The sequence below is a fragment of the Myotis nattereri genome, assembly GCF_964212035.1.
Source record: "Myotis nattereri genome assembly, chromosome: 2".
Taxonomy (NCBI): Eukaryota; Metazoa; Chordata; class Mammalia; order Chiroptera; family Vespertilionidae; genus Myotis; species Myotis nattereri.
Genome location: NC_138076.1, coordinates 38,591,040 through 39,141,806, shown reverse-complemented (window position 1 = coordinate 39,141,806; position 550,767 = coordinate 38,591,040). Strand labels below are relative to the sequence as shown.

At 39.9% G+C, this 550,767-nt stretch overlaps 1 protein-coding gene and 3 pseudogenes across 4 annotated transcripts; 1 reads left to right on the top strand and 3 right to left on the bottom strand.

Moving 5' to 3' along the window:
• Positions 1–113,363: 113,363 nt before the first annotated feature.
• Positions 113,364–120,095, top strand: LOC308513686 (large ribosomal subunit protein uL6-like; annotated as a pseudogene). The gene is made up of 2 exons: positions 113,364–113,454; positions 119,424–120,095. The product of its transcript is annotated as a large ribosomal subunit protein uL6-like (transcript).
• A 2,284-nt stretch (positions 120,096–122,379) lies between these two features.
• LOC308513685 (high mobility group protein B1-like) lies at positions 122,380–182,617 on the bottom strand (annotated as a pseudogene). Its single transcript has 3 exons — positions 181,995–182,617; positions 123,291–123,377; positions 122,380–122,396 (listed from the first exon to the last, which is right to left on the bottom strand). The product of its transcript is annotated as a high mobility group protein B1-like (transcript).
• A 22,288-nt stretch (positions 182,618–204,905) lies between these two features.
• Positions 204,906–206,408, bottom strand: LOC308513684 (lupus La protein homolog; annotated as a pseudogene). Its single transcript has 3 exons — positions 206,106–206,408; positions 205,865–205,933; positions 204,906–205,594 (listed from the first exon to the last, which is right to left on the bottom strand). The product of its transcript is annotated as a lupus La protein homolog (transcript).
• Positions 206,409–249,128: 42,720 nt separating this feature from the next.
• NALCN (sodium leak channel, non-selective) lies at positions 249,129–549,572 on the bottom strand. Its single transcript, XM_081082492.1, has 45 exons — positions 549,177–549,572; positions 527,720–527,866; positions 522,923–523,105; positions 508,520–508,603; positions 507,320–507,459; positions 507,102–507,230; positions 486,662–486,816; positions 442,126–442,268; positions 441,879–441,983; positions 432,005–432,091; positions 426,024–426,155; positions 410,438–410,605; positions 401,391–401,582; positions 378,213–378,350; positions 362,034–362,108; positions 332,553–332,689; positions 331,167–331,308; positions 317,782–317,855; positions 316,126–316,200; positions 304,243–304,344; positions 303,792–303,861; positions 301,183–301,274; positions 300,972–301,094; positions 298,619–298,675; positions 298,259–298,379; positions 298,031–298,162; positions 296,896–297,063; positions 295,114–295,218; positions 290,039–290,145; positions 283,227–283,347; positions 283,037–283,135; positions 277,012–277,105; positions 276,398–276,504; positions 276,106–276,180; positions 275,252–275,371; positions 272,027–272,095; positions 270,942–271,090; positions 269,757–269,850; positions 267,712–267,844; positions 266,924–267,039; positions 263,908–264,065; positions 260,707–260,857; positions 259,201–259,350; positions 255,408–255,525; positions 249,129–250,752 (listed from the first exon to the last, which is right to left on the bottom strand). Exons 2-45 carry the CDS (start codon positions 527,825–527,827, stop codon positions 250,559–250,561), a joined length of 5,292 nt encoding a protein of 1,763 aa, XP_080938618.1. The 5' UTR covers positions 527,828–527,866; positions 549,177–549,572; the 3' UTR covers positions 249,129–250,558.
• Positions 549,573–550,767: the final 1,195 nt, after the last annotated feature.

Genomic DNA, 550,767 nt, shown 5'->3' with positions numbered 1-550,767 from the left:
GTGGGGTCCCTAAGCCTGGCCTGTACCCTCTTGCAATCATGAACCCTCAGGGGATGTTGGAGAGCTGGTTTTGGCCCGATCCCTACAGGCAGGATGAAGGACCCCACCCGTGCACGAATCCATGCACCAGGCCTCTAGTCCTATATAATAAAAGCCTAGGTGGCATCATGCGACATTGTCACAAAATGTCCACCCTCACGTCGTCACAAGATGGCTGCCACAACATGGATGCCACAAGATGGCCTGCAGGGGGGGTCAGTTGGGGGCGACCAGGCCTGCAGGGGGGGGGGCAGTGGGGGTGACCGGGCCGGCAGGGGTGCAGTTGGGCATCAATCAGGCCTGCAGGGGAATGGTTAGGGGATAATCAGGCTGGCAGGCAGGCGAGTGTTTAGGAGCCAGCAGTACCGGATTGTGAGAGGGATGTCCGACAGCGGGATTGGGCCTAAACTGGCAGTTGGACATCCTCCAAGGGGTCCCAGATTGGAGAAGGTGCAGCCTGGGCTGAGGGACACCCCTGCGTGCATGAATTTCGTACACCGGGCCTCTAGTATTGTAATAACTATGTATGGTGCCAGATGGATACTAGACTCATTGGGATGTTCACTTTGTAAGTTATATAAATGTCTAATTTCTATGAATCTAATATAATATTGTATGTCAACTGTAATTGAAAAAATAATAAAGAACCCTAAAATGCTTAACAAGGTTGATATTTTGGGCTGGAGCGAAATGGAACCGAGAAGATAGTAAATATTGTCTTTTTCCCCTCATACCTTGTCCCTTTTCTCAGCAGCAGGTGTCAGAGTTGTTGGAGGGAGACGAGCCATTTGAGCCTTTTGGAGGGCAAGTACATAATTTTCTGAGGACAGCTTTTGTGGGTCCCTTGCCAAGCTGCCACTGTTTGGTCTCTGATTGGCATACCATGAGGGCTGTAGCTGCTCTCCACTGCACACACTGTTCCTGGGATGGAACTTCTTCCCAGGGTCAAGGGGATCACATCAATAGATGCATCAAGGGGTGCCGTGTACACCTGTGACAGCTGTGCCCTGCATAACTCCGGAGGACTCTAGTCACACAAGTTGCAGTGCACCCCATTGGCACACATTTTTAATTTATTTTTTATTTCTAAAGATACACATCTCTATTTCTCATTTAAAAAATATTTTTATTGATTTCAGAGAGGAAGAGATAGAAACATCAATGAGAGAGAATCATTGATCAGCTGCCTCCTCACACCTCCTACTGGGGACCGAGTCCAAAACCTGGGCATGTGCCCTGACTGGGAATCAAACTGTGACCTGGTTCATAGGTCAACACTCACCTACTAAGCCACATCGGCCAGGCTGTACACATTTTAGAGACTCAAGACTTCCCAGAAGCCAAAATATTTCAAGCACCCCACCAAAATCTGCAACCAGATGAAAGTAGTTACCCCCTTTCCCAAAGGCTCAAAATGTCTCACCTTCTTAGAACAACTTTTGACATCACAACTGAGATGGAAGAAAGACATTCATTCTTACCCACTCAGCCTGCCCTCCCTCCACCCGCCACCCCCCAAGTAACATACATGCACTTAACAATACCTGCCACAGCTAAAGCAGAGTACCACCAGTGGAGAGTTGTAAGGCAGAGAGTGGAGCCACCTGAGAAGTGAGTGGAGGAAGTATTTGTGGGCAGCTAATAGCCTTGTACCACATTGTACTACATCCTATAGGTAATCATATCTTATCTAATAAAGAGGGAATATGCAAATTGACCATCACACTGTAATGGTCAAGATGGCTGTGCCCACAGTGGAGGCAGGGATTCCATAACACAAGATGGCTGCGCCCACAGCAGAGGCTGAGTTCCTGTAATGAGCCTTAATGAGCAATCAGCAGTGACCTGAGGCTGCGTGGTGCTGGGCGGGGGCAGGGGACCTGAGGTTGTGCTCCCCGCCAGGTGAGGCTTGACAGGGGACCTCAGGCCATGCCCCCTGCCCTGGTGCCAGGCTGGGGGACCTCAGGCTGTGCCCCCTGGCCTGCAAGGCTTGACAGGGGACCTCAGGCCATGCCCCCTGCCCCAGTGCCAGGCCGGGGGACCTGAGGCTGCACCCCCCAATCCTGTGGGGCTTGACAAGGGTGGGGCCAGCCAGGCCTGGGTCTTGCACGATTTTGAGGCACCACAGGTGTGCGGGGGCTTGACTCTGGGTCTCACAGTGTGCCCCAGACTCTGACAGGAGGAAGATTTTTATATACATTTTACTAATTTTTTTCATCTCTGACACTTCTATTATAGAGAAAGGGCAAATAGCAATATTAAAATATTTCCTCAAATTAATCCCCTTTTAAAGTGCACAAATTTCATGCACTGGGCCACTAGTACTTTAATAATGGATTATCCACAGATTGGAACTTCCCAGATATTCAAATGTATTTACCTACTAACTCATTTGCAACAGTGCCACATTTTTTTTTACCTTGACCTTTCTATGCTCTTCAGTAAAATACAATAAACACAACATCTTTTCCTACAAATAAACTCTGCAATTTCTTTCAATGCCACTTATGGCAAATTGTATTTCCTCAACATTTAAGACGTGTTATTTAATGAATCACTTTTATTTTTAAATCTTAAGCTTGAATAAAAATGTCTACTTTGTTGATTCAACTCCAGTAATGCCCTTGTCTATATTAAATGGGATTTACTTAAATAGTGGGCTAATTATTTATTTACTTACCTCTTTATTCATTCAAATTTTTTTTTTTTTTTTTTTTTTTTTGCTGAAATGCCATCTATCTGCTGGTTACTCTCTTGGATACCGAGGTTTCAGAGCTCAACAGCTCATACCCCTAGGCATACAGGCCTAGAAGCATAGAGGAAATAGATTAATAAACCAACACAGTCAGGTTTAATGAGTATCTCATAGAGGAATGTTTAGGGATTTGTGAATGTGCCCAAGGCCCAGCAGGTAGGGGTGGAGAAAGGAGGAAAATAGGAGTGTGTTAGAGGAGTACTACTCAAAAGCACGGTTCCTGGGCCATGCCAATCCATGAAATGTTTCTTACTGGTCTGCCATCTGCAATGAGATCAGTGCACACATTGAGTCATTAGAAACTTTATAGCTATTTGATAATGCCTGGGGCATTGATTAATTATTTGGGCTTGTATATTTCTGTGTCTTTGTTTCAATTATGTTTCTTGTTATTTATTTTTACTGTACTTTAAAAAAGTATTGGTCCAGGATGGACTAGAAATAAAAACTTAGGTCTTCACCACAGATGGTTTGAGAAATTTTAGATGAAGGAATAGTTTTCTAAAGGAGAGCATACCTATGTTAGTTCTTGAAAGATTAGTAGTTATTGAAAAAATCAGGTAAATTCTAAGGGTTTCCTAAGCAAATGAATTGGACTGAACAAAAATATAGAGACATGAAAAGGTATAATACATTTTGGTTGGCCTGTTGTACAGCCCATGCATGAGGAATTGGAGATAGGTGAGTATGAATGGATAATGTACTGGTCATTAGTATTACTTGCCAAATTTTTCTAGCTCCCTTTTGTTTCCCAGACACTCGGAAGGATTACTTTTCTCCATCTTCTTTGCAATTAGGTATAGCCCATGTGACTTGTTTTGGCCAATGAAATGTGAGCAGAAGGGACATGTGTTATTTTTGGATGGAAGATGTAAGAGCCAGATTGAATTTAGCACATGTCATTCCTACAGCTGTGATGATCATGAAAGTGCCAAGGGGGGATTTTATTTTTAACACATGAAAGATTTTGTTTGTATGCTGAGAATTAAGAACTAGAAGAGAGAAAGTGGTTGAAGATAAAAGAGAAAAAAATATATATGTACGTCATATGGATCATGTTGTCTGAAGAACTAAGAAGAAAATGTAATCCACAGTACAGGTTGGAATAGATACTTTTTCCCCCCTTGTGCTAAAGTTAATGATACTAAAGAGCATAAACCTCCCATTCATGTATTGTTTACTTTTTTGGAAACATCTTACATTTCATTGATTCACCCAAGTTCAACAAGTTAGCTATCTACTCTACCCTTTAATTAGCTAATTACTTTCTTTTTTTTAAAAAAAAATGTTGATTTTTGAGAAGGAGAGGAAGGGAGAGAAAGAGATAGAAACATCTATTAGAGAGAATCATTGATTGGATGCCTCCTGCATGGCCCGCCCCCTACTGGGGATAGAACCTGCAATCCAGGCATATGCCCTGAACTGGAATCAAACAGGTTTGTGATCATCTCTATTTTTAGAATTCCCAGATTTCTCAAGAGCTGTTGAGAACTATTGTAGGCCAATCAATATTTGTCAATTGTAGATTTTTTTGTATAAATATAAAGATTTTGGAGAGAAATGCTAAATGGTTTTAGTTGCTTAATCTTAAAACACTATATTTTACATAGTATTTCTATAAATTTTCATTTTAATGTGCATTTTCAACACTAGGTGTTTTATAATAAATTAAGCAAACAAGCTTGTGGAGCCTATATTTGAATCTAAACTCTAAGTCCTGAAATAACTGGAGAAACCAGCATGATGTTAGAAGAGGAAGTAAAAGAGTAGTGCTTACTCTATGCTAGTAGTGTCCTGAGAACATTATGTACATCAGTTAATTTGGTCCATACAACACCTTACAAAGTAGATCTACTATTGTTGTCCCCTTCTATAGATGTGGACACTGAGGCACAGAGAGGTTAAGTCACATTTGTATGAGGCAGCCTGTTTGGGAAAGGGTCATGATTTAACCGGTTCTCCCTCTTGCCTCTACATGTCCTGGGATGGACATCAATCAAGAATTATATAAAATCCTTCCCCAAACCTGCATCTTTATCTCTGTAGCCTTTCTTCTTTCTCAATCATCCTTTGTCCTACCCCCAGCATCTTGCTCTTTTCTCCTTATGCCAGTTGTCTCACTTTAAATATCTATTTAAAATAAATATCATAATAATGCAATCTATAATAATAAAACGGTAATATGCTAATTAGACCAGACATCTTCCGGACATTATTCCAGACATCTTTCCTGACGAAGCCAGGGCCCGAGGGAAGCCGCCCAGATCCCGGGTGCCGGAGGAAAGCCAGTGCCAGCATCCAGGGGAAGGAAGGCCTACTCTTGCATGAATTTTCGTGCATCAGTCCACTAGTAGTTAATAATAAAAATAGTTCATCTTAACTGATAGCTTAGTATGTGTCAGGCATGTGATACATGCTTTCTTTCATGGATTATTTTATATGACCCTAATGACTCCTTGGGGTTTGCTATTACTATTGATTTTATAGATGAGGAAGTTGGATCTTAGAGATGTTAAGCAGCTTGCTCAAGGTCATGCATAAGTCAAGGGCAGAGCTGGAGTTGGCACTGGGCAACATGACACCAGAACCCAATGTTCTAAATCGTTACCCAAGGTAGCCTCCCATTTAATTACTGTTTTTTCAAACTTCTGTTTTTCTCCTTCAAAATACAAAATCTTCCTAATATTCTCCTTTCCCTTGGATTGACAAATTCTTGCTATTTAGCTCAAGTTTTATGATCTTCGTGCAGACCAATGCCCTCCTGCCTACGTTTTTACTAACAATCTGCTCTCTCATAATTATCTTTTTTTTAATGAATTTCACTTACATTGCTGAAATTCTCATGGAATTTGAAGGGCACGCTAGTACCTTGTGATTAAGAAATTTCCTTTGGCTTTTTTTCATACTTTTTCCTACCTTTTGCCTGGCTTTTTGTTCATATCTTCTTTCTTTCTGCTTTGACCTCCTGAATGCTTCCCACTTACCCTTAGAACCCAGTTCAGGGAACACTTTCTTTGTGAAGCCAGCCTTTCTCTAATCTCCAGGTAGAATTCTGAATGCCCGCCCTTGGGTCCTCAGTGGATCCCACAAAGCTGTGAGAATCGTTCCAACTTATTAATTTTCTTTCAGAGAATTGTTTATTTCGCTATGATATGGATGGTATCTGATTCCCTTTCTATGTCCCCGGGGCTTAATACAGTTGAAACTAAAAAAAAAAAAAAAAAAAAAAAAAAAAAAGGTGTTTGTTGAATTTAATTTGATTTCCAAATTCAATACCACTATCTATGAGGAATACTCTTCTCTAGTGTGCATAGGGATCTAAGTATGGTTAGCCTGGGGGAGAAAATACCAAGGCGGGTATGATCTTAAATATCCCAAGGGTGGTCACGCATCCTGTGCTCGATGAAGCACAATTAAAACTAATGGGTAAGAGTTGGAAGGAGATTTGTCTCAGTTTAAGAACTAACTTTCGAATAGTAAGTATCTAAAATGGAACAGGCCACCTTAAAAGCAACCATGAATTCCCCATCAAGTAAAGTCTTCAAGGACAGGCTGAACAAGCCAACGACAAGTGTACTGAGAAAGGAATTCTTTTCTGTATTCAGAGAGACACTGAATAAGGTAACCTCACAAGGGTGTCTTGACCCTGACAATTATGGTTGCCATTAAAGAATAATTTCCAAAAAGTTGAAAACATGATTCCCATAGATGTTAGCATAAAAAATATTCATCTAGAAAGATGATCAAACTAGTTCAATAAAATTAGAGGAATAGGTATTATCTCCAGAAAAGACATTCTGATATAGCTTTGCTGAGTTTGAAATAAAACTGGTTCATGTCCTGTGTGTGTGTTGCATGCCCCTGGGTCGGCTTTGACTCCTGGTGACCCTGTGAATGAGTGATTCCACAATGTCCACCCTGAGCAGCCCTCCTCTGCTCCTGGAGATCCATGCCTATGGCTTCCTTGATGGCGTCTATACATTTCATATTGGATCCTCCTCTTTTCCTGCTGCCTTCTATTTTTCCCAGCATTATTGCTTTTTCCAAAGAACCCTGCCTTCTCACATATGCCTGAAGTAGGACAGCTTCAGGTTTGTCATTTTTGCCTCTGGCAATGGATTAGGCTTAATTTGCTCTAGGGAACACTTGTTCATCTTTCTGGTGGCCCAGAGTATCCATAGACCTTTCCTCCAACCAAGGAGGCTGTCCTGCAAGGCAATGAAATTGTAGCCTTTAGGGTTATCCTTCTTACCATATAGACATTTTTCGCATCTCTGCTGGATAAGGCTTCAAGTTAACATGGAACTCTCCAGACACAGAGCTCTCACCTAAGCGTCAGTAGAGCAGGCAATGACAGCCTTCTGGAGGCTGAGAGGGCCATCTGCTCTGAGTCCCTCCCCTGGCTTCTGGTGGCGGCGGCAACGTTTGCTGTTGCTTGACTTGTAGGCACATCACTCCCATCTCTGCCTCAGTGTTCACATGGCATTTTTTTCCTGTGTGTCTGTCTGTTCTCTGTCTTTCCTTCAATACACGGACACCAGTCTGGTTGGATTTAGGGTGCACTGTTCTTCAGTATGGCCTCATCTGAGCTGATTACGTTTGCAAAGGCCCTATTTCCAAATTAGGTCCCATTTTGAGGTTCTGGGAAGGGCATACATTTGGGGGGGGGTGGTACTACTTAACCTAGTTCACCCAGTAAGACAGTAAAAGGACATGTCACCTACTTAACCTACTTTTTTTTTTTTTGGCCTTTTTTCAAGTTTTAAGGACTTTTTCTTAACAGTGGTAGACACGTGCCTTCCCCATCTCTCAACTGATGTCTCATGTATTTCAATGGTAGTCATCCAGCTGAGGCCAGCTCTCTATAGGCTGATATAATTAATAAAGAAGGAAGATACTAAGTATGTCTAATAAAAGAGTAAGGTGTAGATCACATAGGAATGCTTGACTGTAATGACAAGAAAGAAAAAAATTTAATTTCCAGAGCAGGTCTCAGGTCACTCCATTACTATTTTGGGAGAAATCATTTTCATGAGCTGTTTTGGTGCCTAACATGTTCCTAGAATTATTGAGGCCGATTCAAGGAGGTAGGTCTTGGCATATATTATGAACAGAGAATGGAATTTTAAATTATACAGGCAGCTTCAACTGCCCTCCTTTTTTGTTTAAATGGAAGCTTTTTAATACGATATCTAGTTAGGCAGAATTTAGGATTTCATAGCAGAGAAGTTGCTAGCACTTGTCTAGTTTAGCTGCGGTAGCAAGTCTCTCTAGAGTAGATATTTTGGGGGTGGGGTAGGGTCGGGAAGGGAGGCACTTTAACCACCCCCTTTAGTGATACAAAGGTTAGATGACTAGGGGACCATTACCCATGGTAATTTAACAGAAACTATTTGGGACAGGTTTTGCTCCAAAACCCTGAGTTAAGAGGTGGGTAGATTTGAGTGGAAAGGGTCTGAGATTCACCTTCCACCCTTTCACTACTGAGATTCCACTTTCTTGAGGCTTTTCTGATGAGTCAAGCTGGCCTTGACGCAGCTAAAGTCAGTGGATGGGAAAGGTCACCTAGGGCTCAAGTGGGAACTCATCTTTCTCTATTCATCTATCTATCTGTCTGTCTGTCTATTTAGGTGGGGAGGTATCCAGGCTGGTAAACTATGCTCACCACAAGCTTTAAATATTTGTTGCCTTCTTAAATCTAATTGGTCTGGCAGAATCTCATGCTGGAAAAAAAGAAAGCCTGAGCATGTGGTTGAACTAAAGGTGGTAAAACCTTAAGATCCAAGTGCAGGGTACACCTGTATCTGAAACCAAGAGCCATAACAACCAACTGGGCATCCATCGGCATGGTGGTAACTCAGAAAGGTGGTGCTGAGCTTGATCTGCAAAACTTAGAGTTCCTCTGCCTGGTCCTTTGGGGCTGAGTAATGAAACTTTGGTTTTTGGCAGGTATAAGGCAGCTTTCCAGAAGGAGATAAATGAAATTTCTGATAAATAGGGCAGGTGAGAGCTCAAGCAAGACATCAGCAAAATTAAAAGTGATAACGACCTCAGTCTTCTCCCAAGTTGATAAAATGGCTCAACCAATTTCAAGGCACCTGGTGACATTTTTTTGCCTGATTTTCTTCTTACTAGAAGTCACTCCCAGGTAAATGACTCTTTCCTTTTTCCTCTCTTTATACGAAAACTTTGGCTTGCTGCCTAGAATTGTGTTATTCTTACTTCTGGAAAAACATTCAAGAGAATTAGATAGAATAATTTGATTTAAAACAGATGATGACACACATTCTGTTTATTTTCTCTTGGCGTTTGCCAAAGTGCACTCTGGGTTATTCTTCATGGTATTCTAATTACAAAAATTCTGCAGCACACCAAAAATATTTTTTTTCTTTTTGCTGACTTGCCAAAAAAATAAGTATACTTTGAATTTATTCACATGGGATGGCTACTGTTGTGTTGGTTGTTATCATCTTTTTATTTGACAATCTAAGGGAAAAGAGGTCAGTGCCCCTCACTAAATAGTCAGGTATTGCATGTTTTAAAATTTCTTGGGTCTTGTGGGTACTACACACCAGTTGAAAATCGCTGCCCTTCAGTTGGTTAGAGCCTTGTCCTGATACACCAAGGTTATGGGTTCCATCCTCAGTCAGGGCACATACAAAAATCAACCAATGAATGCATAAATAATTGGAACAGCAAATCGATGTTTCTCTCTCTCTCTTTTTTCTCTTTAAAAGTCAGTGAAAAAAGAAAAAAGAAAATTGCTGCCCTAAAGGAAAGTGGCCTTGCCTGAAATAATCCACTCTTTTAACTGCCTTGTCCCACACTTCCTCTGCCTATAGAAGCCTTCCATTTTGTATAGCTCCTCAGAGTTCCTTTCTATTTGCTAGATGAGATGCTGCCCAATTCATGAATAATTTCGTAAAGTCAATAATAGCTTTACGTTTACTCTGCTGTATTTTTGTTCTCTAACAATATAAATATATATACTAAACATGTTCTGTAATCAACATCATTACTCAATAATTTGTCATGAACAGACACCTTTTCAGCTCCTTAAATCTAGATCTAGAAATCACTTATGTTCATTGGAGTTTATCACATTGTCTGTAACATAATTTAGGGCCATTAGGTGGCTTGATATTTCATCATTATGAACAATGCTAAACATCTTTGTGCCTATAATTTTCACATTTTGGTAATGATTATCTTAAGGTAAATTCCAAAAACATTTCTAGAAAGGTCATAGCCTTTTATGTTTTCTGCAACAGTTTGCAGAAGTCTATTTCTCAATACCTTTCCCAAATAGATTTTGTCAGTATATTTAATCTCTGCCAACCTTCTAGGCATAAAAGTTTAATTTTGTTTAAAAAATATTATCTGTAAAGTATTTAAAAGTTTAAAATTCATGGTTTCTGTACCACCTCTGTGTTCAGTTCTACTCTCTAAGATCCTCTATTTTAGATATTTCTATTTTTCTTATTCATAATGACTATTTCTGTAAAGATAATACTGCTTTATATATGTATTTATTTATAAGTGTTACAGATCATATTGATGTCCATTTGGACATGTGTTTTCATGGTCTTTTCTGCCTCTATTTTTCTGCATCTACTCCTGCTATATTTATTTTATCTCACATTAATCTAGAGCTAAAAGTCAATATTTGTTTGGATTTTTTAAAAAGTCCACTCACGCAAAGCTTTTACAAACAATGTACATTCCCCAAGGAGATTAGAGATAAGTTTATATTGAAGCAAAGCAAACACGGGCATGAAAGACATTCCCATTTTTTTCCAGCTCCATCAGCTGCCTGTGGTTAATTACACATGCCAACCAGTTGTTTGCCATTCTCCTCAGAGGAGATGTAGTTCATTTCCCCTCCCTTTGATTCTGGGCTGGCCCACGACAGTTCAACTAATAGAATGCAGTGGGAATTAACTGGAGTCAGTTTCTTTGAGGACTGGCAACTTCTGCTTCCTCTCTCTCAGAATGCTGGTCCTTGGGATATACCCTCTTGAACTTGGCCCCCATGATGTGAGAAGCTCCAGATGACATGTATTCACCCAAGCGCCCAGCCAACTGCCAGCATCCACTGCCAGCCATGCTGGTGAGCCATCTTGAACATTCTAGTCTAGTTGAGTACCCAGCTGTCTGCAGTTCCAGCTACCTGTGAAATATGGAAATGGAAAATATATCTAATGAATTTATGGATTTGGCCTAAGGAGATGTCCACTGAGCTCCCAGATGTCTTCTGACCCAGGTCACATCATGTGGGGCAAAATAAACGCCCAGGTGAGTCAAGACTTAGGATGGGCTGCTGGAGAGCAATACATACCTGAAGCAGCTGCCCCACCACTGTGTTGATCCTTCATCTCATCCCAGCATTACCTCTTACACTGGCTCCTCAGCCATTCTCTCCCCATCTCTAGTTCTCCCTGCTACCGTCATCACTTCTCTTTCTTTCAAGGGGAAAATTAGCCAAATTCCTCCTCTGGTTTCATTGAAAATATCTTCCCCCACCCTGAAAATTTTATGCCTGCTGAGCTAGGTTCTCAGCATTCTTCCAAATAAAGTCAGTTCTCTCTCAAAGGAGGACAGTGACGAGTGACATTTTCTCCACTGATGCACCATGCAGAACCTACACTCATCACTTCTCCTGTATCCACAGCTGAAAGAACTTCTCATTCTGCTCCTTTTCTGTCCTCTCCCCTTCTCTTTTTCTATCTTTTTTCTTTTTCTGTCTCCTGTTCTCCCCCTCAGTCCTTTGTTCACCAGGAGGAGATTAAAAAAATGAACTCAGTGATGAGATACCCTGTGTTCTGTCCAATCACTATTCCAAAAAACAAGTTACCTCACTGCAGAACTGCGCACCCAGAATCTCTAAATAAGTGTTAGATGATGGTGGAAATGAATTACTCAGTTAATCAACACATTAAGCACTTGTGTTTGGGAAGGCACTTAGCTAGCCAAGGGCGAAAGGATAAAAGATATATTATATTGGTTCCCCACTTTATTTCCTCTCTCACTGCTGCTCTCAGTACCATGTGTACATGGAAGTAACTCTCATTCTAGTCTATTAATTCAAACATATTTACTGAGCACCCCCAATGTATCAGGCATCATAGCAATCACCCCTTTTGGAGGCTTCCTTCTGCTCTTTACACTGTCCTTGTTTCCTAGAATTGCTGAAACAATGTGCCACAAACTGCATGGCTTAAAAAACGATAGATACGTATTCTCTTGTAGCTATGGAGGCCAGAACTCTGAAATCAAGGTGTTCACAAGAGCATTTTCCTCCTGCAGCCTCTAGTGGAGGACCCTTCTGTGCCTCTTCCAGCTTCTGGCGGTGCCAGGAGGTCCCTGGCTTTGGACAGCATCATTCCAATCTCTGCCTCTGTCTCCACATGACTGTCTTCTCTCTGCGACTGTATGTATCCAAAAGCTCCTCTTATAAGGACACCAGTTGGATTAGGGCCCACCCTGCTCCAGTGCAAATTCATCTTAAACTTGATTACATTGTCAAAGACCATATCTCCCCAAAAGGTCCTATCACAGGTACTGGGGTTAGGACTTCAATGTGTGTGTGTGTTTTGCTTTTGGTGGTGGTGGGGAGGACAGCACAGTTCAACCCACAACACTCTTATTTTCTCTTCCACTCTAAGCATCTCCTCTCCTTTATGCCCCATCCTAAATAATAAAAGGCTAATAAGCAAATTGTCCCCTTGACTGGGAGTTAGACTGGGAATTCACCAGGGAGTTCAGCCATGGGGTGGTGCCAGACAACCGCCAGAAGCCCCTCCCCTTGGTTGGCCCTCCCCTGAAGGCCCCCCACACCCTCTGGGGCAGGGCTGGCCCACCAACCGCCCGTGGCCCCTCTCCCCAGCCCCAATCGGGGCAGGCTGACTGGACACCACCAGTGCACAAATTCATGCACCGGGCCTCTAGTTTGCTATAACTTTCTCCCCTTGTCTTTCCACATCTGTACCCTCCATCCACATCCCTTCCACCTCAGACCAGTTCCACCTTGGTTTCCAGCTGCATAGCAAACCCTATGTCTCTCTCAGCGGTGATGCTGGGTGCCTTGGAGGTGGGTCATAGGGGCCAAGTGTACAAAGGAGGGAGAGGAGCTTAGGTAAATGTCTACAGGGTAACAAACGTCTTGGCAATTGCTTTCTCTCTCTTACTCTCCCAGTGTCCAGCAATCTTGAATGTCCCACCCACTGGTAAACACTGTGGAAGGAAAGAGCTGAGAAAAAAGAAGAGAGATAAGAGTGAAGAAGCTCTCTAGGTAATTATAGCAAGCAATTAATCTAATTAAGCAAATATTTTTCAACCACTTCATAATACCTGCCAGAATGTTATTGGATTTTCATAAAGTGCAGCAATATATTTCTAAATAAGCAGAAAAAGATTACAGCTCCTAACTTTGGCAATAAAACTGTTAATAAATCCTTCAACTCCATCTCACCCATTTTATATTTCCCCTGGTGGGTCCTGCCTTTACTGACATGGGGCTTGCTATTAAACAACACAGCATTAGTGCCTAATCATGAGTGGTTCCAATTAGAGCAACCATGAGAGCTGATTCATATAAGTTGGGGTGAGGGGGTAAGGGGACTTACACAAATTTGGTTTCCTAAGAACTCTCTTCTTGGCTTGCAGAGGGCTGCCTTCTCACAGCGTCCACAGGTGGTCTTTCTTCTGTGTGAACCTCTGGTGTCTCTTTGTGTGTCCAAAAGACTTTACACAGAAACCAGTATAATTGGGTTAGGGCTTTTCCCTCCCCTGGCTAGCTTCCCCATTAAGACACCTGCATAGGTACCTTCCTCTCAAGGCCCCTGGGGAGCTCCACCTTAGATAGTCGGAATGTGTCTGGGAACAGAAAGAGCTCACTTTAATGGCAGTGAAGAAAGGTAAGTCAGGGCAAAGGTGTAGAGGGCTTTAAATGCCAGGCAAGGCATCAGTGACCTACTCTCTGGGGAATGGAATGTCACTTATAGTTTTTCAACTGTGATTCAACCTATGGGTGATGGGGATTAATAAATGAATTACAGTGGAGGAAATCTGGAGGCAATAAGCCAACTAAAAGGTATTTTAATAATCCTGAGTTACCAAAGGCTGAACATAGGTTTGTAAGATGTGACAGCAGGAAGTGAGGGATGGGGACACAAGTGAGGGGAATTTGGGAGGCTGTATTGGCACAGCGTGGAAACTAACACTGAGGGTGAGGGAGAAGGCACGAGGCTGATGCCACGTGCTGAGTGTTGGTGTGTGGGGAGATGGGGTGCCACGGACAGAAATCAGAAACACAGAAAGAAGCAATGATGAATTTGATCTCCGTTTATGGTCTGCCACACTGAACTCACATATTTTAACCTGGAATTAATATTTCTTTCCCTTGCATGTTTCATGATTTATCTTTCAGGAGCAGACAAGCCTTTCCAAGTCATCATTTTGCATACTTCTTAGATCATTATGGCTTAGTTGGTGTTTGATCATTTTCAGCCTCAGCTTTTCAACACCAAGAGAGGATTTGGGGGTGGGAAGGAGAGGGAGGTGGTGGTGGGAGATCTCACTGTGATGACAGCAAGGTTCGCAGAGCTCTGTGTTGTTTCCTTTTACAGGTTCTTGAATGACATGCATTGCATTTAGATAACACCTAATGCCAACTGAGCAGCGAACTGTGAGAATTGAGCTGTTAAACAGTTACAATCAACAGTAGGGCTTATTTCACATAATAAGCCAGTCAGAGAAAGACAACTACCATATGATCTCATTATATGTGGAATCTAATGAACAAAATCGATGAACAAAATAGAAAGAGGCATGGATACATGGAACAGACTGACAGTCTTCAGGGGGGAGGGGGGTTAAAGGATTGAATGGAAGAAGGAGTAAGGATTAAGCAAACCCCTCCCCAAAACAAAACCCATATATGCACAACCTATAGACACAGACCACAGTGTGATGATCGCCAGAGGGAAAGGGGGCAGGGGAGATAGGTATCAGTAGGCAAAGGGGAGGGAAAGAGACTTTGCCTGGGGCAATGGGCGCATGATGCAGTGTGCAGATGATGTTTTGTTGAGTTGTACACTTGAAACCTGTATGGTTTTGTGAACCCATGTCACCCCAATAAATTAAATAAAACAACAAGAACAAATGCAAAAATGGTAGGACTGGGTTTACTGTACATTTTAAAAATTAATGATGTCCTTCTTCATGATCCTACAATGTACTAATCACTCTGTTTCTGAATTTTCAGGCTCGGAAATTCTGAACAATAAAGACAATATAACCAGTGTATCACTGAAACCATTTTTCTTATAGACACAATACTTAGCTTTATTGTCACTGTTATCTGAGATTGCATTTTGCTTGAGATAATGAGCCCTGTACTAAGAACTGGGAAATACTCAAAGGCACTCACTTTTAATGTAAACACAAGTTAAATGTACCATCCCAGAGTAGAGATATCGCCATTGTTGTTAGTGCATCCGGGGTTTATTGTTTTCCAAATTTTCATGTTCTTTGTGTTAGATGAGGGTGCTGTGCCATATCAGCAGCTCTCTGTGGGGATCCCAGGAAAAATCTTGTATTTGGAAAATGAAGACTAAATCACTGAGGGATGGTGCCTTAATTAGCTTAATTATTCATGAGTTGATTTAGACTCACCAACATTTTTTTTAAAATCCACACCGAGGATATCTTCATATTGAGTTTTTTAGAGAGAGTGAAGGGAGGAAGGGAGGGAGAGTGGAAGAGAGAGAGAAACGTCAACTGGTTGCCTCCCATACATGCCCTGACCAGGGATCAAACCTGCAACCTTTTGGTGTACAGGCCATTGCTCCAACCAACTGAGCCACCGGGCCAGGGCTAGACCCACCAACATTTTTGGGCACCGACTCTGTGTTAGGCATAATGCTACACACTAAACACTGGAGATCCACATATGAATAATGAGGCATGGCCCCTGTTATGGAAAGACTTACAGGCCAGTCGGGATTACAGACATCAGAAATGGATAATTGCAGCCTAGAGTGCTGTGGCACATGGAGTTCTCACGGGGCTGCTGAGAGGCGGGGATGTGGCTGGGGGTTAGGGAGTCTTCCCTTTCTCCACTTTAAAGCTCTCCCACTCCCCTGCCTGCCTTTGGGTCTCCCTGAAATGCAAGTGATAGTGGCTGCCTCCCTGCCACGGTAAGCTCTGAATAACTAACTAGCCTTCACCTATGCTCGCCTGTGTGGTCTTTGCTTATTTACACACAGAGAAGGCAGAATGAAGTAAGTGCTAACAATACCTACAAATTTCACAATGTGTGGAAATAAAAGAAAGTGCTGTAATTCATTCTGTTGGAGAAGAGTAAGAATGCGACCCTGCAGTGGCTAGCAGAAAAACACCCACCCCTCACTAATTTCTCTTTCACATTCCTGTCCACTGATGCTAAAATCACCTGTGGACTTTCCACAAGGGAGAGAGCCTGTATGGCTCCCAAAGGGCGGAGCAGTGCTGGCAGCTACTGCTTAGATTCCCCGAGTCTAGCTCAGGACTCGAGGAAAAACTTGAATCACTGAAGTTGGCAGGGGCTCACTCATCCGGACTTCAGGAATTCTTTAATTTTTATTTTTTCTTTTCTGTTGGATGTGAGCGTAAAGTGAAACACTACTGTTTGAGTGAGAAAGGCTGTATTTTCATTGATTCGCTAAATAACATTTTGAGGTATTTATGATTTTTCAGCCCAATCTTCTCCCGTTGTTTCCTTTATTCTAACAGATAATAACAGATGCTGGCATTCCTTATTCAGAGAAGGCCTGTGGCTGACCGACTTGCTTTCAGAGTAGAGATATCGCATTGGTGTTAGTGCATCCAGGGTTTATTGCTTTCCAAATGTGCATGTTCTTTGTGTTAGGTGAGGGTGCTGTGCCAGTAAGAAGGCCTTGATTAACTGCTTCCAATAAACATCTGAGGATGTTGAAGGACCCAAGGGGGAGGTGATTGTGGCTATACAGGTAATTTATTTTTATTAATTATTTTTTAAAAATATATTTTTATTGATTTCAGAGAAGAAGGGAGAGGGAGGGAGAGATAGAAACATCAATAAGGAGAGAGAATCATTGATCAGCTGCTTCCTGCATGCCCCACACTGGGGGTTGCACAACCCAGGCATATGCCCTGACCTGGAATCGAATTGTGACCTCCCAGTTCATAGGTAGATGCTCAACCACTGAACCACACTGGCTGGGCTACACAGATCATTTAGGCAGATGGGATCCCACTTGTGGATGGCAACAGCAGGGACTGATCACAGAATCACGGCGAACTTCCATAACCCTGTGATAGCTCCAGGGACCCGGCTAGAAACTCTGAAAGTGATAGAGGTTACATTTCTACCAGCCTTGCATAACTCACATTGGCATCTGAAATCAGATCAATGTATATAAAGAGAGGCGTTGTTTCTTGCACCTGAGTTTGTGGACTGATTCATGGATACTTATGTGAAGTTAAAGGGACCAGAGAATAAACACTTACAAATTATCTCACACTGTGTGTGTGTACAGGCTCGGGTTGGTCTGTATGTATGGAAACATGCATGGCTCGGGGGGATGGAAGACAAAGCAGGGGAGATAGATCAGTTATCTAGCCACCTACTAGATGGTGTCAAGGAGCATGTTTGGTTATGCGTGGTCAGATTTCTTTGCCCTCCTGTTCCTTTTTCTTATTACAGAGTTTGTGGCTCTTCTTTGCTTCAGGATTGTGTTTGTGAATTGGGTAAGAAGTTAGACTCCCTTAGGGAAATGCACTGAGTAGGAGTTGAGAGCAGAATAGAAATGAGGAGTTAGGTGGGAAATATGCAGTCTTTATTACATAAATTCTTGGTGCTGTTTATATTATCTGGGCTTAGAGAAAAGAGAACTAGAACATATTTCTTTTTTTGGGGGAGAAATGTTTCAAAATAAGAAAGATTTAGGAGAACATATAGCCTACACCTACAAATGACAAAAATCTGATTTCATTAAAAGTATTTGCTGGGCCCTAACCAGTTTGGCTCAGTGGATAGAGCATCGGCCTGTGGACTGAAGGGTCCTAGGTTCGATTCCAGTCAAAGGCATGCACCTTGGCAGCTGACTGATGTCCCTCTCATTGATGTTTCAAACACTCTACCCCTCTCCCTTTCCCTTGCTCTCTATAAAAAAATCAATATAATGTATTTAAAAAAATATTTGCTGGATTTTCTACAGAAAACCTGACTGATGCCTTACGTGGGTGACCTACAACTTTGCAGCCCCTTATCCTCATACTCTTCTATCCCTTGTATAGCCAGGGAGAGTCTCTTTGGGGGTCATAATGGGGAGAGAATGGAAGCTGAGGTATGATTCTGGCAACTGTTGGTACCAGTGATCCCGGGTGTAGGACAGGGCTTGGTGGAAACCAATTCACTACACAGAGGATATTTTTGGAGCAGTCAGCTTCTGGAGTGCTGTGCAATTGTAGCACACCAGCCTCTGGGCAAGCACCTGGGGAGGCCGCTATCAGCTATAGATCCAAGAATCAGTTTCCCAAATAGGTGTTTCTGTCTTAAGGAGATCTGAGCCCCTGATATGACAGTGGGTCCGATTAAGGAATCAAGGCGGGAGGTGAATTCCATATTTGGTCTGGCAGAAAAAGGCATTCTTGGGTACAAAGGGCTTGCCTTGGACACAATCGATTCTGGATCTGCTTGGCAGCAATGGAAACTTGGGTGGTGGTGGTAGACAGAATGGCCCCCCAAAGATTTCAACCCTCAGTCCTGGAGCCAGTAAATATATTACATTTCATGGCAAAAAGGCCATGAAATGCCTTTGCAGATATAATTAAGATTTGTAATTGATAATCAGTTGACTTGAAGATTGGGAGATTATTCTGGATCATGGAGGAAGGGAGTGGAGGAACCATTGGGGTCACATGAGCCCTTAAAGCAGAAAGCTCTCTGGCTGGAGTCTTAGAGGAAGGGTAGAAGGAAAGTCCATGCATAATTCCAGGGCATGTCAAGCTCTGACTTCCCTAAAATATGTCACCTTTGATGATCTCCAGCTTACTCTAAAACTTCTATTCTTTAAGATGTATATATGTATGTACATACACTAGCTACTTCCTAGATTCAAAATCTAAAATCCAAAAGTCTTTTTAAAAAATATTTTTCTTGATTTCAGAGAGGAAGGGAGAGGGAGAGAGATATAGAAACATCAATGATGAGAGAGAATCATTGATTGGCTGCCTCCTGCATGCCCTCTATTGGGGACTGAGCCTGCAACCTGGGCATGTGCCCTTGACCAGAATCAAACCCGGGACCCTTCAGTCTGCTGACCAACGCTCTATCCACTGAGCAAAACCAGGTAGGGCTAAAATCCAAAAGTCATAGTAGAAGAATAAAAAAGGGAAGCTTTTTTTTTTTTAATCAGAAAATTTTCACTGAAGAAAAATATGAAAGCCAAGAACAAAATGAACTCTTAGCTTTCTGGCAGAGGGAGGGCAGTCTCAGTGTAGGGTAGAATATACTGCAGATGTGGCAGCTGGGGGTAGGTATAGGTAGTCCTAAAGGGAACCCAATCCCTTGGGAAGTGTAAGAAGTGACACATTATTATTTTCTTCCTATTTTAATGTCCTCTTAACTCAAGAGCGGAATAGGTGTATGTTTTTATTTTTAAAAAATTATTTTTAATTATAGTTGGTATACAATATAATATTAGTCTCAGGTGTACAACATAGTGATTCAACATTTATATATCTTATATCAGGTGTATGTTTTTAAATTTTCAGGCAAAAATATTTTGGGGTTAAAATTATGTTGTAGGTATTGAATGGGAACAGTCTGATACTGATTTTTGAAAATGTATAGAGCTTTGGGTGGTTTGTTATAGAGCAAATTTAAAAAAATATTGGCTGTTTAAGAGAATGAACATCTACTTTGAGGATACATACAAAATAATTTTAAAAATCTTGTTAATTGTGAAAACATTAAACCCTTATGTATTCTTGCTTGCCTATTTTGTTTTATTTTTGGTCTGCTTGAACAATATACTTCAAAAGAAGTATGTTAGACACATATGTAATACCCTTTGTAATATTTTAAGCAATAAAAAAAAATAAAATAAAATAATGTTAAATAAAAAAAAAAAGAAGTATGTTAAGATTGTTATATTCAAAGGTTTTTGCTGTAAAAAAAACTTTTCAAAAAATTTGTCTTGCCGAAACCGGTTTGGCTCGGTGGATGGAGCGTCGGCTTGCGGACTGAAGGGTCCCAGGTTCGATTCCGGTCGAGGGCATGTACCTGGGTTGTGGGCACATCCCCAGTGGGAGATGTGCAGGAGGCAGCTGATCGATGTTCCTCTCTCATCGATGTTTCTAACTCTCTCTCTCCCTTCCTCTCTGTAAAAAATCAATAAAATATATTTAAAAAAAAATGTGTCTCTACCATTGCACATTTTAAAATTGGTATTTAAAAATATTCGCCATAAGTTTAAATAGTTTCAAAGAATGTAATTTCTGATTAACAGTAAATATAAGTGGCCCTCACTATCCAAATCTGAGTTTTGAATGTGAGTAGTGAGAGTTCTGAGAATGAGGGCTTTATCTAAAGTCTGAATCCCTTTGGTTCCTGAGTTCAGATGGTGTGAGTTTGGACAGGGAGTACCTATATTGACATTGCTAATAACCAGATTATTAAGTTATAACTGACATACAGAAAAGTGAACAAAGTGTCATTGTATAGTTCATGTGTTTCTACCAAGTGAACACATCTGTGTAATCAGCACCCAGATCAAGAAACAAACCATCATCAGACTCCAGAGGCCCCTGGACCCCTTCCAGTCATACCCTACTCCACCCCAGGAACTGCTGTCCTGACTTCTCACACCACTGGCTAGCTGGCTTCTGAACTTTATATAAATGGAATCATATAGTAGCCTCTAAAGTAACCAACATACATCACTCTCAGCCCTGTACTCTGAGTTTTTTCTTTTTAAGAGATTATATTATACTAGAGGCCCGGTGCACAAAAATTTGTGCACTCGGGGGGGAGGGGGGTTCCTCAGCCCGGCCTGTGCCCTCCTGCAGTCTGGGACCCCTCAGGAGATAACGACCTGCTGGCTTAGGCCTGCTCCCAGGTGGCAGAGGGCAGGCCCAATCCCTAGGTGCAGCCCCTGGTCGGGCTCAGAGCAGGGCCGATTGGGGAGTTGGGGCGCCGCCCCCTGTCATGCACAGAGCAGGGTGGATCAGGAAGTTGCGATGCCACCCTCAGTCACGCTCAGGGTAGGGCCGATTGGGGGGTTGGGGCACCATCCCCTGTCACACTCAAGGCAGGGTCGATGGGGAGGTTGCGGTGCCACCCCCTGTCACGCACAGAGCAGGGCCGATCAGGGGGTTGGGGTGCCGCCACTCTCACACTCAGGGCAGGGCCGATGGGGAGGTAATGGCTCTACCCCGTCACACACAGAGCAGGGCCCGTGGGGGCTGAGGGGTTGGGGCGCCGCACCCTGTCACACACAGAGCAGGGCCGATCAGGGGGTTGGGGCGCCTCGCGGCTTTGCTGATCCCGGTGCTGGGAGGCATATTACCCTTTTACTATATAGGGTAGAGGCCTGGTGCATGGATGGGTGCCAGTTGGTTTGCTCTGAAGGGTGTCCTGGATCAGGGTGGGGGTCCCCACTGGGGTGCCTGGCCAGCCTGGGTGAGGGGATGATGGCTGTTTGCAGCTGGTCACACACCCTTCAGGGTGGGGGTCCCCACTGGGGTGCCTGGCCAGTCTGGGTGAGGGGCTGAGGGCTGTTTTCAGGCTGGGAGTGACTGAAGCTCCTAACCGCTCCTTTTTTTCTTTCTTTCTTTTTTTTTTTATTCTGGGCCAGCTTTAGCTTTGAGGCTTGGCTCCAGCTCTTAGGCCTCTGCTGCTGAAAGTAGGTTTCTGGCCTTTGCTTACAATGTTGCAATCCGGCTGGCTGAAGCCCGGAAGGTTTCTGGGGTTTTGTTTAGCTTCTATGTTTGTTACATAGTTGCTTGCCGCTCAGAGGCCTACAGCAACAGGCGGGGAACGTTGGAGTCCTCCATCACTGAAGCAAACAAGCCTCATGTTAGTTTCAAGCTGCCTGGCTGCCAGCCGCCATCTTGGCTGGCAGTTCATTTGCATATTGCCCTGATTAGCCAATGGGAAGGGTAGCGGTCGTAAGCCAATTACCATGTTTCTCTTTTATTAGATAGGACTAGAGGCCCAGTACATGAATTTGTGCGAGGTGGGGTCTGGCCAGCCCGGCCCCAATCGGTGCAGATCGGGGGCCAGGCCTGTCAGGAGGAGGAGTCAGGCTGGCTGAAGAAGGGGCTGTGGGTGATTGGCCAGACAGCCCCAACCCCGATTGGTGTCGGGGAGCTGATCAGTGGTAGAGCTGGCTGATCAGTGGTGGAGCTGGTCAGGCACCAATGAGAGGCAACCAATGGATGTGTCTCTCTCATGTAGATGTTTCTCTTTCTCTCTCTCTTCTCCCTCCCTTCTACTCTCTCTAAAAATAAATGGAAAAAATATCCTTAGGTGAGGATTAACAAATTTTTTTTTTTTTACTTATAAAAACAGGTGACTGGTTTACTAGCCATATTTGCTGACCTCAGTTGTAAATGATAGCTTGTTTGGGTACAGGTTTTTGGGTTCAAAGTTAGTATTTTCCTTTGGATATTGAAAATAATTGTTCCTCTGGGTTGTATCCACTGCTGTTGCCAAGAAGATGGTGGCCAACCAGAGTCTTTTTCCTTTGTAGATAACCAGTTTATTTCCCTCTGGAAGGCTTTAGGGTTTATTTTATTTTATTTTAATGAAGTTTCTCCAAGGATTTTAAACTGCTAACTCCTCAAAATGTTTTTTGAAAGTAACTTTTGCTAAAGCAAAGCTAAGTTTATTAAACCTGCTGTAAAGGAGACCATAACCTTGCGAAACTCTTGGCAATGTTTCAGAAGGAGAAGGTCAGGGATATGTATAGGATTTGGGGTTAGGGCTCACGTGATTTAAGGCATGTCTTTGAAGGCCAGATACAGATTGGGATTGGGCACACTTCCTAAATACTAGTTTAGGATTGGCGGACACAGTGATGCTCTAAGCAAATATTGATATGTAAACTGTTGTTTGACAAATAAGCTGTTTGCTCATATGAAAACACTATTGTCCAGAGAGGACAATTGTTTGCTCAGATGGGTAAACTGTTTGCCCAGACAAATTGGTTTTCAGGAATTTCCTGAGATAAACAGCAAGTATTTACTGATTTACAGCTTTATCTTTCTGAGTAAGGATTTCCTGGAAAAATCAGGTCATGTTGAAATAGGTGGTTTTAATTTTTGGTCCCAATATTTAAGCTAGATGGACATAACTGTTCTCTACTTTTGTGTCTAAATCATTTTAAAAATTTACCTACTTGGCAATGAATTCAGAGACTTCACGTCTTACTTCAGTTCTGTACATTTCAAATCAATTATTTATTTTTAAAAATTTTTTTTTATTTATTTCAGAGAGGAAGGGAAAGGGACAGAAAAATAGACACTTCAATGATGAGAATCATTGATGGGCTGCTTCCTGCATGCCCCCTACTGGGGGTCGAGCCCACAACCCAGGCATGTGCCCTGACTTGAAATCGAACCGTGACCTCGTGACCTCCTGGTTCATAGGTCAACACTCAACCACAGAGCCATACCTGCCAACCTCAATTATTTCTTTAACTTTTATTTACTTTTTATTTTCTCTAGGTTCTTCTCATGTAATTCCTATTATATGAATGACTAGGGGCCCGGTGCACAAAATTCGTGCACTGGGTGTGTGTGTGGGGGCGGGGAGTGTCCCTCAGCCCAGCCTGCCCCCTCTCACATACTGGGAGCCCTCAGGCATTGACCCCCATCACCCTCCAATCGCAGGATCGGCCCCTTGCCCAGGCCTGACGCCTCTGACAGAGGCGTCAGGCCTGGGCAGGGGACCCTCATTTCCCCCCCATCACTGGTTCTGCCCCCCGCCCAGGCCTGATGCCTCCGCCAGAGGAGTTGACCCTCATCACCCTCCGATCACCAATCACCGGATCAGCCCCTTGACCAGGCCTGAGGCCTCCGGCAGAGGTGTCAGGCCTGGGCAGGGGACCCCCAGCTCCCCGCAGTTGCAGGCTCCACCCCTGCCCAGGCCTAACGCCTCTGGCTGAGGCGTCCGGCCCGGGCAGCGGGGACCTGCAGTGGCAGTGGGCTTCGCTTTAGGCACAGGCAAGGGACCCTTAGCTCCCGGGACTGCCAGCTTCGACTGTGCCCAGCTCCCATCGCTGACTCCACCCCTACTTCCTGCTATCACTGGCCAGGGCGGCAATGGCACCTGATTCTCCGATTATGGCTGGGGGGCAGGGCAAAGGCAGCCCCAGGGCCGCCTTTGCCCTGCCTCCCAGCTCTTAGCTCCCCCCTGGGTTTCCGATCACTGTCAGTGGCAGGGGGCTTCTTCCTGCTTTCCCTTTCACCTCCTTGCATTGTGCCTACATATGCAAATTAACCGCCATCTTGTTGGCAGTTAACTGCCAATCTTAGTTGGCAGTTAATTTGCATATAGCCCTGATTAGCCAATGAAAAGGGTAGCGTCGTACATCAATTACCATTTTTCTCTTTTATTAGTGTAGATGGAACTAGATTTATTCTATAAATCTCTTAATTTTGTCTTTTGGGCAAAATCCATGGCACCATTTTCTAATAAACTTGGTTTTCATCTGTGCCCATTCTGTTTTTTCTCCACCATATTAAGATTTCAATTCAACAATTATACTTTTAATGAACAATAGCTTTTATTGGTTCTTTCTATTCTTTTGACTGCCTGCATTATTTCCTTAAGTCTTTGATAAAGTTGTGTCTTCAAAAAACATAAAACATGTCTGCGATTGCACCATTCAATCTGCTTCTTTAGTCAGGAACTTTCTCCTTCCCACTTATTTTTCCTCCTCTGTCTTATGGTGTTGGCTCTCCTCAAATATTTGATTCTCGACTATGTGGTTGAATGTTAAGATTTCCTGTTACAAGAGCTGCTGTAACTGTTTATGTAGCCTGGTTGAGGAGGGGTGGGAATTGCCACTGAGGCTTGTCCCGACATTATCTTTATTGAGCATGGCAGAGGCGTCTGTGATGGCAGGACATCTCACAGCTGGTCTTCAAGGTCACGGGTTCAATTCCTGGTCAGGGCACATACCCAGGTCCCAGTTTGGATCCCCAGTCCGGGTGTGTGTAAGAGGCAACTGATGGATGTTTCACTGTCATATCGGTGTTTCTCTCTCTCGCCCTCTTCCTACCTCTCTCTCAAATTAATAAATGCATATCCTCAGATGGCAATTAAAAAAAAAAGATCTAGCCTCACAAAGGGTCACTTCCAGTTACTATTCTGGTGAAGGCAAGAGTCCTCAGGTAACAAAGAACACATGGGGTAGGACATACCATGATGGCAATGTTTGGAAAACACAATTTAGCAGAGACCATCCTTTGGCCACAACAATGCATCTTCCTTTTACATGTGAGATAGTCTCTCCATTCCCCAAGAACCCCTGTATTAGCTCTTCCACAGAATTGCCAAGAGGTGGCTTGTGTAGGGGAGCTTTTGCCTACCACATAAATCATCATCTCCCTCCCCAAATAAGCATGCCATCTAAGTAGAAACAGTGAGCCTCTCTAGTACCTGCAGATACTAGAAATGTCTTGAGGACAAAAAAGACAAAGCTTCTATCAACAGCCCCAGAAAAGCCCCCAAATAAACACACGATCTTATTGACACCAGTGTGCTGTAAGCAAGTGTGATGTCAAGGCCTGTCCCCAGCCTGCTGGTTCAGCCACATTGTGCCTCCTGGGGAGCCATTCTGGAGCTACTGATGCACAGCAGTGAAGACAAACCCAACTAATATATCAAATTATCTCGCCACACATTATACACTGGAAACAAGAAAGCTAACTTAGATATCTGTGGGTGGTGAGATTATTGGTATTAAAAAATAGTTGTTGTTTTCTTGCTTTTCAAATGTCCTGAACATTTTTCAGTTTTTTACAGTAAACGGTACAGAAACTACCTAAGACACCCTCTGTGTCAGACACCATGAATTTTTTTTCTTGATACCCATCCTCCTTGCTTCCTTTTCTTCTTCCTCTTCTCTTCTCCCGTCCTGGCCCTGGGGACTGACCCTGCACCATTGGTCCTCCGGCCATCTGGCTTCTGGATGGTTTTGGCCAATGGAAGAAACTGGCGGAAGATCAGTGGCTGAAGGAGAGAGTGGTTGTGGTATTCTTTCCTTGTCTTTCCAGCCATGTCTCAGTTCTGGGGTGACTGTGTCCTCTATGAGCACAGCTCCTGCTGGGGTCCACCTTCCAGGTCCTAGGTTCCATTGGGCTGAATCACATAATTTCCTCCCTGCCTCTTCAGGGGTAGTGTTTGCTTCTCACTGTTCTTCCTATCTCTGGTGGGTTCCCTTAATGATGCCCACACCTCTGTACGTAACTCCTACATTAAACTCTCTGCACAATTTCAACTAATGCTCACTATTTCCTGCTGAGCCCCTAGATGACTCACCATATCACACACATCTTTTACTTCTTAGGTTTCCATTTCTTCATTTGCAAAATAATGGATTTGTAGTAGACCATGTTTCTCAAACTCTGTTCTATGTTAAATGTTCTTTAAAAAGAGTTTCCACCCTTGCACATTGCTGATGGGAAAGTAAAATGGGAACGTAAAGTGGTGAAGCTGCTATGAGTCTGCACATTCATGCTCATTGTAGCATTATTCATAACTAGAGGCCCAGTGCACGGATTTGTGCACTGGTGGGGTCCCTTGGCCTGGCCTACAGGGATTGAGCCGAAATCAGAAGTCTGACATCCCCCCGAGGGGTCCTGGATTGAGAGAGGGTGCAGGTCAGGCCAAGGAACCCCACCAGTGCACAAATCCATGCACCGGGCCTCTAGTATGCATATAAGATATTTGGTTAATCTCTTCCCGCTCTCCACTCTACCCCCTTCCCTCTGAGATCAGTCTGTTTCATGTTACCTTGCCTGTGCGTTGAGTGTCTGCTCCCTGGTGGTCAGTGAGTGTCATAGCTACTGGTCGAATGGTTGAACGGTTGGATTCTTAGCATATTAGCCTCTTATTTATATAGACAGCCAAAGGTGGAAGCCACCCAAATGTCCATTGACAGATAAATGAATAAAGAAAATGTGGTATATACAAACCTTGATGATGTTATACTAAGTGAAATAAGTCAGTCACAAAAAGACAAATAGTGTGTGATTCCACTTCTATGAGGTACCTAGAGTAGTCAAATTCATAGACACGGAGCATAGAATGTGGTTACTAGGGGACCGAGGGGAGGGGATAATAAGGAAGGTGTATTTTTTTAACCCTCACTCGAGGATATTTTTCCATAGATTTTTAGAGAGAGTGGAAGTGAGGGGGAGAGACAGAGAGAGAGAGAGAAACATTGATGTGAGAGAGTCACATTTATTGGTTGCCTCACGATCTACAACTGAGGTACATGCCCTTGACTGGAATCTAACCTGGGATCCTTTAGTCCTAGAGCTGATGCTCTATTCACTGAGCCAAACCAGCCAGAGCAATAGGGAGTTTTTGATGAATGCATATAGAGTTTCAGTTTTGTCAGATGAAAAAGTTCTGAAGATCAGTTGTATAACACGGTAATAATACTTGACCCTACTGAACTTGACACTTAAAAGTTGTTAAAATGATAAAATTTCATGTTACATGTATTTTACCATAATTAAAATGAGAACATTTAAAAAAATGTGTTCCATTACAAAACAAAAGGGGAGGGTGTTCCGTGGTTACACTCTGTTTAAAAGCTGGATATTCTCGTTGTGGTGTTTTTGTTTTGAGATTTCACAGTACACAAGTTCCCTGAGAAGTCTATAGTTAAAAAAATACCCACCAATTTCATCTGTGTGAAACCATTTTCCAGAATAAACTGACCATGGAAAGCATGGTTTTGAACATAAGTGAAGAAGATACTCTCCAGGGTCTGTTGAAGTTTAAAGTCCTGTTATTCTTTTCTGAGTCTGAGAAGATTCAGCCCCAGACACTATTACTTCTGACACTTCATTTGCTGCCTCTTCCTGAACTCGGGGATTCTCTCTGCCACAGAAGTGTCTAGACAGTGACAGGTGGCAAAGAATCTTAAACTTCTTCAGTGACTAGAATCTGGGCTGAGAGTCTTGGGAGCCCAAAGTCAGCTGCGTTTATTTCCTGGGGCTCTCAGAGTATCAGGTGGAAGAGGCTCCTCAAAGTACGGGAGGGTTGTGTGGATACATTTTTGTGTGTGAATGGTTTTCAATTATTTTCTTTGTTAATATTAATGTGGATCCAAACCCAGGAACATATATATTTCTAAGAACCATTTATATTCCCTATGAAATTTTATTATATCTACTGTATTTCATTTGAATATTCTACAGGCTGGGGAATTTTTACAAAGGATTTTTTTGTAGTTATACCCATTATGCTAGGAATCTGATTTGTGATCATCTAATATAGACCTTATTTAGTCTAATTGTCATAAACACAACCTTTCTAGATTTTCTTCTAAAGGTAATTACTTCATAATCAGGAAGTATCATCATAGATTTTATTTTAAAACAAAACTTCAAGGAGTTCAGTAAGAACAGAATTCTAGAGAAATGCTTATACTTCATTCAGAAGAAGACACTTGAAATAAATATTTATACTAGTTGATTCTTAGCATTGAACTGGCCTTGTAGGCAACCAGGGCAATTATTTGACTGTCATAATGACACCCTTCCTTCATTTTCTTTACCCTTTTTTCATTACAAACCATGTTCTCTATGTACTTGATAAAACAGAAAAGCGTTCAAAGGGACACACCTCATAGCCTGGTTATTGCTGCTTCCCTCCTTCCACATTGTGCTGTGAGGGTGTGGTGTTTGGGGCTGTGGCGGCCACCTTGCCAGCCCTAAGGAAAAGGCCAAAACCTCACAATGTTGATCCAATCCCCCGGATCTGCCAGCTTTTGATAGGTCTGCGTCTAGATTACTCACTATGTGTGACATGACAACTAAATTGCAATAAATTCAATTCAACAGTGTTTACTGAGCCTCGTTAATGTTTTCAGCACGTTCCAGGCATTTTAAAGACATAAATAAACAAAGACCTATGCCCTCTTGGAGGTAGAGTCTAGCCACCTTTAATCAGACACTCTTACCTGCAGTCTGAAGCACCTCCAGACTCAGGTGTTGGAGTCTAATCTTTCGGGGGTTGGGTGTAGTGGTGTGCTGGGACTGGCTCCCACCAGCTTGCAAAAGCTGATTGTTAAATTTCCGAAACTTTTGAGAACTAGTGGTTAGATACAACCATTATTAAAAACGAAGTTGTAGACATTTGTAATTCAGTTATATTAAACTTATTCATCACTTCCTCCTTCTTTTCTCTCTAGCCTTTTGAGGTCACTTACATTTCTTATTGTATTTATATGACACAAATAGTATATAATGGTATGCTTCTGTGCGTCTCTTTCCAAGGCCACATTCAATGTCAAATTGGGAGCTTGAAATCTGCATGGTGGGAGTCTTTATGCCATGAAAGTTGACAACTGCTACAAATTTGGGCTTGATTTATTGGTTTAATGACCATCTAGACTTAAAAGTGGAGAAAATATTAATAATTCAGGTTAAACTTTTAACATTGTGATTTCTATAGGCATTACATTGTGAATAGCACAAAAATTTGAGGAAATATTCTTCCAGCATTAGAAAATTATCTGATTCAGCAAAAGAGTCGATCAGGCCATTGATAATCAAGTGAAATGTTGATACATATCTTCGCTGTTTCATCTTCACTTTACTGGTAAAAAAAAAAAAATCCCCAACATCTTGTCAAAGCTGTACTGATTTATCAGTTGCAACTCTGGGTTGACTATAGATATCAGCGTTTGGAAAATAATTAAGGAAAGCATTCTGTGATAATCAATTGTCTATATGGAATTTACAAAGACAAATATAGTATACTTTATTATCATTTGTAAATTGTAATACACATCTCTTAAAACCAAAATTGAAATATTGATAATGTATGTACCTATATATTTGCTTATTTATTTTTTTAATTTTTATTTTTTTTTAGAGAGCCAGTTTTGAATATTTACCAGAACACCAGGGATAAAGGGGAAAGTAAGGTAAGAAAATGAATAATGAGATTGCCTGACTGACCAGCCCAAACCATTTTGTGCTATTGCTCTAGAATCCCTGTTCTTAGAAGCCCATACATAAGCCAGGCTTGAAACTAACACTGAGCAATAAGTTGTACAACCTGATCAGAGAGGTTAATCCAATCCCACTGGTTACTGAATCCACCCAAATATTCCCTCACCAGAACTATACAAACTGTGCTATGTGTGAATTGGACTATAAAACTGTTCAGAATATATGGCCCCAACCATTCAGTGTTGAGAACATGCTACTAAGAGTTTGTTCTGGTGCTCAGGGTATAATGCATTTTCCTAACATACCCAATATGTGCTGTAGTGGGCTGTGCCCCATGAAACAACTAGCATGTTGCAAACACAAAGCACAAAATAAAAGCACATAGATATAAAAAGGTGTTCTGGGGCTTCCTTTGATCAGAGACTCCTTTATGAAACAAAGACTTCACTGACACATTCTATAGGTGTGATTCGGTTTTTTTCTTTTGGGGAAGAAAGATGGAATGAACAAATTCTAATTATTAAGTAAGTTACCACAAGGTTCTGTATGTTCGTCCTCAAAAGATAAATATCTCAGCAAGAGATGGACATGTACTATTTGCAAAATTCCTTTGACACATTTCTTCTTTGTCTTAACAGTTTTGGTGGTCGATGGTTAATGAAGCCATTGGAGAGATTGCTCATTAAACCTCATTAAAGGACGTAAGGGGGAGACGATTGGTTTCATCGTGGCCCTAGTTACCACCGTGGAGAAATAAAGAGGTCAGACGCCTTCTGTCTGTAAGCAGCTGTCTGATAGTGCCGGTGGAGCTGGGCTGTCACTTGTCTGAAAAGCTTCTTTGTCTATTATCAAGAGGAGCCCAGGCCTTGGATGTGTCCAAGAAAAACATCTCACCAGCAGAGGGCTGAAATCAGCGTGGATAATTTGTGAATGCTGTTCATCCCTGTCTTAGACTGAGAATTACAAAAAGAATAAACATTAACTCTTTTCAGTTTCTAGGTGTATTGAAACTTTCATCTCATAACCTTGCCCCCATCCCATTTAAAAAAGATTCCATGTCTTTATTATAACTATCATGAAAAAAATATGGACTCTTACATTCTTATCTATTAATGTAATATCTATTTAATTCGTAGGTACAAAATGAATTAAAACACTTTATTCCTTTCTGATTGATATTAGAAAACCCGAGATTAGACAATTTTTAGCTTGTACTATCAATAATAAGAGGATTTCCCTCAGGGAATGTGTATAACTGAGGGCACATGGAGAAATTTGCCCTGTTTACATAGCTGTTTTCTCTACCACTAAAGATAGGAGACTTTTAAAATACATCGCACAACTTCATTCAGGACCCATTACTTTGTTAAGCTTTTGGTAGGCAGAGTCTAACCCACGGATTGATCTCCCTTGATTTTAGCAAGGCCTAAAATAAAAAGCTAGCGAGTAAAGAAAGGGAGAAGAAAGTATCCATGGAGACAATGAAACCATTTAAATAATTACCTCTTCGAGATGAGCTCAGCCCACTCAGAAGTCTCGCTGGAATGAATGCTCCTCATTTACAGCACACTTACGTTTCATTTCCACCTTCATGAAGAAAGGAATCATAGTAAAGTGGAAAGAAGAGTTGGCAGAACCAGGTTGGCCTTTTCCTTCTGCCACTTACTGCGTAACCTTGGGCAAGCCCCTTGGTCTCTCAGAGCCCCTATTCCTCATCTATGATAGGGGCTGGTAATACTACATGAGGGAATGTTTTACGCCTAGGGCTAGGACTTACCAACAAACACTGAGCCAGACTCAAAGCTGAGTAAGAAGTAACCCTTGATGCCAAGTAATTTTAAGTCGATCAGGCATTTGAGGACAGGTTTACCATGATTTAGGCATATATGATTTCTTGTTTACTTCTGATGGATATTATTGCATTACTTTAGTGAGATACAGTATGGTTGGAGCTCTATAGAGAGAAAAATGGGGACAGATGTCCTCGGGACAGTGTACATGTGCTTAGACCTGATCAAATGAAACGTGTTAAAAAAACAGCACCACCTAGTAATAACCTTTCTCTCTCTCTTTTTAAAAAAATCCTCACTGAGGACATGTTTATTGACTTTAGAGAAAGAGGAAGAAAAAGAGAAAGAGAGAGAGAGAGAAAGAGAAACATCCATGTGAGAAAGAAATACCAATCAGTTGCCTCTTGTATGTGCCCTGACTAGGGATCAAACCTGCAAACTTTTTGGTGTACAGATCAATGCTCCAAGCAACTGAGCCACCGGTGAAGGTGCCCTTTCTCTCTCTTATTCTATTCTGACCTTCAACTCTCCAAAATAAAAACGGAAGAAAACTACATATTCAACATCAAAAATCATAGTGGGTACATCCCAATTTGAAAAAAAAATGGGCAAAGGATTTAAATAGACATTTGTTATGAGCAGAATTGTTTCCCTTCCAAATTAATATGTTTTTTTTTTCTAGTCCCCAAGCACAGAGCAGAACACTCCAGAGTTAGTGAAAATAAAATATTTCTTTAAAAATACATAATTTTCAAGAAATAACATAATAGCTTATTGTCATAAATTCATTTATTCACTGGCAAAACCTTTTTTGTATGTCTACAAAAGGAAGAAAACAGATTGACGCTAATAAGCTGTTTCTTGCTTTTCATTGTTGTTTATCTGAAATGAGAGCTCATGAATTGAATTGATAAGAAGTAAATTAACATATAAGGATATGAAGCAGAATGTATTTATACAAAAATTGACTGTTGGCAAAGTAAACTGCTAAAGTGAATAACAATCACAAGAACATTTTTAAAGACAAATTACTAGAAGGTAGTATATTGAATATACACTCATTATGTGTATGTAGTCTCTCTTATCACTAACCTTAAGTTTATCATAAATATAAGTGTGTAACCTTGATATCAGAGGTCCTAGCTGACATGGGAAAACCAGGTGGGAACTGTAAATGACTATAATAGCACAGGCTTATACTAGCTAATTCAAAAAATAAGCCCTGTCTCAAAATATCAAACTACTGGTTTCTGCTAACTTATACAAGATCCTACAGATTCACCCCGTCCAGGCTCTTCATCAGCCACTATGCACACTAGTCTTGCTGGGATGACTTCTCCCAGGGACAGGTGTTCTCTGCCAGTGGCAGTGGCTGCTTGCTGCTTCCACCATTCTGCCCTCAGGGAGGGGATGTGAGCTCATCTTAAATTCTTTTTTTTTTTAAATTAAATCTTTATTGTTCAGATTATTACATTTGTTCCTCTTCCCCCCCCCCCCGCCCATAACTCCCCTCCTCCCAGTTCCCTCCCCACCCTCGGCCCTCACTCCCCACCCACTGTCCTCATCCATAGGTGCACGATTTTTGTCCAGTCTCTTCCCGCATCTCCCACACCCCTTCCCCCCCCAAGAATAGTCAGTCCATTCCCTTTCTATGTCCCTGATTCTATTGTAATCACCAGTTCATTTTGTTCATCAGATTATTTATTCACTTGATTCTTAGATTCACTTGTTGATAGATGCATATTTGTTGTTCATAATTTGTATCTTTACCTTTTTCTTCCTCTTCCTCTTCTTAAAGGATACCTTTCAGCATTTCATATAATCCTGGTTTGGTGGTGATGAACTCCTTTAGCTTTTCCTTATCTGTGAAGCTCTTTATCTGACCTTCAATTCTGAATGATAGCTTTGCTGGATAAAGTAATCTTGGTTGTAGGTTCTTGGCATTCATCACTTTGAATATTTCTTTCCACTCCCTTCTGGCCTGCCAAGTTTCTGTTGAGAAATCAGCTGACAGTCGTATGGGTATTCCCTTGTAGGTAACTGAGTTTCTTTCTCTTGCTGCTTTTAAGATTCTCTCTTTGTCTTTTGCTCTTGGCATTTTAATTATGATGTGTCTTGGTGTGGTCCTCTTTGGATTCCTTCTGTTTGGGGTTCTCCGTGCTTCTTGGACCTGTAAGTCTATTTCTTTCACCAGGTGGGGGAAGTTTTCTGTCATTATTTCTTCAAATAGGTTTTCAATATCTTGCTCTCTCTCATCTTCTGGCACCCCTATAATTCTGATGTTGGTACGTTTGGAGCTGTCCCAGAGGCTCCTTACACTATCCTCGTATTTTCGGATTCTTTTTTCATTTTGCTTTTCCAGTTGGGTGTTTTTTGCTTCTTCGCATTTCAAATCTTTGACTTGATTCTTGCGCTCCTTTGGTCTGCTGTTGGGAGTCTGTATAGTATTCTTTATTTCAGTCGGTGTATGCTTAATTTCTAGTTGGTTCTTTATCACAACATCGAGGGTCTCATTAGATTTCTCGAGGATCTCATTAAGTTTATTGACGGCTTCTAGACAGTTCTTGAGAGACCTTAAAAGTGTGGTTCTGAACTCTATATCTTCCATTGACAATTTTGTCCTGTTTCTTTGTCTCCGCATTTTGTTATGCTTTCTTGGTGCACCCCCTAGTGGTCTTTGTGCGCAGTCTTGTAGTTAAGCCTTGATTGTTGTAGCTAATACTAGGGGGGATTTGACCTCCAGGCCAAGTGGCTGTGACCAAATTAATATGTTGACATGCTAACCCCCAGTACCTCAGAATGTGACAGTATTTGTAGAGAGGGTCTTTAAAAGGATGATTAGGGTAAATTAGGTCAATGGGGTGGGTCCTAATGCAAATGGGGATGGTGTCCTTATGAGAAGAGATCAGGACACAAACAGGCACAGAAGAAAGACCAAGTGTAGACACAGGAAGAAGACAACCAGCTACAAGTCAAGGAGAGAGATCTCAGAAGAAACCAAACCTGCCAACACTTTGAACTCAGACTTTTCATTTCCAGAAGTGTGAGAAAATAAATTTCTGTCTAAGATACCCAGTCTGTAGTACTTTGCAATGGCAGTCCTAGCAAACTAATACAACATTTCTCTAAAGAAGATATGCACAAAAGGCCAATAAGCACATGAAAAGATGCTCAACATCACTAGTCAGCAGGGAAATGCAAGTCAAAACCATAATGAGCTATCACTTCACACTTAATAGGACAGATGAAATTTTTTTTAAAGAAGAAACTATGAAGTGTATTAGAACCTTCATACATTGCTGGTAGGGATGTGGAATGGTGCAGCTCCTATGGAGAGCAGTTTGCTGGTTTTTCACAAAGCTAAGTGAACCCAGCAATTCCCCTTTTATGTATGTGCCCAAAAGAATTGAAGAGGGACTCAGACACATATTTGCAGGCCAGTGTTCATAGCAGCATTAGTCTCAATAGCCAAAAGGTAGAAACCACTAAAGTATCCATCAACAGTGAATGATTTAGAAAATGTGGCACATGCATACCTGGAATATTATACAGCCACAAAAAGGAATTAAATTTTAATATACACTACAGCATGCATAAATCTTGAAGATGTTATGCAAAGTCAAGTCGATACAAAAAGGCAAATATTGTATGATTTTATTTACAAAAGAAAAAGAAAAAGAAATTTACAATAGGCAAATTCATAGAGATAGAAAATAGCTTTGAGGTTACCAGGAGTGAGGAGGAGAGGGCAGAATGGGGACTTATTGCTTAATGAGTAGAGAGTTTATATTTGGGGGGACTAAAAGTTCTGGAGATGGATGGTGACCCATTTGGGTTACAAGTTTCACCCTGAACCGCACGTGTAACTACAGCAATGCTCTTCCTCTTCCTTTTTCCTTTCTAGTCTCCCTTCCTTTTTGCACAGTTTGAATGTATTTAATGGAAACAAATTGTACACTGAAAATGGTTAATTAGTAAATTTTGTTAGGTAAAAAAAGTATTCTACCAAAAGTGGCAGATTTTGTTATATATAAAAAACAATTTAAAAATTAATAAACCCAAAACTCATTATACACTTTAAATGGTTGTGAATCATATCTCAATAAAACTATTTTTTAAAATATTTTTATTTATTTATTTTTTTAAAGGAGAGGGATAGAGAGATGGAAACATGAGAGAGAAACATCCCTTGGCTGCCTTTCGCACACCCACTACTGGGAATGGAGCCCACAACCCAGGCATGTGCCCTGACTGGGAATCAAACCTGGGACCTCTTGGTTCATGGGTCAATGCTCAACCATCGAGCCACACAGCCGGGCCTCAATAAAACTATTGGGGGAAAAACCACACATACCAAGCCTGCAGTGGTTGAGAAATGGAAAACAACAGGCTAAATTGAGGAGCCCACCTTTTCCCTCACTGTTCCTCTGATCCGCTCTAAGTCATGGGGAAGCTCTGTGGCCAAGAGATGAGCTGAAAGCCTCAAACAGGCTTTCCTTCCGTGGCGGCCCTTTTTCAGAGCCATCACCGGGCCTGCCGCCTTCCGGGGGCTGCCCCAGCTGCGGCACCGCTTCCTGTTCACGGCTGGGGCTCATCTCCTGTGTCTGAATCAGCATCACAGACAGTCGGGTGGCACCTGCTGTATGTCTCTGCCTTTCGGCTCCTTTAGACTCTATCAGTTTGGATTTAACATCAATAAAGCGCCCAGCTTTGGGGCCTCCACGCGGGATCATTATTTACTGTTATGTATTATGATTCTGTACCCTGTGCTCCCCCCAGGGCTGTACCATAGTATTTGCTTTGGGGGCCGGGTGGAAAGGCGGTTTTTCATGATCATAAAGACAAGTTGAAGCCATCTCCTGTGATCCAGCCTGCTGCTACCAGCTGCACGCTCCCTTTTACATTATGTATGACTCTGGACTGCTCCTACTGGCGGGAAAGATACACAGTTCCATTTAGCGCTTCCCAGCGCTATGCTGAGCATTTACAGGCTACCGCGGCTAATTCATGCTAATATAGAACTGCTTACATATTTATGTCTCAGTAAATGCATCATCCGGGTGGCACAATGGTCCTCTTATTTAGAACTGATAGAGCCAATTTGGAACTGATTGGAAAGCTACGAGATGTGACTTCGCTGTGGATGGCTTTGGCGATGCGGCTTTGCGTTATTAAACAGGAGAGAGCCCGTGTAGGGGCCTTTCTCTGCCAGGGCGGCTGCCTGGCGCACACACATGTGCCCAGGCTCTTTTGTGACCTTCCTCTTTCCTGCTCCTTGGGCCGCATTTACAGCGTTTGATGACCGGTGTGAGCCTGGTACCTGCGTTCATCTGTTCCGTGGTCTGTGGACCCATTTCGGTCCACAAGCTTCGCCCTGATTTACAAGTGTATCTGCAGCAATGCTCTCCCTCTTCCTGTTGTCTGCCTACTTTCCCTTCCTTTTTGCCTTCACTCGACTTTTCTTTCTGCTTAGAGTGCACTCTCTCCTCTCCATCTGCCTAAACGTGCTCATTTTTCAAAGTCAGAAAGAAGTGAGAGGCCAGGGGGAGTGAAAGAAGGAAGAAGAACAAGCCAGAAGGGAGGGCGATTGGACTGTTCACTGATCTGGGGGACTGGACTCAGGCCGTCCTGAAGCGCTGCAGCACAACTGTCCACCCCAGGGTGGTCTTGGAGAAGCATCTGCCCTGCGGCTCTGGTCCTGGGTTGCCCCAGGAGGCAGGGACTTCTCCTGTTAGGCATGGAGGTGGAAGGAATGGGCTCCTCCCCCCCCCCCCCAGGTCTCAGAGAGAGAGAGAGAGAGAGAGAGAGAGAGAGAGAGAGAGAGGTGCAGGATGAAGGTAAAGATCCTGGGCAGACAGTGAATAGAGTGACAGTGACTTGGAATTGCTGTCTGCAGCTGCACCAGGAATCCAAGCTGAGGTGGCACAAGGGGCACCTGCTGTAGCTGTCACTTAATAAACTGAAAGAAGTTCCATCTTGGGGGTTCCATCAAGCTGGGTGGTTGCATGGGGATTTGTGCCTGCTTTTCTCGTTTCCATCTTAAACCTCCTCCTGAGGTTATTACTTTTGGTGCTAAATGCCAGTTCAGTCATAGCTATTCATTCATTCATTCATTCATTCATTCAAGCATTTAAGTGCTTACAATGGACCAGACTCTTTGCTGGTGCTGGGGATAAAAAGAAAAAGAGGAAGGGACCATGTCTGTCTTAGAACCAAGAAATAAATACATGCTCCCTGAAACAGACCTCAGTTGGGAGGCAGTGTCCATGAGATGAAAATGGCTCACTCATGGGTCCCACAAATACTTACTGAGCACTCACTCTAGGCCAGGCAAACTTTAAGACACTAGGGATTCAGTCTTGTGCAAAACTCACATGTCTGCCTCTCTGGGCTTAAAAGAGGGAATGGACGATGGGCTGGAATCATGAATGCTACAATAATTTACGGAGGCAGGAGAGCATGTGGACTCGAGTGGTTCAGAGAGGCTTTCTTGGAAGAAGTAATGTTTAAGCTGGACAAAGCTAACTAGAGTGGCCAAGCAGAGATTAACTACTCTCCCTCCTCAGCCCCTGTTGGTATTCTGACAGGAGTGCTGTAGGTCTTAGGTATCATTTATCCATGCTGTTAAAGGGGTTACATATCCTCCCAAAGCTCTCTCTCCATCACTATGGGCTGTGGGTGGTTGTGGAAGGGCACCATTCATTGCATACGGCAACAAACTCATGAGCCCTAGGAAGCCAGAGAGAAATCTGGGACCTGAACTGAACGCAGAGAAGGATTTTTGACTCATGGTAAGGACAGCAAATACGTAGAACTTCAAAGCAAGAAGAAAACTCTGTTTTGTGGTTTCCCTAATACCTAGATTTCACAAGACATTTTCCTGGGAGATAGAATATTCTTGGTTGGCATGGGGTAAGGGATCTTGAGTGTTTTTTAAAATTCATCACTAAACCCTGGATTGGACATAATGGAAGTCCCTAGAATATTACCGTCAAGGATCAGAGTTTTAGAGCGCTTAGGGTCTTGCAGAGAATCTTCTGTGCAATCTCTTTACTATTCTCAGGAGGAAGCTGAGGCCAAGAGAAGGCTAGTGATCTGCTGAAGTTCACATGCTGGTAAGCTGCAGGGTGGTGAAGGAGCCTGGAGCCACACTATGGGCTCTGGCAAAAACATTAACTGCTAGTGAGAAAGATGAGTTACCAGGCAGAGCAGCCCACAGGGGGCCAGTGGTACTCACAGTGGAAATGAAGGCTAAGAGTTACAGAATCCCTACCCCAGGGCCAGCAGATGTCAAACCTGTAGGACATTGGAATCATTCAGGAGACTTTCTAATGCAAGATGACAGGTTCCTGGGCTCCTTGTGTTATCAACTGAATAGTGGTCCCCGCCCACCCCTCGCCCCCGCAACTCAAATGACTGTTTTTTGAGACAAGGCCTTTAAGGCAATGATTAAGGCTAAATGAAGACCTAGGGTGGGACCCTAATCTGTTAGGGCTGTTGCCATTATAAGAAGAGGAAGGGACAACAGAGTGTGCACACTCTTGGACTTTTCAGCCTCGGAACTGTGAGAAATACATAAACATCTGCTATTTAAGCCTCCCAGTATATGGTATTTGTATGGCAGCTGGAGCTGAATGAGACACCACCATTTATTCCTCTTGCAGATGGCATGAGGGAGTAGGACCAAGGGATCTGAATGTTTGAAGTACCCAGATGACTCCAATGCAGGTAGGTCATGAATGTGTCTTGGTAAATACAGATAGTTCAATATTCTCATTTACAGCTGAGAAAATAAGACCAGAGAGATGATGTCATTTGCTTAAACCTCCTGCCACCCTGACCACCAACCTGTGGTCCTGCTCCAACCCATCAAGACATCCTCTTGGTTAAAACCAATCAGGGGCTTCTCATTATTCCTAGGAGGAAATCTGAAATTTAAAAAAAATTTTTAATACATTTTTTTCAATTTATTTTTTAACTTTTTATTTTGAAATAATTTCAGACTTAGAAAATTTGTAAAAATAGTACAAATAATTCTTATATGTTTTCACCCTGCTTCCCCAAGTGGTAACATCTTACAAAACCATAGTCCAACCATCAAAATCAGAAAATTACCATCAATGAATTAGTATTCTAGAGTATGCAGACTGTAGCTGAATATCACCAGTTGTCCCACTAATGTCACTTCTAAGGGTTAGGATCACATGTTTAAGTGATCTTGTGTTTCCTTTCATCTGGAAGGTTTCCTCAGTCTTTCTTGGTCTTTCATGATCTTGACATTTGTGAAAATTATGGGCCACTTGTTTTGTAGAACGTCCCTTATTTTGAGGCTGTCTGGTGGCTTTTAGTGATTAATTCACATTAAGCATTTTTTTTGGCAAGAATACCAAAGAAATGATATTGAGTCCTGCTCAGTGCACCCGATCAGGAGGCATATGATAACTATTATGCCACTGTGTCCTCGTGTTAACTTTACTAAGTTAAGGTGGTGTCTGCCAGTATTATTATTTTTACTATAAAACTTTTTTCAAAATACAAAACTGGTACCATGACCAAAAGATCAATATAATCTGGCCTCTACTTACCTCTATGTCTCTATCTCCTTCCTCTTTTCCTCAAATATGTCAATCTCTTTCATGCTGTGCCCCCTGCCAGGATCTCCCTTCCCACATTCTTTGCCTGGCTGGCTTTTTCTCATCATTGAGACCTTAGCCAAAAAGGCCTTTAATTTATCTTGTTCCTCATATAATGCTTTCTCAAAGTGGTCTGCACTTTTTCGCCATAGCATTTATCCATATTTTAAATTATAAAAGATTTTTACAATTTCATTCTCCTCTACCAGACTGCAGGCTACAAGAGGAAAGGCCTCTCGTCACTTTTGTCTACAATTATATATCTAGAACCTGGCACAATGCCTGATGTAGAATGCTCAATCATTATTTTTACTGAAAGGCACATAGAACAATTTTTAGACCCATGCCTAAACTTCAGCAAATACACCCTATGTAAGGACTGGGAGTTTAGCTAATCACCACAATGTTCACAGCATTGTGTATTGGCCAACATTCCTTTTTAGGTTTTTTAAAGCTTCTTGCTCTTTTTTTATTTATTTTTTATTTTTTAAATATATTTTATTGATTTTTTACAGAGAGGAAGGGAGAGGGATAGAGAGTTAGAAACATCGATGAGAGAGAAACATCGATCAGCCGCCTCCTGCACACCACCCACTGGGGATGTGCCCGCAACCCAGGTACATGCCCTTGACCGGAATCGAACCTGGGACCTTTCAGTCCGCAGGCCGACGCTCTATCCACTGAGCCAAACCGGTTTCGGCTCTTGCTCTTTTTTTAAAAAAATAAATGTATTTTTATTGATTTCAGTGAGAAAGGGAGAGGGAGAGAGAGATAGCAACATCAGTGATAAGAGAGAATCATTGATTGGCTGCCTCCTACATTCCCCTCTGTCCCCAGCCTGGGCCTGTTCCCTGACTGGGAATTGAACTGTGACCTCCTGGTTCATAGTCAGCGCTCAGTCTCTGAGCCACACTGGCCGGGCAATGCTTGTTGCTCTTAACACAGTTTTGTCAGGAACTGTGTAGGTTGGGGTGGGAGGCGAGGGGGGCAGCAGCCCTCATAAGTCATGTCAGTGAGGCATGGGATCTGGGTAGGAAGCTGCTGGCACTTCATAATCATGAAAGCAAGAAAATCATCCAAATATGAAACAAAAATTCCCTTCTATCCCTGCAAAGCATATTTGAAAGTTATCTTATTTAACACAAATAACATCCTGCTCCCACTTACCTGTAGTCTCCTGCCTCACTCCCCCTAAACATGCACACACGCACATCCTCACACACAGCTGCCACAAAGATAGCAATTTCAGTCTTTCTTCTGTTTCCTTTTCAATTGCAAATAAATCGTCCAACTGAGTGTTGATGCAAAAAAGCAAGCATGAGCTTCCTGGATGCTACTTTCTTATCCTCCTTTCACTCCCATAATCCTGCACTACATTCCCTCCTGTACTTAGAAAGAAATGTGTGTACAGCCTCCCTAAAGGTCTAGCCCCTGCTCGGCGTCACTCCACTCTCCATTCATTCTCTCTTCTCACTCACTCCCTGGCGCTCTCATCCATGAACCTCCCTGTACCCCTGCCCCTCCACCGTGGGGCCTGGGCTGGAAGGAGAGAGAGACTTTGATGAACTTCGGAGCACACAGCGCACATTTGGGTTCTGCCAGAGCTTCCTCTGAAGGCTGGAAGCTTGGAACTTCTCCAAGACAGTGGACAGAGGGTTGGGCTAAGGGCAGTGAAACTTCGTTTTTCATTTTCCTTGGTGGTGCTTCCACATCAGCGCTCTGTCCTTTGCCTCCTCGCTAGGTGTTCATCTCGGCTGCCATTGCCAGGGAGCTCAAGCTGCAGAGGTCATAGAACCTTTCACTGGGTGGCATGGGGGCAACCAGATCTGCGTCCACTGCTACTGGGGGCTGCCAGGCATCCAGGCTGCTCCTGCTGCTGGACAGCAGCTGTTCAGAAGGCTGGCGGAGCTGTGTCAGGTGAAAGTACACGTGCTCCTCCGCACTGGAGGCTGAGGGGACCCCAAAGGTTGTCCGGCTTCCTCATTTAGCAGGATGACATGCCCTGAAGTGAAAGATGAGTATCTGCAGAATCCCATCATCTAAAATCCTGCTGAGAGGACCTCTCAAAGACCCTGCCACAGACAGACTGTCAGTTAGCCACGATGCTGGGGTAAATGGCACTTCCCCAAAGTTAGGGGCCTGTGGGACACGCCGTGTGCTGAGAACCTTGAGCTATTGGTGCATTCCTGCCAGTGGCTTTCTAGTACCTCAGGACCCCCTGCAACAGCAGACGGGAAGTTCAGGAGGAATTCAGAGTTGATTGCTAGGAAAAGAAGACAGCCTGTACATTGCCTGTGCATTTAAAGGTTTCGTTAGTTCACACATTACCGACTGGATGATATTGATATAGTCCAAATGGAATAGAGAATTGAGGAAATTACCCACATTAGTCAGCTCACAGAAAACACTTTCGCCCACTCAGCATGCTATTTCTTCATAGTGAAAGTAACTGGGAACCTTGAATTTGATGGCCAAACTCCTCAGTTTACTTGGAGTTTGGAGATAGGGCTCATACTTCCACAACAAAACTTTCCAGAGGCATTTGTCCTGGAAGATATGGCTCTAGCTTGTCCCCTACTACCTCGGTCCCTTTACACTTCTAGGTTCCAATATATCCTGTGCTAGAAATATGGATACATGCATATTCGTGCTCTATCAAAAATTAGACTGTGCTTCACGTCTGCTTTTTCTCGGTGAGAGTGGTGGAGGTGTGCCTTGGAAAGCTTGCTGCTGGCCTTGGGTATCTAGGTGTTGGCAGTGTAAGCACCGCCTTCAGTAGTCTCAGTGTCTCCAGGCTGCTATAGCAGAATCCCATAGACTGCTGGCTTATAAACAAAAACACTTATTTCTCTCAGCTCTGGAGGCTGAGAAGTGCAAGATCAAGGTGCTGGCATATTTGGTGTCCGGTGGGAGCCTGCTTTCTAGCAATCTTGCTATAACCTCACATGGTGGGAAAGGCAAGATAACTCTCTAGTCTCCCCATGAGAAAGAGTACTGGTTCCATTGTGAGGGCTCTGCCTTCGTGACCTAATCACCTCTCAAAGGCCCCACCTCCTAATATCCTCATCTTGAGGATTAGGATTTCAACATATGATTTTTTTTTGGGGGGGGGGGGAGGGAAACATAAACATTCAGTGAGAATTGCTATTTAAATAGAGCTTAGGATCATGTTGTTAGGTTGGAAATAGCTGCTTCAATTCTGCAGTCATATGCAAGAATGAGAGTCAGAATGATTGTGCCCATCCTCCCTCTTTCCTGGGAATAGGAGCCACAATCACAGACTTCCTTTCTTTCCTGTTTGGCAAGCCACTGAGGGTGAGATGGTGGTCCTGATACTACCACACATATCCTCAATCCACCTGCCTTTTTGGTGTGTATTTCACAATTTCATATCCACTGTTAGGACCAGAAATATGTTTTTCTTGCTAGTTTGAATTAGGCAGTCTGGGAGTACGATGGCAGGACACTTTCCTCTGTGGTAATATGCTAGAAACATTGTAAGGTCTCAATAAATGTGTTGGATTGCATTGAACACAAGCACACACCATGGGCACTTAGATTGGCACAGCGTGTTTATTTTCTAAGTGCTTTCCTAACCTGTCATTGTACACGTGCTAACTCATAGCACCTTTGAGTGACATGATCAAGGTGTCTCTTCTTCCAAGAATGGAGGACTTTATCTGAAGGAATTGATTGGTTTCACTGTGAAAGCCACTAACTGTGAGATTTCATGGAAGAGTGGGAAACTCCCTACACACAGTAGAAGGATGGCTGTAGCTTTACTCGCTGTATCTGGAAGTGACTAGAATGCATCACACATAATCAATTTGTGAGCAAAAGGTGATGCAGAACAATCAGGCTGGCTCTGTGTGGAGTAGCTCATGTGAAAGCAGACAATCCTTTTTTTCCGAGAGAGAGAGAGAGAAAGAGAGAGAGAGAGAGAGAGAGAGAGAGAGAGAGAGAGAGAGAGAGAGAGAGAGAGAGAGAGAGAGAGAGAGAGAGAGAGAGAGAGAGAGAGAGAGAGAGAGAGAGACTGAAGTGAACAAGATGTGTATTAAATACATTTGGGCTCCAGGAACCTTTCTACACAGCATTTTCATCAGGCTGGGGGGATTTGGGCTGAGTCATGTACTCCTAGATAAAGGGTGAGTTATTAATAATTCCATGTCAATCTGGAGAGAGGCACAATTGACTGGGACTTCTTGGAGGTCAACCCTACAGTTAATTTTGCACAATCATTACTGGGAGACAAGCCAAACCCAGTAACAATTCTCACTTCAAGACAGCCTCACACCACTCCTTTTTAGTGTCCCCCCTTGTGCTGGGTCACTCTTAGAATCGGTGAATCAGTGACCACCACCACCACGCTCTACAATGATCTTTTTGCTCTATTTACTGGATCATAGATGCATCTAATTACCCATCCCTCTGCCCATCCATCAGTTGAGTTTAGTTTTGGATGCATTTCAAATTAAGTTCAAACAAATTTAGATATATGTCTGATAAAAGAGTAGATAAAGGAATGTTTCTTAATTCTAATAAAGTAAGTTTTGGGATCATCTTGTCATTGCTCATTTTTTCATTTAATTAGAATATGAACCAAGAATATGGGTTATAAGATTTCTACTTGGGAGAGATTTTCTTTGTGACTGAGCATATGGTCAAGTTTTGTAATATAGATACAAAAGAAAAGTTGTATTCTCTGCTTGTAGAAAGCAGAGTTCTCTATACTTCTTAAACTGTTCTTGTTGATTATATTATTCAAATCCTCTATATTATTATTGATTTTTCTACTTGATTTGTCAAATTCTGAAAGATGTATGTTACATTCTCTTGTTATAATTTTTAAAAGTTGTTCCTGTATTTCCATTAAGTTTATCTTTTCTCTTTGAGATCTTCTAAACCATTCATATTATTGCTTTCTTGGCACTATCATTATCCACTTTAGGGTAGCTTTAGATGAAAGGAATCTTTGCTCTCCCCCTTATTTTTTCCTCTTTGGGGAAGTACGAAAACAATATGCTTTTGCCATAAGAGCTGAAGGATATAGTGGCCCAATGGCTTTTCTAAACCTTTTATCTTTTCCCTTGGGGTTTTCATCTCATTGCATTTTGTTTGGGTTATCTTTTGATCATTTGGACCATTCAGTTGGTTCTTAGACATGATTGTCTTTTTCAATTTATATAATGAATTTTAAAATAAAGATATCAAGTATGTTAGTCTAAATACCATAGACTAGGTAGCTTAAACAACAGGAATTTATTTTCTCACCGTTTCTGGAGGCCAGAAGTCCAGGATCAAAGTACCAGCATGGTTGGTTTCTGGTGAGAGCACTTTTCCTGGCTGCCTTCTCTCTTCATGGTAGGACTTCAACATATAAATTTTGGGGAAGGACACAATTCAGTTCATAACACTGAGGTATTTTCTCTCTTAATCTTCCAGAACCTGCTTTAAATGTTCTACTTAAATCTCCTTAGGGGTTCATATGAGTCATCTATTAAAAGTTATCTTTTTGCCCTTCCCTAGTTCTCCTCCAATGGGAGCCCCTCTATCCAGATGTTCCTCCACCTAACTTTCCTCCCTGCTTCTCTCTCTCCCTTTCTCAGGTTAAGGTCTTCTTAAATAGGCAAAAGCTTATATATTTTTTGAACTATTCACTGTGGTTGTTTCTTCAGCCCTTCACTGGTCAGGATGTTGAGGTGCTCTGGGTGACATCAAGCTGGTATGTCCACAAACTGCAACAACAAACTGCAACATGGCTAAGTCTCTCTGAGAGTGATGCCAGTGACAGTCCTCCCCAGCCAAGGACATGGCACAATTTAACTCAGCTCTCCTGAGGTCATCAGGAATGGGCAGGTCCTCTAGAACCCGTGCTACAAGTGGGCAGGTGGAGAACTTCCCTGAAATAATCCCAGGCTCTGACAGCTGAGGGATCACCTCTACTTCAAGTTGCTGCACACCCCTCTGTTTAGCCATGGCTTTCAGGCCTCCATGGACACTGAGGAGAAGAGAATCCACACCACTCTCTCTTTCAGAATGCTGGGAAAACCCTGGCCTCAATGCACCCCCCCAGACTCTTCCAGCTTGCCTGATGTTTTTGGCTCCTGGAGTGTTAAAGTAGAGAGGGGATCTGAGACATGCACTCAAATCACCATCTTCCTCCAATTTTCTCAAGCTCTTGCTCTCAGCATAATGAGCATTCTATCATGACAGGCTAATTTCTGGGTGAATGTGTTTTGCGTCATACTTCTATTAGGTGTGGAGAGGACACATTCTAACTTCTGTCAATAGAGTTAGGAGATGTATAATCTTGGGGTGAGGCAGATGTCCTGAAAGTTGTGTAAAGAATCACGGTCACCTGAATTATTAAACCTCAAGGCATTTGGGGGTACAGAGGGCCTCTGAACAAGGAGAAGAGTCTCTGCATAGTTGTAAGAATCACCAAGATGACTTTTAGGAACACCTGGGAAGCCAGGGACATTTTTGGACCAAGGTGGCCAGGGCTTGGCTCAGCCCGTCTGGATGTAGAGCCATCTGGGGGTAGAGTGGTCAAGGTACCATCAGTCCCCAGAGATACAAGATATGCAGGAAGTGGCTCCTGCTGGGTGAGGTGGGGCCAGTTCTGGACTAGCAGGTGACATTGAGAGGGAACCAGCATTCCTCTGTTGTGTAGATGGCACCTTCTCCAAGGAGCCTGTAGGAGGCAGGAGGGAGCTAAAATTCTGATAAAGGGGTCGCTTTTGTAGTTTAGTCTTTTGAGGGTGCCATTTTGTAATTCTCACAAATGTGACATATGCTAGCAATGACTCACTGCTGCAATCTTGGATAGAATTAGACCATAAAGCTAGTAAAAGTTATTTTTCTGCATCACCGGCAGTATCTCAGCAGAGTTCTATAATGCTATTTATTACCTGTTGGGTGGTCTTGGACAAAGAATGGTGATTGACTTTAAGAAAGCAGCCTCATACCTTTGCCACGCACCTAGGCTTCATTGGTACGCCCAGTTCTAGTCCATGTGAGATGACAGTGATCGTAGGTGCTCAGTCGATACTTACTGAGTGAACACAGGCACCAAGACATAAATGAGTGCTGAAAAAACACTGAACCCGTTCTCTTTGGAATATTAAGAGTGCTGATGCCTCTGTCTACCCTGCTCACCTAATCTCAGTGCCAAAGTAAAATGACAGTGTCCGAATAGTCCAGAAGGCAAAAGCTTTCACCGGAGGGCTATGTTACAGCAATGAGCATATGGTTTTCAAAGCTGGGGGCATTTTACAGATAGAAATGGAAAGTATAAAATTCCTAATTTTCTTTAGGAATTTATATCCTGGATTTTAGCTTAAATAAATAAATAATAAAGATAAATTTGTGGTTCAAATAATGCCTTGTCTATATCTCTGCAGTTTCCAAATGTGTTGTAATTGAATTGGAGGAATTACTGCGAACAGATGCTAACTCATACACTACATATACCCTACAGTGAGAAAAATGACAGACTTCCCTCCACTTGCCCAAAATTCATTTAAATTTTAAATTGCCTTAATTGTTGCATATTTTTCATGCAGCATAATGGAAGTTTACAGAAAGATTCAATGGAAAACAGTTGGTTTTGTAAAAAGGCTTCAGGGCCTTGGTGTGTGATAAACAGTAGCCACACCTATTGAAAGTGACTTTCCAACTGGCATGTGCTTTTCACCGCATTTCTCTTAATAGAAAAATGTTATCACCTACACATCTCACCATTATTTACATCCTAATCACCCTCTCGTGATGAAATTCAGATGGAAGCATGTTTCATTAGACAGTTTACCATGGAAACTCGAGTTGGATAAGGCCCGTGTGCAGGCTCTTTCCCTGGGCCTGTTAGTGGGCCGCTCTCTTCCTTAGCTATCATTGACCTCCTGCTAGGATATTCATCTTCTGATGTGCACTTGGTGGCAAATGAGACCAGAAAACCCCTACAAATTCTCATTTGGAAAGAAGAAAGACAGTTTGTCTCCAATCGTTGGAAGTGCAATTACATGTTGATAGACAAATCCAAGGCTCTAAAAGCAGACATTAATAAAAAGCTGTAAAATCTTGTTTCATCTAGTCTGAGAAAGCTAAGCGGGGATATATCACTTTTGACCCCAACTGAGCTCCCATTAGCATGGCAATTCTTAAATCGCAGCATCTTTTGATCTTTTGAAAAGGTTCCTGGGTTTTCAACTAGTTGTCAGGAATGACTGAAATTGTTGTTAATAAAATCTGGTTTTGGTAACTTTGTTGGCAGCTGCAAACAAAGGAGAGGAGGTTTTCCAGGAATGACTCAGGTCTGTCTAATTTACTACATTTTATATATGTTTCAGAGAAAACATTCAACTGCTGAAGAACAGATGAATATTGAGCATAGGTCCAAGGGCTAATGTGATTCATTCATTATTATGTCCATTCTTCCCTTATTCAACAGTGCCTGCCATGGCCTAGGTTCTAGGGAATATTAAACAAGACATCAATGTCTTCTGATTATACACAGTCTTGTGTATTATCTAATGTAAAAATCTACCTTAATCTTAAGGAGATTTTTCATATGAGGGAGAAGAGGGGACAATAACAGAAAAAAGGGGGAGGGGGAACATATCTATAAAAGCATAAATATATAGATATAAACAGTGGGTAAAATATCCAGCTATTAAAAACATCACAAAAGTGATGAGAGTGAGTAGAATGAAAAAAAAATAATCTGATTAAATTTCACAGAGGAAAGAGTCTTAGAATAATTGACTATTGTTTTTAAGATTACAGGTGTATAAATATATACGATGTTTAAATGTTACAGATAAAAGTGAAAGTCTTCCATATTACCACACTCCTGAAACTTTTTAATACATACCTGATTATATATTTTTTCAAAAAAATTTTTTATGAAAATGGGATCATAGTACACATAATGTCCTGTAACTTGCTACTTACTAAACAAAAACAGTATTGTGATGAACTAGGGCAGCCGTGGGCAAACTACGGCCCGCGGGCCGGATCCAGCCCGTTTGAAATGAATAAAACTAAAAAAAAAAAAGACCGTACCCTTTTATGTAATGATGTTTACTTTGAATTTATATTAGTTCACACAAACACTCCATCCATGCTTTTGTTCCGGCCCTCCAGTCCAAAAGAACCCATTGTGGCCCTCGAGTCAAAAAGTTTGCCCACCCCTGAACTAGGGGGATGACAGGAGTCATTTGGAAGGTAGAGATCAGATCAAATGAATGCAGGGCAAAGGGAGGCCAGGGAAGAGGCCTTATTGATAGGCCAGGAGTTTGTTTTGCTAGAGCCAGAGGAAAGGCAACAACTGAGAGGCCTGGACAGGCAGTACAGGACTGGTCACCAGCCAGTGCTTTATGTTCATTAATATGACAATATGTATTAATGGGAACTTTGAGTGGATTTGCATTTCAATTCAGTTAAAAAGGCAAACAGGAAGTTTTATAGTCTATGCAAAAGACAGCAGTGTTTGGGGAATATGGTTCTGTTTACAAATGGAATAAAGGAGGAACACCAGAAGGTAGGGATGCCTCAAGGTGCACCATAGCGTTCCAGGGTCGGCGCAAAAAAAGAGGGAAGCAATACCTAGTCTAAGCACATCAAAATCCAGTGAAATTCTTAAAGAAACCACAACACACATAACTATCTGCTTTTTGCTGTTTCTTTCTGTGTCTTTGTCAATTCCACTAAGGTGACCCTTGACACAGAGCAATGTTTCATCTCCCTCTGGCATTTCCCATTCCCCCTTTACTTTCATTCTGACACAGGCTTTGGAGAATGAGAGGTTAGTGGACAAAATAACAGTGCAAGTTCATGCATTCTTTGAAACGAATACTAGATTTCCCTTTGAATGTTTGTTGTTGGATTTGTGGTATGGAAATGGGATGGAAAAAAGTGGCTTCGTCATGTTGCTCATGCCATCGTCCAGAGCGGTGCAGAAACCTCCGTCTTTCTCTCAGAACCTGGTCCCGATTCAGTTTTTCATTTATCTTGATTGCAAATAAAAAAGCATATAGCAGAGGATTCTGCTCAACAGTTCCCAGGAAAACAACAAAAATCCTAGTTGCTTTTGATTTTCTTTGTAATTGAGTTAGTGAAAGAAGCATTTATTGAGCACATCTAGAATGAAATAGTCACTCATAGTAGCATGAGGAGAGGTAATGGAAAACACAGTTTGTACCAATTATTGTTGGGACAAATGACTGAATGTTCACCGAAACAGATATTCTGTTTATCAAATTTTATACAAGACTAATTTAAAGGTTTTTTTTTATGTTTTCAAAGCAAAAACTATAGAATACGAAAATACATCTATCTACTTAAAAGGCTAATATGCTAAGTCCCTCTGACTATCCGACCGTCGCTATGACATGCACTGACCACCAGGGGCAGACGCTCAATGCTGGAGCTGCCGTGATGCGCACTGGCCATTTACAAAGAAACGGCACTGCAAATCTGGTGTTGACAAAGTTACACTTGGTTTCCCCCAAGTGGGACACAGGCCCGCCTCGACCCCAGAGCGACAGCCCACCAAATCGCAGCCAATCCTGCCAAGACCCCATGGCACAAAATGCAGTCCACAGCCCAGCCCAACCTGGAAATGGTCGCTGTGGGTGCTGGGTAATGAGATCATGTAGCAATGCCCGGCTTCCCCTCCCTAGCGACTAGCCTCCTTGGAGTTTCTTCAGCCCAGGAACATGACTTGTTTTATAGCCAGGTGCAAACATTTTACACTTTAACCTAATGTCTGTGAAGCATTTTCCCGTGCCTCATCTCATTTGATCCTCACAGAAGTCCTGGAGTAGGTAGATAGGAGACTTGGTGGAATCCTATTTTCTTTTCATTAGCCGGAAAACGGAGATTTAGAAAGTTAGAAACTTGACCTGACTGAAAAGGAATAAGAAATGGTGGACCTTGAAAATGATTTCAGGTTTTCTCACTGTTCAGAATATAGTCAAACATTGCTGCAGTTAAATATTTACCCTTTGTTCTCTCTGCATGATCTACAATAATAGTCTGTTTCATGTTCATATTTACTGCTGTGTTGCTGACAATTACCTGAAAGAGAAGTTGGGTGCTTCAGTGGGCTGGAAAAAGTTTAGCTAAATCAGAAAGCAGGTCCAATTAAGCAAGTTTATTCTATATCTATAAAAGGCTAAGTTGACTTGTGCATGTGTGATACATGTAAAGCTCTCGCTAGCACCAATCGCATATGTGTGTTTTGATCTGTCATTGTTGATCGTGAATTTGGTTGACACTTCTATTATAGAGAAAGGGTGAATAGCGATATTAACATATTTCTTCTAATATTATGTGCAGGAATCCATGCACCGGGCCACTAGTATATATATAATACAAGATTTCTATTACATAAGCAAATACAATTAAAAACCCTGCATTGTTATATTTTTATTTTAAAACCTAATGAACCTAATATTAATGAATCTAATATTGGGAAAAGCAGTTTCAGTCATATTATGAATCTGGGAGAACCCGAAGAGAAAAATTATTATTGTCTGTCAACTGTGTTTGATTATACTGTAACTCATTAACTGGACAGTTGCTATGCCTCAGCCACCGAGCTAAGTGGTCGCTGTGTATCATCTCACTTAATCTTCCTATCAAACCTTTTAGGACTAACAGTGCTCTGATCCTCACTTTACGGTTTGTTTTATGTGAACCAATGGCCTCCACCAAAGACAAAAGAAAAATGGAGAACTGAAAGTCTCACAGGCAAATTGGGTTTTCATAGAGCATCTGTTTTCTCCCTGTACAACTTTTCTCTCATCATGGTTTCCTTGGAAACAAGATCCTTGTTCTATGCCCTCTGTCAGTCTTACTCTTCTTACTCCCAAGACAACCTCATTCATGCTCTTGGGTTCAGTTACGCTCTATGTGGATTTATATTCTGTTGGGGTCCAGCCCTAGCAGGTCCAGGGGTTCTTAAAGGTGTGGACAGAGTCGGCGAAGAAGGAATGACACTGAGACAGCGTTCAGTTGATCAGCAGCCTAGCCAGGTTCTCTAGCTAGGTTATAGCCAGGTTCTCCAGCCAGGTTCTCAAAATCCAAAACATTTTAACTTAAACATAACATTTTTAAAACTAGTAAGAATAATAAAACAATGGCAATGCAAAACAGCAATAAGAGAGTTTCTGCTAAAAGAAAGTTTCTTTTGTTGATTTACTCAGAGTCCTTGGACTTGGCTGAGAGAGTAGCTTCCACTTCTTGCTTTTCTACCATCTGCTGGGCCTCAGTTGTTTAACTTCTTCAGCTGACCCCATGTTGGCACCTCAGTCCCTTGCATAGTCTTCCTTTTCTTCTTTTTTCTGCTTTTCTGTCATCGGGCCAACTCTAAGTCTTTGGAACGATGGGAAAAGGAGCTTCTCTGGGTCCATTGTGGTGACGCACTTAATGTTCTGGTACCCAAATTGTCTAAACTGCTCCTTCTGGAAAGATATAAAACACAACCTCTTCCCCACATCATTACTAGATCTGTAAAACTCTTGTCTGGTTTGTGTATCCTTCTACCAGGCTGAGTCGGCAGAGGCTATTGCACAGGAGGCCCGATGCCTTTTGGCTCCTGTACAACCCTCTGCATTGTATTCTTTAAAAAATTTAACATATAACATTCTTCTCCACTTTTTTTGTTTTTATAGAAAAGGTTTATATTGATGGAATTGTCAGTTTTTTTCTTTTTGTGTCAAGAGCTAACTTTGATGTGTTAAAACTAAGTAAAATGCATTTACTCAATCCAAAGCAGGCATTAAAAAGAAAAACCCCAAATGCTCTCTTGTATCCATTTTAAGAGTAGGATTGGCACTTTCTGCTATTACCTGAGTCCTGATCTATCACCCCAGGGAGAGCTTGCCAATCCTGCACTTTCCCGGGGTGGAAAGGCTGCAGTGGGGTTAAGGATAAGGCTCCTTGGGCCTACCTTCTCCCATGCCTTTACATTTACCTTTCCTTCCTCAGAAAAGCAAGGACATACTTCCTGTATAAAACGTTCCGCCTGACTGGGAGTAACCTTAACTCCTCTGCTAGCAAGCATATGTGTTAAAAGATCAATGAGGAGTCTTTTTTCTTTAGACTCAGTATGACCCATCTTCTCAATCGAAGTTCTGTACTATCCACCCTCTTACCCTACTTATCCTCTACAGGGGGGTCTGCAACACCCTACGGTGCAGTCCTATCCATCCCGAGTGTGGTGGGGGGGGGGGAGGGGGGGCGTGGGGGGGGGCCTTACCTAGGGGTCCCTGTTCGGGTGCCAGAATGCCGGGGTCCAGCCCCAGCAATATTCTTAAAGTTAGAGCTAGCTGATCCCCCTCTTTTGAGTGCCAAACACACAGTCAACAGTTCATTAGCTTCCATTAGATGTCTAATGGGCATTGCCACACAGCTCAGCACTCTCCAAACTGAATTTCTGAGACTGTTTCCAGAGTCTGCTTTTTCAGTTGTCTTAGTTTGTCTGGGTTTCTATAACAAATACCATACTCTAAGACTTAGAGTCTAAGTGGTTTATAAACAACAGAGATTTATTTCTCACAGTTCTGGAGGATTGAAAGCCAAGATCGAAGTACCAGCAGTCTGGTGAGAGCCTGTTTCCTGGTTCATGGACACCGTCTTCTCACTGTGTCTTCACATGGTGGAAGGGGGGGCCAGGGAGCATTCTAGGGTCTGTTTTATCAGAGAACCAATCTCATTCGTGAGGGTTCTATTCTCATGACCTGATCACCTCCCAGAAGCCCACCCACTAATAGCATCATTTTAGGAATTAGGTTTCAACATGAATTTGAGGGGGACACAAACATTCAGCCTACAGCACTGGTACCTCTAGTATCAGTAAACATACCGCATTCTACCACATTTCTCTAGCAGAACCCAGTTAGTGAAGACTTCTCCTTTTTGCCACTTTCCACTTTTAATTAATTACCAAGTTCTATCAATTTGGTCTCCAAAATAAATTAAATCTTCCAACTTGTCCCTCTATTCCCACTGCCATCATATTAGACCAGACTTCCATCATCTTGTTCTGAATTATGGCCATGATTTCCCCTCAAAAATCTTTAAGGTTATGAGTTATACATATTTTAAAGTCTTTTGTTTGCTCTGTTACCACTTTCTTTAGAATCATATTTTCCCTTTAATGAGTGAAGGCCCTCTTTTTCACCGGCTTGGTTTTCCTTTGGAGACTCTGTTCTGCTGCCTTCTCTGTTTACCTTAGCTTCCTTAGTAATTGTAATGGCAGTGCAGATGCTATTTGGATGATTTGTCTTTTGCTTTTGGGGTGACTCCTATTCCCCCTTGGAGCTGGTAGCCACCTGAAAGCCTCTTCCTTCATTTCCAGTCTCATGCCCATTCATTCATAAATATTTGATGCCATATATACTTGGTGCCATCAATACTTGATACCAATACTATTGGCGAGATACTCTTCTTGACTTGAGGGATTTAGCAAGTGAACAAAACAAACTGTTGCTGTAGTTGCCCAAGGTTGGTGGGAGCAGGAGTGGCTGCCATTCTATAACTATTACCAGAAAGTAGCTTAGGGCCCTTCCCACTTTTCTGATCCTTGACTGAGAGCTTGAAATTTCTTTTACTCTCTCTCGGGCTCTGATTTTTCCTATAAAATTTATCCTATTTGCATTTTGTCTTTTAGGAATTTATTTTTAAATTGCTTCTGATAGTAGGTCAACCTTCTTGATCTAATGCTCTAAAATAGCCTTCATAAACCCACTCCTCCTTAAAACACTCTGAAAATTTCCCGATACCGTTAGAGCTAAGTCCAAAATTCTTTGCCTGGTCTACAAATCTTAGATGATCATGGCCTCCTCTAGTACTATTTTCCACCCCGATCTCTCCAGCTAAACTGCTTTTCTTTCTTTTTAAAAAAATATTTTTATTAAGAGGAAGGGGGGGGGCAGAGAGAGAGAGAGAGAGAGAGAGAGAGAGAGAGAGAGAGAGAGAGAACATCAATGATGAGAGAGAATCATTGATCGGCTGCCTCCTGCATGCCCCCTATTGGGTGGGGGTCAGTCCCGAAACTTGGGCATGTGCCCTGACATGGAATTGAACCATGACCTCCCAGTTCACAGGCTGACGCTCAACCACTTAGCCACACTAGCTGGAATAAACTGCTCTTCTGAAATATACTGTTATTTCTGTGACCATGAGTTCTATAATGTTTCTGCTGCCTGGAAAAGTCTTCTTTCCTTTTCTTTATCTAGTTAAAGTGTCAGTTTAATCATCTCTTATTCCAGGAGCTTTGCCAGACCCTCCAACCTAAATCAGGTCTTCTATTACATGTTGCCTATTGCTATGGTTCAAAGAAAACATGTTGGAAATAAGAAATTATTGTCATTAAAGAAAACTACCTCACACATAAGTATCTAGTGGACATAAATCTTCTTTTGCTCTGAATAGAGCCTGATCTCAGGCTGTGATCTCAGCAATTCTGAGCTGCCAACAAAGGCAGTGGAATGAGGCATTTGTCAATGTTCTGGCAACTGACGAGGAATGGAGGAAACTGGCACACACACAACTCCTATGACCCCCCAAGGCCACAACAAGCAACCCCTTTGATCTGGGAACAATCCCAGATCTGACTTCCTAGACCAGCTGAGGCAGAAGGAATTGTGGAGAGGAGACAGTTTCCTTCCAGAAAGCAGAGGGAGAGGGATGCACAGCACTTGAATGGCTATGGCTGTCTGCCATGCTGAAGAGGAAACGTAACTCAAGGATGCCTCCACAGGGCATTTGTGCAAGAGGAGCTCGGAGAGCGCTAGAAGTTGTGTGCGGGCTGTTGGGAAATACTCCCTTCAAATGTGGAATTGTTTTTGAAAGGACCTAAGGGATACGTCTTGCTAATTCTGATTTAGCCAATGAAAGCTGTTGTCCCTCTCTGGGTACCAGAATTTCAAGAACTGGAGTTGAGGTTTTATGTGTGTATAGACCTCCCATCAAATTTCTTTGTAGCCAGCTCCTGCACAGATCTGTACTTATTCCATTCAGGTGAGTGGATGAGTACCCAGTTTCAGTGTCAGGAACCAAGGTCTTGAGACAGCTGAGAGACTGCTGGAGTCTAATGGGGCAGAGGTCAGGGGAGGATGGAGATGCCCATCTAAAGAGCTCCCGGCGATGCCGGTAGTACCATGGGTGGCTGTCTAGGAGGACAGGCACATCTGGATTTCTATGTGTCCAATCAGGTTGATGAAGGGTGTTGTCCCTCTTGGGGTGTCAGCAAGCAACCGCCACCCTTGGCTCCCAGGAGATACCATGTGGTCTGTACAGAGAGGAGAGTGTGAATGCAATAACATCACTATTACATGAGAAGCAGGTGGCCCTAGGAGAAATGCCTGAAAACATAAAGGAACAAAAATATAGGGAACTCTCCCAGTACCGAGGCATCTGGTGAAGAGAACCATTCTCTGGAGAGCTGCTTGCTGAGCACAGAATCATGCTTTGAGGTGCAGAATTCTGTTGCCTGTGTGAGGCTTTCTTTCCCTACTTTATTGTAGAGTCATCTTCTTAATGTCCACCAGGCACAATGTTTGCCTTCATGGGACTGTGCAGCACAAATGCTGGCAAATTCTAAGTCCTAATACTACTCTTATTATGACAACATTTCTTATGAGTTAGAGACATTTGCTGTTTCAGGGTCCCTCACTCCCTATGTGTCATACTGAGGATGACAGCTTAATTTACTTTAGTTACATTCTATAATGGCTACTTCTGGATGCCCCAAGTCACCAGTAAATTTTCTAGCCCCCACACCACAGGATGGCTTGTTTCTGGGAATGTTCTGGGAGATGGCTAATTCTAGCCATCATTTGCTGCCTCTAGTAATTTATCCTGCCATGCTGGAATAACAATTTAGCTTCCCAGTTTGTAGCATCTAACAATGGCTTACAGACTTGCTTTTATTATTCATACATGGGGTGTGTTTGTGTATGCTTTTGTTCAGAGAAGAAGAAATGGCCAGACTCTTATTTGCAAGACATTTGTTATTTTTATTTCCTGTCTGGATTCTAAAGATTGAAAATACTTTTAATTTCAATGTTAATTCCATGCACATAGTATTTATGTCTTTAATATAAAATGTATTTATTATAGGCAATTGGCTTAAATATTGAACCTTTCAAAATAAGGAATTTCTTCCATTTTTAGCACTGGAGAAAATGTACTCTTTCTGGGGAATTATTTCTACAATAAATATGGTTCATTTTAATTTGTGTAATAAAACATGCCTGCAGTAGAGACCTCTGAGAGTAACAATAACAGCTAATTTATTTTTAGTTATTTGCAGAAGAGTGTCATTTATAAATCATACATGATCCTGATATTAACAAAAACCTAACAAGGCAAAATGTCTGTATTTTATTCATTCAACAAATGCACATAAATTGCTAGTGGGTGCTGGTACATTGGGAAGTGCTTTTGATACAATGGTGAACCAGGTGGATCTGGTCCCAACCTCATGGAATTTATAGTCAAGTCTGAGGAGGTATTATTAACATTCCTTTTTGTCTGTCAAACCAGAGTTCAGGTAGATTTGCATCCATCTGTAAGGCAGAGTCTCTGAGACCTCACTTACATACAATGGCCTGGTCTTGTGGAGGTGAGGTGGCTGAGGCAGACGTGTAACTCAAGGATGCCTCCACAGGACATCTGTGCAAGGAGGAGCTTGGAGAGCGCTAGAAGTTGTATGTGGGCTGTTGGGAAATATCCCTTTGAATGTGGAATTATTTTTTAAAATATATTTTATTGATTTTTTACAGAGAAGAAGGGAGAGGGATAGAGAGTTAGAAACATTGATGAGAGAGAAACATGGATCAGCTGCCTCCTGCACCGCCCCCCCCGCCCCCGCACTGGGGATGTGCCCAGTGACCGGAATCGAACCTGGGACCCTTCAGTCCACAGGCCGACGCTCTATCCACTGAGCCAAACTGGTCAGGGCTGGAATTATTTTTGAAAGGACCTAAGGGATAAGCCTTGATAATTCTGATTTAGTCAATTAAAGCTGTTGCCCCTCTCTGGGTGCCAGACTTTCAAGAGCCAGAGTTGAGGTTTCATGTATGTATAGACCCCCGACCAAATTTCTTTGTAGCCAGCCCTGCACAGAGGTTTGTACTTACTAATATTCCACTCAGATGAGTGGATGAGTAACCAGGTTCAATGTCGGGAATCAAGGTGGTCTTGTGACAGCTGAGAGACTGTTGGCGCAGAGGTCAGGGGAGGATGGAGGTGCCCATCTAAGGATTTCCCAGTGATGTTGGTGGTGCCATGGTTGGCTGGTTAAGAGGGCAGGCACATCTGGATTCCTAAATGCCCAATCAAGAGTGTAGAAGTTGCCATGGCTGAAATGACATGGTCAGGGCATCCACTATCTGGGTGCATAATCTTTTGGAGGGTGGACTTAGCAGGGAGGAGCCCTTTCCTCCTTTCCCCACTCTCAGGGAAAGCTCATGAGAAAGGCATGTAGATGTGGTCAATTTCCCTGGCTCTGATTTCCCGTGATGGTTCTGTTTTGAACATTATCCAGAGAGTGAAGTTTAAGAAAAGGTCCAATCCCCCCATATTAACATCCAAATAGCATATTTCTGATTATTTCCCTCTAGGTAACAAGAGTTACATGGATTTTACTAGTTGTGTGGCTTTGGGAAAATTGCTTGAATGTGCAGAATCTGGTTTTCCTCTGCAAAACGGGGAAAATAATAGCACCTTCTTCATGGGGATTTTGCACAGTGCTCTCCACTTAGTAAGGATTGAGCAGGTGCTCACATTTGCTCATTTCTTCCTCTTTGCTTTGTCTTCACCAAATTTTAGGCGGGCTTCTCTCTTTCCTGCAGTTCCCCTGCATTCTACCAACCCCCAAGCCAGAGCAGAGGATGTTGTTCCCCTTATCCGTTTTCCTGGGAATCAGGTGACCAGAGTCAGACCCTTCTTCAATCAGACCCCACTGGTCTTGCCCCTTGCCTGCCTCAGTTGCCCTCCAAAGATTCTGCCTGCCCCTTTACCCTGTGAAAGAAATCCCTCTTTCTGTTTGATTTGGAGATGCTTACAGACCTCATGGTCATAGGATTCTCTGTACTACAATCATCCCCCTTCACTTATTGCAATAGTCTGTTCCCCTCCCTTACACTCACCCTTTTGAATAAAGCCTCCCCTTACTAAGTTCTGGCTAGTTTTTCCTTTGATGGCACTTAATAAACATTCCCTAGTAGCTATCAAGAGTCTTTTTGATCAGCTTCCCAGTTTTAACCAGCATCCACACTGAATGAGGGGAAGACAGGCTGACCAGCCTTTACATAGGAAAGTCTTCACTGTGCTCAGAAAATGCTCATGATCTAAGACTTCCGGCCTGAGTACCTGCCAGGAGCCAGTCCATCCTTGCTGTTTCAAGGGACCTGGCATATATGGCATACTGTTCTTAATATGTTTGCTCACCTTCTTGGCACTATGTGTTTTAACCAAGGTCTCTGAGAAAGGTTGTTTCCCCAGGTAGGGATTTTCCCTTGAAGTTAGGGAGGGAATAAAACCTCTTAACTAAGTGCCAGGTGGGTAATTAATCACTTTAACTACGAACAATCATGCTTAAGCTACATAATCTTTACTCCCTGGAATGGAGATAAGAAACGCCCTAACCTTTGAAATAGAGATTGATAGGATTGGAATCAACTGGTATAAATACAGATGTAAGAAGACAGAACGAAGAGAGACAGAAATTGGCACAGAACCTACACAGAACGTTCTCTAGAGACAGAAGAACTTCGCTGGAGAGAACATGGCAAAAGATCCTGGACTGAACCTGACTATAGAACATGGCAAGAGAACCTGACTAGAACCTGGCTACAGAACCTGGCTGGAGAACCTGGAGAACCTAGCAAGAGAACATGGACACAGAACCTGGCTGGAGAACCTAGGGAGGGAACATGGCTACAGAACCTGGCTGGAGAACCTGGAGAACCTAGCAAGAGAACATGGACACAGAACCTGGCTGGAGATCCTAAGCAGAACCTCTCTGGAGATCAAGACCAGAACTTGGCTGGAGATCCTGGCTAGGCTGCTGATCAACTGAACACTGTCTCCGTGTCCTTCCTTCTTCGCCGACTCCGTCCTCACCTTTGGGGATCCCTGGACCTGCTGGGGTTGGACCCCGGCAAGTACCTTTCCACAACACCTGGTCTTCAGTTGCTCCATTTGGTTTTTCAAGCAGCAGAAAAGAGATGGTATGCAGTCCTCCAGTCTTTCATGTCTGAGCATTCAGGTCCTTGCGTAGTTCAGGAAGAAAATGAGTTTCTTTTGAGTTCTTATTTAGAGTCCTCGGGGCATGCACTGTCCCGGCTGCAGTCACTGCAGGTTCCAGGCGAACCCCCAACGCTTTGAGGAGCCAGGTAAGGACAAGCCACCCAGAATATCTGCCTTTTGGGAGGGCAAGGCAGCGCCATTCATTTCTGTGCTGCCCAGTCAACCCTCAAGGTCAAAATCAGGTCCGACAGAGGAGGCAGGAAGGCAGTCTGTAGTTTAACCCCTTGGGGTTATCCTTTTTCCTGAAACTGCTTTGCTGACTTAAGAGAAGGAGAATTCTGCCCTGCAGAAAAGCAGTCTTTCAGGTTTAAGGGTCGCTGAGCTCCATGTTAATAGCAGAGAGAGCAGCTAGGCAGACTTCTTCCATCCCTCCTGACGGTGTAGCTCCTGCATCAGTTTCTCCTGGCTGGCCCTCCCTGCTCAGCCTGGGAAACCCTTCCTGTAAATATCACCTTTCCTTGACTGAGTCTACCTGTCCACACTGCATATAGCCAAAGGGAGCCACAGACAATTACAGACATCTTTATGCCTTTCACGTTCAAGGCAGCAGAAATTCCCAAGTGGGGGGGATTTTGTTGTTAGGATAACTCTTGTCTAGACTATACAAGTCTTAAGCGCCTGGAAGTTCCTTTATGACTGACAAAGACTACTCTCTCCTTGACAAATTCCAGGCAGGATTCACTGAGCCTTTTTTTTTTTTCAATTATTAGGCCCCATACTTAGGCCTTGTCCTCTAGAACCAGTTGTAGCAAGAATCTGGTTAAGTCAGTTTAGTGAGAATCCCCCATCCTCCATCTATGCTCTCTGTGGATACCTAATTAGATTCCTCATCCTCTACCTGCCCTGGCCTGCCTTTGGCAAGAGTCCTGTTAGGTCAGCTTAACCCTCCTGTCCCTGAAGTTTCCTCTTGGGACTATCCCATCTGCTGACTCCCACCCTGCTCCTTGGCTATAAGTCCCTGCTTGCCAAAGCTGTATTCAGAACTGAGCTGGTTCTATACTGAAGTTATTTTTTCCCTTTTGTAATAATTTCTGAATAAGTCTGTTTTTCCTGCTTTACTGTCTAACTTTCCTTTCCTTTAACCACTACAATAGAGGCTCTACAAACCATGCTGTAGTTGTTGATGCTGTTGATCGGACTGTTGCCTTTCTTTTAATTGTTATTATTCCTCTCAACCCATTTTTTTATTGTTTCTTTTCTAAAGAAATCAATCATTCCTCTCCCCGATAAAAAACATTCCACTCAGACAGGTTTTGATTACCTGTTGAGTTTTGTATGCCTAAAGCAAGCTTTCAGAGCAATTGGGCTCCCCGCATAAAGAGAGAAGACTGCATTACAGTTTAAATTATTACATAGCAGTTGCCAGTTCTGTTTTGATTTAAAATCTTGTCTCTGATAATAGGAAATAGGATCACAGCTTATCTCTGGCTGTAAGGCTTTTGGAATGGCCCTGTAATTCAAGGCTTATCTCTGGGCATCATGGCTTTAAAAAATGTAAATCTTTACTGAGCTGTGGTAGGTTGCCATCTTCCTGTGTCAGCTAAGAATGAGAATGTCAGTTTTATTTTTTCAGGTCCTCTTATGAGCAAATTCTACACTGAAGACATGAATCTGACCAAATATGTCTGTTGTAGATTTTCTGATCTAGTATAATTAAGTTGATGTCCTGCTCTATTTGGATGGTTTATTGACATAGTCATCAAAAGAAGTGATGACAATTACATGAAGACTTCCTTATCCTAAGCTTAGTCATATGATATTAGAGTTAAGGCATGAACGTCTGTCTGTGACTGTGACTTCTTTACAAAGCCCTTGGAATCATATTTTTGATCACTTTTATTATGCCAGAAATATTCTGTATTGCCTTTATTGATTCATCTATTTCCAGTCCAGGAATTAAGAATGCTTTCTAGGTTTCCCCTTATAGTACTGTAATGTAAGAATTATCTTCTTTTTCTAATATCCTCACACATCCTAGACCAGTGATGGTGAACCTATGACATGCGTGTGAGAGGTGACACGCGAACTAATTTTTTTGGTTGATTTTTCTTTGTTAAATGGCATTTAAATATATAAACTAAATATCAAAAATATAAGTCTTTGTTTTACTATGGTTGCAAATATCAAAAAATTTCTCTATGTGACACAGCACCAGAGTTAAGTTAGGGTTTTTCAAAATGCTGACACGCCAGCTCAAAAGGTTCGCCATCACTGTCCTAGACTGTACCAGCTGCTACAGTAAATGCCATTATTTCTATACATGAAGTACAGCCCTTGTTCTTTAATAATGGGTTGGTCATAATTAAATGGGACTTAAATGAGATATTTTTGGAATGGTTGCACATTTTTTATCCAATTATATCATTACAAAGACAGATTCTTATTGAATCTATGCAAATAAGTGCATTGCCACGAAAAGTAAAAGGACTTAAGGCCCTAGCTGGGTAGCTTAGTTGCTTAAAGCATTGTCCCCAATATGCAAAGGTTGCTGTTTTGGTCCCATGTCAGGACAAATGTAAGAATCAACCAATGAATGCATAACTAAGTGAAATAACATCTCTCTCTCCTTTTCTCTCTCTCTCTCAAATCAATAGTAATAAGAAAAAAAAAGTAGCCCTAGCCAGTTTTGCTCAGTGGTTAAAGTGTTGACCTGTGGACTGAAGGGTCTCGGGTTTGATTCCGGTCAAAGGCACATACCTCAGTTGCAGGCTCAATCCCCAGCCTGGTAGGGGTGAGTGTGGACGGCAACCAATCCATGTGTCTCTCTCACATCGATATTCCTCTTTGTCTCTCCTCCTCTCTTCTACTCCCTCTAAAAAAATCAATAGGAGGAGGAGGAAGAAGAAGAGGAGGAGGAGGAGGAGGAGGAGGAGGAGAAGAAGAAGAAGAAGAAAAAGAAGAAGAAGAAGAAATAAAAATCAATGGAAGAAATATCTTTGAGTGAGGATTAACAACAAGAACAAAAATGAGTCATTTACAGACTGTGTTAAATATTAAAAATAAAATAAGAAGTAGTCCTGGCAAGTTATCTTAAAAAAGAAAAGAAGTAAAGAGACTCAGTGAAGGTGCTCTGATTGTTGGAATTAGTTTTGCAGGCAAAGCCAGTCAATATACAATATAGTGTTTCCTACAGAATTATCATCCTTAAATTCCCTTGTTGATTAATTAACTTTTAACATATTAATATTTCTCATAGGGTATTTCCTCTGAATTCTGAAGAGATATTTAAAGCAACATACCATTCAACGAGTGTTTTCTTGCAGTTTGCCCAAGATTAGCCTGATAAATTCTAGAAAGCAAAGATAGCTCAAGATTTAAGTTAAAAAAATTTTTTTTTTCCTAGAGCAGAACACTAATCAAAATTAAATTGTCCTTTGCAGTCCCATTTGGCCCCGCACAATTGATTCCAGTTTTGCTGCCTCTCAGGTCCACAGTCGGCTGTCAAAAGGTCTCCTGTTTCCAGGGTCCTGGAATCCGATCTCCCTGGGACAGTCTGACAGGGGTGATGTCAACTCGCAGGAGTATCATGAGTATCTGGAACTGGGCTGCCCTGAGGCTGTCCTTTTGATATTTCTTTCAAAAAGTTCAGTTCCTGATTTGTAGCTTGTAGCAGAGGCTTAAGGGAAAAGGGGGAGCCAGTTTTTGGTGATAAGACTGAATGATTCCAGTTAATTTATTACAGTAATGTAAAAAACAAAAACAGCCCCGGGCCCTTGATGATGATGGCAAGACAACTTTTATTCAGGTGACTGCAGTTGGGGAACGAGATTCCAGTATCCACTGAGCTCAGCTCCAGCTAAGACAAAGGTGGCTGAGGTTTTTAAGGGAGAACAGAGAGGGAATGAAAGGAGGCTGTGGAGAAGTAAAAAGGAGGGAACAAAAAAGACAGTAGGAGGAATATGGGGAAATGAGAAACAGGAAGACCAGAGGAGAATTACTGAAAATGGTTTGGTAATGTCAGTTGGGACAATGCACATTTTGAGCTTTGGTAGCATTTTCGTGTTTTCTTGGGCAAAAACTCAGCATTTGGGTAGAAAGAACCATCAATGGGAGAGAGAAACAGAGACCGGCTGCTTCCTGCATGAGCCCCAGTTGGGGATCCAACCAGCAACCTAGGTATGCGCCCTGACAGGGAACTGAACACATGATCTTCCGGTGCTCAGGATGATGCTCCAACTAACTGAGCCACCTGATCAGGGCTCAGAGCATTCCTAACTCAAGTGCTTGTTTTTGCCAATTTCTATTCAAATACTTATTAAAGCAGAGTTTTTCCATTTTACCCAGCACCACACAACAAAAGGCTCTTTATTTATATATATGATTCTCATTTAGGATTTACCTTAGTTTTTCACTCCCAGAAACCAATTTATCACTACTTTCTGAAACTTTCAATTCTATATTTTTTGCCATTCCTATTGGCCCTGAAAATGGAATCCAGTGGTCTTTCTCTCCTTCCTTCCTTCCTTCCTTCCTTCCTTCCTTCCTTCCTTCCTTCTTTCCTTCCTTCCTTCCTGCCTTCTTTCCCACACAGGGCTTTGTTTTGACTTATTAAAATGGTATATGTAGTAGAATAGTTCTACTGGAAAGATGAGAAAAGATAAAGTACACCAGGACTTATTTGCTTTCAATTTTATTGCGACTTATTTTGTCTTGGCTCCATATCATTTCTTGCTCTTGGTGAAAAATGGAGCTCATAATAAAAGTGGTCTCAAGTGGGAAATGATATAGCATTATCAAGCCCAAGGCAGTGGATGCAGCCAACTTCCAGGTTGCTATTTCACTTTTGGCTATTTCTGAAGGAGATGAAATACTCCATTCTAATTAGTGGACTGAGAAAGTTATATAACTAATACAATTATTTTATTTCTTGTAAGTATTTTAATGTATTTGTGTGGAACATAAAAATATAACAAACATAATTATAATTTTAGACATTTTCATGAATGCAGACATGAATGTAAGTTTAATAACTAGAATTTCAATAAGTAAACCTAAGACCATAAAGAAATGATAGGTTTTGTAACTGTCATTGTTCCTGTATCTGCTTTGGAGCTTTGCCATATTACTATACAGAGCCTACTTTTCTTTCAACCATTCTGGATTCATTATTATCCTGATAGAAGCTGTGGAGGGACAGACACAGTCACTCCTCTCTAATTTTTTGTTCAGACTAGACCCAGGCTGTCGTGAGTGGGGACTAGCTTAGGTGTAATGTTAGCCACTGTGTTTACAGGCCAACAAAATGATAATGATTTTTACTCTTGTTGATAAAAAAAAAAAAGAACATCTAGCCTAAGAGAAAATCATATAAGAATTTATATGATCCAAACTGATGACGATTGCCAGGAGGCAAGATCCTAATGGATTGAGAAAGTGCTCCAGAGAATGGTAGTTTTACAGCTTATTTTATACATTAAAATCAAAAGAGGAGACACACAGAGTTACATGAAGTTCATTGGTGGGGGATTAGAGAGGCAGGAGAAAGCAAAGCAGGGGAAATCTCTGAGATTGGATGCAAAGTAAAAGAGAGAGACACATACTCCTTTTACATTGGTGGGTACAGTATAGTTAACATATACAGCATGTAGAGCTGGTATGTGGGTAACAAGAAAATAATGAGGGATTCTGCTCTGGTGGAAGTTGTGCCCCGAGGGGTCTGGAAAAGGAGATTACTCTGACATTTGAAAGGTATGTTATCTTAGATGCCAAAAAAGACAATAGACAGGCTCACTTAAGGTAAAGATTGACCTTTGTTAAAAGGAAGCTACTGGACTAGCACATAACTACCCACCATGACTTGCTTTAGTTGAGAATTTTTATGTTCAGACCATCCTATGTGGTTACTTTAGATTTCTGAGTTTGTAAGGCTGCCATGAAGGCCTCCCCTGGGCTTGTCCAGTTTAGTATGTGGCCCCTTTTCTACCCACACTCTGATAATACCTAAAAAATTCTGTGTTAAGTTCCAGTAGCCTCAGTTCACTCTGGGATTTAGTACTCAGTTCACATGGGATATGAGATGTCATTGCATAGATTTTGTTAATGCTTTGAGCTGCAGCACTTAACCAGCACAGGCTGTTGGTGGTGTCAAATAAAAAAACAAATCTACAAGTAGTAAAGAGAGACTTTATTCCAAAGAATTATTGCAGGAGTGTGTATGTGTGTGTGTGTGTCCATGGGGGTTGGGGTGGGGTGTGTGTGGGGGGGAGAATGGTAACTAACCATTAGGTCTGTAAGTGTCTCAAGAGTTATGCAAAAAGGGGTTTTCTTTGTAGTACACAAGGCTAGAAGGACCGGGTGTGGGGAAGTAATGAGCTAATAGCTCAGAGTGTATTTGACCCTGAGACCAGCCAGTTCTCAGTCTGCTGCTCATATTGAGTGAAGATGGGCCAAAGCTCAGGGGCTTGGAGGCAGGAGAGAAGCTTAACTAAAGTTTGGCTTCAAAGACTTTTGTACTGATATATGACTGAGCACAGCAGTTCAGCGAACTTTTTATGAGGCCAAAAATGGGAACTGCAGGGTCTGTGTCTGACCTTATCATAGGCTAGTGGGGGGAGGGGGAGCATCTGTGAGTCATATCTAAGTCACACAAGGAAGGGGGTGCTTTGTAGTAAGCCACAAGGATGAAGGATTCCTCCACCTTCACTATTTTCTGGGATCACTGGGTTCAGTTAAAATCCAACATTGCCAGCGGTTATGCTTATAAATGAACTGGTATCCTTATAAGTGGGGGATGCCAAGTCATGCACTAACTTACCTGGGAGACATCATAAGGAAAGCCAACTACCAGTGTGATTGCACTCAGGAAGGCTTTTAGTTTAGGCGCAGTGGTCGGAAAACTGTGGCTTGTGAGCCTCATGTGGCTCTTTGGCCCCTTGAGTGTGGCTCTTCCATAACATACCTACTTCTGCGCATGGGCCATGAAGTTTCAATCGCACTGTATGTGCGCACCTGCACGTGGTATTTTGTGGAAGAGCCACACTCAAGGGGCCAAAGAGCCGCATGTGGCTCGCGAACTGCAGTTTGCCGACCACGGGTTTAGGGGAAAAGATTGCTTTGGGAAGAGAAAAAACTCTCCTGAAACCCAAGGAAGTCACAGACCAAAACCTCCTCTTAATTGCCAAAGAAGAGCAAAGTCATGCTAAATAAGGCAACTTCAATGCAGAATTGTAAGTGAGGCTTAGATGGGGAGTGGGCGGTAATTTAAAAGCTGAGAATGGGTGTCATGGAAGACAGTTGTGTTTTCACTTTAATTTGGTCGATGTTCAGCATTACTTATTTATGACGTTCATTTCTGGTCTGCATTTGTACAAGTGCTTGTAAATAAATACTCGCTATTTCATGTGTAGAGTAAATGGGGTAGTTCTGCATGTATTCTTCATTGTTAAACCTGCCCTGCCCTGGCTTCCATATAGAATTTATCTCACCGCTAATAAAATCAGAGCATAGCCCAGGAGAATACAAAATCCCCCTTTTGGGCTTGGCCCTCTCTACCCAGTAACAGGAACAGCAAACCAGGCCCAGGTCAGCTTCTATCAGCTATCTTAGAATTTGTGCCTCTGATGTCATAAACTTCAAGTGATACATACAAATGATAAAGACAACCTGATATACATCTCTTTAAATATTTGTGTATTACATAGACTTTTGTTTTATGCAATTAAATTAAATACTTATTTTATGAAGAGGATTTTAAAAACACCAATGTCTACGTTGATTACTAAGCTTTGGCTATGTGTACCTGGAAACAAATTAAAAAAATATATAACCTATTTTTTTATATTTACATGCATCATAGAGAGATTATTATATGGAATATTTTTGTAAAATTGGATAGGATCTTTATTTTGGAGTCTTTCTCTGTGCCACTATAAAGACATTTTCTCTGTTTTTCCTTTCTTTCTTTCTTTTCTTTTATTTTTGCACCAGATCAGTGTGTTTAATCTTTCATATCCCTTCGCTTCAGTATACATGAATTGATGATTGAATAAATTAAGGCTAAGCATACTGTTCTGTTCTTCTAAAACCTGTATTTATTGCTGTGATTTATCTGACAATTTACATAAAGTGCTAGTTAGTACAGCTGAAGTTATTAATTCTTCAGAGAATGAGATGTTCAACTGTTTCCACAGCTCCAGGCAGTTTTTCCACATTCGTATGCAGGCCATTACACAGACCACAACTTGGTGTTTGAATTAAAATTCATCACTGATGCTAATTTTAAGGAAGTCTCTATATTATACTCCTATTTAACCAAACATCACATTTCCTCATTAAAATATCAGCATCCCTAATGAAGTACTTTGCTTTATAATTTAAAATGTCCCACTATGTTGAATGCACATTTGAACATTTACATGTAATTCTGCTAATGTACTGATTAATTTATGTTATTCTCTTCCACTCACGTGGCAGATTTTAATTGCAATTAGTTAGCTGCCGTTGGGTCTCAGCATGCCGAAGGCTAGGGGAAAATCTGATCTTGGTGGAACAATTACCAGGACTTTTGAGCAGGGCTGGTATTAGAGGGAGCGAGAGGAACCATCAAAGTTGTGAATCTTAATTCTCCCGGTAATAGCTATGCTTGGGGGGCCAGCATTGGCTCTGAGGAAAAAAAGCCAAATAAATGGGAATTATCTGAACACTATCATACAATTAAGCTGTCACAACAACTTTGGGGACTGATCTTTTGTACCCTTTCCACGTCCGTCACGCCTGCTTGGGGGTGGGAGTTGCAGGGAACGTGCTCTCGCTAGTGTCCCGGGCTTTTGATGTGGGTGATGTACAGCTGTAACAAGGCATGGGGTACAACACCCGCCTTTCACTCCATGTTGTTGAGCTACAAATTCATGTAATTAATTTTAAAAAGCCATTGCTTTGATCTTCATAAATATGCCCGGGATTCAAATGGAAAACCTCGAGGGGCATTTTCTCAGGAGGATGATGACAGGGCCAAAATGCAGTTTCATGAGGGTCTACTACTTGTCCATAAATGAGGTTCCCCCCACCCAGCCTTTATTTTAGTGGCTGCTGTTACCAGCTGCACTGCTAGATTATGCGGAAAATCTGCTTGCTTACCCTGCAAAAACACTGCCTTGGTTCAATGAGCTATTTGTAATGCTATGCTAAGCTTTGCAATATATTGCTATAATTTGGCTTAAAGCACTTTTAGTTTTTACACTGGTGATATTATCTTCACTACAGGGCACTGGTGTTTGTAAATGAGATGGAAGCCCAGGCCCTGTGGTAGTCACTGTTAGTGAGGCGCAGAGGAGGGAGCTCGGGCCCCTTGGACGTGGGTGGGAGCCCTACCTCTGTCGCTTCCAGGTCTCTCTGGACTTCAGTGTTCTCAGCGCAGGGATGGGGATAACAAGGAATGATTCCTAGCTCAGGGTTGGTAAGTGGGGCACATGACAAGTGCAGGTAGAAGAGTTCTATAAACATGAGATTGCAACGTAGGTTTAAGCTTTACTGTTAGAGTAGTGCCCTGCCTTCACTTTTTGTTGTTGGATGATTTAAAACAGGGGTCCTCAAACTTTTTAAACAGGGGGCCAGTTCACTGTCCCTCAGACCATTGGAGGGCCAGACTATAGTTTAAAAAAAAACAACTATGAACAAATTCCTATGCACACTGCACATATCTTATTTTGAAGTAAAAACCCAAAACTTCAAAAAAAGGCTCTCCTAACTTCAAAAAAAAAAAGGCCCTACTAACTGCAAAATAAAAAAAAAATAGACCTCCTAACTTCAAGAAAAAAAAAATCCTAACTTGTTCTTACCTCAGTCCTCAGGCAGCAGGAGGCTCTGCACAGGCAAGCTCGTGACTCGTCTGATCACACCCGAGACTGAGAGGAGGAGTCAAGAGACAGAGAGAAGGAGGGGAGTTGGAGAGTGTGGCGCACATGCCACACATGCGCACTGTGGGCCCAGGTCGAGTCGGCTGCTAAGCAGCAGGCAGCAGCGGCAAAAACACCCGGCAGGCCTGAAAAATGTTTTCGGTGGGCCGCATGTGGCCTGCGGGCTGTAGTTTGAGGACCCCTGATTTAAAGGTTTAACAAAAATGCTATCAGAAAGAAATGAAATAAAAAAATGCCATTCGAATCATAGCTTACTAAACATTGGCAGAAACAGTAGATATAAATAACTAAAGCACGGGACAACATAAACATGCCAGCAAGGAAGGGAGTGATTGGAATGAAATTTTATGATTAGTATAAGACTTTTAAAAAATACATATGGCCAGGCCGGAACCAAGAAGTCACAGTATGATTCCTGGTCAGGGCACATGCTGGGGTTGCAGACTTGAAGCACCCAACGGACGATGTTTCTCTTTCATCAATGCTTCTAGCTCTCTATACCTCTCCCTTCCTCACTCTCTAAAAATCAATAAACACATATATTTTAAAAAACGACAAAAAACAGATATATGACAAAATCTCAAATGTTGGACAATGTAAACTACTGAAGAGAAAAAAAAAAGACAAGAAAAGTTTACAAACATGAGTCAAAAAAGAAAAGCCAAAAATGGTAGAAATGAATTTACTTATATAAATACACATGATAACTGTAAATAGACTAAACTGATTTTTTAAAAAATGTCATGTTGGATAATTAAATCGAATCTAGTTTGCTATTTATAAGATGCACTAAAATACAAGAATATAGAAAAGCTAAAGTATGAATAAACATATATCAGACAAATACTCACCAAAAGGCTAACATTAATAACTATCTAAATAAACTTTAATGAAAAATACAGTATTAGTTATGAAGAGGGTCACTAAATAATAATTTCCGTTCACTAGAAAGATAAAAAAAATGCTATTCACAGTCTTTAGTATGTTATTTCTAATAACCCAACAAATAGTAAAGAGTCAGACTTTTAAATGAAGAGTTTTCCAAAGGAATTACAGAAGCTAAATCTACCCTGTGTTCAAGAAAATGCAACAAGATTATAAACAACCCCCAAGTCTCAGTGGTTTAACACAGCAGAAGTGTATTTCTAGCTCGTACCACATGTCCAGGGAGCTTTGCTGATTGTGGTCACACAGGGACCCAGGCCAACAGAGGCCCTACCTTGTTTTGTCTTTAATTGTGGCAAAATACACATGAGATGAAATTTATCATCTTAACCATTTTTTAGTGTACAGTTCAGTGGCATTAAGACTGTTTAGACAATGCTGTTCAACTCAAAGACACTATCTCTACAGGTATTTCCAAAGCCACCAAGGCAGGGAAAAGGGATGTGGGACCCGTGCACAGGCTCTTGAACACTTCCTCCGGGAAACACGCAAGAAACCATGCTTACATGTCATTGGCTCCATCGAGTCACATGGTCATCCCTGACTTCAGAGGGGGCTGGAGGTACAGTCCTCCAAGTGCCCCGGAAGGGAGGAGATGTAGACTATTTGGTGAGCAGCACTAATGATGACTACACTTCTCCTGTTGAAATTTTAGAAAGTGTGTCAGACGCTCTTGGGAAGCGGGTTAGCTCCTGACTGCCTGGGAAGGGGCGTTAGAGCAGAGTGAAAAGCTAGAAGTAGTGAACATGGGTATTGGAGCCGGGCTGCCTGAATTTGAATTCTGGTTCTCCCTGTGTCAGTTTCCTCCTCTGTAACATGGGGGCACTAACATCAGTAACCTAGGGCTACTGTGAAGGCCAGGACATGTGGTAAGCATCTGCCATGGAGGGGGTGCCACACTTCCCCTGCCGAGCCCGAGCCTCGAGCCTGCTGTTTATTGCATTTTTCTCTCCCTTTTCTATAGGCATCTAGATCCTCAAGCCTCAGCCTCAGGTTTGGTTGCAGAGCAAAGAGTGGTTTTCAGGAAGACTGAGCTACAGGTGGAAATCTGCTACAAAGAGGAGGAAACATTAGACTCCGGAGATTCCTCCTGGTAGGAAAGGGGTGAAGGTCCCTGGACCCCTCATTCTCAGAGCACTCCCAGGGCTTGAGCAGTGGCCCGTCTGTGACCTCTCCCAATGCTTTCTTCTATCCAAGACCCTGGGGCTCAGCGGGTGAGAGTGTCCTAATCTCAACTGGGGTGAATTTACCATCAGCCTAATTGAAGAGGGCGCAGAGTCAGCCTTTACGTCATTTGGCACACTTCCTATACAAGGGGATCTGTGTGGTGGGCGTCATGCCCACCTTACCAGTTGGTGCCAGCAGCTCTTCACTTTGGAATCATTGTTCGCAGGCTGGTTGGCCACACAGATTGATTTACAGCAAGGGCTTTGGATGGGGAAAATAAAGTGGTGTCCCGAGCCAATGGTATATATTTCCTTCACAAACTTGTCCCTAAAATCTCAGAGGTCTGAAGTCAGAGAGCAGATATAGGGGCCTCTGTGTGGCTGTGCTTGTATGTGTGAACATGTGTGCAGTCTGCCAGGGAGGCCATAGCAAAGTGCCCCGCACCGGGGAGATTAAACCATAGGAAGTTATTGTCTCATGGTTCTTCAGGCTGGATGTCTGAGACCCTGGTGTTGCAGGGCTGGTTCCTTCCGAGGCTGTGAGGTAGAATCTACTCAGGCGTCTGTTCTTGACTTGTAGATGGTCATCTTTATGTTTGCATAGTGTCTCCCTGTGTGCGTGTCTTCAAATTTCCCCCCCTTTTAAGGACACCAGCCATATTGGACTACACTGCTCCAGTGACCTCATTGTCACATAAGTATTTCTGTAGAGACAAATAAGGTCACTCTGAGGCACAGGGATTAGGACTCCAAGGCATGAATTTTGGGGGACAGAATTCACGTGCTATGTGGGTGCATGCTGGAGGATGGGTTGGTGCTTTTACTGAACAGAAATCTCTTCTGGGGCCCTTCTAGTCTGGAGCAGAAGGGGAGGAGCTGGGCCAGCTCAGCCTCCTACAAGTAAACTGCGTCCTGCTTTTCCTGAAGGCCTTTACTGCCGCTCAGCCATGGACAGAGTGGAGATCTCTCCTGTACTCCTCACCTTTCCTATTTGTTTATTTTCAAGTCCATTTTAATAGAGATCATGGGGACAAGGAGGCAACACTGGTGGCTCCTGGCCACTCAGTGGGTGACTGGAACATCCCATGGCTGGGCTTTCGGCTTCTGTTGCCTGGCCACCCTCCACCACGTCCATGGCTTCCCCACATGTGTGGAGGCACGCAAGGTCCCGGTGGACCAGGTGGGCTGGGTGGGCACTGAGTGTGAAATCCCTCCCTACAAAGGGCAGCCCCTGCCTTCCAGCTTCTCTTGCTGTGTGGGAATGTGAGCCTGTGTTGAAAGCTTGTCTGGAGTTTTTCATGAAAACCTCCACTTTTTAACTTTGGCAACTAATTAAAAATAAAACATGCCCCGCACAGCGGCTGAACTAAATAGAGCCTATGGCCCATGGGCTGGCAGATTTGATGAAAGGCATTGTCTTCCTAATTGGAGGGATGTCGTCATCACCACAGACCTCTGCTGCTCCCTTTGTTTATTTCCGTTTCTCCTGCATCCTCAGCTACTCAACTTGAGCCTCACCTTAAGGCCAAGGAAGAGTCCCTGGCAACTCATTGATCAGGGGTTCATTCACGCTATCCCTCAACTCTTAGTGACCAAGCTGTCCACTGTGCTGGGTGTTGGGGATATAGGAGCAATATGATCTTAAGGGCTCTTCAGCCCTCAATTTTCCCCCCCAAACATCTTAGAGTCTTCCTTGAGTTGCCTTTTGTCCATAATCCCAAGCCTTGCTCTATCTTAATATTATTATTATTATTTTTTATAGATGCTTCCTCCTTCTGGTCTCAGGAGTGGAGAGATATTTCTTTTTTTCTTTAGGAGTAAAAGTTAATTTATTTTTTTCTCTCATTTTTATTTTGTATTGGTTTCAGTTGTACAGTGTACTGGTCGGACAATCATATACTTTACATAGTGTTCCCCTGGATATTTCCAGTACCCCAACTAGGGGGTATTTCTTATTGGCTCTAAGCTTTACTTCACATTTTCACATCCCAAGATAAGCTCCTTGTGGTTCTGGTTCAAGAATTCTGGGGTCTTAATGGAGCTAAGAATTGTGGTCTATTTTGATCTCCACATTATTTTTATAAACTCTGACATTCAGACTTGGTGTCAGAGGACTTTCCACAGACAGTAGTCAGCCATTTAGGGAGCATGCTGCTGAAAGAAGTTTAGAAGGTTGGTGCTGTAGGGCCACTGTGCATGGTTGTTAGGTCGTGTCCTGAATAACAATAAGGGTGACTTCTGCACCATAGTCTTTGTGATTGACCCCTGTCCCCTAGAGTTGGGCAGTGACAACCTGCTTGGCTGCACACTGGCTTTAGGGGACTTGTAGAGAGACAGAGAAAGAGGAGGTCAAAGACGATGGCTGAGAGGATCAGATGTGCCGGATAAGGCAGGGCCTTACGGCCATGTTAAATTTGTTGGAATTTCTCTGTAGAGCCAGCGAAGGGACTGATGCAGGAGAGGGCTGTACGAAGAGTGTCTTGGAGAGTGGCCACCTAGATGTGGGGATACCTGTTTGGAGAGATTATGTGACCCATATATTGTGTGATCATGGTCCTTAGTGACAGTGGGGATGGAGAGAAGCGGCAAGATTTGAAAGATATGTGGGAGGCAGCATCAGTAGGATGCAGTTAGCCCAGCCTTGCTTGGATACTTTCTCCTTCACTTTACAAATATTTTCTCTAGTTGCTTCAGAACACCCACGTTCCGCTTTGCTAATTCCATTTTGAACATTTGGAAGATAGGGATTGCATGTCTTTTTCTTGGACATACTTAAATAGTTTTCACTCACAAGATATTCAATAAATGTTAACTGACTCGTCATCAACTCCCTTGCCACCTGATCGGAGGTAGCGTGCCAGGACAGCAGTCTCCTGTGTGTGGATGGTGGGGACAACAGAAGAGAGGAACTGAACAGGCAGTTGCTTTCTCAAGAAACATTTCCCAGGTGCCTGATGCATTGGTAGAATTTCCCCAGGCCATGAGACTGACAGAACCAAGCGATGTTTCTAGAGCTTCCTAGAAATAGTCACTGGGGTTATTTATCTTAACCCATTTCACTCAGAAACCCAAAAAGTAAATTAATCAAAAGGAGAGAGACTAAGCTACTTGCCTAGAGCTCTTCCAAGGGAAAGGTTGCAGGGGATCTAGAATTGCAAGCCATAGTCCCTGCTCTGAAACAGCTTATAGTCCACCCAAGTATACTTCCTAAGAAGCAGGACAGAAGCACATGGAACAGCGGACTGCATAATACCCTTATTTACTGCATGCATTAGTTTTCTATTGCTGCTGTAACAAATTGCCGCAAGCATGTGCAATGCTTTGGATGCTGTGGTGGAACAAACACAGGATTTGGATTGTTCTGTGTTTTGTGAGACTGATTTGGTGTCAAATCCTGGTTCTTATCATGCAGCAGGCTCCCTGACGCTGGACTGTTTTCATTGGCTAATGAATATAAAGTCCCCTTTTATTCTGTTCATTCATTAAGCACATATTCAGCAGCAAGATGGGCCCTGGCAGATAGGAAGATGAGCATGAATTTCATCTTCATTGTCCAAAGGATGAGATTCCTGTATTTCCTGCCAATCTGCACCCTCCACATTTTTTAAGGTTGGTACTATGGACTAGAAAAGGCTGCATTCCAGCGTCAATCATTTCCTTCTCATTGTTTCAGGAGCTTCTCCTGCTGCTTCCCATGCAAGATCGTTACTCTCACCTTGCTCTGAGCATCTGGCCCACTTCATTATATTCTATCGGGTCTTTCTCCTAAATGTCTATCCTCTACCCTCTTCATGCCCACTGTCTTACGGTAGGTCATCATCATTTCTCAATCAGGCATGAGTTTCTGCCTCCAAGCTTGTCCCTTGTACTTTGAAGACCTGCAGGCTCTCTTAATAAAATGACACCCCGTCCATCTCAAGGATACTAGAGGAGGTTCTTGGTAGGGAGGGAAGGGTTACCAGGACCTCATGCTCCCCTCTTTTGTCCTGGAGATTTAGCCTCTTCTTGGAGATGGTATCAGTCATGGCTGTTAGCTCTCCTCGCTTTCATAGCTCTATTCTCTCATTGTTATTTTGGGACATGGACCCTTTGTTTAGGTTTTGATCTCATAGCTGTGACTAGGACTGACATGTAAGCAGTTTTAAGCCTTTTCTCTCCATGAGAAAAACAAGAATGACACTACAAGGAGCCGCCATGTGCTTGTTATTAGAGATGCTCAGTAACCTCCTGAGACCTGTGATACTCCTTTTGGCTTCTGTGCACCTGAATTAGGACAGAGACCACGTTTTCCCTTCAGTCAGGGAGTTTCTCCAAGAACCTGTCTCTAGGGACCTATTTCCCTTTGATTGCACAACAAACCTAACTTCTCAATTTCTGTCCCTACAATTTCAGTCTTTCCAAAGAGGGCTGATATTGGGACTCCATCTCCTTTGGGGCAACTATACCCCTCACCTAGAAGGGTGTGGCCTAGGACTACCATATCAACATGAGAAACAGATAAAAAAATGAGTCTAACCTCATGGCAAGAGCAACATGAACAGTAACATTATTTCCTTACATCCTCCTAAAATGCAACTTCAAGCAAGTCAATTACTCTTCATGATGATCAATAGTTTTCCATTGTCTTACAAATAAAGTCTGAGCTCCTTTTTTATAAATCTTCACTGAGGATATTTTTTCCATTGATTTTCAGACAGAGTGTAAGGGAGGGCAGAGGAGAGAGAGAGAGAGAGAGAGAGAGAGAGAGAGAGAGAGAGAGAGAGAGAGAAACATTGACATGAGAGAGACACATTGATTGGTTTCCTCCCTCATGGACCTCAACAGGGGCTGGGGATCAAACCTACAACCCTCTGGTTGGCTGGCTGGTGCTCTAACCTCTGAGCAACCAGTCAGGGCAAGGCTGAGTTCTTCGATCATGACTTTCATATCTTTCTAAGAGGCTTTCTAACACATACCTCATTCCCTAGCCATATTGAAATGCTTGATGCTCCCTAGAGGCATTCTGCTCTCTCATGCTATTGTGCTTTGTACCTGCTGTTCCCTTTGCCTGAAATTCTTCCCATCTGGCCAAACTCCTTTTATCTTCAAGAACCTGCACAGGCATCCCCTTCCTCCTCTGTTGATCTATCCCTGACCTTTCTCCCCTCATTCCTTTATAGAGATAGTCACTCCCTTTTCTCTGTCACTAAATATATATACTGAGTGGCCAGATTATTATTACTGGCCAGATTATTATGACCACCCCATCAGTACAATGAAGTGAATTAGTTATGCAAATAATAATAATAATAAAACCGTGAGAGTATTTGCTTAGGAAGTTTTCAATATTCAGTATTTTTGTAAGTGTCAATGAAGTACTGATGGGGTGGTCATAATAATCTGGCAGGTCATAATAATCTGGCCACTCAGTATATATAGCTCTGTAGGAAAAGAAAAAAACTTTTCCTCTACATTTTCAAGTTCAGTGACTGGGGACTTGTGAATTAAACTGACAACAGAAAAACAGGGGGAAAAAGCATATGTTCCTTTGTTGGCATTAATATTTTTACATGCCTGAAGGCTCCACAGGAAAGAAATGACAGCCCCAAAAAGTGGTAAGACTCAGAAGCTTATATATCATTTTAACAAAGGGCAGTAAATGGTGGAGAAGTGACTGCCCAAAGGAAAAGGGAATTTAGGCTTCTAGAGGTGGTAAATTGTGGAAAGGTAAACATATAGGAAAACTGAAGCAGGAGAAGGGTTATTTTGGTAAGGTTGGTTTGTACAGACTTATCTTGGTGTCAACTTCCCATCTTCTTCATGGCCATAAACCTTCCCAGAGAGATGGGATTCATAACAGTCCTAATTTCTCAGAAATTTCTGCTTTTAGGCAGGTAAGGAAGTTCTGAAGAGGTTTCTTTCTGCATCTGTTTATTCTCAATTGACTTCAGCTCAAAATAATACAAAGTGGCCTATTTTGAGATGACATTTTCCCCCTTCAACTCTCTAATATGACCTATATCACCTTATTTTGATAGTCCGTTTATCTGTTTCTTCCTCTGGTCATCCAGAACTCATCCAGGACCTAGGTTGTGAATTATTTATTCTTGTATCCAAGTGCTTATGCTTGGGTCCCCTACCCATAATTTCATTGATTTGGGGTGCTGCCTAAGCACTGAGATAGTTAACAACTCCCTAAGTGATTCTAACCTGCATGCAGGTTGGGAACAACTGCTTCTGACGATACTTTAGATCCCAGCATTTTCCCAGCATTCTCCCAAGGTACAGAGAAACTTTCAAGGGATGTCAGTAATGAAGGGGAGGATGCTGAAACCAACCCTTAGCTTTAGTTTGGCTTTAAAGTCAGAGTTTATGTCGGGGAGAAAGTGGGTTTGCTAAGTAGAGACCTAAAATCCTACGGGTGCCATACTGGGACATCATTGCATTTTAGGCCTCACAATGATCCCTAGATAAGACTTCTGTTCTGGATGCATGGGGCTAAGATACTCTGGGGGCAGGGGGGTGGGAAGCCTCCTACTGAGAAACAATTAGATTGTAAGTAAAACCTCCTTTTTGATGACTTGCTTAGCTTGAAGGATGGAGGAGATTTTTCCTTCCTGCCTTCCCTAGGGAAGCAAGCTGTGACCCTAAACTAGCAGGATGAAAAGGGTTATCCTGGGAGCAAGTGCCAACAGTATCATCTTAATTTCTGATTGGGCATTCAACTGAGGGCCAGCATCTGGAGGGAATCTGGCCTAGAGACTTGGCATTGACTCATTAGAGCAGTGTTCACTGGGTAGAATATATAGATTTAAGGTAGCAGAGAGCCAGGCATCACAAGGAGGACCCTGACCTTGGGCTGGTGGGCTTGAACCTGCATGGTTTGGGGAGGTATGATAGCAATATGATGTGGCAGAACTCTGGCTCCATGACCATCTGTCAACTCAGTGTTCTTGGATGAGAAAGTACAGGCCATCCCCTGGCATGGTTAGAGAGGGCTGCAGGCCAAGCTTTGAGGTTGACTAGGATTGATTATCTTAAACATTGAGTTGTGGCTGGCTTCCATGGAGTTTTGCAGGCAGCCAAGTACTTTCCTAGGAGGCCAACCTTTAGGGAATCTGTCTTGGACAAGTTAACCCTTACCACTCATGGAGGATGGAGTCACAGAGGTAAATAAGCAATAGGAAGCACCAAGAAGATTCAGAAAATATTAAGATAGAACTTCTGAAAATGAAAGCTATAATTGTTGAAATAAAAAAAGAAAAACCTCATTGGGGTAAAAAAAAACCCCAGTAAATTAGTCATCCCTAAAGAGATAATTACTGGAAGATGTCGTTGAAGAAATTACTCAGAGTACACATAGATAAAGGAGATGGAAAATATGGCAGAAAATTTAAGAGAAAGCATAAAATAATAAGTTAGACAAAAATTCTAAGTGATTCTGCCCTGGCTGGTGTTGCTCATCTTAGTTGCTCATAGGTCTTTGAATAAGCAAAAGTACAAAAATAAATTCACAAACATTCAGGTTCTAAAGTCAATGCCCTGAAGCATGGATTAATAATAATATCGCCCCAAGGCAGTTCATGTTTTGTGTTTAGACAGCCAACACAGTTGGTCCTTTAATCTTTAAATTCCCAGGGAGAAAAGGAAAGTATAGGTCAGAGGAGCGTCCATTATTTGCAGGCTCAATAGCCGATGGGAGTGATATAATCATTAACAATAAAAGAGGAGAGTGTTGGCTCACTGACTGAAGGGTCTTGGGTTTGATTCTTGGTCAAGGGCACATACCTGGGTTGTGGGTTCGCTCCCTGGCCCTGGTCAGGGCACGTCCAGGAGGCAACCAATTGATGCAACTCTCTCACATCAATGTTTCTCTCTCTCTCTCTCTCTCTCTCTCTCTCTCTCTCTCTCTCTTCCCTCCCTTCCACTTTCTCTAAAGATATCCTCAGGTGAGGATTAACAACAAAAACAAAAAGTTCTAAGTGATTCTAGAGAGGATAGAGTAAACTGAGTGAAGAAGTATTTGAAGAGATAATTGCTGAGAATTTTCCAGAATGTTGAAAGACATGAATAGAGATTACAGGTTTAGACACAGCATAGTGAAACTTCAGAATACCAAAGCCAAAGAGAAGCTTTTAAAGTTGTCAGAGAAAAAGACAGATCACCAACGAAGAAAGACAATTAGAGGGTAGACTTCTCAGTAGCAACAATAAAAGATGAAAGACAGTAGAATAATATCTTCATGAGAGAAAATAAATGTTATCTTAGAATTCTGTACCTAGAAAAATTATTTTTTTTAAGTAAGAGAGAAGTAAAGACATTTTCAGATGAAAAATGGATAGGATTTACTACCACCAAATTATCATTAAATCACCCTCTAATGAGAGTACTGCAGGAAGAAGAAAAATGATCATAGAAGGAAGAGGCAAAAAGAAATGGTGAACCAATAAAATGGTAAAAATACAAAAAACAAAGAGATTCTAGATAAAAGAATAATAATTAATTTTAATTAAAAAAAACAGAATGAAGGCATTGTCAACTCTAATTGGGAAAGGATAGTAGCTATGTAAAAGTGCTCTGAAGTTCTTGTACTGTAGTGAAGAGGGTTAAGATATCATCTATTATTAGATTTTGTTAAGTTAAATATATGCATATACAATTTCAAAGGAATCACTAAAACTACAGGTTTTGGGTGCTTTAACTTTAAGCCAGTAAAGGGAATAAATGAAAAATTAGTATGAAAACAAACAAAATCCATAGTCAACTTGAAAAGAAGACCAAGAATGAAGAAATAAAAGGCATTGAAGGTTAAGAAAGGAGAATAAAGGAAAAGGAGACACAGAATGAACTAAAAAGTAGGATGGGAGAAGCAAGTTCAAATATATCATTAATCTCCAAAGCAATATAAAAACTAGACTTACACCTTAAAAGAGATGATCAGAAAAACAGTCAGCTAACAAAATAAATTCAGCATTATGATGTTTTCATGAAATACACTTATAAGAACAGAAAGGTTGAAAGAGGGTTGAAAAATATATACTTATCAAATACAATTAAAAAGAATGCTGGGACAGCCAGATTATTATTTTAAAAAAGTAGGCTTTAAGACAATAGGCATTATTAGGAAATGAGAGGGTCACTTCTCAATGAGAAATGTTCAATTCACCAGGAACAATTAATATTTCCAACATGCATGCACATAAGAAGATATCTTTAAAATAAAAATTAAAATAGGACTAAATTGAAGAGCTAATTGACAAACACATCATCATAGTGAGAGATTTCAACAGATCTCGCTATTATTAATATACTAAGCAGACTTAAAAATGGTAAAGAAGATTTACATAGCAATTACTATGCTTGATTTAGTGCACATATGTAGGATTCTGCTCCAGTGTGCATTCTTTGCAAGCACACATGGAACATTTACAAAAATTGATGGTATAGTAGGCTTTAGGCAAATATCAACTACTTTCAAAGAACTGGTAATATTCAGACCACATTCTCTTTCCACAATGCAATTGGATTAAAAATCAATAGTAAGAAGATTAAATTGAAAAAAGAATCTCAATATATTTAGAAGTTAAATCACATGTCTAAATAGCCTAACAGATCAAGGGAGAAATCATAATGCAAATGAAAAAGATGATCCATAGTTGGGAATCATTAGACCAGTCTTATATGCCCTTGACACAGGGAACCAGGTGAGAGGGGTAACTGGCCTGCCAATGACTCTGGGAAGCTGCCAAGAAGGACTGATACTGAAAAAATTAAGGCAAAAGCAATCAAATCCTTGACCTGTGGAGATTTCAGTTCTCTTCCCACCTCTCCCCCCTTTTTAAAAAATTAAATTTATTTGGGTAAATTGGTTAATAACATTATATAAATTTCAGGTGCATGGCATTAGAATATGACATCTATATACTCTATTGTGCCCACCATCTGAAATGTAGTCTGCTTCTATCACCATATATTTGACTCCCTTTGCCCTCTTCATCCTGCCCTCACACTTTCTTCCCCTCTGGTAAATAATATAAGACCTGAAACAATAAAATACATAGAAGAAAATATAGGCACTAAACTTACAGACCTTAGTCTCAGAAGTGTTTTTGTGAACTGGTTCCCAAAGTCCAGGGAAGTAAAAACAAAAGTAAATAAATGGGACTACATCTTCTGCTGAACAAAGAAATCACCACCAACAAGAAAGGCAACCAAACCTAATGGGAGAAGATAATTGAGAACAATACGTCCGATAAGGAAAGGATAATAAAATGTATAAAGAACTCATATAACTCAAAGACAACTAAAACAAACAAATTGAAGAATGGGCAGAAGACCTGAATGAGCATTTTTCCAAGGAAGGCATCCAGATAGCCAAAGAATGTATGAAAAGATGCTCAACATCACTAGTTTTAAGGGAAATGCAAATCAGTCCTCTGTTTTGATTGGTCAAATGGTTAAATTCCCTAGCTAGGGTTGCTTCTTCTCTCTCAAGGATAAGCGCATTTCTATGTTGTATTGCACAGTAGTGGGAAAATAGCCCATTAAGCAGACCTTACATTGGAAGACCATCTTGGTAGGATGCTCTTACCTGGCTTTGGAGATGCCTGCTGGATGCAAGCCAGGGCCTTATGGGCACCATAGGAAAGGGCATTTGGTGCCTGGAGGCAGCTGGCTCCAATTTAATTGCCAGGAAGATCATCCCCTACTCAAGTTTTCAGACTCACAGCCTTTTGAACTGGAAAGCTAAAGAAAGTAACTGTATCCTGGGCTTCTCTCTCCTTCCAAACTTCACTTTTATTTCTCCACTTTCAGCTCCTGGAGGAGGGCAGGGTAGGAGAAGCCCATATTCGTTCTCCCTTCTTCACAGATTACAAGGAATGAGGGGCATGTCTGTGCCAAGCACTGTGCAAACCTCTAAGTCCAGTGAGCACCTGTCATTCTAACCCTAATCTTTCAGTACATTGACCTAGAGAAACTCTATGCTGCTTTCTGCATTCTAAGGCTAATCATGCCAGGGTAGGACCCACCAATCTAAATTCTTTTTAAAAAAATATTTTTATTGATTTCAGAGAGGAATGGGGAGGGAGAGACAGAAACATCACTGATGAAAGAGAATCATTGATCGGTTGCCTCCTACACACCCCCCACAGGGGACCGAGCCCACTACCCGGGCATGTGCCCTTGACCGGAATCGAACCCGGGACCCCTTAGTCTGCAGGCTGACGCTCTATCCACTGAGCCAAACCAGGTAGAGCCAAATCCTTTTTCTACTTATTAAAATTAGAACACAAGTCTGTAAATGATCGAGAATCTTTCATCTATTCCTAATTCATTGAATCTAACTACTTCGTATTATAAATGAACCGATTAATCCTAGGTGATTAAGCCAGGCATTATAATGGAAACAAAGTCAAACTTCCCACATCCCAAACACAAATGCTTAAATGCAGCCAACTGCTGCCTGAGCCAAAATACTGATCATTTCAATCTTTTGTGGATGGTGCATAACTATGAAGCCTTAAACCGACTTTTGTGCAGATTGAATTAGACCTGCTCAAGGTGTCACCACTCAAAAGCCCTGCCTGGCTTTCTTATCTGACTTTTGAAGTACAGCTAAATTTCCTAGAAATTTAAACTCTGTTGTATTCCTTGTCCAGGTTGTTAGGAGCTGGTATTTATCTCTCAATATGGAATAAATTTATGAGCAAACAAATTACATCTCTAACCAAATCTTACAACTAAATATACTCTTGATATATATTTCATATTCAGTTCAAAATAGGCAGACAAAAGAGGCATCTTTCACCCTTAAAAGGCAAGTTTTAAAATGGATTGAGTTGAATGATATGTGTGAATAACAATATCAATTAAAAGCCACAGCACACCCCTGAAGCAAAGGAGACATGAGATTACTGTTTGTTATTCAATATCTAGGCCCTAGAATAGGAGGTGGGAAGACCCAGATGCATGACTTGAGGCAGGAAAATGCTATGAAAGGAGAGATGATGCTTTGTTGCCCCTGACAAAATTGATGCTATTTCCCTGTCTCTTTTCCTACTTGCTCCTGGCCAATGCTATAATTAAAAGCCTCTCTCCAAGGAGCTCAACGTGCTTGGAGACATGGTCTAATTAATCCTCCTCACTTGCCTGTAATGTCCACAGACTCCAGGCCCTTCTTGCTGGGAGAGCCAGGCAGCCCCGTGTAGGAGGCTCTTCTTGAGTAGCTTATGAAAAGTGACAGCGGCTGTCGAAACCAGCCTCTCTGTCCTAGAAGCTGTGAATACAGGCTCTCTTCAGTGCCAGGGCCAGTGTGTGTCAGCTGAAGGGCCCAAAAGCCGTCAGTCAGCCACTATATGCATAATCTGCCCATTCATTCTTCTGCATAATGCTCTGTTGCCTCAATTGTGGCTGGATCCAAGCCTGTGGCTGGGAAGGGGCATGTTTGACTTACAGCAAGTTTATCTTCCTAAATGAGTCTGTTTTGGCCTTAGACATTGCTCAGCTCTTATTATGACTTCCTTGCTTTTTTGTTTGTTTGTTTTTTTGCTTCCTTTCCAGTTTTATCTTTTGTGAGGTGGGAGACGCATTAATGTGTTGGCTGTGTTGATGGTTATTAAAGTGTTGTTTTCTGTGCAATTCTGCTCTTGATAGTGTTAAACATTTTCTTGGCCATTTCAAGAAATGGGCTAGTGGTTTCCAGCAGCACTGTCCATTGCAACTCTGCATTTGCTCTCTAGATGGGGTAATTGGAGTTCTTCTCAGAAACCCTAGAAAGTTGTCTGCCTGTAGTAAGTATGAACATCTAATAAGTGGATTTTGGAGGAATCTCATGAATAGTTTGATTAATTCACTCCTATATACTTTTAATTTTCAGTCATTTCCCCCCCTCACCTATATATTGAGATCTGTGAAGGTGATAAGACATTGGGATAGCCCTAGACAGTTTTGCTCAGTAGGTAGAGCATTGACCTGAGGACTGAAGGGTTCTGGGTTCGATTCTAGTTAAGGGCACATACCTCGGTTGCAGACCTGGTTGGGGCATGTGCTGGAGGTAACCAATCAATGTGTCTCTCCACATCAATGTTTCTCTCTCTGTGTCTCTCCTCCTCCCTTAGGCTCTCTCTAAAAGTCAGTGGAAAAATATACCCTCGGGTGAGGATTAACAACAACGAAAAGACACTGGGACAGGCTTCCAATGAAGGGTAACAGAGCCAGGGCTTCATTAAATCCTAAAGAATATTTAATTTTCTTATTTATTACACCATCTGATAGTCAGTACTTTGATATTCTCAATATGATCTTTAAAATAATAGTGTAAAGAAGATATGATGGTAAACATTAATCTCATGGCACATAATGAAATTAAGCTCAGAGAGATTAAGTACTGGTATCAAGATCACAGAGGTCAAATTCAGATATGCTTTTTATAATATCAATTTTCTTGCCACTCTCATCTGTCAGTATCCATTCTCTTTCTGTTACTACCTGTTATTCATTATGTCTCTTTTTTGGTGCCAGACACTGTGCTAGGGCCTAGATATTGTTTCTCATATATCTAGGCCCTAGCACAGTGTCCGGCAAAAGAAAAACAAAATATATTTTATATGGGAAAGGATCATGTGAAGGATTGGTGCAATACTGTGTGATTGAGGTTATAATCCTACTAGAGGTTCAATCAGGGCAGATTGGGGCGGGCCTGTTGGGAGGAGGAGACAATGGGAGGTTGGCCAGCCAGCCCACCCTGATTGGGCCCGATCAGGGCCAGGCCAGCTAAGGGGAGGGGCCAAAGGCGATTGGCCAGTGGGCCCTGCCCCCAATTGGGGTGGGGGCTAATTGGGGGTGGGGTCAGCCATGGGGAGGGACTGTGGGTGGTGGGCTGGCTGCCCCTTCCTTGAATGGGTGGGTGGGGGGGACCCATGGAGGGGGGTCAGCAGCTGGGGGAGGGGCTGCAGGAGGTTGGCCGGCTAGCCCCACCCCCTACTGGGGGGTGATCAGGGGTGGGACCAGCAAGGGCAAGGAGCTGCCGGCTGATGGGTTAGGGTGGGCTGATCGGGGGCGGGGCCGACTGGAGTAGGGTCTACGGGGGGGCGGGGTTGGCCAGCTGCCCTGCCCTCAATCAGGGTGGGAGAGGTCAATCAGGGGACAGGGCTGCCTGGGGGAGGGGCTGCAGGCTAATTGGGGTGGGGCGGGTTGACCGGGGGCGGGGTCAGCTAGGGGAGGGACCATGGGAAGTTGGCTGCTGGCCCCACCCCCCTTCAGCCTGGGTTTGCTGGCTGCAGTGGGCATCATAGTGACCCGTCGTTCCAGTCGTTCTGGAGTTATGGTCGCTGGCTTTTTATATATACAGGTATAGATGGTATTATGAGAGGGAATTCTTGAACTGGAAAAGAATGATAAACAGAGAGGGAAAAGTATAAAGACAGAAAGGTGAACCAAGATGCGCTCTGGGGAACTCTAAATAGTTGTTTGCTAGGAGTGGATTGAGAAGCAACAGAAAAGAAAGGTGGAGAGACCATTGGGATCACATCACCAAAGCCTTGTGAGCCATTTTAGGGAGTTTGGCTTTGGTCCTCAAGGCCTTGGGAAGTCATGGAAATCTTGTATGCAGGAAAATCACGTGATCAGATCTGCTAATTCAAACAATGTCTCTGTGTCTTCTTTGAGCCTATTTAATTGGCAAAGATGAAGGAAGATGAACATGCTCCATGTTGCAGAGAAGGCCTTGAAGTGGAAATTCTTTGGAAATGTTACCAAAAGCATGAAGTTATATATGCTTGCTGGAAAAAACTTTGGCAATATGTATTCAAAGCTTTAAAAATGCTCATTCTGTTTGTCAGCAAAAGTTCTGCTTCTGCAAATATATTTTAGGAAAATTATCTAAAAAAAGAGAGTATTTCCGGGCAAAGTTGTTTGGGTGGCTATTTTTTAATAGCAAGATACTGGAAATAACCTAAAATGTCCAACAATGGAATAATGGTTAAAAATATAATGTATTCTCGTCCATTCATGTTGAAGCTGATGAAATGCTTTAGCTATGATGACATAGTGAACAATTGCATGATATTTTTTGCTGCCTGACATGCATTCATACTTTTTGGTAAAAAAGCTTTGCTTTCTGTCTGGACCTAGGTCAAACTAATCAGCATATTCCATTGGCTCTGGTCTTAGAGACCAGTTCAAGGGAAATAATGAAACCTAAGCCAACTTAATCCTAGTGAATCTCAAGAATTATTCTGGAAATGCTGGGATAAAAACGCACCAATTTTCCTGCTGGATACGGACAAGTTTGTGGTAATTTGTTATGTTAACAATAGAAATGTAATACAAATAGAAAAGTTAAAGCAGTCTTTAACCAGATGCTAGGAATGGCAACATTTTATTATAAAGTTAAATAAAAAACACATTGAAAGATGAGGTGAGACTTGGGCTGCCTCTTTAAGAGTATTTGCCTTTTGAAGAAATGTCAACTCAGCACCTCATTTATAAACCAAATGAGTGATTAGAGAAAAGATAATTTATTTTGGGAAATTCTCCTTCCTTATAAAAAAATCCCAGTTTTACTGTGGTAGTATACAACATTGAGATGCTGAAACAAAATCTTAAAGAAGTGTGAAAAGATTCAAAATTAATCCTATTGTCACTCTCCAAAGTAATCTTTGTTAATTGAAATGGAAAAAAGTAACTTCCTTTAGACTTGCTGAACTTCAGTGACCAAAGCTTCAGGATTATGGAATATGAAATTTAGGCAGCAAAATGCAGCCTCAGAGGATGAAATTGCTGGTTTGACTTGTATGACCTTGAGCAAAATGACTGAAAGTTACTTCTCCTAAAAGCATAGGTAGATTTCCAAATCTTAATCACTTTAGGCTTACCATATCGTGAAGAACTGACAAAAATCTTGATATAATATGAAGTTACTATCATAGATTCCACCCCCCCCCCCCCCAGTATGGATTTTGGCCTCTATTTGCCTTGGGAATATTTCAAGACACATTTGGCTTTTGGGGATATATTAAGGTTGAAGGTGACTGGCACTCCTCAAGGTCAACGCTGTTCCTTGCAAAACACAATAAAAGCGCTTGCAGGAGGCTGAGGGCTGTGTGAGAAAATTAAGTATTGATTGGGGGAGTAGATATGATGTTCCGCAATGTAGTTATTAGGCTCAATTCAGTGCTGTTAATTTGAGGTCTCGCACTTGCCCAGAAGATTACACCAGTTAACAATACATTATTGAAGGCTGGGGTGCCTTGGTTCTCTGATTGCCGCGTTCTCTTTTCTCAGTCCTAGAAGACTACTTTGCTTCTATTGAACACAGGTTCATGTAAACACTCAGCTCAAATAGAATCACTCTCAGGAGTTTGTGACACTTGGCAAGGTCAACTTTCCTCCCACATCCTCTCTCCCTAGGAAGACATTGGGGATACCGCCCTTAATTGTCCCCATTTCTAGTTTCTATGAATTATAACGGAACCTCAGAAAAGAAGAAGATATTCATTCTTTTGCTTTCAGTGACCTTCCTTGCTCTGAAAGTATTCAGGGCAGTGCCATTTCCAGCGAAGTTAGAATGGATAGGATCCCTGAATGTGGGAGGGGGTTAGGAGAACAGCAGACAGAAAAAATCCTCCATAAAATTGTAGAACTAGAGTGAGTGTCAGAAATTGAGTGTCTTGACTCTGAACCCAGTTTTCTTTCCCCCACTGGGTTTTCTGCCTCCACAGTAACCTCAGAGTCAACAATCCCTTTATGAACATTTGCATTGATAAGAATCTAAATTTACATCAGACAACATTTCTCCAACCCTTAAATGTCATGCAGCTGATGCACAGGCATCTGAAAACCTTGCCTGTGGTTTTATGACATTCTCCAACAACTCTGTTTCATAGAGAGTGAAGTTTTTAATTGTCCCCACACCACCAATGACAAAACTGAGACCCAGAAAAGCGAAGTGGCTTGTCTCAAAATGGCAGTCATTTATGATAGACAGGTTATTACCCCGGTGCAGGTCTTTATGCTCTTAGTTCAGGGCTCCTGTTCTATGCAGCGTGCATTGCTCACTCTAAAACAGTAGTTCTCAACCTTCCTAATGCTGCGACCTTTTAATACAGTTCCTCATGTTGTGATGACCCCCAACCATAAAATTATCTCCGTTGCTACTTCATAACTGTAATTTTGCTACTGTTATGAATCGTAATGTAAATATCTGATATGCAGGATGTATTTTCATTGTTACAAATTGAACATCATTAAAGCATAGTGATTAATGACAAAAACAATATGTAATTATATGTGTGTTTTCCGATGGTCTTAGGCGACCCCGTGAAAGGGTCGTTCGACCCCAAAGGGGTCGCGACCCACAGGTTGAGAACCGATGCTCTAAAATGTGTCTTTCTATAAGACCGCAGGCACTTAACGCTTCTCTAGTTATTCTTCCCCTTCCCCAAGGCCACGTGCTCTGGGAGAGGATAAAGCAGGGGTGGGCAAACTTTTTGACTCGAGGGCCACAGTGGTTCTTAAACTGGACCGGAGGGCCGGAACAAAAGCATGGATGGAGTGTTTGTGTGAACTAATATAAATTCAAAGTAAACATCATTACATAAAAGGGTACGGTCTTTATTTTTTTAGTTTTATTCATTTCAAATGGGCCGTAGTTTGCCCATGGCTGGAAAGTGTGCTTAAAATTTTAGCATGTATTCTAACTTAATGCTCAAATTTAAAAATGCAGAGAGAACAGTAACATTATTTCTGTCATCTTTGGGCCTGGCAAATACTGTGCTGATCACTTTGCTCATTGTTTGCCATCTGTCTCCTTCTGGCTAAAATGGACATGACCTGCACTAGGGGAGTCATTCATGAGTCGCCCTAAATTTACATTTGGTCAGAGGTTCCTGGAAGCCTGCACAAGTGAATACACACAGGCTCACCTGTAATGGGAACGACAATACCTTAGAAACAGAGTTCCCTCCTCAGCCATCCTCGGTGGCCAGCTCTTTCTTTCCCAAGGAAAGTCTCTGTGGTTGACAAGGGCCTCCAATGTGGAGCTTCCTCCTGAAGCCATTGCAATTTATCTTTCCCAGTCAAAGTGGGAACAGTTTGTGCTTTTTTTTACGACTCCAGAGCTGCCACGAAGTGGGGTAATAGATTTTTCAATGCCTAGTAAGATAATTGCACTGGGGAGAAGCTTGAGGTGCAGGCGGGGAGCTTTGATGGCAGTGTCACTCCCCCCCCCCTCACCCCCCCCTCCCCGCCCGCCCGCCCCATCCCCCTGGTCCCTGTGCTTCCAGGGCGACCTAGAAAACAGGGCTGGAGGAAGACAGCTTGGCATGCCTCATGCTGGATTGGTTCTGAGAGGCTCCTGGGCAAAGGCTGCCAACTGAATTCTTGTTTTGAAAGTGGAAATATTTATAATGAAACATAACAAGGTAAAATGTAAGCCCCAAATTGCCCTAACATGGAAGCGCTAAAATTGCAATTCTGGTTATAGTGACACCTCCAATTACTGAAACGTGAAGTAGTTCTCGTTGGAAAATGACTTCACTTTGAGGAAATGAATGCTGGCTAAGGGTTATGACACACACCCTAGGGCTTCAAATCCGCTCTCTGGTGTTACTGCTGACCTCAGACAAGCAAATTAGACTCCCCATGTCTGTTTCTCCCTCTGGAGGCACCGATACCTACCAGCCAGCCCTGCTCTGGGGCTCATGCACTGGCTGTGAACATTGGCAGACAACTCTAAAAATGCAAGGTCTGAGTGCAGATTAGGAACTTTTTTGTGTGTGCTGCAGCAGCAGCAATTAATAGGAAGTAATTAAAAACGCCCCGTGCTGTTGCACTTATGTAGGTGACACTAAGTTGCTTCAAAACTAATTCTCGAGAGGGAGGGCAATTTCCGACACAAGCTGCTGGTTGTTTGGATCTTCGGTGAATAAATTCATTTTGTGTACTCTTTAATTCCACAAATACTTACTGCATCCTTACTGTATAGCAGATGTTGTGCTTGACACTGAGGAGACACAGGTGACCGTGACTGATGTGGTCCTTTCCAATCAGCTGGTAAAGAAGGACATAGTCAATTCTTGGTAGCCAGAGTAGTTTTGTTCTACAGTCACTGCCCAGGGAATGAGTGAATGCTGAACCATGTGCCTGCAGTGGTCGGCAAACTGCGGCTCGGCAAACCACGGCTCGCAAGCCACATGCGGTTCTTTGGCCCCTTGAGTGTGGCTCTTCCACAAAATGCCGGCTCTTCCACAAAATACTGACTTCTGCGCATGGGCCATGAAGTTTCAATCGCACCGTATGTGCGCCCGCACATGGTATTTTGTGGAAGAGCCACACTCAAGGGGCCAAAGAGCTGCATGTGGCTCGCGAGCCACGGTTTGCCAACCACGAGCCTAGGGGAAACACAGGGTTAGGCTCCTGTGAGCCTCTGCTCACAACACTTTTGTCGACTGATCAATACATACCCTTGTTTTATGTGTGTTTCTGTGTAAAGACTGCAACTCATGCCTGAACAAAGCTTACCAAACATTCATATTTTCTCTGTAGGCAGCACTTTAGTGTTGAGACATTTTAAATGGCGAGATCATCAAGGAAAAGCACAAAACTGTAAAAAATGTGACACTGAAGATATCATGAAAAGGAAACTTTCCAGATCGAGAGCTGAAACAAGAGAGAGAATGCCACCTTGTTCTGTCTTAGCTGGGAATGTGCATGTTGGCCGACTCTAATTTTGGCTGCGCTGAGCATGTACACAAATGCTCATGAACATACCTATCCCATGGGGAAATAAAATGCTCTCAGTGAAACTCAGATTAAGGTATATAGCTATTGATTAGTAAAATGCTGTGTCTTCCATGCCATTTAGCATTTCAGTAAAACGTTTTGAATTAATTACTTGGAAAAATCTATGATACCTTGCAAAGCAATTTATCATCAGTTTTATCAATCACTTTATATCCCTCTCCCTGACATTTAATAAAGTCAGCCTTAATAGCACAGTATTTTTAACACATATTATGGATAAGAAAATTATGTTAGGCAAGTTGACAAAATGAAATCCAACATTGTGGATTCCTGAAAAGGCAGGCAGCATCTGCCAAGAGGCCCTGCTTTTTATCTTTCTGTGTTTGTAAATTACGGAGGCCAAGGTTAGCCTTGTCCAACCCTCAAATGCCTTAGGAACATTGACATAACTTTGCAAAATTTTAGTATTGAATAGAATTTGTATTTATTTGTGAGATATATTTTAAAATATATTTTTATTGATTTCACAGAGAAGGAAGGAGAGGAGAGATAGAAACATTAATGATGAGAGAGAATCATTGATCGGCTGCCTCCTGCACGCCCCACACTGGGGATCAAGCCTGCAACATGGGCATGTGCCCTAACCTGGAATCGAACTGTGACCTCCTGGTTCATAGGTCAGTGCTCAGCTCAACCACTGAGCAATACTGGCCAGGCTACTTGTGTGGTATTTAAAGCAGCATTACTAGTAATTTTAAAAGCTACTGTATGACAATCGTTGTTCATGCATTGTCACCACAAATGTATTATAATCCTCCAGTTGGTCCTAGAAGGAGGAAATTCAGTCTCAGAGAGTAACTTGCCCTTGGTCACCCAGCTACTAAAATGTAGGCTGAGAATTCAAACCCAGGTCTGTCTGCCTCCGGACACTAACATCATCTCTTGCTGGGAACCACGGCCTCTGCTCCTTTGCACATTTCCTTGGTTTTGCCATCCATACATTTCAAGTTTCTTTACCAAGGCTTTCTTTCTCTGACATTAATAAAGCCATATTTGACTGTTGTCAAACTTGAAATAAATGTATGCATAGGCCTCAGACAGGAAAAGATGAAAAGCACAACTGTGCTATAGGACTGAAGCGACTATCTTCTGCTGTCACACAGCGCAATGGCTTAGCTATTTCTGTATTGGCAGAAATTCCCTCAGCTGCTTTGAAAATCTGAGGCATATCACTTACCAGGACATCTTGACTGGGTTGACAGGATGAACTTTTACTTAATCCCATTCAATATTGGATCTGCTCCAAAAGCTACATTTGATTATCTGAACTAAAGGAAGGCATTGCAAAATGCAAGATAAGGTAAAAATTAGATTTCCCTCCAGAATCTATTTCTGCACTTACATCCTGTCTAACACTGTGAAGCAGTGAGTCACAGGCTCCCCTACCTGAATCCTGTCTGGTTCTGCCATGTGCACCCCCACCAGCCTCTCCTGCTCGCCTCTCCCTGAGTCATAACTTAGACTAAGGACAGCTACTGAATGTCGTAGTCTTCCGCCAAGACACAGGGATGGGGTAAGCATTTGGTCTCCAGAAGGCTGCCCTATTAGGACACAGCTGGAAATGACAGTTTATATCTTTCAGGACTACAGATCAAGGTCTGCTGACAAGTTCAAGTGCCTCCAAGTGATGAATGAGCTATTACTCCTTGACTATCATTTAGTTACCAATAGAGACCATTCATCCCTTCTTTCCTTCAACCCCACTAGGCGCTGGGAGTACAGAGATACACTATACGGTGTGTCTATGTGTACATTATACAGTGTACAGTATCTCTGTCCTCCAGGGTTGTATAGCCTAGAAGAGAATTGGAACAAAAATAGAATGTAATATGCATGGATAAAAATAAATTTTGTATATACATGCAATGAAATATTTATTTGGCATTAAAAAAGAATGAAATTCTAATACGTACTATAACATGGATGAACCTTGAAAATATGGTAAATGAAATAAGCCAGACACGAAAGGATAAGTATGATATGACTCCACATACATGGGGTAATTAGAATAGTCAGATTTATAGAGATAGAAAGTAGAAAGGAGGAGGGGGCGGGGAATGGGAAGTTATTGGTTAGTGGGTATGGAGTTTCAGTTCAGGATAATGAAAAAGTTCTGGAAATGAATAGCGTGATGACTGCATAATATTGCGAATGTACTTAATGCCATTAAATTGTACACTTAAAATTATTAAATGGGTAAATTTTATGTTATTTTTTTTGCAGTAAAAGAAAACTCTCACCAATTGAAAAAATTTCCTCAAGGTAAGTAACCAGGAATCTTATAAGACAAATTGAAGGTTGATTTAAAACCCCCTGAATATATAAAACCAAGGTGGCTGCCTAATTTACTAAAAGCCCAGTATAATTTTTCTTTGCAACATTCAAAGTATAGGACAGAATATCTTCTTTTATCTGGGAATTAAATAGAATATAACGTAGCTACAAGCTTCTACAGTGGGATGGAAATCAAGTCTCAGTCATGTTGTGAGCGGTGGATGGAAGAGCTTTCTTGAGATGTTGCAAGAGCCTCAGGGAATTAGTAATGTCCCCTAAGGAAATCTGTCAGAGCTCACAGCTCAGCTGTTTTTCCCTAGGACCATGGTTGGCAAACTGCGGCTCGTGAGCCACGTGCGGCTCTTTGGCCCCTTGAGTGTGGCTCTTCCTAAGCCTTAGGAGTACCCTAATTAAGTTAATAACAATGTACCTACCTATATAGTTTAAGTTTAAAAAATTTGGCTCTCAAAAGAAATTTCAATCGTTGTACTGTTGATATTTGGCTCTGTTGACTAATGAGTTTGCCGACCACTGCCCTAGGACATATACTCCCTTCACACCTAACTTGGATCTAGTGTTCAATCCCCAGTAATCCACAGAGAGACTCCTCTCCCCAGCTCTTGTCATCATTGATAAGGGCTTTACCAAAAAAATTATGCATAATTCTATGGTATCATGATCTAGATATTTCTACATTGTACCATCTTAGAATGAATTGGCAAACAACATGTAGAACAGTAAACACAAAAGTGTAGTTTTCCTTGTGAAACTAGATAAGAAATATAAAAAGAACTCCAACTTGTTAGTTAATGCCAGTTGGATTTAGATTTTCACAATGTATTAAGCTGTAATGAAGGAATTTGCTTGTACAAGAGCATTCCCCGTTTACTGCATTGCTTCACACACCATATGCAAGATATAGGCTTATGCTAGCCATCATCAAAACAGAGTGCTCAGTTGTCAATACATGTGGAAACAATATTTACAAATGGTAATGAAAGGATTCCTTTCTTTAAATTTTTTTGAACATGTTATTAAAAATAGAAGTATAACTAAACTAAAATGCTGCTTTAGCTACCACACAAATAAATACAAATTCTACTCAATACTAAAATTTTGCAAAGCCAGGGCAATGTCCCTAGGACATTTGAGAGTTGGACTAGACCAGGGGTGGGCAAACTTTTTGACTCGAGGCCCACAATGGGTTCTTAAACTGGACTGGAGGGCCGGAACAAAAGCATGGATGGAGTGTTTGTGTGAACTAATATAAATTCAAAGTAAACATCATTACATAAAAGGGTACGGTCTTTTTTTTTTTTTAGTTTTATTCATTTCAAACGGGCTGGATCCGGCCCGCGGGCCGTAGTTTGCCCACGGCTGGACTAGACTAACCTTGGCCTCAGTAAATCCTATATAATAAAAGGGTAATATGCAAATCTACCGAACAGCGGAACAACTGGTCACTATGATGTGCACTGACCACCAGGGAGCAGACGTTCAACACAGGAGCTGCCCCCTGGTGGTCAGTGTGCTCCCACTGGTGGAGGGCTGCTCAGCCAGAAGCCCTGAGCTGGGCTCACTGCTGGTGAGCACAGTGGCAGTGGTGGGAGCCTCTTCTGCCTCTGCGGCAGTAGGACATCCCCTGAGGGCTCCCGGACTGTGAGACGGTGCAGGCTGGGCTGAGGGACCCCCCCCCAAGTGCACTAATTTCATGCATCAGGCCTCTAGTGTATATGTATATGTATATGTATATGTATATGTATATGTATCTATATATCTATGTATCTATATCTATAAAATATTAAAAGCAGTCATAATTTTGGCCTGGATAAAAAAAAAAAGAGAGCAGGTGTGGGCACTGAATCCAGATAGACCTGAGTCCTCATCTTGGTTTTATCTCTGACATGATATGGTATAGCTAGAAGCACAGCATCCTTATCTGTAAAATAGGGATAATAATTGAATTGACTAGGATTCAGTAAGAGAATTCATAAAAGCATTTAATGTGGAGTCTGAGACATAGTAGTGTTCTTATTGAATGGTATCACACAGGGCTGTAATATGTGATTTACTTGACTGTCTCCTTGGTCTAGAGCCCCTAGACTGTAAGCAACTTGGAGTCAGTAATCATGGCCTCTTGTGTTTGTATTTCCCAGTACCATGTACAGTGCCTGACTCAAGATTTGACAAATAAAGAATAGCTAACACTTACGGAGCACTTACCACATGCTACTGTTCTATGCACTTCACATATAATAATTTATTTTATCCTCTTGGTACATCTGAGAAATATTCCCAGTTTTCAGATAGGGACTCTCAGTTTCCTAGTCTTTTCTGCTATTTCCTCCATCTACATTTCCAGACATTTGTCAAGTTGTCTTTATCTTTCAGGGAGATCACACTTCTGCTACCAAATTTATAGAGAGAAATGTGGGGAGGTGACTGTTGAAGCAGAAGGGACCAATTACAAATGTTCCAGGGGGCTCATATGCAGGCAGATGGAGGCTTTTACTCATGTCTTGTTACTCAAAAAATGCCTGTTCAATGAATTAATAAATGAATAACGTATTTCCTGGGTAAAAACAAACCAAACCCATCAACTAAACAAATAAAAAAACATAAATAACCTGGTACAGCTTCCTTTAGCACTCTGGAAATAGCTCAGCCTTTAAAGTGGCCTCATTTGAAAATAGAGTATCAGTGTGACATCTCCTAGTGTTTCTCCTCCAAATTCCGGTTGTCCTTTCACGTACAGCAGACAGGTAATGACTACTAATTATTACTAGCTATTGATTTTTCAGGTTTTGCTTTCCCAGTGTGAGTAAATGAAAATCTCTGTGAGGCTGGGGAGGGTGATGCTTACTTTGATTTCCATAAGCTTTTTTTCAAGATCTTTCAGGATTCAACATTTTAATATTATAGGTGTGTTTAATTGGAAATTTCTTTCTTGCCACTACTTACAGTGTATGCAGGATTAGATATTTAACATGGAAATATTTTTATGAATACATGACACTTGAGGGGTGTCATGAACAGTTCCCAATAGAATCTGATAATTGTTCTTGCTACTGAATTTCCCATCAGACAAGCACCACAGTCACCCAAGTGAGCTAGATATTCGCATACTGTAGTTTGATATGGAAATTTGTTTTCAAATGAGCTCTGAGAGTTGGAAAGTATACAGAACCTTCAGTAGCTAGAGAGAGCGAGAGCTTTATTGTCTTGGAAATTGAAGAAAACTCCGAAAAGAAGCACTCTCTTTCCTAAGAATGAAACTTAGCTGATACCAGCTAAACTCCCTTGAGTTTCTTTTCGCTAAGATTTCTAAGTCTGCTATAGGAGGGGAGTTTTACTTCATCCTCATAGTAGGAAGAGTGGCTGTTCAAGCCGTTGGCCTTGGTTTCAGACGGGAAATACAGGGAAATAACCTTACCTTGAGCTTTCTACTTGGTTATGTTCAAGAACTGCCTGAGAGGGCTTACTATCAGCTGGGAATAGTTAATGTGACAGGAGCTATTTTAAAAACAACTGTCTGCAAACTTATGAGAGCATAGAGAGTAGTTGGACAGGGCTCAGTAAAGAATCACAAAATGGTTAGAATCTTGGAAAAAGGGTTTATTAGTGAAGATCTCTAATTATTCATAAGACCAGACTAAGGGGATAAAATAATGCTAGTAAAACATTTGGAGAGTCATTTTGCACACCGTAATAGTTAAATGGACAAAGGATAGGATTTTTCTCAAAAGAACTAATGGTTATGCTACCTTATTAAAAGGTAGTCAACAATATGAGCAATAGAAGATGAACATGAAAGAGAAAATGTGGGATTGTTTTTCTCGTGTCACTTTGATAAAGATTGAAAAGGTCTGCTCCCTCCCAGTAGGCTAGGGTGACGGAGAAGGGAACTCCCTCACTCCAATACCTTGCACAGGTTGATGAGAGTTTGTCTTAAACAGGAATTGTTTTTCTCATAGTTCTGGAGGCTGGCAAGTCCAAGATGAGGGTGCTGGACAATTGAGTTCTAGGTGTGAGAGCTCTTTTCCTGGCTTTCAGATGGTTACCTGAGTTTTCACATGGTAGTCTCTCTCTCTCTCTCTCTCTCTCTCTCTCCCCTCTTCTTCTAAGGGCATTGATCCCATCAGACCAGGGCCCTAAATTCATGGCCTAATCACCTCCCAAAAGCTGTACCTCCCAATTCCATAACTTTGGAAATTGAGGCTTCAACATATGAATTTTTGGGGAAACATGTAGTCCATAATAGAGCTTACATTGGATAACTTTTTGGAGGAAAATTACATAATATGTATCAAAACTTTAACAAAAAGGCTGCTTTGCTCCAGCTATTCCAGTAGTAGGAATTTATCCTAAGGGAAAACTTGGACCAGTGTTCAAAAGTATATCTGCAGGTTGTTCACTGCAGTGGTGCTCATCTTAGAGATGTTGGAAATGGTGAATGTACCCATCAATCTGGGATAAACTAAGAAAATTATGATATACCTATACCAAGGGTCAGCATTTTTTCTTAAAGGACCAGATAAAAATATTTCAGGTTTTAGAGTCAAAAGGCAAAATTGAGGATATTATGTCGGTGCTAAGATAGTAATTTAAAATGTAATAATTTTAAAATATAAAAATAATCGTTAGCTGTGGATCATACAAAAGCAACCAGTGAGCCCGGTTTGGCTTGCAGGCCTTAGTTTGTCAATCTCTGGTCTATACAGTGGAATATCATGCAACTACTGAAAATAATGACATAGATCTTTATTTACAGTTATGGAAAGATATCTATGATAAATTGTTCAGGGGGAAAAGGCATGTATGTCATGACTGTACACCATAGCAAGTGTGTATACAGACAAAGCAGCATGTACAGTGTGACTATATTTTTGTAAAAATCAATCAGTTTTTGTGTATGAATATATATGCATACAAAGTCTAAAAGGCTACAAACCAAATTATTAACTGTAGTTAACTCTGGGTTGAGGATTGGGTGATCCTTATTTTCTTCTTTAAAAATTCCTGTATTTATTTTTCCCCACTTTATTTATTTGATTCTTTATTGATTAAGGTATGACGTATGTTTCCTTTTCCCCCTATTCCCCCCCCCCCCATTCCTATATTTTCTGATTTGGGGAGAGCAATAAGCATCTATCATTTCTATAATTCTAAAATAATGTAAAAATACTAAAAACTTCATAAACACCCTCAAGAAACAAACATAAATAAATAAGAAAGCAAAGCATTATTATATAAAAGATTGTTAATTGCTACAGGGAAATAAAAGGAACTTACTTATTTTTCAGATGACACTGAAAGGTTTAGCAGAAGTCTTCCCCATCCTCCCCATATCTTAGGTATAAGTGCAAATTAGCAGGCAGGGAATGGTCTGATTAAATCCTCTATACCCCTTCCAAGCATCTAATCACTGCTATTGCTTATGTTAAATACAAATTTTAGAATCCACACTGTAATAAAAATCTTATAAAACAATCTCGGTAGAGATGGGAGATATGTTGATTTGTTCTGCCATGAAGAAAATGGAGCAAATTTAAGTTTAATCACAGCTTTTAGTTTTAATCTGAGAACATGGCAAAGCCGGTGAAAATATAATCATCTAGCCAGAATGAGAATGTGACCTGGGAACAAAAATTTCAGAACTATGTCACTAAGCTATTTAGCTAAAATCAATGCATAACTCATTTTTTCATTCTAAATGAATTAGTTACCCAGTGCTTGCAAAATATCCTTTCTGGATGGTTCTCTGAGATTAGCTTTTTATGTTTGTTTGTTTTTCCCCACCACCATTGGAATTTCTTCTTTGAGTGTATTCTTTGAATTGTCTATTTTCCCTAGTGGTGGCAGCTCATTTTCCTCTTTTCTATGGGAAATGCAGGTGTACATGTATGTCCAGTAAAAACACACTGAATGAGTAGTGGTCCCTGACTTTGAGGAAATTTTAGTCTGTCGGGGAAGTAGACATGTAAATGTTTTGAGCCATGTGGTTCTGTTATAGAGCAAAGCCAAACAATAATAACAAGGGTAATAATAAAAGCTTTGATTTATTAAGTCCTCACCAGGCCAGGCATAATACCAGATAACGTAGGCATTACTACACTCATTTTGAGATATGCAACTAAAGTGCAGAGAGGCAAAATAACTTTTAAAGTCACATAACTAGTAAATGGTAGCAATGAGACTCAAACATAGATGTGTTTTAATTTTGTGTACTTTCTGCTATGCCGAACTGACCACTGAACAGTACACATAGAAGCTATAATAGAAACTATCTGTTAGTCTGTGCTCATCAGTCATTAACACACATGATGTCTTAGTCAGTTTGGGCTCCTACAACAGAATACCATAGATTGGGTATTAATAGTATTAACAGACTGGGTATTAACTGGCTTAAAAACAAACATTTATTTCTCACAGTCTGGAGGCTTGAAGACTGAAATTGGGGTGCCAACATGATCAGATTCCTAATGAGGGCCCTCTTCCTGGTTACGTCCTTACATGGCCTCTCCTGGATGCATCCTTTTTTTTTTTTTTTAAAGGCATTAATTCCATGGAGGAGGCTCCACCCTCATGACTCCATCTAAACCTAATTACCTCCCAGAGGCATCTCCTCCAAATACCATCATAATTGGGGCTAGAGCTTCAACATAGAAATTTGGGGGCCACGAAAACTCAGTCCATAGCATGTAATAATGAGTTAACAGAACCATATCAGAGATGAATCCTGTGAATCTTATGAAATCACTAGTGGCCTGGTGCACGAAATTTGTGCACATCAAAAGTGAATTAATTAGAGGAAATATTTTAATATTGCTATATGCCCTTTTTCTATAATAGAGGTGTCAGAGATGAAAGAAAATTAGTAAAATGTATATGAAAATCACCCTCCTGTCAGTCTGGGGAGTGCCGCGGGACCTAGAGTCAAGTCCCCACCCATCTGCATGCTCTTCAAAATCAGCGACCCAGACCTGGCCCGCCCCACTCCCGTCAAGCCCTGCAGGAGTGGGAGAGCAGCCTCAGGTCCCACGTCAAGCCCCACCAGGCAGGGGTTGTGACTTCAAGTCCCCTGGCGAAGCCTCATGTTCCCCAGCCCAGCATCAGGGTGGGGCACGGCCTCAGGTCCCCAGGCCCCGGTGCAAGGGCGCAAGGGCATGAGGGCATGAGGGTGTGATGACCATTTGCAAAGTAGCTCTTTATTATATAGGATTATGAAACTTGAACTCACAAAGACTCAGTCTCAATTATTAAAAGACAGCAGCCATATGTATTGCTTGAGTGAGCATTCACTGTCATCCATTCCTTCTCCTTTCTCACAGAACTATGCTCTCAACATGGTGTATGAATGGTCTACGCTGAGCTTGGATGGGCTTGGCGTGTCTCATGCATCTCAGTCTCCTGGAGAAGAGGACTTGCTGGGGCATGTTTGTCTCACGGCAGACATCAGAAGCTTCCTGAGGGTGAGCAGGGACATGCAAAGCCTCCTAAGGCCTTGGCTTAGGACTTGCACACCATGACTTTCACCCACATTCCATTGGCCAAAACAGACTCCATAGCCAAACCTAACTTTACTGGAATGGGGAGTAAACCTGCCTCCCATAGAAGGCACTGCAGAGTCACAAGACAAAGTGTGAGAACACAGGGAGGGGTAAAGCGTTGGGAACAATAATGCGGTCCATCCCCACAGTGAAATGCATTAATTCAGTCTGGAGTTTTCTCCACCTGAAGTAAACGGAATACTTACTTTGCTTCTGAGTATTTAGCATTGAGTAGCTTTGTTCAGATTCTAAAATGTGTGACAGTATTCTTGTGCTATTTGGGCGATTTCAAAATTCTTCTCATAAACCACTATATTAGCAATCATATTAATTGAGTAAAAATGATCACAGCCTCATATCCAGTTGTTCACACAGTAGATAGAGCACCATCTACCTGGATAGAGAGCAATGAGGCAGATGTCCCAGAGCGGGTGTGCACAGACTGCTGTTCACAGCCATGGATTCTCTCAGAAGGTACTCCGTCTGATGTAGTGGGACCAGCGGACATTCCTTGTCATGACTGTGAAAACATTTCAAAGTGGCTGTCCCTGTGGAAGGGCCAGTCTATTGAGAACAACGTGATTAGCTGATAATGTGATGTTAAAGTCATTTAAATACCCTGTAAGCAGCCCAAGGGGAAGAAACACTGTGAAAAAAGGAAGTATCATTAATGCATTTGCAGAAAGAGAAAAATGGAATGGTGCCTCTTGTAGTTACCTAGTAGGTACCCTTGGCTTATTATACACCGCAGCTCGTACAGGTGGCGTGGGCTCCACCAGAGATAAAAAGAGAAGGATTTCTAGGTGGGAAATTAATATCTGTGGGATTTGCAATTAGACAAGAGAGAGAAGTAAAAAAGATTAGGCCACCTTAGGGAAGGAAAGGAAATGCATAAGAACTAAATAATTACAACAACTGAAGTAGACAAGAAAGAAAAAGAGCTGAGAAAGAAGGGTTAGATTAAAATCTTCCAGAATGGCATTTCTGGCTCTTGGAGCTTATGGTTACATTCTCCAGGGTTCATGAGTTTTATTAAACTTGATGATCTTTATATTTTCACTCCTCTTAATTTGATGGCAAGCTTGGTGACCTGCATGACTATTATTTAACTAAGCATTTGTCCAGAAATTTCAGGCCTGTAATTACTTTTCTATTTACCATCGTATTTGTGCTAAAACGTAAACCAAAAAAAATGTGCTAAGACACTGGAGGAAAAAATGATTCATAGTAGTTCAAATATAAAAATGTGGAGGTTAGATTAAGTAACCCATGACATGTAACTGCTAAACATGAAGGAACCAATAAATTATTGATTGATGCTGCCCTGATCCTGAATGTGTACATACTTCTTTGCAATAATTTATTAACAAAAATCATGGTATTAAATACAACATTTTTTTCCTTCAAATAACATCATAAAAGCTCCCAGTGTTTTGTTTTTAGATGTACTATGACTGACCCATCAATAAAATGGATCAGGGTTACATTTTAGTTTAGTGATAGGAAGGAAAAATAAAAATAGAGGTAATAGTGAAAGTTTCAACGATGATCCATCTTGCTCAAAGTCAAAGAATCAATCCAACAATAAATGTTTATTTTCATGTTTTAAAAACATTACAATAAAATTATTTAAATTAATACCAGTAATATTTGAGAATGTGATGATAGGAGATAAGCAATTAAATAAAGATTTTTCTAGAAGGAGGATAACGATAGTCAAAAGAGGATATATTCAATTCCAATTGCTGCTGTAAAAAAAAAATTACTGCAAACTTAGCCTGGCTGGTGTGGTTTGGTGGCTGAGTGTCGACCTATGAACCAGGAGGTCATAGTTCAATTCCCTGTTGGAGCACATGCGGTTTGCAGGCTCAATCCCCAGTGTGGGGCTTGAAGGAGGCAGCCGATCAATGATTTTCTCTCATTGATGTTTCTATCTCTCTTCCTCTCCCTTCCTCACTGAAAGAAAAAATACATATATTAAAAATTACTGCAAACTTAATGTTATAAAGAAACACAAAATATTCTCTTACAGTTCTGGAGGCCAGAAATCCAAAATCAGTCACACTGGGTGAAAGTCAAGGTCAGGCTCTGGAGGAGAATCTATTTCCTCACCTTTCCCAGCTTCTGGAGGCCAGTTGCAGCCCTTGCTGCATGACCCCTCCTCACACTGCTCCTCTGTTCTGTTGTCACATCTCCCCTTCCTCCTGTGACAGTCTTGCCTCCCTCTTAAAGGACCCTTCTGATTACAGTTAGGGTCCACCTGCATCATCCAGGATAACCCCCATCTCAGGATCCTTAATTTAATCACATTTGCACAGTCCCCTTTGCCATATGAGGTAATATTTAAAGTTTCCAGGGGTTAGTATGTTGACCTCTTTGGGGACTGTTATTCAGCTCATCACATAGGGACAGCTATATTAAGACCCACGTTAGAAGAGGGAATGTGAAGTAGGGTTGGGCAGGGGACGTGGATCCTTCATGGAATAATGTACCCAGTATTTAACTTAACCATTTGGTGGGTGAAGCAATATTTAGAGGTAGTCTCTTAAGAAAGAAACACTGAACACAGGGAAAGATTTGGAAAGTAAAATTTTTGGAGAAGAAAGTAAAAGGATATTGGAAAATATATATATTTTTGGACTATAGAAGGGGGTAGGAATGCTAGCAATCGGCCATTCTTATCAGCAGCTACAGGATGTTAATAAGCACTGATTGTTCTAAAAATAGCAGAATATGTCACTCCAAAATATGGCTCTCTGGCATAAGGATCATTTTAAGCTAATTATTTTTGAGAAAGAATAGATATAGGAGGAGCTCTTAAGAGAGGGTAGAAGTTACCCTTTAGCAAGAGAAGTTTTTGTTTCTAAAGGAAATCTTCTAGTGTAAGGCTGTATACCTCTTTGTCCCAGGAAGAGGAGGATGGCTCCAAATCTCACAGGAAAATATTATCCATGGAGAAGGCTTAGACGTAAATCTTTGTGAACAACCACACCTTTGTTTACTGTGCTTTTCTGGTGACCTCCTGTAACTCCATTCTCCACTCCCCTTTCTTTTGTCTTTAGCTGAAGATCGCATTTAAGGTGATGTCTTGGGCCATCTCCGGTAGTCAGTCAGTTCTCCTGAAGCATACATGTTAAGAAGCTTCTGTTTGTTTTTTCCTTGTTAACCTGTCTTTTATTATAGTGGGTTTCAGCCAGCAACTCAGAAGGATAAAGGGGAAGTCATTTTCCTCTACTCCAGTTCACATAAACAACAGCAATATTGGTTTAGATTCTAGGAAAGGAGGAGAGCCCCACTGGTTTTTTTGATTGAATGAAATTATTAGCTACTGGAATAGATTGCTAACAGATGCTTTGGAATCTTCTGGAAAATGTTAAGATGAAGATAGAACACTATACCGTGGAAGGCAGTGGGAGACTGTTAGAAGAGTCACAGTGTGAGAAAAATTTAGAAGTTTTTGAATGCAGCGAGTCAAAGCTGGCCCTTTGGTCATGCCCTCCAAAACATGAGCTTGTTCTCAAGCCTTTCTGGTTGTTCAGCTGACCTGGCAGAACTTTCTGGCCAACAGTGACTGGTTATGTGTTCCAGGGAGCCAAGTTACAAAACTTTGTTAACAGCCTCTTGAAGCTGTTCCGTCCATGCTTACAATGACATGATGAGGTGGAGTTGCTGAGGTTCCTCCTTTGTCATGCAACCTCCCGGGGTACAGGTCCCCATCAGGGATGCTGTGTGCACAGTGTAGGCTGTGTGCACAGAGGCAGGGCCAGCCTCATGTGGGTGCAGAATGATCACACAGGGCCCCCATGCTTAGAAGGGTCCTGCTGTTGGTGTCTCGAAAAATCTTCATCATTGTAACAAAGGGGCCTGCATTTTCATTTGGTACTGGGCCTTGCAGATTACGGAACTCGTCCTGCTTGCACAACCTCAACCAGTGTTTATGTCACTTACCTTTGCATGGTCAAGCCTGTCAAAATTAATAAACAAAACAAAACAAAAACATGCACCTGAAAATCATGTCATAAGAACAATAGAAATAGCAATTACAACAGTCACCATGTCCTAAGCTGTTACACCAGTCACTGTAGGCACTATTTCCCTTTTTCCCTCACCACAACCCAGCAAAGTCCATGCTATTACTCCCATTTTACAGAACAGGAAACTGAGTCTTGGCCCCAAGAAAACTTGCCCAGACTGTTTCAGAGCTGGTATGCAGCAGAGCCGAAAATCAGACAGGAATCGGTGACTCTGAAGCTCATGCTTCATCAAAATTAACTGTCTTCTCTGTCACTTCCCTGGCAGGCATTGCATTTTAGGAGGGAGAGCTGCCTTCTTGGCAGTTTTCATAAGGGAACTCACTTTACTTTTGGATGTCTCCAGCTACAAGACAGTTCTTATTCATTCTGACATGTAGGAAAAGCTTTGTACACAGAGATACTTCTTGCAGCATCACTTAAATATATAAAACATTTTGAAACAGTCTTAATAGCCAAAAGTATATGGCGGTGCAGCCACAAAGTGGACTGCTAAATATAGTGTTAAAAGATAATCTGGGGTATATTAAACTTTTTTAAAGTTTGTTTGATAAAAAATAGATTTCAATCGGACAGCACCAAATCAGAAGTGGTTAGGAGAGCTCTACCAACAATAGCTTGGGGAAAGGCTTTTATAGAGAAAAGGTGGAAGCAAAGCAAGGAAATTATTGACTGACCTAGTTGGCTATTGGTGACTGGTTACCCTGAGCATTTTGATTTTGAAACCTTGAAGCACTGATAGGCTGAGTTTTGCTTATATGGGTCACCCAGGCATTAGAGCTACTTCAGTCTAATGGTTTCCTTCCTTTATTAATTAGACAATAACTGTGTAAATGGAATTTATGATGATTTTAATGATAAAATATTTTATAATGGAAATAAATTATGATGCAAAATTGTTTATTTAGACCATGTGAAAAGTGCATAGGGAAAAGACTTGAAGGAAATATGCTGAAATATTAATAGAGATTATCTCAGGACTAAGGGAATTTAGATTTCTTTGTTGTGCTTTTCTGTGCCTTCTAAACTTTCTGCAATCAATGCAAATTCTATTTGTAATTTTAAGATGTAGTATATTGTGTTACTTATCCAATTAATATTTATTGAGCACCGACTATGTGCTTGGCACTGTTCTTAGCACTGGCAGTATATAAGACAAAGTCCTCCTCCTCATTTAGCTTATAGTCTATAATTCTTGTTTTAATGAAATCTGTTATCATTACTTAGGCATTCATGTCAAACTTATAGGCACTACTGGATTCTTCAGCAGCCAAACTCTAGTATTTTTTTAATGAGCTGTTGTCATTTTTGTCCCTGGAAAGTTAATTTTTTTTCATTGGATAGGCTCAGTCACTTACGATGTTTTTACTTCAGGAGTTTTAATTCTGACAAAGAGTGTATTAGTTGTCCCTTCTAGCACTGAAACATTTATATATTATTCAAGCATATTTTATCTGACTTTTGTAAAGGAGGAAAAATCTCTTGCTCTGTCTTAGGTTCTCCAGTTGGGACCCTTTAAATTAGACTGACATGTGATAGGTTAGCAAGAGAAAAAGGAACAGAGGGGTTTGTTAACATGTACACCCTGCACGTAACACATGGGAGCACCCAGGGATGGGTCACTCAGAGGCTCAAAGGTTTGATTAGAACTTGAGTTTGCATAGCATCTTAGCAGAGGAAAAACACATTTTTAGGGAAATGACAAGAATAAAGAAAAGGACCGTGTGTCCCCAGGGGCAGCAAATTGTGTGAAAGCAAATGCATGGGAAACAAATGGAGCAAGGCTAGTGGGAAGTTTGTGATGTGGTTTCCTCTGGTGCCACCTCCAGGCTGATGAAGGCTTAATGTTGTCTCTAGGGATTAATCTTTGTCCTTCCTGATAGAAAGGGCAGGGCGGATGCTTTTCCAGATTTATGTCCTGTTTTTAGCAAATGGGAGTAAGATAGGAAACTTTTTCTGCATTTGTTGTCTTCAGCTCAAAGTAATTCTATGTCAAAGAGGCACATATAGGGGTGACATATTCAGGTTTTGTTTACTTTATTCAGGCCACTAGAGATATTGGTGGAACAGTCCAAAGTATGGAATCAGAGTTTACCTACAGGTCATACCTTGGAGTCCCTGGTACTCTCATTAAACTTTGGGTGTGGTTGTTCAAACAGGTTGTTCATGTACTAGGAAGTCATGAGAGATTTCCCCAAAAGCTTAATGACAATGAGATATATTATATTTATGAAAATCTCCTTTTAAGCCAGTTTAGCAACTTTCTCAAAGAAGAAAATGAGGTCAGTTGGGCACATCTTGTTCTTAGAGAGCCCACATCACTTCTTAAGGTCTGCTGCCTGTGTGTAGAGTATTTTCTAACTACCTACAAGCCATCTGTCAAGAAATTCATTATAGAATCTCCCAGTGAATAATATTAGGTTCATCTGTCTATGGTTTGAGAATTTGCATATTTGTAAATCAGAACAATATTTTCCCATAATAAAGTTCTTGATGGGCTGGATGGAGAATCACAAATACCTTGATAGGTGGTCCTTCAGATGAGAAACTCGTCTCTAATCCTGATTAGCCAGAAGACCCTAGAGTGCCTTGGCCTCCTCTCTGTGGTCCAAAGGCCCTTAGAGAGAGGTGAGCTCTGTTAATTAAACACTCTTCATCTAAAACAAAGCTTGCCAGCACAGGGAGATTTCAGAAGAACCATAAATGTGCATTTTGTTTTGCATTTAAAAAGCCATGCTTTATGCAATTGACATGTTGGAGAAAAGATTGATAGGGGAACTTCTTAAGAACACGAGAGGAGCTGGCAATTTGCATATTAATTTATGTACCCCAAATGAATGCAGACAGCCATAAAATGCACTTGTAATAATTATATACTACTATTGAACTGTGGGCTTTTAATTAAATGGAATGTTTTTATCTGGTGTTTTTCACGTTAGCCATGTTGCTATGGGTGTCAAGCTGTTCTTGCAAATCAAAGCTTTGGAGATGCCTGATCCTGGGCTTTCTTCGCTCTGTGGCCCTGCAGTGGCTTGCATTCCAAGACTCTGCCAGCTGGGTACCATGCTCTGGGCAAGCTCTGGGCACCTCTGTTTTATGCACGCTTTAAAGGAGGGCACTGGAGACCCAGCTCAGTCCCAGTGGCACGGGACATGCACGACAAACCCTGGCTTTGGAAATGAGAAAGGAAAGCTGCTTGCAATCTGCGAGCCTTTTAAATAAATCAGAAATGAAACCCTGGGTGTTCTTGAGACACTTTGGCATTAATCGTTTGTCAGTGCTAGCTATTTCCATCTCCATTCTACAAGAATGCTCCTCCCCCTCCCCTCCCTTTTTTCCCTTTTCTTCTAAAAGGCTGTTAAGTGGAGCCACTTGTGACTGATGGAGACGGTTGGCATTGTGTTTTGATGATCTGGGCTGGGCACTCCTGGGCATCTTGTTTTTTTTGTGTGTGTTTTTTTTTGTTGTTGTTTTGTTTTTACCTGCTGCACTGTTCCAATCCATTATTTTAATGGCAACAGAAGACACTGGGCGCATCTGAGGCAGTGACAACCAGCCTCAGTCTCCAGGAGGCGCTCCAGGGCATTCGGGTTGGGGCTGGAGAATGTCTGTACATGAGTAGTAAGCATGCACTGTTCATACGTCCAAGGAAATTCACAGGGGGAGTGACATCACATGTACATCTGCAAGGTTTCATTGTTCATTATGACTTTTGCTGCAATTAAATCCCAGGGACCGTTTACAGCAGCTCTGCGTTATATCGGCCTCTTGGTTTCAAGGAACAAAACCAACTTAAGTTAAAAAGAAGGAATTAATTTTAAGAGCATGGTGTTAAGTTAATTAAACAAGGAGGTCATTAAGCTGAGGTGGCTGTAGTCCCTTAGTAGCTACTTAAGAAAATCAAGATTAAGCTTGAAATGCTTCAAGGTTACTAACCTGAAACCTAAGGACAGTTCATCACAGCCAACCAGGCTTTAAGCTCCCACCAGTCAATCATTTCTTGTTTGCTTTTGCCTTTTGCCTATAAAAGTCTCTTCCCAGCTCCTGTTGATGGAATGCTTCTACCCGCTTTTGGTTTGGCACTGCCTGATTCTAGTAGAGTTCTGCTAAAATAAACTCTTAAAATTTTAATATGCCTCAGTTTCTCTTTTAACAACAGGTAGGTGTGTTTCATAGAACCTAAGGGCAGTGCTGGGGCTGGGATTTGAAAACATTCATTACAGGAACTGGGAATTTGGCCAAAAGCCAGGGATATTCTGCCCATTTCTCGGTCTCTGTTTCTCAATGTTACTTGTTTTTTATTCTTTTCTTTTGGCAGACTGGCATCCCGGCTGCTCTGTCTGCAGGGCAAGCAGAGACCCTGAGACCTCCCAAGTACCGAGCCAGCCTCAAAACATGTCTCTATTTCTGTCACCTTTTGGTTCCCTCAATTCCAAATTGGGACCCTGACCCAACCTGGATCATTCGCCTACCCCAGTGGTCGGTAAACCGAGGCTCAAGAGCCACATGCGGCTCTTTGGCCCCTTGAGTGTGGCTCTTCCACAAAATACCACGTGCGGGCGCACATGTACAGTGCGATTGAAACTTCGTGGCCCACGCGCAGAAGTCGGTTTTCAGAAAGGAGACAGACGAAACAAGTATACAAGACAAGTGTGGCTGGGAGAGTTGGAAGGGGTCGACCTCAGCGAACGTACCTCAATCAGATTGAGGACGTTTTTAGCAAAGGCCAGCTTAGGAGTACCCTAATTAAGTCAATAACAATGTACCTACCTATATAGTTTAAGTTTAAAAAATTTGGTTCTTATGCCCTGACTGGTTTGTCTCAGTGGGTAGAGTGTCGGCCTGTGGACTGAAGGGTCCCAGGTTCGTTTCTGGTCAAGGGCATGTACCTTGGTTGCAGGCACATCTCCAGTATGGGGTGTGCAGGAGGCAGCTGACCGATATTTCTCTCTCATCGATGTTTCTAACTCTCTATTCCTCTCCCTTTCTCTCTGTAAAAAATCAATAAAATATATTTAAAAAAAAATGTGGCTCTCAAAAGAAATTTCAATCGTTGTACTGTTGATATTTGGCTCTGTTGACTAATGAGGTTGTCGACCACTGATCTACCCCAATCCATCAACTCTGGCCTGGGGGAGGGCCACCTGGTGTGAGCGTGTGTGCTTATTTGCCTGTGGAAGCAGGCCAGGCTGGCGAAGCTGACTGTGGGACTGGTGAGTACAGTTATTGACACCTACACCACATTCCCTCGTCTCTGCCTCTACCTCTTTTTAGTGCGACATGCTCATTGATTCCATCTAGGAATTTTCCGTAGAAGGTCATGAAAAGCAGGTCCATGATGGTGAGGCTTCAGTGATTCTTTTTTTTTTTTTTTAAACTAAGGGAGCTCTAAATACATTACACGAGTCACTAGGGATAATAACAATGTAACCACCATATGATGCTCAGAACTAACAAGCTAGGGGGGAGCAGGAAAGGGTTGTGACCTCTTAGATTGAGTCTGGGGTGCTTCTGAGAACTACAGCAGCACATTTCCCTTGATGAAAGAAGGATTTGGGCAGAGGGCGCTCTGGAATTATGCCCATCATGCACCGAGTGGTCCACCTAAAGGCAGTTCTTACTACAGCACTGATCAACGTTTTGAAGGAAGGGTCACGGATTTCACCTGTGACTCCCAGCAACCTCCTACATTTCAGTTTCTGCTTTGTCCATAGCTTTACGCTCTCTTCTCTCTCTTTCTCAGGGCCCCCGTTTGTTGACATGAAGTTGCATGTTTATGGCTTTTGCACCATATTTCCCTGCCATTCCCAAAAGCTGCAAATGTGTTTTTTAAGCTGTGAAATTAAAAGCTGATGAAGGAAAAAGCTGTAACTGTGAAGTTTTAATGATTACTATTATGACATGAATTATCAGGAAATAATCAAAACAAATTTCTGTCTAACCCAAGAAACAAGATAAAATAAGGTGATGCCAGGATTCATTCGGGAACTTGGAGTCATTCTCTCATCTCCATCCTTATAAACCTTGAGTGACACCACAAAAGGTGTCTAGGCCACCAAAAGTAGGCAGATAGTGTAACTTGCTTTCCATGTAAAGTTCATGTCTGGCTTTCTTTATTCAATTTGTCACTACAGTTGGCCCTTGAACAGCCTGGGGGTTAGGAACTGGGACTCTGCGTATAACTTAAAAAAAAAAAAGATTGATTGATTTTAGAGAGAAAGAGAGGGAGAGAGTGGGAGAGAGTGAAAGAGAGAGAGCAAGAGAGAAAGAAACATCAGTTTCTTGTCCCACTTATTTGTGCATTCATCAATTGCTTCTTGTATGTGCTCCGACCAGGGATTAAACATGCGAACTTGGCCTATCGGGAAGATGTTGTAACAAACTGAGCTACCCAGCCAGGACTACGCATATAACTTTTGACTCTATGGTCTGCCCTTTGCATCCAAAGATTCAACTCACCCCTGATGAAAAGCAGTATTTTCAATCCGCGGTTGGGAATCTGTGGTTGGGAATGGGAAAATACTGTTTTCCATGTGCAGTTGGTTTAATCTGCTGCTGTGAAGCCCCTCATCCAAAGGGCTGACTGTATTTTTTGAAAAAAAGAAAAATCAGCATATAAGTGGACTGGTGCCATTCAAACCTGTATTTTTCAAGGGTCAACTATATATAATTAGGTGTTGCTTTACTTATTCCTCCTGTAGTCTCCTCTATTACTAGTCTGTGGGTATCCTTGAGGGATCCTGGTATACCACACTCTCTTCTTTATCTACATCTCAGGTTGGTTGGAAAATAAGATAAAAAGAGTCAAGGAGGGGAAATGGAAGTATCATCCTATCACTGACAGAGGCCAGGGTGTAAGAATGGAAGGTGTAGGTTAATGTCTGAACGCAGATGGGTATGCACTTTTCTTTTCCCTGTTTAGCCTTTGGGAAGTCCTCTTGGGAGGAAGTCTTCACAGCATCCACACTTGACCAGATGGCTGGTGTAGGCGATGAAGAAAGAGAGCAGATACTACCATTCTCTGCCTGCACTGTTTGAAAACTTAGCTCCACACAATGGAGAATTTAGATCAAACCAACCAGGTAAGTCATTCCACCTATGTGAGGAGGGGTTAGTAGTGGGGCAGGAGACCAGGGTGTTTGTGGTAGCGTTTCCTCATAGAAATCAGAAGCAGGAAAGCCTCTTTCCCCCACAGGCTGTGAGCCCCACAAGTACAAAAGCCATGCCTTTGAATCCTCAAATTACATGCAGCACAGATCACGGTGCCTGGCACTGAGCGCTCCATAAATACTGCCAAAAGGATGAATGGGGAAACTTGCAAGTGCCAGTCCATGAAAAATAGCTGGTGTCCCATAAACTCTCATTGAATAAATAAATGCTTAAATGCTTTTTTTGGTCCTGGAGAGAATTATAAATAACTAGAGGCTTGGTGCACAAATTTGTGCACCACTGGAGTCGTCCCTCAGCCTGGCCTGCAGGATCTGGCTGAAACTGGCTCTCTGACATCCCCCAAGGGGTCCTGGATTGCGAGACGACACAGGCCAGTCTGAGGGACCCCACCGGTGCACGATCAGGGCCCTGGGAGGACACGGGGTTGGCCAGCCAGGGAGAGACCGTGGGAGGGCTCCAGGGCATGTCTGGCCCGTCTCACTCAGTCCCGGCAGGACCCCAGCAGCAAGCTAACCTACTGATTGGAGCGTCTTCCTCCTGGTGGTCAGTGCATATTATAGCGACTGGTTGACTGGTTGACTGTCTGTGCCCTGGTGGTCAGTGCACATCATATCAAGCAGTTGAGCTGCCTTAGCATATCATTAGCATATTATGCTTTGATTGGTTGAACAGACAACCGAATGACTGGACACTTAGCATATTAGACTTTTATTATATAGGATTATAATAATAATTTTATCATGATCATGTTCTAGATTCTTTGACAATTCCTGAGAAAGGACACTAGCAAAGCCATGCAGTCAGGACCAGAAACGTGGATTTTGGTCTCCCAGATTCTGATTTTTGTGACTGTGGGTCCTGTTGTTGGTATGTGGGGGTCATGAGGATGACCCATCAGGATCGGAAGCATTGCACACTGCTGAAATGGTGCAGCTTTTTGAGTCAGTCCCATTCAAGAAAAGAGTGGGCTCACTTTGCTTTTTTTCCTTCCCACCCCCAGTTCCTAACTAACCAACCACTTGCTATCCAAAGGCTGATGGCGTAGCTGCTGATGTTTGGGGATAATTAATCTTGGCTCCAAGTACCCAAAGTGGATTCTGACTTATCTTGACTAGGAGGGGAAGTTGATACAATTAATTGGCACTAATGTTGTGAACTGAAGATGTGATTGAAGACCATTTTAGTTGTTAGTGCAGCTTCTTACAAACAGGATGACTCTTCCTTAGTGCTTTTCCAGTATGTGTCTTCATTTCTAAATATGTATTTAGGGTTTCTATACAATATTTCTAGAAAATGTGCATTTTGGTCGGGCATACCATTTTACTCCCTCTGTCCCTGGATGGTACAATATGTTTGATACAGTTTATGAAAATATATTGATAAAGACAAGAAGAAGTGAATCTCTTATTCATTTGACTTTCTTTCATTCATTTACTCATGCATGAATGTAACACAGGGAAAGCCTACTTCTCTGCCAAATATGGTTTGGCACTATACGTCTAGAAGAGTTTTCCTTCTTTAAAGTTGTACACACTCTTCTCTTTACTTGGTTTCCTTTTCTGTCTAGAAGCAGGTGTTCATAAACTCTAAGTCAACACTTAACACTTTCCTGTGAATGAGATTCTATGGGAGCTTATTACAAATGCAGAGATTCCGCAGATTCCTGAAATTCTGACTCAGTGGGTCTCGTGTGGGGCCTAGGATTCTGAATTTTTAACAAATCTATACAGGTGGTGCGTGGACCAATGTCCTCTGAGAAGCACTGCTCCAGGGTTGGAAGTATAGGTTGAGGGTACCGTCCTGACTTGAGCCACTTGCTCTCAACATTGAAGTCGCAGCTCATGGAAAAAAAGTGTGTTTGGGGATGGACCTGTAGGGTGTGCCTGGCAGGATGGAGTGTGTGTCTGTGAGTTGGAGAGAGGAGAGGGGTGGGGGAAACAAAAGGGGCCCCCTTCATCCTGGATTTACCTCCCCTGACTCTGTTCCCTCTGAGAAGTCTCTGGTTCCGATGGCCAGGCCTCACATCCCTTCCTTGGCGTTGCTTCACCCCATGCGGCTCACTAGAGTTCAAAATTAAATGGTTACAATGGAATTTGATTTTCAGCTTCTGAAAACATAATCAAGTTGTATGGCCCCTTGTCTTGGGCCTTAGAGCAGCTTCTTGTCGGTTTATACTGACTTGTCAGCGATAAGATTCGAGCTGCAGCTGGAATTCTCACAAAGAGTTTTCTTTGCTGCTCTGAGCGGCAATCGTTTCCACATCCATTCTTCCCACCTTAATTTAAAATGCTTGTTGTGCAGGGACGTGGCCTTCGCTCAGGATACTGGGAAGTCTTTAGTTGCGATCTGAGGCTCCTGTGCTAACAGAATGAGTATTCCAGCTCTGACAGACAGTCATTTTGGTCACCTTCCTATGTTGAAAACTAAATGGGAAATAAATCTATGATAACTAATAATGAACTGCACCACCGATGGCAACTCATTTCAGCACATAAATTTGTTTTCTTTTACCTTCAACAAAAAAATCCCTTGCAAGTCTCCCTTGGTAGTATCCAAAATTGCATGTCGGAAAATATCCCTGCAATTTCAATGCTATCTGGAGCAGTTACTGCCCATATTCTATGTAAAGGTCTAATGGAGGAAGAGAAATAAATATTATGGCAATTATTACTTTGAACTTCTATTTTAAGCAGCAAAGCTCAAGATTTCTATGGAGACACAAATATATCAAACTATATTTTTTATGGTCACATCTAAACTGGGCAATAATAGCATATCAATAAACTTCAATTACACTCAAGAAAATACTAAAAGTGAACCTCCAGTGATGCTCAATAAAATCTACAGGTGCATTAGAATTGCACAGAGCAGTGACATCCATCTGGTATTTTCGGTGACTTCTAGTCAATTACTACATTTCATCATTTTCATCATGTGTAATCCTCTTTTATCTCCAGTTCCTGCTGGTGCGGTAATTCTCACTCTGCTACATCTGTGGCTTTACTGTGAATTTTTATCGCCTCCGAGTCAGTGCGTCCCTCCCTGCCCCTGGATGTTGTTGAACTGTATCTGCTGAGGATTTAATTGCAAGGTGGTACAAACTATGGATTTAAAGGCACATGGAAAATATGTAAGGTGATTGGCAACCTATTCAAAGATAGGCATGCTTTGAAATAAAAGATTGCTTTTCAGGCAAAGTATCCACTCCATCAGAGCATTGGACCTGGCGTTCGCAGTTTTCAGAGGGGAAAATGTAAACAAAAGAAAACCAAAACAAAGAAGCAAAATGAATCCTGTCCAGTGGGGACCTTTTGCAAAGGAGGTTTTGTACCTGTTTTACATATATGTGTAAAATGTTTTGTGTGTACATGGAAACATACATTTGTACAAATGTTAAGTGTGTATGTTTATTTGTATAAATCTTATGAAACTTATATTTTATATTTGAAAAGGTGAGTGCATTTTTTTAATGGACTTTATTTTCTAGAGCAGTTTTAGATTCACAGAAAAATGGAGAGAAAAAATAGAGAGTTCCCATATACCCACCGTCCTCACACAGCACAGCCTTCCCCATTATCAACATCTCCCACTAGACTGGTATGTTTGTTATAGAAGAATGTATTGACACGTTGTTATCACTCAAAGTCTATAGTTCTATTAGGACTCTTGATGGTGATATTCTATATGTTTTGACTAATGTATAATAAGGTATATCTATCATTTTAGTATCTTACAGAGTATTTACAGTGCCCTGAAAGTCCTCTGTGAGTCTGATTTTCCTCATCCTGTGATCCTTGCTCTATCACCATGCATCTCCATCCTTTCTTCCTTCTCTCTCCTTCTCTTTTGCTTCCATTTTCCTCCATCATCCCTTCCAAAACAAAGGGATTTATTATTTGTAATATATTTTTATTGATTTTAGAGAGAGAGGGAAGGGGAGAGAAACATTGATCCACTGCCTCCTGTACAAACATTGAGCAGGGATTGAATCTGCAACACTGGCATGTGCCCTGAGTGGGAATTGAATTGGTGACCTCTCAGTGCACTGAATGGTGCTCAACCAACTGGGCCACACTGGCCAGGGCTCGAAAACTATTTATTGTGCATCAGCTATCTGCAAGATATTGGGAATGCCGTGGAGACCAATACAGACATGGTATCTGTCCTCATGAAGTTTAGTGTGGTCAGGAAAATAGACTTTAAAGAGTTTACCAAATAGAAACAGTGACATAATTAATGGCTGGGAATAATAAGAAAGATGCTAGGAGAAGTAACAAAGAGAGAACCCAGTTTAGGGATTAGGAACAGTATTGGGTAGGTCACATGTAAGCTGAGATCTGAAGGAGACTTAGAGTTCACCAGGGGTGTCTTCCCACACTTATTTCCCCCCTAGTGATGAATAAAATGTAAACACATTTTATAATTTATGGGGAGAGAAGAAATTACACGTCCCATGCAACAACCTGGTAAATATTTATGAATTTTCTGCTTCTTAATACGAGAGTGTGAAAAATAACTAAACTCCCGATTGCATGTTAACATTTGCTATAAGTCTAGAGACAAGAAAAACACGGTCCCAAATAAAGTCTCTGTGTCTGCACAGAAATGCTCCTGTTGCGTTGCCTCTCCTTTTGGACATGCTTGACTCCCTTCTGTTTCATTACTGTTCTAACAAACCCCAAAGCTGTGTTTCAACAGAACCAGTACGCTCTCTAATCAGAGACGACAGGACCCACGGTGAAATGGTTTCTACATTCTGCGTCGGCTGGACAACAAGCAAGAAAAACACCCCCCTCTTTCAATTTAATTAGAATTAGAAGGCTCCCCAGGCTGATTAGCTCAGTTGGAGAGTGCACCCCGCAGAGGCCACGCTCTGACCCTCCCACAGGCCAGTTAATTTTGCTTAGTTCAGTAGCCACAGTATGTGTCTCTGGCTCCACAGTTATCTAGAGAGCACGTCCCCTTAATCATTAAGGAAACAGAGTGTCTGGTTGTGAATGCATCCGCACTTCGGGCTAAATGACGTTCGGTGCCAGCCCTATGGATGTCTGGGCCACTAACATTACATCAATAGCCAAAAAGGAGAACATCATAAGGAGAGAATCCCATTTATTATTTGGGTGATAATGGCCTTCTAGAACCTCAGCTTGGACCATTCAGAACCCCAGCTTTCTTATCAACAGTTGGGCATCAGGGTTTAATAATATTCTGTGAAAACTCTCAAAATGCAAAGAGTGATACAAAGCCCAAACAGGACTAATAACTATGTTTCCTATTTTTGGACAATAATCTCTTGTCACGGCAATAGCTTTATATGGAAAAATATGCATTCTATTTATTTCAAGAAATAATATTTTGATCTCATTCCAACTCAATGCTATAGGCAAGTGGAGGTGTTCTAAAGCTCCCCTGAACAGGAATCCATGCTTACCTACTAATTCTCTGCCCCAGAGCAGTTCAGAACCAGGGACTCATAGCAACTATGGTGTGGCAGGAGAAGGTCTCCTGTGAGTGGAAATGTGTGGACTCTTCCAAACCCCTTAACTCCAATAGGAAAGTGGCACCTTCTCCTTTCTCTTTCTACTGACTGCCTTGATGAGTGCATCCCAGTTTGTGTCATCAAATTCTATCCTATTTAATCCCCAGGAACTCCTGAATCTTAATCTCTAGCACTACTGCCTCCCATGACTTGCAGACCCTTCTCTATGACTGCACACTTTCCATCTCACTGAGGTGTGGAATAGGTATCTCAAATTCAACATGTTCTGAACGTAGCTTATTTCCCAACCTGCTCTTCAATAACCAGTTATTCCTGCCATTAATGGCAAATGCTGCCATTCAGTTATTCAAATGAAACATCCTGGTGTTATTCTTGTTAAAGAAAAGACATTTCTGAGATATTCTCTCTTTGCCACATCTATCGCAAGGACGAAGACCATTTTCAGCAATCAGACTGTCGACATTCCAGAAAATGTCGACATCACTCTGAAGGGACAATTATTGTGAAGGGCCCCAGAGGTATCCTGCAGAGGGACTTAAATCATGTCAATGTAAAACTCAGTCTCTTTGGAAAGAAAAAGAAGAGGCTCCAGGTTGAAAAATGGTTGTGAAATAAAAAGGAATTGGCTACCGTTGGCACTACCTGCAGTTATGTACAGAGCCTGATCAAGGGTGTTACCCTGGGCTTCCGTTACAAAATGAGGTCTGAGTACGCTCACTTCCCCATCAGCGTTGTTGTTCAGGAGAATGGTTCCCTTGTTGAAATAAAAAATTTCTTGGGTGAAAAATAAATCCACAGGGTTTGAATGAGGTCGGGGGTTGTTTGTTCAATATCTCAAGCCCAGAAAGATGAGTTAATTCTTGAAGGAAATGACATTGAACTTGTATCAAACTCCACTGCTTTGTTCAGCAAGTAACAACAGTTAAAAACAAGGATATCAGAAAGTTTTTGGATGGTGTCTATGTTTCTGCAAAAGGAACAGTTCAGCAGGCTGATGAATCAGATCTAAGTTGTCCAGCTCCAGAAATAGCAAAATGCCAGACTTATTTGTGATATCTTAAAGATGCAACAAAAGCCATGTATTAAAAGACAAAATAGGCCCAGAGACATGGATTTATGGAACAGAACGACAGATTTCAGAGAGGGTGGGGGTGTTGGGGATGGAAAGAGATTAGCCAAAGAACAACAACAACAACAAAAAGCAAATAAATTATTCAGACATTTTTAAAAGGTGGTAAAGCAGACTTCATTCAGGGGGACTGCTGCAGTGGGGTATGCCATAGGGGAAACATCCTCGTGTGGCAAGAGAGGGTCTCATGTGAGTGGAAATGTTTGGGCTATACAAGTAGGAATTTATAGCCAAACGGCAGGGTGGGATGTCAGTGGATAGGAAATTACAAGAAGAAACATCCAGGCTAGGGGGATTCATGCTAGACTAACTCAACTGGATTCCTGCTCCAGTCAGGCCAGGGTGATAAGATGTTGTCTTAGTTCAGGCTACTATAGCAAAGTACCACACACTGGGTGGCTTACAAATAACTGAAATTTACTTCTGACAGTCCTGGAGGCTGGAAGTCTGGGATCGGGGTGGTATCATGGTCGGTTATTGTTGAGAACCCTCTTTGGGGTTGCAGATTGCCAACTTCTTGTATCCTCACATGGTGGAAAGAGGCAAGAGAGAGAGAGAGAAGAAACAAACTCATGATGTTTATAAAGTCATGAATCCTATTCATGAGGGTCCACCTTCACATCTTCATAATATACTAAAGGCCCCATCTCCTAATACCATCCCTTTGGGATTAGATTTCAACATATGAATATTGGGAGGAATACCAACATTTAGTCCATAACAGATATCAAGGATAGGGGATGAGGACTTTGGTCAGACCCAGCAGGTGTCTTGCTAGAACTTGACTAAATGGGCAAGGACCGAGCCCAAGGTTGGAGTCTTGAGGGCTTAGAGGAGCATGACTAGAGGTAGGTCACAGAGAGCATCTTTGTCATCTTTTCTTTTTTTAAAAAAATTATTTTTATTGATTTCATCTTTTCTTTTGTTCATACCACAATCTGGTTTTCCAGCAAACTTAGTTTTGACTCTGACTCCAAAATACATCCAGAATTTGACCCCTATTCACCAACCCCTGCCACTACACAGATCTAAGCCACCGTTATATTTCACTGGATTTTTGCAATAGCCCATTGCTTCTGTCTATGCTTTTCTTCACTTGAAAATAATCCCACTGAGCCAGAGTGATCCTGCTTAAACCCAAGTCAGAGTGCTTCTCTCCTCTGATCAAAACCCTCCACTGCTGAAACCCCGGTTTGGCTCAGTGGATAGAGCATCAGCCTGCGGACTGAAAGGTCCCAGGTTTGATTCTGGTCAAGGGCATGTACCTTGGTTGCGGGCACATCCCCAGTAGGAGATGTGCAGGAGGCGGCTGATCGATGTTTCTCTCCCATCGATGTTTCTAACTCTCTCTCTCTCTCCCTTCCTCTCTGTAAAAAATCAATAAAATATATTAAAAAAAAAAGATCAAATGGTTTTTTAAAAAACAAAACAAAACACACAAACAAACAAACAAAAAAAACCCTCCACTGGTTCCCAACTAGCTCAGTGTAATTGCCAAGTTTCTCACTCTGATCCATGCAGCCCTTTGTGACTTGACCCTATAACCTCCCTGACCTCATGTCCCACTGCCTTCCTTCTCTCCCACGCCACTCCAACCACACTGGCCTCTTTGCTGTCCTTTAAAAACCCATAGATAGCGTTTATTGTTTTTATTGTCTTTCTACTCCCACCAGAATAAAATTCCATGACATTACTGTCCATTTCTTATTCTGCAGAACCCCTGGACAGCGACTCACATAGGGCAGGCAGGCATTGCCTATTTCTTGAGTAAAAAAACATAAATTAATTTTTGGCTTAAATACGCTTAAAGATGCATTTTAAAATTTAAAGGTAGCTATTTAAAGAAGAGTAGCAATATATGTAATTTCCAAGTAATTAGAGGAGAAAGATGGAATAAAGAAAATTTTAGCAACAAGAGATCAGGGGGAAAAAAGATGCACATTAAACAGGGTAACAGAAAGGAAAAATATGTCAAGAATCACAATCTATGTGACTGACACAGAGTTTCAGAATTGAATTTAAAAATCCAGTTATGAGCTGTTTACAAGAGGCAAATATAAAACCAAATGATGCAGAACGTTTGAAAATAAAGCAAAGGAAAATTATATGCCAAGCAGATGTTAATAAAGCGAAAACAGGAGTAACAATGTTAAAATGACAAAGTATAATGCAAGGGTAAAAGCATGGCGAGGGAAGAGAAAAGATGCATTACATTAATAAAACACCTACCAAGAAGATAGAAGAATCATAAAACAATTTACAATTTTCATTAGAGCTTTGAAATATAAATAAAGCCAAAGAATACATTGAAAATCTACATTCATAGTGAAAGTTTTTAACATCGCTTTCTCAGAAACTGGCATATCAAGCAGACAAAAAATGAGGACAAAGTATTGGAATGCACCATTATAGGGTTTCTTGGGCACTGGGTGAAAATTATGCTCCAAATATATAGAGGATAATAAGGATTTAAAAAACAAGGACACCTATGTAGGGATGATAAAAACAATCTTATGCTGTATATGCACTGTCTAAATTGAGAATTCCAGCCCATTTTCTAATCTTTCAACACATCTGGATCCTGACATTGCATAGAAGAGTGGTAGCGGCTATCACAAGTCTGTTTCTTTCCTCTGTAGTGGAGAGAAATAAGACTTCCACTAGACAGGAAGCACAGCACCTTACCTAACCTAGCTACCCAACAACTTTTTTCAGTGGTTCTTTTATTTTTTAATTAAAAAAGAATCTTTATTGTTGAGATTATTACAGATGTCCCTCTTCCTCCCCCACCATAGCTCCCCTCCACCCAGTTCCTGCCCCACCCCAGACCTTTACCACTCATTGTCCGTGTCCATAGATAATGCATACATGCATATAAGATCTCTGTTTAATCTCTTCCTGCCCCTGCCCTTCCCTCTGAGAATCGCCAGTCTGTTCCATTTCCATGCCTCTGATTCTACTTTATTCACCAGTTTATTCTGTTCATTAGATTTCTTATTTGTTTGATTTTTAGATTCAATTGTTGATAGATATGTATTTGTTGCCATTTTATTGTTCATAGTTTCTCCTCCTCTTCCTCCTCTTCCTTCCCCCTCCTCCTCCTCCTCCTCCTCCTCCACCTCCTCCTCCTTCTCCTCCTCCACCTCCTCCTTCTTCTTCTTCTTCTTCTTCTTCTTCTTCTTCTTCTTCTTCTTCTTCTTCTTCTTCTCTTAGAATATCCTTCAGCATTTCATATAATACCGGTTTGGTGGTGATGAACTTCAGTTTTTTCTTTTCTATGAAGCTCTTTATCTGACCTTCAATTCTAAATGATAGCTTTGCTGGGTAGAGTAATCTTGGTTATAGGTTCTTGCTATTCATCACTTTGAATATTTCTTGCCACTCCCTTCTGGCCTGCATAGTTTCTGTTGAAAATCAGCAGACAGTCATGTGGGCACTCCCTTGTAGGTAACTATTTTTCTCTTGCTGATTTTAAGATTCTATCTTTGTCTTTAGCCCTTGGAATATTAATTATGATGTGTCTTGGTGTGGTCCTCTTTGGATTCCTCTTGTTTGGGATTCTCTGTGCTTCCTAGACTTGTAAGTCTATATCTTTCACCAGGTAGGAGAAGTTTTCTGTCATTATTTCTTCAAATAGGTTTTCAATATCTTGCTCTCTCTCTTTTTCTGGCACCCCCATAATTCGAATGCTGGTATGCTTGAAATTGTCCCAGAGGCTCCTTATACTATTTTCATATTTTTGGATTCTTTTTTCTTTTTGTTCTTCTGGTTGGATGTTTTTTGCTTCCTCATATTTCAAATCATTGATTTGCTTCTCAGGATCCTCTAGTCTACTGTTGAATCCCTGTATATTATTCTTTATTTCATTCAGTGTATGCTTAATTTCTGACTGGTCCTTTTCCATTTTTTGGCATTCTCACTAAGATCCTTGAAAGTCTTACTAAGTCCTTTGAGGGTTTCTAGAAGATTCTCAAGTAACCTTATAACTGTGGTTTTTAACTCTATATCCAGTAGTTTGCTTTCTTCTATTTATTTCATTTGTGACCTGTTTCTTTTTCTCTGCATTTTGGTTGCTTCCCTGTGTTTGTTTCAATGTACTGGATAGAGCTGCTAAGGCTCCTTGAGTTGATAGAGTGGCTCTGTGTAGCAGGTGTCCTATAGGGCCCAGTGTCTCAGCCTCCCCAATCACCTGAGGTAGACACTCTAGTTGCACCCCTTTGTGGGCTGTGTGTATAGTCTTGTTATAGTTGAGCCTTGATTGCTGTTAGTGTCACTGGGAGGAATTGACCTTCAGGACAATTGGCTGTGGGGACCAGCTGTGACTACAGTGGGAGAGCTACTGTGCAGGAGACACCCTTGTGGAGCAGGAATTGCTTCAGTGGGGCTTTGGTGCTCACTGAGTCTGCCCCTTGAGTGTGTCACTTATGGATGTGTAGAGTTGTAATCTGTTATGGCATGACCACTGGGTACACTGGCTCTTGGGTCTCCAGGGAGGTGTAAAGTTAGCTGCTTCCTGCCCCTCCTTCCCCCCTAAGCAGGAGCTACAGAGAGATCTGCAGATTCCTCCTCTTTGTATTGGGTTTGGCAGTGCCTAGCCGAGGCATAGCTGTGAAGCAAGGCAGGCTGGTGCTGGGTCTTGGGCCCTTTATTGATAGTTTTGGGGCTCCCTGACCCAGCTGCAGCTTGTTTGACAGGATTTAGCCTGAGAAAGGACAGGCCATTCATATGCAAAAGCCACTGTAAGCAGCTTGGTGGGGTTGTAAATTGTATGGGGCAGGGTCTCAGGGAATCTCCAGGGTGGAGCAAACAGAAATGATTGCCAGTCAGCCCTGGGACCAGGAAGGTCCCAGTGTAGGAACAATGATCCCTGTGAGCACCTCAGTTTGGGAGAAATCTGCTTTCTGAGTTCCTTCCCCGAAGCCAGGCAATCCAACTCCTCCTTGTATGTGTCTGGGTCCCCCAGAGTCCCGCACTGGAGCTCACAGGAAGCAGGAGCTTGTAAATTCAGTTCATGGTGCCAGCCTTTTAAGAGGAGCAGCTGGGTCTTCAGTAGCCTCTGTGTCACTGAGACCCAGTCTGCACTGGTTTTTACAGCCCATAGTTCGTACTGCCTGTAGGGACTTCTTTTCCCAGCTCTGGGGCGCTGGGCTGGGGCTCTGATGTGGGGCTTGGACCCCTTCCTCCTCCTGGAAGCCTCCACAGAGATGATCTCCCTCCTGATTAAAAAAGCAGCACATGCCCTAGCTGGATTGGCTCAGTGGATAAAGTTTCGGCCTGTGGACTGAAGGGTCCCAGGTTCGATTCCAGCAAGGGCACATGCCTGGGTTGTAGGCTCAATCTCCAGTAGGGTGCGTGCAGGAGGCAACCCATCAGTGAGTCTCTCTCATCATTAATGTTTCTATCTTTCCCTCCCTCTCTCTTCCTCTCTGAAATCAATGAAAAACAAAACAAAACAGTAGCACACATGGGTGCTGGTCAGCCCATTCTGCACCTCCTACCAGTCTCAGTGCGCTTTCTTCTTTATTTCTCTAGTTTAAGAACTTCCATTCGGCCAGTTTTCTGGCAGATCTGGATGATGGTTGTTCTATATTTTAGTTGTAATTCTGATGTGGCTGTGGGAGGCAGCGAGTACAGGCGTTTGGCTACATCACCATTTTGGTTCTCTTCAGTGGTTCTTAAAGTCATGGACTATGCTCTTTGTCTAACTCAGTTATGCAGCTGTGTGAAGAGTAAAATCTCCCCTTCTCTCTTTCCCTTCCCCCCTTGGCCTCCTCTGCTCCCCCTCTGTCCCAGCACACAGGCTTGCTCTGCTGTGCAGCACTTGGGATCTGTGCTTTCGGAACTGTTTAAAGGAAGCCAGACTAGCATCTCTCCCTACTCTGTGGTGTGACTATGGGTGTGTCCCTTAAATATTCTTTAAAAATGAAGAGTTTATTCTAGATAATCTCCTAGATCCAATCGCACTCTAACATTTTCCAAGTATGCATTTAAAGAATAGTACCCTCTATCAATCGCAAGCCTAAAAACCATTCTTTGAGCATAGCAATTAGTGTACATTACGAGCATGTCAAACTTGCAGCCCACAGGCTGCATGCGGCCCACAATGAATATTTTTGTGGCCCAGCCAATGTAATGGTATGTAAGAAACATTTTAATAAAAATTTCATAACTTAATTTGTACAATATCTTGTTATACATAATTATGAATAAGGAACTACAACGTTCATTAATGACTGATTACTATAATCATGTTGTATTCATTTCCCTTATGTGCCTTACACGCAGGTGCACCATTTCTCTCCACTAATACCAGCAGCGAATATTTTAGCAGCCGATTGCCACGTCATTAGTCTTGGACTGACTTGTTTGGTGTGCGCAAGAGGAAATATTTCACTTTCGGCAAATAAGAAAAATAGGCTTATTTGCATTACGCTTATTAATTTGTGCAGTTATTCAGTGTCTGGTAAGTTAATGTTCAAGAAAAAATATTAATTTTTATTAAAATGTTCTATTATTTTATGTTAATGATTAGTCATTTATTTCAGCCCTTTGTATTCAGCATATCTCTATTGAAATAAACCTACGTTTCTATGAAAATTGAAGCTTTTGTTTTTTTGCCGGTCCACATAAACTTAAACTTTTTTTATTTGGCCTGTGTTAGCCTTTGAGTTTGACATGCTTGGTGTACAACTTAGCTTGCTACTCAAAGTGTGGTATCATCGCTGTTCTCATCATCTGGGAACTGACTTAGAAATGCTGAATCTCAGGCCTTACCCAGGCCTCGTGGATCAGAATTTTAACAGCATTTTCAGGTGATGTATATACCATTAACAGTTGAGAAGTACTGATTTAGAGAAACACAACTCCTTTTATTTGGCCATATGAAATTCACTGCCTTGATCTCCAAAGTATGTCTTCAGAAACCACATCAAATCCCATAAAATTTCTGTGAGAAGGCTCACGCTTTGATCATTTTTATAAAGGGAAACTGAGTCAGAGAATAAAGGGGGCTTGGGGATGATGACTCCACATAGAGAATGCCATTGGACTGCCGGGGTGGTTTCCCAGCTTGTTATACTTAAGACTGGGATTCCTGGTGAAGCCTGGTCAGCCTTTTGACACCTGAGCTGGTCAAACAGTTAGAAAACAGTGTGTCACCTGCACAAAATGATGCCCTTGGGAGTTGTCGCAGTTTCTTTGAAATGAGAGGGATAAATTTGTATACTAGTGTTTTAAAGAGGTGATTAATGTTGTTCTATTTATTTCGGGCATTTCTGTTCTTTAATTATAAAATTAAACAGCATGGGATGAGGTTGTTGGCCCCACTTGTGCCAAGTTTAACTGACTATGATTCGCTCTGATCTCTTGTTGCGGTGAGGGCTTTAACATCAAGAACAAACTGCCTTGCTCTCGGACCCTTGAGCCTCCCTTCTGAAGTTGCTGTCATGACTTTTTGAAGACAAACCTTTATTGCTGCTGCTAGGGCCAGCTGCTTATGCACTCACTTTCAAATGGGCTGCCGAGGAGAAAACATTTGGCCACCAGGTGAGCAGATGAACCTGAGCCCCTTCCCCTTCTTCTTCCTGTGCTGTGCAGTCTTGCAAGCTCTCTTGTCATCACTTGGAGACTCGTATAGCTTATGATTTTAAAAAAGGAAGTGACCCTGTCCCATTTTGCATCCATCTCTGATTCTTAAAGAAACAAGCATGAGCTTTTGCGGTAGAAGCAATGGGCAGTAATACTTGGACAAATTCCCTTTCAAACACTTGTGGCCCAGATGGCAGTTTTGAATGATACATTTCCTAGACGCGACTATGTCAGATTTCTTTCCATTTACCTGTTCCCCCACCAATCATAATTTTTTGGGTAAATTTTAAATTATTGCATTTTAAACTTCAGTTTTCTAAGCTATTTTTGAAAAAAGATAATTGGAAGCCAATCCCGTAATTCTTATTGTATAGGTAGTATCAGTTTTCCATTCTTAAATCTTCTATATAAAATTTCAACATGCTTTTTAACACTTCATCTCTGGTGAAAATTAAGATGCTGCTTAAAATCACACAATGACAATTTTGTGCAGAATATGAAGATTTCACACTACTTGATGCTATTATAATCATTCACATGGAGTAAGTGTTAAAATGACTAGAATTTAGTAGCTTATGGAATAAAATGTTATTTTTTCATTCTTATCCAAAGAATTCTAGAGCAGTTTGTACATCTTGAGAGATGAGTTTAAATGTTCTGTGATGATAGAAATGTCCTATATTTGTGTTGCCCAGTGCGGCAGCCACTGACTGCCTGTGGTCATTGAACACTTGAATGGTGGCTAGTGCAACTGAGAAACTGATTTCTAAATTTTATTTCATTTTAATTCATGTAAATTTAAATATCCACATGTGGCTAGTGGCTACAATATTGATCTAGACCAGGGGTTGATAAATTATGATCCATGGGCCAAATACAGCCTCCAGCTTATTTTTGTAGAGAAAGTTGTCTTTTTTAAAAGATTTCTTATTGATTTTTAGAAAGAGAGGAAGGGAGAGAGAGAAGAACATTGATGTGAGAGTGAAACATCAATTAGCTGCCTCCTGCATGCCTTCTACCAGGGACTGAGCCCACCACATAGGTATGTGCCCTGAACAGGAATTGATTTGGCAACCTTTTGGTGCACAGGACAATGCCCAACCAACTGAACCACACTGGCCAGGACTGTAAAGAAAGTTTTATTGGAACATAACTATGCCCACTCATTTAAATGTTGTTTTTAGCTGATTTTGAACTACATCAGCAGAATTGTGTGGGTGCAAAAGAGATGAGTCCACGGAGTCTAAAGTATTTACAATCTAGCTCTTTATTGGAAAAAGTTTTTCTTTACTCTGGTCTAGAACAGTGTCCAATGGAGTACAATCCATACAGCATAAAAAAAGCAGTTATGCCAACCCAGAGATACCTAACCTTGTGCACAAAGATAAAACTGAGGTCTTGAAAATTATGAGACGGGTGATTTCTTAATTAGCATTTTTTTTCCTGTAAAATATAGTTCATAGTCAGGGGAAAATTTCAGACAAAACAGTGAAAAGTAAAAGTCATTTTCCATGCATCTATGTGTGTTTATGTTACAAAACAATTAATATCATTCCATATGTATTATCCTACAAATTTCATGTTACCTCCATTTAATGCCTTGTGTTGACATTTTAAAGATCTCCAACATTGAGGAAAAACCAAGATGGCGGCATAGGTTAACGCCGGAGATTGCTGCCTCGAACAACCACTTCAAAAAACAACTAAAGACGGAACGGACATCATCCAGAACCACAGGAAGGCTGGCTGAGTGGAAATTCTACAACTAGGAGGAAAGAGAATATCATACCCAGACTCAGAGGAGGCACAGTGCTGAAGTGAAATACTGAGGTGCAGAGTGCGCGCGGAGCGGGCTGGCGGCGGTGGGCGCAGTTGTTGTTTTCAATCAGGAGGGAGTTTCAGACTCTGAGCTCCAGATCCGGGCGAGTCTCCAGAGACCCAGACTCAAATGGGAGAAGCGGGACTGTCTGGCTTCGGTTGGAAATCGAAGGCAGCTTTCTCTCCGAGGTTTGCAGTGGTTGCTGGGACTCTGCGAGGCAGAGCCCCTAGAGACGGAACTGAGAGCAGCCATAACTGCTCACTCTGCCCGCCCTGTAGATCCCCGGGGACCCGCCCACCCAAGCCCTCCACAGAGCCATTTGCCGGATAGCCTCAGGCAAATACTAGATTAGCACCGCCCTAGAGATCCAGCACAGAAGCTCTCCCACTGCAGGCACAGCGGACTCTCACAGCCAGTTAGCCTGGAGGTCAAATCACCCCCACTATTGCCGACAACAATCAAGGCTTAACTACAACAAGACTGCACACAAAGACCACTAGGGGGTGCACCAAGAAAGCATAAAAAATGCGGAGACAAAGAAACAGGACAAAATTTTCCATGGAGGATATAGAGTTCAGAACCACACTTTTAAGGTCTCTCAAGAACTGTATAGAAGCCGCAGATAAATGTAGTGAGATCCTCAAGAAATCTAATGAGACCCTCGATGTTGTGATAAAGAACCAACTAGAAATTAAGCATACATGGACTGAAATAAAGACTATTATACAGACACCCAACAGCAGACCAGAGGAGTGCAAGAATCAAGTCAAAGATTCGAAATGCGAAGAAGCAAAAAACACCCAACTGGAAAAGCAAAATGAAAAGAGAATCTGAAAATATGAAGATAGTGTAAGGAGCCTCTGGGACAGCTTCAAGCGTACCAACATCAGAATTATAGGGGTGCCAGAAGATGAGAGAGAGCAAGATATTGAAAACCTATTTGAAGAAATAATGACAGAAAACTTCCCCCACCTGGTGAAAGAAATAGACTTACAGGTCCAGGAAGCGCAGAGAACTCCAAACAAAAGGAATCCAAAGAGGACCACACCAAGACACATCATAATTAAAATGCCAAGAGCAAAAGACAAAGAGAGAATCTTAAAAGCAGCAAGAGAAAGAAACTCAGTTACCTACAAGGGAATACCCATACGACTGTCAGCTGATTTCTCAACAGAAACTTTGCAGGCCAGAAGGGAGTGGCAAGAAATATTCAAAGTGATGAATAGCAAGAACCTACAACCAAGATTACTTTATCCAGCAAAGCTATCATTCAGAATTGAAGGTCAGATAAAGAGCTTCACAGATAAGGAAAAGCTAAAGGAGTTCATCACCACCAAACCAGGATTATATGAAATGCTGAAAGGTATCCTTTAAGAAAAGGAAGAAGAAGAAAAAGGTAAAGATACAAATTATGAACAACAAATATGCATCTATCAACAAGTGAATCTAAGAATCAAGTGAATAAATAATCTGATGAACAGAATGAACTGGTGATTACAATAGAATCAGGGACATAGAAAGGGAATGGAGTGACTATTCTTGGGGGGGAATGGGGTGTGGGAGATGCGGGAAGAGACTGAACAAAAATCGTGCACCTATGGATGAGGACAGTGAGTGGGGAGTGAGGGCGCAGGGTGGGGCGGGAACTGGGAGGAGGGGAGTTATGGGGGGAAAAAAGAGGAACAAATGTAATAATCTGAACAATAAAGATTTAATTAAAAAAAAAGATCTCCAACATTAATCTATATAACTTTCAAAGTTAAAACTCATTTCAATGATTTTTTTTTTACTTTCTTACTCACTGAATAATTTTTGCAGTATTTGTGCTCAAATTTAGAAATGAGAGTTTCAAACATTTGCCTAAGTTTGAAGTCTCTAGTAAAGTTTTAAATATATATATATATATATATATATATATATATATGAACTCCTAATTTCAAAGATAAGAATTTTGATAATATTTCTTATTAGTAATAGTTAAATGTGAGAGAAAATTTGAAGTTGCTATTGACTCCAGGACCTAGGGACAAGCAAAATTAGAAAATGGACATGTATGTGATAAGAGATTGTATTTAAAACTGAAAAAAATTATGCAGGTTCATTTTCTGTATACTGGGAACGTGGTGTATCAACTAAGAAAGACAGTGATTCAACCTAATTCTTTGGGCACTGACTTGGCGATGGTTAACAGGACTGTAACATAAATTGAAGGTAAGATAGTGTCTTGGTTTATGGTTTCTCTGGGCATCCAATCATACCTGGGTAAAAAGGTAAAATGCAAGGCAATGTGCAAGTAGAACTCACTCAACGTACATTAAAATTAGCATCTATTGTTGCTAATTTTAACCTGTGCTATGGTGTATAATCCTCAATGAGGCACTTGGTGTGAAGCTCCAGAACAAGAAATGAGTCCTGCCTTTCAGGATGGCAACATCAGTTTGGTGTATGGGAAAAATGAGACCTGGTGAGAACAGTGAGGATAATGTACAGGGTAAAGGAAGCTGTGCAAAAGCTGAATGATAGAAACTCCAGGGGGGAGGTTCAAATGATAATTATAAACTCAATATATAGAGACCATGCAATGATGGAAATACTGAAAAATTTTCTTTTTCCTCAAAGTCATCCTTGGCCAAAATGTAAAATATTAGCTTAAACTGTATTGGAAAGAGAACCCTCTGAAGTTGAATAAAATGCAACCTATTTGGGAGAGGCCAGAGAATAGATTATGACCAAGGTAGAGAGATGGCTAAACTTGAAGGAGGCAATTAACAGTCTATGTATATTTAATAGGCAATTAGCCTGGTACTTATTTTGTGCCAGAAGGAAGTCATTTTAGTTAACACAAAAGTTGGTTTGTGCAGATTGCTATAAATAACACTTTCCTTTGGCTGCAAAGGACTCAACAATGCCCTTCCCAAATCCCATTGTGTCATTAAGAAGTTGTGAGAGAAACTTATTCCAGGCTTCCTGAGGAACCAGGTGAGCAGGTAATGAGAATAATGAATGCTTTCTTTGCCAGTAGGAAGGCCCATGAACAAAATATGGGTTGGCAATGTGAATACATTAGTGTCCTGTGTTTCTGCCTTGGGAAGGTGCTGTGTGATTTTGAGGGACAACCAGAGAGCTTGTGGGAAAGCCCAGGCCCTGATGATGTAACCTTGAGCAAGCCATACAACCTTACTGTAGGTCAGTTTTCCGTAATTTCTCTGCCCCACCTACCTCACATTCAATAAGAGGTTATGACAATAAAGAATATTTTGAAAAGTTTTTAAAAAGTCAAAAACAACCAAAAACCATATAGGTAGTTAAGAAATCACCATTACTCTAGAGCAGTGATGGCAAACCTATGACACGTGTGTCAGAGGTGACACGTGAACTCATTTTTCTGGTTGATTTTTCTTTGTTAAATGGCATTTAAATATATAAAATAAATATTAAAAATATAAATCTTTGTTTTACTATGGTTGCAAATATCAAAAAATTTCTATATGTGACACGGCACCAGAGTTGAGTTAGGGTTTTACAAAATGCTGGCACGCCGAGCTCAAAAGGTTCGCCATCACTGCTTTAGAGTCAGGTCCAAAGGTGAAAATTAGAATTGGATATGACTTGAGGGGAAGGGAGGAAAGGAGTTGTTACTTAAGACATTCCCAGATCTGATTTAGATTCTGTCTGGGAACCATTTTGGGATAGGGATCTGTTCCATGGATAGCAGAGCCTAGTCATGGAGTGATCACAGAATTTGGTGAATGAATGAGTGAGTGAAGGGACATAGAGAAGAAGAACCATATTCCTCCAGAAAAATAGGGACCAGAAGAACAGGGGAAGTTTGGAACAACCAGCTAAGACCACCTTAAGCCAGAGATTTGGAGTGATTACAGACTGTGCTAGGGCTGGTGCTTTCCTCTCTGTTGGATGTAATCAAGCAATCCAAGATCAGAACAGCAGGCCACTGGACACTTACCACTGGTAGTCTCACTTGAAGAAAGTTTTTAAAAAAGGTCAAAAAACAAAAATGTGTCCTGACATTTTCTTTCCTTGTAACAACATTTACTCCTGTGTTTTGATTATCCCATTTGCTGCACTGCCCTGAATAAAGTGTACAATGAGAGCATCATCAGAAAATTCATAAGATAAAAAAAGGTCTTGGATAAGAACTTCTCTGGTGAGCAGAATAATTCCCAGTTTTTGGTAGAGGAAGTTAAAGAGAAATCTGATTTCATTCAATAAACCCTAAACCATAATCCAATAATGCACAATGACTGGATTAGGTTGTAGGGGCCCATGACCTAAATGGTTTTGCAATTAAGGGCTCACTATCTTTCAGTTATCAACATCTCTTGGGAAAGTTGTAAAAATTTATTGAGTCCATTGCATCCATTTATTTCTGGAAGTATCATATTTAACTTAGGAGACTGCCAGCAGAACCATTCATAATTCATCCAACATACGTTCAAGTCATGACGACTAGCATTCCCTTGACATTGAACTACTCATAAACTACAAAGATTGACATTTCTAGCATGCAGAGAGATTATTTTCTTAATGTCATTGTTGTTTATATATTTATGTTCTATCAAGTTCAAGACTTGTGAAGCCATCGATACGGAGACACTGTTATTGAGCACTTAGCATCTGCCCCAAATTTCATGTCCTTATCTCTTTTAATCCTCATAGCAGCTTTATGAGATAAGCATTATTATTCACATTTTACAGATGAAAAAACTGGTTTCAGAAAGGGGAAGCACCTTGCCTAATTTCACACCGTGAAGAAGTGATGGCATTACAATTCCAACAAAGCTTTATCTGACTCTCAACACATGCTCTATCCAGGGAACCATACTTCTCCCTAATGAGGAAATTGGCATTATATTAGTTTTCTAAGGCTACCATTACAAAATACCACTGACAAGGTGATTTAAACAACAGAAATTTATTGTCTCACAGCTCTGGAGGCCAGAAGCCCAAAATTAAGGTATTGGCGGGGTTGGTTCCTTCTGACTGTAAAGGAAGGGTCAGTTCCAGGACTCTCTTCTTGGCTTGTAGGTGGCCATCTTCTCCTTATGTCTTCACGTCATTTTCCCTTGGTACAATGTCTGTGTCCAAATTTTCTCTTCTCATAAGGACACCAGCCATATTTATTAGACCCTAAGAACCTCTATAAAGACCCTAACTCTAAACAGATCACATTCTAAGGTATGGAGGCTAGGAGTTCAATATATGAATTCCAGAGAGGACACAATTCAGCCCTTAAAGATATGCAGTCAATTTGTTTTGAGATTGCACTACTATTTACTTTAGGGATGTGGCCTCTGAGTCCTTCTGACTGGAATTTCAGTAGCTGAGTCAGAGTTTGAGCTGTGTCTGATTGTATTTATCCTTGTTAAGGCTGAACTTGGAAGTGCCACCTGACAGTGAAGGCTGTAGCATGGGACGAGGGCTGCCTTTTGCATTAGTGTGCAAAGGGATACACTGACTAAGTCTAAGATAGACTTAGGTAGTTTAGCTCATCGACTCTCTGACTCACTGCTCCTTCCTGCCTCAAAGACCTATTTAGAGATTCATTGAATAAAGACTGCAACATGATCGGGTAGTTTGGAATTGGAGGCAGTGACTCATATTCTTCCCAGTACCTGGTATAAATTGTAAATGGTGGCCAGTAAATTGATGCTTTTCATCTCTATGTGGAGGGAACATTTTATTTTGATTGGATTTGAATGAAAACAACGAAGGACCTGGAACAGGCTATGGTGTTTGTGCGTGAGTATGTGTGTTTGTGGCACAGGGAGAATGTGTTTGAGATGGGTACGTTGAGAACACAAAGGTAATGAGTGACAAAAGAGGGAGATCAAGCCTTGGTTGGGGTGGAGGATGTGGGAGAAAACCCACTGCAGTGGTTCTCAACCTTCCTAATGCCGCGGCCCTTTAATACAGTTCCTCATGGTGTGGTGACCCCCAATTTCATTGTTACAAATGGAACATCATTAAAGCATAGTGATTAATCACAAAAACAATATGTAATTATATATGTGTTTTCCGATGGTCTTAGGCGACCCCTGTGAAAGGGTCGTTCGACCCCCAAAGGGGTCGCGACCTACAGGTTGAGAACCGCTGCATTATAGGAACATCAAAGACCATCTTTGTTGGCCATACCGACGTTTTCAGACACAGAACTCTACATTTAAATATCTGAGAACAGTGACGGGCTCTCAGAGGATGGATGTTTTAACTTGGCTTCTCTCCTCATTTTCTTAAGGATAGACCTTTGGAGCATTCTAAGTCTCAATTCTATTTTGCCAATGCCTCTTTCCAGTCTCAGGTCTTGCAAAATATTGTGACGAAGGGTCCATCTATATCTGTTTTAGAAATGGACATACATCTCGATAGTGGCTGTCGCACCTTTGCCCTTCCCACAGGACTTGAGTTCTAGAGGAGTCAGCTGAGTATCATGCAACTCACTCAATCACCTATTAAATTCTCAAAACACAAGCAGATTGTGTCTGATAGTCAGATAATAACCACAGCTGTTTGTTGAGGACACAACTGTCTTAGTTATCCCATAGGGATACAGTGCCCAGGGAGGAAAATGCTGCTTTATCCTATTTTTAGAGTTTAAAACTTCTTGCTCTTGTGGATGGCTCACAATGGCTCTTGTGTGAGCCTTACATGGGATATGGAACCTGATAGGTATCTAGAATTGTTTATGATTGTTAGGTAAAATACATCCATATCCCTAAAGAAAATCTTATTCTGCCTCTGTGCAATTCTGCTCTTACCTAAGAGCATAAAAGCTACACTCTTATAAAGAGAAATCTCTATTGTCTGATTTCTATGTCAGCTGAGTTGAGGGTGAGATGAAATTTCAGCCTTTTCCTCTGTCATAGGCTTTTCAGAATGATGCACTAATGGATACAGAGACACTTTTACGTGGTTGGAGAATTGTTCTCACAAAAGGACAAGATGTAATGTTCCTTGTAGAAGTCTAGTCTTTAGTATGAAGCCTGCCAACACTAAGCTTCTCACAGTGTCCCCATGTACACCTTTCTAGCTTGCATTCTCCCTGAGGTGCTGTCTCTTTGCAGTTCACTGCTTTTTCCTGGTTATGTATTCCCTGGGGTTTATTTATTTATTTCTTTTTTAAAAGAACGGTAACTCCTGAATGGAAACAATGGTATCTTTCTAACATACTTGGGTTTGTATTTTTCGACAGTGTGGTAGCCATGTACAAGCATCTTGACTACTTATTAACCTTCAGGAAAAAGTATTTAAAAAGCTGCTGGAATTGAGTTTGAAACTCTGTGGATTGATTGTGCAAGATAATTAGCCATCCATCTGCCTTAGAAATGCTAAAAAGAACAGAGAAGACGAGATTAATATCCAGTTCTTTCTGAAAGAAAATTAGCAAAGAAAAGGACCCAAAGAGAGGTTTCCACCAGCCTTGGAGGCGGGACTGAGCCCAGGAACTGACACCAGAACCTTTGGTCTGCAGGAAACACGGAAGGGCTATGGTCACCAGCCTGCTGTGCGATGGAAGCTTCCTTTGCTCATCTTCACGCTTTTTGAAGGACAGAGGACAGAGTAGCACTGGGGCTGCCTATTTACTAGCCTGAGAGCTAGAATAAGGTCAGTGCTGGGATAGTGAGAAGCCTGTGTCTTTGATATAGGACAAGACAAGGACCGAGTATATTCATTGTCTATTGCTATGTAAAAAGCTATCTCAAAATTGAGTTTCTTAAATCAACAAACAGTTACTATTTCACAAGTTCTGTGCATCAGGAATCTTGGTGCAGCTTAGCTGGGTAACTGTGTCTCTAGGTCTCTCCTAAAGTTGCAATGTAGGTGTCGGCTGGGCCTGCAGTCTCATGGGAAGGCTTGACTGAAGAGGCATCTGCTTCCAAGCTCACTCATGGGATTGTTCGCACGGTTTCTCGGTTTCTCATTCGCTGTTGCACTGAGGTCTGTTTCTTGCTGGTTGCCGGCCAAAGATTTCCCTCAGTTTCTTGCCACATGAGCCTCTCCAGAGAGCAGGTGGCTTTCTCATGAGCAAATGAGAGAACAAGAGAGGGTGTCCAAGGTGGAAGCAAGTGTTTTTCTAACCTGATCGCACAAAATAATATTCTATCACTTCTACCATATTGTTTCTTTGTTTGCTTTTTAAAGTGAAGCTGTAAGTCTAGCCAAGATTCAAGGATCATGAGGGGGCACTTTAGAGGATTCTCACCATATCAAGGCAGAACAAGATGGGTATAGAAAAGACCAGGTCACATGAACAGAAAGGTGGAAAATCCAAAGCCTAATAATGAAAAACTAACTTATAGGAGTTTGAGCTTCAAAACAGACAGCTAGGAAGGAAAGACATGAGACAATGAGACATTATGAGCTAGAATAAATTATACTAAACTCAGACAAAGGGCAAAGGCATGGTCTTATACATCTTTAGATTTACAAGAAGGCTAAGTAAGCACTATGTCTTATAAATATTTGTTGAGTGCTCAAAACAGAGCATTTCATACGTTTTCTTAGTTATAGTGATTGATCTTTCTGGTTCTTATAATGGTTTAAAGAATTTGAATTCTTTTTATTTGTTTTTTATCACCATTTATCCTCTCTACACCCTTGCCACCTCTACCTGTCCATCCTCTCCTCCCCTGCACTCCCCCCCTTCCCGCCCTCCCACCACCCTCCTTTGCCCTGGCAATCCCCACACTATGGCTCATGTCCATGAGTTCTCTCTCTTTTTTTTTCTTTCTTTTTTTTGCTCACTCCCTCTACACAACAGCCCCGCCCTCCCCCCCCCCCCCCAAGCTGCCTGCCTGCTATCTATCTATGAGTCGGTCTCTATTTTGCTTGGTAGTTCAATTTGTTCATTAAATTTCACATATGAGTGAAATCATATGGTACTTGAAAGAATTTGAATTTCTTATACAGTAAAACCAGATAGAATCAGTGTTTATGTCATTGGAAGGGTGACTATATATGTTGTACATGGATTTTGCCAATATTTACTTTTGAAAGTGAAAGGGGGTGCTATTAATGGCAAGGTCAACAGGTGTACACTAAGGTCTTCCAGGAAACTTGGATATGTAGTCATCCTAGCTGTTTGCCAAATTCCCTCATGGTCCTTTACATAGCATCCAAAGACCTGGGACAGTGCTTTGGGGAAGACCTAGGAATCCTGGGCCAGAGAAGCTGCCGAGAGGATCCTCTTCCTGCCTTCTGGTCCAGTTACCTTATTTTTAGAGTCAGAAAGAGTGAGACAATCAATGTCCCTTTTTCACCTGGGAATTGACCATTACATTTTCCAGCGCTCTGGAGATCAATGTGATTTTTTGGGTCTCCTGGGTACAGTGGGTAACTGGAATATCAGTCAGTAAGTGATTGTGTGGGTGAGCAACTGTCCTAATCCAAACTCAAATTCTGACTTGGAAAACCACTTTACCAACTGACTCTCCTTTTTCTTTTCCCTGTAAAATTTGAAGGAAATCTCCTCTCTCTGCAAATGAAAGTAAAGAGCTCATCTTCTAGAGTGATGACAATCAAGATTCTAACTGGCTTTATATATTTTGTAAATAAAAGATATGGATTAAACTAGAAGCCCATTGCACAAAGATTCATGCAGTAGGCCTTCCTTCCCCTGGCTGCTGGCACTGGTTTTCCTCCGGCACCTGGGACCCAGGCCTTCGGTCTGGCCGTAGCGGAGAGGCCAAGCCTCTTCAGTCTTCTTCAGTCTTCAGTCTTCACTCCGGCTGGAGCCTTCAGTCTTTGCTCTGGCCTGCGTATGCAAAGTAACTGCCATCTCTGTTGGGTTAATTTGCATAGTTGCTCTGATTGGCTGGTGGATGTAGCAGAGTGACACCAATTTGCATGTTTTTCTTTTATTAGTGTAGATAATTATTCACCTTCAGCCTTTATCACAATATTTACAAAGAGACCAAGATTCTCCTCTCAATATCAATACCTTTTAATGATTAATCACTGAAAGCTGTGGGGTTGCTTTTCAGGCTAAGGGCCTTGTCTTATGCCAGAACTGCCCCTGAAAAGGCAAAAGCATCATGTGAGTAAACCATCATAACTAACTAGACAATAATAATATAGATTGTAGCATTGAGGAGAAACTACTCTCTGATGACATAAAGACCAGTTCTCTGAACCATTTTATTTTAATTGGTCAGTAGCTTCTAGAATTTTCTGGAGATCTCCGAGGTTGAATTTGGATATATATTTTGTAAATAAAAGATCTCTTTCCCTCATCCTGAGCCAGCATGCCTTAGTAAGGGGGAAAATACCCTCACATGCCCATCTTAACCTTTCTCCTTAGCCAAAGGTATGAAATTATATATTGCATGACTGATCTAACTCCATTGATATTTCTAGGAAAAGTCCATCTTGTTTGTAAAGTTGGAAGGAAAGATGGAAACTGTGGAGAAAACAATAGATTTTTTATGCTATGGACATGGCAAAATGACAAATTTTACAGTTTATCTCATATAATGGAAACAGACTTTTGGATAGAGATTCTTTAATAGAGTAATTTCTTTTATGCACAGATAGCTAAATGGTACTTATTTAATGAATTCAAAAAAGTAACTATTTCACCCATAATGCTGTGTGCAATGCAGTCATGGAGGGGAAAACAATGGGCTGAAATATGCAAAGCTTCCCTTGGAAAAAGTTCTGCTGGATTTGGCCAATTTCTTTTGACATGCATCAGGGGTCGAATTTCCATGGCAGGCTCAGAATTTCACAGCTTTTGTGCCTTGTGACATTCTGATTTATGTGGATATTAAAAAAGGATGACATATCAGACCTAGCATGGTCACAGAATGACTGTGCTACAATTGAAATTGAAAATGCTTCTTTCTTTCTGAGGCTCCATAGAAATCCCTATGGTGTAAACACATCATATTTGTGTCTTAACCATGCCATAGGCTTTGTCAGTTTTTTCTCAATGGACCTAAAAAAAATCCATCTTGGAGAGTAGGCTTGCAGTAGGCACAGAGCTTGTCCTCCATTTCTTTGCAGGAGGGATTCTTGAAGAGTGGATCTAACAGGGTATGGTTGAGAAGAGCAAGGCATAGCTATTGAGGCAGAGAATGGGATTTAGACCCAGCCTTGCTCTTTCTGTAAACAGAGAACAATAATTAAACCTACCCCATAGATGTAAAAACACAAAAACGCACAGGTGTGATGTTAGCAGTAGTTGTTATTAACAGAGCATTCAGGGGGCAACCTCCAGATGGCCTTTGGGTTGATCTTTTGAAGTATTAATATTTACAACATAACAATACTTGTTTTTTGTTCTTAGACTTAAAACTTTTATCACATCAAAAGGAGAAAAAGTATTTTCATTAATACTTCTATTTTTTTTTGGTGGGGGTAGAAAGTGGAGATGGGAAAGATTGAGGGAGTCAATAGAGACTTTCACTGTTATGGGCATTCCTATGGATTGGAAACCATTCAGAGAGCTGTTGCTTACTTTGGAATTGATGCAAAGTTTTCCCAATTTGCAGGCAGCTAGGGCTGATGTTGGAGGAGCCTTCATTACTTCCTGTACTTGGGAGGAAGGGGGAGTTAAACCCACTCCATTGTCTTCAAAAATGATTTTTTTAATGCACTGTTTCAAAAACTTCTCCTCCAAGATGGTAAACAATAAAATAATTGACCATCACCCAATGAAAGGCCAATTACTAGTCTTCCTTACCCTCCCAGTTCAACTCTCAGGTGTCCTTCATCTGTGACATTGGTCTTGCCTGCCTCCTGAGCCAGTTCTGACCAGCAGAAGTGAGCAGAAGTCTCACTTCACCAGTGGGAGCCAGACATCCGTTGAGAGCTTTAGGCTGGCCAGATCCAATCATAACACTAGGATCCTTCACTTTCTTTGCTAGTTCTCCCGTTTCTTGTTGGCACCACTGGGGGGTCGGCTCCTGACTTTCATGCCTCTCAACTTCTGGCTCCAGTCCTGAACTCCAGTGTTGCCATCTGATTTAAAGCCTTGTGATGCTAACTATACATAATGGCTCTTTGGGATTTCACATATTGATACCTTTCTGTTCTAATTTGAGTTTGGCCTTTCCCCTCACCCTCTTTGTAAGACACTGAGCACTAGATAAGAGTTAGTCTTCTTGGCACCTGGGCAGTTTGTTCACCTCTATCTAGCATGGCCCTGCTTTTCTCTTCATTTTAACTCTTACTTCAAAAGTCCTAGCATGCCTCATGCTTGAGAATGTCCTAATGACTGGTAAATATGAACAATGAGAATGAAGTCCTGTTCTTCATAGAGAAACAAAGGATTAGCTATAAGCTAATTAGCTGGAACATTAAAGTAGCAGCTTGAGCATAGTGGAAGGTGTGTGAACTTTGGGTCAGACAGGCTTTGGTTCAAATCCTGACTCAGTTTTGAGCAGGTCACCTCGTCTCTTTCAGCCATTTCCTTACCCTCAGATATTGATAGGATACTACATTTTCAGGATTGTCATAAGGATTAAATGAGACCATCCATGCAGATTTGTAAATTAACTGTCACATAGTAAATGCACAGCTAATATTAGGTATTCCCATTATCACTATTACCATAATAATAACTCATTACTGCTGAAAAGAACTTAGACACCTAACAACACCTTCTTAATAAGGTTTCTAAATAGGATTTCTAAATAATCCCAGCCAGGGAGCAGGGACCCATGGAAGGTTTTCATAAAGAATCACAATATTAAAATATTTAGTAAAATTTATTAAATCTTTCTTGAAGGAGAATAACTTTTTAATTTATGGGGCAAAAACTCATTGGAATTTTTTAGCTGAAACATGTCAACAAGTTTCAATGAATACATGAAGAAAGATTAGAGACTACACTATGGCATCAAATGATGAATTCTAACTAAAAGTCACCAGATGTTCAACAAATCAGTGATTCATTGAAAAGACTGTCCTATTATGTTGGCACTATTGTTCATCTAGACTTAATAAACTAGTCACAGAATAAAGGTTTAATGTGTGTAATTTATCTTTGAGACAACTTTGTGTCTAATAAGTACACAATGTCTGGGCCCTTAATGGTAGAGATATTTGCCCTCAAAAAGTAGACAGGTTGCTGTAATAACTACTAAAGGAATATGAGACATAAAGAGAAATGGGAACCCTATCAATCTGGCAGAAACATCTGGCAAGGACATGATGGAACAGGAGTGAGGTGGGGGTGGCCAAGTTTTCACAGCCTCATTACCAGCTCTATTGAGAAGAGAACTCAGTATTTGAAAATATTGGCATCCTTGCAGCTGAACTGAATGGCTTGACTTGGCCACTCATAGTCAGGCGATGTCAGCAAAGGAAGAGACATGACTCTTTGGGAGAGTCAGACATTCTGTGAAATGAGAATAAAATGTGAAATCATTCAAAGCTTTTGATATGTCACAGCATATTTGAATACCTACTTCAGAGACATGCTAATCTTCTCTCAGTAATTAAAGAAAACCTAGCATACTTACACAATCAATAGATCTCAATGTGGATGTTACCGAACATACATGTACAGATAATAATACATGTACATGTAGAATAATCATAATGTAAAAACATTTGTACTAGCACCTTAGAAGCCTCCCTGTGAGATCTGTAGTCTGACAAAATCTGTTTTGTTGGCCCACTGCAATGAGGGAAACCACAGACGAAATATCATTAGGTGTCCCACCAAACAAATAGAGGAATTATATCATTGGAGGGAAGGATGGAGGTTAGTGTCAAAGCAAACTCAGGCCTGTTAAGGAAACCCAAGGTTCTTGTTTCATTGGAACCTACACAGTTGAGATATACACAGAATACTGAGTTCAGAAGCTCCTTATATGAAACTCTCCATCAGTTGTGAATCAAAAATGCTTCTCTGTCAAAGTGACTTAGGATCTTAGGCAAGAGTTTCATTCCTATGGATAAAATGTCAAACAGCGAAGTCTCTGATAGTCTATGATTTTAGAATATAAAATTTCTCTAAATTATGTCGTAAGTTCATTGGTGATGCAGCAAAATTAAGCAGGGAGGAGGGATAGTAAATTATGGTGAGGAGGCTTCATTTAAAATAGTGTAGTCAGGTAAATCACCACATTTGAATAATGATGTGAAGGCAGCAAAGGAATGAGCCACATTGATGTCATGGGGAAGAGCATCCCAGAAAAGTGAGAGTGGTTAGTGGTTTGACAGAATCACTTGAGTGGCTGTCTTGAGAGTAGCCGCAAGAAGGACAAGAGTAGAAGCTCGAAGACCAGTAGGCGGCTGCTGCAGTGATCCAGGTGAGAGATTGAAATGCCTTGGACCTGAGTAGTAACAGGAGAGGTGATGAGAAATGGTCAGATTCTGGATAAATGTTGAAAAGCTGACAGGGTTATAATTCTGTCTATTCTTTTACCAGTATTCTCTTAATGCTCACAGTAGCTATTTTAACTTGTCTACTTAACTTATAAAATCTAAAGTTATCAACATACTTATTGTACTCTACAATTAAAGGTCTTATGATGCTTTAATTTTGTTAGTCTTCTAAATGTCTGTTATTGGTGTCTATTATTTCATATTTGGTACCTCATACATTCATACATATTAATTATTATTTTGTTATTATCTATATTTATAGATATTTACCTATATTTTTTATCATTATTTCTTCTATCTTAGATCTTTCATCTGGTATTACTTTTGTTTGCCTGGAGTGTATTCCTTATATTCTAAATAATTTTAGTTAGTTTTTTCAATTTCAATAAACTTAATTTTAAAATAGTTCTAGATTCACAAAAAGTTAAATTCCTACATATCTCACACAGTTTCCCCTATTATTAACATCTTACATTAGTATGGCACATTTATTACATTAACGAACTCATGTTGATACATTATCAACTAAAGTGCATCCTTTATTCAGATTTCTTTAACTTGTTCCTAATGGCCTTTCCCTGTCCCAGAATCCCATCCAGGATACCACATTACATTTAGTTGTGATGTCTCTCAGTCTCCTTTTGCCTGAGAGATTTTTATATTTTTCCTGTTTTCAGGAATTTCGATTAGATATTTTATGAAATATCCTTCAATTGGAATTGTCTAATATTTTTCTTATGATTTTACTTGGGTCCTGGGCTTCTAGGAGGAAGGTCACAGAGAATAAAAATGCCACTCTCATCATATCATATCAGGGTACAAATCAACATAAATTACCACTGTTGATGTTAGCTTTGATCACCTGGCTCAGGTAGTGTTTGTCAGGTTTCTCCACTGTAAAGTTTATCTTTTTTTCTCTTTTTTCCGCACAGTATCTTTTTTGGAAGGAAGTCACTATGTGTAGCTCATACTTAAGGAGTGAGTAGGCAGTCTCCACGTCCCATTTACTTATTTCCTCAATCATTTACATAAGTTTGGATTCATGGATATTTATTTTATACACTGGGCTTATAATCCAATACTACATTACTTAATTTGTTGCTCAAATTACTCCAGATTTGGCTATTGGGTGTTCTCTCATGTTGGGTCCTGTCTTCCTTTGGCATGACCTTTTCATCCTAGTATGTATGTATGTATGCATGTTTTTATGTATTTATTTATTTAAGCACTTCTTTATCTTTTAGCAATATAAGATGCTCTAGTCTTGTCCTGTGAGATTCTGTCCCTACCTTAGAATTAGCCATTTTCCCCAAGGAGCCCTTGTTTATTCAGAGTGGATTTGAAATTATTTCTTGCAGATATTGACAACCTGGATCTATCAACTTGAAAACTAACTAAAACTTATTTTTGTACTCTTAGTTAATATAGATTAGATCACAGACTTACTAGAGAGTATTTTTTGGTTATAAATTTTCAGGGGAAATTTTCCCCCTCTTCTGTCAAGCACCAATATCACGACATACAAATTTCCTTGATGTCTTCTTCTGATTAGCCGGTTTATTTCTCCTCACCTTTACCATCAAGGAATAGTTCTTGGGTATCTCAATTTATGTGGTGAGCCTCCTCTTGGCCTCTCCACTTTTTGGTGAGACTAAGGCTTCATCTCCTCTTCAATCTCGTAACACCTGCAATCATTAGAGTGCAAACTCTACAGATCAGGGTTCAGCAGAAACCCTTAGGTTATAAAAGCTAGCTTAACACTTTTTGACTGTCATGGTTTTTGCTTTCACTTTATTTTTATACATTGTGGATTATTTCCCTCGTGTCAACTAACTACAAAGATATGTCTCAAGTTTTATCCTTTTTTTTGTGTGTGATTTCATTAGGGAGAATTCAGTTTACCTACTTATCCATTCCATCAGACTTAATAGTCTAGGTTCATATTTTATTGATTAGAGGAGGGTCCTTATCATTGGTTTCCTAGAAGTCAACAGCTCACCTGGATCGGGAGTACCAAGACAGTACTAAAAATCTCCTTTTGTTGTGGTTATCAGCATATTATTAGTTTAGGCTGAGGGGATACTGAAAAAGAGTGGAAGATAAATGTTTAATAATCCCGACAAACCCAGGTTTTGCAGTTTCTGGTGATGGATATGTTATTGAGTTGGGGGCCACACAACAAAGGTTTTCAGCTAGTAGCTGTGTGGACTCCTTTCCTACACGTAGAAAGGTGAAATAAGCACTCTGACATGTTCTACTTAAACCATGTTCTCTATCCAGACACTGCACACACCAGGACAGTAGTGTGTGAAGATGGGCAGGGGCTAAAGAAGTTGCTTTTTCTTCCAGTGACTGTCCTATCACTCCACTGCCCTCGTTATCCATACTTGTTGGTTGACCAGTCTCTACTAATTCTCCACCCATTCATTTTTCAACCCAATTCCATCTGACTTCTATCCCATACCACTCTCCTGAAGCAGCTTTAACTTAGTTCATAAATAATCTCTTAGTCTATTCAAATTTACCTCTTTCCAATTCTCATCCTACTTGGCCTCTTATCATTGGGTGCTATTGAACAATTCATTCTCCTTGAAATTCTCATACACCTTAGCTTCCTGTTTTTCTCCTATCTCTATGGCCATCTTATCTCATGGAAGTCCTTCCATCCCTTCTGAATGGCTTTTTTTAATTCTCCCATTCCTGTCTCCATCTTTTAACCACATATAGATTGAGATATGCCAGGATGTTATTCTGCATTTAGAAGGGTTCAGGAATTTGGAGAAGGGGCTGCGATTAAATTAATAAACTAGACATAAAATATAAATTTGGAAGGCATTTTGGCAGGGAGCCAGATGGAGCTTAGCTTTAGTAACTAAGTTCTCTGAGTCTCTGGACCCCTAGCTTTTTATTAACACATTTTCTCCTACAACAAAGCAGATTTACATATCAAAGGCAAGGTTTGGTATCAGGTTGGGGGAACTGCCTTCTGCTGTCTGGCAGCAGGCAATAATATATGCAGATTTTCAGCCCTGCTGAAGCCTTAAGGTTCATCAACCTTTTGATGAACTTTTTGCATAATTATGACATGCTGGAATTAGCCTCCAGCAGAGATAGAATAGACAAGTGAATATTCTATAGTCACGTCCCCTGCTTCATGTTCCCTTGCTATCTAATGGGGTACAGACCATTATTAAAGTGATTTTTGGTAATTACATAACTAGAGACCCTAGTCAAGTCTGGGAGGTTGAGCTCGTATCTAAAGGGCCAGTGACAGTGAGTAGCCAGACATGGGAGTCAACATATTTGAAGGTCCAAGGACAAGAGAGTATGTTATATTTAAGCAGTTGAAAGTAGCCTGTTATGGCTTCCCCAGCCAAGGAGAAGAGCAGTGAGAGATGTGACTGGAGAGGTAGGCAGGGATCATGGAGTTTTGTGAGCAGAGTGTGGAAAACGAATTGGAATCTGGCCAGAAAGGAAGTGGTAGAATCATTTGGAGTCCATTATGGTATATCAGGAGAGAAAGAATGATGACTTGGCCAAGGGTGATGCAGTGTGCCAAATAAAACAAATCAAATTATGGAAGGAGAAATTTTATTGAAAAGCAGTATTGTAACCAGTGGCAAAAGGGAGCTATTGCAATAGGGAGAATTTTCTGGCCATGAGTTCTGTAAGCATCTCCAAGGTCAGACAGAAAAAGGCTTCTCTTTTACAGAAAAGAGTGAACAAGGCAGAAAAGAGCTGGGCTTGAGAAAGAAGACTGAACGAGGAGAGTGGTATGATAGGACAGTAGATTAGAGAACATTTTATGCTGATGTCAGCCTATCTCAGGGAGGAGCCTTTATGGAGGAGCTGTATGCTGACTGTGAGTCTAAGTTCAGGGACCCAGAGGAAGGAAAGAAGCTTAAAGAAAATGTGGTTAATCAGATTAATGAGCACTTTATTCTGATTGATCAGTGGGGACAAATAATTCATATAATTGTTTATGAGGCAAAAAATAATAATTTGGAGGATCTGTGCTTGGCCTTGTCATAGGTAAGCAAGGGGTCACCCGTGAATCTTGTTTATGCCATATGGGGAAGGGGATTCTTTGCAACCTGTTTCCAGGAACACAAGAGGATAGGGGATTTCTTCATTATCACTAATGTACATGAGCACAGGGCTCACGTAAAATTCAACATTGTCAAGTGGGTTGGAAGAAGTGAACATATTTAAGAAATAATCAGCCCTGACCAGTTTGGCTCAGTGGATAGAGCATCAGCCTGTGGACTGAAAGGTCCCGGGTTCGTTTCTGGCCAAGGGCATGTACCTTGCTTGCGGGCACATCCCCAGTAGGAGGTGTGCAAGAGGCAGCTGATCAATGTTTCTCTCTCATCGATGTTTCTAACTCTCTATCTCTTTCTCTTCCTCTCTGTAAAAAAATCAATAAAATATATTTTAAAAAAGAAAAAAGAAATAATCAGTAGCTGATTTCATAGGGTTTGCTGGTAGATTAAATGTCAGGAGAAGGAAAAAAGAAGAATTAAGAATGTCTCCCACATTTATGGGTTGGGAATTGGATGAGTGATAGTGTAGAAGGAAGATAGTGACAGAGAAAAAAGCAATTTGGTGTGATTGAAGGATGGAGGAGATGCACATGGGATATTTTCAATTTCTCTTTCAGCCATACCCTCCTGGTCATTGATTTATTTCCATTTTATGTCTACTCCTGTGCTCCTGACTTAGTTCACACTTTCATCATATGTTGCCTGCTCTATTAAATAAGGTTTCTACCAGGCTCCTTGCACTCAGGTTTGCTTCCATAGCCCCAGGTACATATTTCACATTCTACTGGAATAATATCTCTAAGAAAATTACTGTATGCCACTCATGCTTTCAAAAGTTTTCCAGTTGCGCATGTCTTTGGTCCTGGTATAAACTTTCTTTCTTTTTATTTTCTTTATATTTATTATTTTATTTATCTTTATTGTTGAAAATTACAGATGTCCCCCTCTACCCCCCCCCCATTGGCCCCTTCCACCCCTATATTCATAGGAGCACTATTTATGGTACAGTAGCTAAGATCTGGAAACAGCCCAAGTGCCCATAAGTAGATGTATAGATAAAAAAAAAATGTGGTGCATTTACATAATGAAATACTATGCAGCTGTAAAGAAGAAAAATCTTTTACCTTTTGAGACAGCATGGAGGGGCCTGGGGAGTATTATGCTAAGTGAAATAAGCCAGTCAGAGAAAGACAAGTATCACATGCTCTCATTTATATGTGGAATCTAATGAACAAAATAGATCCAGAGACATGGAAGCATGGAACAGACAGAGGAATCTCAGAGGGAATGGGGAAGGAGGCGGGAAGAAATTAAAGTTTTTTTCTTAGTCAGTGGGGAAAGTTTTGTTTATTATTAAAACTCTCTTTCAATAGTACTCTTTTGTGAAACCGTATCTCTCACTTTATCCCCTCCCCAACTGAGTTATTGTCTCTCTTTAAAAATGTCTTCACATTCTTTTCCCTTTAATTATTTGTTTGACTATTTATTTTATTAGGTTTTTAAATTCATATAAGGATGGGACCAGTGTCCTTAATCTCTGGCTCCCCAATGCTGATAGAAGTGCTTTGCAAATGCTTATTTAACTGTTATAGAAGTGCTTTGCAAATGCTTATTTAACTGTTACGGATTAAACTATAAATTCATGGAGAGCTACTTGAATGGAATCTCCCTGAGGCTGTTTCATACCAACTGCTTAAACTCTATTCAGAAAGTGAAGGAAGATTCTCCTCTAGGCTGTAATTTGTGGGAATTGTGCATTTCCTCATGTCCTGGTGTTTCAATATCCCTTTTGGTTCTTCATTTGTTTATTTTCAGATTTGTTCTCTTTACTCTGATCTCTGTAGAATTGTCATGAAAAGAGTGAACCACGATTTTCCTGTACCTTAGTGTGAGGAAGTTCCTCTGGTAGCTTTTCTCCTCAGTAGGAGATTATTTTGTTTTGGGGAGTAGACAAGGGGCACCGGCAGGGGTTGGAGAACACTGAAGGCTGACTTGATTTGAGTCATGATCTCTTTTGGATAGCCTTGTTTAGCAGTATTATTTCCTATTAGTAATTTCTTAAGCCCAAAATATCTTGTGTGGAGCCTTAGCCTTCTGTAGCGGTGCTCCTGGACTTCCACTTGTATTGGGTGGGGATGGACAGATGACCTGTGAATGAGGCCCAGACCTCTTAGTCCCACCTCCTTTCAACCAAGGTCCCTCCCTGAATTCAAACTTAGCCTCACCCCTGCCTCATCTAAAGCAGTAGTAATCCATCCATACCTATTTTATTTTATTTGTTTGTTTATTTATGTATATTTATTTTTACTGTTCACTTCCTTCCTGGGAAAGATGGGCTCTCCTTTTCCCTTCTACCATTTTTGCACACACAGCTCACAAACTTATTTCAGCGAAGATGTAATGGGAAATTTTTCATGTCAATTCCCTTTGCCTAATCTTCCCTCTGAGGGTCCTGTTTCTGAAGATGGACAGGAAGGTCCTTGATTCTATTACCCCAAATGTATAAGAAGTCACAAGAGGCTCAGAAATATCAAAAACAGACTAGAGAAATACTTTGTAAACCAGGCTTTTTTGAGATTCAGGGCATCGCAATGGCACTTAGGGCCTCCTGGGGGGCTGAGAGGTTAGCCTGCATCTGTGTTTTAGCCAAGCAGCACTACTTTATCTATTTAATTACTGGGGCTTTGCGGAATATTTCACTTGAAAACAGGGTTCTGCTGCTAAAGGGAGTTTGAATACCACTGGCCTAGAAAATGATTCAAGCCTGTTTCAGCGAAAATGTGTCCATGTTCTTATGAAGCCACCAGGAAGGGAAAGTTATTCTATTCTTTTCGTTGTATGCAGCATAAACTATGGCTCATGAAGCACAGAGGGATTGAACTCCGATGGCTTTGCCTCAGAACAGCAAATCTGAGTCTTTCCTGCATGAAAGACAAGACGGGATCTGAGTTGCTGGAAATGCACGATGCTCTCTAAGAGCATGCATTTAATGCCAGTGTCAGGGCAAACTCCCACCAGCTGTCTAAACATTTACCGAACCCAATAATAGCATGAGAGATATGTGGGCTTCAGATGCTTGCCATCTTAAAACAGCACTTAGTCATTAACTTAATCACAGCTGCTGTATGCCAGCCAGTGTATTCTGTTTGTAAACAGTGCATCTGCTCCAGGCAGCCCTCAGGAGTCTGCTGTGGTGGTGTATACAGCAGGCTGGTTAATGTAGAGATGGGCAATGTGAGCACTTGAGGCAAATGGGGCGCTCTCTCACGCTCAGCCTGTTGACTGTACTAGGGAAGCAGAAACTTGGGGTTTATTCCATCCAAAGTGCTGCTGCCATGGTTCCTATGGGTTACTCTTACATGGCCATGTTAGGAATTCTGGGGAATTAGGAATGATCCATTGGAAGAAAAAGTAATAAGAATTTCAGGACATTTAAAAATATCTATCCATTAAGCTATTCAACAAAAATTGCTTGATTATATACTATTAAAAGAAATCTATTGCATAGTTTTGAAAGCACAAGAGCTAAACAAAGAGTTTATTCATGCTATGGGTGATTGCAGGGCATAGTCCTAAATTTTGGAGATAATTTCATGCATAGTAACTATGCTTTTCTCTAAAATGTCTCTTAATGTGCTCTCAGAAACTGTCTGAGAATTGGTCCAGGCAAGCACTGCATTTCCTGGGTTTGTAAGGGCTCAGAAAATGAGATGTAACAAGTGTTGATGAGGATTTGGAACCCTATGCGTTGCTGATAGAAATGCAAAATGATACAGCTGCTGTGGAAAACAGTATGGCGGTTCCTCAAAAAGTTAATTATAGAATTCCCGAACAACACAGCAATTCCATTTCTAGGTATATACCAAAAGAATTGAAAGCAGGGCCTCAAACAGATACTTGTGCACCTGTGTTCATGACAATATTATTCACAATAGCCAATTGTTCATTAACAAATGACAGATAACTAAAATGTGGCATATTCATACAATGGAATATTATTCAGCCATAAAAATTAATGCATTTCTGATAAATACTGTAACATGGATGGACCTTGAAAACATTATGTTAAGTGAAATAAGCCAGACATAAAAGTACAAATACTGTATGATTCCACTTCTCTGAGATAGCTAGAACACTCACACTTACAGAAACAGGAAGTGGAATAGAGGTTACCAGGGGCTGGGAGGAGAGGGGAATTGCAAATTTTTTGTTTAGTAGATAAAGAGCTTCTGTTTGGAATAATGGGAAAGTTTTGGAAATGGATTGTGATGATGTTTATACAAAATGAAAAAGTAGTTAATGCACTGAACTGTGGGCTTAAAATCTTTAAAATGAAAAAATTTATGTTATGTATATCTTACCACAATAAAAATAATTCACCCACAAATGTAGCCAAACTGAAAGCAAGAAAGGAAAATATGCAGATGCCAAAATTAAAGACAGATTTAGGTGCCGGGGAGCAGATGCTGAGTGCAAATACCTAACAGGCAGTGAAAGCAGATACTGGCTGATACTGTTGTAAGCAGTGTTCAACCTTAGTTGCACATTGAAATCACCTGGAGACCTTAATATGGTACTGATTCCTGGACCTCACGCCCACAGATTATGATTTAATTGGTTTGGGACTAGGCTGAGCTGTCTTCCTAAGCTGGGGCTGGGTACTCCCATGGAAATGAATCCTCTATGAATATGAGTTTACAGTCAAAATTATGAATTGCATGAGGAAACGAGGGAGGGTGAGAAGACGCAAAATACAAGGAGTGTTTTCATGACCAACAACAACAAAAACAATATGAAAGAGAATTTAAAAATAAATGTGCTTTAAAGATCAAAGATTTAAAGGAAGAAGTAGAAATCAGAGAGCAGAAACTTGATATTGTAATAAAGAACAGGTAGATTTGAAAAAACAAAAACAAGTAAAAATTCTAGAAAATAAATGGAGAGAGACCAAGAGATTGGAAATTTGATAGAGACCTGAGAAGTAACAAGCTCCAACATATGCCTAATAGACACTTCTGAATGACAGAATAGAAAGACTAGAGAACATTCCATACTGAGAAAAGATAGATTATCAAACTGAAGGAACATACAAGTCCTAAAAGAATAACATTTTTTTTAAAAAAGTGACCCCAAGTGCGTCAAAATTACATTGTAAAAAAAATATCAAATATCAAAGACAAAGAGAACACCTTATACTCTACCTGAGAGGAAAGCTGATGACTTTAGAAGACATGGAACCTAGATTGACAGCTGTTTTCCCCCAGCAACAAGCGGTGCCTGAAACGGTCTTCAAGAGGCTGAGAACATACACATCCTGATCATTCAAAAGTCACAGCGAAATCTACACACATTTAGGTCTACTAGTACACACACACACAAAAGAAAATGTATAGACTCCAAGCCTCTATTGAAGGAACTAACAAGCTCTGTTGGTTGGAGCATTGTCCCTTCCTTCCATTCCCAGTCAGGGTACATATGTAGGTTGCAGGTTTGACCCCTGATCAGGATGCTTATGGAAGGCAACTGATTGATGTTTCTCTTTCACATTGAGATTTCTCTCTCTCTCTTTCTCTCTCTCTCTCTCTCTCTCTCTCTCTCTCTCTCTCTCTCCCTCTCTCTCTCTCCCTTTCTCTCTTTCTAAAATCAATAAACATATCCTTGGGTGAAGGATAAAAAAAAGAGATATAAGAACTTTCTTTTAAAAAAATTAAAGTCTATCAATACTTGCGGTATGAACTAAAGCATTTATTTAGGGAGAAATTTATAGCCTTCTATGCATGAATGAGATAATAAGAAAAATGGGGAAAAAAGTGTCCAAATCAGAAAAATGGACAAAGAAAAACAGAGTAAACAAAATAAAAGGGGATATATAATAAAGACTCAGAAATTAATGAACTGGAAAACAGAAATAATAGAAATTATTAACAAAGTAATCTGAAATTTATATAGCAGTCAAATGATCATGATACAGACGATCTATCTATATATCTATGTATGTATATATCTTATCTAGAAATTAATAAAAAAAAGCAGAACATAATATAAAAGAGTGCAAAGGTTATGGGCAAACATTTCATATGAAAAGAAACATATAAAAAAGGTTAATAAACATGACAAGATGCCCAGCCTTACTACTAATTAGGAAAACTGACACACCACTTCACACCCATCAGATTGTCAAAAATGAAATGAAAACCTGTCAGTGCACGTGAGGATGTGGGGAAGCAGGAACTGGATCCACTGCCGGAAGGAATATAAATCAGTTCAATGACTTCAGAGAGCAGTTTGGCACACAGCTTGCTGAAGATGCACACACCTAGCATTTCCACTGCAGGTGAATTCCCTCCACCCACGCCCCCGTGTTCACTGCAGCATTGCTTTGTTATTGCAAAAATTTGAAACTTAAATGTCCCCCAATGTCAGTTCCTTTCCTCCATTTCATGCTGAAGAAGCACACACTCTCCTAAGAAAGCATACGAAAATGCCATCTATAAAAACATTTTCAAGTTTACCTTATCCAACATTATTTGTTCATAAAATTCCTTGCTCAATGGAACATAGGCTTTTTTTTTTCAAGTTATCCATGAGAAAAGTGGATAAGAAATTTTCAGTGGACTAAGTCCTTCTTGCAGCAATTGAAACTTCTTTGATTTGAATGTCCCTGTTATTTCCATCATTTTCTGAATTCTTAAAAATTGTGGGCAAGCATAAGCTGGTAGAAAGGTTTCCTTAATATGCAATATATTTGCTGTAATTAATAACTTTTAATAATAAACTTTAGTTTATTATCTTTTTCACCTATTTGGGGATTTAGTGAATAACTAAATATTTGCCTTAATGACAGAATTTTAAAATAATAAATAAATGGGTAATGTTTAGATACTTACTAAATATGTACCTTTATAGTTTTGAATTAATGGTTACATTTTATTCAAATATTTAATTTTTATGTACCCTGTCCTTTAATAAAATCATCTTCATTTTTAAATTGTACTTCAATTGAGTGATGGATAAATTATTGTTTCTAATAAACTGGAATACTTCCTACACAATATTTAAGATGAATAACCTAGATCAGTATGTATCAATATGGGTTGACATAAAAAACAATGTTGATACTCCAAGTGAAATAAGCCAAACTAAAGAGTAAATATTGTATGATTCCACTTATGTATGCTACCTAGAACAGGGAAATTCATAGAGATGGGAATAGAGTGGTGGTTGTTAGGGGTTGGGTGGGTAGTGAGAAATGGGCAGTTAGTGCTTAACGGTTACAGAGTTTCTCTTTGGGATGAAAAATTCTGGAACTAGTAGCGGTAATGGTTATACAACATTGAGAATGTAATTAATGCCACTGAATTGTGTATTTAATATTGTTTAAATGGTAAACTGCATGCACATTTACAATAAAGAATTTTGAAATATGTAATGTTGAATGAAAACAACTTATAGAAGGATAGGTACATATACTATTTAAAGACATAAGTCATTTATGATGCATGCATATGTATTCAAAGTATGATAACATGAATGGAAAGGATGCGCACCAACTCCAAGTAATGTTTTCTCCAGAAAGGAAACAAAATTGGGGGCCTCAATGGTACCTGTGATCTTTCTCAAAAAAATAAATGTTCTGCAGGGAACATAACAAAATGTTGACCCTTCGTTCCTGGTGGTAATACATGAACATTTAGAGTATTTACATTTTTAAAAAATACCCAGAAGCACAGTTTTAGGGGATGCTCTGATTACCTAGTTGACAATATCCAAAATTTGTAAAATAGGATGGTGATGGGGTGGAGATGAGAAAGGGAGGGTCAGATGATGTCAGAGTCCTGGTATGGTACATCCCTGAAACTTCTGTTCACTCCTTTCTTATTCCAACGAATTTAATTACTAGACATTTTCATGCATTATGGTGGACCAAATGCAACGAGAGTAGTCCCTGTATTTCAATAAATGAAGGTGAGCCGGGCTTCTGTGGAAGTCTTTGCATGCAAGGTGCCCGAGTGAGGGACAGCACATGACGCCTTCTGGCTGGCTGAATTGTACATGGATTCTAGCTAACTGTAAATAACCATGAACAAAGAATATCTCAGTAGCCAATATTTTTCTCTGCTGGTATCAAATGAAATTCATTTGGTATCAGCTGGAGTTTTTATAGTGCTAATGGAAGTTATTTTCAGTTATCACGTCAGCCCGTAAGTATACAAAGGCAGCAATTTCACTGGTAATCTGGAGATCAGTTTGTATGTAGGGGGTATGCTTTAGACTGTTTCTGCAGTGTGAGCTTTTATCGGAAGAAATGTGGGGGAATCATAAATAAAAAGGGAATGATGAAACAGAACACCCAACAAGGGCTAAGGTTGGGCTTGGCAACATTTCGTAGTGTGAGCATCTGAACTCCAAGATGTGGTGGCGTCCAGGAAGCCCTGGGCACAATGGGGAGCTCGTGCACCTGAAAACTCATTCCACAAAATGTTAGTTTTCTCCCCTCCTCATTCCAGTGATAGCTTTTTATAGCCTGACAGTTCTTGCTTCTGTGCAGCTGATATTTGATCTCATTCCATGGGGGAGAGGTACAGTGTTGGAAACCATCCATTTTTTTTTTTTAATAAGCTCATATAATTTTGCCATACTCCCATCAGGTACAAGAACAACAATGGAGCCCTGAAAATAAAAACCTGCTCCCTGCAGGATTTTAATTATTTATATTCTTTCCACACACAGAACCCCCATTCATTGTGATGATAGCATGTGTGGAGATTGGAGGATCAAATGCAGTGCCAAGATTATTAGCCCAGATAAGGGCAATTGAATCCCCCTCCGCCCCCCGAACACACATATGCTAAATACCTGAGATATTTGTACCAAATATCATAACTGGTAGCATTTCAGAAAACTTGGTTTGTAGTAAAGCTCTGGAGCCTAAGGGATTCCCCTCCCTCCCCCCGCCCCCAGAGGTCAGAAGCAAGGTCATCTAACTACCTACCATTACCATGTTATGGGTCCAACTCTTGGTAGAAGAGAACACTGCTTTTAGATGGAATAAACAAGAATTGTACATCTATAATGGCAAAAATGGCAAACTTGATATTATGTATATTTTACATAATAATATAAATAAAAAACCACAGATACAAAATGAGGATGCAAGTATACAAGTGCTAATTAATGTTGATTAGGCATGAACACCATGCCAAGTATTGTAGGGGAATGGTAAGGTTCCTTGAGACAGGAATGCTGCCTTAATTCCATTTTATTTTTGCTTTTCCTTGTAATCATTTTCTGTCTCTGAGTAGAGATAACAGTGGGTAGACAAATGTTTATTGAATGAAGTAAACAATATGCTCCCTGTTCTCAAAGAGCAGGACAGAGTCTCATGTTTGCATTCTCAACCTTGAGCCAAGTGCATGGTGTGCAGTGGGTACCACTGGAACCCCGCCCAGATGCCTTTACCAAGCTGATGCACCTCCCCCCCAACCTCTCTCCCCACTGCTAGGAGCCTTGGTGCTTACAGATCACAGCTGTCCTTGGCCAATGGAGAGTCACCCCTTAACCCCTTCAGATGGCTGCTTAGCTCTACTCTTCTGTTCCATCCCACTATTCTCCTTCTCCAGTAATGGACCACATAGTGGGGCTTCTTGGTGGAGAGTTGAGGTGGTTTGTAGCAGTGGTCTCAACTGAAATGTGCTTTTCAAAGGGTATATGAGTATGGAAAGTTTTCAGGGAATCAGTGTTCAGATCTTTAGATTCTATAGGTTCTTCTTCTTACAACTCATTCCTAAAGAGCTTGCCTGAGTTCACAATAGTCCTTCTTCCAATTAATAAACCAAAAGCAGACGTCTAACCCACCCCACATCTTACTCATGGGTTGGAAGTGTGAAAACCTCTTGAGCTTTCAACAAAAGGAGGCTTCCTTTAAATATTAATGGTGTTTCAAAATAACCCATAGGGATTCCTGTATTTCTCTATCTTAATCACTATTCCATTGAGGGTGAAATTAAGTGTTTTGGACTTGGACTGGGATGTTCTGGTTCAGATATAGAACAGTGGAAAGTATGGCAATTATTGTTTAATGACTTAGTCTCTTCCATTTCCTTCCTTCTGTCAGAGAATGTAAGATTCTGTGAGAGCAAAGCAAGGTGCACTTTAAGAAATATGGAATGCTAAAAATGACCTTTTCATGTATTTAACTGTAAGCAATTCTTTTCAACTATTCTTAGAACTAACTCATCCTTAGTCTGTTTTATTAGCTGGAAAGAAGAGACCTTTGAACAGCCTGACAGTAGGTTAGCGTTGCAGAATCTTTTAAATGTAAGTGGAATGCTTGTAGAACTACTGAAATTCTTAGGATATATTACATAGAACCCTTGGGTAAAAGTTTTATGCAATTTCTTTTATATTCCAGATGTGCTGTTCAATTAGATAATTAAAATTATTTTATATTATATATTTTATATTATATTATAAAACATTTATTCTAGGTATCGTTTGTCTTAATCTTCACATTATAAAATGTTTAATATTTTCCACTTCTTGTTAATAGAAGATTATATATGGTAGCTTTTGAACACATTAATTTTTAACAGTATTTATTCATTTCCAAGAGAAGTTTTTAAATGATTGTGAAACATGTATTTAAAAAAGTCTGAGATTTTATTCTCCTTGTAAGCTTGCAAGTCAACCTGTCACAATTTCATGGATGCTGATAGAAGACATGAAGTTCCCATGTCAGAGACAAAAGACTTCATTATTTAGCCTATGGGCCCCCACGCCTGGCAAAGGTTATGCTGTGATGGCTTTGTAGTATGAACACTTGCCTGGACTGAACTACATCTCCCAGGATTCTCTTTCCTGTATGTTTCTGGTCAGGGTGGGAGACTTGCAGATCCAAGGGACATAGTAGCCATATTGGGGCTGACACACCTTTTCAGACCTGGTTTATCTTGGCGTGAGGCAGCAGCTGAGCCTGAATCCTCTGTTCGCTTCTCTGACACCTGGGCCAGGTTTGTGTGATCACCTATGTGATGAAGGGCCCAGTTTCTTCAGGATATCTTTGTCACAGGACCAGAAGCAAAGAGAATAGGCAACGGTCTCCCAATAGGTGTTTTTCAAACCATTGTGCAACTTAGGTTACATTGCAAATACTTAAAGGATGTTGTACCTTTTATTTTTAAATTTCAGCATTTACAATCTACTAGAAGTTATATTCTTTACAGCTTTACAGGCTTATGAAGAAAAGATTAAATGTCAAAAGTGTGTAAGGAGGTACATAATTAAAAATATAATTTTAGAGGTGTGTCAGTAATCAAGTTTGAGACTCTTGGTTTATAGGGTGGTCTTGGTTCATAAGACAGTCGAATATAAGCAGGTGAACCTCTAGTGTAGGGGTGGGGAACATCTAGCCCCAGGGCCATAGAAGGGCCACAAAATCATTTAGTCTAGCCCTGCCAACATATTAGGGGTGAGTTAATTAAATATTTTACCAAATATAGCTAATTTTTAAGTTGATAATTTTGTATGGCCCAAGAATCTATAATAATAAAAGTGTAATATGCTAATTAGACGGGACAGCCAAACGACCTTCTGGGCTTCCTTCCAGATGACCTTCCATATGAAACCGGGGCTGCGAGGGCTGAGCCCCTGGGCTGAGCTCCTTGCACAAATTTCGTACATCGGGCTTCTAGTGATGTTATAAATATCCAAATGGCACTTGGCAGAAAAAAGGTTCCCCACTCCTGCCAGTGTTTCTGGTGCCTCAAGTGACATCTGGCATCATGGTAGGACTGGGGCATAGAAAGCTCAATTCCCCTCTTGTAGAAACCGTTCTGTGAGATGACCTCTAGATCTTTGCTTTGAAAAGACATTAAATATAAAGCTTTCTCATTTGAGCAAGGTAAAACACTGTTAATGATGATGGTGATGAAAAAAGTTTCCTGCAAAGGACATGGTCAAAGGTGGTGTTACAGAGCTTCTGGGTTGGTGCACTTGTGGAGATCTGGGGAGCCTGGCACACCTGGAAAGGGCATGGGAGCTCTGCACCCCTCCCTACATAGCTTGGCCCATGCATCTCTTCCCTCTGGCAGTTCCTTAGTTATATCCTTTTATAATAAACTGGTGATGTAGTAAGTAAAAAAAAAGTGGCGTTACAGTAAGAGGACCATATAAACTTTTAAGAAGAGTAGGTGCTGATCACTTTGTTTGCCCAAACCACATTTATGCCTGCAGAGTCTGCTCCAGGCATCTTGACAAGGATGGGCACTTGGTTCACTGGGTCAATGACCATCTCTGACCTTGAATTTGTAGCAGAAGATGTGGAGTTAGAAGACCTCATGTGAGTTACACTTTCTGTGTAACCACGGGCAAGTCAATTAAGTTTTCTGACAATCTGCAGCTCTCAGTTAGTGAGATTAACAAAGCTGTTAGGAGAACGAAACCAAAAAAAATGTATGTAAAAATGCTTTGTCAAATATAAAGCGCTATAGAATTTAATCTATGATTCTTACCAACTTTTCTCAAGGCCCCTGTTTAACTGTATCCTTGTTTAGGGTTGTGCTGGAAATTGGACTTGTACATTCAGCCCCTCTGTGTACCCACAGCACTACATTTACTGTGAAGATATTGGAGCCTCAGAGGTGCTGATGGCCAGCGGTGTGATAGGCATGGTGACCTGTGTGTAGTAATCAAGTCAGTCATCTCCAGCGGTTCTGTTGGCTTTGTGTCCAGATCATGCTCTTCGTCTGCATGTTTCTGCATCAATGTCTGTGAACAGTTATTCATTGGAGCGATTTCATTTCTTTGTTTTCTTTGCCAATTCAATTTCCCCCAGACTTGGTGTGTGTGACTGAAAAGATGACCAGACACTTAGGTTCATTACTCCGTTGAGTGGCTGTGCCTTAGTTTCCTATGTGAAGGAGAGTAAACATAAGCTCCACTGCTGTCTCAACTACCGGGTCTTGGCTCCTGCGGTTCAAACCTAGAGACCTTCCAGGCAGGTACCTACCACCAGTGATGTTAGTTGTCCGTAGGAAAACTCTGCAGGGACAACATTTTCCTCTCACCTGATTCTTTGAAAACAAACAAACAAAAAAAGAAAGGTAACTTCTAAGGTTTCCAGACCCCAAGCCTCTCGCTTAAATTTATATAAAAGTAAAATATTAGTTAATACATCTTGTAGAATGTGTGTTCAAGTTGAGATTCTGGGAAGATACGCTTTCAAGTGTCATAGACATCTGTATTAGTTTCCTAGGGCTTTCTTAACCAAGTACCACAACTGGGCGGTTTAAAGCAACAGAAGTTTATTTTCTCGTAGTTCTGGAGGCCAGAATCAATGTGTCGACAGCCTTAGGTCCTATTGGAGGCTCTGAGGAAGAATCTGGTCTATGCTTCTTGCCCAGCTTGTGGTGGTGGCTGGCAACCCTGGTGTTTCTTGGACGGTAGACTCCTCACTCAAATACCTGCCTTCATCTTACATGGGCTCCTTCCTGTGTGCCTCTGTGTCCAAATTTCCCACTTCTGATAAAGGCACCTGCCCAGCCAGCTTGGCTCAGAGGTTGAGCATCAACCTATGAACCAGGAGGTTACGATTTGATTCCCAGTCAAGGCACATGCAGGGGTTGTGGGTTCGATCTCCAGTGTGGGGCGTGCAGGAGGCAGCTGATCGGTGATTCTTTCATCATTGATGTTTCTATCTCTCTCTGCCTCTCCCTTCTTCTCTGAAATCAATAAAAATATATTTAAAAAACGACCAGTCATATTGGATGAAAGGCTCATCTTACTCCAGTATGACTATATCTTGACATAGCTAATCATATTTTAGTTACCTTAGTTCCAAATCAGGTCAAATTCTTAAATTCCAGGAGTTAGAAGTTTTACGTATCACATTTGGGGGACACAATTCAACCCACAAGAATATCTAAGTGACTGTTTGTCAAAAAGATCTCCCACCTGAAATATCCCCAAACAGCCACACCTTGGGTCGGAATTCACATATTACTATTTTCAACATAAACTTTTATATTCAGCAGGGCTTTTTGTGGTTCTCTTATTGAAAAAAGTTATAAAAGGATTTTTCAGTAAAGATTTAATAATGGACATTTAATTTGGTCAGGGTTTTTGCATTCAGAAGGGAAAGCACATCTTGTAAAGCAAGAATTATTTTTTTTAATGGGAATATTTGGCTCAGTGACTACAGCCTGAGGAATGTGCTTGCCTCCTGTAATAGTAGACCTCCCTTATCTGTGGGGGATGTGTTCCAAGGTTGCCAGTGGATGCCTGAGCCCATGGTGGTAACAAGCCCTATAGTTACTATAGTTTTTCCTATACGCACAGCTTACGTTAAAGTTTCATTTATAAATGAGGTACCGTAAAAGAAATAAGGGTTACTTGAACACAAGCACTGGGATGATGCAACAGCTGATTTGATAACCAAGAAGGTTACTAAGTGACTAACATTAGGGAGCATATGTAGTGTGGATAACGCTTCACACAGGGCTGATTCACATCCTGGGCGGGGCAAGATTTCATTATGCTCCTCAGAACAGTGCACAATGTAAAACTTATCAACTGTTTATTTCTGAAATTTTCTATTAATATTGTTGGGTTGCAGTTGACTGTGGGTAACTGGAACTTCAGAAAGCAAAACTACTATAATTCCTTTAGGGTAGATAGAAATCTCCTATAAGACCTTAATTAGACCTCCTACAATTCATCTTATTTTCCTCCCTCTATAGATTATTTCTTAAAAGCAGTTTGCATTTGTGCTTTTGCAAGCATCCAGATTTTTGGATTTCTCACTTAAAGCTGTGACTATTGATCTCAAAGATATTTTATTTTCAAGACACATAGTTATTGAATATTTATATCTAGAGATTGAATTTCTGGTAAGAAACAATTTAAAGAACTGTTCTTTATAGGTTTTTTGTTTGTTTGTTTTGAGCATGAAATAGATGAACACAGCATAATCATTTGGCTGTACTTATAAAGACATCAGATGTGATACAGTTTTAATTATACCAGGCCAACTGAAAATGAAAAACATGAATATGTGATTTTAATTAAGATACACGCCTAATTACTAGGGTACTTCTCACAGGGAAGCTGATTTTCACTCCTCTCCCCCATCTTCCTTTAAATGCAATTCTTGTTCATTAAGCCCCCTCATGTCCTCGGAAATGTTCTGCTCTAGTTTTTCTTTATTGCTCACAGACACAAGGAATTAAAACCCAAAAGTCAGTGTGCGAGCCTGTCTGAAAGCTCCACCGTGTCTTAAGGAGAATGGCAAAGTGGCCCACACTGTTTCATTTGTGTTGTCACCAAGCAAAATCTCAACAAATGCAAACTTCTGACCCATCAACCCCTTATTGAAGATGCTTACATAAATACATAAATAGTAGGAACTATATTCCACTATAAGTTTATCAGAGCTTTACACTTGGTTTAAAGATTGAAGGCTGGTTTGGATATATATATATATATATATATATATATATATATATATATATATATCTTTGTTTGCATGAATCCCCATGTCTACACCCTCAAATAAATACATGAACTTCGCAGATAGGTCATGAAGAATACTAAGAGTCTATAAGTATATATAGCGTATACCTATACTATTTCACTCAGGGTCATCTTTATTCCCTTTGAATTGAGCATGATTGAATATCTGTGCACTTTGTTATTAAATAACACCAAGGATATGAGTTTCTCGTGGTCAGATATAACTATCAACTACACAAGTAGCCTTTGACATATATTTTTAAACTTACATACCAATGGCATGCCACCTCCTTCAATGTTCTCCTTGGAGTTGTAGGCCAATAATGAAGACATTTCTGAATCAGGAAGACCCAGCAGCTAGCGCTTTGGACCATGAATCCAGGTGCTGCTGTAGGCAGTTCAGAGTAAATTGTTTCTATGCTTTCGTTTTCTAGGCTGATCAGAGCTATACTTCTATCTGCAATGTTAACATGATGCCGAGGGCAGTCATCACCTGGGCTTTATATCCCTTTTATTTGCTTCCCATGCATTACAAAAATTATGCATATCATTAGATATTAGTGTTGGGGTAAGATTTATTTATTGCCACACACAATTCTTTTCCCATATGATCAATTCACAGATTTTGTTGTTCAAGCAAAAACTATGTTCTAGTAAAAAAAACAAAATAAATGAAGGGGGAACACTTTCATCCATCTGGCTAAAACCCAGTTTGGGTGATTCATGGAATTGCCTAGCAACAAAGCACTTTTATTTTACAATACTGTGTGCAATTTGACTATGAGGAGAAAATTTTCATTTGCCTGCTTGAAGATTTTCTACTGCTACTGCAAATGTTTAAGTGGTTTTCTCAGAAACATGTTGGAATTGAAAACAACAACAGCCTCCTTTTAAATTAGTGCCTTTAAAAAAAATCATTGAGAGCCTCTTTTTGGGGGGAGATTTTGTTATTCAACACCATTTTAAATTAAAAATTTACCAAAAGCCCTTATAAAAGCATTTTCCTGGATTAAAAAGGTCTGTTTTGTGGGACAGAAGTATTTTATTAAGGGGTACCTTAACAACACAAAAGCGTTTACGCAACCTCCCATGTTGCTTTCCCAGGAGTTTCGGGAAACATTTGGATGAGCAATCAGCAGGAACTGAGGCTGGTGAAAAGTGGTTCCTAGTTTAAGTACCACCACACTTGAGTTCCCAACATTACCATTACCATTCTACTTAATTACCAGCCACTAAGATGGTTATCCTTGGTCAGTTTGCCATACAGAAGTTTCCGTCCGTCTGATTGTGTGTGTGTATGTATCTAGTTCAGAGAAGGGTAAAAGGGAAAATTGTTGCAGTGCCCATAGAGGGGACAGGCCTTTGGGTCATGTGACAACCATGGTCTGCCATTGATGGCTTTGATTCAGAGGTGTTCCCAAAGCACCTTCTCTGAGAAATGCAAGTTTTTATCCCACAAGTAAATACATGCTTGTCTAAGTGGGGTGGATGGGGAACGATTGGTCTGTTTAAACCACTTTGTTCATTAAAAGAAAATTACTAAAATACTAATCTTGCCTTTCTGTTTTCAATCACTAATTTTCAAACAACTAGGACAATACATTTTATATTAAAATGAAGTGAACATAATTGGGATCTGATCTCAAATATCACCTCTGGAAAAAGTCTTCCTGACCATCCCATCGATAGTCACATCCCATCCCCATTCTAACCATTCTCTACTCCCAGTCTGGATTTTATTCTCCCCACCCCATAGCACTCAACACCACCTGGAATGATCAGGAGTATTTATTAGATTGTATCTTACTGTCTTTTTCCTGCTAGAATGTGAGTTCCATGAGGACAGGCGCTATGCTTGTCTTCTATGGTGTGGCATCCACAGCGCTAGACTATTTCCTGGCACATAGTTGAAGCTCAATGTATTGGTAGACTGACCGGGTAGATTTCAAAGTATCTTAAGGTCAGTAATGGTAAGGTTTCCCAAATTGTGTATCATGGAAGATTATTTCTATGGGATGTAAATAAATATTAAATGATAAAAGAGATCTGAGGACAAAAATACCTGAGAAATCATGGGGTAAACAAAGCTGAACAGATGTAAATGTAAAACTTCTCAGAATCTTTACAATGCTAATAATTTAATACAGACCCCTCTTTTTTTGAGGAGAATCTTGGCTGACCTTCAGAGCAACAGACTTTGGGAACTGTTGATGAATAGAAAATGAGATAATTGTGGTTGTTTGGGATTATTGGGGATTTGGATTCTATATAAATAGAAATATATTACAGGAGATTAGATTTGTCCCTATAAATGAAATAATCTTTATCAAATGGCCAATAATATTGTGAAGTGTGTGTGTGAAAAGGTGAAATTATGGTATGTGAGCCTTGAGTGTTGTTGAGTCTGAATATTACCACCTTACTTACCTCTTTAGCTTAATAATTTCCTGATAACAGCTCAGGGCCAGGCAACAAAGCATGAAGACAAGTCAGAGCAACAGATCAGTTTTTACATGACCTCTGTGACCTTCATGAGTCCACAGCGTATTCATTCAATAATAAAATGCATATTTTTCTATGATAGTCCCTTTTGCTTTGCCTTTTAATCACAAATGGTTTCTACTTAAGAACCAGTTTTTGATCTTAATCTTGGGTATACATTTTTCCCCTGGACTTTAGATACTGTTAGGTTAGGTGACTCAGGAGGTGGCATAGGAAATAAAGACAGTCCAGTGAATCAGAAAAAGAAAGAAAAGGAAAAGGTTTATTTCTGTGTCCCCAGGAGACCCATGTACCCCAAAGACAGGGCACGTGGATTCACGCCAACAGGGAGGGGGGCACTTTTTTTATACTGTGGTTGGGTGAGGTATTTAGCTGAGGAAGTTTCTGCTACAGGGGGTCAGCAGGGGTATTCAGGAAGGAGTCAGTATCTGTGTGGGGGTCGTGTTGATTCAGGGAGAAGCCAGTATCTGTGTCTGGCATGCTGATCTGTTAGAAATGCCAGGGAGAGCCCATTATCTCATCACACGTCTGCATGTGTCCAATCCTGGGCTCTCTCCAACCTAACAGATACATTTAAAAAAATGTTTTGACTTCTTATGGGATTTTTGTTTTTTACTTTTTTTAGCTATGCATTTGATGTTACTTCACTAATCAATGCTATTATTTTATAATAGTGTCTTTTCCCAAAAATTGAATGATCAAGTGTTTTTTTTCTTCCCCTGGTCATTGTTAGAGTCACTGAAGGAGATATATATGAGGCTGAAAGTGATAAAGAATTATAAATTTAATAGGCCATCTGGAAACCAGGTGGGCTGAGCCCCCAAATGGCTTTAGAACCCAGGGATTGGGAGTCAGAGATTTTAAAGGACTCTAGGCCGGCTTTTAACGCGGAGAATTCTCTGGGTGAGTCTGGATCCTGGGGAAGTCCAGAGGGGAAAGTTGTTAGGTCGCTGAAGGAGGAACACACGAGGCCAGAAAGGTGAGGGATTACAAATTTATTCGACCATCCACACACCAGGTGGCTGAGCCTGGATGCCTCCAGCACCCAGTGATGGGATTCAGTGGCTTTTAAAGGACTTTTGGTGGGCTTTTTTCTGGGTGGAGACTTCTTTATGCATACCCAGAAGGGAGATAATGGAATGTGGTCACCACAAGTGAAATGTGGTCTCAGCAAAGGGAATGTGCATAGTGAAATGACCTGAAGAACCAGTTCCCGCAACCTAACAAAAGTTACTGGTCTTTAGCAAATGGAATGTGTTCTAAGTGAAAGGGAATGTCAGTTGGGAAATAATCTAAAGGTCAGTTTCCCAGGGGAGGGGGTATATTGATTCAATTATTTATCAGACCTAACGGTCATGCTCTTCCAGATATATTTATGTGACGTTTAATCTTATGCATTGTTCTACCTCAGATATTCTTTTTATCACTTTTTATTGCTCAGAGCATGAATATATATACTGTAATTACTCTATGAAATAGTAACATTAAAAAACCAAAATTTTATTTGGTCCTGGTAAATTATTTTGCCACTATGTAATGTTAACGTAAAAACATTCATACTTGTAAAGAATTTTTGTGAGTTTATTTGAGCCAAACTGTTGACAATTGGTGGGAAACAGTATCTCAATGGATTGGGATAATGCTCTGGAGAATGGCAGTCTTTCATCTATTTTTATACATTGCAATCAAAGGAGAGGACATAGGTGGGTTACATAAAATCCATTGGTGATAGACGAGAGAGGTGGGAGAATGCAAAACAGCATAACCTCTGGGATTGGATAAAAAGCAAAATGATAGACACATATTTAGGTGGGTGCAGGATAGTTAACAGTCAACAATTAACATGATAAGAAAAACAATGAAGGAATTTGTGGTATCTGTCCTCGTGCCCAGGCACATTAAGTTGTGCTTCAAGGGGTCTGGAAAAAGGGAAGTTACAAGTTACCCAGACATTTCAAGGCTATGTTATTATAGATGCAAAGAGACAGTCTCAGTTAAGGTAAAGGTTGACCTTGTCAGTGAAGGTACTGGCCTAGGATGTAACTACCCATCATAACTGTTTTTAGTTAAAGTTTAATTTCAGACCATCCTTTGTAGTAACTTTAGCTCTCTGAGTTTGCAAGACTGCCATGCAGGCCTCCCCTGAGCTTGTCAGGTTAGTATGTGGCCCCTTTCATCCATAGTAGAAATCTAAAATGCTCCTTACCACTATTTCCATTTTTCCTCTTTCTCTTTTGAGTAAACATTTCTTTATATTCTTATTGCTGGGTAAGTGTCTATATCCAAAGTTTCTGATTTACAGACAATGAATTCCAGTGGGTCATTGAGTTACTTCCTGAGTCCACACACCCACTAAACATTGCTTGCAAACTGAACAAAAAAATGTCTTGCATATGTATGGATTAGTATTTTTCAAATGTAAGTGGACCCTTAAAATTAACAAAATTCAAATTATTTGAAAGTATTAACAAATTCATAAAAGTTTGTTTTTAAATGTATTTTCTTAGTACAAAGATTATAAAAGTTGCCCTGGCTGGTTTGGCTCAGTGGATAGAGCGTCGGCCTGCGGACTGAAGGGTCCCGGGTTTGATTCCGGTCAAGGGCATGTGCCTTGGTTGCAAGCACATCCCCAGTAGGAGTGTGCAGGAGGCAGCTGATCGATGTTTCTCTCTCATCGATGTTTCTAACTCTCTATCTCTCTCCCTTCCTCTCTGTAAAAAATCAATAAAATATATTTTAAAAAAAGATTATAAAAGTATAAATATTTTCTTGTAGTAGCCTACGAAATGTTTTGATGCTAAAAATGTTCTCATTTTTAACCTAAGAGATTCAATGTTACTTTCCTCTTCTGGTAAGATTTTTGTCCTATTATAGTATTACTAGAGGCCCGATGAACAAACATTGTGCAAGAGTAGGCCTTCGCAGCCTGGCTTCGTCCAGAAGGTCCTCCGGATGGTTGTTCTGCTGTTCGGCCGTTTGGTCAATTTGCATATTATGCTTTTATTATTATAGATGTACATACTGTAGTATATGTTGTTGTCTCTCACTTAATGCTGATCATACATTTCCTCCTGTTCTTCCCTTTACTTTAAAATTCATACCTAGCAGAGTATCAAATAATTTTAAAAAGTATGGTACCATTTGCTTTAATAATATTTGTTCATTCACTTTTTTATACATTGAAAATATGTAGAGAGCTCACACAGAGTGGTTTTCATCCCAGGCTATGTATAAGCATCACCTGTAGAGCTTGAAAAATGACAGCTATCTCCTCCCCCCCTCCACCCCCCCAACTGGATGAGCTTCTCCTGGGAGGATTGGGTGGTTGGACACCCCTGTTTTTAATGCGTTCCCTACCTAGGGGATTCAAATGCATAGCAAGTGGGGAGAAACAACTGCTGCTGTGGGCCAGCTATTGTGCTTGGTGTCCAGCCTCATAGGACTTGGGAATCATCCCCTAATAGAGCCAGGAATTGGGGGGAATCTCACAACTTCTCTTTGAGTCCAGTCAGCTTGTCACCAGTTGCATTGTATTTGGAGACCCTGCAATTATTGCATAACAATGGTTTACTTAATTAGAAAATGCCAGACATAAGTGTTTGATTCTTGGCCTTAAAAGCTCAGATACCAGACTGCTCTGGCTCTAAATTGCATGCCTGGCAGAGTGAATGCACAATGCCTGGCACACAGATAATAATCAATAAATATTTGTGCTGAATGAACAATTGAGTGAAAGAGCGATGCTTGGCATAAAGGACTTGTTTGCCAACACCAGAGTTTCAATTGTCTGGAGGAGGGGGAACGTGCCTGAGGCAAAATTCCTGATTCCCAGAAAATGGCCACTTGCAAGCAAGGCTGTTACATCTTCCAAGTCTATCAAATTTCAAGCATATGATAGTCCTTACTGCCAAACATTACAAATTGTCCTTAATTATGAGAAGAGTAAACGTAGACATCTTTCTGTTGAAGCACTTACTAGTTTTGTTTGTTTGTTTGTTTTTGTGGTTATCATTTTCCCCCACATAAAAAAAATTGTATTATTATTATTTTTTAGGAAGCGTAAGAAGACTTTCATTCTGTTACTTACATATGACTTTGGAAGCTTCGGAAAAGTTTTGTGCCCCATATTTCCTCATCTTTAAAATAACAACATTTACCACACTCTATTTTAGGACAATAGAGGACATACAGAAACACATTTGATGTCTTTATGTTGGAAGTGCTAAATAAGTGTAAATTATTTCTAAGTACACTGCTATATTCATGTTTTACAGATGAGGTAAATGAGACCTAGAGAGCTTCACCAACATGCTCAAGGACCCGCCACTACCTAGAACTGGACACACACTTGGAATGTTGTGGCAGAGGTAAAAGCCCTGGGGAGGGGTGTACCTTGATTATAGAAAACATCTCTAATCATAGAAAGGTGGCATAGGCGGTGCTATATATTAAACCTATAGAGATCTGTAACAAGATCGCTGAGGATAGAACTAAGAGTGCTGGTAAAAATAATAGTCATAAAGAGAGTGACTGTAGGTAGGAGGCTCATTAAGACCTTGGCCGCCTGGAAGGCAGGTGGAGGACTGGTATATTGGTCATTTATTATTTCACAACTATGCTGCACAGCAAACTACTCCAAAACTCAATGGCTTAAAAAAAGTAAGAATTGATTGCTCGTATGTTTTGGGTGATTGACTAGCTGTCAGCTGATGTGGAATGGATTCAGCTTGGATGACTGGGGCAGCTCTGATTTGCTCCATACATCTCTTACTTCCCATCAGGATGACCCAGGCATAGTCTCATAATGATGGCAGAGGGCAGGAGTGAGCAAGCACCAATGCTCTATTTGCAACATACGTGTTAATCCATTGGCCAAAGGAAGTCACAAGGCCAAACTCCCTTTGGGAATGGGGAGTATGCCTTTGGTAGAGCTAGATTCTACTTTCTATGATTGATTCCCAGTCCACCATTCTCCACAGCTCCTATCTCTGCCCTCTGAGATGTCTTTATTTTTCCAATGTGGCCACTTCTAAAGAGGGCTTGGGAGATGCAGCCTTTGAACAACTTTTTTGGCCTGCTTTTGTTCATAGAAAGTTGGGGATGCAGAGCCACTTTTCATTTTTGAACAGTCATGGTTCCTTTTAGTCCAGGGTAGTCTGTGTCAAAAACCAAACCCGCAATTCTTTGGAGAGATGCTTTTCTCTATATTTTTAATCCCTGATGTTTTGTACATTTTATATTGCTGTGGGACAATGTCCTTAAGAATCTTGAATGCCATTTTTTGGAACCTAGAGGGTCTACAAGTCGCCTCCTCAATGACCCTAGAAGTCTTAACAAAAGGTTTCACAAATATACCCTTAATTTTGTCTTTACCCATGGCCATATCTTAATTTGAGAATATTTTACTGACTTAAATGGTAGGAGATGAAAATTAACAGAGTATGGCACCTCTATGTTCTAAGTCCAACTTGCAAGTTGTCCAGTTATTTTCTGAGTTCAGCTTTTCCTTGTAATTCTTTATTATATACAGCTAGTTATAGAGTCAGATGACACTCCCAATATTCTGCCTTGAAATTTCTTTGCCGTAGTCCAGAATTTCATCAGTGACATTTTCTATCTTCCACTGCCCAATTTGCCACTACAGTAATGTGAATAACCAGTTTTCCATCCTCTTACAATAGTTTTCTCATCATGTTTTACAGGTTGCTACAAGTTTCATTTCCATTTCTGTAGGCACTCCTTACCACCTGGGTACAAAGCCAATGTCACATACTTTAGATTTTTGTTATAGCAATACCTCACTCTGTGTACTGATTTCTGAATCAGTTATTTATGCCACAGTAATGCTACATAATCATCCCCAAACTTGGTTACTTCCCTCTTAGGTAATGTTTATTTACTTATGCATTTAGTTTCTTGGATGGGCGTGTATATTTGAAGGTTGGTTGGCTGTCAGCTGTTTTAGGGCAGCTGTGGCTGAGGTCACTGGAGCAACTTGGCTCTGCCCCATGTGTCTCCTGTCTTACAGCAGGCTAGGCTAGTTAAGCTCTCATGGTCATGGTAGTGCCTGAGAGCAAGCAACATGTCCGTGCTTTTCAAGACTCTGTGATACACTGATGAACATCCCATTGGCCGACGTAAGTTGCATGGTCAAGTGCAGGGATGAGGAATTATACCTTGCCCACAAAAATGTGAGACTATAAAGACAGATAAAGAATTAGGGCCATTAGTGTTACTGATATAGAGATGGCAAGTGAAAAAAAAAAGACGTTACCTCTAATGCTGGCCCATGAAGGGACAGTGGGTGGTCCAAGATCCAGTGTTCAGCTGGGAATGAAGTACAACTTTCCAAATCTGAAGAGATAGTAGTTTTTAATATCAGAAGAGAAGGTGGGGGTCCAATGCAGCAGGAGGGCATCATGATTATAACAGAGACAGGCTAGACAGCAAAATGAAAGTAAGGAGAGTATGTGATATTATGATCTTAGGTAATTTGTCTTTTCATGGGAAAGGATTCCTCCAGTAGCAAAGGAATAATGGGAGCAGAATCCAGTCTTCTAGAGAAAGGATTTTTGAGATCTAGTAGGGTCTGAAGGGCCTAGTCATGCTAATTGATGTTCAATGTTAGGGTCTGTCTCAGATGGGGAAAAAACTAGAGTACTAGTCATGGAATTAAGTAGACTCTTGAAATGGGGAAGCAAAAGGGCAGGGCCTGTCACAGATGGGAAGCTCATTGCTGGCACACACACACCAGGTTTACCAGTGACAATTGACTTTCAATTTATTGTTTAATTATATCAAGATTTTTTCATTAACTGTTATGAGTTGGGTTCTATAGTCCTTTACATTTGTGAATCATTTGCATATACATCTTTTCATCTGATACTCACACTCTGTAAGGTAGGCAGAGCAAGCATGACTATCAAATTTTCATGTAAGGAAACGGGCTCAGAAATCTTGCATGACTTCTCAAGGTTACTGAGGTGGTAGGTGATGAAGTGGGATTCAGAGTCCATCCATTTTTATTCCGGGCACTCTCTGCATTTATGCAGAATGCCTTGTGAGGCATGCTGTTATTCTGGCAGGGTACTGTGAAAGACTTTCTAAAAGAAGGATACAGAGGGTTTTTTCCTCATGCGAATTGTAGAAATGGCACAGAGGAAAGGTCAGACATTGACAGGAGTCATCCATTTTTCAGACATCTCTGAGAAGTTCATCCAGTCAAAGCAGAGAATCTGGCACATTCTTGTTTTGCCTCACAAAGTAGAGGAATCAAGGAGAGGGGCTTGTTCTTCTGGAATAGCTCTTCTTATCAAAGAATGACTTAAGGGTGTGGAAATGATAGGACTCCATGTAAAAGTGCTAAGTCTGAAATGGAGAAGGTTGTGAGATCTCACCCTACTTTACAAGTTAACAGGTTAGTCTGCCATAACCATATATATATATATATATATATATATATATATATATATATATATACTGTATTTTTTTCAGATAGGAAAAAAACACGAAGTATCTGGATAAGAGATGGTTTATTACAAAATATTGTAGCACCTCTTCTTGAGCTCCAATATCAGAGCTGCATGGTGTTATCTGGGATATTGCATTAAACCATTACAGGTCAAGGAAAGTTATTCTTCCTTCTGAGTGTGGTCAAGGTGGCCCCACTGTTAGGAGTACGTGTGGGAGGGAAGATTGGTGTGAAGTGGGGAAAGCAAGGATGAGCCAGGAGCTATGGGTACCAGCTGGAATCCAGGAGGATGGACTTGGTCTCTCATAGGATTCTAAACTTCAACTTTGATGATGGGGTGTTGGCACCCTTTGTGAGTAAGCTGAGTAACCTCCTGGCCTTGGAGTCAGAGGCTGAAGGAGGGGATTCAGCAGGAGCCAGAGCTGCTGCAGCCAACCAGGTAAGCAGGCAGATCAACAACAATGTCAGGAGCTGCAACAGAGCTTCCTTCCAGCCCTGCTCTGGCCTTCAAAGACTGAAAGGCAGTATGACAGCTACTTCATGTCCTTCTTCTGTATCATCTGTGAAATGTTGTTTGCCTTTCCCCCTAGAATGATAAACACACACATACACATACACACACACACAGGAATTCTGGGAAATGCAGTTTCAGCTGAGCTAAATCCACACAGTCCTCATCTCCACACCCTGATCTTTTAACTTGTTCAACAGACTTGGGAGACACCTCTGATTACTCCCTTCATGAGGATCTTTCATACGGGCTTTCAGACTGTTCCTAGAACTTTTGGCCTTCTCTCTGCAGTAAGGCACCCTAAGACTTCTATCTTTCCTTATATTTTTGCCACCCTTGAATCCTGCTCTTTCTCTTATTTGTATTCTCTGAGACTCCCCATCACTCTGTAACTGATTGGCTAAGTGCTGGGCAATAGCTTGGCAAAGGCCCATTCAGCCTGGGCTTATGGGAATGAGAACCTCATGGTTCCCACATTATGTCCTATTTCCTTATGATTTTTAAGCTGTATTTATGCTGAGCTAGATGTGTATTGTGTTTCTGCAGTCGATTGTTCTTTGTTAGGAAGTCTATCTTGCATATATATTTACTGAACCTGGTGCTGACTGTGCCCTCTGATTTCGAGGAGGTCAGTGTTTTTCCAAACAAAGAAGAGCAGTGTGCTTTGGCACTGCTGCTTGGTATTTTTCCTAGAGTGCTAGCAGGAAGCAGACATTCATTTGGATTTTGCCAGTCTCTCTTTGTCTAAATTGTCCCATTTGGCTTGGCCTGTTGGCTTTAGTCTATTAGAATAGCGATGTAGGAAACCGTTCCTCTTGTTTTATGAGCTTGAACCCAAGTGCATCAACATGTGCCTTGGCAGGACAGAGATTTACATAAATATTTCTGGGCCATCAGATCTCTGTAAGAGCATTTCCACGTTCCAGATGTAGGGTAGGAATGTGCAAATCCCACATGGAGATCACAGTTCACTAACTGTGGATGGCCCTCCAGAGGAAAAAAGTGATTCCATTTAATGGCTGCAAACTGATGGCGAGAGACCCAGAAACCACCATTCTTTTGGTGCTGTTTAAAATTTGGGCAAGAAGCCACATTTCTGAGGCAAGGAGAACTGTATTTTTCTTTTCATAAGAATAAAAAAACATCTCTAGCGTTGCGGAATAAATAATATTCATCTCTCAATTAGTATTAACAGCTAATCAGGGTGCAGCAGGGTAGTGGCACGCTTGTCAAACAGCAGGCAGCTTGTTTTATTTTTCCAATGCCGCTTAAAGATTATTTGAAAAAAATCTCCTTTAGAGACCCGTGTGCGGGGAGCCACATACCCCCAGTCAGAATTTAAAGTGATCCAAAATACAATATTAATGATTGATGCAGAAGCTCACAGTTTGGCGCTGGGGTTTAATTAGATAAGCATTGCAGCTGTTTTGGGGTGGAGGCAACTTGATGGGATGCAAAGCTGTTTTGTGACTTCCCATCTACGGGGTATCTACTGAAGCGGAAACAGAAGCAAGCTACTAGGAATTGTGATGGCATGTTTTCAGTGCTGAAATGAGTAGAAATCTGATGGTGGGGGAGGGAGAAGTATTTTGTAATTAAAAAGGGGGCTTGGGCTTCTATTTCATAAAAACTCATAAAAACCAGTTAGTGCAGCCAAGCCAAGGTCATGTGTAAAGAGCTGACATGTGGGGCTCTCTTGGTCCATACCACTGTGCACATACAAAATCCTCTCATCTCAAATACATCCTTCACCTTGCAAACATCACAGTGTGTCAGACTAGGCAATGTCTTACTCATGCAGACAAATACCTATAAAAGCTGCGTTGTAATCACTTTCTCTCCCTGAAAACCCGAGAAGAATTTTAAACGGGGTCAGTAGCGTTTCATTTCGTGAGTTTGGAATCTTCTGTGTCCCAAGCTGAAATGACTAGAATGCACTGTATAGTGTTTGTCTACAGCTAAGCTTCAGAGTGTGTGTATGTGTGTGTGTGTGTTTGACCTCTATAACATGAGACCACTAAAAAGAACAATTTATTGAAGCTTGTTGTAAATTAAATGTGCAAGACTTGAAGAATGTCTCCCATCAGAATGAGGCTCTGAGCTCTGCACATTTATAGTAGTGTTGTTAAAATTGATCTTTAAAACATTTCCATCCAATAAAAAGGAAGCCTGCCTATGTGGTTTATGTTCTGGAATAATTATAATAGCCATTTAGGAAATAAATAAATGCTTAATTGTTTATTGTCAATATATACAAAATATGAAGCTACATGTGAATGCTAAGTATTATTATTTTTGTTGTATAGGTAAAGCTTCGTGCACCTTCTGATTCTTATAAATCAGTTTTTGAGAATTTCGAATAGACTTTACCCAGTGTAGGTTTGGGAGAAATGAACCCTTGTAGAGGTGCATTAACTCAGGTTATTAAATTGTCATTCCTTGCACCAAGAAAGAATTTATTTCATCTTGTTAAAGCTGTGGGAAGGTGTGCAAGTATAAATTAGAGAATCTGAAAAATTTATTTCTGGTGCTTATTTTCTAGCTGTGTAATTTTGGTCAGTTTGCTCAGCCTTGAGCCTCCTTTTTCTCATTTGCAAAATGGGAACAATAGTCCCTTCCCTCCTTATCTCCCTGGGCAATTTTGAGGATCTAATTGGGTGGAACATGTCTACAGATAGACCAGAAGCTAGATGTGTCTAATATTCTGCAAATACACTTGTAATAAATTAATGGTGGCTTCCACGAAGCCGTTCCCGCCATAAGGCTGCAGAGAACAGGTGACTCTCTTAAACTTTCCACTGAGCAAGGGCAATGGCTGTGTTTAGATTTCCAAAGCTTTCCCTAATAGTAATACTCTCACCACCTGCTTTTTTTTAGGGGAGGTGAGGTAGGATTGTAAGATTATTCACACAGATACAGAGATGAGAAAAATGAGGTTTGTGCATGATTGAATGAATTACAAGGCAAGGCTCCGACTCAGGCATTCTGGTCCCAAGATGAGTGTTACCACCCCCTTTAGAATGGATTCTCTGAAAAACAGTCTGAAAATAAAAGAAAATGGAAAGGTGGGCTATCAAGGAAATATGTAGTTAGATTTGGAATTGGAGAGTGCAGATGTCAACAAAACAGGTAATTCATTAGAGTGGATCAATAAGCTTAACAGCAGGGTTTCTGTGAAATACACTGTAGATAACTGCCTTGCAAATACATGAGTGTTGGCTAGATTGTGGATTTTCCAAAGTAGAACATACTCCTTTTAGTTGCATGTAATAATTATTGTTGATTGCTGGAAGTGATCTTCTGTAGTTGTTCCCTTGATAAAATAAATGATAAACATATGGTCCCTTTGTGTCTTTTCTAATAGATGTTGATGGAAAAGCTTACAACAATAAGTTGTAGAATTATTGCAATAATAATATTTGATGCAATACTCCATCAAAATCTCTGAGGATAAAGATGGCTTATAGTGCTTTCAACATCACCACACATCCTTGAGCAATCAATAAGAATTGCTGTTGATGGATTGAATTGATGAACCAAAGCCTGGTAGTATGCTTAGGGAAGAGTAGGCATGAGTGCTTTGAACAAAGGCAATGGGTGGAATGTAGGAAATGCTAATAAAAAGCTAATGCGTAGATAATAAATACAGGTCTTGAAATATACAGACAAAACTTGTAGAATAATGGTAATCATGATGAAAGATAACAGCAAGTACCTTTACTTACTGGTGCCTATTTATCTTCTAGTCCAGTGAAAAGTTTCCCCAGAGTTCTGTCTAGCTTAAATACTCTTTTCTCCCTCTACATATACTCTCCTTGGGCTTCATTATCCACTGTAAGGCCACATGTTCCACTTGGGTAGCAATGACCCAACTCAAGCAACCTCTCACATGCCTTAGTCATGTAGACCTCTGAACACTCCCATAGCATTTTTAACATGCCACCATTATATCAGACAGTTGAAATCTGAATGAGCTTGCCTACATAGGGGAGATAAAATGATAAGGGTAAAGGGCCTATAATCAAGGATTAAGCAACTCCCAAATTTTAAAGGCTAAGAAGAAGAGGATTTTAGAGACAGAGAAAATGAGTGGCTAAAGGGGTAGGAGCATAACCAAGAGAGGCAATGTCACTGTTGAATTAGAAAGGAAGAAAGTGTTTCTTGAAGAAGGGTTGGTCAGTAGGACTTAGATGTCAGATGAGGGCTGAAAAATGCCAGTTGGAACAAACAACATGGAGGCAGGCCACTAGTGAGCTTAGCCAGAGCTGTTTTGATGAAGTGAAATGGGTAGAAATCAGATCTCTGTGGATTGAGAAGTGTAAGTTGAGTAAAAGGAAACAGAAAGTACAGGCAACTATCTCACCTAGAGTTATTTTAAAATCAATGACACCGTTTTTGTTGTTGTTGTTGTTTTTTAATTCCCTTGGAGTCACAGTTAAGACAAGCTGTGAAGGCTGTCATCCAGAAAGGCTTTCCATCCATCTGGAGCTAATTTTACATCCAGCACTTGGTGAGGCTCCTGGGAACCAAACAATCCCATTGCCAACCTTCCCGATCTAGGATTCCCAGGAGCAGCTGGCTTGTTCCAGAGAGGTCCAGTCTTCAATTCGTCAGTGAACTCAATCCATCAGAGACTTCCAGGTCCAGTTCTGTGGAAATGTCTAGGCCAGTTATTGCCCCCATGACTCACCTATGTTTTTTCATCCAAACTGAAAAATACTTTTCCAGTCACCATCTTTTCCAACCCCTCGTGGCTCTGTGCTTCCTTCTCCCTGAAACAGATGGAATTGTCCCCCTCCCAACCTTTTCCACTATACTCTTCAGAGTCTCTAGTTAATTGCAAACAACTTCAGATATACCCTTAATCCAGACACAGATCCTTCCTCAATTTCCTGGCTCTCACTGAAACCTTCCCTCTCCAGTAGACACTCTCATTTGGGTTGTGGTCCTTCTTACTCTCAAAGTCACTTGCAGATCTTTACTCCTCCACGTACCTTCTGGTCGCTCCCCTCTTTCAGGGAGCCACTGGCTCGCTGTCAATCTTTTTATCTCAGGTGTGTAGAATCTATCCTTCATTCTAGGTTCTTAGCACCTTTTCTTCCTCAACAGACCAGAAACCTGGTAGGACCTATCACCCAAATATATCCCAAAGCAGACCACTTGCCCTGCTTGCACCTTTTCCAGGCCACCATAATCTTTTACCTGGACTGCTACTGTCTCAGAAGTCAGCTTTCTGTTTCTCCTCTTGCCCCCATAATCAATTTTCCATTCAGCTCCCAGGGGCATCTCCCTAAAATGTATGATAGCATGCTATGCTCCTTCTCAGAACCCTCTTGGGGCTTTTCATCACTCTGAGACTGAAATCCAAAACCTTCCGGCATCAGCCCCTGCTCATCTCCCTGCCTCATCGCCTACTAAGCCCCCTTGCTCAGCCTGCCTCCCGCCATACTGTAATCCTCTGAGCAAGCTCATTCCCTCCCCATGGCCTCTGCCTGAAGAGCTCCTCTTGTGGACATCGGCACAGCTTGCTTTCCCTTCCATTCACTCCCTGTTCAAATATCAACACCCCAGACAGCCCTCCCTGATCACTTCATCTAGAAGATTCCTGTTCTCTCCCTGCCTCAACATCACTCTTAGCCTGATGCTCTGCACACTTTGCAGCCACAATTGTAGCGTCTATAATTTGTTATAGTGTTTGTTTAGGCCTCTTTCCTCTTTTGGAGCCTTAGTGCCGTGAAGAAAGGAATGTATTTGTTTGTCTTGCTCACCTCTGTCTCCTTAGTACCTGGAGCTGGGTTCAACACATATACGTGTTAAGTAAATGTGTTGAATGAAGAGCTCACACACTTTTAGTTTCCTTAGTCTGACATCTTCTTCCTCATGAATTTCCCATTGAACTCACATTCCTTCAAGTCTCAGCTCAATTGCTACCTCCTCCCTGAAGCTCTTTCTGATATCTATACCAGCCAGCATCCTTAACGCCTTCTTGCTTAGTCACCCCAGCATGTGACTACTTGTTTTTTTAAACATCTGCAATTATTAGTTTATTAGTATCATCCAGGACTCAGATGTTCAGTATTCCTCCTGAAATTACATAAACAAATGCAAATGCAAATATCCAAGTCAAAGTTATATAACAAAACAGCACTCCATCACAAAAGCGTGTAAAATTACAAGAACGCTATTTTAAAACACTGGCACCATAAGAGAATGATAATGTCCAAAACCACAAAATTGTCAAATTGTTTCCTAAACAGCTAAGCGGATAAACATCTGACCCTAATGAGTTTTGAGTTTTATAAAAATCAAATTCAAAGAAATTGGACAATTCAATCTGTGATACAAAGTTTACTTCCCTCATGTCTATTTGATTTATAAAGGGGCAAACTATAATTTGGAAAATATACTCAATCTTAAATGTGGCATACAATTTTAAAAGTTGGCCCAATTAATTAAAAATATATATATTTATTTATTTTTTTTAAATATATTTTATTGATTTTTCACAGAGAAGAAGGGAGAGAGATAGAGAGTTAGAAACATCGATGAGAGAGAAACATCGATCAGCTGCCTCCTGCACATCTCCCACTGGGGATGTGCACGCAACCCAAGTACATGCCCTTGACCGGAATCGAACCCGGGACCTCTCAGTCCACAGGCCGACGCTCTACCCACTGAGCCAAACCGGTCTCGGCATAATTAAAAATATATTTAATGGAGTCTCAAGTTTCCTAAGCAATCCATATTTATTTATTTATTTATTTATTTATTTATTAAATATATTTTATTGATTTTTTTACAGAGAGGAAGGGAGAGGGATAGAGAGTTAGAAACATCGATGAGAGAGAAACATCGATCAGCTGCCTCCTGCACATCCCCCAATGGGGAAGTGCCCGCAACCCAGGTACATGCCCTTGACCGGAATCGAACCTGGGACCCTTCAGTCTGCAGGCCGACACTCTATCCACTGAGCCAAACCGGCTTCAGCCAGCAATCCATATTTAGATAAATAGAAGACATTTACAGTGAGCACTTTTTTTTTTTTCAGAGCCTTTGCCAGGACTAATGTCAACAAAAGACCATACGGCAGTCTTATATTTTAAGCTCACTCTTTTGGGAATACACTCTCAGGCCTTCGTTAACGTGGGAACTGCAAACATAACTGCCATTACATGGTAATGGGAGTTAAAAAAAATGTCAAGTCCTCATGTAACGATTAGAACATACTTTTCTATTAGTCCTTCAAGGGCAGACTTTCAAATGTTTGATTCTAATAATCCCATGCTGTGAGTAGTTACATTTACTTTTCACTTTGTAAATGTAACTGGGCTATGTGAAAATTATCAACTGACCAAGAATTTTGAGTTTGTTATGGATGAAAACTGTTTCAATTCAACTCTCATTAGCCTCATCACAAGTATGCAGGGTGTGTAGACAAAAGCTTTTTATCAGCTAACTATATGAAAAGATAAACGCTGTAATAATCGTATGATCCAAAATGGGCAAAAGCAAGACTAGCTTCCCCTCAAGAAGAAAAATGTCAGACCTATGAAAAGGACAACAATACTAATAAAAAGCATTGTATTTACTTAGAAGCATTCAGAATGTCAACAAAACAGCTGCAACTTTTTTTTTTGCAATTACAGAGTGCTATTCAGTTAACAGAACAATTCTTTCGTATAAGCTGCATCAGAGACAACTGGAAGATGAAAGAGCCACCATCCCCATATATTACTAATTTGTGCTGTGCATCAACAAAAACCTGCTTTAAATCCATGCCAATTCACAACCCCCATACTGTACCAGGCAAGGTTAGTGGGTATTGAAAATACCACCAGGAGAGGGCTATCTACAGACACATTCGGTAGTGTGTTAACTATACAAAAAAAGACACTGTACAGTTTAAAAACAAATCTTACACAGCCTTACATTTCAATTTTTTTTCTTTAAAAGGAGTTGTGTACAAGGGGGTTAAATGCTTCATAGACAAGGAAAAAAAAACTGTGCTGGAGCCAACTTATTTATCATCATCTTCTTCATCTTCCTCCTCTTCTTCCTCTTCCTTCTTTTTCTTGCTTTTTTTCAGCCTTGCCAGCTCCCCTTTTGGCAGCATCAGGCTTTCCTGTAGCTCGGTCTGCAGCAATGTCCTTTTCACATTTCTCCTTCAGCTTAGCAGCCACATTTCTCCTTCAGCTTAGCACTCTTCTTTCCATGAGGCTGCTTGCCATCTGCAGCAGTGTTATCCCACACCTCTCCCAGCTTCTTTGCAACGTCACCAATGGATAGGCCGGGATGCGCTCCTTTGATTTTTGGGCGATACTCAGAACAAAATAAGAAAAAGGCTGAAGGAGGCCTCTTGGGTGCATTGGGATCCTTGGATTTCTTTTTTGTTTCCCCTTTAGGAGGAATATAAGTTTTCATTTCTCCCTCATAACGGGGCTTGTCCGCCTTTGCCATGTCTTCAAATTTTCCTTTCTCCTTAGCAGACGTGGTCTCTCACCTCTGTGAGCACTTCTTAGAAAACTCTGAGAAGTTGACTGAAGCATCTGGGTGCTTCTTCTTATGTTCCTCCCAGCAGGTTTGCATACGATGACAGCATACGATGACAGTTTGCCTCTCGGCTTCTTAGGATCTCCTTTGCCCGTGTTTAATTATTTTTCCTCAGCGAACATACAGTCACCCAGTGCCTGGCCAGCTCACACATGCCCCGGTGCGGTCTCTATGGAGCTCAGTGTACTGCAATCAGCATGCTACTACTTTTATTGAGAAGGGACGTGATTCATTTAGAGAAAGAGCATGGGTTGTGGAGAGTCAAACAGACCTAGGCTTATGTATAATCGATGTTTTGCTCTGTGTGACGTTGGCCAAGTCACATAACCTCTCAGAGCCTCAGTTTCCCCACCTTTGGAAGGGTGATAGTATCTCATCAAAGGCTGTGGTGGGGATGAATGAAACGAAGACTATCAAGCTCCTGCTGTATATATTCAGTGCTCAGTAAGCGTGCCTCACCCCTTGCATCCTGCTAAGCATTAAAGTTACTTGTTTATCTCATTATATAGAAAGCTCTGTTAAGGATAACCTCATCAGTATAATATTCTTCTAGAGGGCCTAGTACAATGCTTATGTAGTAAGTGCTCAAAGAATGTTTGACAGACTAAGTCCAATTTTCTTAGCATGCTATCTCCTAAATTTGTTCACTCCTGCTGCTTATCGAAGATGATAATATCTGTATGGAATACTAGGTCATCTGAAAGGGATCTGGGGGCATCAACATGGTGCTTGGTGAAAATATTAAGTATATTTACTTTATCCTATATGATAAGGAAAATGAAATATGGAGAACTATATTAAATGTTTCACTTGTATAAAACTTTTTTTTTTTTTTTTTTTTTTTTTTTTAATTTTTTTATTGCTTAAAGTATTACAAAGGGTATTACATATGTGTCCATTTTATCCCCCCGCCCTAGACAGTCCCCCAGCCTCCCCTATCCCCCAGTGTCTTATGTCCATTGGTTATGCTTATACGCATGCATACAAGTCCTTTAGTTGATCTCTTACCCCCCTACCTCCTGCCCCCCAACCCTCCCCGGCCTTCCCACTGCAGTTTGACAATCTGTTTGAGGCAGCTCTGCCTCTGAATCTATTATTGTTCAAAAGTTTATAATGGTCTCTATTATCCATGAATGAGTGAGATCATGTGGTATTTTTCCTTCATTGACTGGCTTATTTCACTTAGCATAATGCTCTCCAGTTCCATCCATGATGTTGCAAATGGTAAGAGTTCCTTCCTTTTTAGAGCAGCATAGTATTCCATCGTGTAGATGTACCACAGTTTTCTAATCCATTCATCTACTGATGGGCACTTAGGCTGTTTCCAAATCTTAGCTATGGTGAATTGTGCTGCTATGAACATAGGGGTGCATATATCTTTTCTGATTGGTGTTTCTGGTTTCTTGGGATATATTCCTAGAAGTGGGATCACAGGGTCAAATGGGAGTTCCATTTTCAGTTTTTTAAGGAAACTCCATACTGTCTTCCATAGTGGCTGCACCAGTCTGCATTCCCACCAGCAGTGCACAAGTGTTCCTTTTTCTCCACATCCTCTCCAGCACTTGTCGTTTGCTGATTTGTTGATGATAGCCAGTCTGACAGGTGTGAGATGGTACCTCATTGTTGTTTTGATTTGCATCTCTCGGATGATTAGTGACTTTGAGCATGTTTTCATATGTCTCTTGGCTTTCTGAATGTCCTCTTTTGAAAGGTGTCTATTTAGGTCCTTTGCCCATTTTTTGATTGGATTGTTTATCTTCCTTTTGTTAAGTTGTATGAGTTCCCTATAGATTTTGGAGATTAGGCCCTTATCAGATATGACATTGGCAAATATGTTTTCCCACACAGTGGGTTTTCTCGTTGTTTTGTTGATGGTTTCTTTTGCTGTGCAGAAGCTTTTTATTTTGATGTAGTCCCATTTGTTCATTTTCTCTTTAGTTTCAAGTGCCCTAGGAGCTGTATCAGTGAAGAAATTGCTTCGGCATATGTCTGAGATTTTGTTGCCTTTGGATTCTTCTAGAATTTTTATGGTTTCCTGTCGTACATTTAAGTCCTTTATCCATTTTGAGTTTATTTTTGTGTATGGTGTAAGTTGGTGGTCTAGTTTCATTTTCTTGCATATATCTGTCCAATTTTCCCAACACCATTTATTGAAGAGACTATCTTGGCTCCATTGTATGTTCTTGCCTCCTTTGTCAAATATTAATTGAGCATATTGGTTTGGGCCGATTTCTGGGCTCTCTATTCTATTCCATTGATCTATATGCCTATTCTTGTGCCAGTACCAGGCAGTTTTGAGAACAGTGGCTTTGTAATACAACTTGATATCTGGTATTGAGATCCCACCTACTTTGTTCTTTTTCAGGATTGCTGCAGCTATTCGGGGTCTTTTTTTATTCCAGATGAATTTTTGGAGAGTTCGTTCTAGATCTCTGAAGTATGCCGTTGGTATTTTAATGGGAAGTGCATTGAATTTATAGATTGCTTTGGGTAGTATGGACATTTTAATGATGTTGATTCTACCAATCCATGAACACGGTATGTTCTTCCATCTGTTTATGTCTTCCTCTATATCTTTTTTCAACGTCCTGTAGTTTTCTGAGTAGAGGTCTTTTACCTCTTTAGTTAAGATTATTCCTAGGTAGCTTAGTTTTTTTGGTGCGATGGTAAACGGGATTGTTTTTATAATCTCTCTTTCTGAAAGTTCACTATTGGTGTATAGAAATGCCTCAGATTTCTTGGGGTTAATTTTGTATCCTGCTACATTGCCAAATTCATGTATTAAGTCTAGTAGCTTTTTGATGGAGTCTCTAGGGTTTTGTATGTATAATATCATGTCGTCTGCAAATAAGGACAGTTTTACTTCCTCTTTTCCAATTTGGATGCCTTTTATTTCTTCTTCTTGCCGAATTGCAATGGCTAACACTTCCAGTACTATGTTGAACAGGAGTGGTGAGAGGGGGCATCCCTGTCTTGTTCCTGTTCTTAGGGGAAATGGTGTAAGTTTTTGTCCATTGAGAATGATGTTGGCTGTGGGCCTGTCATATATGGCTTTTATTATGTTGAGGTATGATCCTCCTACTCCCACCTTGCTGAGAGTTTTTATCAAAAATGGGTGTTGAATTTTGTCAAATGCTTTTTCTGCATCAATTGATATGACCATGTGGTTTTTTTCTTTCAATTTGTTTATGTGATGTATCACGTTTATTGATTTGCGGATATTGTACCATCCTTGCATCCCTGGGATAAATCCTACTTGGTCATGGTGTATGATCTTTCTGATGTACTGCTGGATCCGATTTGCTAAGATTTTGTTGAGGATTTTGGCATCTATGTTCATGAGGGATATTGGCCTGTAATTCTCTTTCATTGTGTTGTCTTTACCTGGTTTTGGTATTAGGGTGATGCTGGCTTCATAGAATGAGCTTGGAAGTGTTCCTTCCTCTTGAATTTTTTGTAGTAGTCTGAGGAGGATAGGTTTTAGTTCTTCCTTGAATGTTTGGTAAAACTCCCCTGTGAAGCCGTCTGGTCCTGGGCTTTTGTTTGCTGGAAGCTTTTTGATGACTGCTTCAATTTCTTCCATAGTTATTGGCCTGTTGAGATTTTTAGATTCTTCCTGATTGAGTTTTGGAATGTTGTATTTTTCTAGGAATTTGTCCATTTCCTCCAGGTTGTCTAGTTTGTTGGAGTAGAGCTGTCCATAGTATTTTTTAACAATCATTTGTATTTCTGTGGGGTCTGTTGTTATTTCACCTCTTTCATTTCTGATTTTGTTTATTTGGGTCCTCTCTCTTTGCTTCTTGGTGAGTCTGGCTAGAGGTTTGTCAATCTTGTTTATCCTTTCGAAGAACCAGCTCTTGGTTTCATTGATTTTCTGTATTATTTTTTTGGTCTCTATGTTATTTATTTCTGCTCTAATCTTTATTATCTCCTTCCTTCTGCTCACTCTGGGGTTTTCTTGTTGCTCTCTTTCTAATTCTTTGAGTTGTAGAGTTAGCTGATTTACTACCATTTTTTCTTGTTTTTTGAGATAGGCCTGTAGAGCTATAAACTTCCCTCTCAGGACTGCTTTCATTGTGTCCCATAGGTTTTGGATTGTTGTGTTTTCATTGTCATTAGTTTCCAGGATGTTTTGAATTTCTTCTTTGATTTCATTGGTAACCCAATCAATATTTAATAGCATGCTATTCAGCTTCCAGGTGTTTGAGTATTTTGGGTTGTTTTTATTGTAGTTTATTTCTAATATTATGCCATCGTGGTCTGCGAAGACGCTTTTTATGATTTCAATCTTCTTGAATTTGGGGATACTTTGCTTGTGACCCAATATATGGTCTATTTTTGAATATGTGTCATGAGCACTTGAGTAGAATGTATATTCCGTGGCACTGGGGTGAAGTGTTCTGAAGATGTCTATTAAGTCCATCTGATCTAGCGAGTCATTTAGTATTGCTGTATCTTTGCTGATTGTTTGTCTAGAGGACTTATCCAGTGATGACAGTGGTGTATTAAAGTCCCCTACTATGATTGTATTGTTGTCGATCTCTCCTTTGATATCTTCCAGAAGATTTTTTATGTATTTGGGTGCTCCTGCATTGGGTGCATATATGTTTATCAGGGTTATATCTTCTTGTTGTATTGATCCTTTTAGTATTATGAAGTGGCCTTCCGTATCTCTTGTTATGGCCTTCACTTTGAGGTCTATTTTGTCCGATATAAGTATTGCTACCCCAGCTTTCTTTTCTTTTCCATTAGCCTGAAAGATATTTTTCCATCCCTTCACTTTCAGTCTGTGTGAGTCCTTTCTAATGAGGTGGGTCTCTTGTAGACAGCAAATGTATGGGTCATGATTTTTTATCCATTCAGCCACTCGATATCTTTTGGTTGGAGCATTTAGCCCGTTTACATTTAAAGTTATTATTGAAAGGTACTTGTTTGTAGCCATTTCTTTTTTTGTGTGTGTGGCTGTTTTCTTTCTGGGATTTTTATTTCTTCTTTTTACACCAGTCCCTTTAGCATTTCTTGCATTGCTGGCTTGGTGGTGATAAACTCCCTTAGCCTTTTTTTGTCTGTGAAGCTTCTTATTTCCCCTTCAATTTTGAATGATAGCCTTGCTGGATAGAGTATTCTTGGATTCAGTCCTTTGCTTTGCATCACTTTGTAAATTTCCGTCCATTCTTTTCTGGCCTGATGTGTTTCTGTTGAGAAATCATTTGATAATCTAATGGGAGATCCCTTGTATGTAACTTTCCGTCTCTCTCTTGCAGCCTGTAAGATTCTCTCTTTGTCCTGAACATTTGCCATGGTAATTATGATGTGTCTTGGTGTGGGTCTTTTCGGGTTCACCTTGCTTGGGACTCTCTGGGCTTGTGTGACTTTTTTCTTCCCCACCTCAGGGAAGTTTTCTGATATTATTTCTTCCAATAGGTTTTCTAATCCTTGTTCCTCTTTCTGTTGTTCTGGCACCCCTATTATTCGTATGTTGTTTCGTTTCATGTTGTCCCAAAGCTCCCTTAGGCTCTCCTCCTGTCTTTTAATTTTTTTCTCCAACTGAAGTACAGTTTGGGTGTGTTTTGCTTCCCTGTCTTCTAATTCACTAATTCGGTCTTCCGCTTCTCCTAGTCTACTGTTGATACTTTCAATGGTGTTCTTTATTGCAGCTATATCGCACTTCATTTCTTCTTGGGTCTTAGTTAAGTTGTCGATTTTTTCATCTGTTTCTTCTTGCTTCTTGGATAAGTTGTCGATTTTTTCCTCCATCCGGTGTATGCACTCTAGGACCCTTATTCTGAATTCTTTTTCTGTCATGTTGTATGCCTCTGTATCACTTAGCTGCTTTTCTGGTGAGTCCTCCTTTTCTTTCCTTTGGGGATTTCTTTGTCTACCCATGTTTGATCTCACTGACGTATATAGATATTGAGTCGTTCAGTGGCTGCTCCCTAGGTGGCAGTGGCTCCTCGGGCTGTGGTTGCTCCTTGGGCGGTTGTGGTAGCAGCTGCTCCTCTGTTGTTAGCGGGTCTTCTGATGGGTGCTGTTCACAGCTGTTGTGGCTCTTCTGGCTGGTGGAGGGAGGCTTCACCCACAGCAGCTGTTCCTCAGACAGAGCGTGTGGAGATCAGGAGGCCGCTGTTGCTTGGATCTGCTTTCTGTGGGGAGAAGCCGAGTTCCTCTGAGTTCACGTAGTCGCGCTGCTTGAGAGCCGTTGTTGCCGGGTTAGTAGCTGGTCTCTGGATGCCGGCGACAGTCACCCGAGATGGTATGGTCTCCGCGGCTGTGCCGGCGCACCTGGAGAGGTTTCAGCCTCAGCCTCTAACCGTTCCCTTTATCTAGGCTTTCTCTGTCTTTCCTGGCTGCAGACTGTCTCAGCTGAATCTCCTCTGCTTATTCGGGCTGTATGCTACCCGTTTCAGCTGCCCGCCCTTATCTGCTCCGGGACAAGGCACCGACACGTCTGTCTAAACCTCCGCCATTTTCTCTCACTTAGACTTTTATATATCCACTTGTATAAAACTTTGAAATATAATCTCTTTTAATGACTGGACTCAGGAAGTTTACAGAGGATGCTATCAAAATAGAATTCAAAAGGAAGCTTGAGTGATTTTGAAAACATTGGGTTTCACAGTTTTAAAATCACTATAAAATATTTACAAACATTAATAACTGGAGGGACACTGGTAGTCTGTTCTGGGAACACCTGCTATGAAGATCAGCTTTAGTCAATGTTTATCCAAAGTTCCGTATGCTTTTCTAACTGAGGAAACTGATCGGCCATAGGTGGTGCCCTAGTGGTGGGCAGGCAGCAGGAATTGGGACAGCATGGCCTGCTGTGCCCAGGCACGTGGCTGGCAATCAACAAATAACATTGCTTAAATATCTGCTAACTTTCATCTGAGTCTAGTTTCTTTTGTCTTTACTTTTAAAAGGGACATTGATCAACTAAATGTTCCTGCATTTGTTAAACTTAACACCCCAACAAGGTTACTGATATATTTTGGGCATGACTCATGCTTATTATCCTGTGTTTCTGACTCTCGGTAGCATGTGGGTGGGTTGGCCTTGATTGCTGTACCATGTTGGAATGACTTTGAAGGATACTGTTGATTCCAAGGGATCCACTGCCTGCCAAAACCAAGTTCCAGGAAAAGAGATGGAAGAGAAGGAGAGAGATACAACCTGAGGGATTGGAAAATTAGACAGTAGCCATCTGTTACTGCTCCCACCTAGCTCATGAGCGGCTGTGAATACAGGGCTATTTTTACAGGTGCATATTTGTGTTCGCTTGCCCTCCACTTGTCTTTCTGGGTTCATTTGAAAGTACTTGAGATGATGCAGGGAGCCCTTTGGCTCTGTAAAACAGCAGGATGGCTCAGAGCCCTGCCTGGTCTTGACATTCGGGTATATTCCACATCCAAGGATGGGAAAGGCATTTGGCGGCAGAGGTGAAAGAGAGGGCTCAATGGGGCACCAATCTGGCCGATGAAAGATGCTGAGCAGATATCTTGGGGCAGCTGCAAGATAACTAGAGTTCCTTCATATGTGACAAACTGAAGTACTTGGGGGCTATGCTAAGCCCAAGAAGACAGAATACAATCAGAACAAAGTGAACTCACATATATGTGGGCATATAAATATTTCTACTTCTATCATCTAACCCTGTAAGTGCTGGTACACAACGGGTCAAGTCACATGGGTCTCAAACAAAACTTCTTTCCAGGTTATGGCTCCATTTTGCTCTTGAAAGTTTCCATTTAGAGGGATGCTCAGGTTATAAGATCTTGAGAGTTCCAAGTGAACTTTTATATTATATTTTCTTTCTGTGTGACACAGATTTTTAAAAACAATTTGTTTATGTTTTTCTTATATTAAATGCAATGCAATTATTGACAATCTACCATGGAGCCAGAACTCTGATAGGTGCTGGAGACACAGGGCTGCATAAAATGGCCCAGGGGGGAAAAACAGACATCCAAGTCCTCAGTTTATACAGCATGATGTATGCTATAATGAAGGGAGTGGAGTGCACCATGGAGAGAACAAGAGGAGTCTTAAAATCAGCCTGAGGAGCTTCATAGAAGAGGTAATGTTTGTGCCTGGATTCCTGTCTCCAGGAATACGTAAATACTAAGTGGAGGAAGAACATGCAGGAAATAAAATGGTGGTCCAAGAAGATGGAACAACACATGCAAAGGTCCTGAGGTATAAAACAATCTGGCCCATTGAAGTTGAAACAGCATATGCAAAGACCCCGATGTCTGAAGCAGCCTGGAACAAGGGACAGCAGGTAGTTTGATAAAGCTAGAACAGAAGTTATTTAGAACAAGGAATGATAGGTGAGTACTAGATCATGTGACAAGCCAAGGACTTCCTTAGGAAAGCAACAGGGAGCTGATAAATTAGTGTAATAGGTGGTAACATGATTATATTTGAATCTGAGAGAAACCACTGCAATGCAGAGGATAAAATGAAGGCTACTAAATTTGAGGCAAAATGACCAAGTGATAGTGAAAGCCTGAATTATAGAGGTGCTGGCAGGGATGGAGAGGGGAGGATTTTGAGAAATAGTTAGAGAAGGCAGTATAGAGAAAACTTAGTGTGTGCATAGATATCAAGATCAGGAACAAGGAAAAGAGAAGGAAGACTTCCAAGTTCCTATGTAGGGTAATTGGTGGATAGTGGTATTATTAAGGGAGATATAAATTCAGCCGAAGACTTTATGAAATGGGGAGGGACAAGAAAAAGAATTCCACCGGGGTACCTCGAGTTGAAATTGCCAATGAATATTCCTCAAATTCCATTTTCTGTGTGATGATACTCAGCTCAAAAAAGAATCCACTGTCTACAGAGTGAGCCTGGCACTATGTAGCTTTGAGAACTGGCTCCTGACTTGTTTTTCTCCCCCAACTCCTCCACATAAACCCAAGTCTTCCTGTGGCTCCTCCATTTCTCTCCCTTGTCAGAGGACTTTTCTATTGAGGCTTACTTGAAGCCTCACATCCTTGTATGGTTTTCCTTGACAACCCACCTAATGTTAGTGTTCCCTGAGCAGTACCATGTGAAATACATGTTACTCTATGTCTATGTTCTAGCTTCCCTGATGGAACTGGGAATAGCTGACATAATGGGGGTGATCATGTAGTTGAAGGGCATGAACATTGTTGGCTGAATGGAAAATGGTCCATATCGGAGAACATGGGAGGTTGCTGAACATGTTTGCAATAGATCAAAGTAGTGATGTGGGCTGGCCTGTGAGGGTGTGGAGACTCATTCATTCTTCTCATTGAGCCTCTTGTTCTGGCAATAGCACCCTCAGTTCTTTGGATCTTTGCATTTGCTAGGATTCCCTGTGGGTTTGGATATGGATTATGCCTACAAAAGGGGAACTGGCAGATGTCTGTCCTTCCTGGGTCTACTGGCCACCCCTGACCTTGTCCAATGACAAAGTTCTTGTCGCTCCTCTTTCCCACTTTCTGAAGTATTATGACTGAGCAATTTGGGGGTGGCGGTGGGGGAGGTGGGGAAGAGGGCCATCTCTGACTCTGGTAATGTAAGCCTCCTACTTCCAGTAGGGGGTAGTGCTGCACTTCCACAGGCTGACCAGCACCTGGCCTGGGTGCTGTGGTGTGGTGGATGGTTACCAGGGTCCCCCCTTTGCCATCAACTGGGATTTTCACCTGTGTACTTGACCTTCTTGATATCAATAGATGAGGCTCTGGAAAGCAGAGACCCTGCCATATCCCTTTAGTACCTAGCATTTGGCAGATAATAGATGCTCAGTAAATGCATATTGTTGCAACGGTATGGGACAAGGTAAATTTGCTTAAAGCAATTACACACACACACACACACACACACACACACACACACACTCTACAATCCATTTTCATTATACTGTTAGTTTAGTCAGGACCTATTATGTGTCAGGCATTATTCCAGGCACTCTACATATATCATTTCTAATCCTCATAATCCTTTTACTAAGTGTGTTCATCCTGTTTTAGACATGCATTTATTGAAACGTCAAAACAGTGTTTGGAACTGGTGCTTAAATATAGGCTTAATTTTAGTCACATTCATGTTATTTTGTGAGCTCATTTTTGGCCAGCAGACATCTTTGACAATAAAGCCTACAGATAAGTCAGCACTGTCATTTCCTCCTTGGGTCTGTTTGGTTCTCTCCTATGTTTCCCACTGTATGCGCAGACATGTGCCCCCCCCCCCCCGCCCCCTCTCCACACTTTCCTTTTCCTTTAACTCACTCATACCCCACACTCCATAATATGGAAAAGGGACCCCTATTGTTCCATAAGATGTTTGGTACTTTCCTTCTTCTGTACTGTTCTGTGAATGCTACTCTGTCTAGTTAGAATTTTTGGTGATTTAAAAGCCTTAAGAAGAAATGCTCATCAATGCTATAAAAACTGCTTTTTGCTAGAGTTAAATAGCCCAGCTATTTTTTATTTGAAGAAAAGAATGCTAGTTCTCCAATACAAATCACTAGACTGATATGTTAGTCTTTATATTTCTCCTCCATTTTTCTCTCTTTTAAGGCTTTCTATTATATTTTCATTTTGCACCTGGGACTTGAATATTGGGGTTTCCTTGGAGACTTCTTACTGTAAAATACTGAGCCATTTTATTGTAGGACTGGGTAAATACGATCAATTTAATGGCAAGGAAATGCTTATTTTCCAAGACTAATAATCACAATCCATTCCTCACTGGCTTCCCTGCTTCTAGCATGGCTCCCCTGCAGTCATGCAGCTGCCAAATTCTCTTTTCTCACCTGCTGCTCTGACAGTGTCACCTCTCTCCTCAAACTCCCACGGTGGCTTTCTATCACCTTCATGTTCATCCATGCCCAAAGCCACCCCCCTAGCTTCCAGACCCCTGCTCTCTTCAGTTTCCCACCTTCTAGAAACCTTCCAAGAGTTCTGCTGTCAATGCTTTCCCATTATTCCTAGCGCCATTCCTCAATATATCAGGAATCCACTGGGAGCATGCCAATGGATTCTGATCAACTTCTGAATGCTGCTCCCTTTGCCTCTAAATCCCTTCCCAGGGCTTCCAGCTCCCAATTCCATTTGTTGTTGTTGTTGTCAAGGATTACCGGCTGAAATTTCACTTCTTTCCCAAAGTCATTTTCATCTAATAGAATAATAGCTTGTACTCTGTACATTTTTTATTCATTTTAATTGAGGTGAAATACACATAATATAAAATTACCATCTTAACCATTTTTAAGTATACAGTTACTAGTGCTTAAGTAGATTCACATTGTTCTGCAATGAATCTCCAGAACTTTTCATCTTGCAAAACTGAAATAATATACCCGTTAAACAATAATTCTCCATTCTCCCCTCCTCCTAGCTTTTGGCAGCTACCATCCTACTTTTTGTCTTTATGAATTTGACTACTATAGGCTCTTCATATAACTGGAATTAGGCAGTCTAGTCTCTTCATATAACTGGAATCACGCAGTATTTGACTTCTTTTGACTGGCTTATCTTACTTAACATAATGTCCTTGAAGTTCATCCATGTTGTAGCATGTGTCAGAATTGCCTTCCTTTTTAAGGCTGAATAATATTCCATTGTATAGATATACATTTTGTTTGTGCAATCATCTGCTGTTGGAAATCGGGGTTGCTTCCACCTTTTGGCTATTGTGGATAGTGTTGCTATAAACATGGGTGTACAAATATCTCTTTGAGAACTTGCTTTGTATTCTTTGGGGATATCTACCCATTTTGTACATCTTTTAAAAATATATTTTATTAATTTTATAGAGATAGGAAGGGAGAAGGAGAGAGAGAAACATTGATGAGAAAGAATCATCAATCAGCTGCCTCTTGCATGCTCCACACTCTGGATGGAGCCCACAATGCAGGCATGTGCTCTGACTGGGAATTAAACCGGCTACCTCTTGGTGCATAGGATGATGCTCAACCAACTGAGCCACACCCACAGGGCCCATTTTATACATCTTTAAATAAAAAAAAAGATAGTTTTCATGAAGTGCTGAATGAAAACCAAACCAAACCAAATACTTGGTTCTTTCAACTGAGTCATAATTAAGAGATGTGCTAATATTAAAATAGGCTGCATCTGCTTCAGAATCCAATGGTAATAAACAAATATTTCACAATGAACTATGAGTGGCATTTATTTGTTGACTGGGTCAAACCTCAGAAGAAGAGGGAGAGATGATAATCTGAAAAATTGCAGAGTGCTTTAGCTCTTCTTCATTTTTATGGAATTGATTGTAGTTTTGTGATGTCAGAATAATATGTGGTAGAAATATGGGAAGCACAGAAAAGTATGTGTGCGGTCAGTTTGCTAAGTGAAAAGTACACATCACCTTTCTTGTTAAGATATATCCCCCCAAGTGATTCTGATCTCCTCTCCCACACCCGTCATGGGTTGTTCCAGGTGTAGAGAGAGCCTCCAGGAGCTGGGCTGGAGTACTTGTAAATTATAAGGGTTACTTTTGTCTCTCTGGTATGGGACCTCTACTAAATGTGGCTCCTCTTCTCACTATACATCTGATCTTACCTTTGACTCTCAATCTTCTTAAAACAAAAAGAGATGAGAAAAGAGGACCTCAAGAAAAGTGCACCACGGGCAAAAATTGTCCTTTAAGACTCATTCAGAGCGGGCCCACCCTTCCCTCTTCCAAGCAAGAGACTACTTGAAGCTGTTTCCAGAGGTGGAGGCCTTTCCACATGGAGACCAGGTTTTAAACATCTCTGATCCCAGTTAAGCTAAACCACTGGCACCATAGCTCCTCGTCCTTGACCTTGACTCTATTGCGTGACATTTCTCCCCAGATGTGCCTGCATGTGGCCTTCAGCTCTTCTCTACTCTCAGCATGTGCCATTGCACGTGGATATCCTTGTCCTGTAGAATTAGTCCCATCTACTCTAGGGAGGACCATCTTTTGTAGCTCAGAATAAAAAAACAAAAAACAAAAAACTTTTCACTTCAGTTTTCTTCATTCTCCAAATACAGATGCTATGTAAGTCTATTTCTTGAGATAATTTTGTTAGGCAAGGGAAGAGTAGGACAAAAAAAATTTGAAGAAAACTCATGCACATACTCTCTCCACACCCTCACTTGTTATTTTTTTATACCTTTACCTAGCTCTAATGGCAAATTCAATTAAAAATGAGCTGATCTATTTGCTTTTACTTTTAATAGAGCCATTGAATTTTTCACATTACAGCCATTCTAAAACACCCAATCAATATTTGCTTAAAGAGAAAATTAGAGGCACCATTCTTTTTTTTTTTTTTATTGATTAAGATATTACATATGTGTACCCTCTACGCCCCCCCCCCCACTCATCCCCTCACCCCCCCGTTGTCCATGTCCATTGGTTAGGCCTACATGCTTGCATATAAGTCCTTTGGTTGATCCTTCCCCCTTGCCCCCACCCTCCCCTACCTTCCCTCCAAGGCCCGACAGTCCAATCAAAGCCTCTCCGTCTCTGGATCAGTCCTTGTTCATCAGTTTATGTTGTTCATTATATTCCACAAATAAGTGAGATCTTGTGGTATTTATCCGCTCTCCAGTTCCATCCATGCTGTGGTAAATGGTAAGAGTTCCTTTTTCTTCTTCCTCTTCTTAAAGAATACCTTTCAGCATTTCATATAATGCTGGTTTGGTGGAGATGAACTCCTTTAGCTTTTTCTTATCCGTGAAGCTCTTTATCTGACCTTCCATTCTGAATGATAGCTTTGCTGGATAAAGTAATCTTGGGTGCAGGTTCTTGCTATTCATCTCTTTGAATATTTCTTGCCACTGTCTTCTGGCCTGCATGGTTTCTGTTGAGAAATCAGCTGACAGTCGGATGGGTACTCCCTTGTAGGTAACTGACTGTCTTTCTCTTGCTGCTTTTAAGATTCTCTCTTTATCTTTTGCTCTTGGCATTTTAATTATGATGTGTCTTGGTGTGGTCCTCTTTGGATTCCTTTTGTTTGGGGTTCTCTGTGCTTCCTGGACTTGTAAGTCCATTTCTTTCACCAGGTGGGGGAAGTTTTCTGTCATTATTTCTTCAAAAAGGTTTTCAATATCTTGCCCTCTCTCTCCTTCTGGTACCCCTATAATTCTGATGTTGGTACGCTTGAAGTTGTCCCAGAGGTTCCTTACACTATCTTCATATTTTTTGAATCTCTTTTCTTTTTTCTTTTTCGGTTGGGTATTTTTTGTTTCTTTGTATTTCAAATCTTTGACTTGATTCTTGGGATCCTCTTGTCTGCTGTTGGATCTCTGTAAATTATTCTTTATTTCAGTCAGTGTATGTTTAATTTCTAGTTGGTCCTTTTTCATGTCCTCCATGGTCTCACTATACTCCTTGAGGGATTCATTAAATTTATCGGCGGTTTCCATAAAATTCTTGACAAACCTTATAAACGTGGCCTTGAACTCTATATCCAGTCATCTGCCCTCCTCCGTTTCTGCCAATTGTGACCTGTTTCTTTGTCTCCGCATTTTGGCTGCTTCCCTGTGTTGATAGAGTGGCCCTGCGCACCAGGTGTCCTGTAGGGCCCAGTGGCTCAGCCTCCCCAGTTACCTGGGGTGGACACTCTTGGTGCACTCTTGGTGCCTTGGTTGTTGTAAGATCACTGGGAGGAATTGACCTCCAGGCCAATTGGCTGTGGGAAGCAGCTGTGTCTGAAGTGGGAGAATGGTCCCCCTCTGACCACTGGGTACAGTGGCTCCTGGTTCTAAGGAGGTGCTAATTCAGCCCCTGCCTGAGGCCACAGAGCAGGAACCACGAAGAGGCGCAGCTGTGAAGCAATGCAAGCCGCTGCGGGGCCTCGGGCCTTCTCTTGGAAGTTCCGGGTCTGCCTGGCTGGGCTGTAGTTAGGTACATTCATATGCAAAAGCCTCTGCCGCAGCCTGGGTGGGGCGGGGTCTCAGGGAGTCAAAAGGGCGGAGAAGGAAGCTATGGCTGATTCTCCGCGCCTGGAGTCGCGCGTCTCAGTGTCCCGGTAACGGCTGCAAGCACCTCTGAGGGAAATCCGCCCTCAAGTTCGCCCGCTGCTGCCTGACAGAGCAGCCTCTCCCCGTATGAGTCCTGGGTCCCCAGAGACTTCCCAGAACCAGAGTTCAGAGCAGTCGGGAGCTTGTGATTCAAAAAGACAGCCGTGTCCTCAGGTGCCACCCCCTTTCTGCGCACGCGAGCCGCCGCCGTACCTCTGCACTTCACCTCCGCAGCTCCTCTGGCTCTCAGCGTGCTTTTCTTTTCTTCTAGTTGTAGAAATTACACTCAGCCAGCCTTCCTGTTGTTCTGGGCGGTGTTTGCTCCGTCCTTTGGGATATTTCTCAATTGTTGTGGGAGGCGACTATTTCCCGGTGTTTATCTATGCCGCCATCTTAGTTTCTCAGAGGCACCATTCTTATTTAAAAGTTAAGGTCCCTGTGGGATCAAATTGGAAAACAAAGTTTTCTTCATTTCTGGTCCACCTCCTTTCTTCCTTTAGGGTTTTTATTCTAGTCGCCATCTCATCTTCTTGCTTAATCCCCAGCCTCCACACACTACCCATTTTTCTGGGCTTTTAGTTAGCAGTCCAGGATTTGGAATTGGCCCTCATCCTTACTGTTATTCACACCAGGTTGAAGAAAATGAAAGTAATAAAGGGATTCAAATTCCTATGGGCCTGCAGTTTGCAGAGCAGACCTCTTGTTTCCCATTAATATGGGGGCAAGATGGATATTGATAGAACAGTTGACAAATTCTTTAAAAGTTTCTTTATGCTCTCCAGTCCCTGAATAATGAAGATATGTTATCACTATTAAATCTTACTTTCTATCAGAATTTCTTGTGTTAGCTTTTAACCAACAAGGCCACGGCTTTTGACATAAAGTCATGAAAATGAATGAGGAGACCACAGGAGACAGTCCCAATGTGACTGATGTTGTAGAGTGGACAGAAGAGAGAAACTATGCTGGGTTCTATTTATCCTTTCAAGTCTCCAAGTTGTATGGCATCTTAGCAGAAATGACCCATGGTTGTTTTTTTTCTTGATTCTCTAAACTGCGGTTCATACCTTACCAAATGGCTCACATACTTCCCACCCGATACTGAAGTCTCCCTAATACAATATCTGTATTAGAGTGAATTGAGAGCTAAGTAAGGGTGAGTGTGTGTGTGTGTGTGTGTCTATGTGTGTGTATGTGTGTACACAAATAAAACCTAGTTAAATTCTCACAACTACTTAGAAAGTATCTATTGTTAGCCTCCTTTAGGGATGCAAATAAAAGGAGGTCAGAGGAGTGATATAATTTGTTTGACATCTTATAGTAAGCTGGGGTTTGCACTAGGATTCTTCACTTGGAAAGCTGATGTTCTTTTCAACTATATCATGTTATTCATTTGGTTGTAAAAACAATGATTATTAATCAATCCCTCACCCCAACATTTTCACTCAAACAACTTCTGGCTGACAATAGTTGTCCAAAAATTTTTAATTCCATTTTCCTTTTCCTCCCTCTCCTATCTGGCTAATTTTCTTTGCTGAAAGCATTCACAGACTATCAAAATTCCCTAAACAATTCAAATCAGTTCTGTGTATGAGCAGAATATAGAATCTGTCATAATGTTGACTACCCCCAAAATTATGTTTTTATACACTATGCTTTTCAAATTGGGACCAATCAACTTGTCATTCATTGAAATGTTTTTATCACAGATTATGCTGACACATGGGGATGCATATGTCACATTTAGAGGAAAAGTTTTAAAATATGATGATTTCATTGGCATTGATTCATTGTTAACCAAAGACAAGGTTATTTAGATGCATTGAGTGTGGTGCTTTTGCATTACTCAGCTACTTGTGATTTTCCCCAGGTTTTTAGAAAATTCTCTTACAAGGATATAAAAAACAAAATTGCATCCTTCTGATAAAGCAGAAAAAATGATTAATATACTATAAAGAAATGTTACCATATTCAATAGTACCAAAGTCAGTTTATAAAGTTTCATCTTACACTGTGTCTGAAGTTCTGTACTGGGTTTCTACCATGTGAAGTTGGGTAAGGAGATCCTTGATTGAGGGTCCCTTTATGTAAGATGCAGGGTAACTGGTTATTTTTATGGGAAATAAGACTCATGCAGATTGGAGGGCAGCAGGGGAGTACTGAAATTTTAACTTCACCACCATGTTTCTCATTCTGGAGAAGTCCAAGCTATGGCTGTAGGAAGTACATCAAGCTGGGAAGAGCACCATACCAGGGTATCATATCTCAGCCAATGAATGTCTGCTGAAGTCCAAACTTCAGCCAACAGCCTTCTCAACATTTCCTCCTAGGTGGACAGCTTACACTCCACTTGTCTGGAACGGACCCTCTGTTTCTCCTCCCACACCTGTCCACATAGTTTCATTTCCTTAGTGCTTGGCAATACCATGCTTCCAGTTGCTCAGGACAAGAACTTTAGGACTATCCCTAATTCTTTTTTCTTTTACTCCACATACCCCACCCCTCAGCATATTCTGTTGGCTTTGTCTCCACAATACACCCAGATTCTAGTCACTTCTCACCACCTCCATTGCCAACACCTTGGTCCTAGCCACCATTATCTCAAATCTAGATGACTACAGTAGCCTATTGGCTTCCCTGTTCCATCCTTGTTCTGGACAGACTGTTAACAATCTAGCAGCCTTGTGAAACCCAAGAGAAAATAATGTTTCTCCTCATTCAAAACTCTCTACTGGCTCCTCACCTCCCTGAGTAAAAGCCAGTCCTTCCGATGACCTGCCTGTTACAGTTATCTCTCTCATCCCTTCACTCTAATGCCTTCCTTATTCTTCATCTCAGCCACCAAACCTGTTCAACATTGGCCTGGGTCTGAACTTGTTACCAACGTTCCATCAAGTGTCCTCATCCAGTGTCTTCTGAGGTTCCAAAAATCATCTCCACACTGGAGAAAGCATAACCCACCCATTCAATTAATCAATGAGACAAACCACTTTTATTTCCAAAGTATGTGTCTAATGGGTTCTCTTTTCATCATTTTCACTGCCAATAATCTCCACTCCATGCCCACCACCAAAAAAAATATTTGTCTGGACTAATGCCTTCCCATTCTGTATTGTCTTTTCTCTCTGCCTGGGTGTGTCCCCCAGAGATATTCATATGGCTAATTCCTAAACCTCTTTCAAGTCTGCACTCAAATGTTTCCCTCTCAAGGAGAACTATCTTGACCGTCCTACTTAAAATTACAAAGCAAAATTTAAAAAATAAAATAAAATTACAACCTGTATATTGTTCTGCTAGAATGTAAACTCCATAAAAGCAGACATCATTGTCATTTAAAAAACAAACAACAAAAGAAACAAACAAAAATCCTGATGTATCTTAAGAACTTGGAACAGTGCCTGGCAATAGTAGGCACTCATTGTATAGTAGTTTAATTAGTGAATAAGCTGAAAAGTGCTAATTCCTGACCAGGATTTCACATTGTAAGACTTTGGGCAAGACATTTCAATGTCCTGAAGTCGGTTTTTTTGTTTTTTGTTTTCACACATATGGAGAGACTGGGGTCTGCAACTGCTCCTTCATGACTTTAAAGTGACTCTCACAAAAACATTCCAAAAAATAGACCTGACTATGATGTAATATGATTAAAGGGCAGATGCTGCAGAGGTCATGGGTGGCACAGTGGGCTCCTGCTCAGCCCAGGAGCTTCCCTGGCTGGCAGCCCACACACTCAGTATTGCTCCTCTGAAAAATTGTCACTGCAGTCTTGTTAAATTCTAACTTAGGGCCAATGTTTAGCTGTAGTCTGAATGAAGCAGAAAAACATGCACCATGGAAGGACTAGGCAGCTCTTGGGAAAAAGCCATTGCTATGGAAACTCCACGTTGCTTTACATGTGTAGCGTTATGAGAGTGACTAGCCAGAAGAATATATAACGAGATCCTTGAAATATTGAAAATCATACCTCATTTTATTAGGGATTTTGTGGTCCAACCTTGTGTTCATGATGTGATTGTGCTGTGAAGTTCAAAAATATTGTTACCTGGGGTTTAAAAATGTTAAATAAGCTCTTCATTAAAAATGCTAGCATCAGAACCACTTGCTATCTCCTCTGATGATTTGTAATTAGAACAGATTCACTGGTGCATAGAATTTTAAGAATCCTATTTTAAAGAGTTCTTCTTCATGCTAAATGAGTTTTCTACCTCTATGCATTGTGTTCCATGCCATTATTTGTCCCAATTAAAATTTCTAAGCAGCTTAAAGTATACAATAAAAAGCTACTTGCAAAGTAGTAGATATTCAGCCACAAATATAAGGCTTATCTTTTTTTTTTCTAGAGAGGAGAGAAATTATTTTTACTCATTCATTTTACTAATTCATTTAAACAACGATTTAGGAGACATCTACTATGTGCCAAATCCTATATTAAAGGGTGAAGACACAGTAGCCTGCAATTCCCTCTAGCCCCTACCCTTATGCATGGAGTGTGCAGTCAAGTGGGAGATACATAAATTAAACAAATAATGAAACACAGTTCAGCTATAATTGCACTGACTGTTACTAAGGAAGAACAGGACAGTGGACAGTAGAAGACTTAGGCTGGTGAGGAGAGGGTTGTAAAACCCTTCCAAGGTACGTGCCCCTTCACCTGGACCTGAAGGACTCCTCCAGGTCAGGACAGAGGTGGGGGCTTGCCGGAGTGATGAACATTCAGGCGAACGGGAGAGCATGTGTGAAGATCCTGGAGAGAAGAGGAATTAAAAGAGGAGCAACACCCATGGAGCATCACAGCAAGAAGCAGACGGGCAATAAACTGGAGAGTGCAGACCATGCAGGACCTTGTAAGCTGGGTGAAGAATTCTGGATTATTTCTGGAGTAAGAGAGAGGCATCAAGCAGGAGAATTACATGATTTTATTCATTTTGAAGAGATCACTCTGTGTGATGAGTGGAGACGGAGCTGGAGATACGGTGAGGATGGATGGATGAATGGATGCATCTGCACTAGTCTGCACATAAAGAATATTTTTAGTGGTGGTGGTTTGGGTCAGTGAAGATGGGGAAAAGAGAGCCCATTGGACACATATTTTGGAAGTAGAACTGAAGAGTCTGTCATTGGGTGGACTGGATGTGTGGTTTATGCTTTCTCCAGAAGGCCCTGCAGTTAGTTTTGGAGCAGGTTCAAAGGACACTAGATGAGGACACCTGATGGGGCTTCAGTAACATATCCACACTTGCCAGAAGCCAATTCCAGCATGTCAGCAAGGGCTGAATCATCTGGGAATGGCTAAAAGGCATTTCCACAAACCTGAAAAGAATGCAACCTGTGGGTCACGACCATCGGAAAACACATATAGCATATCAGATATTTACATTATGATTCATAACAGTAGCAAAATTACAGTTATGAAATAGCAATGAAAATAATTTTATGGTTGGGGGTCACCACAACATGAGGAACTGTATTAAAGGGTCGCGGCATTAGGAAGGTTGAGAATCACTGCATTAAATGATTGCTTGCTGCCAGACAGCTCAGGGCATCTTAATCTACATGTCATTGCCTCCTACTGGCCAAACTCCTGAACAGCCTTAGGCAAATTCTTCCAATCTGACAATGAATTCTGTACCTAACCCTACCTTTTGAAGTGTATATGTCTACCTCGCCTTAGGACAAATTGTGTTAATAAATAGCAAGGGGTCCTGAGACGAGGAAAACTTTGTTCGTTTTAGCTAAGCTCCTCTGCCCCCCAAATGCCTTTCAAAATTATGCTTCATCTCTGGACTCTGTATTAAGTTACACACAGCCCTTCTCCATATTGCTGAACCCTTCTAGATGCTGGAAATAGAACCCCGGCACACAATCAGACCAAAGATGATGGATTATTGTAGAACTGCTATTTCTCCCTTTAATTAGGTCAATGTTTGCTTCATATATGTTGGGGCTCTTTTGTTTGGTGTGTAGATACATATAATTGTTACATATTTTTGATGAGTTGACCCTTTCATCAATATATAATGTCCTTCTTTGTTTTTAACTTAAAATATATTTTATCTGATGTTCACATTGCCACCCCAAATCTTTTGGTTATTATTTGCATGGAATATCTTTCCTATCCTTATACTTTCAATGGATTTGTGTCTTTGGGTCTAAAAAAAAAAAATCTCTTGTAAGCAGCATGTAGTTGGGTCATTAAAAAAAAGTCCATCTTGTCATCTCTGACTTTTAACTGGTGAATTTAATTATAGGTTTTTAACAGCTATAAAATTTCTCTTTCACTACATATGGTTTGTTTTTATTTGTCTCAAGGTATTTTTCTAATTTTCTTAGTGATTTCCTTTTTGACCCATCGATTCAAACTGATGAGCAGGACTTGCTTCTGCCATTTTGCTATTTGTTTTATTTAGTTCTTATATCCTTTTTCCTCCCCATTTCCTCCAAAAGTGCGTTCTTTTTTTTTTTTTTTAATTCCTTGTGAAAAATGTTGGCTCTCTTCAAATTTTTCTGTATATTTTAAAATCTATTTTTAATGGTTACCATGGAAATGAAATTACAGTTACTATCTTAAATTAATGCCATCTAGTTTGAATTGATACCAACTTAGCATTAATAATATACACTAATTACTCCTATCCAGCTCTGTACCTCTCTTGATGTTGTTATTGTCGTAAATTTCATCTTAATACATTATGTGCCCCTTAACATAAGTTTATAATTACTAGTATTGTTTTGTACATTTGGGTTTTAAATCTTAATGAAAACAAAAGAGTAATAAACTAAAACTATAATAATGGTAGCTTTTACAGGTGTCATTTTTTATTAAAAAAAAATTTTTTTAATTGCCATGTTCAAGTTTTCCTTGAGATGTTGGGCATATTTGGGTCACATCAGCTGTCAGGCTTCAGTTCCTAGTGAGTACATATGGAGTCAGCAGTATATTGGGGTCAACATTCATACATTCATACAGAATGTGGAAAGCTCTGCTTTTAGGCACCTACACCCACAATTTTTGCCCTGGCTTTACCCAGATTCATTTTTTTTTGCTCTTTTTATATAGTATATATTTTATTAGTTTACACTAATACATTCTCATATTACAAAGGCAATTTAGTATATGAATCTTTCTTTTGATATTTGTATAATCTGAAATAACTTAGAACTGTACATTAAAAACCCTCATTTGGATAATAAAGACAAGGTAAAGAACAAAAAATTTTCCATCTTACAGGTGGACATTGAAGTGGACTTAATTTGTTGTTCTTTTTAAAAGCTTAATTAAAATGAATCAAAACTTTTTTTTTTTTACACCAAACTAATGTTCTCTGGCACCATTTTCTGCTGTTTTGGTGCAGGTTCTTCTTTTGTCTCTTTCTTTTCTTGCTCTTTTTCTGGTCTAGATGCACAATTTTCATCCCGCTATCAATTTAGTTTTCCCCCCTGAAACTGTACTTTTCCTTTAGCAGGCCCAGTCAGGGCAGCTTTATTTCCCATTCCTTTTCCCTTAAATCTGCAATTTTTTAAACTTACATTTGTTTAGGGATTCCTGATGATCTATGATTTTTTTTCAATGTTTCTTTTTTCATATCTTCATCTAGTACCTCCCATACCACTTGTTTGTTCCTTAATTAATAAGCTTACCATTTTTTCCATCATTGGCTTTATCCAGTGCTTTCTTAGCTTTTTCTTTAAATAGAATTATTTCCTCTTTTGCTCCTCTGAAAAAGTCTACCCATTTTATTTCACCATGATCTGAGGAAAAGATGTGCATCTGGGTACCCTGAAAATTTCAGCAAGCAGCTAATCTTTTCTTCTTCAGACTTCATTTCAGCATTTTCTGCTTACTTTTGTTTTTCTTCTTGCTCATTTAGCTCATAATTTAGCTTCCACTTTACTTTGCTTTCTTCATGTGTTTTTTTCTTTTCACAGTAATATTTCTTGAAAAATATTAGCAGATCTGTGTCTTTGTACTTTTGTCCAGGGATCTCCACAGCTTTTTAGCAGATTCAGTGCTATTAAGCACAGCAAATATTGATTCCTCAAATGTTTGTGCAGTGTTCGTCTCATCTGAATATTTAGTATTTGACCTTTATCTTCTAACTATTCTTTTTTGAAATCCTTTTTTTTAAATAAAATATTTTCTTTCTTTTTAAAAAATATTTTTTTTTATTGATTTCAGAGAGGAAGGGAGGGGGAGAGAGAGAGATAGAAACATCAATGAGGAGAGAGAATCATTGATAATTGACCTCCTGCATGCCCCCTACTGGGGATGAAGCCCACAACCTGGGTTGTGCCCTAATTGGAATCGAACCATGACCTCCTGATTCATAAGTTGATGCTTAACCACTGAGCCACTGTGGCTGCTCTAACTATTCTTTTATGCCATCAAGGGTTGCATCAGTAGGGAAGCCTTTAAAATAAACAGATATGTATTTTACACTATTTTTATTTATTTACTTTTTTTCCTTTGTTGTTGAATTTATTGGGGTGACACTGGTTAACAAAACTATACAGCTTTCAGGCACACAACTGTACAACACATCATCTGTACTCTGTTTTGTGTGTTCATCACTCCAAGTCAAGTTATGGGGAAATGCCATCATTTTTATACACAGTCACGTCAGGGAGGCATTTGTTTGGAGATTTTCTGATTTTAGTTTTATCTTCACTTATTTCTATGAGTTCTGCCTTTGATTTGCTCAATAATCCTACTATTACATTAAAGTGTGTTGTTAGAGGGTTTAACCTATTGAATTTTATCATTATTTTCAAAGATATCCAGCCTTCATCCATTTTGATTTGTTCCTTTAAAAACTTGTCCCATGGCAAAACTGAAGCCACCAAAGTAATACTCAATTTGATGAGAGATTTTGGCCTCCAGAGCAGCCATTTTTTCATCACTATTTTTGGCCATCATGGCTATCTTCTTTTTTTAAAAAAAAATATTTTTATTGATTTTGTTAGGGGCAAAAATAAAATATTGGAGCTAGCTATGGTTATGGTAAATATTAATCATGAGTGCCTTGTGTCGGTTAAAAAAAGGACATTCTGACCTGGCTGGCAGTAGTATGCCCCCAGGACCTGGGAGTCAACCTTGGACCTGGGAATCAACCTTGGAACCATTCTCATTCAATAATTGTCTATTATCATGGAAAGATTAACAACCTTGTTGCCTAAACAATGGAGTCCCACCCCAGCCTCCTACTTCCCCAGGCCAGTAATCCCTACTTCCCCATGTAATCCTGGTCCTACCCTATGTAAGCAGCAGGGGGCGCTGCAGAGCAGATTTTCACGGATGACCTGCTGCTCTCCCATACTGCCAGCAGTATTGGAATACATGCTCATATATGATTCAACCCTGTCTCTGCTTAATTGGCTTAAGTATTGACAGGCAGCAGAGACCCTTTGATTGTCCGCTTACAATTTCAGAGAGGAAGGGAGAGGAAGAGAGAGAAACATTAATGATGAGAGATAATCATTGATTGGCTGCCACCTTTACGCCCCACACTGGGGATTGAGCCTGCAACCCAGGCATGTGCCCTGACAGGGAATTGAACCATGAACTCCTGGTTCACAGGTTGATACTCAACCACTGAGCCATGCCGGCCAGGCAGTTGTGGCTGTCTTTAAGGTCTCGGTCCTGCAGAGCCAGGCCACAGGATCACTGAGAGCAACTGACTGCAGTGTCTCATCTTCCCCCAGATTCAATTGAAGAGAAAAGAGATTTGTGGTTTTATCTTTTATTCCTTCTCTTCTTTATTTCCATCCCATTTTCTTTTTCATTTTTGTTCCTCTCCCACTCTCTCCAGGGAGAGTAGACATGTAGTTCTGTACCTGTGAGGGAAGGAGGTATCTACGACTTTCCATTGAATTCTCCCCGTTCTGAGCCCGATGCCTCATCTCTGTATTTTGCTGTCCCAAGCATGTCTAAGTGAGGGGACTCTCCAGGGACTTAGTGGTTAGTCTGCAACTCCCCCACTTGTATTCTGAGCCATGGTTTTCTTCACTTTGGCCCATCAGTTACTGAGCCTACCTCTGCTTCCAGAGCACAAAAAGTATTGAAATCTCTTGTCAACTGACATCCTGTCTCATAATAATTTTATGTCAGTTCTTGTTTCAATAATTTTGTGTAATAAACAACCATTCTATTTCCCAGTGATGGAACACGACCAACTCCTCCCCCTGTCCTCCCCCCCCCCCTCCCCCATGGATCAACTGGTCAGTGGTGGAAGTTCCTAAAATTGTGTTCCAATTATTTTATTCCTTTAACATATTTTAAATTGTCCTCTTTCAAACGTTTCTTTTGCTTTTTTTCCTGTGATTGTTAGCCCTCCCAGGATTCTGCATTTTGGCAGGAATCAGGGCCTTAAGCTGAAGAAGTGAGAAAACATCATTATTGGGACCAGCCACGGTAGAAGAACAGATAAAGCAGAGACCTTTCCAAACACTATCATATTGTCAGTCTTTCTTGACTTTGTGTATTGATTTCACTTTTCAAGTTTTTAAAGTTGATTTTACCTTTTTTATAATTTCACTTCTTGATGTCTTAATGGAGCCTTACATGCTATTTTGGCTAGAAAGAGAGGTCCTGTATTGTTTTCCATAAATAATTCAATGGTGGCAGTGAACATTCGGCGTTTGGCTGAAAATTGTACCTATGGGTTGTATTTTCAAGTTACTGCTCTAGTTGTCGAGGTCTAGTTCATTGTTTGCCTAGCTTGCTTATTTTAGCTTTGATTTGTGGGCTTCAGATAATTTATGTACCTTGGAAATATTTATCTATAATCGATATTTTCCTACTTCCACTGAGTAGCATACAGTAAAAGATTAAATTATAATAACACTTTAAAAATAAAATTCAGAAATTGGAAGCTATGTGATAGGAGCAATATTATAAACAATAGGCTTTGAAGTCAGACAACCCTGGGAAAACTAACCTTTTTCAGTCTTGGTCTCTTTCATGTAAACTGGAAACAACAATCATATCTACATCTTGGGGTTATTGTACCAAAATATTTAGCTTGATGCTGGCACATTGGCACAAATTCATAAATAGAAGCTATCGTTATTATGTGGTTAGGAGAACAAATAAATGTACCAATATCTCAGGCTTCTCTAGTTCCTATGATTATACTTTTTAATTTACAGTTTCTTGGAAGGCCAGGCAAAAATATGGATGCATTAAGTAAGGTAATCCCTGAAGTTTCATGGAGTGTGACTTTTGTTGGCCAAACTTTTCTTGCTTGCCAAAGCATTCCCCAAGAATTTTTAATGTTCAAAAAGACATAGAATTTCTAAATAGAATTTTGATGAAGGGCAAGTGGAAGCTAGGGTGAGAGTAATGACTAAAATTTAATGAGTGCCCACTTTGTATTGATAATCTGTTTTAGGGAATGAACATATTTGATTTTCTTTAATGCTCTCATTAATTGTATCAAAGAAATACTATTTATGCCAATGTGTTAATGTGCTAGAATATTCTATTTATAAATGAATAAATTAAGAACTCTAACTAAGTTCAGATTCATTTAAACCCTTAGGTCTGGAATTTGAATCTAGGCCTGTCTGATGCCAAAGCTCATGGTCTTTCTATGCCAACATTCACCTACCTTGCCTACCCCAGAATATTGAGTGAACTGGAGAGAAGAGAGTCCACAAAATGTCTAGCTATGCCTAAGTCACCACTGAAAAAATGTTTTTGTCTTCACTGACATTGGCTGCAGATGTGGTGAGATTTCCTGGGCCCATTTCTCTCTGATCACTCTGTGTCTCAGTGACTTTCATCTTCCCCGCAGTCTTCATCTTGGACCTTTTCTCTAGGTTTTTCAGGATTTAAAAGAAGCATAATAGTCAGCTGTATATTCTAATGTCTAGAATATACTGAAATAGGACACACATAAATTTAGTAGGAAAAAAAAAGCAGCAGTTCATTTTTCCTTGTATTCTCACTCCTCTCTCTCTCTCTCTCTCTCTCTCTCTCTCTCTCTCTCTCTCTCTCTCTCTCTCTCTCTCTCCCTCGTATCTGGAAGCTTGATTCCTTCCGCCAATTGTGGTTCTTATCATTGCTGTTACTTTTGTTTTCTTTCTTTCTGGGAAAAGCTAAATTTCTAGTCGGTTTGCCTTTTGAAAACCCTCCCCTTCATAAACCCATCAACATACCTTCACCTTCCACCCATCTCTTCTTAGTGTCTCCTGAGAGTGACAACAGCTGTTAGAAACATCTGCTAGGGCTTTCGTTTCTACCCACACGTTCAATAGAGTAATCTTATCTCCATTATCTGATAGGAAAGGAGATATTATCCTAGCTGCATAGAAAATGTTCTTTTTAACAGCACGACTGAAGCTCTAGGATGTGTTCTTCATATGTTGAGCCATAAAAACACAACAAATGCTATTTTAACCTGCAGCCACCTGGAGCGCCTTCCCAGGCTCTCTTTGCATGATTCTAGTGATTGCTTTAAGTATTTGCCTGGTTGAATGACTTGAAAAAAATGGGGAAAAGATTTAGTGAGCCCAGTGGTAATGATGAAGCTACAGACTGGAAGAAAATATCCGCAATACATATATTAAACAAATGGCTTCTATCTAGAATACACAAAACAAAACTAAAAATCTATAACTACAAAGTAAGACAACAGCCCAGCAACAAACAGGCAAAAGATTTAAACAGATACTTTACAAAAAAAGATGAACAATAAGCACATAAAAAGATGTTCAACATTGTTAACCACCAGGGAAATCCAAATTAAAACCACAGGAAGTATTCCAATATACTCAAAGGGATATTATTAAAAATATTGACAATAGCCAGTGATGGTGAGGATGTGGAGCAATTGAAATGCTCCTGTATTGTTGATGGAAATATAAAATGGTACAGCCAAGTTGAAAATAGTTTGACAGTTTCTTAAAAAGTTAAACATACACTAATATATAACTCAACCCCATACCACTTTATATTTAGCCAAGAGAAATAAGAACTGTGTCTACACAAAGACTTTAACATAAATGTTCATAGCGGCTTCATTTGTGATAGCTCCAAACTGGAAACAACCTGTATGCCCATTGACAGGTGAATGAGTAAATAAAATGTGGTCTCTCCATAGTGCTGAGGGCATACCATTCAGCAATAAAAAGAATCAGACACCTAACTGGTTTGGCTCAGTGGATGGAGTGCCGGCCTGCAGACTGAAGGGTCCCAGGTTCGATTCCGGTCAAGGGCATGTACCTTGGTTGCAGGCACATTTCCAGTGGGGGGTGTGCGGGAGGCAGCTGATCGATGTTTCTCTCTCATCGATGTTTCTAACTCTCTATCCCTCTCCCTTCCTCTCTGTGAAAAATCAATGAAATATATTTTTTAAAAAAAGAATCAGACAACCAATTCATTCAACCACATGGGTAAATCTTAAAATCATTATGCTGAGTGCAAACTATGTATGAGTAACAAGTGCTGGATCACCTTTCATGTGAGAGAGGGAAGGAGCAGGAAAGGGCATCTTGAATACACAAAATTGGTGGACTCAGGGACAATAATTTCTATAGCAATTGGATACATCACTCCAATAGCCAGAATAAAAGAGGAGGTATAAGTTTTCTCTCTTGGCCGCGACCAGCATGGCTAGAGAGCAGACAAGTCCTGAGTAGGGGTGGCTGGGGATTGAGGGGAAAAAAAGAGAGAGAGAGAGAGAGAGAGAGAGAGAGAGAGAGAGAGAGAGAGAGAGAGACAAAGACTTTAAGTAAAGCTGGGGCCAGGTGGGATGCTGTTCTTAGATGGAGAGACAGTGACCCAGAGCTAGGGCAGTGTGTGTATTATATACAGCATGATATCAGGAAGTTTTACTAGGGTGTAAGACAAAGGAAATTATGTGAAATCATGGTTAAAGATCAAGCTGCAAGTCTTCATTCTTGTGGCTTCTTTGTAATTGTCACTCCTGGCTGAGCCTGGATAATTGCGTCAGTTCCTGGCACCTGGCTGAACTTAGATAATGAAACCCACCCCCTGGCGCCTGAGCTAAAGGTCAGGCTGACAACATACCTGCCTCTGGCAAGGTATGTTTCCAGGACATGGCTCTGCTAATGCCACTGGACTCAGCCGACAATTAGCTCATGCGCCTTCCCAGGCACTCTCTATAAGGAGGCAAATGGTGGCCATAGGTAGTGAGTACAACCAAAGTGAGTCTTAAGGACTCACTAGAACTGTGTGGGGACATGTTTTAGGGTGGCTGGAATTTCTGCAATTGTGGATACAGATGGAGGCAAAATTTTCTGTTCATATTGCCTCTCTAATTTCTTCCAGAATATTATACCTGGCAACATATATTTTCAAAATAAACAACAATAATCTTAAAGCACACCAACATGAAACCAGTCAGCAATAATGCATACATTAAGGAAATTATATCATGTTATAGGTTAAAAACAATGTATGTGATATTTTATAGAGTAATAAAGCATTATTCTTACTTTCATTAAAAGTCAGAAATGTTGTTATATCAATAGAGGGCTCTGTTCATTCTTACCTAAAATTTTGTTTAATGAGAATGCTATTAATATCCTTTCTTCTCTCTTTCTTGTGAGCTTTTAAAAATCATTTTATTTTGTGCATAATATAAAATTTACCATTTTATTAATTGTCAAGTGGCATTAAGTACATTCACAATGTTGTACAACCATCATCACTTTTCATTTTCACAACTTTTTTTAACATCCAAAACTGAATCTCTGTACTCATGAAACAATAACCCCCATTACTTTCTTTCTCTAGTCCCTGGTAACCAGTTCTACTTTCTGTCACCATGAGTTTGCCTATTTTAGCTATCTTATATAAATAAAATCCCACATATTTATCCTTTTATGTTTGACTTATTTCACTTAGGATAGTGTTTTTAAGATTCATCCATGTCATTATGTGCATCAGAATTGTAATCACTGAATAAAATTTCATTATATATTAATTCACTAGCGTCCCAGTGCATGGATTCATGCACATTGAAAAGAAATTAATTAGAAGAAATATTTTAATATCGCTATTTGCGTCTTGCTAATGAAAAGAAAATAGGATTCTACCGAGTTTCCTGTCTATCTACTCCAGGACTTCTGTGAGGATCAAATGAGATGAGGCATGGGAAAATGTTTGGTTAAGCTGTAAAATGTTTACATCTGGCGATAAAGCAAGTTGGGTTCCTGGGCTGAAGAAACTCCAAGGAGGCTAGTCGCTAGGGAGGGGAAGTTGGGTGTTGCTACATGACGTCATTACCCCGTGCCCACAGTGACCCATTTCCGGTCTGGGCTGGGCTGTGGGCCGCATTTTGCACCATGGGGTCTTGGCAGCATTGGCTGTGATTTGGTGGGGTGTCACTCTGGGGTGGTGACAGGGCCTGTGTCCCACTTGGGGGAAGCCAAATGTTAGTTTGTTGGCCCCAGGTCCGTGGTGCCATTTATTTTTAAATGGCCAGTGGGCGTCATGGCAGCTCCTGAGTCGAGCGCCTGCCCCCTGGTGGTCAGTGTGCATCATAGCGACCAGTTGGACGGACAGGCACTTAGACTTTTATATATATAGATATGTCGATAGACATTTCAGTTGCTTCCACCAAAATAGCTAACTCTAACCCCAACCCTAACCTTAACCCTAGTCCTGACTGGATGGTTTTGGCTATTGTAACTAATTCTGCTGCGAACATTGGTGCATGAATATCTGTATGAGAGCCTGCTTTATATTCCTTTGTATATATACCTACAAGTGACATTGCTAGAACGCATGAACATTCTGTCCTTCCTTTTTCTTTTTTCAGGAACTTCCATACTCTCACGAACTTTCAAATAAAATTTCACTGTTGCTGGTTTGCCTTCTCCTCATCCTCTGAGGAGTGCTTGACCTTCCCATTCCCAGGCATATTATGAAGTCGAAATAGGCGAATTATAAAGTAGAGAGAAGAATCAAATGAAGGGAAGAAACCGGGAAAGCTTCCTATTGGCCTGGTTAAGCTCCAGGTGTCCTTTGGTAATGGAGCATTCTGGTAATAGGCAAAGTAGAAATTAAGCCAAGAACTAAGACAGCATCCATGACAAAGAGCTAGGGTAGGACTGAAGGGGTGAATGTCAGCGGCTTGGCAAGGGAGAGGCACTGGAGCGGTTGCAGGATGCAAGGAGGCCTGGAGGAAGGAAGCTTGTTGGAAGTGTCACTGCTGTGGGCTGTGAATTGGAACTGCTAATTGTTTTTACATAAACCTGAGGCTTGGAATTCCTCCTAAACTTCTCTTGATTATTGGATTGGTTTCCTGGCATTTGGCAATCTGCTGAGACCTGGTTATATGAAGCCCCTAGATATATAAGAGTTGCGCCTGATTGGACAATGTAGCTAAAGTTTCTGCTCTGATAGTAACAAATCCCAAATACCTCAGTAAATGAAAACAAAAACAAAACAACAACAAAAAGAACATACACCCCACTCAATGTATGTTTCCAGGGAAAAATCGCAGGCTTATAATAAAACATTAATTCTTTTTTACTTAGTACTTTAGGCTACAACCAGTTAATTAAACAAATATAGCTGTTGGAAGATTATTTTGCTTGCCTGTAGCACAGAGCTTCAGTTCTGGCTTTAACTGGAGCTGTGCATTTGAATATTCATAAGTCTGAATTGCAAGATCACAAACTGGGACTTTTTCTGTATAAGATACCACCCAGAAAAAAATATCACCATTTATTTGGAAAAAACAATATGGTGTGTGGGATGGAATGAAGTTATGGTAACAAAATTTTCCTAACCCTAAATTGGGCTGTGTTCTGACACATGGTTTGATAAGGCAAAATATTTTAAATCAGCAGAGTCCGGAAAAAACCTAGGACATATGGCTGCCTTAGCTTTGATACTAAAACAGGATCTTTTACTCAGTTATAATCTTTTCAGTAAATTAAACAGCATTACCCTGGTACATTCATGGATTCCTTGATTTATTGATTTAGTCACTTCCTAGCAAGGTGTAGCATCTCCTCAACGTATGTTTCCAGCCTCATCTTTTGATTCTACTCTCTCTCACAGCCTGTCCTCAACCCTTTCTAAACTACTTAGTTTTGCTGGATATGCCATGCTCTCCATACTTTTGCATGTATAGGTTCTACTCTATGGAATACCCTTCCCTGCACTCTGTCTGGATAACCTCTGTTAATTGCCCTGTTTAGGCATCATCTCCTAAGGGAAGACATCTTATATCACTTCTTACCCTTATTGTTTTGTCCCAGTGCTTTCTCTGTGCCTCCAAGGTATCCCTGTAAAACTCGATCACAGTGTATTTCACATAGTACTATAATGTTGATTTACTTTGTATTGTCTTCCCAGGAGAGTAAACCATTCAAGGGTGTATAAGTTTGTTGGGATTGCCATAACAAAAAACATCTTAGTGGCTTAAAAAACAGAAATTTATTTTCTCAGAGTTCTGGAGGTTAGAAGTTCAAGATCAAGGTGCTGTGGATGGTGGATGGTGGCCTTGTGGATGGTGGCCTTCTGGCTCTGTCCTCACATGGCCTTTGTTTTATGCACAAAAGTGTCCGCAGTGTCTCTTTTCTTATAAGGAAAACAGTCATGTTGGATTAGGGTACCACTCTTATGAACTGATTTAACCTTAATTATTTGTTTATAGATCCTATCTTGAAATACAGTCACATTGGGGGTTATGGCTCTAAAATATTAATTTGGGAATGGGAGCACAATTCAGTCCACAACAGAGGGCAAGGACTATTTCTTACTAGAATTTATATCTCTACCTCCTATTAAAGTATTTTAAGCAATGAACAAAGGATTAAAGAATCCTGTCATTAAAGGATCAAATAACAAATGAATGAACAAATGACTAAAATGAAAGAAGACTGTTCTAATTGTCAAGGTTTGAAGGAATCAGGACTTAAGAGAAGATATTCACAGGGTTGAAAATTGAAACTGTAGTAAAGGATATGAAGAGAGAGAAAGAGGGAGAGAGAGGGAGAGAGGGAGAGACTGTAGGGAAAAAAGAAAAATGTTGCAAATTGGGAGGGATAAAAGAGGAATGGGACATGTCAGAAAAGATGATGAAGATTAGCATATACTAGTCCTGAAATGAGTGAGTTTGTGATGTAAGGCAGGGAAATCAACAATGTTAAATAGTGAAGGAAGTTAAGACTATTGGATTTAGTGCATTATAAATAATTGATGCACAACTACCAGAATGGTTAAAGTGAAGAAGAAAAAAATACCAATTGTTGGGGAGAATACGGAGCAACTAGAATTCTCATATATAATGCTAGTTGGATGTATCTGTTACAACCACTCTCGACATGGCTTAGCAGTATCTATAATATTAAAATTAAATATATAAATACTCCATGCCCCCCAAAATGCCACCTCTAAATGTATACTCAACAAAAATGTATACACATGTTTATTGAAAGAGATGTACCAGGATGTTCGTAGCAGCACTATTCATAAAATCCCCCAGACTGAAAGCTGCTCAAATGCCCCAAAGTGGAATAGATCACACATTGCAGTATATTCACATAATATAAACTTACAGAAAGGAGAATGAGTGAACTAAAATTAAACACACAAAAAAACATTGAAAAACATGCAATCACAATGTTAGATGAAAGAAGACACATGAAAAAAGAATACATACAGTATGTTTCCATTTATAGGAAGTTTACAAGTCAGTAGCACAAATGTATGGTGTCAGAAGTCAGAATAGTCAGTTAATTTGTTGGGGGAGGGGTCAGTATGTCATAGAGGACATGCCTAGGAAGTTAAGAATCCTGGTAATGTCTGTTGGTCTGGGTGCTGGTACATAGGTGTGTTCAGTTTGCACACATTAACTGAGCTTTTCACTTATGATTTATCCATATAAATGTTTGCTGTATATAAATGTTTCAAAAAGCAATAAAAATTCAGTGAGTAACAAAGTGATATAATATTGTGGTGATATTGCCTGCAGGAGAAAATGTGTGTGTGTGTTTGAGAAAGCAATTCTGCAGAGATGAAACTATAAGTTTTTGCTGGTGGGATGAGTAAAGAGATATGAAAGTCTTTGTCTAGCTCAAAGTATTTGGCAATAGAAGGAACAAAAAACAACAACTTATGTGTAGCTGGGTCAGAAAAAGATTTAATTTAATTTCACTTTGAAGAATGGTATCGTAGGAGATAAAAAAATAAACAACTTTCCCCTCTACCCTGTAACTTATCTGGGGCCCTGAAACAAAAGATAGATTAACAATAGAAAAACAAATACAAGTTTATTAACATGTACATAATACCCAGTGAAATGAATATTGGCATGGCTCAATGGGATGACATATCATGAGATATGTCTTTGGAAAAGACAATAATAATAATAATAATAATAATAATAATAATATATATATATATACACATATATATATATATATATATCTCAACAGGAAAATAGGAAGACCAAATATGAGATGAGTTGATTCCATAAAAGAAGCCATGGGTATGAATCTACAGGAACTGAGCAGGGCTGTCGAAGACAGGGCATTGTGAAGATCACTCATTCACAGAGTCACCAGGAGTTGGCACAGACTCAATGACACATAACACATACAAAGATATGGCTTAAAATTCAAGCTTCAATAACCATCTTCAACCAACTCAAAGACAAAAGGGTGTGGGGGAGGCCAGTTACGGGGAGGTGACCAAGAAAAGCACAGTAAACGCAGAGCTTCTGTTGTGTCTGCCATTTTTGCAGCATAATCCTTATGCCAAAGAAGCATATTTGGGGTGACATATTCTTGTCTCCTATGGTATCAAAGAGAGAGAAATTTGAGGTCTGGTTGAAGAGGAATGAGAAAACCAAGTCTCAGAGATGGTGTGAGGATGGGATTAGGGACTAAAGTAGAAACTGTGGGTCTTTAGAAGCGGACTAAGTCCTCTTCCTTAGAAATAGGAGGACCAAGAAGAGAGGAAATTGAGAACCTTATAGGTGTCTAAGTCCAGTCTAGAAGATTAAAATTGGAAGGTGGGTGTGGAGATGGGTCTTGAAAAGAGTGAAAAAACAAGCAATAATGTCAGTAGGTAACATACTTGTGAGACAAGAAAGGTATAAAAGTTTTGCATGAATTTATACGGAGACCCCAATGGCATGCTTCCATGGTTTTACGGTGCAATGCTTTGGCATTTAGGGTGAAAAAAAGAGAAAGTGGCCAGAAGGGTTGCCTAGACAATGTTGGGCATAGTAAATATAAAAATGGTAAGCAACTCCAGGGTTTTGTGAAGGGCCTTTACAAAATATCTCTATGTGCTCTCCAGAGTCATTTGGCAGGAATTAGTTGAAGTGGCATGAGAGATGTAAAATTGAAGACTCTAGTGCAGCGGTTCTCAACCTGTGGGTAGTGAACAATGAAAATACATCCTGCATATCAGATATTTACATTATGATTCAAAACAGTAGCAAAATTACAGTTATGAAGTAGCAATGAAAATAATTTTATGGTTGGGGGTCACCACAACATGAGGAACTGTATGAAAGGGTCAAAGCATTAGGAAGGTTGAGAACCACTGCTCTAGAGAGTCCAGGGAACTAAGGGTTAAGGTTAGTGGGGAGTGTGTTTGGTCCACACAGGGAATGGGAGAGATGCCAGGCCAAACTTTCTGTGATCTCTGCTGCAGATTTCAGGTCCTTCCTAAATTTCAACTCTCTCACTCCTCTCACCCCGGAGTGAGCATTTTATTGTGGCCATAATCTCTCTACATAGAGCTCCTTATAAAACGAAAACTTGGGGTAAATATTTTTTTTAAAAGGATGAGTTCTTCAGATGTTATAACAGTGGTCCTCATGGTTGTGTAGATATGAACTCACACCTGGTGATTCCATCAGCCCCAAGAGTCCTATGACTCTAGGGAACATTTGGCCCAATTCTCTAATGCAAAAGAGATTGCTGACTCCAAGTGAAAGATCTCCATGCCACTGGAGAGCGGCAGCTAGAATGGGTTTCTTAACCCAGAAGCCAAGTCCCTTGTTTCTTAACATATTGTCAGATATATTCTTTTTATTTTTAAAAGTAAGCTTAAAAACATAATCTTTTTACTAATGGAACCATTGAACCAAGACTCATTTTAGCTCTTGGATTATTAGCTTCTGACCAGCCTTTCCCACAGAGCTGGGTTTTTATCCACATATAATCCTCTGTCACCATCATCATCATCTGTTGCTTCTACCCCAATTTCTCATAGTATTCACTTTTAGCACCATTACCCCAAATTGGTGAATTTCAGGCAGAATCGTCTGTGAAAATATCGGAGGTAAAAATAAGCCATTGTAGGCTGTTAATGTCACCCCAAGGCCTTGTTTGCTACTTTTCTGCTCATTTTACTGCACTTAACCCACTACAAAGGAACTGAACTATAATCAAATGCAATTTACCAGAGCTAATGGAGGGGCCAAAAGGCATTGGAAACAAAGATAGCGAATAATAAGAGATAAATGTAGGAAAAAGACAACGTATGCATACATGCTTTTGAGATATCATACGCATTATACTAGTAAATACCTGCCCTAATAATTTTGCAGTTCAATTAAAGCAGTCTGTGGCCTGGGATGGGGAAGGTGGTGAAACGAGATTACCCAGCGATAGTGTGCATTCGAACATTGGCAGAGGCAGAGAGAGAGAGAACTGTGATAGAGAATACAACAAGTAGAAAATTGAGCATTGATTTGTGGCCAACTATAGTGGAAAACAGGCTGGTATATTTGAGCCAGGTTTGTATATCATGCTCATTTTCTCATTTAAAAAATTGCCAAGCTACTTTTATTCTGTGACTTATTTCTTCTCTGAACCACCTGAAAATCGACCTTATTTTTAGGTGAACTCCAGGGGGAAATTTTGAATTCAGTGTGGCTCTCAACTTTTACTCCTGCAGACCTGAACATGAGGCTTGGCACATGCCATTCTGATAAAATGGAACCAATCTTGACTGTCCTTGAAGGAGAAGGCTGGGAGACAGGCAGTGGCTGCCTCTGGATAAGACATTCTTTGCACCTTGACATCTCTTTTCTATAAAAAGGCACGGATCATTTTGCTAGACTCTGCAAATAAGTCAAAATAAATCAAGGTCTGCATTAGAACGGAAATCTCAACTTTTTTCATTGGATTTGCTTGGGTTGTACTTATAGCTGGGGCAAAAGGGCAAACACAAAATGTGAAGCAAAGAAACCATCTCCTTTTATGTATTTTAACTGTAACCGAAAAGTCAGCTATACAGAACCTATGGTTTGAATGCCTTCCAATGTGAGACAAACCTCAGCGTTCCTAGCTTTTCCCTTTTTACAATGTTCTTTCCTCCCTTGACCTTAACTGTCACATATGGTGTCATGTTGATCCATGACACATCCTTCCTCCTTGAAACCTCAATATCCCAGAGTCATGGTTTCTTAATATTTGGTTAAGTGCCACCTGCCAAGACCCAGTTATTTCTGTAGCCAATTAACTAGTTCACTGGTTCATGAAAGCTGTAATGCTTCTAGAAGCAATAAAATTAAAGCACAGTCTCTTTTTGAAAAGCAGGGCATTGGCTGTTGCTGTTGTCACTGTTAACTGTCCTTTGTGTCTGAGAAGCCCGAGGTATCAGGAGCTTTACCTTATCCTTTGATGTATGAAGAATCCAATTTAGAACTTAGCCTGTGCATGTTTTTGAGAGACTAAGCCAGGTATTTAGGATAAGGGAGTGCTATTTGCAAGGACGTTTTCATAGCAGAGAAGATTGTTTGCCCTAAATGTAGCAGAAACTGGGTAGCTCTTCACTAAACCCACTTTTTCTTCCCTCTGAGCCCAGAGTTAGCTCACATTTTCCAGCCCTGCTTGTGGTTGGGTGTGGCCACATGATTGAGATCTGACTGACAGAATGTGCTAGAAGTCATGTTCATACTTCTAGGTCTGGCTCCATGCATGGTCTTTCCCTTCTGGCTTGATGCTGGCAAGCATGGTAACATGGGGAACCTGGTATCCAAGGTCTATGATGGAGACATAGATAGAAACAGCCTGGGTGCCTGGATCACTGCTCAGAGAACATGTGCCCACTGATTGGAAATAAGCCTTGTGTGAGCGAAATAAACATCTATTCTCGAAAGCCACTAAGACTTAGGGTTTTATCTGTTACATCTTTAGATAGTTATTCCTTAACTAAAACTCTAAACCAGCATATGCACGAAATGAATGCATACTGACATTTTGACTCACTATGGCAAACCAGTTAGACTCACTTTTGTTAAAACAAACTTCTATACATTTGCAAGAGTCACACATTCCAAATCCCTGTTAAAACAAGTGTGGTTTTTTTTCTCCTAAAAGTGAGTTTATATTAGTGATCAGAAGGTCTCAGTGTGTAAATTACTCCTGAAAACATTGGGTAGGGATGATGATCACAGATTAAGATTAATGGGGTCTCTAATTGCATAAGAATACAATAATAAAGTAGCACACAAAACAAGGAAAAATAAAGTATACACACAGTGTAAGTTAATGATAAGAACTCAAAAAGCATTGTTACAGGAGGTGCGGGGAGTTTTGAGACTTGCGGAAGACATACGAAGAGCCAGGGGCTGAATCGAGGTGGGGAACCAGTGCTGGCACTCAGAGAGCTGCCTTAATTTCTGTTTCCTTCTGAGGCTGCCGCAGGCCTGGGGACACAGACAGAGACCTGAACTACAATTACAGTGAGAGTGACTGTGTTTTTCACCCAAGGTCTCACCCAGGAGTTCTCTTGCACTTGTTGGAGATCTCATTATTAGGCTCCCTAGATGGACCTTAGCCCTTTCAGGCTGTTTGTATGGAAATAAACAAAGACTAACCATATGAGAAAAGCAAAGGCAATTTATTCAGAGCTTGTTATAGCAAGAGAGTCAGCCACTGTTACTTGCATTTTGGCAAAGACTCAAAGGCCTGCAGAGGTGTGGGAGAGCTTCAGAGAGGAGAAAAGGGAAGGCTCCTGTGTGCCCTGATCTGAGGCTGTTGATCTGGGGATGGTGGAAGCGGCTAACTAGAAATAGGGTGCCTATGGCATTGGTTAGGGGTGCGTATTCTCTGCTTGGAAATGAAGTCAAAATTCAGGGAAGCTGTCAGTTATTAGTTAAGTCTTGACCATTTGAGGCTAATTGTAGGGAAGTTATTATTATTATTATTACTATTATTATTATTATTATTTTTATGTTGTTAATCCTCACTGGAGGATATTGTTTTACATTTTTTTTAAAAAGAAGAGAGGGAGGGAAATGAGGGTGGGAGAGAGGGAGAGAGAGGGAGAGAAAGAGAGAGATCTCATATTGGTTGCCTCCCGCACACACGCTGACTGGAGCTGGGGTTCGAACCTGCAACCCAGGTATGTGCCCTTGACCAGGAATCGAACCCATGACCCTTCAGTGCTCGGGCAGGCATTCTAACCACTGAGCACACCAGCCAGAGTGGGAAGTTATTGTTTAGCTTCCTGGATTGTCACTTTGACCCACTTCTGGGTGGCCAGGAAGACTATGTTACATTAAAAAAAGAAAAGAAAAAGGTGCATTAAGAAAAGCTCTGTAAACAATTGAGTGTGACTATTGGATATGTATAAATTTGAGCATATTTTACTTTTTGAACCTCTTGATTTAGCCTGTTTTTAAATCAGAATGGATCTGGCCAAAAGTAGAAATGAAAATATTTTACGTTTTCCTTCTCATATTCCTCTTTCAGCTATTGAAAGAAAACACACCAACCCATTTAGTATTCTGGACATTTAAAAGACCTTCAAGTATCAGCTCTTTGGAAGCCCAGTGTCTTTAAATTTGCAGAACAGGCAGGCAGGGCATGATTCCATGTTTCCAACTCCCTGGGGCTCATTTCAGGGGTTTGATTAACTCTTTGGTTTGGCTCAGCAAAGAGAAGCCGAGTGTCTGCTTAGAAGAAGAGGCAGGGGGCATTCAAATGAGGACTGCTGTCTGCCAAGATCAAAGCAGCATTGCACATGTTAAGGAGTCTAAATCGCAGACCCTCGGATGGTTGTAGCACCAACTTGAAGCCTATTTGGACAGAAGTGGCCACTTGAGCAGCCTTAGGGTTGGGCAAAGGCTTCTTTGTTTCAGAAAGTGCCTCACATTCGGAGTAGGGAATGTGAACTGAGGGAGCCCTCTTTTGGAGGAGGAAAGCTAAGGAGGAAAGTAAGGGAGAGTGGGAAAGATCACAGTCACGACTGGACAGAAGATGTAAGCCGAGGACTCTCAGTTTGCTTTCATTGGCAGAAGGTACTCAGGAGAGTGCCAGTCTGCATTTCTGAATTCAGATTGTGGGAAAACCAAATGTTTTTAAGATAAAAGGGTCGACTACCCACAGGGAGAAACTTTCCCCAAATTATCTAGATTATAAGGCTAAAATTTTTTCTCTTGTTTGTTTGGCTAAGGTCAAGAATTCTAAAGGTAGGGATGAGGTGGGTGGAGGTGGGTTTCACATGTGTTGGAGGAGCTGGGAGCAAGCACCACCTGCTGGTGAGGGCATGAACACAGGGAGTGTCATCCAAATGTACTCCAAGGTGGTCCTGGGTTCACTTCCTTCGCTTTTCACAAGACCGACAGCAAAGGTGATCCAAGTGAAATTAATCCATGGCTTTTCTGGAATACTAACTCTGTTGAGTATGGTGAGCAGCTGCTGATAGGGCTCCCAGTGATCCCTCTCCTGGTATTCATACCTTTGCTTAATATCCTCACCTTGAATGTGGGCTCTATTCAGTGACTCACTTCTAATGAGTGCTGGGATGTCCTGTTCCCACTCCTCTCTTGGCCTCTCACTTGTCTGCTTGATGGAACCCGCTGTCATGTTGTGAGCTGCCCTGTGGGCAAAGCAAGGCAGCCTCGGGCAAATAGCCAGTAAGGAGCTGAGGCTCTCAGCCCAACAACCTGCAAAAAACTGAACCGATTCCTGAAAATAACCATGTGAGGGAGCTTGGAAGTGGATCCTAGTTCTGACAAGCCTTCAGATAACTACAGTCTCTGTCCCCTTGATTTCATCCTGGGCAAGAACCTGAAGGAGAGGCCCAGCTAAACCATGCCCAGGTTCCTGGATTACAGGAAACGTAAGATGCTTCACTGCACCAATCTCCTTCTCCTTAACTCTGAACATCCACTTGGCTGCTGAGTCCTGTAGGGATTTCTCTTTCCATAAAGTTTTCACCTCTTCCTGCCTCTCTAGTCTTATAGCCATAACCTATTCCAAGGAAAGTTCTTGGGAAATTACAGGAAAATAGATTAAGAGGCCTGACATTTGCAGAATGTCCTCCAGCCACTTATCCTCATTACACCACCCTTGGTTCTTCCGGTTCATCAAATCTCATTTAGTTGTGCATCAGTTAGATTGCCTTTGGCTGCAAGTGACATAATATCCATGATAGTGGATTGTATAACCAAGGATTTATTTTTATCACACTATAAAGTCTAGAGTTAGGTGGTCAAGAATGTTATTCAAGCAGGCACTGGAAAACCTTGTAAAAGGCAAGAGAGTATTTTAGGCCTTGAGGGTCGTATAAACACATTGCCCTTGGAATGAGAAAGCATCCATAGAAAGTAGGCAAATAAATAATGAACAAATAAATAGCAGCCATGGACAATGTAAACAAATGAACATGGCTGTCTACCAATAAAACTTTATTTATGGACAATGAAATTTGAATTTGCACATCATTTGATTTGTTATAAAATATTCTTCTTCTTTTGATTTCCTCCCAGCCATTTACAAGTGTAAAAACCACTTCTCTTGCAGGCTGTATAAACGCATTCAGCAGGTCAGATTTGCTGGCTTTCATGTTAGTCTCCTTCTATCTTCCTCCACTCACATTCTTAGTGCCTGGTTTGGGCTTCATGCACACATCAGGACTGCTGCTGCTCCAGTCATTGGGTCAGCATTCCAGGCGAAAAGAAAGGAAGGGGAAGGAAGAGGAGTGTTGCCTAGATTAGATCATCAGAAGCCTTCCAGAATTCCTCAGCTTATGGCATTGCAGAACTGTGTCAAATTATTTTATCTGAGCATACTGCAAACCTGGTCAAATTTGGGATTCCGTTAGTAAGAAAGAAGAGAAAGAATGGGCATTAGAATGCAAATAGCAGAGTGTGCCAGAATTGAGTTCTTGCTTTATCCTTTGATATGTGACCCAGAGGCAATGTCCATATGCATATTGTCTATAATAGCATGGAACTCTTAAAGCCTGATTATGCAAAGTATTACTGCTCAGTTCTCCAGTGGTAATTCCTGTTATATCAGGACACATTGGTGAGCTCCAGAAATTTGATAAGCAACCATTCAGAAATCTGACTAATGATTTTTATTATTGCCCAACAAGTTGCCAATGCACAGATATATGTGAGCACATTTAAAGCACCACATGCAGCATTAGCTAGTATATGCAGAATGAGTCTTGCCTTGGACAGCTTGTTATGGCTAATTTTACAAAAGCAGTAACTACAATGCTTACTTCAGTAGTTTGCCGTTCTTTCCTACTTTGAATCCTTCACTTTAACAGGTTTCCTTGAGATGGATTGAAAATTAGGAATTAAGATAATTCTTCTTTTGCTGTTGTTTGTGTGCAAGTTCCATGGCAGTGCCCCCTTCAGTAAACCCTTGGAGATAGTGACGAACCCCACAAAAGAGGGGACAGTTAGCCTTGTCCTTACTGTGAATGGCTGGAGAGAAGTCACAGTGTCTCTTTGCCTGCCTGCATCGTCTGCATATGAACAGAATTCTAGGGTCAATGGTCCCACAACAATGATACTTTCTAGAAAGGAGAGACATGAGGTAGCTTATTAAAAGAGAGGGCCCTAGCACATTCACTGGAGTATGGGCACTTAGAAACAAAAATCTATGAAAAAAATAGCATGATCGAGGTGATAAATCATCAGAATACAACCATTGACTTCTGATCCTCTGATGAGTTATGGAACTCAAACAAGATATTAATTTCTCTAGATCTTGGGTTCCACTTCTCAAAAACTGCTTCCTTTCATTTTAAAGTGATATAAACTAGCATATAAGAGCATAAGCTTTGGCATCAGACAGATCTGGACTCAAGTTCTAGCTCTGCCACATTCAATTTGGGTGAGCTTGGACAAGTTGCTTGATCCTAATGAGACCAAAATCCTCCTACCATAAAAAGGGACTAAAATGGGACTATTTTGTTTTCAGGACAAAGTGAGAAAATATATGTAATACTCTTAGCATAGTATCTGGTAACTAGTAAGCACTCAAAAAAAAACACATCACCTATTATGATTCTCCATATGATTCTTTTACTTAATATTTGCTAAGCTCCTTTGTGTAATACACTCTGTACATAAAACTCTGTATTTAAATCTACACTCAGAGTCACTTCATCATTAGACAAGCCCAGTCAGCCTTGCATTGTACTTTGGAATTCTCTTTCCAAATAATACTGAGTGCTTATGATGCACCAGCCTCTGTTTTAAGCATGTATTAGTTTATTTTATATTATTTTTCATGTATTATTTTATTAAATCCTTATATACACCAGAAAGGAGTACTATTATTCAATGTAAGAAATGAGGAACTGAGGCACAGTGAGGTCATCTTGTCTGAATTCATTCAGCTGGTAAGTGGTGGAATGGGAATTTAAACCTCTAGGCTAGTGGTTCTCAACTTAGGGTGACCCCCTCCTCACCCCTTCCCCCACCAGGGGACATTTGGACACATTTTTAGTTGACACAACTCAGGGGAGTGTGCTACTGGTGCCTGTGGGTAGAGATGAGGGCTGCTGCTAAGCATCCTACAGTGTACAGGAGAGCTTCCGCAACAAGGAATTATGCAGCACAAATGTCAAGTGCTGAGGGTGAGAAACCTTTCCTGGCCTGTCTGTTTCCTGAGCTCATGTCCCAGCTATTTCTTTATACAGCGTCCATATATTTTCTACAGAGAGGACAGCGACAACTTAAAGACAAAGTGATATTTCTGTGGGTTTCCTCATGTCTGAACAAAAGTTAGGAATAAGTAAGGAATCTGAGAATGATTACTATTTTGTTTTTTGAAGAGGTTAATTGTGAAATAAATACCATTTAAAATCTGAATTTAATATAGTTCTAGAAAAAAAAAAGGTCTCCCCCTTCGAATCAAAAATAGCAAGTGTCTGTGAGTGCATGAAGGACTTGAAAAGGAATACTAGAGTGATGCTCCAGTGAAAGTTCGAAATGCTCAGCGGTGGCCTCTGTGGGTGAGTACAGCGCCAAGAAAGAGAGAAGACATGAAGCAGATGCCAGCTTCCTCCTAAAGGCCAAAAACCAAAGAACTAGCTCCTTGCTTTGTGTCATAACATCTGCTGTTTAAGACTGGGTATTGCAGGTGTGAAATTAAGATGGGAGATAACACATTACTCCAAGAAGGTGATAAAATAAATGTTCTAAAATCATTTGGAAAGCCACTCTAGTTGGCTTTTGTTAAAAGATAAACTGAGGCATATTAAACATTTTTTAAGAATGTATTTGAGCAAAAATTGATTCTTATTAGGTAGGCCCAAGCTGGAAGTGGTTAGGAGAGTTCCATCTGTAGGAGCCTCGGGAAAGGAAGAGGTGGAAGCAAAGTAAGGAAATTATTTGAATCACTAAAATGATCTAAGGCACCATAAAAATGACAATTGCAATAATAAATACCATTGTAATAAAAGTTATAAGAGACTTAGATTAGCAGATTAATAAGGAAACAAGTTATAAGGAATCTTTTGAAAGTAATTTTATTTTTTTTATTTTTAATAAATCTTTATTGTTCAGATTACATTTGTTCCTCTTTTTTCCCCCCATAACTCCCCTCCTCCCAGTTCCCACCCCACCCTCCGCCCTCACTCCCCACCCACTGTCCTCATCCATAGGTGCATGATTATTGTCCAGTCTCTTCCCGCATTCCCCACACCCCTTTCCCCCTCAAGAATAGTCAGTCCATTCCCTTTCTATGTCCCTGATTCTATTATAATCACCAGTTCATTCTGTTCATCAGATTATTTATTCACTTGATTCTTAGATTCACTTGTTGATAGATGTGTATTTGTTGTTCATAATTTGTATCTTTACCTTTTTCTTCTTCTTCTTAAAGGATACCTTTCAGCATTTCATATAATACTGGTTTGGTGGTGATGAACTCCTTTAGCTTTTCCTTATCTGCGAAGCTCTTTATCTGACCTTCAATTCTGAATGATAGCTTTGCTGGATAAAGTAATCTTGGTTGTAGGTTCTTGGTATTCATCACTTTGAATATTTCTTGCCACTCCCTTCTGGCCTGCAAAGTTTCTGTTGAGAAATCAGCTGACAGTCGTATGGGTATTCCCTTGTAGGTAACTGACTGTTTTTCTCTTGCTGCTTTTAAGATTCTCTCTTTGTCTTTTGCTCTTGGCATTTTAATTATGATGTGTCTTGGTGTGGTCCTCTTTGGATTCCTTTTGTTTGGGGTTCTCTGTGCTTCCTGGACTTGTAAGTCTATTTCTTTCACCAGGTAGGGGAAGTTTTCTGTCATTATTTCTTCAAATAGGTTTTCAATATCTTGCTCTCTCTCATCTTCTGGCACCCCTATAATTCTGATGTTGGTACTCTTGAAGCTGTCCCAGAGGCTCCGTACACTATCTTCGTATTTTTGGATTCTTTTTTCATTTTGCTTTTCCAATTGGGTGTTTTTTGCTTCTTTGCACTTCAAATCTTTGACTTGATTCTTGCGCTCCTCTGGTCTGCTGTTGGGAGTCTGTATAATATTCTTTATTTCAGTCAGTGTATGCTTAATTTCTAGTTGGTCCTTTATCACAACATCGAGGGTCTCATTAGATTTCTTGAGGATCTCACTATATTTATCGGCGGTCTCACCAGTCTTTTCAAGGGCCTTACTAAATTTATCTGCGGCTTCTAGACAGTTCTTGAGAGACCTTAAAAGTGTGGTTTTGAAGTCTATATCCAGCATTTTGCTTTCCTCCATTTCTGTCATTTGTGTCCTGTTTCTTTGTCTCCGCATTTTTTATGCTTTCTTGGTGCACATAGAAGTCCCATGCATGTGTCGGGCTGTGTGTTGGACCCTGCAGTACAGACATGGGCATCTCAGACAGCTCAGCATCTCACTGGCCTCACCAGAGCAGACCTCCTTGGCATGCTCATCTCCTATGCCACCCATGAGAGAGGAGTACAACCTCTACCAAAGATGATGCTTGCAGTGGCACCAAACTTAACAGGAAATATTTGAAAAGGCAAACTCAGAGCCACACAAATAGGTCTTTTTGGTTTGGTTTGGTTTTGAAATTCCACATTGCTACCATGGATCTGGTAATGGAAGATAGGAACTGAGCTCAACTCCATTGCTAATGTTTCTTATTTGGATGTGGCCTCCAGACAGCTCGCTTTGACTTACTCAGATGGCCCCATCCCAGATGTTTTAAATCTTCTTGAACCTGCTTCCAAGTTATAAGTGTGTCACCATTATCTACTATCTTTGCCCCTCTGTCAGTCTGGCCAATAACCTCTGATGGTCTCTGCTGTCTTATAGAGCTGATCCAAATACAGCTGAGTACATCCTACCAGAATTGTCCCTCAGTCACACACCATGTTGTACATCCTACATAGAGCTCACCTCTTAATCACCAGGGAGTACGTTATATGTATTTCTACTCATCTTGTTCCCACGGCCTTGTTTCAGTGAATCTGTTTCACTCCCATAACACTGAACAACAAGCCAGGAGTGGAGTAGGTATTTGTGTTTAATAAATCTACTAAAAACTTGAATTTTATGCTCTTTGGTAGTCTTACATTTTCCTCCCTGACAGTTTCACATTGCAAAAGGTATCAGATGTGTCATTTGACATCTGCATCTCCCTATTAAAGGAGAAATGGCAGGAAAGAAAAGTCACAGAGTGCATCTCTATGGTGACATGCAATTTTCCACAACTCATGCAGTTTCTAAGTAAATCTCTCTCTGAAATTTTTCTTAGCCTCCACCTGCATTTTCCTTGTTGACAACATCCTCCATACTTTATAAGAAAGTCATTATTTTTGCTCGAATGTCCTATTTTTTAAACAGTGACTTTTCTTAGTTATGATATCACAACTTCTATATTGTAAGGTGTCTAGTCCAAGCTATTTTTGGATAGATTTTGCATATGTTCTTATAGACCTTTCCAGTTTGAACAGCATTATGAAGGCTTTCATGACATTCTTGTAGCATGAACTAGAAGATCAGAATAATCGCTAGCTGCTTTTGCTACCTGCTATGTGCAAGATTCTCTAGATATGGAAACCTAATGTTCCTGACTCCTTCCATTTACTATGTGGCAGTCAATATGAGCTTTACTCTCACATGATTGGGAGGTCCCAGCCCTTACTACAGTATATTCCTCTGAGGGTCCTAGCTTGCATTCTGCTACCCACCAACATCCAAGTAGATCAGCTCTTATCAACTGCTGCTCCTGGTTCTCTCTAGTAACAGCAGCTTTCTCACCACCACATCCCCAATAGGGATGTGAGGATAGTGTAAAAAAAAATTAGAAAGCCCTAAACATCATATGTCACTGCATCTGAAGTCCATTCACCATATTCCTACATGCAGTTTCTTTCGTTAGTCTTGGCCTAAGGTCTTGCTGGGGCCACTCTTCCTGAGTGGATTCCTTTTTCTCATGCTCACCTTCTAGGAATATCTGAACACTCCAGCGATTATCCTCCCTGTCTTTTGTGAAGTGACTATTTGTCTTTTGTCTAATTTTGTATTAGTTATTTGTCTTTTTCTTTGTAAGAAAGAGAGGAGTGAGATTATGGGGTTCTCTTATCTCTAATCTAAGACAACCAACCTTTATCCTGCAATTAATAAAAAGAAAGAAATGTAGAGGAAAGTATAGCAGATATTAAAAGTAACTACGTTTGACTTCTGTTAGCAACGTAACAGACTCGACAGGCAAAAGGCAGGCTGGACCTTCACTTTCTCTGCTCTGAACACACCTCAGAAGGGCTGGGTGACTCATAGTGTTAACTTCTGGGGAGTCAGGATATTAAAGGAGTTTAGATTAATTGCACCATTTTGAATAAATTAAACTAATTTAATGTGTTTTATTAAAACTGACAAGTTTTTGTTTTATAATGCTGCTGTCTATAGTAGCAATTTCCAACCTTTTTCATCTCATGGCATGGGTAAGCTAATTACAAAAATTCTGTGGCACACCAAAAAATATGTATAATTTTGATTGACAAAAAAATCATAATTGTAATTACCTATCATTTTTGCTCCAAAGTGACTTTTAAAAAAATCAGGTGCCTACACTTATATACAGGGATTTCTGGTACCAAGAATTAACCAGTCAGCCTGCCCAGCATAGCTCAATGGTTGAGCATCGACCTATGAACCAGTAGGTCATGGTTCAATTTCCGGTCAGGGCACATGTCCAGGTTGCAGGCTTGCTCCCCAGTGGAGGGTGTGCAGGAGACAGCCGATCAATGATTCTCTCTCATCATTGATGTTTCTATCTCTCTCTCCCTTTCTCCTTTCATCTCTGAGGTATATATATTTTAAAGATGTCAGCAGGGTTAGTTTCTTCTGAGGCCTTCTCCTTGTTTCTTTGCATGGTCTTCCCACTGAGTGTGTCTATGTCCTAGCCTCCTCTTTTTATAAGAACACACATCTTAGTGGTTCAGGACCCTCCTCAGGAAGCTCATGGAAGAGTTAGGTTTTCAGATTATGGAAGTTCATGGCAATAAGAGCTATTTAAAATAAAGCGTCATAAGTCTCAGCTGTACCCAAGGAGGTTCCCAGGAGGTTGTCAGCCTCTCAGCCTGCCAACCGACTGGGGAAGAGGGTCTCACTGTATCTTAATTAAGTCTTTAAAGTTAATATTTCTAAATAAAGTCACATTCTGCCAACCGACTGGGGAAGAGGGTCTCACTGTATCTTAATTAAGTCTTTAAAGTTAATATTTCTAAATAAAGTCACATTCTGAGGTACTAGGGATTAGGACTTCAACATATGAGATATGAGTTTAGGGAGGAAGGTGCACAACTCAGTCTACAATGTGAGGCTAAAGACTAGAATGCAAATTTAAACCACATTGGAAAAACAGGTTCAAAACAAAAATGCGTCACCAGGACAGGGGAGAAGAAGGTGGGTAGTGGGCCCGAGGGAGGTGGCCAAGAGCTAGGGTGCCACATGAAGGGGTTTGACACACCTTAAATGTTTCCCTTGATTGTAGGGGATTAAGAACTATTTTTTTTTTCATGTTTAAATAATTTATTTGATGTTTGTTACTTGTGAATTCATTTCAATACTTAACACACGCATCTGTAAGACATGAAAAATAGTAGTCTATTTAAGAGGCTTTAATTATTGACAATATTTTTGCAATGCATTTTGTGAATATAAATATTTCCAAAGCAAAGAGAGAAAATAATTGAATAAATAGACACAATGAAATTCTGAGCATTTGATTTACAAAAGTATGACTAATTTTTGTTCTTCAATAAGTGAATATAGCCACTGTTTAAGAACTATTTGAATGATAGAAAAACTGAGGAGTCAAGCTAGATGGCTCAGGATTATGTTAAGGGAAAGGTACATTTAGGACTTCAGTTGGAGATTTCCAAGAAGCTGTTGGAGGTAAGAGGGTTTGAGTTGAGATGAGACATCTTCCAAAGAGCATAGACTTAGAAGTCAGCCACACTCAGTTGTTGCTCGATCCCACTCCCACCCTAATAGTGTGGGGAGTCTGTCTGACTTGCTCCATGGGCCCATATCAACTGCCATTAACATTATGTTTTATTGGGGTCCATTGTCTATCAACCAATATCACCCTGAAATATAACACACTGGACTTCCGGTGAGTCAGCCATAGTCACTTCACTCAGAGATGCTGCCTGAAGAGTCTAAATTTAGAAATGTTAATTAATTCCTTCTCAATGTCCTGGGCATGCGGAGCTCAAAACCTCCCATTTCCCCTCATGGCTGCTAGCTTGGGAATATCATGCAAGTTTCCCTTCTAATTTAACAATGTCTTACTTGACAAGCCTCTAGATCACCCTCACCCACCTTTGTTTTCACAAGCAGCAGAGAGAAAACAAGAGATCAAGACATTGATGCATCAGCCCTGCAGAAAAATGGCAAAGATTACAATATGCTATATTTAGGTCCACCATTTGCCTAAGGAAGATAATTGGGAAATTAAGTTGCCTGGTTGGGAAGTCAACAATCCTTCTGCTTTGTCTGGTTGTGCAGTCTCATAAATGTCCAGGGCTTTAATACCTTCAGGCACTTTCCATTGACCCCCAAAATTGGAAGATTTGGCTTACAAACCACCAGGTTTAATAAGATAAGTCAAAAGGGGAAATGAAGGGGGAGTTTTTTGCAGTAATTGGTTGTTACATTTTCTACATTGCCTTTGTAATCCATTCCACTGAAAGAGTTAGGTTTTCAGATTATGGAAGTTCATGGCAATAAGAGCTATTTAAAATAAAGCGTCATAAGTCTCAGCTGTACCCAAGGAGGTTCCCAGGAGGTTGTCAGCCTCTCAGCCTGCCAACCGACTGGGGAAGAGGGTCTCACTGTCAATGCTGCATAGGAGACAGGAGTTCCTAATAGCTCACCTGAAGTTGTGGAGTCACAGACTAGGATGAAGTTGTATTTGAAATTTTTTCAGTATTAGCTTCTCCTGGGACTCATTCAGCCAAGCCTTCAAGAGGGAAATAAATCCTTTCTGTTATGAACAAACTAGAGAAGAAATGTCTTCTCAGATAAGGTCATCTCTGAATTTGAGGTACCATAAGATAAAGTGTAGTATTAGTTTGTGTGGGCTGCCATAACAATATACCACAAACTAAGTGGCTTAAGCAACAGATATTTATTTTTCTCATAGCTCTGGAGGCTGAAGGTTCAAGACCAACTTGTTAGCAAGGCTGATTTCTTCTGAGGCTTCTCTCCTTGGCTTGTAGATGGCTGTCTTTTCCCCGTGTCATTCCATGTATGTGTGTTTGTGTCCTAATCATCTTTTTTTTTTTTTTTTTTTTTTAGAGAGATGAAAGAATAGAGAGAGGGGGGTAAATACTATTTGTTCTATTTATTTATGCATTCATTGGTTGCTTCTTATATGTGCCCTGACTGGAATCAAACCTGAAACCTTGGCTTATCGGTGCTCTAACCAACTGAGCTACCTAGCCAGGGTCCTAATCTCTTCTTATAATGATAGTCATATTGGATTAGGGCCCATGTTCATGACCTCACTTGACTTTAATTACCTCCTTAAAGACCCCGTCTCCAAATATAGTCACATTCTGAGGTACTTGGGGTTAGGCCTCAACATATGAATTTTGGGGGACACAATTCATCCCTTAAGAGATGTGTATCTTCTTTTCCAAAATAAAGTTACAGAGACTTTCCCTCATTCCTTTCTGTTTTTCACCATATTTTTATTTCCTGTGTCAGATTAGATAGCAATTCAAATCATAAGATATCTCTCTCCTCTTCCCAATTTCTTTCACCCCCACCTCCCACAGTCTTTCCTATCTCCAAACCATTTTATAGGTATTAAAGCAAAAATGCTTTCTTTTTTCACATACATCTTTCTAGCCATTACTCAATGGGCTCTGGGATCAAAGAAGGCCAACACAACCCATGCCCTAATAAAGCAAAATTCCTTAAGTTTCATGAAAGATCTCTTTTGCTACCTCCCATAGGACATTTTATAGGGGAAGACCTGAGGGGAGACTGTGGCCCCCATCAGTGGTAGAAATAGTCTGGTCACAATTTGCTGAAAGAGCCAAGGGACTATTCAATATAAGATGCTTCTCTTCCTCTTTCCTCTGGGGCTATATTAAACAGGGGCAAACATTCATTGGCTGATCAGTCTTTCTCGGTGTCAGTTCAAACCAATTCTTGCAGATACATACAGTTATGACTTCACTATGCTGTTGATGTAGAAGTGGAGATAATGAGCAGGGGCCTAATGGTCTGTCTGACAAATAGGGACATACGATTTAGCACTGCCTGTCCAGAGGAGGTAGTTAAAGCATGAACATACATATAAGTTTCCCCTGGAAGAACATTTGAAATGAGAAGGAAAGAGAGCCTAGGAAATATGTGTGGGGAACGTCCACATTTTAGACACAGAAAAGGAGCCTGCAAAACAGACAGTAAAGCAGAAGCCGGAGAGGTAAGAGAAAAATCAGGAATGAGAAGAGACTGAGAGGTCCAGGGTAGAATAAGAGTTTCAAGGAGGGAGCAGTCAACAGTGGCCAGGGCTGCTGAGAAGCCTATGATTCCTGAGTAGTTAGGACCAGGTGAGGATTTTTGGAATGCTTCCTCTAACTTTCTCTGGACTCATTTCCAAGAAATTTCCTAGGAGATCCCATGCGGGGAGGGAGATTTCCCTTGCTTTTATCTGGTAGTTGGCTTGTGGGGAATGATGGAGTTGGGAGGGACATTGGTCATCTCTTGAGCACCAATTTGGTTCCTCTAGGTCTAGTCTTTGATTTTGGCTACTGACAGCATTCACCACAGGCCCCTGCATATGGCTCTCGTTTTGTGCCTTGGACTTCTCAGTTGTCCTGGCACATGGAGGAGCCTTGAGGACCTGTTCAACACTCCCTGAGTTAATTCAGAACACAGGAATTATCTTTACCCCCAGTCCTGTGGAAGCCAGTGATTAGAGCGGGACAGCAGCCAATGTTAAAGGCTTCCTCTTTCCTTCTCCTTGGACAAAAGTCCTGTAGAACTAAGCAACAGGTTGCCTACAGTGGGGGCCACCTCCAACTTCTATAAACACATCTTTATGTTAATTCACTCTTCTCTGCTTTGCTTGCTCTCCTCTGGCTCCTTGACCACCTCCCCAGCAAAGTTCTTGCAATCAGCTCTGAGGGAAACTGAGGCTGAGAGAATCAGTCTGGGAAGAGCTGGATTATTCAAGTCAGACAGCAATAAGGGCCCCATTGCTGGTGATAAGAGGAAAGATGATAAACCTCTGCAAGCAATAGCTTACCATTACTAAGGCTCTCACCTGTGCTAGCAGCCAGAGAAAACTCCCTGCTGTTAAAAAGCACATGTGATTAGATTAAGGTCACCTGCATAATCTCCATATATACCAACTCAATGTCAACATAGCTTTGCTATGGCTGTGATAGCCTATCACAGTTACAGCTCCAGGGTTTAGGGCTGATGATCTGGGTTCCATTTAAGATCTGCCATAACATGCCTACACCACACAGCTTATAAATCTTGTAGTGGTTCTCAACCTGTGGGTCATGACCCCTTTGGCGGTCAAATGACCCTTTCACAGGGGTCGTCTAAGACCATCCTGCATATCAGATATTTACATTACGATTCATAACAGTAGCAACATTACAGTTATGAAGTATCAACAAAAATAATTTTATGGTTGGGTCACAACATGAGGAACTGTATTTAAAGGACCAGAAGGTTGAGAACCACTGTTAGAGCAAGATTTTGAATCTAGGTTTGTCTGACCCCAAATCTCATAGTAACACTATTTTCTTACTTGTCTCTCAGGGGTGGGTGAAAACAAATGTGTTCTAGAGAACTTTATAGTTATCAACAACCTTTCCCATTTATTGGATCGTTTGGCCTTATAAGAAACTCCTTATGAGATACTATTTTCCTTTTAATGGGTGATGAGACTGGGGATTGGGAATGTTTAATTACTCATTCAAGATGCTACAGGCAAAAAATAGTAAATTAAGGACTGAAGAACAGCTGTCCTAATTCTAGATTCTATACTTTTCCCTTTACATCACCACAATTCCCTAATTTCTTATTTAGATCATTCTTATTATGTAATTGGGAAACAAATTTACTGGGCTAGAATAAAGAAGCTAGCAGAGTAATTACAGTTTATATGCAAATGTTTAAATGCTACAGAGGGCCCTGTGCAGAAAAACGGGCCCACCTGTTATGCTAATTAGAGATGAATTCTGCCCAAATGCAGATAAATACTCCATTCAAGTCTTAAAAATTATTGTTCTTAATGAAGATAGTAAAATTTTAAACCATCTAGAAAACAACCAATTCATGAAGTGAGAATTTTTTACATAAATTGCAGGTTAATCAAAATCCCCTTTTGCTATGGATATGATATCCTATCATAGTTCCAGTTCCAGGAATTAGGGCTGAAAATCTGGGTGCCATTTAAGAATTCTGCCATCACATGCCCACCCCACACAGCTTATAATAAATCTTAGAGCCAGTAATTATTTTTGAGAAATGGCATTATTTTGGCAAATGGTGTGGATATATCTCACCTTTGTGTTTAGGGAATTAGCCATCCACAGAAAAAGTTTAAAAAGTGATTATAGAAACATCCTACTGCCAATGACTATCTTTCCATGCATTCACTTGTTTCTAATGAAAAGCAAACAATTTGGCATGAAAGACTGTCCTTATAATATAAAAAGTTAGGATTTTTTTAGAGGTCAGAATAATGGCCACTGGTTAGGGTTTTCCTAGCATGGTGGACTAGGCTATTCCCATGTAGAGCATCTCTCACCTGAGTTCCCAAATGATTTAATCTTTTCCCCCCTCTATTCTTGTGACAGAAGTTGTATCTAGTGAGGAACTATCCTTACACTGCCAGTTCAGAAGTTATTTTATGTTTAAAGGATGGCCAATCAGTTCTTCAAATAAAAAAAGCTAGAAACTCAATAGTATCTTAGGTTTGTTTCCTTGTCATCATTCATAGGGGCAAAATCTGTTATAATCTGGGATGCAGTCTATGGAGATTATTATGCTAAACAAAAGAAGCTATACAGAGAAAGGCAAATATCATGTGATCTCTCTCTTTTATTATTTATTTTATTTTTTTATTGTTTAAAGTATTACATATTTCTCCTTTTTCCCTCATCGACCTCTCCCTGGCCACTCCCACCCCCAGGACAATCTCCCACTGCCTCAGTGTCCGTGTCCATTCGTTATGCTAATATGGATGTATACAAGTCCTTTCGCTGATCTCTTGCTCCCCACCTCTCCCCTGCCTTCCCTCTGAGGTGTCATTGACGGTCTATTCAGTGTTTCCCTGTCTCTGGATCTATTTTTGTTCATCAGTTTATGTTGATGATTATATTCCCCAAATGAGTGAGATCATGTGATATTTATCTTTCTCCAACTGGCTTATTTTGCTTAGCATAATGCTCTCCAGGTCCATCCATGCTGTTGCAAATGGTAAGAGTTCCTTCTTTTTCATAGCATGGTAGTACTAGTATATTCCATCGTGTAGATGTACCACTGTTTTTTAATCCACTGATCTGCTGATGGGCACTTAGGCTGTTTCCAAATCTTAGCTATTGTAAATTGTGCTGCTGTGTCCTTTCTGATTGGTGTTTCTGGTTTCTTGGGATATATTCTTAGAAGTGGGATTACTGGGTCAAATGGGAGTTACATTTTTAACTTTTTGAGGAAACTCTATACTGTTTTCCACAGTGGTTGCATCAGTCTGCATTCCCACTGGCAGTGCACGAGGGTTCCATTTTCTCCACATTCTCACCAGCACTTGTCTTTTGTTCATTTGTTGATGATAGCCATTCTGACAGGTGTGAGATGATACATCATTGTTGTTTTTTTTTGCATCTCTCAGATGATTAGAGACTTTGAGCATGATTTCATATGTTTCTTGGCCTTCTTTCTTATATGTGGGATCTAATGAACAAAATAAACCGATGAACAAAATAGAATCAGAGGCATGGATACATGGAACAGACTGGCAGAGGTCAGAGGGGGAAGAGAATGAGGGTAACTGGATGAAAGAAGGTGAAGATATTAGCCAAAGAACATTTATACATAGCCCATATATACAGTGCAGTGATGGCCAGATGGGGTGGGGGTAGGGAAGCCGTGTGAAGGTGGGTAGAGTGGGGGAAAACAGGAAACATCTGTAGTAGTGTCAACACTAAAAAAAGAAAAGAAAAGCTTCTGCACAGCAAAAGAAACCATCAACAAAACAACAAGAAAGCCCACTGCATGGGAGAAAATATTTGCCAATGTTATCACTGATAAGGGTTTAATCTCCAACATTTATAGGGAACTCATACAACTTAACAAAAGGAGGGCAAAGGACCTAAATAGACACTTTTCAAAAGAAGACATTCAGAAAGCCAAGAGACAAATGAAAACATGCTCAAAGTCACTAATCATCCAAGAGATGCAAATCAAAACAACAATGAGGTACCATCTCACACCCGTCAGAATGGTTATCATCAACAAATCAACAAATGACAAGTACTGGAGAGGATGCAGAGAAAAGGGAACACTCATGCGCTGCTGGTAGGAATGCAGACTGGTGCAACCACTATGGAAGACAGTATGGAGTTTCCTCAAAACGTTTTAAATGAAACTCCCATTTGACCCAGTGATCCCACTTCTAGGAATATATCCCAAGAAACCAGAAACACCAATCAGAAAGGATATATGCATCCCTATGTTCATAGCAGCACAATTTACCATAACGAAGATCTGGAAACAGCCTAAGTGCCCATCAGCAGATGAATGGATTAGAAAACTGTGGTACATCTACACGATGGAATACTATGCTGCTCTAAAAAGGAAGGAACTCTTACCATTTGCAACAGCATGGATGGAACTGGAGAGCATTATGCTAAGTGAAATAAGCCAGTCAATGAAAGAAAAATACCACATGATCTCACTCATTTATGGATAATAAAGACCATTATAAACTGATGAACAAAAATAGATACAGAGGCAGAGCAGCATTGAACAGACTATCAAACTACAGCAGGAAGGCTGGGGAGGGTTGGGGGGCAGGAGGAGGGGGGGTAAGAGATCAACCGAAGGACTTGTATGCATGCATATAAGCATAACCAATGGACATAAGACACTGGGGGATAGGGGAAGCCGGGGGAATGTCAAGAAGGGGGAAAAAAAAGGAGACATATATAATACTCTTTGTAATACTTTAAGCAATAAAACAAAATTAAAAAAAAAGAAAATAATTAGGCCTTTGTCAGGTTAATTTTATTAAAAGATTTCACATCTTGAAAAATCAATGAATGCAAGAGAAAGGGTTCCTAGTTGGTGAACAAACACATCATTCCCTTGTACAATTCTAATGCTGTTATACTGAATTGATTTAAAGAAATGTAAAATGATAAACATGAACGGTTTACAAATATGGAACTCTACACCCATTTAACCTAAAGCTTTATCTCTGTACTAGGAGCCCAGCGTGCGATTCGAAATCTCGCGGTGCCACCCACCCTCCAGTTGCCTGTCCAGCCCTGCCTCCCTCCCTGGGCTCCACAGCAGCTGTGGCTGCTGCCGGTCTGGCCCTGCCTCCCTCTCCAGCCCTTGAAGCAGCTGGGGCCAGTGATGATCAGGCCCTCCCCCAGCACAGGCGCGTGGAGGCCCCTGCTGCCCTGCCCCTGAAGCTGTCTGTGCACGCAACCTCCTCCTGTCCAGTCGACCCATTACGGCATCTCAGTTAATTAGTATATTTCTCTATTATATATATATATATATATATATATATATATATATATATACACACATATAGATTTCTCATGAGGTAGATTGTTTTAATAGTAAATGTTGGTAACAGTAGTCAACATAAAATACGTCATTTCCAATATAATCTTTCCAAAGAAGATATTCTAGCATATTCGACAGAAAGCACTGTCCATCATTTCAATATGTGAGTGTGGTCTCACCGGCACAAAAACATGGCGACTGCATGGAAGGGCCAGAAGACTAAGTAATTTTGTCCTTTTCAGATCGGTTTGAGAGCATCTAGACTTTTCCAACCCTGTCTTTAAGGGAGAACCAGTTACAAAAACAAGATAGATGTTGACAGAGAAATAGAGGGTGGGCCAGAATGGTCCGTAGTCAATGTGACAAATGGCACCGCTGATACCATGATCTGAAGATGAAAGTATCCAAGCTTAGTGGGAAAAAAATAATTAAAACACAGTTCCCTGCATCAATCACACAGTAACAGCGGATTAATGTTCTAGAATTAATATTCCATATTTGTTCATTTAGGGAAGGCCATCATAATTATTTAAACAAATACACAAAATGGATATCCTCTCTAGAATATTTTTGATGAAATTGCTTCTGGAGGTTGTAAGTTGGTGCTTAAAACAGTTTCTAGCATTTCCTCATGATGTCAAATGCAAAAATGGTCATATTCATGTGGGTTTTAATTACTGTAAGGAGAAGCATTAATAAATGGGCATAACATTTTTTTCAAATCTAAACTTGATGTCCCATTTTAGAAAATCGATGTCAGCTTTACTCGTATAAATCAGAAGAAAACAGAAGCAAACAGAAATCACTCCTGGACACCAGCAGCAGCCCAGGAACCAGTGGCCAGTCAATATGAGAATCAGCTGGCTCTTTCTCATTCAGTCTTCACCTTTCCAGCCAGAGGTTTTTAGGTTTCACTCTCTATCGAGTCAATTGCTTGAGGGGGGTGAGGGGGGGAATCTTCAAATTGCATTACATATCACTCATTTCCCTTCCCTATCGATTTTTCCCCTCTCTCACTTCCAGGGGCATCGATTTTCTTCCTTGGGTTTCTGAGAAAGCTTTGCTCCCCAGGCATCCCTACCTGGCTAGAAAGAAGCATTATTCACACTTCCCCTGCAGCCATGCAGATGTGACACCTGCTGCTCTAGGCAGTGGGCTGAATTTTGTTGGAAGCTACGGAAAACCTTTGAAGGAAAGTGACTTAAGAGCTCTGATCTCTGAGGATATAAAGGCTCTCATGGGTGTTTGCTTTATCTATCACTTTGTATTAGATGGTGCCTTACGATTCTTCATAATTCTCAGCAGACTGGGATGGGCTCAGATGGGAAATCGCACCCCATCTTGAGGTGTACTGCGGGGCCCTCAGGACACCCCACTACTGTCTCCCTTGCAGCCAACTCATTGCATCCGGCTGTGAAGATCAGAGATTTTATGAATGTAATGACAGAAAGGGTGATCCCTGAAACCCTTTGTGAACATAGAGCTGAATAGCCATTATCAGAGATAATAAAGCAGGCATTATTCACATGTGCTTTACAGGCTGTAAAATATGCTCACAAACACATCTTAGTGATCCTAACAGTCTCCATGAAAGGCAGGTGAAGCAGGTGTCATTCTAATTTCATTTGACAGAAAAGAGAAGCCCCGACAGGTGAAATGACCTGTGGTGATGTGCCCTGTGCTCCTGGAAGACAATGGTGGTCAAGAATTCCCCACCTTCCTGTGTTCTGCAAAAAAGCCCCTTTCCCCTATGACTTAGGTATGACTCACCCATGACCTCCTTGTTTCTCTATGTCAAGGCTAGACACAGACCTTCCAGTTACCATTCTTTGCCACACGAGCGATTAGCTCGATTAGCTGAAATGTTTGACCAATTGACAGAAAATACCTGCTAACTTGATTGAGTCAAACATTCCTCCTTTTCCCAGGACCCTGAACTCTAAGCCTGAGCCAGCTTCAAAATGTGGAATAACTGCTCCTTAAGGCCCTTCTGAAGAATTGGCTAATTCAGGGACAGACATTTCCTGCCAACTATCCTATCGTGTCATCCACCTCCACCCACTCACCCGTTTTGAGATAATCTTGCGTCCAAAGTATTCTTCCTATTGCCATAGCCTTTTCAAGTAAAGTCCCTCCTTACCTAAGTCAGGATTTGGTTTCTGTCTGACAGGTCACAGGTAAAGGGTCAAAAACGGTCTCCTGTCACCAGCGTTGGTCACGCACATGGTCTGACTATCACACCTGCCAAGGTGAGTGGTTGAGCTGTGGCCCTGGGCCCAGGCCCTGCTTATTTCAGACTTGGTTCCCCTGGCTTGCTTTCTGTGTTCTTGCAACACTGCATCCTATTGGGATGTCTGGAATAAAGCGTTTTCACAAGAACTAAAGAGCAATTCCAACTGACATCTGTGCTCCAGGGAAGATTTCTGTTGCTTTGTTTACACTGCTTTTATCTTAACCTGGGAACACATCACCTGTATCCCACAAAGGGAGGAAAGGAACTGGAATTCAGGCTGCAAAATGAGAAATCTTCCTACTGACTGACATTTTGTTTGGTATATCAGACAGTCTTATTTAGAGGTGAGTTAAAATAACCCAAAGCCATTTGATCCTGTTCAGCTTAGAGAGAACAGTGCAGTGCTGAGAACCACGCATGCGCCAGTATGTTGCTAAGAGATGCCGGAGGTACAGGGATGGACAGGCCAGACTTGCCCTCAAAGGCTTTACGGTCTTTTGGAGATTCAGACACATGACCTGGATTGGAGAAGCAGCGTCAAGATTACCTCTTAACTGGGCAATCAGCTCTTTGGCACTTGGGTCGTGGTCTCAGCAACTGTGTAGCTTATTGGCCCATTTCAGACATTTTTCTTTTCCACAATATCAGCTATAGTGGAAGGACTTCAGGTAGAATTTCTGAATTTTATTATCACGTTGCTTTACAGTAATGATAATCTATGACTTCTAAAGCGAATATTTCTGTAGCTTTCTGATTCATGGGTGTGACTCCAGGCCACCACCTATTAGATGCTCTCCAGTTTGCTCTGGAGGAGCCTCCTCAATGAGCTACCTGCAACATTGCCTGCTTTTGTGGCTGGATTCCTTAAAATCCAATATACTAGTATTCTGATGATCAATAAGCAGATGGCTCAAGCACATACATAGGCCAAGAAATGTGGCATCTAATTAACAGTTAGATCAGGACGTGAGGCAATTGCAGAAGGAGAGTGAAGACCTTGCCCGGATGGAGGACCCCTGGATAAGAGAATCAGGGCTGGTGGTGTGACATGTCCATGCGAGGTAGCTGTCAAAGTGAGAACACAGCAACCAGGACCCTCAGGCTGTGCTCATTAGTGCCTCACAGAATTCAATGATCAATTGACCTGGCCCTAAGCAAGGCACATATCCATTACTCTGAAAAAAAAAGGCAATGGATCAAAAAGAATGAGATTCATTTTTGGGTTTGAGAATCCAGTTTGAGATTCTCCATGGGTTTGGCTCTGAAGCTCAGTCAGTTGGTAGAGCACAGAAATGAGGCATTCTCCGCAGGAAGGAGAGGCAGGATGGAGACAAAGGCAGGTTTCTGGAATGGGGAAGTTTGGTGCCCTGCACAAAGGTCAGGAAGAGACGATTTGCTAGAAGAGGCCAACACACCCCTTGCATTGGATCCCTGAGGGATATTTCCATTAATCTTTGAGTCCCACCAAGGTTGCCAAGAGAGCAAGGACTCCTTCTTGTCTCATCGCTTAAACAGGAAGAGAAAGAAGCTTTTCTCCCCTCTGTACCTGGGAGAGCCCACCGCTGAGTGTCTCCTGGCACAGAGGAAAGAATTGAGTTCACTGAGACAGTTTTCCCTGGGGTATGTGGAACGTACTAGTGTTATCGACCTGTGGCCAGCTTAATGTTTCCTAGTTGACTGTTTTGTTGTTGAGCTTTCAATGTTTCACCAGGTAAGGCCTTCCGTGATGTTTCTAATATGAAATGCAAACTCTGAAAGAGAAGGCAATGCCTGGAGTCTGATAATCCTAAAACAACTGTTCTATTGCTCCTGGAACCAATTAAGACAGAGGAGGTCAAGCTGTACCTGTGGGAGGTGATGTGTCTCTGAAGTCTGTTGACTCAGCTTGTGAATTAGGATTAGTGCCTTGACATCAAGTAAACACATTAAAAACTAAGCTTGTTGTTTTTTGGAAAAAGGACAACTGGTTGGATTCTGTTGACAGATGAGTGACCATATCTCAGGTTGCACTAACCAACTACAGGGAATAAAATGATACTCATTGTGATGGTTAAATTTATGTGTCGACTTGGTCAGGCTGTGGTGCCAAGTTGTTTGTTCAAACACTAATTTAGATGTTGTTGTGAAGGTATTTTTTAGATACGATTAACACTTAAATCATGAGGCTTTGAGTAAAACCAATCACCCTCCATAATATGTGTCTCGTTCACTCAGTTGAAGGTCTTAAGAGCAAAAACTGAGGTTTGCAAAAAATGAAGGAATTCTCCCTCAAGATTATAAACAGAAATCCTGCCTCAGTTTCCAGCTTGCAGATTTTGATTTCAAAGCTGTAATGTTACTCTTGTTGAATTTTGAGCCTGTTGGCCTGCCATATAGATTTTGGAATCGTTATCAACCCACAATTGTATTATCCAATTCCTTAAAATAAATCTCTCTATAAATGTCCCATTAGTTCTGTTCTCTTGAGAACCCTGACCTATACTCATTCTGTGTATTCCAAATGAAGTGCTCTCCCTTACCAGACAGATTGGTCTCTAGCCTAGTTGTCTGCAAGCACGAGTGAGATAAGAATGATCTATTTCCAAGAATGAAGGGCTAGAGTAAAGACTATATTTCCCCCTCCATCTCCTTCCTTATCCTTTGTCCTTATCTGAATCTTTCCAATGCACTCTTATGCTTCAAGAGTGTTACCTACTTTAATACTTTTATGTCTCCACAAGTAGAAATTAAATAGAGTGCCTAAGAGGATGCAGGTAATTCAAATCAAAAGTTCCCTTTCTCTAACATAATTTATGGGTATAATTCTCTTCCTTGAGATCTTGGCTAAAGAAGAATTTTCTATATAATGTTACTCTGCTATTTCTGACTATCCTTGGTCAAATTACTAATTTATTATTTTAGACGGTTTTAACTTAGAATGCAAAGGTACCACCATGAATATGTATTTATTTACAGAGAGCCCATGGGCCCTAGCCCATTTCTGCACCTACAAGTGGGTTTGATCTCATTTAAAAGCTAAACATCTCAGTGGCTAGTCAGATATTAGGAACACTACTAGGAAGGATGCATCAAAACAAATGTTTCCACTTAGTGGTATTTTGGAATCACAGACCACATCTATACAAAATGGAGTGACAAATATCAATTTATGAAAGGAACACAATGAAGCTACATAATTCCTCTTTAGGTTGGTTGATTCTGTAACCAAGCCTTAAAAATTGACATTGGCATTGTACCACTGCCTGTGAAGAGAGAATGAGAAAGAACTTCAAATCTGTCTCTAAATAAACCATCCGTGGCTTAATTCAATGGAGAATGATGCCAGCCTCCTTATGATTCAAATGAGATTTAGATGTTTACTAGGCATGTTACAGGATAATTTTTAAGTTGAATGGGGGACATATAGCGTTGTGGCAAAAAATAATAAAATATTACATTTAAATCAGGTAAACCGCCATTTGTGACAACATGGATGGAGCCTGAGAGCATTTAAAGGAGACCAAACCCACCTGAAGGTGCAGAAATGGGCTAGGTCCCATGGGATCTCTGCAAATCTATCTATCTATCTATCTATCTATCTGTCTATCTATCTATCTATCTATCTATCTATCTATCTATCTGAAAGCCTAATATGCAAATTGTACCCACAGGAGTTTTACCGGGAGAATGATGGCTCACTATGACGTGGGCTGAAAACCAGAATGAAGGCAGTCCCTGGCCAGCAGCCGGAAGGCCCCAGTCAGCCCTGATCACAAATTTCGTGCACCAGGCCTCTAGTAAATATATATGAATGGTGGTACTTTTGCATTATAAGCCATGTCAAAAACCATCTAAAATAATAAATCAGTAATTTGACCAGGGACTATCAGAAATAGCAGAGTAACATTTTATAGAAAATTCTTCTTTAGCCAAGATCTCAAGTAAAATAAGTCAGGGAAAGACAAATATCATATGATCTCACATACATGTGGAATCTGAAAGCAAACAAACAAACAAACAAAAACCAAGCTCATAGATACAGAGAACAAATTGCTAGTTGCTAGAGGTAGGGGTGGACAAAATGGGTAAAGGGGGTCAAAAGATACAAACTTCCAGTTATAAAAGAAATAAGTCATAAGGATGTAATGTACAGCATGGTAGTTATAGTTAATATTTGAACTAGATATATTGCATATTTGAACATTGCTAAGTGAGTAAATCTTAAAAGTTCTCATTACAAGCAAAGGAAATTATAACTATGTATGGTGACAGATGTTACCTAGACATATTGTGGTGATCATTTCACAATATATACAAACATTGAACCATAGTTGTACACCTGAAACGAATATAATGTGATATTTCATTATACCTCAATTAAAAACAGTAACAACAACAACAAAAACAAACAAACAAAAAACCGGATGAACTGGTCCAATATAGAAAGCAAGCAGATATGAAAGAATAATTTAAGGGTAGTATTGGAATTGTTTTGCTATTTCAATTTAGCGACTTGCTTTTGGGATCAGGTGACAGGATGTATTTTAATGACTTGTTTCTTTTTCTCCGCATTTTGGCTGCTTCCCTGTGTTGATAGAATGGCTTTGTGTGCTAGGTGTCCTATAGGGCCCAGTGGCTCAGCCTCCCCAATTACCTGAGGTGGACACTCTTTGTGCACCCCTTTGTGGGCTGTGTGCATAGTCTTGTTGTAGTTAAGCCTTGATTGTTGTTGTTATCACTGGGAGGAATTGACCTCCAGGCCAATTGGCTGTGAGAATCAGCTGTGTCTACGGTGGGAGAACTTCTGTGCTGGAGAAACCCTTTTGGAGCAAAACTTGCTTCAGTGGGGCTTTGGTGTTCACTGAGTCTGCCCCCTTAGTGTGTCCCTTATGGATCTGAGGAGTTGTAATCTGGATGGTCCCAATCTGACCACTGGGTACACTGTCTCCTGGATCTCTAAGGAGGTGCTAATCTAGCCTCTGCCTGAGGCTACCCAGCAGGAGCTATGGAGAAATCTGCAGATTCCTCTTCCTTGTTTGGGTTTTGGAGGTGCCCAGATGAGGCCCAGCTGTGAAGCAATGCAAGCTGCTGTGGGGCCTTGGGCTTTCTTTTGGAAGTTCTGGGTCTCTCTGACCCAGCTGCAGTTTGTTAGGTAATTTTAGATTGCAAGGGGCCAGGCCATTCATATGCAAAAGCCTCTGCGCACAGCTTGGGTGGGGCGGGGTCTCAGGGAATCAACAGGGTGGAGCAAACAGCTATGGCTGATCCTCAGCCCTGCCCTAAGAGGCCTTGGGTCTTAGTGTCCAGGGTCTCACTGTTCCACGGTAATCACTGCAAGCACCTCTGAGAGAAAGCCACCCTCGAGTTCCACCTGATGCCAGACAGTCCAGTTTCTCCCCATATGAGTCTGGGTCCCCAGAGACTCGCCTGGAACTGGAGTTCAGAGCAGTCAGGAGCTTGTGACTCCCTCCCAATTGAAAAAGACAACCGTGTCCTCAGTTGCCAGCCCATTCTGCAGGAGCCTCCGTAACTCTGCACTTTACTTTCGCACCTCCTCTGAGTCTCAGTGTGCTTTTCTCTTTCCTTCTAGCTGTAGAATTTCCACTCAGCCAGCCTTCCTGTGGTTCTGGATGATGTCTGTTTTGTCTTTTAGTTGTAATTTTGAAGTGGTTGTGCGAGGCAGCAATTTCAGGTGTTTACCTATGCCGCCATCTTGGTTTCTCCCTGGGTTCTCATCTTTATCCCAATTTCAACTAGGGTTGCCTGCTTTTGCCCAGTTAGTATTTTGGAATCCTTGGAGGACTTTACTTGAAAAAGAGTGCCACTGCTAAGCAATGTATTGAAAACCACCTATTTATGCACAGTATGTCACTTCCTACAAAGAAACAGGTAAACATATCAAGCCCCTGGCTGCGGAAACGGCTCTTGCTTCACACTTTATAACTCTTGTTCTTCTTCTACGTGCCCTGTCTTATTCATCTTGGGCAGGGCATAAATGGTCATTCCCTGCTGGTGGGTGTTGCTCTCAAACCGTCACTGAGAATAGAGTGAATGGCATTGGTCTGGCCATTCTCTCCATCCTCGTTCCCTCTGAGTCCCCTTGAATTGCCATATGTGCTATGCATGTGTGGTCTGTTCCTCTTGAGGGTTCTGTGTCAAGTATTCTATTGCTTATGCTTCTGGTGCCCTTGGACACAACAGCATCCTTTAATTAAAGGCAGTAGGTAGCATGATGACAGGATTAGTATCAGTGTCTGGCCTCCCTAAGGGCCAGGGAGCATTGTGGCCAGTTTTCCCATCTGCATAACCAGACTGTTATATGTTTATGAAAAATCAAAGAGAGGGTGGCAGTTTTTTTTGTGTGTTTGTGTGTTTTTTCTCTCAGCTTGCAGTCTGCTTTACCGGCTTCAGGAAAATAGTGGAGATAAGTCCCACGGGAATTGTTTGGCTATTTCACTTCACTGAAAATGTAGGGTGCTGTGGCTTTAAATGCATTGCTATTCTGCCCCTTGCTTCACTGCAGAATGAACAACAGTGATGTTCTGCTGAACAAAAATTACAGACATTTTAGGAAGGGCTCAGCAGTTTTGTGAGAAGGAAGCTGTATTACTCGAATATAATGAGCCAAAAGAGAAAAAAATAAAGATCTGGTTTTCATGCATTAGTAAAGACCCAAGCCCTGGCCATGTCACATCCTTGTCTGCTTTGTTATGGGTTTGGAAGGTACTGGGTATTCACTTAGCCGGCGGGCACAAATGTGAAAGGAACTTAGAAGCTGAGCTGGGATGAATATCAGGGATAGAGCTTTTGTTAACTAATTATAGACAGAATATTCAGAAATAGAGAGTTTGCAAAGTGCCAGCAATCTGGTGGCCCTACCCACAAGCCCCCCACCCCACATATACAAAAAGGGTTTAGAAATCATCATCAATTCAGAGAAAATTCTTTTACAAATTCAATATTTATTTCATTTTATTATATACAAAAAGTAAATGCCAAATGAACATAAAATGAAATAAAATCCTTTCAGCTGCACTGACTTTAATTGCCCATTACCTGATAATCACAATTAATCATAGAAACAATAGACTGTCACCACAATGTTAAAAGTGTTATACAGAAAGATTGTGATATTTGGCTATTTTAAAAATGTTACACAGAGAAAAAGAAATCATAAAGCAGCTGGGATGGGGTGAATGTTCAGAGGATACTGAGATAATCACTCTGTTCAAAGAGATCATCTAAATAGCAAATCTTCAGTCAAGAATAATGTAGTCAAAGCTCAATCTCACATCTACTTGGTTGACTCAGCCTAAGTGGGCCAACAGTAATCACTTTGCATTTTAATTTTCCCACAGAACACAAGTACAGTTGGGGGTGTGGAATAAACTATGAGTTCAGAGAAGATTTGCAGAGTACCATTATTTCCATAGGAGAGTCTGCTAGCAGGGGAATCATTTGGAATTAAACACAGCGATGGTGTGTTGCAATCAACTCATGTCTTTGTTGATTTATGGCACAAAGGGCATATTTTGGGTAAAAAATAAAGCCAATGATGGCATCACACATGCAAAGATTTTTAAAAATAAGCTGAATTGTTTTTACACTTTTTTCTAAACTCAATTATTAAAATACTTTTTGAGGAATTCAACATCTTTCCATAAGTATGTCTGTCAAGTGACTTCTATAAGGCTTGTTTTAAATCATTTAGCAACATGTGTCAATTTCTTTGTCTGGTACCTGCACACACAATTCTCTTGGAAGAGGCAAAAATTTCACTGGGGTGACTGAGGACAGAAATTGACTTGTTCTGACCTCTAAATATCTTGTGTATATTTTTTAAAAATAACACAAGGAAAAGAATATACTTCTAAAAATTCAGAATCTGTCGTTTGTAAAATTATTATCATTTTTAGCATGAGCTCGGTGCTGACCTTTTCAGATCAATTATAAATAATCAATTCCCCCAAGAGAAATATTTCTAGTGGAAGTGGGAAAAACATGAACTAAAGATATAGCTCCTGTACCATATATATGAGCCGCTTTGGGCTTAGCACACTTTCAGGGGTGGTAATAATATATAAGAGCACATATGAATATATATCTCAGTTTACATAGACAGAATATGTAGAATTTTTGAACAATCTATATCTGGTGATATATATGGTCGAGCTATATCTTTAGTTTCATGTTTTTCCCTTCCACTAGAAAATATTTCTCTTGGGATTGATTATTTATAATTGATCTGAAAAGACAGATGCCTTTCTACGCAGGACAAATTGGAATTCAATGATGGACTGTTGACTGGACAATGGAGGAAAATATTAGAAAGTACTTTTCACCATTAGACTGCCATCTGCATTGATTTCCACCTAAATATCCAGAAGGTCATCTCCACTTTCGTCGCTCTCCACGGTCAGCTGCCGGGTCCACCACTTCTTAACTTCAGAACCACAGGAAGCTGTGTCAGTCATGGGGTTCATTTTGCACACCACAGATTTCATGGTTGTCCGCCCTCCAAACCGTAAGTTGACTGAAGACACTGAATGGCTTATTGGCTTTGGTGCTGTGGAATTAACCAAAGTCCTATGAGCAAAATGGCGTTTTACTGTGTTGTAAGTCATTCCTGAGAAACCATGATATTCCCATCTAATGCTTTTGATGAACAAGTCCTATCCTTTTGAGTATGAGAAGATGTTGAGTATGAAACCCTTTCAGCACTGGATTCTTTACATTCATAATGGGCTTTAAAATTATCTTCATGGACAACTAGTAATACCATTTGAAAAAAAAAGTGCTGCTTGTCTCTTGCAAAAATGAAAATTTTTTTTAAAAAGTTCCAATATGGACAAATATAAGTGTCATAGAAATATTTGTGACTCAGTGCTCATTAGTATTATTCATATTTAAAAAAAGGAAAAGAAGGACTGTAATGAATAGTAGTGGAGAGGAAGTAATGCAGAAGGTATGGAAAGAATAATGTGGGTAAATACTCTTTTTTTGGTAAAAATAAATTGAAGTATAGTTTCAGTGAAAAAGGAATGGTTTTGGAAATTATTTAAAATTTGCTCATGGCATTCATCCTTCCAATCCATGAATCTGACTGAAGCAGAGTGTCTGAAGACTTTGTTGACACACTCATGGCTTTGGGATTCCACAGTTATGGTTTTGGGTCCCATTCTGTGACCTGTGGGTGTAACTAAAGGCAAGTTCATGTCCTGAAACCCATTTCCTCAATTGTAAAATGAAGATAATGCAAGTTTTCTCACTGGACTATTATGAGAATTAAAATAGATTAAATGAGATGACCTACGAAAATGCATAGCAGAACTATCATATGATCCAGCATTCCCACTTCTGGGTATATATATTTGAAGAAAGTAAAATAATTATCTTGAAGAGACAGCTGCACTCTCTTGTTTATAGCAATGTTATTCACAATAGTCAAGATATGAAAATAACCTAAGTATCCTTCAATTGATAAATGGTTAAATAAATTGTGATATACAAATTGTGATAACCAAATATTATTCAACCTTAAGAAAGAAATCCTGCAATTTGCAACAATATATATAAATATACATGACATTATGCTGAGTAAAATAACCTAGATAGAGAAAGCAAAATACTCTGTGATCTCATTTATATATGGAATCCCAAAATGTCAAAATTCACAGAAGCAAAGAGAGCAAATATAGTAGAATTTTGGTTACCAGGGTTGGGAGATGGGGAAAATAGGGAGATGGTCAAAGGGTACAAAGTTGCAGTTATGTAAAATGAATAATTCTGGAGATCTAATGTGCAACATGGTGACCATCTACACTAATAAAAGAGAAAAATGGTAATTGGCGTACGGCAATACCGTTTTCATTGGCTAATTGGGGCTATATGCAAATTAACTGTCAACTAAGATTGGCAGTTAAATGCCAACTAAGATTGGCAGTTAACTGCCAACAAGATGGCGGCTAATTTGCATATGTAGGCACAATGCAGGGAGGCGAAAGGGAAAGTAGGAAGAAGCCCCCTGCCACTGACAGTGATCTGAAACCCAGGGGGGAGCTAAGAGCTGGGGAGCAGGACAAAGGCGGCCCTGGGGCTGCCTTTGCCCTGCCCCCCAGCCAGATCGGAGAATCAGGCGCCTTTGCCGCCCTGGCCAGTGATAGCAGGAAGTAGGGGTGGAGCCAGCGATGGGAGCTGGGCACGGTCGAAGCTGGCAGTCCCGGGAGCTAGGGGTCCCTTGCCTGGGCCTAAAGCGGAGCCCATGATCGCGGCGCCCCCCGCTGCCACTGCAGGTCCCCGCTGCCTGGGCCGGACGCCTAGGCCAGAGGAGTTAGGCCTGGGCAGGGGTGGAGCCTGCAACCGTGGGGAGCTGGGGGTCCCCTGCCCAGGCCTGACACCTCTGCCAGAGGCCTCAGGCCTGGTCAAGGGGCCGATCCGGTGATTGGTGATTGGAGGGTGATGAGGGTCAACTCCTCTGGCCGAGGCATCAGGCCTGGGTGGGGGGCGGAGCCGGGGATATGATGGTCCCCTTGCCCAGGCCTGAAGCCTGGGTCAGAGGCGTCAGGCTTGGGCGGGGGTGGAGCAAGTGATCAGAGGGAGATGGGGGTCCCCTGCCCAGGCATGATTCCTTGGCCAGAGGCCTCAGGCCTGGGCGGGGGCCAGAGCCAGTGATTGGGGGGAGATGGAGGTCCCCTGTCCAAGCCTGACACCTCTGGCGGAGGCGTCAGGCCTGGGCAAGGGGCCGATCAGGCGATCGGAGGGTGATGGGGGTCAACGCCTGAGGGCTCCCAGTATGTGAGAGGGGGCAGGCTGGGCTGAGGGACACTCTCTCCCGCCCCCCACACCCAGTGCACGAATTTCATGCACCGGGCCTCTAGTCTATATAATAAAAGCCCAGCGACCATTATGGTGGAATGACCAGAATGACTGGTCGCTATGATGTGCACTGACCACCAGGGGGCAGATGCTCAATGCAGAAGCTGCCCCCTGGTGGTCAGTGCACTCTCACAGCTGGAGTGCCACTCAGCCAGAAGCCGGGTTCATGGCTGGAAAGGGCAGCAGTGGTGGCAGGAGCCTCTCCCACCTCTGTGGCAGCACTAAGGAATGGCAAGCCAAGAGGTAAGGAGAGAGCAGGTGGGCAGTTAGGACCGAGGGGTCCAGATTGCAAGAGGGATATCCGACTGCCGGTTTAGGTCTGATTGTGCCTAAACTGGCAGTCGGACATCTCCTGAGAGGTCCCATATTGCGAGAGGGTGCAGGCCAGGCTGAGGGACCTCCTTCCCCTGCACGAATTCCATGCATCAGGCCTCTGGTAGTTAATAAGACTGTATTGTATACATGAAATCTGCTGAGAGAGTAGATATTAAGTGTTCTCACCACAGACAAAAATGGCAAGTATATGAGCTGATGAATATATGTTGGCTGCAGCAATCTTTTCACAATGTATAGGTTAATAGAAACATCACATTATACACTTTAAATATATGCTTTTCAATAACAAGTAAAATAAAAAGGGGGAAGGGGGAAAAAAAGAAGAAAACGCATAGCATGGTACCTAGTACATTGTTGGTGTCCCCTTAAAATGCCTTTTCCTGCCTTTGCCTCTTCAAACTCAGCCTGCCCCAATAGCATGCCTCTTTAGTTACCACCATTTCTGACACGGGGGCCACCTAAGCTTGGGCCATTAGAGGAACTTTTGACAACATCCTTTCTTTTATGCATTTCAGTGAACCCCAAGGACTGCACTTCCCCTAGGTCAGTGGTCGGCAAACTCATTAGTCAACAGAGCCAAATATCAACAGTACAACGACTGAAATTTCTTTTGAGAGCCAAATTTTTTAAACTTAAACTATATAGGTAGGTACATTGTTATTAACTTAATTAGGGTACTCCTAAGGCTTAGGAAGAGCCATACTCAAGGGGCCAAAGAGCCGCATGTGGCTCGCGAGCCGCAGTTTGCCGACCATGGGACTAGGTCATCTCTCCTACTTGTTGCTCCATGGTCTGGACCACTGCCACCAGCTTTGGCCATGTTGTCACCTCATGCCCAGATTAGGTATCATCCTCTGGCTCCTAACGCTGTCTCCAGGCTCACTCTCTATTCTACTGCCAAGTCACTCTCCCTAAAGCACAAATTCCAAATGCCATGTCTTGCTCAGGAACCTGTACTGGTTCCTAGTAGCTACAGGATGAAGTTGAAACCACTCAGCCTGTAACTTACAGCTTTTCATGGCCTGGCCCCACCACCTACTCAACCTCATTTCCCATCACTCCCAGCTTTGTTTTCCCAGGCAGAAGCTAGCTTCCCTCTGATCCCTAAATAATAAACTCCTGGATGTGAAAAAAAGATATTTTCCTTCTGATGTTAAGATCCACTGAACAACTTTTAGTCTCAAAATCTAGTTACACTGTCTTCTGCTTTGTGGAACAGACATGCTACAGAAGAGTTTGCAACATCATCCACCTTCTCATTGGATTGGGCCGAAGAAGGGGAACAATTAAGGAGCATTAGGAAGCCCCTATTTTATCGTGGATTCAATTATTTAAACAGAAAACCACATATGGGGGACAGTGGGCTGTGCAGATCATTGCTCCCCTCCACTTCTGAGTGCCCTTAATGGGATTGTCCTGGCTTTCCAAAACCCCATGTTCTCCTAGAAAAAAATTATCTCACTGAATGTGAAAAAGAATAGGATTGTGAGGATTAAGTGAGGGAACACACACAATGCACGTATAATACTGACTGGCACACAGTAACTAGTATAGCACTAATATACATCATATATCATATATATCATATATCATATCATATGTATTATACTATGCAAGTTTTGTTGTTCCTTCTTTGAGAACTGTGGCATTTTTTAAATGATCATATCTATTCACTTCCTCTTAGATTAAATAAATTTTGCTATGTTTGCGAACGCCTTAAATACTCAGGAAGCCCTTGGAAATCCTCTTTTTTAAAATGATCTTGGCTATGATGCCTCACTTTGTTAATAAGTATTGCCTTCTCAACCACAGTAACTGAAAACGAGGGCCAATCCAGTGCTATTTAGAGAAGTTATTTTGAGGGAAGTATCTTTGATAAGAAGATATATTTTCCATGTCTATAAATAACTTCAGATGCAGACCCTTATTTTGAAATCTAAGGTCCCAACACACAGAATGTCAACAACTTAAAATGCCTCAATCAATGGAGAAAGGACTTGGTGCACATACCGGAGGGCAGACGCCACTGCCCGAACTTCCTCTGGGGCTTCCCTGCGTCCCCTGCGTCTTGACGACTCCCCCCTCTGTCCGACAGGGTGGGGCTCAGAAGCTGCTGCTGGCTGCTAGTCTGCAGGGGGAAGAAGAGAGCAGTGACTTTCTGAACCCTATGCTCTCCTCCCTCTTTCTGCATCATGGGCCTGTCCCTCCTTTTGTTTTGAGAAAGTTAGAAAACGTGCTTATGGGTGGATGAGTGGGTGAAAAAGTTGTGGTACATATACTAGTGCACAATGGAATACTATCTGGCCACAAAAAAGAGTGCAGTTGAACCTTTTGCAACAGCAAAAGGATGGACTAGAGGGTATTATGCTACATGAAATAAGTCAGACAGAGAAAAACAAATACTATATAATTTTACTTGTATGTGGAATAGAAAGAACAAAATAAACAAACAAAATTGAAACAGACTCATAAATATAGAGAACAGATTGATGGTTGCCAGAGGGGAGTGGGGGAGGGGGCGCTGGGTGAAAAAGGTGAAGGGATTAAGAAGTACAAATTGGTAGTTACAAAATAGTCATGGGGATGTAAAGTACGGCATAAGGAATATAGCTAATAATCTATACTAATAAAAGGGCAATATGCTAATTAGACTGGGTAGACTGGACGTCTTCTGGTCATCCTTCTGGACAAAGCCACGGTGGCGGGGGCCGAGGCAGAGGCAGTTAGGGACAATCAGGCTGGCAGGGGAGAGAGGTTAGGGGCAATCAGGCAGGTAAGCAGAGGCGGTTAGGCCAGCAGGGGAGAGCAGCTAGTGGCAATCAAGCCAGTAGGGGAGAGCAGTTAGGGGTTATTAGGCCGGCAGGGGAGAGAGCAGTTAGGGGTGATCAGGCCAGCAGGGGAGCAGTTAGAGGCATCAGGCAGGCAGGCAGGCAGGCAGGCAGGCAGGCAGAGGCAGTTAGGGGTGATCAGGCAGGCAGGCAGAGGGGTTAGGGGTGAACAGGCAGGCAGGCAGAGGGGTTAGGGGCCATCAGGCAGGCAGGCAGGAGCCAGTGGTCCCGGATTAGAGAGGGTGCAGGCCGGGCTGAGGGGACCCCCCCACCCCCCGCACGAATTTCATGCACCGGGCCTCTAGTATAGTCAATAACTATGTATGGGGGTCAGTAGGTAGTTGGAATACCAGGTTGTGGGGGGGGGGGGGAAGGGGGACCACTCTGTAAAGTACATGATTTCTAACCACTATGCTAATCAGTTGAAACTAATACAGAATCATAATGAATGTAAACTATAATTGAAAAAAGAAAATGACAGGAAACTAGTGGGAAAAACAATATGGACCTATAATGTCCACAATGGGGAAAGGAAAAGTGAAATTGAGTAAAAAAGAGGCAAGGAAAGTGAGAGTCACCACTGCACACTGTGAGAAAAGGATCCCTACTCTTCAAGTAGTGTCTTTTCTTTGACTCCCCTCAAGGAACCCTCCACCCCCATGTCCACATTCCCTCCACACCTGGTAAACATCTACTAGAGTAGTGTACCCCCAATCAATTCAATAAAAGACTAAAGTCAAAGAGAAATGCTGAGACTCTCCACACATTCCAGGAAGGAAGTGGGGGGGTGAGGGGGCGGGGGGCGGCAGGCACTGCCTGGCTTGGGGGAAGCATGCTCTTGCCAACCTGAAGGTCAATGCCAAGAGCTTCAGAAAGAAAATTCTCCACAGACAAAGCTGGGATGGGCTTTGGAGGAGATCAAATCTTATATCAATGAAGACTGAAGTCTCTCACTTACATGTGGAATCTAATGAAAAAGTAAGCTAAGGAACAAAACTGAAACAGAGGCATGGATACAGGGGACAGACTGACAGCTGTCAGGGATGTTGGGGGACTGGATGAAAGACAACAGTGTGGTGATAGCCAGAGGGAAGTGGAAGGAGAATGGGGGGTAGGAGGAGGTGGGCAAAGGGGGGTGAAATGGAGTCGGAAAGACACTTTGCTTGGGGCAATGAATACACGACACAGTGTGCAGATGATGTTTTATTGAGTTGTACACGTGAAACCTGTACCCCCAATCAATTCAATAAAAGACTAAAGTCAAAGAGAAATGCTGAGACTCTCCACACATGTTACCCACCCTCTGGTTCACCCTCACCTTCCCCTTTCCTATCAGCACATTGGCCTTCACATTGCTTCAATATCCCCTTTGGATGTTTTGGGTACTTCTTGGGTGTTTTTGCTCTTTTAACCTAAAACCAGAGAGCTCTGCAATCATCACTTTCCCTGACTCATCATCCCCATCTGACTATCCTGACCTTATCTCAGCCCTACACCTCAGGCACTGCAGCCCGCCTCAGGGCACATAGGTGGCAGGGCCATTGTAGAAACCTCCATATCCCTCTTTGTTGACTGTCTCCTAAACAAGTGCCTGTAATTGGTGGCAGATGATTCCTACAGGCTGGGGCGCCAACAACATGAAATCCACTCAAATCTGGGCTATAAACAAGAGGGCTCTTTGGAGCATCCCACTGGGCCACCAAGCCTCAGGCGTCAGTGTTTATCGCTGGCCCCTGACTGTGTCACCATACAATCGTAAGTCTGATGCTGTCGGAGCGGGGAGGAGGGGGGTGGACTCTCAGAATGCTGGATCAACTCCACCCAGTCCATAACTGCATCCTCACAAAGGGCAGGGCCTCTGCCAGCTGTCTTGCCGCACAGGGCTCTCCAGGACACTGGGGACTCTGTGGTATTTTTATGGACATGTACATTGAGTTTGGAAATGAAACTATGCTGTGCCCTAGTAAATAGGAAGCCTTCAAGTTAATCATCCCCAAACTCTTCCCTATGCTCTTCTCATGCCCAACTGAGGAAGAACAAATCCTCAATTTAAGGAGGAGGAAGGTCAATTTCAAACCTTTTCATTGATTTTACTGCAAGTTTCTATGACTTGGTAGGAGAAAACATTTAGGGCAGAGCTTCAGGCAAACCCTGTTCTCCTAAATCAGGGGTGGGGAACCTTTTTATGCCAAAGGGCCATTTGGATATTTATAACATTATTCGAGGGCCATACAAAATTATCAACTTAAAAATTAGCCTGCTATATTTGGTCAAACATGTAATTAACTCATCCCTAATGCCTTGGCAGGGATGACCAAATGAATTCTTAGGCCTTATATGTATGGCCCATGGGCCAGACATTCTCCATCCCTGTCCTAAATCAAGTGATATTGCCAGACTTAAATTAAGCCCTTATAGAGGTGATATTAACTCTTTAGACAGACAGAGAGGGGGGTGGGGAGGAAGAGAGAGAGAGAGAGAGAGAGAGAGAGAGAGAGAGAGAGAGAGATCAACAGTATTTTAAAATCCAGGGCATTAACATTATTTTAGTATCCATACAAATCAGAATCTTTTCAAATAATCTCAATTAACTCAGGGACCACAAAGACATAAATATAATATTGGATCACCCTATTCCAATTGTTGTTTTTAAATCCTCACCCAAGGATATTTTTCCATTGATTTATAGAGAGAATGGAAGAGAGAGGGAATGCACAAGCCTGGGCTGGGATGGAGCCTGCAACCAAGGTATGTGCCCTTGACCAGAATCAAACCAGGGACCTTTCAGTCCATAGGCCAACGCTCTATCCACTGAGCCAAACTGGCCAGGGCCAATGGTTATTGTTTTTTAATGTAAAACCTTCCTATTAGATATATTGTCACCTTATTTGAAATGGCTGTGAACAGCACCAGTTTACCTTTTATTTTAAACATGCACAGAATATCCTTGAATGAAAGACACCTCATACTCATACCTCAGGTTGCATGTTATTATCCTGACTGTTGGCGTTCATGTCTTCACTGGGCTGGGTGGTCTCGATACTGGGGGGATTCAGAAACCGGCTCAGCTCCTGCTGCTGGCTCTCTCTCAGGCTGTGGATGATGCTGCACGACTGCTGCTGTTTCTATGGAAATATGATCATTCTTGCAGGAACGGAAAAATCAGCCCACCGTCCTTCTGCCCCACCAGTCAGTCATATTTTCTTCTCTCTGCTCCAAAGACCCTGTAGGCTTGGTGGCCTCTTAGGAACTTTCAACTAATTTCGGAACTTTCAAGGGCCATTAACTAATTTCTTTTCTAGACTCCCATAAAGAAAGGCTTAGAGGCTTAGAATTGTTTACCCGTTCTATGTTCATTTGCATAACCATTGGGAGTAATGTTCACTGGTACTAGCTTGTATTTTATTTAAATTAGAATTCTTAAATCACTAATGTTGTTGGTGATCTGATTTTCGCCCCTTCTTATTTAATTCTATGCTCGCTAAGCCTACGTGGATCGCCCTTTCCTCTAAGATGTAAGAGGCAGAGAGTCTTGGGTGCAGAAGTGAAATCCTCATTTTTGTCTTGGTTCTGGACTGGAGCGGGCCGGTCCAGTAGGCTGATCTGTCTTGGCACACACCGGGACCAGGGCAGCCTGATGGTGGGCCTGCACTCCCTGAGTCCTTGCAGGGCCGCTGGACTGCAGATTCTATCCCTGCATCTAGCAGAGCTATGGTGGACCAGCTGTGACAGGTGCCTGGCTATAGGAGATTGGGGTGTTGGGTTTTTCTGGGGCCCTTAATTCATCCAATAGAAAGATGTGTTTCTGCAGTTGATGTTCTGAAAAACAGGATTTTAAAAATCTATTATGTAGAAATGGTTAGTGATTAATTTGATTTTCCCCCTATGTGTAAAGCATAAGTCAAAAGCATTCATAAAATTAATTACCTAATAGAAATGCCCATTGTGAACACAGTGTATGCAAACACAGTTAATGCTCATGTTCATGGATTTAAGAGTTAGAGAATCTCATAGGCTTATAGGTCAGGAAGCAGCAAACAGATCGCTACACTCCCAGGAGAGGTGGTCTTTAATTAAAGATCACACAGAATTATCAACAATATGTTGGAGATTTTTAGGAACAAATGAAAAGTAGTTTTGTAAATTCAGTTGCCAGTCAATATGTAGAGACTGCTGGCAGTTTAAACAGCTGAGATTAATAAATGGACAGCATGAATATTGTAATATCAACGAACTGCTTCTGAAACAGTCACACTCTATTATAAAAATGTGATTTAATGGAAGCTTCTTATGGACTCTGCTCAAGAGGGTACCACTGGATTTGGACTAGAGTTAAGGTCTGAATCATCATCTGACCATGGTAAGTGGAAGAAGTTGACATAGTTGAAAGAATATAAGGCTAATCACAGAAAGATCTAATCCCCTTGTTCAGGAAGCTCTGGAGGAGGAAATAAAACCCCAGATGCTCCTGGGTCACTCACGGCTCTGATGCGCTTTAAGCACTTCTTCAGCCACATGCGGATGGTCTGCTTGGCCACTTCCTCCTCAATGGTGTACTCCAGCTGCTCCCTCGCAAGCAGTTCCTCCAACTGCAGACTCTTCCGGATGTCAACCGACCGGTAGGAGAGCATGCTGTTGGGGAAATACAACAGCAATTGCAGCTCTGATTTACCTGGGATTTAGACTCTTAGATATCTCAAAGTTCAGAGAGGTCATCACTCAGTCCTACCAGTGGAGCAGTCTGATGCCACCCTGACTAACTGGGTGGCTTGGGCTAGTTATGTCACCTCACTGCCTCTCTTCGCTCATCTGTAAAATGGGCATCGTCATGGTACCTACTTTGTTAAATGATGAAATATGTTGATTTAGTGAGGTGATTATAACAGTAAGTTTCTGTAAAACCAAAGATCCAGGCTATGCCCTAATAATCAGCTGCTTAAGATTCTGGAACTTTCCCTGTAGAAGGATAACTGCTCTGTCTATTCACATTCAGCTCCAATTGGTGGTGGTTAATATGCTTGGCTGCAGGCTATGCGTTCCCATCCCCCCATTTCCCTCTCAATTTATCTCATCTGTCCCCCTGGATCTTCCTCATTAATGTTGATGGTTGCAAAACCAGAGTGAAACATTCATTCCCATTCAGTCCTCGGTACAATAGACCCAGACGGCGGCAAATGAAACCAGCACAGCTAATGTGTTGCATGGGGGCTCCCGCGCAATAAGGCAACTCATGTGTTCAGGCTGAGGAGTCCACAGCCAAAGGAGGATGCAGCCCGTCTGGCAGCTTGGCGCTCCCTAGTGTGGCGGCAGGATCTCAGTTATTGCTCCATCCCCGCCTGGCCTGCGTGGGACCTCAGTCCCGTTTCCCTAGCCCAGATCACAGCCTGGTGGCACTTGAGAGGCCCATCCCCATGCAGCACGTGTACAGTGATCTCTTCTTTGCTAAGTCTTTTCCCACCATGGAGGGAAAAAGTGCATTTGCTCTTTCTTTCTCCCCTGCCTCACCAAGAAGCTCATCACTGCTGAACTGTTTTCATCATACACTGGGCTAGAAGGTAGGGAGAGACCAACCATGCTACCATGGACTTTGCCTGGGTTCATTTTATCAGATGCATCACTGTGTCCCAAAGAGGCTGAATACAATAGTAATGACAGTGGTATGCCTAGATGCCTCGTTTTCAGCCTAAAAATATTTGTCACTAGCAGAAAAGACTGACATTACGAAAGAGTTGTCATTCTTTGCTATTCATCTGTGTTTCCTGCCCCATCTTTTTCTGCCTTTTCACTTGCTCCTGGAAGAAGTGAATAGTGGGAGGTAAAATTGAGACCTTGAAAGAACACCTCCAGATCCTTCCTCTCCTAGCATTTTTTCAAATTCCAATCATAATCATATTTCTGTATACCTGATTGCTCCTGACATTTGTGACTCAATACCCACTGTTCAACTTGCCAGTTACATGCAACATGATGAAAATAGCTGGTGCTAGTAGAGGGTTCTTAACCTTTACTGTGGCATGAATCCCGTTGGCAGGGGAGTCCATGAGACATTTTTTAGAATCATGTTTTAGATGCATAAAATAAAATACACATTATTTCAAAGGAAACCAATTGTGTCAAAATAGAGTTCTCAAGCCCTAGCTGGTTTGCTCAGTGGATAGAGCATTGCCCTGCAGATCAAAGGGTCCCAGGTTCGATTCCAGTCAAGGGCACATGCCAGGGGTTGCGGGCTTGATCCTCAGCAGGAGGCAGCCAATCAGTGATTCTCTCTCATCACTGATGTTTCTATCTCTCCCTTTCTCTCTGAAATCAATAAAAATATATTAAAAAAAAAAGAGTTCTCAAATTATTTTCTTGGAAAGGAGTAATATAATAACATAAGTGCTTCTTTATTAATGCATCAAATAACAACATTTAGCTGAGGTCAAATGATTACCATAAGTTAGAAGTACTGGTGTGCATTAAAGATATTTTAAGATATCAGCCATAGCAGTAATGTGACCTGAAAAATACCTCTGATTTCTACTGATGACAAAGACATGGGTATTGCTAATATTAATATGGTTTGTTGACTGCATGCATCATAAAAAAGAATGCTGCATTTTAGTGAGTAAATAGTGAAAGTAAAGAAGTAATTGTTTTCCTCTCCAAGGAATTTTATCCATGGGCTCCTGTTTAAGAAAATTTCTGAGTTGATTGTTCTCCCCCTAATCTCCCCAAAATATTTTGGGGTCCTAACCCTTACTACCTCAGAATGTGATCTTATTCCAAAACAGGCCACTGCAGATAAAACTAGTTCACATTAGGTCATACTGGAATGGGGTGGGTCCCTCATCCAATATAACCGGTGTCCTTATAGACATGAAAATTTGGACACAGACCACACACATGCACAGTGAGAACACCATGTGAAGATGAAGGTAGAGATTGGGGTGATGCTTTTACAAGCCAAGGAAGACCAAAAGATGGCCGGCAAACCCCCAAAAGCTGAGGGAGGGTGGACAGATTCTCCCTCATGGCCTTAAATGGAACCAACTCTGCTGACACCTCCATCTCAGACTTCAGCCTCCAGAGCTCTGAAGACAGTAGGTGTGTTGTTTAAACCACTCAGTGTATGTATTCTATTACAGCAATCACAGCAAACTAACAGAGAAGCCTCTCCGGCCGTAGTGTGCCCTTGTCCTGTCAGGATCCTCACCACACGCCTGGAAACCGTGGTTGGTCAATCTGCCTGGGGCACCCATGACACAGCAGCCCAGGCAAATTCCTGCCCGACCCACAAGTGGGAAGATCTGAATTTTAGCTCCAGCTTGGCCTCAGGGGCTGAGCGACTGTCAGCAAGTCACTCATCTCTTCTGGGCCAGTTCCTTCCTTAAACCAGGAAGGGTGGGCTCGAGCTCCCGAGGTCCCTCCGCGTCCCTCCTTCAGGAGCTCCCATTCTGGAAGGGGCACTCCTTTTGCCCCCCCCCCCCCCCCCGCCCCCAGCCGCTCACCTGAACACGACCAGTAAAGTTCAGCGAGGAAGACCACATGGAGTCTTCTAACCACAGCAGCTGTGGCATTTTTAGGTTCAGAACGTACTTGTTAATTGCATTTCACGAGGCCTTTCATGGTCACAGCGTCAGTCTCGACTCTGTTCAGCTCTGGGGCACACAGCTGTGACCCCCCCCCCCCCCCCCCAGTACCTTAGGACATCGTGGAAGGTGACGTCGCCGCCGTTGTGCAGCCTCTCCATCTCGTAGCACATGTGCTTAAACAGAAGCTTGTCCTTGTCCAGGTCCACCTCCAGCCGCCCCCGCAGCAGCCGCAGCAGGAACTTCACGCGGAAGGTCGGGATCACCCCCTGGTGGCAGAGCACAGCAACTGGTATGTAAATCATCATTAGGCCACAGGGATTCTCTGGGGCTCTGTTTGCACACCTGGAGCCATTTCTCAAAAGATGGCAAATGAAGCACCGGAGGCAAGGACGCTGTTCATTTCCCCCCGAGGCTGGCTGGGAGGTAAAAGCTGAGCACTTCCTAGGGTATATAAATGTTTAATCACTATGTGGAACTAATATCACCTGAAACTAATATCATATTGTATGTCCACGGTAATTAAAAAATAAATTTAGCCCTGGCCGGTGTGGCTCAGTTGGCTGGCTGTCCTCCTGTGCATCAAAAAGCTGCCAGTTCCATTCCCCGTCAGGGCACATGCCCGGGTTGTGGGCTTGATCCTGGGTGGGGGTCATACAGGAGGCAGCTGATCCATGTTTTCCTCTCTCATTGATGTTTTTCTCTCTCCCTCTCCCTTCCTTTCTCTCTAAAAAGCAATAAAAATATTTTAAAAATATTAAAAAATGACAAAAAAGAAAGACCTGAGCACACAGAGTTTCTGCAGGTGCGCCTCTAGCTCTGTGGAGTTTCATAACCCCTCAGTGTTTGCAGCCAAGAAGGGAGGAAAGCTCTCCCTCTGCCTGTCCTGGACAGACACTAGCTTGACTAGGCTTTTCTTTCTTTCTTCTTCTTCTTTTTAATATATATTTTTATTGAATTCAGAGAGGTGGGGAGAGGGGGAGAGAGAGAGAGAGAGAGAGAGAGAGAGAGAGAGAGAGAGAGAGAGAGAGAGAGAGAGAAACATCAATGACGAGAGAGAATCATTGACTGGCTGCCTCTTGCACGCCCCCTACTGGGGATTGAGCCCATAGACTTTTCTTTCCATACCCGTGCCACTGACTCAGCCTCTGCCTGGGTGCTTCTCTAACACATGTGCTGAGTGGCTCAGGAATGCTTTTTTTTAGCACAAGACATGAAACATACACATGTATGTGATCCTCTTCTCACCGAGTTCAGATACTAGGAACTTGTAAACATTTATTATAAGTTGTTCTTCTATGGCAGTGGTTCTCAACCTTGGCTGCACCTTAGAATCACCTGGGAATCTTTTTAAAGTCCTGATTTCTGGGCCTCATCCTCCGGAAATTCTGTTTCTTTGTTACTAATGTTGTGGCCCCACCTCATAACAAGGAAACAGAATTTCCGGAGGATGGGGCCCAGAAATCAGGATTTTCAAAATATTCCCAGGTGATTCTAATGTGCAGCCAAGGTTGAGAACCACTGCTCTATGGAATGATCACTTCTTTTCAGTTCTCCTCCATTACTGGAACAATTACATACAAGAGAACTGGGTTCCCAGCTCTTCCCTCTTCTCGCTTGGAGCAGCTCCAGATTTTGAAAATCTTCCATGTGTCACTCTCTTCCAGGCAGCAGAACCTACCGTGCCAGCCCGGCTGTGTCTTTAAATCAGGTATTGGGTGAGAGGCAGGGACATTGATGGGCCATGAATTCCTGTCAGTTACTAACATCTTAACATGTGAGTGGTGGTGCCATCTTCCATGAGTATGTCAGAGGAAGGCATGTTCCTGTAGGCAGCAGTCATAGAGATCAATGGGGCCAGACACCTTTACATGCAGGTCACTGTCCTGGAAGAAAATCCCCAACACTGGTGCCTGGATGAAGTGGGGGGACCAAGGGAAGAACAAGCAAAGGGGGTGGAGAAAACCGTGCCTGGTTGTGCGGGCCCCAGCTCTAGACCAGGATACCCCGTTTACTCAGCCTGTTCTGGCCCCTTAGTCTTCATGCCTTCAGTCAACTCTTCCTGAAACTATCTTCAGATCGTCCCCAAGACCTTCCCATGGCTGATCTCTCCTCCTTTTTCGGATATTGGATCAAAGAGACAGGCCTTCATGACCATTCCTGCTAAAGTTGTCTGCTCCTGACTCCAATCGCTCTCTACCTTATTACCTTCTTCAGAGTGTTTATAGTTTTTGAAACTGTAATGATTATTTCACTTTAATTTTGTCTCCTGTATTAGAATAGGAGACCTGTCCATCTCGCTCATTGGTATATCTCCAGTGCCTAGAGCAACGCCTGAGTGTCTGCTGGATGAAGAATGGGAAAGAGGAGGAGGAGCAGGAAGCTGCTGCTGCTTTAGCTAATTCTAGTAAATCTTGGGTAAGCTTCATTATTAAAACTGACCAGCCGAAACCGGTTTGGCTCAGTGGATAGAGCGTCGGCCTGCGGACTGAAGGGTCCCAGGTTCGATTCCGGTCAAGGGCATGTACCTGGGTTGCGGGCACATCCCCAGTAGGAGATGTGCAGGAGGCAGCTGATCGATGTTTCTTTCTCATCGATGTTTCTGACTCTCTATCTCTCTCCCTTCCTCTCTGTAAAAAATCAATAAAAAACAAAACAAAAAACAAACAAACAAAACAACTGACCAATATTAAGTCCAAAATAATTAAAAGTAGTAACTTTAATAAATCACTGAAATAACTCATTTGCACTGGTAATCAGGATTACTCTTTTAGGTTGAGGTGATCATGAATTTGTACTATATTGTTACTTAGATCATTTGAACTTCATCCCTTCTCTTGCCCCGAGCCCAGGGCTGGTTTCTTCAGAGTTCCCTTGGTTTCCTTTCTTGCCAACATCTGAATGATGGAAGAAGAGGGCATTCTTAGTTGGAAAGGACACAAGAGGGATCTATTCTGTCCCTCTCCCCTCCTAGCATATTCTGCTGGATTGTCGATGACAGCCTTCTGCAACTCACCAATGGCTCTTCAAAATTCACTATCTGCCCATGCCAACAACAAACCCATGCCTGAGATAGGGTAGTAAGTCTCTTTTAAGTGGGGCGTGAAATGGCAATCCACTCTCCTACCTCTCGTTTATCATCCACCATATTCCATATGATCTGAAAGTGGCGAAGATCATTGTAACTTAAAAGCTGGTCCTCCTCAGTGGAATAAAACAAGGAGAAATTCTCCACAATTATGGCTAAAAGGAAAAAAATGGCGAATTTAGACAATTATCTAAATCGTCATCTGTCATTTTTTAGAAACTGTAAAACATCTATTATAAATAATGAATTGTATCAGCTACATGATAAGCCAAATTTTTAAAGTGCTTTTAGTATGGCTTCCAAGTTGGCATGTTTTACACTTGGACTAAGCTATTTCTCTAGCTCCTGGCTTTCCAAAACATGAGGGTCATGAGCATAAACACACATTCTGTGTGTATAGACATTCATGCCAGCTGGCTTTCGCTGGTAGCTGAGAGTTCCAGGACAGTTTTTAAAGGTCAAATTGAGTTCTGGGTGGCCTCACATCTGGGTGAACAACATGTGTCTTTCAAAAACATAAATGTGACATTTCGAGGCTATAAAGGTAACCCTCTCAACCCCCGATATTTGTTCACCTCAATCCATGAGCGCTCTTTTGAGATTAATAATCATAATAAATAGGACAACTCTTGAAATTGCAATCAACTGTCATTTACATGCCTTTCAAAAGTCTTTTCAGCTTTTGAATGGAGAGAAAACAATTTATAATTAATGCCATGAAACACCCACCCCAAGCAATCCAGGATAATTACTTGAAAATTATATCTAATTATCTAAGTACCTGAGTTTAAAGAGGTTTAAAAAAATATGCAGCGAACATCACTTACCTACAAGTAAATTTAGCATGATGTAGGCAATGATGACATAAAATGAACAGAAATACATAAGTGCCCCAGCATAATTCCCACAGTCTGTTGCCCAGTATGTAAATTCATCTGGAGTACAAAAGGGTGGCTGGACCTGTGGGGCAGTGGGAGGGAGAGAGAGGAAAGAATGACAGCAGAGAAGAATACAAATTTTTGTTAACTGACTGTAGTTAATGAACATAATCCTGACCCATGTAAAATATAATAATTAACTTCAAAGTAATCTCTGAAGCTGCATGTGTTAGATGCATCATCTGTGGCAAAAGTAAAAAGAATATTTCATTTATGCTATGCTTTTTGTCTCGCAGAATCCCAAGTTCATTGACATTTTAGAAGCCTAATGAAAATGAACCAGTTTCCTCTAAGACAGCGGTTCTCAAACTGTGGGTCGCAACCCGTTTGGGGGTCGAATAACCCTTTCACAGGGGTTGCCTATGACCATCGGAAAACACATATATAATTACATATTGTTTTTGTGATTAATCACTATGCTTTAATTATGTTCAATTTGTAACAATGAAAATACATCCTGCATATCAGATATTTACATTACGATTCATAACAGTAGCAAAATTACAGTTATGAAGTAGCAACGAAAATAATTTTATGGTTGGGGGTCACCACAACATGAGGAACTGTGTTAAAGGGTCGTGGCATTAGGAAGGTTGAGAGCCACTGCTCTAAGAGATGCTCTGTCTGCCACCTGCACTAGCCCCAAATGATAATTTGTCATTGTGATCAAACTGCAGAACGTCAAACAAAAGGGCATTTAATTTTTTTTTATCTGATTTAGGTAATGGGGTAAGATTTTAGGAGGATTTGTTATACACAACAATTTCACATTCACATTGTGTGAGGAGAAGCCAGTGATCCTTATTCCAGCACCAGTAGGGGACGTTGGACATTCCTGGCTCAATAAAATGCCAACACCTCTGAGAAACCTCCTGGTGTCCTTCAGCCAGAGACGAGCTCTCTCTTCCACGTTTCCATGGCATTCTGCTGCTTCTTTACTTCGAGTTTATTTATTCTGCCTAGTATCATATCTTTCACTCATGCATACAGTTCTTGAGTTCCTACTATGTGCTAGGTTTCTGCTCAGTACTGGGGACAGACTGGTAAGCAAGACAAAGACCCTGACCCTTCTTCATGTTGCTGACAGTCTAGAGCTGTGCAGTCCAACACGGCAACCACTAACTACTTGTGGCCATTTAAATTTACATTCACTGACATTAAATACAATGAAATACGATTCAAAATTCTATCCCTTACTTTAACTGGTCACATTTCAAATGCTCAATAACCACATGTGGGTAGTGGCTACTGAATTGGACAGTGCCGATGGCCATCACTGCAGAAAATTTTTTTGGATAATATTGATCTGAAGGATGAGAAAGAGATGAAATAAACTAATTAAGCTAATAACTCACTATAGTTGTGAAACACGTGAAAAAAAGATAAATATAGAGTGCTGTAAAAACATATAACTTGCAGTCTTCACATAAGGCAGGATTCCTGAAGGAACTGATGTTTAAAGTGATACCTGAAGGATGATGAGAATTAGCCTAAAGAAGAGAGAGTATAGGTCAGAGCCCCCAGCTCCTTGAGGGTGCCTTGGAATCACTGAAGACTTGGCACCCAGTGTATGGCTCAGTATAAACCAGGGTATTGGTGAATATCTGTTGAATAATTTGAACTAAGGAAGCAGAATTCTCCTGTTTGTACTTAACTGCCAAAATGTTAAAGGTGGGAAGGAAAGAACAATGCCTACATAATGAATATTTATTGACTGGAACTATGATAGTTCAAGTTGAGTTTACTGGATACTCTTCCTGTATGTCCACACACTGTAATGTAAAAGACAGCAATTTTATGGACTAAAAGGCCAGAATATGTGTTTTGTACGCAAAGCCTTGATGCTAACAAGTAGGCTACAGCCAATGCTGCATAGCCAAAGATCTTCAAACGATTCTATGCTAAGGCACTGTTATTGACAAAGAGATATTTACCATACAGTCATGCATAATCTTGTTCCAGTCTTCGCCTGTGACAATTCGGAACAGTACGGTAATAGCTTTGCCAGCTGAAGAGAAGTTTGCATGCCTAAATTAAGGAAAAAGAAAGCAGAGGTTGAGTCACATAGTTGTCATGAAGTAGTAAGGTCAGCTACTACCAAAGCAGGTGGATTTTGGAGCAAATTTGATTGCCAAGTAATCATTTCCAAAGGTTACACTCTCTTATTTGTTTGTTATATATACTTGTCTCAAGTATAGCTGTCTTAATAACCCACCCCTTGCATGGTGCCGCCAATTTCTTCCCATTCATCTTGAATGACTGAGGGAGCAAGCTTTGACAATATAAAGTGATTGTTTCTTTCATGTGGATTATGCTATAAAAGGTGGAGCTGCCATGTGTCAAATCAGTCATTTCTGTAACAAGACACATCTGTATATAATTGGTTGTGTGAGGACTTTTCTATTTTAAATTATAAGATGCTTCCACAAAATTTAAGGCTATCTTTGAAAAATGCTTTTCATACATAACAACATTTTGGGGGGGGGGGCGCTTCTAACTTTCCATGCTTTGCTAAAAAAGAAAGAAACCCAATATCATCTCAAAATTATTTACTTAAAAATAATATATCATTTTTTGGCAGTGTGTGGTTAGAAAAAGTGCTGGAATTCACCAGGTTATCAGGAGTGGTTATTCCTGCATGGTAGGGAGTTATGGATTCTTTTATTCCTGAATTTTCTAAGGTTTCTATAGTAAACATGTATACTGCCTTCAGTTAGAAAAATGTCATTTAAAATTTGGCCTTTTCATTTTGTTGTAATTTCCAATGGATTGCTTATTCCTTTGCCTCCATCTTCATTTTTTTAAAAAATATATTTTATTGCTTTTTTTACAGAGAGGAAGGGAGAGGGATAGAGAGTTGGAAACATTGATGAGAGAGAAACACCAATCAGCTACCTCCTGCACACCTCCCACTGGGGATGTGCCCCCAACCAAGGTACATGCCCTTGACCAGAATAGAACCTGGGACCCTTCAGTCCACAAGCCGACACTCTATCCACTGAGCCAAACCGGTTAGGGCTCCATCTTTAATAGACAAAAATCATTCAGGTGCTTATTCACGATTTTATTACTAAAAAAGCTTGCTTGATAAATGAATAGAAAGATAAATACACACCGACCTGTTAATGTTCTCTCCGTATTTCACAGTACCAAATAAGACAACGCCAGCGAAAGCGTAACACAGCAGCAATAGGAACATGCCTACGATGATAAAGAAGCTTTTATACATGCTGACGACCACCGTCAGGAGGAGCATCTTCAGTGTTACCTGTATGGAGATGGAGATGGAGATGGAGAGAGATGGGCGGAGAGAGGATAGGAATATTCAATTCATTAAGCTGTGGAGAACGTGGGGAGTAAATAACATCTAAGCATGTTGAGGGGCATCAGAATGATCCTCAGGATATCGTTTGAAAATTGTTTCCTATTAGCTATTAAATCTGAATATTGTTCAGAGACTCTTAGACAGAGAGAAATCCTACTTGTATGTCAAACTGTTCAGCCTTTTCAGCCAAATCAATAAAAGTTCAACTCACAGGTTTTTAGCCCTCATTTTCTCTTCTCTTGCTCTCTAATTCACTATGGTAAGGGCTATACACTTTTTGGGCTGTAACAAGTAGACTCAGTATTCTTCTACCAACAGATGCTCATAAGAACAAACCTAAACAATGGTAAAATATTAAATACCATTAAGTATTAAGTGTTCATTATGTGCATTCCATATGATGTAATGTCAGAATCCAAAAAGGAAAAAGTACTTTAAAAAAATGAAAATATATGTGGAATGTATGTATGAATATTAATAAAGAAGATAAAGAAATATGGAATCATAGAATTATGAATGTTCATTAAGGATTATTTTTCTTTGAAGTAAAATAACTTTATTAAAAATAAAACTAAAAATAACGACATATTAAGAAAGACCACTGGTTTTTGCTTTCATGCCTGATATGCGATTTTTAGTTGATAATTGAATTTACTTAGAAAATATGAAGAATAAATAAAACATCATAAATATCAGGAAACATTACAAGATAACTAAGCTACTGATTCATTTTAATATTTAAAATCTACTCATTTGGACTTTAATGTCTAGCAATTTTTTAGCTACAGCATAGTGACCAGAAGGACAGCTGAAGTTAGTCAATGCTTTTTTCTTTATTGCATATGCAACCTTTGATGCTGTTCTTTACAGCATACTTACATGCTTTCCACAGATCGAGAAAAACCTAAAGACAATCACGCATGCGCCCATCATGTAGGTATATGCATTCTGAAATTTAAACAGAAAAGAGGCTCTCATAATTTGCACAAAAGATCTTATTACAATTCCCTTTTTCATTTCGGGTTTTTTGTGAAGTCTACTGAATAATTAGTTTAATAAAATGTAAAAAGTATCATAAGAAATTTATCTTAAAAATGTGCTGAAAAGGTCACTGCCAAAACTCATGAATAAATATTAACTATAAAATTAAATCTTAAATTAAATTTTGGTCTCTGTTTTGCTCAGCTGAATTCTGTATTTTAAAACTTATTTTTACATAAAATAATGGCTAGTTTCTTTGAGGAGCAAGAATAATCTAGGATAACAATACAACACAAGGGAGTCAAGTGAGACAGGAGATAAAGGAATCATGGCAGAGGGAGCTTGGGTGTTGGAAAAGATTGCTGGAGGTCAGATTCCTTCTCTCTGAAGGCTTCTGGAGACATCTGGAGACCAGCTGGCCACATGTCCATTAGTCTAAGATGATTTCAGAGATGTCCTCCTTACTCAAAAACACATTCAGTATGTGATCAAGAGATGACTTGGTGTGTTTTATGACTAAGAAAGCTTAATCTGAGAAACAAAGATCCCACTGACTGTAACTGCAATAATAACTGTGGCATTAAGCTGATGCCAAAACGTGATTTTTCTTGAGGTTCCTTGCCCAGGCAAATGACAAGTCACAGATGGGCACCTGGGAAGGGGGTCCAGTGAGATATCTGGTGTGGTGCAAGGAAATGAATGTGTCTGCACAGAATCCTCTTGGGATGGGAACAAGCACTGCGTCGTCCTTCACAGTGGTCCACTGCACAATAGAGTGGAGGGCGAGCATGCTTCCAGGACCAGAGGTTCTTGGAGAAGAACCAAAGCAGTGGGGCAGAATAGGCAAGTTGGTCTTTTGGTGTGAGAGCTCCTCTCTGGGGACATGTAAAATTAGGAAGCTTACTCTATTCTTTTGCTTGGACTGAGTAGCTTTTAGTTGCAATTTGGAGATATATAAAAACCTGGGTCTTGCCGAAACCGGTTTGGCTCAGTGGATAGAGCGTAGGCCTGCGAACTGAGGGGTCCCAGGTTTGATTCCAGTCAAGGGCATGTACCTGGGTTGCGGGCACATCCCCAGTGGGAGATGTGCAGGAGGCAGCTGATCGATGTTTCTCTCTCATCGATGTTTCTGGCTCTCTATCTCTCTTCCTTCCTCTCTGTAAAGAATCAATAAAAAATATATAAAAACAAACAAACAAACAAAAAACCCTGGGTCTTGCTGCCCCCCTCTCCACGTGAGCACCAAACCTACTGTAGATACCTACTTGCTTTACATTCTGGAAGTGATAACACCCAACAGCTTCTAGGATGATGACCCTAAACTTTCACTTGGATCCTGAGAGGTCTGACACCTTCTTACCCATGCAGATCTTGTACCTTGTTCCCTTTGCTCCTCCTCTAATAGTGCTGTCTATTCCACTGCACCCTTCCGTTCTAGAACATCCTAAAATATTCTCCTCCTCCTCCAGACTGATCCCAATTATCACTCCCTCAGGATGCCTGCCAGGACCTCCCTGATAAAGCCATCTACTATTATGTGTTGTCAGAGCAACTTGTGTCTCTCCTCCATCTCCTTTCCATAGCTGTAATTCTCATAGACTTGGGAGCATTCAGTGGATGCGTACCTAACTTCCCAGGCTGTGTGGCCCATGAAAGCAGTCACTGTCTTTGTTTTATTCATTACATTCTTCTCAATTCCTAGCACTGTGACTTGCACATATGTAGTACTCAAAACCATTTACTGTTTGAGGAAATGAATCAGGGTGACTGAGAGCCCACCTGGGCTTGGCACAGCCCCTGACTCTGAAGTTAATAGCTGCCTTAAAAAGGACACTCAACATCTTTCTGAGCACAGCAATTGCATACTCAAACTAGGCCTTTGTGATGTGTAAGTGGGCTCTGTGTGCTATGGATCTTCTCTAGAGGACGAGAGAATGAATAGAAGAAAATAGGGGGAAATGGATAATAGTATTTTTGGGTGGGATCAAGGAAAACTAAGAAAAAAAAGAAGATATTTATAATAATGTGTTATGGTTTCTTTAATCTTAACAATTAGAAAAACTTCACATTCTTTGATCTTCATAATGTTCATATGAAACCTGTAGATTATGAAATCATATTCCTAGTTCAGAGCAGGAAACAAAAGATCACTGAAGACAAATAACTTGATCAAGGCTGAAAAATGGTGGACCCTAGACTAGAACCTTGGAGTATCCAACATAACCACTACCTCATGCTATTATTGAGCACCTGAAATGTAGTGAATATAAATTAAGACATTCTATAAATGTAAAATACACATTCAATCAATGATTTAGTACAAAAGAAAGCATGTAACATCTCTCCTTCATAATTTTTTAACTTTTAAAAATATGACTTTATTGATTTTAGAGAGAGGAAGGGAGAGGGGCAGAGAGAGAGAAACATTGACCGCTGCCTTCTGCACACTTCCTCCCAGGGGCTGAACCCGCAACCCGGACATGTGCCCTGACTGAGAATCAAACTAGTGACCTCTTGGTTCATGGGTCATTGCTCAACCACTGAGCCACACCAGCCAGGCCATAATTTTTTTTTTATATATTGCTGACATGTTGAAATGATAATACAGGGTGGGACAAAAGTAGGTTTACAGTTGTGAGCACACAAAACACAGAATTTATTCTTGTACTATTACTTATTAATTATAGTATTATTTTCCACATGAACAACTGTAAACCTACTTTTGCCCCACCCTGTATTTTGGATATGGTAGGTTTAAATTAATGTTGTTTCTTTTCCATATTTTATTTTATTTTATTTTAAATATATTTTATTGATTTTTTACAGAGAGGAAGGGAGAGAGATAGTTAGAAACATCGATGAGAGAGAAACATTGATCAGCTGCCTCCTGCATATCCCCTACTGGGGATATGCCCACAACCCAGGTACATGCCCTTGACTGGAATTGAACCCGGGACCTTTCAGTCTGCAGGCCGACGCTCTATCCACTGAGCCAAACAGGTTTCGGCCTTTTCCATATTTTAAATGTGGCCCCTAGAAAATTTAAAATTATATTCATGGCCACATTTTACTTCTATTGTACAACTATGAAATTTTCAACTGAAATAAACAATTTACACCTACCAGGAGGGCAAAGTGAAGTACCACCCAGACAATGCCAAGTGAGGTCACTAGTAGGTCATATCGATTTCTTCTGCTTTGCCAGAAGCCTGCAGGTGACATTGCTATGATCTTCATTGTAACCTGAGAAAAACAGTGAAGAGAGTAAATCGAGACTGTTTAGTACATATTTAAATGTATTAACCTGAGTCACATTATTTTTTTTAAAAGGTAGCAACCAAAGAGACAAATTTATCACATATATAAAAAAGCTGAGTAGGTAACACATATATATTCTCCACACTCTTTTCTCCTTGTTTTATGACTGGTTTGATAGCAGGACATTTTTCTCCCCCAAGTAAAAGACCATAGATTTTGGGAAACATCAACCAGTTCAGGGTGAAATAAGAATCTGCTTGTATTTCAAAGAGCTTGTTGGAAGGAAAAGACTATCCCTGGAAAGTAATATGATATGAACCATATATTAAAATAACCTCTGGGTCAATTCCCTTTACCACCACATTGCAATTTGAGTCCCTGAATTACAGTGGTCTGTACAGTTTGCCCTAAATATTTGAACTCAGATAACTAGACAGGCCATCATTCTGATACAGAAATTAACGGCAGTGTGCAATTCCTGTGGTTAGAAAATTCCAAAATATAAAGTGAAGTCTTTGTTCAAGTTAAACTGAACAGACTCAAAAGGAAATACCCTAAGAGCACACTATCCCCCTCAAAAAAAAAAAAAAAGACTTCAAAAGCAATGGGGCACAGAGTTGAAATAAGGACCATCAAAGGAGGACACTATCTTACTTTAAAATGTGCACTGTCCGTCCCCCCCCCCCCCATCCCCCAAACCCACTGACTCATTACGGTACCTCGAGAACAAAGATGAAGGTGAAAACAACTGACATTGTTGCCAAAGGAACAGTCACTGGGTCCTCGACGTCCCACTGTATAGGAAACAGCACACACGTCTTTGCCTAAATCCATCGGGCGTTGGGCACAAAAAAGCCCTCCCCGCTCTTCCTCCCATTTGAACACAATTGTGAATTTAAAAATTTTATACTAAAGAGCGCAGGTCCTGGTAGATGTGGCCATTTGTGATATTCTTGGATGCAGCCACGAGGAAGAAATTCATTCCCAGAGTCTAAAGGTAAAACCCAGTACCTTGACAGAGAGCAGTACCGACTGGGCCAGGACGAGTAAAGCAATTGTCCTCTTAAAAAACGGGTGCTGGGTTATGTCATACATCTTGGCTCTAAAGCCATCATTATCTGGAAAAGAAAGGTTTAGGCCAGGGAACTTTAGACCGAAGTCACATTTACTTTCTTGCCTTTCATTTTCTTTAATGCTCATCATAAAACCCATCACATTTCCCCACCCCCACGGCTCAGTCTATTGTGTAGTGTTTTGCAGGAATGGCTGGCTCTGAATATTTAAAACCATGGTGCATGAAGCCATCCGTATCAGAAGGAGAACCACATCATTCAATTTCTGTCAGTTTAATACATTTCACTCATATGTTGAAAAGGCAAGCACAATATTTTATTTAAAAATTCATTTTTTCATTAAGGCTTATCCTGAGAGCGCTGAAGCACAGCCTTTGGGTGGTTGATTTTAATAGCCTTTGGAGAGATCTGTGGTTTGGAGACTGTTTCTATATTAACTTATGCACAACCACCTAGTGGCCTCACGATTATTATTTTAATTGAAATCTTAGACTCCTGGGGAATCATGAACACTAGTGCCCAACATGAATAAAATCAGAGCATCTTTGATACCCGGGCGAGGTGGGAGATGAAGAGGCTGTGCTATCTTCAGTCGGCTCTTCAGATCTTCCCATCTTCTCTGATCTACAGTCAGCAGAGCCGTCCCCTTAATAAACAAAGGAAAGCAGAAAAAGGCCTTTTGTCATGTACTCCACGCCAAGGACATTGCACATGGGGTGGTGATACAAACAGGACTAATTTGGGGGTTTTAAATAAATATATTCTTCAAATCCTATGATGGTTTGATAAACAGGGTCAGAATTCTCAAATTTGGTCTTGAGAGGGATGGCCAAAAGGGATGGCCACAGGCTTCGAAGCAGACCTTCAATGGGCATCTTTGAACATTTCCCGGGTTTGGGGAAATATAAAGAAGGTTTTCTGCATGATTAAATTTTCAAAAAAGGGGTCCTCACTCTAATAGTGATTAGTTTCCTTTCATTTCATAGCAGAAAACGCTGCAGCAAAATTATAGCTTGTCAATGCTACTGCTTCTGGATAAGTGTATTTTGCCTTAAACATGCTTTTGAAAATCATTCTGATAGGTGCACTTGCAAAATTATTTTTAAGTGGCATAAAGCCATAGAATTTGGATCTTTAAGAAATTACTATGACAACTGGCTAAATGAGACTAGATATGCTTTATTTTATCATAGAGTACTTCATTAAAATGCACATACATATGTTACATTTTATTACAATATAGTATTGGAAGTATAATTTAAGAAACCAGGAAAAAAAATACCCATTCTTCCTTTCTTTCTCCAGAGCTCAGGGACCATCCTTCAGAGATACATCCTCAATAAGTATGACTCAATACGTAAAAATGTATTTGTCTTGAGTTTTAAAATTTTATATAATTGGTATTCAGTATGTGCTTATCTGTGCAATTTGTTTTTACCTTCATTGAACAATGCTTGTCATACAACTAGATATTAGATCTAATTGGTTTACTTTAACTGCTCATAGAGTATGCCATTGTACAAATATATCAGAAGTTACTCATTTTCGGTTTATGGACTATAGACAATGCTGCAATAGACACAAATGTACTGGCTCATGATAAACATCTATGTGCCTTCCTCCATGGTAAATCTCTAGGAGAGGAATTGCTGGGGTCTAGAAATTTATACATCTTTACATTTACCAGATGTTGCCAAGTTCCTGACCAAAGAAGAATAAGCATGAACATTTGCCACTAGCAATTATATTCTTGCTAATGCTTGACATTATCAGACATTTTAGTTTGGTCATTTGATGTGTGTGTGTGAATGTATCTAGTTTGAACATTAAGGAGATGAAGCATTTTTTATTTGTATAAGTGGTGATTCCTGTTTCTTCCTTTGGAAATCGCCTGTTCGTATTCTTTGCTCATTTTTATATATTTACTTTTTGATGTTTTGTAAACATTCTCAATATATTCTGGGTACTTTTTGTAGTTATTTGAGTTGTAAATATTTTCTCTTAGTCTTTGCTCTTTTTTTTTTTTTTTTTAAATCCTCACCTGAGGATATTTTTCTGTTGAATTTTAGAGAGAGTGGAAGAGAGAGGGAAAGACAGAGATAAATATCGATGTGAAAGAAACATATAAATTGGTTGCCTCCCGCACATGCCCCGACCAGGGCCCGGGCCGGGGAGAAGCCTCAATTGAGGTACATGCCCTTGACTGGAATTGAACCTGGGACCTTTCAGTTTGCAGGCTCTATCCACTGAGCCAAACTGACTAGGGCTTAGCTCTTTTTTTTTTTTTTTTTGAAGTCTTGTTTTTATCATTTAGACAAAATGTGCCATTTATCATTCAACAACTTTTCATTTTAATGTAATCTAAGTTATAATTTTTTTCTTTATGAATTCCACTTTGTGGTAAATGTCAAGAAATCCAGGTCAAAAATAAATTCTACATGGTTTAAAAATGGTTTATATTCATAGTTAGGTCATTCATTCACCTGGAGCTCATTTTTGAGTAGGCTATGAGGTAGAGTTTATTTTCTTCTAGACCATTATTACAGTTTCACTTACTGATGCTCTCATCTCCTCTGATTTGTTGTGCTAATTCTGTTTTATATATACATGGGTATCTCCTGGGCTTTCTATTCTGTTCTGTAAGTCTAACTTTCTCTCCCTGTAACAATACTGGCATAGCTTTACTAACTATAAGTTTGTTTGCTTTCCTTTTCCACATTTTTGTTGATGCTGAACCTTGCAAAAGGTTTATCATTTAATTTTTTAAAAGAATCTGTTTTGTCATTCTTGAGCCTTTCTATAGTTGTTTTTCTATATCGTTATTACTTCCTTCCTCCTACATTCTTCAATTTTACTGTTATTTTTATTGTAACATTAATTTTAATATTGGCCATATTACTAATTAATAAATTATTTAGAATGTTGTCTTAATATTTCCAAATCCCGAGGGATTTTTTTTGCTATATTTTTTATTATGGTAGAGAACCTGTTTTATACATTATCATTTTTTTTTACAATTATTATTTTATGACTTTGTAGAGGATACATTTTGTACTTGAAAATTGTGGGGGTCAGGGTTCTTCATATGTTAGTAGATCACATAATTTTATTGTGTCAAATTTCATATAGTCTTTCTTTTTTCCTGCTGATTTATGAAATTATTAGAAAAATATGTTAATATAGTTCACCATAATTTTGGATTTTATAGCTTTTAAAAATAATTTGATTAATTTTATAAAATGTTTTTATTGATTTTAGAGAGAGAAGAAGGGAGTGGAAGAGAAAGAGGGAAATATCCATGTGGGAGAGAAACATCGGTTGGCTGTCTCCTGCATACCCGCTACTGGGGATCATGCCAGCAACCCAGACATGTGCCCTGATTGAGAATTGAACCAGTGACCTTTGGTTCATGGGATGATGCTCAACCAACTGAGCCACACCAGCCAAGGCTAATTAATTTTATTTTCATATATTTTAAGGAGTCCTTTATTTTTTCTGGGGATTTAACTTCTTTTGAAATTATTTAATTACACTGTTTATTCCTAATAATATTTGCTTTAAATTAAATTTCTCTGATATTATTTTTGCTAAACCATTTTTCTCAGTAACTGCAAATAAATATTTGTTTCGGGGATGCTATACGCATTCATATTATTTCTTTGTTATACAAAGCAAGATATTTTGGAAACCTGTACTCTAATCATTAATGTAATAACCTCTAAAAGTGCATTGTTATTAAATTAAGTGTATTAATCAAACTTATTGTCTTATACTAGGGAAATTAAAAAAATATATACATATATATTATTGTTAAAGATTTTGAACTTTTTAAACAGGGTTCCATTTTCTAGGGAAGCCATAATATTGCATGATTCTGAATTGTTAAAACTTTGCCCGCAAAACTTACCTTATTTCCAATATCATTTTTTTTTTCATCACCCAAGGGTATGTTTTTATTGATTTTAGAGAGAGAGGAAGGGAGATAGAGAGAGAGAAGTATTGGCTTGAGAGAGAAACATTGATCAGTTCCCTCCCTAACCCACAACCTAGGTACATAACCTGACTGGGAATCAAACCCACCACCTTTTGGTATATGGACCATCACTCCTGGCCAGAGCTCCCATATCTTTAGTTCTCTCTGTTGCCTATACATTTGGAATTCTGTTTATATACTTTCAGGTATAACCATTAGAATGTGAGCTCCATGAGGGCAGAAACCTTTATGTGATTAGTGTTCATGGATTAGCTTCTTATGCTCTCAGGCTCAAAAGCAGAGTGGGGCACCTAGTAAGTGCTCAAAGAAGTCTGTTGAATGATCTATAATAATAAAAGTGTAATATGCTAATTAGACCGGACAGCCAAACGACCATCTGGACATCCTTCTAGACGACCTTCCGGACAAAGACTGAGGCAAGCCACCTCAGCTGCGAGGGCCGAGCCCCTTGCATGAATTTCATGCATCGAGCCTCTGGTTGAATAATAAACGAATAAGTCCTGTTACATAGCAGCTGAACTGCTACCATGGACAAAACTTGCAGAAAAGAAATCTTTTCTAAAATGTTCACATAATTTAGAAATCTGTAATTGAGAAATGTGTATTTCCTATTAACTATTCAAGTTTATAATGTCTGGTGATATGATTTCTTCTCCTTTGCCTCTTTCTCTAAGCACACATTTGAGCTTCCATGCTCCCCTTTCTCAGGTAGAGACGTTCCTTTCCTCCTTCAGAATAGAAATACAACTGGTGTTGGAAGTAGGCCTGTTATTCTGCTTGCTTCAGACATTCTCTGAGTTGAGGAACTACACTGTCTCCGGTTAATTCAAAATTTTATGTCATTTCATTATGCTGCTGAATTGTGAGCTGCCATAGGACCTAATTCTTCTGAAATTAGGTGTCTGCTCAGAGGGCCTTGGATGGTGTTCTGAGCAAGCAGAGCTTCAACTGTCTTAATTGACTGATTAGCTTCTGCTCCTATTCCGGAATTCCCAGTGTCTGCTCCATCACATGCCTCAAAGGCATCTGAAAAGACCCATCTTCCTCTTTCTGCTTGGAATTAAATTGAACACAGGGTAGGGCTGAAAGAAACTCATTTGTGAATGTGTTAAATAGGGGGGCTGGGCGATATGTTCTCTATCCTTTCTTACTCTAAAATTCCAGGTTTCTGTGGGGTAGAGTAGTGTTGGGACCCAAAGGGGTGATTTTTAAGTTGCACTCTTTGAAAGTCTGAACAAAACGACATCCTCATTCGGCACACATCAAAGGCGCCAATTGGCTGACTAACTGGCATCTCACACGTGGAGTCTGGACGTGAGTGATACGGTCCCAGGCAGAGCTGCACACACCAGAGCTCTGATGTGAGTGCGTTGGAATCAGTCCTCGCTGTGAATGACATAGCGCAGCACGGAGCTGTTCAGTGACATCTAGCTTTTCATTCAGCGCAGAACGACAGTCGACATTTTCATGCACTTGAATTGGGAGCATCACAGACTCTTGCAGCAATAGGCACTACTTCTGAATTCTCGCCCCATTTTCTACTCCTTATTTTATGCTGTCTTCTCTTCAACTGTGCATTTCCGAGTTGGGGAATTGAGAATAGCATATCTAAACCTTAGTGAATAGGAAGTGAGTAGAAACTGTATGTGTCTCAATTATTAAGACATAAGAAGACTGACCTTGACACAACAGGGGGCATGCCAACCATGTCCAGAAGAACGACATAGAATGTGTCCCCTCAAACTCATGTGTTTTTTGGCAGGAAACTCCACTTGCTCTTTTCCCATTTGTGAGCTCTTTATTGATCATTTGAGCTGTTATGAACTCAGCTTCCCAAGTTCATAAAGCATGCAAAACTTTTATTTTAAATATATTTTTATGAATTTCAGAGAGGAAGGGAGAAGGGAGAGAGAGAGATAGAAACATCAATGATGAGAGAGAATCATGGATTGGCTGCCTCCTGCACACCCCCTACTGGGATCGAGCCTGCAACCTGGGCATGTGACTTGGACCGGAATCAAACTCAGTACCCTTCAGTCCTCAGGCCAACACTCTATCCACTGAGCCAAACCAGCTAGGGCAGCATGCAAAGATTTTAACATTAAATTAGAAAATCTTCTTTTTATCCTATGAACTAAGATTTTAAAACTTGTACCATGCCCTCCTCCCCATCCCATCAAAATACAACTGGTGTTAGAAGTAACTCACTTACTGAGTTACTAAGAAGCATCTAATTTACATTAGTGAGAGCAGTATTACCTGCAATCCCTGCATCAGCTTCAGCTATGGTACTTGAATAACTTTTTGCACATCCTTTCCATTTGAACAATAGGAGATGTGCCTGTCAGTTGTTATGAATGAATGACACTGTCACCAAAGGAGGGCATTTAGCCAGAGAGTTGTGCCCTTAAATAACGGGGCTGAAAGGCAGCAATGAGGTTGCTTGTGAAATAGTTACAGAGATTATTTACACCAGTCACATTACAGTTTAATGTGACATCATGCTGTGTGTGCAAAAAAAGAGAGCTTTATGAGTGGCCGGAAAAGAATAAACTCTGTGGTACTCACACCAAGAATTCTTACCTTGTTTTCATTGAAATTAGCAATAACTACTCCAACAAAAAGGGTCAGTCCAATCATGCAACCCAGGAATACAAAAACATGAATATAGATTCCATGCATCTGTATAAATGAAAAATATGGTTATTCATCAAAGCAAGTGAAAGCAGCTGCTGAAAGGCTTGTGTTCAAAGGATTCCATGGGCTTGCTTACCGGCCCCACACGATGAATAATAACATCCCTCACTTCCACCCAGCCTTTCAAGGAGAGAACTTCAAACAACGCCAGCATAGCGTTTCCAACATTGTCGAAATTAAAGTTCCGAGGATTCGCCCTGAAAATCAGAAAGAGGAATGTTCTGTGAAATTCCGATAAGAAGCACCCCAAGGCAAATACTTGTAGCTCTTTCCAATCTTGGGTGCAGAGGGGTGTTTAGCACTTGGAAGGTGGGCTATATGGGATTCTTTTGCTACATCATAATACTGTGTGTTGTAGATGATTAATTGTGTAAGTAATTATTAGGTAATGATGGGGTGCTCTCAGTTGAAGACAACAAAATGCTACACAACTTTGAGTTCTAGCTCGAGAGGATCTGCAAACGTTTCCGGCTTGTCCTGATTATACTGAGGACTGGAATACACGTTCTAGTTAGAAACTGTGTAGGAGATTCTCAAAGGGGCATTGGAATCTGGGTAGGAATTTTGAAATTGGTTTTTAATTGGAAATCTTTCTAATGGCATAAGTTACAATTCCCCGTGTTAGTACAGAAAATGTCAAAAGAGTAGAATTTGGCCACTTTAGTTCATTCTGTGTCCTCATGTGAACATCATCACACTGTGAAGTAGTGAGAGATCACTGAGAAGACAGATGTGTTTGCGCATGGCCGTTGTTTCCAGATCACTCTCTCCCAGTTGCATTTTTTTTTTTTCTCTCACAAACACTGATGTTCTCAATGGATACTTCCTGTGTTCTCAGTGCACAGTATGCTGCTACACCCACAGCACATTCCCTATTCTAAAACACTGTGGTCTCATTTTTCAGGGGGAGAGGATGTCTTATTTCTTATTTTTCGGACATTTTTTTCTTCACATTTACAAAAGTGATCTTTTCTACTCTGACATTTCCCTTAGTCATTACAGGTCTGAGCTACCATTTTTTTTTTTTTTTTGCTCATAGAAGAGTGAAGAGTTTTTTGTTTTTTTTTTCTATTTCCCCCTTACTAGAGGCTATTTTAAGTAGTTAAAAGATTTAGACAACCACACACTGAAAAATCAGGACTACCACTACGTTTCTTGAATTTGATGGAGAATTGAGCTCAGGATTATTAAAGAGAGTAGGCCCACTGAAGCTTATCTGAATTATATTTTGATATTTTTTCCCCTGCTAGTTCATTTATTAAAATGTAACCCTCACAAAAGGTAACTCACTTGGGGGCAATCAGGTTTAGCATTTTTGTACCACCATTTTTCTTTTTTAAAGCCACAGAACAATCATGGGATGTATCCTTATAAGTTCTTTTTAAAATACTAAATAGATGGGGATCTAGTAAGAAAATGTAAAACTGAAACTGACTTGCTCCTAAAGGTTTAAGGCTATTTGGTAGAAAATGTTTTCTACATAGTGCAAAAGCACTACTCACAAATTCATATTCTAGGATTCTGATTTATACTTTTTAGTATGAAGTTATAAGCATGTTCTCTTGGATTTTTCCAACAACTTTTCCTTTGGGAGTTTCCATGAAATGGAATATATTTTACAGAAGACAGAAACTACAAGGATTCTACAGGTACCACTGTTTTCTCAAAGATTTTTTTAAACCAACTGAGCCAGCTCTCAGATCTGATGTTAAACTTTCTGTCTCATCCATCCACCCCCCACAGTGATATATATACTTAATTGTTTGTTTGTTTGTTTATTTATTTATTTATTTATTTATTTATTAGTTGAATTTATTGGGCTGACATTGGTTAATGAAATTATACAGGTTTCAGGTACACAATTCTACAATCCATCATCTGTACACTGTATTGTGTGTTTATTCCCCAAGTCAAGTGTCCTCTATCACCATTTATCCATCCTTTACCTTCTTCTTCCTCCTCCACCCCCGTTCCTCTGTAAAGTTTTTTAATTTTTTTAGCTGAATTTGCAGCAATCAAAACTACTTTTAAAAGTAGAATATGTTAAAAATACACTTTCAGGCTAGACCAAGAAAAAGAAAACAGAAGATCATAGACTTAAATAGTCGGAAGAATAGATCACATTTAAAAGAAAAATAAGTCTTTTTCAGCTTTCGTCATATAAAATATTTGTATATGCTTTGTTCATGTATTTAAAATTGGAAAGATTAAACCTACAACCACAGAGGACTTCAATAAATCCCAGTCTTCATCCATTACTGTCATTTTACCTGTAGCTCTTCCCTGACTTGGAAGGCTGTTTAAATATCATCTTTTCTGGTTAACTTTTAAAGATTATAATCTTAGTATCTAATTCAGAAAACTAAGACATTGGTTCTGACCTCACAACTTTGTCAATCTTTTACCTTCCAATGAAAAGTGCGCCAACGTCCCCAAGATCATGATACAGAGAGTTTCCCTTCTCTGGGAAGACGGGGCACCACGGAGGAAGAAACTTAGCCTCTACCGTTGGGTGTGAAAATACAGGGAATGGCCTTATCCAAAATGGCCCCCTATGTCTTACAACTCTGCGATCTAGTCTAAAAAATCAGAACTTTTTGTACTTTCTAGAATACACTGCTTTATTTATTTATTTGTTTGCCTTGCACTTTGGCCATAGCAATTTGGGTTTCCTGAGTTTGCAACACGTTACCTCCGCCAAGCCCCTCCCACTCACCTGGCCATGACTCTTCCTCTTTTCAGTGGCCTAATGCCTATTTGTCCTTCAAAAGTTAACCAGTGTCTTCTCCTCTGGGTCCTTCGCCCTGGTCTGGTCATAGTTGGGTAAGGTGCCTCTCCTGTGTGTGCCACTGCACCCTTTGCCTACGGTATCCTATCCTGGCCAATATACCAGCACACTACAGAAACTTACACCTCTGGCCTTTCCCTGGACAGGTATCTTCCACAATTCTGGAAGGGGCCCAGCGGTGAGTTCACATGGCCCTATGTTTTTATTAAACTTACAAGAATAAGGTATTTTTATACTCTTTTTCTTAAAGGATGTCCCCAATTGTTTGTGCCATATGGATTCTACAAAAATTTGATCTTCTGACTGCCCTAGACTGTATGACAGTGTAACTTAAAATTACCTAGAGGTAAGCTTTCAGGTGAGCTTCAAGTGAGTTTAGGGGATTATTTATGTAGCACCAAACACCTTAGCATATTATAATAAATTACTTGTAATTTCCGTTTCTGTTCTCCACTAGACTTCAAGCTCCTGGGGATCAGGGGCCATAGCTTGTCCCCAGTGATAGCATAACACCTGGTGGTGAATAGTAATGACTCAATAAATGCACTTATTATGAAACTGAGTACTTTGTTGATTTTTCTCTCATAAATTACATTTTCCTATATTAAAGACTTCTGCTGAAAACAAAACACACAATAGTTACATGGTATGTTTAATCCTTTTTAGCAAGGTAATTTGTATCTCATTAAGTCTAAGTGGTTCCAAAGGAAATGCATGTATTCATCTGAAAAGAAAATACAGAAACCAGACTATCTCCTGAATTAGTGTATATTGATGTCCTAATTATAATTATCAAAGCATTCCTCTAGGCCAGCGGTTCTCAACCTGTGGGTCGCGACCCCCTTGGGGGTCAAATGACCCTTTCACAGGGGTCGCCTAAGACCAACGGAAAACACATATCTAATTACATATTGTTTTTGTGATTAATCACTATGCTTTAATTATGTTCAATTTGTAACAATGAAATTGGGGGTCACCACAACATGAAGAATTGTATTAAAGGGTTGTGGCATTAGGAAGGATGAGAACCACTGTTCTAGGCCGATTCCCAGATAAAAGTTATTTTCTTAATCATAAATTAGCCAATATAAAATTACAAAAATTTCAGCTGCTAATTCTTGGTGAGCTTACTAAGAAGAAAAATATAAAAATTATCTGGTGACAGCTAACATTTATTTGATGGAAGATTTACAGGTCCCTAAAATTAATCCAAGTCACAATTTTCTGAACAAATGGACAAAAGCTATTATGATGATGTTTAAATGATACCTCTTTATCCATTTAAGCTTTAAAAGTGTCATTGAATTTGAAACCCCTAATAAGTTACATAAGACATTACATTTCAATTAACTCTGACTTTAAAAATCATAAGTAGATGATTTTATGAAACAAAGCTGAATAACATAGGGTACAACTGGAAAAAAGCTTTTTACTTTTCTCCCAATACTGCTGTATAGTACGTCCTAGCTCCCTTCCTGACATCTTGGGGAGAGGTCAACGCTTTTTAGATCAGTCTCATTCTAAAAAGTCCACTCCGTTTTACATCCAACCTTGCCTGTCTTAACCCTGTGCAAGGATCCCATCCTCAGCAGCTCAGCCTGATCAGTGGTTTGAGGAGGGAAGAAGAGCGTTGGCTACTCTGATTCACTCCTCCTCTTCAGGATGCCATCTGGTTCTTATAAGACTGGAGTTACAGAAATAGAGTGAGAGGCTGTGCACTGTATGCTCTTGTACTCTGGCCATTGGTGCTCTTGTCACAGCAGCTGTTATTCTTTATGTTGTGCATTTGTGTGTTCCTCAGAAACTCTGTATATTAACCATGTTTCTAGCTTCTGTAAACTTGACACTTTACCATCTGCCCTACATACAAATGCAGGACACACTTTGTTTTGGACAACTTGATAAAACGCCCAGTCATCCTGCCTCCCTCATCACCCTCTTCCCAACCTTGGGAGGAGTCCTTTCTAGGGTGTGCTTTTCAAATACAAACTAGTCAGTCAAGAGTCCATACCCTCAACCTCCTCTGTTATTAGGCTTTCACACTCCGGACCACTATATACCAGCCCTAATCACACCAGGGCCCAGGTACCAGATCATGAAGGCAGTCCCTATGCCCCAGAGCCCATTGAAATGATCAAACTAGCCAATCCTAAGCCTGACTGCCCTGCCTCACCTTCCTTCTCAGGGAACCCAGAAAAAAGGCTCTTTCCCACAGCGTCTTTCCTTCTGCCTGTGACCAACCCTAGTGCTTCCCTGTGTGGCTCCGAGGTATGGCTTGGCCCTTCCTCTTGGGAGCTATGAGCAACTAGCTATCTTTTCAATGGTAATTGATTGTCTCTTGATCTGTTGGCCTTATTATACCTCAAGTTTTCTATTAGAACACTATACTTTTAAACACTCCCCATTGAGAATGCCCCACTGCACCATTCCTGCGAAGGTAGTCTATAGGTGATTTTCAGCTCCCACTCCTGGAAACACATGAACAGCCTCTTCAAATAGGGGACCTGCTCCCCAGCACTTAGCCCTTTGCAGTACATACAAAGGGTTCCATCAGGACAGCTCAGATTAGGCAGCCTAAGTAGTGATGACTCAGACCTCTGGGAACATCAGAAGAGTTGCTTGGCCACAAAGCCTTGCCAATCTGTGATATCAGCTAGCCCTCCTGGGTACTTGACTTGGCTGAGGTGGGAAGCACCTTATTCCATAATAAAGGGAAGAGAGATGCCATAACACTCCACTGAGTTCATTCACTTCATGAGGTCATCTATGAGTGCAGTGTTTTGTTTTGCATGACCTGGGTGATGGAGGTGGATAAATTTTAGTAAGTTCTGCTGAGATTGCCTAGTGGCTCTCTTTAGAATATAATAATAATTTATCTCCTGTTAACCTCAGCTTCAAGGCTTTAGCCAAAATTCCAAAACAGTAGGAAAAAAAATCCCATTTGATGTACTGATTTAAGTAAATTATTTATGGTATAATAATGAGTTTTCACCTCACAAAAAATAAATGTTTTATGCTTCCTTAATTTTTTATTTTAATGTAAATGAGACTGATTTTCTAGTTAGCACTGGGATAAGGATAGTCCTATGGAGATATATATATATATATATATACACACATACATATATAGCCACAAATCCAAAATTAATTTATTCTTAAATAAATCTTTGGTATTAAAAAAACAACCCAATATACATTGCATTGCTTATAAAAGTGAATTTCATTTTATAGAAATGCCAAAGCTGTAACTATAAGTCCTAGGGGTACAAATGGGTGAAATGCTATTCCTTTTAAAGAGTTTGACATTTAGTCGATTGTGACAAAAGCAAAGTAGTTGCTATTCTTCACTCATTATTCTAAAAGGTAAAATGAAAGAAAAAAAAAACACATAGGTAACAATTTAAAGGACAAATGCAGTTGATAGAACACTTAGTTCATCCATGAAGTGGACTGAGATATTTTATTCATGATCTTTAGTAAAATGGATGAGAAAGAGGGTACTAGGTTCTTCCATCTTTGATGTAAATGCTTTGAAAACTCATTTTCAAGAAAGACAAATTTTAAAGAGTTAGATATAATCAATTGTGTTATTGATTATTCCTATCTAGTGTTTCAATGATGAAAATTCTTCACTATCAATGGGCTTTGAAACTGATTAAGTAGGCTTCTTCACAACCACTATGAGGACATCAGATCTGCCCTTAAATATATACATTCAGGTGAGTTTAGTTTTAATTTGATTAAAATTTTTTAAAATTTAAATTAATTTTAAAAATTAAAATTTGACTAAAAATTTGATTGAAAAAAAATTAATCTCAAAAATTTGGAAGCCATGTGAATCCAGATACAAACTTTTAAAATATTGAAAAAATACTGCAGTGATATTTTACTAGTTTCATGAAGCAACGTGGGACTCAGGGTACCACTTGCTCTCATATTTACAGTAATTTTATATCCTGTTGTAATTCAGTGCTTTTCCTTTCAAGCACTTTCATATCTCTATCTGAGTTACTCTTATTTTCATACCATATTGTACTGATTTAAAATCTTATGTTGACAAATATAGCATTCTTAGGGATTTTTTTTTTCTAATATCTTACCAAACACGGGGCACCCAAAATCCAGGTTTTTTCTCTCCAGGTCTTAATTTTAAATTTAGGTTCTTGGACACACTTACATTAATTCTGAATATGCCATTGCAATCTTCCTAAAATAGAAAAAAAAGAGAGAGAGATGAAGGAGGAAACTTGGTCAGAAGAGGAACTCAGAAAAGATAAAAAATAAGAAATACATTTTACATAGAGTCACAAAGATCTTTATTTGACAAAAGTGATATGGACAGCTAACCACAAATAGTAACAAAGACTACAGAGATGAGTGGTGAAAGTTGATGCTGAAAAAATTAGTAAACAGACAAAAGATATGATTAAACATTCCTCCAACGAAGATGTACAAAGGGCAGTGAGCACATGGAAAGAATGCTCAGCATCATTAGCCATCAAGTAAATGAAAATCAAAACCACAGTGAGATATCACTAAGACCTGCTCAGAAGGCTATCATTAAAACAATTAACAACAAGCTTTGACAAAGATTTGCAGAATTGAAATCCTCATACTAGAACCTTCATATACTGCTGGTGGGAGTGCAAAATGGTGCAGCCACTTTAGAAAAGAGTGTGGCAGTTTCTCAAATGACCAAACAAAGGGTTACCTAAAAACTAGAAATTCTACTTCTAGGTATCTATCTATTTAAGAGAAATGAAAAAACAACAACAACAAAAAACATGCACAGCGAAATTGATAGATGAATGCTTATATCACTATTATTATAAACTAGAGGTCCAGTGCATGGATTCATGCACCAGTGGGGTCCCTTGGCCTGGCCTGTGCCCTCTCGCAATCTGGGACCCCTCAGGAGATATTGGAGAGCCGGTTTTGGCCCAATCCCCACAGGTCAGGCTGAGGGACCCCACCGGTGCACAAATCTGTGCACCAGGCCTCTAGTATGCATATAAGATCTTTGGTTAATCTCTCCCTGCCCTCCCCCCTGCCCCCTTCCCTCTAAGATTCATCAGTTTGTCCCATGTCTCCATGCCTGTGTTGAGCATCTGCCCCCTGGTCGTCATTGTGCGTTACATTTACTGGCTGGTTGACCGGTTGCTTAGGCTTTTATATATAGAGACTAGGGGCCCGATGGACGAAATTCGTGGACTGGGTGTGGGGGGGGGGGAGGGAGGGAGAGTGTCCCTCAGCCCAGCCTGCCCCCTCTCACATACTGGGAGCCCTCAGGCGTTGACCCCCATCACCCTCCGATTGCCTGATCGGCCCCTTGCCCAGGCCTGACGCCTCCGCCAGAGGTGTCAGGCTTGGACAGGGGACTCCCATCTCCCCCTGATCACTGGCTCTGGCCCCCGCCCAGGCCTGATGCCTCTGGCCAAGGAATCATGCCTGGGCAGGGGACCCCCAACTCCCTCTGATCGCTTGCTCCACCCCCTGCCCAAGCCTGACGCCTCTGACCCAGGCTTCAGGCCTGGGCAAGGGGACCATCATATCCCCCCAATCCCCGGCTCTGCCCCCCACCCAGGCCTGATGCCTCAGCCAGAGGAGTTGACCCTCATCACCCTCCGATCACCAATCACCGATCGGCCCCTTGACCAGGCCTGAGGCCTCCGGCAGAGGTGTCAGGCCTGGGCAGGGGACCCCCAGCTCCCCGCGGTTGCAGGCTCCGCCCCTGCCCAGGCCTAACGCCTCTGGCCTAGGTGTCCGGCCCGGGCAGCGGGGACCTGCAGTGGCAGTGGGGGGCGCCGCGATCGTGGGCTTCGCTTTAGGTCCAGGCAAGGGACCCCTAGCTCCTGGGACTGCCAGCTTCGACCTTGCCCAGCTCCCATCGCTGGCTCCACCCCTACTTCCTGCTATCACTGGCCAGGGCGGCAAAGGTGCCTGATTCTCCGATCATGGCTGGGGGGCAGGGCAAAGGCGGCCCCAGGGCCGCCTTTGCCCTGCCCCCCAGCTCTTAGCTCCCCCCTGGGTTTCAGATCACTGTCAGTGGCAGGGGGCTTCTTCCTGCTTTCCCTTTCGCCTCCCTGCATTGTGCCTACATATGCAAATTAGCCGCCATCTTGTTGGCAGTTAACTGCCAATCTTAGTTGGCAGTTAATTTGCATATAGCCCTGATTAGCCAATGAAAACGGTATCGCCGTACGCCAATTACCATTTTTCTCTTTTATTAGTGTAGATAGCATTATTTCTAACTAGAGGCCCGGTGCACAAAAATTTGTGCACTGGAGGGGTGGGGGTCCCTCAGCCCAGCTTGCCCCTTATCACATACTGGGAGCCCTCAGGGGATGTCCTACTCCCTGCTCCCTGCTCCTCTTGCACTTTGCAAGCACCAACAGTTGCCTGATTCCTCTGCCTATAAACCTTTGATGACTTCTCATTTTTCATCAAGGAAATTCTGACCCCCTTAGACCGGCATTCTAGGTCTCTGAGGATCTCTTCCTAAAGTACATTTCTGGCCTGTTTTTCAGTTCATTTTGGCATGGGAGGGAAGTGAATAGGTGGGTTAGGTTCTTTACATAAATTAACTAATTTAATCTTTATAATATCACTGTGTGTGAAGTGCTATATAGGAGCAAATAGGTTCAGAGGGGTTAAGTGATTAGAACAAGTCACCATACCTACTTTCTTCATTCTGCCTCCTCTGCTTGGAAGGCTCTTTCCTGCTAGAATGCTCTCTCCTCCTTAAAGCCTTCTCAGCACAGCACCCCCAGGTGGAAGTACTACTTACATTACTTTCACTTCTCATGTGCTCTTTTAAATTATGGCTTTATGTTACGTGGATTACACATGAAACATACATTCTCATTGGGCAAAAAATGCTGCAAAGCAGGGGCAGTGACTTACACATTTTTCCAGCCCTCATTTCACCAATCATGGTGCTTTGTACATAACTGATATTTAATAACTTAACCGTCAAAAGGTATTCTCAGAATTTGATTACAGGGCTTTGGTGACTTAAGTTCTGGGCTCCATAGCTCTACCTAAAGTGGTGTCAACATTTCAAGTTTTAAGAAAAAGGTACTGAGGGAGGAAGTGCTCAGGCAGGCATCAAGAAACTAACCCGTTCTCTCAACTGGAAAACACAGCACTAACAGCTCAAAGCTATGTTATCTTTAAACATTAGCTATGTGATCCAAATATTGGGGCATCTAGTTTCCCCTTTCCCTTCTTTTAGAAAGATAGACTGAAATTCCGAAGTAGACCTGCAGTTCCTTTCATCCACCTGGTCTCCTTGGCCTTGGCCTCCTATGTCAGGACTAGGAAAAATCCTGTCCCAATGTAAGGACACAGACCACATCTCACTACGCCAATTTCCTTTCTATCATTCTGCTCTCTATGATGGCTAAGTTTTCTTAGGCGTTCTTATGAGCCTACTGCTGAGGCCTCATTGCTCTGAGAAAGAGGATAAATGCACCATGATATCTGAGTGTTTGTCCATCCATTGTGAGCTCTCTGTCTCCTATCCATGTAAGCATCAATCCTCAGCTTGGACTGGGGAAGAGTAGATAACATAAAATCACACTGCACTTAGGCTGTTAGTAATATACTGAGTCATCAAGGTTCCCAGTAGGCTTCATCCTGAAATGCTGTTATTCTCTTCTTGGCCTCTATTCAGGGTGAATTTAAAATAATCCTACTTTCCTTATGCAAGCTTATGGACTAATGAATCAGTTCCGTATGATTTCCTTCATCAGCTAATTTGGTACACCATGACCTTTATAGCAGGTTCCTTGTTATTTCTTCTCAGGTTTATCCTCTGTGGAGGGCAGCTAGCTAAAGGAAGCAGTGACTTAGGTGTGCCTTGTGCAACAACATAAGGTCTGCCCAACTTAAGTATGTCTCTTCTGTCCTGCCGCTTCCTGAAATCCTCATTATGAATATACTCTGTAATGAATATTGACTGCACAAAGATGTTACCTGTGTTTTATTCCAATTAGACAGCTAATAATTTTCATAATTAGAGGACTTTTCAAAATGATAGAAACTCTATATTAGATAATCATAGTTGCTGGAAATACCTATTGTAATTCAACTCTATTAATCCTTTGGAAACATGCATTTTAATGGACATGGGCATTATTTTACTTGTATGAATGAGTACATACTTTTGCTAGTTTATACAGTAGCAGTACTTGGGTCACTTCCTTAGTTTACTCATAATTTTGGGAAGAATCCTAAAAGATTGAGGCACTGGGTGGTGTAGCAGAAACTGGCAATTATTAACCAAACTCTGTCCCATTTCCCCCAACAGAAAACACCACTAAGCTACATATCGCAGTCCTTCCAGTCTGGTGAGGCTGTGCTCTTCCCAGTGGAACATGGGTTGAAGTGAGGTGTGCTGCTTCTAAGCTCAGCCTTCTCAGGCAGAGATGGTTCTTTGTTCATATGAGCCAGCTAAATGGAGAAGACTTGAAAAAAGCAAAGGGTGGGGACACAAAACAGAAGGAACTTGAATGCCGGAAAGGTCATTTGGAGGAGAGCTGTCCAATTTATCCAAGATGCAATATATTCATTTCATTATTTTCAGCTGAAATATTGGGGTTGTTCCAGCAGTTAGCTTTCTCTTACTGATACTAACTAAAGGAACAGCATTAGCAAAATATTCAAGCTCAGGTCTTTGTTAGTTGTCTTAATTCTGGGCAAATAAGAGCTGGTGCAAGGCCTTGACTTCCTAATGGGGAGAATGCTGGAGTGGAGAAGTGCTATACAGGGGACGTGAAAGTCAGACTTTGCCTTTCATACTTTTGGGTGGGGAAGCTATTTGTTGACATGAGTGTCATGTGACAACAGAGGCAGGATTAAGTTCAGGAAGACTCAAAAGAAAAGTTTCTGAGATTCAACATCTGGAATCTTGGGTGACTATGCAGAAGATGACAACAGTAGATTGACACTGGAATAGGAGGGAAGAGTAGAATTCCCTGAAATGTGCTTTTAATCTTACAAAGCTTTGTTAGCCGGAAAAGACATACTACATGCTTTAAGCCAAAGGAGTTCATGGGAAGAGAATTCCTAAGAGTTTTGTCAGGGGGCTGTCAAAGTCGCCTCAGCACATGCTTACCAAGGGATGGTAAACTACCTTAATTTTTATTCCAAAAGATAGAAAGGAGTATCTTACCCTTCTAATAATGTTGGGGTCATTGCACTTTGCCAGTTTTCCAGCAAAAAGCTGAACTCCAAAGCTTGCAAAAACAAGCATTAATGTCAACAAAAGAATGGAGACCTGAAAGAAATTGGTGAGATGTCAAATCTCTCAGTTAAACCTTAAACAGTACATTTGGTTTGAACAGCAATATGAACGGGACTTTTCTGATAACATTGTATGAAATTCATGATCTTTTGATGATATTTTTTAACTTCTCTATCACAGGTCATTTAATTAGCCTTACTGGAATGTTAAAAGAAGAAAATTAACCAGAGGTTTTGAATTTTCAGAATAAAAACATACAACTTTCATGTAAGAATATGGGCTAAGGTATTGTTGATATGACTTAGACTTTTCTGATTTTAAAGTCAGCACTTTGATCTATTTTATTGAATGGAACAAAAGAAACATGTTTAAACAATTATATTTTCCCCATTTTCTCAAAATGGATTCATATCTCTATTAGCAGAACACAAATTAGGGGGGCAGTGGCTTTGCTTTCTTGTGAGCATGAGGGCATGTGAATGTGCTACTCACAGGATTCAAGTAATTCAGTCTAAAATAAACATACAAATCTGTTAACTGGCTCAGGCTCCCTCTGCTGGATGGCTACTTTGGTCTCCGCAGAGAAAAGTGGCAAAGGGTAAAATACTGAGCATACTATTGATCTGTACTTGTCGACTAACCTAAAATATACCTTAAGTATACTTAAATTGCACAGAAACATCACCAGAAGAAAGGCACATATAGATTCTCTTCTAAAATCTATTAAGGGTCAAAGATATGCCACATTAGCCATCAGGTGATATTCGGTTTTTCTTCAGATCTAGCGGTGCGAAAGCCAACATTTTATGGCTTTGTGACAAAGAAAATATGGAATTTTAAACACATATTTAAAAAGTGTTAGCAACTCCATGCCTATAGTAACAGTCCAACCTGTCTGTAAAATAGCTTAGGATCAAATGCAACTACAGCTGCTCTCTTACCATAGGTGTGTTTCTAGAAAGCAAGATATGAAATAGGCTTATGGGAATTCATTCACATTTTTCCATGCACAAGCAGAACTCATCAGTAATAACAAGAATCCTTTGATCACTCCTTCTGTAACAGATTGTGAGCAATGAGCATCTTACTCATCATTTTATCTGCAGCCCTGCTCTTAAAAGAACCCTAAATCAATGTTCACTCAAGCAAAAAGAATGTTTTTCCCCTCAATCACATTTGGAAGTATCCATTACTGTAAATTTAGGTTACTTAGAGTAGGGTATATTTGTATGTTTCTTTTTTTGTGTGTTGTTTAATGTTAACATTCTAGAGATCAGAGATAACTTCTATTGCTATATGCTTTAAGTGACATATTAAATGAGATTATGAACCCAAATGTGTTAATTCCTAATATCATTTTGTGAGGTAAATGGGAAAACTAAAACCCAGAGTAGAAATTAGGGCCAACAGTTAGGAATGGAAGTGTCAGCAAATACTGTCTTTGGATTCTCCTTTCATTGTCATTTCCAGAGAGCTTTTCTTTAGCTTAGGAAAAAAAAAATGTTTGTTGAATGAAATATATTAATAAGGCAGAAGCATTTGGGGGTAAAGTTTCTGAAGGTGTATTGTGCATTGTTAGCGCTTCTATAATCTTCTGACCAAAAACTAAAATTGCAGACTTCACCTTGACAAGCAAGACTTACTTTATCCTCTCATTAGCTACATTACAGAGGTGGACGCTGCACGGGAGCGAAGGTAGTGGTAACATACCAAAAAAATTTCCTTGAAGCCACTGAAAAGCTCTCGAACCACTTTCCTCATCTGTGGCACCAGTTTGAATATCCGCAGCGGCCTTAGGCACCGAAGCACCATGAGGAGCTGAGCTCCTGATTCAGCAGGCACATTTTGAGGCATCCAACAAAGAAATATCAAGCTCACCTAGAAGGAAAAAAATCATCTCTGAAATTTATACAATTTATCCGCCATTGTGTACATTTTCTGAGAGCCAACTGACTACAACTATCCCTTAGGAGAGACTCCATGTGTTATATGGGACACGCATTCACCCGGTGACTATGCAGTCTCTTCACTCTCAACTATGAACCCAATCTAGACCCAAGCAACCCTAAAGCAAAGTCATCAGGCACATGCAGGAATGGAACGGGGTGCCACCACGGGTGTGCACCAGTGCACTCTGGCCCTTCTCTTACTGACACACTGGAGGCTCTGCTCATGTCAGCAGAATTGAAATTCCTTTGATCAAAGAGACTAAACCGCATTCATGACCTAATACTATTTTATTAACTACCTATACATGTTGCACTTAAGGGTCACAGTTCTCCTTGCTGTGCTGAAAAGAAATTGATTTTATACCTTCTTGAACATAAAGAGAAAAAAAAGAAAGAAATTTCTTTGAGTTGTTTCCTATGGTTTCTCAAATTAGTTTAACCAAACAGTTGAATGGTCTTTCCTAGCCAGGTATTTTGTGCCTTAGAATTGGGAGAAAGGTCCAACCATTCTCACTTTAGTTTGTTTTTAGTAGTAAGGCAGCTCATCAATCAATTATATGATGTAGATTTTTTTTTTTTTTAGTATTGGAGCCACTAGAATTGTGGGGGGCAAACTAGTTTTGCTATCATAGACCTCATTAATGCATGTCTTATGCATACATAAAAGTGGATGATGTATTTCCAACCTTCTCCATGAATCTTTTTAATGCTTTCCATTTAGAGTTTTATATGCATGCCTCTTATTCAGCTATAATGGACTTACTACTACTTTACTTAAGAACTCAGTTTTGGCATCTAAACTTTGGTGACTCACATATCTCACTCTTGTACCAAGAAAAGCAGGAGCTTTTACAAATCCATTATATTTTATATTTAGGAAATAATCAAAGACTTACAAGATATATAAATATGTCCATTACTCCACCAAAGTCTCTGATGACAGCAGTTGGAGTGAAAAATAAGCCATCTGCCATAATCTTCAGATTAAGCTCAATGCTCATGAATATCACAAATACATACTCAGCAATCTGAAATGAGCAAAAGGCAGTTTGATCACAGTGAATGGAAAAGATGCAGGTCAGTGTCTTTCCTCGGAGCTGTGGGTTAAGATTCAGCAGAGGTACCTGCAAAGTAGGTGCATGCATGACTCTTCGGAAGGGAGATTCGAACATCATGGAAATGCAGGAGCAGATGGTTACAATGATCATGACCCAGTCCAGGTAAGTCACCAATCCCAACAAGTCACTGCCAAAGACCAAACAGAACTGAGGAACATACACGATCCAGTAAAGGCAGCTAAAAGCCAGAGAAGTCACTGTTGTGATTCTAATAATGTGACTGGTACATTTTTATGAATCATCAATTGTCTATTTCATGGCACAACACAGCAGGAAAATAGAGGGCATTTTTAATATTTTTGTGCATCATAAAATAGTACACAGAAACTTCAAATGTGCATGGGAAACAGAAGTTGGAAAGCTTACTAAAGTTGATGGTACTTTGTATTTTTCACAGCTCCTGTGACAGGATCTGTTTTAGATCTGTAAGAGAGAATAATCGTATAAACTTCTGCAATATAGCAATGGTGTTATAACTTGGCAGCATAGAATTTAGAAACATCAAATCTACCTAAATCTCTTTTTACCCTTTATAAAATGTCCATTTAATATACTAGAGGCCCGATGCATGAAATTCGTGCAAGGGTAGGCCCTCGCAGCCCCGGCTGCCTCAGCCCTCGCAGCCACCCTGGCTTTGTCTGGAAGGTCATCCAGTCATTCTGCTGATCGGCTGTTCTGTCGATTTGCATATTTCACTTTTATTATTATAGATGTTAACTGTATGTGACTTTGGGAGACAGAGAACATTAGATGAAAAAAAATCAGAAGAGCTTGCAGTTAATACATATGAAAGTAAAATTTTATATTTCTCAAAATATTTAATTTTAGAGTTGATGATTCCATTCAACAATTTCTGATATGGATTTTACAGAATTAAATTTTGGCTTTTCTTTAAAAACACACAGTTAAAATCTTTGCCTTAGCAGTTTGAAGATGTTCCTCATAATTATTTAATTAAATATCTCTAAATTCAACAGAGTCCTTCACCCTGTATTTAACTGTGATCTTGTGGAGTAATGTATATAGAATTTCTCAGTAAGGGAATCTCTAACTTTTACTTTTTTTGGGAACCAATCTTCAGTGAAGCCCCTAATAGTGTTTGTATGTGTACTCCCAATCACAACAAAGTCATCTTTGGTCCATATCAGCTGCGTTGCTGACAAGGAGAATTACATCACACTAAATGGGGTGGAGAATTAATAATCAGGTGTTAACATGAAGGCAGCCAACAGGATAATTCCAGATTAAAAACCCACTTTGGAACTCATCAAATCAATTTTAAATTGCCAACTTTTTCCTTTACTTTGTGAAAACTCAGGGGAGTTTTTAATGATTATTACTCAGTTATTTGAAGCTGTGAAGATCTTTCTAGAAAAGCAGAAAGAACAATGGATTGTCTGTCAGAGAGGGCCATGCACTAGCTGGTGTCCTTGGCAAAGCTGTTAATCTCTGCTGACCTAAGAGTCATCCCCCGTTGGAGGAGAAGATACACAAACACCACCAAATGATTGCTGAGGTCTCCTCCAGTCCTGAATGTCATGACAGTGTATTAGTTTCAGATGGCTGCTATCACAAAGTACCACAGATGGAGTGGCTTAACCAACAGAAGCTCATTTTCTCCGCTCTGGAGGCTAGAAGTTCAAGGTGTCAGTAGGGCTGGTTCCTTAAGACAGCTGAGAGAAGGCTGTCTCAGTTCCCTCTCCCTGGCTTGTGGATGGCCATCTTCTCTTTGTGTCTCCATGTAGTCTCCCCTCTCTACGTGGCTGTGTTGTCCAAATGTCCTCCTCATGTAAGGATACTGGTCATTTTGGGTTAGAGCCCACTCTAATGACCTCATTTTAATTTAATGACTTCTTTAAAAGGTCCCTATCTTGGTTACATTCTGAGGGTACTGAGGGTTAGCACTTCAACACATGAATATTTTTTGGGGGTGGACACAGTTCAGCTCACAACAAATAGTGAATATCATATGCTACTGATTATCAACACAGGAGGTCAATTTACTTAAATGATAGCATCAGAGAAATTCCAGCTATCGATGGGAAGGTATTCGTACTTCCTCCACGACTTTTAATGTCCTCAGGATATTACTTAAAGTTATGCATGACAAAAATTCCATGTCACCCACTGGCTGCCTGCTAACAACGGCTTGAGTCATCACAAATGCAGCGGCCTCCAGGTTGACCGCACTGACAGCCTCTTGCCCATTTGTTCCATGTGGGTAGGAATGGAGACACTGGCCAGTGGGTTTTCTTCTTGAAACAGTTGATAATGGAAACACTAGTCAACTTTCTTTTTACTTTAAATTATTCTAGAAGAAATGGATTGGGGTATTTTGATCATAAAGAAATTACAAGTGGGAAAGAAGATGGACGCAATGCCTTCGCCTTGTCGCTCAGTCTCCCTTGGCGTCCGTGTTCAAAATGAATGTGGAGTTAATAACACCGATACAAACGTACTGGGCAGCAGTTAAAATGAACAGATAAAAATGGCTAAGTGCTTTCTAAACGTGAGTTTTATATAAATTTAAACTACTTGCAACCTTTGTTTGTTTTCCACCTGGTTGGCCGCTCAGCAAATAGGAGCAGCATGATTAATTAGCCCACAGTTTATTTTGTGACCCCATTAGGATTACACGTTCCTTCTCCCTGGTATGACAACCCCACCTGCTGTTTGTATGTCTCAGGCCAAACACCTGGCTGAAACTGAGTGTACTTACGCATTAAAGCGTGCCCGGACCACCACCCGGCAGAAGTTTCTGAACCTGTGCTCCCGTCCCACTATGAACAGTGGCTTATCGAAGTACGGGTGGTTCTCTCGCAGCTCTTCTTCTTGCACTTTCCTTGAAGGGGACATTTATGGGAGAGTAAGGTTAAGAGAACGTTTGCTGTTCCCAAGTGGGAGCCAAGAAACAGTGTAGCACCCTGTACCTTTTCATTTCTGCTTGCTCCTTTTTTTCTTGGATCATCTTTATTTCACTGTCTTCTCTTTGTGCATTTCTGTATCTTACTGTATTGGAATGCTAGAAAGAAATGAAAATGGGGCATATCAAAATGGATGATATTTTTGAACAACCACCCCAAAATGATCATTTTATACATATCTTTATTTTATATATACTTTAATGGCCATGGTCATCTTAGCAAAGGTGTTTTTTACCCCAAATGATTTTTTTAAATATATATTTTATTGATTTTTTACAGAGAGAAAGGGAGAGGGATAGAGAGTTAGAAACATCGATGAGAGAGAAACATCGGTCAGCTGCCTCTTGCACACCCCTGACTGGGGATGTGCCTGCAACCAAGGTACATGCCCCGACCGGAATCGAACCTGGGACCACTCAGTCTGCAGGTCGATGCTCCAAACTGGTTAGGGCCAAATGATTTTTTTTTTCAATAAAAACTTTTATTGAGAACCAATTATGTGCCAGATACTGTTCCAGTGCTGGGAATATGGCAAAATGGCAAAAACAAACAAACAAATAAAATCTAAATATGACAAATCAAACCCTAGTCTTGTGGGGCTAATGTTCTAATAATCAGGGAGACAAACCAAAATTAGATCAAAACAAGTAAGAATGTTAGAAAAGATGTAGCATTTTGGGAAAAAACAAAGGGGAATAAAGCATGCTAGAAGTCTACAAGTTTAAATAAACAGGTCAGAGCAGGCCTCAATAAGAAGTTGTTATTTGAGCAAAGACTAGAAGGATGCAGACCACTGGATTTTTGCAGAAATTAGTTTTTCCTGGGGAGTGAGTGGGTTTGCACAAGGAGAAGCCAGGATGCCAGTGTGGGTGGAAAGCAAGCAACAGAGTTGGAGATGAGGCCAGAGGGGTGTGTGTGTGGGGAGCAGATCATGAAGCACATTGACTCTGATTTTCACTCTGTGGGAGATGTAGAGCCATTGCTCAAATAACTTGATAACATTTTATAGATCGTAGTGCCTACATTGAATTGTTTTTCTCTTCTATTATTAGAACAAGTGAAAAAGATGAAACTATTTAAATTGCTTCTATTGTAGAGGAAAGATTTCTTATAATAAGCAGAATTCCCACGATCTTTTGCTATGGAGAAGACAGGGGGTGGGTTTTTGTTTTATATCTATGTAGAAAATATAACAAAGCATCTTTGAAGAAGAAATGAACTTCTGCAATTGAGATCATTCAAAGAGAGCCTTTTGTTGTATATTTTAAACATGTATTTTAAAAGCCATGTCCTAATTTGGTTTTGGAGTTTACTGTGCATTTCTATTGAAATCCATGAAAGGAAAGTCCTCGGAACTAGTGTTGCTTCTCTGAATTTTTACCTAGAAATTTTCTCCAAGCACTATGCTAGATCATAAATTTCAGTATACAGGTCTTGTGTTGGATCCAATCAGACTTCCATGTTGACAATACACTGGGTCATATCAGACAACATTCTGGCTTAAAAAATCGTGGCAGTAACAGATGTTTGTGCTAATCAGAATCATGTACCTTGGTAATGGCTATATCAGGTGTCTCATCTGGGGCTCTGGGCCCATGTGGAGGAGTGCACACTGACCATCCTCTAACATTACCTGCCCCCAAATCTCATTCCTTCACACTATGTTATTTTTCTTTATGCAAAGTCAATCTGTCACAGTAAGAAAAAAAGGAATAACAATGACCCAGGAATTATTATATATTTGTTTACGTGCTTATCATTCTTTCACTAGACTCTAAGCGCCTGCAAGGCAGAGATGATATCTTGCTTCCCCTCTAGTCCTTATCACTGAGAACAGAATCTGCATTCATATAATGAACACTTGATATATAATTGGGTCAGTGAATAAATAAATGAATGGCGTAGGGTCAAAAAGCAAATAAATTATTGGGAAATGTTGACATAAAATTCTTTTAGAAATCAAATTTTATTTCCCAGTAGGTAAAGCTCTGAAATGATGGGCTTGGGACCTCGAGTCTAGAGCAGTGATGGCGAACCTATGACACGCGTGTCAGAGGTGACACGCGAACTCATTTTTTTTGGGTTGATTTTTCTTTGTTAAATGGCATTTAAATATATAAAATAAATATCAAAAATATAAGTCTTTGTTTTACTATGGTTGCAAATATCAAAAAATTTCTATATGTGACGCGGCACCAGAGTTAAGTTAGGGTTTTTCAAAATGCTGACACACTGAGCTCAAAAGGTTTGCCATCACTGGTCTAGAGATTTGGAATTTAGTAAATACTCAAAGTTAGTAATGTGAATCATTCCTATAATGTGCTTTGAATGTCTTTAATTTCGGTGAAATGTAACTGGTATGTCATTTTTTGTGTTGCTGTCTTAACAACGGCATATAGTTTGTCGGATGTCTGGAATTTTCTATGGTTAATCATCTCTTTTCTGTCCCTGGCCATTTAATTTGTTTCCTGAGTCTCCTGATTTTCTCTGGTAGAAAATCTTATGGAGATGTGACAATGTGACAGAAAGACCCAGGCACTGGAATCGTCTGAGCTGTCATTTAAATACGTCTTAATAATCATGTTTAAAAATCCAAAGCTTTGCTTAGAACTTACATCTTGAGTCAGAGTTTCAAGAGATTTCCCCCTGCTGATCCTCTGGCTGTTTGATCCGTGTCTTAGTGACCTAAAACAACCACAACCAACTGGTCAATATATCTCAAGACCAACTTTGGACTTAAGCAATGATCATTGTTTAAAATAAATAAATAAAACAACTTTCCTTAAATAAAACAAGTATATTTCTTTTTTATAGCAAAAGCTTTTGTCTATCCAACTGTCTTTGATAACATCTAACTGAAATTCAGAATTTTCCTTTCGACATCACCAAGGTGAAGATTTTTGAAAGAACTTTTGAATCTTTGGATCTGATCATGACTATTTCGTTATTGTTACCACCAAGGAGTAGAATGCATGCTATCTGCTAACCAGGGCTGTGTGCAGCAAACACTTCCTGTAACACTCCTGTCCTTGGTTTCCCTGCAGCCTCCTCTCCTGCTGTATTTACCTGCGCTCCTGGCGGATGTGATGTTGCACACTGAGAATTGACCTTTCCTTTGCTGGCTGCCCCTCAAATGAGCCACTCAGCATGCGCTGTCGAGTGCAGGCTCTAGGGGAAAAAAAAAGGAGCCCATGATAAATGTGTGATCTGTACACTTGGAATGAATAATACATAACTGCTCATTACTCATTATTTTTAAGGAAACACCAATGATAAGGCAAAATACAGCAAATGACACACAATCCTAAAGGAAAAGGAGCTTTAGGCTTCCTGACAAGAATACTTTTACAAAACAGAACTGTCCTGGCTATGAAGAGGGGCTGGAAAATAAACAGAAAGCTCTCTCTACCCCGCCACCCCCAACATGTTTTCCCTCCCCATCACCCAAATAGGAGAGCTTCTATTGGGATTCTGTGAGTAGTAAGGCCAGCCTGACCACAGTTAATCATGATGTTGGTTTTGAATTTAGCGGTTTTCAAAGCCCTTAGGGAAAGGTTTGTCCACCCAGGCCCCTGGGATGACAGAATATACATTTCAAGATTTTGCAGAACTCTAAGAAAATTGGAAAGCATAAAGTTAGATAGGGGCACAAATCAGTACGAAAGAGATGTAACTAAAGCTGGAATTAATACCGAGAAAAACCTCAGCCTGGAGCTTGTGACTTACAGTCAGTCAGCCACCACTTTCTTTGTAACCACAAAATTCCAAAGATTTTTAAAAATATGCTATCTTTTTCACAATTGGGTGACTCAACACCTGTAGTGTGAATGATTTGGAGAGAGAACAAAATTTCTTCTCCAGAAAGCTCTCTCCAGCGGAAATGATAGAAATTCCCTTGATGTAGTCGTCAAGTGGAGAGAAATGCAGGGCTTAGGAGAGCTGCATGCCAAAGGCGACACTGTCACGAGTTTGCTGAGTGGCCCTTCAGCTCAGTTCCCTAATGGGGAACATTAGGAGAAGGCCTTCATCTCAAAGAAAACTCACAGGCTTACAATACGATGATGTTATGATATGAACATCTCATGACACTGTATTTGTTCAACACCTGAACACGTCTACTACTGTCATTGCTTTACATAAACACTTTCATACTTATGTTTCCTAACATGTTACCTAGACTAGCTTTGATTTACATTACTGTCTGTCTCAGAGTTATGACCTTTGAGAAAAGATCTGTGTCTGCTTGTGTGGCGCCAGCATGGCCAAGGGTGAACCTGAGGAGGGGAGGTGAAGGATTGAAGAAAAGACAGACAAGAGAATACAGCTGGGGCTTGGTGGATCTCCCATGCCTGGATGAGGACACAAAAGACCCAGCCTGCAAGCTGATGCTTTATTTTATAGTCGGATTAAAACAAGATTAACATGTATACAAATGTTCTTGTTTTGGCAACCCTTGCTGCACCTCCCACAGCCCATTAGCTACTTAGGAAGGAATCTGGGAGGGCTACAAGGTCAGGAAAAGGAGCTTTAGGCTTCCTGTCAAGAATACTTTTACAAAACAGAACTGCTAGGAGAGCTCTGCCCTCCAGGCTGGGACTTGTTTGTGGCTCTGTCACAGGTCAGCCCCAGGCTTGACCCTAGAGCAGCTCCCTACATCTGCTTAGTATACTTAAAACAGCAGTTTTTATGATATCATGTGTATATTTAAGTACTTAAAAATGCCTTTGATACCAATGAAAATAATTATGGAGAATACCTATGAAGAATCATACAAACTCAATGAATGCAAATGCATTACAGAAAAATAAAACTCAAATAATCACTTTTCTTAGTTTAATAAGCAGCAGGAAACATTAAAATCCAAATAAAATGTTATTAAAAAACAAGGATTTATGAGATGATATACAGAGACTGTGCATATTTCCAAGACTACAATGATGTTGCATAGGAAGATGCATTTGTAAGTTAGGCTGAGTTGACAAAGATGTAGCACGATCTTAGGTACACTACGGATTGTTTGTCCAACAAAGAACTGAAAATTATGAAGCCATCCTGAGAAAATCTATTTGGACAATGGTGTTGTTCTGACATATATATAGATCCCTGCCATTAGTGTAAAGTCAAGACTGAACCTGCGGCCACTGTCTTAGTAACTTTTATATTTTGTTACAAGACTCTCCCCTAAAGTGGTTGAGACCTATAGGACTTACATACAAAATACATACAACTGTGTTATAACATACCCATTTGAGTTGGTTGTCCAGCTAAGTTTGAAGTAGAAGAATGTAACTGGCTTTAAGCTGCCTGCTGGAGGGGCCTGTGTGCCTGTGCACAACAAAGCCTAATACCATGCAAACAGGAATTTGCAGCACAAAAAGTGAGGGTTTTTAGGAAGTGGCCCAAGCCTAGAGGCATAGGTGAGCTAATGCTCAAAACCTGGATCCCTGATTGGTTCCACGGAATGGGTTTTATAGGGGGGAAATCATCAATTATGGTGACTACGAAAGATAGGTTCATGGTCAGGGTTGTGGTCTCTACTGATTGGTCGGTGCTAAGGTCTGGTCCTGATGTATCACTTTGTCTGGTTTTGCTGATTTTGAGGTCCTGGAGCTGAAACACAAGTGAGGCCTAGAGGCCATCGCTACTTTGACCAGAACTCTGTCTCTGTGGTCAACAGACCCAAGGTGTTATTTCTAGGATTATTTGATGCTCATCAGAACCTCATTGTCCTGAGGGCTTAATGCTTAAGGGAGTGAACATGCAAGGGAGAAGGAGGCAGGTGAGTCAGGGTGCTGGATAAGGCCAGTTTGAATCAAAAAGAAAGGAGAAAAGGACATACTAAAGCAATCACATTTCTGCACAGTTACAGTTTTTGCCCAATAGTCAGTCTAAGGCTGTCTGGGCATTCGTATTGGAGGAAGAGTTAGCACTGCATCTACTGACTCCAGGGCCTGAATGATGTTCTGGCACCTGGGGCAGCATAACACACCCACACCTGCTGGGTGGCCTTTGTGGATCCTGGGGTCAGATCCTCTTCATCTGACCCCAAACAAGCAGGTCACAGTGGAGACCCTTGGCTATGGGAAGACTCTCCTGCCCCATCCCCCACTTGTGATATCTCTTCTTCTAACAGCTCGGTGAAATGGTGGTGAGAAAGCAAGTTCCTTTTCCTCTTTGGCTCAAGAACACTCCACTCTTTCCAACTGGGTCCGGAGAATTCAAAAAATAGTATTAAAACGGGTTGGAGTTTCAGCCATATAGTATGTGAGTTGTTGTTCTCTGTATGATTCAGTCATGGGGGAGGAGGATGCTTTTTAGCTCTACCCTGCAAATCAGAAAACCTGTGCTTAATCAGGGTGAGATGGCCACCTAAATGAGCATAATATGTAAAACCATTTGCTTTCATTTCCTTTTCCTACCACTTTCTTCTATGTTTATGTTTGCTAGTAAAATTTTAACCCAGATAAATGATGAAAAAAAAAAAAGCCCAGTAATTCTGGGTCCATTAAACCATGTAACAGGTGACTTCAGAGTTCTATTGGAGCCAAGCATAAGCTTTGGTGGTTTCCTTTGCTCACTGAGAGGGCCCTGCCAGGGTCTTCCTGTTCTCTGAGCAGAGGCGGTATACCCACCTCCTCATTTCCTGGGCTCCAAAAGTACCCATGTAATCTGAGAAAAGTGAAGACAGGCAGATAGGGCCAAATTGGCTTGGTGTTAAGAGGTCATCTTTGGTGCTTAGGCTCAACATGGTCCCCTGTGCCAGCCTCACACATCCCAGGACTCCACCTCCGAGTCTGGTGCCAAAGCAAAGGTAAACAGTCTCCATCTCCATTCAGTGGTGCTCTTGTTCAGACTCTTCTTGCATCACGTGCTCCCATGTCTCCCCCTTTCCCTTGAGTACCTCCAATGGCTTTCGAACGAGAAAACTCAGTAGGTGCTCAATAAATATTTGTTAAATGAATGAACTTTGAAAGTCTGTGAAGATCAAATATTTTAATTTCTTTTTTGATCACTTTATCCTTATCAAGCATGAAAACAATCAAAATAGCATGTGTTTGAAATATACTTTTTAAAGGGCATGCAAAATCATCTTCATTTTATCTCAAGTTGGAATACTATGCCATCAAAAAATGAGCTGCACACCTATGATAGATGGGACCCTTAGACAGAAATGAAAGAAAATCAGACATTGCTTCCTGCAAGTAGAAAATTTATAAACCTTTATCTACATTCTAGGTGAAAGCTATTAAGGGAAACCCTGTAAGCTGAAATGAGGCTGAGCTGCACCCATTTCAATATCGTAAAAGGGAGATCTGACCTGTCACTGGGGACATGGTCTCCATATATCTTGTCTTATAGCAATCTACCACCAAGCCAAAGTACCAATTAACAAAAGAATTTGAGATTTTTAATATTTTACCAATAAGTAACTTGAGGCTCTTAATATGTTACCGATATTTTAATAAAAGACCTACTCAGAAGAAGTACTGTAAAATTAAATTAAGTTACATTTTGCCACTTAAAAATTTTCATTTAAATTTAGATGCCTTTTGATCTCACATAAAGATTTTAAAAGTATGTTCTCAGGAAGGAAGTGTTCCTTTATTTGCTGCCTAGAGAAAAAGCAAAGATAACGGTACAGAAAAGAGCACAATGATCTTCAGGGAAGCTCTCACTTTTCTTAGGGGAAAGATCGATATCGTCTTGGAATTAACGTCTTCAACATCTTCTCTCTGTCTCTTCATCATGGCAAGGACTAGAAGGGCCAGTGCCTAGAAACTCCATCTAGTGGCTTCATATTAAAAAAAAAAAAAAAAAGTCTGCCTGCTTGGCTTCTGGAGCTGGGAGGCACAAGGCTTCAAGTGTCTGGTGAAAAATAATGAAGTCTTTTGTCTTGTCTGAGTGAGGAAATTCTCCATTATGCAGGCATATGTAATCCCTTTATCCCTGCTCCCTGGAGGAGAATTACAGTGAGGCATTTTCCTTTTCCCAGTTGGGGTTAATGTTATGCCCTCTCTACCTTTGAAAGTAAAACAAGACTAGGACCCCTGATGATGATTCAAATGTGGGAATATTCTTCAGCAAACACACATTCCCAGTTGCAAAAATATTACCCCTGGTTTCTTGCCAAGTCTTTGAAAAAAAACATATGAAAGATTGATTCTTTTTTCTTCTTCTTCTTTGCATTGCCTTTGTGCTGTGGAATTTCAATTGCCCCTTACATGACAGCCATATATATATATGATCTTTTATGGAGGCTGGGGGAAGAGAACCGCATCTTAAGAAATTGTCTCTATTTTTCTTGAAATTTCTCCATCTAAAATATTTTTAAATTGGCCCAAAGATTATGGTTATATGAGAGATCGTTGGAGCTTTATTAGCCTTTAAACACCACTAGTTGTTTATAGAAACAGTAGCAGGGGGTCCTCGGTTTCTTTCTTCGCTTTCTCCATGTCTTCTTTCTTAATGTTCCAGAACAAAGGTGTTGGCAAAGCCTGTATATGCTGTAATGAAAAAGAGAGACCTGTGAGTCTTCAGAGTATCTTCATCCATTATAGAAAAGTTAAATAACATGATACCATCTGGTATTAAATATAATTACTATCTAAAAAAACCTGCAATGTAACTTTGCAAAGCATTAAATTTGAGGAATTTTACTCTAATCTTGAACTCCACAAGGTAGCACACGGTAAAATATTATCTGATGTTTAATGTAATCACATTAACAGACAACAGGAAAATAGTCTTTCCAGGATAATTATGTAAAGCTATGGATGAACTGTGTAAGAAAATAGATGCGTCTTTCCTGGAATGGCTCTTACCTGATTCCAGTGAAGTGACAAGGTGTTGTCCAAAGTAGAGACAGCAGCAAATACTAATGGGTGAGTTCCTCTGTAATGGGCTCTTGCTGAGATGAGGAAAAAGCTGCATTTTTATTGTAGTTAGTACCCCACTCTTTTGTGAATCAGCCCAGTCCTGAGTAAATGAATATGGCTCCTGAATAGCAACAGCAGATTAGTTCTTTCCAATCTTGCATTATTAATAAAAATGTTTTCTTATATAGGCATGCAAATACATGTCTGGGCCAAACAAAACCCCATTGTGGATTGAAAAATAAAAAGAAGCCTTTAATTTCTTATCATCTGTAGGTACATTAATAAAAAAGAAAAAGTAACTCATAGAAAAACTATGCCTTTAGTGCATCTATTAAAATTCAGCAAATAAAATGTCTGAAACCTTACACCATTCATTGGAGTTCAATTTTTGTAACCCAACCGCTGACTCAGAAAACTGTAAATTACAACACAAAAACTAAACATTTTATCATGATAAAAGTGAAAATTTGTTAATGTTGCATAAACCATAATAACTAATTTTCCCACAGATACATATTTTTCTATATTACCTATTACTTTACTCTCCAATGATAAAATAGTAAAAGGAACACCTTGTTAAAATATCTTCCCACATTTGTTAGGTAAAATTTAACAGCAGGTCTCCCAAGCCAGAGCAATATTCCAATCACTTTGAAGCTTATCTATAAATAATCTACAAAGCAGACACTAGCTCAGAAAAATAACCTATCTTGATTACTACAAATCAGGTACTATATAGGAAAACATCTCAGAATATATTATTTTACTATATATGGTAATAGATGTTAACTAGACTTATTGTGGTGGTCACTTCATAATATATAAATATCAAATCATCATCTTGTGCACCTGAAACTAATGTAATGTTATGTCAATCATTTCTCAATAAATTTTTGGAAAGGTTGAATGGAATTTTGGTTGTTAAAAAAGCTATATATATGTGTGTGTGAATATATATTCTTCAATTAAGTTATAAATTGTAGTTGTCAATAAAAATGATTCTCTTAAAATGATAAGAAAGCCCTAGCTAGTTTGTCTCAGAGGATAGAGTGTTGGCCTGAGGACTGAAGGGTCCCAGGTTCCATTCCTGTCAAGGGCATGTGCCCAGGATTGGGGCGATCCCCAGGAGGGGGCATGAGAGAGGCAGTTGATCAATGATTCCCATCACTGATGTTTCTATCTCTCTCCCTCTCCCTCTCTGATATCAATAAAAATCTATTTATAGCCCTAGCTGGTTTGATTCAGTGGATAGGACATCAGTCTGCAGACTGAAGGGTCCCAGGTTCGATTCCAGTCAGTGACACATGCCTGGGTTGTGGGCTTGATCCCTAGTGGGGGACGTGCAGGGGGCAGCCAATCAATGATTCTCTCTTATCATTGATGTTTCTAGCTCTCTTTTCCTCTCCCTTCCTCTCTGAAATCAATAAAGATATATTTAAAAATATATATGTTTATAAAAAATGATGAGAAAAACTAACCCTACATATGCCATTAACTATAATTTATTTTTTTGTAATAAGTGGCAATCAACTAAAGGTTATTCTTTAGACTTTAAAAATGATTAACACAAGTGCAGGGCCAGGAAAATTCTGTCATAGATCCAAATATCAGAATGCAAATATCATATCAGACCGAGCATTCAAAACGATTATGAATCCCTGGCTGGTGTTGCACAGTGGGTTGATCATTGTCTGGTGCACCTTAGGGTCGTTGTTTTGATTCCCAGTCAGGGCACATGCCCAGGTTGCAGGCTCCATCCCTGGTTGGGGTGCATACAGGAGGCAGCCAATGGATGTTTCTCTATCACATCAGTGTTTCTCTCTCCACTACTCCCTTACTCTCTCTATAAATCAATAAAATAATATTTTTTAAAAGGTTATGAATATATTATTCTAATTAATGAGTACTGATGGCAAACCACAAAAGAAGGGAACTTTTAAAAATAATACAAAATGTTTATTTTATTTTGACATTTCTCTATGCATTCAGCCTAGTAGGAATGATAATAGATTTTTTTAAATCAATTTCAAGGCTTTGAACTAGAGCAATCTGAGTAGCAGCAGTAATGTGTTTTAAAGCACACTGCTATTTTTATTTCATCCACTGCCTTTTGAAGGAAGCTTTCTTTAGTGGAACTAAATGGTATAGTCAAAGTCAAAGCAACAGTGAATTTTTTAAAAAAAGTTTTTATTAAATTTATTGGGATAACATTGGTTAAAAAATTATTTAGTTTTCAGGTGTACAATTCTATTATATGTCATCTGTATATTGTATTGTGTGTTCATCACGATAAGTCAAGTCTCCTTCCATCATCATTTATCCCCCCCTTTACCTTCTCCTACCTCTCTTCACCTCCTTTCCCTCTGATAATCACCACAGCATTGTCTGTGTCTACGAGTTTTTTCTTTGCTTAATCCCTTCACCTTTTCCCCCTAGCCCTCCAATCCTCTTCCCTTCTAACAGCTGTCAGTCTGTTCTCAGTATCTAAGAATCTGTTTCTATTTTGTTTGTTAGTTTATTTTGTTCAAAAGATTCCACATATAAGTGAAAGCATAATAACAGTGAATTTAATAACAACCTTGAATTTTATATATTAGGTGGTAGGACATTCTATCTCCCACAATACTCTCCAGGTTAAGTTTGAAAAAAACAATACAGATGCCCATTTGTTCCAGGTGAATCACTGCATTTAAGCATGCAACTATAGTCTAGAGATCTGTAAAAGTATCCCACCTTTGTTTCTTATTAAAGAATTCTCAAATATATCCAGAAATTCATTTCTACTTCTCAGGCATCATTAATTAAAAAAATACGTATAAGAATACAAATTAAAGATGATTACATATAGAAAAGGTGTCTTCACCAATGATTCAAATACTTCAAACTCTGGAGCCCTTCTTCTCTGAAGGATGTCTGCCTTTGTGGGCTTTCCTGTTCATAGGAAATTCCACATACTGGAATCATGTGGATCCTCGTGTCAAATGGCAGATATTTGGAAATGTGAGTCCCCTGAGAACTGAGACCACTGGCAGCCCCGTAGCTTAATTATCAATATCAAGAAGTAAGCTCTCTACATCAATATGACTTTATTATCCATTCCAGGAAATGCCTGCCCAGGAATTTAAGGCCATTAACCAATAAGTAATTCCACTGTTAGCTTCAGGAACTTTCCAAAAATCCATTCATCTGAACTATAGACTAATGAGCCAGCCTCTCTAGACAACAGGTCACTCAACTGGTCAACCAGTCACCTATAAATAATTGTACTTATCAAGACTCAGGCCAAGACTCTATCCCACTAGAGCCACTAATCCTAACCATTTAAAAAAAAAATCTTTCTAAAAATTAGTTGAATTTATTTTTTAAAAGCAATACATGTATATGATTGAAAATTCAAAAGGCATAAAATAGATTCCGGGAGAAGAGATGGAAACATAAAGTCACCATTTATTCTTCCTCTTCCCAGAAATCACCCCAAGTCAAGAAGAAAAGTGAAAAACCGAAGTGTAAAGACCATCTGATAACTGATAACTGGAGTGTGGAGCCACACCGGTAGAAAGAGCATGGAAGATAGTAAAGAGGTGGATCAGGTGGGGGTCCCGCTAGGGTGCCTGGCCAGCCTGGGTGAGGGGCTGAGGGCCATTTTCAGGCTTGCCACACCCCCTTCAAAGTCGGGGTCCCTACTGGGGTGCCAGGCCAGCCTGGGTGAGGGACTGATGGATGTTTGCAGGCTGGTCAAGCCCCACAGTGGGGACCCTCATCCCATGGGAGTGTGGCCAGCCTGGGTGAGGGGCTGAGGGCTGTTTTCAGGCTGGCCACACCCCCTTTAAGGTGGGGGTCCCTATTGGGGTGCCTGACCAGCCTGGGTGAGGGGCTGATGGCCACAGCCACGGGCTGAAAGCAGGTATCTGGGATTTATTTAACTTCTATAATTGAAACTTTGTAGCCTTGGTCTGGCTCAAAGCCTGGGTTGCCCCTGGCAACCCATGTTCCCAGCCCCTCCTTGAGCAGAAGCCACACAGGCTGGTATCTGGGATTTATTTATCTTCTATAATTGAAACTTTGTAGCCTTGAGCAGAGCTCAGAGCCAGCCAGGGCAGGCGGGAAGCTTGGCTTCCTCCATCGCCGGGGGCAACCTAAGCCTCCTGCTTGCTCCAGCTCCATGGCCACCGCCATCTTTGTGACGAACTGACGGAGTGAGGGTGTGAGGGTGTGACAGTTAATTTGCATATTACTATTTCATTAGATAGGATTGCACATTCTGGGGAGTCCTTATCCTCCTTTTTTATTTATTGAGATATAATTGACATATAACATTATATCAGTTTAGGTGTACAACATCATTATTTGATATCTGTATGTATAGTGAAATGATCTAAACTCTTATCAAGAATTTTCTGCCCCATATCAATCAGATATCCCTGCCTAAAGGCACTTAAATTCAAATCCAAAACCTTAAAAATATCGATCCTAACTATCCCTTCTGAGACATTAGTAAGACTGCTGACGTGTTGGTTTCCTTCACTGTAATAACCATTAAATTTCACTTTGCTTGATCAACAGATTACTCAGACAACATTTTCGGGCAGTCTACATGGCAAAGGCAGATAGAAAACTGAGGATCAGATAAGTGAGCTGCTCAAGGTTATAGAAAAGCAGAAACAGACACCAGTCCAGGCCTTCTAATACCGTCCAGCACCCTGTGTTACCCAAGATCGGGGTGGTGGTGGGGGGTGGTGAGGGCTGTTCTAACAGCATCTCCTCCCATCTTTAAACTCCTAGAGTCTTGCCCTAGCTGGTTTGTCTCAGTGGATAGAACACTGGCCTGTGGACTGAAGGGTGTAGGGTTCGAATCTGGTCAAGGGCGCATGCCTAGGTTGCAAGCTCGATCCCCAGTAGGGAGTGTGCAGGAAGCAGCCGATCAATGGTTCTCTCTCATCATTGATATTTCTATCTCTCTCGCTCCCTCTCTGAAATCAATAAAAATATATTAATAAATAAATAATTTTCTAGAGCCTAGGGGAGGAGAGGCTCTGGAGAGAGTGAGAAGACACAGAGAGTGGTGGAAACTTTTCCTTCTTCCCCATTTTGTGTAGGGTTTTTACAATCATTTGTCCTGAGGTGACTGTAAAGGTTTTTTTAAAATTTCTTTTGAATTTCTCTCTTTTTCTTTTTAGTTGTTGTTTATTAAAAAATAAATAAACAGCACAGAAAAATGCCCATGAACTCATAGACATGGACTCAAACTATTCTGAACTTTCTAATTTATGGGTTGGTTACATTATAATGCAGGCATGATATTATTATTATTAATTCTACTATCATTATTAGTAAAAAAAACCCAACCAAACAGTACAACCAAAGAAGCTATCCTTTTAACATTTTGCACTTGTCCTTAATTACTGCACAGACTAGTGAGCAGAGATTAGGAAAACTTTTTATAGAAGAAAAGAGCTAAATGACTATTCTAAAGATTGAATATGTGTTCTTACAATAAATCTTAATTTTTTCCTAATTGTAGCCTCTTCTGTTCTGAGATTAACTGGATGAGAGGGCTAAAGCAGCCTCAAGTAGCTCCTTCTCATCTTGTAGTATGGTACGCTGTTGCCTCTGGGTGCCCCTCAAGCTATTGCACAAGTCTGAGGGTGCCCCTAATCCCTGATGGTCTTAACTATTTTGCTCAAGTACCCCATAAATTTTCTCTTTTTAAAACCACTTATGTACATTTACAAATCAGCGATTAAATCTTCCTTTCCTTGGAGAATCTCATCCATCCAATCCATTCAATTTTATGTCATTGGGCACCTATGAAGTCCTTTTCATTGCCAAACCAACCAGCTAAATCTCTCAGAAAAAGTCTGACTTTATTTTTCAATTCAAATAACAGCCCATTGTGACAACCAAGTCATTTCTAAGGCTTAACTTTAAGTAGCTAAATTCTTGGGAGGAAGTTTTCCAGAAATTTGTCACCTGGACAATAAGGTGCTGCCTGAAAGCCATGTGGGAATAGTCCCTGTGTTTGGCAACCCAGAGGAATTTACATTTCAGATCAATACACTACACAAAGTTTCACCTTTCTTTTAGATGGATGAGTGAGAGTTTCATCTTTCCTTTGTAAACTGGGAGAGAGGTGAATGAGGAAAGGGATCTGGAAAAGAAAAAGTGGAAGATCAAATTTAAGACTGAGTTCAGAGGAAAGTGGGGCTCTGGAAGAAACTGCTTCCTTCCAAGTGTCCCTGTCTACCCATACTCCGAAAGTCTCTGGAAACCCCTAGGGAAAATTCACATCAGTGGAAAGGCAGTTATTCTGGATAGGTGAATAAGGTTGTTTTGGTCCCTACATTTTGCAGGTAGATTCTGAATACTGGGAATTACAATCTCCTTGTAGGCCATTTCTGGTTGAAGCAGAATTCTCTTCCTCATGAGCACACTGACACACCCGCAGGGCTGGTCCAGCACATGATCTGTTTTGTGTGAGTTGGGGGTAGTCTTCAAGACCCTAGGAATTGGCCTGGCCATGAGCTTGTCTAGTTACAGCTTGATAAAAACCCTGTAGTACCACATAGTGTTCAAGGCTGGCCTCATGGTGTTGTTGATGGTAATGCCAGAATTGAGCCAGTTGGAAGCACATGGAAGTTGGGACACAGGTTGTTATAAATTTGCTCAGAAGCTTTCCTGTTCCTATTTCAAGAAGACCTTTTAGGTTCATCTCATCATATTCTGTGATGATAATACAGAAGCCCCAGAAATATTTATTCTCATTTCATAAAAGGTACTCCAATACATATTCAATCCTTTGCATGAATCGCCAGCTAACATAAAAAATAAATACATTGAATATTGTCTTGATTAGTTAGAATTGGTTTTGGCATATAAATTTCAGATACTGTTAAAAAGTTGAAATAGTTTGTCAAATCATATATTCATGTTATTTTTAAATTAAGTTATACAAGTTACAGTGAGCTACATTCTTGGGAAAATACTTTAATGATTGTTCCTATTAATGAAGGTAGAGTAGAAGGGACTCCTTTCCCTTCACACAAGCTTGAAGAGAGCTTCCTGGTATCTATTTACCCATTTACCTTGTCGGTCATTCTACCTTCAGCTCCCAATATTTAACTGTGTCATTATGTACCAATAACTTACAAGTGCTTATGAATTTTTATAATGATCACATTACTTTACATTATAAAATACTCTTGTAAAATACTCTTAAGAGTGTGGCTTAATTTTCCTTTCTAATATTTCACTTCAAGGTAGATTTTATATTTCAGCATTAATATTCTATGTTTTATAAGCATTCTAAAATGAATATACTTTTGATTCTTATAGATTTTAAATAAATTGATTCTTAAAAAATCAATAAATCAGAATTACTTTTAAAAAGTTTACCCTTTTACTATTTTCCCCTTAGATTATGATTAGTCCTTTGGCTATGAAAAAAGACATGACTTGTAGGAATAAAAGTAAATATTTTCACCTTTTTGTAAAAGTTTATAATTATAATTTGTGTTTAAGTACCTGAAAATAAAATTAATGGCCAACTGAGGTAATAAAACATTACTGTTTCAGGAAAAATGTTAATGAGGTATTTGACACTGTTTGTAAGTAAATAGTTAACCAAACCTACTTTCTAGCAAAAAGCATATATTGATACTCGGATATTTCATTCATTAGAAAAGCTCTTTTTCGCTTAATATAATCCCAGTGTTTTTAAACACATTGTTACCTTAAGATTTTAGTGACTGCGGTCTCCTTTTCTAGAAGATTCCTTGCCCTGATGCTGAAAACAGACTTGCGAAGCTGTAAAATTATGAGCATGACTTTAGTTTTGTAATAAAAAAGGACTAATATACTGACAAATCATTACATCCATTAAATAGATAACACTGTTAAAATATTAAACATGAATTTTTTCAAAAAGCATCATCATCCTTGGTCAGGTAGGTCAGTGGGTTAGAGCATCATCCTGATACACCAAGGTTGCAGGTTCCATCGCCGGTCAGGGCACATAGAAGAATCAACCAATGAATGCATCAATAAGTGGAACAACAGATCAGTGTTCTCTCTCTCTCTCTCTCTCTCTCTCTCTCTCTCTCTCTCTCTCTCTCTCTTTCTCTCCCTAACAAAAAAATCAATAAAAAGCATCATCATACAATTGGTTCTATCATTTAGTTTTATTTTCTACTTTTACTTTTTTTTTTTTTAAGGCAGAACTGCAAACAAGCTTGTCCAGGTATGGGAAAGATGCATTGGCTATGCTCACTAGTAATAATGTCACCTTGATAGACTATTCAGTTTCCAAAGAATTTAACACTGAAACGAATATAGGACTCCTTATTGCCATTGTTCAAAAAAATGTTCTCTCCTCTACATTGCATCTGTGTCAGGTTTTAGGCCTGAGGCTCAATACTAATCTGAATGATAAGGATGGGGAGAAATAAGAATAGTTTGTGAGGTTTCTTCCAAGTTGATGATGATGAAATTATTCCAGGGAAAAGGACTAAAAAGAAAAATACTAGAGGCTGACTAAAAACTAGAAGATGCATTCCCTGAGCTTGGGCCTGCTTGACAGCTGCAGAAGTCAGATGGTGACAGGTATATAGGGAGCCAGGCAGAGAAAAGAACAAAGAAACACACCACCCTGAGAGAGACTCACCACAGTAACTAGAAAGTGTAACTCCAGTAGTCAGACCAAAGATAATACCTGGACAAGCAGCTGGTCATTTTGTTTAGATTAGATTTCCTGGGTACTTATTGTGAGATAGACTATTGGAGATACAGGGTAACTAGGAATCAGAGTTTTTGCTTACTAGAATTAAAAAACCTAGTTACAAAGGTAAGGCTATCACATGTGAGGTAATCAGTAAAAAGTAGGATGCAGCAGACTGTGGGAAGTGCTCAGGAGATTTATCTCAGTGCAGTGGCGGATGCAATGGCGTGAGCGCACTCCGCCTATACAAGCTTCCTCGGCACACCGGGAAGTGGCAGCGCCCGCCTGAGTAAGCCCCCTAGAGCCCCTACATAGTACCCTGATCTTCCCTACCATTGGTTGCTCTAAGGATGGTGTAAACTTCTGATTGGTCTAGAATGTTATATATGTTGCTGCACTTACACAATAAACTCAGATCTGCATCACTGAACCTGGTCTCCGGAGTCGGGCATGCTTCATTAGGACTCCGTCGGCCTCACCCCCACGGGACCCCCGGCTTCAGAAGACAGTAAAGTGCTAGGCGATATGCACAGTAGAAAAAAGAGGGGTTGTAGGACTTTGGGTGGGGAAGAAATAGATGTGCCTGAAATAGTAGGCAAAAACTTACTTGGAGAAGTGGAAATTATGGTGGGCCTTGAAGGACAGTTATGATTTCTAGAGGCCAAGGATGCTGTGAGTAAAGGACTGAAGTTGGAAATGCATGCATAAGGCGAATTAATTCGGTGCACACTGTAAGTGCTGAGCTAGGTGAGTCTTTAAGTAAGGCAAGTGGAAGAAATACTACAAAACATACCGCGTTCCAAACAAAGTTTAGGGAAGGAAAGGAAAAGCAGGAGACAGAACAATTCTGGATTCAGTAAAAATAGACCATCTAGTTTCTTTCAAACAAGAGTTAAGTAATTTGAGGTGCAAAGTTACAGAGCTCCAATCTGCAAACACATCTATAAACAAATATTGTACTGTCAACCAATATGTCCATATAGCCACAGCTGGAGAAGAACTGGTGGTCATAAATTGGTCTTTTCAGCCACAACTGACAACCTAGATAACATCAAAACTAACAATATGGCCCTGACTGGTTTGGCCCAGTGGACAGAGCGTCGGTCTGCGGACTGAAGGGTTCCAGGGTCGATTCCAGTCAAGATGTACCTTGGTTGTGGGCATATCCCCAGTAGGGGGTGTGCAGGAGGAAGCTGATCAATGTTTCTCTCTCATCGAAGTTTCTAACTCTCTATCCCTCTCCCTTCCTCTCTGTAAAAAATCAATAAAAATATATTTAAAAAAACCTAACAATATGATTTTTATATTTCACAGAAAATCTCTAATAAAAGTAAGGATCATTGAACACATTGGCAAATTTTCTCACACAAGAAAAGATGGCACTCATTTCATTCAATAATGAAAAACTGAATTGGTTTCATTATTCACTAGAATGTTCAAGAGAATAAATTAATATGTAGACAAGAAGATAAGAGTAGATGTCAGATTTTTAGAAATTACATATTCAGGGTAGCACACAGAAGGCTGTTTACCATGATATATCATGAAACTTTCTTAAATCTCCTCCCATCCCCTGAAGATGTGACTTCTGGCATTGATTTAACTTCCTTGCATGGACAGCACATCTAAGGAATGCTGTTTAGAGTCGCTGTGGAAACTGAACACACAGCTGAAGAGTCCCATCCTGGTGGCACTTCTGCTCTTTCCATACCTAAGTGCACACAGACATAAGAAAGGCCTAGGCCACAGGGAGCCTGGGACAGCAAGTTTTAGACCTAGAGTCCCATGACTCTTATTTCATCTTCACAAGACAATGACATGCCTTTGTTATCTTTCCCTAGTGTAAGGTGATGGTCTGAACTCCATCACCTATCTACTGCCCTGCAATTGAGCAGCTGCTACTTAAAACAGTGTTCTTTATGTTTGGAAAAACCTTTGCAGAAACTGTGAATAATGTTTATTACATTGTTTCTAAAATTATTTCTGTTTTGAATATCCTTTGTCCTAAACTTGAACTGATTAAAACAAAATATACTCTAAATCTGTAAAAGGGAGTATTTGAGAACTGGTTTTACCACTAACAGCAGAAATAGTGAAAAAAAATAAATATTGTAATAGGAAATTCAGATTCAGCTTTGGGATGTTCTTGAAAGGAGATACCTATATCTACATCTCTCTCTCTCTATCCATTATCATCTATATATCTCCATTTGATAGCCTAGATATGTATTTAGTTAAATATTTTATCTGTTCTGTTTTGTAGTAAATAAAAAAGCCTATAGTGATTATCTAGTTATTCCTTCAGTTTTTCTTATTTCTGTAGTATAGCTTTGCACATTTCTTTTAGTAAAGGACATTTTCTGACTCTGTCACAAGTACTTAGAGCTACACTGCTCTGCAGTGCCCTCTCCTGGTTCCAAAAGACGCTAACAGGCAATAAATAAAACACTTAAGGAATACAGAAATGTATTTCATAATAGTAATTTTAGACCTGAAATTGTAAATTTACAGCTATGAAAGGTGTAAGTAGTTGCTCATTCTGTTTATAAACATATCAAAGATGTAGGACTTAAAATGAAGGGTATGGGTGACATGTTTACATAGAGTTGCATTGAAAAAAAAAGATTAGTTAAAAAGCTTCTCTTTTTTGGTAGTTTTATTCGTTTGTAAACTGAATACATTCAATTCCACAAGATAACCATTCTTTGGCTAAGCTAATTATCAAATATAAATTAAATTTAAATGTCCAAACATATAGCGATAACCTTTTTTGTCTTAAAATTTTAATTTAAAAGATGTTTCCAGAACTGTGCACTTTAACATGAAATTCAAGAGCCTGGAAGTTCAAATCAATTTGCATAGAGTTAGTGGTTAAATAATTTGGAGCTGAAGGACACAGCAATGAATAGATCTAGCTGTTTTGTTTGCAATGTCTTTTACATATTTAAATCCAGATTCTCCATTTACAGTTGAAGATTCTGAGCCATCTAACCTATAGTTTTTGGAAGTCTGGATTTTGCTAGGTGCACATTCATGGTATAGTTCACATATTCGTCTGTCTTCCTTTAGGTTGGCAGCTGAATTCAGAGTTTTATCAGACTCAGATTTGATCCCTTTGGCAAGGCCATAGGTGGAGTCATAGTATTCATGGGCAGACATGTAATGTCTGGTTGTCTCTCTTTTTGTGATGTTAGTAGTACTGATATTCACTGCTTAGATCAGTGATTCATGCAGTTCATAAAAGTATTCCTTTTTCACTTATTAGTTGGAATACTTTTATAATAAAGTACTTCTCCTCATGTATTATTGGTTACTCATTAGTATAATTCATATGGAAAAGGCAAGATAAATTTGTGTTTTTACCTTTACTTAATTTTATGTAATTAATTGGTTTCCTATCAACCTTTTAAGGTGACCAATTATTACTATAAAAATGTCATTATGAACTCAAAGATTTAAACAGACTTCATTGGTTTCAATCCATTACAATGATATGTTATGGTAGGTCAAATGATCTCAACTGTGCTAATGGGGAGCTTTGTCAAATTGGCCCACAGGTTCTTTTGATGAGACTCTAGTCATCTTTGGCAAAGCTCCCTTGTTCTCAGCTATGACAAGTTGTTCCAAACTCATCTTATACATGGTCTATTCCAAATCAACAACTTTCTCTGAAAAGCTCTGGTTTATTTGTTGAGAAATGGTGTTTCAAGTTCATAATCTAGACTCCAATGACAATCATTGATGCAGTTATTCATTGTTTTGAGGATTTTGCCTGAGATTATTCTACTATTTTCCATTTAAATTCAGGACATAAAGTTTTTACCTAATCTCTTCTATATGACATCAGTATCTCCTTCCTGCCCCATTAAGACTCTTGATTATCAAGGACATAGAGGATGACAGAATTAGATTATCTCATAATTACTCATTAGTTTTATTTCACATTTCATAGACAGTATCTCAGAATTACAATACCAATTCTAAAACAAAAATAAAATTAAGGAATATTTTTAAAGTGTTTTTATATATTCTTCCCGTTCTCCTCTTTTATTTGTATATAAGTACTGTGCTCATATTAGCAGAGCAGAGCAAATAGCTATTACATTTTTTATTCTTCATTTTAATTCTCATGTAGTCATTTAATTATATCTTGAATGCTTACCACTACTTCTTATGTCAATGTCTTAGGGTCATTTTTGGAGTTCATTTTGGTTGTCCAAAGCATGTTTTTTAGTAGTTTCCTCAGGAATGGTTTGTGAGAACAATATTACTGATATCTTACATTACTTACATTCTTACATCTTGTTAACATTCTTTTGCCACTTGTAAACTTAAGGCTTCTTAATTTTTTGTTGAATATGATGCAGATTTATAACTTGTATTAGTCTTTTCAAGGAACAAAATTTTAGTTTTATTGATATTATTTATTGCTTTTTTCCTCATTTGACTAATATCTGCTTTTATCTTTATTACTTCTTTCCTTCTGCTGTTTTCATGGTTGATATTATTCTAAATATTTGATTGAATACTTGGAATATTGTCAGCCTTTCTATGTTTACTAAATATACAAGGCTATATTTTCCCTCGAAAAAATGCCTTTAGCTAATTCTCACAAATTTGATACATATCACATTCATTATTTTTCAGTTCTAGATACTTTTTATTTCCATTGTGGTTTCTTCTATACTCCCTCAGTTATTTAGAAGTGGTTTTAAAATTTCCAAATGTGTGGGTATCTACTGTGGTTATTATTTGGTTTCTAATTTTATTACATCTTGGTTAAATAATTTCTTCTCTGGGATATTAATTTGGTTTATATTTAGAATTTCTTTGTGACACAGTAAGTGGTCATGTTTTGTAAATCATTCGTTTGTTCTTATATCAGAATGTGTAACCTCTGGTCATTGAATGAAGAACTGTATAAATGACGATTACATAAAACTGGTCAATTGTGTATTTCATATCCTATAAATCTTTATTAATTTATTTAGCTCTTTGATCATGTGTTGAGATGGTATATAAATAGTTTAAACTTATTCTTAAAATTAATCCTCATAGGTAGATATTATTATTTCTTTTACAAATAAGAAATTAGAGGCCCATAGAAATTAGGTTGTTTAAGGTTACCGAGATAATAACTGCAGAATTATGATGAGAGCTCTGGATTAGCTTCAATGTTCCTCTCTTTTCACTACATCATGGTGTCTATGTAAAATGTCACTAGGTTTGTCCTGGCTGGCGTTGTGCAATGGTTAGAGCACTGGCGTGTGCACCGAAGGGTTGTGGGTTTGATTCACAGTCAAGGGCATGTACCTGGGTTGCAGGTTTGATCCTTGGTTGCAAGAGGTAATCAATCGATGTGATGTTTCTCCCCCCCCCCCCCACCCTTTCACTCTAAAAAAAACAATGGAAAAGATGTCATTAGGTTTAACAGTATTAAAAAAGCATTTTCCATACAATACTGTAATATTGTCTGCTTGACTTGAAAGATTTGCTTTACTCACATGTAAGTTCTTCTTTATCTTATATCCTACTGTAGAATCTGTACTAGCCAATTTTTTCTTTATTCTATCTATATATGCCCAATTTATTTCCAGAATAACAATCCTGAAACACTAAAAGAGATCAATGAACTTTTCTAAGCCATTAAAGCCAGCATGGCTATAAGTATTTATATTATACATTTACTGATTCCTTAACATCAGGGCCCTATCAAGTCTTTCAATTAAGTAGGATATTAATTCAATTTATTCAAACACCCGGGAGTAACCACAGACCCATTAGGGAATATCAGATTCTTTTGGAGTGGTGCAGTGCTTAGACATAAAAAATAGTAGTTTCACTTTAAAATGAAGCCATTAATATTTATTTGAGAAAGAAAACAACAAATACTATACGTATTTGACTAACTTTTCTGATTTGGAGTTGCTAACAATACATTTCTGTTTCTAACTGGGAAAAGGTGTAAAGGCCCTATTTTTATTTTCTCACTTTTAAAAATATTAATGGATTGATAAGTACAGGAAAATGTTTATAAAAATATGATCATAGCCCTGGCCAGCGTGGCTAAGTTGGTTGGGCATCATCCTGTGTACTGAAGGGTTGCTGGTTCAATTCCCAGTTTGGGCACATGTCCAGGTTTCAAGCTCGATCCCAGGTGCCAGAAGCAGCCGATCAGCATTTCACTCTTGCATCGATATTTCTCTTTCTGCCTCCCTCTCCATTCCTCTCTCTCTAAAGAATCAATACAAAATCTTTTAAAAATATATGATGATAAAGCACAAAATCAAGGTTCAATGAGCAGGGCTTGATGCATGTCATTTCTGCTGGAAAGGTATTGTGTAATTATTGTTATGAGCCACTTTATTGAATAAGTCTCCCACATAAAATATAATAATTAAAAATAAGCAATTACTTAAATTACATAGGCTGATGCCTCATTTGTCTATATTTGAATTTTTCATGCACCTGTGAACTGAAAATTAGTATCAAGGTGCATATGACAGATCATGTGTATGGCAAGATCTTTCTATAAAGTAAAGTTTTTATAAAATTGACATTATGCTTGGAAAGAAAACATTTTAAAATTTGGTGTAGGTGGCAGCAAGATCAAAAGTCATATTATAATGTACATACAGGTGAATAGCATTATATCAAATATGTCTTAGAATGTGAATTTTGTAAAAAGAGATGATAGATTTCTGATCTTAAATTATTTCAACACTGTAAATTCTGAATCCTGAAAAAACACACCAGGAATAAAAATTAAAATATATAAATATAAATGTGTATGTGTGCGTGTGCATGCATACACACACACACACACACACACACACACATCTTCACTCCTTCTTTGGGCTCCTGGGAACCCCATACATGTCAATCCCTACTCTATATATGACACACCTTTTTATCTTTCTGTTAATTTCACTAGGTCATATGTTCCATATGGTAAGGATTGTATATTTCTTGTCCATTATATTTCCCTTCACTGCACATAGTTTGTTTTTGAAATATATTTCAAGAATGAATAAACTTCTTAATATTAAAAGATGACTTGCCCTAGAGGTTTTGGCTCAGTGGATAGAGCACTGGCCCACAGTCTGAAGGGTCCTGGGTTCAATTCTAGTCAATGGCATGTACCTTAGTTGCAGGCTTCATCCCCAGCCCTGGCCAGAGTACATGTGGGAAACAACCAATTGATGTGTTTCTCTCACACTGATTCTCTCTATGTTTCTCCCACTCCCTTCCACTCTCTCTAAAAATCAATGGAAAAATATCATTGGATGAGAATTAACAACAACAACAACAACAACAAAATGACTCTCTTTTCTGTTCTACACATTTTTTTTTAACAAAAGGAATCCTTGAAATAAATGTGAATGACATAAAAATTACAAGGGGGGAATAGTTGGTTTGAAATGTATCAATTCACTTGATATATAGAAAAACACTGCACAACTAGAAAGAAACTAAATGACTGGAAACTTAATTGGCTTGACTTTTTTGTACTTGAATTTTATGACAATGCATTAGTCACTAAGGTAGTAGCCTGTCATTGCAGATTTGGCCAAATCTTCTACACCTTACATCAGCTAGACTAGAGCAGTGGTCGGCAAACTGTGGCTCGCGAGTCACATGCGGCTCCTTGGCCCCTTGAGTGTGGCTCTTCCTAAGCCTTAGGAGTACCCTAAATAAGTTAATAACAATGTACCTACCTATATAGTTTAAGTTTAAAAAATTTGGCTCTCAAAAGAAATTTCAATCGTTGTACTGTTGATATTTGGCTCTGTTGACTAATGAGTTTGCCGACCACTGGACTAATGTAATGATACTGATGATACAAAAAATGAGGGGATGGCGATATCCTCAATTATTGAAAAAAAATAGCTGTGTTTAATATACAATACTTATTGGTAAGAAACTGTAACATATGGTAGTTAAATTTAAATTATAGAAGTAAAAGATAAAATGACTTTAAGGTTATAGCTCATATAAACAGAAAGACAAAGATTGAAAATTTGCAGAGATTTTTTTAAAAAATGAAGGAATTTATGATTCTGGGAGAAAATGCCAGATGCTCGTAACCATGCAGCTGTTTGTGCATTTAAAATCCATGGTAGTGTAATGCAAGGGAGCAGGTCTCCAATTATGATTCAGTTGTGTGTGAACTTCAGGTCCAAATAACAAGAACATCAGCAGCAGCAGAAACTACAACTCGTTGAGGTTGCCACATCACTTAATGGGAAACAGAACTTATAAGCAAAACTATACTCAGAAGTAGAAACAAATGTAAATTTCATATATAGGTTTAAATGCAACCTCAGCTCTCTGACACCTGTTTTGGAGACAGTACCAAAGCCTCTTGAGTAAAAGCCTTCCATATTGCCTATAAAAGATGTGTAATCCTAGACTGATTTACTTTGATTCTCAATGCATGTACATAGAAGGAATGCAAACAAATTACATATAACCTCAAACTAAAAATGACCACACGATTAAATGTTCTTTTAAAAAAATCACTGATAGGGAATTCCTACTTTCCTGTTAGTTAAAAGCAGTAAAATGTGTTTTTTACCCAGGACCCAGCACACTGTTTGCATTTAAAGATCCTCAATAAACTACCTATATAGTTTAAGTTTAAAAAATTTGGCTCTCAAAAGAAATTTCAATCGTTGTACTGTTGATATTTGGCTCTGTTGACTAATGAGTTTGCCGACCACTGGCTTAATCACTCTCACTCCCCCTGCCCCATAGCCTGTGTTGTCAGGTCTGGTCCCCCCCGCCGCCCCCCCCCCCCTTCACTTGTGATCTTTAGTTTCCTGGGACTCTGCTTTCCCTGGCAAAAGTGCTTCCCTGTAGGGTAGTGAAGTTTCCCCTTCCCGGTAATCATTAAGGGAAAGGTTTTATTTTATTGTTTCTTTGTCATATTATAGAATCCCTGATAAGCCAGACTTTCATTTTCTTTTTATTTCTTACCACTCTTTGAGGAAAAACAGTCTCCAATTGTGTTGGTGTTGGAAGAATTTTTTCACATAAAGTGAAGTGCCTTGCCATCCATATGACAGTGACTGGAATTTCCGAAGACAACTAGGATTGTAATGGAAATTTCCTAATACTTTACTGGGGAGCTAATCTCTGTTCAGGATTTTTGTTGGTGTTTATGTATTTTTGCTTTTAAGTGGCTCTAGGGTTTCTTAATAAAAGTGAAAAGGGCTTGCCATATTAAAAAATGAAAATACCAAACTGCTTTCTCTCTGATTTCTGCTTCCTGCACATCTTCCCCACTGATGTTCAGGGGTGGGATTGCCTGGTTTGAGTTCCCTGGCCCAGCGGCACTCAACAAGGATGATGAGTCCTAAGTGTTCACGAAGAACTCCAGTAACTGATGGAGCTGGAGTGAACGATGTTGTTAAGTTTACTGTTCTGGCAACCTAAGCTTTAAGAATGGATGGCCACACGGGTAAGTCTTCTTGCTGCTGCCACACTGGGTAGCAGCCACTAAGATGAAGAGAAAATACATTCTCTATATCCCACTTTCTGCATTGCAGCATTTACCCAGATCATGAAGGCTGTTAAGGGGATAAACAATATTATTCCAACTAGGCTTTCATGGGAATGAAGGGTAGCCTAACCATTATTGACAATTTATTTTTCTTATATAAGATCCTGTATTGTATGTTTCAATCAACTGACCTTATAGATTGGGGACCGCCAACCCTCTTCAACAATTCTAGTTTCTTTTAGATGCTGAGTGACTTGGCTATCACCAAGAAGCAGGGTATTGCCAGTTCACTGTATTTTAGGAGATTATGAGGAAGGCTCAAGTATAAGATTACAGAATACAACTATAATTATCCTCTTACTTTCAGTTAATTAAAGATAACTGTTAAATGAGAAGATTTTTAAAAAGCCCCCAAAATATAAGGACACAAAGAAATCAGAAATGGCATATGAAGTTCTCTGAGTGTAACCCAAGACAAAGATCCCCTAGGAGAGATGCTGGTGGCACACAAAAGGGTATGACAAATTCTCCTTAAACTCCACTCACAACCCTCCACACCTGCCAAGAATCTTTTAAATATTTTCCTTACCTATTTCAAAACATGCTGTTCAAATTTTTGAAAAACATTATGTTTCCTTTTAGAGAGAAAATATGTTTTCTGGACTATAATTTAACTAGAGGCCCGGTGCACGAACTCATGCATGGGTGGGGTCTGCGGGCCTGCCCTGATAGGGGCCGATAGGGACAGGCTGGCAGGGGGAGGGGCTACGGTGGTTGGCTGGCCGGCCCTGCCCCCTGGTTAAACTCCCGGTCGAGGGGACAATTTGCATATTAGCCTTTTATTATATAGGGTTTTGTGTTTCCAGTGGGATAATGTTACTAGTGATTTTTAAAAAGCATGTTCTGGATTTCACAGTTTGGGCATAAATGATATCAGCTCTCCACACTCTTCCTGGAGAGAGCTGGCCACAACCCTATGTGAGGGTTCAGTTCACACCTCTGGCTTAACATCTTTTGAAATAAAATTTAGGAAATAAGCATTCCTAGTATGTAAAATGCAATTTCAGACTCATTGGATGAAACCAGGCCATTTTTATCCTCTCACCAGATTATTAGCTGACATATGAACTTTTGCATCCATGCCCTATACATAGTATTGAGTGAAATATAATTGTGGAGAATAAAGGAGACATATTTAATAATAATAAAAAGAGTTTAAGTACTTAAGGTGAGTTAAGAGTACTGCATATGCATGTGTGCACATACACACATTTCATAACTTGTCACTCAAAATTTAAAAGCAAAGGATGATCTTAGTTGAGACAAAATTAGTGACCTGGAAGATCAAGCTGAACAAATATTTTAAAGCACAGAAGAAAAATAGAGAGACAACAATCATAAGAGAAAATGAGGAGGGGGAAAAAAAGAGTAGATGGAAAAGTAATAATTGAATAAATAATAAACATTTTCCTGACAAATATCTTAGTCTGCCAACTGAGAAGACTTCCTAATTTGGACAGTTCAAATGATAAAAGGCATACAAAGAATATCACAGTAAAGTTCTGAACTCTAAGGATGCTCAGAAAGTCTTACAACCTTCCCCCAAGAAATCAGAAAACCAACCAACCAACAACAACATAAATCTTTCAAGTGAAGAAAAAAAAAGAAATTGACATTAGATTCTCAATCTATAATGTTGGAATCTATGCTATAGAAGAATGAAATCCTTTGATGATTAAAAGAAAATCTATAGTAATAAAAGCATAATATACTAATTAGACCGATGTCCTTCTGGACGTACTTCCTTCCGGACAAAGCCGCAGCAGGTGGGGGGTTGAGGCAGAGGTGGCTGCCGCAGTGGTAGGGGCCAAGGCCCTTGCATGAATTTCGTGCATCGGGCCTCTAGTAAATAAATAAAAATCCTTGAACAAGAACAGACACGTTGCAAAAGAAATGATGATCATAATAATTGAGAACATAATCACTAAACTACAGCAGAAAACAGAGGAATTGGCAGGGGGATGATAAGGGGGAGAAGTTCAAGTTTGAGTAGGGGATGGTGGGAAAGAAGGAGAGGAGAAAAGCAAAGGTACTCTGATAATATAACCCCTATGGGGTAGGAGGGAAATGGGGGGAGAAACAGAGAATGTTGGAAAATGAAAGAGTTGGTATTTTATTTTTACATGATGATAGAGAAATATGTATTTGATTATAAACAAAAAGGGCATCGAGGATTTAAAGAAATGAAAAATAAACTAAGACTTACGAGGAGAAATACTTGCAAGTAAATTAGATGCCTTTGCAAACTCTCATCTTTAATCTCATTTAATCATCGATCTTTCATGTTCTAACAGTGGAATATGAGAAAAAAAATTCCATATCACTTTTCAAATGGCAAAGAAATAGGTAAATCAGAGCATGAGTTAGATAATGTGTCTAAGAAAATTCCTGCCACTTTCTAAGCACTCAATAAGTGGTAATTATTTTGACTGATTTTAGAGAAACTTGCTCTGGTTATTCTCCCTGGAGTATAACAACTGAAATAAGCATCGTTTCTTGCAAAAGGGCAACAGACAGGCAACCGTTAAACCTGGGCTGAACCGTAGAGACCTGAGCCCTTCCTGCTGCAGGTGAGAAAATGCAGATTAGAGGAGGGAACTGACCTGTTCCAAGTCACACTTCTGCTACATGGCATGGCTCGAATGCTCACTTATAGAAATCCAAAATTTAAATTTATAAACTAAGCAATGTTAGGTGTAATGATTCCTTCTACAAATAAATGTTTCTCGTTATTTTCCTGAGACATTAGATTTCAGAACCCCACACAGTTCTGTGGTTTTGTCCTCTAACATATGCGCTTAAGAAAAATGTGGTTATTAGAGACAGTGGTGCTTACTTTTTGGTCAATGTATTTGTTGTCCTCAATTGCAGACCGTTTGGAGTGATCACATGATGAGGAAGAGGCTGACGGAAGGCTTCTTAAGAGGCAGCAAGTGTCCTGTTGCTGGCGGTCAATAAACTGCTTCATAAAACTTTCCCTTTGCAAATGAAGTAGACATACATGAAGCATTATTGATGAGATGAAGCAAGTGGTGGCATTTTGCTTAAGCTATAATAAAGCACTGACAAAGTTCGTAGACAGCAAAATATGCCATAGATGAATTACCAAAGTAATGAATTTAGAGAAAGTTTCCTAAATCTTGGTCATTACTGCTTTACAAAGGTAATGTCCCTGAAATAACTTAAAAGATACTATGAGTTTGGTAATTCATAGTATCTTTTAATCCTATTGTGGTAGTAAGATACTTTTTCCCCTTCAAAGACTTGAAAGAATTAGTTCATTTCTCTGAACTTCCAATCATTTTAAGAATCTCTGAGAGATAATTTTGCATTTAAAGACTCAAAATAACTCAAAAAAAGTTACTTCATCTGATCTCTACAGCATGGTGAGAATTAAAATAACATCTTTTCAAATAACCACTAATCTTGTATCTAATTTACATGTCTTTTATACCTCATATTTTCAGCTTTTAAATTTTTTAAATAATCAGAAATGCAAAATATATTTCTATTTGAATTTTAAATATTATTGTACCACCTCTAGTCTCATACTTTTATAACGGCCCCATAGAATTGTTTTTAAAACCAGTTACATAATAAGGTCATATTTCATAGTACCCTGGTTCTGTTTGTAATTTTTGACCAATAACTGAAAGAATTTCCTTTAATTTTTTAAAATAAGTGTTTTAAAGCATCTTCTATGCAACTGTATAATTGGAGGGCAAAATGGTAGAAAATCAAATTGGCGTGAGTGGGGAATGCCATGGTTCTTCTATCAAAAAGAGGAAGACAAATTATATTGTAATCAGACATGGCACCCTAGACAATGCTCTTACAGTAGTACGGAAACCTGCCAGTGCCATTTCTCTACGGATTTGAAAACAGAAGGGCCTCAGTTGAGGGTCAGAAGTGGATGTCTATCTGCCATCTCTGTGACCTCAATGACCTTCGCCAGTTACCTGGGAAGTCAAATCCCTGAGGAGCATCTCAGGGAGGAGCAGTGGGTAGCAGCCTTCTTGCTAAGGCTAATATACTTGTCAGATGACACTGCTCTGAGTATGCTGCTTAAAGGGGTCAGTGGTTTGTAAACACAGAGTGAGTAGAAAGACAGAGAATAACTTTAAAAAATCCACAACCACATGAGTTTGAAAGAAGGGCTGAATCAGATGTAAGATGAGTCATTTACAGTATATCTGAGATAAACAAAGAAATACGTTCATACCTGATTTTAGGAACTGTAAAATCTGAAGGAAGCTTTGAGATTTTCACCATCTGCGGTCTGTTTGGAAATTTCTCAAAGATTCGAAGACGCAGAGGGAGTTTTTCTTTGGTATCTGCATTTGCTTCACTTTGCTTTAACTAAAGAAAAAATAGAAAGAAGGAGAAAAGGGAGGAAACTATAGTGCTGTAAGTCATAGATTATGAATTTTTTTGAATCAAAGAAACAAGAGTTGTTACATGAAGACACAGTAGATGGCAGCAAAGAGCTACCAAGTATACTTCTGTCCCTGCCCTCCGTTGCTCTCTGAGCGCTCAAACTGAGCATGGGAAAACCAAAACAAAACCAAAACTAAACAAAAATCTAAACCAGAAAAAAAAATTAGAAGAAAAAAAATTATGTGGTTTTATTCCCAAATGTAGGCCCCTTTTCATACCAAACATTTTTTATTGTTGACTTATTTATCACTAACATAACCAAACAAAATGTGTTTTATAATTGTGTGCTAGAATTAGAATCCAAACGGATAAAATAATAAATGAAAATCCTAAGTAGTACTACTTGAAAAGAGGGAAAATGTGAAGAAAATTGGTCACTTATTGTAGCAGATTAAAAAGAAAAGCTCAAAATGGAAACAACACAGAAGCGTTTTCTATATAGTAAAAAAGATGGTTGGGAATTATTACATTATGTGCTATTAAGTATCTCTATTAAGAAATGATAAGCAAATGGTATGTATGCATGTATGTATGTATGCATTTGTTTTTCTATAAGATGGTTTAAATTTTTTTTAAAATTTGATCATTGACAGTATCACAGATGATCCCCATTTTGCCCCTTTTTCCTCACTCCACCCAAGCCCTCCTCCCAAGCCTTCCCCACACTATTGTCTGTGTCTATGGGTTATGCACATATGAATATATATTCTTTGGTTAATCTCTTCCTGTCCCCTCTACCCTCCTCTACATTGAGATCTGTTACTTTGTTACATGTAGCCATGCCTCTAGATCTATTATGTTTGTCAGTTTATTTTGTTCATTGGATTCCACATATAAGTGAGATCACATAATATTTGTCTTTCTCTAACTGGCTTATTTCACTTAGCATAACAGTCTACAGGTACATCCGTGCTGTCGCAAAAGGATAAGATCTCCTTTTTGAAGTCCATGGTGTAAATGTACCACAGCTTATTTATCCACTCATCTACTGATGGGTACTTGGGCTGTTTTCAGCTCTTAGCTATTGTAAACAATGCTGCTATGAACATGGGGGTGCATATATTCTTTCTGATTGGTTTTTATATTTCTACAAATCAGGATTCAGGGAAGCCAAGGCTTAACATCACAAACTGGAACCAACGCTGAGCGAAGGAGACATCGTAAGAATGGACTTGGCTGGCAAAATTCTGCTTGAAATATGATGTAGTGGCTTCCACACCTGCTCATCCTCCCTTCTTTCCCCTCCCATGGCTGGCTTCTCTTGAGGCCCTTCCTTACTGCTCTTGACCATTCCCTTCCTCCCTGACCTTTGTACAGACGGAATTCACCTCTGCAGGTCCACCCTCTCTCCTGTCCTGACTCTGCAACCTGCATCTTTGAACATGGATTCTGTATGACGCGTACATCTAATTCAGGCAGCCTTTTTAGTCAGGTTATGATGATTCCAAGACCATCAGCTTCTTATCTCTTGTTGAGTATGCTTTTCCTCTATAATTACAATTTGTCTTGTGTTTGCGGAAAGATTACCGTAAGAGTTCTTATAACAGGAAGACAGGTAGCAGCTGCCTTGTACGCATATGGGGGATATCCCAACTGACCAGAGAAAACATGAGGCTGCATTTTTGGAGAACATCACAATTTTAATACAATATTTGGCGCAGTTGTCCAATTGGTTGTAAGCCATTGTGAGATGATTTGTTTCATTTCTAGATCAGAGAAATGTGCCCTTTTTCTCATTGTACTACACAATCGGACATCTTTGCTTCACATCATAGAAACAATTCACTTTTGCCATTTCTGTGTTTTATTTAATTCTGTGGCTTGTCTGGTTTCCTGTCATCGGTGGTAATCTCATTTAGGGAAGGGGTTGCTCCTGCTCACTGCCTCCCTCCCTCCCAAAATGGAGCACCAAGCACAGCACGTTCTCAATAATTTGATGGTTATGATAACGGCAGTGATAAAGGATTAGCTCCCAAAGGCACAAAACAAAATGACTAGCACGTCCATGAGATGTAGGCGATTAGAAAAAGGCTTCCACACATAAACAAAGGTTCATGAAAAATAGACTTCTTTTCTAAAAGCTCATTGACACAACGAAGTAGAGTATACCGAAAAAGGAAAAGCAGTTAGTAAGTTAAGTCAGACCAGGAAGAAAGACAATTATATGAGGCCAAGGAAAGAGACCTGAAAAGCGGAGAAGATAGAGCAGAACTAAGGTATTTCGTTCATGCATTTGCCGACAGATTTATTTATACATTGATGCAATCACTTAAAAATCAAATCCTAGAGGCCAGGTCATTGTTCAGTTCTGGGGCTAGAAAAATAACTAAGACACAGCATTTACCCTCACAGAATCCACATTATAACGAATAGATGGTTATAAAAACAGATTATGACAATAAAATAGAAGAGCTACTCTAGCCAAGATATAAACAAAGTGCTGGATACACAGGTGAGGAGCAAAGAGACAAATAAGAAAAAATAAAATGAAGATGCTACTTCTACTTTCAGAGACTTCTTGGGCAGCAGAATGGCTACACCTAACTGTTAGTCAACATAGGGGATCTATAGGTACCAACACTGGTATATACATTTATGAGAATTAAATGTTCAAAAGACTCAAGAGCAAATGGTATATTAATCAGGAGATATCATCAAAACAAAAACATGAGGCTCTTTTCTAAAAGCCTCTATGCGTGTCCATTCTCTCGATCCCTACCAATACTTTTCTGGTTAAAGATACCACCTGGGCTCCTGTACTAGCTTCCATGGTCTTCCCATCTGGTTTGGCTCCTTCGAATCTGTTCTCCACCCTGTGGCCCTAGTAGTATTCTCACCTTCTTGCTTAAACCCTTCAATGGTGTTCCACTGCTCTCAAAACTCTCAATCTTTCCGAGTTAATACCCGATTTAGCTACTCCCTATCTGTCCAGCCTCATCTGGCTCTCTGCCTACATATCATCTTCTAGTTCCTCAAAATTGTCTGGACCCTCTGCCTCAGAGGCTTTGCACATGCTGGTCCCTCTGTTGGGAGCTCTTCTCCTCCCCTTTCTTTTTTATTCTTCATCAACTTTTTCTACTTGTTCTTCTGATTTCAGTTCCGTTACCAATTCTTCAGAGAAGCTTTCTGTGACCAACAAGGTCAACTTCATAGCGTATTGGGTTGGACTATATTGTTGTTGGTGTAGGTCAGAGCACCCCAAAATAGGCAATTTCTTATGGCTCAATCTAATACATATTGTATTAGCTTCCTATGACTGCTATAACAAATTATCTCAAGATTGATATCTTAAAATAACAGAAATTTTTTTTTTCAGTGCTCTGGAGGCTAGAGTTCCTAAATCAAAGTCCCAGAAGGCCATGCTCTCTCAGAAGGCTCTTGGGAAGAATCATTCCTTGACTTTTCCAAGCTTCTCATGTCCTTGGTGTTTCTTGCCTTGTGGCTGCATCCCTTCAATATATGCCTGTGTCCTCAAAATGCCTTCTTGCCCCTCTGTTTCTGTCTTTCTATCTGAATCTTTCTCTTTTCTCTTACCAAAACACCGATCACTGAAATCAGGGTCCACCCTAAACCAGTGTGATTTTAACTGATTACATTAGCAAAAATCTGATTTCCAAATAAGATCCCATTCTGAGGTTCTGAGAGGACATGAATTTTTTTGGGGGGAGGGGGGGCACTATTAAATTCACTACATAGAGCATTATTTGAAATTATAGTATGTGACCATACTATATCTCTGAACACTGTATCTCTTTCCTGAGACTGTAAATGTTAGGAGGGCAAGGATAGTGTGGGGTTTTTTCATAATTTCATATCCAGGGCCTGTCACTATATTTTACACAAAGTAAGCTAAACAAAGATTTGTTGAATAAATAATTATACTAATCAGGTGGCAGAACTAAACTCTCTAGCAAATAACTGAGAAAAGAAAGGATTTTAAATATTCCCTGAAGGATGGAGAGATAAGCAGAAGATATCTATTTACCGATTAAATAAATGTGTTTGTGTGGAGTATAGGTGTCCCTGGATTCACAGAAGAGAATAAAATTTGACTCTATGGCATTTAATCTGAACTTCTGTCTGCCACTGATGAACTTATTGATGAATGCTTAGAATAAATTTAGACATAACATTTTACTAGTATATTAATCTAATATTCCAGAATATAATGTTTAACATATCTAGGTTGCCAGTATAAAAATTAATCACATTACCTATATGTTTTTAAAAATAAAACCTATTCTAATTTGTATTAGAGTTACTTATCTTCCTTAAAAATTGCAAACTCCTTAGGGACCAGATTCAATTTTTTAAAATTTACTTTATAGCACCTTCTAGAGAGTAAAAACACAAGAACTATTAGTGAATAAATAAATTAGAATTCAGCATGAGTTTGATCATTGCATGGCAAAAGAACAAAGAACAAATGAGAAGCTGTTTTTGATGACTCAGAAGCTTCTTCAGGATACTACAACCCTCTTCCTGAGTATGAGGCATTGCTGCTCCATAGATGTGCAGGAGGGCCAGTTCAAACAGAAAGATGAGTGGCTACTCAAATGGTAGCTACACCAGGCCTCTCTACTAAGTCACTAAATAAGGGGCCTCTTTTTGAATAGCAGTTATGAATTTCACAACATAACGTTAAGTGAAGGCAATCAGACAAAACAAGAGTACATACTGAATGATTCCAATTCTATAGTTAAAAAAGAAGCAACAATCTATGCTGCTAAGCGTCAGGACAGCGGTTACCTAGGGATGGGGGTGAAGCGTAATAACTGGAAGGGTGTATGGAGAAGGAGTTCCTAACGGACCTTTACTCTTTTTTTTTTTTTTTTATCTGTGTGCTGTATGTGTTCAGTTTGTAAAAATTAAGCAAAATGTTTCTTTCTATGTGTTTATTATAGTACAGTAAAAAACTTTTTTTAAAAAAAGGGCAGATAATGCTGTAGAGCAATATCATTTAATCCTTACTTCACTGCTATTAATCACCATAACCTTGTTCATTTCTCCTTACCCATTCTATGATTACAATTAAGATATAAAAAGAGAAAAAGAGAGAAAAGAGCAAGGTGTATGTGTGTGTGTGTGTGTGTGTGTGTGTTGGGGGGGGCAGGTGGTGGAAAGTGTGAGGAGGTTGAGGCAAACAGGATAAAGAATAATATTTCATGGCATTTTGAAGCCACTGTAAAGTTCCTTGATATGTGATAAAATGGTATTCTACTTTTTATCCAAATGCTTTCCCCTCCTTGCTTATAAGCAGAGATTTTCCAAGATCAAATTTGCTTTGATGGCAATGAGTGAATAATATGGATTATAAGAACTGGATAATAATTTAAGATCTTTATACTATACCACAAAAGCAGACCTATCATATAGCAATTCTAATTGCAATTATTCATGTAAAAAGTATTTCAAAGATCATGATTCTTGGATGGGAGGAACATAACGCAGAGAATCCCAAGATTTTATTCTTTACCCTGAAAAAAAAACAACACAAAAACTAATGTAAAGAACAGTCCAAAGGAAGGAGTTTTAAATGCTTCCACTGGGCATGAGGTCTGGCTGCCACAGATCGGATGATAGCTTTGTACCAGACTCACAGGGCAAAAAAACACACATTTTCAAAAAAGAAATGGGAATCAAAGAAAAAAATTTCAAACCTTGAGCTTTAAAAAATATAAATCATCTAAGCTCAGTGCTATTCTCTGGCTCAGCACCTGCCTTGCTGAGATATCATTACCCATTGGGCGGCTGAAAGCCTTTTGCTTTCCTTGTGCTTCTCCAGAGAGTTGGGTGTAATTGCTCTGCATGACACATACCCTGTTCTGCCTCGTCGCTTAAATCTTCCACATTTCAGCCTGTGTTTTCTTCTGTTAAAATATTCAAACAGTATTTCATTTCAGTTCCTTTCTGAATGCTGCGACAAATAACTGAATGGAAGGATGACACTAACTATGCATTTTTATAATTTTTGGTGTGGTTTTTCAAAAAGAAAAACAATTTAAAAAGCATTCAGACTTGGGAAAGAGTCCTCATTTTAGGATCTAGTCCACACTAGTTTGGACGTGCAGAGATCTGTGGGTGAACGTGACTGAAGAGTATTTGTTGAGTGTTCAGTATATGAAAACGATCACATTAGTTTTGATCTGGAGAAAGGAGTTCCTCTTTGTGACCTGGGTAGATTAAAGCAGAATTCTCTTTGTTTCTTTGCGTGATGGCTTTTTTTTTTTTTTCTGTTACACATGACACAGTGATTCAGAATTGAGTTTTTTCCTAAAGCATAAACTATGATTTTTCAAGAAAGTTTCTCTTGCTATTTTGCCTCTGTGATTTTACAACCCGAATGGCAGGGCTTCTGGGTTAAAACAGATGGGCTATCTGGAGGAACGATCGAACATGTTGGTTTTTATTAATATCCCTGTGTTACTATAAAACATTGATATATAAATATAAACTATATCTCTCCCTAGCCTGTTGAATTCCATAAAGAATTTCTTGGGGGAAGACCTTTTCATTTTTATCCCGGGCAAAGGTCTGTTTGGCCACACGACTGCTTGCAAGACAGCAATACCCTACCCTTTAAAAATGTTTCCTTTCAAAAGTGCTTAAGTCCTTGATGTTTTTCCCCTTCTACAAACATTTTTAATAAATCCGGTACTTCCAAGGTCAAATTGGGGTTTTATGAATGTAAATTGCAGGGCTCATTTCTTGGTTTACATATGGATCATAAAAGCTATATTTTTATGTGACAGCTGACACCCCAGAATGTTCAAAGTAATTTCATAACTGATTAATGGCATGTGGCGTTTCCTTTTCTACATCCCTCAACAGATTCAAGAGCTGTTGCTCATTCATCTTTACAGCATACGCATGAAGGAAATGGGGAGAGGAGGGATGTTCTCGGAGGAGCTGGTACACTGGGGAACTGAGTGGCAGCTGTGCTTCCTGGTTTGGGAGGCCAGCAGAGCCCTCTTGGGCTGTTGCATTTACACCATCTTTGGACATCCCTAAGAAGCACACAGAATGTTCACTTTCATGCTCTCATAAGATCTTGTTGAAACCTAAGGTCTTTACAGGCTTTACATGTCATGCAGAAGGGTACCTTGTGCAGCAATATAAATAATATTTGCAACAAGGCGAGGCTAGCAGAAAATACTAACAAGTTAGTAAGCGGGGAAAACTAACATGCCAAATTATATCAAAGGGGTAAGTTTTCCTTATATTATTGTCCCTTAAAATGTCATTAATAAAGTTAATGATTTCTTAGAGACAGTAGTAATGAACAGTTTTGTTTTGTATGTTTTTTTGTCTTCTTTTCTTCTAGGTCCAAAAACCTGTATGTTTATTATATCTTTCTTGTGTTATTCAACTGAAACACAATTGTTCCCATTAGGGAATTAACTGAGTCATTGAAACATGTTCATTATGATAAAAAATGCATTTTTTTTTGCTTCACTTCAGATGAAATTAAAGTTTCATGTAAACTAGATGCTTGGTTCCTGTTATGAGATTAATATTTAGTAAGTAATAGGAATAAAGCCCATACCAAAGGGAATTCAGAATATATATAGTGTTCTCATATAACTGTCCTCTATTTTTGATTTAGAAAACATAAGAGACGATATCCTCTAAGTAAAAACAGTAAAAAAGTAAGAATATGTGCATTTAAATTTTTGTTCAATTTTATAATCTCTCAGCCACTCTGGATTTCAATGTTCTCAAATGAAAAAAGGGAATCCTTATTCTTTTATATAAATGCCAGATATATAAGTGACATAGCATATTGCCTGTAATTTGAATTACTCAAGGGAAATTTGCTATAAAAACCAAAGCTGCTCTGCCAGTGTGGCTCAGTGGTTGAGTGCTAACCTCTGAACCAAGAGGTCAGCAGTTCTATTCCTGATCAGGGGCACATGCCCAGCTTGCAGACTTGACCCTCAGATGTTTCTCTCTCATTGATGGTGCTACCTCTCTATCCCACTCCCTTTCTCCCTCTCTAAAAAAAAATAAATAAAAACATATTAGAAAAGGAAAAAACTGAAGATCACTATGCCCCAGTAACTGGTAGTTCTATATGAACAAGATCTCATCTCAGTAAATGGAGATAAATGACGAGGAAAGCACATACAGGGTGGGGCAAAAGTAGGTTTCCAGTTGTTAGTATGGAAAGCTATCTATACTAATAAAAGGGTAGTATGCTAATAGACTGGACGTATTTTGGATGGCCATCCGGATGTCCTTCTGGACAAAGCCACAGCAGCTTCCTGAGGCTGAGGGAAGCTGAGGATGGTGGCTGTCCAGCCACCCAGGGCCAGCCCAAGGCTCAGGCAAGCTTGGGATGACGGATGCTCAATGGCCCGAGGCTCAGTTAGGGGCTGATCCGGCTGGCAGGGGAGCAGTTAGGGGGCGATCAGGCCAGCAGGGGAGCCATCAGGAGCATCAGGCTGGCAGGCAGAGGTGGTTAGGTGTGATCAGGCATGCAGGTAGGCAAGTGGTTAGGACCCAGCGGTCCCAGATTGCGAGAGGGATGTCCGACCACAGGGATTGAGCCTAAACCAGCAGTCAGACATCCTCCAAAAGGTCCCAGATTGGGGGCCGGGCTGAGGGACACCCCTCCATGTACGAATTTCATGCACCAGGCCTATAGTCTACACTAATAAAAAAGAAACATGCAAATTGGTGCCACTCTGCTATGCCCACCAGCCAATCAGAGCGACTATGCAAATTAACCCAACAGATGGGGGTTAATTTGCATACGCAGGCACAGGCACAGAGCGAAGACTGAAGGCTCCGGCTGGATTGAAGACTGAAGACTGAAGAAGAGGCTCTGCTTCTCCACTGCGGCTACAGCTGGGTCACAGCAGAGAACCAAGCCTCTCTGTGGCCTGACCAAAGGCCTGGGTCCCAGGTGCGGGAGGAACACCGGTGCCGGCAGCCAAGGGAAGGAAGGCCTATTGTGGGAATCTTCGTGCAATGGGCTTCTAGTATTTATATAAAAGCCTACGTTACCAGCCGACTGGTAGCTATGACATGCACTGACTACCAGGGAGCAGACGCTCAATGCAGGAGTTGCCAAGCTACAGTGACTTGGCAGCTATGGTTCTCAGGTGACACACATAGAATCAGAGAGGAGGGAGCCCAGTTCTGGGGTGCATCATCCAAGAACCACCCTCTCACATTCCAGGACCCCTTGGGGGATGTTGGAGAGCCGGTTTCAGCCTGGTCCCCACAGGCCAGGCCGAGGGACCCCACCGGTGCACAAATCTGTGCACCAGGCCTCTAGTAATACAATAATTAATAAATATAATACGAGAAAAAAACCACTTTGCCTACTCACAACTGAAAACCTACTTTCGCCCCACCCTGTATGTGCTGTTGCCCCCTCTCATTCCGCTACTCTGGGGCCACCTCATCCTTTCCCAATCTTTCCCATTCTTCCTCTTTACTGTGTTGATTGATTTTCTCGTCTCCTGGTTTAAAAAATGAAAATAGGGAGAAGCAAACATGTCTCCTTATCATGTGTCCTTCTTTATTCTTCTCTTTTCAATCTTGCTTCTTGAAAGAGTTGCCTATGCTCACCATCAAAGCTATTTATCTACACTAATGTCCCACTTACCTTCCACCTTCTCTGGTCTCAGGTCTCTCCCTGTCTTTGCCAGTCCCCAACATTTCCCATGTTGCTGAATCAAATGGTTACTTCATCATCCCGGATTTTATCTCACTGCCATTCCTTAAACCCTCCTAACTGGATTTTCATTGTAATTGTGTCTTCTTAAATTCATCTTTTCAGAACACCATTAAAAGAAATGTCACCATGTTCCCAATCCTCAAAGTAATTCAAAGATGTTCAGTTGTGTATAGAAAATGCAAATCTTCTTAGCACAGCATACAGTAGCCTCTAGCGCCTTGCCCTTTAGACTCTAATAATACTGATTTGTACATCCTTCCAACACAGCCTTATTTCACATGTTTGTGCCTTTGGATATGCCACTTCTCTGCCTACAATACACTTTCCTTCTACCCTTGATGAACTCTTATACATTCTTCAAAAATCATCTCCTCTAGGAAGATTTCTCAGAATAAAAACAACAGGTAGCTGAAGTAGTAAACAAGTGTGCTACACACTATGCTGAACACTTTCCATTGCTAATATTATTTAATCCTCAAAATAGACCCTGATGTAGGTACCATAATTAGCTCCATATTCTAGCATGTTAAAGATGAGGAAACTGAGGTCCAAGGAGATCATGTAAGCTGCCCAAGGCCATGCAGCGAGAAGTGGTAGCACTGAGATTTGATCACAATCTTTCTGACTCCATAGTTTGAGTCTCTAAACACTGTTGTATACTGCCTCATCAAAACATTTTCAAGCAATAGATGGACTTCTACTTCTGCAGTGTTGCACCTGCTATTTCTTTCATATGGGACATTTTATCCTGCTTTGCTAACAAAATATTATTCATCATTTTTAGACACATCTTGCCAACTTGAGTCTCACCTGAGTTAGCCATGTGTCCCTCTATGCTTCTTTATCTTTCCCCTGGTAAGATGGCACATTTTTAACAAAGGGCAGAACTCTTTGTAGCCCCATGGCCTTACACTGTGCACTTACACACGTAAGACAATGATAACACAATGGTGATGAGATGAAGAACAAAAAGGCAACATCAATGGCGTCCCATAAACAGGTCGAAATGGCCCATTTGTGACATTTCTCATCAGCCTGTATTCTTTTCTAAGTTCTTTACACTGCTGAATCAGCCATATTATCCAACACAACAAATCCCTTCAATTTCAGATGAGTTATATTACTAATAAAGATGAAGAGGAGAAATGACAGGTCACAGCACATTTTTGTTAGAAACAAAATCAAAAGAAGCTTTTGATTTGGCTCCTGATGACATATGTTCCAATTTTTTAAGATCAAAAAAGCATAATTAACTATAAATTACATACCACATATTCACAATATAAAGCTTCACAGATGTATGCACCTTGGAACAAGGCAACACAACAGCCAATGTATGTTTTTATATGCTGTGTTATTAGAGTTCACCATCACAGAAAATTCTTATCTCATTAAAAAAGCTTTATTTTGAAATAACTTGAAACTTACATAAGAGTTGCAAAGATAATCCAGAGTTTCAAAATACCCTTGACCCAGCTTTTTCCTGTATTAGTATTTTACATAATTATAGAACATTTGTAAAAGTAGGAAATTAACCTTGGTCAATGCTTTTAACTAAAGTGCATAAGTTATTTGAAATTTCCAGGTTGTCGTTTTTTCTTTCTGTTTCAGAATTCCATCCAAGATACCACATTGTACTTCATTGTTATGTCTTCTTAGGCTCCTCTTAGCTGTGATAGTTTCTCAAACTTTCCTTGTTTTAAATTGAGCTTGACAGTTTTAAAGAGTTCAATTGTAGAGTAGGGCTGTCTGATGCTTTCTCATGATTAAACTGAGGTTATGGTTTTTTTGAATAAAGGTGATATGTTCATCTTATCATACCAGGGGGTACATGACATCAATAATCCTTGATGTTGGTAATGTTAACCATAATCACTTGTGTAAGTGTGTCTGCTAGTTTTCTTCACTATAAAGTTACAATGTTTCCCTTTCCTTACACTAGAAGTTAGAAGCCAGTCAGTAACTCTGGCTGACACTCAAGGAGTGAAGAATTAAGTTTTATCTCCTAGAAGGAAGGAGTATAGAAGAATTTGTAGACACGTGATAAAACCATCACAATATTTTTAAAAAAATGATTTTGGGGGAGAAACTTTCAGGCCATCTAAGTACCCTATTTCTCCTTAAAGTTTCACATACTAATTTTAGTGTTAATCAATAGAACTTGCCTATACTAATTGTAACTGCATTGTCCTGTGGATGAAAAAGGGGGCTATATGCAAAGTAACCTCACAAAGTGATCTGATCACAAATTCCTAACTGAGCAAGTCATGGTGAGTAGTCATGCCCAGGCCTACAATTTCTTTAGTAAAATGTTTTAAGCCAGCCCCATCCATTGTTCTTGTTCAACTAGGTTAAGACACATTAGAAATACCAGATTCAATACCCCTAGAAGAGGAGGCTAGTATTTATCCTCACCAGAGCATAAAATCTTGTTAACTATCCTGTAATCCAGTCCCAACCTTGTTTCCTCCAATCCTCCTTACATCTCCTGCTTAATTTCAAATGTATAAAAGAAGCTGCAAAACTGTTATTCTCCGGAGCATTTAAAATCTTGCTCCATGGCATATGCTTTCGACAGTTCTAATGATGATTTTCTATTTCCCTCACTTGTTATTCTATTATTTTTATCAGTTTACATTTCTGATTTGAAATTATCCTGTGAGAAAGCATTCTGCCTTCTCCAACATTTTTTATTTAATCACTTATGTATACACTAGAGGCCCGGTGCATGAAATTTGTGCATGGAGGGGGGAGGGTCCTTCAGCCCAGCCTGCACCCTCTTCAATCCGGGACCCCTCGGGAGATGTCCAACGGCCTCTCACAATATAGGACCGCTGGCTCCTAACCGCTCACCGGCCTGCCTGCCTGATCGCCCCTAACCCCTCTGCCTGCCTGCCTGATCACCCTTAACCACCTCTCCCTGCCTGCCTGATCGCCCCTAACCACCTCTGCCTGCCTGCCTGATCGCCCCCAACTGCTCCCCTATTGGCCTGATCAGCCCTAACTGCTCCCCTGCTGGCCTGATTGCCCCTAACCACCTCTGCCTCGCACCACACCCAGGACCCAGGATTCCTCCTCCAGCCTTTTGCAGGCACCTGGGACCCAGGCTTCCCTCCTTCTGGCCAGTTACAGGCACCCAGGACCCAGGCTGGCCACAGCCGCAGGGGACCATGGGCAGGTGGCTTTGCCCGGGCCACAGCCACAGGTGCAGACTCCTGGGACTGCGGAGTGTGCAGCTTGTCCCTCTCCTGGGCCACAGCCTGGCTGGTCCCCATTCCTCTCTCGTGAGCTCATTTGTGCCTGGCTGGTCCCCATTCCTCTCTCCCCAGTGTTGAGTGTCTGAGCCATTATGGCATGATGGCGTGACAACCATTTGCATATTAGCTCTTTATTATATAAGATATGTATGTTTTTTTGACTATCTTATTCTTTGGGTTATAATCCAAAACTACTGTTTTTTATTTTATGCCTTGGCCATTAGGAGCTCTTTCAATTGAGTCCTCTACACTTTTGATATAGCCTTATCTTCCTTTTGTTTTAAAGCTCTTCCTTATTTTTTGGCTCCACAAAACATGTACGTCTCATCTTGAGTCTTCCCTGATTTAGCTCTAGAATTAGCCATTTCTCCAAAGTGTTGATTTGTTATTTTTGGGAAATGGTATGTAAAAAATAAAAATCTTGGGCACTGGGTTTGTCTATTGTTATTGATGTTACTGCTTTTAGGCTCACTTAAAGGAAACAGCTAGGAAGGATATGTACATATAGAAACTCATATAGACACATGTATCTATAATTAGTACCTATCTATGTTTGTATGTATCTTGTAACCATAGAACCGTATCCATCCATGTATCTATTTACATACATGAATATGAATATATATTCATCATGAATCTGTATATCTATATACAACTGTATCCATGTACTATCTACATATTTATGTATATACCTGCATATCTATGTATCTATCTTAAAATAAACAATAAACTGAGTTCATACTGATATCCTACTTCAATACAGCACCACAAGGTTTATTGCAGCATCTCCCCTTTTGCTTATTTGTAACTTCTTTCTCTGACAGTGTGAAATAGGGCTCTCATTATCACAGTAAATTCCTTTTTTGTTCCACCTTAGTATACAGATAACTAAGTATCATTGATGTTATTTGCCATAAAATAAATATGGCACTTTAAATTAAAGGCATAAAAGAAATATTTTGTACTGGAGTCTCCACATGGGTGTCTTGAACTTAAAAGGACAGCTGTGCTCTGTCCCCTGAAGTAATTCCTTTTCAGGCGGCGATTACACATTTTCCAAGTACCATTCCTGAGTATACTTGTAGTAGATTGTAGAGTTGTTCAATTTTGCATACTTTGATAAAAAGAGCTTCTTAGATGCACCATGAAAATTCATACTAATCAACATATTTTATGCAAAACTCTATGGAAATAGGGTTAACATACAGATACATTTCTTGTTTCTTAGAAATAACCTGTCATTCTTTTGTTAATATCAGAGTAAAAATATTCAATAGTCATATGGTTATGTATAAGAATGCCAGACAAGTCCCATTCCCCACTGAGCCTACTACTGAGTAAGTGCAGGGAGTACAGTACAAGGAAAGATCAACAATGAAATCACTGACCCTCAAGAACAGGGAAACAGAATTATGAATAAAGAAAAACAGACTGGTCACTGTTCTTAGATAAATTCCATAGCTTTCTGACTACCTTTAATTATTAAAAATCAGTTGAGTGTAATCCAGTCTCATATCTGGTTTAAACATCCTCCGAAAAGCCCATCCAACTGAGCTCAAAGTGTAAAATCTGGCCAAAACCTGGGGAGGGGACATGGTCTATTCTTTCATTGCTCTATATCTCCATTTTTAACAGGCTTAATTCACTTTATTTTTTCTTGTATATAATTATGCCATGGCCATGTATCTCCTTCTTTTTTGTCCTTCTAGTGGAGGCCAGGGTTAAGAGTTAGAAGAAGGGATTGTCTTAGGAAATTTCAGGGTGCCTCTCTTTGTAGTTTGGCCTAGAGCTAGACCTGTTCAAAGATGATGGCTCTCTATAAGGCTGACTATCATTGTGGGGCAGTGAAATACAGAATTCTGGCCTAAAAGGAGTGATATGGACTAGAAGACCTTTACTTATTAGGAAATAGAACTTGAGACAGAGAAAGTGTTGATTATTTGTAACAGAACCAAAAGTCAAAATTTACATAAAGAAAAACAAAGACATTATTTGGGTTATTCTAAGAGCAAAGCAGCAGCAGTTATTAAAGGTTGCTTTTCCTCACGGCGCCAATCTCTCTTTTCTTCCCAATCTATGCAATCTCATCCAGATTTACAACTTTCACTATTAAGCAAATACAGAGAACTTCACTAGGATGAAAGAATGAAAGAGGACAGGGAGTTTTCTGGTTTTTCACTGACTTACCCCATAGGCCTAGAATATAAGGAAAGATCAACTGGCACATAGTAGACACTGGATAAATAACTAAGAATTACATTGAGTAATCATAATTAATCGCTATCCAGCCAGCCCTAATCTTTAAACTCAAGACCAATACATGCAATCAAATATTAAGCATCTGTGTTCAGAATCTCAAACTCATTACAAACCCAACACGCCCAAGACTGAGTTGATAATGGTTTCCCGCAAATATAGTTCTATACTGATGTTTCCTGGTTCAGTGAATGTCATCATTTTCCATTCAAGGAGACAAACCTGAAACCAAGAGTCATCCTTGAGACTCTATCCCTACGTCCTTCAATCCAAATGGTCACCAAGTCCCTGTTGATTTTACTTCCCAAATAGCTCTTTAATTCACCACTGCCTCCCATCTTGAAAGCCTTCAGTGGCTTCCTATTACTCTTAGGTTAAAGGTTAAAAAAAAAAAAAGCTTTTCACATGTTTTTCAAGCATCCATACCTGCTTACTTTTCTAGGACCACTTTACACCACTTTACTCTGAGCTTTCTAAATTCTGTTTGTGCCGAATGCTTTTCCTTCTCTCTGGAATGCCCTACCACCCCGCATCTACCAACACCTCCATGAAGTTCACTGCAGCTCATTCTTCATAACTTAGCTCACGTGTTTCCTTCCCCTTCCTCTCCTCCCTGACCACCATCTGGGTCAAGGTCTTTTATTAACTTCTCAAATTGTGTTCTTTTCTAAAAAAAAAAAATCATCTCAATTTGGAAATATTTGTTACTTGATTTGATTATTTGATTTTTGTCTAGCTCCTCCATTCGATCATAAATGTCATGAGAGCAGAAAACTTAATTGGCTAGTCTTGTCTCTTCAGTGCCTGGCCAGTGTCTTGCACATGGTAAGAACTCACAGATTTGAAAAATGAATGAACAAGCAGATAGATAATAAAAAAGGCTCTGGGAAGAATGGAAAAGTATATGGAACTGTAAGACAATGAATTTCGATTGTTTTAAGCCACCCAGATTTTATATTTCTGTTATGGCAACCTTAGAAAACTAATATCCATTCAAAGTTCTATGTGAAACCTGAGAGCACAAGAAATCAGTCAAGGCAAGGACAACATCTCCAATGTACTCATGTTTCCTGTTCAGGTGCACACAGGGTAACCCCCCCTCCCAACTCCTTACAACAAGTTTTAACACAGCTAACAGTCCTTTTGCAATTCAACAACTGTGAGAAGCTGCATAAAACTGAAAAACAATTTTCATGCTTTTTCTTAGGACCATAAGAATGCTCTTTCCCATTGTGACAGGATCGGAAGAACAAAAAGCACTGTAAGTTTTTAAAATTTCTCTTCTCTTGATTAAATGAAATATAGTCCCCACAGCTGAGGGCCAGGCATTCTGAGTTCAGACAGAGTTGAGGTGTTTCTTGTCTATGTTTGGGCACTTTTTTTTTTAACTTGAGGAATTATCTTACAGTATGCTGTGACAAACTGTAATAAAAGTAATGATAAATTAGCACAGTTATAGAATGACACAACCGACAACTCACCAGTGTAAACAGACAGTCCTAGGCAAGCCATTTTATGTTTGTTCAATGGCAAGAGAGACTTAAGCTAACTTATAAAACATCCTGAGTGCCAGTGGATGAGGCAAAGAACAAGGTTCTCAAAAATCCTCTAAAAGTGATCTGGTTTGGGTCAGTCACACAGGAAATTTAGGAAAGGCTTAGAAAAACCCTTCTTCCAAGAAAGTCTCAAATCTTTAAATTTACTTTTATAAGACTTATTTGATTAGAGGCAAAAGAAAATGACTCCAAGCTGTTCTTGGTGGGTGAAAGCTGGTCTGGCATTTTGAGAGTGTACCCACTGTCCCTACTTGCTGTCCTCTCAGTACATCACTTCCCAGTGTCAGAAAGGAATCATTTCCTCTTGAGGATAGAGAACAAAGCTCTGGAGGTGTTTTAGTTCCCAGGGGCTGTGGTAACAAAGTACCAGAGTTGGGTGGATTAAAACAACTTCTGGAGGCTAGAAGCCCAAATTTAGGGTTTCTGTGGGCTTGGTTTGTTCCGGATGTTCTGCGGAGGGGTCTGTTTGAGGATTCCCTCCCAGCTCCTGGTGAAGGCCGGCAATCCTTGGTGTCCCTTCGTTTGTAGACACCTCAATCCAGTCTCTGTCATCACTTGGTGTTCTTCCTGGCTGTCTATCTGTGTCTCTTCTCCTTTCCATATAAGGACACCAGTCATAATAAGTTAGGGCTCACCTAATGACCTCATCTTAACTCGTTTTCATCGACAAATACCCTATTTCTAAGTAAGGACACATTCACAGGTACTGGGAGTTAGGGCTTCCATATGTAAAGGGATAGGCAAAAGTAGGTTAAATTACCAGCCATCATTACCTAAAAGATAAGTCCTAAGTAAGGATATGAAATAATAATGATAATAATAATAATAATAATAATAAGGCAAATAAATAATATAAGAATAAACTCTGCTTCATGTAAACCTACTTCTGCAAACTCCTGTATTTTGAGGAACATGATTTAATCCATAATTGGAGGACTTAGATTCTAATAGGTACCTCTTCTGCTTTAATTTAACTTCCTGGATCCGACTTCTACCTGTTTAGGTCCAAAATTCCAGTTGGTTGTGTCTCTTTTTTGCATTGACTTCCAGATCTCTGTTGCCTTATGATGATAATTGATAGCCACAAATTCTGAGCCTCTTTTGGCACCTATTGCTTTGAGTCTTACTCTGAATAGTTCTCAGTTTTAGCAAAGTCATCTCTTTAAACCCATCTTAATAGCTTGTTCATGAGTTAATATAACATAAGAACTTATTATTTACCAAAGTCTAGTAATGAAGCAATTTCAGAAACAGCAGGTCAAATGCTAGGGCATTGTCGCCTGTGTTTTTGGTGTTAGATCCAAGAAACTAATGCCAATTCCAATGTTATGAAACTTTCCATAGTGTCTTCTTCAAGGATTCTCATAGTTTACATCTTACATAAAGGTCTTTAATCCATTTTGAGTTCATTTTTGCATATGGTGTAAGGTAAGGGTCCAACATCTTTTGTATGTGGACTTCTAGTTTTCTCTACATCATTTGGTAAACAGACAGTCACTTGCCTTTTATGCAGTTTTGACACCTTTTGTCAAAGACTGACCCTATATGCAAGGGTTTATTTCTGGATTCTCTTGCTGTTCGATTGATTTATATGTCTGTCTTCATGTCAGTACAATGCAACTTTAATTTTTGTAGCTTTGTAATATGTTTTGAAATCATGAAGTATGAGGCCTCCAACTTGGTTTGTTTTCTTTAGGATTGTTTTGGCTGTTTGGGGTCCCTTGAAAGTCCCTATGAATTTTAGAACATTCTTTCTATGACTGCAGAAAATGCATTGAAATTTTGATGGAGATTACACTGAATCTGTTGATTACTTTGAATAGTATGGACATGTTTAACAATATTAAGTCTTCTAATCCACACTATTAAGTCTTCAACTTCACAGGATGTCTTTTCATTTATTTATATCTCCTATGATTTCTTTCACCAATGTTTTACAGTTTTCAGTGTAGAAGTCTTTCACCTCCTTGGTTAAGTTTATTCCTAAGTATTTTATTCTTTGTGACACTATCATAAATAGGATTTTTTTCTATGGTGACGGTTTTGACCTCTGTAAAGTCTTTGTGCATGTTGACCACAACCTCCTTCTTGAAACACTTGAACCTTTTGGATTTGATGACAAACACATTCCAGCCTTTCCTCCTACCTCTTGGGCTGTGACTTCTTATTCCCATTTCAGGCTCTTCCTCATTGGCTCCTGTGATTCAGGGAACTATTCTTCCTTTGGTAAACTAGTGATTTCTAAGGGTTTTAAATTATCATCTGCATGGTGATTTTTTGCTCCTCTTCAATATCTATTTCAGCACAGATAGTTCACCTCCCCTTTCATCCTTACATATACATGTAGACATCATCTCTAAGATAGCTCCCAGGCATCTATCTCATAGAAAATATGACCAACCCCCATCACTTAAAAGAAAACAAGTGAACGAAACCCATACTCCTTTCTTCTCTTGTATTCCCTGTCATGGAACACCTTGGGCAGTCTGGAAACCTGGGTAACATCCTTGTCTCCTGCCTTTTCTCATCTCCTATATCTAGTCACCAAATCCTATCCTCTGGTTTCCCTCCTCTCCATTAAATCACTCCTTTGTGTTCCCCCATCTCTATATCCTTTATTGAGCTATAATCTCTGTCTGCCTCAGAAGTTGGTCCTCCTATCTTCAGCCTAAGTGTCCTTCAGTCCATTTTACACACTGAAGCTAGAGTGTAGGGGACATTATGTCACTCTTTGGCTTAAATACCCTCAGCATAATATCTAAATGCTTAATGCTGCTCACATTAATTTCATCTGCTTGTCCAAGCTTATTTTCCCAGCTCATCATTTTCTTCTTTGTTCTATACTTGACTCACAGTGAAATTCTAGTGGCCTCTAAAAAAGTCACTGTGCTCTTTCCTGCCTAAAGAAAAAGCTTGTTGTTCCTTTCATCGTAAGTACCTTTCCTCATGCCACCTTCCTCCAACCCCTTTCACCTGGATAGGCATTATTCAACGTTCAGATTTCAGTCTGTGCCAAACTTGTGAGAAAACATCTCTGATTTCATAGTCTATGCTGGATATGTTGCCTATGTGCTCCTCAAGCCTCTCGTAGTATCTGTTTACTTGTTACTTTCTCCCAGAAGTTCCCAAGCTATTTTAAGGCAGGAACAATGAATGTCCCTTGCCCCTAACACAATATATGAAGCACAGTATTCAGACCTGCAGTTTACAGAATGGGGAGTAATATGCCAACTATGAAAGGAATACTTCAGACCATCTCAGCCTCATGCCATTACATATTTGAATCATTCAACCCTCCTCCCCCAAATCCCACACTAGTTCCTGGCTCTTCCTCATTGGCTCCTATGACTAAGTTATATTGTGTACAATTGGCTGTCAAGAAGCCAAATATAACACTAAGTTATATTTTGATCAGAATTTGACCTCCAGTCTATATACCCACAGAGAGGGGGTATGTTGATTCACAAATGTAAGCATCTCATGCACTCTATTTTCTAGACATGCATTTCATAATGAATGAATGAACTGATCAGGTAGTATGGCATCTTTCAGTGAGGACACTGGTTTAGAGTTTGATGGCCCATGTTATCCCAACTTAGGCATTTACAGATAATGTGAATTTGCGCAAGGAGTTTACTTCCCTAAATGTTAGTTTCCGTGTCTTTAATATTTAGAATTAAATTCAATAATTTAATATGAAGTACCTTGCATATGGTAGTTTTCAATTGGTAATATTTATTATTGTAGCAGTTACATCACTCTCTTTTATGTTACATTAGTTTGAGTTCACTAATGAGAGATGGACAAAGTACTGAGAATAATGACAGCTCCATTCAGATCAGGTGATAGAAACCAGTGCTTAGCTGAGTGGTATACTCTGGCAACACCCTGTCTCCTTGACATTGCCCTAACTCTGGAATGACTTCAATATCGGATACAAGACAGAGATGAAAATGTAAGCCCCCAGATAAGGCAAAAGAGAAAAATTAATCTGGAGCTCATATTTTTAAAAGAAATATATTTAAAAACTATTCAATAAGTGAGAGAAGCTTCTTTACCTATCCTCCCACCCCACCAATATGCAGTGGACATCATTAAAGGCCAAACATCATCAAATTTGAATCAGGATTCTAATGAGATGATATAGAGCTGGGGAGACAGTTTTAATTTCAGAGCTTTGAATTTAATCTAAACAGACTATCAATAGTTCCCTTTTCAATCATTCTTTCCCTGAGGCTTTTCTATGCGTTCCTCCCCCTCATAGTTCAATGAATTTTATACTGCTTAAAAGAAAATGCTTTATATCTGCCTTGCACTGAATTTATAAGAATAAAGCTTCAAGAATTCTCTTCATTTTCAAAGTCTGCAAAACTCTACCTACATTCCCCAGTATTATTCCAACATCACTAAACATCAATATCATTATGTCCTCCTATTGTTCAGAGTATAGTATTAGGTCAAGGGTTTTTTTTAGCCTCCATACAAACTAATCTGGCTTCTTGACAGCAAATTATACATTCACTAACAATCCTGTTCTTAGTCAATGTTCTGATCTTATGTAGAAAACCATTATCTTTTATCTGTCATCTATCTATCATCTATCATCTATCTATTATATCCAGGTCCAGAATGGGTTTTGGGGATGCTGAAAATAGAAGCATGGCCTCTATTTAATTAGCTATGAAGTCATGTAAATTATGGCCACTATGAACTGATTGCTGCTGTTGTATATTACTACTAGCAATAGATTGCATCTTATATTCAACACATAGGGAAATCAGTAGATGAATTTTACATGGACATTATTTACATTATTTATTTTGAAGAGTTACAAAGGAAAAGCTATAGCAGTGACCATTAAGGCACAATTCTGGTGATATCTTGGAGCGGGGGATGTTGGGAATAGGTACTATGTCAGAACCATTCAAAATTCATCCCCAAGAAGCTCTTTTATTTTCCCCTGAATTCCATATTAAATTTTTTCCCTCTATAAAAATGCTTTTATTGAGTAATATGTAATTCAATGTTGCTTCTTTTTCCTGAAAGGAAGGCATAGATGAAGAGACATCAGAGTTTCAGCGTTAGGGAAGCTGAGCTGTCACATAGTATTTGCAGAAACCCAACTGCAGGTATTAAAGTTGGCATTTTAGTTAGCACATCTAGTCTTATGATGGGTAAACACACAATTCCCTTTTGGCTTCCTGTAGTGGTAAAAAGGGCTGCTGGCTCTATAGTTTCTCTTGAAAAGCCCTAGAGGATAGCAGTCCCTGGTTGGAAACCACTGTCTTAAAAGGCAAGGAGGTGACATCAGAAAATAATGGGAAATATATATTAGAGGTCTGGTGCACAAAAATTTGTGCACTTGAGGGGGGGAGAAGAGGGGTCCCTCAGCCTGGCCTGTGCCCTCTCGCAGTCTGGGACCCCTCAGGGGATGACCACCTGCTGGCTTAGGCCTGCTCCCTGGGGGATTAGGCCTAAACTGGCAATCAGACATCCCTCTGGCAGCCCAGCAGCCCTCGGGGGATGTCAACTTGCCAGCAGGGAGCAGACATAAGCTGCAGTCGGACATCCTTAGTGCTGCTGAGGAGGCAGGAGAGGCTCCCACCACCACCGCTGTGCTGGCAGCCATCAGCCTGGCTTGTGGCTGAGCAGAGCTCCTCCCATGTGAGAGCGCCCTAACCACCAGAGGGCAGCTCCTGCATTGAGCATCTGCCCCCTGGTGGTCAGTGTGTGTCATAGTGACCAGTCATTCCCAGTCTTTCTGCTGTTAGGGTCACTTTGCATATTACCCTTTTACTATATAGGATAGAGGCCTGGTGCACGGGTGGGGGCCTGCTGGTTTGCCCTGAAGTGTGTCTCAGATCAGGGTGGGGGTCCCGTTTGGGTGCCTGGCCAGCCTGGGTGAGGGGCTGATGGCTGTTTGCAGCTGGTTACACCTCCTTCAGGGTGGGGGTCCCCACTGGGGTGCCTGGCCAGTCTGGATGAGGGGCTGAGGGCCGTTTTTAGGCTGGCTGGCAACTGAAGCTCCCAGCCTCTCCTTTTTTCCTTCTTTTTTTTTATTCTGGGATTTATTTACCTTCTATAATTGAAACTTTGTTGCTGTCCTGCTCCCTCCAGCTCTGAGGCCGCGGCTGGCTGTAAGCAGGTATCTGGGGTTTGTTTGGTTTCTATAATTGAAACTTTATTGCTTTTGGAGCTGTTGCTTTCAGAGCTCAGAGCTGGGCCACGGCAGGCAGGTAACCTTGGCTTCCTCCATCACTGGAGCAAGCAAGCCTCCTGCTCGCTTCAGCTGCGTGGCTGCCGGCCACCATCTCTGTTGGCAGTTAATTTGCATATCTTGCTGATTAGCCAATGGGAATCATAGCAGAGGTATGGTTAATTACCCTTTTTATCTTTTATTAGATAGGATATCTATATCTATATCTATATATATGTATATATATAGATATATAGATATATAAATATATAGATATACATATATATATATATATATATATATATATATATATATATACAGAGAGAGAGAGAGAGAGAGAGAGAGAGAGAGAGAGAGAGAGAGAGAGATAGCATCATGTTTCTACTTAAGGAGAATACTATTCTACAAGTCCACCAACAACTGATCAGTAGACCATAATTGCCCTTGGGGAACTTCTCCCTGAAAGGTTTGGTGTCCTTTGACACTTGGCCACCTGACTTTATCACTTTTCTGACTCTGGATTTGGTCACATTCCTCCCAGTTTATCACCATGTTACAGATAGTCATAATCCATGTTCTTTCCCTTTATTTCATATCTGAAATGTTTTCCTAGATTTATTCTTCACTTATTTCTTCTTTTCCATTCCGATTCATTCACTGTACCATTTAGCTTTCTGCCATGATCTCCCATTTTGCCCATTTTCAGGGACATATTTCCTTCCCCCAAGTGTGAGAACTTGTTTTCTCTTTCTAATAGACCTGTTTAATAGCTCATATTTCACTTCTCCATTTTAGAGGTACTTGCTTCTATTACTCTTGAAAAATGTCTAAGAACCAAGATTTATAATTTAACACAATTGTTTTTAATAAACAATCAAAATAAAATAGATTAAAAGTCTCTAGAGGCCTGGCTAACATGTTAATATGCGGCAGGCATTTGATGTCTGTGTCTAAGGAGGATCCTTTCTCCAGAGGTCACTGAAAGAAGAGCTGCCTTGGGCAGCATCTGTCATTATGTGGAGTGAATGGTAAGCATTTTAGCTCTTACAGTCTGCAACTGTCCTAACTCCAGTAGCTCTGATTAGATCATCTGCTTTTCAAGGAGAAACACAGAACTATTTTGGATAGTTTTAATGATTGGGTTGCTTAATTCATCTTCATTACTCAGAAAACTGACTCTTACATCAATAGTTATTTCATAAATATAATGATGTCTCTGTCATCTAAAATATCATTATTTATAAACAGGTAATTAAAAGTCCTGTGAGTGAGCCTTCACATAAGGCATGACTCCTGTTTGACATCTACACAGCTTTAGCTCAACTCAATATAGTGTGGAGGCTAAGAGCCTGGGGTTTTGATCCAAATCGCCTGGGTTCAAATCCTAACTCTGCCACTTATTAGCACTGAGCTCTCAACAAATGTTACTGGAGGAATATAAACCTGTAGACTAGTTGGTGGAAAGAATAAAAGATGAAATAAAAGTTAGAACTGAACAGAGAGGCTTTGGAATACTACATAGTGCTTTCTGGAATTTCAAACATTAAGAAAATCAAGTGCTTTTTTCACATTTCCCCCTTTCTATTTTCTATCTGGGAATAGTAAAAATAGAGTATATACATTTAAATCCTTAAGGGTTGTCCTGCACATGAAAAACTAAACAAATATTTCAGGTAACATTTTTATTGAAGATCTAAATGAAGTCATAAAATTCAGTCTAAAGTTTCAGTTATCCACATCATTATGAGCATAAAAGTGGATGCATGTGGATGGATGTGTGTGAATGTATTCTTGAAATTATGTAAATGAACCTCAAAGACCAAGATAAAAGGAAATAAAGAAAACCAAGGATATAAAAAATGACATACTATTTAAAAACTAGTAAAAACAGCCCATAGTTAGTTTGGCTCAGTGGATAGAGCATGAACCTGTGGACTGAAGGGTTCCAGGATCCATTCTGGTTGAGGGCTCATGCCTGGGTTGCAGGGTTGGTCCCCAGTAGGGGGCATGCAGGAGGCAGCTGGTCAATGATTCTCATCATTGATGTTTCTATCTCTCTCTCCTTCTCCCTTCCTCTCTGAAATCAATAAAAATATATTTTAAAAAACACACACACACAAAAATAATGAAAACACAAAGTACTCTTATACAAAAACTAGAGGCCCGGTGCATGAAAATTCATGCACTGGAAGGGGGATTCCTCAGCCCAGCCTGCTCCCTCTCACAGTCTGGGAGCCCTAAGGGGCGGGAGGCGACTCGGTAATCAGGGGAAGGTGATACCCCCCATCACACCTCTGCTGCTGCCACTGCCGGTAGCACAAGCCTTGGCCGGCCCTGCTTGCCTGAGCTTCAGTTAGTGGGGGGTGCAGGAGGACCCGAGGCCCCTAGCGGAGTGAGGGGACTCCAGTGGCAGGTATGCAGAGCAGGTGGCCCAGCCCCTGCTGTAGGTGCCGCCATCTTGTGAGGGTGTGACAGCCAATTTGAATATTACCTCTTTATTATATAGGATAGAAGAAAGTGAATCAAGTACATTTTAGTTTACTGTAATAATATTTGACCCACAGCAATTTAATGAGTATCCTATATAATAAAAGAGAAACAGGCAAATTAGCCATCCCTCCGCTACACTCAAGCCATGCCCACAAGCCAATCCTAGTGACTATGCAAATGATCAGACAAAGATGGAGGTTAATTTGCATACGCAGGTGTCAAGCACCCCAGGAGGTGACAGCGGCCTTGGCCGCAGGCTCACGGGACTTTGGCCGGCCCTGGGAGGCGAGGCCGTAGCCACGCCGGTGGGTTCCCAGTACTTTTGCCGGTCGGGGAGGCATGGCCACCAGTGCCTAGCCACACCTGCAGACTCCCGGGACCTAGCCGGAAGACCTGGCAGAGCAGGAGACCACTGGACATGGAGCAGAGCGAGAGAGAGGGCAGCTTGGAAGGCACAGCTCCCTCTGTCACCCCAGATTCCTCATCACAGCTGTGGAAACTGACAGCAGGGAGGAGAAAGTCCCACCCCCACAGAATCAGCCAGAATCAGCCATTGGTCAGACAGCTCTCAGCAGCCTGATAGCCAGGACTCTCATTCACCTGTATCTCAGACTGACAGTAGAGAGGTGGGACTATGTCTAAAGGACAACTGTTGATACAACATAGCTCTGAAGCCGAAAGATGCCGGCAGTATCGACAGAAAGTGTCTGCAGAGCAGCATGCATCTGATCTTGAAAGAAGGTGGTGCCTGCGACAGGATGTATCTGAACACCAGCTACTGGAAAAATGTTGCTCTGATGCCAAAAAACACCGGCGTTATTGACAGAAAATGTCTAAAGACCAATGTGCCTTTGAAGTTGAAAGAAGGGCGTGGCGACGACAGAATATGTTGAGAGAATAGTCATCAACAAGTACTACCAATACTGGTAGGAACTGCCTTCTCAGTGAAAATGGAGTACATGAGGATGCAATCCTTGGACATAGTTGTGGTGGAATAACTATTCGATGTGAATTTTGCCTATCACTGAATTTCTTGGATGAAAAACCATCTGATGGGAAATTTACTCGATGTTGTAGCAAAGGGAAAGTCTGTCCAAATGATACACATTTTCCAGATTACCCAGCATATTTAAAAAGATTAATGACAAACAAAGATTCTGACAATAAAAATTTCATGGAAAATATTCATTCCATAAATAGTTCTTTTGCTTTTGCTTCCATGGGTGCAAATATTGCATCGCCATCAGGATATGGGCCATACTGTTTTAGAATACACAGACAAGTTTATCACTGTACTGGAACTTTATACCCTTCGGATGGTGTTTCTCGGAAGTTTGCTCAACTCTATATTTGGATACAGCCAAAGCTATGAGTAAAAGATTAGCAATGCCAGAAAACCAGGGCTGCTCAGAAAGACTCATGATCAACATCAACAACCTCATTCATGAAATAAATGAATTAACAAAATCGTACAAGATGCTACATGAGGTAGAAAAGGAAGCCTAATCTGAAGCAGCAGCAAAAGGTATTGATCCCACAGAAATAACAATGGTGATTAAATACGATCGTAACAGTCACCCAAGTAGATATAATCCTCCCCGTGTAACCAAGGTTGCTGTCATATTCAGAAATGAAGATGGAGAACCTCCTTTTGAAAGGGACTTGCTCATTCGTTGTAAACCAGATCCCAATAATCCAAATGCCACTAAAATGAAACAAATCAATATCCTGTTTCCTACATTGGATGCAATGACATATCCTATTCTTTTTCCACATGGTGAAAAAGGCTGGGGAGCAGATATTGCATTAAGACTCAGAGACAACAGTGTAATTGACAATAATACTAGACAAAATTTAAGGACACAAGTCACACAAATGCAGTATTACAGATTTCATCTCTCTGTGCGGGACACGTTCAATCCTATTTTAAATGCAGGAAAATTAACTCAACAGTTTATCATGGATTCGTATTAAAAAATGAAGGCCAATCAGATAAATTTCATCAAAGCAAATCAATCTAAGTTGAGAGTTGAAAAATATAGTGGTTTGATGTATTATCTCAAATCTAGATCTGAAAAGGACAATGTGCCAATTGGTAAAATGATAATACGTCCATCATCTTTTGAGGGTAGTCCCAGAAATATGCAGCAGCGATATCAGGATGCTATGGCAATTGTAATGAGGTATGGCAAGCCCAATTTATTCATAACCATGACATGCAACTCCAAATGGGCAGATATTACAAACAATTTACAATGCTGGCAAAAAGTTGAAACAGACCTAACTTGGTAGCCAGAGTTTTTAATATTAAACTGAACACTCTTTTAAATTATATCTGTAAATTCCATTTATTTGACAAAGTAATAGCTAAAATTCATGTCACTGAATTTCAGAAATGTCGACTGCCTCACACTCACATATTATTGATATTAGTTAGTCCAAATTACGTTTCTCTAATTAATTCCCTTTCAATGTGCACGAATTTCATGCACTGGGCTACTAGTCAAGTATAAAATTAATAGATGAATTTAATAGAAATGTAATTTCAGTCCAATTACGGCTAAAAACAGTGTGAAAGGTACTAATACAATTAGATTTTGGTATTTTACTTATGATTTGGATTTCCAATGCTCAAATATATCTAAATATTCAAAGAATATACTCCAAATTGTAGGCTAGCACAATTGGATAATCAACTTTGAAGTATAGAATTTCCAGAAAAACAAAGTATCACTAATACCTAGTGAATGATTAAATAAAACTTACTAGATATCAGTGATACTTTGATAAAACAAAGGATATATACTCAAAGCAAAGCGCCATATAGTTTATCTAAATGGGCATCTTTACATCCATTTTTTTCTTTATTGACAACCCTTAATTAAAACATAGGCTTTGGAGATGTAAAGAAGGGTTGTAAGATGAAATGCCTTAATGTAACTTTCAGATATGAAAATGGCAACAACACAATTTAAATAGATTATGTCTCTGCTTTGTTAAAAATAGACAACTCAGATGCAATTTGAAAATTCTGATGGTGGAGGGCCTCCTAGATGTAGATAGGATTTGTTTTAGAGACTTGGTACTCTCTGGTAGCATCTCTATAATTCTTGCAGTGTTGGGGAGGATAATGCAAGAATATCTGTTCCAGTGTCCTTCTCTCCCACCCACTCTCCTTCTGAAAGGGTCTTTCATAGAGCCAGATATTCAAGCAAAGTATCCTCCATGTAACAGAAACTATGAGAATGGTTGATCATACCTATAATCTTTCTGCCGTCAATAACATAACCTTCATACATTTTCATTTTCATTTTTTGGGGATGTAATTTTCATTGCCATAACATCCAATCTGTTTTCATACTTAACTGGGCACAGTTGATCATTTATTCATTCCATTTTTTATAATCACCATGGGTACCCAGACTAAATCCTCTTTTAGTATCTATAGGCAAGGCAAGTTGATGTTTAATATTTTTATGATGATCAAGAGTATCACATATAATTATGCAAAAAGGCAACTTGGCTTTGACACATTTCATTTTCAGACAACCTTCATTTAATGGCAGAAGGAGAACAGTCTTCAAGTCCAATTTACTACACTATATCAATCTTACCCTTACTCATAATAATAATGTAAAAATGCTCCTAGGATAATTATAGAGCAATAGAAAATTTCCTTTGCTGATAACAAATAAAATTAAAAATATTTTTGCCAACTTAAACTGCTGTAATTATTCAAAATCTATATTTTTACTTTGAAGTTTGAACTGCTTTAATATTACCTGTAAGCACATGTTTTAAGATTCCCCCATATATTACTTACTTGTTTAAGCTTCTTTAGATCTTCATCAAGTTCTAAGTTGTCCAAAATAACAGCAACAAACAAACTCAGGAGGATCTATAAAATGGTTAAATAACAATGAAAAAACCCACATGCTATAAGTATCAAAATATTATCTATATATGATATAAAATATCTGCCTAAAATATACACTATATAGAATGCATTAAATGAAAATAAACATGTAGTTGTGAATCACTGCATAGGTATTTTAAAGAATTTATCCCAAATACATTAAAGGAAATAATCAATATAAATATTAATTTGCTTATGAAGCCAATTTAAAATGGAAATTAACTAAAAGGTTTTTTTTATAACTCAATGATCCCACTTCTGAGACCATATCCAAAGAAAATAATCTGAAGTACTCATGGCATTTTTATTTGCAAGAGTGCTTGATAGAGTTGTTTATAAAAATGAAATATTGGAAATAATATCTAACCTTACATAAACAGTCAATACAATTAATAGAGATCTCTAACATAGGATTCATGCAGCCATTAAAAATTTTCATTGTGGTAGCTAGTCTTGCAGAAGTCTCCCTGGTGTTCACACTTTTGTGAGTCTTTGTTGTCACACGCTTGTGAGTCCCCATCACAATGAATACGGCTGGTATGTGTAAGCAACAGGAAATGGAAATGAGCGTTTGTGATAAGAGACATTGTGGGTTTTACCTTGCTCTCTCTCTCACCCACTCTGGTAGAAGCCAAGTGCTGTGTCATGAAGACACTTAAGGGGCCCTATGGAGAGGCCCATGTGGTGATGAGCTGAGGCTTCTTGCCTACAGCCACAAGTGACTCATCTGAGAAGTGGATACTCCAGCCTCACTGAAGCCTGCAGGCCCAGCCAACATCTGGACTAGGAACTCATCTGACACTCAGAATTAGAAACACCAGCTAAACCTGTCTCAGATTCCTGGCCTGCAGAAACTGCATGAGATAATAAATGTGTATTGTGATGGAAGCTCTTAAGTTGTTCATGATTTGTTATATAGCAACAGACAACTAATGCACTCATAAATTTTTATTAGTGTTTAAAAAATGCTTATACTACAATACTAGGTAAGCGTATATATGGTGGAAGTACAACCGTGTACAAAAAGAAGTAGAGAAAAGGCTAGAAGGTTCTTTAGAGATGTTCTTTAGAGATGCCTTTGTGAAAAGTGATTTTTTCCCTTTTCTTTGTATTACATCATATTTTCCAAATTTTAAAAAAGGCATATACTTCTTTTGGAATGGGTAAATAAGGTAAAAGAAAGAAAACAACAAAAATGCACAATTTAAAAAATATTTTAATTTCTAGTCCTTTTTCAACTTGGACTTCTAAAATTCCACATTCATTTGATAATATTTTTTATTCCTTATTTATATTCTTCCTTTCAATTTCCCTCTTAACAAATTATTTCCACATATGTTTGTTTGTTTGTTAATTCTCACTGAAGGATATATTTTCCATTGACTTTTAGAGAGAGTACAAGGGAGGAGGGGGGGGGAGAGAGAGGGACAGAGAGAGATAGAGAAATATTGATGTGAGAGAGACACATTGATTGGTTGTCTCCCAAATTCATCCTGACCAGGCTGGGGATGGAACCTATAATCCAAGTATGGGCCCTTGACCTGGAATTGAGCCTGCACCACAGTGGCCAAGGCTCCATTTATTAATATTAGACAGTTAAGCATGAAGGTAAGAAAGTTAAGGCAACTTAGTCATTATGATTTTTAAGTATCATAGAGGTTATTATGTATAAGTTAATGGCTAGCTCTTTTCCAAGTTTAATCTACACTAATAAAAGACAAACATGCAAATTGACCATACCTTCGCTATGCCTTAAGCCATGCCCACCAGCCAATCAGAGTGGCTATACACAAATTAACCCAACCAAGATGGCGGCCGGCAGCCATGGAGCTGGAGCAAGCAAGAGGCTTGGTTGCCTCAATGATGGAGGAAGCCAAGCTTCTCGCAGGTCGCAGCAGCTCTAAGCTCCACTCAAAGCAACAAAGTTTCAATTATAGAAGGTAAATAAACCCCAGATACCTGCTTTCAGCCAGCCGTGGCCATGGAGCTGGAGCCTTGGGTTGCCCCTGGGGATGGAGGAAGCCAAGCCCTGGCCAGCTCTGAGCTCCACTCCAGGCTACAAAGTTTCAATTATAGAAGGTAAATAAAGCCCAGAAAAAAAGGAATAAAGAAAAAAAGGAGAGGCTGGGAGCTTCTGTTCCCGGGGAGGCTTGGCCAGACTGAAAATGGCCCTCAGCCCCTCACACAGACTGACCAGGCATCCCAGTGGGAACACCCCACCCTAAAGGGTGTGTGGCCAGCCTGAAAACAGCCATCAGCCTCTCACCCAGGCTGGCCAGGCACCCCAGTGGGGACCCCCACCTGAAAGGGTGTGACCAGCTGCAAACAGCCATCAGCCCCTCACCCAGGCTGGCCAGGCACCCCAGTGGGGACCCCCACCTGAAGGGGTGTGACCAACTGCAAACTGCCATCAGCCCCTCACCCAGGATGGCCAGGCACCCCAGTGGCACTCCAGTGGGGACCCCAACCCTGAAGGGCAAACCAGCCGGCCCCCACCCATGCACCAGGCCTCTATCCTATATAATAAAAGGGTAATATGCAAACTGACCCTAACAACAGAAAGACTGGGAATGACTGGTCACTATGACACACACTGATCACCAGGGGGCAGACGCTCAATGCAGGAGCTGCCCTCTGGTGGTCAGCGTACACCCACAGGGGGAGCTGTGCTCAGCTACAAGCCAGGCTGGCGGCTGCCAGTACAGCGGTGGTGGTGGGAGCCACTCCCACCTCCTCGGCAGCGCTAAGGATGTTGGACTGCAGCTTAGGCCTGCTCCCCACTGGAAAGTGGACATCCCCCGAGGGCTCCTGGGTTACCAGAGGGATGTCTGATTGCCAGCTTAGGCCCAATGCCACGGGGAGCGGGCCTAAGCCAGCAGGTGGTCATCCCCTGAGGGGTCCCAGACTGCGAGAGGGCACAGGCTGGGCTGAGGTACTCCCCCACCCCAAGTGCACAAATTTTTGTGCACCGCGCCTCTAGTGAAAATATAACAAGGAAAAAGAAACCTCTAAAACATTATTACATTTTGAAAGGATATGCTTGGCTTGGGACAAGTACCAGTACCCTTCCTTTTCATCACATGTCCTTTGGGATTTTACCAGAACTTAAAGAAGATACAGAATAGATTTTTACTGATTTTCCCATGTCTGCCACACTATGGGCATCTGGGCACAGATACATTCAGGCTTACTCTAAACCAGCCATTATACTCTAAACTGGACATTATATAGTTCACTCCAAGTTTAGCTCCCTTCCCATGACCTTGATGTTTATATTGATGTTATCATGACAAGTAACAGCAGAGGAGGAGTCTACCTTTCTTGCCAACCTCGCCCAAGATTCAGAGATGTCCACCTCAAGGTCTTTTGGGAGTATGACTGTCTCACACCACTTCTATCACTCATTGGCACTTGGGCAGACTCTGTGTTCTAATTTAACCAATTTTCCTATCTTTCCAGTGAAAGGACAAAAAGAAAATCTAAAAAATAAAAAAATTCCCTGATGAAAACAGGGAAAGCAACTGCCTCCCCTTTCAGAGCACTTCCTTAGAAAACTTTGTCCTTGTAAATTCTTCCCGTCTCTTTGAGATGCATACAAATCTTTTTTAAAGTTCTAAACAAGCCTCTTCTGTTTTACAACCCAGGAATAGCACCCCTAGGGGGTGTGTAATTTAGGTACTTGGCCCCACCTCTTACAAAACTACCCAACTTGTCATGGAAAAGTTGGATTTTTCCTTTGGATAAAGGCAATTAGCTACCACAGATGACCACCCCAATTACCGGGGGGAATTTACAGGGAACCGTATTTGACAAATGGTTCTGCAGAGTCTTTTTACTTGAGGACTGTTGTTTCCATCTTGAGAACATGGATGTAATGTGCGGATATGTATAAAAGGGTGAGTTACTTTCTGTCTTTGCAATCTCTTAGCGGGTTGCCTGTGATGGCCATAGCAGCCTGGTTTAGTGCTCATCCAATAATAGAATTGTTTTCTTTCTCATCTGCTTAGGTGGAGAGATTTTCCGGATTGGCAGATTTTATTTTTAATTATTTCCCCAACACCAGACAGATGGCAGGCTACTTAAGGACAGTGAGGTTAGGCTATTCGATTAAATTCTACAGGCATTTGATTGGACTCCACTGATGTGCCAGACATTGCCTGGCCAGGAAAATAAACGTAATATTACACTCACCATGATGAAGTTCACAATTGAATTAAGTGGACATAGGCTGGAAGCCTGGTAGAAAAGAGCATTGTGGTTGGGGACCTCGGTTAGCAGATAGGCTCTACCAGCCACAAGCTATGTGGCTCAACAAATTGCAGCTACTGTATTTTCATTTAACTCTCACCAGCAATACTGGTGTATGGTATAGCCCATATAAAAATACGTGGACATAAACATAGATATTGGAAACTAAAATAATTTTCTTGCTATTTCTACAAATGAACTTAATTTAGTCCATAAGCCCTCCATTTGCACTGATAGCTGAAAACGGAATCTTGCTAGATCCCATTTCGTCCTGTAAAACTCAGTTACATTGGAATAAATGCTCCTTTTCTATCTAGGGCTGATTTAAAGTCAAGGATGTGATTGTCAGCAGCACCTGGTCTGCTGTGGCCATGTGGCCTTTCCTCTGTCATACTTCAGGGGAAGCCATGGCGCTTGTTTTGGGGACTCTGGGCTTTCTCGCTGCTGAATTAGTCACTACCTCAGCTCCTACAGCCCTTGCTGAGCTCTCTGATTCTTAGTGACACTCCGTGTTAGCTTTAGTTTCCTCAGGCTCCAGTAACAATTTGCACAAGCTTGGTGGCCTGAAACAACATTTTTTTTTTTTCATTTTGTCATTCGGTTTAATGTTATAACTGCCTGTATTCAATTCATTTCCCATGATAACATTAAGTAAATTCACAATTATATTTATAAGCTACAGTGAGGTGGAGTTTACTGGCCGAATGTTGATATCATTTAATAATGAGTTCTCACTGCCTATATTGATAAATACTATACTTGCATCCTCCTCCTCCAGTTCACAATACATGTGTTAAATCTTTGCCTGAATTTACTTCCAAAATCAATGGGACACTTAGTAACATGAAGATACTTGAGGTTCCTATTCTGGGTGTTGCTACATGTATTACCTCTGAATTAAAAGAAAAGAAGAAGTTTAATTCGAGGACATTTCCAATTTTCAAATGCTAGTAACCAAGTGGCACGTTATCTGGAGTTGTCTGGAAAACCCGAAGTTCAGAGGTTAAGAGTCACCTGCTTCATTCTATCATCCTATAGATTTCCGTGTTTCATTAATTTAAATTATTTTGGAGGGGTATAAAGTCATATCCTTTCTACTCCACGGGTGAAAGAGGAAGGATAGAAGGAAATGAGCTTGAGTTGCTCTGAATTTCAAGAAACTAACATTTAACAACACAGATAATATTTTACCTGTGGCTAGAGCTCACCTTAAAAGAACATAGCAAGTCATCATTAACTATCAACTTAATTCATTTGCTTTGCTCCTATAACTGCTAATAAATATCAAAGGAATACTGATGGGCTATATTGCAGCAAACCTGCAATGCATGGAGGTTCCACGAAAAGGTAGCACAGAAGCCCACAAGCTTCCTTCCAAAGGTGCCCTGTATCTTCATGAGCATCACATTAGAAACACATTTTAAGTTCTGGAGGCCAGAAGTCCATAATCGAGTTGTCAGCTGGATGTGCTCCCTGCAAAGGCTGCAGGGGAGGATCCTGCTTGGCCTCTTCCAGCTTCTGGTGGCTCCAGGTGTCCTTGGCTTATGGCTGCATCACTCCAATCTCTGCCCCTGTCTTAATGTGGCCTTCTCCTTCTCCCTATATCTTGTGCTTACCTGGTATATATCTCTTATAAGGACACTTGTCATTGGATTTAGGGCTCATCTGGATAATCCAGGATGATGTAATCTTAAGACACTTAACTTAATTACATCTGTAAAGATCCTTTTTCCAAATAAGGTCACAATCAAAGGTTCTGCAGTTAGGACATGGACATATCTTTTGGGGGCCACCACTCAACCCCTTCAGCTCTCCATCTGGTTTCTGGCTTGGGCCGTAGTTCCTTCAATGGTGTTGTTCCTATATACTGACTCTCCACTCCCAAGGAAGTTTGGCAGCTCTACCATTCCAGGAAGGAAGTATGGGAGACTTGTTCTTAGGGGATCTTTTAGGTCCTCTCTCTACCTAGACCTCTCAGGCAGCTACCTAACTCTGTTCAGGCTCCCCCTTGTCTATGTGGGTCCCCCAGTGAGGCTATTTCCCCCCAAGTTCAGACAAGAAGTGGGTACAAGACAAATCTTGAATGTCAAAGCACACCCAGGTTGTTGCCCTTGAGCGTGGCATGTCACCCTACCACCAAAACACACTTTACCTCACTGCCTCTTGCCAGAGATTTCTGCCTCCTTCATGCTCCATCCCAGAAAACATTCTCCTTTCCTCTCAGAAAGTAGGAGTGTGAAGTAAGATTGGAGTGGGGGTTCCGAGGGGTCCACACAACTGTGAAGACCGACCAACAGAAATGAAACCCAAGCAGAGTATCACACATTTATTTCTGTGCCGTGCCATCTGAGCATTTAGATTTCTGAGAGCTCATCTGGACAAATGGGTCAGGTGCATCTTCTGAACACTAGTCATTTAAGATTGTGAGGCACTGAGTCCAACCCTGTATTACCAAGACAACAACATATCAAGGAGAAGGATAATTTCGGCATTAAGAGAATTGTGAGGAAGCTTGCTAGGTGAGATGAGCAAAGTCAGGGCTTTGGGAGCATGTGGCTAATTAAGGGCCTGGTGAGCAGCTAAGAACAGCCAGAGCGTAGCTGTCAGGGAGGAGGCTGGGGGAGGCTGGAGAGGTGGGAGAGGGAGCTAGTGTAATAATCACAAAGTGATGACATTCTTTTCTTCTTCTGCGAATTTTTTTCTTTCAGATGTTGCGGTTGCTTTTTTTAAAAAATGCATGTAATGTAGTTGTTTTAAACTGGATTACTGAAACGGTAATGAGGCAGTGTAAAGTGTAGTTTAACAAAGGTTATTAGATATATAACATTTCATTTGTTTATTTGTTTATTTATAAATATATTTTTGTTGATTTCAGTGAGGAAGGGAGAGGGAAAGAGAGATAGAAACATCAGTGATAAGAGAAAATCATGATTGGCTGCCTCCCTGACAGGAAATTGAACTGTGACCTCCAGGTTCATATGTCAATGCTCAACCATTGAGCCACGCTGGCTGGGCTATTTATTTATTTTTAAAGTACATTTTGCACATTCTTCTTGAAGAAAAGAAAAAATAGCTCCCTCATAGCAGGATAGACAGACAGATGTGGGATGCTAGCTGCACTTTCTCCTTGTCATGCAGATAAAAGTTTGATGTTCATGGTAGAGAGAAGGCAAGACTCAAAAAGGAAAGGCTTTGGTTTTGTTAGCGAAAATGCTGCAGAGGCTTGAAAGCCCCACGCTTACAGAATCGAGACAAGCTGTTGGGAAAGGTGCTGGCACTAACTTGAAGTATTATATAAGAGAAAGTTTATAGTTTGCTTGAAACTATCCTTCAGCCCAAGTTCATTCAACAAATATCCTGCAATGTTTAGGCATCACTGCTTAATTAACATGACAATGTGAAGGCAAAACCAGAAACTATTTAAAAATATATGTGGAGCTTGAGTTTCTTCCCGAAACTATTTGCACAAGAACTTTTGGCTTGATCCTTGTAGCCATGTTCCTAATTGAAGGGCACTGTGATAAGGTGACACCTTGGCACTCAGGGTCAGAGGTGACCCAAGTCTGCCTTTGACTCTCTTTGGAATGGAGGTAGATGATGTAGGGGAGGCAGGCTGGGTCTGCAGCTGGTCCTGAGGAGGTGAGAATTACTTTGTGGTTCTTTTCTCAGACTCTAATAGGATGGCAGTAGCCACTGTGATACATAAATAGAAATGAAGAGAGGATGGCAGCTTGGGTTTCATCACTTTTAATTTACACTGTCAATGAGACATATTGTTTTCCTACAAACCCAGTGCTGTGTGGAATGGGACTGAGGTTGCTGGCTGGAGTGGGTCTGCCACTTCCCAATGCATGGTATTGAAAGTCCTGGGAGTGGGGGGTGAATCCTTTTTCTGAAAGCAACAACCATTGCTCAGTTCCTGTTTGTTTGTTTCATTTGTTTGTTCTGGTTTTATACAAAGCTGAGTTAATGCTCATTAATAATCTGGACCCATTACGTTGACGTCTGAATCTTATTTTCAATATTTAATTACTTACAAGTGCCAAAGTGTTTCCCATAGCCATTTAAGTGTGACTCACAGGTTTATATTAAAATGTTATTAATATTATAAAGAAATTTTACAGGAACTTGCCACGTTGAATCAAAGAGCTTCATCATTTGCATTAAATACCTTTACACTTTGTCAGTTCTCAATTATGCAACCAACCTACTCTGCCCTATTTTTTTATACTTAGGTTTATATAATCTTTAAATTTGTAATGTGGCACCAAATCTATATGACTATTTTTTAATGATGTCATTTCCATGGGAATAAAGATTAATGATATATCCTTTCATTTCCTCTTGAGTTTTGTTAAAGCACAAGTGGTACATAGTTTCAACACAGCAGTATTTCATTTGTGCAACGCTTTCAAAAAAGAAATTCATATATATACATATACATTCATGCATTGGCTACTTGCCACTTTTAACAGGTCTCTAACATTCCATTATATGAATATGCAACACAAAGTATTTGTTCTACCACGTAATATACAACTGATGTAATACGGTCACTTTCGTATTTTATGACCACTTTTGAAACCTTATGAATCACCAATGTCAATGAAAACGTTGAGAATAACTATTAAAAATTTCCAGGTATTTAGTTCTTTATTTTCCTCAGACTATAATGCCCATTCTCAAGGTATTTTTAGAGTTGGCAATGCATTCAGTGTGTTAAAGGCCACATATCAGGTCTCTGGAAGCCTGGCAAGGATCCTTCTTAGAATTTTTAGGAATGACAGTAACATATTGGTGGGATGTTGACCTTCTGGCTTAGATTTCAAAGCATGCTTGTCCAGGTTCAATATGGCTTCTGCCCCCGAGTCTTAATAGGTGTTCAGCTACACTAAGTCCTTATGCTCCCTCTTTTCTTTTTCTAACTACTCCTCTCATGCCTTACACACTTCTGAAAAATCCAGACTAACCTGAGCTAAGGGTTCACTAGGTATTCACCGTGTTTCAAGTTTTATACATTTGACCATAGACAAACTTGTTTCCTTGCATGTATCCACAGTACATTTCAGCAAAATTCAATAAACTACAGAAATTGTATTGCTAGTATCATTATTTCCTCCAAGTGTATTCGGACATGGCCATTCTGTCCAATATACTTTGCCTCAGACTCACTTTTGGGTTATCATGATCCAGACTCCTGAAAGCTGTGGTTTATTTTTTTACCATTTTAGCATGGGTTCACTTGGTTGAAGATTTCTGTCTCTGTAGCTGCATATCCTATTTTGCATTCTCCCAACCCTACGTATAGTTACATCCCAGCCTTATGTACCTTTCCCTTTTCACGTCTTTTCTAAAGTTTACTTTTATTACTTTCTTTTCCTTTTTAGATAGCTTAAAGATAGCCCTTTGGCTGAAATGTCACCTTTAATCTTATTCCTTTCTCTACTATATACTCTAATCATAGTTTCTATTTAAAAATAGGTTTTAATATGCAATAGAAGCATAGCTGGTATCTAGTCAACACCCACAATCTTGGGTTTTTCTTTTCCTTCTTACCATTTATAATCATGCTCTCCTAAGCTGTCTTGCCGGCTGTAGTTGGAAACAATCTCATTTTTTATATAGGCCAACAAAAAGTCAAATGTAATCAGAGCAATGTAAAATGGGAAATGTTAGACACAGATGCACTTTTAAATGAATTCTATAAAATCAAGTTACTTAATTTACACCTTAGAATGCCCATTTTCGTCAGAAAAATATGACTATTCTCAGAAAGCTGCCACTGCAGAAGCAAAATCAAGAAATTGCTATGTTAATTTAAACACTTCAAAGGTAACAAAATGACTATCCACAATGGACGCTTAATTACATTTTCTTTCTCAGTATTCACATCACAGGGCTTTCCTTTGAAACAATAATAAAGGGGAAACCACTGAGAATAAAAAATAGAGTCTTTCCTCAGTCCTTAATCCCCAAATCATTGGCAAAAGTGAAGAAAAAGATGCATTTCACAAGCGTTCGGCAAACTGCAGTCAGGACAGAAATACAGAATACTACCAGGCAGATGAGAGAGAAATTTTAAAAGTATAATAGGTAATGGTTATGAATATGCATTTGCTAAACACTTAAGCTTGATTTTCATTGTGCACTGAAAAATTGGCGCCCCCAGGGAGCAACTGAATAGCCTGTTGTTTTTTATGCCAGAACAAACAGCGAAACATTTTTTATTTTTTTTATTTTTTTTGCTGCTTGGTTCATGCCAGTCCCTGGGAAGACTAAATCAGAAACTCACCAGTTGTGCAGCACCACTGGCCAGTGTGGATAAAAAACAATGAGAGCTTGTATATTTATGTAGACTGTTTTTTTTTCATTTGGGTTGTAATGTTCTGCAGTATTTTGCTAAAAGAAACCTCCATGCACATATTTACATATTGGTCCACAAACAATGTCTGGCTGCTTTACTGTTAATATTTTAAACACCATTTCGGATGATAGAGAGCCAGAATGACTAGGAAGCAGGTGTTCATTATGTGGACATTAATCACACAGCAGGTAACAATGGCATGTACTCACGGCATTATCACTTGTATCACTAGGCCTTGAATCACAGGTTTTATTGGTTGGTTTGTGCTTACTAGTCCTATAGATGTGCTAGTTGTAGACCCAAAGAGGACAGGGATTAAGCTCTTCACACTTTGGTTAGGATATAGGTTAGTACTTACACATGGTAGAGATTTAATAAAACTGTACAGAATCAAATTGAGCTAACTTAATAGAGCCCGTTACAGTGATGGTCAGTCTGAGGATAAACAAGAAAAGAAAAAACAATTGCTGATCATACTTTAAACAAAATCTCCAGGAAAGTGACTTCAGTCCCTAGACTTTTGGGGTAGTATAGATGTAACGCTCTCAGTTTTTGTTTGGTTATAGAGTGTTCTCTTTAACTGAATTAATTAGTTCTCATTTAAAAAAAAATCACTTATAAATTTAAATATCTGAATAACTGACCTTTTTGCATTAGATTCATAGAGAAATCAACTAAATATCTCAAAGCTTTAAATTTTTCACATAAATGTGCTTGAGAAAAGTCAATTTGAGTTATACTTAAGCAGTGTATTTCACCTAATTTATACCACATATAAACAGAATTTGAAATGCATTAAAAACCTAAAATCAAAAGGCAAAAATTTAAAACAATTAGAAGCAAGAGGAGAGTCTTTTTATTACCTCAGGGTGGGAAAGAATATCTTATGCATGAGTCCAAAATAACTATTGACAATAAGTAAAAAGCTGATAGTTTGCCTGCATCAAAATTTATTGGTGGGGTGCCCTCTGTGTCCCCACCTCTTGCCAGTGGAAGTGGAATTATTGGGGTGCCGCTGGGTAAAGAATTTCCTGAGCCCACCCCCCCCAGGGAAGATGAGGTATTGTGAAAACTTTATTGATGATGTAATATTAAGGGGGTTCCCTTACAAAGCCCCATTTCCCTCTGTCCAGCCAGGGGGAAAGTCCAATCTTGTCTTCAGCAGGGCTAGGATTAAAGCCACTGCCCAGAGCCTCTGCTCCGTATTAAAGCACAGTCCAGTCCAGCTTAGCTTGTGTTCCCAGCTGCAGTCCATTGTGTGTGGGGTCTGCATGGCCATGAGCCATGAGGCTGCTTAAGGTCACATTGTTACGGAGGCGCATGCGTAACTGTGGGCCACAGAGCAAGAGAGTGCAAGGGAGCAGGGGGCAAGCAAGAGAGAAATAATTCTTTGTCTGGGGATTTTAACCTTCCAAGATTTCATGCGCTTGCTGTGCTCCACCCTCTAGCCAAATATCTTTTTTCCAGATTAGACTGATGACAGGTAAGCATCTTTCCTATGGCACCCCAACTTCACGGCACACGTGTCCATTTCCCACTTTGTTTGATTCCTTCCCCCAGTGATCTACAAGGAATGGACTAGAGGTTCTCTGGGGAGCATGAAGTTGCAGCTTCCCGTAAAGCTCCTCAGATGACCCTACTTACAATGTCTAGTCTCCCCTTTGCTTTTTTTTTTTTTTAGTATTGGTATTAGCTAGCTAATTATGACAATAACAAAAAGATATCACAAATTAGAATAACAGAACAATGCCTAATAAAGGACATTTATATAGTAGTCAAGGGATTAATATCCATAATATATGTACTACTCCAACACATGCATTTAAAAAAGACAAACTAGATTTTGGAAAAATAGGTAAAGCATATGATTGGGTGAGTCACAAAGAAGATGGCCCTTATTAAAGAAGGGCCATCTTATGAAGAAGTGCTCCCTTATTAAAAATTATGAAAATGCAAATATGCAAGTTAAGGAAAAGTAATACCACCATTCAACTTACAAGATTGTCAAAACCTTGAAAGTTTAACAATATCAACCAGAAGTGAGAATGTAAGCACACAGGGATTCCCAACCACTGCTCTTGGGAGGGCAAGTTAGTGCAGCTTGCTTATAGAGCAGGAGTCCTCAAATGAAAGGTAGACAGAGTAAATGTTTAGGCCTTGAGGGCCAACAGGCAACATTTAAGATATTATACAGGTAGTCACATAATCATTTAATAATGCACAAACCAGTCTTAATTCACACACTACATATAAAGCCTGTTGACCAGATTTGGTATGGCTTGCAGACCCGTGTTACATTTGGGCAGTATTCAAATCTCAGAGTCTACTTCCTAGCATCTATCCTAGAGAAGCTCTCATACAAGGGGACACAATGTACAAATGTATTAGTCGCAACATTATAAAACAACCGAAATACGCACGGCAAAGGGAACTGATAAACAAACATGGTATATTCAGTCATAATTTATATATTCATGATGATATATACCACATGAGTTTTATGTATACTAAGATAAAAAGATTTCAAGAAACAATATTAAGTGAGAAATTTAATTGACAACAATGTAGAATTTGATACCACTTACTTTGAAAGTTGCTGCTATTAATGTTTTGTAAGGAGGGAAACACCTGGTTAAATATAAGTTGGCCTCAGAAAGGTGTGTGGTCATCAGAGTAGAGAACTGGGACATCAGATGTCTCCACCAGGGTGGTCATCAGCGCACTACAGTAGCACTTCTCAAATTAAAAACTTAACATTAATGTTAAGAATGAATGGTATACAGCGGTCGCCAACCTTTTGGACCTCACGGACCACCAGTGGTCCGCAGACCACTGGTTGGTGACCGCTGGAAAATGTTTGTAGATGATAACCTTAAATTAAAAAACACTGTATATTTTAAATAGATGCCTATACTGTATATGTGTGGGAAACTACTGTATTTCTTTTATTTTAATACTAGAGGCCCAGTGCACAAAATTTGTGCACAGGTAGGTCCCCTAGGCCTGGCCGGTGATCAGGGCCAATCAGGGCCTTCTGGCTGCTGGCCTGGGCCTGCCTTCGCTTCGCGCCACCCCCTGGTGGTCAGCACATGTCATAGCGAGTGATTGAACTCCCAGTCTCCCAGTCAAACTCCCAAGGGGACACTTTGCATATTAGCCACACACACAGAGAGGAACATCGATCAACTACCTCCTGCACACCCCCTGCTGGGGATCGAGCCCGCAGCCCAGGCAGGTGCCCTTGACCGGAATCGAACCTGGGACCCTTCAGTCCGCAGGCTGACGCTCTATCCACCGAGCCAAACCGGTTAGGGCTATATTATTTTTTAAAATATATTTTTATTGATGTCAGAGAGGAAGGAAAAGGGAGAAAGAGATAGAAACATCAATCATGAGAGAGAATCATTGATCAGTTGCCTCCTGAACATCCCCTAGGGGATCAAGCACACAACCAGAGAATCTAACCATGACCTCTTGATTCATAGGTCGACACTCAACCATTGAGCCATGCCGGCCTGGCAACAATTATATTGTTTTAATAGAAAAACAATTACATAGATTATTCCCATAATTCATGATTTCAATCATATCTGCCCTGCATTTAACCCATGATCAACACTCTCCAAGGTCTTCCATAGTTTTAAAGGAAAATAAACACATAATAGGTGCCTAATAAACATTAGTTGAATTCATGAGTGAGTGAATGAATAAATAATGACAGACACAGACTTAAAGGTCCTGGAAAGGAGCATACAAAGACCTCAGGGCCAAGTGTCCTGCGAATACCAGCACAGTCCGAGTTGGCTCTGGAAGCCAGACCTCCATTCGCACTACTCAATGTTCTTTCCTTTTGTGAATATTTTAAAAGTTACCCCATATACAAAAATGCCCAAACTATTTCTTTGTGATCTTACTGTTTGAACCCAAGATTTTACACCACATAATAATGCATCCCAATTTACTTTTTGATAAACATGTCTTAGTTTTAAAAGCCTTTGCCTATAGCAAATGCAACCTGTAATATAACATCTAGTTTCTCAAGCACTTGTTTGATTCATAGATATTTAGAATTGGAAGGGACCTTAGAGCTCATATGTAATTTGCTTTATTTTAGTGACTCTTGGACAGAGGTTTGATTTGATGCAGATATTTTCATTGACAATAGTAAGTTTCATAACCTAAGGAAGTAGCAATAAGTAGTTGCAAGACCATAGGCTTTGAGACCAGGCAGACCTGGGAATTTTCTTTTTTTTTTTTTTTTAAATATATTTTATTGATCTTTCACAGAGAGGAAGGGAGAGAGATAGAGAGCTGGAAACATCGATGAGAGAGAAACATCGATCAGCTGCCTCCTGCACATCTCCTACTGGGGATGTGCCCGCAACCCAGGTACATGCCCTTGACCGGAATCGAACCTGGGACCCTTCAGTCCGCAGGCCGACGCTCTATCCACTGAGCCAAACCGGTTTTGGCATGGGAATTTTCTGACTCTAACATTTACATTCCATGTGACATTGGGCCAGTTACTTAACTCCTCTGAACCTCAGTTTCATCATCTGTAAAATGGGAATATTACCTAACTTGGTTGTACCAAATATTAGGAATAAAATTGTGAAACATTTTGCCTCTCAATAAGTAATAGCAGTTGTTTTTATTTCATGTATTCCTAATAAAGGGTACCATTCTGAATCTTTAACTTGGAACTTTTAACATAAGTGTAGAGCTTAAGTTTGCTTCTTAAATATGAATCAATTTATTATATAGAGATGTACATTTCACATTAGAAAAACCTGAGAATTACATCCCTTAGTATGTAATAGGCTACATTTCAAAACATTTTTTGTTTTTAATAAAAATACATTGAGGGGAAAACTCTGTGTGACAGAAGCCAATTTTTTTCTTGGATTTAGTATTAGCTTTTATTGTGCTTTAAAAATATTTTCAGCTATGTGTTTTATTTTCCCCCCCATCAGTTTCTTTCTGTTCCACATAGCAAAAAACACTGAGCTGATTTCTAATTAACTGACTGGATCCTGAGGTCTCCAGCTGCTATCTTCAGTTTAATTACAGCTATGAAGAAGATGGAATGAAACTGAAGAGAGTGTCTATACAAGGTTAAAAATAATAATAATTACATAGTTCTGGTTTGATCCTTAGATCATGTTGGATGTGAATGATTAGAGATGTTTAAATTGGTAGGCAAATGTGAGATTTCTATTTTGTTTTGTCTTGTTTTCCCTCATGCAAACACTTGTACCTGATAGAGACAACTTCCTAATTAAATCTGAAATCTAGTTCCTGAAGGAGTTCATTGATTCCTGGAAATCTAGAATGGAAGGGACCTTATCCAACCAGACTATTCTACATTGGTTCTCTGGCTCCATTTTGAAATTGAATGTAGGCCAAAAAAAATCTGTTTATGCTCATTTCATTATGAATTCTAAGACATAAATGAAAAAAAGTGCTAAACTCACCAGAGTGGCAAAAAGATGATAGAGAATGAAATAGATGGCAACCACAGGTGCCCACATGGTTCCCACAGCATTTAGAGTTTGGTCCATTACGTCTACCCATCCTTCCTGGGTAAGGATCTGGAACATGGACATAAATGCCTACAGAGGAAAAGAACGGAGGTATTAAACACCAGTTTAAGGCTTGCATGCAATTTAAAATTAGTGTATAGTGTTTGAGGACTTTGATCTCAATATTAGTGATTTTTATCTGAGTGCTCAGGGGAAGAACAGCCTTAATCAAACAGATGGGAAAGGGCTGAGAACTAAAGATCCTAAAAGCCTAATATCTAACTATTCAGTGTAGCAAACTAAAATAATTGTCCTTAATTAAAATTATCCTTGTTGGTGGTAAAAACTGTTGAGAAAAATTGGAAAAAAAAATTGAGGAATGTAGATTATTGCCTTTCTTTCTTTTCTCCTCTAAGTTAACTTTTTAACATTTCCAACATATTACTGTATTTTTATTTTTGCTGCTAAGCACAACTTGTTTTTTTTTGTTGTTGTTTTTGGTATTTGTGAATACTCACCCGTGGGTATTTTTTTTCATTGATTTTTAGAGAGAGTTGAAGGGAGGTGGCAGGGTGGGGGAGAGAGAAAGAAAGAGAGAGAAACATTGATGCAAAAGAGACACATTGATTGGTTGCTTCCTTCCCTGGCACTGAGATGCAGATAGAACTACAACCTGGAGCCACACCAGCCAGGGCCACAACTTGTTTTTATAATGAACTAGAGGCTTGGTGCACAAATTCGAGCATGGGTAGGGTCCGGCCCACCCAGCCTGCCCTGATTGGGGCCAATTGGGCTGGGGAGGCGGGAGGTTGCCCGTCCAGCCCCGCCCTTGATCAGGGTGGGTGGGGGGCTGATTGGGGGTGGGGCTGGCTGGGGAGAGGGGCCACAGGTGGTTGGCGGGCTGGTCACACCCCCTGGTCGAACTCCCAACTGAACTCCCAGTCAAGGGGACAATTTGCATATTAAGCTTTTATTTTATAGGATTACATTTAATTATCTAAAGGCATATAAGAATAACTTATTTTACTTATTTTACTTATTTTATAGTACCCATCTATCAAACTATTTGTTATATCAAAAGCCTAAGACTCTTGGCAAAGGCTTGGAAGAGGTGGATGCAGGGAGGAGGGGGTCAATGGGGAAAATACAAAAACAAAAAACCAAAGTACACATCTGTAATACCTTCAACAAAGATAAATTTAAAAAAGAAGAAAAAATAAAACAAAAAAATGAGCCACTTTAAAAAGAAAATATTTCTAAATAATATAGCCATACTGAGCAACTTAATAAAGACAAATACATTTTTCATAATTATTTTGTTTCTTTTTCAAAGCCAAGTGAAGACCATAGATGAAGCCAAGACTAAATACACAGCATTCCAACAAAAACCAGCCAAGCTACAGGACTCCTACTCTCTGGAAAGATCTTTGGTTAGTTCCAATCTTACATATGTTTCTTATTAATTGTATGATTACATATACATCTCTAATTCATGTATTCTGTACACATTAGTGCCACTAAATGTTTTATTTCTTTTTCTTTTTTTCTTTTAATCCTCATCCGAGGATAGTTTTTCCATTGATTTTTTTAGAGAGAGCAGAAGGGAGGGAGGAGAGGAAAAGAGAGAGAAAGAGAGAGAAAGAGAAACATCAATGTGAAAGAGAAACATTGATTAGTTGCCTCCTGCTCACACCCAGACTGGGTATTAAACCTGCAACTGAGGTATGTGTCCTTGACCAGGAATTAAATCTGAGACCCTTTGGTCTGAGGGCAGATGCTCTAACCAGGCAGGGCAATAAATGCTTATTGATGAGAATTTATGATGATGTCTGGGAAAGTTGACAATTAGAATCTAGAAAATGCATTTATAGGTCACAGTACAATGAAGACTTAAGTTGAATCCTCAGGTATTGAGAGTCCAAGAAATAAAGGCTAGTACAATACATAGATAAACAATCACAAGATATAAGCTTCTCTGTTACCTGGAACTAAAAAGGACCTTAAAGTTAATCGAATTGACTCTTTCTTTTTGAAGATAAGGAAAATTAGGCTTAAGGATGATAGGTGATTAGCTCTAAATCACTCTATTAATTTGTGGCACTAAAAGAAATATTATTCAGGTGTTCTGAGGCAATAGTAAGTACTTTTATAAGAATTGATTCCTATGTTCAATGAGATCTTGAATCTACTACTTCCCAATCAGACTCACTCAGTAAGCTCTCTCAGCATAGTCTCCTTTACCACAGATACTTAACTTTTTTAGAAGTAAGGTGTTCAATGCCCAATATATAACAAACCCATTTGAACAAAGGAGACATTATTAAATGAATCTTGAAGTATGAGAAATGTGTTTCCACTCCCTTTATCCATGTGTGGAACTTCTCCATTAGTTATTTTTTCTACAGTCTGATTATCCTGCAAAGTCTTCTGTTCATAAAAGTATGAAATACGTTACTATTGGTACTTGAATTCAGGGTCACCAAGTAACAAAATATTTTCTTTGCCAGCTGCCTAAGCAAATGTTAGCTTCAACTCATTATAAGAATGCTTCAGAGAGTCCTAACCGGTTTGGCTCAGTGGATAGAGCATCGACCTGCGGACTGAAGGGTTCCAGGTTAGATTTCCGGTCAAGGGCATATACCTTGGTTGCAGGCACATCCCCAGTAGGGGGCATGCAGGAGGCAGCTGATCCATGATTCTAACTCTCCCTCTCCCTTCCTTTCTGTAAAAAAAAAATCAATAAAATATGTATATAAAAATGCTTCAGAGAATTTTTAACACATCATTTAACCTCATAAGTTGCCAGGGCTTATCATGGGAGCCAATTATTTTTTTCTGTTGAATATTTATTACCTTCAAAGGCAAGGAACATAAGTTACAAAGATGATTTACATAAAATATCAGATTGCTGTATTTTCTTCAATGGAGATGTCACTAGCGTGAAAGTGTGTGTTCATCCTAAAGACTCAATTGCAATAGAGAAAGAGTAAAAATATCTACCAATACAAAAGGAATTTTATTGGACATAAATTTCTTTCTCCAAAGTAACCAAATGATTATGATTAAGCCCAATAGATTTATCTTTGGTATCCAGACCAAAAATTCAGGTGGTCCTTTCAGCTGCCTTGGGTACAAACCAATTAATTTGTTTTCATCTACTGCATTAGCTTTCATGAACACTCAGCTATTATGCATTCAGTAAATGTTCAGGAATGTGGAGCTGTGGGACTGTAACCTGTTGCTGTGAGATAAGCGATATGGCCAAGAACATTGGGGTTATCCTCTACTCTTTTCAGAGTCTCAGAAGAAAATAATCTCATTTCCACACAGTTCAGGCATCTGAAAGTTCATATTACGAGATGCTGTGAATTATATTTAAGAGCAAAGTTTTCTGTACAATGTTATTTGTGTGTTTATAGCTGCTTACATGAATAAACCAATGAAAGGGAGTATCATGAAATACTTTTATTATAGGCTGAGAATTAATTTGTGTCCTGCAGGAAGGGTGTCTTATCAGTTTTGCTGAGATTTTATTCAGAAATTTAAATCCAAATGGTAGTTTGTTTGAAGTTTTGAATCAAGTGCACTTATTGACTTATATTATCTTCAGGATCTTGTTCCTTAAAGAACCCACTTAGTTATTTATTCAAACAGGGTAATTAGTGGTTACTGAAGATTTGATGTGTTGGGGATTGAGATGAGGAAGACATGGTTTGTTCTCTTAAGAAATTTATAAGAAAGGAAAAAGTGACAAATATGGTCTGTAGGAGAAATATGGTAAAGCTACCAAAAAGCAAGTTAGAAGGACCAACATATTCCTCTCAGGTAAGTTAAGAACAGTTTTGGAAAAATGATGGTAATTGGCTTTCAGGATGAAGATGAGTAGGATTTCAATGGTGGAAAAGAAGGTGATGAACAAAGGCCTAGAGAAAGTTGTTCCTTGGAACTACTTTTCCTTTTGTTATGCTATTTTCCTTCCTGTTGACTCAGTCCCCCAATTCCTTATTGGTTTCTACTAGCTCTTTATAAATTGAGAAGATGAACCTTGTACCTGTCATATATGTTTAATGGATTTTTCCCCCCTATCACTCATAGTATTTTTGCAAGCATAAATTTTAAATTTCTATGTGGTCTAATTTATCATTCCTTTTATTTAAGGTGTTTTATTTTGCTTAAAAAGACTTCTGACACATATAAATGTTCCCATATTTTTATGCAACAGTTTTACAGTTTCCTCATTTTATTATGTTTAACATGTTGAACCAGAAATCATTGTTTAAATCTATAATTTATTTTGGATAATAAATGAGACAGAAATTAATCTTATTTTTCTTTTCAACAGGTGATCAGTTAATTCAGTACAATTTAATTGAAAAATCTGTTTTTTCATTAATATGAAATATCCTCTTTGTCATATATTAAAGATTCCTATGCTTTCATCTGTATTTATAGATTTTTCTATTCTTTTCCATCAGTCTATTTCATCCCCAAATTGCCCAAAATTATATATTTAATAACTTGTCAGGCTACTAGCCCTTCCCCATAAATATTTATTCTCAGAAGTCTTTTATTTACTTTTATGTTAATCTTCCCAAAACAACTTCTTGTTTTATTCACTGAGATCTCATTAATCTAAGGAAAATTTTCTATTGTTCTCAGTTTATCCTCCAATCTTGGAGAAAGACATATCTTCCCATTGATTGTCTCCATTCATGAAATTGAACAGACTTCTTATTATATAGTTTCTGCTCATTTCTTGTTTTTCTATTCAAAAATCTTAGTCAACATGATACCACTTGATTAAAATATTACATAGTAAAGAAACCTGATTATGGGTTTCTTAATGGATAAGAAACTATGAATAATAAACAATGCTGCATGCCTAAGTATTTCAGCCCCACTTCCCAGAGGCCACCATTCTAAACTATTTGTCTTTTCACTTCTGGTGGTGCTATCCATATAACCTATTCAGTACTTTAGACATAGACTTCTGCTATGATGTGAAGATTTAGTCACAACATCACTCCCTACTTCGCTTGACCACTCCCACATTTTGTACATAAATCGTTATTTCTATTTCACCAAACTCTCACAGAACGGCTTGCCATCACACTGTATAATAAGAAGGTCTCAGGACTGTTGCTCATTCCATCACCTTCCCCTTCTCTCATTTCACCCTATTTTGCTACTTTACCCCTCAAGTCCAAACCTATAGATATAAATAGGAGTAAATAGCTTTGTTTACAAATGCTTTTTCTTTTTTGTTTCTAATTACATGATCACATATTAAACATCACAAGCCAGGTCAGGCCTGTTCATAGTGCAAGTGCCTGGCTGCAGCTAAATGAATCAGGGACAAGCATTAACCTGAGAATGGGTCAGTTGCATGAGGTAATCTGGAACAAGCAACTCTGCCCCACTAAGGAAGAACTAAAACAACCCAAAACATCTACAATGAATTTCAAATGGAAGCTGCAATGAAAAAAATCACATTGTTAGCAGTACTATCTGGAGGTGAGTAATGAAGAGAGATTGGCTATGCAGCTGATTAAGCGCAACGGGGGAGTCATTACAAAGTCAGTTATAAGTGTACTGATATTCCAAGGAAGCAAAATCTCTGAATGAACTAAAATTACATCGTAAAGAATATGCATTGAATAAAGAGATTGCAATGATGCTCACCAAATGGAGAAGGAAGGTTTTGAAAATCATAAGCTTGGTGAATATCATATTCCTTGGGTATGTGGGAGCACTCAAAGGGTGAGAACCAGAGTAGAGATAAAAAGCATGAGGAAGTGAGCTGTTACAGGGATGATACAGGAGAAAACACATCTAAGACCAGAAAACAGGGACTTTGGCTTACTGAAAGGGCCCGAGCACTGCAGTACAGAGGCACAAATATCACTGCCAACGCTTCTCAGCTTCCTTTGCTGGTTTATCTTCAATTTCCTCATCTCCAAGTGTTGCAGAGCTTGAGGGCTCAATCCTCAGATTTCTTTCTTATCTCTCAGTACTCACTAACCAGTTGATCTCAACCATTCCCGTGCCTTTAACGAGCAACTATATACTAATGTTCCCATATTTGTATGTCCAGTCCCCTACAAATGTCCAGAATCAACTCCACAGCTTCACTTAGATGTCTAACAGGAATCTCAAGCATTACATGTCCCTAATAGACTCTCCAGGCCTCATTCCCCAACCTGTTCTTCTCACACTCCTTCCCATCTTAGAAAATGATAAATCTACTTTTCAAGTTACTGGGGTCAAAGGCCTTGCAGACATCTTTGGACCTTCTTATTCCTGCACATCCTATATTCAATTAGTCAGGAAATCCTGCTAAATCCTTGCCTGATTCCTGGTTCCAGTTCCACATTTATCCTCAATATTCCCTGATAGTCCTACTAACACAGCTAATAGTTTCTCCTTAAGTAGCCCTCCATTTTGATGCTGTACTTTCTGGTCATAAACCAAGATTGGGAGACTTAAATTAAAATAAGTTCACCAAAAAGGGGAGAAAGGAGGTGAACCAGTATTTGCCGGGCTTCTCTTTTGTTCCAACTAACAAGCTTTGGAAAGCAATCACATGTGGGGTGAACAACCTTTTCTAGACCACACTCCCATCGAGTCACTGAGGGACCTTAACACAGTATTGGAGGCAGCGGCAGGTTCATCAGTGACAGGACATTCTCTTCTCTCTCAAAGATCCATTTTTGACCACAAATCTCTTTTTGATAGGCCTTCTTAGACTTAGTTGAAGGCAAAACAAGGGTATTTTCCTGTGCTGAAATAAAGAGGCTGGAAGTCTTTATCCAGACCTTGAAAAGTAGCTCTTAACCCTTTAAAAATATATTATGAATGTTCTTTGATAAATGATGACCCAATGCATGTTTTAGGTTTTTAGTATGTGTGGGTATCAATTTAGGTTAAAAGCAATTAGATTATTTTTAAAATTAGGATGGGTAAACACCATAAGTTTTGACCAATATATAGTGTGTGGAATATATAGCTTAATTTTATTTGTAACTAAAAATATAGATGTATTTTTTTTTTTGTATAAAAATGCTTGCGTCTTAGCCAGTGTGCCTCAGTTGCTAGAGTGTCGTCCCATGTATCAAAAGGTCACTGGTACCATTCTCAGTCAGGGAACATACCCAGGTTTTGGGTTCAATTCTCGCTTGGGGTGTGTACAAGAGGCCACAGATTGATGTTTCTCTCTCACATTGATGTTTTTCTCTCTCCCTCTCCCTTCCTCTCTTTAAAATCAATAAAAACATTTTTAAAAAATGCTTTCAAGCCCATACAATAAGCTTGGAACAATCCAATAGGAAGGACTGAGGAACTAGGAAAGAGGGCAAATTATTGAACATTTCAAAGTAAAAGCTTTACATAAATACATTTTCCATAGCACAAAATTCACTTTTAAAGGTGTATAATTAAATGGTATTTAGTTTATTCATGGATCTGTGCAACTATTACGACTAATTTAAGGACATTTTTATCATTTCTCCCAAAAAACTTTTGACCATTAGCAGTCACTCCCCATTCTTCTCTCCTCCAGCTTTGATCAACAAGTAATATACTTTCTGCCTCTACGGATTTGCCTATTCTGGGCATTTTCTATAAATGGAATCTTACAACATGGGATCAGGGTTCATCCCTGTTGTAGTATGCATCAGCCCTTCAGTCCCTTTTATTGCTAAAAATATTCTATTATATGGATATCCCACATTTTAGGTATTCATCAGTTGATAAAAATTTGGGTTGATTTTGCTTTATGGCTATTATGAATAATGCTGCTATGAACATTTGTGTACAGGTTTTTATATGGGCATATGTTTTTGTAAGTTACTTTGTACTTAATATATTTTTTTACTGTTGGTATTGAAATACATGTAAGACATGTATTTCTTTTATTTCCAAAGTATATACATTAAAAGTTATTAAATGTGGTTAAGAATACAACTGATATCATCCACATACTACTCTCATTTTACAATATCATTTGCATCTATTTTATTTATCTTTAGCCAGTTTTAAGAACTCTTCCTCTATAAAGATTTGCTTTCAAAATGAAGTTTACTTGACAATTTATATAGTAGCTCAACCTTTTTACTGAGAATTTCCCTGCTGTGTCTTACTATCAGCCCTAAAATAGAAGACTTGCCTTGGTGGTATACAATGAGTGCAAAAGTGATTTAGTTGCTTTAATTATTCACCTGCTCAACCTTCGTGTTCCTTTTCCCCCTTTTAAATAGCAATAATATCTAGAGGAGTTTTATCTTCTGAAAAACTCACTGACCTCATAATTCTTTAATATTTTGTCATATAGCTCCTTTTATTTAAAGAATACTCAACTATTCAAAGTGCTTTCAATATCTAACATGACTTTAATATATGGTAAATTTTGGACCTACCTAACGTTGAAGTTAAGTTTCTAAAAAGTGCATTGGTTGGCAAAATTATGACTAACAGGATCAAGGTCTTATGGAGAATTAGGGACTGGGAAAAACCAATACAAATGGCATTAAATGTACTTAAAGACATAAGAGCTCTAAGAGCCATCACTTATGGTGGCCAAACTAAATGGTCTATAAATAAAAATTCTGTGGATTTGAAATTTGTAGTAAAAACATTGGAATGTAACATTAAAGCCATCAACAGTAGCCATGTCTTGATTTGAAATTCTTCCTTGTCTGGTTTAGCTGAAATTCCATGGTCCATCCATTCAATTACACCCTTTTCACTTCTCCAAACTCCACTTCTCTGTGTTGTTGGCTAAACTCTCAGGAAAAATGCCAACTCCTAGGTGAATCTAATTCTCCATGGCTGCACCTACCCATCTAGCTGTGCTGCAGAGAAAGTTATACCACAGGGAGATGGGCCCCTTTCCACGACAGCCTCCAAAGGAGACTCACAGCACTGCCGTGCAAGCCTCTTTGTTGTGATTGGTGAATGCACTGTCAGCAGCAAGCTTTTCAAACTTCTTCATCTGATTTAACTTTGGCCACCTCATCTCTGCCCTCACTCTCAGGAGATGATGTTCCTAGAAGGAACAGCAGAAGGATTACAGCTCAAGATAGGGGTTGAATGGACTGAGAATGAAGTTCAGGCCCTCTGTGGGTCACAGGGCATCGAGGCAAAGAACCAAACCTTTAGTTCTGCAGTCACAGGCCGAGTTTGAGAATAAATCACAGTCTGGCTAATTGGCTCTAGGTGGACAGCTATCTTTGATGAAGATGACCAATCTTTCTCAAGTGTGTGATCATATCATTGCTCTCTGAAGACTGTTTTGAGAAACAAATAAAATATGTTTGAGTACTTTGTAAACATTAAAGCACTACATAAAATAATATTCTTAATCATTTTAAAAATCTGTCTTAAAGAAATTACCCCAAGCAAAAGCTTCTATTATACTGGTTAAATTTTTAGAATTCCTATATATTTTTATGACAAAACTTTTTTTTATGTCAAATACAGTGTGATTCCATTTTTATTAAGCACAACATTATATACACTATATATTAAGAAGACATTTCCTTTAAGATACATAATTTTGAAAGTGTGGCAGTGGTTTTGATGGCATCTAGCTATGTGTCTACTATTCTGTGATCTATTCATCAGTATTGACAGCCAACTGAAAACTTTATGTTATATGATGTATTTTCCCAGACTATATCTTACCTATAAAAATTATAGAATAAGGCTAAAATGAATGCTTTGTTACTAATAGATACTATAAATTGCCTTTTTAGTGACTTTTGGTGCCGTCAATGCATCAGAGTATTTATTTAATAAACAGCAAAAATGTGATGTTAGCAAGTGGACTGAAAATGGGGAGCTAAGCAAGTTAGGTGCTGTACTCTGTCTTAAGTCATTACCTATCCTGTGAGATTAAAACACAATGGCACACAGACTGAATTTTGTTGCAGGACACTATTCTGGAGAGTTTAGTTATTAGTGACATTAAAATGGAAAAGTTTTTGGTGCCATGTATGTCTCTGCACATGAACTCTTTGGAATTTGAGATCTTTTGAAATCAGTTACCTTTGTAGTTAATAAGTGAAATATTTAAAATATTAATATCTGTACAACGAATATTCTATGCCTTATTCTTTGTGGTTTAGAAAAAAAATAAAGTTGAAACTGGTGGTTTCAATTAATTCCATGACTGCCTGTTATGTTGGCAAGAAAGGCCAAATCATTCTTTGCTTTTTTTTTTTTTTGTCAAAATGAACCCACATTATTTGCTTTCATAATTCTTAAAATATGCTTGTTGCTAAGCATTCCATTTAAATGAATAAAAAGAGAGGGGGAGAAGCCTGTTTATTGGTTAAATTTATGGAAAAGTCTTACTGAATCTAGACTAATGTAATTGGCCTTAAATGTCAAAATGAGCTTGAACGTAATTAGAAGCAAAGCAGACATCAAAACATTATGCCTATTCCAGCAGCAAATTACTTTAAGTAGAGTCTACACTTAAATATAATTTCAAGAGTAAAAGGAAAGATGGCAGAAGCTCATTTGCAAAAACCAGCGAATCTTATAAAAGTGTGTGTAGTTGTATCTGTCTCTTTTAAACGTTAGCCATTCTTCCGTTAACTTTGCATACACCACCATAAATGACAATGTAGACAAAATCACGAATTTGTACAGTATCCTAGGATTTCTTTCAGGGTAAGGTAATAATGATTTGTGACACTGAGCCATAACTGGTATTTATATGGTGCTCTACAGCTCCCAAAGCAATTAATTGTCTATTATGTAAAAAAATATTAGCAATGCTAATAAATTAGAATCAGTTACTATACATCCTATAGCTCCTATTATAGGGGGAACTGAAGTGCAGAAGCCTTAAATGATTAACCTAGGCTTGCAGGCAGCAAATGGTGTTGCCAGGTCTCTAGGCTGGAATTTGTTGACTTCAAATTCCTGCAGTCCTTTTGGACTTTATGGGTACAAGACATCTTGAGATCTAATAATTGCTGGTCTCCTTTTATTACCTAAATTACCAAAACAATCAATATACAAGCCAGTTTAAGTACACTTAGAATTTTTTTACTTCCTTTGTCAAGCACAGTACTGGGTACACATCTGAAACTCCGTATTATGCTGGACTGATTAATGCAAAATAGATATTGCCAGCATTTTTCATTCTTTGCTAAAATAAGCTCTACTCATTAACATTTTCCATATGAAAAGGACATAACCTTTTCATTTTCATGAGAGTCTAAAAGAACAGAATGTATTTTAATAATAAAAATATTTTAACAAAGACTGAAATGCTAAAGTTCCTATATTAGAAACATTAATTTTAAGGAAGAACTATCAGGATGAACTGAACGAATTTTTTTTTCTTCCTTAACAGCATTCTTTGCAGAGCATGCTATTTTTAGTTGAAAGGTATACTTCCCACCAACTATGTTAAAATAATATTGAAATGCAACCATCTAGCTGACAGAACAAACAGCTGTGAAAATGAGACCTGGAGATTTATGCAAATAGGAGACTTCTGAATTAATTTCCTTCATGGAACAGACTGTCAAGTTTCTTGAAGTATTTATGCCTTATTTCTTAATTAGCGATTTTGCTAATGCCAGTCATATTAAATTTTCATAAGGTAAGTGGTGCATTTCATAGGCAAATATGTGCTATACAATTGCAGATGAAAGTTGTTACTTTACTTTTGGTGCAATAAACATTTAGTAACATATACAAAATAGACAGAGTTCCTAAAGCACAGGTGTATATCCTATTGCTAAATAAACTGAGGCGTTACTAAGAAAACTTCTGTAACTAAAATCCCATAGAGTCTACATAGCGAGCCTCACAATGTTTCCTTACTATCCATTTGAATAAATATGTTCAAGAACAAAGTTCTTCACAAGACTTCAGAATGAAAGCAGCTTTAGTAAAAAATGCTTATATTTTGCATTTAAAAAAATACTATGCTTTAGAAATAGTTTGCTTATTGTTTGATCCCTTTTAATTGGCTTTGATTTCTCATTTCTTTAAGTTCACAAAGATCTTTACTGCAAGTTATATTGCCTACTCTTTTCAATTACAAACATAAATTTCAAAGCTTGCTTTGATTTTGATAGTGCTTATTATTTTTCTAATACTGAGAAAATAAATTTGAGTTACTTCCAATTTAATATTTATTTGTAATGACTTGATGATAATAAAGCTGATTTACAAGCTATAAACTAAAATTAGTCTTACTATACAACTTGCATACCTATTAAGAGTATATGTCTAAATATAGACCTATATCTATATACTTTTCTTCTTTAAAAATGTTACCTGTTCATGTCCTTGCCATTTTTAAAAATATGAGACAATTATATTTTCTTACTGATGTATACTTATAAATTAAGGTTTTATAGATATTTATGTAATCATTATCTACCTATCTCCATTTTTTAAACCAAGAACCCATTTATTGTCAAAATTAGAAAATATCAAATGGTATAAAGAATAAAATAACTTACTTATAATTCAAACAATGAGTTACATGTATATTTTTAAGTTTGTTTTAGAATTTAAAAATTGTACCAGTTTTTTCTTTCTAGGCATGTGTATGTACTTGAAACAAAATTGAATTCAGTTGCCTCTTTGCTTATTTTTTATCATCATCATTTACATCACTCATGACTTAACTCATTAATTATTCTGTAAAAATATAGTTTTGATAACTGTATAATATGCCACCATATTAAAAATTTACTTAAACAATCCACTATGCTTATACATTAAAGTTGTTCCAAAATTCTCACAGTGGCAAGTAATGCTACAAATAGCTTTTTTGAAGATCAATCTTTGAGTACATTTATGGACATTTTCTTGAGGTAAATTTCTATAAATGCAATTACTATATCAAAGAGTAAAAGTACTTTTGAGTGTTGTGATATATAATGGAAAGCTGATCCCCAGAGAAATTACACAACGTTCACTGCCATGTGAAATACGTGAAAGGGTTTCCTGCCGGCAGTGAGCTTCTTTAATGCCCCATCCCTACAAATAACAACAAACTTGTCCTTTTTCTCATTGCCATGCATTTTAAGTTAAGACTGTACCTTCATCTTTTTTTGTTTTTTTCAATTTTCACTGGAGTACATATTTATTGATGAGAGAGAGAGAGAGAGAGAGAGAGAGAGAGAGAGAGAGAGAGAGAGAGAGAAAGTTGAAAGAGAAACATTGATTGGTTGCCTCCCATATGGAACCCAGCCAGGAATTGATAGGGATCCATGTACTCCAGTGAGTACATGTAATTAGGCAGGTGGTCTTTTTTCTCTGTAATACAATGTCTTACTTCTTGCATTTTTGTGGAAAGTTGCATAGGACGAACTAAAGTGAATATTCTAAACTGGAATTGGGGCCTATTTTTTAACTTTCCATGCAATACAGAAAACTGAGTACTTACTGTTGAGTTAACTGCTGCAATAATTTACTGAGAGACCCTTGTTGGTTGGGCTCTCTGACTATTGCCAGGAATTCTACGTGTCATGCTAAGTTGTATTTCCATGCCATTGAGGAACAATACTAGCCATTACTACTTGTTGATTGCCTGTTACATTAAAGGCACCATGTTAACTCTCATTTGTATAGTTTATATCTTTAACCCTCCTAATAATCCTCTAAAAGATATACTATTGATCTGTTTTTATTTAGGGGAGATTTTATGGAGCCATGAGAGAATAGTTGAAATGTCTGGCTATAAGACTGTATTTTTTGTAGGCAACACTCAAGAAAATGTTTAATAATATAGCGACCTTTTCATTGGTGAAAACAGGCTTACAAAAGCTCATCTGAACTGTCTGAGACAATTATTCCTCATTAATGGCTCTCATTTATTTTTGAAGTTGGTGTAATGGAGTAGATTGGCTATGAAAATAATATTAATGGAATAAGGCCATTAATAGTTGGAAATCTGTAAATGATTGGGAGAAAACTATCAAAATATGATGAGGTGCAAACAAGGTTCTCTCCACAGGAGTGCACATCTGGGATTGAAATACAAAGACGCTTTATTTAAAGAATGTGATAATTCGGATAATTGCAATGATATCAACACACAACAGCAGTAAAAGATAGCCCTTTCTGTGCTTCATGCTGTATTAACATCATCTTTTAAAAGAAAGTGCACAGTATACTATTTTATCAGCATGCCACTGTGTGATAAATCACCACAAAAATAACTTAAAATAGGAGCAAAAATCCCCTCTGATATTACAGCAGAAAGGAAACAAAGTTAATTTTACAGCTTTTTGGTGGTGAGATTCTTATCTATATCATTACATTACTTAACAAGTTAAAGCAAATCGATAGTTTTGTATTGCAGAGCTGTATCCAGGCAATGATGACAATTTGGCCTAAAGCCTCAGATGAAATTACCTTTAAGAGACTGTGGAAGATTTGATACAGTAATAGCCACACAGAAAAAAACAACAACAAAAAAACCATCTTCCTGCCCTAAAGATGCCTCCAAATCCTCAAATAATCATAAATTTTTGTCTCTGCTCAATAAAAATGAATTTTGTTCAATGAAAATACCCCCTCAGAGAAATAACATTTCTTCTAGTGTAACCTTCCTCAAAATAGCTCTTCTGATATTCTCCAGGAAAAAAAAAATTAAGAAAGAAAGAGTAAAAGTCTTCAATGGCTCCCCTGTTCACAAACCCAGCCTCTGGAGATACTCCATCATCTGGCTCCAGACAGACACTTTAGTTCCTTTGTCATATGTCCCTCCATGCCCCGTGATCTCCACGTCTCTGATTTACTCATTCTGTGTCCCTTCTACGGAGTATTCTCATCTAATGCCGTTGCCCACATATTTACCTACTGAAACCATATGCACCCCTAAAGACAACTATTCATAAAGCTTCATAAAGCAGACCTCCTTCCCTGGAAGCAATCTCTTCCTCTTATTAAAATGAGATGATTTAGGAACACCATGGCTCATCACATAGAGGTTTCCAGAATTTTAAAATACTCTCCAGGATATCTTTGATATATTTATTTCATCCTCTGGCTTACTTGAGTCCTTTCTTATGTCTGCTATGAGATAAACTGACTTCTTCCTTATATTCTCAGCTATGTTATAAGGTAAAGAAGGCAGTTAGTACATTTGTTGATGTGTACATACCTCATGGCTTCATCACAGAAAGAATGTTGACTGAATTACGAACAACAATAAAACAGGTACATGCTTTATTTAGTCTTCATTGTGAATAGATGTATCTGATATTTTGTGAAAAATGGATTTCAATGGTGTAGCAGATTAGGGGAACGTAAGCATGAGGATGTGATAATCAACAAGAGACAGTATCCATAAAGCAAACAAATGCAAAGAAATGTGAGGCTGCAGATGGTAAAGGCAGATGGGCTGGCCTGGCCTCAGGTTGTGCCTATTTTTTTTAAAAAAATCAATTTATCCCTGGAAGATAGTCATCGGAATGTGTGTTTTTCCTTCTCAGAATTTTATCAGTGTCTCATCATATATGAAAGCAAATTACAAATCCCAGAAAATTCTGAATAAAATATTATTTTAAAGTCTTAGTTAAGACCCAAGGAAATAATGGAAACCCCAGAACAGAAAACTAAGTAGCTTGAGGCAAGAAAAGGCAATCCTAGGAGACTCACGATCTCTGCCAGACTTCAGTTTTTAATGTTGTGTCAGGCGCAAAGGGGCAAAGTCACGTTCCATTAAAAGGTGGAGATGGCTAACTGAGATTCTTGAGTAAAGATGGATACTTATTGGGCTTCCCTAGAGGTTTCGTGGCACAAGGACATGCAAAGGGAACTTTGTGTTTTGACGTAGGCAAATGCCTATGGAATCATATTCCAGCTGGTACTCAGAACTGCAGGGGATGGACAGCCTAGTCAATAGTGGAACTGTGGGAATGGGTTATCCAAACGGAAATAAAGTAAGAGTGTTCCTTATCTGAGCAGCCACAAAAATCAGTTGGGAGTAAATGAACTAAAGGTTTAAAATAAGACACAGCCTGACAAGACCGAATGTTGCTTAGTTGTGGGGTACAGAACATTCTCATATTGCTGACAGCAGATAAATTGGTAAAAATATTTTGTAATGCAACTTCACCAATATCTATTAAAGTTGAACTTAGCTTCATTCTAAGACTCAGCAATTCTAATCCTAGCCACATATCTTAAAGAAATGTTCACATGTGCAGCATTTCACATGTGCTTAAGTTAATGTGCAATGTTCAGAGCAGCACTATTTGGAGTAAAAGATATTTTTAAAAATTCAAACCCCGCATGCATTAATTTTCTATATTTGTGTTACAAATTATCACAAATTAAGCAGCTTTGAACAACACTAGTTTATTGTCTCAATTTCTGTAGGTCAGAGGTGTGGGTATGGTGTTTGGTAGGTTTTCTGCTCAGGGTCTATAAGCTGAAGTCAAGGAGTAGGCTACCCTGTGGTCTCATGTGGAGCATGGGGTCTCCTTCTACCCTCATTCAGGTTATCAGAATTCAGTTCCTGTGGTTGTAGGACTGAGGGACCTGCTCTCTTGATTTGCAGTTGCCTGGATGCTATTCAGAGCTCCTAAAGGTCACCCTCAGGTCCTAGCCTCATGGCCTGCAAAATGACAGCTTACTTCTTCAAGCCAACAGGAAACTCTCTTTATCTGCTTTTTGATTGACTTCAGGTGATTAGCAACCTATTCAGAGGAGTTAAATCCAATCACATTCACAAGTCCTTCCCAAACCCAAGGGAAAGGGATAATGCAGCGAGTCAGATATCTTGAAAGCCCACCTTAGAATTTGTTTGCCATGCAGGAAAATGGAAAAATAATTATGCAGTTTTTTTTAATAATTAGTGCGTCATATATAATGCAATATATAGTTACATGTCATACCACAAGACAAACAAATAAAATATAGTTATATGTACTCATATTGGCAAATCTCACAAGCATTGGGTTGAGTAAAAAATGTAACTGGCAGAAGAAACAGTGCAGTATGAAACCATACATGGCAGGTGTAAATTATGCAAATGTATGTGTGACTTGCAGTTAATGCCTATCTATGCACTAAAAGCTTAAAGGGATGTACAAAAAACCATAAATATCAAATTTAGAAAAGTGGTTCTCTATGGGAAAAGGAAGAGACTGATGAGGGTAGGGCACTCAGGGACTTCAGAGCCATTACCAACCTGCTTGTTAAGCTGAAGGATGCATTTTATTATTCTTGATATCTCTTTGCATGTCTAAAATATTTCATGAAAAAATAAAAAAAACATATGAAAGAAAGAATAATAAAACAAAAATTAATAAAGGATGCTCTGAAGATAAAATAAACCTTGAATTTATTAAAAATATTTCCAAACTCTATCAACACCTGGCAAATAATGAAAAAAAAATTAAGGAGCATGCTGTTTCTTCAAATTTCTCAGTAATTCTTTCAGCACAACTAAAACTACAATTAGCCATTTTGGTGGAGAGGAAACAGGGAAATTAATTTGTAGTTAAGTATTTTATAGCATTTACCGCTTATATTGTATAACTGATTTGGACATGAGTTTAAGTGCAAATTCAATAGAGCAAGTAATTAGCATTTAGAGAATACAAATTAGAAGCATACCAAATAAACATTAAAACTCAAGTTTAAAACTCAAGTACCTCAAGCTATGGAAGGTAGTGCATTATTTATGAATAAAAATGATACCCATTTGTAGACCAGCAAAACAGATGGGGGCTTATCCTGCTTATTTTAGCGACACATTTTATAACCTGTACAGAACTATCTCATTACGAACAGTTAATCTGCATTGCTCTCCTTTTAAACAACCTATTAGTCCCAACAAAACAGGACCTGCAGGATAGTGCCTCTCAGCAGGACTTGCTCTTCCTTCTTAATTCTACTTAGCAGTGTGTCTGTTTGGAGAAAGTTATTGGCTTGAGATGACAAAGTTGTTTTATTATATTTTATCAATATGTTCTTTTATTCTCCATTGAAAAATTTCAAGCACCCTTTCTCCATCTCATGGGATTGTATGCTGAGGCTCCCCTGGCTACAGATCCTGATGCTACAGATCCCACAGCTCAGTGTTAAGCACTTCCGATACTTGTACTCTAGTAGAGGCAATAAGATCTGTGCATAAATGTCAATAGTGTGTGACAGAAAGTGACAATTGCCATAAAAAAAGCGGGGGGCAGGAATCTACTACGTGGTAGGCCCTATGCTGGCTGCTTTGCAGGTACTATCTGGGCATCTTGGGAAGGAGCTGAGGCCCAGATGCTTCTGGTGAAAGAACTGAAACACCAGCCATTCTTCCTACCACATGTCTATTTACACACCGTGTGCACTGGGCATGTGAGAGCTTTGACACAGAGGTAAAAGAGAAAAATTTTATTCAGCTTTTGGGTCCGGCCACTCTAGTGGTTTTTGTGGTTGTCTTTGAAATATTCACCTCTTGCCATATGAGTAATCTAAGCCTATCATTTTTATTTCAGCCATATTGCCAATGATTCATTTAGGAGTGACCAAGTTATTCAATCTTGCCAGTAAGACAGGAGAGCAACTTTGCTGAGGGAAGAGGGTGGTGCTGGGAAAGGTGTCCTTGTTTCTAAGGAGACCCAGGCAGAGATGGCCCCCTTTCCCCTCTAGATTTTATCATGGAGCCCGGAAATGTCACATTCATTTTGTGAACATGAAGACAATACATGGAGAAGGCAATTGCATTAGTTTTCTGGGGGCTGCCGTAACTAAGTACCAAAAACTGGGTGGCTTCAAACAAGGGGAGTTTCTTATTTCACAGTTCTGGAGGCTAGCAGCCAGAAATCAAGGTGCTGGCAGGACCACGCTCCCTCTGACTCTCCTTGCCTCTTCTAGTTCTAGGTGTCGGCCAGCAGTCCTTGGAGGTTCTTGGCTTGTGGATGCCACACAATCACATGGCCATCTTCTCCACATGTGTCCTCACATGACCTCCCCTCTGTGTATGTCTGTGTCTGTGTCCAAATCTCTCCTTTTATAAAATATCAGTCATATTGGATTAGGACCCACCCTTATGACCTCATTGTAACTTGACGATCTCTATTTCCAAATAAAGTCCCATTTTGGGGTCCTGAGGTTTGGACTTCACCATATCTTCTGAGGTACATTATTTAACCCATAATGACACCTGAGAGAATTCAGAGCCCTAGCTTCTTGGAGTCTAATTAATCCCTTGGATGTTGTGAGATAAATTTCCTAATTGTTTAAGTCAGTTGGATTCAAGTTTTCTGCTACCTGCAGCCAAATTATTCACACAGAATTATGCAGACATTTCAGGTGGGATAGAAGGTAAAGGAAGTGATGGAGCTAATGGGGGTCCTGGAGAAGTGGACAGCAGTGGAAGAAAGAACCTGGCTTGCTGGCCCAATACAGTGAGAACAGAACCTAAAAGCTTGCTTTGGTCCAGCATTGTTATTCATGCTTCATCCAAAAGCTTATTTATAGCTACCCTGAGGCAAGTATTGTGCTAAGCAGTGAGGATTGAATGAGCAAGATAGACACCATCTCTGCCTTTGAAAGGTGTGGTGGGGGAAATCCTGAAAAGGGGTCTGAAGAGGTAAATAGAGCTAGGGATGAAAAGATAGTGAGAAACATTAAAAGGTTTGTCACTTTAAGGGAATGGAGAACCTTGAAGCATTTTAAACAGGAGAGTGTAATGAGACTATTTATATCATAGAAAGATCATTTATACTGTAAATGGAAAATGGATTTAAGTGCCTGACAGAGGCAGGTAGACCCATGGGGTATCCCGTGGAATGCAAGTGAGAGATGCCTTTAGGATCCCCTTCACCTTCCAGTATTTTGGGAAGTACCTGGGGTACTTCAATGTGGGTTGAGCTTCATCAGCGGGTCACTCAGTATGCCTGGCCTGCTTTTCTCTGCCGGCCTCCTGCCCCTCCAGGATTCCCTTTTTGGAATCTGGATGGGGAAATCACCTCCGCCTGTCCATGACAGATCCTTGAAAGGGTTAACTTGAGAACATAAGGCTTGAGCCTTAAAAAATCTAACAGATGTCAAAGGAAAGCTCGTTCTGTTAGCCTAAGCCTTGCACAAACATGCTCCCCTTGAGTGGTTATTTAACAGAAATTCCTGAAGACCATCACCCCTGCACGGCCCCCTGAGAAAGGATGTCAGGTGCCAACAGAAGGACAAAGGACATGGCCGTAAAACTACGACAGGGGCGCGGTCCTGATACCTGGTCAAGCCAAAGCCCCGTCTGCAGCTCTCCCTGAGTGCACAAAAAGCCTGCGCCCTCCCCAATTCACTGCTGGCTCTTTCTTGAGTCAGACCACCTGCACCCAGGTGCCTGGAATAAATTATCATTTTGATTACACTGAGCCTTGAGTCCATTCTGTGTGACCCCGGCCCAACCCTGAACCTTTCAATCCTCTTAGGAGGGGTTGATGGCATGTTACGGGGGCCCAAGATACAGTAAGGTCCAATCAAAACAGTGTTTAGTTTGACATCCAGTTCTATTCCTAGAGAGAATATGCCACCTGGATGGCTAGGTCAAGATCAGGTTTGAGAAGCAGCCAGAGAAAAATTATTTTCCTGGCACCAACACTAAGTCCCCTTTGCTGAGTCAGGCTCGTCCTGCCTCTGTGGGACTCCTCCTTTCCTCATGACTGGTTCTCTCAGAGCCTCTCCTTCATCCCATAGCTCTATGTATATTGGTGGTAGTCAGCCTCCAAAATGGCCTGGACCCAAGTAAAGATAATATAAACAATTGCTGATTTTTAAAGTTTACTTTTTTTAGCTTACTTTTGGAGGCAGCATATGATTTTTCTTACACAAAATGGCTTCTCTTAATGTGCTGTGCTTTGACACATACTGTCATCAACCAACCAACCTCAACACCTGACCACTGGATAATGAGGGAGATGTCACAGGCCTCCGCTTCTTGGGTTTTTCCTGGTTCTGGGTCTTACCTCTGAGCTCCCACAGAGCCTTGTGCTTGCCTTTATCAAGGCTTTATGCTTACTTACTGGTTACCTCCCTCAACCAACAATTTCTTGAGGGCTTAGGACTTAGTTGTATTTATATCCCAGGATCACTAACATTGCCTGGCTCTTTCAGGCACACGACAAATGCTTGGCAATAAGTAATAAATTTAGCAACAGGTTAAAAAAACCACAAAACCCCAGGGTAATTAGTCTAGCTATTATGTATACAGACATCTTTTCCCTCAAAGCTTAATTAAAAAATGCACACACACACCCATATATACATATATATGTGTGTATGTATATATATATATATATATACACATATATATACACTGAGTGGCCAGATTATTATGACCACCTGACGTTTGTAGGCAAATAAGCTATAATTTCACGCTGAAGTTGCTAGAGGGCCAGACCATTATAAACGTCTGAATAGCACAACATACCTAAGTATCATTGCTGATCAAGTTCATCCTATCATGTTGATGGCGTATCCCAATGGAGATGGCTTCTTCCAACAAGACAATGCACCATGCCATGGTGCTTGAATTGTGCAGGAGTGCTTTCAAGAACATGAGGGAGACTTTACCTTGCTTAGGTGGCCCCCACAATCACCAGATCTCAATTCAATTGAGCATTTGTGGGACAGAGTTAAAAGAGCCCTCAGGCAGCTGGTTCCACAACCATCAAATCTCACAGAACTGGACAGTGCTATTCATCAGGCATGGTGTCAGATTCCTCGCATCACCTTTCAACATCTTGTGGAGTCAATGCCAAGAAGAATCACCGCAGTATTGAAGGCAAAAAGGTGGCCCAACCAAGTACTGATGGGGTGGTCATAATAATCTAGCCACTCAGTGTATATGTGTGTGTGTGTGTGTGTGTGTGTGTGTGTGTGTGTACATTACTCTTATCCCAATATTATCTTTTCTATATAATAGGATTTACTATGTCAGCTTATGGTGAAGATATATACATTATTTTATCTTGGTCATTAAACTTTTAATGTTTCTAAATCCATATGGAGTTAATTTTCAGGATCCCTCTGGTTACAGCAGTGGTTCTCAACCTTGGCTGCACATTAGAATCACCTAGGAATCTTTTTAAAATCCTGATTTCTGGGCCTCATCCTCCAGAAATTCTGTTTCTTTGTTACTAATTTTGTGGCCCCAACCCATAACAAAGAAACAGAATTTCCGGAGGATGAGGCCCAGAAATCAGGATTTTAAAATACATATTTTATTGATTTTTTACAGAGAGGAAGGAAGAGGGATAGAGAGTTAGAAACATCGATGAAAGAGAAACATCGGTCAGCTGCTTCCTGCACACCTCCTGCTGGGGATGTACCTGTAACCAAGGTATATGCCAGGGGTGGGCAAACTTTTTCACTCGAGGGCCACAATGGGTTCTTAAACTGGACCAGAGGGCCGGAACAAAAGCATGGATGGAGTGTTTGTGTGAACTAATATAAATTCAAAGTAAACATCATTACATAAAAGGGTACGGTCTTTTTTTTTTTTTTTAGTTTTATTCATTCCAAACGGGGCGGGCCGTAGTTTGCCCACGGCTGGTACATGCCCTTGACCAGAATCGAACCTGGGATCTTTCAGTCCACAGGCCAACGCTCTATCTACTGAGACAAACTGGTCATGGCCAGAAATCAGGATTTTAAAAAGATTCCCAAGTGATTCCAATGTGCAGCCAAGGTTGAGAACCACTGATCTAAAGGCTCTTCAAATCTTTAGAAGAATTTATGAGTTTAAAGTTCAAAAGCACCGTTCTGGATTATACCTGACATAAGAATATACGAACTGTAAAACAGATTTTAAAATGTTAACTCTCACAAACAAAGAAGAGCAAACTTTATTTTAAAATTCTATTATGTTTCCATTTAACAGTGCTGAGAACCCTACATTCAATCTTTACTGGTCTCAGCATCTGATTCCATGCGATTATTTCCAGAATTGTAGAATTAATGCATAAGCTGCACATGTGCTCAAACACCTGCACCCTGCAGAAGAGACCATTTAAATATTAAAACTGGCTACTCCAAGTTATCAAAAAGATGACACTATGATTGAACCACTGTTAAAGTGAAATCACTTTGATGTCAATCATTATTACTACCATAAGAATAATGACTTCAACCGCATCTTTTTGTTCTTACCCTTGGAAACGTTGTAAATCTGTCCAGTTCTTCGACAAAGCAGAACATCTGCAAACTAATCGCTGACATAACAATCAAGAGGCTGGCAGTAAATACAACCAAACTCCCAAGCTTTTTCCCAGGACCAAAGATCTTGTACACGAAGTCTTCTAACGCAGGTGAAATCTTAATAAGCCGAACCACCCGAAGAACCTATTTTGGGAGAGAAAAATATACATATTCGATCATTTATTTACAATGAATCTTAAATAAGTTCATATTAAAACCTCATTTTTTTTCATAGCACTTTTTAAAGATGCACTTTTCCATTTAAGCATCTAGAGAGGAACATTCACAGTGTAATAACTAAGCTATCAGTCTAACTCACTATCTGTCCTATAGCAAGAACTCAGTGTGGTAGGTATGGAGTGGGGGCAGGTACGGGGTGGAGGGGGTCCATGAGGGAAGAAGGGGGAAGTCTGTAATACTTTCAATAAAGATAAATTGAAAAAACAAAAACTAAAACATGAAAAACAAAACAGCCACAAAACAAAACAAAAAACTACTCAATAAATCCCAAATGAATGAATGAAGAGAAATGGTGACAACTAAGTGTTTTAACACATATTTCAAAATGGTATTAACTGGTACATATTGTTGAAATAAAATTGATATTTTTCTAATGTTCAAATATTGAGGAAAACGTAGTTCAATTCTATCAATACTCATCCTATCTAATAAAAGAGAAACATGGTTATTAGCCGTGCCTCTGCTACCCTTCCCATTGGCTAATCAGGGCGATGTGCAAATTAACTGCCAGCCAAGATGGCGGCCGGCAGCCAGGCAGCTTGAAGCGAACATGAGGCTTGCTTGCTTCAGTGACGGAGGACTCCAACGTTCCCTGCCTGACGCTGCTGGCCTCTGAGCTTGCAGTTTGAAACATTGTTACAAATATAGAAGCTAAATAAAACCCCAGAAACCTGCTTTCAGCCAGCCGGGATCTCAGAGTTGGAGTTGAAACAGTGTTTCAATTAGTGAACCCAAACAAACCAGATACCTGCTTTCAGCAGCCGAGGCCTAAGAGCTGGAGCCAAGCCTCAGAGCTAAAGCTGGCCCAGAATAAAAAAAGAACAAAAAAGAAAAAAAGGAGCGGTTGGGAGCTTCAGTCACCCACCAGCCTGAAAACAGCCCTCAGCCCCTCACCCAGACTGGCCAGGCACCCCAGTGGGGACCCCCACCCTGAAGGGGGTGTGACCAGCTGCAAACAGCCATCATCCCCTCACCCAGGCTGGCCAGGCCCCCAGTAGGGACCCCCACCCTGATCCAGGACACCCTTCAGGGCAAACCAGCCGGCCCCCACCCGTGCACCAGGCCTCTACCCTATATAGTAAAAGGGTAATATGCCTCCCAGCATCAGGATCAGTGTGACAGGGGGCATTGCCCAAACCCCCTGATCGCCCTGCGGCTCTGTGTGTGACAGGGGGCGGGGCCACAACCTCCCTATCTGCCCTGCTTTGTTCGTGACAGGGGAAGGCACCCCAACCCCCTGATCAGCCCTGCTCTGTGCCTGATAGGGGGGAGCTCCCCAACCCCCTGATCGGCCCTGCTCTGTGTGTGACAGGGTGAGGCACCCCAACCGCCCCCCACGGGCCCTGCTTTGTGTGTGACGGGGTAGAGCCATAACCTCCCCATTGGCCCTGCCCTCAGTGTGACAGGGTGCAGCGCCCCATCCCCCTGATCTGCCCTGCTTTGTGTGTGACAGAGGGTGGTGCCCCAACTCCCCTATTGGCCCTACTCTGTCAGTGACAGGGGGGAGCTCCTCAACCACCTGATGGGCCCTGCTCTGTGCATGACACGGGGGAGCTCCCCAACCCCCTGATCGACCCTGCTCTGTGCGTGACAGGGGGTGGCACCGCAACCTCCCCATCGACCCTGCCTTGAGTGTGACAGGGGACGGTGCCCCAACCCCCTAATCAGCCCTACCCTGAGCGTGACTGAGGGTGGCATCGCAACCTCCCAATCCGCCCTGCTCTGTGAATGACAGGAGGCGGCGCCCCAACTCCCCAATCAGCCCTGCTCTGAGCCCAACCAGGGGCTGCACCTAGGGATTGGGCCTGCCCTCTGCCACCCGGGAGCAGGCCTAAGCCAGCAGGTTGTTATCTTCCAAGGGGTCCCAGACTGCGAGAGGGCACAGGCGGGGCTGAGGGATGCCCCCTCCCGCCCGAGTGCACAAATTTTGTGCACCGGGCCTCTAGTTGTATAATAAAGTAAAACTTCCCAAGTGTTAGTGTACATTCATAAAAAAATGTTTTAAAAACCTTCTGTCTTGGAGCCTTTACTTAAGGCTGACATTGATACCCTAAGGTCCATTCTCTCCATCCTGGAAATAGAACTTTCTGAATTTTATCCTAGGAAGGATCTACCTAGGGCTGCAGACTACTTTTCCCAGCCTTGCTTGTAGCTAGGTGTGGCCAGCAGACTAGGTTAACGCCTACGGAATGTGAAAGGAAGTGATTTTTGCAACTTTTAGCACATAAAAAGAAATAAATCTGTCCTAGATACTCTTTTTAATACTTTTCTTTGGCTGGGAAATGGAAACAATTGGAGTATACCCTTTGGACCAAAAATAGAAGCCTTGAATAGAAGATGATGAATCCAATCTGACAGAAAAGACCAACTTCCTGGATGCCCACACAGAGATGAGCCACCTCCTTCCCTGGACACCCACCAATGCTCTAACAACTGAGCATACCAGCCAGGGCCAAAATTAAATATATTTGGGTTTTCCTTTCCAGCATCCCTAGCTTCCTGCTTTTCCTGATTTGTCTTTGACAAATCATTACTACATTCATAGTCCATGAGGTCCACAAAGGGACTCCCAAATCCCTGAGATCCAGGCCTGACCAGAGTATTCACAATTATTTGATTCAGCAGAACATTTGCTGGACTTATGAGAAGTGTTCCTTTTTTTTTTTTTTTTTCCCAATTGGTATTACTGTAAGAATCACATAAGCTTCCAGCTTCTGGGAGACATTTTTGCTACTACATGGAGAACGTCAGCTTAAGAATGATAGCATCAAAGAAGAAAAGTGACTGAGTACCAATAATACAATTTTAGCCTCTGAATGTTGCCCCCTAAACTCTGAATTAACAGGAAATACTGAGGTAACATGATCATGCTGTCAGAGCCAGCAGCAAGAGCACCACACAGCTCTGCTGGTCTGACTGGCTCTGAATGGCTGTGAGTACCTGCATTCTTCTAAATTCTCCTACCCCACTACGCCAGGGCAGGCTCCTGCTTGAACCCTGCCCACTGTACTAACTGTTGGGAACTTAGTCCAAGCTCCTCCTTTATCCTCTGCTCACTAGGCAGCAGGTGTTGGGTCCAAGCCCCTCTGCCTGGGGCTGGACCTCCTAGGATGCCGGGTATAGGCTATGAGAGGTTGTGGGTGTACAAGAATAAGTCTTTATTGCAGAAGCCAATGGCCATATAGCCATCAGATAAGAACAGTCCTCACAGCAAAGTCCATACAGGCAGGCAGCGGGACACCGGCTGGTCAATGCATATCTTTCCCATAAAGTAGCATCTGTCTCTGTACCCACAGCTATTATCTAAGCAGCCGCACACTGCATCCTAGACTCACCGCCTCACCACGTAGCGGTACCTGAACTCTCCGGCTCAGCAGCTTCTCCTGTCTCTCCTGCCCAGCTGCTCTCTCTAGCAGACTTCTTCACACACTCCATTCCAGCTGCTCTCTCTCTATACTCCAGCAGACTTCTTCTCACTCCAGCCAACTAGCTGGACAGTAACCTACTTTGATACCATTTAGACAAAGAGGGCTTCATGACAATAGTTACATTAGTCATATTGGCTACAGAAGGACACAGGGTGCCTTGTGTCCTTGCACCCAATCATGGTATCGTGGCCTGATTAGGATTCCCAGGCTCAGAGTCCTTGAACATCCCGTTTAGGCACATGCCCAGAGCGGCCTTTGGCCATTCTGGTGCATTGATAATAAGGCCTCTATGCTCCTACCAGCCTTGACTATCCCGGGACCTGGCACGGTTCCCACACATGCCTATTGTCTGAAGAACACAAATGGTATGGTTTCTAGCCACATGTCTAGTAAACAAATAGACAAATGTTTAAATAAGTCGAGAAAATGTATATGTCTTCATGCTAAAGTCCTTCAAATTAAGCATTATATTACATATACGGTTAAGTTACCAGTTTTTCCTGTTATAATACTTTAAGTATACATTCTGAAATCAGAACATTACACTGAGGCTATCTTTCAAAATGACAAGCAAACAGCTTTATCATAAAAACCATTAAGATATTAATATTCATAATCATTAGTGCCTAGAGTACTAATCTGGGAAGATTTCACATTTTTATTAGAGTTGTTTATTCTCAAACATAAGTGATCGGTATCTAGTTGTTAATATTTAAATATAGGCAAGTTTACAGAAACACTTTAACTGGTTTATAGCTCAAATTTAGTACTGTGTGTTTTCCCCATTTGTGCTAAAATTATATTTAAAAAATTTCCTTTGTAATTTTGAATCCTATCCCAAATGCTAATAAAAACAGCCTATGCACATCTGTGCAATTTTGATAAATTAATATTTCATTAGCTGGAAGAAACAGAGCTTAACATAACTCCCACATTGGTGATTTGATCAGCAATTTCAAAGGATTAACCTTGCATCCTAGGAAAGCCAAAATCCTCATAATTATGCCTTTTCATTTATTTGGGGAGAAGTATGATTTTTACTCTGTCTACCCAACATGTTGATTTTTGTGTTCCTACTGATACTCTCAAACATAAGGTCTGTAGAACATTCTGTGATAGTTTCCAAATCACATTTTCCTGGTCACATTTCTAAGTCTCTCTTAGAGACTATTCGTTTGATTAGTAAGTACTGCAGAAATTGTGTGGTTTAGAACATGAGCTGTGAAATTAAATTTGTTGGTGATGAGTTTCTACCATTTGCTAGTTATGTGGTCTTAGGCAAGTTCTCAAATCTCTTGGGACCTCCGTTTACATGTACACTCTCTAGCTCACATAATTGTTATGAGAAACAAATGAAACAATGCACTCAGCACAGTGATTGGTGCATAGTAAATGCACAATAAATACCAGTTGGTGTCACAATTATCCCGGTATGTTAGAACCACAGCATTTTTAAAGACTTCGTTAATTCCCATAGGACAATGCTGCCCTATGTTCATTCCAGCCCCTTCTACACTGGTCTTGGTGCTACTCTTTGAACAAACCAAGTAGGCTTGCACCTCAGGACAGGTACCATGTGGTTCTTTCTACCTGGAATGCTTCCTCCCTGAGCCTCTCATGGATTCCTCTCACTCCTTTCGGTCTCTGCTCAAATTTCACCTCTTCAGAGAGAGCTCCCGTGACAACTTACCTAAAATGACACCGCATCCCACAACCTCTATCATTTTTACTATGCTTGTTTCTTCTTGATACCATTTCTGGCACTTGTATTCTACATTCTGTTGTATACTTGTTTATGAACTGCTTGCCCCCTAGAATTTATGCTTACTAAAGTGGGGAACTTCATTGCCTTGTTCACCTTTCTCCCATCAGTATCTGGAACAGTTCATGGCACACACTATGTGCTCAGTTAATATCATTTAAATAAATAGATGAATAGCACCAATAATTAGTCTCAGAGATAACTGATATTTTAAAGGGAGTCATTTTGTACAAAACTGTTGACTTCACATTTAAATATGAAAAATGTGATACTCACTAAGGGAAGACTTGCTGCCAACACAATGAAGAAAGGCCCACTGAAATGAGAAGTGTGAGGACCAACAAGAGAGATGAAAGTGGACCCACAAGGTGCCAATCTGTTCGGTACAATGGATTCTCCATTTGTGAATTTGCAAAAATCCTGTGACACCCAAGCTTCTTAAGAGATTTATTTATTTTTTAGCCACAAAATAACTGAGGTATGTAGGTTTGAATTATTTTATTAGAAAAATATACCCATGGCCATGTATAGAGAGATACAGATGAAAATCACTTAACTATTAATATAAATTATTACAAATTATAATCCAGAATTAAAGACACAAGTAAAATTTCCAATTTCATTGATTGCATATTATGTGACTATCTATATATATAAAAGCCTAAGCAACCATTACAACCGATTGACCAAATGACAAGTCAACCGGTAGCTATGACACACACTGACCTCCAGTGGGCAGACACTCAATGCAGGAGCTGCCCCCTGGTGGTCAGTGTGATCCCACAGCCAACCTCCCCCAGCCAGCCAACCTCCCATGGTTCCTTCCCCCTGGCCATCTGGCCCCAATTGGGACTGGGCGAGATGGGCCAGGGGCCTGATCGCTGGCCAGGCTGAGGGGCCCCACCCATGCACGAATTTGTGCACCGGGCCTCTAGTAGCTATGCAAAATTATTAGAAGCATGAATACAAAGTCTAGATATTTTGTAAAAACAGATTAGTAGAAAAACACCAGAGACAATGACTATTAATAATTTGTAATACTTTAGTATATTTCTATGCAGTCATTTTTGACTTTAAAATATTTTTAATATTTAAAATGTTTTCCAGAGAGTATTAGATATTATTATCTCCTGTTTCTTCTTATCTGTTTCTTTATCTGTAGTACGTGCTGAATAGATAGATATTAGTTTAGTAGCCATCCAATGGTTTGTTAGTGACTTAAGATAGTATTTCATGTGTAAAACCAAGTAACCTTCAGGTCATTTTTAGGTGTTATATGATTTTATACAGTTTTGCATTTAAATAAAACAATCATATCTCCAAGTTATTGCAAATTCATCACAGCTATTAATTTTATGGTCAAATTGGCATATGACTTGCTAAGCTATTCCTCAAATATTTACCATTTAAACAGTTTCCATTTTTTTTTATCTCAAAGAATTCGAATTTTGATCTATTTCTAACATTTTTACAAAAAATTATCTGTGAGAATCTATAAGAATTTTCAAACCCTGAATATATTTTATACTATATCCTTGTTGAAATAGCATTAGTATTTTTTAAATCTGTCTGATAGGATAGGTTCATATTAAAGTATCATGTAGCTTTGACTATCAGGTATATTTTCTATAATTATCTATAATGGTTCTCTAAGGTAAGCACTACATGCTCAGGTTGATTTTGTGAAGCTAGATAGCAGTGTCGAAGGGCCTATAATGCATGAATATTTAGGAAGCCCATTTTGTATCAAGAGTTTTGAACATGTGTATATCTCTTGCCTTAGCCATCTTACTTAGGTAGCCAAGGCCAAGGATATAACCCAATATGGGACAAGAGATTGATGTGCAAGGATGTTGACGGTACTAAAGTGTGTCCCAAAATTCATGCAAGAAGTAATTTTGATAGAAAACACAGGTTTATAATTAAAAATTGTAAATTTTTTATTGATTCATAAAGTATACAGTATAGGGTTATGTATGGAATAGCATATCAGGTAAATGGCTTCCACAACTTTGCTGGCACATATGCACTCTTTTCTTGAAATTTTCCATGACCGTTTTGCATAAATGTGGCTGAATTTCGTTGATACAGCGCTCAATTTCCTCCTTCAAGGTGTGGGTGGTCATGGGCTTGTTGGCATAAATCTTAGACTTCAAAAAACTCCAAAGAAAAAAGTCCAACAGCGTTAAATTGCATGATCTGGGCGGCCAATTCTGATCACCAAAACGGGAAATTACACGACCAGGAAATGACTCATGCAGTAATTGAATTGTTTCTTTGGCTATATGGCATGTGGCACCATCTTGTTGAAACCACATGTCATCCACATCCATATCTTGCAATTTAGGCACAAAAAACTGGATTATCATGTCGTGATAGCGAGCACCATTAACTGTTATTGCCTGAGCAGCCACATTTTCGAAGAAGAATGGTCTGATGATGGCTCCAGCCCAAAATCCGCACCAAACAGTGACACGTTGTGGATGCATTTGTTTCTCAACAATCACTCATGGATTTTCTGAACCCCAAATGTGACAATTTTGTCGATTAACCAAGCCATCAAGATGAAAATGAGCCTCATTGAAATTCAGCCACATTTATGCAAAATGATCATGGAAAATTTCAACAAAAGAGTGCGTATGTTCCAGCAAAGCCGTGGAGGCCATTTATCCGATCTCTATTCCATACATAACCCTATACTGTATACTTTATGAATCAATAAAAAATTTACAATTTTTAATTATAAACCTGTGTTTTCTATCAAAATTACTTCTTGCATGAATTTTTGGGCACCCTTTAAAAGCTTAAACCATGATAGTCCTCTATGATTTCAATATGCTTAGTGGTGATTTTTAGAAGATCAACTTTTTATGTTGCAGTGTATTTGGTTTTCATTTTTATGAATAATATTTTCATGTCCTTTTCTCCAAGTAACTAGAATATTGAGTTTCAGGTTATAGCATCATAAGTTAATACAGCCCTGAAAATGACAGCTTTTGTATTACCAATAAATAAAATCAATGAAATTGGAATGCATTTTCTTCACATTGTGCTAATTTATGAACTATATTTTTAAAACATATCCATTTATTACTATGAATTTTGAAGAGTTTTAAAAAAAATATTACAATTTATAAACATACTATTTTAGATATTTAAGATGTCATCAGACCTATCTTTTTTTAAAAATATATTTTATTGATTTTTTTTTTTTTTTTTTTTTTTTTTTTTTTACAGAAAGGAAGGGAGAAGGATAGAGAGCTAGAAACATCGATGAGAGAGAGAGAAACATCGATCAGCTGCCTCCTGCACACCCCCCACTGGGGATGTTGCCCGCAACCAAGGTACATGCCCATGACCGGAATCGAACCTGGGACCCTTCAGTCTACAGGCCGATGCTCTATCCACTGAGCCAAACCAGTTAGGGCTCATCAGATCTATCTTAAGTGTGCATTTAATAATTATACATAAGTGTTATATATAAACTTATACAATTATTATTATAATGTGACTAGTATTTTCTATGGAATAAAAAATGTCTAAAGACAAATAGGCATTATTTGTATTACCTGAAAGTATGTGAATTGAGAATGATAAAGATCTGGATATACATGAAGAGTAGTTCCAATCACAAGTAATAGCTCAAATTTGTGGAGAGATGAGCTAATATATCCAGTAAATCCCAAACACCATATCTTCAGAAGTGCTTCCAAGTCAAAAAGTACGGTAAAAGCCACCTAGGTGAACAAAGAGACAGTGGAATTGAAATCTAAAAGTATAATTTATTTAAAAATATTTTATATATTTGTCAGTCCATGAATTTCAGCCACTATCATATAAAATGAGGAGCCCACAATAATCTATTCTAGAATGACATTTTAGTAAAAAGAATAGTTTGAAACACACCAACTAGAACCTAGCATACCAAATATATCTTAAGCAATTAGAAAACATGTTAAAATGTTAAATGTTTGCCAGTGGCATTATTTCTTCATTATCTACTATTTGATAATATTTAAAAGTCATTTCTATTGATAGAATTACTATATACACAGATAGGGTACATTTTTCTTTTAACTTTATCTTTATTGTTGAAAGTATTACTGCTGTCCCCTTTGCTTTTGTTCCCCATTGGCCCCCTCCACATTCCACTTGCCCCTCCAAGGCCTTCACCACACTATTGTCTGTGTGGATGGGCTATGCATATACGCATACAAGTCCCCTGTTAAGCCCTCCTCACCCACCTGCCCAATGCTGCCTTTCCTCTGAAGTCTGTCTGTGCTTCTAGGTCTCTGGATCTATTTTTTTCATCAGTTTATAAGGGTGCACTTTTGTATAATTTGTTTACTCTAAAGATAAAGTTTCTATAATGCACATGGTATATTATAAAACAACTTACATATTAGTAAGCAAAATTAAACTAATATGTAAATGTTTAAATATTATTATGTCTTGGGCCACAAACAAATAGAGATAGATTCTATACCAAGCAATTTATGTACCTGCATTAACATGTTAGTACATTATGTGTCCATATTATTAGTTAATAATCAAAATTACTATATTAATGAATTAGCTTAACCTCTTAATCTATCACATTAATTCTATGAATTTGTTACTACAAATACTAATATTATAAAATACACATGTAAATACAGCATGTATTATTTCTTTACTTGTCCTATGGGTAAGAAAACTCATTTTATAAAGAAGTTTGCAACTGGAATGAAAATGTGCAATACAGCTTAACTCCTAATTGAAGAGCACAAGGCTGAGTGTTGGAATCAGTCATAAGATATCCCTCTGAGGAGATACCAGGTGATTTATTGCAAGAAATGAAGAAAGAAAGCTCACTTTCCTTTTTTCTAGGCCAACACAGAATATCAGAAGGGATTTTCTTCCACTCACATTTGAAAAATGTGAAGAAAAACATATTTTTAATAATGACATTTTAGGAATAAAACACTAAACGCATTGCAAGTGGTTAATTTAGATGTAAGGAAGAAATTAACATTACTTTTCTATCTAGTACTTCTGTAGACTCAAGTTGCTTCTTAATTTGAATTGGCATGTCTTTTTTAAAAATATAAAACAGTAATACATTTGAATTGTTAAATAATCCTAAATATAAAGTATTAACAAAATCCCCTGTGAGCCACTTTGCATATTTCCTTCTTAAGATCTCCTGTTTCATCTAAACATATACTGTACAATCACATAAATGGGCTTGCATTTTATATGTCACTCTGCAACTTGCTTTTCTCACTCACCAACAATCATAGACAACCACCCCACCGCCCTGGGATAGAGATTTGGTCCTAATTATTCTTTTCATCAGCTGCATATTTCCCATAGCATTCAATGTTTATTTAATTCAACATTCTCCCTGATGACTCACTGAAGAATAGTTTTTCCTTGATAAGAAATCATCGGGAAAAATGTTAAGCATTTTGCTGCTTCAATAACAAGACTACATTAACCATCCTTATGCAATATTCATATTTATTGAACTTTCATATCTATAAAAAGAATCTCAAACCTAGCATTGCTGGGGCAAAGGACAGGTTTATGGAGCTTTAAATTTTTTAAAAAAGTATTAATAAATTCATTCAAAATGTTATAGAAAATCATTTGCCCTCCAGCAAGGTAGGAAAGTGCTTCCTATTTTAAATCTGTACCATCACCAGATGTAATCAAACTTAATCAAGCTTTTGCTTATCTGTTCATGTGTGTATTGATTATTTAGCATTATTTTATTTTTAAGACAGTTTTTCTATTCATAACCTTGCCAATTTTCTATGGTGATGTTTTGTCTTTTTTATTAGTTCTTGAGGTTGTTGATATTAAGAACAGTCATCTCTGTCTGCTATATAAACTACAAATAGTTTTTCCCTAGTCAATAGTTTGACTTTTAATTTTGGTGGCATTCGCTCTGTAAGCACTTTAAATTTTATCCGGTCACATATTTCTATCTTTATGATTACTTTCTTTACCTTTACATACAAAACAGGTCTTTAAAAAGATTATTATCAAACTGTCATATCCAGGATCACACTATGTTTTTCTATTTATTTGGACTATATTTTTAAATAAAAATTCCCCATAGAGATGCTGTTTCTTGTGAAATTTATTTCCATGAATTTAATATTCCAGTTACTAATATAAAGGCATTTTTTTACCTTTTAAATTTTTATTTATTTTTTTACCATTCTACCTAGTTAGTTCCAGTGAAGAGAAAAGCTATTGATTTATCTATATTGACTTTCTTCAACCACCTCAGTAGATTCTTCTATTAATACTAATATTTTTAATAAGGACTCCTGGGTTTTATTAAAATATGTACATTTCATTTGCAATTGAAGATTAATATTTTTTCAAGATTGATTTTGGGGTTAATTGGATTACTTTATTAGCTATAATGATATAGTTGTACGGTAATATAGTAAATAATGAAGTGGGGAAAGAGAGGAATCCATGCTCCTCATTTTCCATGAAAGTTTTTCAGCATTCCTACATAATAGTTGCAGTGGGTTTTTATAATTACTTTCTACTCTGTTTAAGGGCTTCTCTTCTTTTCCAATTCTACTTAAAAGAATTTTAGCCTTCAATTTCTTGAGGTAGTGAAATGTATCACAAGAGCCCTTGGTGTTAACAATTTGAATATTCCTTGAATAAACACTAAATGATAATGCTAATCTGGTTTTTATTGAATAACTAGAGCAGTGATGGTAAACCTATGACACACGTGTCAGAGGTGACACGCGAACTCATTTTTTTGGTTGATTTTTCTTTGTTAAATGGCATTAAAATATATAAAATAAATATCAAAAATATAAATCTTTGTTTTACTATGGTTGCAAATATCAAAAAATTTCTATATGTGACACGGCACCAGAGTTAAATTAGGGTTTTTCAAAATGCTGACACACCAAGCTCAAAAGGTTCACCATCACTGAACTAGAGGCCCAGTGCATGAATTCGTGCACCACTAGGGTCCCTTGGACTGGCCTGCGGGGATCGGGCTGAAACTGGCACTCCAACATCCCCTGAGGGGTCCCAGATTGTGAGAGGGCACAGGCCAGGCTGAGGGACTCCACCAGTGCACAATTGGGGCTGGGGAGGGACCGAAGGAGGGCTCCAGGGCGTGTCTGGCCCATCTCACCCAGTCCTGATCGGCCCGGCCCCAGCAGCAAGCTAACCTACCAGTCGGAGCGTCTGCCTCCTGGTGGTCAGTGTGCATCATAGAGACTTGTTGGACACTTAGCATATTAGGCTTTTATTATATAGGATATTTTCTTTATAATTTTTGTAGTTACTTTCATATATGAAATTGGCGTATAATTTTACTCACACTATCATGTCAGTTTTCGTTAAGCTTATGCTAGTTTTATTAAACGTACAGAGTTTTCCATTGTCTGATCTGGAATTGCTTAAATTAAACAAGAAATATTTCATCTTTAAAAGTTGGTAAAGCACAGCAGGAAAACCAGTGGGTCCATTCCTTTTTGTAATGGTAGATTGAAACTTTCCAGGGTTCTTCTGATCATGTTTCATATCTTGCCCATCAATTTGACCCTTTTCCAAGAAATCATAATTTTTTTCTAGATTTTCAAGAACTTTGTTTAAAGTACATTTTTCCAGAAAGGACTGGTTCTGTCAAGGTTCAAGGGTTCTCTTACATATTTGGTACCCCCTTTAAATCAGTTTTGTAGCTGATGTTTCTCAAACCCTAAAAGTAATGTGACTTGGGCCACCAATCCCATATGAGGGCAGGATTGTGCCTCCACATTTTCAGTAAAGCTTACTCTTTTTCTACTCACGTGGGGTCAAGGTCAAGACAGAAGTTTGCCAGATTACTTCCTACTTTCATTGTGCCCTGATGTTACATGAGGTTCTCTGCTCTGACATTTCACTGCACATAGTGTTTACTCCAGTCCTGAAACAAGTTCTAGGTGACAAAGATATGCAAATGCCCTCAGGGCAGCCACTGGCTTAAGTGACCATTGGGCATTTTGCACTCACATCATTTGCCCTTTAGACTATTCCTTAATTTTTAGCACATTCTGCTAAGTACTTTAAATCTTTTAATATTTAGGTGCCATTTTTAGTTGTTTTACCTTTTGGAACCACCTTGTATGCGTTTCCTAATAATACTTGGTTTTGTGTTTAAACATAATCATGTTTTCTAGGTCTTTTGATGGGAAAATTCAACCTGTCCATATTTAATGTACCAAAGTTATAGTTGGTCTTACGTTTCCTATTTATTGTGTGAATGTCATTTTTATTTCATTTTTAAACCTTTTCTTATCTTTTCTGGCTTGGTCAAATTGTTGTTGATTTCTACTCCCTCCTTGCTAATTCAGATGTTCTACTCTGCTTTTCTAATCCTTCAGATTATCCCAATGATTATAAATCAACCTATACTCTTTATTATTGCATTTAATCGGTATCGTTGTAAACTCCTCTCTCAGGCAAATTTGCTTACACACTTATCCCAAACACCTTGCCAATCTATAGTTCAAAGTACTTCTATCATCCTGCTCTCCATCGCTATCACACACCTTCTTTCATGCTCTCTATTGATATCACACTCCTGCTTTTCCCAAGATCATACACAAATTAAATTATAGTTTCTGGAGTCCTTGATTTTTTAAAGGTTCTCATTTGACATTTTTATCACCACTTTTCTTTCATCTTCTCTTATCTATTCCTGTGGATTGAGATGAATTTATTTTATAATACTTTGGAGTAGTTTCCTCAAAGAAACATCAAGGCTTGTATACTCTCTTAATCCTTTCCTATCTAAAAGACATTTTTAACTCTCACATGAATATTTTGGCTGCACACAGATTGTTAAGTTGCTGTTCTTTTTACTTTTTACTTTCTAATTTTTTAGATGAGTCATCAAGTGAGCAACATATTTATCTGTCTTGGTTTTGCAGGTTATTTAAGCATTTCAGAGTCTTCAAAAGGTATTTTCTTTATGCTTGCAACCAAGGAAGGACACCAGGATATGCCTAGAAATGCATTTTTTTTTTCTTCATTTAATCTCCCTAAGATTTAGTGAGTCCTTCTAATCTACAGATTGGTGCTTTTCCTCAGTGTAGGAAAAAGCTCTTCTCTTGCTTATTATTATTATTTGTTTTCTATCTATTCTCCTTTTCCTTCATAAGCTGCTATTATTCACCTACGTAACTAGCCTCTCATGATTTCCAATCATTTTTTCCACTTGATCTCCCATACTAATAATTAGCTCTCAACAATGACCATATCCTTTTTAAAAATTCAGTTTTTTTGAAAAATTTAGCCAAAGTTTCAGAAAGTTTGTTTGTGCTTGAATTATCTGTCTTTGAGATATTTAAAAAAACCCACCCTTTATCTCTTCCATCAATTCTACTTAATTGGGAAACTTGTGCTAGGTGTTCATCTTGGATTTCTGAGTCTCAGCCTCAGTTTCTGAGTCCCTTAGAATAAAAATAATTTTTTCTTTGCTTGCTCATGCCTATGTTTGTTTTTATACACTCTCAAACAAATATGGGGTAGCAAAAAGAATTGCAATTTTTTGATAAATAACCTAACAACCCATGGCCCTTTGGTGGGTGTCAGGTTGAAGCTGCTCCAAGTCAGGATTCCTCACCGGCTGCTGGAATCCATTCCCACCATTTACCTGGTAGTGATTCAGCTTCCAGGGAAGTTCCATTCCTGGACTACAAGCAAGCAGTGTCTTTGAAATTGAGTTTTCCCATCAGGCAAATAACAATGCAAATGGATCCTGCTGCATATTTTATTATGAATTATGATTATTTAAACAGCTCATTCCATCTGTCTTTTTTGTAGCAAAGTAAAGTAATTAATTGCATTTCTATTTAGTTGGATAATCTTTCTAGATATATTTCAGGCATTTATTAGTATAGTTGACCCTGGAATAATATGGGTTTGAATTGTGTGGGTCCACTTATACAATAAATATCTGTACTATTTTTGATCCATGGTTGGGAGTCTGCAGATATGGAGGACCAACTCTATGAATTGTTCTATACCATCTACACTAATAAAAGACAAACATGCAAACATGCAAATTGACCATACCTTTGCTATGCCTTAAGCCATGCCCACCAGACAATCAGAGCGACTATATGCAAATTAACCAAACCAAGATGGCGGCCGGCAGCCACGGAGCTGGAGCGAGCAGGTGGCTTGGTTGCCCCAATGATGGAGGAAGCTTCCTGCCTGCCATGGCCCCAGCTTTGAGCTCCACTTAAAGCAACAAAGTTTCAATTATAGTCTTCTTCCTCGTTAGTATAGTGGTGAGTATCCCCACCTGTCAAAGTTTCAATTATAGAAGGTAAATAATTGCTTTCAGCCAGCCGTGACCACGGAGCTGGAGCGAGCAGGAGTGGGTTGCCCCTGGCAATGGAGGAAGCCAGGCTTCCCTCCCGCCCGCCCTGGCCTGCTCTGAGCTCCTCTCAAGGCTACAAAGTTTCAATTATAAAAGGTAAATAAATTCCAGAATAAAAAAGAAAAAAAGGAGAGGCTGGGAGCTTCCGTCACCGGGGGGGTTGGCCAGCCTGAAAACGGGCCTCAGCCCCTCACCCAGACTGGCCAGGCACCCCAGTGTGGATCCCCCACCCTAAAGGGGTGTGGCCATCCTGAAAACAGCCATCAGCCCCTCACCCAGGCTTGCCAAACCTCCATGGGGTGAGGGTCCCCACTGGGAGGGGCTTGACCAGTCTGCAAACAGCCATCAGCCCCTCACTCAGTCTGGCCAGGCACCCCAGTGGGGACCCCCACCCTGAAGGGGGTGTGACCAGCCTGCAAACACCCATCAGCCCCTCACCCAGGATGGCCAGGCACCCCAGCGGGACCCCCACCCTGATCCGGATCACCCTTCAGGGCAAACCAGCTGGCCCCCACCCATGCACCAGGCCTCTATCCTATATAGTAAAAGGGTAATATGCAAACTGACGCTAACAGCAGAAAGACTGGGAATGACTGGTCACTATGACACACACTGACCACCAGAGGGCAGATGCTCAATGCAGGAGCTGCCCCCTGGTGGTCAGTGCACTCCCACAGGGGGAGCTCTGCTCAGCCACAAGTCAGGCTGACAGCTGCCAGTACAGCAGTGGTGGTGGGAGCCTCTCCCGCCTCCTCAGCAGCACTAAGGATGTCTGACTGCAGCTTAGGCCTGCTCCCTGCTGGCAAGTGGACATCCCCCGAAGGCTGCCAGGCTGCCAGAGGGATGTTTGTCTGCCAGCTTGGGCCTGATCCCCCAGGGAGCGGACCTAAGCCAGCAGGTGGACATCCTCCGAGGGCTCCCAGACTGCAAGAAGGCACAGGCCAGGCTGAGGAGCCCCCCACCCCCACCCCAGTGCACAAATGTTTGTGGACCAGGCCTCTAGTTTTATATAAGGGACTTGACCATTTGCATATTTTGATATTTGTGGGGATCTTGGAACCAATCCCCTTTGAATACTGAGGGACAACTTAAGTTTTGGGGGAGTTAAAAGTTATGTGCAGATTTTCAACTATGTGGGGGTTGACACCTGGCCCCCATGTTATGGAAGCATGTCCTATAAGCATCACCTGAGCATGTGTCCATTCTCAGAACTTTCTGTCAATCCCAAGCAGTCAGCAGCGCAACTTGTGGGAGTGAGGATTCCACTTGTCACTCCCAGCCTAGGAGGGTGCCATTGCCTTGGCCTCTTCACTCTGCTGGCCTGGGACCTTTCTTCTGTCATGTATCCTTCCAGTACATTACTCATCTGTGAGTGCTTACAAGGTGTAACTCATTTTTTTTGGAGTGAAGGCAAGATTTGTAAGAGTATCATAAACTTTCATATATATTTTTGTCACATTACTTGAAAAAAATTGAAAACAGTACATGAAAAAGCATAAAACAATATATGAAAAAGCATAATTTTTCTTCTTACTATTTTTCTAAATCACTATTTTTCAATGTTTATTTAAATCATCTACCCTTAAGGAGTACTTTCAGATATTTTGTTCCTAATGATCACACCATATGGCAGTTTTAAACCACGGATATGTGTTATATCTGTTTTTGCATTTCACATATCTATTTCTGCTTTATATAAAGAAAGAGTAAGATGTTTTCTGCCTCTTTAAGAACCAATTTCTACCCCAAAGCGGTGTTTTCACCCGCTGTTGATAACATATACTCTGCAGATATATCAGATTTAGTGTCACCATAGTACAGTTTAACTAATTTTCAGGAATGTATTCTTATGAGTTCATTAAACAACATATTTTATTATTTCTTTTCCAAATTTTCATTTTATAGTAACACATGTGCTATTTAATATATACTATAACCAACTCTCTTACCAAGAAAATGATCATTAATGCAATGAAGATTTTTAAATTAAAGGTTATTGTTCTAAGAAAAAATAATATATTTGTTCTCAAAACAGCATATAAGGAGAAAAATAAGAAAATGGAAAATGACATGCTTAATATAAATGGAACAATGGAAATTGTTCTGCCCTTTTAATTCAATGACTAATGTATGCACATTTATAGGTGACAAATTATAAATGAGCTGATTGTGCCAGGCAGGTCCGAGAAGATAAAATGGGAGATTCTGACCATACGTGGAAAGCTACTTAAAATATATTATTCAAGATTTGTGTTACCATCTCTATTTCATAATTTCAAATAAACATATGGATATTCATGAGAAAATGAATACATATTTATCACAAAAGAAGGTGATAGGACAAAATTCATAAGACACTCAATTTGGGTAACCCTGTTCTCTTAAATGAAATCCAGATTAAATAACACCCAAAGAAATGATTACCTGTGTCATTCTAGAGTTGTCTTTAAATCATCTACACTTAGTCTGTAGTGTACCTTCAGTATCCTATATAAAGAGCAAACTTTTAAAATGGATCACTGAATAGTAAAAAACGTCATTATTTTATTTTTTTTTCACCCAACAAGACCTGCCCAATCCTCCAAAAACAGACAATGTAGTTATTGCCAGAAGAAGAAACTTATTTAATTAAAGTTTCCCAGAAAGTGAAAAATAAAACTTTCTGGTAATATGAAAGACTGCTGCTATGGCAAGATGAATTACTTTCTTAATTTGATCTCTTGTGATTAATGAGCAGAAATGTGAGTATCAGATTTCGTTTGAACTAAAATAAATGGCTCTTTCATTTAATTTCATTTTAACAGATATCTTAAAACCCAGTGTCTCCAGAGGAACACAGAAATTACTTTTCTAGAAAAGATGACTTTCTGCAAGATGGCATTTCTGCTTCAAACACATAGCAATCATAGACAAACGGGAGACCAAAGAGACATCCTGGAGTCCTAAGCAAGATAAACCTCTTTACCAGAAATATGGCTAAAACACACACTGTTAGAACTTCTTGCTTCATTAATCTATCTCTCCTATCAATTTGTGAGTTTCTTTTGTCAAAATTGTTAATCTTCTGTGAATAACACTGTGCTGATAAATTTCTGTTCAATGCACAGTTTAGTTTACAGATATATTTTACATAACAATAGAAAAGTAGTGTTCAAATTTTCTTATTTCTTAAGAAAATGAGAATACACATTTTAAAAATATGTTCCTTATAAAATGTGATTTTATGTATATCAATACCAATGTATTATCTTAGATCAAAATGAAAACTCTTACAAAAGAAAGTAAATCTTTACCGTTTTATATTTATGCATAGCCCAGAAAACAAAGACAAGTTTTTCTCTATCTTAACTAATTTTAAATTTAGGTTAAATAATCTAATGTAACAAAAGTTCCCAATTTCTCAACAGAAGCCAAGCAGCTTTATTTATGCCTAAAGGATGTTTTTTATACTGCAAGTTGACTCTTAATGGGTTGAGTGGTTTATTTTGGATTTTCAAAATAATTTATTCTGGAATACAATGTGGGAGCTCAAGAAATTATTTCCTTAAAATCTCATGGCTTTTTGTAATCTATTTTAAAAAGAAACTTTCTAAAATATTACATAATGCTATTGCCTTAATTACTGTATCATTATAGTCCATAAACTTGAACTGCTGTCATTATAGCCATTTTGAGGACTAAATAAGATAATATATTCCTTTAAAGCACTTAGCAAAATAATAGAAGGTCCAAAAAAAATTGATAGCTATTATTGTCATTAGCTTTACTGTGTTTGATTTTAAAACATGAAGATGTTAGCTGACCTGCTCTGAGTTTCTATAGCTTAACCCAAGATCAAGCTCACTGCTTATTTTAATAAATAAAGTTTTACTGGAACACAACCATTCTGAGACCACACTCACTTTTGCACAGCAGTGGTGGAGTTTAGTAGTGAGACAGTGGCCTGAAAAACATTTTCTAAGCCCTGACCAGTTTTACTCAGTAGCTAGAGCAGCCATGGCAAACTACGGCCCGCGGGCCAGATCCGGCCCGTTTGAAATGAATAAAACTAAAAAAAAAAAAATAAAAGACCGTACCCTTTTATGTAATGATGTTTACTTTGAATTTATATTAGTTCACACAAACACTCCATCCATGCTTTTGTTCCGACCCTCCGGTCCAGTTTAAGAACCCATTGTGGCCCTCGAGTCAAAAAGTTTGCCACCCCTGAGCTAGAGCGTAGGCCTGTGGACTGAAGAGTCCCAGGTTCAATTCCGGTCAAGGGCAGGTACCTTGGTTACGGGCACATCCCCAGTAGTGGGTGTGCAGGAGGCAGCTGATCAATGTTTCTCTCTCATTGATGTTTCTGACTCTCTATTCCTCTCCCTTCCTCTCTGTGAAATGTATTAAAAAAAAAAAACATTTTCTAAAATGTTTACTCTCTGGCTCTTTAAGAAAAAGTTTATTGACCCGTGGCTTAAACTCAAACCACCTTTATAAACTTTTTGGAAGAAAAAAGAATATTTTATTAAAAATTAAGTTTGATTAAAACAACCTATCCACACTCATTTGAAACAAGCTACTTTTATTCAAGCACAAGTTTCTGATAAAAAAAAAATTATAATGTAATTCAAATAAAGACCAAATATGCTTTGGAACACTCAGACACCCAACCAACATCAATCAACCAAAGTGAAACCAATTCTGAATGTTTCAGTAGTTCAAGAATATAGTGATTCCTATATAATTCAGAGAATTAAATCTTCACTATTTGGTTTATTAAAATCAAATTCACTTTCAGTGGTTTGAGAAGGGGGCAACAATTAATAGACACATGATATGTACTAGATTCTGCTCTACAACCTATATTTCTGGGGTTTTTTAAGTTAGAAAAAAATCTTAATATTATATATAAAAAAGAAAATGACAAGGATTTATCATCTACCACTGGACTCTACTAATCACTTAAATAGTATCAGCAGATTCTACAATATTGTTATTTGAAATTTTGGTGGAATTTTTTACAGCATGATTATAAATGAGCTAACACATTAAAAACACATTAGAAAACAGACCAATTTTGTATGTGGAAAAATTAGGTAACATTTACTGGAGCATTCTATTCTCAGTAAATGGCGTATATATTTATTCTGCAGGGTTGATTTAGTATGACTGGCCACCACCCTGGGCTGGGTTACAGAAGAAATATTAATGTAATCTATAATATCCAGCATTGTTCCTTCTAGAGAGCTTGACATAATCGCAATCATGTGTTGCCATTTCTGTTTTTTATTTTTATCATTAGTGCAGTTTTAGTCTCTGGTTCTAATACTACAGTATAATTCTTCCACCACACCTAACTTTCCGCCTCATTCTACCAGAGCCTTTAACTAACCTTTGGGTGTCTTGTTCCATGTTCACCAATTCCTTCTACGCTCTCAATCTCCACTCACATAATCAGCTTCCTCTGTCCTAGCCTCAGCTGGTTCTTTCCCAAATGCATAACTTCCCCCACAGTCTTTTTGAGATGAGGATGGCCCATGTAGGATAACATGTGGATGAGGAAGAGCGCCCCATCCAGTACTCCTCCATGCCCCTTTGACATGTATTCCATTAGGTTAAAACATCTTCTTACAACACAGTCCCAGGGGCTGCCCTCTATTATCTGTCACTGCCACAGGCCCCTGCCTACATTCCTTTCCATAAGAACTGGCCTCACATGGATTGACTTCAATGTCATTATAAAGATTCAGCCAACACCTTAGCTTGATAGTTCCTTGCTATTTCTGTCTCAACTCCATCATTATGTTTAAGCCACTCATATCCATATAAAACCCTAGATTTTTGTATTTACCCAGAATTATTCTAAAATTCTAAACCCTGGGTCCCATTCTCTGACCAAAATCTTACCTTCTAGCTCTTCAAAATCTTATTCTATCACTTCAACTATACCAGTTCTTTCTTTGACCATTTAAAGACTCTATACTTAATTTTGTTCTTTCATTTTTCTTCCTATTTTCATATCCAACCTAGACCACAGGGTCATCACTTCAACTCCTTTGCCAGCCACCCAAAGTTCCTGGTCCCTTGTTTCTCAGCTCTATAAGCCTGAAAATACTCTAAAGCTGGATCAATCTAAATGTTGCATTTCTCCCCTTTATGTAAGGCCTAAGAAAGTCACAGACCTGTCTAAATTAGTATCTCTATAAATTCGTAGTCTCAAAATTTAGCTGTATCTTCAACATTGCATTTCATGTATCTTTAAATAGCTTTTTTGCATTCTCCACAGTACCCACTTCCTCTCTCCTTTCTCCACAACCTTTCCAATTCATTGCCTCATCATCAGGCTGGATAGAGACCTTGCTTCCTATTCACAGGACAAGTAGAAATCATTTGATGGGAATTTCTTTAACATTCAATCTCTGCATTACAAATTCACTTGCAAATATTACTATTGGTCCATATTCCCCTCTGCTTTTAATGACAAAGCATTCTTTGTGTGATGGTTTTGTAACAAAATTATAGGTGCTGATTATAATTGCCTATTTTAAAAAGACATTGGTTAATAAGATTATATAGGTTTCAAGTGTACAATTGATAATACATCATCTGTATATTGTATTGTGTGGTCACCACCCAAAGTCAAGTCCCTTCTGTCACCATATATTTTATCTCCCTTATCCTTTTCTACTTCCCCCTAACCCCTTTTCCCTCTGGTAACTACCATATTGTTGTCTGTGTCCATGAGTTTTTTGGTCTTGTTTTTTGATTGTTGCTTTTAGTTTTATATCCCACATATGAGTGAAATCATATGAGTTTTGACTTTTCCATCTGACTTATTTCACTTAGCATGATATTCTCAAGATCCATCCATGTTACTGCAAATGGCAGTATTTAATTTTTTTTCTTATGGCTGCATAATATTCCATTATATCCTATCTAATAAAAGAGTAATATGTAAATTAACTGTCACTCTGCAACAAAGATGGTGGCACCCATAGTGGCCGGGACGGGACCTTGACAGCATCGCCCCGGCAACATGAACCTAGCATCTACGCCCCGGCCGTGCAGAGGGAGGGGAGGGGCCTTGGGCTGGAGATCAGGGTGAGGGACACTGGTGTCGTTGCAGGCCAGGATGAAGGACACCCCTGTGCATGAATTTTGTGCACTGGGCCTCTAGTATATATGACATCTTCTTTATTCAATAATATAATTTCTTCATGAGCCCTCTCATTAGTCCTCCACAGCATATAAAACTTATTTACTGTCTATATTTTTTACTAAACTGTAAGATCCATATACCATGCAACAACTAGGCAGCATCACATCACAGACTCCACTCCAGCGAAAGTTTGGTACTAATAATAACTTTGTTATAGGAAACAAGCCTCCATGAAGAGAGGAATTCATAAGTGACTTCTTAAAACATCTTGATACCCACATAGATGTTTATATTCAACTAGAGGCCCAGTGCACAAAATTCATGCATGGGGGGATGTCCCTCAGCCCAGCCTGCACTCTCTTGCAATCCGGGACTGCTGGCTCCTAATAGCTCACCTGCCTGCCTGCCTGATCACCCCTAACCACTCTGCATGACTGCCTCATCACCCCTAACCACTCGCATGCCTGCCTGATAGCCCTTAACCACTCCCAATCGCCTGCCCATCTGATCACCCCTAACTGCTTGTCTGCCTGATCACCACTAACCATTCGCCTGCCTGCCCAATCGCCCCAACCACCTCTGCCTTGGCCCCGCCATGGTGGCCTCATCCAGAATAATATCCGGAATTCCGGAATGACGTCTGGAAGGTCATTCAGCTGTCTGGTCTAATTAGCATATTATGCTTTTATTATTATAGCTAAGTGTATAACATCAATTATTTTTCTGAAAAGTTTATGCATGAGTGGATTGAATTTTTATGAACCAAATTAATTTTTAAATGCACTAGGGGAATTCTCGATATATAGGAGGACTCAACTTTATGGCAAATTGATTTTTTTATGTGAAAAATGCCTTTGTAATAAAAATAAATGGCAATTTTTCTTCTTTTTAAGTTTACTTTTTCATATATTTATTTAGTATGTGTATACCTCACTTATATGATGAGTGGGTTTGTAAAGAGTTATATACTACATCAACCAATTTTTCCATAAATATGTAATCACTGAATTCAAGATATATTTTAGAAATAATTTTTCACAATGACAAAACATAGTGGTCTCTGGAAGTCAGTAAAAATATGTAAGAATTAAATATTAAAGTTACTGAAACAGTAAGAAGTACTATAAAATTCTAGCTGGTATGTAGAAGATGCTTATTAAATCACTAACCTATCTGCTTCTGGCTTGACATCTTTAGTGCAGGTTATAACAGCTCAGTCTCTAGTAGAGAAATTTTTGTACTATCTATTTCAATTTCCCTCCAGCCCTGTCCTTGGTACTGTTGAGCTGGCTTGCTTGTTTACAACCTTCTGAACCTGTGTTTGTTTACACTTAGTAGGAAACAGACTACAGCAACATGGAAAAGGGAGAGAATATGAGCGGTGGATAGGAAAACAGTAAGATGGCAAGAGAAACACCCAGGGCAAAGGGTTACCTTGACGATGCAACACACTGTGGGGAAGAGACTTGGGCTCATGGTGACGGGAAATACATCAGGCAACACAGTGACCAAGGGAAACACTTGAGAAACAGCTTTGATTGAACTCAAGTAATTAACAAATTGAAATTAATTTTCACATTTATAAAAGGCACCTTTACTCCAGTGAGCAGCTTACCTCTGCAAGATAGAACTCATCATATTGCCTTCGGAAGCTCTCTCCTTTGTGATAGTTGCTAGCGGCCACTATCACATCCACCGTCACCATGCTCAGGATGAACATGTGGAAAACTGATGACCGCATCATTTGCTGAGGAGGCAAAACAGATGAACTGTTAACAAAGAAATAAACCCTTACGATTAAACATAATTGTGTGCCTAGACCTGGACATGCAACATCTTTATGACACACTGCTGTACAGAGCAGTGCTTCTAAGGTAACTTGATGAATGTTAATCACCGCTGAATAGTGTTAGCAAAGGAATCTTTGTCTTCAGGCAGCAAAAATGACTAAGGAGGTAGTTTTGGAGACTTTTAGTTGAAAATGAAAAATATATTCATTTCATTTGTAGATAAGCCCATATCTGAATTTTCATTGGTGAGTTAGGTAGTTTTTATCCTTAATACTGACTATATGAAGAAATTATTTTTAAAAAGCTGATGCCATAAAGCAACCGTTGCTTTATTCTGTTAAGAGAAAATGCTACTGAAGATAAAAAACATTTTAGATAGCCCTAGCTGGTTTGGCTCAGTGGATAAAGCAGACTACAGGGTCCCAGGTTTGATTCCTGTTAAGGGCACATGCCTGGGTTGCAGGCTCAGTAGGGGGCGTGCAGGGGGCAACCAATCAGTGATTCTCTCTCATCTTTGATGTTTCTATCTCTCTCTTCCTCTCCCTTCTTCTCTGAAATCAATAAAAATATATTTTAAAAAACACATTTTAGATATAATCATAAAACTGGAAAAGTGGGAGAAACCTAAGGTCTATTTTTTATTACTACTGTAAATTATTTATTTAAATTATTATTTTTAATAATTTATTTTTATAGAGGTATGATTGACATAAAATAAAAAAGCAGTACTTATTGAATATATACATTCAATGAGTTCGGGAATAAGTATACACCCATGAAACCTCCTCCATCAAGGCCATAAACATATCTGTCACCTTCCAAAGTTTCTTCCCACCTCCTTTATTTTTATTATTATTGGTAAGAACACTTAACATAAGATATATCCTCTTAGCAAATTCTAAGTATACAATAAAATATTGGTAGCCATAGGTACTATGCTGTATAGAACTTATTTATCTCAAATAACTGAAACTTTATATACTTTATATAAATATTTTTTAAAAAATTATACTACAATAATAACCAATGCTTACATTTATACTCACTATGTGTCTGCAGCTGTTGTAGGTGATTTACATAAATTAACTCATTTAATGCCATAACAGCACCAGGAAGTTACTCTAATTTTAGAGAAGGAAACTGAGTCTCAGAGAAGTTAAATAACTTTCTCATTGTCACACAAGTACTGAAGGTGGAATCATAATTTTCACCTACAACTGGTCTAAGTCCACTGCCTCTACTGAAGTGAGATAATTCAGCATTCAAAAATAATGACTATTATCATAAAGGCTAATATGTAGTGAATGTTTACTATGTTCCAGGCTATACTATAATTATGTTATTTACTTTATGTCTTTTATATCCACCATAGCCCTTACATGATGGGATATATTGCTCATTTTTTCCAGTGAGTTCAAAGGGATTAAGTCGTTTGTCGGAGGTCACACAGCAAGTACACAGCAGAGACAGGCTCTCATACCCAAGTCTGTTTATAGCATAAGAAATACATTCAATAATATTGCAATAACTATGTACGGGGACAGAATTCATAGACAGTAATTCTATCTAATAAAAAAGTAATATGCAAATTGACCATCACTCCAACACACAAGATGGCTGCCCCCATGTGGACACAAGATGGCCAGCAGGGGAGGGCAGTTGGGGGCAATCAGGCCTGCAGGGGAGGGCAGTTGGGGGCAACCAGGCCAGCAGGGGAGGGCAGTTGCAGGGGACCAGGCCTGCAGGGGAGGGCAGTTAGGGGTGACCAGGCCTGCAGAGGAGGGCAGTTGGGGGTGACTAGGCCAACAGGGGAGGACAGTTAGGGGCAATCAGGGCGGCAGGGGAGCAGTTAGGTGTTGATCAGGCTGGCAGGGGAGTGGTTAGGGGCAATCAGACTGACAGGCAGGCGAGTGGTTGGGAGCCAGCAGTCCTGGATTATGAGAGGGATGTCTGACTGCCTGTTTAGGCCTGATCCCTGGGGCAGTCAGACATCCCTCGAGGGGTCCCAGATTGGAGAAGGTGCAGGCTGGGCTGAGGGACACACACCCCCATGCATGAATTTTGTGCACTGGGCCTCTAGTATTATAATAACTATGTAATAATTATATTGGGAGACCACTTTATAAAGTACATGATGTCTAAGCACTTTGCTGCACATCTGAAACTGATACAGAATAATATTGAATGTAAACTATAATTGAAAAAAATACTTAAAAAGTAGGTAGGTAGATAAAGGCACACTTTTTTTTGGTTAAATTATACCTTGTGATCTAAAAATATCTCAAAGATGATTATTATTTTAATGGCATCTTTAGTATAATTCATGAGTATATATAAGAGACACAATGTGGAGAAAAGTCAAAATTAATTAAAAAATATAAATACATGTGTGTCTTTTTAAAAGTCCATTCTGGGACAAACTGCTCGCTGTGGGGTGGAGTCCACAAAAGGAGAGAATAGTGGCAGAAGGCCCTGGGCAGCAGGAGAGAAGCCGATCTGTGGAAAGGAGCTGAGAGCACAACAAGCCACTGCATCACATCCCTCTGTGCCCCCTTCTCCGGGGACCAGTGCCACCATGCTACTCTTTCACGATGACCCCTCCTTTCTTCTCAGGACTTAGGGGCACATATCCTTACCCTGTGATGTGACCTGAGAATTCTCGTCTTTGCACCTATAAGAAGCTAATGAAAGCAAAACCTGGGGATGGGAGGAAGAGGACCACCACTGAGTGCTGTCTCTCTGCATCCACATTCATGCTGTCACTGGCCTTCGATGCCCTGCAGTGGTCATTAGCAGCTTGGGCTATAAGACCAATTGTGTGGAGTTCCACCACACACATGCTACGGGGCTGTGGGCTAGTCATTTAAACCTCTGTGTGACTCTCTGTGCTTCACTTTACTGAGTTTTCTCTTCAGTAAAGTGAAGATAATAGTGGCTACTCCAAAGGTTGTCATCAATTTTAAATAAGTAAATATTGATAAAGCCCTTAGAATAGTGCTTGCATATTGTAAGTGTTTTATAAAGATATGCAGCAAAAATAAATACCATTCTGTGAATCAGGTATTTTTCTATTCATGAATGAGAAATTAATAGGCCAAGGTCAAAGAATTAATTATGTTGTATATTTGACGGAGTCCACAACCAAGTGAGACAAATAAAAGTCATAATGTCTAATACCTTGAGAGATGACAGAGCCATTGGAAAAGCAGACATTTAATAAGGTTTTGTGTCACCATGGCTATTGAGGCATTCCTACATCTATTTGCCTTTGATTTGATTTTAGAGGTAATATAAAATCAAATTCCAGAACTGCCAATCAACATATTTAAATGTATGTCAATTTACTTGCAGAAACTACTGACCTTCATAACATAGATAAGCAAGTCAGTTGGCAAATTTCTATTCTCATTAGAATTTTCATTGTTATTTAGTTTTTCTTGCATCTTGAGAGTCAAATTCCATAACTATGATTCCCTTTCTATACTCCTTTCATTTCAACTGATTTCCACTTCATTTGCATGACAGAAAAGCCACAACTTTCTCTTTCTATTTTCCTTAGCTCTGGGTTTATGTCTTAAGTAAACTGTTATTACTGAAAGATCCAAACAAAGCTTTTAGGCATGGCTGTCAAAAATCTTTAAAATTGGTTTTGTAACTGTAACAGCTTCACTTTGGTGCTGTCATTATAATTACTTCTATTTTGTCTGAATGCCTACATGTCCCTTTTGGTACAGAGTCATTAAAATAATCCCTTGCAATGGATTTTGATATACTGGAATCACCATTGCTTTGCTTTCTCCAAAGTAATAACTTTCAAATGTTAAATAAGAATTAAAGTGATAAGTATGTGCAGTAGCTAAATTTAAATATTCAAACCAGTAACTCCAGCTTTGAAGTTGCTAGTGAAACAGGCCACTTCAACTCAACTCAATTCATCCAATGTGTGAAACTGGCTATCGGCTTCTTAATGTAGAAGGGCTGGCAAATTTTAGACTCATGTTTGTATCTGTAGGACAGTCCAAATGTATACCCTTCAATTTTTTATTTTCTTATAAAAATTAAAGAAAAATGTTTACATTGAGTCAGTGCCACAAAATAGTATTATATAACTTGAGATTTTCCAAACTATTATTTAATATGGATAGAAAATTTATATAGAGATATAAACACATAAATACATATATATGTATATATACACATACTAATATATATTAGTATATATATTAGTATATATTAGTATATATATAGAAAAGCTTCAAAAGTAGAGTATGCTAATGTGCAAAGTACTGGAAAGCAGGCATTTTTACCAAAGGGCAATGTCGCTAGGGCACATGGACTGCAGTTATTAACAGAAAACAATGAAATATAAAGATGCTCGTGAAAACCAGTGAAGACAGGAAACGTTGGCCAGGACACCAAACAGTGAGTAGGTGCTTTGGGAGTAAGGCTCTGAGGAAGGAGGACCCTGTCCTCAGCCCTGAGGTGGATGTGCAGCCAACCATCTAGGCTCCGGGGGGGAGAATACAACTGGAAGAATTTGAGAATAGGGCACTGCTGCAGCCTCCAAATAAGTCTCTAGCTTCCACTCCCAAGTGGATCTGCTTTCCAGACTTTGACAAAACCTCCTCAGGAGGATATATATTTAGTATAAGACTCTTCAGGTCCTGCATTTGTACTTAAATTTTTAAATTTCTTTTCATCGCTATGTCATTTTGGTTTATATATTTTTTTAAAATCCGAGAAGTTTTGTATATATGTTTACTTTGGCTTTGATCTGAGAATGACTGATTTCTGTATGTGACAGCTGGAATGACCAAATACGAAGAAGAGACAATAATAGAATCATCCCCAAGGCAGCGATATCTGTCAAAAATACTCGGGAGCCTTGCTCCTCAAACTGAGAATCCTGAGCCATCAGCTTCCTGAGAGCATACTGAAAATGCAGGGATCTCAGGCCTCTCCCATACCTACTGAATCAAAGTCTGCATCTTTAAAAAGGCCCCAATGATTAATGTGTATATTAAACTCTGAGAGTCTGTGCTGTGGTAGATATTCCTTGGGTTGTAGGTTAAACTGGATGACCTACACAATTTTTTTTTACAAATTCGCAACCTCATGACTCTTAATGTCTATAATCTCTGGATGGAATATAACAAATACTGGTTAGAATACTAGGGTAACATGTTAGGATACACCATCACAAACATGGATGCCTACCTTCCCCCCTGTCTCCAATTCAAGAGAAAAAAAATTAACTAAACCAGTTTGGCTTCATAAAGACAAAATTATGTGATGGCTTTTTAACCATTTGGGGGGTATTATGAAGACACCATCACAGACTCTTTCATGAAGCCTAGAAACGAAACCTCTATAAACTGGAAAAGGCAAGGAAACAGTTTTCCCTCTAGAAGTAGTGCAGCCTGTTGATACCAGTGAAACCCACTTGGGACCTGTTAAGCTATAAATAATAAATTTGCATTGCTTTGAGTCAGTAAGTTTGTGATAATTTTTTTCTGCAAAAATAGAGAAATAATACAAGTATTGTTTATGATTTAATATGACAACAACATTTTTCACTGATTCAATACTTCTGGCATACTATTACTACCTGTGTGCATTTATTCAATAGCTACCAAATCCCTACTGTGTATCTAAAAACTGGTAGGTCCTGGGAATACAGGATGAAGTAAAACACTGCCTAACTCCAGGACCACAAATTTGGACAGATCTAGAGCTTAGAGGGCTGTGGATTTCCTTATATAAAATAAAAGTCAAAGTGAGTTTTAAAAATGGCATTGTACTGCACCTGGAGGCAGGCTGGGGCTCGTCCCTGAGGCTTGTTGACATCCACAGCTACCAGCTGCCACCCGCCAGCAGCGTCTTCGTGAAACATCTTCAAGGCAAAGAGGGAGATGAGTCAGAGACACTGACTAAGGAACACTGAGAACTGTAACTTTATATCTCCAACATTTTATATTTTTTATCAAAGATTTGTTTTCTTATAGATTTATGTTTAAAACCTGAGTCTTTTCAATCATGTTCATCTTAACACTGAAAACTTAAGTGAATAATAGTAACACAAGTGAAATAAGCCAGAGAAAGACAAGTATCACATGATTTCACTTATATGTGGAATCTGATGAACAAAATAAACCAAAGAATAAAACAGATCCAGAGACATGGAAGCATGGACTAGACTTGAGTAATCTCAGAGGGAAGGCGGAAGGGTTGGGCAGGAAGAAATGAACCAAAGAGCTTATATGCATAGATGCATAACCAAGGACACAGACAATAGTGTTGTGAAGGCTGGGGAGGGGGGGGGAGTGGGGAGGAAGGGAACAATTGGGGGGGGAGATATCTGTAATACTTTCAATAATAAAGATAAATTTAAAAAATAAAAGCAACTAAAAAAAAAAAGAATGGCAATAGCTTGCATTTATTGAGCACTAATTATGTATCAGGTCCTTTCTGTTTTACATATATTTTATATATAATTGCCCAAATATTCTTTTCCACAAGACTTCAAAGTAGGCATTTTGTCCCCATTATATATATTATTATTATATATTAAATCTGGGAGAAAATGAAAGTTAGAATTCCAAAGCATTGTATCTGTTGTGTTTTTACTAGAAATGGTGAATTTTTATCTCTATTTAGTGGACACCTCTCACTGAGCTAACAGAAAAATGTTCTCAGGATAAGTAATATAAGAATTGAACATGTGGCATAGGGGTTGAGGCTGGTGTTATTTTAATGACAGGAGACTGACGTGTCACTTAATATACTTTGTGAATTATTTTAACTAGGCCAAATTAATCTGCTCAGTAGAAATTTTATGTACATATTAATAAAGGGAAAAAGTAGTTTCTTTTGGCTTAAAATACATAAGTGATGAAATTCAGGACAGGATACTTAATATCAGATACTAAAATCTGACATCCATTGAATTGGATATTTAGGTTGGTGGATGCCTAGGATATTATCTTACTGCATATTCTACTATCTCAAAAATTAGTTGTCTGTCAATATTACATTCAGCTGGAAGACATTTCCCACTTTCAATTTCTTAGGGATGTGTGTGTGTGTGTGTGTGTGTGTGTGTGTGTGTGTGTTGGGGTGGTAGGGGGATAATGTGAAATTCAGGATTTTATTTTTCTAAGAAAAGACAGTACAAGCACTCACTGTTTTATTCCTGCCCGAAATTGCTGTTTCATGCACATAAGTAAACATCTTAGCCATACTACGTCCTCATGTTAATCTGACTCTGTGTCCAAAAGGGGAATTGTTGATGGAAATATGAGAGGATAACAAAGATCCCATTACTGTTTGTTTTCCTGTTACTTTCTATATTATGGCCTCCATAAAACCTCTCTCTTTAATTTCCCTGTAATTTGTTTCTATGCTGTGACTGAGAGGCAGGTTGAATGAATTTCCTCACTTTAGAATTAATTTTAAAAGGCATTCTTAGTGGTAGAATTAAGCACATCCCTTATGAACAGGCTCATTCCAGAATACATACACTGGTTGAAATGCAAACCTGTTAAAGTGCCTTTTAAAGTTCCTGTCAAAATTCTGGGAGTCTCCTTTTAAGGAGAAAAAGACAAAAGACAAAAGGAAAGGACAAAAGCAGTCCTGTCAGTGACTAGCTAAAGCCCCTCTGTACATGCAGCCTTTACTCTCTTGTCATGGCACAAAGGATTCCTGGGGTATGCATTTGCTTTGATCAGTAGCAGACCAATTTTCTCTGTTAAATTATTTCTTTTCCAGTGGACCAAAATCAAATGAATCTATTTAATTTTTGTAAAATTGTTCTCTCAGGGTCACTTCTTTGTATGAAATAAAGTGAAGGAAATGCAAACACGTTCCATTTCTCTCGAGTCCCCTGGATTATGAAACAACATTTAGCTTGGTTAATATACCAGCAGCTCTGTGACATAGGTGATGGGATATCTCAAAACAGGGATCCTTAGGGACTCAAGTTCTTAGGGGAGAGTGGCAGGGGCTGCCAGCTGTCCCTCCATGTCTCTTCTCTCTGTCTTCCAAAGTAAGAAAATTTTTATGAGATCACTAAGCCACACACACAAAATAAGGTTTCCTTTTTTGAAACTTATCTTAACCATGTAATTACATGCTAGCCTATGAGAATTAAGCAGAAATGTTCTTTCTATTTTTTTTTCTTCCAGCTTTTTGGAATATGGATGTGAGGGTTAAAGATATAGCAGCCAACTCAGTCTATGAGGCAACTTTGGGAATGGAGACTATGCAAGGTGGAGCAAAAAGTGCAAGGAGTTAGGATACGCGGCAATGAAGACTACCACACCAACTCCAAATGACCTCCTCCAACTTGACATGAGAGAGAAATATCTATCTATCATCTATCTATCTATCATCTATCTATCTATCTATCTATCCATCCATCCATCCTATATAATAAAAGGGTAATATGCAAATTGACCCTAACAGCAGAACTACTGAGAATAACTGGTCACTATGACACACACTGACCACTAGGGGGCAGATGCTCAGTGCAGGAGCTGCTCCCTGGTGGTCAGTGTGCTCCCACAGGGGGAGCTCTGCTCAGCCACAAGCCAGGCTGACGGCTGCCAGTATAGCAGTGGTGGTGGGAGCCTCTCCCGCCTCCTCAGCAGCACTAAGGATGTCTGACTGCAGCTTAAGCCTGCTCCCTGCTGGCAAGTGGACATCCCCCAAGGGCTGCCGGGCTGCCAGAGGGATGTCTGACTGCAAGCTTAGGCCTGATACCCCGGGGAGTGGGCCTAAGCCAACAGGTGGACATCCCTGAGGGGTCCCAGACTGCGAGAGGGCACAGGCCAGGCTGAGGGACACCCCCCCCCAATCCCCCAAGTGCACAAATTTTTGTGCACTGGGCCTCTAGTCTATCTATAAAAGCCTAATATGCAAAGTGTCCCCTTAGGAGTTCAACCAGGAGACCGAGAGTTTAATTGCTCGCTATGATGTGCACTGACCACCAGAGGGTGGCGCAGAATGAAGGAAGGCCCCAGCCAGCAGCTGGAAGGCCCCAATTGGCTCTGATTGTCAGCCAGGCCTAGGGACCCTACCCAGGCACAAATTTCATGCACCATGCACAGTAGCTTACATAAGCTACTTGGGGTTTTCTGTCCTTTGTAGTATGTGCACACACACACATACACGTACACATTAATGCAAAGAAAAATCTAAAATTAATTTGAAATTCTTATGCTCTTTGGATTCTTTCAAAATCAGTTGTGGTTTTTAATAGGTAATCATCAATATAACACAAAATAATTAGATTGTACACTTGATTTCACTATTAAATAATAATATTCAATGACCTCAGCCTCACAAAATGTAATTCTCACATATGATGAGTATATTGTTCCATTGCCACAGGTTCTTATTAGAATCACTATTGTGTCATGCTAGAATAGACCTTCCCAGAAATTGCTTTCATTAAATTACTTTCTCACTTATTTTAAAGATGTATATACATGTGGAAAACAATGGCCTTGGAATACAGTAAACAAATATTTACTCAAGTATTGTCATTCTGCATAATGTTGTACACAGTCTTTTTGGAGATTAAATTCTTGTTTTTGATTGTATGTCTTTTCATATACACATTTCTACTTTAATCCAGCACTGCATATTCATATAGAAGTTGTTTAGGTATTGTAGGTATTCAAATTTTAAGAACTACATGTTTACAGAACTACAAAGGAAGAAGAACTCCTAAATGTTCTTTGATCCTACATCAACTCTATCCTTTGCAGTCTTATGTCTTAATTAGGAAATATTAATTCAGTAAACATGGGCCAGCAAGCGTGCTGAACCAGAGATCATGACAGAACCAGAAATTATGACTCTCTTTAGACAATCAGAATATTTACTTACCAATCCCATAATATGACTCTATTGGACCATGATTCACATATAAAACTTAGGTATGAATTGATTGCCAGAGCAATCAATATTGTGTCTCTTATTACTATACAATAAAACGTAGCCTTGTGAGGCCCTAAGTCTTAGCAGTTCTTTTCGTTCTATTCCAGGCAAAGTAAGATAAGCTCATCTTTACCATGAATCAGTCTCCATCAGAAGACCACATGGCTGCAGCAGCAAATAGCTGAGGAATGAGAGTGAAGGACTGGAATAGAGAGACACTACTATGTCCAGAATAATTTTTTCCTTTTTTTATCCTCACCCGAGGACATTTTCATTGATTTTTTAAAAATCTTTATTGTTGAAAGTATTACATATGTCCCCTTTTACCCCCCCATTGACCCCTTCTCCCGCCCCAACCCCTACCCCTGGCCTTCACTACTCTATTGTCTGTGTCCATGGGCTATGCATATATGCATACAAGTTCTTTGGACATTTTCATTGATTTTTAGAGAGAGAAAGAGAGAGAGAGAGAGAGAGAGAGAGAGAGAGAGAGAGAGAGAGAGAGAGAAACAATGTAGAGAGAAACATTAACATTGATCGGTTGCCTCCTGAATGTGCCCCAACTGGGGCTGAGGATCAAACCTGCAACCCAGGTATTTGCCCTGACTGGGAATCAAACCTGCGACCTTTTGGTGTAAGGGATGATGTTCCTAACAATGGAACCACACCAGCCAGAGCTGTCCATAATAATTTCTACCAGCACATCTGCATAATTCAAAATCCAGTTCAGGGAGAACATCCTTAGAAACTTGTGGCATGGGTAGTAGTCTTGTTGTTGAGGGACACAGGGGGCTATTACATCATGGCTGTATGAATCTCTTGTACTTTAACCCAAGATACAACTGAATGTGTGGCCACAGTGACCCATGTCTGATAATTACGCACGTAGAAAATGTCACCATCCCCGTAAGAGTTCAGGCAAATTAATGATCACCAATCTGAAAATATTCACATCACTTTCCTTTGTTTTCCTGTTACATTTTGTATTGTGGCCTCCATAAGACCTCTAGCATTATTTTTTCTGTAATTTGTTCCTATGCTGTGACTCTGAGGCAGGTTGCCTCTTCCTACTTATAAACAACACAGTTCTCACCAGGGATTCTCTTTTGCCTCAGAACAGTCCACATCAGAGCAAATTCCTATTGAACCACCTAAGATGTCAGAAAGACCCTTCCTTATCCTGTTGATGTGTATAATTTTCTTTCTACACACAAAGCCTCCCGGGAAAATCTGTAGACTTAAATATCATAGGTGCATCAAGCCGAGGACCCTATTAGCCCTTCTATGAGAATAATATATAGAAAAGCAGCAATTGTTCCAAATACTACAGAAAGGCAAGAACTGACTTCATTTCTGAACAGCTGTGTGCTTTACAATACAACTGTCTTTATTTTATTTTCTTAAAGTCTATCTGTTTTATTAGACTTAGAAATTGTGATTTATTGTTTTAAACCATTGAATGAGAGCTTCTTGTGCACAGAGTTCTGTCAGATTTTACAAGTGTGACAGAATCATGGCAAATGATGTCTCTCTCCTTCTTCACACACACAGCCTCTGGGCCACTTGAAGACTGGCTGGGCGGGGTGGGGCAGGGCTGGGCCTGTTTCCAGGCAGCTCAAGTGGTATTGCACCAAGGGCTGCTGCAGGAGCTTCATCAGTTGCTTAGCAACAGGGTCCTCAGCCACAGCATTTTTCTTAATGAAGGTTTTTCACAATTCTCTGTGTGATTACCTTAACTGAATACCAAGATGCATATCTGACAGAACTCTGAATTACCAGCTTCTTCCTCCAGATTATGTACAATTTTGCATCAAAACAACGTTGTACAATTCTGCTGGCAGTCTCTTCACATTTCACTTTCTATGGTAACTGCTGGCTGATTTGGTGGCACTTCCAAACACTACTCTTCCAGCTGTGGTTTTATAAATAAGATTCACTTAATAAGCATAAAATGGTTTTAAAGACATGTTAGGTCATCTCTCAGGAACACTGATGTAAGTTCTGTGCTGAGTTCACAGTTCTATGATCCATTAAGTCTCTCTCTCTCTCTCTCTCTCTCTCTCTCTCTCTCTCTCTCTCTAATATAGAGCGGAAAACACCTTTGAGAGGTTGTCACCTTACTTAAAAGACATGTCAGAATGAACTTGGAACTTTATTATTTCTCATAGTTTACTAAAAGAGATGAGAGAAGAAACAGGAACTAGATGTGGTTGACTCTTTGGAGGGTCTCCTACATGCCACCTGTGAAATAGCCCAGATAATGTTTCAAAAATCTTTCATGGAAATCTGAATAGTTGTTTGTCAAAACTGAATAATATTACTACTATTTCATTTATAATGAATTGCCTAGACAATTCAAACTTTCACAGCATCATAAAGATGCAGCACAACGGCTTTTCCAAATATTAGCATGTTTAATAGCATTAGAATATAATTATTAGAAGAATAATTTGAAAATTTTCAAAATAAAATGTGTACCTTGGATCTTTCACAAATACCTTTGTACCAATAGACCTGTAAAAGTATTTGCAAACTTATAAAATAATAGTTACAAGGCATTAAAATAATTTCATTCTCAATTCATAAATTTTTATTTTCTCTCTCTTTTATAAAGATTCATACTAGAAGTAGATAGTATATAAACCTGTCCTTTCTCTTCCTAAACACACACATACAACATAACACAAATACACAAAACCAAACCAAAAACAAAGTCACTGAATCTGAATTGCTCTCTCATATAACAACTGTCCTGCTACTTTTTGTCAAATTCTAGGGCACTTCCAACTTCTTAGGAGCATAGGGAAAAGCCTTCCATAAATGTAGTGATTTCTCAAAAATCACAGGTATGCATTTGGGGTTGAGTGGCCTTAATAATTTGCTATATTGTGATTGGTTCATTCTGAATGAAAAAAAATTTCCAAAAATTCTAATTCTATACATAAGTGCCATTGTATTGGTTTTCAAGTATATGAATAAACAGTTATAAAAATGGGAACTTACACAGTTTCTATGTTTTATCTGCAAGCCCTTTAAGGACTGGTGATGGAAGAATCAAATAAAAAGTACATAAAAAGTATGGTGGCTGGAGAAACCAAGATGGCAGCATAGGTAAACACCGAAATTGCTGCCTCCTACAACAACTTCAAAAATACAACAAAAAGACAAAACGGACATCATCTAGAACTACAGGAAGGCTGGCTGAGTTGAAATTCTACAACTAGAAAGAAAGAGAAAAGCACACTGAGAGTCAGGAGCTGCGGAAGTAAAGTGCAAAGGTACGGAGGCTCAAGCGTGAGCACGGAAAGGGGCTGGTACCTGAGGACGCGGCTGTCTTTTTGAATCAGGAGGGAGTCACAAGCTCCCGACTGCTCTGAACTCCAGTTCTGGGAAGTCTCTGGGGACCCAGGACTCATACGGGGAGAAACTGGACTGTCTGGCAGCGGGCAGAACTCGGAACCCTAGGGTGGCTTTCTCTCAGAGGTGCTTGCAGCGATTACCGGGACACTGAGAGGCCCGGCCCCTTAGGGCAGGGATGAGGATCTGCCATAGCTGCTTGCTCTGCCCTGTTGATTCCTTGAGACCCCACCCCACCCAGGCTTCGGCAGAGGCTTTTGCATATGAATGCCCTAGCCCTTCGCAACCTGAAAATTACCTAACAAATTACAGCTGGGCCAGACAGACCCAGAACTTCCAAGAGAAGGCCCAAGGCCCCACAGCAGCTTGCATTGCTTCACAGCTGGGCCTCATCTGGGCACCTCCAAACTCCAAAAAAGGAAGGGGAATCTGCAGATCTTTTCGTAGCTCCTGCTGGGTAACCTCAGGCAGAGACTAAATTAGCACCTTCTTAGAGATCCAAGAGCCACTGTACCCTGTGGTCAGAGGGGGACCATCCAGATTACAACTCCTCAGATCCATAAGGGACACACACTCGGGGGGCAGACTCAGTGAGCACCAAAGCCCCACTGAAGCAAGTCTTGCCCCAGGAGGGTGTCTTCAGCACAGAAGTTCCCCCACTGCAGATACAGCTGATTCTCACTGCCAATTGGCCTGTAAGTCAATTCCTCCCAGTGATACCTACAACAATCAAGGCATAACTACAACAAGACTGTGCACAAAGCCCACAAGGGGGTGCACCAAGAGTGTCCACCTCAGGTAACTGGGGAAGCTGAGCCACTAGGCCCTATAGGACACCTAGCACACAAAACCACTCTACCAACACAGGGAAGCATAAAAAGTGTGGAGACAAAGAAACAGGTCACAAATAACAGAAATGAAGGAAAGCAAATGACTGGATGTAGAGTTCAAAACCACGCTTATAAGGTTTTTCAAGAATTTTATGGAAACCGCCGATAAATTTAGTGAGACCCTGGAGGATATGAAAAAAGACCAACTAGAAATTAAGCATACACTGACTGAAATAAAGAATAATCTACAGAGATCCAACAGCAGACAAAAGGATCCCAAGAATCAAGTCAAAGATTTGAAATACAAAGAAACAAAAAATACCCAACTGAAGAAGCAAAAAGAAAAAAGAATCCAAAAATATGAAGATAGTGTAAGGAGCCTCTGGGACAACTTCAAGTGTACCAACATCAGAATTATAGGGGTGCCAGAAGAAGAGAGAGGACAAGATATTGGAAACCTATTTGAAGAAATAATGACAGAAAACTTCCCCTACCTGGTGAAAGAAATACACTTACAAGTCCAGGAAGCGCAGAGAACCCCAAACAAAAGGAATCCAAAGAGGACCACACCAAGACACATCATAATTAAAATGCCAAGAGCAAAAGACAAAGAGAGAATCTTAAAAGCAGCAAGAGAAAAAAAGTCAGTTACCTACAAGGGAGTACCCATACGACTGTTAGCTGATATCTCAACAAAAACCATGCAGGCCAGAAGAGAGTGGAAAGAGATATTCAAAGTGATGAATAGCAAGAACCTACAACCAAGATTACTTTATCCAGCAAATCTATCATTCAGAATAGAAGGTCAGATAAAGAGCTTCACAGATAAGAAAAAGCTAAAGGAGTTCATCACCACCAAACCAGCATTATATGAAATGCTGAAAGGTATTCTTTAAGAAGAGGAAGAAGAAAAAGGAACTCTTACCATTTGCAACAGCATGGATGGAACTGGAGAGCATTATGCTAAGTGAAATAAGCCAGTCAGAGAAGGATGAATACCACATGATCTCACTCATTTGTGGAATATAATGAACAACATAAACTGATGAACAAGGACTGATCCAGAGACGGAGAGGCATTGATTGGACTGTCAGGCCTTGGAGGGAAGGTAGGGGAGTGTGGAGGTAAGGGGGAAAGATCAACCAAAGGACTTATATGCAAGCATATAGGCCTAACCAATGGACACGGACGACGGGGGGGTGAGGGCATGAGCGGGGGGGTGGGGAGGGTAGGGGGTAACGTGGGGATAAGGACACATATGTAATATCTTAATCAATAAAAAATATATTTAAAAAAAAGTATGGTGGCCATCTAGTTTTGTATCAAAATCACTCAGGGAGTTGCTAAAAGTATAGATGCCATTGCCCAAATCACTCAGAAAGCCCAACTGGTGGGTCCTTGCACTTCTATTTTTTAATGAGTCCCTCAGTGAGTCTGATTGCAGAAGGCCATTGTAACAGGGCTCCCTCAAGTTCCAACAAGTCCCATTGATGGTGAAGATAGAAATGTCTGTGTTTAAATGGGTGGTGACATCAACCCCTGATACTGTACCTGGGTGGTGGCTGTTGAAGTAGTACTGCTTCTTGATCCCCACATTTGCTGAAACTGTACCCTGATTTCTGCAAACGTTTCAATGATGACAGCGATAAACACATTCTGAAAGAAAATTACAAGTCACATTTACCAAATGGTAATGAGAATGAGAGAGGGCAATCGCAATCTAAAACAAAAGATCTACAAAAGCTGTCAGAAAGCACAGATTTTATTGTTAGAAATCACAGGCGAATTTTTACAGTACCTTCACAAGCCACGCAAGGAAGAATATGAGAGTGATGAAATAGAAGTAGGAACGCCAGCGGGGAAAGCTGTCAATTGCTCTGTACATGAGGAATACCCAGCCCTCCTGGGAGGCGGCCTCGTAGACTGTGAAGATACTGGTGCCTAGCAAGAGAGAGGAGAGCAGGCTGAATTATGGTGGACTTTTGATATAAAAAATCATTTTCCAGAAGCACAATCAATACTGATACATTATCATTTTCTCAATGACCTTCTAAAAGGCTAAAATAACATGCAAGATTTTATTGTTCTTATTCTTAGGATTTTAATAAAGTTGTTTCAGACTTCAAGCTAGGACAATTTAATAGCTCTAGCAATAAAATAACTTTATGTTATATCTTTAGCTGGTAAGTGCATTTAATAATGGCAAAAGGAAGTGAACATTTAAGCCAAGTAGCGATATAATAGAAAGGAATGTGCATCATGTAAGCATGCCACTTGGGGCTTAATACCTGAAGAGTGCTAAAGGGTACTTGCTATAGTTTTAACCAAAATGAAATAAATCTGGGAACTGGGTTTCACTTGAAATCACTTTCTCATTGGGAGACTAAAGTATCGTAGGCTCCAAAAATTAAAATGTTGGGGCCTGTCTTTGGATTCCATGGTGTTTACTAAATACCAAAATGTAAGGTATTAAATCATCAAATAGTACTTTGTATTTTCTGAGAGAATTGTCTCATTAAAAATACCACTGATAATGGAAAGAAAGAAAATGAACAATAAATATGTGGGCAGATTTTTGAACATATGGTTAAGAGAAACTAAAATGCCATTCAGAGGAAAGACAGTGTTTAATTCTCACATTAGGAAGTTTGTGTTATCATTTCACCATTTTACATATGGGAAAACTATAGCACAAAAAGGGTAAGTGATTTGACTAAGGATGTACAGATAATAATAGGTGAATAAGAGTTAACCCAGTCTTTCTGAAAAAGGGGTGTTCATGTTTAACTGTGATGATATCCTGCCTCTGGACATCTTTTCTATGGCTTAATATTCCCATCTGTAAAATGGGGGGGGGGGGGAATAACACATACCTCAAGTGTTGTGAAGAGTAAATGATTTCATTTCTTTAAAGGGTTGGCATATGGTGTATACTTAATACAATTTAGTACTACCTATATATATATAAAAAGCCAGAGACTGTAACGCCATCACAACCATAACGACCTAATGACTGGTTGCTATGACACCCACTGCGGCCGGGGAACCAGCCTGATCCGGGCCGATTGCCCCCAACACTCCAATCAGGGTGGCCAGGCTCCGATCAATCAGTGACAGTGGCAAATGGCAAGCGGGTGGAAGGCAGACCTCTTGGTCCCTACCCCCAGCCCTCAGGCTCAGATCAATCCATGATGGTGGTGGGGTAGAACTGGGAACTGGGGACTGGTGAGCTGGAGGAAGGCAGACTGCTTGGTCCCTCCCCGCCCCAACCCTCCCCCCCCCCCCCGCCTGCAGGCTCCAATCGATCAGTGTCAGTAGTGGGGTGGAACTGGGGGCTGGCAAATGGGCAGAACATGGCCCTGATCACAGGCTAGGCCTAGGGACCCTAACCATGCATGATTTTGTGCACTGGGCCTCTAGTTATTATTATAAAAATTGAAGATAATTGCTAAATATTATTTTGTGAGAAAAAAGAAATAATAATAATGAATTAAAGTTGTTTATAAGACAAATATGATACATGTCATTCATAAAACTGAAAATATTGGCACCACAATAAATTCCACTATATAAATTTATCAGTTAATCATAGTATATAAAACTAATATCCACTTATGCGTGCTCTAACGACACAGAAATTTAAAATCAGAATATGCATCTGATTAGATGTCCAAAGTAAGATGTAGGTTACTGAAGTTGGCTGAGAACTGACTGTCCCTTTGGGCCTGTGCATGCAGGAAGAATAAGCAGACATCACTGAATACCAACACATGCAGAATAGCAGAAAAGTCTAGCAGTAAATGGGAACAAATGGGAACTAAACAGACTTGAAAGGAAAGCTGAGAGAGAGAATGGAAGCATAACCTATTTAGAAAATGTTTGTCATGCACTGATCTGTACTAAGTAACTTTGTATAAAATATAGTTTCATATATGTAGTGCCTCTCACTTTAAGAATATTTTGTACATTGATCGTCTTTGCCATAACAACTAGAATTTGTAAAACACGTTTAGCTTCAAGACTCTTTTATATACTTAAATGCTTATCTCTAATTAGGTAGGTAAATAGGTGGGAAAAAGGGCAGATACTATCAATCACATCTTATAGAAAAGAAAAGTGAAGGTCACTAGAGTTAATTAATTTGTCCAAGGTAAAAAGTGATAGAACCAGATATTGAACCCATGTCAACAAGTCCAGGTCTGAAACTATTTTTCTTTATGTTACCTAAATTTTCTCCTGTTTGAGACTGAGACTTCAAAAATTGCATATTTTCTTTTATTAGCTTTAATTTGAATAAAGTTCATTTTTTTCTGAGGGTCTATGGTGACTAAATTTATAGCATATTTAGGAGCTCAGGCAAGAAGATGACTTTTAAGAGAAAGATTTAGAGAAGAACAACATGTACAAAAAATAAATGTCAACAGGAAAGAGAAGTGACTGTTTCCATTAATAATTCAGATATACTAAACACGTACGACATTTTTGCTCTTATGGATTGAATATGAAGGGAAATTTTAACCTAAAACAAGAAACTTATATCCCTTATTTGCTTCTAGCTATTTGAACTAAAATGGGAATGTGGCAACAGAAATTCATTATGAATTACCATTAAATGTGTTTTTAAAAACACATTTTTATTGATTTCAGAGAGGAAGGGAGACAAAGAGAGAGAGAGAGAGAGAGAGAGAGAGAGAGAGAGAGAGAGAGAGAGAGAGAGAGAGAAACCTCAATGATGAGAGAGAATCATTGGTCAGCTGCCTCCTGCACTGGGGATGGAGCCCACAATCCAGGCATGTTCCCTGACCAGGAATTGAACTATGACCTCCTGGTTCATAGGTTGAGGCTCAATCACAGAGCCAGGCTGGCAGGGCACCATTAAAGTTTTATAGCTTTACGAATTGAGCATTTACAGATAAAATAAGTGGCTTGTCAATAAAAGATTAAATTTGAGAGGAACACTGAAATTATTCTTCCTCTACTTGCCCAGTCCTTCTTTATTACATCTACAGGGAAGATGCTACTTGTAAATAAGTAAAAAATAGTATTTCTAATATTGAAGCTTTTATTCCATTTTTTCCCCCAATTTGACACAGAAAAAGTGGAAGAAATAGGAATGCATAGTGAGGCTCAAAGAATAGGGTTTGTTGCCCTAACTGGTTTGGCTTAGTGGATAGAGGATTGGCCTGCGGACTGAAAGGTCCCAGGTTCGATTCCAGTCAAGGGCATGTACCTTGGCTGCAGGTACATCCCCAGTAGGAGATATTCAGGAGGCAGCTGATTGATGTTTCTCTCTCATTGATGTTTCTAACTCTCTATCCCTCTCCCTTCCTCTCTGTAAAACATCAATAAAATATATTTTTAAAAAAGAATAGGGTTTGTTGATACAAAGAGATGAGATTTTCTAAAAATGCAACCCAAAATCTCCTGTTGAAGAAAATGCTGACTGTTGAAGAAAATGCTGACTGTTGAAGAAAGTGTTTCCCATATATATGAACCACACTGGGTCAAAGGCTTTGAAGATTTTACTGAGTTGCAGCAAAGGCAATTGAGTAAGGCAGTCTTTCTTCATCATTTTTCTACTCCTGACTTTGCAAAGTGTATGAAAAGGAAATCAATTTTGAAAAGACTTTCCAATTGTTGAGCAATATTTAAACTGACAAAATTCAAATGTATGATAGTCCTATTTTCTTTGAGAGTAGACAACCTGAGGAAGAAACTAGCTGCTCAAACTTATTTTGCACATCCTGTTATCTCTGTCTGCCCTCCCACCCCCACTCCCGACCTTGTCCTCCTAGTTGACTACTCTGTGGCTATCCAGCCCAGCTCACCTCATCTGCTTGCAATCTACACTAGTTCCTGTTCTCAGTCCTCCTGGAGACCCTGAGATCACCTGTATCATGTCACTTATCACACTGACTTGTTAATATGTCCTCCTTCCTCACTAGGTATGAGCACAGTAAGTTAAAACTGTATCTTTCACTTCTAGACTGGCATTGAGAAGCACTGAGTTGACAAATTAAATAATTATCATACAATTAAAACAAATATTTCTCAAATATTTGCTTTTTTAATAAATTCTTTCTCACCATGAATACTGCTCAAATATGTATTTGCGGGAAAAGAATGTTATTTTATAACTGACTATGTTTTGCTGATTTCCAAATTTGCTTAAAACACATACACATATATAAACTTAAAAGTCTATGCTACATATAAACAGCAAAGTCTTCCTCTACTGTTTGATCTATCATTGGAAATTTCTAGAAAATATCACATTAATATATACAAAATATTTTTCTACATACAGTACAGAACACTTTTAGTTCATCTTAATTATGGTATGAGCTGAAAAGAAGACTTTTTTTGTTAAATGAATGATTCTACAATATTGCTTAGGAATAGAAATGCATTCTCTCACTGGAGAAAAATGAAGCCTGCTCCAAAAATATATTTAGGAAGCTCCTATAGCAGCACAATTTTCCTAGGCCCCCCCAAACTCTCAAAGCACAAATCAACTTGTATAAGAAGCAACATCACAACATTGATATTTAGCTAATCAATTCCCCTAATTTCATTTGTTCTTCCTTTGATGGCCTGAATTATTTGGATAAGAAGACCCAGAAGCCTACATTTAAAAAATAAATATTCACCTTGGAACTTTCTACAGACTGCATGGATTGCAACATAGTAGAGGACTTTTTTTTATAGTTCTGAACAAAATTATAGTACCATATATTTTGTCTAGGATTATATTTACTGGTTCACTGTCTTCTGATTCTTTCTTCCATGAAAAAGGTGAAAAATTGACTGTGTCCTGGGAATATTCCCTATTATTTCTCCTAGTCACGGGTTACATAAGATCACTGAGCCATTCAAATTCAAATGACAGGGCCACAAAAATGGTGGTGGTAACTAATAAGCTATTAGCCTGAGGTTCCACCATTAAACTCCTCTCCAAACACAAAATATCTGCAGTGTTATTTTAATGATGGTAATGTCTGATCTGTTGTGAAAGAACTGAGTAGTTAGAATTAGTGATGAAGCCTTGATTTAGTGGAATAAGAATGAGTAAGTACACCAGGCCCTCATCTGAACACTAAGATTAACATCACACTCAGAATTCCCAATAGAACCAAGAGGGTTTCTTTTAGGTCCATCCATTTCTTCCTTCTCTCTCAATGTTTGGATCCTCAGGGCAAAGTTCCTGAATTTTAAGGGCTCATGATGTAGAACACACCCCTTCCAAGGTAGCCCAATCCCAGGTCAGACAAGAACCCATCCCATTGGATGCCGGCTATCACTCAGTCCCTTTGGAATCTACCATTGGCTTTGCAAAGCACATCAAGCTGCAGGAGTGTGGAGGAAGCCCCTACAGCACCTCTGAGCGAGTCACCTGTCATTCTACCTTGGTCATCCTGCTACAGATACTTGTCTTCTTATCTGGTCTTTTAACCTTTCCAACCTGATGTGTGTTTTTTTTTGTTTGTTTGTTTGTTTGTTTTGTGTGTGTGTGTGTGTGTGTGTGTGTGTGTGTGTGTGTGTGTTTTATGAAATGGAATTGATTGTCTGGCTTCATTTCCTACCTGTGAATAGAATCATACTTGTGTAGTGCATAATGACAACATTCTTGTCACTCAAAAACATCAGTTTCTCTCATATAGCAGGATGATTTTCTTTCTGCTCCTGCTGCTGACTCTGATTCGACCTTGCCCTTTTGGAGAATCAGCTGATTGTCTTTACCACTGCTGCATTCCAGTTTGAGTATTCTCTTTAGTTGGAAAGAAAATAAACTTACATATTCCTCCTCCACTACACATGGATATCTGTGATCTATTGCTACCTCACTGAACTAACCAGTAGATTTAACTATGGAAAGGTGTAATCCCATCCTAAACTCCAAATAGATGTTTATTTTCTCAGAAACAGTTACAATGACTAAACAGTCCATCCTGAAAGGTGGCCAATGAAGAGGACACATATAGAGCTTGATCTTTGCACATTCCCATTATTAGAAATACAACTTGTTCAGGATGGGATGGGTGTGCTTCATTGTTTTTTATTTGTTTTGCTATATTTGCATACATATAACTTGTTCCCTACTTAAATTTTATTTTTAAAATCTAGAACTGCTCCATAGAGCAATATTATTATTAAACCACAGAAATAATAGGAAAAAATAAAAGAACTTGCCATAGTTTAAAAGGGAAATTTGTTGAAACCATTCAAAGGTAGGTTGTACTGTTAGTCTGAATTTAGATAGAATTCACTTTATTTAAATTCTGAAGTTTCAATGGAAATAAATTTACCCATCAAAGAGGCACCACTGACTTAGTTGACACTCTAACCAAGAGTTCCTTAAGTTTAACACTAATGCCTTTTTGAAGGGATGTATCCTGTGCATTGCAGCACCCCTGACTGTGCACTAGGTTCCAACAGCATCCCTCCATTGTGACAACCCAAAATGCTTGTAGACATTGCCTAGTATCCCCAGTAGGAAACACTGCCCTGGTTAAGAACCATGTCTCTAACATGATAGTCCTTCTGATTCTGTTGCTTTTGCCTTATAGTGTCTAGCTCCAGGCCTTGTATATGATTTATATTAAGTATTTTAAACTGAATTGAATTTCCTCACTTAACACAGGAAAAAATGAAAGAGTTGTGAGATTTATCAAAATTTCTCCTTTGGCTTATTATACACTGTTTGGGCCCAATGAGAGACCTAAAAATGCTTTTTCTTTTTACTATATTTACAATAGTTTGCATTTGAATTTGATGTTTTATTCATCTTTCAAGATTTTTGAAGGCTTTTAGATCCTCAGACACATCATTTGTTAACATATTTGCTACATACTCGTAGCTTATTGGTACCATTATATTAATATGTATTGGATTTTTGTTTCAACCACTACACGTTGGAAGAAAATCTTAGTTCTTTTTCACTACTTGCAATTGTATAAGATGACTGTTCATACACACATGTATCCTGGGGGGAATCTTAGTTTGCAGAATGAGTTATCACTAGTAACTAAGTTTTTTTGTTGATCACATATTTTGAATGAAATACATAGCACCAACTTTTCCTTACCAAAAAACTATAGTGGTACTTTCTGAATTATTCCAAGACAAACCACAAATGCACATGTTTTGCAAGTTTTCCAGATTTTGTGTCTGTATCAAGATGAGGACACTGATGTATTCATGGACAAACACAGACAAAAATGGACTCATCTGTAGTCCATGTTCATGATGCTGGTTCTGTCAGGACCATGAAACAGGATGTTGAATAGAAATCTGTTAAATTACTCATGACACGGGTAGGTGTAGTCTCAACAATGGAATTTAAATAGCAACAACCACATTTCAAACAGCATGGTGGCTTCTCAAATTCAACTCTTTTAGCTTGAGGTCACCTTTGGAAGGTAAAATCTATATTGAAATCTTTTCTTTTTGTTTTGGTGAATTCTCAGTTTCCTTCACTGTCTGGTAATTTCCCCATTCTCTGGTATAAAATCTCTATACAGATGTTAACCACATATTTAAAATATTTGATCCGATGGTCACTTATGAGATTCATTGCAACTTTCTATAATGTTTTTCTTCCACCAAATTTCCCCACGCCACCTCACCATGAACTCTTCAGGTGAACTGTACTTTCAGATCCTGATAGTTAGATCTGTGGCATTAAAAAAACCAACAATGGTTTTATAAAGTACACCTGTTTGTCATGAGACAATAAAAACAAACAACAGTGAGAGACCTGTATTCTTAAGGTGGACATCTGGATTCAACATAATAAATCTTTGCCACTAAGGATGAATGTATCCATATACATGAAATGTGGATAAGGTCAGTAGACCAGAATTAGAATGAAAGGCCCATCTTGAATTATAGAGGTTTATTGAATAGGAAACCAGCTAGATTTAAATTACATGGATGTTTCTAAGGAATAAAGACTTTATGAACAATGTTTTCTATGCCTTGAAATGATGTTTAATTTTACTAAACTATATTTCCAAGATAATTAGCTCAACTATTTCCCCTAATAGGTTGTGACATTAATCTAATGATTATAATAATCTTCACACAATCCATTCACATGCTCAAATAATGACCCATACACATTCAACCTGAGGTTTGCCATGTGGCCTTTCAAATAACAAAGCAACATTTTTTTTATTTGCCATTCCAGAACTTAGAACAAATAAAAAGGATTTCTTTTCCTCTGAGCACTTTAAAATGCATTGATAAACCTTATGTTTTTTAGCTGAATCTTAGCTTAAATTTCCTTTCTTTTCTCCCTCCCCTCCCCTCCTCTCCCCTCCCCTCCCCTTCCCTTCTTCCTTCCCTCCTTCCTTCCCTTCTTCCCTCCCTCCCTCCCTCCCTCCTTTCTTTCTCTTTCTTCTTTCTTTCTTTCCTTTTCTTTCTTTCTTTCTTTCTTTCTTTCTTTCTTTCTTTCTTTCTTTCTTTCTTTCTTTCTTTCTTTCTTTCTTTTCCTTCCTTCCTTCCTTCCTTCCTTCCTTCCTTCCTTCCTTCCTTCTTTCTTTCTCTTTCTTTCTTTCTTTCTTTCTTTCTTTCTTTCTTTCTTTCTTTCTTTCTTTCTTTCTTCTTTCTTTCTTTCTTTCTTTCCAGTTAAGCACTCTTTTGGCACAACCTTGCCTCACTGGTGAAATCACTTTATCTGTTACCTTAAATCTCATTGTTCATAGCACTAAAGCTTTGCTGTAAAATCAAAGGCCATATATAAAAAGCATATATATGTTTATATTTCTGTTAAACTTTTAAAATAAGTAATAAAGATTCTTAGTTGAAACATATTTCTTCAGATGCAGAAAATTTCTAAACTTCTAAATTCCAAATATAAAATACTTCTAGAAAAAGAGAGGTGAAAGATTTAACTATAGTGTTCACAAATGGAAAAAAGTGTTGACAAGGCCGGATGCTGACATTGGCAGGGAAGTTTAGGTATTAAAGTAGAACAGCTCCAAGGACGCTGAGCCCACATGCCAATTAAAACACCCCCTGCCCCTGGCTGGCAATTTCCATGTAGGCTGGGACTAAGAGAAGCAAAGGAGAGGTCATGACAGATATCCCCCTGCCTCTGAGGAACCAGAATTTTTAGATCAAAAAAGTTTCCTGAAAATTCATTTTCTGTTGGTTGACTTAAAAAATCAATACAAACTACATTTAGCCATAACTAGCTTTCAGTTACCTTCCCTAATAATCTATCCAATGCTTCTGAGCTACATGACATTGGGTCAGCCAGTTAACCATCCTGGGAATGATGATACTTAATGGTAAAAATTAAAGCACTAAATAAATGCTATTTTTCAAAAATCAAGCAAAATATATCATACATTTTCAAATGCATTTTAAAGTGCTCAGAAGAAAAGAAATCCTTTTTATTTGTCCTAAGTTCTAGAGGCCCAGTGCATGAATTTGTGCACAGGTGGGGTCCATCTGGCCGGCCTGCCTCCCCCGCATTGGCCCCAATCAGGGGTGGGGCTGGCCAGGGGGAGGGGCTGTGGAAAGTTGGCGGGCCAACCCCGCCCCCAATTGGGTGGGGGCACTGATTGGGGGTGGGGTCTGCTGGGGGGAGGGGCTACAGGAGGTTGGCAGGCCCACCCCACCCCTGGCCAAACTCCCAGTAGAACTCCTGGTCGAAGGGACAATTTGCATATTAGCCTTTTATTACATAGGATAGTAAGACTTAGACTTAGCTTTGTAAAAACACTTGAAAAAAATGTCTCCTTAAGTGTCTGTACCATTTTTGTAATGCCATTAGCAGTGAATGAAAGTCCCTGTTGCTTTACATTCTTGCCAGCATTTGGTGTTCCTGTTTTTCATTTTGGCCATTCTGATAGGTATGGAGTGGTATCTTTTTGTTTTACTGTGCAATTCTCTAATTGCAGATGATGTTGAGTATATTTTCATATACTTACTTGCCATCAGTGTATTTTCTTTGGTGAGATGTCTGTTCAGATATTTTTCTCATGTTTTAATTGGACTGTGTATTTCCTTATTGAGTTTTAAGAGTTCTTTATATATTTTGAATACAGTCTTTTATCAGGTGTGTGTTATTCAAATATTTTCTTCAGTCTGTCTTGTCTTTGTATCCTCTTAAGAATGTCTTTTATACAACAAAAGTTATTAATTTTAAGGAATTCCAACTTATCAATGTTCTTTTTCATGTATCATGCTTTTGGTGTTGCCAAAACCAAATCCATTGACAAATCCCAGGTCACCCAGACTTTTCTCCTATGCTATATTCTAGAGTTTTATAATTTTGCATTTTACATTTAGGTTTATAATCCACTTTGAGTTTATTTTTGTGAAAGGTTATTAGATGTGTCTAGATTCATTTTTTTTTTTTGAGGTGGATGTTCAGTACTTCAGCATCATTTGTTGAAAAACCATCCTTTCTCCATTGAATTGCCTCTGCTCCTTGATCAAAGACCAGTTCACCACTTGTGGGACCATATTTGTTGTTCATTCTGTTCTATTGATCTGTTTTATACAAATGCCACTCTGATACCGTAGCTTTATATCTTGAATTTGAGCAGTGTCAGTCCTCCAACTGTGTTCTTTATTAATATAATGTTGACTATTCTAGGACTTTTGCATTTTCCTATAAATTTTAAATTCAGTTTGTTGATATCCACAAAAAAACTTGCTGGGATTTTGATTGGGATTGTGTTGGGGCTGTAACCTTCAGTAGTTTCTTAGCCCTTTTTTCTCAGCTTTTGTAATAGAGGAAGGACAGTCATCTAACGGCCCTTCCCTAGGTCAGATGAGGCTCTGAGAACAGAGATTTCCTGCAGTGCACGACTTTTCACCAGGACTGTGCCATGTGCCAATTCCACCCACTAACTTTTTCTCCATACACCTTAATATCTGCCTTTTTACTGTTTGATTTTTCACAATAAACTCTTAGGCAGCATTATACACACACAATATATTGATAATAACACAGTGGAGAAGGAGAAAGAAAAAAAGTAGTCATTCACAGGCTACGATTCCAGTATTTTTTTTTAAAATACAATAGAACAACAAATTTAACCAAAGCCAGAGAGCTTCGGGCAGCTGTGATCTGGCCTGCTTATGCTTGGAATGAAGTGTCCTCTCCACACTCCCATTAGGCACATTGGCAAGACTGCTGCACCAGACCAGCGCTCATTTGGTCAGCAATCAACCTTTTCTAGCAAGGATCTGGCTCATGACATGAAGAGAGTAATCAGGCATTTTCACTGTGCCTGATGGGGTGATATTAACATTTTATCCCTGGTCAAGAGAACTACAGAAAAATCATCCCAGGAAACACTACCTAACACTACCCAACACACAGAGAAATATTTCTGAAATATGGAATAATTATTTAAAGCTTTATTAATCTTGTATGGAAGTCATTATTCAGTGGGTAAATAATCATACTCATTGTTCTTCATCAATCAATGTAAAGTATTCATTTCTGATGTAAAGGTGGGCTTTTGAGGAGATACCTCCAGTTGCTGAAAGAGCCAATATGGGGCAGGCTTGGAGCCCATGCTGTTCCAACAATATTAGTGGCTACCAGCAGGCACGAGCAGCTTGCTCTGGGCCATCACTGCCATGAACTTAGCCAGAGCAGAGTCTCAGCTTCATATTCTTGCCACCACTATGAAAATCTTTGGGTGTTTCTCTCCCCTTTGTCTCATGGGGAAAAAACTCAGGCCTCAGAATGGTGAGGTTCTGGACAGAGGGATGGTAGCCTGAGAAACCATGGACTACTCCTGGGGACAAAGCTAAAAAAAAACAATAACTTTGAGCTCCTTGGGACTTTTTAAGATTACACAGATGGAGTGAACCATCTTATTAATGGTAGGTCCTTTATATGGTTTTATTTTATATCAACGAACCGGCAAGTTCATTCTTATTGCTCCCATTTTATAAATGAGGAGACTGGCTCAAGGAGGCTAAGAAACTTGCCCAAGGTCACTCAGAATGGAGTGTCTGGAGTAGGATCAGCCTGCATCTATGCTTGCCTCCAAAAACTATGTTCTTTCCACTTTGCCACACATGTCTGAACTTTCTGAAACTTTTCTTGGCTTGGTTTTGAGGAATTTGAACAAATTCCTGTCTGGTATACTTTGTAAAAGCAAGATTCTGCTTTTAAAATTAAACAGACTAGCCTGAGGAAAGGGAGGGGAGGTGAAAATTCCTGCGTTTTTGGATTATCAATGGTTCTTTTATATTTCTGTTTGTGCTGGGAAAAGACATTTATCTGACTTCTCTCCATGTCCTTTATGTTTCTCTAATTATTGTCTAACAAGAGTAGATGGAGATCATTTGAACTCCAGGTCAAAAATTTTAAAAACAGCAAAATTTTAATGACTTTCACTTATGGGGAGAATCTATTAGGTAAATCAGAACAACACAAGGTTCAAAAGTAACTCTTGTTTAGTTCCGGGGTGCCCTCTGCTCATTCAGTAGTACTAACTGAAATGCTACGACTATCTCATGATACAAGTATATCATTTGATGAGTAGATCATAAAATAGAAAAAATATTTATGGAAAATAGATTTGTTTTTGGCCTCAACAAAATGACTGTGTTTTTAGAAAATATTTATAATTGGCTGGGCATTTTGTCTTTTACTTATTTAAGCCCGTGGCAGATCCTGCTAGCTATCCTTCCAGACTCACTCCCAGTTCTTCCTGGGCACTTAGCTGCTCAGCTGGAGAATCTATTTCCTGGAATTCCCTGTAAGTGGGTGTGGCCCTGTGACAAAGTTCTCCCTGATGTGGACAACTTCCTAGCCATCTACAAAATCCCTTTCCCTGGCCTCATTTTTCCTTTGCCTTTCACCTAGAAATAGACAAGCTAGGGCCAAGCTTGGAAAGTGTGTTGGAGATGGCAGAGCTGTCATGCATGTCTGGGTGACTTCATGAGGCAGAGCTCACCCACTCACCCACCGGAGACTGTAACTCAGAAAAAAATCAATTTTTAAGCTCACTTTTTGGGGGGTGGGGGGTTAGTGTTCTCTCTTATAAGCTTAATTTATTCCCACTATCACATAGACTAATATTCAAAGTAGCTTATGTTCCATGGACACTTTTCCCAGGAATGGTTGCTGACCAGGGGAATATCAGTCCGGGAAAACATGCTAAAAATTAACATATAGACATTTTAGGATCTCCTATGAATATCTGAAACATATTTCACAGTTCAGGGAAATAAAACAAGGCAAAGTTTTAAAAGCCTTTCCATAAAAGAGCATTATTTGTTTTCCCCTCACAAAAACCACTCTATTAACCTTGCCCTAAATTACTGGCCTGCTGAACCATAGGAATTCATACTCTACACGTACTCTTAGCCCAAAGAATGAATTTCAACCATAGATCTGAAATAACAAAGTTAATTTAACAAGTAAATGTCACATAAAGACTTGCTTAAGATTCTTTGAGATGATCAAATAATATACTTTAAACATAAGATTGTTACTTTTCAAATATAGGGTCTGGGTTTCATGACTAATAGTATGATTCAGCAATATAAAGCGATAAATTATTTTTCAAGAATAAGAATTACACTTTAATTTATGTCATTTCAGTGCTCTAAAAAACTTGCCAAGAGTGTTTTTTCTTACTGAAAAATGTTAAGATATAGCAAAGTCCTAAGAATAATACATACACACACCACACAAACCAACATTTCTAGTCAGACACGCCCACATAAATTCACATACTGGAAAGGACTACCAGACTGTTATTCTAGGCAAAGAAATATGAAAAATTTTAGTGCTGGAACAGGAAGTTATTTTGGAAAACCATTGCAAGTATTTTGAACTCACAAATGATCATGATAATGACCATTTTAGTGAGATAGAAATCCGACACTACATAGTTTGATAGAATATAGGGCTACATTCCCTTAACTGTCAATCAAAACTTACTCATTGGCTACTGCAACACGTTGACCAACCTATGTTCATTTTATCTGTTAGCATAGAATTCCAAAAGCAGTATGATTCGTTATTTTTAGTAAGACTCTAGAATAATGTCATGTGGTTTAAGTAAAATTCACATCACCCAACTTTTGCATATATGACCATTTTATTTTATAGGAAATAGTCTTATCTCAGCCATTATTGACTTTGTATTTTTGACCAAAATTAAACAGGTTTCATTCACCCGTTTTTGTCAAAGAATATGTTTTCTAAGTTTAATCATGTGTACTTTTCACTACTCAATCATCTTTTCTGTTTTAAAACCAAAAGGTGAGTGAAGAAATGTCACCAGCTATAGCATTTTCAGTGCAATTACATTCCTTAAACTTAACATGTGATGAGGCTGAGGTCCTCATATTACCCTCCCCCCACTCCCCACACACACCCAAACGTGCTCTGCTGGAAGTTAATAGCAACTCTATATAAAAGCTCAGGCCAAAAACTTGGAGTGATCTTCCCCTTTGACACTTAGACAATCTACCAATAAATCCCATTAACTCAACATTCACAATATATCTAGTATGTTCCTCTCACAGCCACTGTGTTAGAGCCAGCAAGAACACTGCTCAGCACTGCTGCTCTGAGTTGTTCTGAGTCCATATATTCTTCTAAATTCTTCCCGACTATGCCGGGGCAGGCTCCTTCTTGAACCCTGCCCACTGTACTAACTGTTGGGAACTTAGTCCAAGCTCCTCCTTTATGTTCTGCTCACTAGTTACAGGTGTTGAGTCTGAGCCCCTCTGCCTTGGGCTGGACCTCCTAGGATACCAGGTCTTACACGGAGAAGCCATGAGAAGTTGTGGGTGTGTAAGAATGAGTCTTCATTGCAGAAGCCAGTGGCCACATAGCCATCAGACAAGACAGTCCTTCACAACAGTCGATAAAACAGGCACGAAGTAGTAGCAGTCTCTGTATTACCTGAGCAGCAGCAAGCTGCCTCTAACTCACCACCTTACAACCTTACATCATAGCAATACCTGAGCTCTCTGGCTCAGCTGCTTCTCCTGTCGCCCCTGCCCAGCCCACTGGCTGGTTAACAGGGTAGCTATATCCGAGCTCCCTGTGAGCTCTTAGACTTACATCATGGCAGTTACCAGCTCTCAGCTCTGTCTGAGCTCTCCAGCCTTTTCCCTTCCTAGCCGTCCTCTCTAGCATACTAGCTGGTCAGTAACCTGTATATTACTCCTTAGACAAAGGAGGCTTCGTGTCAATAGTTACATCAAACTTTTGGGTTACAGAAGGGCACAGTGTACCATGAGATCGTTATGGCTTTGCAGCTGGTTATGGTATCTCAGCCTAGGCACAGAGTGGCCTTGGACATTCCGGCATAGTAACAACAAGCCCTTCCACACTCTGAGTGGCCTTGGCTATCTGGGGACTCTGGCGTGGTTCCCACACACTGCTACCACCTCAGTGCAAGCCACCGCCATCTCTCATGCAGATTATTAGATCAGGCTCCTAACTGGTCCCCTTTCTTCACTGTTGGTTTCCTTCAGTCTGTTCTCAGCAGAGCAAGCGGGTTTTTCTCATCAGTCTTGCTGCTCCTCTGTTCAAAATGCCCCTCTGGCTTCAATTCTTTACTTAAGAGTAAAGCCAACATCATTGCATTGACTTGTAATGCTTTACAATGATCTGCCCCTTGTTACCTTACAGACCACATTATCTTTTACTTCCCAAACATGCACCTCCTCATCTCAGGGGAGAGCATCCAGGACGCTCCCTTTCCAGGGCCTTTCCACTGGATGTTCCCTCAGTTTTGCACATTCTTCCCACAGGGATCCACCTGGTTTGCTCCAGCACATCTATCACATTTTTTAATTTAAAGGAAGCCTGCATGGCCACCCTATCTACAATCACAGTCCCTGCTTCCAGCATCCCTTCTCCCACTGCCTGCTTTCCTTAAAGCTTTTCAGCACATAACAAAATATTTATTTCACCTATCTTGATGATGTCCTATCTCTGTGGTCGGCAAACTGCGGCTTGCAAGCCACACGCGGCTCTTTGGCCCCTTGAGTGTGGCTCTTCCTAAGCCTTAGGAGTATCCTAATTAAGTTAATAACAATGTGCCTACCTATATAGTTTAAGTTTAAAAAATTTGGCTCTCAATCGTTGTACTGTTGATATTTGGCTCTGTTGACTAATGAGTTTGCCAACCACTGTCCTATCTCCTCCTGTGGAATTTTTAAGCTCCACCAGGGCAAATATTGTTTTCTGTTCTGTTCGCTATATTGCAGCAGGTCCTTACTAAATAACCTGTTGAATGTTGAATGAATAAAAATATTTTCTCAAATAATTGATTGGCCAGGAAGGGAAGTCATAGAAAAACAGTAAAGAAACACGTACACATACACTGGAAGAAATTAAAATAAAAACTGAATCAGATAATAGGATATTCATGGAGGGGATGTATAAAAAAATCTCATTACCATCAGCTTGCTGCATGAATCAGAAATAGCCAAAAAACAAAACAAACCCAGAGTAGGTGTGACAGTTTGAGGCAAGGGCCAGACTAATGTAGGTGCAGGTGGCACCTTGCTAAAGCGTTCTTTCTATGACAGATGCTGCCTATACTTTGCAGCCTGAACCCTTTCATTACTGTGAGCCTTCTTGCCTCTAGTACAATACAACCACCACATCTGCAGGGTAGCTACCTAGAGCATATCCTATTCCTCCATCACCCACATGTGCCCTGGCATCACGCCGCTCTCTATTCTATTTGAACAAATGCACAAAAGACATTTTCAACTGAATACAAATTAGAAATTATACAGATCAAAGTGAATTTCACAAGTCACAGATCCACTAATATGGTTTGCACCCACTGTTTATGTTCCATTAAAACCCAGAGCAGTAGGATCCCGTACAACGGCAGGTGAGCAGAGCTTTGTATTTAATGTCATCTCTTGGAGTGTCTACACTTGTGTACTTATCCAAGGGTACACCTATTAATTACACTTCCCACGGAAGGGTGGAGGACAGTGATGGGCAGATGCGAAAGTAATGTGTCCTAGAAACTGTGTCCAATACAAACTTAAAGCCTTTGAAGAGGAAAGAAAAGCTTTTTAAATGAAAAGGGCCCAGGATGAAAGATAGAGAGGGGCTTTCCACTTAATCAATACAAAAACGAATCATTCCAATGCAGAAGATGAAAAAATTCCTAAAGAAACTGAGGCAGCTAATGAGAGAGTCTCTGAAAAGCTCTTATTTTAAAATTTGTGCAAAAGACAAAAGGCGAGGTGAATAACCAAAAACAAATGCATTTGGTTGACAGTCCTTTGTATGTAACGTGCCAGGGCTAAGGTGAGGATGAAAATCACAAAATTTCTAGCAAGTAATGATTTTTGACATTTGATTTAATGATTTTTGGAGCCTAAGGATAAACAAGGGAGTGGCTGATCTAATGAGTTGAGGAAGATCCTCCTTAAACTGGATTGGACACCCTCATGAGGGCTGGTAGGGAATGATAAAATAAAGGGCATAACAGAAAGAAAAGGCAGGGAAGGTATTCTAATCACAGTAGTTCAAAAACACTACATAATAAGCGTCAAGTAAATTACTAGTAAATATGTTATAAGCCTTGAGAAAAAATAGTAAACATGAGAACTATTATTAAACCAGCAAAACCTCAATGCAGCTAGGATTTTGAGAAAGAAAAGTGGTCAATATTATAGAATAACCATTAATTCTAGAATATCTAGGTACTCTGTAGACCTTTAGAAAATAAAGTGGAAACTGACAAGAGCTGAGAATGCTCACTTGAAAGGCATCCATACCAATCTAGTTTCCTTACCTTTTTAAAATTTCTTATTTATGTATTGATTGATTGATCAATTGTTGATAGAATTACTAGAAGAGTAGATCTGGTAGCACTTAATTTCAACAAGATATTTCATGTTTTATCCTTCACAAAAGATTCAAAAATCATCCTAAATGATAATAAGGCTAAATGAATACACAGATGACAGAACAATCTTATCTATACTACGTTTCTATATAGCTGTTAAAGCAGAAATTCTATATTAATTTAAAATATAACAGAGGAAAATTGTCCTAATAAGAATTTGCCTATACCCTGTAAACATGTAATCTCTCAAAAAAAGCCATTAAGAAAATAAAGTTATTATTTTAAATTGATTTCTAGTGATAATGATTAATCAATTGTCATGATTATTAAAGTAATCACTAATATCAATTAATCTAATGAGAAGAGTTAATATTAAGTTATTGCTAATATAAATTAATATACTGATAATGTTCCTTAAATATAAAGACACAGACTAAAAAGCATATACTTAGAAATTTCACCCACGGACTTTCCAAGAGGGGAAAAATTAACAATCATTGCAGAGTGAGTACTCAGAGTTGGCAAGAGTTGACTCCTCCTTTTAAAGCTGCCCATATTGTTTTTCATTCTTATCTAATATCCACTTATCTCACCTAAGTCCCACATCTATCCTGAAATAACTGATGGATGGAACAGGGTTTCTTACCTTCTTCCTTGCCTTCTTTCCATGCCAGGCATGTGTTCGAATTGGAAGATAACCCAAGCCACCCAATACTCAAGTGACATGAATTACTGAATTGAATTTAGACTCATTTTTTTTTCCTCATCTGAACTTATCTGTCCCATCCTTTTCCTCTCCTACACAGCAATAGATGACAATGGTATAATTCATCATAGTAATTAGCAAATAGATCACATTATATACTATCTCTCTAAGTTCAAATGACCCTTAGTCTAACTGAACTGCATAGATTGCCTAGTGAGCTCTTAAGGAAACACCCAGGCATTTCACAGGAACCAGTGAGTTGGTTAGAGCAACTCCCAAGGAGTCCAGGTTTATTCTTCATCTACACGGGATTCTGGCACTGCCTACCATCTCTAATTGGGCAGATACATCTTGGTGGTTTCTCAAAGTCGCCTATTTATGCCATGTTTTCAATAACATCTTATTTCCACATTCATCTTTCCTGACTTGTAATAAGCATTGAAAATATTATGTGAGGTCCAGCAAAGAAAGTTTCCATTTTCTTAAGTTCAAACACTAAATTTTCCTTGGAAAGCAATTTTAGCCATCTGTCAGCACTATGCTTTCTTGTAAAGAATATGCCCTTTTAGACCTGTACCCTGGAAAATTCTTGTTTTAATTTTTTGCATATATTGCAAGAGAAAAAAAGCAACATTCAGTTTATATGTTCCCTTTCTAAAGATTTCAGAGGTTGAAACTAGGTGACCACTGTAGTTTTACTAATTTTAAAATTATGTCATTCTGTAGATTACCAAAGAATTGACAAAATAGAATAAGTGAAAAGATTATATAAATAAGTAGATAGATAAAATAAGTTAAAAATTGCTTTAATGATAGATGCAGATAATTTATTTTATAACACTAAATATAAAAATGTTTATATAATTTTAGGTTATTTAATGCCCTTCCATTTTTTTAAATAAACTATTATAACTACCTAGCATAATTAACCTAAATGTTTCAGTTATTCTTAAACATTTAATTGAAATGCATAGTATTCAATATATTTCCTCCTTTTAGCATGACTTTATGGCTTTCTATAAATTAACCAAAGTACAGTGTAGCTGGAGGAACTTCAAGAACTTCCTATTACCTCCTGAAATTGTTTATTCAAATATTTTAAAAGATTGTTCTAGTCTTTTAAATTTGTTTTTACTCATTTGAGTAAAAGTTTTTTGTTTTTTATTAATTTTCACCTTAGAGTATGTTTATTGATTTTAAAAAGAGAGGCAGGGAGAGAGTGAGAGAAAGAAACATCAATGTGAGAGAGAAACATTGATTGGTTGCCTCCTGTATGTGCCCCTACTGGTGACCGAACCCGAAACCTAGGTATATGCCCTGACCGAGAACTGAATCTGAAACCTTTCGCTGTATGGGATGATGCTCCAACCAAGTGAGCCAACCAGCTAGGGTTAAAAAAGTATTTTTAAGAAAATGTAATTATTGATATAAGTAATGTTAGATATGGAAATTTTTATAAGATGCACTAAGGATACTTTTATAAGATGATGATGGCAAGAAATTTTAATCAGGAAATAGATGCCATCTGGAGATGCTATAGAATGAGCGAAGTTAAGAATTTTGATCTGCTTCACCCTTGTTAGGCACTGGCTCACCAATTTACATGTGACAAATGAGCACCGGGACCACAGTCCAGAAAGCCTGACTTCTCCCGTGTGAGCACCACTGAATTAAACCCATGAGTAAAGCCCAGCTGTGACATGGTCTGGTTAGCTCTGATAGCAAGGGACTGCCCCTGATTCACTTACTATGTTACTACTCAGCCTGACCCTCCCTGGTCTGCCTCCGCTGGTCTATTACATCCTCCTGTATCACTCAAGGTTCCCTATAATATAATTGGTCACTTAAAGAGTTCTGCAATTTAATTTCTGAGGTTGGGTGAAACCTGGAATTCATTTCCTTCCATTCCCCTCTCTCGCCCTTTCCTGCAGAGGCTACCTCTGGAGGGGCCAGGGACCACCCTGGGAACCTCAGGGTTTTAGGAAAGCTGTATTTTAAGTTGGTTGGTGCACTAATGACTGTTTGTTTTATTGTTATGTTTACACAACATACACACATGTTGCTAATGTTTATTCTTTAGATAGATATGAATTATCCCTTTTTAAAAGAAATAAAAGGTAAAAGAATTCCTACTTTTTTTATTGATGCTCACTTAAATGTCAATTCTTCTGGGATGATTTCATGATAGTTGAGGGGAAAAAATGTTCCTTTGTGCTTTTGTAGTATTTAGAAGTACATTATTTACAATTCTATCTGCCAAACTAGACTGCAAACTCCTTAATCTGCTCTACCCCATCCCTTCCCCGCTTCCCATCCCCAGAACAGCACCTTGCATGCATTGCTCAGCCTATCTCTGATAAATGTAAGAGATGAAAGATTATATCCCCAGACAACTTAGCACATGAAGACCAAGGTAAGATTATGTCAGCATCAACAAAAATAAATGATTATTTTATTGCTCAGTTTTCTCTTTCTGGAAAAGTTAAGGAGCCCTAAGCATAAATATTGTTAGAACACAGTGAGCTGGTGCATTTGACATTTTCTATTGGCACTGGAAAAAAAAGTTTCTGATTAGAGAAATCTAACTATATGAAGAAGGATCTATCCTCTTAACTAGGGAGATATGACATCATTTTTTAAAAAATGACTTGGCTTTTGAGCAGAAAAATGCAATTAAATCCCAAGATCTATGTACTTGATATCTCTATTATTCTTAGTAAGATAAAAATATAAGAATTATATATAAGAATTATACACAACTAAGGAAGTCCAGATTAGGAAACTCTTTGAGAAAACATTACAGTTTTCAATAACTCACCAATAAGAGATCTCTAAAGTTAAAAAAAAATGATGATTCCATGTTTAAGTTTTGTGGGTACAATTAAACATAATGCATTTGTAGAAAGAATATGACACTGGGCAAGAACGTTCTTACATGGGGGAGGGCTTCATCAAAGCTGACAAATGACCCATAAAAGCAGAAATCTCTGCCTCAGTAAACATGGACTGAAGTAAAGGAAAACACAATTCAGTAAGAACCTAATGACTACCCATCTGTGGGTAATGTGCTGCTGGAGGTTGCTATGAGACTGGGAGTCATAAACTGGGTACAATTAGAGGAGAAGTACCTGCAGATAAAATACACCTCAAGTTGAACATGAATGAGAAATACAGCCTGTCAGAAGTGTCTCTTAGCAGGCAAGCAGAAGGAACCCCCAAGGAGACAGCCAGGTATATGAAGTGCTCATCATCTCTATTCCCTGTTGGCAACTAGCCTTTCCAGTCCTCACCTGCTCTATTCAGTGAACCTGATCACCAGGATCCCTCAGTTCCTCCAGCCTCTCCTGCCTGCTATTCTTGGCCCCTCTAGTTTGACCCTTGCTTCATCCTGGGCCAGACCAACAATGGTATCAGAGCTGATCAGTCTCCATCATATGGACTGCAGACAGGAATCACACTTTTGGTCTGTAAATGAAGCACTCTGCTTTAAGTAAAATGCTCAGAAAATATTTTACCCTCTGAATTTAGTCCAAAGGGACTAAATATATTTGACTATATCTCATTTTGGGAAAATACAGGGTGAGGCAAAAGTAGGTTTACAGTTATGAGTATGTGAAATGGTTTATTCTTGTCTTACTGTTTATTAACTATTGTATTATTTTCTATATGAACAGCTGGAAATCTACTTTTCCCCCACCATGTATATAAACCATGTTTTCAGAGTGATTTTTTTGGTTACACAGTTTCACATTTTCAAACATTCCTAGAATGCACATGTTTTACCTTGGTAATGAGACCAAACATTTTAAATCAAGCAGCCATGTATATTTTACACACACACTGGTATGCAGTTACAGGGGTGGGCAAACTTTTTGACTCGAGGGCCACAATGGGTTCTTAAACTGGACCGGAGGGCCGGAACAAAAGCATGGATGGAGTGTTTGTGTGAACTAATATAAATTCAAAGTAAACATCATTACATAAAAGGGTACGGTCTTTTTTTTTTTTTTAGTTTTATTCATTTCAAACGGGCCGGATATGGCCCGCGGCCGTAGTTTGCCCACGGCTAAGTTAGAAAATACCCATTTGTTACGTAGAAAAATAATTTCTTTGTGTATATAAAAACAAACAAGGCTGAATTTAGATGCCTTTTAAAATGTGGACTCTACTAATTTCAGAAAAATTATTTAATTATAATTTTACTTTTATATTAAATGGATAGTCCACTGCTGTGAAAATTTATCAATGTAAAATTTACAATTTCATTAAAAAGTTATTCTATTTCCTATGCATTTGTGGATTTGTAACAGGTATTTTTCTGTTGAAATTGATCGTAATCCCTAAAATAAAATTCGTTTTGTTTCTCATGACAATCACTGGCTCCTATTCTTTCTGCCCATCTCATTTCTCACTCCTGTGTGATGAGAACATTTCTTGGCATCCCAATAAGATCTCTTTTCCATATTTTTCTGCTTGTTAGTACTGAGTGTATACTAAGTTATTCAGTATAATAAATCTACCTTCAGGTATTCAACTTACAGCAATGACAACAAAGCAAGTCTTACATGGATATGCGACTACTCAGCCCTGAAGAATTTTACAAGACTTTTCCAGTTTCCTCAAATTACAACTCATTAAAATTAATAAAAATTGAGGAAATTATGAGTTTTCAACATTCCTAAATAAAATATATTAGGGGAAACCTGTGTTTGTCATTTTAGGTTTGATTTTAAATTAAGGTTGTCTCCCCCTTCCCCTTCCTCCCCCTCCCTTCACCCTGCATTTCTGTTTTAAAATTAAAATCACAAATTATGGGACATTTTCCATGCTGAAGTCATTTGGTTTTTAGTTTTGCACCTTTTAGACACTTGAGATACTCAATAATGCCACAAAGTATAGTTCTTGCTGTGAGCTATTATTCCCAGTGCAATATAAAGTTAGCTTTTTTAAAACAGGAGAATACTAGGGTGGGGAAGAAAAACGGTTCTATTTTTATATCCCATTAGGTGGCTGAACTGCCTTTAAGACTCTGATTGTAAGAAATGGCCCATTACCAGTCTTTCAGGGTCTTAGAATCTGCCTCAAAGGCTTTTTGCTGCTGTCTGCAGTCGGCTTTCAAGCTCCCTCCTTATTTTTCACAGATGCCAAAGATGAACTTTTTATGTTGGAATGAAGACAGCCATCAAATCTGCCTCTCTTGTTAAATCTATCCCTCCTTTTATTTGATTCTAACAACCTCTTAACACCATCCCTTGTTACATATTTTTTTGTTCCACTGTGGTAATCCTTTCCCAGGGCTGGAAGAAAGGGTAATGAGCTTTCCAGTCTACAGAGCAGGACTGTTAACTTCTTGATCACGATATAGTTGACAATATCATCCCATGGTGCCCATGCTACGACAAAGTTATTCCTGATTCTGCATTGCCCATGTGGGAGTCAATCCTTCATGCATGATACTCCCCACTCTCTTCTATCCTTTCTTACCCAAAGTCAGTTTCTTATTTGGAACATGGCTTCTGCTTAGCACCCCATTTCTAGTACATTTCTCAGTTTGAGGCTTCTTAGCATTGCACCCTTTCATTGACCCTAAAATACTATAACTTGAAAACAAGTAACAGATAAATGTATCCAGAACACATATATGAATAAAACAAATAATCCAAGAGACAAATAGGCAAAGTAAATGAACTGGCAATATCCAGAAGAAAAAAATCTGATTGGCAAATAAACATATGAGAAAATGTTTGATTTGAAAACCTATGCTAGTTTTAGAAAGGTACAGAAATGCCTTTTCATACCCATTTGGCTAAAATTTAAAAGTGTAATAATATCAAATATTGATATGCTGAAAGGAAAACAGACACACTCAAAATGTTAGTGGAAATACACAGGAGCAATTTGAAAGTATCTATTAAAAATTAAAATGTGCATACCCAGCCCTTCTGTCTCCAGATATCTATTACAGAGAAGCATTCACAGTGTGCACAAGGAGAGTCGTGCAAGAATATTTAAAACTCTAACCTTAGAAATCACACACAAAAAAGTAAAATGATGTCCACTGATTAGAAAATGACCAAATAAAATGTGTGATAGTCATAGAGTAAAAGATTATATAGCTGCTAAACTAAATGAAGCAGATGCATATAATATGTAAACATGACTACCTATCCTATCTAATAAAAGAGAAACATGGTAATTGGCATACGACCGCTACCCTTCGCATTGGCTAATCAGGGCAATATGCAAATTAGCTGTCAGCCAAGATGGCAGCCGGCAGCCAGGCAGCTTGAGACTAACATGAAGCTTGCTTGCTTCAGTGACGGGGGACTCCAACGTTCCCCACCGGCTGCTGCAGGCCTCTGAGCCTACAGTTTCAAACATTGTAACAAATATAGATGCTAAACAAAACCTCAGCCAGCTGGGATCTCAGAGCTGGAGTTGATACAGAGTTTCAAGAACCGAAACAAACCAGATACCTGCTTTCAGGAGCGGAGGCCTAAGAGCTGGAGCTTCAGAGCTAAAGCTGGCCCAGAATAAAAAAGAAAAAAGAAAAAAGAAAAAAAGGAGCGGTTGGGAGCTTCAGTCCCAGCCTGAAAACAGCCCTCAGCCCCTCACCCAGACTGGCCAGGCACCCCAGTGGGGATCCCCACCCTGATCCAGGACACCCTTCAGGGCAAACCAGCCGGCCCCCACCCGTGCACCAGGCCTCTATTCTATATAGTAAAAGGGTAATATGCCTCCCAGCACCGGGATTAGCAGAGCTGAGAGGCCTCCCGGCACCAGGATCAGTGTGACAGGGGGTAGCCCCCAAACCCCCTGATTGCCCTGCGGCTCTGTGTGTGACAGGGGGCAGGGCCACAATCTCCCTATTGGTCTTGCTCTGTTCATGACAGGTGAAGATGCCCCAACCCTCTGACCGGCCCTGCTCTGTGGGTGATAGAGGGCGGTGCCCCAACCCCCCCCCCCCACGGGCCCTGCTCTGTGTGTGATGGGGTAGAGCCATAACCTCCCCATCGGCCCTGCCCTGAGTGTGACTGTGGCGGTGTCCCAACCCCCTGATCAGCCCTGCTCTGTGGGTGATAGAGGGCGGCGCCCCAACCCCCTGATTGGCCCTGCTCTGTGCGTGACAGGGGGTGGCACCTCAACCTCCCCATCGACTCTGCCTTGAGTGTGACAGGGGGTGGTGCCCCAACCCCCCAATCGGCCCTACCCTGAGCGTGACTGAGGGTGGCATCGCAACCTCCCAATGCACCCTGCTCTGTGCATGACAGGGGGCAGTGCCCCAACTCCCCAATCGGCCCTGCTCTGAGCCCGACCAGGGGCTGCACCTAGGGATTGGGCCTGCCCTCTGCCACCCGGGAGCAGGCCTAAGCCAGCAGGTCGTTATCTCCCAAGGGGTCCCAGACTGCGAGAGGGCACAGGCCGGGCTGAGGGACTCCCCCTTTCCCCCCCGAGTGCACAAATTTTTGTGCACCGGGCCTCTAGTATTCTATATAAACATACATATGAATACCCATATTCAGATGGGTTTAAAGTCTGAAAAGACACAGATCAAACTCATAATAATATTATCATGAAGTTACTGGAGAGGGAACTAAATTGGACTTAGTCATCAAAAAAAAAACTTTGCTGTTTTAACTTCTTTTTTTACAATGAGAATAACATTTATTTCTCATATGATTGAATTATTTTTTAAGTCACAAAACATATGGATTATAAGACAGACATTCTTTACACTAAAGTTTTATAGAAGCTCTTCACTTTATAAATTAAAAACATAGAAAAAAATATACTAGCTATTCATTGATTACAATTTACTATCAGGGCAAATTACAGGCTTATAGGATTTTTTTCAATGAATTTATTTTTAAATTACATTTTCTTTGTATCCACTAACTGGATCTAGTTTCATGCAGTAAGCTTGTGTATATACATGAGTGTGAGCTTGCATGTGGAATATAGGGGATCCACAGAAATGGACTTATATAAGTTGATTCTCCTTAATAAATAAATTGACGGAAAATGTACAAATTTGCAAAGTAAAACAATGCAAATAATAAAAATGTACCAGTGAACGGATTATTTGACATTATATAACATATATTTTAAAGTATGTAACATACTTATAATTGCTAGGCTAAATAGCATATTACATACTCATTATCAGTGTAAAATCCCTTAAAGTGTGGTTTTTATACCAATCCCTAAAGAACAGTAATTTTAGAAACATTTCAGTCCATTAATTCATTATCTTTAAATAGACTACCAAAGAAACCAGCTGTTTAATGTTCAATGTGCCTTTATTTGAAGTCTAATGCGCCTTTATTTGAAGTCTAATGAAATTAATGATCTAATCACTGGCATAATCTTTTGACATTACTAACCATTCTGTCCTCAACAATTCTCAGTGTGAACAATGCAATGCAACTTTTGAACAATGCAATGCAACTTTACTAATTCAGCAAATGTACAACGTTCTTGGATTCTATTTCCATAGCCCCCTCTCCTCTCTATTATCAGTTTATATTTTTAAAGTTTATTTTTAACATTACATTTCCATAATACATGATGATTGTTTTAAAGTGAATATATTTCTAATGCCTACCATTAACCTTATGTGATAATCATTTGATATAGGTATATCAAATCATCACTTTGTACACCTAAATCTTACACAATGTTACATGTTAGTCATTTCTCAACAAAGATGAAAAAAACAACTTTAAAAATTAAAAACTAAAAAGTAGCACCAAAAAATATTAGCTCAGTTGAAAGAGTAGAACATAAAGTCTCACATGTAAACCTTATCCTCTACCTACAGACGCAACAGAGTCAGCTTAATGGTTGGGTTAGAATTCGTAACCTATAAAAGCCACGTTTTAGATCTAGCAGGGAAGGAAAAACAGGTCTCCTGACTTTCCACTTCAGGGGAGGATCAAAAGGGGGAATCGTCACATGTACTCTATGCAAACAAATAGGTCCATTTTAGGAAATATCAAACAAACGTATAAACAGCGATGGCCAAAGGTGCTCACTTGCCAAGCTGCACTTGACCAGCAGAAGCTAACACACTGGTGTTGCTCGCATGTTAGGTGAGGTGACTGCTCAGTGGGAGTACCTCTCTCTTGTGGCGCGTGGCATAATGAAGGCACTGAACAAATGCTGATTTCTCTTCCCTTACTAGCATGGTTAATGGTCACTGTATAACACAGCCACTCATAAGTCCTCTTAAATCTTGCCCCCAACACAAGACAGCCAGCTGCTGCCCCCTGACTCCAGGCTGTCCGCCATCCAGACTTTCCTCCTGGCTCCATTTCCAGCAGCACAGGGTCCCCCGACCCTTCTGTAAAGGCCTCGGCCATATGTGCTTTTCCCCACCAGCTGCTCCTTTCTTTCGCTCATCTTCCAGGCCACTGCTAGCTGTTTGCTGGTGGCTGATGCTGCTTTCAGCCTTTGCAGACTAATCACAGACAGCTGCAAGCTAATGAGCCCCTCCAGGTGTCTCCCCTTGGGTTAAACTGTGGCACGGTCAGGGCAGAAGATCGTAAGAATATTTAAGATACACCATACATTATTCTGACTCAATTTCTGTTCATCCTGATCTCATTTTACAGGCCTTGATAAAATTCAGTTCCCCACCACCAACAGAAATGCACAAGACATTCCTTTTAAATGAAGAGAAGAAAATAGTTTAGTTTTAGCAACTTGCTTAAGACTTGAGATTTTGATCAAACTTTGCTGATGCCTACATGGTCTTTTCACATTAATTTTCATAGTTTAGTTTGTATTTTTATGTACACATTTTATTTTTTTTAATGCAATGGAAAATCCTGTTTGGCAATTTATTTCTTAAAATCTAGCATTATGACTAAACTTGCCAAAAAAAAAAAAAAAAAAAACTAAGTACATAACTAGAGTTCTGAAGCCTGAAACAAGTCAGCCCTTAATAAGGAAATCAACTTATAAGCAATAATGAATTCTTAAGAAAATGAAAACATAATGCCATCTATCTCTGGTTCTCTGTTAGCACTTTCGTAGTGCCATACAGAGCTGAACATAGAGCTTAACCTACAGTGGGTTCTCAAGAAATATTTGCCGAGTGCATAAATGAGTGAGTGAAGGGAGATTGGAAGACTACCTACAATCCTCACTTGAATTATTGTGCAGAGGTGGTGACTGTCATCTCAGGTCTTCCAAAGCACTGCCGATTTCAAAAGTCCCAATACGTGCAACATAATCATGAACAAATTACATCACCTAGATTACTCTGTCTTCAGAAGGGCTGGTTATATAATCTTTTAATTCTGGAGAAATACTGAATTTAGTAGAGAAGAGTCATTTAGAATATAAATTTTTAGTTGGATTGAATCTGAATCCCGGATGTGTCATATGCTGTGTGGAACTATAGAAATCTGCTGTAGTGTCAGAAAGAAGCCATGGACCATAGATAAACAAATGGGCATGGAGTTGCAATAAAACTTTACTTACTAAAACAGTCAGTAGCAGGATTGGGCCCACTGGCCATAGTTTGCTGATTCCTGCTCTAGGCAGTTATAAACATGCAACTTCAGCATTGCTTTAACTCACTCGGAACCTTGCCAGCACAAAAGCATCTCAGCTTAGAAATGGTTCTTCTGGTCCATCTCAAGGCAGGAAATAGGAAAATATTTTTTAACATTTTATTCCCAATGAAAGTGTACATGGGTGAGAGAATGACCAATGAATGTAGCAAATACTCACCCAGTATATTAATACATTGTTCATTTATGTTTTATGACAAATGTTTTGTCAAGACTAAAATGAGGTAGGCATATGCCATGGAAAGTATAGAGATTGAATGAATTTGGTACCTGTTTCTCCAGCTTTCTAACTGTGCAACAACCTTGGAATACATAGTTTTATGTACAATTCCTTCATCATTTACTTGATAATTATGTATCTAACAAAACATCATGATCATAGTCACATTGTATTGAGGACTCACTAGGCATGGAGTGAGAATTACCTAATTTAACCTTCCTACTATCATCTAAGATCTGTACAATTTTTATCCTGATTTTACAGGCACAGAGAGGTAAGTAACATGTCCTGAGTCACCCATTAGTGAGATTCAGGTTGCATCTTGAACCAAGTCCTTCTGCTACCCAGACTTGAGCACTCACAGAATACTCACTACTACAGTTCTAGCCTGGAGACCCTGAGAATACAATCATCACGAAGACCTGCCCCAACCCCCAGGAGCTGCTTCCCTTCCCTACATCTCAGCATCTGCACAGTTAGATGGAGTTAATGACATGCCACACCTGTCATTAACAGGTGTGGATGTGACAATGAGGAAACATTTCTTACAGAAAATAGCTGGTTCCCCAGGAATCCTTACTCAAAAGTCTCCTTCAGTGCAACTTCAGCTTGGTGTCAAGGTTTGCAGTCAGCACTAGTTTTCAATAAAATAATATATTTCCATGTGCAACTATCTATCCTTTTTTATTGGACACACGAAGTTCGGAAAGAACTGCTTAAGAACACTTACTGGCTTTATGTTTAGGTAATTCCTGATTAGGGTTTCTATTTATTTTTTTGCCTTATTTGCCAAAGCACTTATATAAAGAATGAACACTTTTGAATATTTGCTGAAATTAATATTAAGAAGATTGAGAACCTAAAGTCTTAATCCAGCAGAACTGTTGTCAGTGCTCAATAACTGTCATTGCTCATTTGCAGTCTACTCTCTCTCTCTCCATCTGTTTGTCTTTACACAAGTAACTGCTTATCAGTCTGCACAGAGGCTGGTATAATAATGTAGTAGCAAAAAGTAATAAAAAATAATAATCCTGAAACAGAATTTTTGTAAAAATAAAAATTTCTGTAAATATGTACTTACCAAATTTTAAGATTAATGCTGAAAATGCAAATGTATATTTTTAATATAAAATGATAATTATGTCTCAGAGAAAGCAAAATTGCACTCATATGAAAATTCTAAAAATATATTTAAAAATATAAGGCTTTATAGGTCAATTTGCTGGATTATGGTTAGAGACTTCCTTCCTTTATCCTTTCCACCCCATGCCCAACTGACAATAGGAAATAGATAAATAAAAGAGAAAAATTTTTGAATGTTTAAATTAGCCCAAAGCTGCCAGGCTGGTGTAGCTCAGTGGTTGAGTCAACCTATGAACCAGGAGGTCATGGTTCAATTCCAGTCGGGGCACGTGCCCGGGTTGTGAGCTCGATCTCCAGGAGGGGGTCGTGCAGAAGGCAGCAGGTCAATGATTCTCTCTCATCATTCATGTTTCTATTTCCCTCTCTCTTCCTCTCTGAAATCAATAAGAATATATTTTTTAAAATTAGCCCAAAGCTGAGTGACATATTCAGTGGTCAGAGAGTGTGAGAGAACATAGAATAAGAGCTGTGAGCAGAAGCTGAAGTCAAGACGGTCCCCAAACACTTTCAGAGTCCATATCAACTGTAAGGGCTGCGGGCTGAGCTTCTGCTGTCCAGGGACAGGGAAGAGTTGGGGTGCACCCCACAGAAGGCAGGGGCAGACACTGAGCTCAGGCATGTCCACAAAGTGGGGAGTTTCACAAAGGCTGCTCTGCAATTTAAATGGAAGCTGGAGGAACTCTGCCCTCCAGCCCACCAAAGCAACAAGTTGCTTGACTTCTGTCCAATCCATGAGGGGCAAAAGAGTCTCCTAAGAGAAATTAGAATTCCAGATCAGAGCCAACTGAAGTGTAGAGTCCAAATTTACACTGTCCCTTACAGTGCATAGAGTTCAAGGTCCTCTCCTCCCCAAGCCACAAAGTTAACATGAGGACTAATCCAGAGCAGATGATATCCCTGGAACCCTGGTCAACCCAAATCCAGGAGATGGAGGAAAGAATAAAAAGGTTGCACGAATCTCTATTTAGTATTCCAGGAAGCAGAATAGAGAGAATGGAGAAGATATAGGATATAAAAAGATAATATCTAAAAATCTTCCACAGTCCAGTGTCTGTTCAGGTGAATGCCCTCTTCTTTCTCACAACCGTTTATGGCTGTTAGAAACCCGTTTGCAAGGTCCAGAAAGCTTTCTCCTGCGAGGAGGAGGCCCCGCCCCTCCTCAGCACAGTGTGGCTTGGAAGGGCTCACATCAAAGAACAAGCAGCCCTGGAGAGGTAGGTATCGGCCTTCCTCTGGCCTCCTTGGCCTTCAGGAAAGAGCTGTGCCAGGCTTTCCTAAATGACATTATTCCTTTTTGCTCCAAATGATTAAGGGGTGAAATTAATTTAATCTCATGCAGTCTCCAGGGAATTCTGTTCCACTGCCTGCCACTGCCAGCAGGAAAAGTTCTCCTGACTGTCAGTCAGTACAAGACTTCTGAGCTAGTTCATTGACATTTGTTTCAAGTAATGTGGAAATCACTTAGTTCCAGATGAACAGTATATTTAAAGGCTAGAGTTGTATTTGCATTTTATTTAAAATTTCATTCATAAATTTCCACAGAGGGATGATTTTTAAAGTCAATATATCTAATATAAAAGTATCCTAAACATGGTCAACCAGTCCTCAGTTGTATAATTAGCTCACTGAGAGTCAGGAAAGACATCCCAGGAAGTACCGGAAGCTTGGCTTCTGCTCAGGTACTTAGAATCTAATGAGCTCATTGGGAAGACAAAGGCAAAACACATACATGCGCGCACACACAGGCACACACCCACTTGGCAGTGGGAAACCAAGAGAGTGTAGTGTTAACTTTCATGCACAAACCATGGTGTCTCAATTCAGACACAAGGGAGACAGATGCTGCTGGTGCAGGGTGGGAAGCTACTTGAAAGTAGGCCCCGGAAGTTGAGTCACCTATTGATAAGATGATTAGGAGGGAGGCATTCCAGGAAGAATAGGATGAAAGAATTCAAGGAGAAGAGAATGAACTACTGGTGTTTATCAGCTTTTTACTTCAATATTCATGCATATTGAAATTGAATTATACTTTTTAAAACTCACACAGTAAGGACAGCACTGTAAGTTCTTATTATTTTTTTTAAGAAAAATAAAGCATCGGTTATCTATTTTGTTAAAAATGAGCATACCCTTTGACCCAGAAGTTATTCACAGGTTGTGTGTGTGTGTGTGTATTACTCAGCGATACATAGTATTATTTATTGTAGTAAAACATAGAAAATCACTTAAATGTCTATTGATAGGGAAACAGTCAAAAGCATTTTATTAAATATCATGAAACTGATAAAGATGAAAGAAGAAAGGAAAGGAGAAAGGAAGAGAGGGAATTATATATGGCAGAATTTATTACTTTCTTTCATGAAATCTCTTACGTTATTTGAAGTGTTATTTGCATAATCTATAAATATTTAAAATGCAACTATTAACATGCTAATTTCTTGGAAACACTAGATATTTCCAGTGAGTGTTGTCTTCCATGTATAATATGAAAAAAACTAATCACTTCATGCCCTCGAAATCCATTTTGAAATTCCTTCTTTTATTGTTGATGAAAAATCTCTCTAGTGACTGTCTTTTCTAAGCTATTCAACAAGAACTCGGAACAATTACTACTAGGGAGTCGTTATCCTTTTTAAAAATCATGCCTGGAATTTCTATCTTTAAACCCCCTTTCTTCCTAATATTCTGAATATCTGCACATGTAATTTCAGTGTAAATAAGTCTGTGACCCTGTTTGAGAATCTAATGAAACCCTAAGACTTAGTTCCTTCAGAAATTTTCAGTGACACACATTTGCACCCACCCTACGGCCATTTACTGAGGCCTGGACCCAAAGATAAGACTCCTACATTTGGCTCTCACAATTACTCCTCTTGTTGAAGTTTAATGATCTTGTCCTTTATTTAACAAAATATGTCAGGCTTTCCTTGTCCCATAATAAAGCAATTCCTTCAGAGAGCAAGTATAGAATTATCACAGATTAAAGTAAGCACTTTTGGTTGAAATCTACTGCCCTATTTCTCTCTTCCATATGTGTTTTCATAAAAATCAATAAGTAATTCCAGTAACAAGGCTAAACATAGAGATTAATTCAGGGAAAACAACCCTTTGGTGCTTTTCACAAAGTACTATAAATCTCAGTTACATATTTTACAAATTAGTCTTTACTGTGGCTTTTTTATAACTTCAATAAAAATGTACATTCTGCAATAAATCATAGTTATGTATAGATAATAATTTTCTATTCGTTAGTAAACTTTTAATCTGAAATTATATACATGATATTTGGTTTAATGTCATTTAAATGTGATGCATAAATGTTTAGCATCATCATCAACAAGTTCAATTTTCATTCTATTATAATCTGGATAAAAGTAATTTTCTTTCATCACATTTTAGGTCCATATTTAATATCAGATGTAATAAGAGACAAATTACAAAAATAATAGAATACAATAGAAAAAAACATAGGGAAGAATTACAAAGGTAAAGGCTATATTAAAACAGAAATACTCCAGGGGTCCTCAAACTACGGCCCGCGGGCCACATGCAAGTACAAATATTGTATTTGTTCCCGTTTTGTTTTTTTACTTCAAAATAAGATATGTGCAGTGTGCATAGGAATTTGTTCATAGGTTTTTTTAAAACTATAGTCCAGCCCTCCAATGGTCTGAGGGACAGTGAACTGGCCCCCTGTTTAAAAAGTTTGAGGACCCCTGTACTAGACAGTGTTGATGGATTCACTTTCAATCCTATTTCAGCAAAATATGGGTGTAATTTCAAGTACAGAATACTACCAGTGATGAAAATAACCACTGCTATTATTTCTCATCAATGTTTAATAAAACTGATTTATGCTTCACACAGGGAGCTGAGTCTGTAGCTTGTAGTCATTATGGCCAAAAGTCAAATGAGGAAAACACCACACAAGTAAATAGCTGAAATACATGTCCCCTTGGAAGGAAATACCAGTCTCAAATTGTAATACCCATAATAGCCTTCAGAAGTGACTTAGATATATATGAGAATCTGGCAAGCTATAGTCTACTCTTTCTTGAAAGGCCCAATTAATTTATAATTGCGAGAAAAAAATTATAAAAATTCACATCCAAAAGCTACATTTAACTTCAGTGATGCTGATGACCTGTAGTTTATCTACCTAATATTTCCATGTAAGGAAATATTTACTTTTTTTATAAAGAGAACTGATAAGGTAAATACTTTTTATGTCCTACCTCTAATAAAAAATTCACTAGACTGTTTGGCTCAGTGGAGAGAGCGTCAGCCTGCAGACCAAAGGGTCCTGGGTTTGATTCCAGTCGAGGGAACGTACCTGATTTGCAGGCTCCTCCCCAGCCCAGGCCCTGGTCAGGGCTCCTGCAGGAGGCAGCCAATCAATGTCTCTAAGGTCGATGTTTCTCTCTGTCTTTCCCTCTCTTTCCCACTCTCCCTAATAATCAATGGAAAAATATCCTCAAGCAAGGAATAACAATAACAAAAATTCATCATTATGTACTTTCAATATCACCTTAAATAAGAATTGTTGGTTAATTTGTGGTATTTAGAAAGCAAACTTAAATTCAGTTCTCAAAGGGAAAGAGAAAGTAAATTCAAATACAGAGGAAAAACTAATGCATGTAGCTATAAATTACATATAGTAAACACATGTATCATCATGGGATTTTTGTTGTTATTGTTACTCCTCAACTGAGGATATTTTTTCCCATTGATTTTTTACAGAAAGTGGAAGGGAGGGGAGACACACACACACACAGAGAGAGAAACACCAGTGTGACAGAGATACATCCAGTGGTTGCCTCCTGCAGGCACCCAGATTGGGCCCAGGATCAAACCTACAACCGATATACCTGTCCTTGACTAGAACTGAACACTAGCCCCTTCAGTCTGAGGGCTGATGCTCTAGTCTAGTCTAACCACTAAACAACCTGCTGGATTAATCATGGGATTTTTCATTTAATTTACATAAGTGTGAACCTGACTATAATACACCAAATAACATTCTCTCCCACATCTCTCGCCTTTTTGTCTACTATCTCATTTTGTATCAAAAGCATATTTATCATTTTTGCTGCTATCGCCTCTAATTCTTGGACAAATGTTCAAAGCTCCATAAATTAACTTGTAAAACTGTATCGCCTCCCTCTCCCTTCCTCTCTCTCTAAAATCAAATTTTAAAAACCATATCCTCGGATGAAGATTAAAAAAACACAGGACTGCATTGCTTCCCAGGTAATTTTTAAAGTTGAGATGCTTACATACAGCTAACATAGAGAGTGTACCGATTTTCTTGTGAAGGGCTAGATTGAAAGGCCCTGAGAGGCCCTCAGTTTGCAGGGGACATCACTCTTCTTTGCACTCATTTCTTTGTGAGGCTTGGGGATGAGAGGAGAAGGCATGCCATCTGTTAGATTACTATGTTGGGGGACATGTCTCCTCCTCATCCTAATGAGACTCTATAATGGACCAGCTGTCCTGACAAGCCACAAGGAATGGCGGTTACTTGTGGCCAACTGACTTCATAGGGTAGAATTTGTAGCTGAGGACGCGAGCTTTGACCTCAGTACACAGACAGCAAGCCTTAATTCCAACTGTGGCCAGTGTGTAGCTTTGGGCAAATCAACTCTTCCTCTTCTCATTTCCCTCACTTATCAATTGGGGATAATGACACCTTATGGCTTTATTTTTGAGGATGAAAAACACAATGGGTGGAAAACCTTTTGCCTGGTGCCAGATACATAATGAGCAATCGAAAAATGGCAGCAGTAGTTCTCATAAGTAATGATAGTAATTACAATGATAAAGACTGTCTATTGAACTATTTGTCACCATAAGAACATAGTGTTTGTTATTTCTTAGCTTTATCTTTGATTATCGAATATAAAGAATAGGGAAAGATCACACTATGTACAGTCCATGTTGCAACAAAAGCATGTATAATTATTTTCAGAATGTCCTGATTATAGGTTGGTGTTGCTTATGTGCTTCCTTTATCTGATATAAATTGTTTCAATCAGGTTTAGTTTATTATAGATTTTTTAAATTGGGCCTTTGTCTTTGTTTTTTATGAGTCAGATTAGTAACAAAAAATTGTGCCTGATATCTATTTAGTTACTAAATTACTTTTCAGGGTGAATTTCACCATTAAAAGACATTTATTGGTTGTTCTATCAAAATGGGACATGTTTTGTTTTACCTGACTATACAACAAATGGCTAGTTCAAATCACCATCTGAATAGTTTTACACTCATGTCCTGTACCCAATTTCTTACCTTCCTTTAAAATATCATGACAAGCAAGTTGCTAGTTTAATGACCTTTGCTGTGATTTCCTTTCCTCATGTGATAGAATTGTTGATGCTCTTTTTTTTCTAACTAGTGTATCTCATCTGTTTGGATAGCTGTCTTCTCCATCATCATCTTACCATGGGTGAGTGATACTAACCTTCTTCTATAAAATTAAGAATACAACTAAGCTTTGAAAGGTACTTTCTGAGTTTTTTCCTTAATTAAACACTGATCTGAAATGTAAAAAGGTTTGGGGAGACAGTAAATTAGCCGAGTCTATGAATCGTGAGAAATGAATTTAGCATCGCCTCTGCCTGGGGTTCTCTAGAACTCTGACTACTCGCTCTGATGCTGTTTGCTCATCTTTAAAACTGTCTAGTAAACCACATGACTTCATTATCTTTCCAAGCCCAAAATTCCTTTAATTTTATGTTCAGGGCTATTATAGAATTTTAAAATGTCTATTTTATACCTCAGATTGTATGTCCTACAGGTTGATAAGCATGTGGAAGGGAGGGGCTGAGAGTGGGGTAAGAATTCAGAAAATGAAAGTAGGGTAAGTTGATATGATTTTTTTTGGTTTCTCTATAGTGTAATTTTTTGGGGGTGTTGTCTGTCCTCAAACCTTTTCACTGTGTGCTCACTACCCGTCTCCCCACATACGCACTTCAATAATGCAATCTGAATGTCTGCTAAAGAGATTTTGCGATCTTCAAATATGTCCTTTTGATAATGTGTATTCCTCGGTGGGGTCTAGTACATGCAGAATGTGTGATGTCCTAAGTGCATAGGCTAACATCTTAGAGGGATGTGTTAGTTGAGGGTCCTTAAGAATGAGCTGTAGAAGAGGTACCCTGAAAGAAAAACGGAAAGGTCTGTAAGTGGAAGAGAGATAGAGAAGCATCCAGCAATTCGGTCCCTTCTGGACACATTTCCTTTCCTCCTTTCCTCCTTTCCTCCTTGGGGGAGGAAAGGAAATGAATCCTGGTGACCGGGCAGGACGCAACAAGGCTGGGGCTTCTGTTCAGTGCTTTGGAAGGAGCACCTGCTGAAAGGCTGCTAAGGACAGGAAGTAGCTCAAATGCAGGAGAGGGGGCCCAAAGTCAAATGTATAGGGATATATATAATTAAATGTGTGAGGCTTAACGAGACTATAGGAAACTCAATGGCACGGGCCAAATATGAATACCATTCTAAAGATTCTAAAGCGATTCTAAAGAGGCTGATAAAACACAAGGGGGTAGTTTTGAGAGTGGCAAGAGAGACATAATTGATGCATGAAAACCAAACACCACCAAATGCTGGCCCTCTAGAATTCTATACATTAATTAGAATGAAATGAAAATTGGGGTATTAGTTAATAGGGACATAATATGAGATTAAGAACACCTTGTCCCCACCCTTCTCTTCTTCCCCCCCGCTTGCTGTAAAATCTTGAACAATCTGAGTAGCAAACTATTGCAAACAAAACAGAATAATATCAGACACCAGGGTGTTAATCTAGAAGCATCTATGTCCTGCCCTCCGGTATTAAAGTTGTAATTTTTCCTCAAATAACATAAAGATGCTTTCTTTCATATTTTGCTACTGTGGACTAATTTCTAGCTCACTGTGTGCTTGCTCTGTGCTAGACACTATTGTAAGTGCAGTTTCTCAATCACTCCTCACATTAGCCCTGGAGTGGAGGTTTGTAACTTACCTATCTCACAGATGAGGAAAATGAGGCATGAAGGAGTAATTACTTTCTCAGGGTCACCACACTAGTGACTACAGCTTCAATCGAAACCGTCGGAGCCACTATTTTGAGTTCTGAATTTTTCCTAAAGTAATTTTTGGCTTTGTAATACATTCTCATGGCAAGTGTACAAATACCTCCATTATATGATCCATGTAATGTATATAATCATACTTGTTTTTACTGCTAACCTCAAACGATAAAGACAACAACATCATTATACTCCCTCTCCCTTTGTCTTCTCTTTTTTACACAATCCTAATTTTTAATATTTACATATATTCCCTAAATCCTACAGTTGTATCAGTAAATAGATATTGGAGACTAGGCTCATGACCAGTCATTCCTGATTAGCTGAATGACTTCAAGGTTTCATATAAAATAAAGTCTCTGAGTTCTTGACTCTCAAAATTAAGAAGAGTTCAATACATTACTTCCCTAAGGGCTTTGTAAACATTGTGTCATTAGATCCTAGAGCAGTGGTTCTCAACCTTGGCTGCATAGTAGAATCACCTGGGAATCTTTTTTAAAATGCTGATTTCTGGGCCTCATCCTCCAAAATTCTGTTTCTTTTTTACTAATGATGAGGCCCATAAATCAAGATTTTAAAAAGATTTCCAGGTGATTCTAATATGCAGCCAAGGTTGAGAACCACTGTCCTAGAGTGTGATGTTTCAGGTCTCTCTGATGGCCTCCCATTAAAATGACGATCTTTTTTTTTTTTTTTTCCCTGAATGCCTATAGATACTTTTTTTAGCTTTGAATTCCAGCATCTTTACTAAGATATACCTCTGCACTGATTATTCTGTGTTCATTTATTGAGACAAGTTGTACCCTTTTAATCTGTATACTCAGGCCTTCTTTTTCTAGTTTTCTCTGTTAAGTTATATATCTTAAACATTTTTTTTTTCAGTTTTAAATGCACCTAACAGTACATTTTTATAGATATGACCCTGATTAGTTTTTATTATTACTCACCTTGACATCAATTTTTATAGGACCTAATATTTGCCACTGTACCATGTAGAGGAGGAGTGAGGTGGTATTATGGGATAGAAATGAAGCTCTCTATTAGGTGAGTATGTGTGTATCAGTGTTTCTTCAATCCAAAAGTTCACAACATTGCATGCACATCAGAATCACTTAGAAAACTTTTTAAAGACATCTCTGTCTGGGATCCCTCTAAAATTTTAATTTATTGGGCCTGGGAATAGTGGTCCTAAAGTATAGCTCATCCTAAGGTATAGCCAGATTTGCAAACCTTAAGCTGGGTCTTTCCTTTGTCCTAGTCAACACAGATCAGCAACATTGGGCCCCTCACAATGGAGTGTCTATCCCCTATTTCGCTACAAACTGCTTGCAGAAACAAGGGTCTCTACTTTGTGATGCCCCATGGAGATCCAGAAAGCTCCCACAGTCAGCTAGACACTGATTTCTCCTGACTCCCATAGAGGGCTGTTCCGCTCCGCTGGGATCATTTGTTATTTTAGAATGTCAGCATTCTACTGGCACTCTGAGATCCTCAGTAGCCAGAATCCTTCCAGGGAATTTTCTGTTAATCATCTAGCCCTCTGATTGGTTTATGGTTACGGTTTTATTCAGAGTCCTTAAATATATAAGTTGGATTTCTGTTTCTCAGTCTCCTTGATGTTTGGGTGATTTTAGAGATGCAAAGGTGTCTTTACTCTGCAGTCTTAAAATAGGGGCTCTTTATAACTTTTTTCTACTTAATGACTCTGGCTTTTAATATATTTTAAAGATTGAGTTTTCAACATTAGTATTAAATTTCAATGAGACATAAAGCTACTTACGAATGAAATTATATAATTGAGTTGAAAGTCAATGTATTACATGATAATTTGATTAATAAGAAAAAGAAACATGCTCCTTTTTAATTAATCACAAATATTTACACATAAAGTATCTGGACCAAATTTATGTGCACAATTAGGCACCTAATTATGGTTTAAAATAAACTGCATGCAGAAAGAGATGATCACATGTATCTAATAAAATAATTTCTTTTCTTCATTTTGGGGAAAACACTATATTTTTCCCCATAAGAGCTTTGAAAATCTCCTAAAATACTACAGTCTGTGTATCTACGTAGACACAGAATAACAGGAAGTAGATTTCAGTTTCAATCTAAACTTTAGAGGCTATTTTAAAATTTTTTGATGATAGTACAAAGTAAACATTTCATTATCTAGCCATTAGTCATACAATGATATTGAATTCAATCATCATTTGTGAAAAAGAAGCAAGCAAATCAAATTAAGCTTGCATAGAAAGGGAAGTTATGAGGAATAGACAAAAAAACACAGACAAATTCAGAGAAAAGCACAACAAGAAAGCAACTTAATTCTCTAGTATTACTTCCTATGGTTACCAGCCAATTAAAAAAGGACATATACTTTGTTCAGTCCATTAGTAAATATTTGTAGAGAGCTTCCTATGAGCCAGGCATTGCCCTAGAGACCCCGGAGACATGAAGATGAGACTGCTTGCTTCCTGTTTTCAAGGAGCTTAAATCTTTGAAAGAGAAATGTGCAAATAAACAGAACTACAGCAAGAGTATTGCCTGACAATCCCCTTCTAGAATTGGGCTGCTCAAGCCAATGTACTTTATAAGGAGACTTTCTCTCTTAAAGAGAGATTGTAGCCTGCATTAGTTGAAGCCAGTATAAGTTACAGTGGAGAAAGATGAACCAACCGAAATATAATGCAGCATTTTGAGTGTGGGCTGCATTTAAAATGGTCAGGGTGTGATTTGACTTTAAAGGATTGGGTGATTCTTGTGCCAAGGCAGCCTAAAGCCTGAATGCTAGCCACTCTCCATACAAGAGATGGGTACATTCAGTTAGCCCAGTGGTTCTCAACCTTCCTAATGCTGCTACCCTTTAATACAGTTCCTCATGTTGTGGTGACCCCCAACCATAAAATTATTTTCGTTGCTACTTCGTAACTGTAATTTTGCTACTGTTATGAATCATAATGTAAATATCTAATATGCAGGATGTATTTTCATTGTTATAAATTGAACACAATTAAAGCACAGTGATTAATCACAAAACAATATGTAATTATATATGTGTTTCCCGATGGTCTTAGGCGACCCCTGTGAAAGGGTCGTTCGACCCCCAAAGGGGTCGTGACCCACAGGTTGAGAACCGCTGAGTTAGTCCCTAAAAGAAGGGGCTGCAGGCTCTGACAAGTGATGCATTTGAGTCATGTCCCAGCTGTTAGGACTCCTGAAGCTTGTTCCACACAGTTTGCCAAATCAATACATCTCATGTCTCATGACACACCTGTGATTGCCTGCTCATCCCTGACAGGCATTAATATCATCCATCAGAGGCCTCTGCACTTTTGAGACAGGAGGTATAAGATTAGTTCTAAAACCAATAAGTTTAAGAGCATAAAGCAAATTGAAATGCTTCTGGTTTCTAACTTTTTGTGAAATAGGAAGCCATATCATTGGCCAAAAGAGTTGTCTAACTACAATGCTGGAAATCCACTATGAGGACATATTAAAATATAAGAATGAAAATTTAGGGTTGTTATTTACAAACTTCACTTAAAAAAACACAAAACACCAACTATTTGTGTTTTTCAGCCCAAGTTCAGCATTAGATTCTGCCCAAAGGCTTTATTTAGTCTTGTGGTTTAATTAATATATCAGAAAAGTACTCCTTAATCAATGCAAGACCTTCATGTACTCTTTCTCACATTCCAATACTCATCCCAAGTTCACTAAGCCATCCTCACCATTCAGGAGTTGCTCTGCCTGAAGGCCAGGGTTGTAATGGGATTTACCAGCCACTTTGTTTGATGTGTGAAGGTCAATTGGCTGGGTTTGTAGTAGTTGCTATCCAGAGTTGACAAGGACTGATCTCTCTTCCCTGACTGTGAATAAAATCCCCCATCGTCCAGCAGACCCACTGAGATGTAAAACCACATCAAAAGTCAGGAAATTCATTCAGCTTCCAAAAGAGCACAGCCACCATCCTGTTATACACTGAAAGGTGTTTTTTTTCTTTTTTCTTTCAGGCCCTGGGTAAAAGTGTCTAGAATTCCCATAAATGTACCTGGGCCTTGAAACTTAAAAAAAAAAAATGTTTTTATTTATTATTTTGTTATTGTTTTATTTCATTACTAGAGGCCCAGTGCACAAAATTCGTGCACAAGGCAGGGAGGCGGGGGTCCCCTCAGCCCAGCCTGCACACCCTCTCCAATCCGGGACCCCTCAGAGGATGTCTGACTGCCGGGCCTAAACTGGCAGTCAGACATCCCTCTCACAATCCTGGACTGCTGGCTCCTAATTGCTCATCTGCCTGCTGGCCTGATTGCCCCTAACTGCCCCCTCTTGCAGGCCTAGTCACCCCTCTCTGCCCCCCCTACAGTCTAATCACCCCCAACTCCCCGCCCCTGCCAGCCTAGTCACACCCAACTGCACCACCCACCTGCCTGGTCACGCCTAACTGTCCCCCCCTGCTGGCCTGGTTGCCCCCAACTGTCACCCCTGCCGGCCTGATCGCCCCTCATGCTCCCCTCCCCCCCACTTGCCTGGGTGCCCCACGCAGCCTGCTGTTCAGTCATTTGGTCATTCCTCACTAACCCCCCCTGGGGGTCTGGTCATAGGCAGCCATCTTTTGAGGGTGTGAGGGTTAATTTGCATAATACTTCTTTATTGTATAGGATTATTTTCAAATAATTCTGATAATAATCCTGTTATGGACTACATGTTTGTGCCTCCCCACCAAACTACATGTTGAAGCCCTAACCCCCGATGTGATTGTATTAGGAGGTGAGGCCTTTTGGAGGTGATTTTCTTTAGATGAGGTCATAAGGGTTTGCTTCTCATGATGGGATTAGTACCCTTATAAGAGGCTGGAGAGCTCTCTCTCCCCCGCTCCCACCCCATCCATGTAAGAACACAACAAAAAGCCATCAGCAAGCTAGGGAGAGGAGGATGCCTCACCAGGACCCTACCATGCTGGTACCCTGATCTCAGACTTCCAGTGTCCAGACTGGAAAGAAATAAATTTATGTTGTTTACACCACCCCATCTATGGTATTTTGTTGTGGCAGCCTGAGCTTACTAAGACACATTCTCAAATCATAAAATGATTGTTTAGAGTTCCATGGATTTTTTTTTCTTCAAAAAGCAATACGTGCAATTTGCATGGAATTGTAATAAATGCAATGATATCAACTAAATGGCAGCTAACAAGTTCTTTAATTACTGTGTGTAAATGATACATTTCAGGACTTAATAGGACAAACCACAAATAAATCTATACGTTTAAGCACATTATATTCATATACAAGTATTCGTCATATATCCTTTATATGGTTGATGCATATTCATTAAGTATTTGATTAGCTGGGATTCCTTTTCAGCTCTTACACACTCATGGATGCCTATTATTCCAGTTATTTAAGACTTACCTTGACCACTTGAGTATAGTTAAAATGTGAAATAAAACCACATCTTGTTTATTTTTGAGGCAATAACCTCTAAACCTTGCTCAACAAAGAAATACTCTTAAATGCTATAATTAATAATCAAACTAGTCTAAAATGAGAGTTATTTAAATCTCTACGGACATCACTGACTATACATAAACACAGACTGTATGTTATAGATTAAAAGTAGAATATAATTCAGTCATATAATTAAAACTTGCAGTTGTGTTTCTTACTAGTAAATACTATAGCCAGTCTTAATATGAAATATCAATTATATAACTATTATCTCTGTTTCATAACATTATAAAATAGAAACTGAAAAATGTGTTTTACCAGTAAGACAGACCTATCTCATTAAAGCCACTGTAGCCCAGCTCTTGCCTGCTAAGTCCCAGATCTTCAAGGTCCATGCATTTAAATCCTGGTGGGCACTGGTAGCCTTCTTCTAGCTCTGGTGAGCAGTGTGTATCTGGAATAGCTAAACTATTCCAGGTCACATTTCTGTGAACAACACATGAAAGAGTTAGACAATTATCAATGGTAAATGATCATTAAAATGAATAATGTAATCACTCTTCATTAATAACCACTGTATATGAACACAGATTTAAGATTCATCAATGGCATTCATCACATTAATGGCATATTAAACATTCTCAAATGATACCTGATTTATCCCCACAATAGGTCTTTATAAGAATATTATTACCATTATTTTTTTGTCTTTAAAATTCAAGATCCAAATAAGCAAAGGAAGGACTTTTTCTATAGATTTTCATGAAATATTAGCTTATCTGGGAATTCCCTGTTAATCTTTACCCTACTGTGGGCATAAACTGTACTTCTCTACTTCTAAGCAATATTAGATGACAGACATTTGCCATATGGCACAGATACTACAAGTCTCATATATGGCACTTGTCCTTCTGCTGTGTTGGCAGATGTGCAGCTTGGAAAGGAAACCAGACAAATAAGATGAGGTTGAAGGAACTAAAAGTATCATTTGGAAAGAGAGAGATAATGCAGTGATTTAGCGATAGCTCCAGAAATATTAAGGTTTTTTTAAGGTGAAGGTTGATAATAATCCTTTTTCATCTTTCTGGAGGACAAGCAGGAGATTCAGCTGATGTAGAAGGATTTCTTGGCTTTCTTGGTGGTGGGTACAGGTAATCACAGGAATAATGATTGTGGAATTGCATTCTGAGCTGACCTTAAAAATGGGTCCTAAATGGCTGCTCTCTGAGGCAATTCACATGGTCTATGTTCAGGCCACAGCTTAGGCTAGATGATTTCATAAGCCTTCTAAGCTCCTGATTTTATTCTAAGCCATTTCCACTAGAAACATCAATGTTTCTAGGCATTTCCTACATAGGGACCAACTTTATGATTGTCTCAGTTCTCTCACTTTATGGCCAAATTGAGGCAGGCTTGTTGGGTCTTATTTCTGTTCTTTAGTATCTCCTTATATTCAATTGGCTGCTGTAATAGGCTTTCCCTAGAGTCTGACACATAACTTTGTGTAATCCCTTAGCTGCTTGAGGCCACCACACATACACATATTCAGTGTCTCGCTCATACACACACACACAACATGATGCCTGGTGATACCTTCCCCAGTTCTGTTTCAGTCATAAATAAAGCTCTCAAAGCCTCGCCCACCTCTGGGATACTCCTATGCTCATTCCTTCAGGATTCTGTTAGCAGCAAGAGAAGGAGGTATGCCTACACATCTCTGGGAATAGGTGTTGAAATAACTGTTCCCTCTAGTCACATTTTAAGCTGCTCCTTTGGACTCCACATGCAAGCCCCAAGGGAAATGCTCTAATTGTGGAAATTAGAACTTTGTTTTGTCAGAAAGATATGACTTCAGGAAGACACGTCACTTATTTCTCCTCATTTCACACTTCTATACCTAGGCCAAATGATCTATTTTCACTGAGGTCGAATCTGACTCTCTGTTTCTGGTGTGGTACCCACACCTCACACAGGAGAACAAAGTGGTAAGGAGACAGGGCTTCAGAGTTCCAGAGTAAGGCTTTCTGGATTTGATCCCAAGCTCTGCCATTTACTGGTTGTGTGAACTGATTAAAGTTCTAGGTGTTTCTAAGCTCAGTTTCCTCATGGGTAAAATAGGGAGAGTAATCATAATTAGCAGGGAAGCTGTGTGAGGATTAAGAAAAATTACACTCAGTAATGCACTCAGCATAGCTCTGAGCATGTTGCAAGTGCTCAGTAAATGCTTAGCCTATACAATAGATACTGAAATAGATATTGAAGAGGAACAAAAGTCACCATGCAAATGATAATTTAAAATCCTTGGAAATCATGAGTTTACCAAAGGAAGAATAGTTCCCTGAATCATAGGAGCCGATGGGAAAGAGCTTGAAATGGGAATAAGAAGTCACAGCCCAAGAGGTAGGAGGAAAGTCTAGAATGTGTTTGTCATCAAATCCAAAAGGTTCAAGTGTTTCAAGAAGGAGGTTGTGGTCAACATGCTTAAAGACTTTACAGAGGTCAAAATCGTCACCATAGAAAAAAATCTTATCCTATATAATAAAAGCCTAATATGCTAAGTGTCCAGTCATCCAATTGGCCGTTCAACCAATCAAAGCATAATATGCTAATGATATGCTAAGGTCAACTGCTCGCTATGACGTGCACTAACCACGAGGGGGCAGACACTCTGACTATTAGGTTAGCTTGCTGTTGGAGTCTGGCTGATCGGGACTGAGCCAGACAAGGTGGACATGCCCTAGAGCCTTCCCGTGGTCCCTCCCCCGCTGGTCAACCTCCTGCATCCCTCCCCAGCCCCAATCGTGCACCGGTGGTGTCCCTTGGCCTGGCCTGTACCTTTTCGCAATCTGGGACCCCTCAGGGGATGTTGGAGAGCAGGTTTCAGCCCGATCCCGCAGGCCAACCCGAGGAACCCCACTGGTACACAAATTCATGCACTGGGCCTCTAGTTATAAATAAGTATTTGTCATTGTAACAGTAAAATGTAGCATGAATCCTGGCATGTAAAAACACAACAATAGATACTTGTCAAAAGTATAGAAGGAATTTCGGCATGTAATACTGAAAGCATTATGTTCACAGAATTATACAGCTGAAAAAAACTTTACAGATCACCCAATACTTTATACTTGAGGGAGGTGAGGTGAAGTTCAGAGAGAAAAAATTTTAGTAGCCCATCCAAATTATTAATTTCTTCATTGCCAGTACTTCAAACAATAGCCACAAAGTCTGAAGAGACACTGCATACATGAAAAAAAAATTTTTAAATCATCTTTCAGATATTTGGATAGGAAATTGGACTCTGGAGCCATGTGACTTCACCTATCTGTGCCTTGGTTTCTTTATCTATGAGATGGCAGGAAAATATCTACCTTATAAAGCTGAGGTGAAAATGTAGATTTATATCTGTAAAGTACTTAAAATAAGTACTTGGTAGACAATAAATGCTAGGTGTTACTTATTGTTATTGATAGTTTGATATTGGTAAACTGCATAGATTAAGACCACTGTTCTGGTGTGTACTAGTATTGCCTCAGTTTCCACAACTGCACCTACTTTATAGGGGAGAGAATTTTTTTAATCATCACCTTAGGACATGCTTTCATCAATTTTCAGAGAGAGGGGAAAGGAGAGATAGAGCTGATTAGAGATAGAGATAGAGATAGAGATAGAGATAGAGATAGAGATTATATAAATATGTGTGTGTGTGTGTATATATATATATATATATATATATATATATATATACACACACACACACACATATATATACTAGAGGCCTGGTGCACAAAAATTTGTGCAGTCGGGGGGTCCCTCAGCCTGGCCTATGCCCTCTTGCAGACTGGGACCCCTCGGAGGATGTCCACCTGCTGGCTTAGGTCCACTCCCTGGGGGATCAGGCCCAAGCTGGCAGTCAGACATCCCTCTGGCAGTCCGGCAGCCCTCAGGGGATGTCCACTTGCCAGCAGGGAGCAGGCCTAAGCTGCAGTCGGACATCCTTAGTGCTGCTGAGAAGGCAGGAGAGGCTCCCGCCACCACCGCTGTACTGGCAGCTGTCAGCCCGGATTGTGGCTGAGCAGAGCTCCCATACACTGACCATCAGGGGGCAGCTCCTGCATTGAGCATCTGTCCCCTGGTGGTCAGTGTGTGTCATAGTGACCAGTCATTCCCAGTTGTTCTGCTGTTAGGGTCAGTTTGCATATTACCCTTTTATTATATAGGACAGAGGCCTGGTGCATGGGTGGGGGCCTGCCGATTTGCCTTGAAGGGTGTCCTGGATCAGGGTGGGGGTCCTGCTGGGGTGCCTGACCAGCCTGGGTGAGGGGCTGAGGGCTGTTTGCAGGCTGGTCAAGCCCCCCCCCCCCCCGGGGACCCTCACCCCATGGAGGTTTGGCTAGCCTGGGTGAGGGGCTGATGGCTGTTTTCAGGCTGGCCACACCCCCTTTAGGGTGGGGAGTCCCCGCTGGGGTGCCTGGCCAGTCTGGGTGAGGGGCTGAGGGCTGTTTTCAGGCTGGCCAAGCCCCCCAGCGATGGAAGCTCCCAGGCTCTCCTTTTTTTATTTTTTTTATTCTGGGATTTATTTACCTTCTCTAATTGAAACTTTGTAGCCTTGAGAGGAGCTCAGAGCCAGCCAGGGCGGGCAGGAGGGAAGCCTCCTGCTTGCTCCAGCTCCGTGGCCATGGTCGGCTGAAAGCAGGTATCTGGGGTTTATTTACCTTCTATGATTGAAACTTTGTTGCTTTGAGTGGAACTCAGAGCCCCACACAGCAAGCGGGAAGCTTGGCTTTCTCCATCATTGAGGCAACCAAGCCTCCTGCTTGCTCCAGCTCCGTGGCTGCCGGCCGGCATCTTGGTTGGGTTAATTTGCATATGGTTGCTCTGACTGGCTGCTGAGCATGGCTTAAGGTGCAGCGAAGGTATGATCGATTTGCATATTTGTCTTTTATTAGTGTAGATAGTGAGAGAGAGGTTTTATATAGAGAGAGAGGTCATATGTATATATATATATATATATATATATATATATATATATATATAGAGAGAGAGAGAGAGAGAGAGAGAGAGAGAGAGAGAGAGAAAGAGAGAGGAACACTGATGTTTTGCACCCAGACTGGGGATCCAACCTATAACCTTTCGGTGCATGGGATGATGCTCAACTAACTGAGCCACATTGGCCAGGGCTGTAACAGTGTTTTAGTGATTTACTGTAATGAGCTTATGCACAACTCAGAATATTGCTGAGAATAAGTTACTCACTCAATAATTGTTAACTATCATGATTATAATTTCATTAATTTATAAATATTAGAGTAGTTTTTTCCTTTTTTACTTCATTTTTCCTTCATATTAATACCACTTCTCATTTTAAGCACAGCCCTCTCCAGCACAGATATTATTTTGAAATCTTTGGGTTCCAGAGGCAGCAGATGTGAAACACATTATTTTTGCCAAAATCAAGCTATTAGCAAATTCTTCCTAGAGACACATTTATTAGATGATTAATTGCTCTGGAACACATGTATTTAAAACCACATAATAACCCTTTTTAAAAATAGAAAACATAAAAAGTTTCAGAATAAATATTACTTAGTTACATTTCTCAGTTAACAAGAAATCTTCCAGGTTTTATTTTTATTCATTGATTATTAATTATTCCCTTGTTCGTTTTTCCTCAGATATTCATGATAGAACAAGAAGCTCTCTGGAATTAGCGGGGTAGAATTCTGGCTCTAACCAGCCAAATCCTAATATAGATAATGATTCTCCCAGTCATAATAAATAACCATTCATACTTCCACGGGTTTTAAGAGCTGCATTTCTTACTCATAGTCAGATTTCTTGAAAAAACTATCTACTTGTAATATCCCTAATTTAATTTTCAGCCCATTTTCATGATCTCCATCCCACTGGAATTGCTCATTTCCACATGCTACATCCAATTAGAAAATTTTTAGTTTGTATCTTCTGTGGCCTCTCTATAGTGTTCCGCATAGTTGTTTTGGTAGTAAGTCAAATAATGACCCCCTAAAGATGTCCATTTCCTAATCTCCTGTGAATATTTTAAATTACTCGGCAAAAGGGGATTAAGGTTACAAATGTGAGCAAGGCTAAAAATCTTGAGCTTGGGTATTTCTGTGGATTTTCTAGGTGTGTCCAACCTGATCACGAGTCCTTAAAAATCAAAAACCTTTTCTAGTTGTGGTTAGAGAGACATGTGGCTATGGAAGGAAGGCTCAGAGAGCTGCAGATATGCTGGCTTTAAAGACGCCAGTTTTGTCCATATTTCTCAGATCATTCTCCTTTCCTATCTCCTCCTCCTCCAATGACCTTTAAATACTGAGTTTTCTCTGACCTTGGCCCTTGGCCTTCCTCTCTTTCCCATGATGTTCTCTCCCTAAGCAATCAGATCCACTTCCATAGTTTCAATTCTCTCTTGTCCCAGGTGCCAGTGTAGTCTCAGAGCTGCATGTCCAACTGCCTATTAGATCACTCCACGTGGCCCCAGCACAAGTACTAATCACTCTAACCCCATAGTGAACTCTGACTCTTTCATCAACACTTCCTCTCATTGAGTTGCACCATAGCACCATGATCCAGGGTTGAGCAAGTTTGAAATACTAGAATCACCTCTAGTACCTACTTCTCCACCAACCCTCATAATTAATAATTATGTTCCTCTAAATATCTCCCAAAATAAATTTTGAGTTAATTCAGCTCTCTCTATCTCCACCTCTCACCTATCTAGCCATCCTGCATCTGCTCAGCTTTTCCAGTCCATTTGCCACAAAGCATATACAGCAGCAGTTCTCAACCTGTGGGTCAAATGACCCTTTCAGAGGGGTCACCTAAGACCATCCTGCAGATCAGATATTTACATTATGATTCATAACAGTAGCAACATTACAGTTATGAAGTAGCAACGAAAATAATTTTATGGTTGGGTCACAACATGAGGAACTGTAAAGGGCCAGAAGGTTGAGAACCACTGATATAGAGAGACTTTTCACCATCACTATCTTACATTAACTCTGTCAGTGGTAAATCTTTAATATGATTTACAAGACACTGAGGATATGACTCCTCCCCTTCCCCCAATTATCCAAGAGCCCAACCATATTGGCCTTCTTCCAGCTCTTGGTGTGCTCCTTCTATTTCAAGGCCTTTTCCTCTGCTAGGAAATCTCTCCTCTCTTAACCTGGTTAATCCATGTTTTAACCTTCAGGCCCAGCCTGAACATCACTTTTTCAGCCTGAATGTCACCCCAAATCTCTACAATTGGGTTCGGGTTTCCTGCTGTAACTTCTCAGAGTACCCACACTTTTCATTTCTGGCACCTGGCACATGTGTAATTCATGTTTGTGTGCTCACTTATTCATTGGATGTAGCCTCCAATTCTATAAAGTCCCTGACACATAGTTTGTGATGGTTAAATTTATGTGTGAACTTAAATAGACTGTGGTGCCCAGCTGTTTGGGCAAACACCAGTCTGGAGGCTGCTGTGAAGGTATGTTTGAGATGTGATTACTACTTAAACCAGTAGGCTGTGAGTAAAGCAGATTACCCTTCATAATGCGGGTACTTTGGGGAAATTGAAGGCATCAAGGGGAAAAAGACTGAAGTCATCCAAAGAGGAAGGAATTCTACCTTCAGGCTGCCTCTGGACTCAGGACTGCAACTCCTGATGCATTTCCAGCTTGCTAGCCTGCTCTGAAGAGTTTGATCTTGCTAGCTCCACAGTCTCATGAGCCAATTCCTTAAAATAAATCTCTTTCATGCTACATATACACCCTATTGATTCTGTTTCTCTAAAGGACCCTGACTAATACATAGCAAATAGTTAATAACTATTTTCTGAGCAAATAAATAAATGTCCTTCTCTTCATCAATATTTAAATCTACGGTGAATCAATCAATCAATCAATTAATTAATTTACAAAGTAACCACAAGAGAAACTCTTAAACAATTGGATCCTGGTATTTTTACACATTTTTTTTCTTGTTATAACTAAAAATAGGCATACTTTTTCAATTTTTTAAAATAATTTCTGGCTTTAGTAGTTCCCATGTTTAAAAACAAGTACTGGAACCCCTCAGAGCAGTTAATTGTTTTTTAAAAGGCTTTAATTATCTGTCTGGCATATATATATATATATATATATATATATATATATATATACACATATATATATATGTGTGTGTGTGTGTGTGTATGTGTATATATATATATGTATATATTCTTAACCAATTATCTATATACAAATAACATATGTAGAAGTTTGATATCCAAGAAAATATACTCTCAGCTTGTTGCTGAAACTGTTTAATAACAGTTCCAAACAAATTCTCAGTACTTCAGAGTTTGATGATTATAAGTTATTAATTCTGATAGCACAGAGCATTGACTAATATATTGGGACACAAGGAGTATCATCTCACTTCAGTGATTAACCAGCTTAATCACCTCAGGCAATTCACTTCAACCATTTGAGCAGCCTTTCAAAAAACAATTCCCTGAATGACCTCATAACACATTCATATAAAAGAAACGGTAAATGATTGGAGTGAAACTATGTTCCCCACTGGGTTCTGTCCTCATCTGTCCCTAAGACTCACCAATGACAAATGCTCAGGACGTTATGCTCAAATTTTTTCTTTATCCCTGATATCGTTCTCTACTGATATCAAACTGCTGTCACTGCTTATTGCAATGAGTTTAGTGTTGACCTCATGAGTGAATAATTACTGTCACTCATGAGCACACTGAGTCCTCCATTCAAAGGGTTTTAAGGGTGGAGATTTTAGGGGAGGTCCCAGGGAAAGATCTTAATAGAATATTCAGTAGCTTTCCCAGAGTGTCCATTCAGGGTCGTAGTCTCCACTGATTGCTTGGCCAGCACCATGGCATGGGGTCATTATTCCATGCAGCTGGTTGCTTATCTGGGGCTGGAGCTGAAATACAACTGAGGCCTAGATGTTATCTCTAGGGAGGAAAGGTCAGGGGGTCCACACCTCATGACCTGTGATATGCTATGGGAGGAAAAGTCACCCTGGGGGCAAGGTCCCACCCTACAATTGATTTTCCATTGCGAGGCACCTGGGGATTTTCATCCGGGTGACCTTCTATACCCAGCTCATAGTCCTTGCTCTACTTACGTCTGTCTACCTATCACAATAACTACACTTATTACCATTCAGCCCTATTCAAAAATTTTGTTTTTTTCATTTTCTTAGTGGGATAACTTTGTTTCATTTGTCTTGTCATTCACTCAAAATAATTATTTTTGACAAGTCTATTCTATGCCACACAGCATGCTAGGAATAGAGATGACTAAGGTATTTCCAACTCACAGACTTTATTGCCTAATGTGAGAAAGAGCATAGAAAAGTAATGTCCATAATAGAGCATGAGGAATGCTTTAAAATAGATCTCTATGATCATGGTGTTACAAAAGCAGAACCTAGAAACATTACATATGTTACTGGTGGTGAATGGTGACTCGTACTGGGAAAACCTTCCTGTATGGGTGATACTTGGAGTAACTATTAAAGGATTAGCAGACACTAGACAACAGCCTTCCGGAAAATGGAAATGTCAAAGCCTGTTTGCACAGGACACAGAGAAAGAAAAGGCAGGAAGAGAAAAAGAACAACAATTTTACTCTTTCATTGGTGGGGGCAGCTATCCACAGCTTCTTCTCCAGGTTTGTAAATAAACAGCTATTACCATAAAATAATAATTTTTTAACTACATACCCAGAGATTTGGATATTGGGGAAAAGAAAAGGGCACACACACCGTCTTCACACCTGGGAGATTAGTGAATATGGCCTTTGATACCCCTGGTCATAGCCTGTCTCACTATCAGTGGTGGCATGGCTTGTGCCTCTCAGTGCACAGGCTGGCAGTGACCTTGCTCTGGCTGTTATCCACCTTTCAGGCTTACTCCAAGAATCAGCTGGCTTTGTTTTGGACTCCTCTTTCAGGACTAATTAAAAACTCTTAGGATTTGGCCTGGCTAATTCTAAAGCTGGGTGCTTTTAGAAACTAATCCCACCCTGGAATTTGCAGAGATGAAACTATTGATTTTTGAAAACTTTTAATTACTCTGGACTTTTAGAGGGACTAGAAGATAAGATAAATAGTCTGAGGCAGAAAATAATATTGACATCACACCTCTTTTATAAACAAGTAAATCTGGCCCATTTTCTAAGAAATTAAAAAATAAATTTCTCCTTACTGTTAAATAGAGAATATTTTAATATGACTTTTTTCCCTCATCTTTTCCTGAATGGTTAAATTGTCAAAGCCATAAAGAATTGCCCTGGCCGGCTTGGCTCAGTGGATAGAGTGTCAGCCTGCGGACTAAAGGATCGCAGGTTCGATTCCAGCCAAGGACACATGCCTGGGTTGCGGGCTCAATCCCCAGTAGGGGGTGTGCAGAAGGCAGCCGATCAATTATTCCCTCATCATTGATGTTTCTATCTCTCTTTCCTTCTCCCTTCCTCTCTGAAATCAATAAATATTAAAAAAAAAGAACTGAATTCATCATGAACCAAAATTTGAATGACAATATGCTATTTTATTTTTTTTTAAATTTTACATAGTCATTTCACTTTGTTATATCTGTACAGTTTTTTAAATTATATATTTTCCCCAAGTTTACTTTATTAACTATATCACTCACTACTTTGCCAACATGGATAAAGGACAACACACATGACAGGAGCCAGGAGACTGGCATCTGAGGCAGGATGAGACAAAGAATATGTTTAAAAATATTATTTTAGAAAAGGAAACTATCGGGACACAGAGGAAACACTGATCAGCTCCAAACCGAAAAATGTGAAACCTGTTTTGAGGTTGTATACAAATCTACTCTCCTTGACATTTCAAATCTAGGCCAAGAGCTTCTCAAGCAATAACTCTCCTCTTTTTGCTTTGGGAACTAGAAGATCCAGTGCTAGGAGTTATCCATAAGGAATGAGTTGGCATGATGGAAAATAGCCATCAGAATATGAGGCCAAGCAGATAGGACTTTAGTTGGTGATTTCACCAATTAATTAACGTGTGGCAAGGAGCTATTTCCTCCCTTCCCTCATGAGGATCAGCATACCCAATGTATAAGATGACTTTATGAATTAGCAACTATGAATCTAAAGTGCCTCATACATAGTAAGAGCTCAAAATACATTTGTGCTTTTCAGAGGTGGTTTGGTTGAGTGCATGGCTGAAGAGCAGCAATTTTTCCCACCTCAACAGGCTCCCATCCTTTTGGGATGTTCAAATGAAGCCTCGGACTCCACAATGGTAAGAACATGTAGCTACATTAAAAGTGAAGGCCAATCATATACCTTACAAAGTGATTCCCCCATATTTCTAGCACCCACCTGGCACCATACATAGGTACTACAATATTATTGATATTTCCATGCTGTACTTTACATCACCAGGACTATTTTATAACTATCAATTTGTACTTCTTAATTCCTTCACCTTTGTTTTACCCACTCACCCCATTCCCCTCTCTCAACCATCAGTCGGTTTTCTGTGTCTATGAGTCTGTTTCAATTTTGTTTATGCTATGCACCTGAAAGTAATATAATATTGGATGTATTCAATATTCAACTATAGTTGAAAAATAAAATAAGATAAATAAAAGGCTAAAAAAAATAGGTGAAGGCCAGGGAAGAATTGAGAGAGCTCCAAATCTCCTATCCCCAGAAGTCTTCAACCATGAAGTGCACTTACCCAATCCAATCACTAGACCTAAAAATATGTGAGTCACTGAATGAATATAACTGAGATGATTGCTCTGCAGTTCTCAGAACACATGGACAACCTGCTTCTTTTCGAGAATAACAAGAGACTCTAATTACCTTTGGTGATTCTTAAGACATTCCCAGGTAAATGGACTTAAGGGAAGAGGAAGCTCACGCAGCTGGCTGAAAGCTTAGCATTTCTTTGAAAACTTATGATTTATCTCTTTTTAAAAAAAAAAATCTTTTTTGTTGAGAGTATTATAGATGTCTCTCCCTTTTCCACCCATTGCCTCCTTCCACCTGCCTCCTGCCCCACCCCAGGCCTTCACCACACTATTGTCTGTGTCCATAGGTAATGTACATATGCATATAAGACCTTTGGTTAATCTATTCCAACCCCCTCTGCCTCACCCTTCTTCCCTCCGAGATTCATCTGTCTGTTCCATGTTTCCATGTTCAAGATTTATCTTTTAAAAAGCCATGCAAATTTTGTGTTCTATGCCAAAACATACCTTTGAGAATTTTAGTGTAAAACTAAGGTTTTAAATCACTGCTTACTAACCAGGTCAGGTTCTGACTAACTCAGCCCCATAAATACGAATCCACAGATGGAGCTTGGTGTCTGCATATTTACCAAGTGCCCCAGGTGATTTTCTCTATCAAAGATATCTTATCCCAGAAATGAATTCCAAAGATGTGGTAGTAGTGCTGCTAGAGTCCCTGACTGTCACTGTGGCTTTGATGAAAGGGAGTTTGAGGGGGGCAGGGAGCTGGCTGGTCCTATTGAACCTGAGATATCAAAACAATGTTACATGTGATTTCTACAGGGACAATTACAGTAAACACTACTGGGAGGGGCTGAATTGGCAGGGCTCCTCATTTCACATTCACATAGTACATTCAGAAGTTCCAATACATCATTTCAGAATTCAGTCCTAAAATAAGCAACCTGGACAACTTACTCATATGGCCCATTTAGAACTTCTTTCCTAAGCATGGGCTCCTTGTAACTGAACATTTTATTCAAATACTTTGGATACACATATTGAAGATCATTTTGACCAAATTACAATTGAATGTTTACAAGCCTAGAAATTGGTGTCATAGAGAACTGGACTTAAATTCTGCTTCTGCCTCTGTTTCAGCATGAACATCTAATTTAACCTTATTGAGCTTCAATTACCTTGGCTGTAAGATATGAATGTAAAAAGAGAACATGACTTACTAGGCTTTTATGAGTATTAAGTAAGAAAATAACCTATATCAATTGTTCAATAAAGTTTATTTAACACTAGTAAGAAATAAGAAACTTATGATCTTACTAGTAGCCCTGTGCATGAATTCATGCGCCAATAGCTTGCTGCCACCCTCCTGTAGCTCCCACCATCCCTCCTCCCCACTGCCCCCCTCATAGCTTGCTGCCCTACCCCTCCTGTAGCTCTCTGCTGCCTGCTTGTGGCTCGCTGCCCCACTCTCTTGCTGATCAATGATCTGGGTGTTACACGGTCAGTTGTTAACTAGCGACCATTTGCATATTACATCTTTATTAGATAGGATTATATTTTTCTTTTGGGGGTAAGTAAATATAAGATCAAAAAAAGTGTTATACTGTACTTGATAAAAAAAATCACTTTTAGAACCTTTTTCAAGTGTAGGGTTTTCTTTTCTTATACTGAAGACTAGGAAATGTTTTACTATTTTGGTGGAAATCAAACTGGTATTAATTTTTATGTGGGAATTGGGATTATTCTGAAATATTTTCTTATGCTTGTTATTTTTTAATTATCACACTGAAAGTCTGATTTCATTGGTGATTCAGGTGGTCCACATACTTGAGATGGATATACACAACAATTTTTAAAAAGACATATGGAGTAATACAATATGTTACATATCACTATTTCATAGATTCAGATGAGACTGAATCCCCTAGAATATCACATCTACATAGGGATAGAATAATTAAAAATAGAAAAAGTGGAACATAGAATATTAAATTTTAATTAATGGACATGATCAAGAAAGAATTTTGTAGGATATATAAAATTGTAAGTGCCTCAAATTCATGCAAAGGTCGTGAAATCTTGATTTATATTTAAACTTCCTTTGAAAGGTGAAGAGCAAAAATGTAATATGCATATTAATTTTCTCTATGACACACATTATAAAAAGTTTATGTATGTGCATGTTGATCTGTATGTGCATTAGATTATTGCAGAAATTGCTCAACTGGCTGAATAAACATGGACTTGGAAATTAGATATGAGTTCAAATCCTGGCTCTCTCACTTATCTTATGGACACATATTACTTAACCACTTTGGGACTGTGTCCTCATATGAAAAATGGAGGGAATAATTCCTTTCAGACTGTTCCAAAAATCATTTATATAAGCAAAATAAGCTAAGATATAATAGGTTCTCTACAAAAGTTTCTACTAATTAGAAATCTACATGCACCATCAGAGTATTTTCACTTCTTAAATATTTTAAAGAAAATGTTTCCAATATGCATTTATCAAAACTTATTCTTATGTTTCCCACTTGGCAGATATCTCTACATGAATCCTGGAAGTTAAATGTAGCAATCTCACTCTTCACCTTTCAAAGGAAGTTTAAATAGAAATCAAGATTTCATAGACCTTTGCATGAATTTGAGGCACTTACGATTTTATGCACCCTACAAAATTCTTTCTTGATAATGTTCATTAATTAAAATTTAGTATTCAATGTTCCACTGTTTCTATTTTTAATTCTTCTGACCTTTCCATTAAAAAAACCTCATTATTTTGTAAACATAATTTATAAGACAATAATTTATTTATTTTCAAGTTATCCCTAAAGAGTAAACTTAAGTTTTATTTGGACCAGAAATAGAAAACTCCCCAAAAACAACATTATATTTTCTCTAGTCCAAGTCTTAGTGATTTTATAAAATAACAACAAGCCCTATAAGCTGCACCTGGGCAGGGTGATCATAGAGTGTTTTGTCTATACTGAGACTCTCCTGAGATGAAAAAAGAAACTATTAGTAATTAACCTGACACAATAGTGACGCATCAGTATTGTTCAGTGCATCTGTGACATATGGTTCCATACCTCTGGGATTTAAAGCTAATGGTCCAGCCACCACAAATATTTACCTGAACTTCTGGTTGAATCCTGTTCTTTGTATAGTAAAATTTTATATAGAGTATCCTATGCTAAAAGTATTAAGTTATACTATATATACACTTTTGCATAGTAAAGGTTTACATACCTTAAAGTTTTTCTCATTATCTCACTCTTGGGAATAAGATTTTATCATTAGATATTCAGCCATGAGTAGGAATAATAATAAGGAATAATAATAAGGTGAAGTAAGTCTTCATCTTTTCTATTTCACTACCAACTCATTTTTGCACTTTCCTCTTTAGGGGAGACTTCTGCCATCACATTTGGTGTTTTGCACACCTGTTTCTGCCACAGGACATTGCTCTTTGCAACTGTCTTTAGCTTATGAACTGCTTTACTTGTTCCATAATTTCTATGGGTCACCACTCATCATTAGAGAAGACTGTAAAGCTTTACTAATAATGCTTTTGAGGACATAGCTATGATTCCCCTCTGTCTGCTTCAAAAGATATCAGCTCCATTTAAAAGCACAAGAATGTGTATTGTGTTGTTTCTTTATTAATCTTGTTTGCCTCACAGATTAAGCATAATCAATTCCAGAGGTGAGCTGTGGAATCCAGGATATATAGATTTCTGAACAGACACCTCTATGCCTGAAAATTCTCCCAATATTTGGGTATAGTGCATGCAAATCAATTAAGCAGCAATTGGAACAATTGTTAAAGGACAACAATTAAGAGAAATGAGGTCATGATGCCACAGGCAAAACTGATCGCTGGACACAGAACCATCATACTGTAGCTTAACATCTAGCTCAGAGACATTGCTCTTTGCAACATCTAAGAAATTCTTAGAACAAAAGGAAAAAAAAGAAAAAATTTGGGAAATTTTTAATTGGAATTTTATGCATTTCATTTTTATTTTTGACATTTTTTGAGTGTTTTAAAAATAGGTAAATTGATGTCTGGGCTAGAAATAATAGTAAAATGGTATCAACAGTTTTTCTACTTATGAGTGGAACTTCAAAACTCAGCTACTACTAAACTGAAAATTAAAAGAAAAATGGTATAAATGACTGGTCCTGGAAATAAACCATCACACTTAATGAAAAATTTTTAATGAACAACACTAGTACCATGTGGCTAGTTATTCATTTTCTCTTCAACTAATAAACTAAGAATCACATACAAAGAAGGCAGAATATATGTGTGTGCACATAATGCTATTGGGCAGATTTTACAAATAAAAGAGAGAAAATGCAGACATTCCCTCATAACTGTTATGTCTCGAGTAACTGAAAATTCTGCCAACATTTATGTAATTTTTCAAAGTGAACTCAACTTTTCGGATAAAGTAATGAACTGGAGCTCATTGTATTCTGAATATTCAGAATACAAAAGGTCTCAATATTTTTTCAAAGACATTTATTTCTTCATACTGAGTATTGTAAGGAGCTGTGTGAAGAGTACTTAACTCAAGTCATTCAAGGGCTGTGAGTTCAGAGGTACTCATGTGTGTCTTCCCAATTGGTATTATATTTTATGTGACAAAGTGTAGCTTGCCAGCATGATACCTGATCTTTTCGTTGTGTTAATAAGTATTCAAATTCTCTGATTCTGACTTGGTTTTCAATGAAATGGTAAGTTTAAATCAGCCTCCTGTACTCACTGCTGCTATAACACAATTGCTTTCTTAGTCAGAAGCTTTCTCGGTTCTTCACCTTTATATCCATTGCCTCCAACCCACACAACATCTTTTCCATCTTCACATTCATTCATGGAATAATCCAGACATATTCTACAGCCTACATACACTTAAAAAACACCTGCCTACAGGTATTATTCACACATTTGTCTCTTCTGTTGCTCACGCAGTCAACTCCTTTACCACTTCCTTCAACTTTCCTACCCTGTGTTTGTACCACCTATTGCTTTTCAATATTTTAACTATGTCTCCTTTGTCCCTTTAGCAACTTGCTTTTCTTTCTCTGTTGTTTTTTTTTTTTCATTCCCTCTTCTTTATCAATGTGCCATACTATTATTTGTCTAAATGTAATCTATCATCAACCATGCCTTCAATAAATAGCTACCAGGTCGTTATTTTGTGCTAGGATACCAGGTACTGGCAATAAGAAAATGAATATTCTCCACTCTTTGCCGTATGTGTCCTCAAGGACCTCACAGTGTCATGAAAAAAATAGAAAAAAAATTGCTATGGGTGCCAGCATGCTGGTTCTGGCAAGATGGGCGACATTAAATTCCACTCCCTCCACTACAAACAACAAGAACTTCTGGATAAATGATAACATTTAAAAATTTCTAGGCTCACAAGAAAGAAAAATACATTCCAAAATGTCAAAACATATGAGGGAATTAATAACTAGGGAAGTATATGAGTTGACAAAAGAAGTGTTATGAATGAGAACTAAGTATCCAGTATCCAGGAGCTTGGATTTTAATGTCACATGAGGCAGAAGACAGGGACCTGAGCCTTTAAGACTGGGAACCGGAATTGTGACTCTATGCATAAAGCCAGGTTGTAATTTCAATGAGTTTCAGAGAGTGACACTGATGAAGAGATAGTCAGATAGATCAATCCAGCAAAATAGCAGCCAGAGCTACAGACTGAACTATAGACAGGGAATTCATAAATTACAAAGGTAGTATCAAATTCAGCAAGTAATAACACACAATAAATAGTGCTAGGACAACTGACTTGACCATATGAAGAAAATTCGATTTCTGCTTCACACTAAAACAATTCCAAACAGTTTTAGTAAGGTATACTGAAAATAAACTGTACATAGAGGATGGGGCAAAAGTGGCTTACAGCTGTGAGCACACAAAACAGTTTATTCTTGTATTACTACTATTAATTATTGTGTTATTTTCTATACAATTATAAACCTACTTTTGTCCCATCTAGTATTAAAAATGTACAGTTTGTGAAATCTACCACACATATGTATAGAACATCATCAGGATAATAAACATACTGATCAATCCCAAAGGTTTGCTTGTGCCCCTTGGTAATTCCTTTTTCTATCCCAACCCTTATCTCCTAGGCAACCACTGACGTCCTTTCTATCATTGCAGATAAGCTTGCATTTTCTAAAATCCCATATAATAGTAGACAAACATGGTAATTAACCGTAACTCTGACACACTTCCCATTGGCTAATCAGGGTGATATGCAAATTAACTGCCAACCAAGATGGTGGCCAGCAGCCAGGCAGCTGAAGGGAACAGGAGGCTTGCTTGCTCCAATGAAGAAGGAAGCCAAGGTTCCCCGCCTGCGGCTGCTGGGCTCTGAGCTGCAGTCTAAGAAACAATGTTACAATTATAAAAGCTAAACAAAACCCAGAAACCTGCTTTCAGCAGCCGAGGTCTCAGAGCTGCAGCCGGGCCTCAGAGCTAAAGCTGGCTCTCAGTTCCAGTGACAGCCATAGAAGGTAAATAAATCCCAGAATAAAAAAAGAAAAGAAAAAAAGGAGAAGTTGGGAGCTTCAGTCACCCGCCAGCCTGAAAATGGCCCTCAGCCCCTCACCCAGACTGGCTAGGCACCCCAGTGGGGACCCCAACCCTGAAGCAACAAGATGGCAGCTAATTTGCATACTAAAGGCAGGCGGCAATGGGAAAGGCTGTCCGCAGTCCGGGACTGGATCTGTGACCCTGCCGGGCTGGGGGCAGTGCTTGAGGCTGTCCACGGGACCAAGACACGGATCTGTGACCCTGCCGGGCAGGGGGCAGCACTTGAAGCTGTCCGCGGTCCTGGGACCTGGATCCGTGACCCTTCCCGGTGGGGCTAAGCTCGCACGGGGCAGATCGGCCAGGGTTGGGCAGGGCAGGACACCTGGCTTCTGCCCAGCCCCAGTCACTCTGGGCAGGTGAGCAGCGCAGAGAGCCTCTGGACAGGGGAGGCAGGCCGGCGGAGGGCGGCCTGTTTTCCCCACATGGCGGTGGTGACAGCTGTGAGCATGCTAAGCGGAGCCTGCAGGCTGAGCTGAAGTAGCACCTGCAGGCCATCAGCGCCCAGGAGTGGCTGCGCAAGATCCACCTCCTGGCCCAGAAGGTGCAGGATCGCAGGGACAGCCACCGTGGCGGGCCAGGCTGACGTCCTCCTGGCCGCACCATGGGGGTTTAGGATCTGCAGAGCCAGAGGCCTCCAGTGTGCACATCCCCCCCAGGTGTGCAAACATTCCCCAGCATACTGTCACCCTCCCGCGCCTGCAACAGTTGCAAAACAAGGCATGCACAAGTTCCCCCCGCCTCTCCACCGCACTTCCATCAACCCAGCATGCCTAACACCCCCACAGGATGTGCACACACCCCCTCTGATGTGCTCATGTCCTTTGGAGAGTGTCTGGGTGTTCTGGGTGCTGAGGGTGGGTGCCTGTGAGATGACAGTGAGAGGGTGGAGTGGTGATGCCCTGTTCCCACGGAGGCCAGTGCAGCTACAAGATCACCTCTATGGGGTTAATGCAGGTGCTGAGGCAGGAGCAGATGCAGACAGACACACCTGGTGGGTGCGGGCAGCCCTCGCTGAGGTGCCTTCGGTCAGTGTTCAAGATCAAGAACCCAGAGGCAGAGAGGAATTCCGTCCGCTCAGTGAAACAGTGGGATAGTCAGGGCAACTGTAGAGAAGGACTGTGCACTTTGGGTGCCAGCACCCATGAGTGAAGGCTGCCCTGACTGAGCCTCGCTTACTTGGGGCCTAGCGCACTCCTGCCAGGCAGCGGGTGACAGGACGTGCTTTCCAAATTAATGAGAGAAAACGTTGATTCTCCTGCTGCCCACAAAGGTGGAAAGTGAAGTGGGGAGACATGTGGGGAGTGAGCAAGGTTCCCTGTCTGGGGGTTCCAAATCTTCTGTTGGTTTCTTTCACTGCTGACTAAAGATATACAGGGTGTCCCCCAAAATGTATACACACTTTGAATACCTACTAATTCCAATGGTTTGGTTTTAAGCATAAGAAAGAAACAAAAATGGAGCTGTTACCTGTTAAAAGTGTGGGCACAAACAGGTAGTTGGACATTCCCTGAGGGGTCTCAGATTGGAGAGGGTGAAGGCCAGACTGAGGGGCCCTTCCCTCCCCCCCCCACCCCAGTGCACGAATTTCTTGCACTGGGCTACTAGTTTTATATAAATGAAACCACAGAATATGCAATCTTTTTCATCTGGCTTCATTCACTCAGCATAATTATTTTGAGATTCATCCAAGGTATTGTTTATAACAATATCTCATACTACCTATTGTTAAATAGTGTTCATTATGTGGATATAACCACAATTTGTTTAGAATGGAATGAATGGGATATATTGTAGGCATACGTTCAATTTTTAAGAAACTAGCCAACTGTTTTTCGAAGTAGTTATACCATTTTTCATCCCCTTCTTATTTTACTCTGATGGAATTCTGCCACACTGGGGAAAATTTCTAAATGTATTCCTTAAATTTGCTTAATCCAGCTGGGCCATGTGGCTTATGGTTAAACATTGACCTATGAACCAGGAAGTCATGATTCTATTCCCAGTCCAGGCACATGCCCAGGTTGCAGGGCTGATCCCCGGGGCGTGCAGGAGGCAGCTGATCAATGATTCTCTCATCATTGATGTTTTTCTCTCTCTCCCTCTCCCTTCTTCTCTGAAAACAATAAAAATATATTCTAAAAAATAAATTTGCTTAATCTACTCTCCCAAGGGATTAGATTTTTCAGTTTGGCTTGTCTTGAATACATGTGTTAAGAATTGGACAAAACAATTTCAAGGAAGCAGAGGATATAGAAGAGAGAACACATAAAAACTTATAAAACTTTTAGATACCGAGGTTTTTCTCATGAGAATTGCAAAAATATCCTTGTTAATCACCTAGATTAAAATGCAGTTGGGAGATAAACTTACCCTGGTCTTGTGTCATTTAACACACAGTGATAGGTAAATGTTCCAAACATTTGAACTCCTAAAATTCCATAAAGAAGCAGAAAGAAAAGTAAGAAAATTGAAACACTCCATATTTGTTCTCCCGATCGCCTAGGGGAAAAAAAACATAAAATAGGTAAAACTTATTTTTAAGAAGTCATAAACTTCCTCCCCTTAAATTATGTGAAAGTAGTGCTTACTTTAAAATATTTGTAATTCTGGTCCTTGGTAGTTCAAATCGGAAATAAATTCGGAATGCTCGGATCATAATTAGTGGCCTTGGGATCCGCAACATGCCCCAAGGTGACATTTGATCAACTATATCAGCAATTTCAAATACCTGTAAATTTAAAGGTGAATAAACAAGTTTAGACTTTCTCTTAGCATGGTTTGTAGTGGTGACATATACAAACAGCATCAGGAGATGCATCCTGTTCCCTAAACTTTGCCCTACATTTTTTTCTACTGAAATCAATTTTCTTTTGAGTACCTCTAGAAGCTACCGCTCTCTTAGGAGAAACAAATCATAAGCTAATGAAAGTGCCATCAATCTTCTTCATTTTCTTAATCTTGGATACTTCATCAAGGCACAGGTTTTATTACAAAAACAAGTGCCAACTTAGAATATAGTAGAAAAAGTGTGCTAAGTCTTCCTAACTAAGCATGTTCTTTGGTGAAACTTTTTGAATATTTAGAAAATGAAATAATGAAGACAGGATTAAAAGTATTATTAGAAAATGTGAAAAAATGTACCATTTACTAAGAGGTGAAGTAATAATTGGAAAATGTTTGTCAATCATACAATAGTTATTAAATGGAAAAGAACACATTACTATGCAGGATAAATTAGGCTGTTAGAGAGGTGAGCTTTGTAAAAACAAAGATGGCTTATCAATACGCACTAGGATAAGTTTGCAGAATGAACTGTGAATTTATTTTTTCTGAATATTTTCATGAAGATTATAGTTACTTTAGTTAAATGCAAAATTAAGACTGATTGAATGTATGGGAATGAGTTCTACCATTTTCCAACAAAATTCCTCCTTTAGAACTTTTAAATATATGTACCCCATTTCTTTTTTTTGTACCCCATTTCTTTTTATTCCACAAATACTGAAATCTCACCCCATGTTCTTTCCTTTCTTTTCATAAATATATTTGTATACCTGTTCAATAAAAAGCAATTTCTTATACTATTGATTTTCATTTCTTATTGAGAATTAATTCACAAATGTGACTGATTACAATGTTAGGCTTTTTATTTATAAATTTTAAAAAATAATATAATGTTGTAGAAAAGTATACAGTGGCATTTTATATACATGCTTTTATATATCTAGTTAGATTTTCAATGCAAATTTTGGAAACTACTCACTTATAATTTAAAAATTTTTAATTACCTGCAACACCAGTGAAACCCAAAGGAATAAGACCATAATTCCATCAAAAACACACCAGCGATCTTTTAAGTAGGCAGTATCCCCCTAAAAATAAATTTCACATGATGTTATCAGGCAAAAGGAATAATTTCAAAAAAACATCTGTGGAGGGAATAGTCAAGTGTTAATTCAGTAAAACCTACCCACAATTTTTATATTATAATTAAGCAGATTTTCAAAAAGAATACCTTTAGCACTTTAAATGACACTATGTATGAGGATAATAATTTAATTTATAAAACACAAGTAACTGCAGACATTTGTATTAAAAATTTAAATGTATGCAAAGGGAAAACATCACAACTTTTTCTCTTAGCCACACAAATTCTATCATTTAAGGAACCAAAGGCCATTCTACTCAATAGGCAGCTTGGTCCTAAACTGTCTTCCTAAAAAGCATACAATGGTCATTGAAAAGGCCTTTAAACCTGGGGATCAACAACCATCTGTAGAATATTAACCAGAACTTCACCTCAAGCTAAATTAAAAGTGAAGAAGAAATTTGTCTTCATTTTCAAAGAAAATATATACTGTCTTTAATTGGGATTACACATGTTAAAGAATGATACACAAGACATACCGCTTTCATTTTTGAATAGTGAATCTACTCTGATATTAGGATTCTTATTATTTAAAAAATTGAAATTTTAGAAAAATTTTCCTTTGGAATAATAAAACATAAAACCCCATGAAGACAGAATTGAAAGCCTTGAATAGAAAGGCCTTTGCTTTCTTGGGAACATCCCACTAAGTCATTCCTTCTGCAGAATCCATGAAACTCTAGTCTCAATTCCGTCATATCTGTCATTACTGCCATGATTGCATCCACACAGAAAATAAAAACAGGGACATACTTCCAAGATTTTAAATAAAATGGTAAGATATATTGCAGGATATTTTAAAAATAAAATAATTTTCAGGACCTTCCACCCTTAGTAACAAATAGGTTATCAAAGTTACCCCGAGAAGTTTCCAGAAATATTTTATGCTGTTTGCAAAACTAATGGTATGATAAACGACAAATGCAGTGGACACTGGGTGAACACCTATTTTACATAAGAGGATGCATAATGACTTTACTCAGGAAGCTATATAATCACACACACACACACACACACACACCAATTTTGTGTAGAAAAACAGTTATGTACACAACTAGCTAATACATAGGCAAATAACTTATAATAAAGCTAAAAATATGGTTGGAGAGATAAGATTAATTTTATGGAGAGTTTAGAGAAAACAATGCTAGTTCCCAAATGAATGCACAAGTAATTTTATCAGTGGCAAGAGAATCAACCAAACGTGGTGTGCATTAAGAAAACACAAAAAAAGATATGAAAGCAAACTCTGAGGCTTGGGGTCTGGGTAACTAGGAAGGCAATGACCCTATTAAATTATGTGCTTTGATCATTATGTGATGATTTAAACCCGATGAAGAGAAAAACTTCATTTCAGGATGCTGGTGGCTATATACACACAAGCACACACATGAAATAATTTAAGAATATTATCTGTCTTCAGAACCTCACAAGGCATCTATTACCATAGGCATCATAGTTGCCTTGTATATTACACAACTGAAAATATAAATTAATTATAATCTACATATAATTTTCTCTGAGCCTAATTTTTATTAACATCCAAAAAATAATGGAATACAAATTAAAGTTGTGCTTTGAAGATTCCCTTGAATTGTTTAATACATAAACCAATTTTTTATTTGTTCATTCATTCATTCATTCATTCATTCATTCGATTCCTTCACTCCATGTATAGAACACTTCTATGCACTAGGCCAGTGATGGCGAACCTATGAACTCATTTTTTTTGGTTGATTTTCCTTTGTTAAATGGCATTTAAATATATAAAATAAATATCAAAAATATAAATCTTTGTTTTACTATGGTTGCAAATATCAAAAAATTTCCATATGTGACACGGCACCAGAGTTAAGTTAGGGTTTTTCAAAATGCTGACACGCCGAGCTCAAAAGGTTCGCCATCACTGCACTAGGCAGTGCTCAAGGCATTGATGATAAAGGAGTGAAAAAAAATAAACTCCTGTTCTTATGTAACTTACATTAACAGTTAATTTTTAAAAAATGAAAATTATACAGTAAATGTTATGCAGAAAAATAAAAGTGTATATTTCAAATTAACTTTTATTAAACAAATGGTTACTTACTTGTATGTTAGGCAAAAAGAGAGAAAAATGTATCGCTTGATCTTCATTTTAAGAACTAGGCATAGTAGTGATTGTTTAAAAACTACAAAGACATCCAAAAATGAAAAGTGAAATTTTATGGGACTCAGCAGAGAACTGTTTTAAAATAGGAACAATTAAAAGTAAATGTTATGAAGGAAACAGAGTAATTATAGATCCTTGGGTGCACAGGCACTCAAAATAATGAGTTTATGTGGTATTTTTTCTCAACTATATTATTTTACTTATTTTTTGTCATTGAAAAATGTCATATGTAGTGTCACTACAATTAACCTCTTTTATTGCTCATAATCTGCTTTAATAATGAATTATATTCAATAAGATAGAAGCTGAGAGCTTCCATTATATTGAAGATTATTTAAAATGTAAAAAGTGAGGATAAATAGTGATTTTTTTCTTGGAAGGGAAATGGAAGTGTCCAAGAGAGATATAGTTTTCACAGTCTATCCATACATGTCCCTTGATTAATGATCATGTATTCCATTTTTTAAATGGATTTTTCAAAACTAAATTTTTTAAAGGTGAACATTTTAGATTTAACAAACATCATTTTGTTAGTTGCCACAAATAAAGTTAAATTTGAAAAATATGGGCCTTGCAAATTAAGAAAGGAAAGCTATCAATAAGATAATTGGCTGAATTTTTACTTCATAGTTACTATATAAATCTGTTTGCTAAGGAAATTGCTGTTGTAAATCTCACCCAACTATATAAAAGGACAGATTATTTTTTTCCAGTTTTTATTTATTTATTTTTCAATTTCTTTATTGATTAAGGTATTACATATGTGTCCTTATTCCCCTATTACCCTCCCCCCCCCCAACACTCACTCATGCCCTCATCCCCCTGTTGTCTGTGTCCACTGGTTAGGCTTATATGCATGCATACAAGTCCTTTGGTTGATCTCTAGGGCATATTATTTTAAAACATTTCAGACACCATGGTAGGGATCCTGAGTAAAACAAAGCATGCAAGCACATTCTAATTTCAAATCACCTCATGATATGAAAACTGGCTTAAAGAACCAAGATGGCAGCGAAGGCAAACGCCTGTACTCACTGCCTCCCACAACCACATCAAAATTACAACTAAAATACAGAACAACCATCATCCAGAACCTTGAAAGCTGGCTGAATGGAAGTCTTACAACTAGAGAAGTAAAAAAGAACGCACAGAGAGACTGGTAGGAGGTGCAGAGGTGAGGAGCAGGCTGATCAGGCACCCATGGGTGCCGCTTTTTAACCGCCTTTTTATTTGGGAGGGAGATTGCCTCTACGGAGGCTGCCCAGAGGAGCAAGGGGTCCCAGCCCCACACCAGACGCCCAGCCCAGGGTCCCAGAGCTGGGAAAAGAAGTCCCTATTAGCAGTAAGAACTATGGGCTGATAAAAACCAGTGGGCCTGGGGCTCAGTGACACACAGGCTGCTGGCGACCCAGCTGCTCCTCTTAAAAGGCCTGAACCATGAACTGAATTTACAAGCTCCCACCTCTTCTGAGCTACAGTGCTGGCAAGGCTCTGGGTGACCCAGACACATACTAGGAGAAATTAGCCTGTCTGGCATCAGGGCAGGAACTCGGGGTGGCTTTCTTTCAGATGGAGGTGTTCGCAGCAGTCATTGTTCCTGTTCTGGGACCTCATTGTAGGGTTGACTGGCAGCCATTTCTGTTTGCTCAGCCCTGGAGATTCTGAGACCCCCACCCCACCCAATTTATAACCCCACTCAAGCTGTGTGCAGCTGCTTTTGCATATGAATAGCCTATCCTTTCTCAGGCTAAAACCTGTCAAACAAGTTGCAGCTGGGTCAGGGAGTCCCAAACCTATCAATAAAAGGCTCAAGACCCACACCAGCACGAGCCTGCCTTGCTTCACAGCTGGGCCTCATCTGGACACTTCCAAACCCTATACAAAGAGAAGGAATCTGAAGATCGCTCTGTAGCTCCTGCTGGGTGGCCCCGGGCAGTGGCTGACTTTGCACATCCCTGGAGACCCACACCAAGACACATCATAATTAAAATGCCAAGGACAAGAGACAAAGAGAGAATCTTAAAAGCAGCAAAAGAAAAGCAGTTAGTTACCTACAAGGGAGAGCCTATAGGACTTTCAGCTGATTTCTCAACAGAAACGATGCAGGCCAAAAGGGAGTGGCAAGAAATATTCAAAGTGATGAATAGCAAGAACCTACAACCAAGATTACTCTACCCAGAAAAACTATAATGTATAATTGAAGGTCAGATAAAGAGCTTTAAAACAAGAAAAAGCTAAAGGAGTTCATCACCACTGAACCAGTATTATATGAAATGCTAAAGGGTATTCTTTAAGAAGAGGAAGAAGAAGAAAAAGGTAAAAATAAAAAATATGAACAACAGCCCTAACCAGTTTGGCTCAGTGGATAGAGCATTGGCCTGTGGACTGAAAGGTCCCAGGTTCGATTCCGGTCAAGGGCATGTACCTTGGTTGTGGGCACATCCCCAGCAGGAGGTGTGCAGGAGGCAGCTGATCGATGTTTCTCTCTCATCGATGTTTCTAACTCTCTATCCCTCTCCTCTTACTCTCTGTAAAAAATCAATAAAATATATTTTTAAAAAATATGAACAACAAATTGGCAACAAAGACATATCAACAATTGAATCTAAAAATAAATGAATAAAAAATCTGATGAACAGACTAAACTGATGAATGGAATAGAATCAGGGGTATGGAAATGGAACAGACTGACGATTCTCAGAGGCAAGGAGCCAATTGGGGGGTGGGAAGAGTTTAGACAAAGCTCTTATATGCATGTATGCATTACCTATGGACACAGACAATAGGGTAGCAAATGCCTGGGGTGGGGTGGGTACTGGGTGGAGGGGAGCTATGGGGAGCAGGGGGAAAAGAGGGACATCTATAGTAATCTCAACAATAAAGATTTTAAAAAACACAAGAAAACTGACTTAGCAAAACTTCTGCTATACAACATAGAAAACTATTTTTAAGTTAGGAAGTAATTTCAGTTGCTTTGTTTAGAGTGTTTTCTGCTTTAGACTTTCCAGATACTCATAGTGGCATTTACCTGTAGCCAACAAGACCACCACACACTGGGTCAAATAGGACTGGCTTCTTATTTTTTTGGTAAAATATGTGAAATAATCCACTGAGCATAAAATTTCCATATTATTTTGGGGTTCATGTTCCCAAGAGTCATTCAATATTTATAAAAAACTTTAATAAGCAGTGTTAGAGTCCTGGAATACAAAGACCAAGAACACTCAGATTTCCCCCATCATTTTTTATATATAACCTTTTGCCCTTTTGTGTTCATTATTTCTCTTCCTAAAAAGTCTCCCAAGCCTACACCAATTTTTTCCTCTAGACTCTTATCTGACTACAGCATATAAGATCAATGCTTTAATTTACACATCATGTAACAACTGGCAACTCAGTTCATGTATATAAATAATGTAATTATTGTGTAATTTACAGGACAATCCTTTGAAATCCCCATTTGATGATTTAATTATTTATCTTTTAATCATTTCAACTTATCATATATAATTATGACGTTTGGGTTTCCTACCTAAATCTTCTCTAAACATATTTTTGCATTGCATTTTTTAAAAAGTCTACCCTCCATGGTAAATGTTTCAGTCTGTTCTGAAAATTAGTAGCACCTTGAGACTTTGAACAATTTCAGAAGCTATTTCCAGCACCTAGCACAGCATGTGACATACGACACATGTTAAATGAATTATTAGGTAAGCACATGAAACATGTCTTAAAGAGGTTCTGTAGATTACAATGCATACAGTAAAGAGTCAATTCATGTGCTTCATGAAGGCACCTATTCATCCATTCATTAATTGAAACTCCTGGCAGAAAGAGAAAGATTTCTATACTCCCTTTCAAGGTAGCATCTTAAAATTAAGCCCCTTTTCCTACATGATCATGAAAGATCACATATAGAATTATGAGATAACTTTTGGAAATTTCCTGGGTTATAGTGTCAATAAACAGAGGGTGCATGCCATGAAAATAGGGATTAGGTCCTATTTATATAATTTGTGCATTATATGGTAATTGTAAATGTGATTGATTTAAAATTGAGATTGTATTAAACATTATACATAATCACTAAGGCTCCGTAAGTCTAAAATATCTTTTTAATAAATAGAATACAGACTTTTAAAGCCGGTACTGTGAAATATAAGCTCATATTACATTTTGTGTCTGACATATTCATCAAATTTACTCTTTTTTTCAATTTGCATGTTTAAGGACTCAACCTTAACTGGTTAAAGGTTGCTATGATTCCATTTAAAATTAGGTCCAGATCCTTTTAAAACCCTACTGTATTAGTTCCTGAGTTATAATATTTGCAAATAATAAATTGTCCTTTCTACCTGCTTCCAAAATATGCAATCAGAATAACATACATGAATGCCCAGTGGTACTCTAGAATTTTTAACACCTCAAATAGGAAAGAAAGGTTTTAATGTATTGGTTGTATTAACAGAAAATGGAGGGCAGAGAGTGCTTGAGCAATGGGCAAAAATCAGCATGCTGTTGCTGGGAGATGAGTTATTCAAGAGCTGACTGTCAATTTTTATAAAGGCAAACACTCAAAGGCTGCCAATTATACAGTATAAGAGAGGAACTTACACTGCCGTGCAAGTATTTAACAAGCAGAGAAAGAAGCACATTCACCTGAGGACATTTATAGGGAAGTAGTTTGCAGTTTACAACATGATATGCACTGGTACAGTTTCATGAGCGAATGATTTATGGTTCCGAGTTCCCAGGGCCCATCTGTCACTGTGTCTTAGCATTATTATTTATTACTTCAACAGTGCTCATGGATGCATGTGACTTTTACCTAGGTCTCTTGCCTAGGTGGAAAATAGACAAACTGAGAATTGTTTGAAAAATTCACAGTCTGCAACACATCCGATGCTGTGCAGCATCACAAACATATATCTTCCAAATGGTTTATTTTTGCCTCTCTAAGGGATTTAGGGAGCTAGAATGCTTCTCAGAGCAGGAATTAGTTGGGGAGGTAATTAGAAAAAAAATTATTGGAGAGTGGGAATTACCTGGAGGGTACCTTCAAGCTTGAGAAACATTATAATATGTGAAATCCTTAAAAAAAAATACATCCCTTTTAACAAAAATTTTTAAAGACATTTCTTGACAGAAGCTTCAATTTCTCTCTCCTGTTTTGCATCAAGCATGTTACCTCCACAGTGAACTTCTCAAATGCAAATCCAATCTTGTCACTCTCAGGTTTGAATTCCCCATGCATCTTCACTGACCACGGAATGAAGTCTGAGCTCTTTGCAGGGCATGCAAGCTCTGCACGGTGCAGCCAGGCCTGCCTTCATAGAATCCTCTCCAGCTGCTTCCTGTGCACCCCCCACCTGCTACCCCTGACTTCTCAGAGGTCTCCAGAGCACCAGGCTGTTCCATGCTGTTGTGTCTCGGAGTATTCCTTTTCTCTCTCTGTGAAATTCGTTACTTCCATGCCCCATCTCCTGTGTCATGGACCACAGTGATTCATCCTTCACATTCCTCTTTCTTCAAGACTTGTATGATATTCCCCAAACAGAATTTTTCATTATTTTTTGTGCTCTCTCCTCACATCCCCTTTTACCCACAATTATAGCATTTTCACAAAACACTAAAGGTTTATCTCTCACTGTCTGAATTCTCATTATACAAATAACAACTAATTTATAGTTGCAAAAACAGTTGCCCCTAAATGACTATGTATCTAGATTCACTCTAAGGAAACTGCACAGGTGCCAGTGATAACATTTAAGTTGTCCATGAACCCTGCAAGAGATATGGCGTGCCAAATACAGGTAAAGCTCTGTCGTGCTTTTGGTCTAAATCTTGTCTGGCTTGTTTATCTACTTACCAGTGGATAAGTGTGAAGTGCATCACTATTTTCTTCTTCCTCATTTTTCCCTTGAGATACAGCCTTTCACGGGACCTGAGATTTGAATCTACCAATCCCAGTCAGTTTGCTCACATTTCACCAATTTAAAGACATACTCTCCCCTCCTCCAAACACAATTTAACATTTCTGAATTTAGAATGCATCTTATAATTGATGCATCAATTACAATCTTACAGTCTACCATCAAGGTGTAATTAGCAGCATTTTTTCTTTCTTAAGGACAAGTAAAGTGATGCTTTATCTTACAATTGATGACCGATGACCTCATAGATTCAATGAAATACCATAGATGGTACTTTAACGTTATTTCTCTGCCTATTTATTTAAGAGCACACGTTGCTGTTTTGGTAGGGTGCGTACAAAACATCCATTACTGACTTGAATATGTACAGATAATTGAGCGATGGGTGTTTAAATGCTGGTTATTACAAAGACATAAGCAGGTGAATAGTTATCTATGTTAGAAAGCAATTTAGTGATATTTGGAGACATTGGCTGGGGTTGCCGTAATGCATTCGATTGCCCATTTAAAAGAATGGAATACAGGTTCTTGTTTTCTGAAAACATATGATCCAACATAATTTCAGGAACAGATTGCATGCAGAAAATGAGAAGTGCCTGCATGTGCTTTACAAGCCAGTTCCCACAGTGGTCCAGGCTTTCTCTGAGGACAGGCGCTCTGCCCTCCTTTGTCCCTCCTCCTGGGTCACTTACAAGATTATCTAAGTGCTCAATCAATGTTTACTGAATGACTGGAAATTATAGTTGGGTTTAAGATGATAACTCTCTCTTATATTTATATTATAGTTATAACCTAAATAAATTAAAATCTTAATGTCTAATATTTAAATTTATAGTTTAATATATGTGGCGAACCACTAGGTCAAAACAGTAGTGGGTAATACTTGAAAGCCACAACTTCAGAACTTTTGTTTTGAAAAATAAAGCTTCTAGGTTTGGTTTGCTGCAGATAAATTTATAAACTAGGTATTATTAGATCACATTACTTTAAGCATTAGGTACGAATTTTATATGTACCATAACATTGCCAAAACAAGCTGGTTATAATTTTAAAGACTTTCTAAAATGCTGGTTGGGCAATACACTGACTTGCTTCTATAAATATTTTATTATGGACTAATATAGTTCATGCATGGAAAAATTCTTCCAAAAATAAAAAAGCAGCATTTCCCAAATCTCCAACATATGTGTACATTGACTCACTTATACGCTTCTGCACCGAAGACATATGGCATACTGGAGTTTTTTGCTTAATAACTAAATCTCACTGTTAAAGATATTTTAGTTGAAAATCAGTGTACAAGGGTGCGCAAAAGTAGGTTTACAGTTGTGAGTATGCAGAACAGTTTAATCTTGTATTTTTATATATTGATTATTGTATTATTTCCCCTACAAATAACTACAGACCTGCTTTTGCCCACGCCTGTGTAATAAACATTTACCATTTGAACATTTAAAATACACAGCTCTGTTCCAAACAATGTGAAACATGTTAAGAGTAACCTGATGCATAAATAGAATAATGTACATCTATATATTCATAATGTTGCTATCTATATTATAAAAACCCAGTGGCCCTAACGCCATAACGACCAAAGACTGGCGCAGGTGGGTGGGGCTGCGCAATTTAGCACACTGGGCTTCTAGTATACATATATAAAAGTATAAGTCATATAAGTGAACAAACACAGTACATATCTGCAAATAATTCTGGGTAAAGAGGCAAAAAATTGAGTGAGAAGTAAAAAATAGTGCTGCTGACAACTGAATGAAGGTAGAAAAGCATAGAAATATCTCAAAAAATGTTTTTTAGTAGACAGGTGTTAAATAAAGGTTTAAAACTTAGACTAAGATTAACTGATAAAAGCACAGTAACTCATTCTTGGGTAAAATGAGGTCCACTAAAAAAAAAGAGCCCCTGTGTGAGATAATGTATTTTATTGTGTTGTAACTTAAATATCTACACATGTACATTATTTCTCATGCAATTATAAAACCAAAACAAATTTACAGATACAAAGATACAAAGCCAATAGCATTTAACTTGGCTTTGACAAATGAATTTTTTGCTAAAAATAAATCTTACTAAAAGTGTAAGTTTTTTCTCAGTTTTACTGTAAGTTGACAACTAATACTGTATATATTTAAAATGTGCAACTTGACAATGTGAGTTATACATATATAACTCAATATAAAAATATCAATCAATAAATACCCCAATTTTTAAAAAGGCCAAAAGACTTAAGAAGACATACAAATGACCAACAAGTAAATGAAAAGTATATGCTCAACTTCACTAATCATCAGGCAAATAAAAAAAAAATGAAATACCACCTCACATCTGTTAAACAAAAGATGTTAAGTCGTGGTAAGAATGTAGAGAAAGAGGTACCCTTGAATGCTGTTGGTGAGAATGTAAATTGGTACAGCCACTACGGGAAAGAATATGGAGCTTCCTAAAAATTAAAAATAGAACTACTTTATGATCCAGCAATCCCACTTTTGAGAAAGTAAGTTAACTTTTAAATACAAGCATGTAATCTCAAGTCAATGTACTCTTTCATCTGTGTTAACATTCATGTTAATAGAAGTATGTGGTACAAAAAAGATATCAATAACGTTATAACATTTGGAGGAAGGCTGTAATGGTGAAAATTCAATGAGATGATACATTTCAAGCTGATTCAGGACCTCATATTTAACCATATTTGACCAAAATCTCAGCCAGCATTTAAACACTGAATACCAGTTTTAATGAGATATGAAGCTGTGCTGATTATTTAAAGATAATGTTAGCAATACCATCTTGTTAAATCCTGCATTAGTTTTGTATTTAATCCAATCATACCAGAATGGAAAATAGAAAAATTATATCTAATGTTAATTTTTAATTTTTAAGTCTTACAGATTGAAAATAAATCAAAATTCAGTTTTAGTAAATAACTTATCCAAATGTTGATGAACACCAGAAAATACTGAAAATGGCTCATTTACAGCACTTTGAAAACAACCTGGTCATAAATCAAGTTTTTCTTTTGAACAAATGCTTTGGCTTCTAATATTTAAACTATTAAAACCTCTGCTCATTCAGTGTTCTGTTCACTTGGAATGAATATATAATTTATGTATCAAGTCTGCCTCTGCTCTTTTATCATTGACTATGACAACTAAAGCAATGCCTACTGTCATTTTCATGATGTGAAATCCAAGTCTTAATTTATTAAATAACTTAAGAAACAGACTTTTATTCTAGGAAAATGTCATGCCTTTGTTCATTCAAGTTAGAATCTCATGTGAGTCCACACATGGTATTTCAATCCCAAAATGCCCCACCCAGAACATTCAGAGACTGCCACTGCCTGAGTGACCAATATATACAAGGCCAAGGTCATTCAAGGTCCTCTGGGGAGTCCAAGAATTCAAAATAAGACTAGGCTATGCTGGAGAGTAAAGTTATAGTCACTTAAAAGATATCTCTAGCACTCTCACCAGAACAAATTTCCCCCAAGCTAACGTCCTGGTTTAGCTACCAATTTTTGAAACTTGGCCATACCTAAACCTAATGCTTAGAATAACCAGCCTACTACTTGTGGAAGACCCAGACAATGTTGGAATCATGCTGAAATCCATTGATTGAGGCATGGTGGATGCCTACTGTTCCCATGAATCAACATGTTTGCAGTGGATTATGTGTCACAACTCATAGCCACACAGCATTTCCAGGGGCCTATGCTCACTGCGCTCATGACTGCCTTTTGGGGAGTCTCTGAGTTTACTGGTTTCTTGGTAATTGCATGAGGTTTGTTGTGGCTTTGGTGGTTCCTTTCAAGTTAAGTCCTATACTGAATTGAATTTTTTTCTTTTGTATTACTACCCCAATTTCTAGAGTCACCCAACAAACTTCAAAAAAACTTTTTCAAAGCTACTTACAACCAGCTGGCCATTCAAATGGCTATCTGAAACTAATTAAGTAGTGAGGTGAAGAGTGTCCCCCTAAACTCTATGTCCATTCAAAACATTAGTATGCAACCTTATTTAAAAACTAGAGGCCTGATGCACAAAATTCGTGCAAGGGGCTCAGCCCTTGCAACCCTGGCTGCCTCAGCTGGCCCTCGCAGCCCCAGCTTCATCTGAAAGGTCATCTGGATGGCTGTTCTGCTGTTCAGTCTAATTAGAATATTAGCTCTTTATTATATAGGACTAGAGGCCCGGTGCACAAAATTCGTGCACTCTGGGGGGGAGGGGGTAGGTCCCTCAGCCCAGCCTGTGCCCTCTCACAGTCTGGGAGCCCTTGAGGGATGTCCCACTGAGAGTGGGGGAGCAGGCCTAAGCCAGCAGTCAGACATCCTTAGCACTGCCGTGGAAGCAGGAGAGGCTCCCACCACCACCACTGAGCTCGCCAGCTGTGAGCCTGGCTCAGGGCTTCTGGCTGAGCAGCGCTCCCCCTGTGGGAGCGTCTGCCCCCTGGTGGTCAATGTGCATCATAGCAACCGGTCGTTCCACCATTCAGTCGATTTGTATATTAGTCTTTTATTATATAGGCTAAGGTATTTTGAAGATGTAACTAGTTAAGAGGAAGTCATACTAGATTAGTGGGGGCCCTAAATCTAATTACTGGTGTCCTTAAAATAAGAGAAGGCCCACAGAGGCACACAAAAAGAAGGCCATGTGAAGACAGGAGTTGAGATTGGAATGATGCATTGGTAAGTTAAGGAATTCCAAAAATTACCAGGAATCACCAAAAGCTAGGAAGAGGCAAAGAAAGGCTTTTTCCTAGAACCTTCAGAGAGATCAAGGCCTACTGACACCTTGTTTTGAACTGTGGCCTCCAAAACTGTGAGACAATACATTTCTATTGTTTCAAGACACTGAGGTTGTGGTCATTAATTACTAGAAACTAGGAAACTGATACAAACTCCAAAGTACTTAGGGCTCTTTTTCATTTATTTCTGTAAAGCCCACTATGACAATAAAATAAAAGGAGGAAAGTCAGGCAGTAACAAACTCTTTGACAGAGGCACTGGGGTGGTTAATAAATGCATCTGTAAATGAGCTTCCCACCTCACTCCTGTCCTTCATCTCTTCTATCAGGTGCATCCTATTTTACATTGTGAAATACATATGAGACAGTGCCATCCACTTATTTAACCTCTATGAAGGTTAATATTACAGAAGGAAGAGATATCCCATGAAATAAATTTCTTTTCTTTTCTATTTTTTAAAAATACATTTTTTATTGATTTCAGAGAGGAAGGCAGGGGAAGAGAGAGATAGAAACATCCATGATGAGAAAGAATCACTGATTGTCTGCCTTCTGCATACCCACTACTGGGGATCGAACCTGCAACCCAGACAAGTACCCTGATCGGGAATTGAGCCATAACCTCCTGTTTCATAGGTCAATACTCAACTGGCTAGGCCCTTCCTTTGCTTTTTCTTTTATTTACTTATTTTTTGTTTCCCATTGGTGACGATTTCATGCAACATATTTTTCTATAGTCCTGGAATTCCTTTCCATTTCAAGTCCTTTCTTTATACCCCTTTATATCTTCAAAATGCTTCAAGTTAATGACATCATGCTGAATGTTATCAGTCTGTAATATTTATCACATAACATTATTCAGCATTCATAAATCAATAGGTGCCTTGTTTTGGGCTCAGTCACTCATAGGTGGCATTACAGACCCTCTATTCGGCCTTCCCAGAGCTGGTGGAAAGGCCACCTAGCTCCTTCCCAGATATTCCAAGACTCTGTGCCTTACACAATTTATTTCACTTTTTAAATATTCTTATGCATCATATTTTTATCAATCTATAGAGTGAAACCCTATTTTAAAAGACTTCAATATAGCCAAAACCGGTTTGGCTCAGTGGATGGAGCGTCGGCCTGCGGACTGAAGGGTCCCAGGTTCGATTCTGGTCAAGGGCATGTACCTTGGTTGCGGGCACATCCCCAGTGGGGAGTGTGCAGGAGGCAGCTGATCGATGTTTCTCTCTCATCGATGTTTCTAGCTCTCTATCTCTCTCTTTTCCTCTCTGTAAAAACTCAATAAAATATATTTAAAAAAAAAGACTTCAATATAGATGAAATAAAGAGATGTTTCGCTTTACTGAAATTAATATACTGATTTAGATTTTCAATGCATTTTGGTTTTTAGCTTACGTAACAGGGGAAGGCTCACCTTGACAATCCCCCGGATGTGCATTTTGGCAATCATCTCTGCTGTGTAGAGAAACATCAATAAAGTATCCAGAGTAAAGGTCACATACTGAAGAGGAGGATAGTGTTCGAACGTCATGGGTGTGTTCATACAGACAGAGATGACGCTGATGATGGCACAGATGCGCAGCAAAGAGTGAACCCACTGCAAAATAGTCCAAAGTTATTATTTGACGTCATAAAATGGTATCTTGAACTTGCATTATGAACCACAGTATTTGGAAAACATAATATTGAGATTGAAATATTTCACCAGTATGAAAAAGGAAACCAATGTCTGTTAAGTGCATATAAAATATTTCACATATTTTACATAACTTAATTCTCAAATCAGCCTAATTTTCACATCAATACACTAAGACTCAGGAAGATTAAGAAACCTTTCTGTGGTCATGCATTAATAAGAGCCAAAATCTAGCTGTGACATTGCTCAGGCCTCAATACAGGGTGATTGTGATTCAATTAAAATGTTAGTAACTTATTCATATGGAAACTTGATATACTGTTACTTTTAAACTTTTTAATGTTTAAAACATAGAACAGAGACCATATTATGTTTATTGGTATCTAGCACAAATCACAAATGCTTTTTAAAATGAAATGATGCATAACTCTGCCCATGTGTAGGGTTTTCTTTCCATATGTATCTTAGATGTAAAATTCTTAAAAATATATTTTAAAATCTGATATCAGCCTAAATTTTCAAAAGATAATATTATTTAGAAAAATTACATAAATTTAGCCAACTTATCTTTTCCAAAATTCCACACACACAAAAAAAGTTTCTGTGCAATTCATTCTAGCAGTGTATATGCTGTGTGATGATTTTCCTTAAACCCAACATAGAGAAGTAGGAATTAAAAAGATAAATGTGTGGAAACCATAAAAATATGAGAAGAAAACACAGGCAGTAACATCTCAGACATTTCGCATAGCAATATTTGTTCCGACATGTCTCCTTGGGCAAGGGAAAGAAAGGAAAAAACAAACAAATTGGACTACATCAAACTAAAAGGCTTCTGCACAGCAAAAGAAACTATCAATAAAATGAGAAGGGAACCCACTGTATGGGAAAACATATTTGCCAATAATACATCTCATAAGGGGTTAATATCCAAAATATTTAAAGTACTTATACAACTCAACACCAGGAAGATAAATAATCCAATTAAAAATGGGCAAAGGACCTGAATAGGCACTTCTCCAAAGGGAACATAGAGATGGCCAACAGACATGAACAAATGCTCAATGTCACTAATCATCAGATAGATAGATGATAGATAGATAGATAGATAGATAGATGCAAATTAAAACCATAATGATGTATCACCTCACACCTGTCAGAATGGCTATCATCAATAAATTAACAAACAAGTGCTGTTGAGGATGTGGAGAAAAAAGAACCTTCATGCATTGTTGGTAGGAATGCAGACTGGTATAGCCACTGTGGAAAACCGTATGGAGTTTCCCCCCAAAATTAAGAATGGAACTGGCTTTTCCCCAGCGACCCCACTTCTGGGAATTTATCTGAAGGAACCCAAAACACCAATTCAAAAGAATATATGTACCCCTATGTACACGCAGTGCTATTTACAATAACCAATATCTGGAAACAGCCCAAGTGCCCATCAGTAGGTGAGCAGATAAAACAGCTGTGGTACATTTACACCATGGAATACTATGCAGCATTAAAAAAGGAAATCTTATCTTTTGCAACAGCATGAATGGACCTAGACATTATTATGCTAAGTGAAATAAGTCAGTCAGAGAAAGACAAACACCATATTATCTTGCTTTTATATAGTATCTAATGAACAAAATAAACTAACAAAATAGAAACATAGGCATGCATATAGGGAACAGACTGACAGCTGTCAGAGGAGAGGGGGCTGGGAGACTGGACCAAAGAAGGTAAAAGGATTAAGCAAAAAGTGGTAGGTATATAGCACATAAACACAGAGAACAGTGTGGTGATAGGCAGAGGGAAAGTGAGGTGGGGCTAGGTGGAGGTAGGCAGAGAGGGGGATGGAGACAGAGTTTGCTTGAGGCGATACAGTGTGCAGATGATGTTTTACTAAGTTGTACACTTGAAACCTGTACCCCAATAAATTTAATAAATAAGTTAATTAATTAATTAAGATAAATGTGTGTATGCATGTGTGTTTGTGTGTATACCTGTGCATATGTGTAGGACATACAATTACTCACATATACTATTTTATTATAAAAATAATACCTGAGATAAAACATATTGGTTGTACCTTTATGCCAAATCCAGTTAGTATTACTATTTAATTAATTAGTAGACAATTCTTCAATATAATTTAAATGTTATTTGTTAATCTTTTAATATTATATTCCCCTTGAACAAAAGCTGCTTTGTGTAGTAGGCAGGCCCTGCATCTATGCAAGCTGGCAAGCACCCAAGATGAAAAAATAGAAAAGACTGTCAGAACTTTGAAAAGATTCAGACACTTGTAGGCTGGTGGGTGGGTTTTAATATTAATCTGACAGTTATAATATTTGCATGAAGATGTAATGCCACTAATGTCATACCATATAAGTCACTGCTGACTGATGTACTTTTCATGTAATTAGGAACTGCTTCAGTAAACATCAGTGTGTGAATTGAGCTACAACACAAAAGATCTAATTACACAAAAGAGCTCGATAAGAAGGGTTCCTCCACAACAAATCTGTTTCAAATGTAAAGTATGAATTCTAGTTAAGTATTAATTATTTTAGTTAGTGTTTCCAAGGCTACATCTATAATTCTACCTTTGTTAGAAGTTCTCAGAAAGCTCTGTATGTGGTGGACTCTATTCTCTAATCTGTTCAATTATTTCAACACGAATGGAAGACTTACTGTGTGTCAGAATTATGCAGAGGACAATAAATGGAAATAAGAAGGTTCTGACTCATCACTACTTTGCAGTCTGATGTGCATAACATATATATTTTATTTATATACAATATAAATGTATACTTATATCTACACTAATAAACGAGAAACATGCAAATTAACCATCACTCCATCACTCTGCCACTCCGCTACACCCACCAGCCAATCAGAGCGACTATGCAAATTAACCCAACAAAGATGGCGGTTGATTTGCATAAGCAGGTGTGGAGCAAAGGCTGAAGACTGAAGATGGCGGCAGCCACGGAACTGGAACGAGCAGGAAGCTTGGGTTGCTCCCGGAGACGGAGGAAGCCAAGCTTCCCACCGGCCCTGGACTCCGCTCAAGGAGTGGCTGGGGACCTGGGTCACCGGGGGCAACCCAGGCTTCCAGTCTGCCCTGGGCTCCACTCGAGGAGCTGGGGGGGAAAAAGGAGGGGCTAGGAGCAGCAGCCGGAGTGGAGACCAAAGGCCTGGGTTCCGGGTCCCGGAGGAAAACCGGTGCCGGCAGCCAGAGGAAGGAAGGCCTATAGCGCGAATCTTCGTGCAACGGGCCACCAGTACAAATATAAAATTAGTGGAAAAGAAAGAGGTTCATTCTGTCTGTGATGCAGGTCAAATGAGGAACTTTTCAGAGTGGATGGGGCACAGGTGATATCTGAAACGGAGTTCGTTAATGAGGGTGACTTGACTCATCAGAGTTGCAAGGAAAGGGCCTCTGGGCAGGAAACTGAGATTGCAGGAAGTCTCTGATGTGGCTCAAGTGGACAGGGTATCGATCTAGGAAAGGGCAGTTGCTGGACAAGTTAGAGGCAGAATATACAGAGCCTTGAATATAAATTAAAGCATTTTATTTGCAATGTGGATAATAATGATGTTTCAATGATCATAAAGCAGATGGGTTATGTGAACATAAATGAAAACATGGGAGGAAATGTGAGGAGGCTGGGGAAGAGGTCTGGAGGGTGAGTTAGATGAAGAAAGACTAGAAAGGTCAGGAAGACCATGGCTGATGATCTTGATCATGTTCAAGGAACAGACAAGTATTGAGAGTAAGTTTACTTCCTTACTTCAGCTTCCACTTATCCTAGTTTATATTTGTATGTAAGTATAAATGTGTATTGTATATAGGTAACATATATGTTATGCATCTCAGACTGCAACGTAGTGAATCAGAACTGTGTTGTTTCCAATTTTGCATCCTCTGAGCCCAGCATAATTTCTGACAAATAATGAAGCTGATCCTATCCTGGCTTGTAGAGCTCAGTTTCCAAGACCCATGGATATGCCATCCCACCTTAACTCTGGCTGTTCGCCTAGCTAATACACAGTGATACAGATCTCCCCCTCAAGTTCCCACCAGCTTAATTAGACAGAGAAGGTGACAAAGTTATTCAGAGATACTATGCACTATCTAATTAACCTTTACTTTTACTTAAAACTTGCAACTCAGAAGGAGACCTTTAATTCCAAACATTTGATTATCTCCTCACAGATTCATGCACGTTGAGAACTGTAAGTAATGAAAGCTTGGTAGAAGAGGTCACTCATGTGGGACATCAGCTTTGGATCAGCCTGTGAAGTGGTATTATCTCTACACCTGGTGACAGTGAGGACAGGACAGCACGCACAGAGGAAGAGAGGAGAGGTACTCACATACCTTCCTATGTGAGTAACTCAGAGAGGAACCTCGTTATTTCATCTCATTTGTTCTTAACTTCCAGGCTCCTAGACTCATCCATAGTCAACTGCAGCTCAAACACACATTTCAAAGCCAAAGGGTACATGATCTTTGAATATATGAATCAAATTTCCTTTAAATCAGCATGTGCTACTCCATACTTCAAAGAAGACACTTACTGGCTTGTTAATCCAGAGTATGTCAGCGTTGTCTGACAAAGATTCATCAGGACCAAAGTCAGTCACCGGCTGGGCCTCCACCCTGGAGCTCTGTTTCCTTTTGAGCATGCTGGAGTTAGCTCTGGTGAGGGAGCACAAAACGGCAGTCTGGGGAAAGAGAGTCCTGTTAGTGACCTAAGCCATCTTTACCCTGATCACTAAAAACACAAGTGCCTCATGGATGCCCGGTCATGTATTGATCACACACTCATTCCGTTATACTGTACATAATAAACATATGCAAACAGAAATTTTAAAAGAATGCGATAAAAATCAATATGAATAAAAGCTTGATACTTTTTTTTCTCGCGACCCAATAGATCATCTTGTGTACTTCTTAAACAGTTTGCATGCCAGTCTAGAGACCACTGGTCTAGATGAACTGGAGTGAAATAGCTTTCCCCCTAAGAGTACACACATTAGTAGGAAATTTTTCGAGGTCTATGTTCATACACCTAAAGCTGCCTCCACTTAAAGGCAGTCTTGCCAGAGCACAGCTGGCCAATGCAGATGAAATACTCAGATGTTCCCAGGATTTTCCCTCGGGTTAATTTGATGGGACACTCACAGACATCTGTTTCCAATGACAGCCCCAAGTTGATCTTCTGAGTGTGTCCATGCCATAATGAATGTGAGCCAGAGAGCATGGGGCAGAAATTACTGTAAATGGAGTTATTTTTTTTTCTTTTGTGAATTGTATTATACCAATTCTTTCAGCTACTCTGAAGTAAACCCAGATTACATTGAAGAGGGAGATGAGATGCTTGCTTGCACATAAATTTCCACTATTCTGTGTCATCTACATCTTGCGATATGTCACCTCCCTTTAAGCCGTTGCTACCACCCTCCATCCAGCAGCCACTGAACGGAGAGGCCTACCGTACGTCCTGCTTTCAGGACACAAAGCGAGTAAGTGCAAGAGATGTTGTAAAGGCAGGTGGTGCCTGATGACCCTGTGTATCCACAGAGAGATTTCTTATTTGATTAACACCTGGATTGAATGTTAGAGGAAGAAGAGGAATAAATGTATTTTGGATATATACTATGTTTGGGGCACTTTGCAATGATATTTTACGTATTCTTTACAACTAGTGGAAGAAAGAAAACATCTAGTCTTTTTATGAAAGCACTGGAAACTCCATTCTTGGGGGAGCTAATAACTTGACCAAGGCCACCTAGACAAACTTGAAATTTAAAAGAAACTCTATTTGATTTCAAAACCTAAGGTGTTTATCCTTGACCACACTGATGTGGAGCACTGATTAGGAGAATTTCCAAAAGATAAGGGAGGGATTAGGCCCCCCAGGCAGCTCACAGTGGTAAAGATGCCATGTCAAGAAAATGCAGTAGTGTTAACCCCAGGCAGGTGCACTGGCTTTTTTATCTGCTGCTGCGTGAAGATAAAGAAAAAAACAAAACCAAGGACAGTGAGTGCCACTCAATCCCAGAGGGAGCAGAAGATGGAAACAAAGTGTTTATAGTGTGTGCAACTGCAGTTTTTACTGGGAAGGAGAACACAAAAGCTCGGGACAAGTGGATGTTGAATCTGAGTCCCTATGTTTGAGCACCTACCTCTATACCTATGTTCTCCTTGGTGCACCCAGGTAGGTAGGTATATGTGCCTAACCCTCCTATTCACAGAAGAAAGCAAACTAATTTGCTTTAAGGTATGCTAGGTATTTCCAGTTTGTCTTGTCCTGAATATTGGGTTTAAATATGAACTTTGCAGTATGCTGCACTAATGAATTTTATTTTACATAATTGGAGTTAGGGACACTTGACATCAATATGCAAATGTATGCAAAATATTCAAATTATGCTTGTTCTCTGATTTACTGTGGGGGGAAACATCTGGTGGCCACAATTTAAGATGCTTCTTGAATGACAGTCTTTTATGTACCCAAAACTGAATACAGAATCTTTTAGAAATCCTTCAAGATTATACAATGCAGGGGATAAGATAAAGAGTGGCTTCACAGTGTTGTTCAAAAGAAAATTTTATAGACCTAACTATTAGCTTTAATATCACTTTCAAGGAGTCAGTGGAGACGTATGAATGGCCATTTACTGTTCTTATGACTTGGCCCTAAATTGCATCTGAAAAAATATTTTATTCATAAATGTGACACCTTCGCGTATGAATGCCATGCATTTGATTATAAATACCTCATCCAAAGCAAAACAAGTGATTACAGATTTGTTTATCCAGAATTTATTTTTTTTTTTAAAAATCTCCATGTTGGCTATTATTTGGCCCACCAAAATAATGTAACTATAATGAGTGACATTAGTAGTCATCCACTTTCACCTCATTTTACCTACTGAAAAAGTGCCACCAACTCAAACTGCCCAAGAAAACTATCTGAACTATCTGTCCAAACTCTGCATATATTAAAACTCAACAACTAGCTCCTGAATCACTGACATTCTGACCAATTTAATAATATTAAATATTATGTAAAGCATGCAAGTAGCAAAATAAATTCAAGTTACAGACATATAAAGACTCCAAGATTAATTTGAGGCAATAGATTGTAATAATTTTCCTTTACATACATAAATATTGTTTTTCACATTTATTTATGTTGAATCAATATATCTGAGTGCAGCAAACCTGTTATTCCCCTGATAAAGAACAGCAGGCATATTTAAGTATCCTAGGTAAGCTTATTATTTTGATAGGAAATTGCTTCTGTGTATCTTAGCCTTATCACCATTATGTATTTATAACCTAATATTTTTTTCTGTTTGCAGAATTGTCTTTTATAAAGTACTGTATTAAATTCAAAAATATAAGGCTTCCAGTAGATGTGTCACACTTTTTAAAAGTAGTTGGTATTTAAATATTCAATAGTATGAGGAGGCCACACAGTTACAATATATTCATTGATAAATCTTTTGCTCAGACAGAAGAGTTACTTTGGTTCATTTGTTTTATTTTAAGTGGTTAACATCCAGCTTTATATCCTTTGATAGCTATATGCTTTCCTTAGGTCATTCCAGCTCTCTCTTGACCAAATTAAAGCTAATAAATTCAGTTTTCTTTAACTGTGAGGTGTTGCAACATTATAGGTCATTTCTTCTTCTTGTAAGCCTCTCGGGTTTGCATGAAACTGTTTTGAATCTTCTGTCTTCTAAATTATGGTTTACAGCATGTCCCTTACTTACCGTCCCATGTGTCTGTTCTCTATACTCATCAACCTCTGAAATGAGCATCTGCTCGTACAATTTCCACCACCATCTGTTGGTGTCCAGCTACTATTACTGAATCATGTATCTATGCTGCTTCTCCCTTAGATATAGGCCATACCACCACCAGCATCACTTAAAAATCAACAGGCCGACTTGATATCAGTCTCAATTTCCAGATCCCACTGCCCTGAGCTTTTCAGGACCCACGTGAAGGTCCCACATCTGCAGAAGGACTGCATGGATATTCTTTTCACAGGTTTTCACAGGTGATTTCTTTTGTCGTTCCTCATTCCATTGGTATACAAGGCCCCTTTCACTTTATCTCCATTGCTAGAGCCCTTTCTAAGCCACGGGACCTCAGATCTGGACTGCCACAAATATCAACCATTTAAATATATCCTGTCCTTCATATCAGAAATCAACTTCCCAACACACTGATAGGGTCTCTCCAGAAAAACCTCAGCTGATCCTCTCTTTCTCATTCATTCACACAGAAAATACACGCATCCAAATGGTATCAGACACTGGGATATATGCTGGGTACACAGCATGGAACAGCAAAGGCATCTGTAGAACTTACAAATTGCCTGCTTTACTTAACCTGATGTTTCAAGGACACAGTCCCACTGAGTTTACTTGCACTTCCTTTCATACCTGTACCCGCATGCTCTACTTGAATTGGTGAAACACACCATTACCCACCATCCTTCAACCTTTCTAAGCCACTTCTGCTCCTTCTTCCAGCAGTGCCCTCTTTGTTGTCTGCTGCCAGACCCACAGCAGACCTTCCTAGTCCCATACTTAACTCATGAAGTGTTATGTTTGTGTGTGTGATTTGTTTAACTGAAAGATTTAAAGTTTGGGGATAAAAGTGTAAACAAGAGAAACATACCTCTCTAGTAGACTCACAGCATCGATTTGATGCTAAAAAGCCCCCAAAGAATACATAAGTCAGTGATTTATTTTTAAGCATTAGGTGTCACTACAACTGACAACACACCAAAATCAACCACTGTTCTTCTGGTCACTTATGTATACAAACTGAGGCCTTTACCAGTAAAAGAGTACAGCCACTATGGAAGACAACATTGGGGCCCCTCAAAAAGTTAAAAATAGAACTATCAATTTTTAAATTTTTTTTGTTAATCCTCAACCAAGGGTATTTTTTTGCACTGATTTTTAGAGAGAGTGGAAGGAAGGGAGGGGAGGGGAGAGAGAGAGAGAAACAATAGATCCAGAGATAAGGAAGCATGGAACAGACTGAAGAATCTCAGAGGGAAGGGGAAAGGGGGAAGGGGGAAGGGGGAAGGAAAGAGATTAACCAAAGAGTTTATATGCATAACCAATGAACACAGACAATAGGGAGGTGAAAGCCTGGAGGGCAGGAGTGGGGTGGAGGGGTTCAATGGGGGGAAAAGGGGACACCAGTAATACTTTCAACAATAAAAATAAATTTAAAAAAACAAAAACACAGAACTATTATACAGCCCAGCAACTGCACTTTTAAGCCTTTATCTAAAAAGAATGAAAACTCTCACTCCATCTTGAATGGCTAAAACTACCATCATTCTTCAAGCCCAGATCACCTTGGTTCCCTGGTAAGGGCACTGAAAACCACGTCCCACACTCTCTCAGCACTCTGCACCTCCTTCCATCAGCTCACTTCTCACAGCCCATGCTGGACTCCAGCAACCCCAGTGTCTCCCGTTTAGTGGTACCAATTAGTTGCCTTTGATGTTAATAATCAAAACCATTTAAGGGAAAGTATTAAAGACAGAATCTGTTCTAAAATTGAATAAATATTTACTAAACCAATTATTTTATAAAAAAAAAAAATAATCCTCAAACACAGAGAGAGAGAGAGAGAGAGAGAGAGAGAGAGAGAGAGACCTACTATAAATCTCACAAAAAGGAGATGAAATGATTTTGTAAAATGAGTTATTTACCATGGTAAAATAGTGAGCTCATCAGTTGATATCCTCCCAAATTCTGTTGACTGCCATGTAAAAACAGATTTGTCCAACAAAAATGTTTAAGAAATCTGAAACACCAATCAGAAAAAAATATATGCACCCCTGTTCATAGCAGCAGCACAACTTACAATAGCTAAGATTTGGAAACAACCCAAGTGCCCATCAGCAAATGAGTAGATAAAAAAGCTGTGGTACATTTACACAATGGAATACTACTTGGCTGTATGAAAGAAGGAACTCTTACCATTTGAAACAGCATGGAGGGACCTGGAGCATATTATGCTAAGTGAAAAGAGCCAGTTAGAGAAAGGTAAGTATCACCTGATCTCACTCATATGTGAAATCTAATGAAAAAAATAGATCCAGAGACATAGAAGCATGGAACAGACTGACCAACTTCAGAGGGAAGGTGGGGGTGGGGGTGGGTGGGGAGAGATTAACCAGGGAACTTATATACATACTAGAGGCCTGGTGCACGGATTTGTGCACATTGAAAGGAAATTAATTAGAAGGTGGCTGGAGGGGCAGGACTGGGCGAGACAGGCCGGACATGCCCTGGAGCCAACTTCCCACGGTCCCTCCCCAGCCGGCCGCACCTGGGCTGGCGCCAGGGCTCAAAGGGCATCTGTGGAGTGAGCAGGGTCCTTCCAGCAGGTGGGGTCCCTCAGCCTGGCCTGCGGGGATTGGGCCGAAACCAGCAGTCCGACATCTCCCGGGAGGTCCTGGAGTGCGAGAGGGCACTCTGCAAAGTTGCTGTCACTCGGCAGCTCCTGCATTGAGCATCTGCCCCCTGGTGGTCATTGTGCATCATAGCTACCAGCCAGTCAGCCGGTCGCTTAGGCTTTTATGTATATAGAGGCCTGGTGCACAAAAATTTGTGCACTTGGGGGGGAGGGGGGTTCCTCAGCCCAGTTTGTGCCCTCTCGCAGTCTGGGACCCCACAGGGAATGACCACCTGCTGGCTTAGGTCTGCTCCCCGGGGGATTGGGCCTAAGATGGCACTCAGACATCCCTCTGGCAGCCCAGCAGTCCTCAGGGGATGTGCACTTGCCAGCGAGGAGAAGGCCTAAACTGCAGTCGGATATCCTTAGCGCTGCTGAGGAGGCAGGAGAGGCTCCCACCACCACCACTGTACTGGCAGCCATCAGCCTAGCTTGTGGCTGAGCAGAGCTCCTCCCATGTGAGAGCGCCCTGACCACCAGGGGGCAGCTCCTGCATTGAGCGTTTGCCCACTGGTCGTCAGTGTGTGTCATAGTGACCAGTTATTCCCAGTCCTTCTCCTGTTAGGGTCAGTTTGCATATTACCCTGTTACTATATAGGATAGAGGCCTGGTGCACGGGTTGGGGCCGGATGGTTTGCCCTGAAGTGTGTCCCAGATCAGGGTGGGTGTCCTGCTTGGGTGCCTGGCCAGCCTGGATGAGGAGATGATGGCTGTTTGCAGCTGCCGCACCCCCTTCAGGGTGGAGGTTCCCACTGGGGTGCCTGGCCAGTCTGGGTGAGGGGCTTTTTCAGGCTGGCGGGCGACTGAAGCTCCCATCCTCTCTTTTTTTCTTTTTTTTTTTTTCTGGGATTTATTTACCTTCTATGCTGTCACTAGAACTGAGAGCTGGCTTTACCTCTGAGGCCCGGCTCCAGCTCTGAGACCTCGGCTGCTGAAAGCAGGTATCTGGGGTGTTTGGCTTCCATAATTGAAACACTGTCTCAGCTCCAGCTCTGACGGCTGAAAGCAGGTTCCTGGGGATTGTTTAGCTTCTATAATTGCAATATAGTTGCTTAGAGTGCAAGCTCAGAGCCCAGCAGCGGCAGGCGGGGAACCTTGGCTTCCTCCTTCACTGGAGCAAGAAAGCCTCCTGTTTGCTTCAGCTGCCTGGCTGCCAGCCACCATCTTGGTTGGCAGTTAATTTGCATATCTTGTTGATTAGCCAATGGGAAGGGTAGCGAAGTTATGGTTAATTACCATGTTTGTCTATTATTAGATAGCATATGCATAGCCCATGGACATAGACAATAGTGTGGTGAAGACCTGGGAGGAGTGGGTGCAGGGTACAGGGGTCAATAGGAAAACACACAAAAGGGACATCTATAATACTTTCAACAATAAAGATAAAATTTTAAAAATGTTTACTGAGAGCTCATCTTGTGCCAGGCCTACTTTAAGAATGTCATACATCATGTAACTCAATTCTTAGAACTGTTTCACAGATGAGGAAACTTAGACATAGAGATGAGGGAGGACATGAACCAAGACAAGTGGTGTATGGAACTATTAAATTAAAATTTCATTATATTATAAAATAGACAAATAATAAAAAGAAAACTTTTTCACCATATTCTTACTCAACCTGGTGATTAGAAATTCTTTTGACATCAATTATTGTTGTGAAAATAGTACATTTTTTATCTCTAAAATTTGAATTTTTACTATGTGATTCATTTGTAGTTTTTCCAGCCACACATTTGAAAAAATGTGTCTATGTTTTCTTTTTCTTCTTTTTTTCTTTTTTGGGAAGAAATGACCAAACTTCACATCAAATCTATTTAAATGTCACTTACAGGTTTTTGAAGTCATTATTCATTCATCCAGCCTTTTTCCTTGAGGGTGAGTCCTAAAAATATTCTATTATGCTTTTATTGCCTTTCCTCTGAATTTTAGGGGGGAAAAATGAGAAAAAGGCATTTAACTCCAATCTAATGATCTTATTAACAAGTAAATATGCCAGGAGCCGGTCCATCCTTGCTGTTTCAAGGGACCTGGCATATATGGCATACTGTTCTTAATATGTTTGCTCACCTTCTTGGCACTATGTGTTTTAACCAAGGTCACCTCTCTGAGAAAGGTTGTTTCCCCAGATAGGGATTTTCCCCTGAAGTTAGGGAGGGAATAAAACCCCTAAACTAAGTGCCAGGCGGGTAATTAATCACTTTAACTATGAACAATCATGCTTAAGCTACATAATCTTTACTCCCTAGAATGGAGATAAGAAACGCCCTAACCTTTGGAATAGAGATTGATAGGATTGGAATCAACTGGTATAAATACAGATGTAACAGGACACAGAACCTAGACACAGAACCTAGAGACAGAAGAACTTCGCTGGAGAGAACATGGAAAAAGATCCTGGACAGAAACTGGCCACAGAACCTAGACACAGAACCTAGACACAGAACCTAGACACAGAACCTACACAGAACCTAGAGACAGAAGAACTTCACTGGAGAGAACATGGCAAAAGATCCTGGACAGAAACTGGCCACACAACCTAGAGAGAGAACCTAGCGAGAGAACATGGCAAAAGATCTTGGACAGAACCTGGCTACAGAACCTGGATAGAACATGGCAAGAGAACCTGACTAGAACCTGGTGACTGAACCTGGCTGGAGAACCTGGACAGAACCTGGCTGGAGAACCTGGAGAACCTGGCTGGAGAATCTAGCAAGAGAACATGGACACAGAACCTGGCTGGAGATCCTAAACAGAACTTCGCTGGAGATCCTGACCAGAACTTGGCTAGAGATCCTGGCTAGGCTGCTGATCAACTGAACGCTGTCTCCGTGTCATTCCTTCTTCGCCGACTCCGTCCACACCTTTGGGGATCCCTGGACCTGCTGGGGTTGGACCCCAGCATATGGCGCCTGAACAGGGACCCCTAGGTAAGCCCCACTCTCGGGATGGATAGGACTCCACCGTAGGAAGAGGGTGGATAGTCTTCGCCGACTCCATCCACACCTTTGGGGAACCCCTGGACCCGCTGGGGCTGGACCCCAGCATAAATAGAAAGTTGTCTTTATTTCTTAAATATGACAGATTTCTTAGTTTCCTAGAGTTAGTTTTAGTCTCAGAAAGTCTTTTTCTTTTTTTTTCTTTTTTAGCCTCACCTGAGGTTATTTTTCCATTGATTTTTAGAGAGAGTGGAAGAGAGAGGGAAAGACAGAGAAATATTGATTTGAGAGGAATACATCAACTGGTTGCCTCCTGCACATGCCTGACCAGGGGCCAGGCTGGGAAACTGCTTGCAACTGAGGTACACGCCCCTGACCAGAATCAAACCCAGGGTCCACAGGCTGACACTCTATCCACTGAGCCAAACCAGCTAGGGCTTAGTCTCAGAAATTCTTGACTGACTATGCTGAGAATGTGAAAACTAGAAAATAATTCCACTTATGACACATGGGTAAAAAATTGTATGTTTTTGCAGAGAATGTACTAGAGCAGGAAGAAGGGATTTGTTGAGAGAAATCCTGCCATACTAATAATCCAAGTTCAGAACATAATCAATGGGGTGATTTTGTTTTGTAGTGTTTGTTATCCCAGCAAGGAGAATCCCGACTAAATGGAAGTTATCAACAGAATTTAGTAATTGGTAGCTATTTATGCAACAACAACAACAAAAAAACACACCTGTTTAATCTCAAAGTTTCCAGTAACACGTTGGGCTATCTGGAGAGGTGGTAAGCTCTTTTCTGGATATTCTCAAAGAGAATGACTACACATCATGGAGTTTGCAAAAAGGACTTCTGGACTGTCTGAAAGTTTGCAATAGATTACAATCCAAAAGACTTCCAGTGATAGAATTTATCACACTCTTGAAGCTGTTCCTAATGTTATGCATTTTATCAATTCTTAGGGTAGGGTGATGGTCCATCAACTACTGTGTAGAATTTTAGAAGAGAATCAAGCTTAAATATTATATATATTTTTCACTTGCAAGATGATATCAAATGTTTATTGAAAGCTGGCTCTGGGCCAGGCTCTATTCCAAGGCTTTAATACATCTCTGAAATTTTTTAGTATTATTCCCATTGTACAGATTAAAAGTCTGAGGCAACCTTGCCCAGATCCACATGAGCTGACAGCAAGCTTAGAACCCAGTGAGTATGTTTTGTTGGGAGAACAGAGATAGGGGAGAAAGGGAGAGATGGTGTGGAGAATTTGATTCTTACTTTTGAACCTCAAGAACTTTTGTAAAATTAAAATGCTGTGCAAAAATGACAAATTTCGTTTGTAATTCTTTGAAATGAGTAAAATATGAAAATAATTGTTAAGTTTAAACAAATCATATCTAACATTTGCTGAGGATTTATGATGTGTGAGACTGATGTTTGAGTGAATTATCTCATGTACTTTTTTGCCATCCGCAGTGGGACTGGTTTTCTATTATTCCTACTTCACAGATAAAACTGAGGTTTAGAGAGGGTAGATGCCCTGCCTGAGGTCAATTTCTGATCTTTACGCCCTAGGTATTCAGCTGTCTTTCCTTTTTTTTAAAGAATCACCATATACATACATATATATATATATATATATATATATATATATATATATAAATTATTGATGTTTTAGAGAGAGAACAAGAGAGAGGAAAAGAGAGATAGATCAATGAGAGAGAGTAATATCAATCTGCTACCTCCTGCATTCCCCCTACTGAGGATCGAGCCCACAACCCCGGCATGTGCCTTGACTGGGAATCAAAGCAGTGACCTCTCAGTGCTTGGGATGATGCTCAACCAACTGAGCCACACCGGCCAGGGTTGGCCATGTCTTTCAATCTGACCTTTCCATGCCTTTATGAATAGAGTCTTCTTTCCCAGAGATCAAAGGCAAGCAGTCTCCAATTCTTGCCTCTCCCAAATCTAAACAGTGAAATTAAGTTACATCATGGCTACCCCTAGAACTACAATGCCAGTCCTTTTTTTAAAAAAAATATATATTTTATTGATTTTTTACAGAGAGGAAGGGAGAGGGATAGAGAGTTAGAAACATCGATGAGAGAGAAACATCGATCAGCTGCCTCCTGCACACACCCCACTGGGGATTTGCCCGCAACCAAGGTACATGCCCCGGACTGGAATCGAACCCGGGACCCTTCAGTCCGCAGGCCGAAGCTCTATCCACTGAGCCAAACCGGTCAGGGCCAATGCCAGTCCTTTCAAGCCACTCCCAAGCAAGCTTCTCCTCACTCTCCTCTGTTCATGAACTCTCAGAGGCTAAATGCATCTTTCCTTCTTTCTAATCAGGCTTCTGCTTAGAGACAGGCAGGCAGCTGAGTTGTTTACTCTCTTAAAACCACCCAGGTTCCATATCTGCCCAGTGATGTAGCAGAACAGACCACTTTAGCAGGAGAACTAGGACTCCACTGAAATTTTGACACCTAGGGTAACAGCAACCATCTCCCTGGCCTTGCTCTGCCTCCAAATGCACTTTTCATCTGGGTGCTTCATCTATGTCTTGGCCCTTACTAAATCAGGATATAGCCCTGCAAAAACAGTGTTATATGCATGGTCCAGCCTCAGCAGGTCTTCAAGGGCCACCCAAGATGGGCTACTGAACAAAGGAAGCCAAACATTTCAAAAGACCATCTCCAAACACAGGCTCTTCTTTTCCCTTTTCCTTTTGTCAACACACTGATTAAAAACAGAAAATAGTTCTCTGCTTTTTATATTGAGTCTACTTACTAAATCCCCAAAAAAGAAGCACATTATTTTTTTTCCAGTTCTTTTTACAAATACCTTAAAACAGTGTCATTACTTTGCCAAGGATTCTGTTCTGTTTCTTTTTTATTTTTAACTGTGAAAATTGAATTTTCTTTGACCTTTAAAAATTATTGGATTTGCTAAAGGAATTCAGGATACACTATGATGGCCCGCCATCTGTTTGTTGTTGCACCCTGCATGCCAAACTAAAGCATCCAAGCAGTAGGAGACGGAATGAAGCTGTATTTATGTCACCTAAGTTACTGTAGCATTGATTACAGATTGAAGCGATCAGTTTGCACATGTAGGCTGAGCAGCCTCTCTCCATCTTTACTCAGAAAATTCAGTAAATCCATTTAACAAGTCCTTGTCTTTCACTTTTAAAAAGGATATTATGCATTTATAATGTTGTGAGTTATTCTGGGTACAGTGTAGGTTTAAAACATTTTTAAAGAAAAATGTCAGAGTTAAAAATTACCACAGGTTGATCATATGATTTTGTAAGGTCAAGGTTCCTAATCTCAGAGTAGTCCCCAAAAGGGTCTCCCACCCAAAGGCAGAGCCTTCGATGATTCTCATCATCCAATAGTGCAGTGAAAGACATTTTATTTTGATAAATGGCCACTATCATTTAAAGATTATGAAAATCAAAAAAGGAGATCATCTATTTTTATTGTGGTTAGTTCATCTTGTAGTAAGTTTGCAAAGGTTGGACAAAGAAAGTGAATGGTTTAAAATAATGGTTTTCAAAACTTTTCCACACTGTACTTAAATTGTATGGAAAATTGAAAGGAGTTATCAATTTTCTGTGGATGTGTGGTTGTTTAATTTTGTAATATGAATCCATAAAGTTTGGCCACAGAAGGCAAGTGGTTTAAAATAGTAGTTTCCATGACCTAGATAGTATTATGCTAAGCGAAATAAGTAAGACAAAGACAAATACCACATGATTTCACTTATATGTGGAATGTAACAAAATAAACAAACAAAATGGAAACAGACTCATAGATACAGAGAACAAACTGATGGTTGCTAGGTGGGAGGAGGATTGGGGGGCTAGGTGAAAAAGGTGAAGGAATTAAAAAGTACAAATTGGCAGTTACAAATTAGTCACAGGGCCCTGGCCAGTGTGCCTCATTTGGTTGAGAGTTGTCCTATGCATCAAGAGATCACTGGTTGGATTCCCAGTCATAGCACATGCCCAGGTTGTGGGCTCAATCCCCAGTAGGGGGCATGCAGGAGGCAGACAAATGATGTTTCTCTGTCATAAATGTTTCTCTCTTTCTTCCTCTCCCTTTCTCTCTCTCTCAAATCAATAAAAGCATACTTTTTTTAAAATAGTCATGAGGCTGTAAAGTACAGTATAGGAAATGTAGTCAGTAATATTGTAGTAATTATATATGGTGCGGGGGTGGGGGGATCACTTCAGAAGTCGTATAAATGTCTAACCACTATATTGTAAACCTGAGACTAATATATTGAATGTCAACTGTACTTTAAAAATAAATGTGTAGAACAGAGTTCATAATATTAAAAAAAAATAGTTGTTTCCAAAGACTGCTTAACATTGAATCACCCAAGGGTTTTTAAACATTTTCAACCACACTCATCCTTCACCTCTGACATACTAAATCAGAAGCTCCCATAGTAGAGCATGGGAAATGGTATTTTTTTAAAACACTCCCTGGGTGATTCTTACACACCTTCCCAGCAGTGGTCCCAACTAGTGATGAGATCACTGGTCCAGATGCTCAGGAGATCATTTTAATACCTATAGAGTTTACTGTGCATAATCAAGATTGGTTGTGAGGCAGAGGAGGGAAAATAGATAGACTTGTTATAAGCAAAACAGCAAAATAGAAATCTGAGACAAAAATTTTGATGTATAACTATGTATGCACAGTATGTTCTATTTTTAACTTTTCTTCAGAAAACTTCAGAATTTTCTAAAATATATGGAATATATTTTATATACAAGAATAAATTTTTGCCTTATAAAATTACTAAGGTATTTGTTTTTTCTTAAATATCCTAATAAAAGAGTAATATGCAAATTAACCATCCCTACGCGATAAAAATGGCAGCACCCACAGCCAATAAGGAGGGGATATGCAAATTGACGTGACAAAGATGGCAGCGTTGGCCAGAGCCACGGAGCAGGCCCAAGAGTGGCTGGAGGCTTGGCTTCCTTGGTCACCCCAGCCATAGTGGTGGGGGCCAAGGCAGAGATGGTTAGCGGCCATCAGGCAAGCAGAGGAGGGCAGTTTGGGGCCATAAGGCCAGCAGGGGCGGGCAGTTGGGGGTGACTGGGCCAGCAGGGGAGGGCAGTTGGGGGCAATCGGGCTGGCAGGGGAGCAGTTAGGAATCAATCAGGCTGGCAGGGGAGTGGTTAGTGAGTGATCAGGCTGGCAGGCAGAAGTGGTCAGGGGCAATTAGGCAGGCAGGCGAGTGGTTAGGAGCCAGTAGTCCCGGATTGTGAGAGGGATGTCCAACTGCCGGTTTAGCAGTTGGACATCCCCCAAGGGGTCCCAGATTGGAGAGGGTGAAGGCCGGCTGAGGGCACCCCCTCCACTCCCGCATGAATTTCATGCACTGGGCCACTAGTTCTACTATAATTTTCTAGTTTAAAACATACCTTTAAATAGCTATTCATTTATTGAAAGAAGGGAAGCAAAAGCAAATTGCCTTAGTTCAACTGAGTCAGTTTTTTAGTTTTTTATTTTAAATATATTTTATTGATTTTTTTACAGGGAGGAAGGGAGAGGGATAGAGTCAGAAACATCAATGAGAGAGAAACATCGATCAGCTGCCTCTTGCACGCCCCCTACTGGGGATGTGCCCGCAGCCAAGGTACATGTCCTTGACTGGAATCGAACCTGGGACCCTTGAGTCCGAAGGCCGGCGCTCTATCCACTGAGCCAAACCGGTCAGGGTTGAGTCACTTTTTTAAATGTTTTAATATTTTATTTACTAAAAAGTAGAAAGTTGGTTTTATTTCTTTTTATTTTTAATTTTTAAGTATTCAGTGGGGCCTTGACATACGAGTGTCCCGACTAACAAGTTTTTTGAGATACCAGCTGTCTCTCGGCCGATTTTTTGCATTGAGTTGATAGAGTAATTTGAGTTAATAAGCTCCTTAACGAGCTTGGGCTCAGAACGAATTAAACTCGTAAGTCAAGGCCCCTCTGTATTTTTATTCATTTCAGAGAGGGAGGGAGAGGGAGAGGGAGATAGAAACATCAAGATGAGAGAGAATCATTGATTGTCTGCTTCCTGAACACCCCACACTGGGGATGGAGCCCACAACCTGGGCATATGCCCTGACCAGAAATCGAACTGCAACCTCCTAGTTCATAGCTCAACACTCAACCACTGAGCCATGCTGGCCAGGCGAGAAAGTTTGTTTTTAGGTTCTCCAGAGTTTAATATCTTTTTACTCCATATATATTGATATACATTGAATTGAGGGATATAGAAAGAATAATTTAATGAAAGGTGTTTCTAAATCCATCAAGCTCTATAGCTGAAAATTTAAATTCCTTATTTACAATGCTTATCTTAATCTCTTTAGCTCTTGGGAGAAATAGTTAAGCAAGTTTCCATGTTTGAAAAATGCCTATCCCAGTTTTAAATTATTTATGATATTTTTTAAATAATTCTTTATTGTTGAAAGTATTACATTTATCCCCCCATTTCCCCTCATTGACCCCCACCAGCCCATCCCACCCCCACCCCAGGCCCTCACCACCCCATTGTCTATGTCCATGGACCATGCATATATGCATACAAGGTCCTTGGTTGATTACTCCCCCCACACACACACCCCTCCCACCCCTAACCCTACACCCCCATCCCCAACACCCACCCCCACCCCCGCCTTCCCTCCGGGATTCCGCACTCAGTTTTATGCCTCCATGTCTCTGGTCCCACTCCTTTCATCAGTTTATTTTGTTACTTAGATTCCACATATGAGTGAGATCATGTGATAGTTGTCTTTCTCTGACTGACTTATTTCACTTTATCTATGATATTTTTTAACCTCAGACAAATTTTGTAATATATTCAATAGTATTTTCAACCATCTCTTGTATCTTGTCTTGTATCTTGTCTGATACAGGCTCCCAGAATTTGTACTTTCAACAATAAGAAGTATTATTGATCCTTCCTCTGCTCCAGAAGTAATACATGAAACTGATCTATAAATTTCATAAAAATATTAAAAGAGAATAATTTTTTAAATAATGAAACAAAAGATTTACAGCTAACTGAATGATAAAGATGTAATTAGTTGTTTTATCTAGGCATAACAAAATAAAAACTAAAATGCCACAATCACCCAAGCTTAAAGTCCTGGATTTATTCTTTACTCATCATTCCCATTCATTTTTTGGTTTGGTCACCAAGATCTGTTAGCATTTGTTCTATTGATAAATCTCTACTGTCTACCTCTCCATTTCCATCACTGGAGTCTGTCTGATTCCAGTTAACTCATCCTCAGAATTTCATCCCTGATTTCTCTAATACCTTCCTTTACTGACTCCCATTCTAATTTTTCTCCTATTCTTGACTTAATTCTTACTTTTTGACAGGCTAATACATCCTTTAGATAACTACAGATTAACATGCCTTAAAGATCACAGTGCTATGGTTCTTAGTTATTTTTTCTACTACATCTTAAGTTTTCCTAATTTTTAGTGAATCCATTCACATTTCTATCTTCTCTCTTTTCCTCTCTACTTCTATTTTGTTATTTACTTCCTAAGCTGAAATGATTCCTTATCCCATCTTAGGTCATAGAACCCTTCTCAGAAACACTGCATCTATGGGCCATGTCTTCCAATAAATACACACAAGAATACTTTCAGCAGTACATATTATAAGGCTATGAAAATTAGTATATAGAAGTGCCGGGAGCCAGTCCATGCTTGCTGTTTCAAGGGACCTGGCATATATGGCATACTGTTCTTAATATGTTTGCTCACCTTCTTGGCACTATGTGTTTTAACCAAGGTCTCTGAGAAAGGTTGTTTCCCCAGATAGGGATTTTCCCCTGAAGTTAGGGAGGGAATAAAACCTCTTAACTAAGTGCCAGGTGGGTAATTAATCACTTTAACTACGAACAATCATGCTTAAGCTACATAATCTTTACTCCCTGGAATGGAGATAAGAAACGCCCTAACCTTTGAAATAGAGATTGATAGGATTGGAATCAACTGGTATAAATACAGATGTAAGAAGACAGAACGAAGACAGAGAGAGACAGAAATTGGCACAGAACCTACACAGAACGTTCTCTAGAGACAGAAGAACTTCGCTGGAGAGAACATGGCAAAAGATCCTGCACAGAAACTGGCCTCAGAACCTAGAGACAGAACCTAGCGAGAGAACATGGCAAAAGATCCTGGACTGAACCTGACTACAGAAATTGGCAAGAGAACCTGACTAGAACCTGGTGACTGAACCTGGCTGGAGAACCTGGACAGAACCTGGCTGTAGAACCTAGCGAGGGAACATGGCTATAGAACCTGGCTGGATAACCTGGAGAACCTGGCTGGAGAATCTAGCAAGAGAACATGGACACAAAACCTGGCTGGAGATCCTAAACAGAACTTCACTGGAGATCCAGACCAGAACTTGGCTGGAGATCCTGGCTAGGCTGCTGATCAATTGAACGCTGTCTCCGTGTCATTCCTTCTTCGCCGACTCCGTCCACACCTTTGGGGACCCCTGGACCCGCTGGGTTTGGACCCCAGTATAGAAGAGGCTTGTAAATATAATTTTCTTAAAGATAGTAACTCCTATTACTTAAAAAATTTTCATTTAATTACTTTTGGAACAATTGTTCTGATATTTACATACTTCTACTTTACTTTTTTTTTTGATAGCACTTGCTTATTAGGTATTTCTTCACCTTTTTTATATTGCCCTTTTGACAAATATTAGTATCATAAAAGAACTGTTCTAGTATATTTCAGGATATTATTTTTCTGCTTGTTGATATTTCAGTTTGGAGAGGATATATCAAGCCAGTCTAAGTTTTCCCTTTGGGAATAGGCAATTTTTTTTTTTTTTTACTAGAATACCAATAGGATATTTTCCTTTAAAATTTTCCTTTCAAATTCAAAGTGTTCAACAGTTTATATCTATATGTTGACCACTTTTTACTAATTTATCCTGGTCCATGATAACTAATCATCAGCTTATTTGGATGAGATCATCTTCATCTAAAAGAAGATAATTATTGCGTGTCACTTAGAACACTTGTGTTCTGTTTGCTCTGATCTCCCTGTCAGGAAGAGCATGTGTGTGTCTCTGTTGGCTGTCTTCCACACTCATCATCCTCGCCCCAAACACAGTGCTCTTTTGATTCTTTCCTTTGCATAAATGGAGATGTCTAACTCTTAAGCTCCACATCAGAGATTCCCTTGGCTGCAGTGTTCCAAACTTTCACCTTCTGATTCTCCTGGGCTCCCTCCACAGAACCCCACTCCTGCCCCATCTCTGGACTCGTGGATTCAGTTCCTGTCATCTGAGCATTTTCCATTTTGGGTGGCTTCACTTGCCCTGAGTTCTTACAGAAAAATTGCTTCAGAAGTCAAGTAATTCTGTCTTAGCTACAGAATGTTCCCAACTTCCGTCTTCACCCCTTCACCCCAAGCGGTTCTGCAGGGAGCTAAGTTCCTTATTTTTTGTACAACTCTCTTAGAAAGAGACTTGTGACCTGAACCTTAGTTTTACCATTAGTTTTATTAGGCCAGTTCCATCTGTACTGAATCTATGAGAAATGCCTTGTAGCCTATAGCCTGGGAGCGAACAGAGTTCTTCTCCCTGTACCTGTGGGGTACAAGTTTCTCACTATATAAATTGCTTTGATCATTTATTTGAAGTCTGAATAGAAAAGCAACAAAGCATAGGTATACTCTGGAGCTCAAAACTCCTTTTTCCTAAAAAAAACCTAGCATTTACTTTTTTTTCCAGCTTACTACTTTTATAGCATTCCTATGTTGATTTTACTCTAAGAGGTACATTTTATCAATATGGATTATATATGAATTTGTTAAAGGGCAAGTCTTTATATAACGCAAAGCTCTTTAGTCTAAGCTAAGCTATTATTTTATCTCCTTTTACTCCTGTAAAAGAGGGAAAGTGATCCACAAATAAAAAAAAGCATATCTATCTCAGAAAACATCTTATTCATAAATATTTAAGAAACCAACTTGAAGATATGCACATATCCATAATGTATGTGTATGATATATACGTAATAATTTATATATCCATAATCTAAACATTCCATATTCCAGAAATAACATTGTTTTGAATATACCATGAAAAATACAACATTAACTAGAAATAAATCCCTATACTCTAACAATCTATCAAGACATTCATAATGATGAAAAACTAGGAACCGTAACTCTCCAATGACAGAAGTATGGCTACATAAGTGAGGCTGTATTCATGGGGGATAGTCTTCTTAGATAGCCTTTACAATTTTCTAAGTAATAAAATCCTATAGAAACATGAAAAATGCTTATGATAAATATTAAATGGAAAAACCAGTATAAAAATTGTACAATACCATTACTACAACTACACAAAATATGCAGTCTTTAAAAGGATAGAGCAAATACACAATTATTACAATCCTTTGGTTAGCTTGGCAAGGACAATGGGTGTTTATTCTCTGCTTCTGACCATTTCTGTCATTTCTATCATGTCCAGCTATTTTAAAATTTAAAGGATAAATTAAATATTAAATGTTTGCACAGAGTTTTGAAGGTGCAAAAACTTCTTGCACAAGTCCTTGAGACAGGTAAGAATCATATAACATGATAGTCAAACTCTAAAATTTTGATACCATTTTGGAGGAACAATTCATAATTTCTTTAAACTGAATGTCATAGCTTCCAAATCAAAACTAGAAAATAGGATACCTCACTGTCTATCCACTTAATTAGAGATTTGTCTTTCCTGACAGATTCTTAGGGTGTGGGTTCATTTATTTCCTCACTGAATCCCTGGCTCCTGGCCTGGTGCCTGGCTTACAATTAGAATATAGTGCTGTGGGTATATGTAATTTTTTTTTCTTCCGAAATTCTAAATCCACGTGATTATTTTCCCCTGGGATAATTTTACATCGCCATGAAGATTCTGAAATTATCTCAGCATCATTGATAAGTGTTATTGTTTATCAATGGTGATGTACAATGATGTGTACCAAGATGTGCATGCACACACACATATGTATGCAGAAAAGCAAAGCAAATGGAAAACATTTCAAAGAAATTCCATACCCAAAGAAGAAGAAAACGCCACTCAAATCTTCAGTTCTCTAAACTGCAAGCAAATGATACGATTTTGAATAGGTCTTCTTTTAAAAGTATAACATTTTCCTCTTTTGAATATCTTACAAATCATAGCCAAAGTTATAACTACATTACCGCCAACTCACAAGACATGACTTGTCTTCAACTTCTATGGAGCTTCTAGTATAGTCCTTATCAGTGTCAGCATAACTGTTCTGCCAAGATGTCAAGTCTTCTATGAACACATAACAGGGTCCCAGGGGCCTGATCATTTGAAAAATGTTCTTCCAAGACTGATTTTTCCTTCACTCTGGTTGGTTTTAGCAATAGCTGGCTCAAAATACACCACAGAAAGGCCCACAGAATGAAAGCCAACCAGTGAGGAAACAAATGTTTGTTGTTGTAGAGATTTGAGAAGCCATGGTTTTTAATTTAGAACTGATGAAACTTAACCTCTGACTGTAAAAAAACCCCACTCCTGTTGAATGTCTGCCTCAATGATAACGTCCATAAATCTACCCTCTCCTCTTCTACTTAATTTCAAATGAAATCACAGTTGTAGCTATGAAAACAGGAGTCATAAATTTTTAAAAATAGCCACCTGTTCATTTCCGATCCCTATGAGAGGTCTCCAACCTTAGCCTTCTTATGCACAATCACTGGTACCCACTTCCCATTTCACCACCAAGGAAACACCGGCCTATTGATGACCTATTGATGACCTACACAATATTCATACTATGGCCCAGAGGCCTGAACTTGTGAGTGTATAAGTAATAATATATTCCCTGAAAAAATATGCCTGAGATTGGAAGTTATCCCATGATATTTCCAGAATTTATCAGGATCTGTGTTCAGAGTTTTCCACCATTCTCACAGGGGAAAATTCCAGGCAGTAGGATAGCCCCCCATTGCTCAGGGCTCCGGGCCCACCTGGAGATCTGAGCCTGGAGGTGCACACCAGTTTCCTAAGGGCTCAAAGACAAAATGGTGTTGCTTTGGCAGCCCAGCGTTTTGCTTGCTGTGTGGCCACCCTCATGAGAGCTGCTCAGCCAGGGCAATTCATCAAATGACTGACATGGAGCCCAGAGCAGCCCGCAGGAGCGAGGGCTGGGACAGGCAAGGCCCAGGCCCCTCCTGAAACCTGCTGGAGTCGGTGGGTGCCGACCCTGCGCATTCCTCCTCGGGGGCAGCCGGGCCCAGGAACCCACCCATCCCCAACCACCTGCCACCCTGACGCCCGCGGGAGGGCCGAGGTCTGCGGGCCCGGGGCTGCCAGCGCCCACCCGCGCGCTTCGGAGGCCGGGGCTGGGAGGCGCATCTCGGCGGCCCGCGCCCCTTCCCCGCCGCGGGTGGGGGCGCCCTTTCCTCCCCCGGGGCCGGGCCCTCGCCCCACCCGTCCCCGCCCGCCTGGGCCCAGCCTGGGCGAAGGTGACCGACGCGCACCCGGGCTGCGGGAGGCCGTGACCAACCTGTGACACCAGCGCTCAGAGCGGTCATGGTGCGGCGGCGGCGGCGGCGGCGGCGGCGGGCAGGGCGGCGCCCACCGCGGGGACGCGACCCTCACCTCCCGGCTCCCTCCGCGCGCTCCGGCCGCTGCGGCGGCTCCGCGCTGGGCGTGCGGCGCGCTACTGCCGCCGGGGCGGCGGGGCCTGCGGCGAGGGAGGTGGGGGCTTTTTCTTTAAAAAAAAAAAAATCAGAGTTGACACTCCCGCAGGGGTTGCCTTGGGCTGAGAGGAGGAACCGCCGCGGAGGCTGCGCGGCAGCTGGTGGGGAGCGGGAGGGTCGGTGCCAGCAGGTTCCTCCTCTGGCGCCGCTGGCAGCCTCAGCAACAGCTGGGCTCTGCGCTGCCAGCTCCTCTCCTGGTCTCTGTCGTGCTCGCTGAGCTCGGCCGTGTGCACCACAGCAGACACGCACGGGGCACACGCCAGGCCAGTGCACAGGGGTCAGCAGGTCCGTGTGCGTGCGTTGTGCGCGTGTGGGGTCTTGTCTTACTGGACATAGTATCTGAGAATGCTGACTGTTTCACCCTGGAGTGCATCAGTGACACTGAGCCTGGGTCCTCTAAGCCTGTTGACAATTGTCCTTAAAATTAAAATATTTGGTTATGTGGATAAAACTGGATGTCCATTCAAAAACTAATAGTTACCTCCATGCACTGTAAGAATACCCCAACAGGAAGCTGCGTCCGATGTCGCCTGGGCGCCTAGCAGAACAGGCTTAGGGAGGCCTGGGAATCTTGGGCGCCCTGTCCAGGCCCAGGGGACAATTGTCCTTATTCGCACTCCCTGGGAAGTTTACTCTGGGGGTGGCATCCGGCCTTGTAGCCAGATATTAAACTCACCCAGGAACCCTTACCAGTGGTTAACATCGTACACACACAGGCACACAGATAGAGAGGGAGAGAGAAGACTGAATGAAGCTCCCTCTAAAAGAAGAGCCTGAACACCTGAAGAAAGAGCAGTTCCGTATCACAAAATGATATGGCCCAAGGGATGGACGTCAAGTCATACACACACACACACACACACACACACACACACACACACATTAAAGATGTTTTTTCTGGTTACATGTATTTAATTGTTACCATCTAAAAAAATCCTATTCACAGGCCGTTCACTTCAAGCCATTATTAGAGCTAGTTTATTGTCCATATTAGCAGTTCTAATTTAAAGACAATGTAAAAATAATCAGCATTTCATAAAACACATGTGAATATTTTTCAAATTTCCAGATTTCAGAAAGACCAACTATATAAAAAGTTAAGTTTTAAACAAATGATAAATCATATGGAATTATTTAAATAACAGAAAATAGAAAATAATTTAAACAATGGTAAATCTATAAACAATGTATATAGAAAACTATTTACCAATTTATTTAATTATCTTAAGTCACCGCCTTGGATTATTTGACTTAAATGCTAGCTTATTTCAGTTTGTACTTTAAAAATATATAGCTGTGTAGCATTCTTTGGAATTCAAGTTAGAATGACCCATTAGAAAATCATATTGATGAAATAATTCAAGCCAAGGTATTTATAAATTTTTGAATGAAGTG

Coding starts and splice junctions, on each gene's coding strand:
- NALCN (XM_081082492.1), bottom strand. CDS start 527,827: ATGCTCAAAAGGAAACAGAGCTCCAGGGTGGAGGCCCAGCCGGTGACT. Junction 442,269..486,661: donor CAGTGGCTTTAATGAGATAG/GTCTGTCTTACT, acceptor CTCTCTTGCTAG/GCACCAGTATCTTCACAGTC. Junction 297,064..298,030: donor TGGACATATTTATATATCTT/GTAAGTCTTTGA, acceptor TTTTCCTTCTAG/GTGAGCTTGATATTTCTTTG.